At 42.9% G+C, this 576,716-nt stretch overlaps 2 protein-coding genes across 10 annotated transcripts; one reads left to right on the forward strand and one right to left on the reverse strand.

The window, feature by feature from the left end:
• The first annotated feature begins 8,397 nt into the window (after positions 1 to 8,397).
• ATG5 (autophagy related 5) lies at positions 8,398 to 268,836 on the forward strand. 7 transcript variants are annotated; one of them, XM_069726288.1, is made up of 8 exons: positions 8,398 to 8,471; positions 13,237 to 13,430; positions 18,756 to 18,883; positions 25,892 to 25,970; positions 45,101 to 45,263; positions 135,228 to 135,322; positions 216,829 to 216,946; positions 266,250 to 268,836. In XM_069726288.1, exons 2-8 carry the CDS (start codon positions 13,308 to 13,310, stop codon positions 266,384 to 266,386), a joined length of 843 nt encoding a protein of 280 aa, XP_069582389.1. In that variant the 5' UTR covers positions 8,398 to 8,471; positions 13,237 to 13,307; the 3' UTR covers positions 266,387 to 268,836. The 7 variants fall into 7 exon arrangements, with proteins under 7 accessions (XP_069582389.1, XP_069582393.1, XP_069582392.1 ...); XM_069726292.1 differs by having other exon boundaries at positions 13,237 to 13,415; XM_069726291.1 differs by having other exon boundaries at positions 8,437 to 8,621; positions 13,237 to 13,415.
• A 201,257-nt stretch (positions 268,837 to 470,093) lies between these two features.
• Positions 470,094 to 489,195, reverse strand: PRDM1 (PR/SET domain 1). 3 transcript variants are annotated; one of them, XM_069726296.1, is made up of 7 exons: positions 484,400 to 484,505; positions 482,918 to 483,166; positions 480,259 to 480,378; positions 478,545 to 478,794; positions 473,512 to 474,611; positions 473,277 to 473,405; positions 470,094 to 472,976 (listed from the first exon to the last, which is right to left on the reverse strand). In XM_069726296.1, the coding sequence occupies exons 2-7, from the start codon at positions 483,098 to 483,100 to the stop codon at positions 472,416 to 472,418; spliced, it is 2,343 nt and encodes a 780-aa protein (XP_069582397.1). In that variant the 5' UTR covers positions 483,101 to 483,166; positions 484,400 to 484,505; the 3' UTR covers positions 470,094 to 472,415. The 3 variants fall into 3 exon arrangements, with proteins under 3 accessions (XP_069582397.1, XP_069582395.1, XP_069582396.1); XM_069726294.1 differs by lacking the exon at positions 484,400 to 484,505 and adding an exon at positions 489,078 to 489,195 and having other exon boundaries at positions 472,265 to 472,976; XM_069726295.1 differs by lacking the exon at positions 484,400 to 484,505 and adding an exon at positions 484,297 to 484,316 and having other exon boundaries at positions 472,265 to 472,976.
• Between the last annotated feature and the right edge of the window lie 87,521 nt (positions 489,196 to 576,716).

The following is a 576,716-nucleotide window of genomic DNA, read 5'->3' on the forward strand; positions in this document are numbered from 1 at the left end:
TCAAAGATCCGTCCTTTTTAGCCACAAAAAAGAATCCTGCACCAAGAGGGGAAGAAGACGGACGAATATGTCCTTTCTCCAAAGACTCCTTGATATACGAACGCATAGCGGTATGTTCAGGTACCGACAGATTAAAGAGTCTTCCCTTAGGAAATTTACTGCCTGGAATCAAATCTATAGCACAGTCACAGTCCCTATGAGGAGGCAATGCACTGGACCTGGACTCGCTAAAGACATTCTGATAATCAGACAAATACTCCGGAACTTCCGAAGGCGTAGAAGAAGCAATAGACACAGGCAGGATATCCCCATGAATACCACGACAGCCCCAACTAGAAACTGACATAGCCTTCCAGTCCAGGACGGGATTATGGGTCTGTAACCATGGCAGCCCTAAAACAACCAAATCATGCATTTTATGTAAAACAAGAAAACGTATCACCTCGCGGTGTTCAGGAGTCATGCACATGGTAACCTGTGTCCAATACTGCGGTTTATTTGCTGCCAATGGCGTAGCATCAATACCCCTAAGAGGAATAGGATTTTCTAATGGTTCAAGAGTAAAACCACAGCGCTTAGCAAATGACAGATCCATAAGACTCAGGGCAGCACCTGAATCTACAAACGCCATGACAGGATAAGACGACAGTGAGCAAATCAAAGTTACAGACAGAATAAATTTAGGTTGCAAATTTCCAGCGGTGACCGGACCAACAACCTTAGCTATACGTTTAGAGCATGCTGAGATAACATGTGTAGAATCACCACAGTAGTAGCACAAGCCATTCCGGCGTCTATGAATTTTCCGCTCATTTCTGGTCAGGATTCTATCACATTGCATTAAATCAGGTGTCTGTTCAGACAACACCATGAGGGAATTTGCGGTCTTGCGCTCCCGCAATCGCCGATCAATTTGAATAGCCAGTGCCATAGCATCATTCAGACCTGTGGGAATGGGAAAACCCACCATAACATCTTTAATGGCATCAGAAAGACCATTTCTAAAATTAGCGGCCAGTGCACACTCGTTCCAATGTGTCAGCACGGACCATTTCCGAAATTTTTGGCAATACACTTCAGCCTCGTCCTGCCCCTGAGACATAACCAGCAGGGCCTTTTCTGCCTGAATCTCAAGATTGGGTTCCTCATAAAGTAAACCGAGCGCCAGAAAAAACGCATCAATATCAGCCAATGCCGGATCTCCTGGCGCCAGCGAAAAAGCCCAATCTTGAGGGTCACCCCGTAAGAACGAAATAACAATTTTTACTTGCTGAGCGGAGTCTCCAGATGAACAGGGTCTCAGGGACAAAAACAATTTACAATTATTCTTGAAATTCCTAAACTTAAACCTGTCTCCGGAAAACAGTTCAGGAATCGGTATCTTAGGTTCTGACCCATGACTTCTGATAACATAATCTTGTATGCCCTGCACACGAGTAGCCAGCTGGTCCACACTTGTAATCAAGGTCTGGACATTCATGTCTGCAGCAAGCATAAGCCACTCTGAGGTAAAGGGGATGAAGAAAAAAAAAAAAAAAAAATGAGAGAGGAGAAAAAAAAACTCAGAATCTTCTTTCTTATAATCCCTCTTTTGCAATGCATTAAACATTTAATATAGGCCTGGCAAACTGTTATGACCCCAATGGCGAGGGTCTCAGAGGAACGTGGAAGTCTGCAAGATACAAAAATCCAGCTCATAGGGCAGTGGTAACTGGGTTGACCATATATCTACTCCTAACGCCAACACTAGAAGTAGCCGGGGGTCATACCTACGTTGATCCTAGATGACTCGCGCCAGCCGAGAATCTAAATACCCCTAGTAGAGGAAAACAAAGACCTCTCTTGCCTCCAGAGAAAGGGACCCCAAAGCAGGATAGAAGCCCCCCACAAATAATAACGGTGAGGTAAGAGGAAATGACAAACACAGAAATGAACCAGGTTTAGCACAGAGAGGCCCGCTAACTAATAGCAGAATATAGAAAGGTAACTTATATGGTCAACAAAAAACCCTATCAAAAATCCACACTGGAAATTCAAGAACCCCCGAACCGTCTAACGGTCCGGGGGGAGAACACCAGCGCCCTAGAGCTTCCAGCAAAAGTCAGGATACAGATTAGGAACAAGCTGGACAAAAATACAAAACCAAAAACAAATAGCAAAAAGCAAAGTAAATGACTTAGCTGAATAACCGGACCAGGATCAGTAGACAAGAGCACAGCAGATTAGCTCTGATAACTACGTTGCCAGGCATAGAACTGAGTGTCCAGGGAGCTTATAAAGCAACGCCCCTAACTAACGACCCAGGTGCGGATAAAAGGAAAGACAGAAAAACCAGAGTCAAAAAACTAGTAACCACTAGAGGGAGCCAAAAAGCAAATTCACAACACTGAACCACCCAAATGTCTAGGGGAAAAAAAAGGCAAAACACAGTGCAAAGAAAAAAAAATGGTCTCAGAACTTCTTTTTTCCCTCTATTGAGAAGCATAGTACTTTGGGCCTCCAGTACTGTTATGAATAGGTAATTCAGAACCACAATGGACCTTGAAGTTCAGAGCACAACAAGTGACCTGACAAAAACCACAAAACATAGGACGAGCTCTGAGACGTGGGAACTCTGCTGACCGCAATCCCTAAACCTATCAAACAACACTAGAGGTAGCCGTGGATTGCGCCTAACGCTCCCTATGCAACTCGGCACAGCCTGAGAAACTAGCTAGACCTGAAGATAGAAAAATAAGCCTACCTTGCCTCAGAGAAATTCCCCAAAGGAAAAGGCAGCCCCCCACATATAATGACTGTGAGTAAGATGAAAACACAAACACAGAGATGAAAATAGATTTAGCAAAGTGAGGCCCGACTTACTGAATAGACCGAGGATAGGAAAGATAGCTTTGCGGTCAACACAAAAACCTACAAACAACCACGCAGAGGGGCAAAAAGACCCTCCGCACCGACTAACGGTACGGAGGTGCTCCCTCTGCGTCTCAGAGCTTCCAGCAAGCAAGCAAAACCAAAAACGCAACCTGGACAGAAAATTAAGCAACAAAAAGTAACACAAGCAGAACTTAGCTTATGCTGAGCAGACAGGCCACAGGAACGATCCAGGAGGAAGCAAGACCAATACTAGAACATTGACTGGAGGCCAGGATCAAAGCACTAGGTGGAGTTAAATAGAGCAGCACCTAACGACTTAACCTCATACCTGAGGAAGGAAACTCAGAAGCCGCAGTACCACTCATGACCACAGGAGGGAGCCCGATCACAGAACTCACAACAGGGTCCCCGATCTGACACATCGGAGGGAACCCAGTGAAGCTTCTTGATCTCATTTATAAACACCTGAGCAAGAAGTGCCGGTAATGCGATGAAACTAACCATCTTAATGAACCTATCTACAACCACCAAAACCACAGTCTTGCCTGCAGATACCGGTAGGTTAGTAATAAAATCCATGGACACGGCCTGCTAGGAATAGGTATCTGAAGAAGAGTTCCAAACGGACGGGTATGCGATACGTTAGAAAGTGCGCAGCTTCTACAAGCAGATACGTATTCAACCACATCCCGGTGCAACCCCGGCCACCAAAAATGATGAGAAATGAGGTCCGCAGTTGCCTTACCACCTGGATGGACGGCAAGCACAGAGTTAAGATGTTCCTTAATAACTTTGCGGCGTATATTAGATGGTACAAATAACCTTCCTGAAGGGAGGAGGCCGGGGCGTCCCCCTGGGCTCCAACACCTCACCCTCCAGCTCAGGGTACAATGCCGAAATACCTACCCCTTTCTGTAAAATCAGGGCAGGGATCTCGTGGTCATCACCTCTGGACGCAAAGTGACAACAAAATTGAACCTAGTAAAACACAGTGACCATCTAGCTTGCCTAGGGTTGAGACGTGTAGCCGATTGATGAGAGGTTCTTATGGCCAGTAATAGGAGTAATGGGATGGACAACCCCCTCCAATCAATGTCGCCATTCTTCAAATGCCAATGTTATCGCCAAAAGTTCCCTATTGCCCACATCATTGTTTCTCTCAGCCGAAGAAAATTGCTTAGAAAAGAAAGCGCATAAACGCTATTTACCTGGGGACGACACAACACAACCCCCACTTCCGATGCATCAACCTCCACAACAAAGGGTTGGGAAATATCGGGCTGAGTATAGGGGCTGCGGCAAAACAGCTCTTTAGAGAGGAAAAGCCAACGTTGTCGGCACTTGCATTTCCAGGGCTGTGATGCAGTGCAATGACACATGATGCCCAGCGCCCAATTATCGATGGTGTCACTGTTTCCGCCTTTGGCCAAACTGAATATGAAGAGGAAGCCGGGGATGATCTGCAGCCCTGGCTTCCTCTTCATGTTCAGATAATATGAAGGCAGAGACAGTGACCCCAGCGCTTATTGGGCGCAGGCATCATGTGTCACAACACTGCATCACAGCCCCGGGAAAAGGGAGTGCCAACACTGCAGGAAAGGTGCCACCATGGGAGATGAGTATAAGTTTTATTATTTAACTAGATGGCAGTCCGATTCTAAAGAATCGGGAGTCTAGAATCCATATATACTTTATTTATTCAAATGTAAGAATAATACAATTAATAAATAATAGTAAGAAAGAACAAAAAATGGCTGCACTCACCAGCTCTTGACAATTCTTGTTATTTAAGGTACAGTTACACAGGATCCATGAACATGCTTATGAGGGGAGGGATGAAAGACATCAGACGACAACTTTGCGTGTTGTGGCAAATGCCACAACAACGGTTCTTTGCGAAAATAGCCAGTTAATAATAGGCAATAGTTCTTTGCAGGAATGCAGATATTAATAAATAGGCAGTTTATATTGCAGAGAAATTGCTGGGCAATAATGGACAATGTCCTTATGTGGCAAATAATAGAGCAATATACCCAATGTGGCAAAGAAGAGGTTAATAAACGGCAGTCTCTCAGTATAACAGTCAGTGAATAATAGGCAGTATATGGAGAAAACACCAAACAAAAGTTCAAAATTGGTGTGAAAATGTCACTGAACCACTTCACAACTAAATATATATAGTTTTGGTAAATGGTATTATCATTTTTTTGACGAAATTCGGCAGGAGCTTGAAGAGCAACGTCACTGGGCCCGCCTCCACGCAGTAGAAACTTGCTGTGAGGTAAAAATTCAAAAATCACACCAAAATGGCGGGCGGAGTGTGTCACAGTACGGCACGTTTCTGATTGGTCGCTCGCAGCAGGCGGCAACCAATCAGACACTGGACACTGTTGACGTCACTTATCTCCGGACATTATCTCCGCACATTAGCTCCGGACATTAGCTCCGGACAAAGCCACGGAAGTTGGCACAAATTGCAGGAAGTAGTATTCTAGGCAATTAATCTCCGGACATTAGCTCCGGACATTAGCTCCGGACATTAGCTCCGGACAAAGCCACGGAAGTTGGCACAAATTGCAGGAAGTAGTATTCTAGGCAATTAATCTCCGGACATTAGCTCCGGACATTAGCTCCGGACATTAGCTCCGGACAAAGCCACGGAAGTTGGCACAAATTGCAGGAAGTAGTATTCTAGGCAATTATATATTAGATAGAGGCCGAACATTTAGTTTAAGAAGGCGTTGTCCTAGAAGTGGGCAACCCCTTTAACTGCTACACCTTAAAGGGAACCTGTCACCTGAATTTGGCGGGACCGGTTTACGGTCATATGCGTGGAGTTTTTGGGTGTTTGATTCACCCTTTCCTTACCCGCTGGCTTCATGCTGGCCGCAATATTCGATTGAAGTTCATTCTATGTCCTCCGTAGTACATGCCTGCGCAAGGCAATCTTGCCTTCTCTAGCTTGGTAAACAAATGACTGTCATCAAGAACCCAAAGCACTTGTCAAACATGATCCTCATGTTCCTTATGAGAACCTGAGTAAACCAGGATCATCGTCCAAGTATATCACCACAAATCTAAACACCAAAAAAGAAAAAATATAATTTCTGAAGTTCTGAAACACTGCTGAAGTATTGGTCAAACTGAATGGCATCACCATATTTTCAAAGTGACCCTCCATTTTTTGTCTTAACAACAAAAAATTTCACAGTGACTGGTGATGTTATTCTTAGGTGATCCTTGGAGAAATGTTTTTTTTCTTCTCTAGCAATAAGGTGCCGCCTGCGCAATAGCAGCTATTGGATCACCTCTATATACAACGATAGCTGCTACTGCGCAGGCACCATTTTAAATTGTTTTTTTTGTAAGGACAGTACCCATGTGATTATGCTGTGATGCAGGTGCCACGGCTGGCACCTGCCTGCAGAAGGTTTTTTTTTCAATATGTACAGATATTCATTATGCAACCTTGGGGGTACGTCAGTGAGTGCTCAGTGACCTGTCAGATGCAATACAGATGCATATGTAAGCAGAGCACCACATGAAGCCCCCCAAACAGGCCGTCCTGGAGCACCAGAATCTCATTAACTGAAAATAAAGATTAAACCACAAGATGGATTTCATCAACCAAGGTATCATTATAATCAGTATAACGGCGCCAACCTGACACTGTGTGTAGGTTACTGTGCACAATCCTGCTGACAGGCTCCATTTAACCTTGTGAGTCCCCCAATCAATGTATTTTGTTTCACCAACCAGGTCATACCCAACACAACTTTAGCTGGAAAGGAAGGGAACACCATGCATTCATGTGCTGACAGTGGTTTTGGTGCTGCATTCATGTATCTACGGTGGTTTTGATGCTGAATTCATGCACTGATGGTGGTTTTGGCGATGCATTCATGTAATGATGGAGGTTTTGGCGATGCATTCATGTACTGATTGTAGTTTTGGCGATGCATTCATGTACTGATGGTGGTTTTGGTGCTGAATCCATGTACTGATGATGGTTTTGGCGATGCATTCATGTTCTGATGGTGGTTTTGGTGCTGAATTCATGTACTGATGATGGTTTTGGCGATGCATTCATGTTCTGATGGTGGTTTTGGTGCTGAATTCATGTACTGATGGTGGTTTTGGCGATGCATTCATGTTCTGATGGTGGTTTTGGTGCTGAATTCATGTACTGATGGTGCTTTTGGTGATGCATTCATGTTCTGATGGTGGTTTTGGTGCTGAATTCATGTACTGATGGTGCTTTTGGCGATGCATTCATGTTCTGATGGTGGTTTTGGTGCTGAATTCATGTACTGATGGTGGTTTTGGCGATGCATTCATGTTGTGATGGTGGTTTTGGTGATGCATTCATGTTCTGATAGTGGTTTTGGCGATGCATTCATGTACTGATGGTGGATCTGGTGCTGCATTCATATACTGATGGTGGTTTTGGCGATGCATTCATGTACTGATGGTGGATCTGGTGCTGCAGTCATGTACTGATGGTGGTTTTGGCGATGCATTCATGTACTGATGGTGGTTTTGGCGATGCATTCATGTACTGATGGTGGATCTGGTGCTACATTCATGAACGAATGGTGTTTCTAGTGTTTCATTCATAAACCAATAGTGGTTTTGGAGCTGAATTCCTTTATTAATGATGGTTCTAGTGCTGCATTCATGTACTGAAAGTGGTTCTGATCTTGTACACAAGGGGCAATCCATAATGTGCTTTATAGCTATGTTAAAACTGAAAAATCCCCAAAATGTAGCGTTTTGAGACTACACGTTGGATTTGCTGACTCTGCGCTAAACACTCAGTGTAAGTTAGCGCATGTTCACACTGAGTGAAGCAGACACTGAGTTCTAAAACTTTCAATCCTTGTTAAATAATGAAAACTTGATGCTGCCGATGTACAGACTGCGGTTGTTGTGATGTAGGCAGCTAAGTAAGGCTACGTTCACATTGGCGTTCCGCCAATGTGCGTCGCTGTTGCGCCGGCGACGCAGCGGCGACGCAGCGGCGACGCAGCGGCGACGCGCCCCTATGTTTAACATAGGGGACGCGTGCGTCGTTTTGGTGGCGTTTTTCGCCACGTGCGTCGTTTCCGACGCTAGCGTCGGACGCAAGAAAACGCTACATGTAGCATTTTCTGTGCGTCCGATTTTCGTCGGAAAACGACGCACACGTCGCAAAACGCGCGCGTTTTTGCGCGCGTTTTAGCGTGCGTCGCGCGTTGCGTCGCCGACGCACGGCGGTGCAACGCTAATGTGAACGTAGCGTCACCGGTTCCATTTTATTGCTGCTGTTGGGATTGTGTCACTGACACAAAGCGTCCGAGAGGATCCAGCGGTGAGAACATCCTGAACACTCACACTGACACAGCCGCCACCTCCAAGGACAATTCGAAATGTGGCTGCAAGAGCAGAGAAGGTAAAGGGGAAATTATGGTGAGCTGGGATTGGACAGAATTCTCCGCAAGGCATTCTGGGAAGTGAGGGAAAGGGGTTTGTGCTCTCAACTAAGGGCAAACGTCACAGAAGTGATTGCTCGCCCTCTCCGGTGCCTGCAGAAGAGAGCAGTGACAGGCCGCCCGCAGGTTAGACCAGTGTGGTGACAGCCGCAGAGCGAGCGCAACACAATGTGTACCTCCGCGCTACCCGTACGATGACGTATGTAGGAGGGCGGGGTGAAGGCCAGCACCCGGAAGCTGCAGAGCGTGCCGGGGAGAGAAGTGCCAGAGATTCGGGTAACAGAGCCGCTCACTCGGGTGTGTCCTGTCACGTGCGCTGCGCCCACTCGTGTGTGGCGTCAGAGAGAGTGTGCCCTGTCAGCCAGCACCCCAGACCTGCTGTAGTGTGGAGGGTCGTCCCCAGGCAGCAGGTGGTCTGCTGCAGTCACAAGCTCCATCCTCCCACAGGGCAGAGACAGTGTGCCTGCAGTCAGTGCCACCCCGTGAGTGGGGCAGTTTGTGCAGGAAGCACGTGGTTCCTACAGCTCATTCCCATACTTGTGTGTGGGCACTGCTGCCTGGGAATCCACCTGTAGTGCATGATGCCCGGACCCTCCCGTTACCGTTCATTCACCAAGGATCCCACCTAGAGAGCAGAGTGGGTCTTACCTGACATTGTAGGCGAGAGAGGGTCACATGCAACACCCCCATTACTGTGCCCATACTAATAGTGTCACACTGGGACACGGGGGTGCAGGCAGCTCTGCTGGTGGCAGGGGGTCATTGCAGGCTGTAAGCTTTCTTGAAGAGATGGGTTTTCTGAAAAGTCCTAATGTGGTAGATTGTCAGATGTGTTGGGCCATGAGATACTCTGCAGAAGTCTTGGAAGTGAGAAGGAGGTCTCGGGAGGACCGGAGGTTGCATGATATCAGGAGATTAGTTTGGAGCTTCACGGAGGAGACAGATTATGGACGGCTTTGTAGGTCAATGTTAGTAGCTTGAACTGGATGCGTTGGGGAGCCAATGAAGGTACTTGCAGCAGGGAGAAGCCGAGTAGAGAGAGGTTAGTCGGACAGTAGAGTTAGAGAGTACCTCTCGCCAGAAAAAAATGCTGTTAACCTGCAGATATAGGGTTATTAAAGGGAACATGTCACCCCCAAAATCGAAGATGAGCTAAGCCCACCGGCATCAGGGGCTTATCTTCAGCATTCTGTAATGCTGTAGATAAGCCCCCGATGTATCCTGAAAGATGAGAAAAAGAGGTTAGATTATGCTCACCCAGGGGCGGTCTCGGTCCGGTTATGGTCTGATGGGCGTTGCGGTCCGGGGCCTCCCATCTTCATAGGATGATGTCCTCTTCTTGTCTTCACGCTGTGGCTCCGGCGTACTTTGTCTGCCCTGTTAATGGCAGAGCAGAGTACCGCAGTGCGCAGGCGCTGGGCCTCTCTGACCTTTCCCGGCGCCTGCGCACTGCAGTACTTTGCTCTGCCCTCAACAGGGCAAAGTACGTCTGCTCTGGAGCCGCAGCGTGAAGACCAGAAGAGGATGTCATCCTATGAAGATAGGAGGTGCTGGGCCACGATGCCCATCAGACAGGACCGCAGCGGGACCGCCCCTGGGTGAGTATAATCTAACCTCTTCTTCTCTTCTTTTAGGGTACATCGGGGGGCTTATCTACAGCATTACAGAATGACCTTACACAAATGCTGCAGGGAGAAAATGAACTTTATTCCTCCCAGCAGCGTTCCAGTTTTAGTCACTGCTCTGAGTATAGAGAGTGGAGGCTGTAACTGCACCCCCAGCCCTGACTGACACTTGCTCTTAATTAGGGCTGGCTGTCAGTCAGTGCTGGGGGTGCAGTTACAGCCTCCACTCTCTATACTCAGAGCAGTGACTGAATTGGCGCTGCCGAGAGAAACAAAGTTTATTTTCGCCCCTCAGCATTCGGCTAAGTGCATATTCCACGGAGGTTAATAACGCTATTAACTTGCAGGTTAATAGTGTTTTTCTGGTGACAAGTTCCTTTTAAGGACTGACTGAAGAGGTGTGATAGTGCTAGCTGGTAGGCCACACAGGAGGATGTTGCAGTAGTCAAGGCAGGAGAGGATAAAGGCTTGTAAAATCATTTTAGTAGATTCAGGGCTGATGGAAGGAGGGATTCTTGAAATATTTTTGAGTTGGAGGCGACAGCAGGTGTCAAGCGCTTGAATGTGTGGTATAAAGGACAATGCAGAGTCGAGATTTGCTCTGAGGCAGCAGACTTCCAGTACCGGGGAGAGTGTGAAGTCATTTACTCTGATGGAGCGATCATGTAGGTGAGATGAAGGAAAGATGAGTTCAGTTTTGTCCACATTGAGGTTTAGGAAGCTCGCTGAGAAGAATATGGCTGACATTCCAGGATTCTGGACAGCAGAGAGGTGATATCTGGACCAGACAGGTAGATGTGAGTGTCATCAGCATATAGGTGGTACCAGAAGCCATGGAACTTTATCAGTTGTCCCAGGCCAAAGGTATAGATGAAGAAGAGTAGGGATCCCAAGCGCCTTGATGGACACCAACAAAGAGAGAAGGCGGGATGAGGAGGTAGTATGGGAGTGGTACACTAAATTCAATGGATGAAAAGTAGGAGATTCACGAGAGAGGGCAAGGTCTTTGATGCCAAGGCAAAAAAGGATCTTTAGTAGGAGGGAGTGGTCAACTGTGTCAAAGGTAGAGGACAAGTCTAAAAGGAGGAGTATAGAGAATTGTCTGTTAGCTTTTCAGTAAGCAGTTAGTAATTTTGGTTGGGGCAGTTTCGGTGGAGTAGTTTGAAAGCAAAGGGAAGGTACCAGAAGATAATAATAGGTATGAGGTTGAAGAGATGGCTTAGGACTGGGCTACGGATGGCTGGGATAGGGCTGGAGAGGATCTGCAGGGAATAATGGCAGAGGATCCCCAAATCCAGGTGTGAAAAACTTGTTGCATGATTCCCAAGAAGACTCATGGCTGTACTAGCTCAAAAGGATGCTTCTACTCAATACTGAGCAAAGGGTCTGAATACTTATGACCATGTGATATTTCATTTTTTTATTTTTTTTAGTACATTTTCAAAAATGTCTACATTTCTGTTTTTTTTTTTTTTTGTCAAGATGGGGTGCAGAGTGTACATTAATGTGAAAAAAATGAACTTTTTTGAATTTACCAAATGGCTGCAATGAAACAAGGAGTGAAAAATTGAGAGGTCTGAATACATTCTGTACCCACTGTAAATCTGTGCTGCACTTTATGTACATGCTCAGTAGTTGGGCAGCGCTGTGAAGTCGGAGGTTTGTCTTACCGACTACACAGCCCTGATTACAAGCTTTAATGGGCATGAAGGTGTTCAGATAATTGAAATGAACTCCCTTTTCTGACATGTAAATAAGCACAGATATTCATACCATGTTCCCTATCCGGGTGTAAAAAATTGTTGTCGAGGGGTCCTGTAAGTTGGTACAGAGATTAAGGTTGCACATGGACCCTGGAACCTCTGACCTATATGGGAATACCAATATTATTAAGGATCCTTGATATTTGGGGGCCACAAGCTTGATCTTATACCACTGCTACCTTCAAAATATTTCTTTAATCCCATTATTGTAGTTGACAAGCGGTATTATGTCATATGCTGGTAGCAACAATCTCTGAACCTCCCAGGCTTGAGATGAGAGGCGATGGCGTGCCTCATTAGTAAGGGCTCAGTTACACTGGCCCATGCCGGTCGTTTCCAATACCCACAGAAACAATTGGTAATAGATCATTCTGTGTATACAGACTGCCATTGTTCTCAGCGGAACCTGTACTGTTTACACAAGATGTTGTGCTGCCAAGAACAATGATTTTTAGTGTAAAAATTAATTCACTCGCTAATCAAGTGATTGGCAGCATGATCTCTATAATCGGCCAGTGTAAATGTCCCTTTAGGACAGTATCTGCCCTATGAGTGCGTATTGTTTCTGTGGAGACTATGGGGACAGTGAAGTTCCCTGGCTGCTAGTGTTGAGTTCACTTTCACAAGTGACTCCCAAAATAAAGAAACAATTGTAGTAAAGTTTAAATCTGTATGGCTTTATTCACACACCAGTATTTCTGTGCCCAAACATAGAACAGGTGTCAATCTTTCAATTTTATAGTTTTTCGCTTTGAGTTCCACTTCTGACTTTGGCTTACAAACACTGATGTGTGAAAAACCCTAAGATTTACAGTTTATTACATTGCAAGTAGTTACTGTGACCTAGTTACGACGTCACTGTCAGGAAGACCTGGCTGATGGTTCTGTAACCCTCGCCTGATGCGGTAGCAGTGGCACGGGCACCATAGAGCGAACACCATTGGCAGAAAAAAAAACCTAGTGTATGTTGACTGACAAACTGCAAATTAGATTTATTATATTTTAGATTTTTTTCCAATAATACACTGCTTATATAAGAGACAGATTACCACTTATGGTTAGAGGAAAACTGGCAATCTAAAGCCGTTTAAACCTTTTAAACTCATGCTCTGAGTCCCCAAACTAGGACGTGGTCTTAAAGGTCGGACTGTCAGTCTAACCCGTTATCAGCAGGTTTGGCCAACATTAGTCAGATGTCTATAGGGGCTTGTAGTTTACACTGTCCGTTTAGTATATCAGCCCTGCAGTATGAACCTGGCCTTAAGTTTAGACAAGCATATAAAAATATTCAGTTTTTTTCTTTTTTGTCCAAAAGAAATGGCCTGTTTTTTTTTCTCTCCAGCTAGTGGTCTTTGAGTCTGTTTTTGACTTCTGTATGATATTCATTTTTTAAGTTCTTCATTACTATGAGACCTTTGCAGTGGATCCAGTAAAAATGAATGCAATATGGATGTCTGCATTGCATCTGTGTTTTTTTTTAACATTGAATTGCTGCTCTTTCAGATCCCATTTTCATCACATAACTGGTGAATGAACCAAGGTCGTCTATATGTGCAGCCCACCCTGCTGGAAGAATGACAGATGACAAGGACGTACTCAGAGATGTATGGTCAGGGCGAATACCGGCATGCTTCACATTATATCAGGATGAACTCACTGAAAGGGAAGCTGAACCTTACTATGTAAGTCCTATCAGGGTAGGTGGGACAAGTTCTCAAAATATAAGAAATGAAATGGTTAATATCCTCCTTGCATAGCAAATGTCTGCCTTTACGTCTTTGCATCTGATGGGGGTTTTATACATTTTGCAGTCTTTCAAAGTAAACAAAAAACCTGTCTGAAAGTAGAAGCTGCACTGTTGCCCAATACTTTTTTTTACAGGGTCATTGTGCCACCATGAAGTTCTTTGCCTTTAAAATGCCATCACAATTCGTATACTTCCCATGTCAGTATGTGACCTCTTTGATATCTGTCATCTTTTCAGTATATTTTTTTTGAATAATGTGAATAGCACAATAAAGAATGGTAGTAAAATTCCAAGGTTATGTTCACGTCTAGGTTAGAGGCTGTTAGCGGCTCTGTAAATTCTGTCACAATTAATGAGCATGGATGAGTGAGGTTACTGTAAGGCTACGTTCACATTCGGCGTTTTTGCTGTTTTTTTTTTTTCTACAGGAAAGCCCGAGTGCTTGACAGAAGCTGCTGCAAAAAATCCAGGTTTTGCGGTGTTTTTCGTGCGTTTTTTTTTTTTCCATTCATTTTAGTGGGTGAAAAACGCTGAAAGAAATCACATGCCCAAAAAATGCAGCAAAGCACAAAATACTGATGACTGAAAAATCAAACTGTGTGCTTGAGATTTCTGACATCTCATAGACATAGCTGGTACTGTCAAATGCAGCTTAAAATTAGCATAAAAAAGCCACAAAAAATGCTTCAAAATCGCCCAGTGTGAACATAGCCTAAAAGCGATGGATGTATTATAATGTTGTATAAGGCCCCTTTCACACATCAGTTTTTTGCCGTCAGTCACAATCCGTTGGCTCAATGGATCCGTCATAGATTGTGAAAAACTGATGCGACGGATCTGTTTTTTGGATGGATCCGACTAGTGGATCTGGCTAATGGGATCGGAGCATGCTCAGTTAAAAAAAAAAAAAAAATGGTATCCGTCGCCGGATTCTGTCATTTGACTGATCCGGCGCCATAGGCTTCCATTCTAGCAAATGACAGATGGTGACGGATCTGTCACTGTCCATTTTTTCAACGTACACAAAAAACATTACTTTGTCCGGTGTCTCCGGCCGCCAGACAAACAATTTTCGACGGATCTGGCGAATGACGGATGAAACGTGAGGCGCTAATACAAGTCTATGATAAGAAAACGGATCTGGCGGCATCAGTCTCTGGATCCTTTTTTTTTTTTTTTCAACATTCGACAGATTGCAAAAAACTGATATGTGAAAGTGGCCCAAGTTAGTGGGGTCTGCTGGTTGCTACTAGTCTCCATGAGACAGGCCCAGCAGTGCTTTCATGTATGTTGGAAATCATGACACAAGAGTGAACAGAGCCTAAATGTTTGCAGTGTATTGGAAATATTTAGCAATAATGTAGTTTTAGCCCTTTTCTGTAATAGTAGAAGAGTGGACATACAGTGCCTACAAGTAGTATTCAACCCCCTGCAGATTTAGCAGGTTTACACATTTGGAATTAACTTGGCATTGTGACATTTGGACTGTAGATCAGCCTGGAAGTGTGAAATGCACTGCAGCAAAAAAGAATGTTATTTCTTTGTTTATTTTTTTTTTAAATTGTGAAAAGTCTTTTCAGAGAGTTATTTATTATTCAACCCCTCAACCCACCAGAATTCTGTTTGGTTCCCCTAAAGTATGAAGAAGTAGTTCAGGCACAAAGAACAATGAGCTTCACATGTTTGGATTAATTATCTCTTTTTCCAGCCTTTTCTGACTATTTAAGACCCTCCCCAAACTTGTGAACAGCACTCATACCTGGTCAACATGGGAAAGACAAAGGAGCATTCCAAGGCCATCAGAGACCAGATCGTGGAGGGTCACAAGGCTGGCAAGGGGTACAAAACCCTTTCCAAGGAGTTGGGCCTACCTGTCTCCACTGTTGGGAGCATCATCCGGAAGTGGAAGGCTTATGGAACTACTGTTAGCCTTCCACGGCCTGGACAGCCTTTGAAAGTTTCCTTCCGTGCCGAGGCCAGGCTTGTCCGAAGAGTCAAGGCTAACCCAAGGACAACAAGGAAGGAGCTCCGGGAAGATCTCATGGCAGTGGGGACATTGGTTTCAGTCAATACCATAAGTAACGTACTCCACCGCAATGGTCTCCGTTCCAGACGAGCCCGTAAGGTACCTTTACTTTCAAAGCATCATGTCAAGGCTCGTCTACAGTTCGCTCATGATCACTTGGAGGACTCTGAGACTGACTGGTTCAAGGTTCTCTGGTCTGATGAGACCAAGATCGAGATCTTTGGTGCCAACCACACACGTGATGTTTGGAGACTGGATGGCACTGCATACGACCCCAAGAATACCATCCCTACAGTCAGGCATGGTGGTGGCAGCATCATGCTGCGGGGCTGTTTCTCAGCCAAGGGGCCTGGCCATCTGGTCCGCATCCATGGGAAGATGGATAGCACGGCCTACCTGGAGATTTTGGCCAAGAACCTCCGCTCCTCCATCAAGGATCTTAAGATGGGTCGTCATTTCATCTTCCAACAAGACAACGACCCAAAGCACACAGCCAAGAAAACCAAGGCCTGGTTCAAGAGGCAAAAAATCAAGGTGTTGCAGTGGCCTAGTCAGTCTCCTGACCTTGACCCAATTGAAAACTTGTGGAAGGAGTTCAAGATTAAAGTCCACATGAGACACCCAAAGAACCTAGATAACTTGGAGAAGATGTGCATGGAGGAGTGGGCCAAGATAACTCCAGAGACCTGTGCCGGCCTGATCAGGTCTTATAAAAGACGATTATTAGCTGTAATTGCAAACAAAGGTTATTCCACAAAATATTAAACCTAGGGGTTGAATAATAATTGACCCACACTTTTATGTTTAAAATTTATAAAAATTTAACTGAGCAACAAAACTTTTTGGTTTGTAAGATTTATGCATCTGTTAATAAATCCTGCTCTTGTTTGAAGTTTGAAGACTCTAACTTATTTGCATCTTATTAAACCTGCTAAATCTGCAGGGGGTTGAATACTACTTGTAGGCACTGTAACTGGATGGCATTTAAAATGACCGTGCTTTATAAAAGCTGCCTCCTCCTAGCAGATCAAGCTGTTTAATACAAGGTCACTCTTTGTTTTTATGCATTTGGACACAATGATTTATACAGTACATCTGGCTTTTTAATCTGTGTTTATCAGAAAACAATCCTGCTCTCACATCAATGGCTGGAACTGTGCTTGTAATGTCTGGAGGCACAATAAATTACATCTGCTTATGCCCAGAAAGCTGAATGCTGTTCACTCTCTTGAACTGGCGTGAATCAAATGGAAATTTTTCAGCGTATTAAATTCTTGTTTATTAATACAGACCTCTCATGGAAGTACATGTTCGCAGTTTAGCACCGGACAATATGTATTCGGTACGAACCCCAAACTTCTAGATTTGCTGACCGCTAGCAAAAATGTATAATATGTAGCACAGTGCTTCCTCAGTTACTAGGTCAAACGTGGCTAGCTCTTGTCGTTGTGTGTGTGTGTGTGTTTTTTTTTTTTTTTTATTCCCACTGCTTTGATGGCATTTTTTTTTTTACCGTGCATACTAGAGTATAAGCCGAGATTTTCAGCCCATTTTTGGGGGGCTGAAAGTCCCCCTCTCGGCTTATACTCGAGTGAGTCATACCCAGGAGTTGGCAGGGGAGGGGGAGTGGGGGCTGTCTAATTATACTCACCTGCTCCTGGCGCAGTCCCTGCACATCTTTTCCCCGACGCCGGCAGCTTCTTCCAGTACTGAGCGATCACATGGTAATGAATATGCTGCTCCACCTCCCATAGGGGTGGAGCCCCATATTCATTACTGTAATGAGCGGTAACTGTGACCGCTCAATACAGGAAGAAGCTGCGGCGTCAGGGAAGCCAGGGACTGCACCGCGCCAGGAGCAGGTGAGTATAACGGGGAGGGGAGCGCTGCATGATATTGACCTGCTCCTCCTTCCGGCGCTGCTCCATCTTCAGCGTCTTCTGCAGTGACGCTCAGGTCAGAGGGCGCGGTGTCGTGGTTAGTGCGCGCCCTCTGCCTGAACGTCAGTGCAGAAGACGCTGAAGATGGAGCAGCGCCGGAACGAAGTCAGGTGAATATTGAAAGTGACGGGGGCCTGAGTGATGGAGAGGTGAGTATGTGATTTTTTTTTTTTTTTTTTTTTAAATCGCAGCCACAGCAAATGGGGCAAGTGTCTGTATGGAGCATCTTATGGGGCCATAATCAAGGTTTGTGCAGCATTATATTGGGCAAATGTATCTATGGAGCATCTTATGGGGCCATTGTTAACCTTTATGCAGGATTATATGGGGCATATTTTAATATGGAGCATCTTATGGGGCCATTATAAACTTTATGGAGCGTTATATGGGGCTCCTGATTCAATATGGATATTCAAAAACACTTAACCTACTGATGTCTCAATTAATTTTACTTTTATTGGTATCTATTTTTACTTTTGACATTTACCGGTAGCTGCTTCATTTCCCACCCTAGGCTTATACTCGAGTCATTAAGTTTTCCCAGTTTTTTTGTGGCAAAATTAGGGGGGTCAGCTTATACTCGAGTATATACGGTAATTTGCCGTATTGCTCCACAGATCTGTGCTTTTATTTAGTGCTAATTTTTAAGGTCTTTAACAAGAAGTAGAAGTCCTCGTAGAAAACACAGGAGTATTTGGTTGGCTCCTGTGTGAGGGAGAGTTGGGTGAAATATCTAGCCCACCAAACCATCGTTCTGCCAACAGCTATCTAAAGTCTCTGGGACTTTATGCTAATGAGAAATGAGGTAGTGATTTGTTTTTTTAATGTTTAAGGTTACGTTCACATTAGCGTTGCGTCGGGGGCAGCCGCGGCGACGCATGCGTCATGCGCCCCTATATTTAACATGGGGGGCGCATGGACATGCGTTGCTCTTGCGTTTTGTGACACATGCGTCCCTATGGCGCAACTGTCAGGGCGCAGAGGACGCTGCATGATGCAGTTTTTTCTGTGCCAAAAACCATGAAAAAATGAATGCATGCGTCACAAAATGTTGCGGCGTTCATTCGTTAACATTTGCGTTGTGCGTTGCGTCGCCGACGCTGCACCGCACAACGCTAATGTGAACGTAGCCCAAGTTGTATATATCTTTTAATTAGCTGTACTATCACCTGCATTGTGACTCTTATGGACTCTTCAGGTCCATATGTGAACAGAGCCTTACAAGAAGTATTTTTTTTTTCTTTTAAAAAAGAGTGAATAAAAGTTTAGCAAATATCATACAATTCAGGTAAAAATAATTTCTTTCCAGCTGCTTCTTCCTCGTGTGAGCTACCTGACCCTGGTCACTGATAAAGTGAAGAAACATTTTCAGAAAGTCCTGAGGACAGAAGACATAGGCGAGATTTGGTTTGAATTTGAAGGCATTCCTCTAAAATGGTGAGTTGCATGAAAGCATTGTTCATTTTGTAAGACTGAATAGGAGATCTTGTAAGTTTCTTGCTGAAAATGTTTCTTAAAATATATTAGGAAGTGGTGTTCAAAGTAAAAAAAAAAAAAATTGAAATAAAAAAATAGTAATTGTGATTTCCTGACCCATGTGATATAATAAGGGCAGGTCAGTGCTGGCTTCACAACTCTATGTTGTGGGGGGAGAGGGATCGGTCTGTGGAAGACTTCGTCGTTGTACATAAGTCACTGCCACTGGAGTCCGGCAAGCAAACATTTTATCTTTGATGGCTCAAAATTCTTCTCAAACTGCATTGGCTAAGTTTGGATATTTTCAGCAGATAATGCAGCCAGGGCTCATCATCGGCTGAAAAAAGCTTCATGCCTGACTGGTGTTGTGAAAAAAACCAAATATCTGTTATAAGTCAGTCATTGGTCTAAATGATTGCTCATCTCAAGAAAATGGCTGTCATTCATTATGGTCAAATTGGCCATTTTGGCTGACTTTTATCTTAGTGTATGGGCATATTTAATGTAGGGTATATCTGAAATAAAGAAGAGTACATTTGTTTTGAGTTCCTCTTGCTCCATGATGGTGGTGTTAGTGTTACCTCTTTTTCCATTGGGATGTTTAGGAATCTCAAATGGAATCAGATAGCAGGTTTTTGCTTTTTGATACCGGCATGACGTAGGGGCCTAGACCCCGATACCGGCCATGTGTCACTTGCTGGTCTGGATGCTGTCATTTTGATAAAATCACTATTTTATCTGCTGCAGATCTACCAGTTCTCTGAATTCTGATTGGCTGCTTTCTTCCTATGCACAGTGTATACAGAAAGCTGCTAACTAGTGGTGTGGGTGGGATGACCAGGAGGCACAAGGCGAACTGTAGAGATAAAACCCTGATTTTATTAAAATAACATCGCAGTCCAGTTAGTGACACCGTATTGGAAGCGGCGTCTCCATGCCGTTTTGTAGGAGATGGCAGGAAACGAGGATTAGGCATATTTGAATCCAACATGCCAAAATTATAATATTGGTTACTCACTATATGTTACTAAACAGAAATCTGGTGAGACCACCAAGTGACAGCCCAACTTGCAGATATGTGACCCCCTTTGTAACAGTGTGACTGTGACAGACCAACCTTGTTAATGATCTACCGCCCCAATTATTAAGCCTGCCATAAAAGGACATTGTTCCAAACCTTGTCCAAATATCTGCCTAGTATTTTCTTTCTTTATTTCTTCTGATTGAAAGCTTGCTGTTATTTAGTGATTTCAGTGTAGCTATGACTTTCATTTTGGCATTAAACTGTGAAAGTTCATTTTCTTTAGAACATTGTCTAACTGTCAGTGGTAAGGGCCGTTCTTAGTCAGAAAGACAGATCAGGAGTTTCAGAAATTATTTTTACTGCTTTCACTATCCCGTGTTCAGTCATTTGTACACCCTGATTACAGAACTCCATTACACTTTAATAATTTTAAATACATTTGTTTTGTACCCTTATCACAAATGGGAAAGGCAGATGTATGAATCATGAGATATATGCCCATCTTGTAATTTTATGGCATATCCCCTATGTCTTTATGATCGGCAGTGGCCTGATCTCTGGGAGCCCTGCCGATCATGAGAACAAAGGAGGCAAGGTGCTTTCACCTTTTCTGCTGGCTCATTGGCCATGGGTTCTCCCAAAAAGTGCACTACAGTTCTTCTTGAGTGAATGGGGCTGTGCCTCAGCCAGGTATGGATTCAGTTCTTTCTGCCCTAGGCACTCTTTGTGCTCATACCCTTATCAGTGATTCTGATAAAGAAATCCAATCCTATTGCAGGGGTCAAAGAGTGCTGTAAGTTACCTGCCACCATTAGAGATTGACAGTGGCATTTAAGTAGTTAAACAGCAGTGATCTGAACTAGCTCTCAAGCACCAATCTCTGCAGTCAGAGGCAGCTGTATAACACCTGAGCCGTCCTCATTGACAACTGCAGTATATGTAAGGTGCATGTCTGGAAGGGGTTAAAGGCAAGACGCCACTATCCATAGACTCTCCCTTCATGTTAATACAGACATACAAACATATCCGTTATATGTAACCACCTATAGGCCCATTATACATCATATTCAATAGGAACAGACAAAGGGCAGAAACAAATGGGGGTCTGGTATATGGATTGTGAGTAGTCACAACAAATCATCCATTATATTGGGCCCAAAAGTAGTCCCAAGGAGCCCATGTTGTCTTGAAAAGCTCTATTTTAGCAGTTAAGGAGGCTGTCACATATTACATTCTACGGACATCTGAGATTCTTTTGTAAATCAAATAAACGGAATCTTTCCCCATTTGGTTTGGCAGTGACCAGCGTGGTAAGCTCCTTCGTCCCTCTCCCTTCTCCCTTCCAATTTATAAAAACATCATAGTATCTCCCACACTTTAAAAAATAAAACAGGCAATGTTGGCCTAGGCTAAAAACCAGAGGTTTCTTTTTATGGCCTTGTTTAGTGGGATTTTTATACTATTGGGTTACGTATATTTGTTGACAGGGGTAGGGCCATGCCCTGCAACCTTCCACCATAGGCAACAAACCTCACCTGCCAAGTAACGAAAACTGCCTACATACAGTCCAGCAAGTTGTCGAGTACTTTGCTGCATAAAGAAACGCAGTGACATCGATCTGTGATCCTTCAGAAGTGGGACGCTCAGCTGTATAGTCACTTGCTGTTTTTCACAAGTCGAACAGGAAAATATCTGAATAATTGCTGATTGTTTCTTTCTATTAAGATGTGATTTGATGTCAAAATATGTTGTCTGTAGAGAGAAAAATAGCAATTTCCTAGTTGAAGCTTTACATTTTTTGTCTTAACTTTCTTTACTACTGCATCAGGTGTATCCTGGTGTCTTCCACAGCAAGACCCCTTATAGCAGCAAGTTTCCACCCTGATGATACATTTGTCGTGTAAATTCCTCCTACGTGATTCCCATTTTCTTCCCACAGTTTCCTCCTATGAAACTGGGGTTCTGGTCAACCTACATCAACGGTATTGTAGGGAGTACAGTGGTACGTCAGAACCACACGGTCTCTGCCTTTCCTATGCTCTGGAGGTGGGGTTCAGACTTACTGCTACGCCCTGAGTAGGGTGGCTATTCATAACGAACGTTATGCCAGGGTGAAGGGTCATTTTTAATACCTACTAAAGCCACATGAGTCAGATCAGCAGCCATCTGTGACCGACCGTCCTATCTCTATCTCCGTATAGCTTTGTGAACTTTTGCAATTTAGAGTGAGGTCTTGTTCACAAGTTTGTCTTTTAAACATACGGTACATCACGCTGATGCAAAATAACATGTGAAAAGAGCCACCGATTGTAATAGTCCATCTTGCATCCATTTAAAAGACTGAGAAAGAGGACTTGCAAACTACAAAAGAAGGGAGGAGACCACTGACGGTAGAAGCTGCTCATATACCATTGTAGTTTTTATAGTTGTGAGCTTTTTTAAAGAGGCAAGGTTTGAGGGTGGGAGAATCATGTTTCTAGAACATAGATGCATGGGAGAACTCTTGGAGGTGGTGGGTTGATGAGAAGAGGAAAACAAGGTAGGAGGTCTTGTGACAACCGTAGAACCAGAACTTGGGTTGGAAATATATGGTACAGACATGTTGGCTGTTGTGGACAGTGATGTCACTGTTTAAGGGGTTTTGCCTCTAAATTCACATGGTAGGTAATAAATGTATTATTGCATCTCCAATGCAGGGATGGAGATAGGTGATAAACATTTTCATTGGAAATCTCTTCAATTGAAGTGACTGGATAATGGGAATCAAATCAATAATATGCTACTGTATATGCAGCATATATTAACCCCTTAGTGACCACCAATACGTCTTTTTACAGACCTGCGATAAGAGACTAGTATCTCCCGATGGGCGACAATCCTGTAGCTGTAAGCTGCACAATATAGCTGACAACTTGCTGCATCAGCCGTGATTCGTGTTGGTACTGGCTATAGTAGTTTAACCTCTTAAATGCTGCTGTCAATAAAGACAACAGCATCTGGATGGTTAACAGAGTGTGGGTGTTTCCTCTTTAACCCCATTGGCACCCTGAGATCTTGATGTGTGGTCCTGATATTTGGCATGGCAATTCATTGCCAAATAACAGCCTTATAGTCTGCCAGCTATAGCGGCTTGTTCAGAAGTTATCAACATTTTGATAAAAATAAATGTCTTCATTCCTGTTATGTCATTTTGCTTTAATTCCTGAAAAAGCATCTTAAGGGTTAATAAACTACCTGACAGCAGGGGTGCTGTTTGTAAAATGGTATCACTTTTGGGGGTTTCCAATATGTAGGACCCCCCAAACTTAATTCCAAACTTAATAGGTCCCTAAAAAAAATACGTTTTGTAAATTTCATTGAAAAAAATGAGAAATTGCTACTACATTCTTAAACCTTCTAAAATGCTAACAAAATAAAAACACATTTTACAAATGGTGCTGATGTACAACAGACATGTGGGAAATGTTAATGTTTTTGTGTGATATGACTATCTGGATTAAAGGGATAATCATTCAAAGTTGAATAATTGCCAGTTTAAAAAAAAAAAAAAAAAAAAAAAAAGTAAAATGTATCATATTTTTATAAATGCATAAAATATCGACATCAATTTACCATTGTCATAAAGTACAATACGTCACGAAAAAACAGTCTCAAAATCAATGGGATATGTTAAAGCGGTCCAGAGTTATTACCACATATAGTGACACTTGTCAGATTTCAATTATTTGGCTTAGTCACTAAGGGGTTAAGGGTTACAGCAGATCTGCCTGACTATTTTCCTTTTGGCAGAGATGTAATATTTCTCAGTGCCCATTCAAGTGACTGGTCTGAGTGAGCGAAGCAATTTATTGCCCCTCTTATGGGGCTCAGGGCACCCACTCCTCTGACATTCATGTCCTAATCTGCAATTCCAGTGTCATAGATTGTGTTTAGATACCTGAACCAAACTGTCCAGTCAAAATACTAGCTTTAAGAAATATATAGGTGGTACAAGAAATAAAACCATTTATAATTTTTTTTTTTCTTTTATGTAATAAGGGTCAAACAATTATTATAAAAAGTGGTGGGAGCCTAAAATAGTAAATTACTAATAAATCCTCCATTACTTTTGATTGTCTTATGTGGGCAGTGTGATAAATGCGTTTTTTTTTTTTAACTTTTATATACACAGCACAGACCGATACAAACTTCGATGGTGGAGAGAACATTAAAGGAGCACTCCCATCAAAGCTTTTATTCCCCTTGATATATTACAATTATATATATATATATATATATATATATATATATATATATATATATATATATATATATATATATATATATATATATAATTATACATTATATTCACTATGTACTTACAATTGCTCATTTTGCCTTTCGCCCAGCTAATTCTTCTCTATGTAGAAGCATGATATCGTAGTACTAATGGAAAAGAGAGCAATTTGCTGGGTAGAAAGGTAAAATGAGCAATTGTAAGTACACAGTGCTATATAATATGATGAGTGCGGTCTTTAATAATATTGGTCAGTCTTTCTAACATGTGCATATTGTTGTATTTCTCTTTTCCCTGGGAGATGTCGCTAACGGCAATGATTTTTTGGTTTGCATAAATGGTCAGCCATTAATGAATTTTTGGTCTGTGTAAACATGCCACCAGTTGGCCAAGAAATCAGCCAAACATCAGACGTGGATATTTTGATGAATACTAATTTGGTCAATTATTGGCTCATGTATGAGATTGTCCAGTTAAAACAAGTTGTCCTGAGGATAGGCGATAACTTGCTGATCGGTTGGTGTCCCACCATTAGGATCCACACCAATTGGGAGATCCAGGAACTTTTATTCCTTTTACAAAATGTAGGTAGGTTCGGTACCCAACTGCTGATGCATTCATTCTCTATGGGGTGCCATAAAATGCCTAGTGCAGTGCTTGGCAGCCCCATAGGGAATGAGTAGGACGGAGGTAGAGTACACACTCTGCGGAGAGGTGGTAACTTCTTTTCACCAGACCATCCCTTTTAAGTATAGAACTTAACTAGTAAGCAATTTGCAGCACTGATACTGATCTCCACAAGATGGCGCATTTGCCTTTTCATCTTTGTGAGCCTCACATGATGGTCTGATATCATGTACAGCACTGTGCGCTGTTTTTTTATTTTTTTTATAAAATAACTGATTGTTTTCCAATATTGTAATCCACACAAAATAGATGGAATCTTTTACATTAGTGTTCTTAATCTGCTTGTATAAATATTAGCTTATCAAGCTTATGCTGTTTACCAGTTACAAAAAAGATATTCACATTTTATCATGACCTCTTTATTAGTCTATTCATACAATGTTTTGGCTGTATCTTCCGCAAATGTGCCACAACAATACACCTAACTATATGTTGAACAGCTGTACACACCCCAAAAGATCTGACAGATGACAAGCGTGACCTTCACATACATTGGGCATAAAATAGCTAATTCTTCAAGCGCTTCATAACCATACCATTAAGTAAAATAGTACTCTCATTGCTACAATGCTTTTATTTTGGAGCTCTTCCTATAACTGTAGAATGACCATTTCCTCTGGACACTCTCATATAATGGGGCCTGCATGTGTAATCTCAGCCTCCGGACTGATCTTCAGCAATGCAAGATGTAAATATCAGCTAATAGACCGGGGAAGCAGAACTGCTAGCACAGTTTCATCTATTATGTGGACCTCTATACTTCTACATTGTCACCCTACATTTTATATTCAGAGTTTCCATTTTCCCGTATGTGTAAATAATCTAATTGTTTACTACAAAAAAGAGGCTTCATGTAAAGTATCTATAGAAGAGAGTTTCTCCTATGTTTAAAGAATATTTTAATTACCGTAAGTATTTGATCCTTTTCGAAATAGATTTTTTTGTTTGCTTTTTTTGGTCTAATTGTTTGTTTTTGTTTAAGGCATTACCCAATTGGCTTACTTTTTGATCAGCATGCATCAAACACATCTCTACCTTGGAGCATCACCGTCCACTTCAAGGTATGTTGATAATGCTCTTGTTTAAGGAATGTTTAAATAAAAAGATTCACTTCCATTATGTATGATTATATCATATACCCATATTTCTCTTATCAATTTTGTATGTTCATACACTTAGAGGTTGTCCAGGACTGTAAAATTCTTAACCTGGTTTTAGGGGGTCCTTGTTATGGGGGACTTTTACTACCCGGATATTAACTAGGAAGCAGAGAACTGCAACAGGTTTCTGCTATTAATTTTTCTTGGTTATCTTTCACAATTGGTGCAGAATCCAACCAGAGGAGCAGCACGTTTGGACTTAATACTATCTAATGGACCTGACAGAATAACAAATCTGCAGGTCGTCGGTCATCTAGGAAATAGCGACCACAATATTGTATTGTTTCACTTGTCTTTCGCTAGGGGGACTTGTCAGGGAGTCACAAAAACACTGAACTTTAGGAAGGCAAAGTTTGACCAGCTTAGAGATGCCCTTAATCTGGTAGACTGAGACAATATCCTCAGAAATAAGAATACAGATAATAAATGGGAAATGTTTAAGAACATCCTAAATAGGCACTGTAAGCGGTTTATACCTTGTGGGAATAAAAGGACTAGAAATAGGAAAAACCCAATGTGGCTAAACAAAGAAGTAAGACAGGCAATTAACAGTAAAAACAAAGCATTTAAACTACTAAAGCAGGATGGCACCGTTGAAGCTCTAAAAAAAACCATAGGGAGAAAAATACTTTATCTAAAAAACTAATCAAAGCTGCCAAAAAGGAAACAGAGAAGCACATTGCTAAGGAGAGTAAAACTAATCCCAAACTGTTCAACTATATCAATAGATCAATAGTAAAAGAATCATAAGTGTAAGTGTAGGCACCTGAAAAAATTGTGAGGAAAGAATGGTGGTAGATGATGAAAAAAAAAAGCTAATATATTAAACACCTTCTTCTCCACGGTATTCACGGTGGAAAATGAAATGCTAAGTGAAATCCCAAGAAACAATGAAAACCCCATATTAAGGGTCACCAATCTAACCCAAGAAGAGGTGCGAAACCGGCTAAATAAGATTAAAATAGATAAATCTCCGGGTCCGGATGGCATACACCCACGAGTACTAAGAGAACTAAGTAATGTAATAGACAAACCATTATTTCTTATATTTAGGGACTCCAGAGCAACGGGGTCTGTTCCACAGGACTGGCGCATAGCAAATGTGGTACCAATATCCAAAAAGGGCTCTAAAAGTGAACCTGGAAATTATAGGCCAGTAAGTCTAACCTCTATTGTTGGTAAAATATTTGAAGGGTTTCTGAGGGATGTTATTCTGGATTATCTCAGTGAGAATAACTGTTTAACTCCATATCAGAATCGCTCCTGTCAAACCAATCTAATCAGTTTTTATAAAGAGTTAAGCTATAGACTGGACCAAAGTGAGTCATTGGACGTGGTATATCTTGATTTTTCCGAACGTTTGATACCATGCCACACGAGGTTGGAACACAAAATGAGAATGCTCGGTCTGGGGGAAAATGTGTGTACATGGGTAAGTAACTAACTTTCAAAAATAAAAATCGATACCAATAAAAGTAAAATTAATTGAGATATCAGTAGGTTAAGTGTTTTTGAATATCCATATTGAATCAGGAGACCCATATAATGCTCCATACAGCATATGGTGAGCATAAGATGCTCTATATTAAAATATCCCCCATATAATGCTGCACAAAGATTAATGCCCCATAAGATGCTCCATAGACACATTTGCCCCATATAATGCTGCATAAAGGTTAATAAGGGCCCCATAAGATGCTCCATAGAGATATTTGCCCCATATAATGCTGCACAAATGCTGATTATGGCCCCATAAGATGCTCCATAGAGATATTTGCCCCATATGCCGTTGCTTTGATTAAAAAAAAAAAATAGCATACTCATCTCTCGTCGCTCAGGCCCCGGCACTTGCAATATTCACCTGTCCTCGTTCCACCGCCGGGCGCCGCTGTGTCTTCCGTTTCCTCTGCACTGACGTTCAGGCAGAGGGTGTGCACTGACCACGTCATCACTCCCTCTGACCTGAGCGTCACAGCAGAGGATGCGGAAGACTGAGCCCGGCGGTGGAACGAGGACAGGTGAATATCGCGCAATGCTGATCACCCTCCCCATTATACTCACCTACTCCCGGCGCGGTCCCTGACAGCTTCCCTGATGGTCTTCTCCGGGCGCTGATAGCTTCTTCCAGCGTTGAGCGGTCACCAGTACGTTCGTTACAGTAATGAATATGCGGCTCCACCCCTATGGGAGTGGAGTCGCGTCCATATTCATTAGGCTGGGATCACACATACGCGAGATACGGCTGAGTCTGGCAGGTGAAAACCCAGCTCTGGCGCCGGCACTCCAGTGCGGAGCATGCAGCCGCACAGCAATACATGGAGCCGCACACTCCGCTCCGGAGTGCTGGCGTCAGAGTTGGGTTTTCACCTGCGAGACTCGGCCGTATCTCGCGTATGTGTGATCCCGGCCTTACTTTAATGAGCGGTACCATGTGACTGCTCAATGCTGGAAGAAGCTGTCAGCGCTCGGAGACCATCGGAGATGCAGGATCTTGCCAGGAGCAGGTGAGTATGTCACAGCCGCCGCTTCCCCTCCCCCACCGAGCCCTCCCTCCCTGGGACAATGACTCGAGTATAAGCCGAGAGGGGCACTTTCAGCCTAAAGAATGGGCTGAAAATCACGGCGTATACTCGAGTATATGCGGTAACTGGCTTAGGCTAGGTTCACATTTGCGGTTGAGTCCGTAGTATATTGTCCGCAAACTCTTGCAAAAACACATGATAACGCAGCGCTTTTTAACTACATCAGCTTATGCATGACGCCTCATTGGGGGACACAGACCGAGGGTGAATGCTGCTGCCAATAGGAGGCTGACACTAAGTGATACAAAAAAAGTTAGCAGCTCCTCTGCAGTATACACCTTCCTGCTGGCTCTCAGCTAACCTGTTCTTGCTTAGTGTCTGTAGAACGCGGAGGGTCGTCTCCCCGTATCCTCTCCTGCGACGTGGGAAGCCATGACTGAGCTCACTTTAGGTGCGACGGTTCCTTCGGGTCCCGGCCTCCCCACACCAATAACGTGCGAGCACATGCAGTGTCGCCTCTATGTAACCTCTCCTGGAGCCAGGCCTATTGCCGGACAACTTGCCCAGTCCAACCGGGGGCTTGAACTCCGTGGATGTACAGAGGCTCCTTCTTTTTGGCGTCCGAGCAGCCCCCACTGTACCACCACTGTTAAAGCAGATGGCACAAGGAGCCGGACGGTTCCTCTCCACCTCCCTAACAAGGGGATGGTGGATTGAGGGTCATCTTCATCACCGCACTTCTCATGATATTGCCTCATTCGCGCCATCAGGCCTTGCATCTCTTTGTTGCATCGTTTGCATTTTGTACGCATGCCTGCCTTACCGATAGGCGAATGAGCTACATTAAAATATTCCCAAACTGGGTCTCTTTTACGGCCTGCTGCCATTATAAGGAAAGAATGTAATAAACCTCAGATCGTACACACAAACAGATCCAGACTTGTCTGTCTGTGGCTATGCTGCAGTATTGTGCTCAAAGTTTCACTTTCATTTTCTTGTCTGCTTGCCCTTCCTCCTCCTCACACTTAGATTCACATTCTTCTTGTGTTGTGCAGATCTATTCCACTCCAAACAATCAGAAACATATTGTCTAACTTCTTGGACTTGGCACTGAAGGGGTTGATTCTGTATTCATAGGTTTGCAGAACAATAGGATTAAGGTCTTTTTCTCAACTCTGTTCATGTTGTAACATTTTTGCCGTGAAGAAGAGGCTGGGACCTCTGCGGAGTCAAATTCAGTTTTGAGAACTGCGTAAGTAAAGCGAGTGTCTGTGATAATATAGGAGAGAAACTGCCCACTAATCCTACAGAAACCTCTGGAAGAGCATGGCATTGTGAATGTTACACATATACAGCCTTTATTCTACTGAGTTAAACAACTCAGCTTTATCTCATGATGGAAGAACCTTTGGATGGTAAAATATTTTCCTCAAAAAGCAGTTTATTGAAAAAAATCCGATTTAAATAAAAAAAATCTGATTTTTTTTTTTTTTTTTATTTAAAAAAAAACAACAAAACATTAATTTTTATCCACCCTGATGTGCAGCATTATATGGGGGCAAATATCTGTATGGGGTATCTTATGTGGCCATGTGCAGCATTATATGGGGGCACATATCTGTATGGGGTATCTTATGTGGCCATGTGCAGCATTATATGGGGGCAAATATCTGTATGGGGCATCTTATGTGGCCATGTGCAGCATTATATGGGGGCAAATATCTGTATGGGGCATCTTATGTGGCCATGTGCAGCATTATATGGGGGCAAATATCTGTATGGGGCATCTTATGTGGCCATGTGCAGCATGATATGAGGGGCAAATATCTGTATGGGGCATCTTATGTGGCCATGTGCAGCATTATATGGGGGCAAATATCTGTATGGGGCATCTTATGTGGCCATGTGCAGCATGATATGAGGGGCAAATATCTGTATGGGGCATCTTATGTGGCCATGTGCAGCATGATATGGGGGGCAAATATCTGGGGCATCTGTATGGGGCCATGTGCAGCATGATATGGGGCAAATATCTGTATGGGGCATCTTATGTGGCAATGTGCAGCATTATATGGGGCAAATATCTGTATGGAGCATCTTGTGGGGTCATAATCAGCATTTGTGCAGCATTATATGGGGCATATTTTAATATGGAGCATCTTATGGGGCCCATCATAAACTGTATGGAGCATTATATGGGGCTCCTGATTCAATATGGATATTCAAAAACACTTAATCTACTGATGTCTCAATTAATTTTACTTTTATTGGTATCTATTTTTATTTTTGAAATTTACCAGTAGCTGCTGCATTTCCCATCCTAGGCTTATACTCGAGTCATTAAGTTTTCCCAGTTTTTTGTTGCAAAATTAGGGGGGTCGGCTTATACTCGAGTATATATGGTAGCTAAATCACCTTCCTGCATCATCATCTTCTCCTGGATCAGTTCTCCTAATCACAGCTCTTGCTGTCCTGAGCCATGTCCTTGATCAAATGTCCTGTTATCGCTATGTGTAAATATGATTACAGTGTGGACTTAAAAATAAGCCACTGATAGCTGACTGTGTTACAGCAGAACGTGTGCTGAGCTTTATATTTCTACTAATACTGTAGCTGCGCTGCTTACCAGAGCTGTCACTCATATAGAACTGCCAGAAACCATGAATAAAGTAGCCTGCATAGCTCTGAACTGTTCAGTAGACAACTTGAGAATACCCCTTTAGGGTATGTGCACACGTTGCGGATTCTCTGTGGATGCGCAGCGTTTTTTGCAGTGCAGAAACGCTGCAGATCCGTAATTGATTTACAGTACAATGTAAATCAATGAGAAAAAAAAAATGCTGTCCACACTTTCTGTGGTTTCACAAAAAAGTAGTGACATGCTACTTCTTTTAATCTGCAGCGTTTTTCTACCCATTCCATTATAGAAAACCGCAGGGGTAAAAAATGCGGCAAATCCGCAAGAAAACCGCAGCAAAAACGCACAAACGCTGTGGAACCGCACAAAAAATGCGACAAATCTGCAGGTGCGTTTTCTGCCAGGAGAGGCAGAATTCGCACCAGCAATTCCTAAGCCTAATCCGCAACGTGTGCACATAGCCTTAAAGTGGTTGTTTTGTCATTTGATACTGATAACTTACCCTTGGGGCGAGTCAGCAATATCCAAATAGTGATGATCTAGCAACTTCACCTATCAGCTTTTATTAGTTGTGGTAGGGTCCATGGACCACGGCTTCACTGTGCAGATCTGTGTAGATCCACTCCTTTGTAAGAGTTAATCTGACTGTTGTCAGGGCTAATAACAGCTGATCACTGGGGGTGCCTTCAGACAGAACCTAAGTAAAGCTCATGAATATCGTATGACCGGAGATGCCTTTTAAAAAGCTACAATTTAAAGTTTGAAAATTGACTTTGCAAAATTGTGGCAAAAACCTGCAAAATAATTTGTCGCTGTGGGCATGAGTTTAGTATCCATTGGCTGAGCTTGGACGCCCTTGTCTTCTACTGCTATACTACTGTAAACCCTCTAGGTAATAGCCAAATAACTTTTCAAGCCATTGCTGCGCACACCCACTATAAATCATAAAGGGCTGCAGGTGCCTGGGGCAACTTTATATAGGTAAATGATGGAAACATCCCGTATTGTTGCATCTTATTTTAATAATAATGCTTTTAGATGCTTTGTAGTGAATAATAGTGGGCTATAAGAAACATCTCTAATATTTTGCTGATTTTTGTACTGTGCAAATGTTGATTTACATTAAAAAGTCCCTTTAGACTAAGAAGCTAAAGTGCTGACTAAGAACCTTTTTTGAGTAGGTGATTTCTAAACCATGAGTGTTCAGCTAAAAACAGACTCATGTCTACTTTATTCAGCGTCATCTTCGAATCCGACATGCAGGGCATGACTTAACATGTTTTTATTTTCAGTCTTTGAGTAAACTGAACTAACTTTGATAACATCCAAACGGTTTATCAAAACCACTGTACTCTTAGATGCTGGCAGAAATGTAGCCTCCCTTTCAGTACGTGAAGCTGTGGCTCTAGTTCTGAGTCACTTGTTCCACAATGCTGCACGCATAGATCTTCTAGGTTGTATCATTCTTTTTCTGCACTCCAATAACCGTATGGTGTATTTGGCTCTGTATAAAAACACTATGGACCCAATTTGTTGTTCACATTGGTCTTGATTAGGAGATGTGCAAGATTAAAACACCCCTGATTCATGAAGATGTACATGCCTCTTCATGAATCGGCAGCGTCAGAGATGAGTGTTGTGACCTTTCTGCAATTGCTACTCCAGTCTCTGCTGCAGTAAGATTTGTAGGCACATGGAAAGATGGATCTAAAATGTCGCTGCCAAACTCCGACCCGCTTCTTCATCAGAAGTTCATGACAAACCTATATAACTTTGTATCTCTTTATATAAATGCCCTCTTCCAGGCTCTGGGGCAGATGGTGCCTGGAAGATAACTGTCTCCAGAGCTTGTTTTAAATATAAGGGGGAGTTAGTGTCATATACTTTGTTATGGCCGCTCTCTGCTCTCCTGATCCCACTGCAGAGCTGTGTGTGATTGTACCTGACACATCTGCAGGTTCCTCTCAGCTTTAGCTTCCATCTCACAGGCAGACAGGGCCGCAATATTGTTGCAATACAGCAGAGCTGAGAAAGAAGCAAGAAATGTGTTTGGAAGAAGACAAATGTAATTTCTCCTGTTCTGTGTTAGGCTTCTTTCACACTAGCGTCGGAATCTCCCCGTCGCAATGCGTCGGGGAGAGATTCCGACGCTAGCGTTTGTTGCATTGCACAATGGGTGCAGCGGATGCATTTTTCCGGCGCATCCGCTGCCCCATTGTAAGGTGCGGGGAGGTGGGGGCGGAGTTCCGGCCACGCATGCGCGGTTGGAAAAAGCGGTCCGTCAGGAGAAAAAAACGTTACATGTAGCGTCTTTTTTCACCCGACGGTCCGCAAAAGCACGACGCATCCGTCGCTCGACGGATGCGACGTGTGGCAATCCGTCGCAAATGCGTCGTCAATGCAAGTCTATGGGGAAAAAACGCATCCTGCAAGCACTTTTGCAGGATGCGTTTTTTCTGCAAAACGACGCATTGTGACGGATTGCAGAAAACACTAGTGTGAAAGTAGCCTTAGTTACTTGTCTCACTAACTCCCCTTAATGTAAAATAATCTCTACCTCCAGAGATTATCTTCCAGGCGCCATCCTCCCTAGAGCCTGGAAGAGGTCATTTTATATTAAGTGATAAAAGATGATTTCTTAGCAACATCACATCTGATGTTAGACACACAGCTAGGACTCTCTTCAGTATTCTATGGCCTGTGTCCCCTTATTAATCCCTTTAAGACCTTGGAAGTTTTAGGTGCGTCCAAGGTCGCCTCCCCCTGTTTTCTTTGTGCTCAGGCAATGAGCCCACAACTTTTCCTGCACATTTTTGTGCCCCTAACAGCCACGCATGGAATCTCGATCCACCTGTTAACATGTTCAATGCCGCTGTCAATCTGACAAATGTCGCATCACAAACTCTGCCCATCGGGGCCTGTGTCACATGACCGATGGTTTGGCATGACAACCTGGAGTCTGCAGTAGACCCCTGTAGTTGTCATTGATGGATAGCTATGAACGCTGCCCCTAGACTGACGCTCGTAGCAGATGAGCATTTTAGCTGCACATAGCAGGGTTGAAGCTTTGCTATGTGTAGCACAGACGATCAGAAGATTGCAGAGTCTAATCTCCCATAAAGACTAGAGATGAGCGAATATACTCGTTACTCGAGATTTAGTTTTTCTTGCCGCAGCTGAATGATATACATCTGTTAGCCAGCAAAAGTACATGTGGGGGTTGCCTGGTTGCTTGGGAATCCCCACATGTAATCAAGCTGGCTAAGAGATGTAAATCGTTCAGCTGCGGCAAGAAAAACTAAGTCTCTGAGCACTAAAAAATACTCGGAGGACCCCCGAGCGTGCTTGAAATCTCGAGTAACTAGTATATTCGCTCATCTCTACTTAAAACCTTTAGTGAACATCATAAAAAAGTAAAGCATTGTTTTTTGCCTTGCTTTTTATCATCCCACCAAACATAAACAGGAATAAAACGCGATCAAAAAGACTGATATAAATAAACATGCTACCGCTGAAAACGTCATCTTGTCCCGCAAAAAACAAGCTGCCATACAGCTCCATGAGCAGAAAAAATAAAACGTTATAGCTCTCAGAATAAAGTGATGCAAAAATAATTTTTTCTATAAAATATTTTGTGTAAAAGCGCCAAAACATAAAAAGACTATATAAATGAGGTATCGCTGTAATCGTACTGTCGCAAAAAATAAAACTGCCTCATCAATTTTACCACACATGGAACGGTATAACACCTTCCCTGCTCAAAAAAAAATCCTGAACTGCTGTTCATTCTGCTTCCCAAAAATTGGAATAGAAAGCGATCAAAAAATGTCACCAATTAAAACATCAACTCGTCCCGCAAAAAAACAAGCCATCACATGACTGTGGGCCAAAACATGAACAAATTATAGCTCTCAAAATGTGGTGATGCAAAAACAATTTTTGCAATTAAAGCATCTTTTATTATGACAGCAGCTGAATATAAAAACCCGATTTATAAATCTGGTATCGCGGTAATCACACCGACCCGAAGAATAAAGTCGCCTAATCACTTATACCACACGAGGAATGGCGTATAAAATTCTTCACCTGCTGTTGAATTTTTTTTTTTTTTCATCCTGCTGTGAGCGCTTGCATCGGGGTTTCTGTGTAAATCTCTAAAATACTTGATTCAGACAACATTTGGCGGATAATTCTCTATAATGAGGCATATAGAGGCACTGTGGATGCAATAGGACCTGTGATCCGGCGGTGTCCGTCTTTTTAGGATTGTATAAAAGTGCTGTCGGCCACAGTTTTGTGCACTTCTGAAAAGACACCGCTGAACAGAAGCCAGAAGAAGTCCAGAGTAACTCTGCTACCTCATTGTAGTGATTGGATCCCTCAGGGGTTTCATCTGAATCACGTCACTCAGAGATTTAGATGAAAATCCCAAAGTAAGTGGTCAGCGTAGAGCGCTGGATAAATGTGATTCCAAATGTTACGTACAATGTTCCCAAAAAGCTTCAACTCAATCCACAAAAAAGCAAGCCCTCACTCAGGTATGTCATCTGTTAACGGAAATATAGGGGCATTCCACGTTACTGATGGTAATAAGGCTCTGGAAAAGCGAAATGGCTCCTCATCCACCAAAAGAAATTCAGCAAATTCTCCGCTCCCAAATCCAAATGTCCTCTACCTTCTGAGACCCACAGTGTACCTAAACCACATATTGCATCCAGGTTTGGTATTTCTGAAGTGAAGAGAGCCTGCCTAACTTACGGGTGCATGCCTCCAGAAGCATGGGCTGGGCATAAACGTACTGGTTACTACAACGGCAGTTTGCAACTTGGCAACATTCATTACTGCTTGTTTCTGGAAATACCCATGGAGTCAAAATCAGCACTACACCTGTAGATATATTCCCAAAGTGGTATCATTTCCTAAATGGGGTAACTTGAGGAGGGATTCAGTTCTTCTAGCAATTAGGGCTCTGTATATGGAGTACGCAAACTCTTCTAGGGAAAAGCTGCACTCCAGGAGGCAAATGGTGCTCCATTCCTCCGTAAGGCTAAGTAGTACTGTACAGCCACATATTGGGGTACTGCGACCTTCAGTAGAAATTGTAGGACAAGTTTTGGTGCCTTTCTTACCCACTTCTTGTGTGAAAATGTAAAATCTGGGGCTAAAACTAAATTTGGGTGGTTAAAAATGTACCGTATATAGTCATGTATAAGCCGAGATTTTCAGCTTATTTTTGGTGTGGAAAACGCCTCCCTTGGCTTATACACGAGTCATTGTCCCAGGGGGTCGGCGAGGGAGGGGGAGCGTCAGGAGTCGGTGGTTGTCATATCATACTCACCCACTCCTCACGTGATCGCAGCAAGTCCTCCCTGCATCACTGTGTTGTCCCGGCGAGGCAGCTTCTTCCTGTAGCAGCGGTCACGTGGTACCGCTCATTAAAGTAATGAATATGGATGTGTGTCCACTCCCATAGGCGTGGGGTGCATATTCATTACTTTAAAGGGAACCTGTCACCCCGTTTTTTGAGATTGAGCTATAAATACTGTTAAATAGGGCCTGCGCTGTGCGTTACTATAGTGTATGTAGTGTACCCTGGTTCCCCACCTATGCTGAGAAATACATTACCAAAGTCGCCGTTTTCGCCTGTCAATCAGGCTGGTCTGGTCAGGTGGGCGTGTTCACAGCGCTCTTTTCTTCCCCAGCTTTCCGTTGGTGGCGTAGTGGTGTGCGCATGTCCAGAGTTCCGACTTCCCTGCGCCCACGTGAAGACACAGCGCGCGATCTGCGCTGTAATCCCTTGCATCGGTGGGGGCGGCCATCTTCCTGGGGCCGCGCGTGCGCAGATGGAGTGCTCTGCTGCACGGGGCTTCAGGAAAATGGCCGCGGGCAGCTGCGCGTGCGCATTAGAGATCGCGGCGGCCATTTTCCCAAAGCCGAGATGCAAACTCGGCTTTGGGAAAATGGCCGCCGCGATCTCTAATGCGCACGCGCGGCTGCCCGCGGCCATTTTCCTGAAGCCCCGTGCAGCAGAGTACTCCATCTGCGCACGCGCGGCCACAGGAAGATGGCCGCCCCCACCGATGCAAGGGATTACAGCACAGATCGCGCGCTGTGTCTTCACGTGGGCGCAGGGAAGTCGGAACTCTGGACATGCGCACACCACTACGCCACCAACGGAAAGCTGGGGAAGAAAAGAGCGCTGTGAACACGCCCACCTGACCAGACCAGCCTGATTGACAGGCGAAAACGGCGACTTTGGTAATGTATTTCTCAGCATACATGGGGAATCGGGGTACACTACATACACTATAGTAACACACAGCGCAGGCCCTATTTAACAGTATTTATAGCTCAATCTCAAAAAACGGGGTGACAGGTTCCCTTTAATGAGTGGTACCACGTGACCGCTGAACACAAAAAGCTGCTGGTCCTTGGATAACAGAGAGATGCAGGGACGTGCAGCGTCAGCGTGAGAAGGACGGGGGAAGCCGAGCGGAGCCATGCATACAACAGGGGGAGGACGGAGAAGCCATGCACACAACAGGGGGAGGACCGAGGAGCCATGCACACAACAGGGGGGGGGATGGAGGAGCTATGCACACAACCGGGGGAGCCACACATTCCAGGACGGGGATGAGGGGACAATTCATACCCGGCTTATACTCGAGTCAATAAGCTTCCCAGTTTTCCGTGGCAAAATTGGGTGCCTCGACTTATACTCGGATCGGCTTATACTCGAGTATATATGGTAGTTATTTTTTCTTCACTGCCCAATGGCATAAAATTTTGTGATACTCCCATGATGGCATTATGATCACTGCACCCCTAGATAAATTAATTGAGAAGTGTAGTTTGTAAAATGGGGTCACTTATGGAGGTTCTCCTGTTCTGGCACCTCATGGGCTCTCCCAGTGGGTTATGGCACCTGCAAACCGTAAAATTTGGCACTCCTTGCCTTCTGAGCTTTGCACTGTGCCTGAAAAATATTTCCTGAGTACATGTAGGGTATTGGTGCACTCAAGAAAAAATGGACCTCAGTTGTTTGTAAAAAAAAAAAAGAAAATCCTATTAGCCCTTAAAAAAAAAATTAAAAACTTGGGGTGAAAATAACATTTTTGTGAGGAAAAATGTGATTTTATTATTTTCATGAGGAAAAGGGTGAAACTCGGTCAAAGGAGCCCCGAAAGGAAACTGACACCAGAATGGGGTTAAGCCACAATGCTTTTCAACGGAGGGAGTGCAGCTCAGAGAGAGCTCAGAACTTTCCATGGGAGACTTGCTATGAGCGTCGACCGCCGGGTGGTGCTCATAGCAATCCGGCAATGGTAACCATAGTCTGCAGGAGACTTCTGGTTGTCATGCCAACCCATCGGTGACCCTCGATCATGTGACTGGGCTCACTTATGGGCAGATTTTCATCACGCTTGCCAGAGGCGCGTGTTGAATGTCGCCGTCAGTTTGACAGCGGCATTTAATGGGTTAATGGCCGTGAGAGGATCGCGATTCCTCCCCCGGCTGTTGGGGGCACATGACAGCTAACGGGGGGGGGGGGGGGGGGAAGACGTCCAATAACGGATAAATTCGGCCGGCAGATTCGTTCCATGTACATTTTGATCACTGTGATAGGTTTTATCACAGTGATCAAAATAAAAAAAATAGTAAATGAACCCCCCCTTTATCACCACCATAGGTAGGGACAATAATAAAATAAAGAAAATATATATTTTTTCCCACTAGGGTTAGGGATAGAACTAGGGTTAGGGCTAGGGTAAGGCTATGTGCACACGTATTCTGGTCCTCTGCGGATTTTTTCACTGCGGATTTATCGTGGGTTTACCGCGGTTTTTCTGCGGATTTCACTGCGGTTTTACAACTACGGTTTTCTATTGGAGCAGTTGTAAAATCCGCAGAAAGAAGTAACATGCTGCGGAATGTAATCCGCTGTGTTTCCGCGCAGTTTTTTCCGCAGCATGTGCACAGCGTTTTTTGTTTCCCATAGGTTTACATTTGAACTGTAAACTCATGGGAAACTGCTGCGGACCAGCAGCTGCGGAAACACTGCGGATCCGCAGCGTTTTCGTATATGCACACGGTGCAGATTTGGCTGCGGATTGGCCGCTGCGGATTCGTAGCAGTTTTCCATCAGGTTTACAGTTCTATGTAAACCTATGTAAAACAAAATCCGCTGTGCCCATGGTGCGGAAAATACCACGCGGAAACGCTTCGTTGTATTTTCCGCAGCATGTCAATTCTTTGTGCAGATTCCGCAGTGTTTTACACCTGTTCCTCAATAGGAATCCGCAGGTGAAATCCGCACAAAAAACACTGGAAATCCGCTGTAAGTCCGCAGGTAAAACGCAGTGCCTTTTTACGTGCGGATTTTTAAAAAATGGTGCTGAAAAATCTCACACGAATCCACAACGTGGGCACACATAGCCTTAGGGTTAGGGTTGGAATTAGGGCTAGGGTTGTAAATAGGGTTAAGATTAGGCTTGTGGTTAGGGTTGTGGTTGGGGTTAGGGGTGTGTTGGGGTTAGGGTTGTGGTTAGGGGTGTGTTGGGGTTAGGGTTGTGATTAGGGTTAGGGGTGTGTTCGGGTTAGTGTTGGAGGTAGAATTGAGGGGTTTCCACTGTTTAGGCACATCAGGGTCTCCAAACGCAACATGGCGCCACTATTGATTCCAGCCAATGTTGCGTTCAAAAAGTCAAATGGTGCTCTCTCCCTTTCGAGCCCCGACGTGCGCCCAAACAGTGGTTTACCCCCACATATGGGATACCAGCATACTCTGGACAAACTGGGCAACAACTATTGGGGTCCAATTTCTCCTGTTACCCTTGTGAAAATAAAAATTGCTTGCTAAAACATCATTTTTGAGGAAAGAAAAATGATTTTTTATTTAAACGGCTCTGCGTTGTAAACTTCTGTGAAGCACTTGGGGGTTCAAAGTGCTCACCACATATCTAGATAAGTTCCTTGGGGGGTCTAGTTTGCAAAATGGGGTCAATTGTGGAGGGTTTCTACTGTTTAGGCACATCAGGGGCTCTGCAAATGCAACATGACGCCCGCAGACTATTCCATCAAAGTCTGCATTTCAAAACGTCACTACTTCCCTTCCGAGCCCCGACGTGTGCCGAAACAGAGTTTCCCCACCACATATGGGGTATCGGCAAACTCAGGACAAACTGGACAACAACTTTTGGGGTCCAATTTCTCCTGTTACTCTTGTGAAAATAAAAAATAAAATTGCGGGCTAAAAAATAATTTTTGAGAAAAAAAATGATTTTTTTTATTTTCACGGCTCTGCGTTATAAACTTCTGTGAAGCACTTGGGGGTTTAAAGTCGTCACCGCCCATCTAGATTAGTTCCATGGGAGGTCTAGTTTCCAAAATGGGGGTCACATGTGGGGGAGCTCCAATGTTTAGGCACACAGGGGCTCTCCAAACGCGACATGGTGTGTGCTAAAGATTGGAGCCAATTTTTCATTCAAAAAGTCAAATGGCGCTCCTTCCATTCCAAGCCCTGCCGTGTGCCCAAACAGTGGTTTACCCCCACATGTGAGGTATCAGTGTACTCAGGAGAAATTGCCCAATAAATTTTAGGATCCATTTTATCCTGTTGCCCATGTGGAAATGACCTAATTGAGGCTAAAAGAAATTTTTGGTGAAAAAAAAGAAGTACTTTTTCATTTTTACGGATCAATTTATGAAGCACCTGGGGGTTTAAAGTGCTCACTGCATCTGGATAAGCTCCTGGGGGGGGGGGTCTAGTTTCCAAAATGGGGTCACATGTGGGGGAGCTCCAATGTTTAGGCACACGGGCTCTCCAAACGCGACATGGTGTCCGCTAAAGATTGGAGCCAATTTTTCAGTGAAAAAGTCAAATGGCGTTCCTTCCCTTCAGAGACCTGTCGTGCGCCCAAACAGTGGTTCTCCCCCCCCACATATAGGGTATCGGCGTACTCGAGAAACTGGACCCCAAAAGTTATTGTACAGTTTGTTTTTTTTTACCCTTGGGAAAATAAAAAAATTGTTGCTAAAAGATCATTTTTGTGACTAAAAAGTTAAATGTTCATTTTTCCTTCCATGTTGCTTCTGCTACTGTGAAGCACCTGAAGGGTTAATAAACTTCTTGAATGTGGTTTTGAGCACCTTGAGGGGTGCAGTTTTTAGAATGGTGTCTCTTTTGGGTATTTTCAGCCATATAGACCCCTCAAACTGACTTCAAATGTGAGGCGGTCCCTAAAAAAAATGATTTTGTAAATTTCGTTGTAAAAATGAGAAATCGCTAGTCAACTTTTAACCCTTATAACTTCATAGCAAAAAAAAATGTTGTTTCCAAAATTGTGCTGATGTAAAGTAGATATGTGGGTAATGTTATTTATGAACTATTTTGTGTCACATAACTCTCTCGTTTAACAGAACAAAAATTCTAAATTTAAAAATTGCGAAATTTTAAAAATTTTAGCCAAATTTCCATTTTTTTCACAAATAAACGCAAAAATTATTGACCTAAATTTACCACTAACGTGAAGCCCAATATGTCACGAAAAAACAAACTCAGAACCGCTAGGATCCGTTGAAGCGTTCCTTAGTTGTTATTATTATTATTATTATTATTATTATTTATTTATATAGCACCATTGATTCCATGGTGCTGTACATGAGAAGGGGTTACATACAAGTTACAAATATCACATACAGTAAACAAACTAACAATGACGGACTGATACAGAGGGGCGAGGACCCTGCCCTTGCGGGCTTACATTCTACAGGATTATGGGGAAGGAGACAGTAGGTTGAGGGTTGCAGGAGCTCCGGTGTTGGTGAGGCGGTAGCTCCGGTGTTGGTGAGGCGGTAGCTTCGATAGTGATGAGGCAGCAGCGGTGTCAGTGCAGGCTGTAGGCTTTCCTGAAGAGATGAGTTTTCAGGTTCCGTCTGAAGGATCCGACTGTGGTTGATAGTCGGACGTGTTGGGGCAGAGAGTTCCAGAGGATGGGGGATATTCGGGAGAAGTCTTGGAGGCGATTGGATGAGGAGCGAATAAGTGTGGAGGAGAGAAGGAGGTCTTGGGAGGACCGGAGATCACGTGGGGAAGATATCGAGAGATTAGTTCAGAGATATATGGAGGAGGCAGGTTGTGGATGGCTTTGTAGGTCAGTATTAGCAATTTGAACTGGATACGCTGAGGGAATGGGAGCCAGTGAAGAGATTTGCAGAGGGGGGAAGCGGAGGAGTAGCAAGGAGAGAGATGGATTAGTCGGGCAGCAGAGTTAAGGATGGACTGGAGAGGTGCAAGGGTGTTAGCAGGGAGGCCACAGAAAAGGATGTTGCAGTAGTCAAGGCGGGAAATGATGAGGGCGTGCACAAGCATTTTAGTAGATGGGGGTTGAGGAAGGGACACTGGTCAGAATTGCAAAAAACGGCCAGGTCATGAAGGGGTTCAAGGGGTTTTCCCACGAACAAAAGTTCATTTTAAAAATTGTCTGTGTCTGACAGTGTACCGAACATACCACAGCTCCTGGGCAGGGGAGGAAGCAAAAGACAATACTGACATTACAGCAGGAGATCACAGAGGATACATTTTGTGAGGTAAAATATTTTTTAAAAAGTCAGTGAAATATTTTACCTCATAAAATGAATCCACTGTGATCCCCTGCTGTAATGTCAGTATTGTCTTTTGCTTCCTCCACTGACCAGGAGATGTGGTATGCTCCGTGCATAGACACAGTCAATTTTTAAAATGAACTTTCGTTCGTGGGAAAACCCCTTTAGGCTATGTGCACACGTATTCTGGTCCACTGCGGATTTTTCCACAGCAGATTTGATAAATCAGCAGTGCAAAACCGCTGCGGATTTACCGCGTTTTTTTTGCGGTTTTCACAACTGCTGTTTTCCATAGGTTAAATAAAACACTAAGGTGGAACAATATGAGGTCACCAACATCATAGTTTAACGCGAATAGGGTATATTTAATCCAGAGAAAAATGGGACCAGAAGAAGGACCATAGCGGACCACTGCACTCAAATAGACATAAACCAACAGAGAAAAAGAAGAAGCAGCATAAAGTCCGGGTATAAGTGTAGAGCTCCTCTATTTATTGAACCCAGCGCTACACTAATGTACCCCTTGAGAAAGGCAATAGCCGAAACGCGCGTCGGGGGGGACAGGGGTGAGGTGCCAGTCTACGCAGTGATTGTCTTCCACACTGACCGGTATGTATATCAGCGATAGCTATTGTGTATGTGTTTTTATATATACTTATTTGGACCTGTGTGTCCAATCTATGTAGTTACACTTTATTCGCCTGCACAATCTTCTGATTGTTCTGTGTTATCTGTCTCGGTTTCAATGTGGATGTATTTGTATTGTAAGCACCTGTCCCCTGTTCGTGTAGGTGCGTGCTGAGTATAGCACGGGGATTATTTCCCCCTGTCGTTTTTTAACCTGGTATTATTATTAATAAAGCTTTTTCTACACTTATACCCGGACTATATGCTGCTTCTTCTTTTTCTCTGTTGGTTTATGTTTTCCATAGGGAAGATCGGAGGAAACAGGAGTATTTAGGGTTAAAAAATAGTAAGCTTTATTACAAAAACATATCAAGTCATATAAATATATTCCAAAAAGTGATACTAAAACCGGATGATGTGCCAGATCAATAGCGCCATCTATGCCCCAATAGTACATAATACATAGTGATAGGTAAAGAGGAAAGTATGTTCCAAAAAAAAAAAAAATATCTATGTTCTGACCAAGTGGTCAAAAATGTGCAAATATGCAGCAGGAACAAAACTCACCAAAGGATAGATGGGGGAAGTGGCACTAGATCGCAAAACCCTGTTTATACTGTTTTCCATAGGGGCAGCTGTAAAACCGCTGTGGAATCCGCAGAAAGAAGGACATGCTGCGGAATGTAATCCGCTGCGTTTCCGCGTGTTTTTTTTCCGCAGCATGTGCACAGCGTTTTGTTTCCCATAGGTTTACATTGAACTGTAAACTCATGGGAAACTGCTGCGGACACGCTGCGGAATCCGCAGCGTTTTCTGCATCGTGTGCACATACCCTTAATGTGCCCGGCTTCCTCTGCCTGTAGACACATCGCACATCTGCCACCGGGATCAGCCTAATGATTTACTGCACCTGCGCATAATTCGCGCAGGCGCAGTAAATCAGACCGCCACCATCTTTGTGCAGACAGATAGCAGCGGTCAAAACTGTGCATGCGCTCCTCCTGTACAAAGATGGTGGCAGTCAGTGAATCATTCGGCTGATCCCGGCAGCGTGTTCGTGACAGTGTTCCGCTGTTGGCACCGCTCAAGAGGCTGAGTGTGTGTGTGGTGCGACGGTGTTCCACTAGTGGTACCGCGCAATAGGTTGGTACCAGCAGCAGTTTCCATACTAAGACACCCATTACTTGGGTGTCCCAATATGGCGGTCGGTGAACTTCCTCCGCTTGGAATTCTGGGATACGGTGACATCTGGACAGAACAGGAAATGAAAACATTACGAGGCAATTATATAAATAGATAATCACATTATTGGTATTGTCTCGACCATAACAACCTTTGCAATAAATTTGTAGCATTATTTATGATTGATTTTTATGCTAATAAAAACTAAAAACTGCAGTGGAATTGTTTTTTATGTAAATCAAAGTGAATAAGTTAAACTCGAATGTATGTTTACAATTTCCAAAGTAAAGTATGGCCACCAAAATTCAAAGATTAAAGTTTAAATAAAATATTGAGGTCTTCAATCCAGAACTGGTATGGGCCATTTTGGGGTTTCATGCAGTTGCTTCTGAGAGATGTAACTTGCCCAAAGCTTTGTTTGTAAGTTACAATTCACATATCCTTTATTTTCTTAACAGAATTTTCCGTCAAAGGATCTTTTGCATTGCCAGTCCAAAGAGGTGGTTGAAGCACATTTTATGTCATCTGTGAAGGAGGCTGATACTTTAAAGCACAAAAGTCAAGTCATAAATGAAATGCAGAAGAAGGATCACAAACAACTATGGATGGGTTTACAGAATGGTATGTATTCCACTGAGAGTGTGTTATTCTTAGGAAGGAAGTGTGTGGGGGTGGTGTCCCACTGTTAGGACCCCTACCATAATAATAATAATTATTCATTTTTGTAGTGCCATTTATTCCATGGCGCTTTACATGTGAAAAAAGGGGCATACATAGACATGTACAATCAACATGAGTAATATAATGCACACAAGTATCGAAGGGAGAGGACCCTGCCCACTAGGGCTCACAGTCTACCGGGGTTGGGTGAGGATACACTAGGAGAGGGTAGAGCTGGTTGTGTGGTGGTTCAGTAGACTGAGGATCTATGCAGGTTGTAGGCTTCTCGGAAGAGGAGATTCTTTTTGAAAGTTTTCTCGGTAGGCAAAAGTCTGATGTGTTGTGGTAGAGAGTTCCAGAGTATGGGGGAATTACGGGAGAAGTCTTGGATGCGGTTGTGGGAAGAAGCGGTAAGAGGGGAGTAGAGAAGGAGATCTTGAGAGGATCGAAGGTTGCATGTAGGAAAGTACCGGGCGACCATGTCACAGATGTATGGAGGAGACAGGTTGTAGATGGCTTTGTATGTCATAGTTAGGGTTTTGAACTGGAGCCTCTGGACAATTGGAAGCCAGTGAAGGGCTTGGCAGAGAGGAGAGGCCTGGGAATAACTGGGAAACAGGTGGATTAGTCGGGCAGCAGAGTGTAGGATGGATTGGAGTGGTGCAAGATTGCTAGAGGGGAGGCCAGATAGCATGAGGCTTGAACCGGGCTCTGAATTGCCATATGTGAATGGAGCGGTGGTCAATCATTTTGGTCCATTCATTCTTATGGGCTTGTTGAAAACTTGTTGATCTCGGATATCATCTGCATATCTGATATCAGTGGTGCAGCAGCGCATGTGATCAACCTCTGCGCCGCTTCACACAGGGCTGTTCTGAGCCCTGGTTCTTGGGATCGGTCAGGGATCCAGCTATTGGACCCCCTGGTGATCGGAAAGTTATCCCCTATCACTTTAATGGTATGTTCACACTGGGTGTTTTTGCAGCTTATTTTTCTGCAAGAAAACCTGATTTCTTGGCAGAAAAGAAGCTGCGGCAAAAATGCAAATTTTAGTGTTTTTTTTTTTTTGCGGTTTTGGTGCGTTCTTTTCATCCATTTTGGAGGCTAAATTGGGTCTCTTTATGCCTTCTAATGAAGTTGAGTGCCCCTAGAGAAAAAAAAAACTTCTGTAAAACGTTACCTCCTTTGAAAACCCGGCAATTCAAGTGCCGCTACAGTAAAATCCCACTTACAGGTTAGAATAGATAGAATCGATATATACAAATAGAATATATACAGTTAAGTCCATATATATTTGGACAGAGACAACATTTTTCTAATTTCGGTTATAGATTCAGAAGTTCAGAATTTCGGCTTTCATTTGAGGGTATCCACATTAAAATTGGATGAAGGGTTTAGGAGTTTCAGCTCCTTAACATGTCACCCTGTTTTTAAAGGGACCAAAAGTAATTGGACAATTGACTCCAAGGCTATTTCATGGACAGTTGTGGGCAATCCCTTCGTTATGTCATTCTCAATTAAGCAGATAAAAGGCCTGGAGATGATTTGAGGTATGGTGCTTGCATTTGGAAGGTTTTGCTGCGAAATAAACATGCGGTCAAAGGAGCTCTCCATGCAGGTGAAACAAGCCATCCTTAAGCTGCGAAAACAGAAAAAACCCATCCGATAAATTGCTACAATATTAAAAGTGGCAAAATCTACAGTTTGGTACCCTGTCTCCCTGAAAATAAGACACCGTCTTATATTAATTTTTGCTCCGAAAGTTGCACCATGTCTTATTTTTTTTTTTGGGGGGGGGTGGGGGAGGGAGTTGGGGGGCAAAAAGTATTGACAATTTTTTTTTAACAAAAGAATTAACATCTATTAACATACCAGCATATGCTGAACGGTAGTCATCAAAAAACAGTAGAAAGAAATAAACTGTGAATCGTATCAAGAATTTCTTGTTACTACCGTATAATTACGGTATTTCCATGTGCAACATGTAAAACAGCGAACAATGGGTCATTTACTGATCTCAATATTTAATAACACAAAACAAGATTTATTCATTGACAACCATGTCATCATCTTCTGGAACAACAACAAGAGAAAGAAAGCTATGCAAATAGGGCGCACGCCCAAAAAAATACAAACTGAATAGCAAAAAATACAAAAATAATTTATTAAAGAAACAAACAAATGCACAAAAATAAAAACATATAAAATACAACAACCACACTACTGGCCCCAAGATATTCATATATAAACAGCCCAAATATAAATGATATTAAACGACAGCAATAAAGACATGCCACAATTGGATTGTTATACCATAGAAGTATATGCATGAATATATATACATACCTTTCCCAAAACAATATATGGGAAAGGCCTATAATATGGAAAAATAAGAACCCCCTGATACTTATATAGGTAAAATATGACTCAATATTTCAAATGGCCACAATATAACAATATCTATACAAATATAAACATATATGAGCATAAAGAGTCTGGGCGTCCCCAGACAACCTTGCAATAAATAAAGTGCCCTAATATAGAGAAAGAGACTAATACCATCAATGGGGCCCCAATAAGCGCATAAGAGAATAATATAAAAAATAAATAAATAAATAAATAAATCCCCAAAAAATAATAAAAAAAAAAAAATTATGAGATATTAGCTAAGTAAAGAGATGCGACAAGCAAAGCAGCCAGGTGGGGAAATAAACCCACTCAGGTATAGAGAAGGCGTCCATAAAAATGGAAGTATGTGGCACAATGATGTAAAAAGATACAGGGGTTAAAGATAAATACCCAGAGTAGGTCATCCAGTATGTGGCATGGGTCGTCGGCAGTCAGTAGTCAAAGGTGGAAAAGGGCGAACCCGGGATACTTAGAGAGTGTGGGGGGAGCCCCACGCGTATCGCTGCTAGACGCAGCTTCGTCTAGCTGCGATACGCGTGGGGCTCCCCCCACACTCCCCCCACACTCTCTAAGTATCCCGGGTTCGCCCTTTTCCACCTTTGACTACTGACTGCCGACGACCCATGCCACATACTGGATGACCTACTCTGGGTATTTATCTTTAACCCCTGTATCTTTTTACATCATTGTGCCACATACTTCCATTTTTATGGACGCCTTCTCTATACCTGAGTGGGTTTATTTCCCCACCTGGCTGCTTTGCTTGTCGCATCTCTTTACTTAGCTAATATCTCATAATTTTTTTTTTTTTATTATTTTTTGGGGATTTATTTATTTATTTATTTATTTTTTATATTATTCTCTTATGCGCTTATTGGGGCCCCATTGATGGTATTAGTCTCTTTCTCTATATTAGGGCACTTTATTTATTGCAAGGTTGTCTGGGGACGCCCAGACTCTTTATGCTCATATATGTTTATATTTGTATAGATATTGTTATATTGTGGCCATTTGAAATATTGAGTCATATTTTACCTATATAAGTATCAGGGGGTTCTTATTTTTCCATATTATAGGCCTTTCCCATATATTGTTTTGGGAAAGGTATGTATATATATTCATGCATATACTTCTATGGTATAACAATCCTATTGTGGCATGTCTTTATTGCTGTTGTTTAATATCATTTATATTTGGGCTGTTTATACAGAAATATCTGTATATGAATATCTTGGGACCAGTAGTGTGGTTGTTGTATTTTATATGTTTTTATTTTTGTGCATTTGTTTCTTTCTTTAATAGATTATTTTTGTATTTTTTGCTATTCAGTTTGTATTTTTTGGGGCGTGCGCCCTATTTGCATAGCTTTCTTTCTCTTGTTGTTTTTCCATGATGTTTTTGCTATGCATTGAGCTGCACCCCTTTATATGTTCATCATAATTATGGTAGTCGCCCAGTTGTGGTGCTCCCTAACTCTCTAAATATCATCTTCTGGAACATCATCACAACAATCCAAACTCTGAAGTTCCTGTGGAATTTCTTGTGACTCAATTTCTTTCGGAATCATTGGCCCATATTTCTCTTGTCTAGAAATAGCACTGTCCTTAAATGAGCACTGCTTGTCAAGGTAGCCTGCTCGAAGTGCATTTGCAATTCAAGTGCCAGTGATTTTCTCCCATGAATTCTTCACCCAAGTCACAATCTCTGGCAGTTTAGGTTTCACAAAGTTTCCACGTTGATTTCAATCCATTCTATTTTCAATGTAGTCATTGATTTCCACATGCAAATTGTCCTTGAATGGCTTGTTAATGGTGATATCAAGGGACTGGAGATAAGCCGTCATTCCTGCAGGAATCATTATTTGTTCTATTTTTCTCTCATGAAGGAAGTTCTTCATGTCTTTGGCGCGGTGTGTGCTGGCTGCATCCCAGATCAGCATTCCTCTTTGGCTCCCTCGCATAACAAGCGGCAGCATTGAATCGACCCACTTCCTTATAACTGCTTGTGTGGCCCAGGCTTTTTCAGTTTCAAGAATATAAATGCCTGAAACACGTTCAATCTTGTCTATCTTGCCCTTTGAAATGAGTAAAGGTGGGTGTAACGGGGTCTACTGTGCTGTAATACCTCTTTCAGCACCCCCCGTGTTTCAGGAGGTCCACTCTGCTTTTGCTGGATTCTGAATGAAGGACGCTGGCTGGAATTCCTTGATTACGTGAGAGCATATAAAAGCTGACTGATACTCCACGTATTTCCAGTCTAAAAGAACACACTTTATTCACAGCACTCAGAATATATAACACAGATACACAGGGCAGGCCAATAGAAAAAGCAGGCCAGACATACATTACAATAGCCGCAGGGGGCCGGAGCCTGCTGATATTTACTGTGGGAATTACAAAGGTGGGGGAGGTCAGAAGGAGAATATCTTGTCCCCACTGACCAGGGGCGCAGCCTGTGGACTGATGCATTTCACATGGAACCTATTATACATAATATATACTGCATAACATATTCTTGGTGCTGGGGGTTCTGTAACACGGCTCCCCTTTTCAGCGACGCGATCGGCATACACAGTCTGATCCTTAACGGATCGGTTTGGGGATGACCGAAGTTTATGGGGTTGGTACAAGTTCAGTTTGTCGACTTAGTCCATCGGCGTTACCGTTTTGTTTGCCGGGTCTGTAGTGGATGGTGAAGTCCAGAGGTTGCAGGGCTAAACTCCACCGCAGTAATCTGGCGTTGTCTCCGGAGACCCGATTAAGCAAGACTAGGGGATTATGGTCCGTTAGGAGGGAAAACTGTTGTCCATAAAAATATGGTTGTAACTTTTTGAGTGCCCATACTATTGCCAGGCACTCCTTCTCGATGGCCGCATAACTCACTTCACGGGGCAGTAGTTTCCGACTCGGGTAAGCTACCGGGTGTTCTTGGCCGTCCGGCCCGCCTTGGCTTAGTACTGCCCCCAATCCAAACATAGAAGCGTCTGTGTGAACAAGGAAACGTTTAGTTGGATCGGGTGCGGCTAATACAGGGGTATTGGTGAGGGCGTCCTTTAGCTGGCGGAAGGCTTCCTCACACTCTGGGGTCCAGGTTACCTGGCGGGGTTGGTTCTTACGGGTCAGATCAGTGAGGGGCTTTGCCACGCTGCTGTAATTGGGAACGAATTTCCTGTAATACCCCGCTGTCCCTAGAAACGCCATGACCTGGGTTTTAGTGTGTGGGGTGGGCCATTTGGCTATGGCCTCAATCTTGGCTGGTTCTGGTCTCTGTTTCGCACTTCCCACCCAATGCCCTAAATACTGAACCTCTGCTTTGCACACGTGACACTTGTTTGGGTTCAGGGTGATTCCGGCCTTGTGGATCCTGTCTAAAACTGTCTTTAGGTAATTTAGATGCTCTTCCCATGTCGCGCTGTATATGGCAATGTCATCTGGGTAGGCACACGCAAAGTCCTGGAGACCATCCAGAAGCCGGTTAGCCAGCCTCTGGAAGGTCGCCGGGGCAGTCTTCATCCCGAATGGCATAACTCGAAACTGGAATAAGCCAAATGGGGTGACAAATGACGACTTGGGAATAGCATCAGGACTAAGGGGAATCTGCCAGTAGCCTTTGCATAGATCGATGGTGGTCAAATACTTTGCCACTGCCAGCCGGTCTAACAAGTCATCCACACGCGGCATGGGATACGCATCCGTCACTGTTTTCTCATTGAGCTTACGATAGTCTACACAAAACCATGTAGTCCCATCCTTCTTGGGCACTAACACTATGGGGGATGCCCAGGGACTATCTGACTCTTCAATGACCCCTAAACGCAACATCTCTTGTATCTCTTGTCGCATCCCTTCTCGTACAGACTCAGGGATGCGGAAGGCGGGTTGTCGCAGGGGGGTCTGATCCTGGGTCTCAACCTTGTGTTGTGCCAGGTGAGTGTACCCGGGCTGCCTCAACAACTCCTCCGCCTGCTGTCTCTCCCGGGGACCTAAGTCTTCACCCCAGTGTACCTGGTCCCATGTTTTAGATAGAGGAGGACGGACGGAGGAAGTCCGGCTAAATCCTCTGCTTCAGGTGCACAGATGGCCACTACCTCTTCAGGGCGCTCCCGATAGGGCTTCAGCATATTCACGTGGAACATGCAGATAACCCTGGGGTCGTCACAATCGGCGACATTATAGGTGGTGTCGGCAATTTTCCCCACTACCTGGTAGGGCCCCTGCCATGCAGCTTGGAACTTGTTCTGCCTAGTGGGCTCTAACACCAGGACCTTCTGCCCTATTTCCAAGGTGCGCTCTCTGGCCCTCCGATCGTACGATACGCGCTGGCGCCGCTGGGCCACCTGCATGGTCCCATGTACAGCCTGGATCAGCTCCTGTAGGTGGTCCCAGAATTCCAGCACATAGGGTACAATAGGTACCCCTTCTATGATGCCCTCCCCTTCCCAGTGTTCTAGCACTAAGTCTAGGGGTCCCCTTACCCGTCTCCTGTATACTAGTTCGAATGGGGAGAACCCCGTGGATTCTTGGTGCACCTCTCGATAGGCAAACAGGAGGTGAGGCAAGAATTTCTCCCAGTCCCTGTAGGTCCTGGTAAAAGTCCCAATGAGTTGTTTTAACGTCCCGTTAAAGCGTTCACACAACCCATTGGTTTGCGGGTGGTACGGGGCGCTTCTAATGGACTTTATGCCGCACAGCTTCCACAGTTGGTTGGTCACCTCTGCTGTACACTGGGTACCCTGGTCTGAGATAATCTCCCGGGGAAATCCAACCCATGAGAACACCTGGAGCAGGGCAGCCGCCACCGTCTCTGCCAGTATGTTAGGTAACGCAACCGCCTCTGGATACCGTGTGGCATAATCTACCACTGACAATATATACCTTTTCCCTGACGGACTGGGTTTGGCTAACGGCCCTATCAGATCGACCGCTACTCGGCTAAATGGTTCCTCCACAATGGGGAGGGGGCGTAATTTGGCCGTGCATCGATCTCCCCTCTTGCCAATGCACTGGCAACTGTCACAGGTCTGGCAGTATTGACGGACATCATAGGTTACCCCCGGCCAAAAGAAGTTTTGTGTCAGACGATGCCTGGTGCGACTGACGCCGAAGTGCCCGGCCAAGGGTATGTCATGAGAGATTCGCAGTAACTCCTGCCTATACTTCCTGGGAACTACCAGCTGTCGTTTTATAGTGGGGCTCGTCCCTGTGTGGTGCTGCTCTGTGATCCGGTAGAGGAGTCCCTGCTTCCATATAAACTGTTCCCCTTCCAGTACCCCTCTCCCCTCCTGTGCCTTCCCACGATATCCCTCCAATGAAGGATCCTCAAGTAACTCCCTCTTAAATTCATCTGGGGTGGCCCAAGAAATGTGTCTGGCTATGGGAATACGTGTAGGGCTGGGATGTCTTACCTGGGCCTCCTCTGAGTGTGATTCCGCCTCCGCAGCTCGAGCTTGTCTCCGGGTGGTCTCAGGATATGTCTCAGCCAGAGGGATAACCGAGAAGGCAGACAACATGGACCCCAAGTCATTTCCCAGCAAAACGTCTGCAGGCAAATCCTCCATCAAGCCGACCTCAACAAGGCCATCCCCAACTCCCCAGTTCAGGTGAATCCTGGCAGTGGGCAGTCGATGTATGGCTCCCCCTGCTACACGGACTGCCACTGTCTGGTCCGTCTTCTCTTGGTCCCGGACGAGATGAGGCTTCACAAGGGTCAAAGTTGCTCCGGAATCTCTTAGTCCCTGCATGTGTTTCCCATTAACCCACACGACCTGTCGATGCTGTTGTCGATTATCTGCGCGGGCTGCCTGCACGGGGTCTACTTCATGCAGCACTTCCTCCATGTCTTCCGCCTTTTGGTTAGTTGTAGCCCCCAATGCCGGGTCAGCTTCGCCTTGGTAGCAGTGTACAGCGGCCCGGCGGAAGGTAGCTGTTCCCGCCTTTGGCCACTGGTTATGCTGAGTCCGGTTGGGACATTGTCTTTGCAGGTGGCCCAGCTGATGGCAGGGGTGGCATCACGCCCCAGGGGAACTGTGGTAGGCCGGGTTTCTAGCTGGTCCCCCTACAATCTTCGGTGGTTTGGGGCCCTCCAGGTCCATGGGCGGACCCCTAGTGACCATCTTTGATCCGGACAACTGAGGCTTCCTGGCGTCATGATGTTCATCGGCCAGACGAGCGGCTTCCTCGAGTCATTGGCAGCCTGTCCCGAAGCCATTCCTGTGTCTCGGGATTTAGTCCATTAAAGAATCGTTCTAACAAGAAGAGCTGGAGGACGTCCTCCTTAGTGGTTGCTTGGCTCCCTTGTACCCACTGTAGCGGTGACCGCCGTAATTTACAGGCCCATTCAGCGTGGGTATCGGTTACTCATTTTATTAGTCCGCTGAACTTTTGGCGGTATGCCTCTGGTGTCAGCGCATACCGGGCCAAGATCACTTCTTTGATCCGCTCATAGTCCATACAGTCCTCATCAGGTACCGTGCGATAGGCGTCCGCTGCCCGGCCTGTCAGCTTGCTGGCCAGAATCTGAACCCGTTCCTCCGGCTTCACTTGATGAAGGGCACACTGCTGCTCAAAGTCCTGCAGAAAGCCATCAGTCTTCCTCTGCCTCCCCCAACTGTCGGAAGGCATTATACTGGATCTTTTTGTGGCTTACTGTTGAAGGTACCTGGTCGGGGGCCAGAGCTCCCCCTGCTCGCTGACTCTCCTCTCTCCGCTCTGCCATCTCCATCTTGGCCAGCTCCACTTTGGTCCGCTCTGCCATCTTTTCCTTCAGATCAGTACGTGCATCAGCCATCACCTCTCGTATGATCTCTACTGCAGGGTTTGGGCCATAGAACGCCAGTCTGTTCTTTACCTCCCTCTGGAATTCAGTCTCCTCCACGTTCACATTGGGGGGCGCTGCACTGTCGTGTTCCATGATGGCTGCTATCAAATCCGCTTTTGTTTTGTTGCTGGCGAGTAACCCTCGGGCTTCCACCAGATCTTTTAATGTAGTCCTCTTTAACTTCTGCCAGTAGTCTTCCATTCATTCCTTTCCTCCTGTAGAAGGGGTATCACATCTCGCTGTCTGCCGCCAGTGTAACGGGGTCTACTGTGCTGTAGTACCTCTTTCAGCACCCCCCGTGTTTCAGGAGGTCCACTCTGCTTTTGCTGGATTCTGAATGAAGGACCCTGGCTGGAATTCCTTGATTACGTGAGAGCATATAAAAGCTGACTGATAGTCCACGTATTTCCAGTCTAAAAGAACACACTTTATTCACAGCACACAGAATATATAACACAGATACACAGGGCAGGCCAATAGAAAAAGCAGGCCAGACATGCATTACAATAGCCGCAGGGGGCCGGAGCCTGCTGATATTTACTGTGGGAATTACAAAGGTGGGGGAGGTCAGAAGGAGAATATCTTGTCCCCTCTGACCAGGGGCGCAGCCTGTGGACTGATGCATTTCACATGGAACCTATTATACATAATATATACTGCATAACATATTCTTGGTGCTGGGGGTTCTGTAACAGTGGGACTTTAGTGCCAGTGGAGGGAACGTACACTGAGGAGGCACCTTGTTGTTCAATTGTTTGAGATGCTTGGCCCATAAACACTGCAGTTTCATACATGGCAATCATGTTGGAAAGATTGTTTTTAGAGAAGTCAGGGTCATCAACAAAGGTCTTGAATGCAAATGCGCGTTTAATAATTTCAGCATCTTCCAGCCTAAAGAGTGTTGTGGATCTTCTCAAAGACAGTTCACTTCGTTGAAGGAAGTTATCCAGCCAGTGTTGATGCCTTGAATTCTTCAGGGGAAATTTCAAACTGTGGTGCCGTTGCAAGGGCAAATTCTTGAATCTGAGCCCTAGTCACAACCAATTTCTTTGCTCTCCTGTCAGCAACCCACTCACAGATCAGGTCTTCCAGCTCGAATATAATGGTTGCCGACCAGATCCATAAGAGCGGATACTTTTAAAATTGAGAATACCCATTTAAGTCGAAAATTCAGAAATCTTGCAGTTCCCGAGTTACGAACTTAAAACTTGTGGATGACCCATAGTTAGGAATGTAAAATGTTGTGAATTCTGCTCTTGGGTTCCCTCCAGTGGTTGTAGGTGGGAATGCAGTTGTCTGAGTCACAGACCTGGCCAGGTGTATCGGATGATTACAATTCTGACTGGGATATTTAAGTGGGCAGGATCCTTTAGCCCTTGCCATTAGTCAATGTTCCTTGTGTAGTGTTGGATCACTTTCTGGCTTCTCCTGCTCGCTGCCTATTTCAGCAAAGATAAGTGTTTGGTTTTTTTTTCTGTGGCACACTGCCAGTGTGCTTGTTTCCGTTTTATTCCTGCTCTGATTGTAGGATTCACTGGAGTTGCAGATTTACGCTCCTACATCTTTTAGTAAAGATGTAGGAAGTTTTTGTATATTCTGCTGTGGATGTTTTGAAGGGTTTTTTATACTGACCGCACAGAACTCTGTCCTATCTAGCTAGAGTGGCCTCCTGTGCTAATCCTGTTTTTCTGCCTGTGTATGTTTTTTCCTCTCCTACTCACCGCCAATATTTGTGGGGGGCTGTCTATCCTTTGGGGATTTTCTCTGAGGCAAGATAGTATTCCTATTTCCATCTTTAGGGGTATATAGTTCTCCGGCTGTGACGAGGTGTCTAGGTGTGTTAGGTACACTCCACGGCTACTTCTAGTTGCGGTGTTAAGTTCAGGATTGCGGTCAGTACAGTGGCCACTTTCTCCAGTGAATGTACTCATGCAGCTCCTAGGTCACCGGATCACAACAGTAAAATAATTATAAAGAAACCAAAAAAAATCCCTTACCCGGTTCTCACCTTTCAGGCCGCCCCACTGCCTGCCATCCGGTCCTCTTATTTCTGCAATTGCTTCCTTAATCCCTGGTATCTTAACTATATGCTAGCATTTCCAACCACGTCAAAGCCTGAAAATCATTGGTTGTTGTGATGTCATGAAATACACTGCAACCTTGCGATGCTCTGTAACCTCTGAGACATTGACCAGCCGAAAGGCCTGGCCTGTAGTGTAGATTCAATGCACTACGGGTAAAAAAAGAGGACTGAATGGCGAGCAGCAGGGTGGCTGGAGACATAAGCGATAAGGTATTTATTTTTATTTTTTTATATACTAACCCTGTACCTGTTCCAATCTACATGTAAATTGAACTTAAAGGGACACTGTCACCTGAATTTGGAGGGAACAATCTTTAGCCATGGAGGCGGGGTTTTGGGGTTTTTGATTCACCCTTTCCTTACCCGCTGGCTGCAATATTGGATTGAAGTTCATTCTCTGTCCTTCATAGTACACACCTGGGCAAGGCAAGATTGTCTTGTGCAGGCATGTACTACGGAGGACGGAGAATGAACGTCAATCCAATATTGCAGCCAGCATGCAGCCAGCGGGTAAGGAAAGGGTGAATCAAACACCTGAAAACTCCGCCTCCATGGCTAAAGATTGTTCCCTCCAAATTCAGGTGACAGTGTCCCTTTAAAGGAAATCAGTCATGGTAAACACTATTAACCTGGTGATAATGGATTAAACTGCAGGTCAATTGTGCTTTAATGCTTCCGCACTGAAAGACTGGCTACCTGGAGGAAATTAACTTTATTCCTCTCCACAGTCTTTGACTTTCAGTCCAAGAGGAATGGCCAGTGTGGGCTTCAGTCACCACTCAGTACATGGAGAGCAGCAGCTGTAACCAAGCCCCAGCACTGACTGACAGACGGCTCAGTAGTGCATTTGTTTCTGCTCTTTGATCGTAGAGCATCATGATGTAGAGACAGAGAGCCACAAGCTATAGGGGAAACAGCTAGTATATGGAAGAAGGTTCTTGTGTCGGATGAGATGAAAATAGAACTTTTTGGGCTAAATGCAAAGCACGGACACTACACATCACCCTTACAACACCATTCCCACCGTCAAGCATGGTTGTCACAGCATCATTCTGTGGGGAAGCTTTTCTTCAGCATGTACAGGAAAGTTGGTCAGAGTTGAAGGATGGAGCGAAATGCAGGGCAAACCGGGGTGTGTAGCCTAGCACCTGATGTGAGCGGTCGGCTTCTGGAGCTCCTCCGCTGTGACTCTGCATTTATCCTCAAGATAAGATCTCTCTGGAAGTTATAACCCTTGTGTGGCTGAGGGAGGTTACCGGAGGTCAACCCCGACATGTGAAGCTGTGCAGAGCTGCAGATATGGTCCGGAAAAGGCAGCAGGACGCCAAGGCAGGAGCAGTGACCCGGAACCAAGATGGCGCCGACAGTGTGGAGAGAGCTGAGAGAGCACACTCTGCAAATGCAAAGAGGCTAGAAGTGGCTGCTAAGCTTGAAAAGTATGCCTGGGTGGACGGAGCAGGGAAAGAGCTGGCTGAAGAGGAGGAGGAACAGGCTGGAGAGAAAATGAAAGTGCAAGGAGAAGTTTCAGAGGATCAAATCTCTAAAATACAGAGGTCCCACACTCAATGTCTGCAAAAATGTGCTTCTTTGATTAATAAGAATGATGATCCCGAGAATAGCTCACGGAGAAATAATGTGAGACTAATGGGTATCCCTGAGAAGACTGAAGGAAATGACCCTACAAAATTTATGGAAAAATGACTTCAGGACAAGATAGGCGATGATAACCTACATGAAAGAAGAAGAGCAGCATCCATACCAGGTGATGAATATCCAAAAAGTGTCTTTATTCTGCCATGGTAAAATACAACGTTTCGGCCAGGTTGGCCTTTGTCAAGTATACACAGTATCCAAAGTGGCCATCTTAAATAGTGTGGAGCCCACATGAGCACCAATCACCATCTAGGGGCGGCCTTTATAAAATATACATCAAATATGCTTAAATATCTACTACTATATATGTACATAACCAATTGCAGCTAAACATCATCCCCACTACCCATATTGCATAAAAATATACACACAGAAGGACATAACACTTAAAACCACATGTATAAACAAGCGTGACACGGGTTCACGGTCCAATAGTTGTATTTGTTGCCTAGTTGCCATGGTGACACCTCCACCAATCACATGATGTCCAGGAGCCAGTCCCCTTTATCCTCCAATCGCCGTATGCTGGGAAAAAGAGCGCACAAAGTGAATCCAACCAATCTTGTCAGAGCAGGCCGGGGTGTGTCCAAGCGTCATAGAACGCCGGCGCACCACAGCGACGATCACCTGACCGCCCCATAATGCAACCAAGCGCGCACGCGCCAGGCGTCCCAGACGCCATAGAACGCCGGCGCACGCGCGCAAGGTGCACCGCAGCGACGATCACCCGACCGCCCCCCAATGCAACCAAGCGCGCACGCGCCAGACGTCCCTAAACGAGCGCTACCGCCAGGAACACAAGACTCAGCAGCAGATCACATGACCGGACCAGAAATCACAGCGAATATACGCTATGATAACCAGCCCGCCCACACGCCGCACCGAGTCTGCGCTCCAAAGGGGACGCAGACACAGCCATCTCCATGGCAACCACCCCTGCCAAAAAACAACGGTTTGACAGGCAAGGAACACAGGGAGGAACCCAGCATCTAATAGTACAAAATACAAACCATTTGTGGAGAACAAAAAACAAACAAAATAGCGAATAGGGATCCTCCATCTGCACCTCGGATGCCAAATCGCGACATTCCATACAATAAAGGGAAAAAAGAAAAGAAGAAAAAATGTAATAAAAACAAGTACATATAAACCAAAATAACGAAAAAACAAAAAACACTACACAGCAATAAAAATACACGAAAGGGGACACGCTCCCTGAGCGAGTCGGGAGAGACACAATATCCATAAATACTACTACTAAATTAGCCATAGCCCATCAGACTCAAATATCGTTGTCACGATTATGTCATACAGATCTGAAGATTATAATCCAAATTGAGCCCCTTGGGCTGCAGCGTTCCCAATATTGAGATCCACCTTAATTCTTTTTGTTTCAATTTAAGGTTCCTATCACCCCCTCTCCTCAGGGCCGGGACCCCATCAATTACTCTAAAACGCAGCTGGTTGATAGAATGCCTACACTCACTGAAATGCTTGGGGATTGGTAGGTCGATTAACCCCTTTCTGACATCGGACGTACTATCCCGTCCATGTGGGGTGGGCCCCTATGACCATGGACGGGATAGTACGTCCAGCGCGATCGGCGGCGCTCACGGGGGGAGCGCCGCCGATCGCGGCCGGGTGTCAGCTGCCTATCGCAGCTGACATCCGAAACTATGTGCCAGGAGCGGTCACGGACCGCCCCCGGCACATTAACCCCTGGCACACCGCGATCAAAGATGATCGCGATGTGCCGGCGGTGCAGGGAAGCACCGTGCAGGGAGGGGGCTCCCTGCGGGCTTCCCTGAGCCCCCTGCAGCAACGCGATGTGATCGCGTTGCTGCGAGGGTCTTACCTCCCTCCCTCCCTGCTCGAGCCCCGGATCCAAGATGGCCGCGGATCCGGGTCCTGCAGGGAGGGAGGTGGCTTCACAGAGCCTGCTCAGAGCCGGCACTGTGAAGCAGCCTGCACTGCTCTCAGATCGGTGATCTGACAGAGTGCTGTGCACACTGTCAGATCACCGATCTGTATTGTCCCCCCTGGGACAAAGTAAAAAAGTTAAAAAAAAAATTTTCAAATGTGTAAAAAAAAAAAATAAAAAAAAATATTCCAAAATAATGAAAAAAAAAAAAAAATATTATTCCCATAAATACATTTCTTTATCTAAATAAAAAAAAAAACAATAAAAGTACACATATTTAGTATCGCCGCGTCCGTAACGACCCGACCTATAAAACTGGCCCACTAGTTAACCCCTTCAGTAAACACCGTAAGAAAAAAAAAAAAAAACGAGGCAAAAAACAACACTTTATTATCATACCGCCGAACAAAAAGTGGAATAACACGCGATCAAAAAGACAGATATAAATAACCATGGTACCGCTGAAAGCGCCATCTTGTCCCGCAAAAAACGAGCCGCCATACAGCATCATCAGCAAAAAAAAAAAAAAAAGTTATAGTCCTGAGAATAAAGCGATGCCAAAATAATTATTTTTTCTATAAAATAGTTTTTATCGTATAAAAGCGCCAAAACATAAAAAAATGATATAAATGAGGTGTCGCTGTAATCGTACTGACCCGAAGAATAAAACTGCTTTATCAATTTTACCAAACGCGGAACGGTATAAACGCCTCCCCCAAAAGAAATTCATGAATAGCTGGTTTTTGGTCATTCTGCCTCACAAAAATCGGAATAAAAAGCGATCAAAAAATGTCACGTGCCCGAAAATGTTACCAATAAAAACGTCAACTCGTCCCGCAAAAAACAATACCTCATATGACTCTGTGGACCAAAATATAGAAAAATTATAGCTCTCAAAATGTGGTAACGCAATAAATATTTTTTGCAATAAAAAGCGTCTTTTGGTGTGTGACGGCTGCCAATCATAAAAATCCGCTAAAAAACCCGCTATAAAAGTAAATCAAACCCCCCTTCATCACCCCCTTAGTTAGGGAAAAATTTAAAAAATGTATTTATTTCCATTTTCCCGTTAGGGCTAGGGTTAGGGCTAGGGTTAGGGCTAGGGTTAGGGTTAGGGCTAGGGCTAGGGTTAGGGCTAAGGTTAGGGTTAGGGTTAGGGCTAGGGTTAGGGCTAGGGTTAGGGCTAGGGTTAGGATTAGGGTTAGGGCTAGGGCTACAGTTTGGGTTGGGGCTAAAGTTACAGTTAGGGTTTAGATTACATTTACAGTTGGGAATGGGGTTGGGATTAGGGTTAGGGGTGTGTCTGGGTTAGAGGTGTGGTTAGGGTTACTGTTGGGATTAGGGTTAGGGGTGTGTTTGGATTAGGGTTTCAGTTATAATTGTGGGGTTTCCACTGTTTAGGCACATCAGGGGCTCTCCAAACGCGACATGGCGTCCGATCTCAATTCCAGCCAATTCTGCGTTGAAAAAGTAAAACAGTGCTTCTTCCCTTCCGAGCTCTCCCGTGTGCCCAAACAGGGGTTTACCCCAACATATGGGGTATCAGCGTACTCAGGACAAATAGGACAACAACTTTTGTGGTCCAATTTCTCCTGTTACCCTTGGGAAAATACAAAACTCGGGGCTAAAACATATTTTTTGTGGGAAAAAAAAAGATTTTTTATTTTCACGGCTCTGCGTTATAAACTGTAGTGAAACACTTGGGGGGTTCAAAGTTCTCACAACACATCTATATTAGTTCCCTGGGGGGTCTAGTTTCCAATATGGGGTCACTTGTGGGGGGTTTCTACTGTTTAGGTACATTAGGGGCTCTGCAAACGCAATGTGACACCTGCAGACCATTCCATCTAAGTCTGCATTCAAATGGCACTCCTTCCCTTCTGAGCCCTCCCATGTGCCCAAACAGTGGTTCCCCCCACATATGGTGTATCATCGCACTCAGGACAAATTGGGCAACAAATTTTGGGGTCCAATTTCTCCTGTTACCCTCAGGAAAATACAAAACTGGGGGCTAAAAAAATAATTTTTGTGGGAAAAAAATTGTTTTATTTTTACGGCTCTGCATTATAAACTTCTGTGAAGCACTTGGTGGGTCAAAGTGCTCACCACACCTCTAGATAAGTTCCTTAGGGGGTCTACTTTCCAAAATGGTGTCATTTGTGGGGGGTTTCAATGTTTAGGCACATCAGTGGCTCTTCAAACGCAACATGGCGTTCTATCTCAATTCCTGTCAATTTTGCATTGAAAAGTCAAACGGCGCTCCTTCCCTTCCGAGCTCTCCCATCCGCCCAAACTGTGGTTTACCCCCACATATGGGGTATCAGCGTACTCAGGACAAATTGTACAACAACTTTTGGGGTCCAATTTCTTCTCTTACCCTTGGGAAAATAAAAAATTGGGGGCGAAAAGATAATTTTTGTGAAAAAATATGATTTTTTATTTTTACGGTTCTACATTATAAACTTCTGTGAAGCACTTGGTGGGTAAAAGTGCTCACCACACCTCTAGATAAGTTCCTTAGGGGGTCTACTTTCCAAAATGGTGTCACTTGTGGGGGGTTTCAATGTTTAGCCACATCAGGGGCTCTCCAAACGAAACATGGCGTCCCATCTCAATTCCAGTCAATTTTGCATTGAAAAGTCAAATGGCACTCCTTCGCTTCCGAGCTCTGCCATGCGCCCAAACAGAGGTTTACCCCCACATGTGGGGTATTGGCATACTCAGGACAAATTGTACAACAATGTTTGGGGTCCATTTTCTCCTGTTACCCTTGGTAAAATAAAACAAATTGGAGCTGAATTAAATTTTTTGTGAAAAAAAGTTAAATGTTCATTTTTATTTAAACATTCAAAAAATTCCTGTGAAGCACCAGAAGGGTTAATAAACTTCTTGAATCTGGTTTTGAGCACCTTGAGGGGTGTAGTTTTTAGAATGGTGTCACACTTGGGTATTTTCTATCATATAGACCCCTCAAAATGACTTCAAATGAGATGTGGTCCCTAAAATAAAATGGTGTTGTAGAAATGAGAAATTGCTGGTCAACTTTTAACCCTTATAACTCCCTAACAAAAAAAAATTTGTGCTGATATAAAGTAGACATGTGGGAAATGTTTTAAGTATTTTGTGTGACATATCTCTGTGATTTAATTGCATAAAAATTCAAAGTTGGAAAATTGCGAAATTTTCATAATTTTCGCCAAATTTCCGTTTTTTTCACAAATAAACGCAGGTACTATCAAAAATTTTTTACCATTGTCATGAAGTACAATATGTCACGAGAAAACAATGTCAGAATCACCAGGATCCATTGAAGCGTTCCAGAGTTATAACCTCATAAAGGGACAGTGGTCAGAATTGTAAAAATTGCCCCGGTCATTAACGTGCAAACCACCCTTGGGGGTAAAGGGGTTAAATTAGTGCGTATAGTGCTCTTGTGCTTACTTATTCGTTGTCTCACTTCCATTGTCGTTTCCCCAACATACATTAGTCCACACGGACACACTATCAAGTACACAACAAGGTGGTGCGGTGGTAATTATGGACACTGTGAAATATAAGGCAGAGATTATGACACAACTATCAGATACTGCGGTCTATAAGAAACTAAAATGTGATCCGACTGTTGCTTTCCAGAGAGAGTTACAGCTTCTGATCGATGACTCCTTAAATAATGGACTCATCGATCAGAAGCTGTCCGAATTTTTATTTGTGAATGCGCCAATTACTCCAGTCCTGTATACATTGCCAAAGATACACAAGGATTTGTTAAATCCCCCCGAACGCCCTATTGTATCGGGCCGGGGTTCTATGTGTAACAAAGTTTCAATCTTTTTGGACAAAGTTCTACGGGTCTTTTTGACTTCTGCTTGTTCCTACATCTGGGACACAAATGACTTTTTAGAGAAATTGAATACCGTCTCTGTGTGTGCTTCAACTTTTTTGGTATCATTTGACATTGTGTCATTGTACACCTCCATCGAGCATGAAAGAGGTCTGGATGCTGTCGATGTGGTGCTATCGGGCTCGGACGTGCCGCCGGATTGTGCACGGTTGATCCTCACACTGCTGGAGTTCATCCTCAGGAGGAATTTTTTCCTCTTTGGGGATGATTACTACCAGCAGTTACGGGGTACCGCCATGGGGTCCAATGTGGCCCCCACTTATGCCAACATTTACATGGCGGTACTCGAGGACCAACACGTGTACAGATCCATCTTCTGGCGTCACGTCCGGGCCTGGTGGCGCTACATCGATGATATCTTTTGTGTATGGGAGGGTACCCATGAGGACCTCCTTGATTTTGTGGTAGAACTTAACAATATACATCCGGAATTGAAGTTCACTATGACCTGCTCGATTGATAAGGTGCAATTCTTGGACACTATGGTTTATAAACAGGACGAGAAACTGTGTACTGATTTGTTTACAAAGGTGACTGACAGGAATAGCCTTCTGTGTTATGACAGCTATCATCCTAGACGAATGATGGATTCGTTACCTTGGAGCCAGCTTATCCGGGTACGTAGAATTGTGACTGACACAGAGGTTTGCGATAAAAGATTGGACGAAATGTGTGACAAATTTATACAGAGAGGGTACCCACAGGTAAAGGTCATGGGCCATAGAGAGAGGACGGCTAGATTGACGGAGGATGATTTACAAACCCATCATAATAGAGATAAACAAAAACGTGTGCCATTTGTGTCCACTTACTGTCCGGCTAGTAATGGCATTGCCAATATCCTCAATAAACATTGGGGGATTTTGCATAGGGGTTTGCCTCAGATCCAAGATTTTTGTTCATGCCCTATTCTCTCATATAGACGGGGACGTAACTTTAAAGATCTATTGGTCAAATCGGATATTGGGACGGGGAGAGTTGCCGTCCAGAGGACTCTTTGCCCTCCTCGGATGGACAATTTTCCCTGCCTCAATTGTGCGTGTTGCGGGAATATGCTCAAGGGGGACAGTTTTTGTCACCCCCAAACCGGTAAGAAATTTTTGATCAAGGAACGGTATACGTGCTCGTCGAAATTCGTTGTGTACTTGATAGTGTGTCCATGTGGACTAATGTATGTCGGGGAAACGACAATGGAAGTGAGACAACGAATAAGTAAGCACAAGAGCACTATACGCACTAATTTAATCGACCTACCAATCCCCAAGCATTTCAGTGAGTGTAGGCATTCTATCAACCAGCTGCGTTTTAGAGTAATTGATGGGGTCCCGGCCCTGAGGAGAGGGGGTGATAGGAACCTTAAATTGAAACAAAAAGAATTAAGGTGGATCTCAATATTGGGAACGCTGCAGCCCAAGGGGCTCAATTTGGATTATAATCTTCAGATCTGTATGACATAATCGTGACAACGATATTTGAGTCTGATGGGCTATGGCTAATTTAGTAGTAGTATTTATGGATATTGTGTCTCTCCCGACTCGCTCAGGGAGCGTGTCCCCTTTCGTGTATTTTTATTGCTGTGTAGTGTTTTTTGTTTTTTCGTTATTTTGGTTTATATGTACTTGTTTTTATTACATTTTTTCTTCTTTTCTTTTTTCCCTTTATTGTATGGAATGTCGCGATTTGGCATCCGAGGTGCAGATGGAGGATCCCTATTCGCTATTTTGTTTGTTTTTTGTTCTCCACAAATGGTTTGTATTTTGTACTATTAGATGCTGGGTTCCTCCCTGTGTTCCTTGCCTGTCAAACCGTTGTTTTTTGGCAGGGGTGGTTGCCATGGAGATGGCTGTGTCTGCGTCCCCTTTGGACGCAGACATAATTGTTCTCTTGTGTCTACAAGACTGGGGAGTTCCACCACTCCTCTTGGGCTATCTGCACAAAAGCTGTTCTACCCTGTATGCACACATGGATTTTTCCTCTCTGAACCCTGTTCACACAGGTTATATACAGATGATCAGGTTTTTAAATACATCAGATAGGGATTGCATACATTAGTTAGGACTGCTCTGATAAGGGTATACCGTGAAGATTGGTAGAGCAGCTTAGTATACATTTTTTGCAAAAAACGTATCAACCAAATACCCTGTTTTTTACATCTTTTACTAGCACTTGCGGATTACTGCAACATTTTTTCAAACTGAGTGTTTTTGGTTTTACTATTCTCTTTTGTGTCTTCAGGTTTCTTGGTGGTGTGTGAACATGATCATACAGACTTGTTCACTGTGCAAGTAGCCCATGTGTTCCTGTTTCCATAATTGTCCCCTTTGGAGCGCAGACTCGGTGCGGCGTGTGGGCGGGCTGGTTATCATAGCGTACATTCGCTGTGATTTCTGGTCCGGTCATGTGATCTGCTGCTGAGTCTTGTGTTCCTGGCGGTGGCGCTCGCTTAGGGACGTCTGGCGCATGCGCTCTTGGTTGCATTGTGGGGCGGTCGGGTGATCGTCGCTGCGGTGCACCTTGCGCGCGTGCGCCGGCGTTCTATGGCGTCTGGGACGCCTGGCGCGTGCGCGCTTGGTTGCATTATGGGGCGGTCAGGTGATCGTCGCTGTGGTGCGCCGGCGTTCTATGACGCTTGGACACACCCCGGCCTGCTCTGACAAGATTGGTTGGATTCACTTTGTGCGCTCTTTTTCCCAGCATACGGCGATTGGAGGATAAAGGGGACTGGCTCCTGGACATCATGTGATTGGTGGAGGTGTCACCATGGCAACTAGGCAACAAATACAACTATTGGACCGTGAACCCGTGTCACGCTTGTTTATACATGTGGTTTTAAGTGTTATGTCCTTCTGTGTGTATATTTTTATGCAATATGGGTAGTGGGGATGATGTTTAGCTGCAATTGGTTATGTACATATACAGTAGTAGATATTTAAGCATATTTGATGTATATTTTATAAAGGCCGCCCCTAGATGGTGATTGGTGCTCATGTGGGCTCCACACTATTTAAGATGGCCACTTTGGATACTGTGTATACTTGACAAAGGCCAACCTGGCCGAAACGTTGTATTTTACCATGGCAGAATAAAGACACTTTTTGGATATTCATCACCTGGTATGGATGCTGCTCTTCTTCTTTCATGTACGTTTTTGTCCGATTGGATCCTTGGACTTTGGAGCGTGCATCCCCTATCTGAGTGCTGATGGTTGACTGCTTTGCACAAGGCGCTGATAACCTGTCTAAGTTATTTGCGGTGGAAAGGGCGCACCGCGTTCCTGTGAAACCTCCCGCCGCGGTACCCCCCTCTTACTATCCTTGCTAGGATCCTGAACTATGAAGACAGATATGCCATATTGAGAAGTGCTCGTACAGCTGAGGACATGTGCATTAATGGCCAGAAGATCTCTATTTACCCAGATTACTCGGCTGTGGTGCAAAAACAGAGGTTGAGTTATGGAGCAGTTAAAAGGAGATTGAGAGACTTGAAATTGATTTATTCTACTCTCTACCCGGCGAAATTAGGGGTTGTAGCCCTGGGGTGGTTCACTTTTTTCCAACACCAGAAAAAGCCACTAAGTGGCTGGATTTAAATAAGCAGAAGCTCACAACTAACAAAGGAGGGAAGTGAAAGGAAGATTTTGGAGATCAAGATGATGCTGCCTTATTGTTACCTCCGGACTTTGGTTTAATAGTTTATTGCGGTTCTCAGAGGACTTATTGTAATAATGTTGTTTATATGCGGAGGGGTTGGGGAGGTGTTCTAGTTACAACAGATTACAGGTACTTAGGGAAGGGTAGCTAGACGCTGGACTACCTACTCTCTGATAAGAGAGGTGAAAACAGCGGATTAGTTATGGGTTATTGTGTTGTGTTCTTTTTAGAGAGATTTGTAGATGTAAATCCAAGACTACGATGGATGATAGGGAGATCATTGAGAAATTATAGCCGAAAGGGATATGGTGTCGGACCCATCAGAGATATCTCAATGTAGACTAAGGGAAGCCCAGGAAGCAGTTAATAAGTTGTGTATGAAAAAAGCGGAGAGATGAAGAGCTTTTCAGAAATTACAGTTTTTTTGAGGAAGGAGATTGAGTGGGGCACTTGCTCTCGGTGGTAACAGCGGCACAGAAAGAATCATTGTATGTGTACAAACTAAGGACAGATGAAGGGACTGTGACAGATGTAGTGGATATTTTGGGTGAGTTTAGAAGTTTTTATGAACAGTTGTATTCATCTGGGTGGAGGGCTACATTGGGGGACATTTCCTAGGATTGGGGATTGCGAAAGGAGGAGGTTGGATGAACCTATAACTGAAGAGGAGATTAGACTTGCTGTCATGTCAATGACTAACAACAAGGCCCATGGAGCTGATGGACTCCCGGTTGAGATATAGAAGAATTTATTGGACATTTCAGTAGCTAAATTAAAGATAGTTTTTGATGAGGAGCTACGGGAGGGAGAGCTGCCAGCGTCCATGAGATAGGTGACAGTTGTAGTTATTTTAAAGGAAGGCAAGGACCCGGATTGGCGGAATCCTATAGGCCAATTTCGTTACTGACAGATGATGTTAAGATTTTGGCTAAAGTAGTGGCTAACCGTTTGGCAAGTGTGGTCAAGAATCTGGTCCATCCTGATCAATCTGGTTTTATGCCTAATAAGTCTACAGCGATAAACTTACGTAGATTATTCCTGAACTTGCAGCTGCTGTCAGACAACAAGGGTAATAGAGTTGTAGTCTCATTGGATGTGCGTAAAGCGTTTGATAGTGTTGAATGGTGCTATCTTTGGGAGCTTTTGAGGTCTTTTGGTTTCGGGCTGACTTTTATGTCGTGAGTGAGGTTATTGTATTCTTCTCTGACTGCTAGGGTGAGAGTTAATGGAGAGTTGTCTGGAAGTTTTGGTTTATATAGGGGGACTAGGCAGGGGTGTCCTCTGTCTCGGCTGCTGTTTGCGTTGGCAGTGGAGCCCGTGGCACAGACAATTAGGAGGTCGACTTCGCTTAGGGGGTTCTGGTATGGCATGATAGAGGAGAAAATAGCCCTATATGCAGATGACACGTTACTCTTTTTAGAAAATTCTGGAGAGGCCTTGGAGGGTGTTATGCATATTCTTAGGACATTTGGTGATATATCGGGTCTTGAAATCAATTGGGCGCAGTAAAATATCTTGATAGTAGATAAAGGGGGCGTTGACATCCCAATATCAGGGGAAGGTACGCAGGGAGCGGTGGCGCAGTGGTTAGCATTGCAGCGCTGGAGTCCTGGGTTCAAACCCCACCAAGGACAAAAATCTGCAAAGAGTTTGTATGTTCTCTCCGTGTTTGCGTGGGTTTCCTCCGGGCACTCCGGTTTCCTCCCACATTCCAAAGACATACTGATAGGGAATTTAGATTGTGAGCCCCATCGGGGACAGTGATGATAATGTGTGCAAAATGTAAAGCGCTGCGGAATATGTTAGCGCTATATAAAAATAAAGATTATTATTATTATTATTAAGGTAGTAAGCTGACAGTGGTTTCTCAGTTCAAATATTTAGGTGTTCAAGTGTGTTTTCCTCTTTCGAGCTACGTCTATCTGAATCTGTCCCCATTGTTTGACAGGTTTAGGAAGAAAATAGGGGCGTGGTGCAAGTTATATCTCTCAGTGGTGGGAAGGATAAACTTAATTAAAATGATTCTTATGCCCCAATTATTGCATATATTGCATAATTCCCCCGTTTGGTTGCCCTGAAAGTGGTTTCATACCATTAACTCTATATTTCGAGACCTTGTTTAAGGGAAGAAACAGTATTTCGAGACCTTGTTTAAGGGAAGAAACAGCCAAGAATTAGACTGGAATTGCTTCAGAGGCCTAAAGATGGGGAGCGGGGCGGGGGGGAATTGGCCCTTCCGAATCCCTGCATCTACTTTTTGGCAGTGCAGGGTCAGCAGATGAGAGGTTGGAGAGAGGTGAATGGACTGGGTTTGGTTCAGCGGATTTTGGTTTGGTTGGTGGGAAGGGACCATTGGTTCAGGGATTGGAGGCAGGGGGATTTGGGAAGTTTGGAACGACTTATCCTACTTTGATACTGGTTCAAAAAGTATGGGAGGCAATTAAAAAGACAAGAGACGTGGGCCTTTTAACAAATCTCTCCCCAATATGGCATAATGAAATACCTGAATTTATTAAAATGGGGGAATTCAAAAATTGGACATCATTGGGTATTCAATATGTGGCTCAGATTCAGGACGCACAAGGACTGTTATCCTTTGAGGCACTGCAGGAGAGTTATGGGTTGCTGGAGACCTGTAGGTTTCAATATGGACAGTTGAGACATGCCTATCTTGCGCAGAGTAAAACGATGGATATGGGAATTTATAGAGACATTCTGGTGGACAATGACTGTGCGACAGGAGGAACAAAAGGGGTAGTCTCGGATTTTTATAGGGATTTGTTATATACCTTTCTTAATAGATTCCCTATTAAGGCAAAAGAGAAATGGGAGGAAGAGTTGGGAAGGATAGAGGAGGATATCATGGAATATATTCTCCAGTTATCATTAAGTGAGCGGGTAGACTTTCGCAAATATATGTGCTTCACAGAGTATATAGAATTCCAGATAGGCTATATAAGGCAGGGCTGAGACAGACATCCGAGTGTCCTAGGTGCCAGTCCGAGGGGGCAGGGATTCTACACGTTATAGCAATGTACGAGATTGAATTCCTATTGGTTGGAGGTGGGAGAATCAATTGGGAAATCGTATGGCTGTACAATCGCAAGCGATCCTGTGATATATATTTTGGGATATGTGGAAAAGATCCGAGTTTCAAATCATCATAAAGTGGCCATAGCTAGATTATTGTATGTTGCGTGAAAGCTAATTGCCAGGCTCTGGTTGAGTGAGGTACCGCCGACTCTGCAGGAATTTTATAGACTGTCTGATATGGTTATTAATATGGAAAAGGGTATTTATGAAAAAAGGAAAAGTATGAAAACTTTTGAAACACTTTGGAAACCTTGGATGGAGAGGAACTGATTCCAGTGGGATGTTGTTTTATTGTGTAAGCAATGTATGCTATTGTCCTATTCTTGTTTATAATGGCGAGAAGGGAGGGTGGGGAACTGGGGATTGTTTCAAAATGTTTGTAAACATGTTTATTCTCCCTTACTGACACAATTGTGTGTAGTTGTCAATTTGAATATTAATAAAAATTATCTGATTAAAAAAAAAATACAGGGCAAACCAGGAGGAAAACCTGTTAGAGGCTGTAAGACTGGGGTGTAGGTTTACCTTCTAGCAGGACAATGATCCTAAGCATACTGCCAGAGCTACAATGAAATAGTTTAGATCAAATCATATTCATGTGTGTGAATGGCCCAGTCACAGTAGAGATCTAAATCCCATTGAGAATCTTTGGTAAGACTAGGAAATTGCTGGGCACAGATGCTCTCCATCTAATCTCACTGAGCTAGAGCTATTTTACAAAATACAATGGGCTAACATTTCAGCCTCTAGATGTGCAAAGCTGGTGGAGACATACCCCAAACGACTTGCAGCAGTAATGGCAGCAAAAGGTGGTCCTATACAAAGTTTTGACTGGAGCCGATTGCAAATGTATTTCAGGATTTTGTTTTCAGATTTACATTTTTAGAATATTTCAAAAATCATGTATCGTTTACATTACACTTCACAAATACTTGCTACTTTTTGTTGGTATATCACACAATCCAAATAAAATACATTTAAGTTTGTGGGTGTAACGTAAAAACCGTGGAAAATGTCACTGGGAATGATAGGTAAGATTACTTTTCAATAATATATGTACCGTATATACTCGTGTACATTTTTGTGTGTGCTGAAAACGCCCTACAAGTCATTGTCCCAGAAAGACGGCAGGGGAGGGGGGAGCAGTGGGTCAAAGAGCCAGGAGCCAACGGCTGCTGCTAAAGCCTGTGTTAAAGAGAAATGAATATTCACTGCGCTGGCAGTGAATAATCATTTCTCTTATGGCATGCATAGTTAAAGCAGCAGCCGCCGGCTTCCAGCACACATCCTACTTACCTTCACTGCTCGCCCTCCGCTGCATCTCATTCCAGTGCCAGCAGCTCTTCCGGCCGAGCGATAACGTGTCTCCGCTCATTAAAGTAATGAATGTTCACCTCTCTCCACTCCCATAGGCGTGGAGTGAATATTCATTATCTTAATGGACGGGGACATGTGATCGATCGGCCGGAAGAGCTGCTGGCACCGCAGCGAGATGCAGTGAGGGTGCTCAGGGAATGTAAGTAGTATGTGTTTGTTTTTTTTGTTTTTTTTTTATTAGGAGACATGCATACAAGGACAGGAATGGGGAGACATGCATACAAGGATAGGAGATAAGGAACCATGCATACAAGGACAGTGGATAAGGAGCCATGTATACAAGGACGGGGATGAGGGGACAATGCACTCGAGTCAATAAGTTTTCCCAGTTTTTAGGTGCCTCGGTTTATTCTCGGGTCCACTTATACATGAGTATATACGGTATATAATTTTATATGTATAGCAGCAGCCGCTGAATGTGTTGTTTGCAGTAGGAAGTAATCTGCATATTCTTGAGAACTTATATTGGTGATGCAGTGCTTTTGTAGGAATATTTATAAGCTCTACTTCACAAACTTTTCGTGTATTGACAATTTTCCCTTTGAATAGGCTAGAATGTTTTTGCAAAGTGATCGTCACTGTTTACAGAATTCTTATAGTGGACAGTGCTCAGATATTAGGTTTTGTGAATGATGAAAGGATATTTTTTTCATTGAGAATCTAGAGCTTGGTGACACTTTCACATGGGTCACCTCTTAACCTTTTCCACACCTTATCGGATGTATAAATAAAGAAAATGGTTATATTAAAAAAAAAAATGGGCCAGCTGCTAGGTTCCGAGAAGCTTTGAATGGCTGGTGAAAGCATGTGGGCTTTGGATGGCATTTGGTGTCTTCCATCTGCTAACAAACAGTGACTCAGATGAGTAGTGACCTCCATCTTTCTGTTGCAGTATGACAGATTACAGTGTTTCCAGGTGCAGCAAAGAAACCTACTGAAAACTTAGTCATTTTATGGTTTAACCCCTTGATAGTATCAAAAATGATACTGTAGTTTATATAACTTTAGACTTGTTTTTGTAGTACTACCGTTAACCTATTCCCTACATGGTTGTTTTGTGGGTTTTTTCTCCCCCTTCTTCCAGGAACCAAAACTTTATCATTCGTACACATAGCCATAAGAGGGCTACCGAGGCCTGTAATGTTTTAATGATTGAATGCTTTGATCACTTTTTTTTTTCTTGTGGCAACTGAAATAAATTTTAAATTCTGGTGCTTTTTACCTGTTTTTCTCATTCTTTTACAAAATTTTTATATTTTACTGACCTGGAGATTTTACTGACCTATTATTTTTTTTTCTATATTTTTAATGGCGGGGGGGAGTCGCAGGATCATTTTGAATTTTTTAATATCTTTAATTAAAATAACAACTATCATGGTAATTCATCGGTATATTGTGATCACCTTACAGGGTGGTGAAAGGATGTTTGTTACGCTTGCCCCCGGGCCATGCTCTAAATGCTGCTGTTAAAGATTGATAGCGACATTTAAAGAGTTAACAACAGTGAGCAGTGATAGGCTTCACCTATTGCTGTTAGAGGAAGATTATGGTTGAATAACACAGACCTCATCTGCTGACATTAATGTAGGCTCAATTTCTGGGCACGCTTGAAAGATAGATACCCAATATGATGTACCAGTGCGTTATATATCGGGAAGTGTGAAATTACAACTCCAAGAAAAACAGAATTATGGTAATCACTGGATGGCTAGACATGCTCATGATATGCAAAATAAAAAAACAGAAACAAAATGTTTAAAACATTTCATTTTTGTCAGTATCGAATATGCACAAAAATACCCGCACTTGGCATGCTATCAATGAGGATAATGAAAATGTTCTGCGACACTGAATGCACTTGGGCACGCAAACTGCCAATATCCGCTGCTTGCAGCTTCCTTTTGCAAGTGCCATACAATAGCATTCCAGATGTGCTCAATGGGAGACAAGTAGTCTGGAGACGTTTTAGGCCATGTAAGCTTCACATTATCAAGAGCAACATACGGTGCCTCTTGGGACACTTTGGAGACTTTTAAACTTTGTATATGACCTCAAATTAAACTTGTGGCACATAATCATTACCTAATGGTAAGGCCATTTCTCCAAGGTGTCCCAAGAGCAATTTTCAGCAAGGCATTGCAAGTGAAAATGTGAGCAACCTTAATAGCCTAAATGTGCTACCATGGCCTTTAGCATCTCCAGACTTGTCACCAAATGAGTGCATCTGGAAGAATTGCAAAGAGAGCTGCCAGCAGTGGATCTTTTTTGCATGCCCAAGTACTTTCAGCGTGGCTGAATATATTCCTCAGACAGCAATTAATAACCGCACTGATAGCAAGCCATGATGTGTTTTTATGCATGTAGGGCTCATACTTGGTTATAAATAAATTAAGTTGTTTTGCAAAAAATGTTTTCCCATTTGTCATCTTTTTGCATATCATTAACACATTTATTGATTCTGCGATTTTCCATAATTCCACGACTTTTCCTACTTGGTTTTTCAACCCTTGCTTCTGGAGAGCCAACTTTTCGGCATCCTCATATGCCCATCCCAAGACCCATTTTGAATTGTTGTGCTCTACCTCAAGCCTGTCGAACACCATCTCTCCTTAATCTATGGCTTGTAGTTGTCCCCCTCCCCTTTCTTCATTTACTGAGAAAGGAATCTGGGACTTTAATTTTGAGTCAATGATCATTCAAGACTGTATTGCTTAGTCCATGGCTTATCCATTTCCTGGTTATGTTCAGGAAGAAGGTTATAAGGTGTTATCAAGGATGCATTCTGTAACATCTGAATACTATGATATCCTCCATTTTATTGCTGCACTGGTATGGTTGGAACACTGAGAAAACTATTTAACACATTCCAGTACTCTCAGAAAAATATCCAAAAACCTATCTTAAATGTAAAGGGGCCTGGAAATAGAAATCAGTATCCCCATTATTATCCAAAAGAGTAAATGGATGCTTTATAACCATATGACACCAAAAAATGGATAACAAGTATCCAGAAAACACCACTCAAAAAGAAGTGTAATAGAAACGTGGGTAAAATTAATACATTTATTTTTGACAAATTACCATATATACTCGAGTATAAGCCGAGATTTTCAGCCCATTTTTTTAGGCTGAAAGTCCCCCTCTTGGCTTATACTCGAGTTATACCCGGGGGTCGGCAAGGGAGGGGGAGTGGGGGCTGTCTAATTATACTTACCTGCTCCGGCGCGGTCCCTGCAGTCCCTGCTTCTTCCAGCGCTGCATCTTCTTCCTGTATTGAGCGGTCACATGGTACCGCTCATTACAGTCATGAATATGCGGCTCCACCTCCCATAGGGGTGGAGCCGCATATTCATGACTGAAAATGAGCGGTAACTGTGACAGCTCAATACAGGAAGAAGATGCAGCGCCGGGAGAAGCAGGGACTGCGCCAGGAGCAGGTAAGTATACAGGGAGGGGAGCGCTGCGCAATATTTACCTGCTCCTCGCTCCGGTGCGGCTCCGTCTCCAGCGTCCTCTGGCAGTGACGCTCAGGTTAGAGGGCGCGGTGACGTAGTCAGTGCGCGCCCTCTGCTGAGCGTCAGTGCTGGTGACGTAGCCGCACGAGGAGCAGGTAAATATTGAAAGCGCCGGCGTCCTGAGCGAAGAGAGGTATGTGATTTTTTTTTTTTCTTTTTTAATGCAGCAGCAGCAGCAGCATTATATATTGGATCGTTTTATATGGAGCATCTATGGGGCAATAATGAACAGTGCAGAGCATTATATATGGCACAGCTTTCTATGGAGCATCTATGGGGCCATAATGAACGGTGCAGAGCATTATATATGGCACAGCTTTCTATGGAGCATCTATGGGGCCATAATGAACGGTGCAGAGCATTCTATATGGCACAGCTTTATGTGGAGCATCTATGGGGCCATAATGAACGGTGCAGAGCATTCTATATAGCACAGCTTTATGTGGAGCACCTATGGGGCCATAATGAACAGTGCAGAGCATTATATATGGCACAGCTTTATGTGGAGCACCTATGGGGCCATAATGAACGGTACAGAGCATTATATATGGCACAGCTTTATATGGAGCATCTATGGGGCCATAATGAACGGTGCAGAGCATTATATATGGCACAGCTTTATAAGGAGCATCTATGGGGCCATAATGAACGGTGCAGAGCATTATATATGGCACAGCTATATGTGGAGCATTTATGGGGCAATAATGAACGGTGTAGAGCATTATATATGGCACAGTTTTATATGGAGCATCTATGGGGCCATAATCAACGGTTCAGAGCATTATATATGGCACAGCTTTATGTGGAGCATTTATGTGGCAATAATGAAAGGTGTAGAGCATTATATATGGCACAGCTTTATGTGGAGCATCTATGGGGCCATAATGAACGGTGCAGAGCATTATATATTGCACAGCTTTATGTGGAGCATCTATGGGGCCTTAATGAATGGTGCAGAGCATTATATGGGGCACAGCTTTATGTGGAGCATCTATGGGGCAATAATGAACGGTGCAGAGCATTATATATTGCACAGCTTTATATGGAACATCTATGGGGCCATAATGAATGGTGCAGAGCATTATATGGGGCACAGCTTTATATGGAGCATCTATGGGGCAATAATGAACGGTGCAGAGCATTATATATTGCACAGCTTAATATGGAGCATCTATGGGGCCATAATGAACGGTGCAGAGCATTATATGGGGCACAGCTTTATATGGAGCATCTATGGGGCAATAATGAACGGTATGGAGTATCTATTTTTATTTTTGAAATTCACCGGTAGCTGCTGCATTTCCTACCCTAGGCTTATACTTGAGTCAATAAGTTTTCCCATTTTTTTGTGGCAAAATTAGGGGGGTCGGCTTATACTCGGGTCGGCTTATACTTGAGTATATACTGTATGTATAATTTGTCAATAAATTATTTTATAAATGTTTGTTTCCCTTCTTTTTTGAGTGGTGTTTTTTGGATACTTGTTATCCATTTTTTTGGTGTCACAGTCCAGTGCTCTCTTGCTTTTGGAATTATGTTTGGAGGATTACCTCAACCTAATTGGATTAGTCTCCCCTTATCCCTGACATTCTTTCTGCTCTGAGACTGCATAATTTCCTTAAATATATCGCAAGTCAATCCTGAGCCATTTCTTTAATACAGCAGGAGTATCCATATCCACATTATGAAAATAAACTCGACAGCACTTACGTAAACTGGGTTCATAGGGTCAAAGATTTGAGATGCATGGAAGAAATGGTTTTCCAAATTTGCAACCCTTTTGACACTTTCTCACACACGCTCCTATTGGATTCTGTTCCAAGAATCAGCCAATACAAGACTGTTTTGGTGAATTGGCATTGACCGTGACTGGTGCATCTGTTTCTGTGGTGGGGGTAGAGTAACTGGAGAATGAGTCCCTCCATTCAACCCACCTATCTGTGACCTCTATTTTTATTATTTTTGGGAGGTAAAGAGTACTGTTCATTTTCTACGGTTTTCGCGTTCATTTGCTTTGGTATATCACTTTGTATGCAATTGTTTTTCAAATGTTCATAACCAAGTGAAGCCAGTTCATCAGTTGTTTGTTATAGTGATTGTTTCCATTCTACCTGTGGTCTGTTCCCAGAATTCACAATAAAGAAAAAATGTAATTGCTGTCATTATGCTTTTTCCTGACCCCCCCTGTTGTATGTTGTTTGCAAACTAAATATACATCTATTTTTATAGTTTTAGACTAGACAAGATTGTCACCTGTAGCCCAGATGACCATATTTGACACTATAACACAGTAGATCAAATCCCAGCTATGTTATACCACGTTGAGTAGGTCACGCTATTGTCCAGGGTGCTCTTGCTTGGTGATTTAGCGTTTTTAATGTTGTTCATGCATGGGATATATACCCAACTGAATTTTCATATGGATTTACCAGTAACAAAAAATTTTACTGTGTATTTAGGTAAACTGATGCACATGGTGCACTAGACATACCAAGTGTAAATGAACTTGTATGGCAGGTTTAAAATCATCAGATTGTCAGTTTACCTTTTTTAATGCAAATGGTCAAATTTGTGGGAAATCTTGCAGATTTTCTACTGCAGGGAAATATGAACCGATTAGTCTAGTGTGCACGTACCTTTCAGTTGTCCACTTTATAATGCTTCTGTCCCTAGATTGAACTGGTCTGCCAGCATGGGACTTTTTTTTACATTTTTTTGTCACGTCTTAGAAAGTCAGTCAACAGTTTCTAACACAGCACATGAAATAATTCTGAAACATATAGAACAGCTTATGAAACATCTTTCGAAAACTTTCAAAAGCTAATTTAGATATCTCGGCTGTTTGCAAAAGAGAAATAAGAAAAGTTAGCGAAACCAAGATACAATGTTGTTTTCAGTTTATTTTCTTATAAAGCTCACAAAGAACGTTTTATTTCAGATGTGATCATTTCTAATGTTCCAGTGAAACACTGTCAATGACCACAAAAAAAAGAAAAGAAAGTAGCATATGTGATAACTGACTCATGGTACACGACTACATCTGCTGATGATTATTTAGAAACTGTTCGACAGGTTAAATTTGGGCTGAAACAGAGAGAAAAACATTTACATTTCTGCAGTCTGTTACATTTCTGATATCCATAAGCAAATTATTTTCAAGGTCAAAGAAATGTTTTCCTTTTTTTTTTTTTTAACTTTACAATTAACTAATTAATTGTAGCTGTGTAGAGATAATTACCATGTTCAATTAATAAGACTACACCTATATAACTTTAGGGGTTTGCCGCAACAGATGGGGGCCTGAGGAACGGCGTAAAAAAATGAATAAAACCATTTCTTGAACTGCTGTTGATTTGTTCATTCCGCCTCCTAAAGAACGCAGTAAGGCTCGGCTCACATGTATCAGACGCTGAGCGCTTACACAGCGGAAGATTCCCTATAATAAGGCAAATGGAGGCACTGTGGACTCTGTCTGGCCTATGATCTGAAACTACCAAAAAGAACCTCAGGACAATTAAGAATTAAAAGGATAAGGTAAAATTATGATAAATGAGCCTTTATTGTAGTAAATGGCAAAAATATATAAACAAGAGTGTCTACATGAAATAAAAAAATGCAAACCATGACCTCAAGAAAACGAACAAAATAAAACATTTGGGGGGGAAAAATGAAAAAATGAGGAAAAAATAAATAAAATAGGTAAGGGTCCAAATAAGTGCAAAAATAATGAATATATGTGAATACCTGAATAGTATATATACAGTACATAAAGGTATAAAAAAACACCTATACACTAGTGCAAATATCAGAGACTAAATTATAATATCATAAAGTGTAAGAATCAATCCCAATATGCATAATGTGTCATACTAAATAGCCCATACAGGGGAACATACCAAACAAAAGCTGCACACTAGTGCAGTATAGTGTTGTCTGTGAACAAAAAAGGAAAATGAGAGTTAATACCTGGTGATGAATGTCGCGGTGCCCAGTGCATGATGCGGAGCTATGTCCTTCGTCAGATGCAGATGCAGTAAGACGGGGGAGGACTTGGAAAGCCCAGTCGTGCATACGATGGGGGGGTGATGGGCCGGGGAGCCCAGCTATGCATACAAGGACAGAGGAGGATGAGGAGCCCAGCCATGCATTCAAGAATGGGGGAGCCCAGCCATGCATACAAGGACAGAGGAGGATGGGAGAGCCCAGCCATGCATTCAAGAATGGGGGAGCCCAGCCATGCATACAAGGGTAGAGGAGGATGGTGGGAGCCCAGCCATGCATACAAGGACGGAGGAGGATGGGAGAGCCCAGCCATGCATACAAGGACAGAGGAGGATGAGGAGCCCAGCCATGCATTCAAGAATGGGGGAGCCCAGCCATGCATACAAGGGTAGAGGAGGATGGTGGGAGCCCAGCCATGCATACAAGGACAGAGGAGGATGGGAGAGCCCAGCCATGCATACAAGGACAGGAGAGGATGGGGGGAGCCCAGCCATGCATACAAGGACAAGGAAGGATGGGGGGGAGCCCAGCCATGCATTCAAGGACAAGGGAGGATGGGGGGGGAGCCCAGTCAGGCATACAAGGACAAGGGAGGATGGGGGGGGGGGGGCCCAGTCAGGCATACAAGGACAAGGGAGGATGGGGGGGGGAGCCCAGCCATGCATACAAGGACGGGGGAGCCACATAGAGCAGGACAGGAATGAGGGGACTTTTACTCTAGTATATACAATATAATAATTTTTTCTTTACTGCCCAATGATATAAAATTTTGTGACATACCTGTGGTGTCTATATGAGCATTGCACCCTTAGATTACTTCATTGAGCGGTGTAGTTTGTAAAATGGGGTAAAAAGGGATTCTGCAGTTGTGGCACCTCATGGACTCCCTTCTGAGCTTTGCACTGTGCCTCAAAGGTGGTTTTCCACTTCACATGGGGTATCTGTGTACTCGGGAGAAATTGCACAACAAATTTTCTCCATTTTCTCAGCGTTGTTAAATTCCGTTAAGCACCTAGGGCTTTTACATGCTCACCGCACATCTAAATAAATTCCTTGAGGGGTCTAGTTTCCAAAATAGGGTTACTTGGGGGGGGGGGGGAAGGGGGGTGTTCCACTGTTTAGGCACATCATGGGCTCTCCAAACTCGATATGACACCCGCACATCATTCCATCAAAGTCTGTGTTCCAAAACGTCACTCCTTCCATTCTGAGCCATCACGTGCGCCCAAATGGTAATTTTTACCACATATGGGGTATCTGCGTACTCGAGATATAATGCACAACAAATTTTATGGTGCAATTTTTTTTCCTGTTACCCTTGTGAAAAAAAATAAAAAATTGGGGCTAAAATAACTTTTTTGCTGGGAAAATGTATTTTTTACTTTTACAGCTCAATGTTATAAAGTTCCATGAGGTACCAGGGGGTTCAAAGTTCTCACCACACATCTAGATAAGTTGCTAGAAACCTATGCTTTTTTAAAAAAATCATGTGTATCCAAACTGCCTGACCTTTTTTTTCCTGTTTTTAGTATGATGAAATAAATAAGATGGATGTTTTAAGAAGCCTTGGATTTCCTAGTATCATTCGTCCAAAGAGGCGCTGGATTTCAACTATTTGATACATTTGTGAAGCTGTGGTTACCGTCCAGTTGATGTCACAAAACCGAGAATAGATATCAACATAAAAATATTTCTCTGTCACCATGGTGGATTTAAAAAACATAGAAACCAACCCTAACTTTACAAAGTAAAAAAGGAGTGGCTTTATGAAATGCCTGGTATTATACTGGGTCACACTGTCTGATGCCCTACACTAAATAAAATAGTAGTAATGCAGGTGCAGTAAAACATGGGGTACTTAGTTGATTTTTTCTTTTTATCCAAAAGCCAAAGAGCCATCCCACCACAACAAGGTGTACCCAATCAGAATGGTCCCTCAAGTGTCTCACCTCACGATGTCGGCATGCCTGACTGTGGATAGATACAGTCCAAAGGGGGAGTGCCACAACCCCAAATGTACAAAGAACTAAAGCAAAACCAAAACCATGGGCAGCACATTTCTTGGTATGTTAAGGTGCAGATTCCCATTATCTGTAGGGTATCTCTTCACACATTATTTGATATAGTTATACTTATATGGGTGGATATAGATGTCCACGAAAAATTTACACAGAAATAAATTACATGACCATTACCGGCTTTAGACTTCATTCAGATGTCTGTGAGTCACACAGATGTTTTATCCGTGGTTTTCACAGATAAAACACACTAATTATAGTGTTTGGGGCTGTTTGCAGACCACGTGTCCACAAAAATAATCACGGAGTCGTGTTGCTTTTTTTAACCGAAGTTACAGATGAAAATTGTAGATACAAAGTCTGTGGGTCTGAGAAAATCACTGACTGAATACAATGTTATCTCTGTGCAGTCTATGTGGTATCCATGACTAAAGGTACCTTCAGACATAACGATTTCGGTAACGATATCGTTGCTTTTTGTGACGTAGCAACGATATCGTTAACGAAATCGTTATGCGTGACAGCGACCAATGATCAGGCCCCTGCTTGGAGATTGTTGGTCGTTGGGGAATGATCAGGACCTTTATGTGGTCGCTGATCACCCGCTGTCATTGCTGAATCGGCATGTGTGACGCCGATCCAGCAATGTGTTCACTGGTAACCAGGGTAAACATCGGGTTACTAAGCGCAGGGCCGCGCTTAGTAACCCCATGTTTACCCTGGTTACCGTTGTAAAAGTAAAAAAAAAAAAAACAAAAAAAAAAAACAGTACATACTTACATTCCGGTGTCTGTCCCCCGGCGTCAGCTTCCCTGCACTGTCAGCGCCGGCCGGACGTAAAGCAGAGCACAGCGGTGACGTCACTGCTCTGCTTTATGGCCGGCCAGCGCTGACACAGTGCAGGGAAGCTGACGCCGGGGGACAGACACCGGAATGTAAGTATGTAGTGTTTTTTTTTTTTATTAACTTTTACAACGGTAACCAGGGTAAACATCGGGTTACTAAGCGTTGCCCTGCGCTTAGTAACTCGATGTTTAACCTGGTTACCCGAAGACTTAGGCATCGTTGGTCACTGGAGAGCTGTCTGTGCTGACCTAAATAGCGACGCTGCAGCGATCGGCATCGTTGTCTATATCGCTGCAGCGTCGCTAAATGTGACGGTACCCTAACACTGTAATGTACAGGAGAAGCTTTGTAAAAAGAAAAAAAAAAAGTTTTTTTCATACGTGAAAATCCCTGATAACTTATGGTAAAGACTGACACACTGATGAAAATCTGATCAAAATCACTGACATTCAGACTGCTTTTTCCTCATGTGGAAAAATCATGGCTGTCTGAATTAGGTATTGAGGAATCGTTTTTCTGTGAAATTGGGAGATAACATTTTATCAGTTAACTCTTGTAGGAACACATTTCTGTAGTTTTTTCTTGTTTGCTGTTGACATCGGTGCACAGCGGAGGCAATTCAGGTATTTCGTAAGTGAGACAACTGCTCAATTATGGCTACCACTGGAAGAGCTCCAGTGAAAACACAAGCACAACGCGATGCTTCATGTGGTTTGCCATGTGTGGGAAAATAGAACTTCAATTGGGTTTTTGTTTTTCAAATCTACCTGCTATGTGTTTGTGGTTGTGGGCAATGCTGGATTTTTGTCATGGGTGTATTTTACAGGGCTAGGCAGTCTAAGGTGTTCCTTGCCATCTAGGTCACTTGTATGCCCTTCTTCCACAATCCGCAAACAATGCTGTGCTTTCACGTAAAGATTTCCTCTAGGTTCACTTTTGTGAGAGGACTAGTCTGTGTGTTCTGTGTTGTAATTGACACACAACGATTTCCTTTTGTTGAAGAAAGTACTTATGGATCTCCACACCCATCTAAACATTCCTAGATTTTTCCTTAAAATGACCTACCAGTATGTTTGAACTGATTTGGTGTTTTTTTTTCCCTTTCTTGCCTAAATGGCTGGATTCATTGGATTAAACAGTCAGCACAATAACATATTTCCACTTTTTCAAAGAAATTGCAATTGCAGTTCTGTAAAATATAGCTTTTAAGAAGTTGTTCCGTCTGGAAAACGATTCCTCTAAAATAAGCAACTTAAACCTCTAGTCATCAGCTATATGGGAAGCTGTGGGCAGCGGCATATTTCCCCTGCAGTGACTGGGGAAATGTGGTTTACCTGGCACCCATTCAAATGAATCTCTGCAATACATGGTTACGATGAGTTCAATAAGCCGCACTTTGCAACAGCACTCTAATGTGGCTATTACAGGGATTTCTAAGAGTCCGCTTCTTTAATAAAAATATTCTTAGTGGGGCTTGTGGAGAGGATTTGTTCTAATATGTCGTGTCCGAAAAGGCTAATTTTGTGCAAATGGTTTAAGTAATATCGGAAAGCATTCTGGTCTCTGTTACCGTCTGTACAACAGATATAAGAGGGTTGTCATGACTGGCAGTAGCTTTAACCCCTTTACCCCCAAGGGTGGTTTGCACGTTAATGACCGGGCCAATTTTTACAATTCTGACCACTGTCCCTTTATGAGGTTATAACTCTGGAACGCTTCAATGGATCCTGGTGATTCTGACATTGTTTTCTCGTGACATATTGTACTTCATGACAATGGTAAAAATTATTTGATAGTACCTGCGTTTATTTGTGAAAAAAAAGGAAATTTGGCGAAAATTATGAAAATTTCGCAATTTTCCAACTTTGAATTTTTATGCAATTAAATCACAGAGATATGTCACACAAAATACTTAATAAGTAACATTTCCCACATGTCTACTTTACATCAGCACAATTTTGGAACCAAAATTTTTTTTTGTTAGGGAGTTATAAGGGTTAAAAGTTGACCAGCAATTTCTCATTTCTACAACACCATTTTATTTTAGGGACCACATCTCATTTGAAGTCATTTTGAGGGGTCTATATGATAGAAAATACCCAAGTGTGACACCATTCTAAAAACTACACCCCTCAAGGTGCTCAAAACCATATTCAAGAAGTTTATTAACCCTTCTGGTGCTTCACAGGAATTTTTTGAATGTTTAAATAAAAATGAACATTTAACTTTTTTTCACAAAAAATGTAATTCAGCTCCAATTTGTTTTATTTTACCAAGGGTAACAGGAGAAAATGGACCCCAAACATTGTTGTACAATTTGTCCTGAGTATGCCAATACCCCACATGTGGGGGTAAACCACTGTTTGGGCGCATGGCAGAGCTCGGAAGCGAAGGAGTGCCATTTGACTTTTCAATGCAAAATTGACTGGAATTGAGATGGGACGCCATGTTTCGTTTGGAGAGCCCCTGATGTGGCTAAACATTGAAACCCCCCACAAGTGACACCATTTTGGAAAGTAGACCCCCTAAGGAACTTATCTAGAGGTGTGGTGAGCACTTTGACCCAACAAGTGCTTCACAGAAGTTTATAATGTAGAACTGTAAAAATAAAAAATCATGTTTTTTCACAAAAATTATCTTTTCGCCCCCAATTTTTTATTTTCCCAAGGGTAAGAGAAGAAATTGGACCCCAAAAGTTGTTGTACAATTTGTCCTGAGTACGCTGATAGCCCATATGTGGGGGTAAACCACTGTTTGGGCGGATGGGAGAGCTCGGAAGGGAAGGAGCGCCGTTTGACTTTTCAATGCAAAATTGACAGGAATTGAGATGGGACGTCATGTTGCGTTTGAAGAGCCACTGATGTGCCTAAACATTGAAACCCCCCACAAGTGACACCATTTTGGAAAGTAGACCCCCTAAGGAACTTATCTAGAGGTGTGGTGAGCACTTTGACCCACCAAGTGCTTCACAGAAGTTTATAATGTAGAACCGTAAAAATAAAAAATCATATTTTTTCACAAAAATTATCTTTTTGCCCCCAATTTTTTATTTTCCCAAGGGTAAGAGAAGAAATTGGACCCCAAAAGTTGTTGTACAATTTGTCCTGAGTACGCGGATACCCCATATGTGGGGGTAAACCACTGTTTGGGTGGATGGGAGAGCTCGGAAGGGAAGGAGCGCCGTTTGACTTTTCAAAGCAAAATTGACAGGAATTGAGATGGGACGCCATGTTGCGTTTGAAGAGCCACTGATGTGCCTAAACATTGAAACCCCCCACAAATGACACCATTTTGGAAAGTAGACCCCCTAAGGAACTTATCTAGAGGTGTGGTGAGCACTTTGACCCACCAAGTGCTTCACAGAAGTTTATAATGCAGAGCCGTAAAAATAAAACAAAATTTTTTTCCCACAAAAATTATTTTTTTAGCCCCCAGTTTTGTATTTTCCTGAGGGTAACAGGAGAATTTGGACCCCAAAATTTGTTGCCCAATTTGTCCTGAGTGCGATGATACACCATATGTGGGGGGAACCACTGTTTGGGCACATGGGAGGGCTCAGAAGGGAAGGAGTGCCATTTGAATGCAGACTTAGATGGAATGGTCTGCAGGTGTCACATTGCGTTTGCAGAGCCCCTAATGTACCTAAACAGTAGAAACCCCCCACAAGTGACACCATTTTGGAAAGTAGACCCCCTTAGGAACTTATCTAGATGTGTGCTGAGCGCTTTGACCCACCAAGGGCTTCACAGAAGTTTATAATGGAGAGCCGTAAAAATAAAACAAAAATTTTTTCCCACAAAAATTATTTTTTAGCCCCCAGTTTTGTATTTTTCCGAGGGTAAAAGGAGAAATTCAACCCCACAATTTGTTGTCCAATTTGTCCTGAGTGCGCCGATACCCCATATGTGGGGGGGAACCACTGTTTGGGCGCATGGGAGGGCTCGGAAGGGAAGGAGCTCCATTTGGAATGAGGACTTAGATGGAATGGTCTGCAGGTGTCACATTGCATTTGCAGAGCCCCTAATGTACCTAAACAGTAGAAACCTCCCACAAGTGACACCATTTTGGAAACTAGACCCCCTAAGGAACTCATCTAGATGTGTTGTGATAGCTTTGAACCCCCAAGTGTTTCACTACAGTTTGTAACGCAGAGCCGTGAAAATTAAAAAAAAAAATCTTTCCCCCCAAAATTATTTTTTAGCCCCCAGTTTTGTATTTTCCCGAGGGTAAGAGGAGAAATTCGACCCCAAAAGTTGTTGTCCAATTTGTCCTGAGTACGCTGATACCCCGTATGTTGGGGGAAACCAACGTTTGAGCGCATGGCAGAGCTCGGAAGGGAAGGAGCGCCATTTGGAATGCAGACTTAGATGGAATGGTCTGCAGACGTCACATTGCGTTTGCAGAACCCCTAATGTACCTAAACAGTAGAAACCCCCCACAAGTGACCCCATATTGAAAACTAGACCCCCCAGGGAACTAATCTAGATGTGTTGTGAGAACTTTGAACCCCCAAGTGTTTCACTACAGTTTATAACGCAGAGCCGTGAAAATAAAAAATCTTTTTTTTTCCCCACAAAAAATATGTTTTAGCCCCGAGTTTTGTATTTTCCCAAGGGTAGCAGGAGAAATTGGACCCCAAAAGTTGTTGTCCTATTTGTCCTGAGTACGCTGATACCCCATATGTTGGGGTAAACCCCTGTTTGGGCACACGGGAGAGCTCGGAAGGGAAGAAGCACTGTTTTACTTTTTCAACGCAGAATTGGCTGGAATTGAGATCGGACGCCATGTCGCGTTTGGAGAGCCCCTGATGTGCCTAAACAGTGGAAACCCCCCAATTATAACTGAAACCCTAATCCAAACACATCCCTAACCCTAATCCCAACAGTAACCCTAACCACACCTCTAACCCTGACACACCCCTAACCCTAATCCCAACCCTATTCCCAACCGTAAATGTAATCTAAACCCTAACTGTAACTTTAGCCCCAACCCAAACTGTAGCCCTAGCCCTAACCCTAGCCCTAACCCTAGCCCTAACCCTAGCCCTAACCCTAACCCTAGCCCTAACCCTAACCCTAACCCTAGCCCTAACCCTAGCCCTAACCCTAACCCTAGCCCCAACCCTAACCCTAGCCCTAACCCTAGCCCTAACCCTAGCCCTAATGGGAAAATGGAAATAAATACATTTTTTTTATTTTTCCCTAACTAAGGGGGTGATGAAGGGGGGTTTGATTTACTTTTATAGCGGGTTTTTTAGCGGATTTTTATGATTGGCAGCCGTCACACACTGAAAGACGCTTTTTATTGCAAAAAATATTTTTTGCGTTACCACATTTTGAGAGCTATAATTTTTCTATATTCTGGTCCAGAGTCATGTGAGGTCTTGGTTTTTGCGGGACGAGTTGATGTTTTTATTGGTAACATTTTCGGGCACGTGACATTTTTTGATCGCTTTTTATTCCGATTTTTGTGAGGCAGAATGACCAAAAACCAGCTATTCATGAATTTCTTTTGGGGGAGGCGTTTATACCGTTCCGCGTTTGGTAAAATTGATGAAGCAGTTTTATTCTTAGGGTCAGTACGATTACAGCGACACCTCATTTATATCATTTTTTTATGTTTTGGCGCTTTTATACGATAAAAACTATTTTATAGAAAAAATAATTATTTTTGCATCGCTTTATTCTCAGGACTATAACTTTTTTATTTTTTTGCTGATGATGCTGTATGGCGGCTCGTTTTTTGCGGGACAAGATGACGTTTTCAGCGGTACCATGGTTAGTTATATCTGTCTTTTTGATCGCGTGTTATTCCACTTTTTGTTCGGCGGTATGATTATCAAGCGTTGTTTTTTGCCTCGTTTTTTTTTTTTTTTTTCTTACGGTGTTTACTGAAGGGGTTAACTAGTGGGCCAGTTTTATAGGTCGGGCCGTTACGGACGCGGCGATACTAAATATGTGTACTTTTATTGTTTTTTTTTTATTATTTAGATAAAGAAATGTATTTATGGGAATAATATTTTTATTTTTTTTTTCATTATTTTGGAATATTTTTTTTTATTTTTTTTTACACATTTGAAATTTTTTTTTTTTACTTTTTTACTTTGTCCCAGGGGGGGACATCACAGATCAGTGATCTGACAGTTTGCACAGCACTCTGTCAGATCACTGATCTGATAGGAGTGCAGGCTGCTTCACAGTGCCTGCTCTGAGCAGGCTCTGTGAAGCCACCTCCCTCCCTGCAGGACCCGGATCCGCGGCCATCTTGGATCCGGGGCTGGAGGGAGCAGGGAGGGAGGTGAGACCCTCGCAGCAACGCGATCACATCGCGTTGCTGCGGGGGGCTCAGGGAAGCCCGCAGGGAGCCCCCTCCCTGCGCGGTGCTTCCCTGTACCGCCGGCACATCGCGATCATCTTTGATCGCGGTGTGCCGGGGGTTAATGTGCCGGGGGCGGTCCGTGACCGCTCCTGGCACATAGTGCCGGATGTCAGCTGCGATAAACAGCTGACACCCGGCCGCGATCGGCGGCGCTCCCCCCGTGAGCGCTGCCGATCGCATATGACGTACTATTGCGTCCTTGGGAAGTAAAGCCCACCCCACATGGACGCAATAGTACGTCTAATGGCAGAAAGGGGTTAAGGTAAGTTCAAACAGGGCGTTTTTGCGGCTTTTTTTCATGAGCAAAACCTGATCTTCTTGGCAGGAAAGAAGCTGCGCCAAAAACGCAGTTTTTCGTCGCGTTTTTTCATGCCTTTTTTAATTTGTGCATGCCAATAAAATTGAGTGCACACCGAGAAAAAAAAACTTCCTGTAGATAAATGGGTAGAATGAATAGATTCCATGCGGTAACCTCTTCACATCACATTTTTCTCAGATAAATCTTTTTTAGCTCCAAATTTTGCATTTTGATAATGGTAAAAGGAGACATTGCTAAATATAATTTGTTGTGCAATTTCTCCTGAATGCGCAGATACCCAATATTTGGAGGAAAACAACTATTTGGGTGCACAGCAGGGCTTGGCAGGGAAGGAGCGCCATTTGACTTTTTGAATGTAAAATTTACTGAAATAGTTAGCCGATACCATGTCACGTTTGGAGAGCCGCTGATGTGCCTAAATGGTGGAAACCCCCAACAAGTTACACCTTTTTTTTTTAAACTAGACCCATTTCGCAGCTTATCTAGATGTGTATTGAACACCTTGAACCCCCATGTGCTTCACAGATGTTTATAACGTGAAGCCGTGAAAATAGAAAAATCACATTTTTTTCCCCAAAATCCTTTTTGGCTCCAAATTTTGTATTTTCACAAGGGTAACAGGAGAATGTGGACCCCAAAAATTGTTTTGCAATTTCTCCTGAGTTCACCGATGCCCCATATGTCGTTGAAAACTACTTTTGCTGCACTGGTTTGAGGGTGCCATGTCACATTGGTAGAGTCCCTAAAGTGCCAGAACAGCAGATACCCCCCCCCCCCCCCCCCCCCACCGTAAGTGACCTTGTCTTAAAAACTAAGCCTCCCCATAAATTCATCTAGGGGTGCAGTGGTTATATTGACACCACAGGTGTCACATAACTTTATACCATTGGGCAGTGAATAAAAACTAATTTTACATTTTCATACTGGGAAAACTGTAAAAATGGAACCAAAATTTGTCCCACAATTTCTGCTGAATGTAGAAATACCCCATATGTGGCTGTACAGTACTACTTAGCCATACGGAGAGACTCGGGAGGGACGGAGCGCTATTTGCCTCCTGGAGTGTAGAGTTTCCTAGTTTGCGTACTCAATATACAGAGCCCTTAAGTGCTAGAAAAGCAGAATCCCCCCTCAAGTGACCCCATTTTGGAAATTCCCAAAGGGGTATAATCTACAGATGTAGTGCCAATTTTGACTCCATGAGTGTTTTCCAGAAACAAGCAGGAGTAGATGTTGCTGAGTGAAAATTGCAAACTGTAGTGACCAGCACGCTGTAGTGATCAGTACATTATGACCAGTTCATGCTTCTGGAGACTTGCACCTGTAAATTAGGTGGGCTCTCATTACAGAAATGCCTAATATGTGAGCGCTAATGATGTGGTTTAGGTACACTGGGGCTCAGAAGGGAGAGGGGAATTTGGATTTGGGAGCGGAAAATTTGCTTAATTTGTTTTTGGGGGAGAGGAGCCATTTTGATTTTCCAGAGCCTTTGTGCTACCCGTAAAGTAGAAGCCCCTATATTTCCGTTAACAGATTACAGATCTGAGTGAGGACTTGCTTTTTTGTGGATTGAGTTGAAGCTTTTATTGGGAACATTTTACATAACATTTATGATCACATTTATCCGGCACTCTACACCGAGCACTTACATCGGTCTTTACTTCTAAATCCGAGTGACGTGACAGATGAAACCCCCGAGGGATCCATTCACTATAATGAGGCAGCAGAGTTACTCTGTACTCCATCTGGCCTCTGTTCAGCGGTGTCCTTCTTTTCAGATGTTCCAAAACTGTGGCTGTCTGCACTTCTTGCAATTCTAAAAAGATGGACACCGCCAGATCACAGGTCCTATGGCATCCACATTGTAGGGAATCATCTGCCAGAGGTTTTGTCTGATTCACATATTCAGAGATTTACACAGAAACCCCGATGTAAGCTCTCAGCATAGAGCACGGGATAAATGTGCACCGAGCCTTACTGCGATCTTTGGGAGGCAGAATGAAAAAATCAGCAGCATGTGAAGAATTGGTTTTATTTTATTATGCCGTTCCTCATGCAGTGTACAGTGGGTACGGAAAGTTTTCAGACCCCTTTAAATTTTTCACTCTGTTTCATTGAAGTCATTTGATAAATTCAAAAAAGTTCATTTTTTCTCATTAATGTACACTCTGCACCCCATCTTGACTGTAAAAAAACAGAAATGTAGAAATTTATGCAAATTTAATGAAAAAGAAAATCTGAAATATCACATGGTCATTAGTATTCAGACCCTTTGCTCAGACACTCATGTTTAAGTTTCATGCTGGCTGTCCATTTCCTTGAGATGGTTCTACTCCTTCATTGGAGTCTAGCTGTGTTTAATTAAAGTGATAGGACTTGATTTGGAAAGGCACACACCTGTCTGTATAAGACCTCACAGCTCACTGTGCATGTCAGACCAAACAAGAATCATTAGGTCAAAGGAACTGGCCAAGGAGCTCAGAGACAAAATTGTGGCAAGGCAGAGATCTGGGCAAGGTTACAACAGAATCTCTGCAGTACTCAAGGTTCCTAAGAGCACGGTGGCCTCCATAGTCCTTAAATGGAAGACGTTTGGGACCACCAGAAGTCTTGCTACATTTGGCCGTCCAGCCAAACTGAGCAATCATGGGAGAAGAGCTTTAGTGAGAGGTAAAGAAGAACCCCAAGATGACTGTGGCTGAGGTCCAGAGATGCAGTAGGGAGATGGGCAAAGATCCACAAAGTCGACTATCACTGAAGCCCTCCACCAGTCAGGCCTTTATGGCAGAGTGGCCCTACGGAAGCCTCTCCGTGCAAGACATATGAAAGGCCGCATAAAGTTTGCTAAAAATCACATGAAGGACTCCCAGACTATGAGAAATAAGATTCTCTGGTCTGATGAGATGAAGATAGACCTTTTTGGTAATTCTAAGTGGTATGTATTGAGAAAACCAGGCACTGCTCGGCACTTGCCCAATACAATCCCAACAGTGAAGCATGGTGGTGGCTATATATATATATATATATATATATATATATATATATATATATATATATATATATATATATATATATATGTATATATATATATATATATATATATATATATATATATATGTACAGAGCAAAAGTTTGGACACAACTTCTCATTTAAAGTTTTTTTTGTATTTTCAGGACTATGAAAATTGTAAATTCACACTGAAGGCATTAAAACTATGAATTACCACATGTGGAATTATATACTTAACAAAAAAGTGTGAAACAACTGAAATGATGTCTTATATTCTAGGTTCTTCAAAGTAGCCACCTTTTGCTTTGATGACTGCTTTGCACACTCTTGGCATTCTCTTGATGAGCTTCAAGAGGTAGTCACCGGGAATGGTTTTCACTTCACAGGTGTGCCCTGTCATGTTTAATAAGTGGGATTTCTTGCCTTATTAATGGGGTTGGGACCATCAGTTGTGTTGTGTAGAAATCTGGTGGATGCACAGCTGATAGTCCTACTGAATAGACTGTTAGAATTTGTATTATGGCAAGAAAAAAGCAGCTAAGTAAAGAAAAACGAGTGGCCATCATTACTTTAAGAAATGAAGGTCAGTCAGTCCGAAAAATTGGGCAAACTTTGAAAGTGTCCCCAAGTGCAGTGGCAAAAACCATCAAGCGCTACAAAGAAACTGGCTCACATGAGGACCGCCCCAGGAAAGGAAGACCAAGAGTCACCTCTGCTTCTGAGGATAAGTTTAGAGACCAGGTCAATGCCACACAGCAGACACATCTCTACAACAACTGTTAAGAGGAGACTTTGTGCAGCAGGCCTTCATGGTAAAATAGCTGCTAGGAAACCACTGCTAAGGACAGGCAACAAGCAGAAGAGACTTGTTTGGGCTAAAGAACACAAGGAATGGACATTAGACCAGTGGAAATCTGTGCTTTGGTCTGATGAGTCCAAATTTGAGATCTTTGGTTCCAACCACCGTATCTTTGTACGACGCAGAAATGGTGAACGGATGGACTCTACATGCCTGGTTCCCACCGTGAAGCATGGAGGAGTTGGTTCCGACAGTTGGTTCTGACCTTCCTATAAATGCAAACAATAGTTAAGGTAATCTCATTATAGGAAGGTCGGAACCAACTGTGTTTGGATGTAATTAAAATCACAGCATGGTGAAGGGCGGGGCGTTCAAGTCAGAAAAAAATAGTACATAGCAAGTAATGGTAAACTGACAGAACAGCCTGTTGTGGACCATGGAGAAGCAAAAGGGTAAGATATGGATAAGGGACTAATCCTCCTATATATGGACTAATTTGGGGTGGCTGAACTATAGGGTACTTACCCTTTACTTGATAGCATGTTCGCACCCCATTTAGCTGCTAGGGAATTTATTCAGCACTGAGCACTTTATTTTTCCCTATTGGTAGTTATTGATTTTGTGCTACTGAGCCTCCATATACCTCCCCCTTTTTGGTACTTCCATGATACAACATGGTCTTTACTGCACCCATTTTCAATATTCAAGTATTTCTGTACCATATATTGTGATTATATAGCTGGATTTGTTGTTTCTAATCAATTTTATATTGCTAGATGTGCATTAATAAATATTGAATTTTATCTGTACTTCTCGAGTCGATATACTTCATGTTTCTGGTTTTTGATCTTTGTGGAAGTATCTCAGGGTATTTACCCCATTGGTCCCGTGTAATCCAGACGGGACTGTTTATTTGGCAATGGTATCTGTTTCCGAGATTTTGTTTCAGAACAGCGAACTAGTCTGAACTGGTGCATAACCAAAAACAACTTACATAGCAAATAGATGAATGGCTGCACTCAATTGTATTAAAGCAAGGGAATGTGTGATACATGAAATGTGAATAGCATAATGGCTTGTGAAATCTATGAAAAAACACATGAGATGCTTAGCACAAAATTTGGCCAAAAAATGTGAGCCCATCCACCAACGTTAAGGTAATCTCATGGATCAGATGGGTCCCTGACCTGACAGCTGTGATTTTAATTATATCCAAACACAGTTGGTTCCAACCTTCCTATAAATGCAGGCTTTACCATGACATTAGCCAGAGGTAAGTGTTCACACTAGGCACTCAGGTCAGGGACCCATCAGATCCATGAGATTACCTTGACGTTGGTGGATGGGCTCACATTTTTTGGCCAAATTTTGTGCTAAGCATCTCATGTGTTTTTTCATAGATTTCACAAGCCATTATGCTAATCACATTTCATGTATCACACATTCCCTTGCTTTAATACAATTGACATTAGACCTCAAGCAGCTATAGTAAGACTTACTAGATTTACTGTTAGCAGCAAAGTTGGGGCAGTAACTGCTGACATGACCATTTCCCTCCCCTTTTGGGTGGTTTAGTATCCCTGGGGCAGAATGAATAGTAGCATGACAGGGCAGCACCATTTTGTGGGAGACTGCCCTGTGATCTGCTAGCACCAGCAGTTACTGTCTCTCCCAGCAGTCTCTCTCACCCAGATTACATGATTCTCTCACCCCCCTCCACATTGTTTGGCCATTCACTGCAGACCTGCAGCTCCTTATCTTAGGAAGGGATTAACCACAGCTCCTGCCAGCAGCTGACAGCTGGTACACTGTTCCTCCTTGATGTGATGTCTCTGCTATTCTGCCAGCACTTTTCTCCTGCATTTTACTACTGTCAGCGCTCAATCTAGGATCTGTTCTCTTGGAAGCAGTACAGCTTATGTTAGCAGATCCGAGGGCTCCATGAATATGGCAGCAGAACACTCCCACTACTGTGAATTGTGCAGCCCACAGAGGCGTGCCCAGTTCACAGCAGTGTGTTCTATTACAAGACATGGGGTCGGAGTCAGTCTGTTATCTCCTATGACCGTGGGGTGCCGTGCGCTGCTACTGTGAATGCAAGATGTCAGCCCCCAGTGCCTTCTTTTAACTCCTATAACACATGAAATATGTTTCAAATGCAATTAAAACTTGGTTATAACAGCATGTTATGCTACATTGCATGATCTACAAACGCGGGACCTACCCTTTAACCTGCAGATATGGAATTGATCAGAAGGTTAATAGCATTATGATGGTGTCTGGTGCCTGCACGGAGACTAATGCAGCAGGGTGAAAATGATCTTTATTCTTCCCGCTAGCATTCGGTTTCAGTCATAGAGGGGATGCTGGTGCTGGTTGTCACCCCTCTGAGTATACAGTGTGGCCGCTGTAACCACGACCCTGACTGACACTGTCTCTACATTGTGGCCGGCTGTCAGTCAGGACCGGGGGCCCCTATGACTGAATACCAAATGCTGGCCGGGAGAATAAAGATCATTTTCACCCGGCATTCGTCTGTGTGCAGGTGAGCAGCATTATTCCTGCTGTCAGGTTCCCTTTAATAGCTCATTTACATATTAAGATAAATGTAGATTTCTTGGGCATAAGAGCCATTAGATTGCAGATTTCAAGGTATCCTTTTATTCAACTTCCTATGTCTTATATGCCCATTTACGGTAGATAGCTTAGGAGGTTGATCTTACTGACAAATTCCTTTTAAGAAGCGGCACTTAATTATTCCTGGTGACAGGTTCCCTTTAAGATCTTTGGGTCAGTCACAGGCTACCAGGGTGAGACATGTAATGACTGACAGTCTGCTCTCTGATCTATTGGTGTCACACTGATAACGCCCCCCCATTCATTTAAAATAATCTCTAGAGGCAAATTCTCAGGGAGAGCTGTGTCCGGCCCATAGATCTTAACAGCTCATTTACATATTAGGCTAGGTTCACAATGCGTTACAGCAGCCCGTTCAACACATACGTTAAACTGGCTGCTGTAACGCAAGTGCCGACTTTGGCACATCGCTAGGGCAGATAGAGCATCTGCTAGCTCTATCTGCGCTAGCAGTGATGGACCCGGAAACGCTGCAGCCCGCGTCTCGGGGTCCGTCACTCAATGACGACACATGGCTAGCGCACGCCCATTGTGGGCGTGCACTAGCGATGTGTCCGATATTGGAGTAATTGGCGGCGCTAGTGGACTACGTTACACCGCGCTATGCCGCGGTGTAACGTAGTCCGTCTAACGGACTGGGGGAACGCAATGTGACCCCAGCCTTAGGAAGAACCTAGATTTCTCTGGAATAAGACGTCAGATCACCGATATGAAATTAGCCTTTTATTCAGCTTACTTATGACGTACTTGCCTCTATAAACTGCTTGGGGGGCTGATCCTACTGACAGATTCCCTTCAGAAGATCCCAATCTGTTCTGAATAATTTCTGCTATGGTTTTCCTACATGTGTAAAGATGGCAATAAGGCAAGAGCTGTCTAAAAGATCTTGTATGCGTGATTATTGCTTCCAGGAATTACCGTGGTACAAGATGGAAAATCTCTCCACTAGTGGCTCTCAGAAAGGCCGTCATTGTTGGATATTTGCATAATGTGCTTTTGATGCGGTTCAGTTGTGTGTGTGTGTGTAGGGGGAGCATTTACAGGTTTTGTTTTGAAGGCAGAGGCCAGATGTGACATTTGCATTAATTCACGTTAATGTTAGTGTGTATAATGACGTGATGTAACCAAAGGTGTTTTTTCATTGTGATGTGTGAGCGGAGAGACATCTTGTTCGTTTTTATGTTGATTTCAAGCCTCCTAGTCATCTCATTCACTTCAGTCTGGGGATATTTCACTTTCCCGGTTGTGTACCGATTCTTTCTGAATCATCGAACAGTTTTGTGGGTGGGAGTCCATGGGTGTTCTGAAAATCACTCTCGCTTTTCTACAGATTTAAAATGGTGAAACGTCCATTCTCCACTGCGTTTTTAAAAAAATTGCCCTGTTTGATTTTTGTAGAAAATGTATTATGTAACACCTTTTTAAGGGGAACACCTCTATTAATTTGGGCAACATGAATCAAAGAGCAGCTGCGTCATTGCAGGTATGTGCGTTTTTAACTATGAAATATAAAATGTGTGCAGGGATAAAACTGTCCGTAAAGGGATGCGGGGCTGGGAGAAGCTGCCTGGGACTAGTCAGCCAAAAGCCATTCTCCCCCAGCTATCTTTTCACAATGTTTCCTCTGAAATGCTGCAGCGCTTTAGAGTAAAAGACACGCAGCTACAATAGCGCAGACCTCAGCATGAAGCAGCCGACAGATTCCCTTTTAATACGTTATTTGTAATAAATATTCTATTTGTTTAGTACTTGTTTTGTTTGGTACATATCTTTGTTTTTTAAAAATATATTTTTTTACCAAACTGCTTAGTCTTTTTTTTTTCCTTCACTTTATACAACAATTTGTTTTATTTAAAAGGAATTTTTGTAATTGGCATCAATAGCAAAACGCACCTAGCATGACCGCACTCCAACAACCCTTTGTAATCATCTTGTATTTCTTCCAAACTCTAGAGATCAAAGCTATTGGCCATTGGGGAGAAACCACTGAAGACTTGCAGTTTTGATTAATCACCCGTGGGGCTTGGTCCCCAGCAGCTTTTAAAGCATGCTTTTCACTGAAACGCTGCAGCGTTTGAGTCAAACCTATATGGCTGAAATCATAATTCCTTGTATCAGATGTCATATTGTCCATGACTAAAGGCCCCCATACACAGTAGATAACGTTCAGCTTAACAATCGCTCATCCGACAGCAGATTTTCCTGACACATACACACACAAAACCGTAGAGGAGTATTTCTATGTTCTCTATGAGTGAGCTTCTAACGGGCTTTAGTTTCTGTCGAGCAAAAGGATTGTTCATTGAAATTAAAATTGGGTGGATTCTTCTCCCTACCGACCTAATCTGTCAGGGAAGAGTCGAGCATCTGATACAAAGTATACTGTTGGCTGATCCCACTGATATCTGCAGGTGTGGCCGACTTTAGCTTTGTGTTTCGGGAGCCTTTATATGTTGAATTATTAGGATTAGTATTAATAGGATATTTTATCAAGATCAGATCAGTATGGGTTCAACGCACGGCACTCTCAATGATTAGCTGTTATCTGTTCGGTGGCAGCCAAATAAAAACAATGTATTGAGCTTAAACCGTTCTGCTCCATAAATTGCTTAATAGGCGCTTCCAGTTATTGCATCTTATCAACCAGTCACTTGAATAGGAAATATGATGGTGTACCCTGGAGAAGCCACTAAACTGCACTATTGATCCCAGACAACCCTTTGAACCGCCTAATTCAAACAGCTTGGGAACTACACCTACCCTATGTATTAACAATTTCCTGTTTACATGTCTCTCCAAGTTAGCATGATCATAGTGATAGCAAATGTTCATTATTTTTTTATAAGTGTAAGTAGTAAAAATAAATGAAAAAGTTTGTTGGTTAAAAAAAAATTGTTGCAAATTTCAGAGAACCATAGCATTCCTATTTTTCCATGGATGGAGCTTCTAGAGGGCATGGTTTTTTTTGCTTTGTGATCTGTCTGTTTCATTTATCCCAATTTGGGGTTCATATGACATTTTTATGGCATATTAAGGGTGGAATCCCCCCCCCCCCCCCAAAATGGCATTTTAGATTTTTTTCCTCTTTTATGGTGTTTACCATATGTTTTAACTTTATTTATTCAGTAACCATACTTTTCCCATCATCCATGAGAACGGCCCCGCTTTCCAGGACAGAAAATCTGTGGATACAAAAAGTCTCCCCATAGAGGTGGGTAAGGGTTGGTTTTCCCTGCAACACCTCTCTAGGCCCTATGATTTCTGATCTCACTAGCTGAGGAACCCAAGATCCAGCGAGACCTCCGGAGTATTCTCTCCTGCCGACCCCTATCCTAGAGCCCTGTAGCCCTTTCTTACTGGACTTGACCTCAGATGTGGCAGATGGTCTATATCCAAGCCAGGGTTGTATGCGACTTTAGGTGAGAGATTGTTCTCCTTAAGTGACACAGCCTGAACTGCTCCCAGGGAGAGCCATAAGTGAATAGCGCTGGGACACAAGGACTCCTCCAGTGATTATAGTGGAGAAGTGGAATTAACGCAGCGAACACAGGATCACCAGTACCTTATTTAATACCTTATTTAACAGATCTGGAGGTTAGCTGACAGGATGGAGAGTCTAGGCGAGTGATGGCGAACCTTTTAGAGACCGAGTGCCAAAACTGCAATCCAAACCCCACTTGTTTTTTGCAAAGTGCCCTCAATACCAAGGCTTTAGATTAGAAAGACAATTCGTACATTAGCGCGCTATAGTCAATATCAATATCAAAGAGCTTGTGAGCGCTGCACTCCAAGCCTAAGATACTAGCCAGATATTGTAGTGAAGGTCTTGCTTGAGAATGGAGAGGATTTTTAATCAAAAGTAAAATTGCAAAGTTGTTTGTTTTTACAACCTCTTTGCAATTGTAACCTTTTACCATGATGAGAACAAACCCTGTAAAGGGAGCCTGTCACAGTAGTGATGAGCGAGTATACTCGTTACTCGAGATTTCCAGAGCATGCCGAGTATTTCTGCGTGCTTGGACATTTAGTTTTTGTCGACGCAGCTGCATGATTTGCTACTGCTAGACAGCTTGAATACATGTGGGAATTGGTCTCTATATATGACAATCCTACCTGTGGGCACTAGCACCACCACTCTCCTCAGCTCGCGTGCAGAATGATGGGAGGATGCGTGACCTGATGGGACGGCACGCGTGCTGAGGAGAGTGGCCACAGTGCTAGTGATGAGGGAGATGGCGAGGGGACTGAGAAGAGTGGTGGCGGCACTAGTCTTGAAGAGCTGGTGCATGTGCCCACCGGGGAGGGCTCTGCTTGCCCCTCTGGCAGGTGTGCCATAGGTTCGCCGCCACTGGTCTAGATGATGCAAATAATGACTTGGCTACCCGTCCACTATAGTATTTAATGGGTATGGGTGAGTGGCTGAGAGTTAAAGCTGGTTTTCCTTTATTGCTTTGGGGGGGGAGGGGGGGTTCACAGACCTAGAAAGGCCTCAGCTAAGACCAAATTTAAAGTGAATCTGTCAGCAGGTTTTTGCTAATTAAACCGAGAACCGCCTACTATGAAGCAATAGAGCCTGATACCTGGAATGTGTCTCTCAGGGTATGTGCACACGTCAGGATTTCTTGCAGAAATTTTCCTGACAAAAACCGGTGATTTCTGCCAGAAATCCGCATGCGTTTTTGGTCCGTTTTTTGTGCGTTTCCCCAAATGCATAAAATTGCGGGAAAACGCAGAAAATCTGCAAAAATAATTAACATGCTCATTTTTTTTTACCGCGATGCGTTTTTTTCGTGGAAAAAAACGCATCCATGTGCACAAAACATGCAGAATGCATTCTAAATGATAGAATGCATAATGTATGCGTTTTTAATTAGTTTTTATAGCGTTTTTAGCGCGAAAAAACGTGAAAAAACCTGTACGTGTGCACATAGCCTTATTGGGCTGTGTGTTCTAGTTGGATTACAATCCAGTGTTTGATCAGCAGGAGATTAGGACTAGAGGACTAGGTTTCTCATGACAGACCAGTCAGGTTAATCTGTGTACTCCGCCCCCACCACTGATTGGCAACTTGCTGACATTTTATAGTGTAAACAGGAAGATATCTGTCAGAAGAGTGGACGGGGTTGTACACAGCCCAAAAGTCTTAAGGTACCGTCACACTAAGCGACGCTGCAGCGATACCGACAACGATCCGGATCGCTGCAGCGTCGCTGTTTGGTCGCTGGAGAGCTGTCACACAGACAGCTCTCCAGCGACCAACGATCCCGAGGTCCCCGGTAACCAGGGTAAACATCGGGTAACTAAGCGCAGGGCCGCGCTTAGTAACCCGATGTTTACCCTGGTTACCAGCGTAAAAAAACAAACAGTACATACTTACATTCAGCTGTCTGTCCCTTGCCGTCTGGTTCCTGCACTGACTGCTGGCCGGAAAGTGAAAGCACAGCACAGCAGTGAGTCACACAGCGGTGACTCACCGCTGTGGCTGTGCTCTGCTTTCACTTTACGGCCAGCAGTCAGTGCAGGAACCAGACGGCAAGGGACAGACAGCTGAATGTAAGTATGTACTGTTTGTTTTTTTACGCTGGTAACCAGGGTAAACATCGGGTTACTAAGCGCGGCCCTGCGCTTAGTTACCCGATGTTTACCCTGGTTACCAGTGAAGACATCGCTGAATCGGTGTCACACACGCCGATTCAGCGATGTCTGCGGGGAGTCCAGCGACCAAATAAAGTTCTGGACTTTCTTCCCCGACCAGCGATCTCCCAGCAGGGGCCTGATCGTTGCTGCCTGTCACACTGGACGATATCGCTAGCGAGGACGCTGCAACGTCACGGATCGCTAGCGATATCGTCTAGTGTGACGGTACCTTTAGTTCTGCTATACAGTGACATGTGAACGTTTGGGTACCCCTGGCTAACATTACTGTTATTTTGAACAGTTAAGCAAGTTGAAGATGAAATATTCTCTAAAAAGGTTAAAATGTATGATAATGCATTTCCTTTTTAGGCAAACCAAAACATTCTTTTTACATTTTAAAATTTAAAAAAAAGGGCCTATGCAAAAGTTTGGGCGCTCTGCATGGTTAGTGCCTAGTAAAACATCAAACAATGTCCTTTTTTTAATGTCTATGGCACTTCAAAACAATATGTAATCCAAAGCGGACTTATATGCTAGTAGCTGCAAGAAGAGAACCATATAAATTAAAATATATAAATCTTTATTCAATCATAATAGGATAAAACAACAAGACCAAACGATATAAATAACAGAAAAAAGAAGAAACTGACCTAACACTACCATGTATATATCGGCTGTATTACATGCAATGTCTATAAATCTGCTAAATTGCAGATTATGCAATATCCATGTTAATAACCATAGTGTTATGATGTAGTCGATCTATACTATGGTTTATTAGGGACCTAGTGCTATGCACAAATATATAAAGAGTTTATCCTTCCTGTTATAGATTATAAAGCTTATGGAAATCCATAAAAATTCCCCCTATCTATATCAGAAATTCCCGGGGATTATGGCCAAACGTAGTGTTTCAGTTCATGAAGTACACTGCAGCACTATACAGTGCCGGCAAAAAAAATCTTTACACTTGCGCAGCAAAAAAAAACTTTACATATAAAATCCACATCATAATTTCACTTTTTAAAAGTGTACACAATGGGGGAGATAATAAAAAACTGTCTAATATTAAAGCTGGCTTTGTTGCAAATATCAACCAATCAACGCTCAGTTTTCACTTCTCTGGTTAAGCGAAAGCTGCACTCTGATTGGTTGTTATGTGCAGCCCAGCCAGTTTTGCTATTAGGCAGTCTTTTATTATCTCCCTCAGTTTTTTTATTATCTCCCACAATGGGTCGAAAGAAGCTTAAAGTGGAAGAGAAATCCCGTGCCTTGAAGCAATTTATCATCTGAAGCGGTTGGCGGCATCATTGCCTCCTAGGATGGTACCGTAGAGGAAGTCAGGCTCTGGCGCACCTAAGAAGACTTCACCAAGGACTGATAAGCTTCTGAAGCGTGAAGTGATGTCACATCCTTCTATAACTGCTGTTGAACTAAAAAACAAGTACCCTATGCTCCTCCAGAACATCGCAACTAGGACAATTCGTCACCGCCTGCAGAAGGACCTGGGTCTACCAAGTTGCCGTGCCACAAAGAAGCCCCTGCTCACAGCAGCAATGAAGAAGAAAAGGCTTGCCTTTTGTAAGAAATATCAAGATTGGACATCTGAAGAGTGGAAGAAAGTGATGTTTAGTGATGAGCACTTTCAGGCTGGTCAGGGGAGGCTCAAAGGTTGTGCGTCGTCCGAGTACCGTGTCACGGTATGACCCAAATTATACAGTACTAAAGGAGGTGTTGAAGACACTGTGGGTAAACATGGACTCCACATACTTAGCCAGCCTTGCTGAATCCATGCCTAAACGACTGCAGATGGTGATAAAATGTAAGGGTGACATGACAAAATACTAATTATAATAAAATATCCACAATAAAACACTTGAATCCACTTGAATATTAAGATTTTGTGGTGTCATTGAACTTGTAAAGATTTTTTTTGCCGGCACTGTACCTTATATAGTTAGTCACTAGGAAAGCCGAATGGTGCGGTGTGTGAACCGTTCAGTTCTCCCTTGTGCGCCCCGACACGCGTTTTGCCCAGAGCTTCTTCCGGGGGCGTAATGGTTAGTGCCTAGAAGCACCCCCTTTTGCATGTATCACATCTTTGTAAACGCTTTTTGGAGCCAGCCAAGAGTCTTTCAATTCTTGCTTGAGGGATTTTCATCCATTCTTTCTTGTTAAATTCTTCCAATTCTGTGAAATTCCTGGTTTGTCTTGCATGCACAGCTATTTTCAGGTCTAGCCACAGATTTTCTATGATCTTCAGATCAGGGGATTGTGAGGGCCATTGTAAAACCTTCAGCTTGTGCTTTTTGAGGCAGTTTATTTTGTATGTTGACATGTGTTTAGAATCATTATCCATTTGCTGAAGCCATCTTCTTTTCAACTTAGTTTACAGATGGTGTTATGTTTGCATCAAGAATTTGTTGAAATTCCATTGAATCCATTCGTCCCTGTACTTGTGGAATGTTCCCTGTGCCATGGGCTGCAACACATTCCAAAAGCAAGATTGATCCACCCCCATGCTTAATGGTTGTCGAGATGTTCTTTTCCTGAAATTCTCTGCCCTTTTTTCTCCACACATACCTTTTGATCATTCTATTTTAACCTCACCTGGTCCACAGGACTTGTTTCCAAAATGCATAAACCTTGTTTAGATATTCTTTTGCATACTTCTGAGGCTGATTTCTGTAGTGAGGACGCATGAGGTTTTCTTCCATGAAGGCCATGTTTGTGCCGGTGGAGTTGTGGTACATTGTTCTACTGTTTATAGAGTCTACTAAATCTTTCTGAAGGTCTTTTCCAGTCAAGTTTGGGGTTGCCTCTCTAGCAATCATTCAATCAGCTCTTACTGAAATTTTATTTGATCTTCGAGACCTTATCTTAATCTTCACTGTTCCTGTTAAATGGCATTTATTAAGCCTCTTTCACACTTCCTTTTTTTTCAATCACAACCTGTCATAATGTTGAAAAGACGGATCCTGTGCGGATTGTAAAAAACTGATGCACTGGATCTGTTTTTTTTACGGATCCGTAGAGGTGGTTGCTGCTAGAATTTAAGGCTATGTACACATGTTGTGTATGCGTCTTCGGCGCATTTTTTCGCGGCGAAAATGCATACACAACATAACCCATGTTAAAAAAGTAAATAAAAAATCGTGATATTCTTACCTTCCCGCATCCCCCGCAGTCTTCCCGATGCTCGCGATGCTCCCGGCAGCTCCTTTTCCCAGTGATGCCTTGCGAGACAATGACCTGTGATGACGTAGCGGTCTCGAGAGGCATCACTGGGGACAGGAGCTGCCGGGAGCATCGGGAAGGCTGCGGGGAATTCGGGAAGGTAAGAATATCACAATTAATTTTTATAATTATTTTTACCATTAGATCTTGTTACTATTGATGCTGCATAGGCAGCATCATTAGTAAAAAGAGAGAGAGCGAGAGAGAATTTCCCTGACAGGAAATTCTTCCAGGCATGCTCAGTTTCAAAAGACGGCATCCGTCGCTGGATTCCGTCTTTTGACGGTCAGCGACAGCTCCTGCGTCCATAGCCTTCCATTATAGCCAGCGACGGACAGTGCAGGGTCCGTCGCTGGGCGATTTTCCAACGTACAGAAAAACCGTTTCTATGTGCGTTGTCTCCGCCCGACTGACAACGATTTTACGACGGATCCAGTGCACGACGGATGAAACGGAAGGCCATCCCTCACAATCCGTCGCTGATACAAGTCCATGAGAAAAAAACTTATCCAGCAGAAACATTTGCATGCATTGTGACGGAAACAAAAAGATAGAAGTGTAAACGTGGCCTTAATTGCATTTCAAACTGAGAAATGGGAAACTTGAAAGCACTTTATCTTCTTATAGCCTTCTTCTGCTTTGTGTGCTATCACCATTTTAAGTCTCTAGGCAGCTGCGTAGAAAAACTTATGGCTACTGTTTTTTGGCACAAGGTTAGAGGAGGCTGGGTTTTTAAAAAGCTGGGAAATTTGCATCACCTGACCTTTCCTAACTGTTCGTGAATAAGCCTTAATCCTAATGGGCTAATTAAGGTCTGAAAACTTTGTCAAAGTTATCGCGGAGTACACAGTAATTTTGACCAGTGGTGCCCAAACTTTTACATGCCAATGTACCTACATCAGACCAAATAGAATTTCTATCAAAACTGCACCAAGAAGTCCAGTAAAGTAAGGGTATGTGTCCACGTTCAGGATGGCCGGCGGCATCGTTGGAGCGGCTTAGCCGCTCTGCGGTAAGCCCCACCCCCTTTCTGGGACGCGATGATGCCGGATGTGTTCACAGCACACATCCGGCATCATCGCTCCCCACCATAGGGCCCTGTGCTATATCTTGCGGCGACGCAGCGTCGCCGCGAGATATACGGACATGCTGCGATCTGAAAAGACGCGCAGCATGTCCGGAGTCGCAGGGCCGCCGCGTGCGTGTTACCACGCATAGTGGAGACGGGATTTCATTAAATCCCCTCCACTATGCTGTAACATCTGGACGCTGCGTGTTTGACGCTGCGTCCCTATGCAGCGTCAAACACGCAGCGCTTACTGCACGTGGACACATACCCTAATACATCGCTGGAATCATGGTCTGTCTCTACATTTTGCTGCTATCAGATTTCCTGACAAAAACCCGCTGACACATTTAATTTTTTAAGGAGTGCCAGTTTGTAAGTCAAAATTGAGTGCCTTCTACACTATACTTTTATGGCAAAGTGTATTAAGGAGACAGTGGCTGCTGAAACTCCACCTATGTTCAAGTCCATTAAATAAATTGCTAAAGAATATAATCAAGACAGACATCCATTGCCTTTGATTACTTAGGTCTACTCAGGGACCCTATGGACAGAAAAGCTGAGAGTTTTCTTAGTAGGGTTTTGGAATCATGTACATCTTCCATTAAACCTAATACAGGTCCTTCTCAAAAAATTAGCATATAGTGTTAAATTTCATTATTTACCATAATGTAATGATTACAATTAAACTTTCATATATTATAGATTCATTATCCACCAACTGAAATTTGTCAGGTCTTTTATTGTTTCAATACTGATGATTTTGGCATACAACTCCTGATAACCTAAAAAACCTGTCTCAATAAATTAGCATATTTCACCCATCCAATCAAATAAGTGTTTTTTAATAACAAACAAAAAAACCAACAAATAATAATGTTCAGTTATGCACTCAATACTTGGTCGGGAATCCTTTGGCAGAAATGACTGCTTCAATGCGGCGTGGCATGGAGGCAATCAGCCTGTGACACTGCTGAGATGTTATGGAGGCCCAGGATGCTTCAATAGCGACCTTAAGCTCATCCAGAGTGTTGGGTCTTGCGTCTCTCAACTTTCTCTTCACAATATCCCACAGATTCTCTATGGGGTTCAGGTCAGGAGAGTTGGCAGGCCAATTGAGCACAGTAATACCATGGTCAGTAAACCATTTACCAGTGTGTTTGGCACTGTGAGCAGGTGCCAGGTCGTGCTGAAAAATGAAATCTTCATCTCCATAAAGCATTTCAGCCGATGGAAGCATGAAGTGCTCCAAAATCTCCTGATAGCTAGCTGCATTGACCCTGCCCTTGATGAAACACAGTGGACCAACACCAGCAGCTGACATGGCACCCCACACCATCACTGACTGTGGGTACTTGACACTGGACTTCAGGCATTTTGGCATTTCCTTCTCCCCAGTCTTCCTCCAGACTCTGGCACCTTGATTTCCGAATGACATGCAAAATTTGCTTTCATCAGAAAAAAGTACTTGGGACCACTTAGCAACAGTCCAGTGCTGCTTCTCTGTAGCCCAGGTCAGGCGCCTCTGCCGCTGTTTATGGTTCAAAAGTGGCTTTACCTGGGGAATGCGGCACCTGTAGCCCATTTCCTGCACACGCCTGTGCACGGTGGCTCTGGATGTTTCCACACCAGACTCAGTCCACTGCTTCCTCAGGTTCCCCAAGGTCTGGAATCGGTCCTTCTCCACAATCTTCCTCAGGGTCCGGTCTCCTCTTCTCGTTGTACAGCGTTTTCTGCCACATTGTTTCCTTCCAACAGACTTACCATTGAGGTGCCTTGATACAGCACTCTGGGAACAGCCTATTTGTTGAGAAATTTCTTTCTGGGTCTTACCCTCTTGCTTGAGGGTGTCAATGATGGCCTTCTTGACATCTGTCAGGTCGCTAGTCTTAAGGTACCTTCACACATAACGATATTGTTAACGATATCGTTGCTATTTGTGACGTAGCAACGATATCGTTAATGAAATCGTTATGTGTGACAGCGACTAACGATCAGGCCCCTGCTGGGAGATCGTTGGTCGCTGAAGAAAGTCCAGAACTTTATTTCGTCGCTGGACTCCCTGGAGACATCGCTGGATCGGCGTGTGTGACACCGATCCAGCGATGTCTTCACTGGTAACCAGGGTAAACATCGGGTAACTAAGCGCAGGGCCGCGCTTAGTAACCCGATGTTTACCCTGGTTACCATGCTAAAAGTAAAAAAAAACAAACACTAGATACTTACCTACAGCCGTCCGTCCTCCAGCGCTGTGCTCTGCTCTCCTCCTGTACTGTCTGTGAGCCGGAAAGCAGAGCGGTGACGTCACCGCTCTGCTTTCCGGCTCCCAGACAGTACAGGAGGAGAGCAGAGAAGCAGAGCGCAGCGCTGGAGGACAGACGGCTGTAGGTAAGTATCTAGTGTTTGTTTTTTTTTACTTTTAGGATGGTAACCAGGGTAAACATCGGGTTACTAAGCGCGGCCCTGCGCTTAGTTACCCGATGTTTACCCTGGTTACCGGCATCGTTGGTCGCTGGAGAGCGGTCTGTGTGACAGCTCTCCAGCGACCAAACAGCGACGCTGCAGCGATTCGGATCGTTGTCGGTATCGCTGCAGCGTCGCTAAATGTGAAGGGGCCTTTACCCATGATGGGGGTTTTGAGTAATGAACCAGGCAGGGAGTTTATAAAAGCCTCAGGTATCTTTTGCATGTGTTTAGAGTTAATTAGTTGATTCAGAAGATTAGGGTAATAGGTCGTTTAGAGAACCTTTTCTTGATATGCTAATTTGAGACAGGTTTTTTGGGTTATCAGGAGTTGTATGCCAAAATCATCAGTATTAAAACAATAAAAGACCTGACAAATTTCAGTTGGTGGATAATGAATCTATAATATATGAAAGTTTAATTGTAATCATTACATTATGGTAAATAATGAAATTTAACACTATATGCTAATTTTTTGAGAAGGACCTGTATAGCAGGGAATTGTGCAGCCAGGTCTGATTCTTTTGTTAGAACATTTAGGGTCATTTAGGGTATGTGCACACGTCAGGATTTCTTGCAGAAATTTCCCTGACAAAAACCGGACATTTCTGCCAGAAATCCGCATGCGTTTTTTTTTTCTCGCGTTTTTGACGTGTTTTTTGTGCATTTTTTTCCCAAGTGCATAGAATAGCTGGAAAAACGCAGAAAATCCTCAAAATTAATGAACATGCTGCTTTTTTTTTTTTTTTTTTACCGCGATTCGTTTTTTTCGCGGAAAAAAACGCATCATGTGCAGAAAACATGCAGAATGCATTCTAAATGATAAGATGCATAATGTATGCGTTTTAATGAGTTTTTATAGCGTTTTTATCGCGAAAAAACCTGAACGCGTGCACATAGCCTTACACTCAAACACTTAACTCAGCTTAGAGGGAAGACTCCAAGAGAACAGCTTTTAAATTACCCGTTAATCAAAAAGCAATGTGTGTGTTTTTTTGTTGTTGTTTTTTTTGTTGGTGGATGCTTCAGTAAATGCACTTGGACTAGCTGCGTCCTTTTCACTGTCCCTTATTAACTTTACCCGTATGGCTCTTTGGGTAAAAATTTGAAAGGGGATAATGCTAACAAGGCTGGGTTATGTGTAATTCTCTGTGTAGAAAACCAATCACCTCAAAGATCCACTTTATGACTTGGACAGCTTTCTGAACTAGTTCAGGGGTTGACCAATTCGACTCCGAGCAGATCCCCATTCCATCAATGCTAGGATTCTTTCAATCTGGGTTTGAAAAAGGCTTTTGGTGGTTAGTACCCAGAAAGTGCAGATTTCCTCCATTGGCTCACTATTTCAATGTAATAAACTTTTTCTGACCATTCTTGTGTTATTGGAATTCTTAAGGTTGTCACTAGGTACCTTCCGCCCCCTTCCCCTAGTGTACCTCAATGGGATTTGAACTTGGTGTTTAATGCAATCACTAAACCCCTTTTGAACCAATCAAGGATGAGTCTTTGTGAAAATCTGAATTGGAGAAGGAAGGGGAATTCAACTGTCTAGATGTGAGGAGATGTGCTATTAAATATCTTGAGTTTACCTGGGTGGCTTCCAATATTATTATAGATAGATGGCTTAGACCGACCATTGCCTGGGCCTGCAAATCTTCCTCTACTCCAGTCCTTGGGGTGGGGTGAGTTGGGGTTGGGTTTCAGCCCATTTTTATTAGAGCTCGTCTACATCCTGGGCAGAGGCTGCTAAAAAATCAGTTTGTAAAGCTGCCACTTGGCCTTTTCCATCTTTTTTTTTTTTTTTTAAACTTTACATAAAGATAATTTTTCTTGGTTATTAGCAGAAACCTGTTGCCTTTAAGATAGTGATAGAAAGCAGAGGGTGGTTATAAATGGTATAGTCTCTAACTGGGTCGCCGTGACCAGTGGGGTACCGCAGGGGTCGGTACTGGGACCTGTTCTCTTCAACATATTCATTAATGATCTGGTAGAAGGTTTACACAGTAAAATATCGATATTTGCAGATGATACAAAACTATGTAAAGCAGTTAATACAAGAGAAGATAGGTATTATAGGCCATAATTTTATTCAGGCCTCTTTACCATCTTTACTTAAGCCATATAGGTACAGATATATTAACTTAAGGAGGGGCTTTTTTCCCCACCGTAGATTTACTACTTTTTTCTGAATACCTATATGTTCCCCTTTTTTTCACATAAAGCCCAATAGTGCTATTTACCCGTAGGCTGGTCCGCATATAGTTTACACTATGTCTTCGCAATTTCTTATCTTTTTTCTTATTTAAAATGTTGATTTTAACTATTGATTGAAATAAAACGTTTTGTATTTTAAGGCTATAGCTTTTTTTCGCTTTCTTGGATGTATATATTTTTCATGAGCTGCCTGAAACCTAGGCATGATATAATTCTGAGGTTAACAAGAGAAGATAGTATTCTGCTACAGATGGATCTGGATAAGTTGGAAACTTGGGCTGAAAGGTGGCAGATGATGTTTAACAATGATAAATGTAAGGTTATACACATGGGAAGAAGGAATCAATATCACCATTACACACTGAATGGGAAACCACTGGGTAAATCTGACAGGGAGAAGGACTTGGGGATCCTAGTTAATGATAAACTTACCTGGAGCAGCCAGTGCCAGGCAGCAGCTGCCAAGGCAAACAGGATCATGGGGTGCATTAAAAGAGGTCTGGATACACATGATGAGAGCATTATACTGCCTCTGTACAAATCCCTAGTTAGACCGCACATGGAGTACTGTGTCCAGTTTTGGGCACCGGTGCTCAGGAAGGATATAATGGAACTAGAGAGAGTACAAAGGAGGGCAACAAAATTAATAAAGGGGATGGGAGAACTACAATACCCTAAGAGATTAGCAAAATTAGGATTATTTAGTCTAGAAAAAAGACGACTGAGGGGCGATCTAATAACCATGTATAAGTATATAAGGGGACAATACAAATATCTCGCTGAGGATCTGTTTATACCAAGGAAGGTGACGGGCCCAAGGGGGCATTCTTTGCGTCTGGAGGAGAGAAGGTTTTTCCACCAACATAGAAGAGGATTCTTTACTGTTAGGGCAGTGAGAATCTGGAATTGCTTGCCTGAGGAGGTGGTGATGGCGAACTCAGTCGAGGGGTTCAAGAGAGGCCTGGATGTCTTCCTGGAGCAGAACAATATTGTATCATACAATTATTAGGTTCTGTAGAAGGACGTAGATCTGGGGATTTATTATGATGGAATATAGGCTGAACTGGATGGACAAATGTCTTTTTTCGGCCTTACTAACTATGTTACTATGTTACTATAATCGATCTCTTAATCTGCTGACCTTTTTTCTTTCATGTGTAACAAGCCCTCTCTGAACAATGGCCCCCACCCAAGGCTTCATTGATATGTTGGTAATTTTCTCATAGGAGAAAACCGGTATTAGTTTTCGAAGTGATTTTGATTGGAGTTTCGTCCTCTACAGATGAGCGCATGAGAAATAATTTTTCATCCAGAAAACTTGGACAACTTTTTTTTGTCATTTTCATCTGTCCTTTTTTTTTAACGTCTGTGTGCGATCCATTATCATGCCACACTAAAAAATTTATATGATCAAATATTTCCTAGGTTTATAATAGAAATGTATCCATAAAAATTGGATGTCACTCAGATGTTCTGTGTAGGATCTGATTTATTTTTTTTTCTTTGCACAGATTGTTTTTGAAAACTTTTTTCTATAGATCACTTTTTAGTACCCTCAGAGGCTTGACCTTCGATCATCCTATCGCTCTTAATGTATACTGCTATACAGCAATGTTTAGTGTAAATTGAAGCTCAACTTTATAGGCGTACCAAGATGACATCCAGGTATCCTGGTTCCCGATGCAGCTTTTTCGGTAAGCACTGTAGCTTGCCGAATAAGGAGGGAGCTGACAATGTTCGCTCATCTCTATTCAGCATCAGAAATTGATGTTTCCGTTCAGTGACAGTATGCAGAGGAAAATGTGTAAGCTGAATCATATGTATACATATGGCCAGACATGAGATTGGTAATCAGGTAAAGCAATCAATCCATTTCTCTTGTTAAGGTACCGTCACATTAAGCGACGCTGCAGCAATCTAGACAACGATCCCGATCGCTGCAGCGTCGCTGTGTGGTCACTGGAGAGCTGTCACACAGACTGCTCTCCAGCGACCAACAATGCCGAAGTCCCCTGGTAACCAGGGTAAACATCGGGTTAGTAAGCGCAGCCCTGCGCTTAGTAACCCGATGTTTACCCTGGTTACCAGTGAAGACATCGCTGAATCGGCGTCACACACGCCGATTCAGCGATGTCTACGGGAGATCCAGCAACGAAATAAAGTGCTGGACTTTCTGCTCCGACCAACAATGGCACAGCAGGATCCAGATCGCTGCTGCCTGTCAAGCTGAATGATATCGCTAGCCAGGACGCTGCAACGTCACGGACCGCTAGTGATATCGTTCAGTGTGAAGGTACCTTTAGTCTCTCAGGAGCCTCAATTGAGCCGTTGACTCTTGTATGTTAATTTGTGAATGCCTGCTGATTACACAGGTCTGCAAAAAAAATTTTCTTTTCAAGAGCTGTTTTGGTTATTCCACGTAATCTTTGTTTTTAAGTGCGCTGAATCCGAAAATGAATTCCGTTTTGTCATAGGACATCACGTTTTCTGACAATTTAAGTAACTATGATAAATAAGACAATACCTCAAAATAAATGAAAATAGACTCATAAAATTAATTTTTTATTACAAATGTTTCATGAAAATCATTTTTTAACTGCAATGAGCTCACTAACACACACTAAAATCGATTCTTCTTCCCTGTGAGTCTTCTCTTGGTACATGTACGCTTGTGAGTAGCATCTGGAATGTCTCTCTGAAGCGTCCAACAGTAGTCTGCCATCATTGTAATGCTCCATCTTCCCTGGTATCTTCTTTCCATCTCTTTAATGTCCTGGTGGAATTGTTCACCTTGCTCTTCACTTAGAGCTCCCAAATTTTCAGGAAAGTTGTCAAGGTGGGAATGGAGGAAATGCACTTTCAAACTCATCAGGCAACCTAAAGCTTGAAATTCTTTCAGCATTTGTCCGATGATTTTTTTTGTAGTCAAGGTCTTGTATATCTTCAATGCATTGATGTGAATTAATTAATAGTAATTTTGACTTTCAAAACCCTAAGATAAAAAATACCAAAAATTGAGAAAAATATACTAAATTTGAAGAGTATTTTGCATTTTGTGGCAAATCCTGACGTCCAGGATTTTTTTCAATATTTTTTTCATTTTCAGCACACCAAAATACATGGAAATTAGATGAAAATAATCAAACAGCTTTTTAGTTGCAGACCTGTGTTACTTATTCCATCAGCCCCCTGCAGTTTACTAGTCAACACAACTTTGTTCAATTAGCCTGCATATTTGTCCTATCAAACAATGAGGGATTATCACCCGCCACTTTCCCCCAATCTTGTGGAAGAATGTGCTGAATGGGAGGTGTGGGTATAAAGTCTGTGACTACTTCAGAGGGACTCTACAGAAACAGCCCAATTAAACATGGCTCCATCTAGTGGAATACAGATCTGCTCCAGTGCCCATCACTGAACCCACAAAGATGTTTGGAGGACCCAGGTTGGGAGACTCAGGTCACCTGGTGATATACCTAATTGTGTTCGTTCAGCCTCCTAAGCTTGCTGCTAACTCCTCTCTGTGGGTGCCTACTGGTTGGGGTAGTTGGCCCTGAAAATAGTGCAGAGGTTGTAATCCCTGGTGAGCCAGAGGAATGGTGAGACTTTGTCATTTGCACCATCTAATGGATTTGCTGTGACTATAATATATGTTGCTGGCTGCAGCTCGATGAACACGCTACGGTCATGGTGTCAGTCATCTGGATGAGCATGGACTGTGACTGGTGGGACTAGGGCAGTGGAACTTCCGGCCCCAGGTTGGTATCTTGTGCACTGGTGGCATTGTACAGTTACACCTATGTGATCGAAGCGGTTAAAGGAAGTCTGTCAGCACATAATGACTGTTCAAACCAAGAACAGGTGCTTGGACACAGTTAGCGTGGTCAAGCCGTTAAGGCTACTTTCACACTAGCGTTTTTGGCTGTACGTCGCAATGCGTCGTTTAGGAGAAAAAATGCATCCTGCAAAGTTGTCTGCAGAATGCGTTTTTTCCCCATAGACTAACATTAGCGACGCATTGCGACGCATGGCCACCCATCGCAACCGTCGTGTGACGGTTGCGTCGTGTTTTGCTGCACCGTCGACACAAAAAATTACATGTAACTTTTTTTGAGCTTCGTGTCTGCCATTTTCGGCCACGCATGCGCGGCCGAAACTCCGCCCCCTCCTCTCCGGACCTTACAATGGGGCAGCGGAAGCGTCATAAGACTGCTTCCGCTGCCCACGCCGGGCATTATTTTTACAACGCGCGTCGGCACCATGCCAACGCTAGTGTGAAAGCAGCCTAAGTGCGCCTTCCCATGTACTTGATTTCCTTCGATCTCCACCCTCCCTGTTCTTTGACAGTTCTGGCTTTATGGAGCCAGGGAAGGGTGGAGATAGATGGAAAACCAATTGTGACACTAGTCACTACTCACGGACAGACCGTCAGGTAGAAGAGTCAGACATTCCAGTGTCAATACCAAGAGAGTATGTATATAGCCAAGTGAAAAGACAAAGGTGTAAGTTAGGTTACAGTCCAAGGTCAATTACAAGACATAGCAGATCAAAAGTCAGAGGGATAGTCAGAACACTGTCCAAAGGGTCAGGCAGCAGAAGATCAGAACTCTGAGCAAGAGAATCAGGCTAACACCAAGAAGCACAAACTACGTCTGGCAGGGATCAAGGGCAGACAGCTCAGTTAAGTAGCTGGGCAATCACCAGAACACCGAACACCTGGAGAAAGTCCCGCAGCTCTGTCACAGATTGGACAGCCAATTAAGACACAACTCCGTTTCCATATAACAGCATAGCAATCACTCACTGAAGGGAGTAATCATGACACAAATGGATGGGAAGGTGCACTTAACTGCTCAGTCATGCCAAGGGTGCACAAGCGTCTGTGCTTAAAGGGACTCTGTCACCCCCCTCCAGCTGTTAGAAACTAAAAGAGCCACATTGTGCAGCAGTAATGCTGCATTCTGACAAGGTGGCTCTTTTAGTTATTGGTGCAGTCAAAGCAGAAATAAAGCGTTTTATAATTTCGCAAAAATACCTGTCTTTAGTCGTGGAGGCAGGTCTTAACCCCCCTGCTGCATACGCCACACTGCCGTCACTCAAGGCTTCTTCGGCGCCAAATCATATCCGGCGCCTGCGCTGTTTTGTTCTGCCTGGGGCAGGCGCAGTGAGCGCTGCCCGTCTGACCTCAGATGCAGTCTCGCAGACTGCGCCTGTGCGGCCACCCAGCTTGTGAATCCCAGCCCCGCAGTGTTATGCATTATGCACAGTGCGGGGCTGGGATTCACAAGCTGGGTGGCCGCACAGGCGCAGTGTGCGAGACTGCATCTGAGGTCAGACAGGCAGCGCTCACTGCGCCTGCCCCAGGCAGAACAAAAAAGCGCAGGCGCCGGATTTGATTTGAAAACGGCGGCACCCGGCGCTGAAGAAGCCTTGAGTGACTGCAGTGTAGCGTGTGCAGCAGGGGGGTTAAGACCTGCCTCCAGGACTAAAGACAGGTATTTTTGCGAAATTATAAAACGCTTTATTTCTGCTTTGAATGCACCAATAACTAAAAGAGCCACCTTGTCAGAATGCAGCATTACTGCTGCACAAGGTGGCTCTTTTAGTTTATAACAGCTGGAGGGGGTGACAGAGTCCCTTTAAAAGAAATCAGTTAGCAGGTTTTTACTATATAATTTGGTAACAGCATGAGGCAGGGGTTAAAATAATGAATTCAAGGAGGTATCGCATGTTAGGCTGTGTGCTGTTATTTACTCTTACTGAAGGTTTATCACCTGGTGATTATCACTGTCCAGACTATAGCCCTGCGTGTATGCTAATCCAACTCCGCCCCCTCCTGTAATAAACACTTCACTGTCTATAGACTTTGTAAGGACAGGGCCTGGTATTGACGGGGTTAGCTTTTTCAGCTCTGCTGCACTGCTAAGTCTAAAAACTGTGTCAGAAAAATTGTAAAAAATTATTATTGTTTCTTGCAATAAAAATAGCATGTAATTTTCAGTAACTAACAGTTTAAGAAAAACTTGGGCTTAGAGGTTGGTTAAAATAACTATCTGCAATAAAATCCTTTTGCTGAATGCAGCACAAAAACTGTTACTGCTAGCAAAACACGTTCTGTCCACAAACCAAAGTGTACTTTCTTTTGTTCACATCTTTGGTTTACTAACTGTTCACATAGGTGATTGTATATAGCACGCCATAACAACATACAGTAGCATGGTTTCTTATGGTTAAGTCAAACTGGTTACCTACAGGATGTGGTTAGTTTGTTGTACCCCTTAGCTGCAGTCCTATAGAAATATCAGCCATGTCTGTATTTACTTGTGTAATGTCCAATAATTTTCTTAGATTTTAGTAATGAAATATATACGCTTAATTTATATTTGGTTTTATAAATTATTTTCATGAAATGCTAACATTTCGTATTATAAGATCTTACAATTTAAAGAGAAACTTATTTTTTTGTTATCATCTATGAGCTTTCCCAGGCAAAAGGTGTAGATGTTGAAGATCAGAAATCCCAGAACTAAACCTTTGGGGACACGGACAGGGGGCAATAGGAGGAGGAAGTGGCGTGTGAGTTGGAGATGCTGAATCTCCAGCCTGTTAGCTATGAAGATGTGCAAGATAAAGCCAAGTCTGTGATGCCAAGAGATGAGAAAATCTGTAGTAAGAGAGAATGGTCCACTGTGTCGAAGGCACAGGACAGGTGCAGAAGGAGGACAGAGTAGTGTCGCTTGGATTTGGCAGGTAGTAGGTTATTGGTGACTTTAGTCTGGGCGGTTTCAGTGGAATGCTGCAGTCAGAAGCCAGATTGTAAGTGGACAAAGAGAGAGCAGGAGGAGAGATGGGGAAAATCATTCATGATGGATGTGGTGTTCCAGTAGTTTTGAGGCATAGGGGAGAAGTGATATGTGGCGACAGCTAGGCACAGAGGATGGGTCAAGCGAGGGCTTTTTGAGGATGGGTGTGTTTGAGGCATGTTTGAAGCAAGAAGGGAAGACTGGTTGGAGATGGGTTAGGGTTGGGATGAAGACTGGTGAGGTTTGGGAGGAGGTGGAATGGGATCGGGTCAAGTGCACAGGTGTTGAGATGAGATCTGGATAGTAGAGGGGAAAGTTGATTTTCCATAATGGTAGAGAAGCTGGTTTTGAAGGAGGAGGGCTGAGTAGTTATGAGGAGGGGCTGTGAGAGTTGTAGGACAAAGCTTTGTATACATATTGGATTGTGGTGGGCAACAGAGCCACTCAGACAGGGAAAGATCCATACACAGTGTACTGATTGCTGTGCTGATCTTCCCTCAGCTACAGTTGAAAGCATATTGCACTCTCGGTATTCTATAGAAAATTTGTGTTGAGCCCAAAACAACATTAAAGTGCACCTTCAAGTACCATATATTTTATAAAGTATTGTGGCAGGATACACCATTGGGTTCAGTGATCGAGAATCTTGTAGGTGCCCAGTGTTCACACTGAGGACAACTTTTAAGAAGTCTTTCAGTGGGCCACTGTATTGAAATGGGTTACCCATTAGTCAGACTTCCTCTTCTTTAAATATTGAATTCCCCAGTAAAAAAAAAAAACACATGCTTCCCACTCACTGGCGCCCTACCAAGGATGTTGATGCTTGGTCTCCCTAGTGCTCTTGTGACGTTATTTTCAGACTGAGCACTTGAGTCTTTTCTGAGCTGTTTTCCAAGCACCAAAGCATCATATTGTCTTTACTGAGGCCCTGTGATATGATATAGGATGAGAAAGTGTTACTATGGAAACCTGCAAACCTATGGAAACATATGGAAAACCAAATCCGCAGTGCACATGCTGCGGAAAATTCCGCGCAGAAACAGTTATTTTTTCCCTTCACCATGACAGCACCGCACATGAGATATGGCATCCGCCCCCAGGAACAGGAAACCTGCAGCAGAGATAAAAGAATGGGGCGGCCACTCTCTCCTCAGTTTTGGTTTCCTGTTCCTGCAGGTGGACGCCTGTGGCAGAGCTCCTACCTCCGGAGGGATACCCCTCTGATGATTCCGGTCCGGAGGCCAAGGTCCGCAGGCGGGCCAGCCATGCTCGGCGGCACTGCGTGCGGTGCTCCCCGGGTGAAGAGGCTGCTATGCCGCGCCTGTTTTTTCCCCTCGCTGGACCTTCACCGCCGCCGGCCGCCGAAGTGAAGGATGACAACTTCCGGTCGCGCTGGAAGTAACGTCACACGCCGAAGGAGCCGGTGTGCTGGACACTTCCGGGCGGAAGCTGTTCCAGAGGCGCGCACACCGCTCCTTCTATATAATAGGAGCAACCGAAAAAGTCGCTGGTCTCCTACAGCAAGGGAGTGCCTGCTAAAATGACCGAACCAGCGATGGATCCAGAGATGCCTGCGCCCAGAATGGCTGAGGAGGCACAAGTTACCCCGCGGTATCCAGGGTCCTAGAGGGGTGAGTGCCTTTGTAAGGCAAACCACACATACTGATACCCTGTATACTGTGTCTTTTAGGGAAGAAAAGCCACCTCCAAACAAAAGAATAGGGTTTGTCCACTATGTAAGGAAACACTCCCTAGGCTATATAGCAAAAGAATCTGTCAGACCTGTATAGACAAGACAGTTGCAGAAGAATCATCTTCCTTATTACAGAATATTAAGACAATAATACGGGAAGAAGTTAAAACTACAGTTAAAGAGCAGCTGAAACATCATACAGCAAAAGAAACCCCCCCTCCCCCAACAAGTGAACAGGGTTCGGACATAGATTCAGGGGATGAGCCGGGAGCATTAACCCCCTCTGATGCCTCAGACTTAGACTCCTCGGATGAGGAGTATGGCCACCCGTATTTTCAGTCAGAGGATATTGGGAAACTGCTCAAACTCGTTAGAGCAATTATGGGGGTTGAAACCCCAAAGGAGCCGCGGTCAATTCAAGATAGCATGTTCTGTAACTTGGAGGGGAAAAAGCGTAAGGTTTTTCCCTTCCATGATAATATAGTTAATTTAATTAAAAAAGAATGGAAAAAGCCCAATAAAAAGATGTCCATCTCCCAAGCCTTAAAACGCAAGTAGCCCTTTGATGAAGAGGTCTGTGAAAAGTGGGAAAAAGCTCCTAAATTAGACGCTGCCATAGCCAGCACCTCTAAAGGGGTAGCATTGCCATTTGAGGATATGGGAGCCCTAAAAAGACCCCCTCGACAAAAAGGCAGATGCCTTTCTAAAATCGGCTTGGGAGGCATCAACATGGTCATTTAAACCCGGGGTTGCTGCCACTTGTACGGCACGTGCTATGGTCAAGTGGTTAGAGGAGTTAAGTGACCAAATCAAAAATAAGTGCCCACGAGAAAGGCTACTGGAGGCATTGCCCTCACTACAAGGTGCCGCAAAATTCCTGGCAGATGCCTCAATCGATTCTGTCAGAAGTGCCGCACGTGCCTGTGCTTTGTCCAACTCGGGTGTGGCTGAAGAATTGGACGGCTGACTTCCAATAGAAAGTCAAACTCTGTGGGGTACCTTGTGAAGGACAATATCTTTTTGGTAAAGCTCTAGACGAGATTCTTGGGAAAGCGTCAGACAAGAAGCAGCGATTCCCACCTCCTTCCTTTCCTAGGCGCCGGTGGGAGACTTCCCGTTCGTCCTTTCGGGGATCTGGATACAGAGGGACCCACGGTCGTTCAGATGACTGGTCTGGCCGAGGCAGACCTTGGAGAGATTGAAAGGAAAAGGGATTCCATTTCAACAAGCCTCCCCCTAAGTCTGATCCCAAACACCAATGACGCCAGGATTCCGCTGGGGGGAAGACTTCGATGGTTTGTCCACCACTGGGCAGCACTGCCAGCTTCTCAATGGATAACCAACTTATTGTCAGAAGGTCTAAAACTCAAGTTCTCCAGCCTCCCACCAAATCGTGTGATAATGACCCAAGTGGCGGAAAAAAATCAGGCCACGCTAGAAAGAGAAGTTCATCTCCTCATACAAAAGGAGGTATTAGTAAAGGTTCCTCATCAAGAAATAGGAACAAGGTGCTGTACAACCCTTTTCCTAACGCCGAAACCAGACGGCTCGTTGAGAGTGATATTCAACTTGAGGGCTTTAAATCATTACATTCAAATAGAGAAATTCAAAATGGAAACTCTAAGAACGGCGGTAAAAGTACTCAACCCAAACTGTTATATGGCCGTAATCGATCTTACAGATGCTTACTACCATGTGCCGATCGCTGTCCAACATCAGCAATATCTGAGACTACTGGTAAACCTCAGAAAACCCCCCCACCCACCTACAGTATCATTGTCTTCTTGGGGTAGCTATAGCACCCCGAGTATTTACCAAAATTATTTCCGAAGTGGCGTCCTTCATCAGGAAAGAAGACATATTGCTGGTGCCTTATTTGGACGATTTTTTGGTGATAGCAAACAGCAAAGAAGATAGCGAGAAAACGGTCACAAGAGTACTAGACGTGTTAACCAAATTAGGATGGATGATAAACCTGAAGAAATCAAAACTTATCCCAACAGTCTCAAGAAATCCTCGGGATCCTACTAGATTCCATCAAACAGGAGTGTATCCCCCCACAGAGGAAAATTCAATCTATACAACAGAAAGTACAACTGTTTCAGCTACAGCGATCTATCTCTCTACGGAATGCAATGTCGCTCCTGGGAGTTCTAACGGCGACAGTTCCAGCAACACGGTGGGCTCAAAGCCACACAAGAGAATTGCAATGGCAGATACTAGCCGAACAAGTGAGGAATCCTTACAATCTGAATCTGAAGATTCTCCTATCCCCAAGGGTTCAGGATTCACTAGAATGGTGGCTAAAAACAAAAAATCTAAGCAAAGCAGTACCGTGGTCAATACAAAATCCAGTAGTCCTCACTACCGATGCGAGCCCATGGGGATGGGGGGCTCACGTGAAAGATCAGTTCCTACAGTGTCAATGGGAGGCCTCAATGACAGCAGCGTCTTCCAATCTAAAAGAACTGTCGGCAGTGAGGCAAGCACTTCTTCAAATAGGAGAAAGGATACAAGGAAGACATGTGGTGGTGTTGTCCGACGACAACACGACGATAGCCTATATAAATCGCCAAGGGGGCACAAGATCACCATCCCTTATGGCAGAAGCCAAAGAGCTTTTTATGTGGGCCGAAAGCAACCTTCTCTCTCTAACCGGAACATACTTAAGAGGATCAGAGAATCAAGTAGCCGACTTCCTAAGCCGTCACTCATTACATCAAGGGGAGTGGTCCCTGAGCCAGGAAGTCTTTGGGGAAATATGTGCCAACTGGGGCGTTCCAGAAATAGACTTATTCGCCACAAAACAAAATCGGAAAGTGAAAAAGTTTTATTCTCTCAACCCAAGAGAACACCCGGAGGGAGTAGACGCGTTTCTATACCAGTGGAACTTCCATCTGGCATACGCATTTCCCCCAATACCGTTAATCCCGACAGTCCTCAGGAAAATTCGGGAAGACAAGGCACGAGTGATCCTCATAGCTCCCTTTTGGCCGAAAAGGGCATGGTTCACATGGCTCAGACTCATGTCTATCTAGGACCCGTGGATCCTCCCGGATGCCGTGGATCTCCTATACCAGGGACCAGTTCAACACCCTCAAGTACACAGTCTACATCTCACCGCCTGGAACTTGAGAGGGGACTTCTATTAGCAAAGGGATTCTCGAACCCTCTAGTAATCACATTGCTCGCCAGCAGGAAAAAAGTCACCTCAGAAAAATATCAAAAAATTTGACAAAAATTCCTGGAATTCTCAGGGCGACAGTTGTCCGAGACAAGCCAAGAAGTCCCGGTAAAAGAAATTTTAGAATTTCTCCAAAAAGGGTTGGAGAGGGGGCTATCTACTAGCACCCTAAAGGTGCATGTCTCCGCCCTGGGTGCGCTGTTTGATCAGAAACTTGCTGACCACACTTGGGTCTATAGGTTCATCCGAGCCTCTTTTACATCTAGACCCTCAAAATTATTACCTAAGGTGGCTCCCTGGGATCTAAATTCAGTTTTAAATGCTCTAACTGTCCCCCCCTTTGAGCCTCTTGATTCTATTTCAATAAAATCTTTGACACTAAAAACGGTCCTCCTGGTTGCTTTAACTTCAGCCCGCCGTATTTGCGAGCTGCAGGCTATTTCAGTAAACCCCCCTTATACTACCTTCCAGGATGACAGGGTAGTTATCAAAACCGACCCGGCCTTCCTCCCAAAGGTCAATTCTAAATTTCATAGGGACCAGGAAATTATTTTACCCTCATTTTGTTCTTAACCAAAATCCCAGGGAGAGCAAACCTTCCATTGTCTTGATGTCAGACGCTGCCTTCTTCAATACATAGAAGCCACAAAATCTTGGCGTCAGTCATCAGCCCTTTATGTCACCTTCCAGGGGACAAACAGGGGAAAAAAGGCCTCAAAGGCAACTATTGCACGGTGGTTGCATACGGCTATTTCACTTTCGTATTCCTCTTCTGGCCAAATCCCCCCACAGGGTGTTGCGGCCCACTCCACGCGTTCTATTGCCACATCCTGGGCGGAAAGGGCAAACGCCTCAGTGGAACAGATTTGTAGGGCGGCAATATAATCTTCTACCCTCTACCTTCTTCCGACATTATAGGCTAGATTTAGGTCTATCAAACTTGTCTTTCGGGAGAAAGGTGTTATCTGCTGTTGTCCCACCCTAGGATTCTTTTATTTCTTCCTCTCATGTGCGGTGCTGTCATGGTGAAGGGAAAAAATAATTACTTACGGGTAATTTGATTTTCCAGAACCATGACAGCACCGCATTAATTCCCGCCCTATCTTGGTGATCATTGTGTGATTCTCACACACACACACACACACAAAAAAAAGTTTCTATATATCTAAATATACTTTAGAACATATATGTATAGACAAGAGCTAATGAACAGCTATACAATGTAAATATGATATGAGTGTGTACTAACAAAGCGGTCATCTTCCATACTCTGAAACAAACTGAGGAGAGAGTGGCCGCCCCATTCTTTTATCTCTGCTGCAGGTTTCCTGTTCCTGGGGGCGGATGCCGTATCTCATGTGCGGTGCTGTCATGGTTCTGGAAAATCAAATTACCCGTAAGTAATTATCCTTTTTCCGCAGCATATCAATTCTTTGTGTGAATTCCACAGCGTTTTACACCTATTTCACTATAGGAATCCACAGGTGTTAAAACGCAGGCGAATTCCGCACAAAACCAGCACTGAGGCTATGTGCACACGTTGCGAATTCTCTGCGGATCCGCAGCATTTTTTGCGGTGCAGAAACGATGCAGATCCGCAATTGATTTACAGTACAATGTAAATCAATGAGAAGAAAAAAAGCTGCACACCTTGCGGAAAATCTGCTGCGGAAACGCTGTGGTTTAAAAGTAGTAGCATGTCACTTCTTTTTTTGTGAATCTGCAGCGTTTTTGTACCCATTCCATTATAGAAAACCACAGGGGTAAAAAACGCAGCAAAAACGCACAAAAAACGCGACAAATCCGCAGCTGCGTTTTCTGCCAGGAGAAGCAGAATCCACACCAGAAATTCCTAAGGCTAATCCGCAACGTGTGCACATAGCAAATCCGCAGAAAACCTGCAGGGAATCCCAGCGGAAAAATCCACAATGGAATCCGCACGGAAAAATCCACAATGGAATCCGCAACATGTGCACATACCCTTAAAGCCAACCCTAGGAAGGTCTTCATGTGAGGTTACTATAATGTTTAACCCCTTCACCACCTTGAGATTTTTCAGTTTTTGCGGTTTTTTTTTTTTTGCTCCCCTTCTTGCCAGAGCCATAACTTTTTTCAGTTTTCAGGCAATATAGCCTTATAAGGGCATGTTTTTGCAGGACAAGTTGTACTTTTGAATTACACCATTGATTTTATCACGAAGTGTACTGGAAAACGGGAAAATTCCAAGTGCAGTGAAATTGCAAAAAAAAGTGCAATTCCTCAGTTGTTTTTTGGATTTTTTTATTTACCATGTTCACCAAATGCTAAGAATGACTAGCCCCAATATGATTCTCCAGGTCAGTTCAAGTACGCCATCACCAGACACACATAGAATCTTTGTGGTGAAAAAAAATCAGAAAATTGTAAGGAAAAAAAAATCACCATTTTCCGAGACCCTTAGTGTCTCCATTTTTCTGTGGTTGGTTGAGGTTAAATTTTGTGCACCCCGAGCCAACATTTTTATTGATACCATTTTGGGGTAGGTACGATGTTTTGATCACCTGCTATTGCATTTTATTGCAATGTTGTGCTTTTTTTTATTACATTTGTTTTATTTTGAATGGGGCAAAAGGGGATTAATTTGAACTTAATTTTTTTTTTTTTTAATATTTTAAAAACTTTTTTCTGTTTTTTAAATAGAGCCCTTAGACTTGAAGCTGCAAGCTTCAGATTGCCTGTGCTACACATCCCGGTGCTTCAGCACTGCTACATGTAGCTTAAATTATGATCTCCTATGAAGGCCGTCTATAGTATGTATCTAATGAATTCTTTTGAGAACCCTGCTATTAGAAGTGGAAATAAAGAACAAGGATGACAAATTCTGAATGAAAATGGAGCAAGAAAAACTGACCACAAAACAAAAATGTCTTTATAAATGCAGAGAGCAAACAAACAAGGAGGATTGGAGCTGCAAAGGCTTGGTTCCCATTGCGTTAATGGGAAAGCGCTAACGGACAGCGTTGCACGGTGAAATTAACGCCGTGCAACGCGTCCGTTAGCGCGCCCATTCACGGCAAAGGGAACGCGCAGCACTAGCGCGTGCCATGTTCGGCACGTGCTAGCGACGCGCCGGTGTTTCCTGGCGCGCCGCGGACGCTGCTCGCAGCGTCCGAGGCGCGCCCGCGGTCCGTTCCCCGCTCTCGCAGATCGGGGATCTGCGAGAGCGGGGACGTTACCGCGACCCCGGGACGCGGCCACATTAAAAACATTGCGTTAGCGCAACCCGCTAGCGCTAAACGGGTTACACTAACGCAATGTGACCCTAGCCAAACACAGAAAGAGATATGGTGTCATAGGAGTCACTGAAATTTGTTGGGATGATACATGACTGGAATACAAGCCTCGAAGGTTGATATATATATATATATATATATATATATATATATATATATATATATATATATATATATACTGTATATGCTCGCGTATAAGCCGAGATTTTCAGCCCAAAATTTTGGGCTGAGAGTGCCCCTCTCGGCTTATACTCGAGTCACGGTGGTCGGCGGGTGAGGGGGAGAGGGCGCTGAGGTATACTCACCTAGTCCCGGCGATCCTGACGCTCCCCCTGCAGTCACACGGTCTTCGGTGCTGCAGTTCTTCTCCTCTTCAGCGGTCACGTGGGACCGCTCATTAGAGAAATGAATACGTGGCTCCACCTCCCATAGGGGTGGAGCCGCATATTCATTTCTCTAATCATCGGTAACGGTGACCGCTGATAGAGGAAGAGGCTGCGGCACCGAAGACCGTGTGACAGGCAGAGGGAGCGGGACGCCGGCAGCAGGTAAGTATGTCATATTCACCTGTCCCCGTTCCACACGCCGGGCGCCGCTCCATCTTCCCGGCGTCTCTCCGCTCTGACTGTGCAGGTCAGAGGGCGCGATGACGCATATAGTATGCGCGGCGCCCTCTGCCTGATCAGTCAGTGCGCAGAGACGCTGGGACCGGACGCTGGGAGCTGCAAGCAAGAAAGGTGAGTATGGCGTTTTTTTTTTATTGCAGCAGCAGCAATGGCACAGCTTTCTATGGCACAGCTATGGGGCAATACTGAACGGCGCAGAGCACTATATAGCAGCTATGGGGCAATACTGAACGGCGCAGAGCACTATATGGCAGCTATGGGGCAATACTGAACGGTGCAGAGCACTATATGGCAGCTATGGGGCAATACTGAACGGTGCAGAGCACTATATGGCACAGCTATGGGGCAATACTGAACGGCGCAGAGCACTATATGGCACAGCTATGGGGCAATACTGAACGGTGCAGAGCACTATATGGCAGCTATGGGGCAATACTGAACGGTGCAGAGCACTATATGGCAGCTATGGGGCAATACTGAACGGTGCAGAGCACTATATGGCACAGCTATGGGGCAATAATGAACGACGCAGAGCACTATATGGCAGCTATGGGGCAATGATGAACGGTGCAGAGCACTATATGGCACAGCTATGGGGCAATACTGAATGGCGCAGAGCACTATATGGCAGCTATGGGGCAATAATGAACGGCGCAGAGCACTATATGGCACAGCTATGGGGCAATAATGAACGGCGCAGAGCACTATATGGCACAGCTATGGGGCAATAATGAACGGTGCAGAGCATTATATGGCACAGCTATGGGGCAATAATGAACGGCGCAGAGCACTATATGGCACAGCTATGGGGCAATAATGAACGGCGCAGAGCACTATATGGCACATCTATGGGGCAATAATGAACGGTGCAGAGCACTATATGGCACAGCTTTATATGGTACATCTCTGAGGCAATAATGAACGGTGCAGAGCACTATATGGCACAGTTTTATATGGTACATCTATGGGGCAATAATGAACCGTGCAGAGCACTATATGGCACAGCTTTATATGGCACATCTATGGGGCAATAATGAACGGTGCAGAGCACTATATGGCACAGCTTTATATGGCACATCTATGGGGCAATAATGAACGGCGCAGAGCACTATATGGCACAGCTATGGGGCAGTAATGAACGGTGCAGAGCACTATATGGCACAGCTTTATATGGCACATCTATGGGGCAATAATGAACAGTATGGAGCATTATGTGTGGCACCGCTTTATATGGAGCATCTTATGGGGCAATAATGAACGGTATGGAGCATCTATTTTTATTTTTGAAATTCACTGGTAGCTGCTGCATTTCCTACCCTAGGCTTATACTCGAGTCAATAAGTTTTCCCAGTTTTTTGTGGCAAAATTAGGAGGGTCGGCTTATACTCGGGTCGGCTTATACTCGAGTATATACGGTATGTATATATATATATATATATATATATATATATATATATATATATATATATATTTTTTTATATATATATATACCGTATTTTCTGGTGACCGCGACGTCATCGAAGGTCCTTCACTCACTGCATTCTTAAGAACGAAGGCAGACGCTTGCAGCGCTGAGAGCCAGGGTCCTTCGGAGGGGTGAGTATATCCATATTTTTTATTTTTATTCCTTATTTTTTACATGAATATGGATCCCAGGGCCTGAAGGAGAGTCTCCTCTCTTTCAGACCCTGGGAACCATCCAGGATCGCTCCGTGCACCCGTACCCGGCGTATAAGACGACCCCCGACTTTTGGGACAATTTTTAGGGGTTAAAAAGTCGTGTTATACGCCGGAAAATACGGTGTGTGTGTATATATATATATATATAGATAGATAGATAGATAGATAGATAGATAGATTGATTGATTATAAATAGATGCAAACTCGGCTTTGGGAAAATGGCCGCCGCGATCTCTTCTGCGCACGTGCGGCATCCCGCGGCCATTTTCCTGAAGCCCCGTGCAGCAGAGCACTCCATATGTGCACGCGCGGCCCCAGGAAGATGGCCGCCCCCACCGATGAAAGGGATAACAGCGCAGATCGCGCGCTGTTTCTTCACGTGCGCGCAGGGAATTCGGAACTTGGACATGCGCACACCACTACGCCACCAACGGAAAGCTGGGGAAGAAAAGAGCGATGTCACCACGCCCACCTGACCTGACCAGCCTGATTGACAGGCGAAAACGGCGACTTTGGTAATGTATTTCTCAGCATAGGTGGGGAACCAGGGTACACTACATACACTATAGTAACGCACAGCGCAGGCCCTATTTAACAGTATTTATATCTCAATCTGAAAAAACGGGGTGACAGGTTCCCTTTAAAATCCAATGCATATGTATCCTCGTGGGTTCGAACCCCACTCCTGGTATGAGCTTTACACTTGAAATTCTACAAGATTTCCGAAAAAATTAGTAATGTTTCAGCAAAAGAAATATTCTTGTTGGCAGATAGTGCAGTATTAACCTTTCCGTTATTACATTTTAATTCAATGTCATGGCGACCAAAAAAACGTAATTCTGGTGTTTTTAATTTTTTACTCGCTACGCCATTTAGCGGTCAGGTTAATCATTTTTTTATTGATGGATCGGGCGATTCTGAACACGGCGATAACAAATGTGTAGGTTTGATTTTTTTATTTTTTTTAATTGTTTTATTTTGAATGGGGTGAAAGGGGTGTGATTTAAACTTCTATATTTTTATTTTTTTCATATTTTTTAAAACTTTTTTTTTTTTTTACTTTTGCAATGCTTCAATAGCCTCCATGGAAGGCTAGAAGCTGGCACAACTCGATCAGCTCTGCTACATAAGGACGATCGTCAGATTGCCCCTATGTAGTAGATTTTCTGCATTGCTATGAGCGCCGACCACATGGTGGCGCTCATGGCAATCCGGCATCAGCAACCATAGAGGTCTCAAGGAGAACTCAGGTTGTCATGCCGAGGTATTGCTGACACCCGATCATGTGACGGGGGTCAGTGATGCGCTCATTTCCGGCCCAATGGCTGGAAGCGGTAGTTAAATGCCGCTCTCAGCGTTTGACAGCTATCCATGAGAAGAGGGATGATTTACAATTGTGTTGAAGTTTTTTGTAACCAAGGAGACCAATTTTCCAGGAATTGTGTGTGTGTGTCTGTCCGTCCCAACTGGATATTTCTCCTAGTCGGTAGATCAAATATATTTTTCGTTAACCTTTCTGGGAATGTTAGCGAGTTTTATTGTTTCCAGTAGATTGGGATGGTTTTGTAGCCCCAATCATTAGTAGTAGAATGTCATGTTTTTTAGTTTTAAATTTTATGGAGGGACAGGACAATAGCACTGCAGCTGGGCTTAGATCTCTAGTAGTGATGAGCGAGTGTGCTCGTTACTCAAGATTTCTGAGCATGCTTGGGTGTTCCCCGAGTATTTTGGGCATGCTCAGAGATTGTTTGAGTTGCTGCAGCTGCATGATTTTTGGCTGTTAGCCTGAATACATGTGGCGATTCCCTAACGAACAGGCAATCCCTACATGTATTCAGGCTGTCTAGGAGCCGCAAATCATGCAGCTGCAGTGACTCAAACATAATCTCCGAGCTCACCCAAAATACTCGGAGAACACCCGAGCATGCTCGGAAATCTCAAGTAACGAGTACACTCGCTCATCACTAATCTCTAGTAATTGGCCTTGGTTTTCTTTAAAGTCTAGTTAAAATCTGCCCAGTAAAAAATAAAAATATGCGATAAACTCTCTAAAAAAAATTACCACATCCCCAACATTGACATCAGATAGACCTAGGTGATGTAAAAATGTGGGGGTCCTGTACCAGTGAGACAGACTATTTTATGAGAGTTCTCTTTTAGTAATGTAAGTTGGACAAAATGCTCTTGGTTTCAGCTTTGGTTAATTTTAAGTTTAGTTCCTTCTCCGAAGAAATACTATTTTATAAGGTATTGTGGCGGAGGTTGGAGGAGTATATATTTAAGAGATTATCTTGGGAAAAGGGAAGGGAAACCTGTAGAATAAGCCTAACCATGTCGTGCACAGTGTGGGAAAGACTAAGTGCAACACAAAGGGATGAGGGGAAGAAAGCCCAAACACAAGGGAATGGCGGAGTGGAGACCCCTAGGTAGATCTTATAACACCCTGCCTACTGTACCGTCCCTAAATTATTATTATTATTATTTATTTATATAGCACCATTGATTCCATGGTGCTGTACATGAGAAGGGGTTACATACAAGTTACAAATATCACATACAGTAAACAAACTAACAATGACGGACTGATACAGAGGGGCGAGGACCCTGCCCTTGCGGGCTTACATTCTACAGGATTATGGGGAAGGAGACAGTAGGTTGAGGGTTGCAGGAGCTCCGGTGTTGGTGAGGCGGTAGCTCCGGTGTTGGTGAGGCGGTAGCTTCGATAGTGATGAGGCAGCAGCGGTGTCAGTGCAGGCTGTAGGCTTTCCTGAAGAGATGAGTTTTCAGGTTCCGTCTGAAGGATCCGACTGTGGTTGATAGTCGGACGTGTTGGGGCAGAGAGTTCCAGAGGATGGGGGATTTTCAAATTGGTTCCACACCAGTCGCCAAGCAGGAAACCTAAGCCCTGTATTTCCCTAGAACTAGGCCCTGCATGGACGGTGGATCAGTGGTTAGTCCCCACTTATAGCTAAAGAAGACATCAAGGGAAACAAACAAGGAGAGAGGAACTTAGCTTGAGCAGACTCCAGAGAGATCACACCAAACATCCTCCAAGAGCAACAGAGAGGAAGTTAGCCAACAGCTACAGCTCCAAGCCTTCATAACAGAAAAAGTGACGATCTCCTGCAACTCCCTGAAGCAGGCTAGGATATACACCAAGGTCCAAGTGTGTCAATTAGAGGCGGAAGGAGGTTGCCACTGGGTCCAACAGTCAATAGGATTAAGAAGTCATCTGCAATACCAAATGCAGAGACCTTCAACAGCCAGATGCAGAGCAACTCTGTTACATCTGATGCATCGGTGACAAGACCAATTACTTAGGAATTGAATTGAAGATAAAATTTATGAAAAATGTGTTTAACCTGTATTTGTTGTAGGAAATTGGTATGGTTTTTCTTGGCTTTTTTTGGCCCTGTGTTTTCCATGTGGACCTTTTGTTAATTATTGTGAGAGCATATATTTAGGTAGATATAACCTATGGTACTAAGTATCAACATATTTAGGGTCGAGAATATATAACCTTTTTTAATGTAAAAGCTTTTGTGGTGATCGGATTATTGTAGTGATCAGAATTGTGATAAGCCTTTCGCAACTTCTCGCTGTATCCCGGCTATACATAAACAGTTGGAGCTTGGAGATTTTAGCGCCGCTTACAGTGCTGTCCTATACTACAATTACACTGTAAAAAAGGTGGTGGTGTACAATAAAGCCTGTTAGTGACCACAGTAAAAAGGAATATTAAGGGGTTAAGCACACAAACAATATCTGATATGTAATGCTGTGATCTTTAACAATGGACGTTGATTGATCATTATTAATTTTTTTCTCTTTGACATTAATGTTGCCAGTTTTGCCAAAAAGCATCTATACTGAACATTTTTAATCCAGGCTGATGGTGGCATTATATTGAGTAACTGTGTTTTCACCAGGGAAGAATGTTGCAATTTGAATCTTTCGAGGTTGTAAAAAGCCTGAGTATGATTTCAATGAACATAACTAAATTTGGCATTTCAAACACCTCCACGTGTTTTTTTTTTAGCATTTTGGACTCACATTGTGTGATTCATCGTTAATGTAGATAATTTGTAAATCATTTGACAGACCTTGCACTTTATGACAAAGCATATTCCACATAGTGAGACTTCTGTTTTTTGTCACATTTTTATCACATTTTTACTAGTGAAGTGCAAGTTTTTTTTTTTATTTTGTTTTATTGTAGTCTTTATAACCAAATATTAGTTTTTGATAGGATATTTAGTAGTGTTCTGTGATCTTAAGTGGAACTTGCCATAAAAAAAAACCTGTATTTAGATGCAGCTATACTGCTAATCTGTACCTAAAACAGTTTATCTGCAGTCATGGCCGTGTTGACACCCTTGAAATTGTTCTAGAAAATGAAGTATTTCTCCAAGAAAATTAATTCTGGTTTAGAAATATTTGTCCTTTCTGTGTATTGGAACAGCACAAAAAAAACCCCAGAAAAAGGCAAATTAAAAATATATTATCACAGAAAACCCCAAAAATGGGCAGGACAAAATTGTTGTCACCTTTCCATCTTTGTTTCAAGCATGAGATGCTTGTTCAAACTCACATGTGGCAAGTAGCAGGTGTGGTCAATATGAAAATCACACCTGAAATCAGATTAAAAGGGGAGATGTTGACTCGATCTTTGCATTGCGTGTCTGTATGTACCACACTAAGCATGGAGAACAGAAAGAGAAGAAAACTGTCTGAGGCCTTGAGATTGTTGATATTTTTTCAACAATTTTGGTTCGCAAGTCCATCCATCCATCTTGATGACCCTTTGTTCACGGGTCGCAACATAATCTAGATGTTTACAATTTATGAAACTGTAGCTAATCTCCCTGGACGTGGACGGCAGAGGAAAACTGATGAAAGGTTGCAACGCAGGATAGTCCAGGTGATGACTAAGTGGCCCCAAATTCAAGCTGTCCTGCACAGGGTACATGAGTGACAGCGCAAACTATCTGTTGACATTTGAATTAAATGAAATGCTATGGCAGGAGACCTAAAAGGGCTAGACTGCAATCTGCCAAAATCCTTCTGGGAAAGTGTCTTGTGGACAGATGAGGCCAAGATAGAGCTTTTGGTAAATCACGTCATTCCACTTTTTGCCGAAAATGGAATAAGGCCTACAAAGAAAACAGTACCTACAGTCAAGTATGTTGGTGTAACAAAGATGTTTTGGGGATGTTTTGCTGCATCTTGCATTGGGTGCCTTGATTGTGTACAAAGCATCATGAAATCTGAAGATTACCAAAGGATTTAGGGTTGCAATGTAGTGACCAGTGTCAGAAAGTTCGATTTGCGCTCTAGGTCATCGATCTTCTAGCAGGACAATGTCCCCAAGCATATTTCAAGAACCACCGAGAAATGGATGTTAACAAAACCATGGAGAGTTGTGAAGTAGCCAGAAATGGGTCTGGATCTAAATCCTATTAAACACCTATAGCGTCATCTTAAAATTGCTGTTTGTAGAAGGTGAGAGACCTGGGTCAGTTTTCAAAATAAGAGCTGTCCAAAATTCCAATTGAGAGGTGTATGAAGTGGTTATAGGAAGTGATTCATTGAAGTTATTTATTCCCTAGGGTGTGTAGCCAAATATTGAGTTGAGGGTGCGAAATTATGTCCAATTTGCTTTTTTTTTCTTCTCAATTTTATTTTTTCGAGTTCCAATATACACAAAAGAAATAAACGTGTATGACAAAACATGTGCAATTGCAATAATTTTTTGGGAGTATTGCTTAATTTTCTGGATTTGTTTATGTGGCTGTCTTATTGGAAATTTGACTAGAGGAAGAAAATTAAGTATTATAAGTAATATTTTCCCTGCAACCATTCGCTACTGGGCAGATCTGTGGCTGTGATCAGTCAGTGTTCTGCACGCAGTGAGTGCTTTGTAAACCCTAGTGATGAGCGAGCGAACGTACTCATATAAGTTGTTATACGAGCATGCACGTGTGCTAAAAGAGTGCCTTCGGCCTGCTTAAAAAATATGTTCGAGTCCCTGCTGCTACATGTCTTATGGTCGCAATGTACTTTACAAATCCTGTGGTGGTGGCAGCGGCGGTGGTCCTGATGCTGCCTCCCTTCCCAGGCTGGTGCGGCGGGGCTTTGTGGTGTGGTGGTGACGGGCTGTGCTCCGGGGCAGTGGCAGCAGCTCTGTGCTCCGTGGAGGGCTCCGCCGGCATTTCGTCAAAGCCCGGAGGCCCGTTGCTGCCATGTTGCGGTGGCCTCCGGGAACATGGCCTCCAGGCAGGGGGCATCGCATGCTCAGATTCAGATCTCGTCCCGAAATCTCGTTGCCGAGATTCCAACCTGAGCATGCTCCGACTCCGGCCCAGCAGCCATGTTCCCGGCGGCCATGTTCCGGTCACTAAGGGGTTAAGAAATAAATTCTTAAGAACTTTCATCAGTTTATATAATTGCCTTGTAATGTTTTAATTTCCTGTTCTGTCCAGATGTCACCGTATCCCAGAGTTCCAAGCGGAGGAAGTTCACCGACTGCTATATTGGGACACCCAAGTGATGGGTGTCTCGATATGGAAACGGCTGCTGGTACCAACCTATTGCATTGTGCCACCAGTGGAACACCGTCTCAACAAACAAGCGCGCACACACTCTTACACACTCACATTCACACACACACTCATGCAGCCTCTTGCGCGGTATCACCAGCGGAACACCGTCGCGAACACGTCGCCGCCGGGATCAGCCGAATGATTAACTGACGCACAGGTGCAGTGAATCATTTGGCTGATCCCGGCAGCAGATGCGTGACGTGTCAACAGGGAGAGGAAGTCGGTCACATTAAAGGGGTTTTCCCACGAACGAAAGTTCATTTTAAAAATTGTCTGTGTCTGACCGTGCACAGAGCATACCACATCTCCTGGACAGGGGAGGAAGCAAATGACAATAATGACATTACAGCAGGGGATCACAGAGAATTAATTCGGTCAGGTAAAATATTTCACTGACTGTTTTTAAAAAATATTTTACCTCACAAAATGTATCCTCAGCGATCTCCTGCTGTAATGTCAGTATTGTCTTTTGCTTCCTCTGCCCAGGAGCTGTGGTATGTTCAGTACACTGTCAGACACAGACAATTTTTAAAATGAACTTTTGTTCTTGGGAAAACCCCTTTAAAAAGCAAATATCAATGCCAGCATGGCTCCTCATAAAAATGAACTCCAATGACAGTGAAAGGAAATCGGCAAAGGCACCATGTCGAAGACAACAAAGGGCAAATGAGACTCTTGAAGAGCAACAGGGACAAAAACAATGCATATAAGCGTAGGCGTCAGGCACATGAGTCCCCTGATACAAAAGTCATTGGATTATCACAGGATGCCATTAGGCAACAACAGTGCCGCATGCCTAATCGCATTGTGACATTACCGCCCTCCCGATGCGATAGCATTGGGCCTCCATCTAGTTCATAATAATTGGCTAGTGTAAGCGCACAGGTACCAAATTTTAATAGTGTGAACCCCTTTATTTTCATCTGATAGTCCTGTAGTAATGTTCACATATTTGCAATAAAATATTTACACATGGAGTAAAAGCTAAGCATTTGTTTTTGTTTTTTTTTGCTTATCCTAGATAAATTTGACCAGTTTTGGGCGATTAATCGGAAACTTATGGAATATTTGCCAGAAGAAGGAGGCTTTCGTTATATACCCTTTCGAATATATCAGGCAAGTGTTTTCATTTACAAGAAGTCTTGCATATTGCCTCAAACAACTGAGTGAGTGCGAACAGAAAACTTGAAGGTCGTTTAGTGAAGTTATGGTGTACAATACCAATTTATTCTGTGCATTTACACTTATCAGACATGGCTTCCTACAGGTACCGTGAATAACATGATTACAAGGGGAGGAATCAAAGCATCTCCAAAACTGGCTTGTGCTCAGTTTGCAATGGCTACTACTAAAGGAAAAGTGAAACTGGGTAGGATGTGATCAGCCAGAGATAAATTAACATGTACTTTGCAGAGGCTGGTGCCCCATTCTGGACTTTCTTTTAGGCTTCATAGAGCTTTAGAATGCTATATGTGCTGCATTCAGCAGTCCATCTCTTACATGTCTGGCCTTTTATCCATATCTGCCTAGCTATGGCTTCCACCGATCAATTCCACCATTTATGGCTACGTTCAGATTTGCGTTGTGCGCCGCTGCGTCGGCGACGCAACGCACAACGCAAATAAAAACGCACCAAAACGCACGCAAAAACGCTGCGCTTTGCGACGCTTGCGTCCTTTTTTGCCGAAATTTGGACGCAAGAAAAATGCAACTTGTTGCATTTTCTGCGCCCAACGCTTGCGGCAAAAAAAAACGCATGCGTCGCACAACGCAGCACAACGCATGTCCATGCGCCCCCCATGTTAAATATAGGGGCGCATGACGCATGCGTTGCCGCAGCGTTTCCCGACGCAGCGTCGGGAAACGCTAATGTGAACGTTGCCTATATCTGAAAGGTTCTGCATGTCATGGGTTTCTTTATTCAGAGGATAGTTGATGATGATAATAATAATAATTTTATTTATATAGCGCCAACATATTCCGCAGCGCTTTACAAATTATAGCGGGGACTTGTACAGACAATAGACATTACAGCATAACAGAAATCACAGTTGAAAATAGATACCAAGAGGAATGAGGGTCCTGCTCGCAAGCTTACAAACTATGAGGAAAAGGGAATGATATAATTTTTTGACCAGAAAAGATCCTCTACATTTCACATGACAAGTCGAAGATATCCACATTATACACATAATATACTGTGTATCAGGGCCAGGACGAGGGGTAGGCAGGGTAGGCACCTGCCTGGGGCACCACCTCCTGCCTACTGAGGGAAGGGTTGTGGGCACTATGGAAAAAAACCTGACTTTCTGCGGTCGCCTGACATCTATACTGACACCGCTCACTCCTCTCTCTGCCTGCACTCTGGCCATCGCTCCCTCCCTGCATTGAATTGCATTCACGAAGACGCGAATGCAATTGCTGTTTAAACTGCCTGGGACAGGAGCAGAGGAGTTGTCCTCTCCCGTGCTTCCCTGGGATCTCGAGCAACACTAAGGCGACTTCCGGTCTGTGCCTTGTTGGAAAAGGCGCACGAAGGGTACATGGGATGTCATGGTGCAGTGACCTAATCATGCCAATTGTTGCACAGAGGAGACAGGAGCCTGGATTAGGGGTGGGTGAGGTTTTTTTTTTTTTACATATTATTGTTGTATTATTACTGTGCTGATAGTGGGAATATAATGAGTGAAGGGGCTGTGCTAATGGGAAATAAAATGAGGGGCTGTGCAGATGGGGAAACTAAAATGCGTTAAGGGGCTGTGCTGATGGGGGAAATTAAAATGAGGTGGGGGTCTGTACTGATGGGGAATAAAATGAGGTTAGGGGCTATGATGGGAGAGAATAAAAGGTGAGTGGCTGTGCTGATGGGGGGGGGGGGGGGGTAAAATGAGGGGCTCTGCAGTGTCTGAAAATACAAAGGGCTGTGCAGATGGAGGGAATAAAATGAAGGAGGGACCATTTTGTATATGGGTCTGTGGAGGTCATTATAGTGGGAGATGTGGTGACCATACTGGATAGGGGTCGTATTGAATATCATACTGTTTCGGGTGTTATTTGTGGGCCATAATACTGTATGGGCTGTTGTGGGGATTATCATACACTGCTCAAAATAATAAAGGGAACACTTAAACAACAGAATATAACTCCAAGTAAATCAAACTTCTGTGAAATCACACTGTCCACTTAGGAAGCAACACTGTTTGACAATCAATTTCACATGCTGTTGTTCAAATGGAATAGACAACAGATGGAAATTATTGGCAATTATCAAGACACCCCCTATAAAGGAGTGGTTCTGCAGGTGGGAGCCACAGACCACATCTCAGTATTAATGCTTTCTGGCTGATGTTTTGGTCACTTTTGAATGTTGATTGTGCTTTAACACTAGTGGTAGCATGAGACGGACTCGACAACCAACACAAGTGGCTCAGGTAGTGCAGCTTTTCCAGGATAGCACATCAATGCGAGCTGTGGCAAGAAGGTTTGCTGTGTCTGTCAGCGTAGTGTCCAGAGGCTGGAGGCACTACCAGGAGACAGGTCAGTACACCAGAAGATGTGGAGGGGGCCATAGGAGGGCAACAACCCAGCAGCAGGACTGCTACCTCAGCCTTTGTGCAAGGAGGAACAGGAGGAGCACTGCAAGAGCCCTGCAAAATGACCTCCAGCAGACCACAAATGTGCATTTGTCTGCACAAACGGTTAGAAACCGACTCCATGAGGATGGTCTGAGTGCCCGATGTCCACAGATAGGGGTTGTGCTCACAGCCCAACACCGTGCAGAACGCTTGGCATTTGCCACAGAACACCAAGATTGGCAAATTTGCCACTGGTGCCCTGTGCTCTTCACAGATGAAAGCAGGTTCACACTGAGCACATGTGACAGAGTCTGGAGACGCCATGGAGAGCGTTCTGCCTGCTGCAACATCCTTCAGCATGACCGATTTGGCAGTGGGTCAGTAATGGCGTGGGGTGAAATTTCTTTGGAGGGTCGCACAGCCCTCCATGTGCTCCTCAGAGGTAGCCTGACTGCCGTTAGGTACTGAAATTAGATCCTCAGACCCCTTGTGAGACCATATGCTGGTGCGGTTGGCCCTGGGCTCCTCCTAATGCAGGACAATGCCAGACCTCATGTGGCTGGAGTGTGTCAGCAGTTCCTACAAGATGAAGGCATTGAAGCTATGGACTGGCCCACCTTCTCCTCAGACCTGAATCCAATTGAACACATCTGGGAAATCATGTCTCACACTATCCACCAACGTCACGTTGCACGACAGACGGTCCAGGAGTTGGCGGATGCTTTAGTCCAGGTCTGGGTGGAGATCCCTCAGGAGACCATACGCCGCCTCATCAGGAGCATGCCCAGGTGTTGTAGGGAGGTCATACAGGCACATGGAGGCCACACGCACACTACTGAGCATCATTTCCTTGTTTTGCGGTATTTCCACTGAAGTTAGACCAGCCTGTAATTTCATTATCCACTTTGATTTTGATTATCGTTCCAAATCCCGGCCTTCATTGGTTAATAAATTTGATTTCCATTGATGATTTTTGTGTGATTTTGTTGTGAGCACATTCAACTTTGTACAGAACAAAGTATTCAATGAGAGTATTTCATTCATTCAGATCTAGGATGTGTTATTTGAGTGTTCCCTTTATTTTTTTTTGAGCAGTGTAGTATACATGGACGCTGTTTTGGACACCATACTATTTATGGGGATCTGTAGTGGACATCACACTATATATGGGGGGCTGTAGTAGTGACAGTACTATATATTTGGGGGTTGATGTGGATATCCTACCGTATAGACTGCTGTAGTGACCATAATACTATGTAGGGGGGACTGTGTGAGGAGTAGTCAAAGAGAAGTGAAGGGGTCGCACTCTGATTTCCGGTAAAAAAAAAAAAAAAAATTTGTTTTTTCAATACATCAAGATTAAAATTGTGGAGGCAGGGGCGCCAGTTCTGTCAGTTTTTATTTGTAAGTACTCACGTTGGTTCTGGTGACATTAATGTACTGAAGATGGATCTGATTACATCAATGTACTGATGGTGGTTCTGGTGCCATATTCATGTGTGATTGATGACCCTGGTGCCCTAATTATGTACTAATTATGATTTTGTCTTTGTATTCATGTACTGATGATGGTTCTGGTGATTAATAGATGACCAGAATCCTCATCACTAAATGAATAAACCATCACTACACGAATGCCACCAGAAGTGGAACATCACCAGAACCACCATCCGTTTAATGCATGATAGACACAAAAACCAGATGCATCGCTTTATTTATAATGGAGGTCTGTTTATTTTCCTCTAGGGAAATGCTGGATACCTTTTATATATTGAAACGGCTATGATTATAGTTACTCACTATTAGTTTCCATAACCATCCTTGGATTCTACATTTAAAATATAGGATGTCGGGGATGAATATCGCAATTTTTTTCACCTGTACGTGTAAATGGTCAGAAAAAAATATCTAACTTTGAAATTGCACTCACATCCCTAAAGTACACCACTTTTGTTTACTTTTTTCTTTTACATTTGATAACCTGTTTTGTGAAAAAGGTTACAATTCTAGTGGAAGTGGTCATCAGAGATTGCTACCTAACTCATTGGTGTTGAAGGGGGGATGTGCATTAGGGGTCCTGTTACCTTAGTATCTGAGCCATTCCTTTTGCTTTGGATGGGCCGGGGGAGCATTGGCTTCATCTGCCTAGGGCACCAAATTACTTTGTCATGGGCCTGCTGTGTATTGAGTTACTTATTGATACTTCATCACTTTTTTGCCTTATAAATAAAACTTTGTGCTTGGGAATAAGGCTCCTTAGTAGCCTCTATTCCTGGCATAAAAGGACTGTTTTTCTGCCCATGAAAAAGTGCAGTTTACCATTGGACAACTTCATACATTGGGGCAAGGTACCAAGAATTAAAATGGAGTTGGAGTTTGCTTAATGGCAAAAAATATCTACTCAAACCGAAACTAATGATTAATTGGGAACGGAAGTTGCAGCTAATATCATGAAAGCTACCCGATGTTTAAGCAATGGCCCACTTGCACTTCTATGCTTGACATACAGTAATTGTTCATAAAGAGAAAAGGAGGCTGCACAACTCAGACAAAGATCAGCATGTTTTAAGTAGGTGTTAACCACTTACTGCTTGAAAACCGAAAACAATGTACTACTATCGTGAAGACATATTTTATTTTTGCTTTTTACATTCTGAGGACTATTTATCAAGGACTGAGCTCATTCTTAGATGTTAATAGGAAAAGTCAAATGTAATCTCTAATGGTATATATAACCTATAGATGTGACATACAACAGCAGATATTAATATATTCATATATGACCTACAAATGGTTTAAGAGAAAAGATTAAATTAAAAAGGTATGATCTAGGGGTGTACCATAGTTATGAATAAATCAGTGTTATGTCAAGAATTCTTTCAGTGAATGCATAATCAGTATTTGATGGTAATAACACAGTACCTAGTTATAAAGATGATGTTGTGCCCAACTTGAAGAGATGTTGTGCCCAACTTGCGTTTCGCCGTAGCTTTGACAAGGGAACCAAAATCACTGGGCAGAATAAAATCAAGCCCGAAGCTTGAGCGTTTTGGCTCTCAGATTAGCAACTAGAGGTCAAAAATAAAAAAAAAAGCAATAGAACTAAACCAACCACCAACTTTATGGGAAAAAGTTACATCCGTAGAAAATAAAATTGAGGCTAGTTGCAATTACTGACAAGACTAAGTTTTTGCTGCTATTTGCATATTCTGGGAATTTGAAGCTGCATCTACTTTCCACTTTTAATGTGGTTTGAAACTCAAAAGCCGGCATTCAAACCGAGGCAATGCGGACATCTTGGCTTGCTCTGTCATGCTGGCACATTTTGCAATTACAATGCCCCTGCGACATCCTGACGTCATGTGAGGCACAGGGACTAGGTCTCGTGATGTCGTAAGGTGTTCTATGCCACAATGTTATGACCTGGTGGTTAGGAGCACCCGGAATGACCTGATAGTTAAACCTCACACAGGACAAGCTCTGGGATGTGGGAGCTCTGCTGACCGCAATCCCTAATCCTATCACTCACACTAGAAATAGCCGTGGAGCGCACCTGACACTCCCTAGGCGCCTCGTCACAGCCTAAGAGCTAGCTAGCCCTAGAGATAAAAAATAAAGCCTTAAACGTAGGAGAGGAAACCTTCATAGGAACATGACGAGATGACAACCAAACCAAATCCCCAACCCAAAGTCGGGGACCAACACAGCACCGGCAGTTAGCGAAACGTTGAGCCTTCTCCTGGGACAATGTCAAATTGTCCACCACATGAGTCCAAATCTGCTGCAACCTGTCCACCACAGTATCCACACCAGGACAGTCCGAAGGCTCAACCTGCCCTAAAGAGAAACGAGGATGGAAACCAGAATTGCAGAAAAAAAGAGAAACTAAAGTAGCCGAGCTGGCCCGATTATTAAGGGCGAACTCGGCCAAAGGCAAGAAGGACACCCAATCATCCTAATCAGCAGAAACAAAGCATCTCAGATATGTTTCCAAAGTCTGATTAGTTCGTTCGGTTTGGCCATTAGTCTGAGGATGGAAAGCCGAAGAAAAAGACAAATCAATGCCCATCTTAGCACAAAAGGACCGCCAAAACCTTGAAACAAACTGGGAACCTCTGTCCGAGACGATGTTCTCCGGAATGCCATGCAAACGAACCACATGCTGGAAAAACAATGGCACCAAATCAGAGGAGGAAGGCAATTTAGACAAGAGTACCAAATGGACCATCTTAGAGAAGCGATCACAAACCACCCAAATGACCGACATCCTTTGAGAAACGGGGAGATCAGAACTAAAATCAATGGAAATATTATCCAGGGCTTCTTCGGGACCGGCAAGGGCAAAAGCAACCCACTGGCACGAGAACAGCAGGGCTTAGCCTGAGCACAAGTCCCACAGGACTGCACAAAAGAACGCACATCCCGTGACAAAGAAGGCCACCAAAAGGATCTAGCCACCAAATCTCTGGTACCAAAGATTCCAGGATGACCAGCCAACACTGAACAATGAACCTCAGAGATAACTCTACTAGTCCATCTATCAGGGACAAACAGTTTCTCCGTTGGACAACGGTCAGGTCTATCAGCCTGAAATTTCTGCAGCACGCGCCGCAAATCAGGGGAGATGGCAGACAAAATTACCCCCTCTTTAAGAATACCCGCCGGCTCCGGAACACCCGGAGAGTCAGGCACAAAACTCCTTGACAGGGCATCAGCCTTCACATTCTTAGATCCTGGAAGGTATGAAACCACAAAATCAAAACGGGAGAAAAAGAGCGACCATCGAGCCTGTCTAGGATTCAACCGTTTGGCAGACTCGAGATAAGTCAAATTCTTGTGATCTGTCAAGACCACCACGCGATGTTTAGCTCCTTCAAGCCAATGTCACCACTCCTCGAATGCCCACTTCATGGCCAACAACTCTCGATTGCCAACATCATAATTGCGCTCAGCAGGCGAGAATTTTCTAGAAAAGAAGGCACATGGTTTCATCACCGAGCCATCAGAACTTCTTTGCGACAAAACAGCCCCTGCTCCAATCTCAGAAGCATCAACCTCGACCTGAAACGGAAGCGAAACATCTGGCTAGCACAGGGGCAGAAGAAAAACGACGCTTCAACTCCTGAAATGCCTCTACAGCCGCAGAGGACCAATTGACCACATCAGCACCTTTCTTGGTCAAATCAGTCAACGGTTTAGCAATACTAGAAAAATTAGCGATGAAGCGACGGTAAAAATTCGCAAAGCCCAGAAACTTCTGTAGGCTCTTCACAGATGTCGGCTGACTCCAATCATAAATGGCCTGAACTTTAACAGGGTCTATCTCGATAGTAGAAGGGGAAAAAATTAAACCCAAAAATGAAACCTTCTGAACTCCAAAGAGACACTTTGACCCCTTCACAAACAAGGAATTCGCACGAAGGACCTGGAACACCATTCTGACCTGCTTCACATGAAACTCCCAATCATCCGAAAAGACCAAAATGTCATCCAAATATACAATCATGAATCTATCCAGTTACTCTCGGAAGATGTCATGCATAAAGGACTGAAACACAGATGGAGCATTAGAAAGCCCGAATGGCATAACCAGGTACTCAAAATGGCCCTCGGGCGTATTAAATGCTGTTTTCCATTCATCGCCCTGTTTAATTCGTACAAGATTATACGCCCCTCGAAGATCTATCTTGGTGAACCAACTAGCCCCCATAATCCGAGCAAACAAATCAGACATCAGCGGCAAAGGATACTGAAATTTGACTGTGATCTTATTAAGAAGGCGGTAATCAATACAAGGTCTTAAAGAGCCATCCTTCTTGGCCACAAAAAAGAACCCTGCTCCCAATGGTGACGACGACGGGCGAATATGACCCTTCTCCAAGGATTCCTTTATATAGCTCCGCATAGCAGCGTGCTCTGGCACAGATAAATTAAACAGTCGGCCCTTAGGAAACTTACTACCGGGAATCAAATTAATAGCACAATCGCAATCCCTATGAGGAGGTAGTGCACCGGATTTGGGCTCCTCAAATACATCCCGGTAATCTGATAAAAACTCAGGGACTTCAGAAGGAGTGGAAGGCGAAATTGACAGCAATGGAACATCACCATGTACCCCTTGACAACCCCAGCTGGACACAGACATAGATTTCCAATCCAATACTGGATTATGGACCTGTAGCCATGGCAACCCCAAAACGACCACATCATGCAGATTATGCAACACCAAAAAGCGAATATCCTCCTGATGTGCAGGAGCCATGCACATGGTCAATTGCGTCCAGTATTGAGGTTTATTCTTGGCCAAAGGTGTAGCATCAATTCCTCTCAATGGAATAGGATACTGCAAGGGCTCCAAGGAAAAACCACAGCGCCTGGCAAACTCCAAGTCCATCAAATTCAGGGCAGCGCCTGAATCCACAAATGTCATAACAGAATAGGACGACAGAGAGCAAATCAGAGTAACGGACAATAGAAATTTAGACTGTACCGTACCAATGGTGGCAGACCTAGCGTACCGCTTAGTGCGCTTAGGACAATCGGAGATAGCATGAGTGGATTCACCACAGTAAAAACACAGTCCATTCCGACGTCTGTGTTCTTGCCGTTCAGCTCTGGTCAAAGTCCTATCACACTGCATAGGCTCAGGCCTATTCTCAGAGAACACCGCCAAATGGTGCACAGCTTTGCGCTCACGCAAGCGCCGATCGATCTGAATGGCCAAGGACATAGACTCATTCAGACCAGCAGGCGTGGGAAATCCCACCATGACATCCTTAAGGGCTTCAGAAACTTCTGACAGTACACCTCCGCTTCATCCTGACCCTTACACAAAGCCAGCAAGATTTTCTCTGCCTGATCCACTGAATTTGATTCATCATAAAGTAATCCAAGCGCCAGAAAAAACGCATCAACATCACGCAATGCAGGATCTCCTGGCGCAAGGGAAAATGCCCAGTCTTGAGGGTCACCACGCAACAAAGAAATAATAATTTTTACTTGTTGAGCGGGGTCACCAGAGGAGCGGGCTTTCAAAGCTAGAATCAGTTTACAATTATTTTTGAAATTCAGAAACTTAGATCTATTCCCAGAAAATAAGTCAGGAGTAGGAATTTTAGGCTCGAACATCGGATTCTGAACCACAAAATCTTGAATGTTTTGTACCCTTGCAGTGAGATGATCCACACAAGAGGACAGACCTTGAATGTCCATATCTACACCTGTGTCCTGAACCACCCAAAGGTTTAGGGGAAAAGAAAGACAAAACACAGTGCAAAGAAAAAAAAATGGTCTCAGAACTTCTCTTATTCCTCTATTGAGATGCATTAATACTTTGGGCCAGCTGTACTGTTATGACCTGGTGGTTAGGAGCACCCAAAATGACCTGATAGTTAAACCTCACACAGGACAAGCTCTGGGATGTGGGAGCTCTGCTGACCGCAATCCCTAATCCTATCACACACACTAGAAATAGCCGTGGAGCGCACCTGACACTCCCTAGGCGCCTCGTCACAGCCTAAGAGCTAGCTAGCCCTAATGATAGAAAATAAAGCCTACCTTGCCTCAGAGAAATTCCCCAAAGGAAAAGGCAGCCCCCCACATATATTGACTGTGAGTAAAGATGAAAGTCACAAACGCAGAAATGAAACAGGTTTCAGCAAAGGGAGGCCAGACTTAATAAATAGACAGAGGATAGGAAAGGTAGCTTTGCGATCAGCACAAAAAACTACAAAAGACCACGCAGAGTGTGCAAAAAGACTTCCGCACCGACTAACGGTGCGGAGATGCCACTCTGCATCCCAGAGCTTCCAGCTAGCAAGACAAAATCATGATATCCAGCTGGACAAGAAAACAATGAACGAATTAGATACTATCAGGAACTTAGCTTCTGCTGGAGTAGACAGGTCACCAGAAAGATCCAAGAGCGAACTGAACCAATGCAGAAACATTGACAGCTGGCATGGAGTAACGATCTAAGTGGAGTTAAATAGAGCAGCCAACCAAAGGATAAACCACGTCACCTATGTAAGGAACCTCAGAAGCAGCAGCTCCACTCACAGCCACCAGAGGGAGCCCACGGACAGAACTCACCGAAGTACCATTCACGACCACAGGAGGGAGCTCGACAACAGAATTCACAACACCACAGCATCGCCGGAGCAAGCGTGGCGGTATTTTAATGCCAAATGAGAAAGGTCACACTGCCATTGTCTGGCTACAATAGATGACCAGATTGGATGCTGGACCAGGGGAGGGCATGTCTATTTGCTCATCTCTACTAGGATCTCAGCACAACTGTCAAGTTTTCCAAGGTGAAGCCACTTTAGGATAACGCCCGCAGTCTTTTTTGACTGAAGTGGCTTCGCAGCTGGTCTTGCCGTTGTTTTTGTGGCAGCTCTGTTATCGGCATTTTTGTTTTGTACTTTCAAATTTGTAAGCTGGGCAGTTTCTAAACTAAGCCGCCCAAAGAATGAACATGTTCTTTGTTTTCACCACTTCAAGGTTTCCAATCCCTGAAGTGGTTACAAGAAGTGACATAAGACTGAACAGCAATGTTGCCTTACATTGTTGTGCACAGTATTAATTTTTTTTTTGTGATGCTTTTTATGCCTGAAAAAGACGGTGTGCACATACCCTTAAACTTTGCATGTGCAAAAGGACAAATATCAAAAATTGCCTATAAAAACTCATAAAAATGTGTTTTATCTGACATTCAAAGAGTTGTCAGTGTTTTACCTGCCACATAACACAGCAAATGTAATTTCCTTCAGAATGGAGTTAGCAAGATGCCTTTATTACCTCTAGAGGGCAGACCTGTGCCACATGTATTAGGTTGTGTCTTCACTGCTGCAGAAACGGAGCACTTGCAAGAGAAAAAAGTTTGTGATCAAACCTAACCAGACTAGTATGACTATAGCACCATTTCTTTTTGGTAATATTGAACTGTTTATGTAGCTGGCTGTTTTCATTATGCTATGTGCACGTCCAGGTGTCATTAGTACGTCTTTTCTCAGTTTTGGGTTTCTAGTTTCTTTAGTTTTCAGACGATTTGTGAGAATATAGAACATTCACACCTTTTGATTCTCTGCCTCATCACTTTTCTTTTCCTCTCCTAGTATTGATCTAGATGTATGCATATTCTGTCTGGTATAAAGTTTGCTATTGTCACTGCTACTACTTACTTGCGCGTGATATTATCAGATGAAAAGATAATTTAAAAGGTAAATAAATAATGACTACAGCCAAAATCTCCATGCACAACTTAGCTCTCAAGTCCTGTTATGGCATAGTCCTGTTTTCTGTTCTGAGCTCTGTCCATATCCATAGCTTGGATGCCAGAATCCAATTTTGTGACATTTACTTGAACTCCCACCTAAAGGGGTGTATTATTTTAAAGGTGACTAAAGGAGTTGTCCATGCCCTCTTGAATGCCCTCCCATGTGCAGAATAAAATCGCTCTCAGCGCGGTATCTCATCGATGTCATTAATTGTCCCACAAACGCTGCAGCCTTTACAGTTGTCTGATGGAAACTACTCCATCTGATAGCCGTGAAGCCTGAACAAGATATAAACAAGGTGGTATTGTAATCTCACTGACTTGCAAAATTAAATAACTCGTCAACTATGCAGCATGTAAATGCAATAAAAAAGAAAAACTAAAAAAAAAAAACATTCCAGAATTGCGATTTTTGTTAATCTTTGCTTGCAATAAATTGAATAAAAGGTGATACAAAAAGTTATATGTACCCCCAAAATGGTATCAATGAAAACTACAGCTTTGTGAAGCTATCACACAGCTTTAACCAAAAAATAGTTATTGTTCTCAGATGGCGACACTATAATGAATATTGTTTTAAGCTTAAAAACAAATAGCATATTAACATAGTTAGCAAGGCTGAAAAAGACATTTGTCCATCCAGTTCAGCCTATATTCCGTCAGAATAAATCCCCAGATCTTTCCTTCTATTGTTACGCTCCTTGAAGACATCCAGGCCTCTTTAAACTCCTCGACTGAGTTCGCCATCACCACCAGGCAAGGAATTCCAGATTCTCACTGCCCTAACAGTAAAGAATCCTCTTCTATGTTGGTGGAAAAACCTTCTCTCCTCCATACGCAGAGAATGCCCCCTTGTGACCATCACCTTCCTCGGTTTAAACAGATCCTCGGAGATATATTTGTATTGGCCCCTTATATAATTATACGTGATTATTAGATCGCCCCTCAGTCGTCTTTTTTCTAGACTAAATAATCCTAATTTTGCTAATCTCTCTGGGCACTGTAGTTCCCCCATCCCCTTTATTAATTTTGTTCCCCTTCTTTGTACTTACTCTATTTCCATCATATCTTTCCTGAGCATCGGTGCCCAAAACTGTACACAGTACTGCATGTGCGGTCTAACCAGGAATTTGTACAGAGACAGTATGATGCTCTCATCATGTGTATTCAGACCTCTTTTAATGCACCCCATGATCCTGTTTGCCTTGGCAGCCGCTGCCTGGCTCTGACTGCTCCAGATAAGTTTGTCATTAGCTAGGATCTCCATCTACCACCTTTCGGCCTAAGTTTCCAACTTATCCAGATCCATCTGTAGCAGAATACGATCTTCTCTTGTATTGACTGCTTGACATAGTTTTGTATCATCTGCAAATATCGGTATTTTACTGTGTAAACCTCTACCAGGTCGTTAATAAATATGTTGAAGAGAATTGGTCCCAACACCGACCCCCTGCGGTACCCCACTGGACACAGCGACCCAGTTAGAGAATTGTGATTTTTTTTTTTTTTTTTTGTATTCCCCAATCGGCTCCCCCACACCGTAGAAAGATTTTCCTGATATTTGTACAGAAATGCACCTATTTATATCTGAGTGAACTCTCCTACTTCATCAAACTTACAGGCAACTTTGGGATCATAAAAGTATGTTCCCATGTTCAGGAAACCTTCAGGATTTGCTGCGGATTGGACGCTGCATACAGCTGCCACGTCCAATCTGCAGCGTCCAGATGTTACAGCATAGTGGAGGCGATTTGATGAAACGCCAAATAACACTATGTGTGCAGGGCCGCATGTGGCGGCCCTGCGTAACCGGACATGTGGCGCGTCTTTCCAGACCGCAGCATGTCTACTTATATTTATTTATAAATAACAGTCTATGAATACAATGCGGTGATTCCAGATGTGTTCAGTGAACACGTCCAGAATCACCGCTCGTACAACAGTGGGCGGCGCTCTGGGCGGAGCAGGGTATCTGCGGCGTCCAAAGCGCTGGGTTTCCGGAACGTGTAAACTTACCCTAAAGGCCACGTGCCCATGCTCAGGAATAGTAACTGTTTGGACACAACATATTTTCACTGCGTCCTAAACGCTATGTTCTATTAAAAGCATGTGTTTAGGTAACTATGCATATTTATCGCATCTAATTAGAACTCGTAAACCCGCAGCACAGGTGAGTTTGTGCAGTGTTAAATAGAAACACAGTGGGCATGGAATTTCTATAAATCCCATCCTCTGTGATTGCAATGTAAAACAGTGTTTTGGACGCAGCGTATATGCTGCGTCCAAAACACTGCTTTTCCTGATCGCACACAGCCTAATACTCCCCCCTGCGTTTCAGAGTCACACATAACTGGCTGAGGCCATACATCCAATACCTGATACTTGGAGCCCACAGTTTGGGCAGCCTGTATCAGCTGTCAGGTTCACTTAAGAAAAAACATTATAAGATAGTAAATTAGTTAATCTTCTTGATACAGTGATAGGCATGTATGTAAATAGCACTCAAATACAAAAAGTGCACATGTATGCTTGTAAATAGCAGGTGGATGATTGCTTTCCATCCACTATGTATTTCCTTTAAGTAGAGGGCTTTTCGGTCTCTTTCGTCCCGCTACATTTAGCCCAACTTGGGTCTCTCCCTAAGGTGGCTAGCATATATGTATCGCTTGCTCACCGAGCCCCACTCCATACAGCCAACCAATTCCAGCCCTGTGCTGATGAGGGCCTAAAGCCTGAAACACGTGTCCACAGGTAGGAATTGGTTGGCTGTGTAAATTTAGAAACTAATCCGCAGCATTGTACGCTTGGTGGTTCCAAGCGCTGTGGATTAGACTGGGGTGGAAAGAGATGATTTGCATAGCTCCGCCTACTGCAAAGGATTCTGGGTAAACCTGCTATTCTTTGTATTATGCTGTTTGCAAGTACTTTCCGTTTCAGGAAAGCATCCACTATGTATTTCCTTTAAGTAGAGGGCTTTTCGGTCTCTTTCGTCCCGCTACATTTAGCCCAACTTGGGTCTCTCCCTAAGGTGGCTAGCATATATGTAAATAGCAGGAAAGATAAGGGTCTCTTAGAAATAGTGGAGATGTACCAGCTCAGAGTCCCAGTCATGCAGTATAGCAAAATGCTCACTGTGGCAAACACGCCTATATATGTGACCGCTGCAGCCAAGCTTTGCCTGAGAAAGGCCTTTGCTGCTGCTGCTAGTAATTTGCTCAATAATGATTTTCTGTGTTTCAAAGGGGATCAAGAAGCGGCGATCAGCAGGAGACTAATGAAACCTTGTAATGGAAAGCTTTGTTTTTGGTTTTTATTTTAAACCTATAAAGAGGGTGTCCCTTAGTAGAGCAACCCCTTCTTGAACTAAGTATTTGGCCTCGATAAAATAAAAAAGCCTACACTCTCCTCCCATGCTGGCGCCATTCCAGCGGTGTCCGCACTCTCGATCCCGGAGCTCTTGTGCGGTGTGGTGCCCAGCACCCAATTGGAGCTGGTGTCATTGTCTCCACCTTCATATGGATTGAACATGAAGAAGGTAGGGTGCAGCTGCCGCCCGGACTTCCTCTTCATGTTCAATCAGTTCATAGGCAGAGACAGTGACTCCAGCTCTAATTGGGCACCAGGCACCACGTGTCACAACACCGCACGAGAGCTCCAGGACCTCGAGTGCTGACACCGCTGGAATAGCGCCAGAATGGGAAGAATATAGGTTTTTTTTATTTTATCAGGGCCAAACGTTTAGTAGTAGACAACCCTCTTTAACCCTGCTGTTCTGTTCGGTCTGGGGAGACCTATTTTGAACTTTGGTATTTTTTGGGGTGTTCAAGATGCGGTTCTGAAACTTGTGGTTGATTGACTTAAATGAGGATGGGTCGGTCGGCCACGGGTTTCAGAGCCGCATCTTGAATATTTTAAAGAATATTGAAGTTCAAAGTCGGTCATTTTTGACCAACAGAACAGCAGGGTTAAAATACAATTTGTTGAACTGAACAACAATTTTAATGTTTAATGGGGCAGAACAAAGGTACATGTTAATTTTATTTTTCTATGACTGCTGCTGTTAATTGCAGACTTAAAGTAATATGGGATGACACATTTGCCTTTCTAATGAATATTGAGGGACTGTGTGCAGAATTATTAGGCAAGTTGTATTTTAGAGGATTATTTTTATTATTGATCAACAACTATGTTCTCTATCAACCCAAAAGACTCATAAATATCAAACCTTAATATTTTTGGAAGTTGGAGTGGGTTTTTTTTAGATTTGGCTATCTTAGGAGGATATCTGCTTGTGCAGGTAACTATTACTGTGCAGAGTTATTAGGCAACTTAATAAAAAAACAAATATATTCCCATCTCACTTGTTTATTTTCACCAGGTAAACCAATATAACTGCACAAAATTTAAAAATAAACATTTCTGACATGCAAAAGCAAAACCCCCAAAAATGAGTGACCAATATAGCCACCTTTCTTTATGATGACACTCAGCAGCCTTCCATCCATAGATTCTCAGTTGCTTGATCTGTTTACGATCAACATTGCGTGCAGCAGCCACCACAGCCTCCCAGACACTGTTCCGAGAGGTGTACTGTTTTCCCTCCCTGTAGATCTCACATTTTATGAGGGACCACAGGTTCTCTATGGGGGTCAGATCAGGTGAACAAGGGGGCCATATCATTATTGTTTCTTCTTTGAGACCTTTACTGGCCAGCCACGCTGTGGAGTAGTTGGAGGCATGTGATGGAGCATTGTCCTGCATGAAAATCATGTTTTTCTTGAACGATACCGACTTCATCCTGTACCACTGCTTGAAGACGTTGTTTTCCAGAAACTGGCAGTAGGTCTGGGGGTTAAGCTTTCACTCCATCCTCAACCCGAAAAGGTCCCACAAGTTCATCTTGATGATACCAGCCCATACCAGTACCCCACCTCCACCTTGCTGGCGTCTGAGTCAGAGTGGAGCTCTCTGCCCTTTACTTATCCAGCCTCTGGCCCATCAAGAGTCACTCTCATTTTATCAGTCCATAAAACATTTGAAAAGTCAGTGTTAAGATATTTCTTGGCCCAGTCTTGACGTTTTATCTTGTGTTTCTTGTTCAAAGGTGGTCGTTTTTTAGCCTTTCTTACCTTGGCCATGTCCCCGAGTATCGCACACCTTGTGCTTTTTGTTACTCCAGTAACGTTGCAGCTCTGAAATATGGCAACACTGGTGGCAAATGGCATCTTGGCAGCTTCACGCTTGATTTTCTTCAATTCATGGGCAGTTATTTTGCGCCTTTTTTGCCCAACACGCTTCTTGCGACCCTGTTGGCTATTTGCCGTGAAACGCTTGATTGTTCGGTGATCACGCTTCAAAAGTTTGGCAATTTCAAGACTGCTGCATCCCTCTGCAAGACATTTCACAATTTTGGACTTTTCAGAGCCCATCAAATCTCTCTTCTGACCCATTTTGCCAAAGGAAAGGAAGTTGCCTAATAATTAAGCACACCTTATATAGGGGTTTGATGTCATTAGACAACACCCCTCCTCATTACAGAGATGCACATCACCTGATTTACTTAATTGGTAGTTGGCTCTCAAGCCTGAACAGCTTGGAGTAGGACAACATGTAAAAAAAGTATCATGTGATCAAAATACAACTTGCCTAATAATTCTGCACACAGTGTATTGCATTGGTTGTAGCCACACTTTATATTGCATGTTGGCACAATCTGTTGGCACATACTTTTATAGCATGTGATGACATTTTTGAATTTTTGTGTTGATTTTAACCCCTCTGTGACCTTAGACGTACTATCCCGTCGAGGTGCCCTGGGCTTATCTGACCCTGGACGGGATAGTACGTCATAGCCGATCGGCCGCGCTCACGGGGGGAGCGCGGCCGATCGCGGCCGGGTGTCAGCTGCTTATCGCAGCTGACATCCGGCACTATGTGCCAGGAGCGGTCACGGACCGCCCCCGGCACATTAACCCCTGGCACACCGCGATCAAAGATGATCGCGATGTGCCGGCGGTGCAGGGAAGCACCGCGCAGGGAGGGGGCTCCCTGCGGGCTTCCCTGAGACCCCCGGAGCAACGCGATGTGATTGCGTTGCTGCGAGGGTCTCACCTCCCTCCCTGCTCCCTCCAGCCCCGGATCCAAGATGGCCGCGGATCCGGGTCCTGCAGGGAGGGAGGTGGCTTCACAGAGCCTGCTCAGAGCAGGCACTGTGAAGGCTGCAGCGCTGCATGTCAGATCAGTGATCTGACAGAGTGCTGTGCAAACTGTCAGATCACTGATCTGTGATGTCCCCCCCTGGGACAAAGTAAAAAAGTAAAAAAAAATTTTTCCAAATGTGTAAAAAAAAAATAAAAAAAAATATTCCAAAATAATGAAAAAAAAAAAAATATTATTCCCATAAATACATTTCTTCATCTAAATAAAAAAAAAAAACCAATAAAAGTACACATATTTAGTATCGCCGCGTCCGTAACGACCCGACCTATAAAACTGTCCCACTAGTTAACCCCTTCAGTAAACACCGTAAGAAAAGAAAAAAAAAAACGAGGCAAAAAACAACGCTTTATTATCATACCGCCGAACAAAAAGTGGAATAACACGCGATCAAAAGGACAGATATAAATAACCATGGTACCGCTGAAAGCGTCATCTTGTCCCGCAAAAAACGAGCCGCCAAACAGCATCATCAGCGAAAAAATAAAAAAGTTATAGTCCTGAGAATAAAGCGATGCAAAAATAATTATTTTTTCTGTAAAATAGTTTTTATTGTATAAAAGCGCCAAACCATAAAAAAATGATATAAATGAGGTGTCGCTGTAATCGTGCTGACCCGAAGAATAAAACTGATTTATCAATTTTACCAAACGCGGAACGGTATAAACGCCTCCCCCAATAGAAATTCATGAATAGCTGGTTTTTGGTCATTCTTCCTCACAAAAATCGGAATAAAAAGCGATCAAAAAATGTCACGTGCCCGAAAATGTTTTCAATAAAAACGTCAACTCGTCCCGCAAAAAACAAGACCTCACATGACTCTGTGGACCAAAATATGGAAAAATTATAGCTCTCAAAATGTGGTATTGCAAAAAATATTTTTTGCAATAAAAAGGGTCTTTCAGTGTGTGACGGCTGCCAATCATAAAAATCCGCTAAAAAACTCGCTATAAAAGTAAATCAAACCCCCCTTCATCACCCCCTTAGTTAGGGAAAAATAAAAAAAAATGTATTTATTTCCATTTTCCCATTAGGGCTAGGGTTAGGGCTAGGGCTAGGGTTAAAGCTAGGGTTAGGGCTAGGGTTAGGGCTAGGGTTAGGGTTGGGGCTACAGTTAGGGTTGGGGCTAAAGTTAGGGTTAGGGTTTAGATTACATTTACAGTTGGGAATAGGGTTGGGATTAGGGTTAGGGGTGTGTCAGGGTTAGAGGTGTGGTTAGGGTTACCGTTGGAATTAGGGTTAGGGGTGTGTTTAGATTAGGGTTTCAGTTATAATTGGGGGGTTTCCACTGTTTCGGCACATCAGGGGCTCTCCAAACACGACATGGCGTCCGATCTCAATTCCAGCCAATTCTGCGTTGAAAAAGTAAAACAGTGCTCCTTCCCTTCCGAGCTCTCCTGTGTGCCCAAACAGGGGTTTACCCTCACATATAGGGTATCAGCGTACTCAGGACAAATTGGACAACAACGTTTGTGGACCAATTTCTCCTGTTACCCTTGGGAAAATACAAAACTGGGGGCTAAAAAATAATTTTTGTTGGAAAACAAAAAGATTTTTTATTTTCACGGCTCTGCGTTATAAACTGTAGTGAAACACTTGGGGGTTCAAAGTTCTCACAACACATCTAGATAAGTTCATTGAGGGGTCTAGTTTCCAATATGGGGTCACTTGTGGGGGGTTTCTATATGTTTAGGTACATTAGGGGCTCTGCAAACGCAATGTGACGCCTGCAGACCAATCCATCTAAGTCTGCATTCCAAATGATGCTCCTTCCCTTCCGAGCCCTCCCATGCGCCCAAACGGTGGTTCCCCCCCACATATCGGGTATCAGCGTACTCAGGACAAATTGGACAACAACATTTAGGGTCCAATTTCTCCTGCTAACCTTGGAAAAATACAAAACTGGGGGCTAAAATATAATTTTTGTGGGAAAAAAATTTTGTTTTATTTTTATGGCTCTGCATTATAAACTTCTGTGAAGCCCTTGGTGGGTCAAAGTTCTCACCACACATCCAGATAAGTTCCTTAGGGGGTCTACTTTCCAAAATGGTGTCACTTGTGGGGGGTTTCAATGTTTAGGCACATCAGTGGCTCTCCAAACGCAACATGGCGTCCCATCTCAATTTCTGTCAATTTTGCATTGAAAAGTCAAACGGCGCTCCTTCCCTTCCGAGCTCTCCCATGCGCCCAAACAGTGGTTTACTGCCACATATGGGGTATCAGCGTACTCGGGACAAATTGGACAACAACTTTTGGGGTCCATTTTCTCCTGTTACCCTTGTTAAAATAAAACAAATTGGAGCTGAAGTAAATTTTTTGTGTAAAAAAGTTAAATGTTCATTTTTATTTAAACATTCCAAAAATTCCTATTAAACACCTGAAGGGTTAATAAACTTCTTGAATGTGGTTTTGAGCACCTTGAGGGGTGCAGTTTTTAGAATGGTGTCACACTTGGGCATTTTCTATCATATAGACCCCTCAAAATGACTTCAAATGAGACGTGGTCCCTAAAAAAAAATGGTGTTGTAAAAATGAGAAATTGCTGGTCAACTTTTAACCCTTATAACTCCCTAACAAAAAAAAAAATTGGTTCCAAAATTATGCTGATGTAAAGGAGACATGTGGGAAATGTTACTTATTAAGTATTTTGTGTGACATATCTCTGTGATTTAATTGCATAAAAATTCAAAGTTTGAAAATTGCGAAATTTTCAAAATTTTCGCCAAATTTCTGTTTTTTTCACAAATAAACGCCGGTACTATCAAAGAAATTTTACCACTATCATGAAGTACAATATGTCACGAGAAAACAATGTCAGAATCACCAGGATCCGTTGAAGCGTTTCGGAGTTATAATCTCATAAAGGGACAGTGGTCAGAATTGTAAAAATTGGCCTGGTCATTGACGTGCAAACCACCCTTGGGGGTAAAGGGGTTAAATACCCTAAGGCTATGTGCACATGTTCAGGATTTCTTGCAGAAATTTCCTGAGCAAAACAGGACATTTTCTGCAAGAAATCCGCATGCGTTTTTCGTGCGTTTTTTTTTGCTGATTTTTCCGGAGGTTCCCAATGCAATAATGTAGTGGGAAATCTGCAAAAAAATCAGCAAAATTAATGAACATGCTGCGTTTTTTTACCGCAATGCATTTTTTTGCATCATGTGCACAAAAATTGCGGAATGCATTCTAAATGATGGGATGCATAATGTATGCGTTTTTTTCGTGTTTTTATAGTGAAAAAATGCGAAAAAAAACACGAAAAATCGGCAACGTGTGCACACAGCCTAAAAATTCCCAACACAATGGTTTTAAGTTTTATGGTCCACGAAAAGAAATAAAATTAAAAAAAATAATACTAGAAACAATTTTTACAACTCTAAGGGCTCCTTTCCACTTGCGAGATAAACGTCCGTGTCTCGCATGTGAAAACCAAGCTCTGCCGCCGGCACTTGGGAGTGGAGCGTGCGGCTCCATGTGTTGTTATGCAGCCGCACTCTCCGCTCTGGAGTGCCAGTGCCACAGCTTGGTTTTCACATGTGAGACACGGACGTTTATCTCGCAAGTGGAAAGGAGCCCCTAAGGTCAGATTCAGAAGACATTAATCAAAATCACTCAGTAGTTTATCAGGTGTTCATCACGCTGATCATGAAGTTGCCAGACTAATGGAGTTATGATTGGGTGTGAAAGTATGTTACTCGAAAGCCTTAAAGAGAATCTGTCAGGATTTCACACCCCAAATTATTTATATGTACATGTTGCTCTTTCAAAGATAAGACCACCAATACCTTTACATGGCCAGTCTGTTCCTCCATTAGTGAGAAATCAGTGTTTGAATTGATATGCAAATGAGGCTGAAGATTGTTGTAACTCTGAAGCCTCTGTCACTCCAGCTCTACTCCCCGCCCAGCGTCACCTTCTTCTGCTTGACTCTCAGCCTCTATGCTTTGTCACTTCAGACAAAAAAGCAGTTAGTCAAGCAGGAGGAGGTGGCGCATGATGGGGAATAGAGCTGGAGTAACAGAGGCTTCAGATTTACAGCCCATTTGCATTTCAGCTCAAACACTGATTTCTCAGTAATGGAGCAACGCACTGGCCATGTATTGGTATTGCTGGACTTGTCTTTAAAAGAGCTGCATGCACATATAGTTTGGGCTGTGAATTCCCTCAGAGTCCCATTAACCATATTTAAAAGGCATGAAACCTTCTGAAATGTTTGATCCTGAGAAGTTAGTCAAGCAGCTGTGAGTTATATTGGAAAGCACCTAATATCTAATCAGACATCTGAAAATAAATTGTATACAGATAGTAGCGGAACAGAACAATGACAAAATGGGATATGACATCATGGTCTAGGAATATTGCAAACATCTAGGAAGTGTCTGCAAATGTCTGCTAATTCCAAAGTACAGGAGTTGATTAGCATCGTTCAGCCTGCCACATGTTTGCAGATTTTTTTTAAGACAATCTAAAAATAATAATAATTTAAAAAAAAATGTTATTTGAGTTTTATTTCCAGCACATCACTATCGCCCTAAACCCAATGAAAGAGGAGGAAATAAAAAAAAAATCAAGTCTTTCTTAACATTAAATTTTATGTTACTCCCTTTTATTTTAATTGTATCTTATAGTGGCTTCTCTCAACAAAACCGTACTGAGATTTACACTGTGCCACTGTTGAATATGTACCGTCAGTTCTCCTGACATGTCTGTTTTTATTAAATCCCTTTAACCCTTTATTTTTTTTATTAAATCCCTGCTAACCTTTCATAAAATTCGCATACAAATTCTGAAATCTTTCAACAAGTGAAGGAGCGGTTCTCTTGAGTAATGGAAGACCGCATAGAGAACAAGACACTTAAAGCAAACTGGAGCCAAACAAAACAAGTCACATGAAATGTGGACATGCTTGTGTGTGAAACCCTGATGTTTTTTTTTTATTATTATTTTTAAATCACTTTTGTGCCTCTCTCTTTTTTTTTTTTTTTTAAGTTCAGGACACTGTGTACAGAACTATTCTTCAAGTCATGAGCCTAATTTAATATGTTCGGGAGACCATTAGCGATAAAAGCAGGAATGATTTTTTTTTTTTCTGCATATTTTGTTATATTTTGACTAGCCCAAAAATGAGATGGGTATTTTACAAAAACCGAACTTGTGGATGTAATACCTAGTACAACAATCCCTTACACGTGAAATGCCCATTGCACTCCAACAAGGGGAAACGGGGGCACAACTCCCAATCAAATAGAATCCTATCAACAACCAAGAGCAAAACGCGCGTCGGGGCTCTCTGCTGGATACTGACTGCACGGGAGTACACACATGGGTAAGCCCAATATGCGGCACGCCACTTAGGCGCACTTTAGGTCACTTGCACTTTATGGGCATTGTTGCAGTATGAATGGGTGCAAACAAGGGATAGGATTAAGCAATACTTATGAGTCATTGGCCACTGTACCTTAAGGTACCGTCACACATAACGATATCGTTAACGATATCGTTGCTTTTTGTGACGTAGCAACGATATCGTTAAGGAAATCATTATGTGTGACAGCGACCAACGATCAGGCCCCTGCTGGGAGATCGTTGGTCGCTGAGGAAAGTCCAGAACTTTATTTCGTCGCTGGACTTCCCGCTGACATCGCTGGATCGGCGTGTGTGACACCGATCCAGCGATGTCTTCACTGGTAACCAGGGTAAACATCGGGTTACTAAGCGCAGGGCCGCGCTTAGTAACCCGATGTTTACCCTGGTTACCAGCGTAAACGTTAAAAAAAACAAACACTACATACTTACCTTCAGCTGTCTGTCCCCGGCGCTGTGCTTCTCTGCACTCCTCCTGCATCCTGTGTCAGCGCCAGCCAGCCGGAAAGCAGAGCGGTGACGTCACCGCTCTGCTTTCCGTCTGACCGGCGCTGACAGTGCAGAGGAAAGCAGAGCGCCGGAGGACAGACAGCTGAAGGTAAGTATGTAGTGTTTGTTTTTTTAACGTTTACGCTGGTAACCAGGGTAAACATCGGGTTACTAAGCGCGGCCCTGCGCTTAGTAACCCGATGTTTACCCTGGTTACCGGGGGCCTCGGGATCGTTGGTCGCTGGAGAGCTGTTTGTGTGACAGCTCTCCAGCGACCAAACAGCGACGCTGCAGCGATCGACATCGTTGTCGGTATCGCTGCAGCGTCGCTAAGTGTGATGGTACCTTTAGACTTTTATGCCTCCCCCCCCCCCCCCCCCCACTAGCGTCTAGTTTAATGCCCTGTCTATTTGGAGACATGTACTATATTGGTTGCTGATTGGCAGTACCCTTACTGTTTTTTATGTGTGTGTTATCATGCGGCTCGTTTTCCTTCGTAGTCTTTCACCTTATCATCATCATTTTTGGAATGTATTATTAATTTTTGATGTTGTACTGTGTGAATAAAATTTATATTTTTGTATTTAATCTTTGTCATGAACATTTATGGGGCATTATGCTCTTGGTTGTTGATAGGATTCTATATTTGGCTGGTAGTAGCTTAGCTTCTATTTTACATTGGAATCCATGATGCTTTAAAGGGAACCTGTCACCTGAATTTGGCGGGACAGGTTTGCGGTCATATGGACGGGGTTTTCGGGTGTTTGATTCACCCTTTCCTTACCCGCTGGCTGCACGCTGGCCGCAATATTGGGTTGAAGTTCATGCTGTGTCCTCCGAAGTACACGCCTGAGCAAGGCAATCTTGCGCCTTGCTCAGGTGTGTACTTCGGAGGACACAGCATGAACTTCAACCCAATATTGCAGCCAGCGGGTAAGGAAAGGGTGAATCAAACACCCGAAAACCCCGCCCATATGACCGCAAACCTGTCCTGCCAAATTCAGGTGACAGATTCCCTTTAAAGGGAACCTGTCACCCCGTTTTTTGAGATTGAGCTATAAATACTGTTAAATAGGGCCTGTGCTGTGTGTTCCTATAGTGTATGTAGTGTACCCCGATTCCCCATGTATGCTGAGAAATAACTTACCAAAGTCGCCGTTTTCGCCTGTCAATCAGGCTGGTCAGGTCGGGAGGGCGTGGTGACATCGGTGGTTCTTCCTCAGCTTTACGTTGGTGGCGTAGTGGTGAACAAGCAGCGCGCGATCTGCGCTGTAATCCCTTGCATCGGTGGGGGCGGCCATCTTCCTGGGGCCGCGCGTGCGCAGATCGAGTGCTCTGCTGCACGGGGCTTCAGGAAAATGGCCGCGGGCAGCCGCGCGTGCGCATTAGAGATCGCGGCGGCCATTTTCCCAAAGCCGAGATGCAAACTCGGCTTTGGGAAAATGGCCGCCGCGATCTCTAATGCGCACGCGCGGCATCCCGCGGCCATTTTCCTGAAGCCCCGTGCAGCAGAGCACTCGATCTGCGCACGCGCGGCCCCAGGAAGATGGCCGCCCCCACCGATGCAAGGGATTACAGCGCAGATCGCGCGCTGCTTGCTCACGACTACGCCACTACGCCACCAACGTAAAGCTGAGGAAGAACCACCGATGTCACCACGCCCTCCCGACCTGACCAGCCTGATTGACAGGCGAAAACGGCGACTTTGGTAAGTTATTTCTCAGCATACATAGGGAATCGGGGTACACTACATACACTATAGGAACACACAGCGCAGGCCCTATTTAACAGTATTTATAGCTCAATCTCAAAAAACGGGGTGACAGGTTCCCTTTAATGGATCCATCGTCCGGAGAATCCAAGATAAATGTTCCAGCTGATGTTCTCGTCACAAATGTGCAACTAAATTTGCTTGAAGTTTCTGATGGCTGCTTATGTAGTATTAGACATATATATATATATATATATATATATATATATATATATATATATATATATATATATATATATATAATGCATATGTATATGTATATATATATGTATATATATATAATATATATGTGTGTGTGTATATATATATATATATATATATATGTATGTATATATATATATATGTATGTATATATATATGTATGTATATATATATATATATATATATATATATATATATATAGTGGCCTGATTCTGACGCATCGGGTACTCTAGAATATGCATGTCCACGTAGTATATTGCCCAGCCACGTAGTAAATTATTGCCCAGCCACGTAGTATATTGCCCTGTGCGCGTAGTATATTGCACAGCCCGCGTAGTATATTGCAATGTGGGCATCATATCCCTGTTTAAAAAAAAAAAAAAGGTTATACTCACCTTCCGTTGGCCCCTGGATCCAGGAAGCGTTTACTGACGCTCCTCGCGTCTCGAGATGATGACATAGCGGTATCGCGAGAACGCTACGTCATCATCTCGCAGGATCGCAATGCATGGAGCGGTCACCGGAGCGTCGCGAGAAGCGGGAAAGGCGCCGGAAGGTGAGTGAGTCTATGATTATTTTTTATTTTTTTTAATTTTTTTTAACATTAGATGTTTTTACTATTGATGCTGCATAGGCAGCATCAATAGTAAAAAAAAGTTGGTCACACAGGGTTAATAGCAGCGTTAATGGAGTGCGTTACACCGCAGCATAACGTGGTCCATTAGCGCTGCCATTAACCCTGTGTGAGCGCTGACGGGAGGGGAGTACGGAGCGGGCTCTGACTGCAGGGAGGAAGGAGCGGCCGTGTTGCCGCCGGACTGCATCCGTCGCTGATTGGTCGTGGCAATGGTCGTGGGCGTTTTGCCACGACCTATCAGCGACTTGGATTTCCATGACAGACAGAGGCCGTGACCAATGAATATCCAAGACAGAAAGACAGACATACAGATGGAAGTGACCCTTAGACATATATATATATATATATATATATATATATATATATATATATATATATATATATATATATATATATATATATATATATATATATATATATATACACGCACACAAAGCTGACTTGCCAAGTGCAGGTTAATAACATTCTTTCTGGTGACTGGTTCCCTATAAAGTTTGGAAGGAAAAGAATGCAAGTGCATGAGATTTCAGAAATTAAAAAGACACTGAAAAAACGTGACTTGTGAATGTGCCCCAAGGCTACTTTCAAATGTGCATTTTTTAGTAATTTTTGCAGAAAAGGAGCTGTAAAAACAGTACCAGGAGAAACTAAAAAAAAATTTTTTATAGGCCTAACCTCGAGGGAATGGCAAGTCTGATAGTGTGCAGGGTCATTGTGTTGTGTAAGGATACATCTGAATGAAGTTGTCTTCTCATGGAAGGTGAGCTTACACAATTTGATTAAAAAAAATAATGTGCAGGGAACCTCAAGTCTATAAGTATAGTGCACCTTGCTGTGATGCTATTCTTTCAGCATTTTTCTCCCAGAGAGTGCAAAAATGCATCACAGGTTTTCCTTATTGCAGTGATTTGAGTGTTTTGGTGAAAAAACTTTATTAAACATGTACTGTAGACAAATCACACTTATAATCTGCACCAAAAACACGCAAAAAACAACAAAAATGCTGCAAAACCTGTGTTTTGAACACCCCATTATTACGGCCAAGAGCAGCCTGCCTGTGAATTTAGCTTAAGGCTATATACACAGTACATTTTCAATGTGTTTTCGCAGTGTTTTTTTCCACTCGGAAATGGGCCAAAAACACAATGGAATCCTTATGCCAGCTTATTCGATGACAGTCCTGAAGTGTTGTGCACATGATCAGTAAATTTCCATGCGCATTTGCAGTGCTTTTTTTTTCTGCAGCATGTCAATTCTTTTTGCGTTTCTGCACCCATTGACTTCAATTGAGTCAGTCAAATCTGCAGCAAAAGCGCAGGTATAAAAATGTTTGTGGATTTGCTGAGTTTTTGTTTTGCGTTTTACCATCTTCCTATGGTGTTTCCCACGCTGTCATCTGTGTGTGTGGCCCCCTTTTCAGTGAGCTGGTCAGTTCATATATAGTCCCTCCAAAGCTGGGAGTCCGGTTGGGACCTGTTTACTCTCTGCCACTATTAACACTAGGTAGGTTTTAACATTAGAGAGTGTAGTTAGTCGCAATTGGCTATACCTTGCCGCGGTGGGACAGCTTTATGCATTTTTTTTTATCAAAAAGTGTTTACTAAATACCATATGTTATTTAATGGACTTGCTTTTTTTACTTACCGTATTTTTCCGACCATAAGATGCACTTTTTTTCCCTCCAAATTTGGGAAGAAAGTGTGGGTGCGTTTTATGGTCGGAATGTAGCACGTGGGGAGGGGGCAGCGGCTAGTGGGATCGCACTGTGATCCCACTTGCAAGAGGCAGAAAAATGTCCCCGCTGCCCGAATTCAGCACTGGGGAAACCACATGGTCCCGATGATTAAAGTGCAGTGCATATTCATTAGCCTCTTCCCGCCCACCTGTCAGCTGAGCAGTGAGCTGGGAGCAGCCATTGAATACTCCCTTACTGAAGCACACATGGTTTCCCCAGCTGGATTCCTGCAGCAGCTGGGGAGATCTGTGTGACCGGTGGAGGAGGCAGCAGCAGGGGCCTGAGGGGACAAGATCGCTGCATACCTGCCCGGACTGTGCTGGATGCTGAGGCATAAGGACCTATATTATGCCATGAAGTGGGCAGGCTGGAGCATCACATGGCAGCACAGAGCCCTCCCTCTTCTGATGTCATCACAGGTCCTTCAAACACCGCACTAGAATCTGCATGCTTCCTCTTATGACCTGTGCTGTGGAAAGGCAAAAAGAGGGAGGACTCTGTGTGTGCAGTCATGGGATGCTCCAGCTCTTTACCTCACCACAGTGGCTGGCTGGCTGCCACAATTAAAAGGTTAGTCTTTACAACACACAATAAAGCACACTCTGCCACTCCTGTGGTGAACTAGAACTCCCAGCATGCCATAGGATCTACAGGACATGCTGGGAGTTATAGTTCTCCCAATGGCATCTTAAAGCAGCACTCCAGTGTTATATTTAAAGCACCACTCAAAAATAAGCCCTGTTGCCCCCATTCTTATACTCACCCTCCAGCTTCTTCATATAGTACTTTACAGACACCACACTGGTCCCGCAGCACTATCTTCTACCCACAGCTTCCAACATAATAACATACTATTATATGCGGTGTTATTATATATAATAGTATGTTATTAAATTTTACCACTTTTTTTTTTTTTTTTGCTTCAAATATTTTTTTCCCCTATTTTCCACTTCTAAAACCTGGGTGCGTCTTATAGTCCAGTGCGTCTTATAGTCCAAAAAATACGGTATTTATTTTCATTAGGGTATATGCACACATTGCTTTTTGCTTGTTTGTATGGCCAGTGTGGACATGCCTTTACATCATGCATGTTTTCAAGTCATTCTCCAGCTCAGTTTTTTTGTTTTTCTTAGTAATGAGGGTGTTGGGCTGACACCTTTTCATTACTAAACCTAGGGCTAGGTGTCAATGACGGCTGCTGGCACCAAGCCCTACTACTGCATCAGCATGAAAAAAATGGTGTTGAACCAAGAAATTACATCACATTTATTTAGCTCAAAAAAATATTCATTGCTGTACAAAGACGCATGCAAAAAACGCATACAAAAAACGTATACAAAAACACAGCATAAACGCTCATTTTTCCCGCAGCATTTTTCCTACCAAGAGATACAGAAACCTTGCAGATTTTTCTGCAAGCAAATACTCAATGTGCGCACATACCCTTAGACTTCTGATTTTGACTTCAGAATATCGAACTGGCGTCCAAGACCTCTGCTTACTATTGGCAGTGCTATCTGCGTCGATTATGTCCAAATGGAGCATATGGTCAGGTGTTTTCCTAATGGGAAAACCTCATACATCGCGGAGTAAATTTGCACACTCGTGAAGCATCAAACCCCTGAGGCGATATTGCTTTTCTCCAAGTTTTCGGATAACTCAACAAAACTATAACTGTAATAAAAGATGCAGAGACGTAACTCATTGTTCGATTTTATGTGGCAATCCTCTTCACAGGTGGAAGTCTCTCTGCTTTTGCTAGAAAGTACTGTAATGGAGCCATATTTTGTGCTGCAGAAATGTGATCATGTTCTGGCTATGAAAGGAGTGCGCACATCTGTTCTTGAAGTGGTTAACATAGTTAGTTTTATCTAAATATAAAATACCAGTGAGAACAAAACACATCAAAGACCGTTTTTTTTTGTTAGAAAGGTTTATGGCTTCTATATAAATATACTTTCATTTTAAATGGTTGCGTTGTAGTGGAGGTTTTACATTTTCTTTGTGTTCGCTCCCCCTTACAACTATAAAGGAATATAGGTCACGTATGAGGTGAGCCATAAAAGTCTGACTTGTGTCTTGGTCTTCATCCTGTCTTCTCTTCTCAGAGTATTTGCATATGTGTTATATCCCAGGTTCCCCAAGACATCAAAAGCTAAACCACTCTACCTTACGGCAAATGCACAAATTCAGTCATTGCGACTGTATCTTGAGCAATGTGGGAATTTTGTTTTCAGTTCAACATTCTGAAAACTTGCTTGGTCATTGCAGTTTGTCACTGTAGGTTTTTTTTTTTACTTTTCTGCCTGACACACAATGATTGTCTGATTTTTATAACCAATGAGTGGTTAAAAAAAAAAGAAGAAAAAAGCGATATGAGCCAGAAACACTGCAGTGCATTAGTCATTGCTGGCTGTACAGTAAACTTTCACTTCACATTGTACTTGCCTGTTGTACTTTTAGGTCATGAGTACTTAATTTCCAGACATTTGAAAAGCGCTTATGCCAAGTGGATTTCCTCAGAACGTCACCCTAAATTTATGTAAAAAATGTTTGACTATTTATCACTTAGACCAGCTAGACCTAATGAGGCTGGCATGTGAAATGCTCCATTTACTATCAGGATTATGCTGCCACTCTAAAGTGGATTTTCGAAAGAAAAAGAAAGTATGCCACCCTCATCAGATCTAACAGATCTACTCAATAATGTCTGTAGTCTGTACTATGATTTCTAATGACCGATCCTCTTTAATATAGAGCACATGTGTCGAAGTTGTCAAGGTAGTGGACAACATCTTTAAACTATGCTGGCGGTATATAACCCCTACTGGTATGGCTCCACCTCCCTTTCTTTAATCTCGTAGGTGTATCTCACTATTAAATTGTTCTTGTTCACGGACATTAAAAATTTCTCCTTTCCATTCTGGGAAGCATGAGTCACAACAGGCAATATTAAGGAGCCTCTATGACGACTACTTCAGTGTTAAAGATATGAGAACACTATGAGCTGTTTTCCAGGAATTAAGAATAAAGTTGCTGCAGAAGTTTATGAGGTGGAGAGTTGTTCAGCGGTGTTGTCTAGAAAGAAATAGGGTTAAACCAGATGTGCAGAATTCACATTTTAGTATACAATTTCAAAAAACTGCCATTACAACTGTTGTTATTGAGACTTTTACTTGTAGGCAAATTGTAACGACTGTGTTCAAGAGAAGAATAGACCCTTTCCTATCAGACATATCAATTATAGGCTTAAAGACCTGTATTTAACAATTGATACCAATATTCAAGACAAAATCTTTAGGAAGACAATAAATGGCTAATTGCTGAAGCGAACTATGTACATCTCAGTTCTGTTGCTAAATGGACCGTGATTGAGATTGCAAAAGTTCTAGTATGGTAGGAGGAGTAAGAGATACCATACACAATAGATGCTTGTCAGCTGAACAATGGTTTGGCCAGCTGCGATCTCTACTGACTCTCCATACACAGTCACTCTGACATTACTGATACTTCTCCACCAATATCATTTGTCGGTGGAGAGTCAGAAGGCTCCAATACACAGTAGACTGTTAACCTAGCTCTCCAATGTTAATCTAATGTGTATGGGGGCCTTAAGCCTCTGTCTGACAACATTGGCAGCATCTTACCTTCTGTGAGAATAAAAGGATTAGACGTATTGAAGTTCAACATGTCAAAAAAATTTCTGCGTCTCCATACACATCAGTCGTCTGGTGCTGACGAAGTTGCCATGTTTAACCGACATTCATCTAAAGCATTTTTCACCTGTAAAATGATGGCCTTCAAGACTGACTCTTCAACGGAAGATGAAGAATCCTTTATGCTCCCAGCTCTTACAAAGAGCTTCATTTGTGATGCATTGTGGTAAAGTATTGACAGACGGAACGCCCAAAAGTGAAATGTATAACTCGCAACTAGTGATGAGCGAACGTGCTGGGATAACGTGTTATCTGAGTATCTTGAGCATGCTTGAATAATATGTTCTAGTCCCTGCATGTGTTGCAGCTGTCGAATCATGCAGGTTCAGGGACTCCATCATTATTCCTGCATTCCCAAGATACTCGGAGAACACCCAAGCATGCCCGAGTTATTTGAACATGTTCGCTCATCGCTACTCCTGACCTTTTAGCCCATTGCATGCTACAGTTTTTACACTGCAATCTTTCTCTTTTCAATAATCATTGATGGTTCAGAAACAAATCTTTTGTAGCACGAATTGCCATTTTATAAGATCAGTGATATATCGGCCATTTATTGATGATCTGTCATTAGATTCTGTCATTATAAATTTATTGGCACTTGTCAAGTCTCTGAATCCAGGTTGGGTTTTCTTGGCTTACCAGAGACAAAGATTCTCAGTCTATGCAGAGCGTTCGTTATTAATTGTATCATGATTTTTTTCTATTTCATCAAGATGATAAAATCTTGATATTTTCTAATCTCTGCTCAGTACAGGTTTTGTTTTGCAATTGAGTGCTGGAGTATTGTAATTCCTGTTTTACTGAATGCTAAATTAAAGGAACATTTCATAGGCGACAAAGACACGGCTCATATGTAGTTTGGTCTTTTCTGTAGTAACATACAGATGCAAAACCTGCATAATAAAACAAAACAAAAAGACAGAAGAAGAATTGACACCTTCGAAATGTGGTGTTGGAGAAGGATGCTATCAATACCATGGATGGCAAGAAGAACAAGCAAATCAATTGTGGCACAAATGAAGCCAGACATGTCACTCGGAGCAAGCATCTCCAAGCTACGACTTACCTACTTGAAATACCTCATACAAAGAGAGCAATCACTGGAGAAGGACATCATGGTCTGAAGAATAGAATGAACAAGGCGAAGAGGAAAACCAGCAACCCGATGGCTTAATGCTATCCAGATAATAGCAGAAAAGACCCTGGTGGACTTACCTAGATTTTCACAAGATTGATCTTCCTACCGATCGTTCAACCATCAAGTTGCTATGGCCCGAGATTGAGCCAAATGCCGTTTAAGAAATGAATAAAAAATTAAAGGGGTGTTCAAGTTATAACCTATCTTGTGGATAGTGCATTGTTTGGCTGTTTCCTGCAATCACAATGGGAACAATGGAGTTGTGGTTGAGCTTGTTCACTGCCATGTCATTCAAATGAAGACAGAAGGCCCTCTTGTGCTGGAAATCGAGATGGGGCATAGGGGTCAGACCTTATCTAATATAGAAATAACTTCTTGCTACTGGAATGCCCCTTTTAAAACAATTTTCCCTAAACTTTAAACCTAGCCTCCGAGAAATGTGTAAAATACCACTTCTTTATTATAATGTTTATGCTGTTGCTTTTTTTTCTTTCTTTTTTTCTCACTCTCATGTTAATAATTTAGTAGACTTCTTAAACATTTATTGTAAAAGGTGCCATATAATGCTGCCTGTCTTAGTGCATGTAGTTTAATCCCCCAGATCCGTCACATCCTGCCAGTGAGTCACCTTTACTGGTAACTCAATAGTTACATGATCAGCTTTTCGCCATCCTCTTTTTCGCTCTTGAATGGTTTAGGTTACAAGCTGGAGATTTAAAACTTCTCCTCCATTGTCTTTTCTGGGTCCACTTATTTTGTCCACCGTGACAGAACTGACACCTTGATCTAAGTCTAGTGTTCCCTTTAATTTACAGTATATGGAAAGAGTGAGAATAAGGTAAAAAAATATCTGCAAAGTCACAAAACGGCTGTAAGAAGGAAAGCCTTAGTGTGTAACTACATTTGTGAACAGAATGGGAGCAATGCAACCACGTTAGCTGTGAAAACAATGTTAGACTACTAAGGGCTTGCTGAGTTCTCGAATTGGCGTAATACAGGCTGAAATTTGGAGTTCTCTGGCTAGCACAAGATCCTTGTAAGATCCATTTATATTCTTACATATCAGTGTATATTTAGATTGCTGCTGAGTATAATACGTGCAATTTGCAGTTTTTGTGACGTCACATCAATGGGTCAGTACGTGAATCACTATCCTGTGTCATTTCCTTACCTTAAGAATTGTGACTGCTAATCATCCTGTTTACTGTAATTTTTTTTTTGTGTGTGGGAATTTTAGGCATGGTTCAACACGAGCATGGAATGCTAAGCTTTTCATTTATGTGAGTTTTACTGCTTGTCTTCGTGCCAAATCTGCCTTCACCCTCCCCATTCAAATATAGTGTATTACGGAATGATTGAAGTCTTAGACTGTGTTTACACGTTGCGTTTTTGCTGCAGGAAAAACCTGCTCTCTTAGCACTGAAGAAGCTGTCTCTTGTGTATGCAAATAAAGTTTAGTGCATGCATGATGGAACTTCCTTAGGTTTTTGCACTTATTGCTTTCTTTGGGTGAAAAAAGGCTGGAAACACCTCTACAAGTGACCTACTGCAGTTTGCAAAAATGCTGCAATTTTTCAATTTTTTCAAGTCCGAAAAAAAACAATGTGCATGAGATTTTTGAAATCTCATAGCTTTTGCTGGCACTGTAAAACACAGCTTACAATTTGCATTAAAAAGCGGCAAAAACTCAACGTGTGAACATAGCCTTACCCTGCAAAATTGCAAATTGCAAGATACAGTTGTGGTGGGAGCAATGCATAAAATCAGGCTGAGAAAATTCATATGCGTGTTTATTACTTTGGAATTGGAGTATAAATCTGCTTCTAGGTCCTCCTGATATTCCCTGAGTATTACGTTGTTTTTTTCCAAATCCGCCATATGGATCGAGAAATGGGCCTTTTTTATTTAATGCAAATGTTTATGGTCTTTAGCAGGGAAAATTGTTCATGGGGGTCATAATGCAGAGGAGCCTAAAGACATGTCCCCAAAGAATCCTGTAACCATTGCCCCAAGTAATGATCATAAGTTATCACAAAGTAAAAAAGGCCCATAATCTTTAGGACTGTATGGTGGATTTAAAAAAACAAAAAAAAACAAAGAGAAATAATCAAAGGCCCAATGGGTATAAAATAGGGACAGAAACCAGCCCTCTTTTGATCTGGTGACAGGTTCTCTTTAACCCCTTAATGACCGCCAATACGTCTTTTAACTGACCTGAGATATAAGAGAATAGCCTCCCCATACAGATGACAATCCAGCAGCTGTCGGCTGCACACTATAGCTGACAACTTTCTGTACCAGCCACGATCAGTATTTGCACCATCTAAATCTGTTTAACCCCTTAGATGCTGCTGTCAATAGTGACTACATCATTATAAATGGTTAACAGTGTGTGGGGGCTTCTTCTTTGTCACAATTGGTGCCCTCAGATCATGATTTTGTTGTCCTGATGTTTGCCATGGCAATTCATGACCAGATAGCGGCCTTAGAGTCTGCCGGGTGTAGTAATCTGTTTAGAAGTTAGCAACATTTAGGTGGTAAAAATACACATTTTCATTTCTGTCATACCACTTTGCATTAATTCCTGTAAAGCACCTGAAGGGTTAATAAACTACCTGACAGCAGTTTTCAATATGTTTAGGGGTGCTGTTTTTAAAATGGTATCACGTTTGCGGGTTTCCCAATATATGGGACCCCTAAAGTCACTTCAAACATGGATAAGTCCCTAAAAAAATAAATTTTGTAAATTTCTTTGAAAAAGTGAAAAATTGCTGCTACATTTTTAAACCTCCTAAAATGCTAACAAAATAAAATAACATTTTACAAATGGTGCTGATGTAAAGCAGACATGTGGGAAATGTTATTTATTAATGGTTTGCTGTTGTATGACCATCTGGATTAAAGGGATAATCATTCAAATTTAGAAAATTGCTAATTTTTTAACATTTTTCTCAAATTTTTGATATTTTTTATAAATAAACACAAAAAATGTTGAACAAAATTTACCATTATCATAAAGTATAATGTGTCACGAAAAAACAATCTCAAAATCACTGGGATTTTTTGAAGTGTTGCAGCGTTATTACCACATAAAGTGACACTGGTCAGATTTCAAAAATTTGGCTCGGTCACTAAGGGGTTAAGCTAAAAGCATATTGCTATGCCCCACTGTTATTGATAATTAGAAAAACCTTTCTCTTTATGACACTGAAATTTATTTACAGTATTACAAAATTGCATAAACTCCATAAAAAGCATTCTGGTTAAAAAGCATAGGATGCCCAGGGGAAATAATAATTCCCAAAGTCCCTGCTTGACTCACTGTAGATCGGAAGCCACATGTCTCATAAGTCTGTTTCTAGTGGATCCTGGCTGCCAAGTCCAACACCGGTGACTGAGAACATGACATCTGTTATCTTTTTTTGACTGGCTTGTTTTCTCCACTTTTTATGGTTTATTCATGACAAAGAAAATGTACAGTGGGGCAAAAAAGTATTTAGTCAGTCAGCAATAGTGCAAGTTCCACCACTTAAAAAGATGAGAGGCATCTGTAATTTACATCATAGGTAGATCTCAACTTATTTTCCACCATAATATGCAAAAAAAAATGATAAAAAAACAGACAATGTGATTTTCTGGATTTTTTTTCTCAGTTTGTCTCCCATAGTTGAGGTCTACCTATGATGTAAATTACAGACGCCTCTCATCTTTTTAAGTGGTGGAACTTGCACTATTGCTGACTGACTAAATACTTTTTTGCCCCACTGTATATTGGAGGTCTCAATTTAAGACTAATGTATTATTATTAATACTGTCCTATGATTTTGGTTTAGCTTTAGTTTCTTGTACTTGGGGCGCTCTCCTTTGGTATGTGGACCTTCCTGACTGGTTACACCTTGTTGCGGTGGTATGACTTATTTTTTACGTTGTTTTTGATCAAAATGGTGTTAACAAAGTGCCCTACTTTTTTACATGTATTATTCCTTATTTACTTATTTAGTCACAGAAGTCTCAAAACCAACGTACACATGAATGGTTAATAGTATTCATGCAAAATGTAAAGTAATAGTGTATATTATTCTATTTCTTCCAGCACATGTGTACCATGCATATATCATAGGGTATATCCGCAAAAAGGGTTCATAGACAGAGACAAACCAAATTTAAAACCCAAATAAAGTAAAAAACAATATTTTATTAAATAATTAACATACATCAAAAGAAGATACAGGTGGGAGCATGTGCTCAGGAAAAAAGTCATGCAATGCTCAAGGGACCAGCCAAAAAATTTAGTGACAGAAATATATATATATATATATATATATATATATATATATATATATATATATATATATATATATATATATATATATATATATTACTGCTACATACTTAGGCAGTTAACTGGTTCATGCAGCTTTACATGAACACCCGAGCCTTACACTATGGCCGGTCCGAATAACTAAAGCAATTGTTACCATCCACCTCTCGTGTCTCCCCTTTTCCTCATAGTTTGTAAGCTTGCGAGCAGGGCCCTCATTCCTCCTGGTATCTGTTTTGAACTGTATTTCTGTTATGCTGTAGTGTCTATTGTCTGTACAAGTCCCCTCTATAATTTGTAAAGCGCTGCGGAATATGTTGGCGCTATATAAATAAAAATTATTATTATTATTATATGTATTGTGCTGCCAAGGGTAGAACAGTAAGTGCAAAAATTGCAAAGAAATAGTGAAACATTGCAATAAAAATAAACCCACATGGGGAACCTGTCACCCCGTTTTTTCAAGAGGAGCTAAAAATAGCGTTAAATAGGGGCAGAGCTGGGCTTTACATTAGTGTATTTTGGAGCCTTTATTCCCCACCTATGCTGCCGCAATACCTTTGTAAAGTCGGCGTTTAGGGCTGTCACTCACGCTGGTCAGGTCATATGGGCGTGGTGACAGCGCTGTTTCTCCCCCAGATCTCCGTTGGTGGCGTAGTGGTGTGCGTATGTCCAAGTGGCGAATCCACTGCGCAGCTTCAAGGAAAATAGCGAGATCTGCGCTATTCAATCAGCCGTTTATCGGTGGGCGCGGCCTTCTTTGTGAGGCTGCGCGTGCGCAGATGGTTCTTCTCGGCTTCCCGGGGCTTCAGGAAAATGGCCGTGGGATGCCGCGCGTGCGCAGATGGCGATCTCGACAGCCATTTTCCTGAAGTCGAGTTCGCATCTCGGCTGCAGGAAAATGGCCGCCGCTATCTCCATCTTTGTGAGGCCGCGCCCACCGATAAACGGCTGAATAGCGCAGATCGCGCTATTTTCCTTGAAGCTGCGCAGTGGATTCGCCACTTGGAAATGCGCACACCACTACGCCACCAACGGAGATCTGGGTGAGAAACAGCGCTGTCAACACTCCCATGTGACCTGACCAGCGTGAGTGACAGCCCAAAACGGCGACTTTACAAAGGTATTTCGGCAGCATAGGTGGGGAATGAAGGCTCCAAAATACACTAACGTAAAGCCCAGCTCTGCCCCTATTTAACTCTATTTTTAGCTCTTCTTGAATAAACGGGGTGACAGGTTCCCTTTAAATGTATTATCCTGCTGATCACATTAAGTACTTATTAACTGAGTAAGGAGATAAATGTATGATTGTGGGAAGCCCCATTAACCCCTTCATGACCCAGCCTATTTTGACCTTAAAAACCTTGCCGTTTTTTGCAATTCTGACCAGTGTCCCTTTATGAGGTAATAACTCAGGAACGCTTTAACGGATCCTAGCGGTTTTGAGATTGTTTTTTCGTGACATATTGGGCTTCATGTTAGTGGTAAATTTAGGTCAATAAATTCTGCGTTTATTTGTGATAAAAACGGAAATTTGGCGAAAATGTTGAAAATTTCGCAATTTTCACATTTTGAATTTTTATTCTGTTAAACCAGAGAGTTATGTGACACAAAATAGTTAATAAATAACATTTCCCACATGTATACTTTACATCAGCACAATTTTGGAAACAAAATTTTTTTTTGCTAGGAAGTTATAAGGGTTAAAATTTGACCAGCGATTTCTCATTTTTACAACAAAATTTACAAAACCATTTTTTTTAGGGACCACCTCACATTTGAAGTCAGTTTGAGGGGTCTATATGGCTGAAAATACCCAAAAGTGACACCATTCTAAAAACTGCACCCCTCAAGGTACTTAAAACCACATTCAAGAAGTTTATTAACCCTTCAGGTGCTTCACAGCAGCAGAAGCAACATGGAAGGAAAAAATGAACATTTAACTTTTTAGTCACAAAAATTATCTTTTAGCAACAATTTTTTTATCTTCCCAATGGTAAAAGGAGAAACTGAACCACGAAAGTTGTTGTCCAATTTGTCCTGAGTACGCTGATACCTCATATGTGGGGGTAAACCACTGTTTGGGCGCACGGCAGGGCTTGGAAGGGAAGGAGCGCCATTTGACTTTTTGAATGAAAAATTGGCTCCACTCTTTAGCGGACACCATGTCACGTTTGGAGAGCCCCCGTGTGCCTAAAAATTGGAGCTCCCCACGAGCGACCCCATTTTGGAAACTAGACGCCCCAAGGAACTTATCTAGATGCATAGTGGGCACTTTGAACCCCCAGGTGCTTCACAAATTGATCCGTTTATAATGCAGAGCCATGAAAATTAAAAATAATTTTTTTTTCCTCAAAAATGATTTTTAGCCTGGAATTTCCTATTTTGCCAAGGGTAATAGGAGAAATTGGACCCCAAATGTTGTTGTCCAGTTTGTCCTGAGTATGCTGATACCCCATATGTGGGGGTAAACCACTGTTTGGGCGCACGGCAGGGCTCGGAAGGGAAGGCACGCCATTTGGCTTTTTAAATGGAAAATTAGCTCCAATCATTAGCGGACACCATGTCACGTTTGGAGAGCCCCTGTGTGCCTAAACATTGGAGATCCCCCAGAAATGACCCCATTTTGGAAACTAGACCCCCAAAGGAACTAATCTAGATGTGTGGTGAGGACTTTGAACCCCCAAGTGCTTCACAGAAGTTTATAACGCAGAGCCATGAAAATAAAAAAAAAAATTTATTTTCTCAAAAATGATCTTTTAGCCTGCAATTTTTTATTTTCCCAAGGGTAACAGGAGAAATTTGACCTCAAAAGTTGTTGTCCAATTTCTCCTGAGTACGCTGATACCCCATATGTGGGGGTAAACCACTGTTTGGGCACATGCCGGGGCTCGGAAGTGAAGTAGTGACGTTTTGAAATGCAGACTTTGATGGAATGCTCTGTGGGCGTCACGTTGCGTTTGCAGAGCCCCTGATGTGGCTTAACAGTAGAAACCCCCCACAAGTGACCCCATTTTGGAAACTAGACCCCGAAAGGAACTTATCTAGATGTGTGGTGAGCACTTTGAACCCCCAAGTGCTTCACAGAAGTTTATAATGCAGAGCCGTGAAAATAATAAATACGTTTTCTTTCCTCAAAAATAATTATTTAGCCCAGAATTTTTTAATTTTCCCAAGGGTAACAGGAGAAATTTGACCCCAATATTTGTTGTCCAGTTTCTCCTGAGTACGTTGATACCCCATATGTGGGGGTAAACCACTGTTTGGGCACATGTCGGGGCTCAGAAGGGAAGTAGTGACTTTTGAAATGCAGACTTTGATGGAATGGTCTGCGGGCGTCACGTTGCATTTGCAGAGCCCCTGGTGTGCCTAATCAGTAGAAACCCCCCACAAGTGACCCCATTTTAGAAACTAGACCCCCCAAGGAACTTATCTAGATATGTGGTGAGCACTTTGAACCCCCAAGTGCTTCACAGACGTTTACAACGCAGAGCCGTGAAAATAAAAAATCATTTTTCTTTCCTCAAAAATGATGTTTTAGCAAGCAATTTTTCATTTTCACAAGGGTAACAGGAGAAATTGGACCCCAGTAATTGTTGCGCAGTTTATCCTGAGTATGCTGGTACCCCATATGTGGGGGTAAACCACTGTTTGGGCGCACGTCGGGGCTCGGAATTGAGGGAGCACCATTTGACTTTTTGAATACGAGATTGGCTGGAATCAATGGTGGCGCCATGTTGCGTTTGGAGACCCCTGATGTGCCTAAACAGTGGTAACCCCTCAATTCTACCTCCAACACTAACCCCCCCATACCCCTAACCCTAATCCCAACTGTAGCCATAACCCTAACCACAACCCTAATTCCAACCTTAACCCTAAGGCTATGTGCCCACGTTGCGGATTCGTGTGAGATTTTTCAGCATCATTTTTGAAAAATCCGCGGGTAAAAGGCACTGCGTTTTACCTGCGGATTTTCAGCGGATTTCCAGTGTTTTTTGTGTGGATTTCACCTGCGGATTCCTATTGAGGAACAGGTGTAAAACGCTGCGGAATCCGCACAAAGAATTGACATGCTGCGGAAAATACAACGCAGCGTTTCCACGCGGTATTTTCCGCACCATGGGCACAGCGGATTTGGTTTTCCATAGGTTTACATGGTACTGTAAACCTGATGGAACACTGCTGCGAATCCGCAGCGGCCAATCCGCTGCGGATCCGCAGCCAAATCCGCACCGTGTGCACATAGCCTAATTCTAAAGGTATGTGCACACGCTGAGGAAAACGCTGCGGATCCGCAGCAGTTTCCCATGAGTTTACAGTTCAATGTAAACCTATGGGAAACAAAAATCGCTGTACACATGCTGCAGAAAAACTGCACGGAAACACAGCGGTTTACATTCCGCAGCATGTCACTTCTTTGTGCGGATTCCACAGCGGTTTTACAACTGCTCCAATAGAAAATCGCAGTTGTAAAACCGCAGTGAAATGCGCAGAAAAAAACGCGGTAAATCCGCCATACATCCGCAGCGGTTTAGCACTGCGGATTTATCAAATCCGCAGCGGAAAAATCCGCAGAGGACCAAATACGTGTGCACATACCGAAACTCTAACCCTAGCCCTAACCCTAACCCTAGCCCTGACCCTACCCCTGACCCTACCCCTGACCCTACCCCTGACCCTAGCCCTAACCCTAGCCCCCTAACCCTAGCCCTAACCTTACCCCTAGCCCTAACCCTACCCCTAACCCTATTCTAACATTAGTGGGAAAAAAAAAATTCTTTATTTTTTTATTGTCCCTACCTATGGGGGTGACAAAGGGGGGGGTCATTTATTATTTTTTTTATTTTGATCACTGAGATAGATTATATCTCAGTGATCAAAATGCACTTTGGAACGAATCTGCCGGCCGGCAGATTCGGCGGGCGCACTGCGTATGCGCCCGCCATTTTGGAAGATGGCGGGGTCCAGGGAGAAGACGGACGGACCCCGGCAGGATCAGTAAGTATGATGGGGGGGGGGGATCGGAGCATGGGGGGGTGGATCGGCGCGCGGGAGGGGTGGAACGGAGCACGGAGGCGGGGGAGGAACGGAGCACGGGGGGGTGGAACGGAGCACGGGAGGGTGGAACGGAGCACGGGGGGGTGGATCGGAGTGCAGGGGGGGTGGTTGGAGCACGGGGGGAGCGGACAAGAGCACGGGGGGGGGGAGCGGAGCACAGGACGGAGGGGAGCCGGAGCAGTGTATCAGACAGATCGGATGGCTGGGGGGGCGATCGGTGGGGTGGGGGCACATTATTATATCCAGCCATGGCCGATGATATTGCAGCATCGGCCATGGCTGGATTGTAATATTTCACCAGTTATAATAGGTGAAATATTACAAATCACTCTGATTGGCAGTTTCACTTTCAACAGCCAATCAGAGCGATTGTAGCCACGAGGCGGTGAAGCCACCCCCCCCCCCCCCCCTGGGCTAAACTACCTCTCCCCCTGTACCTGCAGATGGGGTGAAATGGGAGTTAACCCTTTCACCCGATCTGCAGGGACACGAACTTTCCATGACGCCACATAGGCGTCATGGGTCGGATTGGCACCGACTTTCATGACGCCTACGTGGCGTCAAAGGTCGGGAAGGGGTTAAGGTACCGTTACACTAAACGATTTACCAACGATCACAACCAGCGATACGACCTGGCCGTGATCGTTGTGTGGTCGCTGGGGAGCTGTCACACAGACAGCTCTCTCCAGCAACCAACAATCCGGGGAAAGACTTCTGCATCGTTGAAACTGTCTTCAACGATGCCAAAGACCCCCTGCAGCACCCGGGTAACCAGGGTAAACATTGGGTTACTACGTGCAGGGCCGCACTTAGTAACCCGATATTTACCCTGGTTACCATTGTAAAAGTAAAAAAAAACAGTACATACTCACATTCTGATGTCTGTCACGTCCCCCGCCGGCATCCACAGGGTTAAAACTGCTTTCGGTATGAGCGCTGCTAATGCACGCGCTCCGGCCGAGAGCTTCCCTGCACTGATTGTCAGCGCCGGCAGTAACAGCGGTGACGTCACCGCTGTGCTCTGCTTTACGGCCGGCACTGACAGTCAGTGCAGGGAAGCTCTCGGCCGGAGCGCGTGCATTAGCAGCGCTCATGCCGAAAGCAGTTTTAACCCTGTGGACGCCGGCGGGGGACACGACGAACATCAGAATGTGAGTATGTACTGTTTTTTTTTTTTTTTTTTTTTTTTTACTTTTACAATGGTAACCAGGGTAAATATCGGGTTACTAAGCGCGGCCCTGCGCTTAGTAACCCGATATTTACCCTGGTTACAAGTGAACACATCGCTGGATCGGCGTCACACACGCCGATCCAGCGATGACAGCGGGTGATCAGCGACCAAAAAAAGGTCCTGATCATTCCCCAGCGACCAACGATCTCCCAGCAGGAGCCTGATCGTTGGTCGCTGTCACACATAACGAGATCGTTAGCGGGATCGTTGCTACGTCACAAAAAGCGTGACGTTGCAACGATATCCTTAACGATATCGTTATGTGTGAAGTACTCTTTACTGAGAACTCCACTGATTATCCCAGTGCCAGTCCTGTGTATCCTGTTGAAAAGGAGAGAAGGACATTTGAAGATAACCGCTCTATTGTCCATGGGTGCTTTCACATTGAGTTCAGGCACCTGTTCAGTGGTCCCATCAGGGCTTGCGTCCGAACCCCCACTAAACGGGATTTGGATGTGTGGACTGATGGGACCATAGGCTATAATGGTCCAGAGCAAAAGTGTTCTCTGCCGCACATTATTTTCAGACATGTATGCCTACTGGAGGCATATACGCCAGAAAATGATGCCCTGCAAAGCGCCCGCCCACTCTGGCGGCACCATTATAGTGTATAACCCTGTTGATGCAGACGTCCAAATCTCGTTTTGTGAGGGGCACTCGTCTGATGTATGCTCTGGTATAAGCGAGCCCAAACAGTCATAAACTACCAGTTCCATAAAATGTCTGCTGCTTGTAAGCAGTCCGACATAGGTCATTTGCTGAGCAAAAATCGGGAGTGGGTTAGTAGATGAAAATGATGTTCCCAAAGTCATCTTATGCTAGAGTTTAGGAGGATTTTGTGCAATATTGTAGAGGGTTTTTGGGCTTGAGAAAGTAATGTGCCGCTGAGTGTTTTCCAAGGCTCGGATGAGTCTACCATCATTGAACAGATGATAATAATAATAATAATTTTGCAGTTTGTCTCACTGTATGCAAAGAGGAATTAAAATCACTTTCTATCGATCTGCCCGGTAATCACATATTTTCCAACACAATACATTTTTTTACATATCTGTTTAGATTAATATTTTGGCAACCATACCATATCCAAGATGTTTATTAATTGAGATTCAACATCTACTAAATAAAATTAAAAAAAAAGTTCTTAAAGAATCTTGAAATAAGCAACTAAAGGGTTAACCATACACCCCATCTTCAATTCATCAGAGAAGAGCTGCCCTGTAGCGGTGGTGATAAAAGCAACCATATGTCCATACTGAAGGTTGTTATGTCTTTGGTTTTATGAGACCAGGGTAATGTGGTGTACTTAATTTCTTCATTTATTAATAAAAGTTCATTTCTTTTTGGAATTTAATTTTATTTTTCTAGCTCGAGGAGAAAGGATGATATATGGGCCTGCAGGAAAGCACATGGGCTGATCTGGTGCACAGTTGTGGGAAATAACATCAGTGTGTAGCTTTAAAATGCCTTTCATGCTACAATAAGAAATTATGTTGGATTCATGAAGAACTTTGTAATTATAATTCTCACTTCTCCTGTGTTTACCACTAAATAAAATTATGTATGTATATATTCAGAGAGAGAGACAGAAAAAAAATTACACACACACACACACACACACACACACACACACACACTACAGACCAAAAGTTTGGACACACCTTCTCATTTAAAGATTTTCCTGTATTTTCATGACTATGAAAAATGTACATTCACACTGAAGGCATCAAAACTATGAATTAACACATGTGGAATTATATACTTAACATAAAAGTGTGAAACAACTGAAAATGTCTTATATTTTAGGTTCTTCAAAGTAGCTACCTTTTGCTTTGTTGACTGCTTTGCACACTCTTGACATTCTCTTGATGGGCTTCAAGAGGTAGTCACAGGGAATGGTCTTCCAACAATCTTGACGGAGTTCCCAGAGATGATTAGCACTTGTTGGCCCTTTTGCCTTCGCTCTGCGGTCCAGCTCACCCCAAACCATCTCGATTGGGTTCAGGTCTGGTGACTGTGGAGGCCAGGTCATGTGGCGTAGCACCCCATCAATCTCCTTCTTGGTCAAATAGCCCTTACACAGCCTGGGGGTGTGTTTGGGGTCATTGTCCTGTTGAAAAATAAATGATGGTCCAACTAAACGCAAACCGGATGGAATAGCATGCTGCTGCAAGATGCTGTGGTAGCCATGCTGGTTCAGTATGCTTTCAATTCTGAATAAACCCCCAACAGTGTCACCAGCAAAGCACCCCCACACCATCACACCTCCTCCTCCATGCTTCACGGGGGGAACCAGGCATGTAGAGTCCATCCGTTCACCTTTTCTGCGTCGCACAAAGACATGGTGGTTGGAACCAAAGATCTCAAATTTGGACTCATCAGACCAAAGCACAGATTTCCACTGGTCTAATGTCCTTTCCTTGTGTTCTTTAGCCCAAACAAGTCTCTTCTGCTTGTTGCCTGTCCTTAGCAGTAGTTTCCTTGCAGCTATTTTACCATGAAGGCCTGCTGCACAAGGTCTCCTCTTAACAGTTGTTGTAGTGATGTGTCTGCTGCTCGAACTCTGTGTGGCATTGACCTGGTCTCTAATCTGAGCTGCTGTTAACCTGCGATTTCTGAGGCTGATGACTCGGATAAACTTATCCTCAGAAGCAGAGGTGACTCTTGGTCTTCCTTTCCTGGGGCGGTCCTAATGTGAGCCAGTTTCTTTGTAGCGTTTGATGTTTTTTTGCCACTGCACTTGGGGACACTTTCAAAGTTTTCCAAATTTTTCAGACTGACTGACCTTCATTTCTTAAAGTAATGATGGCCACTCGTTTTTCTTTACTTAGCTGCTTTTTTCTTGCCATAGAATTTGTATTAACAGTCTATTCAGTAGGACTATCAGCTGTATATCCACCAGACTTCTGAATAACACAACTGATGGTCCCAACTCCAATTATAAGGCAAGATATCCCACTTATTAAACCTGACAGGGCACACCTGTGAAGTGAAAACCATTCCCGGTGACTACCTCTTGCAGATCATCAAAAGAATGCTAAGAGTTTGCAAAGCAGTCATCAATGCAAAAGGTGGCTACTTTGAAGAACCTAGAATATAAGACATAATTTCAGTTGTTTCACTTTTTTTTAAGTATATAATTCCACATGTGTTAATTCATGGTTTTGATGCCTTTAGTGTGAATTAACAATTTTCATAGGCATGAAAATACAGAAAAATCTCTAAATGAGAAGATGTGTCCAAACTTTTGGTCTGTACTGTGTTTGTATGTGTGTGTGTATATACAGTGGGGCAACAAAGTATTTAGTCAGTCAGCAATAGTGCAAGTTCCACCACTTAAAAAGATGAGAGGCGTCTGTAATTTGCATCATAGGTAGACCTCAACTATGGGAGACAAACTGAGAAAAAAAAATCCAGAAAATTACATTGTCTGTTTTTTTTATCATTTTTTTTGCATATTATGGTGGAAAATAAGTATTTGGTCAGAAACAAACAATCAAGATTTCTGGCTCTCACAGACCTGTAACTTCTTCTTTAAGAGTCTCCTCTTTCCTCCACTCATAACCTGTAGTAATGGCACCTGTTTAAACTTGTTATCAGTATAAAAAGACACCTGTGCACACCCTCAAACAGTCTGACTCCAAACTCCACTATGGTGAAGACCAAAGAGCTGTCAAAGGACACCAGAAACAAAATTGTAGCCCTGCACCAGGCTGGGAAGACTGAATCTGCAATAGCCAACCAGCTTGGAGTGAAGAAATCAACAGTGGGAGCAATAGTTAGAAAATGGAAGACATACAAGACCACTGATAATCTCCCTCGATCTGGGGCTCCACGCAAAATCCCACCCCGTGGGGTCAGAATGATCACAAGAACGGTGAGCAAAAATCCCAGAACAACGCGGGGGGACCTAGTGAATGAACTGCAGAGAGCTGGGACCAATGTAACAAGGCCTACCATAAGTAACACACTACGCCACCATGGACTCAGATCCTGCAGTGCCAGACGTGTCCCACTGCTTAAGCCAGTACATGTCCGGGCACGTCTGAAGTTTGCTAGAGAGCATTTGGATGATCCAGAGGAGTTTTGGGAGAATGTCCTATGGTCTGATGAAACCAAACTGGAACTGTTTGGTAGAAACACAACTTGTCGTGTTTGGAGGAAAAAGAATACTGAGTTGCATCCATCAAACACCATACCTACTGTAAAGCATGGTGATGGAAACATCATGCTTTGGGGCTGTTTCTCTGCAAAGGGACCAGGACGACTGATCCGGGTACATGAAAGAATGAATGGGGCCATGTATCGTGAGATTTTGAGTGCAAACCTCCTTCCATCAGCAAGGGCATTGAAGATGAAACGTGGCTGGGTCTTTCAACATGACAATGATCCAAAGCACACCGCCAGGGCAACAAAGAAGTGGCTTCGTAAGAAGCATTTCAAGGTCCTGGAGTGGCCTAGCCAGTCTCCAGATCTCAACCCTATAGAAAACCTTTGGAGGGAGTTGAAAGTCCGTGTTGCCAAGCGAAAAGCCAAAAACATCACTGCTCTAGAGGAGATCTGCATGGAGGAATGGGCCAACATACCAACAACAGTATATAACACTAGCGAAAAAAGGGGAGTATCGACACCAAAATATGATAAAAAGGATATACAACTTTTATTAATAAATACATATACAACAAAATAACATATACATAACACAAACATGGGGGACTATGACAACTCCACCATGCGAATAAGAGGGAAAAACCAACCGGTACACAAATGGTAAGGTGTGCCAGCACCTATACGACCTGGGTATATAGTTCGCCGAATACCAAACAAGTCAAGGTTTCCAGGAATATAAAACAATATGTTTTCCTTTCAATATCATATTGGCACTATCTCCAATTCTCTCATGTACTCCCAAGTACGATGTCATATCAAGAAACGGAGACCTCGGAACTTACCCATCATAAGTCTGTGCTGGCGTACCCTTACCACGACCCCTGACGCGCGTTTCGCGTTGATCGCTTCTTCAAAGGGGAAGTGTGTGGCAACCTTGTGAAGACTTACAGAAAACGTTTGACCTCTGTCATTGCCAACAAAGGATATATTACAAAGTATTGAGATGAAATTTTGTTTCTGACCAAATACTTATTTTCCACCATAATATGCAAATAAAATGTTAAAAAAAACAGAAAATGTGATTTTCTGGATTTTTTTTTTCTCAGTTTGTCTCCCATAGTTGAGGTCTACCTATGATGTAAATTATAGACGCCTCTCATCTTTTTAAGTGGTGGAACTTGCACTATTGCTGACTGACTAAATACTTTTTTGCCCCACTGTATATATACAGTCATGGCCAAAAGTATTAACACCCCTGCAATTCTGTCAGATAATACTCAGTTTCTTCCTGAAAATGATTGCAATCACAAATTCTTTGGTATTATTATCTTCATTTAATTTGTCTTAAATAAAAAAACACAAAAAGAATTGTCCTAAAGCCAAATTGGATATAATTCCACACCAAACATAAAAAAAGGGGGTGGACAAAAGTATTGGCACCGTTCGAAAAATCATGTGATGCTTCTCTAATTTGTGTAATTAACAGCACCTGTAACTTACTTGTGGCACCTAACAGGTGTTGACAATAACTAAATCACACTTGCAGCCAGTTGACATGGATTAAAGTTGACTCAACCTCTCTCCTGTGTCCTTGTGTGTACCACATTGAGCATGGAGAAAAGAAAGAAGACCAAAGAACTGTCTGAGGACTTGAGAAACCAAATTGTGAGGAAGCATGAGCAATCTCAAGGCTACAAGTCCATCTCCAAAGACCTGAATGTTCCTGTGTCTACCGTGCGCAGTGTCATCAAGAAGTTTAAAGCCCATGGCACTGTGGCTAACCTCCCTAGATGTGGATGGAAAAGAATAATTGACAAGAGATTTCAACGCAAGATTGTGCGGATGTTGGATAAAGAACCTAGACTAACATCCAAACAAGTTCAAGCTGCCCTGCAGTCCGAGGGTACAACAGTGTCAACCCATACTATCTGTCGGCGTCTGAATGAAAAGGGACTGTATGGTAGGAGATCCAGGAAGACCCCACTTCTTACCCCGAGACATAAAAAAGCCTGGCTGGAGTTTGCCAAAACTTACCTGAAAAAGCCTAAAACGTTTTGGAAGAATGTTCTCTGGTCAGATGAGACAAAAGTAGAGCTTTTTGGGCAAAGGCATCTACATAGAGTTTACAGGAGAAAAAAAGAGGCATTCAAAGAAAAGAACACGGTCCCTACAGTCAAACATGGCGGAGGTTCACTGATGTTTTGGGGTTGCTTTGCTGCCTCTGGCACTGGACTGCTTGACCGCGTGCATGGCATTATGAAGTCTGAAGACTACCAACAAATTTTGCAGCATAATGTAGGGCCCAGTGTGAGAAAGCTGGGTCTCCCTCAGAGGTCATGGGTCTTCCAGCAGTACAATGACCCAAAACACACTTCAAAAAGCACTAGAAAATGGTTTGGGAGAAAGCACTGGAGACTTCTAAGGTGGCCAGCAATGAGTTCAGACCTGAATCCCATAAAACACCTGTGGAGAGATCTAAAAATGGCAGTTTGGAGAAGGCACCCTTCAAATATCAGGGATCTGGAACAGTTTGCCAAAGAGGAATGGTCTAAAATTCCAGCAGAGCATTGTAAGAAACTCATTGATGGTTACCGAAAGCGGTTGGTCGCAGTTATTTTGGCTAAAGGTTGTGCAACCAAGTATTAGGCTGAGGGTGCCAATACTTTTGTCTGGCCCATTTTTGGAGGTTTGTGTGAAATGATCAATGTTGTGCTTTTTGCTTCTTTCTCTTTTGTGTGTTTTCATTTAAGACACATTTAAATGAAGATAATACCAAAGAATTTGTGATTCCAATCATTTTCAGGAAGAAAATGAGTATTATCTGATAGAATTGCAGGGGTGTCAGTATTTTTGGCCATGACTGTATGTATGTATATATGTGTGTGTCTAAAATATATATATATATATATATATATATATATATATATATATATATATATATATGTATATATGTATTTTTTTTTAATTAGAGCTATTACAATTTTTGGTTTTGAGACCAATAAATGACCATCGGTTTGGATATTCTGTGTACCTCTTGTTAAACAGCGCAGTACGGTGCTGTTGGTGGCCATTGGCAATTTCAGATATTTTTAGTCACAGTTTTGGCTTTCTGATTGTAAAGCTGAAAGAGGATTTCAACTTTGAATTTACATTGCTTCCTAAAAAAAAAAAAAGGTTTACAAACATGAGATTCTTAGTGTAACATTCTGATCAGACTGTATGAAACCCACTGCCACATCATGGCGAGCCTCTCAGTGAATCCTAAGTTTTATTGCCTAACCACTGCAGCAGCGACAATGCACCAGCACGGCGGGCGGCCTGGTACCTCACAGCGCCCTTGTGGCAAGTCGTAGTCCCCATGACTGCAGACCGCACCCCACAAGCACAAAACCAAAGCAACAATGGTCGCCACACAGCACCAACACCAAATAAAAGGAGCATTGAAACTCGCCTTCCCCAAGCTCTGAAAGGAGAGCAAAAATAGGCTGAACCCTTTTTTTTTTTTTTTTTTGCAGTCTCCTAATTAAAATCGCCTGTACCAAGGAAGGAGTGTGTTATGAACAGGCAATTCAGAACCACAATGGACCTTGAAGTTCAGAGCACACCAAGTGACCTGACAATTACCCAAAAACATAGGACGAGCTCTGAGACGTGGGAACTCTGCTGACCGCAATCCCTAATCCTATCCAACCACACTAGAGGTAGCCGTGGAGCGCTCCTGACCAGACCTATGCGCCTCGAGCACAGCCTGAGAAACTAGCTAGCCCTAAGAAAGAAAAATAAGCCCAGCTAGCCTCAGAGAAATACCCCAAAGGAAAAGGCAGCCCCCCACATATAATGACTGTGAGTAGAGATGAAAATACAAACGCAGAGATGAAATAGATTTAGCAAAGTGAGGCCCAACTTACTGAACAGACCGAAGATGGGAAAGATTGCTTTGCGGTCAACACAAAACCCTACAAACAACTACGCAGAGGGGGCAAAAAGACCCTCCGCACCGACTAACGGTATGGAGGTGCTCCCTCTGCGTCCCAGAGCTACCAGCAAGCAAGAAAAACCAATAAAGCAAGCTGGACAGAAAAAATAGCAAACAAAAATAACACAAGCAAAACTGAGCTTATGCAGGATAGACAGGCCACAGGAACGATCCAGGAGAAAGCAAGACCAATACTAGAACATTGACTGGAGGCCAGGATCAAAGCACTAGGTGGAGTTAAATAGAGCAGCACCTAACGACTTAACCTCATCACCTGAGGAAGGAAACTCAGAAGCCGCAGTACCACTCTCATCCACCAAAGGAAGCTCATAGACAGAACCAGCCGAAGTACCACTCACGACCACAGGAGGGAGCCTGGCCACAGAATTCACAACAGGAGTGCACATCTGGTTTTGTGCTGGTGGGGTGGCGCGGTCTGGAGTCATGAGGACTCAGTCTTGCAGCATAGGCGCTGTGAGGCACTAGGCCGCCGGCTTTGCTGGTATATTGTTGCTGCCAAGGCATACTGTGCACAACGTCCCTTCTTTAAGGTAATAAAAGTTAGGACCCACTGAGAGGCTCGATGTGATGTGTACATCATGCAGTCTGATCAGAATGTTAAACTAAGAACCTTATGTTCTGTAATATATGTTTTTGCCTGGCGGTATAAAATCAATGTATGATTGTCCATGGACCTTTTACTGGTTTTAAGTTGAGGACTACCTGTCTTCCAAAAGGTGATGCTTCTCTGATTCTACAACAGTTTTTCTTTCTGTACCCATCAGTTCTAAAGTTATGCCCCCAGTAATAAAGATGCACATTTTCCCTTCCATCAGCTGTGCATATTCCACATAACCTCTCTGTGAGAGTAGACATGATTTGTGGTTTACTCCCAGTTTTGTGTTTAATTTGCACCGTTGTTAATGGGGGCATAATTTTTTCAAAGGGCATAGGAAAAAAAAAAAACTTTGTCACAATCGGTGATGTTCCACCAAATGGAGGAGCTACTTGGTTTAAATTAAAAAATCTAATGCACGGCCCTCTTTAGTGACTACCAATATGAATATATAGTGACCATTAAAGGGGTCTTATTTCACAGTTCCTTGTTTTTGCTGTGACATAATCACTAAACATGGGTTTCCAAACACAGCTAGAGCAAGTGCTTGTCTTTAAAATTCCTTAAATGTTGTAGGTAACAGTGACTCTGTAAATCATTTAGTTAAGACTGGTGTTCAATAAAATACGCCAAATCAATTTAAAGGCATATCTCTAAAATTGTTGCTCGAGCCAGGGATTGTAATAACATTTCTGGAATAAGTTACACCACGACGTTTAACTAATCAATCAGGTGGTCGCTACCATTTCCTGTACCACCTCAGGTCCTCCCCAGCTCCACACATTTCGGCAGGGACAGTCAAAAGACGCAACATTTTTACACTAAATTTTTACAACATTTTAGGCTTAAAATACCTTAATTTTGGCGTAAAGACCTTGATTAATCAAGGAAATTGTGAGACAGTAGATACATCTTTTTATCCAATTTACTGATTTAATTCTTTTCAACTGTTTATTCTTCCTACAGTCTTTATTAGCATAATGCTGAGTTACAGAACTGTATGGTAAATGGCTCATTGGATAAAATCATACTAGTTGCAGAACATTGTGAAAGTTTCTTTCATTGGTTTTATTTTACTGTCCTTTTAATGGCATTGGGCATCTTGTTTCTGGCTGGTCAGAACAATTGATTTAGTGATGGTCTCTAACAGGAGCTCTTTAATTATTTCTCAGAGCTCATAAACAATTACCGTAGATCACTTGATTTGAAGCATATTTAAGACATTTTGATTTTTAAGGCTTTTTTCCCACTGAAGTTTTGCACTAATGCTGAATCCACTCATACGTGTTGTTCATATGCATAGTATATTCTTTTTAGCGTTAGTCATGAACATTTGTCTCTTGTAATTTTACAATATATTTCATGTTGTGGCAGAAGCCATCATGGACTGTTCTGGTTTATATTGTGAAAACTTTCAGAATTTGTAATATTGCAACATTAATTTCAGAACACGATTCCAACTATTTTCTTGATTGCAGTGCTACGTAATAAGACATCTTCTTAATGAATACACTCTTAACTTTTCGTTGAGGCAAAGGTATATCTGGATTGTGTCTCCAATGTCAGGTCAGATCCATGATGCTCCCTGCTACTTTTTTTGCAGTAGTATGTTTGTTTAGTGGATTTAGGAAGATTACAAAATGTAACTTACTAGTTATCGGGCTTGACTATATTAATGAACTTTAACCATTTCTGTGAAAAATGAACTGAACAATGGAATGTGTAAATAATGCCAATATAAGTTAAGGTCAGTTAAACTGTGATGGTCTTTATTCGCCTACCTAAACCACTTTGGCACTGGCAAATTTGAAAATAATGGTTTTGCAGAAGTACAGATTTCACAGTTCTGATGGTGGTTGTAAAGCTCTATCTATCTATATCTATGTATCTATCTATCTACTCTTTTATATACACCTCCATATACATGCTCCTGAAAAATACCCTGTGGATTCTAGACCATATAAAATGGATATAAAAAATCTACACCCCTGTTGAAATGAACAAGGATTTTGTGTTTAAAAAAATAAATAAAGAGGTCATGCAAAAAGAATGATTTCACAACTTGTTCTGCCTTTAATGCTACCTATAATCTGTACAATAAAATTGAAAAATAAATGTAAATCTTTACAGGTGGAAAAAGAAAAATACCTAAAATAATTTGGTTGCATAAATATACACATCTTAAGCTAATACTTTGTTGAAGTATCCTTTGAATTTATGAAACCATTCAGAAGCATTCAGCGAAAGAGACTATTGGCATGGCACATCTAGAACTGGCAATCTTTGCTCACTCTTCCTTTCAGTAGCACTCCAAATATTTCAGATTGCAATGGTATCTCCTGTGTATAGCTCTCTTCAGGTTAACCCAAGATTTTCAATTGGATTTACAGTAGGTATTTGCTCTGACTGCCCCATTCCAAATTTTTATCTTCTGGTGAAATCATTCTGTTGTTGATTTGAAGATAATGTGGTTGTCCTTAAAGTTGTTGTTCATCGTCAACTTTTTACCAGAGGACTGAAGGTTTTGATACATATTTGACTAATATTTGGAACTGTTCATAATTCCCTCAATCTTGATTAAACCCAATTTCCAGCTTTGGAAAAGCATCCTCAAAGATTAATGCTGCCTCCACCATGCTTCACTGGGGATATGGTGTTCTTTTTGTGATGCACAGTGTTGGCTTTGTGACAAACTTACCTATTGGAATTATTGCAATAAGTTTAACCTTGGTCTCATCAGACCATAATATTTTTCCCTCATGCTTTGAGCAAACTCGATGTAGGATTTGTTAAAGCATAGCTGGACTTGGGTGTATTTCTTCAAGAAAATCTACTATCTTGCCACCCTACCCCACATGTCAGAGATACGAAGAATACGGGAGTTTGTTGTCAAATGCTATGCATAACCAGAACTTTCCAGATATTCCTGCTGCTCCTTTAATGTTGCTTTAGGCCTCTTGGCAGCTCCAGGATCCCTTTTTTTTTCTTTTCTAATCAGTTTTTGATGGACATCCAGTTCTAGGAAATGTCACAGTTGTGAAAAAGTTAAGCCACTTCTTGACAATGTTGCGTGGTATATCTAATACCTTGGATGCTTGCACCCTTCTGACTGTTAACAGTGAGATCCCTAGGCTGTGTTGTAAGATGTTTATCGACCATTGCTTTTGCTGTAAAATGCAACTAAAAAATTGTCAGGGAAAATCCTGCTAGAATAGCTAAACTTTATATGGAGTTTATAAGAATCACTGTAAATGATGGCAGCTGTGTACTGACTGCTATTTCACATGAGCTTAAATGTTATTGGCTAATTTTGAACGCAACATTTTCAATTATAAAAGGGTGTTAACACATACGCAACCACATTATTTTAATTTTGTTCATTTTATTTTCTCCCTCAAAATTATTTTTAAATAGATATGATTTTTTTTTAAGTCCGTTTCATCAGTGTTTGGTCAGTGAAAAATAAATAACAAATATTCTCCTATACGTTGCAATGTTAATCACGGAGAGCATGTGAATTACACACTGATGCCATCCATGTTTGATTTTCTCGGACCCACAGACTTGTATGGGTAATTTTTGATTCATGACGCAGATCAAAAATGGACACGTCTCTGATATAATTTTTTCTTTTGCCGACACGTAATACACAAAACACATGGACGTGATTTTAATGGATACGTTCCGTGAAAACCATAGATGGAACGCGTATGTGAAAAACCGATGTCTGAGACCTTAAGCTATGTGACCACAAAGAGTAATGTTGCACATTTTCTACAGGATTTCTGCACCTATAAGCTAAATTAAGTTACTTGCACTTTTTACATCCGTTTGAGTGTCTCAGCTGTTTTTTTTTTACTCTTTATTTTATGTCATGTTTAAATAAAGCTGCTTTGTTTTGGAAGCTTCCTGTTGCTTAGCATTATTAAAACTTTGTCATGTACGGATTGCATGCGTAAACCTAATAAAAACATATATATTATTTTATCTGCAGATTTTTCTCATCTCATTCCAGTGTATGTGGCAAATCTGCAAAGAAAAAAAAACGCATAGCTACCGCTAGAGATATTGACATGTTGCATTATTCAAAATCGCACCGCAAGTCAGTTTCCACAGTGTAAAGAAAAAAAAACACAGCGGGCAAGAGAATAATATGAATCTCATACGCTTTGCTGGAAATACATTATTTGCACAGCGAAAATAAGGATTGTGGAAACAACCACTTTAGAGTTAGGAAGTCGTTAAAATAAGTGATATTTTTTTTTTTTTTAAATGCAGCTTCACTCTACAGTTGAAAGCACAGGGAAATTACATCTCCTAACGCCAGAAAAACACCCTGGAAAACATCAGCAACTCCTCTTTTGGAATTAAGATGTCTTGTGTACGTACCTTAAAGGGAATCTGTCACCTAATTTTGGGCCTATAAACTGCGGCCACCGCCATCATTCTTTAATGCTGTAGATAAGCCCCCGAGGTATCCTGAAAGATAAGAAAAACAAGTTAGATTGTAGTCACCCCGGAGCGGTCCAGGTCCGGTCCGATGGGCTTCGTAGGACCGGGTCCGACGCCTCACATCTTCATATATCGTCCTCTTCTTTGCTTTCTGTCGCGGCTCCTGCGCAGGTGCTCTTTATCTGCCCAGAATGTTGTAGATAAGCCCTTGATGCCGGTGGCCGCAGTTTATAGGTCCAAAATTGGGTGACAGATTCCCTTTAATAGTGCTCCAGAACAGATATTTATACTGTGATTTTAGGACAGAAAGTTGTACTTATGCTCAGGTATGTTGGTTGTGCCCTTTACTTACAACCCTTACCTCTGTGATTGCAGCCTGTATGCAGAGAGATTCTACCATGCTACAGCCATTCTGACACTTCCTACCTTTAGACTTGCCTCTAACATTCCCAGTTTTAATCTAGTCTTGAAAGTACACATTTCTTCAATGAGGCTTGTATCAAAAAAATTATAGTTGAAGGCCTCTACACAGCTTGACCTGATGTACAATAAACTCTATACTACCTTTTATATCATCACTCTGCACTCTTATGTATTGTGGGGGCTCAAATACAGTTGGGGTAATTGGTTAATGCAAATTTCCCATGTCATCTGAAAGTGCACCTGGAAAAATTAGAACCTGTTATCTGTTTTGACACCCTTTCCCCATAGTTTCCTTATTTACCACTTTACTTTTTTATTGTCTCCCCAAGAGTAAAGCAATATGGAATACCGTATTTTCCGGTGTATAACATAGTAACATAGTAACATAGTTAGTAAGGCCGAAAAAAGACATTTGTCCATCCAGTTCAGCCTATATTCCATCATAATAAATCCCCAGATCTACGTCCTTCTACAGAACCTAATTGTATGATACAATATTGTTCTGCTCCAGGAAGACATCCAGGCCTCTCTTGAACCCCCCGACTGAGTTCGCCATCACCACCTCCTCAGGCAAGCAATTCCAGATTCTCACTGCCCTAACAGTAAAGAATCCTCTTCTATGTTGGTGGAAAAACCTTCTCTCCTCCAGACGCAAAGAATGCCCCCTTGTGCCCGTCACCTTCCTTGGTATAAACAGATCCTCAGCGAGATATTTGTATTGTCCCCTTATATACTTATACATGGTTATTAGATCGCCCCTCAGTCGTCTTTTTTCTAGACTAAATAATCCTAATTTCGCTAATCTATCTGGGTATTGTAGTTCTCCCATCCCCTTTATTAATTTTGTTGCCCTCCTTTGTACTCTCTCTAGTTCCATTATTTCCAGGTCGTCCACATGACAGCACCACAGGAGGTTGCTCTTCATATCCTTGATAGGGACAGGAACACAGAAGAGGTTAAATAGCCCCTCCCCACCTCCACCCCTCAGTGTTTTTCCTGTCCCTATCAGGGACGGACGCAGGAGAGAGATCTCCAGGAAGATCAAGATTTTACCTGATGAGAAATCAGGTCTCGGTCGAGCAGGAGCTCCCGTGTGCGGTCCCATCCTCCTGGAGGGGGCTCTGGCCGCGAGGATCCGGAGGTCGCAGGATACCGACGGAGGTCCCTCCGCGACCGGGTAGAGCTGTGTGCTCCCCATAAGTCTGCCTCAACCCCTTACAAGGGGCTCTGAGACAGCAGCTGCGGCGGCGGTGCTGAGCGCTCCCCTCAGGCTCCACGTGCGGCCGGTGCTGGCGCTGTACCCGGGACTTCCGGTCCGGCGCTCCGGTCGAGTGACTACTTCTGGGGGGCGTGGCCGGATTCCCGGGGTCGGCAGCGTTTCCGGGCGCCGGGTAGCTGCGGGAAGGCCGGGGGGGGGAGAATGAAGACCGGAACAGCATCCGGACTATGCGCCAGGAAGGTCCCAGGCTGGTCGGCGTGCGTTCCAGATGACGCATGCGCAGTACAGCTGGGGACCTGAAATCACCGTGTAGGCCAGCAGCTGAGCTCGGAAGGAGGACGAATCAGATGTCTTGAAGCTGGGTAAGATTGACTACTTAATGACTGACATCTGACAGCACATTTGACCCAGGAAGATGGAAGGTGCTACTCGCCCAGACGTCCAATCCTTAGAGCTAGCCACGGACCATGTGAGTAGTACGTGGTATGGGATGCATTGCAGAACTTTAGTTCCGTAGCTACAGGGATCTCCTTTACGTTTTCAGGATAAGGACATTCCCGAGAGGTCAGCTACTAAAAAAAGGACTATGAGATGCCCATTGTGCACCACCAAACTCCCAGAGGGATATAAGAAGAAATTATGCGAAAAATGCATCGCTAAACTTCTTAAAGATGAACAGGCTTCGCTGTTGGATAATATCAAATCCATGATTAGAGACGAAGTCCAAGCTACAGTGTCTACAATGGTGCCACCCCAGTCTCCGCGGCCTAAAAGGCCTAGATGGGATATAGATGCGAGTTCCGAGGAAGGAGAGGTCTCAGGTTATTCCGATCCCGGCTCGGATGAAGAGGACAATACATTTACTGTGCTTCCAGAAGAACGAAAGAAATACTTGTTCTCATCCGAAAATACGGATATACTGCTAAAAGCAGTAAGAAGCACTATGAAAATAGAAGACTCGTCTGAGCCTTTATCAGTTCAGGACGAGATGTTTGGGGGCCTGAGAACTCGCAGGAATAGAGTTTTCCCGGTCAACAATCACATAACTGCAATGATAATGGAAGAGTGGGAAGATGTGGGGAAAAAATTAGTAGTCCCGAGAGACTTCAAATACCGTCTTCCCTTCGACCCAGAAGAAACTAAAGTCTGGGAGTCGGTTCCAAAGATCGACATTCCTGTGGCCAAAGTCACAAGGAAAACGGCTATTCCCTTTGAGGACTCGTCAGGGTTAAAAGACCCAATGGATAAGAGGTCAGAAGATCTTCTTAAGAAAGCCTGGGAATCGTCAGCCGCCATTATGAAGACGAATATAGCGGCTACCTCTGTAGCAAGGTCCATGAGTCTTTGGGTGGACGAGATGGAGAGTCATATTAAAAATAGAACTCCAAGGGAAGAAATCCTTAAATCATTTTCAGTTTTAAAGATGGCGACTGATTTCATGGCAGATGCTTCAGCGGAATCCGTACGCTTTGCTGCCAGGAATAATGCACTGTCAAACGCAGCAAGAAGGGCCTTATGGCTGAGATCGTGGACGGGAGATACCCAATCCAAGAACAAGCTGTGTTCGATTCCATTCTCAGGTTCTCACGTCTTTGGTCCAGTCCTCGACGAGCTACTTGAAAAAGCGTCTGATAAGAAGAAAGGCTTCCCTGAGGAGAAGCCAAAGAAACCGCAATTCTTCCGAAAAACTCGCTCCCACCCAAGACAGGACTACAGAGGCAAGGGGAAGTCCGGTAGGTGGAGCTACCCTAAAGGAGGCAGAGGAAGAGGTTCCTTTCGAGACCAATCAACAGGACCCAGTAAACAATGACGCCAACAATATAGGAGGGAGACTACAATACTTCCAAGAAGGATGGCAGAACATAACTCAGAATCAGTGGATTCTACAGACAGTGGCACAGGGTTACAGGATAGAGTTTACTCATCCACCCCCCAAGAGATTCTGCGTAACACAGACGGAGTCATCAGCAGTACATCAAAGGCTGATAACAGACATACAGGAACTCTTAGAATTAAACGTCATAATACCGGTACCCCATCATCAACATTTTCAGGGGCATTACTCCAGTCTGTTCTCCATAAGAAAACCAAACGGAGATTACCGAACAATAATAAACTTAAAACCATTAAACAAATGGGTGGCGTACAAACGCTTCAAGATGGAATCTCTCAAATCAATTACACCACTAATAAAAAAGAACTCTGTAATGTGCACGCTAGATCTCAAACATGCTTACTATCATGTTCCCATCCATCCCTCAGATCAAAAATTCCTCAGGTTCGCATTAAGAAACCACAAGAAAATACTTCATTTCCAGTTTCAGTGCCTACCATTTGGTCTCTCCTCTGCCCCAAGGATATTTACGAAGCTCATGACGGAGGTCATGGCCTACTTAAGAGAGAAGGAAGTTCTCATCGCACCATATCTGGACGATCTGTTGCTGATCGCAGATTCATCCCAACAGATGGAAGAATCCTTAGAAATTACCACGTCACTCCTGAAACGTCTGGGGTGGGTAATAAATGCAAAAAAATCGAGTCTCGAACCACAGACGCAAAAGATATTTCTAGGGGTACTACTAAATTCCGAACTAGAATACTCCTTCCTACCAGACCAAAAACAACGGTCAATAAAAAAAGAAATTCAATCAATAAAAAAACGGAAATACATCTCCATCAGGAAAGCAATGAGGATTCTAGGTCTGATGACCTCGTGCATTCCCAGTGTACAGTGGAGCCAGTTTCACTCCAGAACGCTTCAAAGGGAAGTTCTTTCGGTATGGAATGGAACAAAAGATTCACTAGACAACAGGATGTGGTTACCCAGCAGGGTAAAGCAGTCCCTCTCATGGTGGATCGACATAAAAAACCTCAAAAGAGGAAAACCATGGAAAATATCTCCATGCATAAATATAACCACCGATGCAAGCTCAAGGGGCTGGGGAGCCCACATAGAAGGTCGATACCTTCAGGGGACATGGCTACCATCGATACGCGACAGTTCCTCCAACTACAGGGAACTCAGAGCGGTCTGGGAAGCACTAAAAAGGTGCCAACACGAGATTCAGGGACACCACATCCGAGTCTTCTCAGACAACTCGACCACGGTAGCCTTTCTCCTACATCAAGGAGGACCAAGGCACCGTCCACTTCAGGCGCTAGCAGAAGAAATATTCTCCTGGGCGGAAAATACCGTAAAGTCCATCACAGCAGTACACCTAAAAGGTTCACAGAACCAAATAGCGGACTTTCTCAGCAGAGAGAAGGTACAGCCGTCAGAATGGTCTCTAAACGAGGAAATCTATACTCAGTTAATCCAACAGTGGGGCACCCCACAAATAGACTTATTCGCCTCGAGGAGCAATACAAAAACGAAAGAATTATTTTCGCTAAATCCAAGAGACAATCCAACTGGCATAGATGCATTGGCTCAACATTGGGACATGGAACTCGCATACGCGTTCCCGCCACTAGCCCTAATTCCCAGAGTTCTGAGGAAAATCCAGGAAAGTCTAGCGGTAGTGATCCTAATAGTGCCATATTGGCCCAAGAGGAGCTGGTTTCCTCTGCTGAAGTGGATGGCGGTGGAAGACCCAGTGTTACTACCACTGAGACGGGATCTTCTAATACAGGGACCATTGGTCCATCAAAATCTAAAGATGCTACAACTCTCAGCATGGATCTTGAAAGGGAGATCTTGAGATCAAAGGGACTGTCTGAGTCAGTTATCTCAACTATGAAAAAAAGTAGAAAGCCGGTGACCTCGGCTATATACCAGAAGATTTGGAAAAAATTTTGTGCACAGACCAATACTCCAATATCCGTTCTCCAACAACCAGATATTCCTCAAATATTAAATTTTCTCCAAACAGGTTTTGATATGGGCCTGAGACCTAGTACGCTAAAGGTACAAATCTCAGCTTTAACTGCCTTTTATGACTATCCACTAGCGAATCATCCCTGGATAATGAGATACATCAAAGCTACACAACGTATTAGACCAACAATACGAAGTTCAGTACCCTCATGGAACCTCACTTTGGTACTAAATGAGCTACGGAAAGCTCCATACGAGCCACTTGATCAGGCAGACCTAAAATCTGTGACATTCAAGACTGTTTTCCTCGTCGCAATAACGACAGCAAGGCGAATAGGCGAAATTCAAGCCCTGTCCATAACAGATCCTTACTTAAAGATACAGGAAGAGTGCATCGTTTTAAAGTTGGATCCTTCATTTCTTCCAAAAGTTGTGACGGACTTTCACAGAAACCAGGAAATAATTTTGCCTACGTTCTGCCAGAACTACAATAACGAAAAAGAACGTTCTCTTCATTCCCTGGATGTTAAGAGAACAGTATTGCAGTATCTAAAACTTACAGACAGCTGGAGAATTGACTCAAACCTCTTTATCCAGATGTCTGGGAAGAATAGAGGCAAAAAAGCCTCAAAAGCGACTCTGGCTAGATGGATCAAATCTACCATTTGCGCTGCGTATATTTCAGCCGGTGAATCTCCTCCAGATCACCTAAAAGCCCACTCACTGAGAGCAGTATCTGCTTCATGGGCAGAGAGTGCGGGTGCATCCATGGACCAAATTTGTCGGGCGGCAACTTGGTCTAGCTCAAATACCTTTTGCAAGCACTACAAGCTGGACGTTCTCTCAAAGCAGCAGACTAGCTTTGGGAGAAGAGTCCTCCAAGCTGTAATCCCGCCCTAAAAGGAGTTATTTGGTATTTCTCCTGTGGTGCTGTCATGTGGACGACCTGGAAACTAGGAGTTAGTCATACCGGTAACGGTATTTCCAGGAGTCCATCATGACAGCACCCATTATTTGCCCCCCCTTGAACTCTTGTCTGATATGTGATATGAACATGTAGAGAGGAAGTTCAATAAAATTGTGTTGTATCCATCCTAATGTGGTACTTTGTAAAATCACTGAGGGGTGGAGGTGGGGAGGGGCTATTTAACCTCTTCTGTGTTCCTGTCCCTATCAAGGATATGAAGAGCAACCTCCTGTGGTGCTGTCATGATGGACTCCTGGAAATACCGTTACCGGTATGACTAACTCCTAGTATCCTTCCTGAGCACCGGTGCCCAAAACTGGACACAGTACTCCATGTGCGGTCTAACTAGGGATTTGTACAGAGGCAGTATAATGCTCTCATCATGTGTATCCAGACCTCTTTTAATGCACCCCATGATCCTGTTTGCCTTGGCAGCTGCTGCCTGGCACTGGCTGCTCCAGGTAAGTTTATCATTAACTAGGATCCCCAAGTCCTTCTCACTGTCAGATTTACCCAGTGGTTTCCCATTCAGTGTGTAATGGTGACATTGATTCCTTCTTCCCATGTGTATAACCTTACATTTATCATTGTTAAACCTCATCTGCCACCTTTCAGCCCAAGTTTCCAACTTATCCAGATCCATCTGTAGCAGAATACTATCTTCTCTTGTATTAACTGCTTTACATAGTTTTGTATCATCTGCAAATATCGATATTTTACTGTGTAAACCTTCTACCAGATCATTAATGAATATGTTGAAGAGAACAGGTCCCAATACCGACCCCTGCGGTACCCCACTGGTCACAGCGACCCAGTTAGAGACTATACCATTTATAAGATATAAGACTACCTATTAACCCCTGAAAATCTTCTTGAATGCCGGGGGGTGTCTTATACGCCGGGTCTCATCTTATAGGGCGGGTGCATATAGGGAAGGGGGTCCCGATGACGAAGAGAGGGGGCATCTCACTGGGAAGGTGTAAGTGGAGTATCCCCATTACCTTATTGTAGCTAAGCAGCGATGCTCTTTGTGCTGGGGGGCGTCGTCGGCGTATCTCTGTGCAGCATTGGGGCTCCGCCGGCATTTCCTAAAAGCCCGAAGGCATCGGCAGCTCCATTGCTGCGACGTGGTGGCCTCCGGGAAAATGGCTTTTGGGGACGGCGCATGCTCAGATTCAGATCTCGTCCCGAGATCTCAGAAGAGGGCCCAATACTGACCAGTGTGGTACCCCACTGCTAACCGCGACCCAGTCCGAGTGTGCTCCCTTAATAACCACCCTTTGTTTCCTATCCCTAAGCCAGCTCTTAACCCACTTACACATTTTCCCCTATCCCCATTATTCTCATTTTGTGTTTCAGCCTTTTGTGTGGCACCATATCAAAAGCTTTTGAAAAATCCATATACACTACGTCCACTGGGTTCCCTTGGTCCAGTCTGGAACTTACCTCTTCATAGAAATTGATGAGATTAGTCTGACAGGAACGGTCTCTAGCAAAACCCATGTTGATATTGGGTCATGAGGATATTCCTCTTCAGATACTCCAGTATAGCATCCCTTAGAATGCCCTCCAGGATTTTACCCACAGTAGAGGTTAAGCTTACTGGCCTATAATTTCCGAGTTCAGTTTTTGTCCCCTTTTTGAATATTGGCACCACATTTGCTATATGCCAGTCCTGTGGTACAGACCCTGTCATTATGGAGTCTTTAAAGATTAAAAATAATGGTCTATCAATTACTGTACTTAATTCCTGCAGTACTTAGTGATTTTTAGACGCCGCTGTAGTTCCTGCTGGGTTATGCAGGTGATATTTAATGGGGAATTTTTGTTATCACTGATCATATTGTCTGCCATGAAATTTTCTTGTGTAAATACTGATGAAAAAAAGTCATTTGGCATATTCTCTTTCCTCATCCTCATCCACCATTTCACCCAGACTATTTTTAAGGGGGCCAACACTATCATTCTGTTAGTTTCTTACTATTTACGTAGTCAACCCCTTTACCCCCAAGGGTGGTTTGCACGTTAATGCCCAGGCCAATTTTTACAATTCTGACCACTGTCCTTTTATGAGGTTATAACTCTGGAACGCTTCAACGGATCCCAGTGATTCTGACATTGTTTTCTCGTGACATATTGTACTTCATGACATATTGTACTTCATGACAATGGTAAAAATTCTTTGATAGTACCTGTGTTTATTTGTGAAAAAAACGGAAATTTGGCGAAAATTATGAAAATTTCGCAATTTTCCAACTTTGAATTTTTATGCAATTAAATCACAGAGATATGTCACACAAAATACTTAATAAGTAACATTTCCCACATGTCTACTTTACATCAGCACAATTTTGGAACCAAAATTTTTTTTTGTTAGGGAGTTATAAGGGTTAAACGTTGAACAGCAATTTCTCATTTCTACAACACCATTTTATTTTAGGGACCACATCTCATTTGAAGTCATTTTGAGGGGTCTATATGATAGAAAATACCCAAGTGTGACACCATTCTAAAAACTACACCCCTCAAGGTGCTCAAAACCACATTCAAGAAGTTTATTAACCCTTCTGGTGCTTCACAGGAATTTTTTGAATGTTTAAATAAAAATGAACATTTAACTTTTTTTCACAAAAAATTTAATTCAGCTCCAACTTGTTTTATTTTACCAAGGGTAACAGGAGAAAATGGACCCCAAACATTGTTGTACAATTTGTCCTGAGTATGCCAATACCCCACATGTGGGGGTAAACCACTGTTTGGGCGCATGGCAGAGCTCGGAAGCGAAGGAGTGCCATTTGACTGTTCAATGCAAAATTGACTGGAATTGAGATGGGATGCCATGTTTCGTTTGGAGAGCCCCTGATGTGGCTAAACATTGAAACCCCCCACAAGTGACACCATTTTGGAAAGTAGACCCCCTAAGGAACTTATCTAGAGGTGTGGTGAGCACTTTGACCCACCAAGTGCTTCACAGAAGTTTATAATGTAGAACCGTAAAAATAAAAAATCATATTTTTTCACAAAAATTATCTTTTCGCCCCCAATTTTTTATTTTCCCAAGGATAAGAGAAGAAATTGGACCCCAAAAGTTGTTGTACAATTTGTCCTGAGTACGCTGATACCCCATATGTGGGGGTAAACCACTGTTTGGGCGGATGGGAGAGCTCGGAAGGGAAGGAGCGCCATTTGACTTTTCAATGCAAAATTGACAGGAATTGAGATGGGACGCCATGTTGCGTTTGAAGAGCCACTGATGTGCCTAAACATTGAAACCCCCCATAAATGACACCATTTTGGAAAGTAGACCCCCTAAGGAACTTATCTAGAGGTGTGGTAAGCACTTTGACCCACCAAGTGCTTCACAGAAGTTTATAATGCAGAGCCGTAAAAATAAAACAAAATTTTTTTCCCACAAAAATTATTTTTTAGCCCCCAGTTTTGTATTTTCCCGAGGGTAACAGGAGAAATTCGACCCCACAATTTGTTGTCCAATTTGTCCTGAGTGCGCTGATACCCCATATGTGGGGGGGGAACCACTGTTTGGGCGCATGGGAGGGCTCGGAAGGGAAGGAGCTCCATTTGGAATGAGGACTTAGATGGAATGGTCTGCAGGTGTCACATTGCATTTGCAGAGCCCCTAATGTACCTAAACAGTAGAAACCTCCCACAAGTGACACCATTTTGGAAACTAGAGCCCCTAAGGAACTCATCTAGATGTGTTGTGATAGCTTTGAACCCCCAAGTGTTTCACTACAGTTTGTAACGCAGAGCCGTGAAAATTAAAAAAAAAAATTTCCCCCCAAAATTATTTTTTAGCCCCCAGTTTTGTATTTTCCCGAGGGTAAGAGGAGAAATTCGACCCCACAATTTGTTGTCCAATTTGTCCTGAGTGCGCTGATACCCCATATGTGGGGGGGAACCACTGTTTGGGCGCATGGGAGGGCTCGGAAGGGAAGGAGCTCCATTTGGAATGCAGACTTAGATGGAATGGTCTGCAGGTGTCACATTGCGTTTGCAGAACCCCTAATGTACCTAAACAGTAGAAACCCCCCACAAGTGACCCCATATTGGAAACTAGACCCCCAGGAAACTAATCTAGATGTGTTGTGAGAACTTTGAACCCCCAAGTGTTTCACTACAGTTTATAACGCAGAGCCGTGAAAATAAAAAATCTTTTTTTCCCACAAAAAATGTTTTAACCCCGAGTTTTGTATTTTCCCAAGGGTAACAGGAGAAATTGGACCCCAAAAGTTGTTGTCCTATTTGTTCTGAGTACGCTGATACCCCATATGTTGGGGTAAACCCCTGTTTGGGCACACGGGAGAGCTCGGAAGGGAAGAAGCACTGTTTTACTTTTTCAACGCAGAATTGGCTGAAATTGAGATCGGACGCCATGTCGCATTTGGAGAGCCCCTGATGTGCCTAAACAGTGGAAACCCCCCAATTATAACTGAAACCCTAATCCAAACACACCCCTAACCCTAATCCCAACAGTAACCCTAACCACACCTCTAACCCAGACACACCCCTAACCCTAATCCCAACCCTATTCCCAACCGTAAATGTAATCTAAACCCTAACTGTAACTTTAGCCCCAACCCAAACTGTAGTCCTAACCCTAACCCTAGCCCTAACCCTAGCCCTAACCCTAGCCCTAACCCTAGCCCTAACCCTAGCCCTAACTCTAACCCTAGCCCTAATGGGAAAATGGAAATAAATACATTTTTTTAATTTTTCCCTAACTAAGGGGGTGATGAAGGGGGGTTTGATTTACTTTTATAGCGGGTTTTTTAGCGGATTTTTATGATTGGCAGCCGTCACACACTGAAAGACGCTTTTTATTGCAAAAAATATTTTTTGCGTTACCACATTTTGAGAGCTATAATTTTTCTATATTTTGGTCCACAGAGTCATGTGAGGTCTTGTTTTTTGCGGGACGAGTTGACGTTTTTATTGGTAACATTTTCGGGCACGTTACATTTTTTGATCGCTTTTTATTCCGATTTTTGTGAGGCAGAATGACCAAAAACCAGCTATTCATGAATTTCTTTTGGGGGGAGGCGTTTATACCGTTCCGCGTTTGGTAAAATTGATAAAGCAGTTTTATTCTTCGGGTCAGTACGATTACAGCGACACCTCATTTATATCATTTTTTATGTTTTGGCGCTTTTATACGATAAAAACTATTTTATAGAAAAAATAATTATTTTGGCATCGCTTTATTCTCAGGACTATAACTTTTTTTATTTTTTTGCTGATGATGCTGTATGGCGGCTCGTTTTTTGCGGGACAAGATGACGTTTTCAGCGGTACCATGGTTATTTATATCTGTCTTTTTGATCGCGTGTTATTCCACTTTTTGTTCGGCGGTATGATAATAAAGCGTTGTTTTTTGCCTCGTTTTTTTTTTTTCTTACGGTGTTTACTGAAGGGGTTAACTAGTGGGCCAGTTTTATAGGTCGGGCCGTTACGGACGCGGCGATACTAAATATGTGTACTTTTATTGTTTTGTTTTTTTTATTTAGATAAAGAAATGTATTTATGGGAATAATATATATATATTTTTTTTCATTATTTTGGAATATTTTTTTTTATTTTTTTTTACACATTTGAAAATTTTTTTTTTTACTTTTTTACTTTGTCCCAGGGGGGGACATCACAGATCAGTGATCTGACAGTTTGCACAGCACTCTGTCAGATCACTGATCTGACATGCAGCGCTGCAGCCTTCACAGTGCCTGCTCTGAGCAGGCTCTGTGAAGCCACCTCCCTCCCTGCAGGACCCGGATCCGCGGCCATCTTGGATCCGGGGCTCGAGCAGGGAGGGAGGGAGGTAAGACCCTCGCAGCAACGCGATCACATCGCGTTGCTGCGGGGGGCTCAGGGAAGCCCGCAGGGAGCCCCCTCCCTGCGTGGTGCTTCCCTGCACCGCCGGCACATCGCGATCATCTTTGATCGCGGTGTGCCAGGGGTTAATGTGCCGGGGGCGGTCCGTGACCGCTCCTGGCACATAGTGCCGGATGTCAGCTGCGATAGGCAGCTGACACCCGGCCGCGATCGGCGGCGCTCCCCCCGTGAGCGCCGCCGATCGCGCTGGACGTACTATCCCGTCCATGGTCATAGGGGCTCACCCCACATGGACGGGATAGTACGTCCGATGTCAGAAAGGGGTTAAAGAATATTTTGGGATTATTTTTACTCTCTCTGGCAATGAGTCTCTGTCTCAATTTTTGCTGCCTTGATTTGCTTTTTACAGAATTTATTTAACTTTCTATATTTATTTAATGCCTCATCACTACCTATTTCCTTTAATTCTCTTTTTGTCACTTATTTCGCCCCTTTCAGCTCTATTTAGCCATATTAGTTTCTTCCTATTTCTGGTATATTTATTCCCATACGGTATATACTTATTAAAGGATACATGAAAACTTATTATTTTATGATCACTATTCCCCAAGTGACCCCCAACCCTTATATTTGATATGCGGTCGGGCCTATTGGTTAATATTAGGTCTAGCAGTGCCCCCCCTTCTTGTTGGGTCCTGAACCAGTTGTGAAAGGTAATTGTCTCTCATAGTTGTCAAAAACCGATGACCTTTGCTGGAACTGCAGGTTTCTGTTCCCCAATCTATTTCAGGGTAGTTGAAGTCCCCCATATTAATGACTTCTCCTTGAGTCGCAGCTTCATCTATTTGCTTTACGAGGATATTCTCCATTGCTTCCATTATTTTTGGAGACTTATAACTAACCCCTATCCGTAATTTATTATTCCCCCTCCCCCTATCTCCACCCACAGGGACTCCACATTTCCATTAGATTCACCTATATTAACACACAGGATGGGTTTTAGGGAGGATTTTACATATAGACACACCCCACCCCCTCGCTTATCCGTTCGGTCATTTCTGAACAGACTATAGCCCTGCAAGTTAACAGCCCAGTCATGGCTCTCATCCAGCCATGTCTCAGATATCCCCACCATGTCATAATTATGCTCCAACAACATTAATTCTAATTTGTCCATTTTGTTGGCGAGGCTTCTGGCATTAGTATACATGTACTTTATGTATCTCTCTGTACCTCTATTCTTTCTTAAATTACTAATTGTTCTAACCCCACCCCCCATGCCACTGCCACCCCCAACTTCCTTATTTGTGCCCAGGTCTCTATCTGTGCTATCTTCCCCTCCTATAAAATGAATACCCTCCCCCCCAATCCCTAGTTTAAACACTCCTCCAACCTTCTAGCCATTTTCTTCCCCATCACAGCTGCACCTTCCCCATTGAGGTGCAGCCCGTCCCTAGCGTAGAGCCTGTAGCCAACTGAGAAGTTGGCCCAGTTCTACAGGAACCCAAACCCCTCCTTCCTACACAAATTCTTGAGCGACTTATAACCTCCCTAATCTCCCGTTGCCTCTCTGGCGTGGCACGTGGTACAGGCAGCATTTTGGAAAATACTTTGTTGGAGGTCCTTGCTTTCAGCTTGCGGCCTTATTCCCTGAAATCATTTTTAAGGACCTTCCACCTACCTCTAACTTTGTCATTTGTGCCAATGTGCACCATGACCGCTGGGTCCTCACCAGCCCTTCCAGTAATCTGTAAAACCGATCAGCGATGTGTCGGACTCGAGCGCCAGGTAGGCAGCACACCATTCGACTATCCCTGTCTTTGTGACAGATTGCCCTATCTGTTCCCCTAATAATTGAGTACCCCACTACCAGCACCTGTCTGGCCTGCCCTGCTCTCCTATTTCCCTCCTTACTGTAGCAGTCACTCCTCCGGCTTTCAGAGGACATGCCTGGCTGCAGCAGTGCTACCCCTGTACTGGCACGCCCCTCATCTGCCAACTTAGCAAACTTATTGGGGTGTGCCAGATCAGGACTAGCCTCCCTGGAACTCTTCCCTCTACCCGGCTTTCTAACTGTCACCCAGCTTGATACTTCACCGTCCTGCAACTCCATCCTACCATCCCCCCCACCTCATCTATTTCATTGAGCGTCTGCTCAGTGAGCAGAAGACTCCTTTTCATGTTGTCAATGGATCTCAGTGTTGCCAGCTGCACATTTAGATTCAGAATCTGGGTTTCCAAATGCACAACGTGCTCACATCTCGCACAGCAGTATGCACCCTCGACCGGCTGCTCCAGGATTGCATACATGTGGCAAGATGTGCACCGGATGACATTAACAAGAGTGGAGCACATTTCCTAATGGGGATTGCACCAGACAAAAAAGTTAAATAAAAAATAAATGCAAAGTATCAATAAAACACAGATGGCAATTGAGTAATTCCTCCCTTGGAAACTCCCTGAATCCAAAGTCACTGAATCACAAGTCACACTTACCGCCGTTCGCATTTACGCTCAGGTCACACTCAGCGCCTTCACACTCGCTAAGCTGAAGATTTAAAGAGATTTTTTTTTCTCTGTCCCCTCAGCAGCAGTCCTCCTTGCTGTTCAGTGCACTTCCAAAAAGGACTACTTTTATGCTTGGGGTCGGTGCGATTACAGCAATAACAGATTTATATGTCTTTGGTGGCTATCACACACTAAAAGGCATTTTTTTTTTGTTTTTTTTTTAGTTGCAAAAACTTGTTTTTGCATCGCCATGTTTTGAGAGGTATAATTTTTTCATGTTTCTGCCAACAGTCATGTGAGGGCTTGTTTTTTGCGGAACGAGTTGGGCACATAACATTTTTTGAACGCTTTCGATTCCTATTCAGATTTTTGGGTGGCAGAAAGAACAAAAACCAGAAATTCAGGAATTGTTTTTTGTCGCTTCGCATGTTGTAAAATTGGGAAGGCAGCTTTCTTTTGAGTCTGTACGAATTACAGCAATACCTCATTTATGTCTTTTTTTTTATGTTTTGGCACTGATTACATAAAAACCTTTACAGAAAAAATTATGATTTTTGCATTGCTCTATTCTGAGAGCTATAACTTTTTAATTTTTCCACTGATGGAGCTGTATTGCAGCTCGTTTTTTGTGGGACAAGGTGGCGTTTTGTGCTATACCATTTTTATTTGCATTCATCTATTTGATCGCATTTTATTTCACTTTTCTTTTTTCTTTTGCAGCAATGTGATGAAAAACCATAGTTTGCTTTTTTTTCTTATGACATTTGGTAAAGCGGATAACTTGTGTGACAGTTTTATAGGCTGGGTCATTTGTGAAATGATACCAAATGTGTGTACTTTTTGTTTATTTTTTTACATAAAAATGTTAGTGTATTTTGTTTTAATTATTTTTTAATTTTTACAGGGTTTTTTTTTTTATTTAAAAAAAAAAAAAAAAACTTTTTTACTTAGTCCCGCTATGGGACTTTCACTTTTTTTTTTTATTTATCTGTTTTTACTTTGATTGCAGGTGTAATGTATTGCATTATACCTCTGCCTGCCTCCTAAATGTTGTGATTGGGCAGGAGGTGCTGATATTTCAGCACCTCCTGTGTGATCATGCTGTGATCGGTCAATCAGGTTGACTGATCACATTGCCCTGAGTGCGGAGACTGACAGCATGGGTCAGCGCTGAACTGTCACTGCGTGTTTAGACACAGTAACAGTACAAAATCATGACCGACATAGCACGTCATGTTGCGGGAATGGACACCCTCTCATAACGTGCTATGTCAGTCATTGGGCGCTAAGGGGATAAAGCATGACACCACAAACGGAGACTGAAAATGCACACAAAACAATGGAAAAAAGCAAGTAAGCTAAGGTGCAGAAATTCTGTAGCATCAAAACCTAAACAAACACTGATCGTGGGAGCGTAGCCCAACTCCACCTGCGGTTATCGTATACAAATGCTCTTCCCTTCTCACTCCATGTCTGTCTGATTAGTGTGCACTGCTCCCAAAGTCATGTACCAGCAGAATAAACTATTTTTTTTTTATCTATATATATTTTTTTTTGTTTGACAAGTTTCACTCCCCTACCTTAGCAGACAGCGTAGAACACCTGAAAACATTAAGATTTTTGTTGCGATCTGCTTTTATTTTATTTTTTTACACATAATATGGTATGCTTTCGGACAGAACATGTTTTTGTTTTACTATGTCATATACCTATTGTAGCTTTCATGTTCAAGGATTACTGATTTAAGCCTTCACTCCTTTTCAATGACCTGGTAAACAAGGTACCGTAATTAGAGGGCGAGAAAGAAGGTAATCACCTCCAAAATTGTTCTTTCCTTTCTAACAGGTGGTTACTGTTTATGGTGTGCTTTGTAGTGCTTGTGAAAATCTCCCTGATATGCCTGGCCTTATGTGGTTTCATTTCATCTTGGCATGTAGCAGTACCAGGCCAACCTTGCTTAACATTGTGTTCTGTATACTCTACTTGTACTCGTCATATAAGTGTTTTTCCCCGTTATTTCTTCTTTGAAGTATCTTTTTAAAAAGGAGCTGTCTTCAGATTTATGTTCCCTAAACCATGAGCAGCATGAATTAGACACGGGCTGCGCAGTTGCCGACAGGTACTGTATGTTTTTTTTTTAGAAATGCTATGCTATTTTTAGGAAAACCTGGATAAAGAACTATGGCCCCGAATTAATCAGTTCTGATTTATTAAAGTCACTTTCTTTTTAAATTTGTCTTGTGTTTATTTGCTGACTCTTTTTACAATTTTTTTTTTTTTTCAAAATGAGTCATGAATTTAATTCAAAATGAAAACTGACCTCTATTTTTTTATTTCTTTGGTTTTTTTTTTTGCAACATTTTAGCTCCAAAAGTTGTAGATCCTTTAAAAATGTCTAAAAAAATTTAAAAGAATGCACAAAATAAAACCTTTACTTCGGGCAAGAACTAGAGTGAGATGCACCAAAAATTGAGACATTTGGTATATGATGTCTTTCGTGTATTGAAATCATTTTTTTTTTCCTTCACAAGTTTTCTCATCAAGATGTTTTTACATAGTACCTTTCATCACGCTTAGCATCTTAAATTGAAAAAGTGTGGTAGAAAAAGGTGCTATAAGCCATAATCGTCATCATAAACAAAAATAAACACTTGAAATGTGGTGGCTCTTGAAGCAATTACTCCAGCAGCAGTTCACTCCTTGTGAATCTCTCCCAAATTTTTGAATGGCCTTTTCTTAACAATATTTTCAAGGCTGCGGTTATCCTGGTTGCGTGTGTACCTTTTTCTACCACACTTTTACCTTCCACTCAACTTTTCATTAATATGCTTGGATACAGCGCTCTGTGAACAGACAGCTTCTTTAGCAATTACCTTTTGTGGCTTACCCTCCTTGTGGAGTGTCAATGACTGCCTTCTGGACATCTGTCAAGTCAGCAGTCTTCCCCATGATTGTGGAGCCTACTGAAACAGACTAAAGGCCCCGTCACACATAGCGAAATCGCTATCGAGATCGCTGCTGAGTCACAAGTTTTGTGACGCAACAGCGATCTCAGTAGCGATCTCGCTATGTGTGACACGTAGCAGCGATCAGGCCCCTGCTGTGAGATCGCTGGTCATGTCGGAATGGCCTGGGCCATTTTTTGATCGTTGAGGTCCCGCTGACATCGCTGAATCGGCGTGTGTGACGCCGATTCAGCGATGTCTTCGCTGGTAACCAGGGTAAACATCGGGTTACTAAGCGCAGGGCCGCGCTTAGTAACCCGATGTTTACCCTGGTTACCATCGTTAAAGTAAAAAAAACAAACGCTACATACTTACCTACCGCTGTCTGTCCCCGGCGCTGGGCTTCTCTGCTCTGGCTGTGAGCGCCGGGCAGCCGGAAAGCACAGCGGTGACGTCACCGCTCTGCTTTCCGGCCGCTGTGCTCACAGCCAGAGCAGAGAAGCCCAGCGCCGGGGACAGACAGCGGTAGGTAAGTATGTAGTGTTTGTTTTTTTTACTTTAACGATGGTAACCAGGGTAAACATCGGGTTACTAAGCGCGGCCCTGCGCTTAGTAACCCGATGTTTACCCTGGTTACCCGGGGACTTCGGCATCGTTGAAGACAGTTTCAACGATGCCGAAGTCTTTCCCCTGATCGTTGGTCGCTGGAGAGAGCGGTCTGTGTGACAGCTCTCCAGCGACCAAACAGCGACGCTGCAGCGATCCGGATCGTTGTCGGTATCGCTGCAGCGTCGCTATGTGTGACGGGGCCTTTAGGGACCTTTTTAAATGCTTAGGAAGCCTTTAAAGGTGTTTTTTGTTAATCTAATTTACTGAGATAATGACTTTTGGGTTTTCGTTGGCGTAAGCGATAATCATCAACATTAACAGAAATAAACACGTGAAATAATCACTTTGTTTGTAATGATTCTATATAATATGAGACTCACTTTTTCTATTGAAGAACTGATATAAATTAACTTGTAGATGATGATATTCTACTTTTGGGAGCAGCACCCATAGTTTCCTATCTTTAGCTTTGTGTAAAAATATTCGGAGGGCTTTTTTTTTTTTTTTTCTTCAAATGAAAAACTGACTATTTTTTATACGACAGTTTGAACTCTACCTCAGATATTAGAATACCTTCATAATATAATGTTCTGTTCATAATATCTAATACTAGAAACAGGAGAGAGGTTAACTATTACACTGTATGTATATCCTTTCCTTTATTTTGACTACAAAACATATTGCAAATGCCAAAATGACCAGGTATTGAAAGAAAAAATGTTTTAAATATTTCTGACTTGAAACACCAGTTTGTCATGTCAGTAAATATGAATTTAACATATAATTAAGTGTAATAGTTTCATTCGTCAACACATGGGTTGTAAAATCCCTGGGTGTGATTTCTATAGTATACATTGAGAAGATGATCATAACATCTGCATACAATGTGTTGTATTCTAGCAATCCTTTCCTAAAGACCCAATCTGTAATGTTTAGGTCCTCTTTTCATCCATTTTGCTTCACTGTTTATTCATACCATTGACATCTGCCATTCTCAATATATTAGACTACTCTTTTGCATTGCCTTTTAGAGATCAGACATGACTTATATGCTGGGAAACGCAATCATGGGCAAGTTCTCCATTTGCCTGAAGTTTTTATGAAACCTGTTGAGATTTTCACTATGCTATTTCATTTTTCGTCTCCATATTTGACGTACAAGGAAGCAATTTAGCAATTATATTGCTAAGATGGAGGAAGCAAATATTAGTAACTACCTTTGGACCTCAGATTTATTTTTTTGTATATTTTGTAAAATGTCTGATCCCTTTTTTACCAAGTTGCCTATTTTACTTAGCATTTGCATTGATTAAAATATTACGAGGAAATGAGAAAAGCATGTGAATATAAAGAAGAAAGATGGCATACAAAAGGATGCAATGGGATGTCTCATAAGGTGGACATGAAAGGACAATTGCTTCTTTTTATAAACAAACTAAAATTCAGCAAATTTCACCTCCTTGGTTTTCTTTACATTTAGTTCTAGACAGTTAGTCCTGCACCAAACCACAAAGTCCGAAACCACCCTTCTATATTCCTCCTCACCCGGCCCCCACAATGCCCCCTACAATCACTGAGTCATCTGAGAATTTTTGGAGATGATAAAAGTCTGATTTATACTGAAAGTCAGCTGTATACAATGTGAAGAGGAAGGGCAACAGCACTGTACCTTGAGGGGCTCCAACACTGCTCTGTACACTGCCAGACACCACCTCCCCCATCCTTACAAACTGTGGCCTGTCTGTTAGGTAGTCGCTTATCCAGTTCACCATCCCCTCATCTACTGCCATATCAGTCAACTTATTACGTAGTAAGGGCAGCTTTAAGGTATTGAAAGCACTTGAGAAGTCCAAGAACATGGCGTGCACTACAGATCCATTAATAGCCTAGAGAGGGACCATGGTTATTGGCCCCCTGGCTAAAAACATCTGCCCCTAGCCACTCCAGAGAAGGCGCATCTGTAAGAGGCACTTGGCCTCTCTTCCTATTGCCCTGTAGTGGCGGCATATGAGGTAATAAGGGGTTAATGTCACCTTACTATTGTAATGTGACATTAAGCCTGGTTAATAATGGAGAGGTATCAATAAGACACCTATCCATTACTAATCCTATAGTAGTCAAAGGGTTTAAAAAAATACACACACATTAAGAATAGTCTTTTAATTAAATAATTAGACACACAGGTTTTCCATCTTTATTACACTCTCAATCCAAGTGATTCTTCTGTCAAATATCAACAATATCCCATACCTGTCCGCCATACAGTCAAGTCCCACGCTGCAATCCTTCTCAAGGAGTTAAATACTTTACAGCCGGGAGCGATGCTAATGCTACCGCCCTGCCTGTATACCACTGAGGAATGAATCAAAAGCTGCCTGACAGGTCATGAACTCATTAGCGTGGGAAAGTTTCTGAACATTTTCCCACGCTAAAGGGCCCATGACGACCAATGCACTTTCCAGGAAACTGTTCATGTAGGAATCCTCGGACCTAACACCCTTAATGTGGTGGTGCACCATCTCGCTGGAAAAACTCAGGGAACGTGCCATCTTCAGTGCATAAATAGGGCAACACATCATCATGTAGCAAATTCAGATATCCAGTGGTATGAATGGCCACCAAGGTCTCCCGATCTGACCCCCTTAGACTTTTATCTTTGGGGTCATCTGAAGGCAATTGTCTATTCTGTGAAGATGCGAGATGTGCCGCATCTGAAACAACGGATACTGGAAGCCTGTGTATCCTTTTCCTGTGTGGTGTTGCTATCCGTGTGTCAAGAGTGGAAGAAGAGGGTTGCATTGACAATCCAACACAATGGGCAGCACTTAGAACACATTTTATAAGTGGTCACAAACTTGTAAATAACTCGTGAAAGAATAAAGTTATGTTAAAACCAAGGACACAATTGTTTTTCTTGTGAAATTCTCAATACGTTTGATGTGACATGACCCTCTTCCCATTGAAAAAAATAAAGTTGGATCCAAAATGGTAGACTTCAAAATGGGGTCACCACCCATCTTGAAAAGTTTTCCCCCTCCCATATACTAATGTGCCACAAACAGGAAGTTGATATCGCCAACCATTCCCATTTTATTTAGGTGTATCCATATAAATGGCCCACCCTGTACAGCAGATAAAACGAATATTCGATTAAAACTACATGACGTGAAAGGGCGCGGTCCGGGCTGCTACCAGGAATTTCAGAGCCCCATAGTGACAAAAAATTTTGGGCCCCCTTTAAGTCACATGCATTTTTTTAATTTTTTTTTAAATGACCAATACCATATACAAGGGACAAATACCGTAACACCGTAACCAGACCACATATTACTACCACATGCAAAGAACAAATACCGCCACACCATCCTTGACCAGATCACATATTAATACCACATAGTGAGGAATACTACAATACTGATTAGTTAAAAAAGTGCAATACGAAGTACAATAATACACAGGAGGTCTGTATATAGTATCAGTGTACAGGTAATAGTGATCTCCAGTGACATTATACATATAAGCTCTATATATGGTGTCAATGTACAGGTAATACCGGGATCACCGGTGACCTTATACACAGAAGCTCTGTACACAGTATACAGTGTCAGTGTCCAGGTAACACACTGACTTACTGACATCTATAGTTGAAGTCAGTCATCTTTGCTTTTCTTTTTCATCCAGTGCAGACCGCCATCACTTCTTCCAGCCAGGACTCGTCTCTGCATGAAATAAGTTATCTAGAGCCCTGCTTCCAGAGCACATTCCCCACTTTTTCCCTTTCATCTACACTACACAGCTGAATAGACGTGCACCCACAATTAATACATTTCGTTATTACGCAACCCACCATTCCAAATATAAATTATAATCCACTGCGGTGCCCTACCAACTATAAATAGCCACTTTCCCCACCTAATAACTATATAAATTAATTGGCATCTGTACTCTTTCCCCCAATTCAATACCAGTGGCTGCATCCTTAATGGCCCCCACTATGTACCTCCCACTCCACCGATTCATATTTACATGCCCTGTCCCTCAATTCATTGTCATGTAATAATAAATACGGTAACTTTTATTTTTATATAGCGCTAACATATTCTGCAGCGCTTTACAGTTTTGTACAGATTATCATTGCTGCCCCCAATGGGACTCACAATCTAAATTCCCTATCAGTATGTCTTTCGAATGTGGGAGAAAACCGGAGTACTCGGAGGAAGCTACGCAAACGGGTAGAACATACAAACTCCTTGCGGATGTTGTCCTTGGTGTTATGTCTTCTCTCTCTCATCCCCACCCTTTAATTCACTATCAACTTTTCTCCCCCACATTCAATACATCATGAACTCTCCCCATCCTCAATTTATCATTATTTGCTGCCCAACCCCAATTCATCATTTGATGTCCCCCACCCTCAATTCATCATTTACTGTTCCCATCCCCTCTAAATAAATCATCATTTACTCCCCCACCCTCAAAATTCATCATTATTTGCTCTACCTACCTTCAATTCATCAATTGCTTTCCCCACCCTCCCATGTTCGTTTCATCATTTGTAGTCTCCTGTCTCCCATTTTCAATTCATAATTTATGGGAACGTTTGTCCAAGCTGTTATTTCCAGTGTACTGGGGGTGTCAAAAGAGTTTTCCTTTGTCTAGATGCCTTATGCAGCAAGAGACAGATATCCATTTCCCTTATTCTTATTTATTCTTGTGTACTAATCATACTACATCGGCCCCTCCATTGTGGTGATTGTTGCGCTGTCTCTCCCCCCCACTTCATCATGAGAATTACCCTTCCCCACAACTACATCATGTGCAGTACCTCTCCCCACAACTTCATCATGTGCAGTTCCCCTTCCCCCACTTCATTATGTGCAGTCCCCGTCCTCCCCACTTCATCATGTACATCCTCCTCCCCACTACTGTGCTGCCTCCTCCTCACTACTTCATGTGCTGCCTCCTCCTCACTACTTCATCATGTGCAGCCTCCTCCCCCACTTCATAATGTGCAGCCTCCTCCCCACTACTTCATCATGTGCAGCCCCCTCCCCACAACTTCATAATGTGTAGTTCCCCCCCACAATTATGTGCAGTCCCCCTCAATCTCTTGCAGACGTTGCAGTCTCCCTCCAACTCCCCCCTCACCCGTTAAATTTATTTTATAAAGAAAAAACAAACGTTTTTCATACTTACCTCACTAATGAGCCCCAGCAGACCCAGCTCCACTTTTGTTGTCTTCGTACAGGACCTTGCATACGCGATATCAACAAAAAACGTGTGCAGAGCTCTATATGAAGGTGCCCAGGTAGGTTCCAAAACCGTAGTGATACGTATAAAAAAACTTGGCACTCAACTTTTATATAGGTGATATTTTATTATTCCAAGCGGAGGTGCAGTAACAGCAAACATTTCGGTCATAAACACATGAGCTTCATGAAGGTCATGTGTTTGACCAAAACGTTTGCTGTTACTGCACCTCCGCTTGGAATAATAAAATATCACCTATATAAAGTTGAGTGCCAGGTTTTTCTTACATTTATCACTTGCGTACGCGATGATGTCATCGCATACGTGCTGCTACCTGACCAGATGTCCAGAGGGCAAGAGAGCGGGAACTGCGCAGCCGTTAAGGTTAGACGGCTCTGGAGCGCCGAGAAAGCTCCAACCTCCGAGGTGTGCACAGCGCACAGTACTTTGTTGCGCGATGGGGCCCATTGAGCAGAATCATAAGAAGCGGTGCCACTCTGTACTGTTTCTCAACGGGCCCCATACAGCAGTAAGGGCACTAATGCCCTGATGTCGGCCCTAGGTGTGGTAACAATGTGAGACATGTAATGACTGACAGTCTGCTCTCCTGATCTACATGTCTCACTTTGGTAACACCCCCTTTCATTTAAAATAAGCTCTGCAGGCAAATTCTCAGGGAGATCTATGTCCAGCCTTTAGACTGGCATATATAACGCAATTGATGATGAATTCCTGCATTTTGTGTTGTGTTGTCATTCTTGCAACTCCCGAATTGAGGACCTATACAGACAAGATATGGAGCAGTTGTTCAGTGCAGCAAATCTAGTGGAGTTTTCTAGAGAATGTTGGAATTTTAATCTGGCTGCAATTTGAAGCTTCTCCACTTTGAGCCATGTGTATAACTACTGCAAACACACAGGGAAATTTATTGAACAAATGCAGGAAAAAAACAGAATAGCATCGCTTAGTGTTTCCTTTCTAGATCTAACCTTTTTTAGAGGGGCTTTGGAAAAATAAAGCAGAATTATTATTGGTTAGTGTGGGTAGCTGCTTCTCTTCGCCACGGTGCTCTAGTTTTTATAAATGGACACTTTTGAATATTGTAATTTTTGTTTACAGGAATAATTTTTGTTCTTCAACTATATTTACAGGCAACCAGTGAACGTCCTTTTGTGCAAAAGCTATTTCGACCACTTGCCAGTGACGGGAAACCTCATACACTTGGTGATTTAATAAAGGAAGTTTGTCCTGCAGCAGTCACTCCAGAAGGTACAAGCTCAGACAATCCTTTTAACAATTACAATTTTAGATTTTGAGGTGTTTGCATTCAATATCTATTACTTTCTTGTTGCCAAAAGTCGAGGTGTAGATGTCTCAGCCACATTAACATTTGTCATGTGGAGGATTATAAAACGAGTAAATGCAATTTTAAGAATGAAATGGCTGTAAATGGCAAGTATTGAGGACCTGAGAGAAGAGGATCGTCAGACATTGCGTTAAAGAGAACCAGTATGGATGTAAAAAAACAAATTTGCCTGATATAAGCATATTTCTAAGTTCCCAACAGGAACCCTTTTTCATAGTAAAAAATAAAAACAAATCCTTGATATAAGTATAGGCCCTGTCTCTATTGCTTTTATTTCTTGTCCTTCAATATTTTGGCCTTTACAGATTGTCTATAAAGTAAAGAAAATAAGTTATCTGACACCTTCAAATAGGTCCTCTGGAAGTATTCAGGCTCATTCAGACACCCGTGATCTCAATTTGATTTCAGACTGAAATAAACAGACGGGCGAACGGAGAGTGACAGCTTCATTTATTTCTATAAGCCTGTCAAACCTGGGTCTGGAGACCATTGACCAGTCCATACATTAGTGGTCCATTTTCGATCCGATTTGCACGGACATCTGTATGAGCTCTAAGTCCTCATCGAGACGTTCATTGTTCTTGTATTCTTGTACGGGTGCTATTGGTGGTTTTCACAATAGTACTCATACCTGTCATAGTCTGAGGCCATTCACATATCTGTAATTTTTCACGGACCAAGCAGTTTGCTAAAAATCACTGAGACATGACTGATTTTGATTCGACTGTTGATTCAAAATCAGTAATCTATGGGTCCGTGAAAAAAATCAGACCACACGCTTACTTGGGCCGATTTTCACTGACTCAGAAAGGGGAAGGTAAGAAAAAAAAGTTCCCCCACCCCCCCCTTTTTTTTTTTTTTTTTTTTTACACATACCAGAAAAACTGACACTCGGACCAAATTCTGATCTAAGTCTGATCAAAATAATCTGTCAATTTTTCATACACATTAACAAAAGGGATATCTGAATAAGGTTTAAGCTGCATTAAGTGGTGCATAGACAAAGGTGGGGCAGGCTCTTAAGGGTATGTTTCCACGGTCCGGAAGCTCTGCGCTTTGGACGCAATGGATACCCCGCTCCGCCCAAAGCGCTGCCCCCTTTTGTACGTGCGGTGATTCTGGATGTGTTCATTGAGCACATGCAGAATCACCGCATCATATTCATAGACTGTGTAATTTTTTTTGCAGAGATGGAGTGTCTCCGCAAGATAAATAGAACAGAGAAAAGATACTCATAAGGTATGCACAGCCACAAGAAAAATCAGAAGCATATATATATGTAAATATATCAAAAACACCTTTATTGCACCTCAGATAACTATTAAAAACATTTAAAACATGAAAACACAATATAGTGCATATACCATACCCCCAAAAACATCACAGATAAATGAATGAAAATCCCCTCAATATGCCCACCTACCAAGATTCTGTATGGAGTATCCCCTAAGAAATAACCATATATGCATAAACGACTTGTATATATCCGCCTAATGCAAAAAATGCCCAAAGATATCACCATCGGTAACTGGTGTACATACTGATGTATGTCCACCCCAGGAACCCAATAGGGGTGATTAAGGGAAATCAAGACAGATACAACCTGTAACTGATCTGCTGGCAAATATAAGCGGAGCCGTTTGAAGATAAGTGTGGCAGGCATAAGCGGTACAAAGTCACTAGCCAGAGCCAAGTCCCCATAAGGCCAGTAAAGGGATCGGCACAATAGCCAAAAGGTAGATACAGGGGGTATGGAGCACACAGGTCCCACGCGTATCGCTGCCTCAGCAGCTTCGTCAGGGGAAGTGGCTAAAAGGTGTCATGGTCAGATATAAATAGTATATCGGGTAATGGCAATTACGTACAGCTGTGTGTGAGATTCCCTGGACATATACCCCATAGAGGAAAAACTCCTGATAAAGGAACCAGATGGTGAAAAATACGTTTGAAGTATATATGGACTAATCCAGTGTTGGGGTATATGTGCTTATGGGTCCATTTGTTTATTTATTTATGTGTTTATGGTTGACACAACACGTGTGCAATAATACTTTTTTTTTTTTTTTTCATATTTGCCACCATGTTGTTTCATCCTTTCTACATGTCTGGCCGGCTTGGGACGGCGCATGCGCAAGGCGATCCAATCAGGAGTCGCAATTTGCGCACGTGCATTGTGCCCTATGGACGTTGTCACTCTTACTTTCACTTTCATTTTCTTTGTTGTGCTGGCTGTGTCGATCTGGCTTACTTGGCGGTCCCACCCCTCGTGTCCTCCCCCTGTCCAGGGAATCTCACACACAGCTGTACGTAATTACCATTATCCGATATACTATTTATATCTGACCATGACACCTTTTAGCCACTTCCCCTGACGAAGCTGCTGAGGCAGCGATACGCGTGGGGCCTGTGTGCTCCATACCCCCTGTATCTACCTTTTAGCTATTGTGCCGATCCCTTTACTGGCCTTATGGGGACTTGGCTCTGGCTAGTGACTTTGTACTGCACTACCGCTTATGCCTGCCACACTTTTATCTTCAAACGGCTCCGCTTACATTTGCCAGCAGATCAGTTACAGGTTGTATCTGTCTTGATTTCCCTTAATCACCCCTATTGGGTTCCTGGGGTGGACATACATCAGTATGTACACCAGTTACCGATGGTGATATCTTTTGGCATTTTTTGCATTAGGCGGATATATACAAGTCGTTTATGCATATATGGTTATTTCTTAGGGGATACCCCATACAGAATCTTGGTAGGTGGGCATATTGAGGGGATTTTCATTCATTTATCTGTGATGTTTTTGGGGGTATGGTATATGCACTATATTGTGTTTTCATGTTTTAAATGTTTTTAATAGTTTTCTGAGGTGCAATAAAGGTGTTTTTGATATATTTACATATATATATGCTTCTGATTTTTCTTGTGGTTGTGCATACCTTATGAGTCTATCTTTTCCCTTATGAGTCTATCTTTTATTTATTATTATTATTATTATTATTATTATCTTTTCTCTGTTCTGTTATGTGGTTACGCATAGACTTGGTATTGCACCCCTTCATGACTTTTCATATATGATATTGGTGCGCCCCCATTTTTCTCTTTCTTATCCGCAAGATAAATAGACATGCTGCGGTCTAGAAAGACGCGCCGCATGTGCGTATACGCTGGTAAGCTAGAGGCGTCCCTGTACGCATAGTGGATATGGGATTTCACAAAATCCCCTTCACTAAGCTGTAACATCTGGATGCTGCGGCTGGACGCAGCATCCAATCCACAGCAAATACTGAGGAAAAACGCCACGTGGAAAAATACCCTAAGGGTTCCATGACTTGTGCCTCCTCGGTCCACTAGTATTGTTAGCATTACTAGTAGCAGATGCTTTCCACACCTGAGCCTCAGGAAGTAGGCAGCTACAACACAACACTGCCAGCCCCCGGTCATCTCCTCTAGCTCTCTGGAAGCTCAGAAGTACACTCAGTAGTGACATAGGCCTTTAATGAAAGGCAGAAGTTTCATTGCTTAGTGACCACCGCGCCTCTGAGTTAATTTTCTGTGGTTCCTCCTTTGCACTAGCTTTGAATACCTTACCTAGTATAAGTTCTGCACGATTATTGCAGTGTTAAATCAAAGTCTCAAACTATCTTTTCACCTTTTGTTTACATTCTGTAAGTATCACTTTGTATGGCAGCACGCATAGAGGAGGGGTAATGAGCAAGTACCTGTGAAGACACCTGTCTGAGGTCTGACATAAGGGAAACCACAGACACTTAGGCTTCTAAAGCTTACAAAACATTGAAACTTTATAGAAGAAAGCAATGTGCAAGGGATCAACCTCGGCTTTTCTTGTCAATTATTGACAGGCTATAGGGGTGGAGCAAAGGAGAAGTAAAAAAGAGACGGGGTACCTGCAGCTTCATGTGTATGAAAAGGCAGCTATTATAGACGGCTCTTTGAAGATTTAGAACTGGTAAGATATTCCTCTTTGGCAGATGAAAGAAGGCTTTTATTATCCACTCTGTTTGAAGATCTGAATATTATCACCTCCTTTAATTTCTTGGTTCGCTGTGCCCCCTCTTTTGTTTTGTTTTTGTTTAATCTCTCATGTGTTACAATGTTTAGGCCAAAACGGGTTGGTACAAAAGTAAAAAGATGGTCATTCACCATTGTGTTTTATTGGATTTTCTAGCTAAACACCAGCCACTTGAAAATATTTTATTTTGTTTTTTTTTTTTTATCAAAGTTTTTAAAAACAGACAAAACTAGAAATATTTGAATTCCCTTCAGGAATCTAGTATGGGGCTCACCCAGTTCTCCGGAATCCTAATGGCAGATCTGTCTGTTCTTCAGTCAGTCATTGTTCGGGTGGCACAGGAATTATGGCCTGATACCATTAACCCCTTAGCGACCGCCGATACGCCTTTTAACGGCGGCCGCTAAGGGTACTTAAACCACAGCGCCGTTAATTAACGGCGCTGTGGAAAAAGTAAATAGCGCCCCCCAGAGTCGGATTTTCTCCGGGGTCTCGGCTGCCGGGGGTAGCCGAGACCCCAGAGAACATGATTCGGGTTTTTTTTAACCCACCCCGCATTTGCGATCGCCGGTAATTAACCGTTTACCGGCGATAGCAAAAAAAAAAAAACGCAATCTCTTTTTAATTTCTCTGTCCTCCGATGTGATCGCACATCGGAGGACAGAGAAAAGGGGTCCCAGGTAGCCCGCCAATACTCACCTATCTCCCCTGGTGCTCCTCGTGGCTCCCGGTGGGCGCCGCCATCTTCAAAATGGCGGGCGCATGCGCAGTGCGCCCGCCGGCCGGCCCCGCGAGAATCTTTGGGGTCTCGGCTGCCGGGGGTAGCCGAGACCCCAAAGAGCATGATCGGGGTCGGTTTTACCGACCCCTGTTTTGCGATCGCCGGTAATTAACTGTTTACTGGCGACCGCAAAAAAAAAAAAAAAAAAGTCAAAGTGTAATTCTCTCTCCTCTGATGTGATCGCACATCAAAGGACAGAGAAATAGGGGCATTCGGGGACCCTGCCATACTCACCTGTGTCCCTGGGTCCTCCTGCTGCTCCTCCTGGCCGCCAGCAAAAGAAAATGGCGGGCGCATGCGCAGTGCGCCTGCCATCTGTCTCCATCTGCCGGCCGGCAGGAGAAGAGCAGTTGGGGCTAAAATTAGGGGTAGGGGTAGAGTTAGGGGTAGGGGTAGGGGTAGGGCTAGGGTTAGGGTTAGGGCTTAATTTAGGGTTGGGGCTAAATTTAGGGTTAGGGTTGGCGCTAAATTTAGGGTTAGGCTTCTTTCACACTTACGTCGGTACGGGGCCGTCGCAATGCATCAGCCCGACATACCGACGCACGTTGTGAAAATTGTGCACAACGTGGGCAGCGGATGAAGTTTTTCAATGCATCCGCTGCCCAATCTATGTCCTGGGGAGGAGGGGGCGGAGTTACGGCCACGCATGCGCGGTCAGAAATGGCGGATGCTACGTACAAAAAAACGTTACATTGAACGTTTTTTTGTGCTGACGGTTCGCCAAAACACTGATCCAGTGCACGACGGACGCGACGTGTGGCCATCCGTCACGATCCGTCGGCAATACAAGTCTATGGGCAAAAAACGCATCCTGCGGGCACATTTGCAGGATCCGTTTCTTGTCCAAAACGACGGATTGCGACGGATGCCAAACAACGCAAGCGTGAAAGTAGCCTTAGGGTTAGGGTTGGGGCTAAAGTTAGGGCTAGGGTTGGGGCTAAAGTTAGGGTTAGAGTTGGTATTAGGGTTAGGGTTTGGATTAGGGTTGGTATTAGGGTTAGGGTTGGCATTAGGGTTACGCTTGGGATTAGGGTTAGGTTTGGGATTAGGGTTAAGGTTAGGGTTGTGATTAGGGGTGTATTGGGATTAGGGTTAGGTTTGAGGTTAGGGTTGAGATTAGGATTAGGGGTGTGTTGGATTTAGGGTTTTGATTAGGGTTATGGTTAGGGTTGACATTAGGGTTGTTTTGGGGTAAGGGTTGTGATTATGGTTAGGGTTAGTGATTAGGATTATGGATCAGGTTGGGATTAGGGTTAGGGGTGTGTTGGGGTTAGGGTTGGAGCTAGAATTGGGGGTTTCCACTGTTTAGGTACATCAGGGGGTCTCCAAACACGACAGCCAATTTTGCGCTCAAAAAGTCAAATGGTGCTCCCTCCCTTCTGAGCTCTGCCGTGCGCCCAAACAGTGGGTTACCCCCACATATGGGGCATCAGCATACTCGGGATAAATTGGACAACAACTTCTGGGGTCCAATTTCTCTTGTTACCCTTGTCAAAATAAAAACTTGGGGGCTACAAAATCCTTTTTGTGGAAAAAAAAAAAAAAAATATATATATATATATATATATATATATATATATATATATATATATATATATATATATATATATACGGTATATATTTTTATGACTCTGCATTATAAACTTCTGTGAAGCACTTGGGCATTCAAAGTTCTCACCACACATCTATATAAGTTCCTTGGGGGGTCTAGTTTCCAAAACGGGGTCACTTGTGGGGGGTTACTACTGTTTAGGTACATCAGGGGCTCTGCAAACGCAACATAACGCCCACAGACCATTCTATCTAAGTCTGCATTCCAAAACGGCGCTCCTTCCCTTCCGAGCTCTGCCGTTCGCCCAAACAGTGGTTTACCCCCACATATGGGGCATCAGCATACTCAGGATAAATTGCACAACAACTTTAGTGGTCCAATTTCTCCTGTTACCCTTGTGAAAATAAAAACTTGGGGGCTACAATATCTTTTTTGTGAAAAAAAAAAAAAATTTTATTTTCACGACTCTGCATTCTAAACTTCTGTGAAGCACTTGGGCATTCAAAGTTCTCACCACACATCTAGATAAGTTCCTTGGGGGGTCTAGTTTCCAAAATGGTGTCACTTGTGGGGAGTTTCCACTGTTTAGGCACATCAGGGGCTCTCTAAACGTGACATGGCGTCCAATCTCAATTCCATCCAATTCTGCATTGAAAAAGTCAAACGGCGCTCCTTCACTTCTAAGTTCTGCGGTGCGCCCAAAAAGTGGTTTACCCCCACATATGGTGTATTGGCGTATTCAGGAGAAATTGCATAACAAAATTTATGGTTACATTTCTGTTTTTACACATATGAAAATAAAAAAAATGGTTCTGAATTAAGATGTTTGCAAAAAAAAGTTAAATGTTCATTTTTTCCTTCCACATTGTTTCAGTTCCTGTGAAGCACGTAAAGGGTTAATAAACTTCTTGAATGTGGTTTTGAGAACCTTGAGGGGTGTAGTTTTTGGAATGGTGTCACACTTCATTATTTTCTATCATATAGACCCCTCAAAATGACTTCAAATGTGATGTGGTCCCTAAAAAAAATAATGTTGTAATAATGAGAAATTGCTGGTCAACTTTTAACCCTTATAACTCCCTAACAAGAAAAAATTTTGTTTCCAAAATTGTGCTGATGTAAATTAGACATGTGGGAAATGTTATTTATTAACTATTTTTTGTGACATATCTCTCTGATTTAAGGGCATAAAAATACAAAGTTTGAAAATTGCAAAATTTTCAAAATTTTCGCCATATTTCCGTTTTGTTCATAAATAATCGCAAGTAATATCGAAGAAATGTTACCACTAACATGAAGTACAATATGTCACGAAAAATCTCAGAATCAGTGGGATCCGTTGAAGCGTTCCAGAGTTATAACCTCATAAAGTGACAGTGGTCAGAATTGCAAAAATTGGCTCGGTCATTAAGTACCAAATTGGCTGTCACTAAGGGGTTAATGATACCTTTTTGGTGCAGATACGTTCTTTTGATCGCCCGTTATTACATTTTAATGCAGTGTCGCGGCGACCAAAAAAAGTAATTCTGGCGTTTTGACTTTTTTTTTTTCCTCACTACGCTGTTTAGCGATCCGGTTAATCCTTTTTTTTTTTTTTTTTTTTTTCATTGATAGATTGTGCGACTCTGAACGCGGCGATACCAAATATGTGTGTTTTGATTTTATTTTTATTGTTTTATTTTGAAAGGAGGAAGAGGGGAGTGATTTGGGCTTTTATATATATTTTTTTATTTTTTTTTTTACTTTTGGCATGCTTCAATAGTCTCCATAGGAGACTAGAAGCTGCCACAACCCGGCTCTGCTACCTAGAGGCGATGGTACTCACAACAAGCCTGCACTGAGAACCATAGAGGTCTCCACGAGACCTCAGGTTGTCATGCCAACACACCAGTGACCGTGATCACGTGACGGGGGTCACCGGTGTGCGTATTTCTGGTGCGATGGGCGGAAGTTCGATTTTAAATGCTGCTGTCAGTTTGACAGCGGCATTTAACTGGTTAATAGCCACGGGTGGATCATGATTCGACCCGCGGCTATTGCGGGCACATGTCAGCTGTTCAAAACAGCTGACATGTTCCCGGAAAGATGTGGGCTCACCGCCGGAGCCCACATCAAAGGGAGGGAGTCAGACATTGGCGTATTATTACGCCCGATGTCGGTAAGGGGTTAAAGCAACTTAATTAAACTTAAAGTTGTCCACTACTTGAACAACTTCATCATACGCCTCGCTTGGCCCCCATAAAATAATAAAGCTTATACTCGCCTCCCATGCCAGCACCGCTCCCACATTTTTGGCAGTCGCTCTCCTTGGGGCTCTTGTACCATGTTGTGACACTAGCACCAATCAGCGCTGGCGTCACTGTCCCCGACTTCGGACAAATCTAACATTAAGAGAAAGTAGGAGAGCAGCCGAAGCCCGGACTTCCTCTTAAACCCTTTTAGCCACCATATATTAAATGATGAGGAGGGCATGAATCCCAAAGTCAGAATCACTCCTTTTGTCTGATAGAACTTTTCAGCAAGAAATTTCATGATTGCCTTGCAGACTTGTCATTGAAATGTAGATACCCGATTTTTCATGCAGGTCTTGGTGAAAAGGCATGGTGAGGCTCCTGACCTCTCTTAACTAATCGGGCAAGGCACGAAGTGCCATTCATCTCCATGTGCATCTCTCCGCAATCTTACGCCAGTCTATAGTAAAATTTGTGATGTGGCGAACCTGACGCTCATCATGAATTTGAGCAGGGGTCATAACCAGTGATGAGCGAGTGTACCCGTTGCTCGGGTGACCTCCGAGTATTTGTTAGTGTTCAGAGATTTAGTTTTCATCGCCTCAGCTGAATGATTTACAGCTACTAGCCTGCTTGATTACATGTGGGGGTTGCTAGGTTGCCCCTGTACTGCTCCAGCTTTGTTCATTGTGGCAGAGCTGGACAAAACTGGTGTATAAGAAACAAAATTCAATACATTTTTGGGCAACTCTGCATTGCGCAAAATGTTTGTTACTTTTGAAAGGTTTTTACACCAGAATTCTGGCATAAAAGATTTGATGAATTGGGGCCCTAGTCTAGAGCAGTTGCAGTCCATTGTAAGTTGGGTTCGGAGCTTAATAGCCTGCTGACAGGTCTGCTATTTTCATTTAACAGTGCCAGTCTGGGACTTACCACTCACAATTTCACACAGTCACTTTTAAGACCCTGTGCACATATAGGATAAGGAATAATGCTGAAAGCTATCCCAAAAAAATTTTCTTGCATGCTATGCTAGTTATTTCGAGAAAGACATTAATAGATGTACTACAAAAGCAGGCACTGGAAGAATCCAACTATATTTGTGTTATATGGTAATTTTGGTGTTTTTCTGGAATTGTACATCATGAAAGCATCCTGTCCCATTTATTGTTTTGTTTTTGGTTTTGTTTTTTTAAATTAACTTCATTTATTTGTATTTTTTAGATGGTATCTGCAACCTTATAGTACAGACGATAACTGAGAGCAGAGCCTCAACCTATCTGTAACCTCTATTGTTCACCTAGGGTTTGTATTAGAGCACCCTATATAGTTCTTGGGGAACAGTCGAATTGGAATGATTGGATAATGGATCACAATTTCTTATTTGTTAATAGAATAAACATTCCTTTTTAGAAATGGAATATGCTCTATAGCGTTATTAAAGCAGCAATACATTTTTTCACCTATCTGATTATGTAATGCGATATGGGGCTTTAGTATACTTACCGACTGTAGTATTCCCTACTTTCCAGTGCCGTTCAGGTCGTCTTTTACGTCATGTGACTACTACCTTACCGGATCACACAAATTTAGGTGAATGGGATGTCGCTGTCCCAATGTTAGTGCATGGAGCTTTGTTCTGAGGCTCCATAGGCTTACATTGGGAAAGTAGCACTGCCTCATACAACAGTCCCTGCATAAGCCAGCAATAAACGTGTGATGACCTGAGCTAGAGGAAGACTGAATTGGCACTGGAAACCAGGGAAGACTGAGATCGGTAAGTATCTTACTGACCTATATTGCAATACATAATTAAAAATGCGGAGTCGGATGGGGCAGAATGCGGAGTCGGATGGGGCAGAATGCGGAGTCGGATGGGGCAGGAGCATGAGCAGGATGTGGATTTGGGTGGAAAATGTTTTGGCGGGGGGGCCCCATTTGAAAGATCGCACCGGGGCCCATAATTTTGTAGTTACGCCACTGGTTAGTAGGAATAGTTGTCGGCCAACAAACTTTTTTTTTCAATGAAGAAATATTTCCTAAAATATAGACTGCCTACATAGTTGTGTTTTGTTTACAACCACATGAAGAACAACAGAACAAGTTACTTTTTGCCGTGATCAGGTAATTTCCAGGGCTGGTGAACAGTAGACACTGTTGTAAAATTGATAGGAGGTGGAATTTGAGAGCAGGGATGACTGGAAATCTCTGAAGGAAATTGTCTCTGTCTGAGACGCTTTTCTTTAAAGATGGAAACTGTTTACTTCACACAAAGGGATTGTCTGTAATCCTGGCTTCACCTGAACCAGGTAATGGTTTCTGCTGATGACATCAGTACGTTCATCGAATACCAGGCATTTTCTGAATATCTTAGTCTTCCTTTTCAACTTGGCGGTTTTTTTTTTTTTTTGGATAAAGGTACAAATGTAGCATTCAAGATAAAGGAATTGCAGGAGAGCTCCAGGCTCAGCCTCCTTTGTAGTGTTTCAGATATTACAGCTTTATAGTATCTGCACATTTATTGCTACTCGTTGCAGTCTCAATGTAGTCCTCCCCCCAGGATTTGTCTTTTTTTTTTTTTGGACATTTTAGGGTCAAGCTATAGGTCACCGGGTTATAATATTAGTTGTTTAGTGTTCATGGAATGAACATTGATGAGTAATTCTTTTCATATCTGAAATGTGAATGTAGAATTCTAAGTGGATCCGTAACGACTGGCTCCAATCTGATATTGGTAACCCTAAGTATTTCAGGGTATTTACTATAATCTGAGCGTTAGCGAATGATACATTTCTTCTTGCTACACAGACCTAAGGATACAGGTGGTGCTGCTGCGATTGTGTATTTATTGTAGAAGTGATACAAATTGATTTATCTTCATTTCTTCTGTCCTCCATGTTCTGTCCTCTGTGTTTCCTCCATGTGTGCTTTTCCCTCTCAGCAGAACATTTATGCAAAATTGGTGGGAAATCCTATGCTCTCCCTCTCCACAAAACACTTATTTAGAGGACAGAGCTGTCTTTTTAAATGGAGCAGTAAACCATTTGTGTGGTTCCTCTCAACTTAAGTAAATGGAAGCATACCTGTGCTGAAAATTCTGCCTGAGGACATTATGCAGATATAGTGTGTGACATGGACTGACCAAGGACCGGCCACGGGTTTCCTGACCTGAGCTTGCTAGTTTCATATATTTCTAAGTGGTTATGACGCTCAGGTCAGGAGACCCACAGCGAGTGTGTGCATTGCTCAGACTGTGTTGAACGGACATCTGCATGAGCCCTAAGGCAGGTTTCATGTTTCTTGCTTATAAACCGTCTGTGATTTACATACCGGCAGTGGCTCTTCTAACCCAAGCTCAATGGCCTTATAGGCAAACTAGCTATTGAGTCCGTCCTCGCCCGGATGGCGAGCATTTTTGTGTGTACATTTTATTCACTTTTTTTCAATAAAATGGCTCTGGAGATAGCGTTATGCACACACGCTGACTCCAGCACCATTTTATTGAAATAATGTACTACGTCAAAGCAGTGCGCACGCGCAGGCCATAGTGTTAATGGTGATGGCCAACGCATTTGCACTGCTATGTTGACTTTTTAGTACAATTCTTCAATAAAATGGCGCTGGAGTCAGAGCATGCGCATTCCACGATATCCGGAGTCCTTTTGTTGAAGACGCGGTCTGTGAATTCTTATACAGAGTGTCTTCAATAAAATGGCGCCGTATTGCGGGCTGGGCGACACACTGCGCAGGCGCTGCCAATCTCGGCTTCAGACAGAAAGACACATCCACTGTTACATATAAGATCTGAGGTTGTTGAGTCCAGTGGTTTGTGGTCCATGCTCACTGTGAAACCAGCCGTAATAAGTAGTTACTAAAGAATTGTATTTTGTTGGTAGAATTAAAAAAACATTTTATAGGTCTGTGGGATTATGAAGTTAATTCCACTTAAAGGGGTTGTCCTATAGTCAAATAATTGTTTAGGCATAAATTGTTTGAAAATAACAAATCCAAGGCATGCCCACCATCCTGAATCTCTGCAGATGCAGAATATGCTGCTCTGGAGGTACCATACACACTGGCTCTGAAAACGGTGTTTGCTTTGTTCAGAGGTCAGTCAGGTGAAGGGTAGAGCATATCGTAGGAAAAACATCCGATGATGTGCTCTTTTAATCTTCTGAGTGAACAACCCCATAAACCACTTGACGACATCGGCCATACATGTGAGGAGCTGCAGCAGGTGCTTTCCCGCTAACCGCCGTATATGTATGGCATGGCTATCGCGTGGGCTCACTCCAAGCACAGGCGTGACCTGACACTCTGCAGCAATGCCCACTCCACTATCAGTGCTAGCGCTGATTGCAGGCATTTAACCCTCTGATGCCGCTGTCAATAGTAACAGCAACATAGCAGAGGCAGGGATCTCCCGCTCTACACCGGGAGACCCTGGGATAAAAGATGGCCATGAGGTCACTCTGGTACGATGTCCTGTAAGCTTCTGCTCAGAGCAGGAGCTGACATCCTTCCTGCCTGTGTTTGACTTTTTTTTATTGTTTTGAATGGGGCGAAAGGGGGGTGATTTGAACATTTATATCTATATACATAATTGTCTAAGGGGTACTTCCGTCTGTCTGTCTGTCCTTCTGTCACGGTTATTCATTCACTGATTGGCCTTGGCAGCTGCCTGTCATGGCTGCCACAACCAATCAGCGACGGCCACAGTCCGATTAGTCCCTCCCCTACTCCCCTGCACTCACTGCCCGGCGCCTGCTCTGTAATCCCCTCCACTCACCGCTCACACAGGGTTAATGGCAGCAGTAACGGGCCGCGGTGTAGCGCACTCCGTTACCGCTGCTATTAACCCTGTGTGTCCCCAACTATTTACTATTGATGCTGCCTATGCAGCATCAATAGTAAAAATGTCATGTTAAAAATAATAAAAAAAATCAAAAAACCTTCTATACTCACCTTCCGCCGCCTTTCTCGCTCCTCGCCACGCTCCCGGGACTGCTCCATTGCAAGTGGCAGCTTCCGATGAGGTCCCGTCCCAGGGCTGTGTGCGACAAGGATCTGCTGTGATGTCACTGTCATGTGATTGCGACGTCATCATAGGTCCTGCTCACACCAGCCCTGGCACCGAAAGCTGCCGCTTGCAATGGAGCAGTCCCGGGAGCGTGGCGAGTAGCGGGAAAGGCGGCGGATGGTAAGTATAGCAGGACTTCAACGGGCTATAGGTGAATATATGTTTATTTTTTTAAGTCTCTATAATAAGTGGTTCTGTGCTGGCCAATATACTACGTGGCTGGGCAATATACTACGTGGCTCTGCTATATACTATGTGGCTGGGCAGTATACTATCTGACTGGGCAATATACCATACTACGTGGCTGGGCAATATACTACGTGGCTGGGCAATATACTACGTGGCTGGGCAATATACTACGTGGCTGGGCAATATACTACGTGGCTGGGCAATATACTACGTGGCTGGGCAATATACTATGTGGCTGGGCAATATACTATGTGGCTGGGCAATATACTACGTGGCTGGGCAATATAGTACGTGGACATGCATATTCTAGAATACCCGATGCGTTAGAATCGGGCCACCATCTAGTATATATATATTTTTGAAGTTAATATTTTTATAAACATTTTTTTTTTTGTATGCTTCAATAATCTCCACGGGAGACTTGAAGCTGGGCAATATACCGTACTACGTGGCTGGGCAATATACCGTACTACGTGGCTGGGCAATATACTACGTGGCTGGGCAATATACTACGTGGCTGGGCAATATACTACGTGGCTGGGCAATGTACTACGTGGACATGCATATTCTAGAATACCGATGCGTTAGTATCGGGCCACCATCTAGTCTACTATATAATTGTCTAAGGGTCACTTCCGTCTTTCTGTCTGTCCTTTCTGTCATGGATATTCATTGGTCGCGGCCTCTGTCTGTCATGCAATCCAAGTCGCTGATTGGTCTTGCCAGCTGCCTGTCATGGCTGCCGCGACCAATCAGCGACGGCCACAGTCCGATTAGTCCCTCCCTACTCCCCTACAGTCAGTGCCCGGCGCCCGCTCCATACTCCCTGCAATCACCGCTCACACAGGGTTAATGCCAGCGGTAACGGACCGCGTTATGCCACGGGTAACTCACTCCGTTACCGCCGCTATTAACCCTGTGTGACCAAGTTTTTATTATTGATGCTGCCTATGTAGCGTCAATAGTAAAAGGATCTAATGTTAAAAATAAAAAATCATTATACACTCACCTTCCGCCGCCTTTCCCACTCCTCGCGACGCTCCAGTAACCGCTCCATGCAAGCGGCAGGTTCCGGTGGCAAGGATGGTATGTGACAAGGACCTGCCATGACGTCACGGTCATGTCCTCATCACAGGTCCTGCGCTACCAACCCTGGGACCGGAAGCTACCGAGTGCACCGAACACAGGCGACATGACTACAAGGGCTCCTTCGGAAGGTGAGTATATGTTTATTTTTTATTTTTTTTAACCTGTGACATACGTGGCTAGGAAATATATTACGTAGCTGGCCAATATACTACGTGACTGGCCAATATACTACGTGGCTGGGCAATATACTACATGGCTCTGTACTGTATACTATGTCGCTGTGCAATATACTACGTCGCTGTGCAATATACTACGTGGCTCTGCTGTATACTACATCACTGGGCACTATACTACGTGACTGGGCAATATACTACGTGACTGGGCAATATACTACATGGCTGGGTAATATACTACGTGGCTGGGCAATATACTACATGGCTCTGTACTGTATACTATGTCGCTGTGCAATATACTACGTGGCTCTGTGCTGTATACTACATCACTGGGCACTATACTACGTGACTGGGCAATATACTACGTGGCTGGGTAATATACTACGTGGCTGGGTAATATACTACGTGGCTGGGCAATATACTACGTGGCTGGGCAATATACTACGTGGCTGGGCAATATACTACGCCGCTGGTCAATATACTACGCGGCTGGGCAATATACTACGCGGCTGGGCAATATACTACGCGGCTGGGCAATATACTACGCGGCTGGGCAATATACTACGCGGCTGGGCAATATACTACGCGGCTGGGCAATATACTACGCGGCTGGGCAATATACTACGCGACTGGGCAATACACTACGTGACTGGGCAATACACTACGTGACTGTGCAATACACTACGTGACTGGGCAGTATACTACGTGACTGGGCAATATAGTACGTGGACATGCATATTCTAGAATACCCGATGCGTTAGAATCGGGCCACCATCTAGTATATATATATATTTTTGAAGTTAATATTTTTATAAACATTTTTTTTTGGCATGCTTCAATAATCTCCACGGGAGACTTGAAGCTGCCATAACCCCAATCGCCTCTGCTACATAGAAGCGATGATCATATCGCCTCTATATAGCAGAATTACTCACTTGCTATGAGCGCCGACCACTAGGTGGCGCTCACAGCTAGCCGACACTTGAGTGACAGCCATAGAGGTCTCCAGTGTGGGTCACCGGTGTGCATATTTCCGGCGCAATTACCGGAAGCGCTTGTTAAATGCCTCGCTAAATGTCACGCGTTGCTTCGTCGGGGAGTGACTCCATGACGAAGCAACGTGTGAAACGTGCGTTGGAGTGCGGGGTAGCAGTAGCACCACGTGGGAAACGAATCCTGGTTAGTATATGGAGGTTTTTTTCATCATGTCTTAAGGTACCGTCACACATAGAAACGCTGCAGCGATACCGACAACGATCCGGATCGCTGCAGCGTCGCTGTTTGGTCGCTGGAGAGCTGTCACACAGACAGCTCTCCAGCGACCAACGATCCCGAGGTACCCGGTAACCAGGGTAAACATCGGGTAACTAAGCGCAGGGCCGCGCTTAGTAACCCGATGTTTACCCTGGTTACCATCCTAAAAAGTAAAAAAACAAACGCTACATACTTACCTTCTGCTGTCTGTCCTCGGCGCTCTGCTTCTCTGGTCTGGCTGTGAGCGCCGGGCAGCCAGAAAGCAGAGCGGTGACGTCACCGCTCTGCATTCCGGCTGACCGCTCACAGCCAGAGCAGGAGGAGTGCAGAGCACAGCGCTGGAGGAAAGACGGCTGTAGGTAAGTATGTAGTGTTTGTTTTTTTACTTTTAGGATGGTAACCAGGGTAAACATCGGGTTACTAAGCGCGGCCCTGCGCTTAGTTACCCGATGTTTACCCTGGTTACCAGCAAAGACATCGCTGAATCGGTGTCACACACGCCGATTCAGCGATGTCTACGGGGAGTCCAGCGACGAAATAAAGTTCTGGACTTTCTTCCCCGACCAGCGATCTCCCAGCAGGGGCCTGATCGCTGCTGCCTGTCACACTGGACGATATCGCTAGCGAGGACGCTGCAACGTCACGGATCGCTAGCGATATCGTCTAGTGTGACAGTACCTTTAGTTATTCTCCTAATAGGGATTATTATATGTGATTTAATCATGTGCACCTTATGAATATACCTTGAGGTTATATATACTCTATTATTTTTGTACGTTATATTATACTACCTGGACTTGGTTATATACCTATGCACTTTACCTACCTATTACTATTTATGAAATTGAGTATATGAAATATGTGTTTCCCTATTTACGGCAGTTGAATTTGGGTCATTCCATGTCAATTGGACTAGTGGTCCCCACTCGACCTTCTCCGATGTTGCTGAAAATTTATAAGGATGTACATGTATGCTTGAAAAGAGGTTCTGTAAATATTTAGGGCCAGATCTCAAATACACTGGCACTGCTGACCTTTCACTGGAGGTTCCACCAAGCCTGCGGCTTCAGCTAAGAGGATTTTGCAAACTTTGGCACATAGCCATTAGAGTTCTATACTGGCTATGATGCTGAAATTTGGCATACTAGCTCAACTTTTGCTGCTATGCACAATACAATTATTACCGGCTATGACAAAACAATATTTCGACCGCAATTTTGTGTCAAAGTAGCTTGAAAAACGCATTGCATAAAATGTATGCCAAACTTTGCCCATATATAACTCAAGACCAAAAACCAATAGTAACTGGTGCTTTGCCCTGTACACCAAACATCTACATGACTTTGCATTGCTGCAATATCACGGTCAAAGCATATGTTTTTGTGGAAATATTCACACCCACATATGATGAAAAACTTAAAACGAATTTTACCTATTTTTAGGGTAAAATTTCTCAAAAAGGGTACCCCTAAAATATATTAATTCTGATATCATTAGAAAGAGCACATTTTTCTCTACAAGGATCATTGTTTTTTTTTTTTGGAGTCTCTCAGTTTAAGAAATGAAAAATGCCACTGAACATGGTGTTATTTATTAATACGCAATGAATGGTAACTGCACTATTCAAACCCTTGCGTTGGTCCATGGTGGTTATACCACAACCAATTCCCTAAAAATTGGTATTATAATCCTATTAAGAATTGTAATAATGCTGTCTTTCGAGAATTGGCAGCCCCATCGCCTAGGAGTCATGGCCGATAGCCGTGCGAGCCTCGGGCGGTCTCTTTATCGCAGGTTCCAAAGCCTGAGGGTGGGTGTCTTTGCCTAGGATCCCAAGCCTAATATTGGGTATCTTTTGTTGGTTCCCAAGCCATAATGTTCAGTCTAAGTGGTCTGGAATTGTTGCTGAAATTTGCAACATAATCGGTTCAGAGAAGCTGTATTGTCGGCCCATTGCTGTTGCAGCTGGTGCTGGAATTATTGCAATGATTGACTGCTCGGGAATCCAGCATGTATCATTTCTCACAGGCCAGTGAAAGAAGCTAGCTGGTCCATGAGGATGCATAAAATTTATTAATGCATCATGCTCGTCAACTGAAATTTCAGAAATATTTCCAATCCACCAGTTCCTATCGTAAATGCAGGCAATGTATTGCCCTGGCTGGAGGTTTGCAATTGGCAGAAAAGGCATTTATGATCTGACAGATCTATCTACATGGGCAATGAAAGATGATGGGTCATTTGACACCCTTGAAAGGCGAATCTTTGTCATCAATTGGCACAAACTGGTAATTTTCTCTTGTTCCAGCAATTGTATGTCCATCTTTGAACCTTTCCTCTTGAACTACCCGTATTTCATCAATTTTTTCTTTTGGAACAAAAAAAAACTTGATTCCATGCAGTTGCTTGTTGCAAAAGTTGAATAAATCCACCGGGGTCAGTATTTGGTTTTCAGTTGGGCGTTGAAGACTGGCACGAGCTGCCAACCTCTTTGCTGTCCCTCCAATCCCATCACAGGGCGACTTTCCATGACTAGTACCAAAAAAATTCCATTCAGCGCTGATATTGAAATCAGCATTGTGGTGGCACAAGTTGAGAAAATTTTTTGAAATTTTTGTACTGGGCTGCAGATCCATTGTTGAAGTAGTGGATATGACGAAACCCATAGATGAGTCTTGAGATACTCCACAATTACTGTTAAGAAAGTTATTATTGAGTTCAAACAATGGATTCACACTGATCGAGACACGCTTGATACCAAACAACTGACTATAGAAGATTTCATTGAAGAATTGGTTTTGAAAATTTCTAAACTTTGTAGCCATCACTACATCGCCAAGCATCAAAGTTGCTATCTGAAATCGTTGAAGGAAAATCTGAGACCTGGAGAGCTTGTGATCCTTATGGACTTTGCTGAAAATTACTCATTTATAGTTCAAGATGCCATTCAAGGTTTCCACTGGGAAAATAGTCAAGCTACAGTACACCCATTTGCAATTTACTTCAAGGAGTTAAATGGTGAAGCTGCGCAGAACATCAGCTTGTGCATAATCAGTGATTGCTCACGACATGACACAGTTGCAGTCCACACTTTCTTAACAGTAATTGTGGAGTATCTCAAGACTCTCATCTATGGGATTCGTCATATCCACTACTTCAGCGATGGATCTGCAGCCCAGTACAAAAATTTCAAAAATTTTCTCAACTTGTGCCACCACAATGCTGATTTCAATATCCGCGCTGAATGGAATTTTTTTGGTACCAGTCATGGAAAGTCGCCCTGTGATGGGATTGGAGGGACAGCAAAGAGGTTGGCAACTCGTGCCAGTCTTCAACGCCCAGCTGAAAACCAAATACTGACCCCGGTGGATTTATTCAACTTTTGCAACGAGCAACTGCATGGAATCAAGTTTTTTTTTTTGTTCCAAAAGAAAAAATTGATGAAATACGGGTAGTTCAAGAGGAAAGGTTCAAAGATGGACATACAATTGCTGGAACAAGAGATAATCACCAGTTTGTGCCAAATGATGACAAAAAGATTCGCATTTCAAGGGTGTCAAATGACCCATCATTTTTCATTGCCCATGTTGATAGATCCGTCAGATCATAAATGCCTTTTGTGCCAATTGCAAACCTCCAGCCAGGGCAATACATTGCCTGCAATTACGATAGGAACTGGTGGATTGGAAATATTTCTGAAAATTCAGTTGACGAGCATGATGCATTAATAAATTTTATGCATCCTCATGGACCAGCTAGCTTCTTTCACTGGCCTGTGAGAAATGATACATGCTGGATTCCCGAGCAGTCAATCATTGCAATAATTCCAGCACCAGCTGCAACAGCAATGGACCGACAATACAGCTTCTCTGAACCGATTATGTTGCAAATTCAGCAACAATTCCAGACCACTTAGACTGAACATTATGGCTTGGGAACCAACAAAAGATACCCAATATTAGGCTTGGGATCCTAGGCAAAGACACCCAGCCTCAGGCTTCGGAACCTGCGATAAAGAGACCGCCCGAGGCTCGCCTTGCATAGCTATCGGCCATGGCTCCTAGGCGATGGGCCTGCCAGTTCTCGAAAGACAGCATTATTACAATTCTTTATAGGATTATAATACCAATTCTTAGGGAATTGGTTGTGGTATAACCACCATGGACCAACGCAAGGGTTTGAATAGTGCAGTTACCATTCATTGCGTATTAATAAATAACACCATATTCAGTGGCATTTTTCATTTCTTAAACTGAGAGACTCCAAAAAAACAAACAATGATCCTTGTAGAGAAAAATGTGCTCTTCCTAATGATATCAGAATTAATATATTTTAGGGGTACCCTTTTTGAGAAATTTTACCCTAAAAATAAATAAAATTCGTTTTTTTAAGTTTTTCATCATATGTGGGTGTGAATATTTCCACAAAAACATATGCTTTGACCGTGATATTGCAGCAATGCAAAGTCATGTAGATGTTTGGTGTACAGGGCAAAGCACCAGTTACTATTGGTTTTTGGTCTTGAGTTATATATGGGCAAAGTTTTGCATAAATTTTATGCGACGCGTTTTTCAAGCTACTTTGACACAAAATTGCGGCCGAAATATTGTTTTGTCATAGCCGGTAATAATTTTATTGTGTTTAGCAGCAAAAGTTGAGCTAGTATGCCAAATTTCAGCATCATAGCCAGTATAACACTCTAATGGCTATGTGCCAAAATTTGCAAAATCCTCTTAGCTGAAGCCGCAGGCTTGGTGGAATCTCCAGTGAAAGGTCAACAGTGCCCAATGTATTTGAGATCTGGCCCTAAAAATTTACAGAACCTCTTTTCAAACATACATGTACATCCTTATAAATTTTCAGCAAAATCGGAGAAGGTCGAGTGGGGACGATTTTTAAAACTGGTCCACTTGATGTGGAATGACCCATTTGTATAGTACCGTATGCTATTTTGATAAAACTATTCAGATTACGGGTGGTGCTCTGCTCCCTCTGGTTTTTAGACTTGTATATGTTTTTTAATCATGTTTTTGTGTTAGATTGGATTGGTGTCCTTAATGAAATAATTTATATCTTGAATATAATTGCTTTTGGATTTATTTATTTATATTTTTTATATATATTCCTTTTCAAGTGGTTCTTTTTTTGGTATAATATTTAGTTGTCTTTTTGAGCTTTATTTGATTATGTGATAGGTTATTTTTGTGCTCCTATTTTTTGGTTTAAAGTATATTCTTAGACTAGTTCTGAACTCCATATACAGAGCCCCTAATTGCCAGAACAGCAGAGTACCCCCTCAGGTGACCCCATTTTGGAAACTGCAACTTTCTGGAATTTATCTCCAGATGTAGTGACGATTTTGACTCCATGGGTGTTTGCCAGAAACAAGCAGCGGTGAATGTTGATGAGTGAAAATTGCAAACTTGGCGTTGTATTGCCCATAAATTGTGCCCTGCTCGTGCTTCTGGAGACATGGACCTCGTGAATTAAGTGGACACTCATCGCTTCAGAAATGCCAAACATGGATGCTAACTTCAGGCACACTGTGGGGCTCAAAAGGGAAGGAGGCATTTGGGAGCACAGAATTTGCTTGATTTCTTTTGGGGGGCGAGAAGCCATAGCAGAGTTACTCTGCTCAAGGCATGAGGGTTACTCTGTACTCGGTCTATCCTCTGTTCAGAGATGTCAGAGGTGCACAAAGCTGGTCGACCGCGCTTATATGTCCACTTTAAATGATGGACACCACCGAATGATAGGCCAGATGGTGTCCCGTGTCTCCTTCTGCATCATTATAGGGAATCTTCCGTTGTGGGTTATGTCTAAATCATGTATTTCAGAGAATTACATCTCTGCAGGATAAATGTGAGCCAAGCTCTACTGCAATCTTTGGGAAGCAGAATGAACAAATGAACAGCGGGTGAAGAATTTGGTTTAATTTTTACATTATTCCTCGTGCGGCAATTAGACAACTTTTTGGGGGGTCGGTGCAATAAGTGATACCAGACTTATATCAGTTTTTTTGTGTTTGGCTGCAGTCACATACTAAAAAATTTTTTTGCATAACAGTTTTTGCATTGTCATTTTGAGAGGTATAGATTTTTTTATATTTATGTTGCTAGTCATGTTATGGCTTGTTCTTTGCTGGACAAGTTGTCGTTTTTATTGGTACCATTTTCAATCACAGAGCGTTTTTGATTGTTTTCTATTCTAATTATTGAAAGAATGAACACAAAACAGCAATTCAATATTTTTTTTAAATAAACCTTCTTGCCTAATTCGTTCACCCACTGCAACGGTCTGCACTGTATACTGAGGCACAGCTGATGCGATGTAGTGTTGTCTTCTTGCTTGCTGCGCTCTATGAAGCACTAGCTCAAGCATGGAGGAGGAGGGGGGAGCTGACTGTTCCCTATCTATCATTGCATCCCGAGGATACGGATGTTGGGCACATACCACAGGAGGTATGCGCCTGAAAATGGGCACAGCTGCAGTGTGGCCCAAACATTGTGAGTGCGCACATCTTTTTTTCAGGCAGATTCCTCCTGGAACCTGTCTGAAAAGGCACCAAAATGAATGAACATATGCACTGCAATGTAAAAACTCCTTGTTGTGCATAGATTCAGTCGTTTTGAACTTCTTTTAACTGTCTCATGCTTTGAAAGCCATAAACCTGCTAGAAGAAATGACTGGTCCACTCTTGTGGCAGCTTTTTCTTCAGTGTCTCTCACAATTATACATAAAAAGCAAAACGCCACTATAAAACACATCCGATAAGACATTAAAAAGATGCTTCAGGAAAAACACTGCCAGCATTTTTTTTCTGAAGCATCTTTTTAAGGGTACATCGGCATCTACAGTATAAGACATACCCTATAGACATTAGTTTTACATTTACTTACCACTGTTAAAGGGTAAGCTATTGTTTTTGAAACATTTATAGCGTTAACATGGATTGTCTGCTCCCAGTAAACTGAGGATCTTGCCACTGAATGGATTGGCCCGACTTCATGCAAAGTTCAGTGGCTGCTGGGTACTGCAGTTCCGCTCCTATTCTTTTGATAGAAGAAGTTCTGCCGTGCACTTTGAAGCTCTGTTCAAGGTGTTTGAATCTGACCACTGCCAGAACAAAGAACATCCGATCTGTAGGGGTATTTGGTTATTTATCCTCCATTAATCTTATATTGATGATGTATGCCATGGAGTTCATCAATATGCTGTGACCCAAAAACCCCTTTAAACCAACATTACAATATTCTGTTCGGGCTGTATTTGAAAGCATTATTAACTTAAGGAGTACCTTTTTCTGGAAATTCGTAGACAGGAATATTCAGCTCATTCTGGTAATTGTAACTAAGATGTTTCTCAGACAATAAACAGTAAAACTTGGTTATCCCATAGCCTGGCATTTCCTGGTGGTTAAGCCTGGGAAAAGCGGCCTTTTTGACAATTTCCCTGGTCATGGGATTATACTATTAGGAGTCTAGAGATATCATTGGATCTTTACGCATTTAAACATGCTTGTTAATATGTAAAAGATGAAGATATTGGGCTTTCATGGTTTTTTTTTAAAAAAACTGTACAAGAATGAATTTTGTCCAGAGCATTGTATAACTCAAAATCCTTTCTTCTATAGAAAAGTGTATATATGAACCAAAAAAACAAGTTTTTTCAGACACACATACAGTGGGGAAAATAAGTATTTGATACACTGCTAAGGCTGTTTTCACATTTGCGTCTGTATGCGTAATGTACGATCCTCATGCGTATCTATCTTTAAAATGGTGTACGCATGGACTTGCGTTTGTATGCGTTCACATGCTTTTGCGTACGCATGTGTTTTTCAAGGGGCGCAGTGAACGCAACATGTTGCATTTAACGCATTACTGCTGTCTATGGGAACGCATGCGAACGCAAGGACATGCGTACTCATGCATTCGATGCGCTTGCATACTTCGGACTGCGCATGTCCAGGAACTGTTTTGAGACACACCCATTGGGATACACCCTCCTGGAAATATTGAACGCATGCGCATAAAAAGCGCAAATGCAATCAAAAACGCATGCAAATGCTGCTTTTTTTGCTGTCATGCGTAAGCTGATGCAGATAAAAATGCGTTAGCATGCGTTTTTGCATGTGGTTGCGGATGATACGCTGCGCACATTGACGCAAATGTGAAACTAGCCTAATTTTGCAAGTTTTCCCACCTACAAAAAATGGAGAGGTCTATAATTTTTATCGTAGTTGCACTTCAACTGTGAGACAGAATCTAAAAACAAAACCCAAAAAATCAGTGTGATTTTGAAATAATTAAATTGCAATTTTATTGCATAAAATTTGATCACCTAAAAACCACGAATTCTGGCTCACAGACCAGTCAGTCTTTCTTTAAAGGGCCCTCCTACTGTAATTACTAGAAAATGGAAGAAATTCAACATAACTGTCATCCTTCCTTGTTCTGGGGCTCCATGCAAGATCTCGCTTCGTGGGGTAAGGATGATTCTAAAAAAGGTCAAGAGTCAGCCCAAACCTACATGGAAGGACCAGGTCAATGACCTGAAGAGCTCGGACCACTGTCTCAAACATTACCATTAGTAACACACTACATTATCATGAATTAAAATCCTGAAGGGCACGCAAGGTCCCTCGGCTCACTCCAGCACATGTCCAGGCCCGTTTGAAGTTCAGCAATGACCATCCGTATGATTGAGGAGGCATCAGAGCAGGTCATATCGTCAGATGAGACCAAAATAGAACTTTTTGGTATCCACTCCACTTGCCGTGTTTGGAGGAAGGAGGAGGAGGAGTACAACCCCAAGAACACCATCCCAACCGTGAAACATGATGGAGGAAACATCATACTTTGTGGGTGTTTTTCTGCAAAGAGGACAGGACAACTGCACCTTATTGAAGGGAGGATGGATGGGGTCATGAATCGCGAGACTTTGGCCAACAACCTCCTTCCCTTAGTAAGAGGATTGAAGATGGGTCATAGCTGGGACTTCCAGAATGACAATGATCCTAAATAGTGATGAGCGAGTATACTCGTTGCTCGGGTGATCTCCGAGTATTTCTTATTGCTCGGAGATATAGTTTTTATCTCCTCAGTTGCATGATTTACGGCTTCCAGATATGCTGAATACATGTGAGGAATGCCTGTTTGTTAGGGAATTCCCACATGTATTCAGCCTGTCCAGCAGTCATAAATTATGCTGCTGAGGCGATGAAAGCTACAGTCATGGCCGAAAGTATTGACACCCCTGCAATTCTGTCAGATAATACTCGGGTTCTTCCTGAAAATGATTGCAATCACAAATTCTTTGGTATTATCTTCATTTAATTTGTCTTAAAAGAAAAAACACAAAAGAGAATGAAGCAAAAAGCAAAACATTGATCATTTCACACAAAACTCCAATAATGGGCCAGACAAAAGTATTGGCACCCTCAGCCTAATACTTGGTTGCACAACCTTTAGCCAAAATAACTGCGACCAACCGCTTCCGGTAACCATCAATGAGTTTCTTACAATGCTCTGCTGGAATTTTAGACCATTCTTCTTTGGCAAACTGCTCCAGGTCCCTGATATTTGAAGGGTGCCTTCTCCAGACTGCTATTTTTAGATCTCTCCACAGGTGTTCTATGGGATTCAGGTCTGAACTCATTGCTGGCCACCTTAGAAGTCTCCAGTGCTTTCTCTCAAACCATTTTCTAGTGCTTTTTGAAGTGTGTTTTGGGTCATTGTCCTGGTGGAAGACCCATGACCTCTGAGGGAGACCCAACTTTCCCACACTGGGCCCTACATTATGCTGCAAAATTTGTTCGTAGTCTTCAGACTTCATAACGCCATGCACACGGTCAAGCAGTCCAGTGCCAGAGGCAGCAAAGCAACCCCAAAACATCAGGGAACCTCTGCCATGTTAGACTGTAGGGACCGTGTTCTTTTCTTTAAATGCCTCTTTTTTTTTTCTCCTGTAAACTCTGTTGATGCCTTTGCCCAAAAAGCTCTACTTTTGTCTCATCTGAGCAGAGAACATTCTTCCAAAATGTTTTAGGCTTTTTTTAGTAAGTTTTGGCAAACTCCAGCCTAGCTTTTTTATGTCTCGGGGTAAGAAGTGGGGTCTTCCTGGGTCTCCTATCATACAGTCCCTTTTCATTCAGACGCCGACCGATAGTACGGGTTGACACTGTTGTACCCTCGGACTGCAGGGCAGCTTGAACTTGTTTGGATGTTATTCGAGGTTCTTTATCCAACATCCGCACAATCTTGCGTTGAAATCTCTTGTCAATTTTTCTTTTCCGTCCACATCTAGGGAGGTTAGCCACAGTGCCATGGGCTTTAAACTTCTTGATGACACTGCGCACGGTAGACACAGGAACATTCAGGTCTTTGGAGATGGACTTGTAGCTTTGAGATTGCTCATGCTTCCTCACAATTTGGTTTCTCAAGTCCTCAGACAGTTCTTTGGTCTTCTTTCTTTTCTCCATGCTCAATGTGGTACACACAAGGACACAGGACAGAGGTTGAGTCAACTTTAATCCATGTCAACTGGCTGCAAGTGTGATTTAGTTATTGCCAACACCTGTTAGGTGCCACAGGTAAGTTACAGGTGCTGTTAATTACACAAATTAGAGAAGCATCACATGATTTTTCAAACAGTACCAATACTTTTGTCCACCCCCTTTTTTATGTTTGGTGTGGAATTATATCCAATTTGGCTGTAGGACAATTCCTTTTGTGTTTTTTCATTTAAGACAAATGAAATGAAGATAATAATACCAAATAATTTTTGTTTGCAATCGTTTTCAGGAAGAAAATGAGTATTATCTGACAGAATTGCAGGGGTGTCATTACTTTTGGCCATGACTGTATATCTCCGAGCAATAACAAATACTCGGAGATCACCCAAGCGTGCTCAGGAAAACCCGAGCAACGAGTACACTCGCTCATCACTAAACCTAAACACACAGCCAGGGCAACTAGTGAGTGGCTGCGTCAGAAGCATCTCAAGGTCATGGAGTGGCCTAGCCAGTCTCCAGACCTGAAACTAATAGAAAGTCTTTGGAGGGAGCTGAAATTCCATGTTGTCCAGTGACAGCCCCAAAACCTGAAAGATCTGGAGAAGATCTGTATGGAGGAGTGGTCAAAATCCCTGCTGCAGTGTGTGCAAACTTGGTCAAGAACTACAGGAAATGTCTGACCTCTGTAATTGCAAACAAAGGTTTCAGTACCAAATATTAAGTTATGTCCTCCAATTGTATCAAATACTGATTTCATGCAATAAAATTCAACATAATTATGTAAAAACCATACAATATGATTTTCTGGATTTTTCTTTTTTCAAGATTCTGTTTTTCACAGTTGAACTACTATAATATTTACAGACCTCTCCATTCTTTGTAGGTGGGAACACTTGCAAAATCGGCTGTGTATCCAGGTGATATTTAGCAAACTGCAGACGGACAGCAATATTTTTTTTCAGCGCTGTGGCCTTCACTTTGCAATCCAGCCATGCACATAATAATTGTCACCATGATGGTGGACTCATGAAAAATATAAGCTTTTATGTGAGAGACTTTTTAGTTGCCTAAAAGTTATGAAGTTACTTTGGGTTCCTTTGAGACCTCGCAGACTATTACTTTGCTTTTGGAGTGATCTTTGTTGGTGGACTACTCCTGAGGTGAGTTGTAATGGTCTTGAATTTCCTCCATTTGTACATAGTCTGTCTTACTCTATATTTGTGGAGTCCAAACTTTTTAAAGAAAGTTTTGTAACTTTTTATAGCCTGATTAGCATCAACAAATCTCCTTTGTTTGCACCATGATACACTTCCACAAACATATTGTGAAGGCCAGACTTTGAAAGAACCTTGTTCTTTAAATAAAACTGGTTGCTCACTCACACCTGATTGAAAACACTCTGATTTCGCTCTCAAATGACCTTCTGATCCTAAAGGTTCACATACTTGTGCCACTCAGCCAAGTGATATTGGACCTTTTTCCTTATTTAAAAAAAAATGACAATCTAATATTTTTTACTCATTTCTTGTTGTGTTTCCTGGAACTGGAGATTCTGACAATTGCAGTATCCTTTCCCATTTGTCTATAACTGTTTGTGCATAACCAAATTCATGCAGCATTGTGACACAATTAACTTGTTTAACCAATAAATAGATATTCAACTCCAAAGTCTCAAAACACTTAAATTGTGACCCACTTTCAATTGGAAACTTGCACTGTTATTCATATAGCTCCAGTTTTTCCTAGCATAATTTCAAAACCCCTTTCAATAAGTGATTCCATGTGAACATAATCGAATACATTGTTGTTAAACCTGAAGCCAAAATTATAAACACAATTTGTAATGTTATGAACTTGGCGCCTAAGTAATTGCCATCACACCCATAACAGAGGAAAGTGTAAACATTTATGCTTTTTCAAACCACCAACAAAATAAATATGGTTATAGTCAAAAATATAATAGCCCCAATTAATCAAAGCAAATATGCCAGAATTCTGGCTTAAATTGGTTTGACAGACGCAAAGATTTTGCGCAACTCTGAGTTGCTCAAAAAAAAAAATATTTTGGGGCATTTTCACATTAGTTTCTCCCAGCTTAACAAAAAGGGGGCAGATGTGGGGTCGTGATGCCACAGCTCATTTTGAAAGCTGGGCACTTCTGGCTTAAAAACTTTCAAAGCAATTTATTATGCCAGGATTCTGGTGTAAGTGCTTTGATGAATTGACTCCATAGTCAATAAGTAGTAAAAAAAAATAACTTTTAATGATACAATGTAAAATAAGAGGCCCACAAACTGACAAAACTAAATTATGACATGCAAAACAAATCACACTAAAGTCACAACTTTAATGTAAGACAGGAGAAAGCATATCTCCATACACTGTGATGTATATGAACAGCAGCAAAGACGTTCAAATGTGTGAATCATGAGACGGCATGTCTGGGTACAATAACACAATAAGGAATGTCAGCACTAATGTGTTTCCAAATAGTAATAACCTATGGACCTCAAACTTCATACACATTATTAATATGATGAAACAATAGGAAAAAGAACGGTCTCGCACAGTTGTAGTGTTCAGATAGAATCCCTTTAAATTTAAGGAGAATAGAGGATCCTAGTTGTCAGCATGCGGAGGGGGCCAAACGTTTGCCACACATTACCCTACCATCAAGGAGACTCGGGAGAATCCATATTATCCTATTACTCCCATCCTGACGCGTTTCTTCTGGTCACTCATAAGGGGATGTAAGGAACAAGAAAAATATTTGTTGGGGTCTTAAAAAGCTCAAACTGATGGGTACATGCCCATCTTTAGTATAGGGAGAAAGAGTCTGGTACCCTTTGCTTAATGGACTTAATAGATTCTTAATATACCCTTGTCCTATGCATTTACCTTTTTCGAATTACGGAAAAAAGTGCATCATTACAATTTTTTTTTTCTTTATTCTAAAAGCTGCCACATAACAAAAACTCATACGGACCTGGCTATTGATGGGGTCTCTCTGCTTCTGTTTGCATCAGTTATACAATGGATCCATTTTATACATGAAATAAATGTTTTAACTGAATTCCTGAAGACACGTGTTAATGTAACTGTATTACAAGGTTGGGCTCCAGTGATAATAAAAAAAAAGAGAATAATCTGCTTGAAGATCTCACACGCACTTTACATATTGTCCAAGCCAGAACGTCTTTGTAGATTAAGTACGGTAAGCGTACAGATCTTTTTATGTTCCATTGATAAATGTCTCCTATAGATGAGAAAATATACATGTTTCTTATTACAATACCTTCTAGGATGTTTGGAGCATTATTCACATAAAATTCTGATTTACCAATCCGTTTGGCCGGGTTGTGTGTGGTTTTTATACCTTAGTGTTCTTAAAAGGTAGCCTTCAGTCTCCTGTAACACTGTTTTGCTCTAAGAGTGTCATCAACCTCCGATCCCAAACAGTGGGAACGTCTGGTTAATGCACAAGTCCTGACATTATGTAATCCGGACATTTGTCTTTTATACAGCGTGTGCACAAACAAGGCAGTGATTAACTGATCCGCCATAGCAAATTACATTAGTGAAACCTTAAGGATGGCCCCCCCATGTCTCCCTTTTGACCTCAGGAGCTGGTATTGTCTTGTGTGACCTATTGTAACAGTAATTGAATATACTTTTGTCTTCTCTCAGCAGAGTTTCTTTTATTTATATAGACTCTGGGAAATCTAATTTGTGTGTTCTGGTAGAAAAAGTATCATTTACTTTTCTAATATTTTATATTTGTACACAATTTTCCACCTGATAGCTGAAATCTGAACTTTATTTGAGCACATTCATGCTTTACATATGTACCAAGGCCCTTCTCTAACCTTATGGCAGTTCTCCACTAGGTAATAGTCATGGAGCTAACCATATTTCTTGACATAATACCTGCTCTAACTTATGTATAATAAATGATTACATTACTAGGCTAGTTGTTAAATAATTGAATATGCTGTAATACGCTTCAAATCGCTTCATTTACAAATGCAATAAAAATTAAATTCCCTTAAGTAGAATCTGTAACTATGCAAATAATTCCATACAACTATTCTGTACTTAATACTGCATTCAACTTTCCATTTTTTCACCTTATTCTGAAAATCGTTTTACAGTTTCAGAAAAGTTCTATTCCCGGGATGCTGTTTCTTTAAAAAAATTAAAAAAATAAAACCCCACTGTGCTTTACTCACCCTCCCAAGGTCCAGCGCTGAATCGTCACCACTACTTCCAGTGTCTGTTATTATTAACATCCCTGGCGTCAACGTCAACTGCGCTGCATTCAATAACTGAGCTCAGCGGCTTAGTTGTACGAACTGCTCAGCGCCATTGAGCTCACGGATTTGCTGCAGCAATGTCAACAGGACGTCAGCGCTTCAGACAATAAGAAGCAATGGCAATCACTTAACATTGGACCAAGGGTGGGTGCAAGGGCAAAGCACAGTTTATGTTCTTTAAGAAAGAAAAACTGCAGACGCGAGTTCTAGAAAACCCAAAAAGCCCTTTTAACCCCTTAATGACCCCAGTTTTTTTCAGTTTTCGTTTTTCGCTCTCCTCCTTCCCAGAGCCATAACTTTTTTATTTTTCCATCAATATGGCCATGTGAGGGCTTATTTTTTGTGGGACAAGTTGTACTTTTGAATGGTTTTAGCATATCGTGTAGTAGAAAATGAGAAAGAAATTCCAAGTGCGGTGAAATTGCAAAAAAAAGTGCTTTCCCACACTTTTTTTTGTTTGGCTTTTTTGCTATGTTCACTAAATGCTAAAACTGACCTGCCATTATGATTCTCCAGGTCATTACAAGTTCATAGACACCAAACATGTCTAGGTTATTTTTTTATCTATGTAGCAAAAAAAGTGTCCAAACTTTGCTAGAAATTTTTTTTCGTGATCTGGGGTCGGGTGAGGGCTTTATTTTTTTGCGTGCCGAGCTGACGTTTTTAATTATATCATTTTGGTGCTGATACGATCTTTTGATCACCCGTTATTACATTTTAATGCAATGTCGCAGTGACTAAAAAAATGTAATTCTGGCTTTTTGACTTTTTTCTCGCTGCGCCGTTTAGCTTTCATGCTAATCCTTTTAATTGATCGGGCGATTCTGAACACGGGGATACAAAATATGTGTATGTTTGATTATTTTTTTTTTTTTGTTTTATTTTGAATGGGGCGAAAAGGGGGTGATTTGAACTTTTACATTTTTTAAAACATTTTTTTTTACTTTTGCCATGGTTCAATGGTCTCCATGGGAGGCTATAAGCTGGTATAGCCTGATCGGCTCTGCTACATAGGAGCGATGCTCAGATCGCTCCTATGTAGCTGAATTACAGCATTGCTATGAGCACTCACCACAGGGTGACGCTAACAGCAATCTGGCATCAATAACCACAGAGGTCTTCAGGAGACCTCTGGTTGTCATGCCGACGCATCGCTGACCCCCGATCACGTGACGGGGGTTAGCAATGCGTGCAATTCCCGCCCAATGGCCAGAAGCGCTAGTTAAATGCCGCTGTCAGTTTGACAGCGGCATTTAACTAGTCAATAGCGGCGGGTGGATCGCGATTTCACCCGCCGCTATTACGGGCACATGTCAGCTGTACAATACAGCTGACATGTTCCAGCTCTGTCTGCCGGAGCCCACATCAAAGTGGGGGTTTTGTCCTCGGACATACTATTCTGTCTGAGGACAGAAAGGGGTTAAAAGGAATCTGATGTAGAGTCAGTCCCTGATTCCAGCCATGCATCACTCACTGTGCTGGCTGTTGTATATTTGTTTGTAAAATCAATGTTTTATCTGCTGTAGATCTACTATTTCTCTGGCTGTTACATATGAGCTCTGTATAACCTGCCCACATCACTGACTGGCAGCTTTCTGCCTGTGCACAAGGCAACAGGTTTACTAGTCCTCTAGTGATGATCTCCTGTTGATTAAACAGTGATTTTTATCAAGCAGCCCACAACGCGACACATCGCTGTAATCATTCTGTCTCTACGTTAAAGGGAACCGGACAGGTCGCCGATGCCTTGCATCCCGCCAAAATTGAATATTCCTTTCTAAGGCTAGGTTCCCATTGCGTTAATGGGACCGCGCTAGCGGATAGCGTTGCACGGCAAAATTAACGCCGTGCAACGCGTCCGTTAGCGCGCCCATTGGCAGCAATGGTAACGCGCATCGCCCGAGGTCCATTCCCCGCTCTCGCAGATCGGGATCTGCGCTAGCGGGGACGTTAAACGCGACCCCGAAAAAGACATTGCGTTAGCGCAATCCGCTAGCGCTAAACGGATTGCCCTAACGCAATCTGAACCTAGCCTAAGTGCCCTGCCTAAGAAGCCCTTTATCCTAGATGACACATACATGTATGTATAAAAAATATAAAAAAAAACCTTTTTACCGTCCGCTTTAATATACAAATTAACCTTTTGACTAGTTGATGGGCCATTGATGTTTCCCCAGACAAGTCCCACTCGCATCAAATACAGTTTGGAGGGTGACAGACTCCCTTTATTGGTATTTACTTGCTACAATATAGCCCTCTATATTTGAGGGAGTCAGACTATTGTAATTTTGATGCTTTGCAGTAGGATAGTTGTAATCTGTCATCTGAATTGCAGAAGTTTTTTCTGTTTAAGACTAATTACTGTGTTAAAACCACCGTTGAATATATGCACACTGACCGAGTTTAACCCTCTGACAATTACAATCAGCGCACAGAGCAGTGTAATGATATATGGCTAGATTACTTTTCCTACTTTCCCTTGGCAACCAGCCAGATTCATCTTTCAGAATTTGTTTTACGGAAGTTTTAGTAACCAGTAGCATAAAATTATGTCAAGTAAACTAGAAATCCATACGTTCAGACTACATATGTTCATAACTCTAAGCCATGTAATTGCTAACTTTTATTCCGAATTTAACTTGGCTTTTTTGTTTTTTACTTTTTTTTTTTTCCATACACCCCCTCAGTATGGATTCATCAATTCTATTTACCATAATTACGAGAACCAATTCTGAAATTTTATTTCCACACCTCCCATGCATCAAACTGAATGTTATGCCTTATAATAAATAATTACTCAAAACAATTGTATAGTTGGTTTAATATTTTCTTGGTTGTTGGTTATGTGAATATAAAAACACTAGTTTAAAAGATATTTTTTTTTTAACCCGTTAAAGGGGTTTTCCAGCTTGTAAAGATGGGTAATAAATGCTGTCATTAAAATTTATCATGTGCCCGTGATGCTAATCACTAGGGTCTTTACCATTTTTTGGTAATTACTATGTGTGCTTAGTATTAATATTGACCACATGTCACTATGACCCAAGGGGCCAAAGATTATAGCGGTAAAGCAATAGGGTGCAGAACAATCGAAAAGCAAGAACAAGAAGCTGGGAAAGATGACCGTGACCAGCAGGAAATTTTTCTTATGGGCTAAAACACATTCTGCCTTTAGCCAGCTCCAGTATGGTGAAGAAATTAATCAGATGAGCATTTAATGTTTTGAAAAGTTTTGCTACCAATGCAACAAGAGATCCAAAAGGAATACCGCAGCCATTGAGCGTTTCACCTCCAAATAACTACATTTTTTCTAAGCTAACATGAACATCTGCCATTTTATTTGGTGGGAATAACACACATAAGTGGAAACAAATCCTTACGTGGCACAGACAACTATCCAATGTGAACAATGCTGTGAGCGCTAAATAGCCATTGTGGGCTAATCATTATTAATTTATTTGAGTTGCTTAGGTGCTTTTAATAAACTTAAAAACCCCTGGAAACCTAAAAAATAAAATCAGATCGGCAGAACCTACATACATTATGTATATTGAGTGGGGGGTGACAAATGTCGAGAGCAGAATGATTGAGCTTAAATTTCAGAAGTGTCAAACTATGCTTTTTATTATTCTAAGTCCTTTACTCTACTCCATACCTCTTTTTAACCCCTTCACAACTTTTTTTTAAGCCGTCTGTGGAATTGTGATCCACCCATGGCTGTTAACTTGTTAAATACCGCTGTAAACTGACAGCAGCATTTAACTCGCGTGCGCCAGAAGCGAGTCATAAGACCCACCCATCAGCACCTCGTCACATGATTACATGATAGTGCTTGTCGTTCTCCTATGAACGCCAGCCCGTAGCTGAAGCCATTTTATGTGTAGCAAAGACCATTGGCAGTTTGCATCTTCAAGTCTCCTAAGAGGGACTATTGAAGCACGCAAAAAAAATACAAAATGTTTTGAAAAATGTATATTAAATATAAAAGTTGAAAACTTTGTATTTACCCCAGAATGGCATCAATAAAAATGTCATCTTGGCCCACGAAAAATAAGCCTTCTCCCAACCCCAGATCTTGAAAAATGGAGACGCTTTGGAATTTTTTTTTAACCACTTAAAAGAGAACCCTATACATGTTTGGCATCTCCGTACTAATACTGACCTAGAGAATTATAATGGCAGGTCAGTTTTTTTTTTTTTATCAAATAGTTTTTATTGAAGAAAATAAGGATAACAAAACACATACATAGGCATGTATAAATACATCAGCAATATTACTTTTCTTACATTTTAAGTAATACAAGAAAATCCCCCCTTAGAAACTAAGAAAACCCCCCTCATCAAGCTTACACGATCCTTGTCCATATAATACAATGCCGCACACATTTCTAAAAACCCTAATAGCCTGTCTTTGATGAGTTCCAGAGAGGCTAACCAAGGAAAGTCCAACCACAGCCCCCCCATATATCCTCATAGTGATTCATTGTGCCTCTCTTCATATATATTGGAATTGCACTTTTTTAGCAATTTCATCACACTTAGAATTTTTTTCCTGTTTTCCAGTTCATTATATGGTAAAATTAATGGTATCATTCAAAAGAACAACTCGTTCCGCAATAAACAGGCCCTCACATGGCCATATTGACGGAAAAATATAAGGTTATGGCTTTGGGAAGAAGGGTGGCAAAAATGGAAAATCGCAAGGTCGTAAAGGGGTTAAAGTATAATCTTTTGACCGCTGTTGCTCTAATGTAACTTTGTAGACACAGATAATGTGCGCGGATTACCTACCAAATATACATCTCATGCCTGATGTGAACATAGCTTTACACTCACATATTTATAGACTTAAAGGGATATTATATTTTCTATTTATTTTTAAATGATATAATAGAAAATACATTTAATTCAATTCCATTTTCGAAAAAAAGAAATAATAATTATAAAGCTGAGTCTACTATCGGGAATTTCACTTTAACAAGTATACAGGACATAAAGGCATTCTAGTGCGAGTTCTTTTCACTGCTGATATTTTTTCCTTTGGAGTAGGACTAAGATTCATTGTTGTAAAACGGTTTCCTCTGAGTAATTTGCTTCTGTCCCAGCAGAGAGGTAAAAATAAAATTGCTCTTCTGCAGCAATGCTGGTTAAAAACCACAACAGATTTATAAAGATAATGCCTTTTAAGTCACTGAGACAGATTCCGAACTCTGGGTCCCAATCTGTCTGCTCTGTGGAATGTGCATTATACATTTTTGGGGAGCTGAATGTTAGTATCTGTCCATTAAGGTTTTTAGCATGAATGTTTAATTGAACCAGAGCTACAGGAAAAGTAACTTTTCCCAATAACGAATGTGATTTATGAAGTTAGTGTATACTGTGTTTGAGATGTCTCCTTCGAAGAAGCATTCCATGCAGTCTGGGCAGACAGTGTGACTCAGCTTCAGTTTTCAGCCCTTTTAACCAAAGCGCTTACGATGTATCTTCTCCCCTGGAGTTGGACTTGTGGAGACCCTCAGATGAATAATTAAAAACGGATTTCTAATGTATGAGACCACTGTCATCAGTGACTCACAAACCCTTTTTATAATTGATTGTTCCTAAAATTAGCCAAATTTTAATAAAATTATGTAGACTTCATTGTATTGTCCAGTCTGCCTGCAGTGCCGAATCTTGTATTGAATTTGCATTTCGGCTCCACTGTAAATTGTCTGTGTTTTACACTACACGATCAAACAGTCTAGTGTTAATATTAATAATAATAATAATAATCTTTATTTATATAGCGCCAACATATTCCGCAGCGCTTTACAGTTTAACAGTTTCAAACACAAAAGTCATAAGTAACAACGTTAACAATACAATAATTTAAGCAAAATAAGACAACCCTGCTCGTGAGAGCTTACAATCTACAATGTAAGCTACAATCTTACAATCTACAACTACAATCTACATAGTTGTGGCTAGCGCTTAGTATGTAGCTATCCAGTTTTTGCATCGTTAGCAGATGATCTTTTTTGTTTTATCTTTCATGATTTGCGGAAGCAATTATACCGGAGTACCTTATTTGTTACTAAAGGCAGCCAAAAAAAAAAAAAGAACTTCATGATGCTATATTTGAAGCTGGATCCCAATAATTTTAGTTATTTTATATCAAAACATAATGGGTCTCATTTAAAAGGGATGTCAACTACTCGGAAAACCCTTTCTTAACTGCTATATTCCCCCATATAAAACAGCCTATAATCTCCTCCAGTGCTGGGACTGTTTCTGTGATGTCAGTGGCTTGTCTCCCAGTGCTGACGTGACATTATGCCATGCGAGGCCTGCAGCCAATCAGCGGCCACTTCACCCTCAGTTTTTTTTCTTTTCTTTTAGCTGTAACTGACATCCGGAAGTTTTTAGAGAGCAGCAACCACTGCTGAAGTGGCCGCTAATTGTAAAGCTACGGGATCCCTGTATCCAATATCACTTGAGCTTTGGGAGACCAGGTGCTGATGTCACAGGAAGGAATGTGGCACTGGAGGAGAGTATAGGTTGTTTTTACAGTTGTGCTCGAAAGTTTACATACCCCTGCAGAATTGTTGCTTTTTCTCCACTCATGGTTAGTGGTTTTGTGAAGCCATTTATTGGCAAACTACTGTTGTCTCTTTTTAAATCATAATGACAACCCAAAACATCCAAATGACCCTCATCAAAAGTTTACATACCCCATTTCTCAATACTGTGTATTGCCCCCTCTAACATCAATGACAGCTTGAAGTCTTTTGTGGTAGTTGTGGATGAGGTTCTTTATTTTCTGACATGGTAAAGCTGCCCACTCTTCTTGGCAAAAAGCCTCCAGTTCCTGTAAATTCATGGACTGTCTAGCATGAACTGCGCGCTTGAGGTCTCCCCAGAGAGGCTCAATGACATTGAGGTCAGGAGACTGAGATGGCCACTCCAGAATCTTCACTTTGTTCTGTTGTACACCATGACAGGTCGACTTGGCCTTGTGTTTTGGATTGTTGTCATGTTGGAATGTCCAAGTATGTCCCATGCGCAGCCTCCGGATTGATGAGTGCAAATTTGCCTCCAGTATTTGCTTATAATGTGCAGCATTCATCTTTCCTTCAACTTTGACCAATTTCCTCTGCATTTTTGGCTCACACATCCCCAAAACATCAGCGATCCATCTCCGTGCTTTACAGTAGGAATGGTGTTCCTTTCATCATAGGCCTTGTTGACCTCTCTCCAAATGTAACGTTTATGGTTGTGATCAAAAAGTTAAAGTTTGGTCCCCTCACTCCAAATTACCTTGTTCCTGAAGTTTTTGAGTCTTGTCTCTGTGCAGTTTTGCATATTGTAGGTGAGCTACTTTGGGGAATTTGTGCAGTATTGGCTTTCTTCTGGTGACTCGATCATGCAGCCCATTTTTCTTCAAGTGCCTCCTTACTGTGCATCTTGAAACAGCCACCCTGCTAGTTTTCAGAGAGTCCTATGTTTCAGCTGATGATATTTGTAGGTTTTTCTTTGCATCCCGAACAATTTTCCTGGCGGTTGTGGACAAAATTTGTGTTTGTCTACCTGACCATGGTTTTGTTTTAACAGTGCCCCTGATTTTCCATTTGTTAATCATATTTTGAACGCTGCTGACTGGCATTCTGAATTCCTTGTATATCTTTTTGTGTCCTTTTCCTGTTTTATACAGTTCAACTACCTTTTCCCGTAGATCCATTGCCAATTCTTTTGCTTTCCCCATGACTCACAATCCAGAAATGTCAGTGGCTGGATGAAAGATGCAAGAGTCTGTCTGGATCCCAGAAACTCACTCAGCTTTTATGCACACACACTAATTACAAGCAAACAGGTCACAGGTGAGGATGTTACCTTTAGTAGCCATTCAAACCCATTTGTGTCAACCTCTCTGCATGTTATCAGTCCAAATTCACCAGGGTTTGGACAACCCCCTTTAACCCTTTTCTGCCAGCTGACGGGATAGTACGTCAGCTGGCAGACTTCCCCACTTTGAGGTGGGCTCTGGCGGTGAGCCCACCTCAAAACCGCTACATGTCAGCTGTTATCAACTGCTGACATGTGGCCGCAATGGGCATGAGCAGAATCGCGATCCGCCTGCGCCCATTAACTAGTTAAATGCCGCCGTCGAACTCTGACAGCGACATTTAACAAGCGTGGCCAGAAGCACTCACACCGCTGACCTCCGTCACATGATCGGGGGTCAGCGGTGCATTGCCATAACAACCTGAGGTCTCCTTGAGACCTCTATGGTTGTTGATGGCAGATTGCTGTGAGCGCCACCCTGTGGTCGGCGCTCAAAGCAATGCTGCATTTCTGCTACATGGGTGATCTGTGCTTCACCTCTATGTAGCAGAAGCGACCGTGTAGTGCATGCTTCTATTGAAGCATGCAAAAAAAAAAGTTTAAAAATATAAAAAAAAAAAAAAGTTCAAATCACCCCCCTTTCGCCCCAATCAAAATAAAACAATTAACCCCTTCCCGACCCATGACGCCACGTAGGCGTCATGAAAGTCGGTGCCAATCCGACCCATGACGCCTATGCGGCGTCATGGAAAGATCGCGTCCCTGCAGGCCGGGTGAAAGGGTTAACTCCCATTTCACCCGATCTGCAGGGACAGGGGGAGTGGTAGTTTAGCCCAGGGGGGGTGGCTTCACCCCCTCGTGGCTACGATCGCTCTGATTGGCTGTTGAAAGTGAAACTGCCAATCAGAGCGATTTGTAATATTTCACCTATTATAACGGGTGAAATATTACAATCCAGCCATGGCCGATGCTGAAATATCATCGGCCATGGCTGGAAATACTAATGTGCCCCCACCCCACCCCACCGATCGCCCCCGCAGCCCCCCGATCTGGCCGGTACACTGCTCCGGCTCCCCTCCGTCCAGTGCTCCGCTCCCCCCCGTGCTCTTGTCCGCTCCCCCCGTGCTCCAATCACCCCCCCTGCACTCCGATCCACCCCCCCCCCGGTGCTCCGTTCCACCCCCCCGTGCTCCATTCCAGCCCCCCCGTGCTCCGTTCCACCCCTCCCGCGCTCCGATTTCCCCCCCCCCGTGCTCCGATCCCCCCCCCCCCCCGTGGTCCCCCCCCCCACCCCATCATACTTACCGATCCAGCCGGGGTCCCGTCCGTCTTCTCCCTGGGCGCCGCCATCTTCCAAAATGGCGGGCGCATGTGCAGTGTGCCCGCCGAATCTGCCGGCCGGCAGATTCGTTCCAAAGTGCATTTTGATCACTGAGATATAATCTATCTCAGTGATCAAAATAAAAAAAATAATAAATGACCCCCCCCCTTTGTCACCCCCATAGGTAGGGACAATAAAAAAATAAAGAAATTTTTTTTTTCCACTAATGTTAGAATAGGGTTAGGGTTAGGGTTAGGGCTAGGGTTAGGGCTAGGGTTAGGGGTAGGGCTAGGGGTAGGGTTAGGGTTAGGGGTAGGGCTAGGGTTAGGGTTTCGGTATGTGCACACGTATTCTGGTCCTCTGCGGATTTTTCCGCTGCGGATTTGATAAATCCGCAGTGCTAAACCGCTGCGGATTTATGGCGGATTTACCGCGTTTTTTTCTGCGCATTTCACTGCGGTTTTACAACTGCGATTTTCTATTGGAGCAGTTGTAAAACCGCTGCGGAATCCGCACAAAAGAAGTGACATGCTGCGGAATGTAAACCGCTGCGTTTCCGTGCAGTTTTTCCGCAGCATGTGTACAGCGATTTTTGTTTCCCATAGGTTTACATTGAACTGTAAACTCATGGGAAACTGCTGCGGATCCGCAGCGTTTTCCGCAGCGTGTGCACATACCTTTAGAATTAGGCTATGTGCACACGGTGCGGATTTGGCTGCGGATTCGCAGCAGTGTTCCATCAGGTTTACAGTACCATGTAAACATATGAAAAACCAAATCCGCTGTGCCCATGGTGCGGAAAATACAGCGCGGAAACGCTGCGTTGTATTTTCCGCAGCATGTCAATTCTTTGTGCGGATTCCGCAGCGTTTTACACCTGTTCCTCAATAGGAATCCGCAGGTGAAATCCGCACAAAAAACACTGGAAATCCGCGGAAAATCCGCAGGTAAAACGCAGTGCCTTTTACCCGCGGATTTTTCAAAAATGGTGCGGAAATATCTCACACGAATCCGCAACGTGGGCACATAGCCTTAAGGTTAGGGTTGGAATTAGGGTTGTGGTTAGGGTTAGGGGTGTGTTGGGGTTAGGGTTGTGGTTAGGGGTGTGTTGCGGTTAGGGTTGTGATTAGGGTTATGGCTACAGTTGGGATTAGAGTTAGGGGTGTGTTGGGGTTAGTGTTGGAGGTAGAATTGAGGGGTTACCGCTGTTTAGGCACATCAGGGGTCTCCAAACGCAACATGGCGCCACCATTGATTCCAGCCAATCTCGTATTCAAAAAGTCAAATGGTGCTCCCTCACTTCCGAGCCCCGACGTGTGCCCAAACAGTGGTTTACCCCCACATATGGGGTACCAGCATACTCAGGACAAACTGCGCAACAATTACTGGGGTCCAATTTCTCCTGTTACCCTTGTGAATCTAAAAAAATGCTTGCTAAAACATAATTTTTGAGGAAAGAAAAATGATTTTTTATTTTCACGGCTCTGCGTTGTAAACGTCTGTGAAGCACTTGGGGGTTCAAAGTGCTCACCACATATCTAGATAAGTTCCTTGGGGGGTCTAGTTTCTAAAATGGGGTCACTTGTGGGGGTTTCTACTGTTTAGGCACACCAGGGGCTCTGCAAACGCAACGTGACACCCGTAGACCATTCCATCAAAGTCTGCATTTCAAAAGTCACTACTTCCCTTCTGAGCCCCGACGTGTGCCCAAACAGTGGTTTACCCCCACTCATGGGGTATCAGCGTATTCAGGAGAAACTGGACAAAAACTTTTGGGGTCCAATTTCTCCTGTAACCCTTGGGAAAATAAAAAATTCTGGGCTAAATAATTATTTTTGAGGAAAGAAAACGTATTTATTATTTTCACGGCTCTGCATTATAAACTTCTATGAAGCGCTTGGGGGTTCAAAGTGCTCACCACACATCTAGATAAGTTCCTTTGGGGGTCTAGTTTCCAAAATGGGGTCACTTGTGGGGGGTTTCTACTGTTAAGCCACATCAGGGGCTCTGCAAACGCAACGTGACGCCCACAGAGCATTCCATCAAAGTCTGCATTTCAAAACGTCGCTACTTCACTTCCGAGCCCCGGCATGTGCCCAAACAGTGATTTACCCCCACATATGGGGTATCAGCGTACTCAGGAGAAACTGGACAACAACTTTTGGGGTCAAATTTCTCCTGTTACCCTTGGGAAAATAAAAAATTGCAGGCTAAAAGATCATTTTTGAGAAAATAATTTTTTTTTTTATTTTCATGGCTCTGCGTTATAAACTTCTGTGAAGCACTTGGGGGTTCAAAGTCCTCACCACACATCTAGATTAGTTCCTTTGGGGGTCTAGTTTCCAAAATGGTGTCATTTCTGGGGGATCTCCAATGTTTAGGCACACAGGGGCTCTCCAAACGTGACATGGTGTCCGCTAATGATTGGAGCTAATTTTCCATTTAAAAAGCCAAATGGCGTGCCATCCCTTCCGAGCCCTGCCGTGCGCCCAAACAGTGGTTTACCCCCACATATGGGGTATCAGCATACTCAGGACAAACTGGACAACAATATTTGGGGTCCAATTTCTCCTATTATCCTTGGCAAAATAGGAAATTCCAGGCTAAAAAATCATTTTTGAGGAAAGAAAAATTTTTATTTTATTTTCATGGCTCTGCGTTATAAACTTCTGTGAAGCACCTGGGGGTTTAAAGTTCTCAATATGCATCTAGATAAGTTCCTTGGGGGGTCTAGTTTCCAAAATGGGGTCACTTGTGGGGGAGCTCCAATGTTTAGGCACACAGGGGCTCTCCAAACGCGACATGGTGTCCGCTAACAATTGGAGCTAATTTTCCATTCAAAAAGTCAAATGGCGCGCCTTCCCTTCCGAGCCCTGCCGAGTGCCCAAACAGTGGTTTACCCCCACATATGAGGTATCGGCGTACTCGGGAGAAATTGCCCAACAAATTTTAGGATCCATTTTATCCTACTGCCCATGTGAAAATGAAAAAATTGAGGCGAAAATAATTTTTTTGTGAAAAAAAAGTACTTTTTCATTTTTACAGATCAATTTGTGAAGCACCTGAGGGTTTAAAGTGCTCACTAGGCATCTAAATAAGTTCCTTGGGGGGTCTAGTTTCCAAAATGGGGTCACTTGTGGGGGAGCGCCAATGTTTAGGCACACAGGAGCTATCCAAACGCGACATGGTGTCCGCTAACGATGGAAATAATTTTTCATTCAAAAAGTCAAATGGCGCTCCTTCCCTTCCGAGCCTTACCATGTGCCCAAACAGTGGTTTACCCCCACATGTGAGGTATTGGTGTACTCAGGAGAAATTGCCCAACACATTTTAGGATCCATTTTATCCTGTTGCCCATGTGAAAATGAAAAAATTGAGGCTAAAAGAATTTTTTTGTGAAAAAAAAGTACTTTTTCATATTTACGGATCAATTTGTGAAGCACCTGGGGGTTCAAAGTGCTCACTATGCATCTAGATAAGTTCCTTGGGATGTCTAGTTTCCAAAATGGGGTCACTTGTGGGGGAGCTCCAATTTTTAGGCACATGGGGGCTTTCCAAACGTGACATGGTGTCCGCTAAAGAGTGGAGCCAATTTTTGATTCAAAAAGTCAAATGGCGCTCCTTCCCTTCCAAGCCCTGCCGTGCGCCCAAACAGTGGTTTACCCCCACATATGAGGTATCAGCGTACTCAGGACAAATTGGACAACAACTTTCGTGGTTCAGTTTCTCCTTTTACCATTGGGAAAATAAAAAAATTGTTGCTAAAAGATAATTTTTGTGACTAAAAAGTTAAATGTTCATTTTTTCCTTCCATGTTGCTTCTGCTGCTGTGAAGCACCTGAAGGGTTAATAAACTTCTTGAATGTGGTTTTGAGTACCTTGAGGGGTGCAGTTTTTAGAATGGTGTCACTTTTGGGTATTTTCAGCCATATAGACCCCTCAAACTGACTTCAAATGTGAGGTGGTCCCTAAAAAAATGGTTTTGTAAATTTCGTTGTAAAAATGACAAATCGCTGGTCAAATTTTAACCCTTATAACTTCCTAACAAAAAAAAATTTTGTTTCCAAAATTGTGCTGATGTAAAGTAAACATGTGGGAAATGTTATTTATTAACTATTTTGTGTCACATATCTCTCTGGTTTAACAGAATAAAAATTCAAAATGTGAAAATTGCAAAATTTTCAAAATTTTCGCCAAATTTCCGTTTTTATCACAAATAAACGCAGAATTTATTGACCTAAATTTACCACTAACATGAAGCCCAATATGTCACGAAAAAACAATCTCAGAACCGCTAGGATCCGTTGAAGCGTTCCTGAGTTATTACCTCATAAAGGGACACTGGTCAGAATTGCAAAAAACGGCAAGGTCTTTAAGGTCAAAATAGGCTGGGTCATGAAGGGGTTAAAAAAAATTCTAACCTACACATATTTGGTATCTCTGCATTCAGAGTCTCCCGATCTATCAATAAAAAAAGGATTAACCTGATCGCTAAACGTCGTAGCGAGGAAAAAAATCAAAACACCAAAATTACGTTTTTTTTGGTCACCGCGACATTACATTAAAATGCAATAACGGGCGATCAAAAGATCGTATCTGCACCAAAATGGGATCATTAAACAATGTCAGCTCGGCACGCAAAAAATAAACCCTCACCCAACCCCAGATCACGAAAAAAGGAAACGCTACAGGTATAGGAGGAAAATGGCGCAAATTTTTTTTTTTTTTTTTTTTTTTTTTTTTTAGCAAATTTTGGATTTTTTTTCCACCACTTAGATAAAAAAAGAACCTAGACATGTTTGGTGTCTATGAACTCGTAGTGACCTGGAGAATCATAATGGCAGGTCAGTTTTAGCATTTCGTGAACTTAGCAAAAAAAAGTCAAACAAAAAACAAGTGTGGGATTGCACTTTTTTTTGCAATTTCATCGCACTTGGAATTTTTTTCCCGTCTTCTGTTACACGACATGGTAAAACCAATGGTATCAATCAAAAGTACAACTCGTCCCGCAAACAATAATCCCTCACATGGCCATATTGACGAAAAAATAAAAAACGTATGGCTCTGGAAAAAAAAGGAGCGAATAACGAAAACGGAAAATCTAAAAAAGCTCCGGGGGTTAAGTAAAGTAGACAAAATGTATATTTGTTGCCCATAATAAATGATGATATTTCTATGTTGTGAGAGATATGAACTAATTCTATTCTACCATCTTACTTTTAACCCCTTCGCGCCATGCGCCGTACTAGTACTGCGCTGCCGGCACTGCATTTGTGCCAGCAGCAGTACTAGTACGGCGCACCGATCACCGCGGTCTCGCGCTGAGCGCCGCGGTGATCGGGTGCGGGTGTCAGCTGTATATGACAGCTGACACCCCGCAGCAATGCCCACGATCGGCGCTATCGCCGATCGCGGGCATTTAACCCCTCTGATGCCGCTGTCAGTAGTGACAGCGGCATAGAGGGGGATCGCGCAGGGACGGGGGCTCCCTGCGCTCTCCCACCAGAGCAACGCAATGAGATCGCGTTGCTCCGGTGACCCGGAAGGAGTCCCCATATCCAAGATGGCCGCCGGACTCCTTCCGGGTCATGAAATGACCTGGCTAGCCGGCGCCTGCTGAGAGCAGGCGCTGGAGAGCCAGCTAAACTGCATGTCAGATCGTTGATCTGACAGAGTGCTATGCACAGTGTCATATCAACGATCTGATCTAATACAGAGATGTCCCACCCTGGGACAATGTTAGAAAGTTCAAAAAAAAAAAAAATAATGTGTAAAAAAGAAAAATCCCCAAATAAAAAAAAAAAAAAAACATTTCCCAATAAATCCATTTATTTATGTAAAAAAAAAAAAAAAAACAATAAATGTACACATATTTGGTATCGCCGCGTCCATAACGACCCGCTCTATAAAACTATCCCACTAGTTAACCCCTGCAGTGAACACCGCAAAAAAAAAAACAAGGCAAAAAACATTGCTTTATTATCATACAGGCGAACAAAAAGTGGAATAACACGCGATGAAAACGACGGATATAAATAACCATGGTACCGCTGAAAACGTCATCTTATCCCGCAAAAAAAAAGCCGCCATACAGCATCATCAGCAGAAAAATAAAAAAGTTATAGCTCTCAGAATAATGCGATGCAAAAACAATTATTTTTTTATATAAAATAGTTTTTATTGTGTAAAAGCGCCAAAACATAAAAAAAATTACATAAATGAGGTATCACTGTAATCGTACTGACCTGAAGAATAAAACTGCTTTATCCATTTTACCACACGTGGAACGGTATAAACGCCCCCCCTAAAAGAAATTCAGGAATTGCTGGTTTTTGTTCATTCCGCCTCCCAAAAATCGGAATAAAAAGCGATCAAAAAATGTCATCTGCCCGAAAATGTTACCAATAAAAACGTCAACTCGTCCCGCAAAAAACAAGATCTCACATGACTCTGTGGACCAAAATATGGATAAATTATAGCTCTCAAAATGTGGTGATGCAAAAACTATTTTTTGCAATAAAAAGCGTCTTTTAGTGTGTGACAGCTGCCAACCCTAAAAATCCGCCAAAAAAACGTTATAAAAGTAAATCAAACCCCCCTTCATCACCCCCTTAGTTAGGGAAAAATAATAAAATGTAAAAAAATGTATTTATTTCCATTTTCCCATTAGGGCTAGGGTTAGGGCTAGGGTTAGGGCTAGGGTTGGGGTTAGGGTTTCAGTTATAATTGGGGGTTTCCACTGTTTAGGCACATCAGGGGCTCTCCAAACGCGACATGGCGTCCGATCTCAATTCCAGCCAATTCTGCTTTGAAAAAGTAAAACAGGGCTCCTTCCCTTCCGAGTTCTCCTGTGTGCCCAAACAGTGGTTCCCCCCAACATATGGGGTATCAGCGTTCTCAGGACAAGTTGGACAACAACTTTTGGGGTCTAATTTGTCCTGTTACCCTTGGGAAAATAAAAACGTGGGGGCTAAAATATCATTTTCGTGGAAAAAAAATATTTTTTATTTTCACGGCTCTGCGTTATAAACTGTAGTGAAACACTTGTTGGTTCAAAGCTCTCACAACACATCTAGATAAGTTCCTTGGGGGGTCTAGTTTCCAATATGGGGTCACTTGTGGTGGGTTTCTACTGTTTAGGTACATCAGGGGCTCTGCAAATGCAACGTGACGACTGCAGACCAATCCATCTAAGTCTGCATTTCAAACGGTGCTCCTTCCCTTCCGAGCTCTGCCATGCACTCAAACGGTGGTTCCCCCCCACATGTGGGGTATCAGCGTACTCAGGACAAATTGGACAATAACATTTGTGGTCCAATTTCTCCTGTTACCCTTGGGAAAAAAAATTGCGGGCTAAAACATCATTTTGTGGAAAGAAAAAATTATTTTTTAATTTTCACAATGCTACATTCTAAACTTTAGTGAAACAATTGGGGGTTAAAAGTGCTCACCGCACATCTAGATAAGTTCCTTAGGGGGTCTTCTTTCCAAAATGGGGTCACTTGTGGGGGGTTTCCACTGTTAAGGCACGTCAGGGGCTCTCCAAATGCGACATGGTGTCCGATCTCAATTCCAGCCAATTTTGCACTGAAAAGTCAAATGGCACTCCTTCCCTTCCGAGCTCTGCCATGCGCTCAAACAGTGGTTTATCCCCATATATGAAGTATCGACGTACTCAGGACAAATTGCACAACAACTTTTGGGGTCCAATTTATCCTGTTACCCTTGGGAAAATAAAAAATTTGGGGCAAAAAGATCATTTTTTGTGAAAATTAATATAAAATTTTTTTTACAGCTCTACATTATAAACTTCTGTGAAGCACTTGGAGGTTCAAAGTGCTCACCACACATCTAGATTAGTTCCTTAGGGGGTCTACTTTCCAAAATGGTGTCACTTGTGGGGGTTTCCACTGTTTAGGCACATCAGGGGCTCTCCAATCGTGACATGGGCTCCGATCTCAATTCCAGCAAATCTTGCATTGAAAAGTCAAATGGCGCTCCTTCCCTTCCGAGCTCTGCCATGTGCCCAAACAGTGGTTTACCCCCACATATGGGGTATCTGCGTACTCAGGACAAATTGTACAACGACTTTTGTGGTCCAATTTCTCCTGTTACCCTTGGTAAAATGAAACAAATTGGACCTGAAGTAAAAATTTTGTGAAAAAAAAGTTAAATGTTCAATTTTTTTAAACATTCAAAAAATTCCTGTGAAGCACCTGAAGGGTTAATAAACTTTTTGAATGTGGTTTTGAGTACCTTGTGGGGTGCAGTTTTTAGAATGGTGTCATTTTTGGGCATTTTCTGTCATATAGACCCCTCAAAGTCACTTCAAGTGTGAGGTGGTCCGTAAAAAAATGGTTTTGCAAATTTTGTTGCAAAAACGAGAAATCGCTGGTCAACTTTTAACCCTTATAACGTCCTAACAAAAAAAAAAATGTTTCCAAAATTGTGCTGATGTAAAGCAGACATGTGGGAAATGTTGTTTATTAACTATATTATGTGATATAACTCTCTAATTTAAGGGCATAAAAACTTAAGAGTTTGAAAATTGCTAAATTTTCATAATTTCCGACAAATTTTTGTTTTTTTTACAAATAAATGCAAGTCATATCGAAGAAGTTTTACCACTATCATGAAGTACAATATGTCACGAGAAAAGAGTGTCAGAATCACCAGGATCCGTTGAAGCGTTTCAGAGTTATGACCTCATAAAGTGACAGTGGTCAGAATTGTAAAAATTGGCCCTGTCACTTAGGTGAAAACAGGCTTTGGGGTGAAGGGGTTAATGAAAGATCAAGCAAATTTTAGAATTTTTTTTGGCTTATGACGTTATTTCAATGTTTTTCTTTCTAGATGGAGAAAAGAAATATCAAGTGATGATCCACGGCATAGAACCGTTGTTAGAAACCCCATTGCAATGGCTAAGTGAACATTTCAGCTATCCAGACAACTTCCTCCACATAACCATCGTCCCCCAACCCACTGACTGAAGAACATGTGTATCAGCAAAAAAATAAACCACCAGTACACTTGGGCAGGATCTTCTAAGATCACTTGGCTGGCTTTTGGTTGGCAGTGCCGATTTCCAGCAAACATGGTCAGCTTGTCCTATAGCTTCTGGGAGATTAAAGTTTGCCTTTCAGTCTTTTGCTCTGCCACCACTTGAGCTTCGTTTAAAGGAGAATATGCTGGAGGCTTCCTGTTGTAGCCAAAAACAAACATCTTCAGAAAGCCAGAGACAGTATGTGCCTCCAATTTCTAGTTTGTGATAACTATTACCCCCAATGGTCTCCTGGTGTGGCCAGGGTTTAGCATTGTATGGAAAAAGGGAAAACATCATTGGCTTGATTTTGTAATACAGACGTCAGTGCTGAAACCTGCACTCGGGGAGTGTTCAAGCTTTATGAAAGGTGCAGTTACCTTCCAGCAGTCCCGTGCTTGGCGGAGTACTTGTTTACAATTTTTCTAGGTTTAATAGAGCATGAGCAAATGTCCTCATTTGTAAATGATAACCTAGAATAATACTGGACGCCAGCAGTAACACGCTTTAACCCATTGAAAGCTTAATGGACTACTTTTATATTGTTTATGGTAAGAATCTAATCAGTTATGTGAAACACGTGAATGACCTAATATTACAATATTTGCAATTATCATGTTTTTTTAAAATGATCTAGTTTTTCTTTGCAAATCTGTATATTTGTTATGCTGCCATAGAAGTGACAATTATTTTTTTTCCAAGTATAATGGCAATATTGATCTTTTTTTTTTTTTTTTCCAAAACCTCTAGATCAGATTAAGCTTATGTACTGGCCTGCATTATTTCATAGAGACCAAATGATCTTCCAGGAGATCATAGACCCCTATGGAGGACAGATGTGTGGCACATCCAATCATCCCAAGTGCCTGATTCCCTAATGACTCAGACTGGCACCTAATGCGCACTCAGGTCAAGGACCTACATAGATTATATAGACTCACAATAATTGATTGCCCTGCAGTTACCAACATCAGAATTAGTCAACCTTGTGGGATATGCATTTCTACATATCCGTAATAATTCACCGCTCCATTTTTCATTATTGCCAAATTAAATTATATAAACATTAAGAGGGCTGTCCAGGATTAGAAATAAGAATATACCTTTTTTTCTTCTCCAGAAACAGTTTGGCTCTTACTGTTTGGCTCTATCTGGTATTGTAGAATCGTCCATTTCATTGGAATGTTGATGAACTACAATACCAAACAATATCCATGGATTATAATTGAGCTTTTTCGAGAGTTAAAATTAAAAAACAGACCCTTTTTCTATCTTGGAAAAACCCTTTACGGAAATCTGTTACCAGGTTTTTGCTACATCATCAGGGAGCAGCAAATGTAGGGTAAGAGACCCTGAATCCAATGATGTATCACATAGTTCACTGGGTGCAGCAGTTGAGACAGAGTTCTTAAATATAACATGAAGCAGAGCTGAGAAAGCTTATCCTGCCAACACCACACTCTATATACATTGTTTATTGACTGTGAGCTGCTTAACATACGAGGGGGTGTGGTTGGACTAGCAGTTGTGTGAGCATTAGTCTTGGCAGTGATAATTTCCTAATGATAATACCTTCTTTGTAAGAGAACTGCACACAACTAGTGATGAGCGAGCCTGTTTGTTAGGCAATCCCTGCATGTGTTGTGGCTGTCAAACAGCCGCGAGACATGAAGCCACGGCAGCTCGAGCATTTTTTTTCAAGCACGCAGGAAATACTTGATTAGGACTCGAGTGTCCATAACACCTTTTCCGCGTACGCTCACTCATCACTGCACACAACTTAATAAATGACACATTGCTGAAATCTGTGTTTCAGCCGCTGTCTCCTGCTGTCTTCACATTCTATTGCAAAAATCTGCTGAGAGATTTTCATTAAAAGGTTAACATGAGTGTCGTTTCTCTACTATCATACCATCGTTTTATCATTAACAAAAAAAAAAAACAATTTAAACCTGTTAACTGTGATGTAGTTGCTCATGGGAACAATGAATTGGCATTGTTTTATAAAAAGAGTGACTGTGATGTTGGCTACTTTTTGTGTATCCACATTGTTTTGTTTGCACATTTGTGTCTCTCTCCATGATATTTTCTGTATATCTCGATCTACAAATGCTTTATTATCTTCTCTTTATTTTGGCATAAGGTAAATAACCAGTCTCCTCACTGCTGTAAGTTTATTGTAAGTTTCTTTATATCACATACCACTGTTACTATAATGGTTTACATTAATTAGAAAGAAAATTTCCAATTGTCTGTAACGAAACAGTTGTCTGGTATTTGTATTGTTGGATCATGCTAGGACTATGCTTTTTCTCAGTCGTCCATAACATACGTATAGGCATCTGTGAACAAATCTAGGGTATGAAATGGTGCAAACTAGATTAAAATATTGGTTAAAGACTTGCGTCAAGGTCCAAATTTTTAGCATCTTTTATTTTCTATTGCTTTTTTATTATGGCGTATGGGATGCACATCACTTTGTATCTGTGGTTGCACGATAGGCGAACCAACCCATATTAAACCAGAGAAAAAGATCCGGCACTACTTGTCGTGTTGAGGAAAATCATCTTTAATGGCGCAATCGAGAAAAATGTTTGTTTACTTTAGACCTTCATCACATGGATTGCCATATAGAAAATGAGGAGAGTATAGATCAAGCGCGGAATGAGACTGACGTGCTCGGACACCCCAGGGAGAAATGCTCTTTTTCTCTAAATTTTTTTTTTTTTTTTACATATCATCAAACAAGAAGGTAAACCTAACTTATGAATATTTATCGCAATACTAGTATTTGCTACCGATTACCAATATCCGATCTACTGGGCCAATATAGTCTTCTAATCACATAAGCTTATGTCTGTCTGTCTCATGTTTCACCATTTTCCTTGAGTCAGTGAACATGCTGTTACACATTGACATCAGCAGCTTTCGACCTTTGTCTAACCCACGGTTTTTGATATGGAATGCCTATGGTCTGCCTACAACATACATGAATGTGCAAAGTACATACATCAGCTAAATATGTGCAAAACTACTAAATAATAATTATGACCAGCAAAAGGTGTTATTAAATAATCCATATAGCTGACCAGTCAGCAAAGTGTGTACACGCACAAACAAAGGGTTAGAAAGAGTGGTCTGCAGGCCGCACCTGTGCCCTGCGCCTCAGGATGTAGATACCATAGTATACATAGGTGGAACAGGGAGCCATTGACTACCTGTTCTATCATTCAGCCTGTGCATCTGAGACTCAATGTAACTGGTGAGATGACGTCACTAGATTGCTCCTGCCATGCAGAGTCTTAGTCCACACAGTGCACAGACCAGAATAGTAGTGGAGAGTAACTGGAGGGGGCATCATACTGCATGGGCTACTGTGGAGACCATTATACTGTCTGCAGCAGGGCTGTAAGGCATCATACTGTGTGGTGGATCATGTGGGTTCCCTCACTTTGTGGAAGTGTTGCGTACACACTTCTCAGCGTGTGACGTGGGGTGCGCCTGCACGGGTTAATGGATCACCTCTCACTCATTCCAGTTCTCAACCTCTTTTCTAATCTATAAAGTGAGCCTAAATCGCACCCCGACACATCCAGTACACCCAGGTTTCTTGTGCTTCCACTACTCAAACACACAGCGTGATAAGTCCCCAAAATGTTACTGTCCGCAATCAAAAGGTCACACACGCTCTGAAGGGTTATTGGATTTTTTAAGAGCATGCAAGATCAAAGTGAAAGATTTTAAGCTTTAATATAAAAATATACATTGCTTACAATAAAATACCGTATATACTCGAGTATAAGCCGACCCCCCCCCCCTAATTTTGCCACAAAAAACTGGGAAAACTTAATGACTCGAGTATAAGCCTAGGGTGGGAAATGCAGCAGCTACCGGTAAATGTCAAAAGTAAAAATAGATACCAATAAAAGTAAAATTAATTGAGACATCAGTAAGATAAGTGTTTTTGAATATCCATATTGAATCAGGAGCCCCATATAATGCTCCATAAAGTTTATGATGGCCCCATAAGATGCTCCATATTAAAATATGCCCCATATAATGCTGCATAAAGGTTAATAATGGCCCCATAAGATGCTCCATAGACACATTTGCCCAATATAATGCTGCACAACTGTTGATTATGGCCCCATAAGATGCTCCATAAAGATATTTGCCCCATATAGTGCTGTACAAACCTTGATTATGGCCCCATAAGATGCTCCATACAGACACTTGCCCCATATAGTGCTGCACAAACGTTATGGCTCCATTAGATACTCCATACAGACATTTGCTCCATATAATGCTGCACCAACGTTAATTATGGCCCCATAAGATGTGCAGTACTATATGGGGCAAGTCTGTATGGAGCATCTTATGGGGCCATAATTAACGTTGGTGCAGCATTATATGGAGCCAATGTCTGTATGGAGTATCTAATGGAGCCATAACGTTTGTGCAGCACTATATGGGGCAAGTCTGTATGGAGCAAACGTTGATTATGGCCCCATAAGATGCTCCATACAGACACTTGCCCCATATAGTGCTGCACAAACATTGATTATTGCCCCATACAGACACTTGCCCCATATAATCCTGCACAAACATTATGGCCCTATAGATGCTCCATACAGACACTTGCCCCATTTGCTGTTGCTGCGATAAAAAAAATCACATACTCACCTCTCCGTCGCTCAGGCTCCTGGCACTTTCAATATTCACCTGCTCCTCGTTCCAGGCGCCGCTCCATCTTCACTTCAGCATCTTCTGCACTGATGTTCAGGCAGAGGGAGCGCACTAACCACGTCATCGCACCCTCTGACCTGAGTGTCACTGAAGAAGACGCTGAAGACGGAGCGGCGCCCGGAACGAGGAGCAGGTGAATATCGCGCAGTGCTGCGTTCCCCTCCCCGTTATACTCACCTGCTCCTGGCGCTGTGCAGCCTCTGCTTCCTGGGCACCGCAACTTCTTCCTGTACTGAGCTGTCACCGTTACCGCTCATTACAGTAATGTATATGCGGCTCCACCCCTATGGGAGGTGGAGCAGCATATTTATTACTGTAATGAGCGGTACCATGTGACCGCTCAGTACAGGAAGAAGCTGGGGCGCCAGGGACCTGCAGGGATTGCGCCAGGAGCAGGTGAGTATAATTATACAGCCTCCTCTCCCCCTCCCCTGCCGACCCCTGGGTATGACTCAAGTATAAGCCGAGAGGGGGACTTTCAGACCCAAAAAATGGGCTGAAAATCTCGGCTTATACTCGAGTATATACGGTATGTAAAAATAAAACCACACACAAATATGCTAAACAGTTATCAAATAAAAAGGGATAAATAACAGAAATACCTTAAGGTTTACATCTATAGTTATTATCTGTTTAAGGATTGCATCAGCCCTTAGGCAGCCCCCACATGTGAACACTTCTCTTGTGTAACCCAGCTTTTTATAGTCCGGACCATAGGCTTATACAACCCCTGGCAAAAATTATGTAATCACCAGCCTTGGAGGATGTTCATTCAGTTGTTTAGTTTTGTGTCATGTCTGTGATGTTTTTTTTTCTACAAAATTAAAGTCAATTCAAATGGAAACTTTCTGGCTTTAAGAAACACAAAAAGAAATCAAGAACAAAGAATGTGGTAGTCAGTAATGGTTACTTTTTTAACCAAACATATGGAAAAAATTATGGAATCCCTCAATTCTGAGGAAAAAAATATGGAATCATGAAAAACAAACAAAAAAAAAACTGCAAAACATCATTAGTATTTGTTGCTCCACCTCTGGCTTTTCTAAAGGTACCGTCACATTTAGCGACGCTGCAGCGATCGAGACAACGATCCCGATCGCTGCAGCGTCGCTGTTTGGTCGCTGGAGAGCTGTCACACAGACAGCTCTCCAGCGACCAACGATGCCGGTCCCCTGGTAACCAGGGCAAACATCGGGTTACTAAGCGCAGGGCCGCACTTAGTAACCCAATATTTACCCTGGTTACCAGCGTAAAAGTAAAAAAAAAAAAACACTACATACTTACCTTCCGGTGTCTGTCCCCCGGCACTCTGCTTCCTGCACTGACTGTGAGCGCCGGCCGGAAAGCACAGCGGTGACGTCACCACTGTGCTCTGCTTTCCGGCTGGCCGGCGCTCACAGTGCAGAGAAGCACAGCGCCGGAGGACTGACACCGGAATGTAAGTATGTAGTGTTTGTTTTTTTACTTTTACGCTGGTAACCAGGGTAAACATCGGGTTACTAAGCGCGGCCCTGCGCTTAGTAACCCGATGTTTACCCTGGTTACCAGTGAAGACATCGCTGAATCGGCGTCACACACGCCGATTCAGCAGTGTCTGCGGGAGTCCAGCGACGAAATAAAGTGCTGGACTTTCTGCACCGACCAACGATGCCACAGCAGGATCCTGATCTCTGCTGCCTGTCAAACTGAACGATATCGCTAGCCAGGACGCTGCAACGTCACGGATCGCTAGCGATATCGTTCAGTGTGACGGTACCTTAACAGCTTGCAGTCTCTGAGGCATGGACTTAATGAGTTTCAAACAGTACTCTTCATCAATCTGGCTCCAACTTTCTCTTATTGCTGTTGCCAGACCAGCTTTGCAGGTTGGAGCCTTGTCTTGTACCATTTTCTTCAACTTCCACCAAAGATTTTCAATTGGATTGAGATCCGGACTATTTGCAGACCATGACATTGACCTTATGTGTCTTTTTTTCAAGGAATGTTTTCACAGTTTTTGCTCTATGGAAGGATGCATTATCATCTTGAAAAATGATTTAATCATCCCCAAACATCCTTTCAAGTGATAGATAAGAAAAGTGTCCAAAATATCAACATAAACTTGTGCATTTATTGAAGATGTAATGACAGCCATCTCCCCAGTGCCTTTACCTGACATGCAGCCCCTTATCATCAATGACTGTGGAAATTTGCATGTTCTCTTCAGGCAGTCATCTTTATAAATCTCATTGGAAAGGCACCAAACAAAAGTTCCAGGATCATCACCTTGCCCAAAGCAGATTCGCGATTCATCACTGAATATGGCTTTCATCCAGTCATCCACAGTCCACGATGGCGTTTCCTTAGCCCAATGTAACCTTGTTTTTTTCTGTTTAGGTGTTATTGATGGCTTTCGTTTAGCTTGTATGTAAATCCCATTTCCTTAAGGATTTTTCTTACAGTTCGGTCACAGGCGTTGACTCGAGTTTCCACATATTCGTTCCTCATTTGTTTTGTTGTGCATTTCCTGTTTTGGAGACATATTGCTTGAAGTTTCTGGTCTTGACGCTTTGATGTCTGCCTTGATCTACCAGTATGTTTGCCTTTAACAACCTTCCTATGTTGTTTGTATTTGGTCCACAGTTTAGACACCGCTGACTGTGAACAACCACCATCTTTTGCAACATTGCGTGATGATTTACCCTCTTTCAAGAGTTTGATAGTCCTCTCCTTTGTTTCAATTGACATCTCTCGTGTTGGAGCCATGATTCATGTCAGTACACTTGGTGCAACAGCTGTGATCACTCCTTTTTAGATAAAGGCTAACGAGCAGATATAATTTGATGCAGGTGTTAGTTTTGGGAATGAAAATTTACAGCGTGATTCCATAATGTTTTCCCTCATAATTGAGTGGCTCCATTTTACCCTGTGCTTGGTTAAAAAAGTAACCATTACGGACTACCACATTTTTTTGTTCATGATTTCTTTTAATGTTTCTTAAAGCCAGAAAGTTGCCATTTGAAATTACTTAAGTTTTGTGCCATTTCTGTGATCTGCTTTTTTTCTACAAAATTAAACAACTGACTGAACATCCTCCAAGGCCGGTGATTACATAATTTTTGCCAGGGGTTGTATTTCCAGGATAACCTGGATTGGTCTATTTAAACAATGCTGTCTGGGAATGGATGATGAGCCATGTTGTGCCCTTTCAAATACCTATGTCTTCCTATACAGACAATAGGAAATAATTTGCCTTGTACAGACCAATTGTTAAACCCCTCTTTAAGTTCAGAATGAAGAAGCTAAGGTGCCAGGATTGACACCTCCAGCAAAAGCCCCTTTGTGCTTACAATACTGGTATATTCAGTTTCACCCTTTTGTCAACTAAAGGTAACTCTTCTTCTGCTGTTATCATTTCCTTTATTGATTTATATATTTCCTTCAACCCTTCCCCCTTTTGAACATTTTTCGGAGTTTGACTTGTCAGCTCCCTAGCATGTATCCAGTCCCGGCCCCCCTTGGCGAGATAAACCATCAGAATTAACATGATCAATTCCTTATGCTGAATTGTAAAATCATATTGCTGCAAAATCATATGGCTGCAGTGTCTGCCGCACCCTCACAACTACTAAACACTCCTTTTCAATTGTGGCATAAACAACCTCTCTGGGCAGGAGTTTCCTGCTTATATAGAGAATTGAGTGCTCTTCGCCTTGTTGTTTCACCTGCTGTGTTTAGTCTCTGCAGCTAAGGCACCTAAGACAGAGGCACAAGGTGTTCCTTCCAGGAATTATTAAAAATGGCTATATCATGAAAATAAGCAACTGGAAAACCATCAAATCTCTAAGTAGCTGAATAACCAACCGCTGGAAGGTGGCATGCGCTTTTTTCATACCAAATGGCATCACCAGAAACTCAAGCAGACCAAATAGTGTTATAAAGACATACCTCTCTTGTGCCTCTCTTGTTATGAGTATCTGCTGATATTCCCTACTTAAGTCCATAATGGTCAGGTAAAACCCACTAGCCAGCTGTTCTAACAGCTCCTCTATCCTTGGCATGGAGTAGGCGTCAAATGTTGTAAGTAAATTTAAATTCCGCTTATCTACACAAAACTAGGTGGTATGGTCTTTTTTTGGGACAATGACTATATGTGAAGGTGAGACACTGCGATTTTTGTATTACACCAAGGCATAGCATCTCCCAGTCTGTCACTTCATGATTGCTTTCTCCTCCGCTGATATCTGGTAAGCGGATTGCCTCACAAGGGAATGAGTACCAGTATCTACATGGTGACTTGCTAAATGAGACCTCCCAGGTTTCCTTGTGAAGACATCTATGAATTCACTGAGGCACCCCGAGTAGCTCTGACTGTGGAATAGCTCAGGGTTAATCTTTAACTCCTGGGACTCCATATACTGAGCCCCAGCCCCCAAGTCTAGCAGCAGGTCACCCTCCTCGGGTATGGTGTAGACAGGTAAGACACAAGCCTCCCTGTCATGATGAGCTTTTAACATAGTCACAGGAAATATCTTCCGATGCTGTGTATGGTCATCTAGGGTCACCACAAAGTTAACATCATTTAAATCAGGGGTGTCAAACTGCATTCCTCGAGGGCCGCAAACCATGCGTGTTTTCAAGATTTCCTTAGCTTTGCACAAGGTGCTGTAATCATTGTGTGTAGGTGATTAAATTATCACCTGGGCAGTACAAGGAAATCCTGAAAACATGACCTGTTTTCAGCCCTTGAGGATTGCAGTTTGACACCCTTGATTTAAATGCTTATAAATAGTGTACCGACCCTCCCATGCGGCTTGCAACACCCAAACCTTCTCCCCCTCCTCATAGGCCCTCAGTCTAGCATTACAGTCATACAAGACCTTTTGGTTGATTTGGGCCTGGGTCACATTGTCATGAGCCATGTTGCTCCGTTTCTGCATTCCGAGTCTCAGTACATACATATTCCACCACAGAGACTCCTGGAGTTTTGGGCTCATCCTCCCAACAGAGTTTAATAAATAAAGAAGCCCTCTGACCCTTCTCCCATAAACAAGTTCAAAGGGGAAGAATTCTCTAGAGGATTGAGGTACTTCTCTGTATGCAAACAAGAGATAAGGGAGGTTATGTTCCCAGTCTTTCCCTTCAGTCTGTGGTCTCTTTATACAGCCTTCCCTGGTCCTAATATATCCGGTCCTTGTCAGCCCCAGAAGAGAGTTGGTCTGCAAGGGATCTCAGCTACTCGAGACTGACATTGGTTAGCAGTGCTTCCTGGGAGCTCCAACTAGTAGTCTGCAGGTCCCGGCCTAGTGGGATTGATAGACCCTGGTCAGATTCTGCGTCTGCTATTGGGGATCCCATTAGGTCTACCACGTGGCCATAGTAGGGCCCTCTTATTCTGGAGGTTCTTCCTGAGACTCCTCATGTACTCATTGCAGTTGAGTTTTAGCAGCAGCCTGACTGCTGGTCACAGCTGCCACATAACATTCTTGCACATCTGTGCACTTTCCTACATCATACAGGCCATCAGATTGGTCACTGGCTTCCACTTTCTCCATAACATTCATTTGCAAGGCATGGCCATAGTGGCATACCATCCTGCCCAGGTCCATGCCTATCAGCACATTCGTAGGGATGGTGTCTGATACACCCACTGCCCTTAATCCTTTCCCTGCTCCCCAGTCCAGATACACACAGGCCATGGGCAGGGCTGGTCCCCCCCAACTCTAGTTACAAATATTGTCTTTCCTGGAATTATATCAGCAGGGGTCACAAGTTCTGGATGCACCAGAGTTACTTTGAGTGTCTTTGAGGCCAATGGTAATTTTATTGCCCACAGTGACAGATTGACAGTTCTCCTTATTCCTCAAATCAGAGCCAGCCACAAATAAGATGGAAGGTGCAGGCCCCAGCGGCTAGGTGGTCATACTGGGGCCTACAGTAGGGTTCAAAATTAGAAGTCTAATATGACTAACCAGGTTAATCACTGTTTTGGTATGAATTATATTCCCACATGTCAAACAATTTACCAGTTGTTGCAGTAGATTCTAAGAAAACAGACTCTGTATTCATGATCTGCATGTTTTTGAGTCTGCGTATTAGAATAATTAATTGAAAGGGGGTGTGTTCAAAATAATAGCAGTGTGGAGTTCAATTAGTGAGGTCAATCATTCTGTGAAGAAACATGTGATTCAGGTGGCCCTTATTTAAGGGTGAAGCCAGGACATGTTGTACATGCATTTCTTATTGAAAGCTTGAGAAATATGGGTCATTTGAGACCTTGTTCAGAGGAATAGTGTTCTTTGATTAAAAAGTTGACTGGAGAGGGTAATACAGAAGTGCAGACAATGATAGGCTGTTCATCTAAAATTATCTCCAATGCTTTAAAATGGAAAGCCAAACCAGAGAGACATGGAAGAAAACTGAAGACTACCATTCGAATGGATGGACGAATAGCCAGAATAGTAAAGGCTCAGCTAAAGATCAGCTCCAGGATGATCAAAGACAGTCTCAAGTTCCCTGTAAGTAATATAGCAGTTAGAAGACCCTTGTGTGAAGCTAATCTCTTAGCAAGAAGTCCCGCAAAGTCCCACTGATTTAAAAAAAAAAAACATATACTGAAGTAAATACAATTTGCCAAAAAACACATAAACTGGCCTAAAGAGAAATGGAGAAACATTTTGTGGACTGATAAAAGTAAAATTTGTTCTTTTTGGGTCCAAGGGCCGCAGACAGTTCGTCAGACGACCCCCAAACTCTACATTCAAGCCACAGTACACTCTGAAGACAATGAAGCATGGTGGTGCAAGCATCGTGATATGGTCATGTTTTTCCTACTATGGTGCCGGACCTATTTACTGCATAACAGAGATCTTGGACCAGTTTGCATATATTAAAATACTCGGAGAGGTCATGTTGCCTTAAGGTACCGTCACACATAGCGACGCTGCAGCGATACCGACAACGATCCGGATCGCTGCAGCGTCGCTGTTTGGTCGCTGGAGAGCTGTCACACAGACAGCTCTCCAGCGACCAACGATCCCGAGGTCCCCGGTAACCAGGGTAAACATCGGGTAACTAAGCGCAGGGCCGCGCTTAGTAACCCGATGTTTACCCTGGTTACCATCCTAAAAAGTAAAAAAACAAACGCTACATACTTACCTTCCGCTGTCTGTCCTCGGCGCTCTGCTTCTCTGGTCTGGCTGTGAGCGCCGGGCAGCCAGAAAGCAGAGCGGTGACGTCACCGCTCTGCTTTCCGGCTGACCGACGCTCACAGCCAGAGCAGGAGGAGAGCAGAGCACAGCGCTGGAGGACAGACAGCGGTAGGTAAGTATGTAGTGTTTGTTTTTTTACTTTTAGGATGGTAACCAGGGTAAACATCGGGTTACTAAGCGCGGCCCTGCGCTTAGTTACCCGATGTTTACCCTGGTTACCAGCGAAGACATCGCTGAATCGGTGTCACACACGCCGATTCAGCGATGTCTACGGGGAGTCCAGCGACGAAATAAAGTTCTGGACTTTCTTCCCCGACCAGCGATCTCCTAGCAGGGGCCTGATCGCTGCTGCCTGTCACACTGGACGATATCGCTAGCGAGGACGCTGCAATGTCACGGATCGCTAGCGATATCGTCTAGTGTGACAGTACCTTTACTCTGAAGAGGATATGCCCTTGATATGGTTTTCAACAAGACATTGACCCTAAACACACCAGTAAACGATCAAAATCTGGGTTCCAACCCAACAAAATTGAGGTTATGGCTTGGCCAGCCCAATCCCCGGACCTTAATCCGATAGAACACTTGTGGCGTGACATCAAAAATGTAGTTTCTGAGGCCAAGCCAACAAATGCCAAAAAAATTGAGGGATGTAGTCAAAGCATCCAGGGCTGGAATAACAGTTGACAGGTGCCAGAAGTTGGTTGACTATGCAATATATGTGTGAAGCAGTTATAAAAAAAAAAAAAAAACTATGGGTGTACAATTAAATTTTAGGATATTGATTCATAGGAATGCAAATAGTCAAAGAATAGCACATACTGTGACTTTGTAAAGACAAATGCAGACACTATTTTATTAACAGCCATTGCAATGCTCATTTTTTTTCTGTAAAGTAGTTAAATTTTATACATTTCTCCATGTTTTAAATTTGAAAGCGGTGTGCAATCTTCCCAATGCATGGAAATAAAAACTAGTATAAAGATTTTGTGATTAACTCATGTTTTTGAACTCACTGCTATTATTTTGCACACTACTGTATCTTCCTATCAGGACAAGCAACACTAACATGTGCAGCTTTGTTACACATAAAGCAGCAACGTGTATCAATAAAAGAATGTCTGATACCAGGGTCACCAGAGGGAGTGGATGAATTCCCTGGGGACCGGCTGGAGGGAGATGAGTCCTCAACTGGCTTACCTCCCTTCCAGCTGAATCCCAATGGCATCCCGTTGGTTGCATAAGAGTCAGCAATCTTTGCAGACTGATATTTGGCTTTTGATCTCACACAAATTGTCGTACATCCATAGGACTAACCCCCCCACCCCCGCCCCCTTTCCCAAGGAAAGTTATCGAAGTCTCCATCACAGGAAAGTTTTCCAAGCATGGTGTTCCCGGATTTATATGGGTAGCTGAGAACTGTTACCCCTTGGTAGTTGGGCCATCCGAAGCTGGAAATCTGTCTGACATTCTGCAGCAACAGCCTCTCTGCGAGATGCTCTTCCGCAGCAGCTTCTCTCTGTCTGTTTGTACTGTAGAAAACTCATATTCTCCTAGCTGTTGTAAAGCCATTTGTAAAGAAAAGTCCCTGCTCGCTCCAGAACTGTAGAAACCATGAGAAAAAATACGGAGTACTAAGTCCACAAAATATGTATAAAAATATATAAATTTATTTAATTAGTTCCATACAAATCAGAATAACAACACGTACAAAAAATAACAATCACAACAATAATAATAAGGGATCAGGTCAGCCACAGGTATATATCCAGCAAAGTAACATGAAATAAAGTGCTTAGTGCTCACATGTTAATCAGGGAAGCATCTGCGCTGTGTCCCTACCATTAGACACAGTGCCACATCACATAATCAAAAATTCAGTAACAGCACCTTTTCCGCACCTTGAGAAAGAGCAGCGAAACGCGCGTCGGTGGCGGCGATACACAGGTCCGGCACTACACCTCAGCATGGGTAAGCATCACCGCTAGAATTTGATCATATGCCATTGTGCTGTTACTGAATTTTTGATTGTGATGTGGCACTGTGTCTAATGGTAGGGACACAGCACAGATGCTTCCCTGATTAACATGTGAGCACTAAGCACTTTATTTCATGTGACTTTGCTGGATATATACCTGTGGCTGACCTGATCCCTTATTATTATTTTTGTGATTGTTATTTTTTGTACGTGTTGTTATTCTGATTTGTATGGAACTAATTAAATAAATTTATATATTTTTATACATATTTTGTGGACTTAGTACTCCGTATTTTTTCTCATGGTTTCTATTGTATGCAGGAGTGTCCTCTCGCATCGAGACTGCTTTAGGCAGTGTGTCAAATTGTGATGCATGCTCTAGGCATCCCATTATGTAAAGTGTTTCTTTTGGGTTGGAATTATATCGCTCCAGAACTGGCATGGTCTGTACCTCCAGAAGTTGCTTTTGGGAAAGGTCCATTGTGTGGCTCCTTTGAGTTGGGTTTTCACGTTGTCCTCTCTACTTAAAGAGGTTAATCGGAGCCTTCTTACTCTGCTTCTTGTACAGGGCTGTTAACGGATATGGCAGCTTTTTGCCAAATAAAAGAAAAGAAAAACGGGAAGGGGAAACTGTTTTGGAAGTGTGTCTACATAAGCACCGAGATGGACTTTGTAGAACTAGTACACTCCTCGCAAGGATGTTCTTTAATGCAGGGAATAATTGATTAAACCAAGTATTAATGCTCTAATAGAAGTAAATAAAACTATCCCACCATTTTCCACCAACTTGTCACTAACACACTTCTCAGCACATGACGTGGGGTGCGCCTGCATGGGTTAATATATCTCCTCTCAATCCAGCACTCAACCTCTGTTCTTGGCTATAAAGTGAGCATAAATCACACCCCGACATATTAAGCACACCCCGGTTTCTTAAGCTGCCTTCACTCATCAATCACACAGGGTGATGGGTCTCCAAAATATGTTACTGTCAGACAAACAAAAGGTCACACACTCTCTGCAGGACTATTGGATTCTTTTAGAGCAGGGGTGGGGAGCCTTTTTCCAGCCGGGGGCCATTTGGAAATTTCTGCCATCATTCAGGGGCCACACAAAAATGATTACCTTGAAAATTACTCCGGTATATTTAGTCAAACCATTAATTACGGTAACTCCCCCTTAACCCCTTAGCGACCGCCGATACGCCTTTTAACGGCGGCCGCTAAGGGTACTTAAACCACAGCGCCGTTAATTAACGGCGCTGTGGAAAAAGTCAATAGCGCCCCCCAGAGGCCGATTTTCTCCGGGGTCTTGGCTGCCGGGGGTAGCCGAGACCCCAGAGAACATGATTCGGGGGGTTTTTAACCCACCCCGCATTTGCGATCGCCGGTAATTAACCGTTTACCGGCGATCGCAAAAAAAAAAAGCGATCTGTTTTTAATTTCTCTGTCCTCCGATGTGATCGCACATCGGAGGACAGAGAAAAGGGGTCCCAGGTGGCCCCCCAATACTCACCTAGCTCCCCCGATGCTCCTCGTGTCTCCCGGTGGGCGCCGCCATCTTCAAAATGGCGGGCGCAGTGCGCCCGCCGGCCGGCACCGGGAGAATCTTTGGGGTCTCGGCTGCCGGGGGTAGCCGAGACCCCAAAGAGCATGATCGGGGTCGGTTTTACCGACCCCCGTTTTGCGATCGCCGGTAATTAACTGTTTACCGGCGACCGCAAAAAAAAAAAAAAGTAAAGTGTAATTCTCTGTCCTCTGATGTGATCGCACATCAGAGGACAAAGAAATAGGGGGATTCGGGGACCCTACAATACTCACCTGTGTCCCTGGATCCTCTTGCTGCTCCCCCTGGCCGCCGGCAGAAGAACATGGCGGACGCATGCCCAGTGCGCCCGCCATCTGTCTCCATCTGCCGGCCGGCAGGAGAACAGCAGTTGGGGCTAAAAGTAGGGGTAGGGTTAGGTTAGGGGTAGGGCTAGGGTTGGGGCTAAATTTAGGGTTAGGGTTGGGGCTAAATTTAGGGTTAGGCTTCTTTCACACTTACGTCGGTACGGGGCCGTCGCAATGCGTCGGCCCGACATACCGACGCACGTTGTGAAAATTGTGCACAACGTGGGCAGCAGCTGTAGTTTTTCAACGCATCCGCTGCCCAATCTATGTCCTGGGGAGGAGGGGGCGGAGTTACGGCCACGCATGCGCGGTCAGAAATGGCGGACGCGACGTACAAAAAAACGTTTCATTGAACTTTTTTTGTGCCGACGGTCCGCCAAAACACAACTGATCCAGTGCACGACGGACGCGACGTGTGGCCATCCGTCACGATCCGTCGGCAATACAAGTCTATGGGCAAAAAACGCATCCTGCGGGCACATTTGCAGGATCCGTTTCTTATCCAAAACGACGGATTGCGATGGAATGCCAAACGACGCAAGTGTGAAAGTAGCCTTAGGGTTAGGGTTGGGGCTAAAGTTAGGGCTAGGGTTGGGGCTAAAGTTAGGGTTAGAGCTGGGATTAGGGTTAGGGTTTGGATTAGGGTTGGTATTAGGGTTAGGGTTGGCATTAGGGTTACGCTTGGGATTAGGGTTAGGTTTGGGATTAGGGTTAAGGTTAGGGTTGTGATTAGGGGTGTATTGGGATTAGGGTTAGGTTTGAGGTTAGGGTTGAGATTAGGATTAGGGGTGTGTTGGATTTAGGGTTTTGATTAGGGTTATGGTTAGGGTTGACATTAGGGTTGTTTTGGGGTAAGGGTTGTGATTATGGTTAGGGTTAGTGATTAGGATTATGGATCGGGGTGTGTTGGGGTTAGGGTTGGAGCTAGAATTGCGGGGTTTCCACTGTTTAGGTACATCAGGGGGTCTCCAAACACGACAGCCAATTTTGCGCTCAAAAAGTCAAATGGTGCTCCCTCCCTTCTGAGCTCTGCCGTGCGCCCAAACAGTGGGTTACCCCAACATATGGGGCATCAGCGTACTCGGGATAAATTGAACAACAACTTCTGGGGTCCAATTTCTCTTGTTACCCTTGTGAAAATATAAACATGGGGGCTACAATATCTTTTTTGTGAAAAAAAAAATATTTTTTTTTTCACGACTCTGCATTCTAAACTTCTGTGAAGCACTTGGGCATTCAAAGTTCTCACCACACATCTAGATAAGTTCCTTGGGGGGTCTAGTTTCCAAAATGGGGTCACTTGTGGGGGGTTACTACAGTTTAGGTACATCAGGGGCTCTGCAATCGCAACATAATGCCCACAGACCATTCTATCAAAGTCTGCATTCCAAAAAGGCGCTCCTTCCCTTCCGAGCTCTGCCGTGCGCCCAAACAGTGGTTTACCCCCACATATGGCGCATCAGCGTACTCGGGATAAATTGGACAACAACTATTGCAGTCCAATTTCTCCTGTTACCCTTGTGAAAATAAAAACTTGGGGGCTACAATATCTTTTTTGTGGAAAAAAAAATATTTTTTATTTTCACGGCTCTGCATTATAAACTTCGGTGAAGCACTTGGGCATTCAAGGTTCTCACCACACATCTAGATAAGTTCCATGGGGGGTCTAGTTTCCAAAATGGGGTCACTTGTGGGGGATGTCTACTGTTTAGGCACATCAGGGGCTCTCCAAACACGACATGGCGTCCGATCTCAATTCCAGCCAATTCTACATTGAAAAAGTAAAACGGCACTCTTTCTCTTCCAAGCTCTGCGGTGCGCCCAAACAGTGGTTTACCCCCACATATTGGGTATCGACGTACTCAGGAGAAATTGCACAACAACTTTAGTGGTCTAATTTCTCCTGTTACCCTTGTGAAAATAAAAATTTGTGGGCAAAAAGATCATTTTTGTAGAAAAAATGCAATTTTTTTTTTCACGGCTCTACGTTATAAACTTCTGTGAAGCACATGGGGGTTCAAAGTGCTCGCCACACATCTATATAAGTTCCTTAAGGGGTCTAGTTTCCAAAATGGTGTCACTTGTGGGGGGTTTCCACTGTTTAGGCACATCAGGGGCTCTCCAAACGCGACATGGCGTCCGATCTCAGTTCCAGTCAATTCTACATTGAAAAAGTAAAACGGCGCTCCTTCACTTCCAAGCTCTGCGGTGCGCCCAAACAGTGGTTTACCCTCACATATGGGGTATCGACGTATTCAGGAGAAATCGCACAACAACTTTTGTGGTCTAATTTCTCCTGTTACCCTTGTGAAAATAAGAATTTGTGGGCGAAAAGATCATTTTTGTGTAAACAAAAGCGATTTTTTATTTTCACGGCTCTACGTTATAAACTTCTGTGAAGCACTTGGGGGCTCAAAGTGCTCACCACACATCTAGATAAGTTCCTTAAGGGGTCTAGTTTACAAAATGGTGTCACTTGTGGAGAGTTTCCACTGTTTAGGCACATCAGGGGCTCTCTAAACGTGACATGGCGTCCGATCTCAATTCCAGCCAATTCTGCATTGAAAAAGTCAAACGGCGCTCCTTCACTTCTAAGTTCTGCGGTGCGCCCAAAAAGTGGTTTACCCCCACATATGGGGTATTGGCTTATTCAGGAGAAATTGCATAACAATGCAGACATGTGGGAAATGTTATTTATTAACTATTTTTCGTGACATATCTCTGATTTAAGGGCATAAAAATACAAAGTTTGAAAATTGCAAAATTTTAAAAATTTTCGCCATATTTCCATTTTTTTCATAAATAATCGCAAGTAATATCGAAGAAATGTTACCACTAACATGAAGTACAATATGTCACGAAAAAACAATCTCAGAATCAGCGGGATCCGTTGAAGCGTTCCAGAGTTATAACCTCATAGTGACAGTGGTCAGAATTGCAAAAATTGGCTCGGTCATTAAGTACCAAATTGGCTCTGTCACTAAGGGGTTAATATAACCGCTGGAGCTGTGATGTTAGGTGATACCGTTCATGTTGCTTCTCACAGCTGCTTTTCCAGGGTTGTGTTGGCCAGAAGAGCAATCAACTTTTTGCATAAGTTTTGTAAATCATATACATCACCATAGGAGACGCTGGGAATACTATATGTACATCACATAGGAGACGCTGAGACAGCTGTATCTACACTGCGTGCAGAATTATTAGGCAAGTTGTATTTTAGAGGATTATTTTTATTATTGATCAACAATTATGTTCTCAATCAACCCAAAAGACTCGTAAATATCAAAGCTTAATATTTTTGGAAGTTCGAGTGGGTTATTTTTAGATTTGGCTATCTTAGGAGAATATCGGTTTGTGCAGGTAACTATTAGGCTATGTGCACACGTTCAGGATTTCTCGCAGAAAATTCCTGAGAAAAACCAGACATTTTCTGCAAGAAATCTGCATGCGGTTTTGCCGCGTTTTTTCCGGACACTTCCCAATGCATTTTGTAGTGGGAAATCCGCAAAAAAAAACGCAAAATTAGTGAGCATGCTTTGATTTTTTTCGCGGAAAAAAAAACGCATCATGTGCACAAAACATGCGGAATTCATTCTAAATGATGGGATGCTTATTGTATGCGTTTTTTTGCGAAAAAACCGCAACGTATGCACATAGCCTTACTGTGCAGAATTATTAGGCAACTTAATAAAAACCAAATATATCCCCATCTCACTTGTTTATTTTCACCAGGTAAACCAATATAACTGCACAAAATTTAGAAATAAACATTTCTAACATGCAAAAACAAAACCCCAAAAAATTAGTGACCAATACAGCCACCTTTCTTTATGATGACACTCAACAGCCTTCCATCCATAGATTGTCAGTTGCTTGATCTGTTTACGATCAACATTGCGTGCAGCAGCCACCACAGCCTCCCAGACACTGTTCCGAGAGGTGTACTGTTTTCCCTCCACTGGTTCTTTATGGGGTTCAGATCAGGTGAGCAAGGGGGCCATGTCATTATTTTTTCTTATTTGAGACCCTAACTGGCCAGCCACGCTGTGGAGTAGTTGGAGGCATCTGATAGAGCATTGTCCTGCATGAAAATCATGTTTTTCTTGAACGATACCGTCTTCTTCCTGTAGCACTGCTTGAAGAAGTTATCTTCCAGAAACTGGCAGTATGTCTGGGAGTTGAGCTTCACTCCATCCTCAACCCGAAAAGGTCCCACAAGTTCATCTTTGACACCAGCCCATACCAGTACCCCACCTCCACCTTGCTGGCGTCTGAGTCAGAGTGGAGCTCTCTGCCCTTTACTGATCCAGCCTCTGACCCATCAAGAGTCACTCTCATTTCATCAGTCCATAAAACCTTTGAAAAGTCAGTCTTAAGATATTTTGTGGCCCAGTCTTGACATTTTATCTTATGTTTCTTGTTCAAAGGTGGTTGTTTTTCAGCCTTCCTTACCTTGGCCATGTGCCTGAGTATCGTACACCTTGTGCTTTTTGTTACTCCAGTAACGTTGCAGCTGTGAAATATGGCACAACTGGTGGCAAATGGCATCTTCACGCTTGATTTTCCTCAATTCACGGGCAGTTATTTTGCACCTTTTTTGCCTAACATGCTTCTTGCGACCCTGTTGGCTATTTGCCATGAAACGCTTAATTGTTCGGTGATCACGCTTCAAAAGTTTGGCAATTTCAAGACTGCTGCATCCCTCTGCAATACATCTCACAATTTTGGACTTTTCAGAGCCTATCAAATCTCTCTTCTGACCCATTTTGCCAAAGGAAAGGAAGTTGCCTAATAATTAAGCACACCTTATATAGGGTTTTGATGTCATTAGAAAACACCCCTCCTCATTACAGAGATGCACATAATCTGATTTACTTAATTTGTAGTTGGCTCTCAAGCCTGAACAGCTTGGAGTAGGACAACATGTATGAAAAGTATCATGTGATCCAAAAAACAACTTGCTTAATAATTGTGTGCGCAGTGTATATCACATAGAGGGCACAGAGACAGCTGTATATATATATCACACAGGAGATGCTGGGACTGCAGGAGATGCTGGGACTGCTGGATATACATCACAAAGGAGACAGGGACTGCTGAATATACATCGCATAGTAGCTGCTGGGACTGCTGTACATACATAACATAGGAAATATTGACACTGATGTATATGCATCACAGGAGACTCTGGGATCATATAAATTACAGGAGGGGCTGGGGGCATAGACATCACAGGAGATACTGTGACATATTCATCACCGGGGAGGCTGGGGGGAATAGACATCACTGAGGGGCTATATACATCACTAGGAATCACAGACCGCACTGTGGGTATATATGTCCCTGGGGGAATATACATTACTGGTGGGGTCACATACAGCACTGGAGGCTAAATTTAGCATTGGGGATTATACAGCACTGGGGGTGATATACAGTACTCAGTGGGATATACAGCACTTTTGGGGCAAATGCAGCAGGGGGGACATCACAGAAGGGCACATAGCTGGGGGGCACAGAGATCACATGGGAGCAAAAATATCACAGGGGTACATAGCTCAGAGGGGGCAGAAAGCTGGGAGCCTCAGATCACAGGCGTGCATATAGCTAAGGGGCACAGATCACAAGGGGGCATGTAGCTGGTGGGCACAGAAATCACGGATGCATATAGCTGGGGGCAGTGAAATCACAGGGGAGTATATAGCTGTGGGGCAGGGGGCATATAGCTGGGTTGGCACAGGGATCACAGGAGGGCATATAGCGGCGGAGGGCACAAAGCTGGGGCCACAGATCAGATGGCACATAACTGGGCACAGAGATCACAGGGGGCATATAGTATGGGGGCACAAAGATTATATTGGGGCACATAGCTGGGGGGACAGAGATCACAGTGGGGTACTGATCACCTGACACAGAAATCACCAGCAGACAGGCACTGAGCTGCCGGCACAAAAATCGCTCTGGACTCTCTGGCAGCAGCTCCTCTTTCCGGGACAGGAGGACGGGAGAGCATTGGGCACTATCCCCCCCCCATCCCGGCGCTAACCCCACCCATCATGATGTCATGATTCATGTGCAGGCAGCATTCTGTAATGCGCTGCGTGCACTTGGGGGTTAAAGGACCAGCAGCGGGCAGGATACGGCTGCCACCCGAGCATTGCGGGCTCGGGACTTACCCGCGGGCCACATGAAAAATTGCCGTGGCCCGCGGGCTGGAGGTTTCCCATGCCTGTTTTAGAGCATTGTTATGAACTGGTGATTTAGAACCACAATGGACCTGGTGGTTAAGAGCACAGAAAATGACCTGATAGTTACTAATAACATAGGACGAGCTCTGAGACGTGGGAACTCTGCTGACCGCAATCTCTAATCCTATCACACCACACTAGAAGTAGCCGTGGAGCGCTCCTGACCAAACCTAGGCGCCTCGGCACAGCCTAAGAAACTAGCTAGCCCTGAAGATAGAAAAATAAGTCTACCTTGCCTCAGAGAAATTCCCCAAAGGAAAAGGCAGCCCCCCACATATAATGACTGTGAGTAAAGATGAAAATACAAACACAGAGATGAAATAGATTTTAGCAAAGTGAGGCCCGACTTACTGAATAGACCGAGGATAGGAAAGATAGCTTTGCGGTCAGCACAAAAACCTACAAACAACCACGCAGAGGGCGCAAAAAGACCCTCCGCACCGACTAACAGTACGGAGGTGCTTCCTCTGCGTCCCAGAGCTTCCAGCAAGCAAGACAAACCAAAATAGCAAGCTGGACAAAAATAGCAAACAAAGAAACACAAGCAGAACTTAGCTTATGCAGGGAAGACAGGCCACAAGAACGATCCAGGAGAGAGCAACACCAATACTGGAACATTGACTGGAGGCAAGGAGCAAAGAACTAGGTGGAGTTAAATAGTGCAGCACCTAACGACTTAACCTCGTCACCTGAGGAAGGAACCTCAGAAGCCGCAGCCCCACTCACATCCACCAGAGGAAGCCCATGGACAGAACCAGCCGAAGTACCACTCATGACCACAGGAGGGAGCTTGACCACAGAATTCACAACAGTACCCCTTCCTTGAGGAGGGGTCACCGAACCCTCACCAGAGCCCCCAGGCCGACCAGGATGGGCCAAATGAAAGGCACGAACCAGATCGGCAGCATGAACATCAGAGGCAACGACCCAGGAATTATCTTCCTGACCATAACCCTTCCACTTAACCAGGTACTGGAGTTTCCACCTCGAAATACGAGAATCCAAAATCTTCTCCACCACATACTCCAACTCCCCCTCAACCAAAACTGGGGCAGGAGGATCAACGGATGGAACCACAGGTGCCACGTATCTCCGCAACAATGACCTATGGAATACATTATGGATGGAAAAAGAAGCTGGAAGGGTCAAACGAAACGACACAGGATTAAGAACCTCAGAAATCCTATACGGACCAATGAAACGAGGCTTAAATTTAGGAGAGGAAACTTTCATAGGAATATAACGAGACGACAACCAAACCAAATCCCCAACACGAAGTCGGGGACCCACACAGCGCCTGCGGTTAGCGAAACGTTGAGCCTTCTCCTGGGACAATGTCAAATTGTCCACTACATGAGTCCAAATCTGCTGCAACCTATCCACCACAGTATCCACACCAGGACAGTCCGAAGACTCAACCTGCCCTGAAGAGAAACGAGGATGGAAACCAGAATTGCAGAAAAACGGCGAAACCAAAGTAGCCGAGCTGGCCCGATTATTAAGGGCGAACTCAGCCAAAGGCAAAAAGGACACCCAATCATCCTGATCAGCAGAAACAAAGCATCTCAGATATGTTTCCAAGGTCTGATTGGTTCGTTCAGTTTGTCCATTTGTCTGAGGATGGAAAGCCGAGGAAAAAAAGACAAATCAATGCCCATCCTAGCACAATAGGCACGCTAAAACCTCGAAACAAACTGGGAACCGCTGTCAGAAACAATGTTCTCCGGAATGCCATGTAAACGAACCACATGCTGGAAAAACAATGGCACCAAATCAGAGGAGGAAGGCAATTTAGACAAGGGTACCAAATGGACCATCTTAGAGAAGCGATCACAAACCACCCAAATGACCGACATCTTTTGAGAGACAGGGAGATCCGAAATAAAATCCATAGAGATATGTGTCCAGAGCCTCTTCGGGACCGGCAAGGTCAAAAGCAACCCACTGGCACGAGAACAGCAGGGCTTAGCCCGAGCACAAGTCCCACAGGACTGCACAAACGAACGCACATCCCGCGACAGAGACGGCCACCAAAAGGATCTAGCCACCAAATCCCTGGTACCAAAGATTCCAGGATGACCAGCCAACACCGAACAATGAACCTCAGAGATAACTCTACTCGTCCATTTATCAGGGACAAACAGTTTCTCCGCTGGGCAACGGTCAGGTCTATTAGCCTGAAATTTTTGCAGCACCCGCCGCAAATCAGGGAAGATGGCAGACAAAATTACCCCCTCTTTGAGAAAACCCGCCGGCTCAGGCAAACCCAGAGAGTCGGGCACAAAACTCCTAGACAGGGCATCCGCCTTCACATTCTTAGAGCCCGGAAGGTACGAAACCACAAAGTCAAAACGGGAGAAAAACAGCGACCAACGAGCCTGTATAGGATTCAACCATTTGGCAGACTCGAGATAGGTCAAATTCTTGTGATCAGTCAAGACCACCACGCGATGCTTAGCTCCTTCAAGCCAATGACGCCACTCCTCGAATGCCCACTTCATGGCCAGCAACTCTCGATTGCCAACATCATAATTACGCTCAGCAGGCGAAAACTTCCTGGAAAAGAAGGCACATGGTTTCATCACCGAGCCATCAGAACTTCTTTGCGACAAAACAGCCCCTGCACCAATCTCAGAAGCATCAACCTCGACCTGGAACGGGAGCGAAACATCTGGCTGGCACAACACAGGGGCAGAAGCAAAACGACGCTTCAACTCCTGAAAAGCCTCCACAGCAGCAGAAGACCAATTGACCACATCAGCACCCTTCTTGGTTAAATCAGTCAACGGTTTAGCAATACTAGAAAAATTATTGATGAAGCGACGATAAAAATTAGCAAATCCCAGGAACTTTTGCAGGCACTTCAGAGATGTCGGCTGAGTCCAATCATAAATGGCCTGAACTTTAACAGGGTCCATCTCGATAGTAGAAGGGGAAAAAATGAAACCCAAAAATGAAACCTTCTGAACACCAAAGAGACACTTTGACCCCTTCACAAACAAAGAATTTGCATGCAGGACCTGGAACACCATTCTAACCTGCTTCACGTGAGACTCCCAATCATCCGAGAAGACCAAAATATCATCCAAGTATACAATCAGGAATTTATCCAGGTACTCTCGGAAGATGTCATGCATAAAGGACTGAAATACTGATGGAGCATTGGAAAGCCCGAATGGCATAACCAGGTACTCAAAATGGCCCTCAGGCGTATTAAATGCTGTTTTCCATTCATTGCCCTGTTTAATACGCACAAGATTATACGCACCACGAAGATCTATCTTGGTGAACCAACTAGCCCCCTTAATCCGAGCAAACAAATCAGACAGCAGCGGCAAGGGGTACTGAAATTTGACTGTGATTTTATTAAGAAGGCGGTAATCAATACAAGGTCTCAACGAACCATCCTTCTTGGCCACAAAAAAGAACCCTGCTCCCAATGGTGACGACGACGGGCGAATATGACCCTTCTCCAAGGATTCCTTTACATAACTCCGCATAGCGGCTGTTATGTTTGCTAATGACAGGTGTTATGAAGGCAATCCAGAAACACAGTGTGCTTAGCGATCAGAGCGCACACAGTGATCTGACAAATACCCAAAAATACAAGAACGAGCTCTGAGACGTGGAAACTCTGTAGACTGCACACCTGATCCTATCCTAAACACAACTAAAAGCGGCTGTGGATTGCGCCTAACAACTACCTAGGCAACTCGGCACAGCCTAAGAAACTAGCTAGCCTGAAGATAGAAAAATAGGCCTGACTTGCCCCAGAGAAATTCCCCAAAGGAAAAGGCAGCCCCCCACATATAATGACTGTGAGTAAGATGAAAAGACAAAACGTAGGGATGAAATAGATTCAGCAAAGTGGGGCCCGATATTCTAGGACAGAGCGAGGACAGTAAAGCGAACTTTGCAGTCTACAAAAAACCCTAAAGCAAAACCACGCAAGGGGGGCAAAAAAAAACCACCGTGCCGAACTAACGGCACGGCGGTACACCCTTTGCGTCTCAGAGCTTCCAGCAAAACAAAAGACAAGCTGGACAGAAAAAAAGCAACAAAAAAGCAAAAAGCACTTAGCTATACAGAGCAGCAGGTCACAGGAACAATCAGGAGAAGCTCAGATCCAACACTGAAACATTGACAAGGAGCAAGGATAGCAGCATCAGGCGGAGTTAAGTAATGAAGCAGTTAACGAGCTCACCAGAACACCTGAGGGAGGAAGCTCAGAAGCTGCAGTACCACTTGTGACCACAGGAGTGAATTCAGCCACAGAATTCACAACAAGCGGCGTGCTCAGGCACAGACAAACAGTCGACCTTTAGGAAATTTACTACCAAGAATCAAATCGATAGCACAATCGCAATCCCTATGCAGAGGTAGGGCACTGGATTTGGGCTCATCAAATACATCCCGGTAATCCGACAAGAACTCTGGGACCTCAGAAGGGGTGGATGATGAAATAGACAGAAATGGAACATCACCATGTACCCCCTGACAACCCCAGCTGGACACAGACATAGATTTCCAATCCAATACTGGGTTATGGACCTGTAGCCATGGCAACCCCAACACAACCACATCGTGCAGATTATGCAACACCAAAAAGCGAATATCCTCCTGATGCGCAGGAGCCATGCACATGGTCAGTTGGGTCCAGTACTGAGGCTTATTCTTGGCCAAAGGCGTAGCATCAATTCCTCTCAATGGAATAGGATACTGCAAGGGCTCCAAGAAAAACCCACAGCGCCTAGGAAACTCCAAGTCCATCAAATTCAGGGCAGCGCCTGAATCCACAAATGCCATGACAGAATAGGATGACAAAGAGCAGATCAAAGTAACGGACAAAAGAAATTTCGACTATACCGTACCAATGGTGGCAGACCTAGCGAAACACCTGGTGCGCTTAGGACAATCGGAAATAGCATGAGTGGAATCACCATAGTAAAAAAACAGCCCATTCCGACGTCTGTGTTCTTGCCGTTCATCTCTGGTCAAAGTCCTATCACATTGCATAGGCTCAGGTTTATGCTCAGATAATACCGCCAAATGGTGCACAGTTTTACGCTCACATAAGCGTCGATCGATCTGAATGGCCAAAGACATAGACTCATTCAGACCAGCAGGCATAGGAAATCCCACCATGACATCCTTAAGGGCTTCAGAGAGACCCTTTCTGAAAATTGCTGCCAGAGCACATTCATTCCATTGAGTGAGCACAGACCACTTCCTAAACTTCTGACAATATATCTCTACCTCATCCTGACCCTGACACAGAGCCAGCAAGATTTTCTCTGCCTGATCCACTGAATTAGGTTCATCATAGAGCAATCCGAGCGCCAGAAAAAAACGCATCAATATCACATAATGCAGGATCTCCTGGCGCAAGGGAAAATGCCCAGTCTTGAGGGTCGCCACGTAATAAAGAAATAATGATATTTACTTGTTGAACTGGGTTATCAGAGGAGCGGGGTTTCAAAGCCAGAAACAGTTTACAATTATTTTTGAAACTCAGAAACTTAGCTCTATCTCCAGAAAACAAATCAGGAATAGGAATTCTAGGTTCTAACATAGAATTCTGAACCACAAAGTCTTGAATATTTTGTACTCTTGCAGTGAGATGATCCACACAAGAAGACAGACCTTTAATGTCCATCACTACACCTGTGTCCTGAACCACCCAAATGTCTAGGGGAAAAGAAAGACAAAACACAGTGCAGAGAAAAAAAAATGGTCTCAGAACTTCTCTTTTCCCTCTATTGAGAAGCATCAGTACTTTGGGCCTCCAGTACTGTTATGAACTGGTGATTTAGAACCACAATGGACCTGGTGGTTAAGAGCACAGAAAATTACCTGATAGTTACTAATAACATAGGACGAGCTCTGAGACGTGGGAACTCTGCTGACCACAATCCCTAATCCTATCACACCACACTAGAAGTAGCCGTGGAGCGCTCCTGACCAGACCTAGGCGCCTCGGCACAGCCTAAGAAACTAGCTAGCCCTGAAGATAGAAAAATAAGCCTACCTTGCCTCAGAGAAATTCCCCAAAGGAAAAGGCAGCCCCCCACATATAATGACTGTGAGTAAAGATGAAAATACAAACAGAGATGAAATAGATTTTAGCAAAGTGAGGCCCGACTTACTGAATAGACCGAGGATAGGAAAGATAGCTTTGCGGTCAGCACAAATACCTACAAACAACCACGCAGAGGGCGCAAAAAGACCCTCCGCACCGACTAACGGTACGGAGGTGCTTCCTCTGCGTCCCAGAGCTTCCAGCAAGCAAGACAAACCAAAATAGCAAGCTGGACAAAAATAGCAAACAAAGAAGCACAAGCAGAACTTAGCTTATGCAGGGAAGACAGGCCACAAGAACGATCCAGGAGAGAGCAAGACCAATACTGGAACATTGACTGGAGGCAAGGAGCAAAGAACTAGGTGGAGTTAAATAGTGCAGCACCTAACGACTTAACCTCATCACCTGAGGAAGGAAACTCAGAAGCCGCAGCCCCACTCACATCCACCAGAGGAAGCCCATGGACAGAACCAGCCGAAGTACCACTCATGACCACAGGAGGGAGCTTGACCACAGAATTCACAACAGAGCATACAAGGTCAAACATATTAAAGATTTTAAGTAGTGATGAGCGAGTATACTTGGTACTCAAGATTTCCTGAGCACGCTCGGGTGTCCGACGAGTATTTTTTAGTGCTCGGAAATTGTTTTAATCGCCGCAGCTGAATGATTTACATCTGTTTTCCAGCTTGATTACATGTGGGGATTCCCTAGCAACCAGGCAACCCCCACATGTACTTATGCTGGCTAACAGATGTAAATCATTCAGCTGCGGCGATGAAAACTAAATCTCGGAGTACTAAAAAATACTCGGAGGACACCCGAGCGTGCTTGGGAAATCTTGAGTACCGAGTATACTGGCTCATTACTAATTTTAAAGGGAACCTGTCACCTGAATTTGGCGGGACTGGTTTTGGGTCATATGGGCGGAGTTTTCGGGTGTTTGATTCACCCTTTCCTTACCCACTGGCTGCATGCTGGCTGCAATATTGGATTGAAGTTCATTCTCTGTCCTCCATAGTACACGCCTGCGCAATGCAATCTTGCCTTGTGCAGCCAGCGGGTAAGGAAAGGGTGAATCAAACAACCAAAAACTCCGCCCATATGACCCAAAACCAGTCCTGCCAAATTCAGGTGACAGGTTCCCTTTAAGCTTTTAGTATAAAAAATAGTGTTTACAATAAATATATAAAAAAGGTAAAAATAACATGACACACAAATATGCAAAACAGTTGTAAAATAAAAATGGATAAATATCAGAAATGCCTTAATGTTTCAGTTTAGAGTTATCTGTTTTCCTGAGAGGAGGAGAAATAAATTATGGATCGCGTAAGCCCTTAGGCTGCTCTCACATGCCAAATTGGGCAGCATGGATTAGCTGTCAAGTTTTCTGTAAGTTAAAAAAAAAATTAATATTAAATAATATTGCACAAAATTGCAATTGGCCCGTTGGTTCAGTCTTCCAGAACAGTCATAGTCTCTTCTATCACCTTGGGAAAATGAGTGGGCCACCCCTGATGTATCGGCATTATTAGCTACATAATAAACTACATACCAGTCGGAATGCTTGCCAACATTCTTAAAAACTAAACTAGAGATAACCTAACTACTTTTTGGTATACAAACTCTTCACAACACAAAATGCTGTTTACAACTTGTCTCTTCAGCTATAGGCACCATCAACTGCAAACTAAAGTGATAAAGCAAATTTGATTGATTGACGTTAAGCAATTTCTTCACCTTTGAGCAAGGGATGGAAATTCTATGTTATATAAAACAAAATTCTAAGCCACTGCTACTTGTGAATGTGTGGTAGATATGTAGTATCAAACTTGACAGTGGCAGTAGGGCTATAACATCCAATGTATAACTGGTGCTTTTAGGGTCCTTCAGTATACCCTAGTATTGTATGTGACAAAGTCAGTATGGCAGATTGTTCCAATTATTAACACAGTACTCCTGTTCTAGTTGTTTAATTTGTTGTATTGTACTTGTATGACAATTACTTTAACTTTAAAAAATATATACCGTATATAACTTTCAGCACAAACGTTACTTTTTTTTTTTTTTTTTAAATGAAGCCCATGTTCCTTAATGATCAGGTTTGGCATTGTAAGAATTATTTCGACTGAAACTTTTTTCTTTTTGTCGACTTCATATAAAGAAAAAAAAAAAGGAAAGAAATCCACATACCAAATTTAGAAATGGTCAACTGGTAATTCCTCTATGTATAGTTCCTGCCCAAAAATTGAGTCGGTTTACTTCAGTAGGATGAGGTTTTCATACTGCAAAATGTGTTGGTCTGGTTTTTCTAATCCATTCCCAAAAAATTCAGCCTGTTCAGTTAGCTTTACATATTCCTTATATCTTAGTCTGATGTAGCAGCTGAAAAATCCTGGAAAAAGTTGCTTTTCATGCTATGTAAGAAATAGATTATTACATGCAAAATTGCAAAATGTAACCAGGACCAAAATAATAGGAATCACAATGCATTTACTATTTGAACCAGCTGGGAAAAAATCTGACATAGTTTTAATCGCTTTTATACCAATTTTCATTATATATATTTACTTGTTTGTTGTCTACTTGTTGTAAAGTGGACTTTCACCTGTTTTTGCATTGTAAACTGGCTATCTCAGGATAAAGTGGCTGAAGAACTGAATATCTCTGTTGTAAAGATATTGACATATAAAGTTTGTGGCACCTAATATGTTCACTCCGTTTTAACTGAGGGAATACTAACCGAGATTTTTCGCCGGAGCACATTTACCTTTTCCTATGTATAACACTGCCCAATCATAGGAAGGTTGCATCATACAGAGGACAAAAAAAGTAAATAACCCCACAGAATGGCAGAACAGTTTTTTGCTTTTCACTCTCTTTTGGTGAGACTGTGTGTCTATCCTTATCACACACGGATCTCCTCACTCCTAGTGTTTACTGAAAGTAGAAACGCTAGGAGAGGAGGAGAGCAACACTGTAATGCCATTATATATAGTGCTCAGCAATAATAAGTACATCCAAATTGATTTATCTGAAAACCTTCAGTTTCCTATCAGAAGCAACATTTTGTATGGGGTACCATACTACAAAATCCTCCCACGAATATGGGCCATTGATTGCAAACACAATTTATTTCACACATACAAAATAAGTTATTTTACAGTGATGTAAAACACATTTTTGGCCAGTGTTGCAAATCTGAAGGAGAACGGGGTTAAAGTGATTCAGTGACCAAGTGTGCCTCCTGATCTGAACCTAACTAAAACACCTACAGGGAATTCTGAAGAGACAAGTGGAGCATCAGTCTCCATCCAGCATCCGGGCTCTAACAGAGGTTGTTCTTGAAGAATGGAAAAATATGTTGCAATAGGTCACCAACTTGTTCATTTAAAGCCTAGAAGACTTGGTGCTGTCCTTAAGAAAAATCATGGAGGCCATCCAAATACTAGATTTGCTTGTTTTTGATGTGAGGTTTATTCATTTTAGCATCAAATAATTTGAGTAAAACTGAAGATTTTGTAAATAAAATTATTATAGTTACATTATTAACCTGACTTTCATGTTATTGGTTAAAAAATGTTCTATGAAACGCAGTCCTATCAACATTTTTTAAATTATTCTTGTGTTTAATGAAATATTAATTAAATCTTACTTTTCAAAGGGGGTGTACTAATTTATAGTGGGCACTCTATATGGCTCCAAATATATCTCAGGTATTGGGTATACCTGGGAGAGATCCAGAACATTGTATGTGACAAACTGCGCACACAATCATCTTTTCCTCTCTTGGCTATGTTATGACATGACAGCACCGGGAGAGGAGAGCTGCAATGTAATAAGATGAGAGCTGCAGTGGTCATCAGTAATGAATATGAGCACAGTTTATCACAATGCTATGGATAAATCCCAGTTATTGGGGGTATTATTTCCCAATATCTGGGATAGATCCAGAGCCATGTATGTAATGACATTACAGCACAGTTCTCCTAGCCTGGTGCTTGTAATCTTGTGCCGATTTTCAGAAAAGGCTCTAGGTCTTAGAGTAATTATAGACCAGTATGCTTAACAACCATTGTGGGGGAAAAAAGAATGTTTACAGAGCTTATAAGACTATACAGCATTATGTGATCATACATCCATGCTGACTATCACTTATAATGTTATTTCCTAAAGGTAGAAGTTGCTAATCTAACCTTGTTAGTTTTTATGAGGGTGTCCACATAGCACATTAAGTTCATTTTAAAGTTATGCACCTGGGCACTAATTATATGTGAGCATCATGTGTTCTAAGGGGAAAAAAAACTAGGAGAGTCACTTGTAGAGAAGGATCTAGGTATACGTGTAGATCACAGACTAAAGGTACCGTCACACTAGACGATATCGCTAGCGATCCGTGACGTTGCAGCGTCCTCGCTAGCGATATAGTCCAGTGTGACAGGCAGCAGCGATCAGGCCCCTGCTGTGCTGTCGCTGGTCGGGGAAGAAAGTCCAGAACTTTATTTCGTCGCTGGACTCCCCGCAGACATCGCTGAATCGGTGTGTGTGACACCGATTCAGCGATGTCTTCACTGGTAACCAGGGTAAACATCGGGTAACTAAGCGCAGGGCCGCGCTTAGTAACCCGATGTTTACCCTGGTTACCATCGTAAAAAAACAAACAGTACATACTTACATTCAGCTGTCTGTCCCTTGCTGTCTGGTTCCTGCACTGACTGCTGGCCGCAAAGTGAAAGTGAAAGCACAGCACAGCGGTGAGTCACACAGCGGTGACTCACCGCTGTGGCTGTGGTGTGCTCTGCTTTCACTTTGCGGCCAGCAGTCAGTGCAGCAAACAGACGGCAAGGGACAGACAGCTGAATGTAAGTATGTACTGTTTGTTTTTTTAGGATGGTAACCAGGGTAAACATCGGGTTACTAAGCGCAGCCCTGCGCTTAGTTACCCGATGTTTACCCTGGTTACCGGGGACCTCGGGATCGTTGGTCGCTGGAGAGCGGTCTGTGTGACAGCTCTCCAGCGACCAAACAGCGACGCTGCAGCGATCCGGATCGTTGTCGGTATCGCTGCAGCGTCGCTAAGTGTGACGGTACCTTAAGGCCAGCAGGATAGTGTCATGTGTTAAAAGAGCTAAAAACTCACGCAACGAGAACATATTACCAGTTTACAAAATATTAGTATGACATATGCAATATGCATTTCAGTTTTGGGAACTAGTATATGTTTTGGAATTAGAAAAAGTTACAAAGAAGAGCCATAAATCTGGTAAGGGGAATAAAGGAGCTTGGTTATCAGGAATAATGAAAAAAAGAAAAAATGTAAAGGTACTGTCACACTAGACGATATCGCTAGCGATCCGTGACGTTGCAGCGTCCTCGCTAGCGATATCGTCCAGTGTGACAGGCAGCAGCGATCAGGCCCCTGCTGGGAGATCGCTGGTCGGGGAAGAAAGTCCAGAACTTTATTTGGTCGCTGGACTCCCCGTAGACATCGCTGAATCGGCGTGTGTGACACCGATTCAGCGATGTCTTCGCTGGTAACCAGGGTAAACATCGGGTAACTAAGCGCAGGGCCGCGCTTAGTAACCCGATGTTTACCCTGGTTACCATCCTAAAAGTAAAAAAACAAACACTACATACTTACCTACAGCCGTCTGTCCTCCAGCGCTGTGCTCTGCACTCCTCCTGCTCTGGCTGTGAGCGTCGGTCAGCCGGAATGCAGAGCGGTGACGTCACCGCTCTGCTTTCTGGCTGCCCGGCGCTCACAGCCAGACCAGAGAAGCAGAGCGCCGAGGACAGACGGCTGTAGGTAAGTATGTAGCGTTTGTTTTTTTTACTTTTTAGGATGGTAACCAGGGTAAACATCGGGTTACTAAGCGCGGCCCTGCGCTTAGTTACCCGATGTTTACCCTGGTTACCGGGGACCTCGGGATCGTTGGTCGCTGGAGAGCTCTCTGTGTGACAGCTCTCCAGCGACCAAATAGCGACGCTGCAGCGATCCGGATCGTTGTCGGTATCGCTGCAGCGTCGCTATGTGTGACGGTACCTTAAGTGTTGTCAAAACTTGTTGCATGTAAAATCCACTCAAGTTAGTTGTTTATTTTTGTTTTTTTTTAAATCCTTGTTTTATCAGTAGAAGATTACCACTAAAGGATGACTTGGCCAGCTGCCAGGTAGTCCTACTCCGTCCCCACCATTGATCGGCAGCTTTCTGCTTATGCACAGTGTTCACAGAAAGCTGCAAATCGGTGGTATCGGAGAAATTATACAGAGCTCAGCATTGAGTACTGGTGGATCGGCAACAAATACGTTTTTTAACCCATTATCTACCAATGTCCTTTTTTGGGGGCGCCTAATGTTTAGCTTCTAGCAACTAAGATTTTATAATTGGGTCCAATTTTTTTGTGTTGTGTTTGTAAAATGAATGTTTTCAAAATAGGAAATCATGCCATTGTCATTTTTAATTGAATATTGGGACGCCCTTTTCTGAAAAATCCGTACTTAAAGAAATTTTGCAAATTATGTTTCTGATTCATTAGGACCCAAATCATTAAAATTCTGTCATTAAAAAAAAAAAAATGAAAATGGATAATTTGGCAGGTAATGGGTTAAGTAAGTTATACATTGCTAAAATCAGTGTCTCTGCTTCTACATTGTGCTGCTCTCCGATGACGTTTCAAAAACCATGCGACAGATTTCCTTTAATTTATGGATGTTTATTAAAATGGCAGTGACTATTTAAGTGACCTGATGTTTATTTAGTGAAGTGCTTACCGTAAAGCAAGCACCATTTAGTTACAACTACATTTATTCTGCAAAGCTGGAAACCGTTCTGAATGTGGAAAAAAAATCCTATTCTAGACTATTACTGTACGATAATGTACTGGCTCCTTTAATTACACTAATTTTGCTAATTCTAAACAGACTTTTTGCATCACTCTGGTGAATACATATCCAGAAATGCTTTGAACTGTTGCTGACTAAGAATTCTGGAACATCTATGCTGCTTTTTTTATCATTCCTTATTAAACCCATTACTAAAGCTAACCCTATTGTGTACATACAGTATCTTTCACTATAAGGACGCACAGGCATGAAGTCATTGTCTCCTAAAACATTAGCACTGAACCCACTGTGTGTACTGCACCATGGGTTACATAGGTTTTCTGTGTGATGCCTTCCAGAACAAAGATACCAAATCAGAGGAGGAAGGCAATTTAGCCAAGGGCACCAGATGGACCATTTTAGAAAAGCGATCACAGACCACCCAAATGACTGACATCTTTTGAGAAACGGGAAGGTCAGAAATGAAATCCATCGAAATATGTGTCCAAGGCCTCTTTGGGACCGGCAAGGGCAAAAGCAACCCACTGGCACGAGAACAGCAGGGCTTAGCCCTAGCACAAATCCCACAGGACTGCACAAAAGTACGTACATCCCGTGACAGAGATGGCCACCAGAAGGATCTAGCCACTAACTCTCTGGTACCAAAGATTCCAGGATGACCAGCCAACACCGAACAATGAAGTTCAGAGATAAGTTTATTAGTCCACCTATCAGGGACGAACAGTTTCTCTGCTGGACAACGATCAGGTTTATTCGCCTGAAATTTTTGCAGCACCCGCCGCAAATCAGGGGAGATGGCAGACACAATGACTCCTTCCTTGAGGATACCTGCTGGCTCAGATAAACCCGGAGAGTCGGGCACAAATCTCCTAGACAGAGCATCCGCCTTCACATTTTTAGAGCCCGGAAGGTACGAAATCACAAAGTCGAAGCGGGCAAAAAATAACGACCAACGGGCCTGTCTAGAATTCAAGCGCTTGGCAGACTCGAGATAAGTCAAGTTCTTATGATCAGTCAATACCACCACGCGATGCTTAGCTCCTTCAAGCCAATGACGCCACTCCTCGAATGCCCACTTCATGGCCAGCAACTCTTGATTGCCCACATCATAATTACGCTCAGCGGGCGAAAACTTCCTGGAAAAGAAAGCACATGGTTTCATCACTGAGCAATCAGAACCTCTCTGTGACAAAACCGCCCCTGCTCCAATCTCAGAAGCATCAACCTCGACCTGGAACGGAAGAGAAACATCTGGCTGACACAACACAGGGGCAGAACAAAAACGACGCTTCAACTCCTGAAAAGCTTCCACAGCAGCAGAAGACCAATTAACCAAATCAGCACCCTTCTTGGTCAAATCGGTCAATGGTTTGGCAATGCTAGAAAAATTACAGATGAAGCGACGATAAAAATTAGCAAAGCCCAGGAACTTTTGCAGACTTTTCAGAGATGTCGGCTGAATCCAATCCTGGATGGCTTGGACCTTAACTGGATCCATCTCGATAGTAGAAGGGGTAAAGATGAACCCCAAAAATGAAACTTTCTGCACACCGAAGAGACACTTTGATCCCTTCACAAACAAAGAATTAGCACGCAGGACCTGAAAAACCATTCTGACCTGCTTCACATGAGACTCCCAATCATCTGAGAAGATCAAAATGTCATCCAAGTAAACAATCAGGAATTTATCCAGATACTCACGGAAGATGTCATGCATAAAAGACTGAAACACAGATGGAGCATTGGCAAGTCCGAACGGCATCACTAGATACTCAAAATGACCCTCGGGCGTATTGAATGCAGTTTTCCATTCATCTCCTTGCCTGATTCTCACCAGATTATACGCACCACGAAGATCTATCTTAGTGAACCAACTAGCCCCCTTAATCCGAGCAAACAAGTCAGATAACAATGGCAAGGGATACTGAAATTTAACAGTGATCTTATTAAGAAGGCGGTAATCAATACACGGTCTCAGCGAACCATCCTTCTTGGCTACAAAGAAGAACCCTGCTCCCAGTGGTGATGACGATGGGCGAATATGTCCCTTCTCCAGGGATTCCTTCACATAACTGCGCATAGCGGCGTGTTCGGGCACGGATAAATTAAATAATCGACCTTTAGGGAATTTACTACCAGGAATCAAATTGATAGCACAATCACAATCCCTATGCGGAGGTAGAGCATCGGACTTGGGCTCTTCAAATACATCCTGATAATCAGACAAGAACTCTGGGACCTCAGAAGGGGTGGATGACGAATTCGACAAAAATGGAACATCACCATGTACCCCCTGACAACCCCAGCTGGATACCGACATGGAATTCCAATCCAATACTGGATTATGGGCTTGTAGCCATGGCAACCCCAACACGACCACATCATGCAGATTATGCAACACCAGAAAGCGAATAACTTCCTGATGTGCAGGAGCCATGCACATGGTCAGCTGGGCCCAGTATTGAGGTTTATTCTTGGCCAAAGGTGTAGCATCAATTCCTCTCAATGGAATAGGACACCGCAAAGGCTCCAAGAAAAACCCACAACGTTTAGCATAATCCAAATCCATCAGATTCAGGGCAGCGCCCGAATCCACAAACGCCATGACAGAAAACGACGACAAAGAGCATATCAAGGTAATGGACAGAAGGAATTTGGACTGTACAGTACCAATGACGGCAGACCTAGCGGACCGCTTAGTGCGCTTAGGACAATCAGAAATAGCATGAGTGGAATCACCACAGTAGAAACACAGACCATTCAGACGTCTGTATTCCTGCCGTTCAACTCTAGTCATAGTCCTATCGCACTGCATAGGCTCAGGTTTAACCTCAGGCAGTACCGCCAAATGGTGCACAGATTTACGCTCGCGCAAGCGTCGACCGATCTGAATGGCCAAAGACAAAGACTCATTCAAACCAGCAGGCATAGGAAATCCCACCATGACATCCTTAAGAGCCTCAGAGAGACCCTTTCTGAACAAAGCTGCCAGCGCAGATTCATTCCACTGAGTGAGTACTGACCATTTCCTAAATTTCTGACAATATACTTCTATATCATCCTGACCCTGGCACAAAGTCAGCAAATTTTTCTCAGCCTGATCCACTGAATTAGGCTCATCGTACAGCAATCCGAGCGCCAGGAAAAACGCATCGACACTACTCAATGCAGGGTCTCCTGGCGCAAGAGAAAATGCCCAGTCTTGAGGTTCGCCGCGCAAAAAAGAAATAATAATCAAAACCTGTTGAATAGGATTACCAGAAGAATGAGGTTTCAAGGCCAGAAATAGCTTACAATTATTTTTGAAACTTAGAAACTTAGTTCTATCTCCAAAAAACAAATCAGGAATAGGAATTCTTGGTTCTAACATAGATTTCTGATCAATAGTATCTTGAATTTTTTGTACATTTATAACGAGATTATCCATTGAAGAGCACAGACCCTGAATATCCATGTCCACACCTGTGTCCAGAATCACCCAAATGTCTAGGGGAAAAAAAAAAAAGTGAACACAGAGCAGAAAAAAAAAAAAAAAAAATGATGTCAGAACTTTTTCTTTCCCTCTATTGAGAATCATTAGTTTGGCTCCTTGTACTGTTATGTTTGCTAATGACAGGTGTTATGAAGGCAATCCAGAAACACAGTGTGCTTAGCGATCAGAGCGCACACAGTGATCTGACAAATACCCAAAAATACAAGAACGAGCTCTGAGACGTGGAAACTCTGTAGACTGCACACCTGATCCTATCCTAAACACAACTAAAAGCGGCTGTGGATTGCGCCTAACAACTACCTAGGCAACTCGGCACAGCCTAAGAAACTAGCTAGCCTGAAGATAGAAAAATAGGCCTGACTTGCCGCAGAGAAATTCCCCAAAGGAAAAGGCAGCCCCCCACATATAATGACTGTGAGTAAGATGAAAAGACAAAACGTAGGGATGAAATAGATTCAGCAAAGTGGGGCCCGATATTCTAGGACAGAGCGAGGACAGTAAAGCGAACTTTGCAGTCTACAAAAAACCCTAAAGCAAAACCACGCAAAGGGGGCAAAAAAAACCCACCGTGCCGAACTAACGGCACGGCGGTACACCCTTTGCGTCTCAGAGCTTCCAGCAAAACAAAAGACAAGCTGGACAGAAAAAAAGCAACAAAAAAGCAAAAAGCACTTAGCTATACAGAGCAGCAGGTCACAGGAACAATCAGGAGAAGCTCAGATCCAACACTGAAACATTGACAAGGAGCAAGGATAGCAGCATCAGGCGGAGTTAAGTAATGAAGCAGTTAATGAGCTCACCAGAACACCTGAGGGAGGAAGCTCAGAAGCTGCAGTACCACTTGTGACCACAGGAGTGAATTCAGCCACAGAATTCACAACAAGCGGCGTGCTCAGGCACAGACAAACAGTCGACCTTTAGGAAATTTACTACCAAGAATCAAATCGATAGCACAATCGCAATCCCTATGCAGAGGTAGGGCACTGGATTTGGGCTCATCAAATACATCCCGGTAATCCGACAAGAACTCTGGGACCTCAGAAGGGGTGGATGATGAAATAGACAGAAATGGAACATCACCATGTACCCCCTGACAACCCCAGCTGGACACAGACATAGATTTCCAATCCAATACTGGGTTATGGACCTGTAGCCATGGCAACCCCAACACAACCACATCGTGCAGATTATGCAACACCAAAAAGCGAATATCCTCCTGATGCGCAGGAGCCATGCACATGGTCAGTTGGGTCCAGTACTGAGGCTTATTCTTGGCCAAAGGCGTAGCATCAATTCCTCTCAATGGAATAGGATACTGCAAGGGCTCCAAGAAAAACCCACAGCGCCTAGGAAACTCCAAGTCCATCAAATTCAGGGCAGCGCCTGAATCCACAAATGCCATGACAGAATAGGATGACAAAGAGCAGATCAAAGTAACGGACAAAAGAAATTTCGACTATACCGTACCAATGGTGGCAGACCTAGCGAAACACCTGGTGCGCTTAGGACAATCGGAAATAGCATGAGTGGAATCACCATAGTAAAAACACAGCCCATTCCGACGTCTGTGTTCTTGCCGTTCATCTCTGGTCAAAGTCCTATCACATTGCATAGGCTCAGGTTTATGCTCCGATAATACCGCCAAATGGTGCACAGTTTTACGCTCACATAAGCGTCGATCGATCTGAATGGCCAAAGACATAGACTCATTCAGACCAGCAGGCATAGGAAATCCCACCATGACATCCTTAAGGGCTTCAGAGAGACCCTTTCTGAAAATTGCTGCCAGAGCACATTCATTCCATTGAGTGAGCACAGACCACTTCCTAAACTTCTGACAATATATCTCTACCTCATCCTGACCCTGACACAGAGCCAGCAAGATTTTCTCTGCCTGATCCACTGAATTAGGTTCATCATAGAGCAATCCGAGCGCCAGAAAAAAACGCATCAATATCACATAATGCAGGATCTCCTGGCGCAAGGGAAAATGCCCAGTCTTGAGGGTCGCCACGTAATAAAGAAATAATGATATTTACTTGTTGAACTGGGTTATCAGAGGAGCGGGGTTTCAAAGCCAGAAACAGTTTACAATTATTTTTGAAACTCAGAAACTTAGCTCTATCTCCAGAAAACAAATCAGGAATAGGAATTCTAGGTTCTAACATAGAATTCTGAACCACAAAGTCTTGAATATTTTGTACTCTTGCAGTGAGATGATCCACACAAGAAGACAGACCTTTAATGTCCATCACTACACCTGTGTCCTGAACCACCCAAATGTCTAGGGGAAAAGAAAGACAAAACACAGTGCAGAGAAAAAAAAATGGTCTCAGAACTTCTCTTTTCCCTCTATTGAGAAGCATCAGTACTTTGGGCCTCCAGTACTGTTATGAACTGGTGATTTAGAACCACAATGGACCTGGTGGTTAAGAGCACAGAAAATTACCTGATAGTTACTAATAACATAGGACGAGCTCTGAGACGTGGGAACTCTGCTGACCGCAATCCCTAATCCTATCACACCACACTAGAAGTAGCCGTGGAGCGCTCCTGACCAGACCTAGGTGCCTCGGCACAGCCTAAGAAACTAGCTAGCCCTGAAGATAGAATAATAAGCCTACCTTGCCTCAGAGAAATTCCCCAAAGGAAAAGGCAGCCCCCCACATATAATGACTGTGAGTAAAGATGAAAATACAAACAGAGATGAAATAGATTTTAGCAAAGTGAGGCCCGACTTACTGAATAGACCGAGGATAGGAAAGATAGCTTTGCGGTCAGCACAAATACCTACAAATAACCACGCAGAGGGCGCAAAAAGACCCTCCGCACCGACTAACGGTACGGAGGTGCTTCCTCTGCGTCCCAGAGCTTCCAGCAAGCAAGACAAACCAAAATAGCAAGCTGGACAAAAATAGCAAACAAAGAAGCACAAGCAGAACTTAGCTTATGCAGGGAAGACAGGCCACAAGAACGATCCAGGAGAGAGCAAGACCAATACTGGAACATTGACTGGAGGCAAGGAGCAAAGAACTAGGTGGAGTTAAATAGTGCAGCACCTAACGACTTAACCTCATCACCTGAGGAAGGAAACTCAGAAGCCGCAGCCCCACTCACATCCACCAGAGGAAGCCCATGGACAGAACCAGCCGAAGTACCACTCATGACCACAGGAGGGAGCTTGACCACAGAATTCACAACAGAGCATACAAGGTCAAACATATTAAAGATTTTAAGTAGTGATGAGCGAGTATACTTGGTACTCAAGATTTCCTGAGCACGCTCGGGTGTCCTCCGAGTATTTTTTAGTGCTCGGAAATTGTTTTAATCGCCGCAGCTGAATGATTTACATCTGTTTTCCAGCTTGATTACATGTGGGGATTCCCTAGCAACCAGGCAACCCCCACATGTACTTATGCTGGCTAACAGATGTAAATCATTCAGCTGCGGCGATGAAAACTAAATCTCGGAGTACTAAAAAATACTCGGAGGATACCCGAGCGTGCTTGGGAAATCTTGAGTACCGAGTATACTGGCTCATTACTAATTTTAAAGGGACTCTGTCACCTGAATTTGGCGGGACTGGTTTTGGGTCATATGGGCGGAGTTTTCGGGTGTTTGATTCACCCTTTCCTTACCCACCGGCTGCATGCTGGCTGCAATATTGGATTGAAGTTCATTCTCTGTCCTCCATAGTACACGCCTGCGCAATGCAATCTTGCCTTGTGCAGCCAGCGGGTAAGGAAAGGGTGAATCAAACAACCAAAAACTCCGCCCATATGACCCAAAACCAGTCCTGCCAAATTCAGGTGACAGGTTCCCTTTAAGCTTTTAGTATAAAAAATAGTGTTTACAATAAATATATAAAAAAGGTAAAAATAACATGACACACAAATATGCAAAACAGTTGTAAAATAAAAATGGATAAATATCAGAAATGCCTTAATGTTTCAGTTTAGAGTTATCTGTTTTCCTGAGAGGAGGAGAAATAAATTATGGATCGCGTAAGCCCTTAGGCTGCTTTCACATGCCAAATTGGGCAGCATGGATTAGCTGTCAAGTTTTCTGTAAGTTAAAAAAAAATTAATATTAAATAATATTGCACAAAATTGCAATTGGCCCGTTGGTTCAGTCTTCCAGAACAGTCATAGTCTCTTCTATCACCTTGGGAAAATGAGTGGGCCACCCCTGATGTATCGGCATTATTAGCTACATAATAAACTACATACCAGTCGGAATGCTTGCCAACATTCTTAAAAACTAAACTAGAGATAACCTAACTACTTTTTGGTATACAAACTCTTCACAACATAAAATGCTGTTTGCAACTTGTCTCTTCAGCTATAGGCACCATCAACTGCAAACTAAAGTGATAAAGCAAATTTGATTGATTGACGTTAAGCAATTTCTTCACCTTTGAGCAAGGGATGGAAATTCTATGTTATATAAAACAAAATTCTAAGCCACTGCTACTTGTGAATGTGTGGTAGATATGTAGTATCAAACTTGACAGTGGCAGTAGGGCTATAACATCCAATGTATAACTGGTGCTTTTAGGGTCCTTCAGTATACCCTAGTATTGTATGTGACAAAGTCAGTATGGCAGATTGTTCCAATTATTAACACAGTACTCCTGTTCTAGTTGTTTAATTTGTTGTATTGTACTTGTATGACAATTACTTTAACTTTAAAAAATATATACCGTATATAACTTTCAGCACAAACGTTACTTTTTTTTTTTTTTTTTAAATGAAGCCCATGTTCCTTAATGATCAGGTTTGGCATTGTAAGAATTATTTCGACTGAAACTTTTTTCTTTTTGTCGACTTCATATAAAGAAAAAAAAAAAGGAAAGAAATCCACATACCAAATTTAGAAATGGTCAACTGGTAATTCCTCTATGTATAGTTCCTGCCCAAAAATTGAGTCGGTTTACTTCAGTAGGATGAGGTTTTCATACTGCAAAATGTGTTGGTCTGGTTTTTCTAATCCATTCCCAAAAAATTCAGCCTGTTCAGTTAGCTTTACATATTCCTTATATCTTAGTCTGATGTAGCAGCTGAAAAATCCTGGAAAAAGTTGCTTTTCATGCTATGTAAGAAATAGATTATTACATGCAAAATTGAAAAATGTAACCAGGACCAAAATAATAGGAATCACAATGCATTTACTATTTGAACCAGCTGGGAAAAAATCTGACAGTTTTAATCGCTTTTATACCAATTTTCATTATATATATTTACTTGTTTGTTGTCTACTTGTTGTAAAGTGGACTTTCACCTGTTTTTGCATTGTAAACTGGCTATCTCAGGATAAAGTGGCTGAAGAACTGAATATCTCTGTTGTAAAGATATTGACATATAAAGTTTGTGGCACCTAATATGTTCACTCCGTTTTAACTGAGGGAATGCTAACCGAGATTTTTCGCCGGAGCACATTTACCTTTTTCTATGTATAACACTGCCCAATCATAGGAAGGTTGCATCATACAGAGGACAAAAAAAGTAAATAACCCCACAGAATGGCAGAACAGTTTTTTTGCTTTTCACTCTCTTTTGGTGAGACTGTGTGTCTATCCTTATCACACACGGATCTCCTCACTCCTAGTGTTTACTGAAAGTAGAAACGCTAGGAGAGGAGGAGAGCAACACTGTAATGCCATTATATACAGTGCTCAGCAATAATAAGTACATCCAAATTGATTTATCTGAAAACCTTCAGTTTCCTATCAGAATCAACATTTTGTATGGGGTACCATACTACAAAATCCTCCCACGAATATGGGCCATTGATTGCAAACACAATTTATTTCACACATACAAAATAAGTTATTTTACAGTGATGTAAAACACATTTTTGGCCAGTGTTGCAAATCTGAAGGAGAACGGGGTTAAAGTGATTCAGTGACCAAGTGTGCCTCCTGATCTGAACCTAACTAAAACACCTACAGGGAATTCTGAAGAGACAAGTGGAGCATCAGTCTCCATCCAGCATCCGGGCTCTAACAGAGGTTGTTCTTGAAGAATGGAAAAATATGTTGCAATAGGTCACCAACTTGTTCATTTAAAGCCTAGAAGACTTGGTGCTGTCCTTAAGAAAAATCATGGAGGCCATCCAAATACTAGATTTGCTTGTTTTTGATGTGAGGTTTATTCATTTTAGCATCAAATAATTTGAGTAAAACTGAAGATTTTGTAAATAAAATTATTATAGTTACATTATTAACCTGACTTTCATGTTATTGGTTAAAAAATGTTCTATGAAACGCAGTCCTATCAACATTTTTTAAATTATTCTTGTGTTTAATGAAATATTAATTAAATCTTACTTTTCAAAGGGGGTGTACTAATTTATAGTGGGCACTCTATATGGCTCCAAATATATCTCAGGTATTGGGTATACCTGGGAGAGATCCAGAACATTGTATGTGACAAACTGCGCACACAATCATCTTTTCCTCTCTTGGCTATGTTATGACATGACAGCACCGGGAGAGGAGAGCTGCAATGTAATAAGATGAGAGCTGCAGTGGTCATCAGTAATGAATATGAGCACAGTTTATCACAATGCTATGGATAAATCCCAGTTATTGGGGGTATTATTTCCCAATATCTGGGATAGATCCAGAGCCATGTATGTAATGACATTACAGCACAGTTCTCCTAGCCTGGTGCTTGTAATCTTGTGCCGATTTTCAGAAAAGGCTCTAGGTCTTAGAGTAATTATAGACCAGTATGCTTAACAACCATTGTGGGGGAAAAAAGAATGTTTACAGAGCTTATAAGACTATACAGCATTATGTGATCATACATCCATGCTGACTATCACTTATAATGTTATTTCCTAAAGGTAGAAGTTGCTAATCTAACCTTGTTAGTTTTTATGAGGGTGTCCACATAGCACATTAAGTTCATTTTAAAGTTATGCACCTGGGCACTAATTATATGTGAGCATCATGTGTTCTAAGGGGAAAAAAAACTAGGAGAGTCACTTGTAGAGAAGGATCTAGGTATACGTGTAGATCACAGACTAAAGGTACCGTCACACTAGACGATATCGCTAGCGATCCGTGACGTTGCAGCGTCCTCGCTAGCGATATAGTCCAGTGTGACAGGCAGCAGCGATCAGGCCCCTGCTGTGCTGTCGCTGGTCGGGGAAGAAAGTCCAGAACTTTATTTCGTCGCTGGACTCCCCGCAGACATCGCTGAATCGGTGTGTGTGACACCGATTCAGCGATGTCTTCACTGGTAACCAGGGTAAACATCGGGTAACTAAGCGCAGGGCCGCGCTTAGTAACCCGATGTTTACCCTGGTTACCATCGTAAAAAAACAAACAGTACATACTTACATTCAGCTGTCTGTCCCTTGCTGTCTGGTTCCTGCACTGACTGCTGGCCGCAAAGTGAAAGTGAAAGCACAGCACAGCGGTGAGTCACACAGCGGTGACTCACCGCTGTGGCTGTGGTGTGCTCTGCTTTCACTTTGCGGCCAGCAGTCAGTGCAGCAAACAGACGGCAAGGGACAGACAGCTGAATGTAAGTATGTACTGTTTGTTTTTTTAGGATGGTAACCAGGGTAAACATCGGGTTACTAAGCGCAGCCCTGCGCTTAGTTACCCGATGTTTACCCTGGTTACCGGGGACCTCGGGATCGTTGGTCGCTGGAGAGCGGTCTGTGTGACAGCTCTCCAGCGACCAAACAGCGACGCTGCAGCGATCCGGATCGTTGTCGGTATCGCTGCAGCGTCGCTAAGTGTGACGGTACCTTAAGGCCAGCAGGATAGTGTCATGTGTTAAAAGAGCTAAAAACTCACGCAACGAGAACATATTACCAGTTTACAAAATATTAGTATGACATATGCAATATGCATTTCAGTTTTGGGAACTAGTATATGTTTTGGAATTAGAAAAAGTTACAAAGAAGAGCCATAAATCTGGTAAGGGGAATAAAGGAGCTTGGTTATCAGGAATAATGAAAAAAAGAAAAAATGTAAAGGTACTGTCACACTAGACGATATCGCTAGCGATCCGTGACGTTGCAGCGTCCTCGCTAGCGATATCGTCCAGTGTGACAGGCAGCAGCGATCAGGCCCCTGCTGGGAGATCGCTGGTCGGGGAAGAAAGTCCAGAACTTTATTTGGTCGCTGGACTCCCCGTAGACATCGCTGAATCGGCGTGTGTGACACCGATTCAGCGATGTCTTCGCTGGTAACCAGGGTAAACATCGGGTAACTAAGCGCAGGGCCGCGCTTAGTAACCCGATGTTTACCCTGGTTACCATCCTAAAAGTAAAAAAACAAACACTACATACTTACCTACAGCCGTCTGTCCTCCAGCGCTGTGCTCTGCACTCCTCCTGCTCTGGCTGTGAGCGTCGGTCAGCCGGAATGCAGAGCGGTGACGTCACCGCTCTGCTTTCTGGCTGCCCGGCGCTCACAGCCAGACCAGAGAAGCAGAGCGCCGAGGACAGACGGCTGTAGGTAAGTATGTAGCGTTTGTTTTTTTTACTTTTTAGGATGGTAACCAGGGTAAACATCGGGTTACTAAGCGCGGCCCTGCGCTTAGTTACCCGATGTTTACCCTGGTTACCGGGGACCTCGGGATCGTTGGTCGCTGGAGAGCTCTCTGTGTGACAGCTCTCCAGCGACCAAATAGCGACGCTGCAGCGATCCGGATCGTTGTCGGTATCGCTGCAGCGTCGCTATGTGTGACGGTACCTTAAGTGTTGTCAAAACTTGTTGCATGTAAAATCCACTCAAGTTAGTTGTTTATTTTTGTTTTTTTTTAAATCCTTGTTTTATCAGTAGAAGATTACCACTAAAGGATGACTTGGCCAGCTGCCAGGTAGTCCTACTCCGTCCCCACCATTGATCGGCAGCTTTCTGCTTATGCACAGTGTTCACAGAAAGCTGCAAATCGGTGGTATCGGAGAAATTATACAGAGCTCAGCATTGAGTACTGGTGGATCGGCAACAAATACGTTTTTTAACCCATTATCTACCAATGTCCTTTTTTGGGGGCGCCTAATGTTTAGCTTCTAGCAACTAAGATTTTATAATTGGGTCCAATTTTTTTGTGTTGTGTTTGTAAAATGAATGTTTTCAAAATAGGAAATCATGCCATTGTCATTTTTAATTGAATATTGGGACGCCCTTTTCTGAAAAATCCGTACTTAAAGAAATTTTGCAAATTATGTTTCTGATTCATTAGGACCCAAATCATTAAAATTCTGTCATTAAAAAAAAAAAAATGAAAATGGATAATTTGGCAGGTAATGGGTTAAGTAAGTTATACATTGCTAAAATCAGTGTCTCTGCTTCTACATTGTGCTGCTCTCCGATGACGTTTCAAAAACCATGCGACAGATTTCCTTTAATTTATGGATGTTTATTAAAATGGCAGTGACTATTTAAGTGACCTGATGTTTATTTAGTGAAGTGCTTACCGTAAAGCAAGCACCATTTAGTTACAACTACATTTATTCTGCAAAGCTGGAAACCGTTCTGAATGTGGAAAAAAAATCCTATTCTAGACTATTACTGTACGATAATGTACTGGCTCCTTTAATTACACTAATTTTGCTAATTCTAAACAGACTTTTTGCATCACTCTGGTGAATACATATCCAGAAATGCTTTGAACTGTTGCTGACTAAGAATTCTGGAACATCTATGCTGCTTTTTTTATCATTCCTTATTAAACCCATTACTAAAGCTAACCCTATTGTGTACATACAGTATCTTTCACTATAAGGACGCACAGGCATGAAGTCATTGTCTCCTAAAACATTAGCACTGAACCCACTGTGTGTACTGCACCATGGGTTACATAGGTTTTCTGTGTGATGCCTTCCAGAACAAAGATACCAAATCAGAGGAGGAAGGCAATTTAGCCAAGGGCACCAGATGGACCATTTTAGAAAAGCGATCACAGACCACCCAAATGACTGACATCTTTTGAGAAACGGGAAGGTCAGAAATGAAATCCATCGAAATATGTGTCCAAGGCCTCTTTGGGACCGGCAAGGGCAAAAGCAACCCACTGGCACGAGAACAGCAGGGCTTAGCCCTAGCACAAATCCCACAGGACTGCACAAAAGTACGTACATCCCGTGACAGAGATGGCCACCAGAAGGATCTAGCCACTAACTCTCTGGTACCAAAGATTCCAGGATGACCAGCCAACACCGAACAATGAAGTTCAGAGATAAGTTTATTAGTCCACCTATCAGGGACGAACAGTTTCTCTGCTGGACAACGATCAGGTTTATTCGCCTGAAATTTTTGCAGCACCCGCCGCAAATCAGGGGAGATGGCAGACACAATGACTCCTTCCTTGAGGATACCTGCTGGCTCAGATAAACCCGGAGAGTCGGGCACAAATCTCCTAGACAGAGCATCCGCCTTCACATTTTTAGAGCCCGGAAGGTACGAAATCACAAAGTCGAAGCGGGCAAAAAATAACGACCAACGGGCCTGTCTAGAATTCAAGCGCTTGGCAGACTCGAGATAAGTCAAGTTCTTATGATCAGTCAATACCACCACGCGATGCTTAGCTCCTTCAAGCCAATGACGCCACTCCTCGAATGCCCACTTCATGGCCAGCAACTCTTGATTGCCCACATCATAATTACGCTCAGCGGGCGAAAACTTCCTGGAAAAGAAAGCACATGGTTTCATCACTGAGCAATCAGAACCTCTCTGTGACAAAACCGCCCCTGCTCCAATCTCAGAAGCATCAACCTCGACCTGGAACGGAAGAGAAACATCTGGCTGACACAACACAGGGGCAGAACAAAAACGACGCTTCAACTCCTGAAAAGCTTCCACAGCAGCAGAAGACCAATTAACCAAATCAGCACCCTTCTTGGTCAAATCGGTCAATGGTTTGGCAATGCTAGAAAAATTACAGATGAAGCGACGATAAAAATTAGCAAAGCCCAGGAACTTTTGCAGACTTTTCAGAGATGTCGGCTGAATCCAATCCTGGATGGCTTGGACCTTAACTGGATCCATCTCGATAGTAGAAGGGGTAAAGATGAACCCCAAAAATGAAACTTTCTGCACACCGAAGAGACACTTTGATCCCTTCACAAACAAAGAATTAGCACGCAGGACCTGAAAAACCATTCTGACCTGCTTCACATGAGACTCCCAATCATCTGAGAAGATCAAAATGTCATCCAAGTAAACAATCAGGAATTTATCCAGATACTCACGGAAGATGTCATGCATAAAAGACTGAAACACAGATGGAGCATTGGCAAGTCCGAACGGCATCACTAGATACTCAAAATGACCCTCGGGCGTATTGAATGCAGTTTTCCATTCATCTCCTTGCCTGATTCTCACCAGATTATACGCACCACGAAGATCTATCTTAGTGAACCAACTAGCCCCCTTAATCCGAGCAAACAAGTCAGATAACAATGGCAAGGGATACTGAAATTTAACAGTGATCTTATTAAGAAGGCGGTAATCAATACACGGTCTCAGCGAACCATCCTTCTTGGCTACAAAGAAGAACCCTGCTCCCAGTGGTGATGACGATGGGCGAATATGTCCCTTCTCCAGGGATTCCTTCACATAACTGCGCATAGCGGCGTGTTCGGGCACGGATAAATTAAATAATCGACCTTTAGGGAATTTACTACCAGGAATCAAATTGATAGCACAATCACAATCCCTATGCGGAGGTAGAGCATCGGACTTGGGCTCTTCAAATACATCCTGATAATCAGACAAGAACTCTGGGACCTCAGAAGGGGTGGATGACGAATTCGACAAAAATGGAACATCACCATGTACCCCCTGACAACCCCAGCTGGATACCGACATGGAATTCCAATCCAATACTGGATTATGGGCTTGTAGCCATGGCAACCCCAACACGACCACATCATGCAGATTATGCAACACCAGAAAGCGAATAACTTCCTGATGTGCAGGAGCCATGCACATGGTCAGCTGGGCCCAGTATTGAGGTTTATTCTTGGCCAAAGGTGTAGCATCAATTCCTCTCAATGGAATAGGACACCGCAAAGGCTCCAAGAAAAACCCACAACGTTTAGCATAATCCAAATCCATCAGATTCAGGGCAGCGCCCGAATCCACAAACGCCATGACAGAAAACGACGACAAAGAGCATATCAAGGTAATGGACAGAAGGAATTTGGACTGTACAGTACCAATGACGGCAGACCTAGCGGACCGCTTAGTGCGCTTAGGACAATCAGAAATAGCATGAGTGGAATCACCACAGTAGAAACACAGACCATTCAGACGTCTGTATTCCTGCCGTTCAACTCTAGTCATAGTCCTATCGCACTGCATAGGCTCAGGTTTAACCTCAGGCAGTACCGCCAAATGGTGCACAGATTTACGCTCGCGCAAGCGTCGACCGATCTGAATGGCCAAAGACAAAGACTCATTCAAACCAGCAGGCATAGGAAATCCCACCATGACATCCTTAAGAGCCTCAGAGAGACCCTTTCTGAACAAAGCTGCCAGCGCAGATTCATTCCACTGAGTGAGTACTGACCATTTCCTAAATTTCTGACAATATACTTCTATATCATCCTGACCCTGGCACAAAGCCAGCAAATTTTTCTCAGCCTGATCCACTGAATTAGGCTCATCGTACAGCAATCCGAGCGCCAGGAAAAACGCATCGACACTACTCAATGCAGGGTCTCCTGGCGCAAGAGAAAATGCCCAGTCTTGAGGTTCGCCGCGCAAAAAAGAAATAATAATCAAAACCTGTTGAATAGGATTACCAGAAGAATGAGGTTTCAAGGCCAGAAATAGCTTACAATTATTTTTGAAACTTAGAAACTTAGTTCTATCTCCAAAAAACAAATCAGGAATAGGAATTCTTGGTTCTAACATAGATTTCTGATCAATAGTATCTTGAATTTTTTGTACATTTATAACGAGATTATCCATTGAAGAGCACAGACCCTGAATATCCATGTCCACACCTGTGTCCAGAATCACCCAAATGTCTAGGGGAAAAAAAAAAAAGTGAACACAGAGCAGAAAAAAAAAAAAAAAAAATGATGTCAGAACTTTTTCTTTCCCTCTATTGAGAATCATTAGTTTGGCTCCTTGTACTGTTATGTTTGCTAATGACAGGTGTTATGAAGGCAATCCAGAAACACAGTGTGCTTAGCGATCAGAGCGCACACAGTGATCTGACAAATACCCAAAAATACAAGAACGAGCTCTGAGACGTGGAAACTCTGTAGACTGCACACCTGATCCTATCCTAAACACAACTAAAAGCGGCTGTGGATTGCGCCTAACAACTACCTAGGCAACTCGGCACAGCCTAAGAAACTAGCTAGCCTGAAGATAGAAAAATAGGCCTGACTTGCCGCAGAGAAATTCCCCAAAGGAAAAGGCAGCCCCCCACATATAATGACTGTGAGTAAGATGAAAAGACAAAACGTAGGGATGAAATAGATTCAGCAAAGTGGGGCCCGATATTCTAGGACAGAGCGAGGACAGTAAAGCGAACTTTGCAGTCTACAAAAAACCCTAAAGCAAAACCACGCAAAGGGGGCAAAAAAAACCCACCGTGCCGAACTAACGGCACGGCGGTACACCCTTTGCGTCTCAGAGCTTCCAGCAAAACAAAAGACAAGCTGGACAGAAAAAAAGCAACAAAAAAGCAAAAAGCACTTAGCTATACAGAGCAGCAGGTCACAGGAACAATCAGGAGAAGCTCAGATCCAACACTGAAACATTGACAAGGAGCAAGGATAGCAGCATCAGGCGGAGTTAAGTAATGAAGCAGTTAATGAGCTCACCAGAACACCTGAGGGAGGAAGCTCAGAAGCTGCAGTACCACTTGTGACCACAGGAGTGAATTCAGCCACAGAATTCACAACAAGCGGCGTGCTCAGGCACAGACAAACAGTCGACCTTTAGGAAATTTACTACCAAGAATCAAATCGATAGCACAATCGCAATCCCTATGCAGAGGTAGGGCACTGGATTTGGGCTCATCAAATACATCCCGGTAATCCGACAAGAACTCTGGGACCTCAGAAGGGGTGGATGATGAAATAGACAGAAATGGAACATCACCATGTACCCCCTGACAACCCCAGCTGGACACAGACATAGATTTCCAATCCAATACTGGGTTATGGACCTGTAGCCATGGCAACCCCAACACAACCACATCGTGCAGATTATGCAACACCAAAAAGCGAATATCCTCCTGATGCGCAGGAGCCATGCACATGGTCAGTTGGGTCCAGTACTGAGGCTTATTCTTGGCCAAAGGCGTAGCATCAATTCCTCTCAATGGAATAGGATACTGCAAGGGCTCCAAGAAAAACCCACAGCGCCTAGGAAACTCCAAGTCCATCAAATTCAGGGCAGCGCCTGAATCCACAAATGCCATGACAGAATAGGATGACAAAGAGCAGATCAAAGTAACGGACAAAAGAAATTTCGACTATACCGTACCAATGGTGGCAGACCTAGCGAAACACCTGGTGCGCTTAGGACAATCGGAAATAGCATGAGTGGAATCACCATAGTAAAAACACAGCCCATTCCGACGTCTGTGTTCTTGCCGTTCATCTCTGGTCAAAGTCCTATCACATTGCATAGGCTCAGGTTTATGCTCCGATAATACCGCCAAATGGTGCACAGTTTTACGCTCACATAAGCGTCGATCGATCTGAATGGCCAAAGACATAGACTCATTCAGACCAGCAGGCATAGGAAATCCCACCATGACATCCTTAAGGGCTTCAGAGAGACCCTTTCTGAAAATTGCTGCCAGAGCACATTCATTCCATTGAGTGAGCACAGACCACTTCCTAAACTTCTGACAATATATCTCTACCTCATCCTGACCCTGACACAGAGCCAGCAAGATTTTCTCTGCCTGATCCACTGAATTAGGTTCATCATAGAGCAATCCGAGCGCCAGAAAAAAACGCATCAATATCACATAATGCAGGATCTCCTGGCGCAAGGGAAAATGCCCAGTCTTGAGGGTCGCCACGTAATAAAGAAATAATGATATTTACTTGTTGAACTGGGTTATCAGAGGAGCGGGGTTTCAAAGCCAGAAACAGTTTACAATTATTTTTGAAACTCAGAAACTTAGCTCTATCTCCAGAAAACAAATCAGGAATAGGAATTCTAGGTTCTAACATAGAATTCTGAACCACAAAGTCTTGAATATTTTGTACTCTTGCAGTGAGATGATCCACACAAGAAGACAGACCTTTAATGTCCATCACTACACCTGTGTCCTGAACCACCCAAATGTCTAGGGGAAAAGAAAGACAAAACACAGTGCAGAGAAAAAAAAATGGTCTCAGAACTTCTCTTTTCCCTCTATTGAGAAGCATCAGTACTTTGGGCCTCCAGTACTGTTATGAACTGGTGATTTAGAACCACAATGGACCTGGTGGTTAAGAGCACAGAAAATTACCTGATAGTTACTAATAACATAGGACGAGCTCTGAGACGTGGGAACTCTGCTGACCGCAATCCCTAATCCTATCACACCACACTAGAAGTAGCCGTGGAGCGCTCCTGACCAGACCTAGGTGCCTCGGCACAGCCTAAGAAACTAGCTAGCCCTGAAGATAGAATAATAAGCCTACCTTGCCTCAGAGAAATTCCCCAAAGGAAAAGGCAGCCCCCCACATATAATGACTGTGAGTAAAGATGAAAATACAAACAGAGATGAAATAGATTTTAGCAAAGTGAGGCCCGACTTACTGAATAGACCGAGGATAGGAAAGATAGCTTTGCGGTCAGCACAAATACCTACAAATAACCACGCAGAGGGCGCAAAAAGACCCTCCGCACCGACTAACGGTACGGAGGTGCTTCCTCTGCGTCCCAGAGCTTCCAGCAAGCAAGACAAACCAAAATAGCAAGCTGGACAAAAATAGCAAACAAAGAAGCACAAGCAGAACTTAGCTTATGCAGGGAAGACAGGCCACAAGAACGATCCAGGAGAGAGCAAGACCAATACTGGAACATTGACTGGAGGCAAGGAGCAAAGAACTAGGTGGAGTTAAATAGTGCAGCACCTAACGACTTAACCTCATCACCTGAGGAAGGAAACTCAGAAGCCGCAGCCCCACTCACATCCACCAGAGGAAGCCCATGGACAGAACCAGCCGAAGTACCACTCATGACCACAGGAGGGAGCTTGACCACAGAATTCACAACAGAGCATACAAGGTCAAACATATTAAAGATTTTAAGTAGTGATGAGCGAGTATACTTGGTACTCAAGATTTCCTGAGCACGCTCGGGTGTCCTCCGAGTATTTTTTAGTGCTCGGAAATTGTTTTAATCGCCGCAGCTGAATGATTTACATCTGTTTTCCAGCTTGATTACATGTGGGGATTCCCTAGCAACCAGGCAACCCCCACATGTACTTATGCTGGCTAACAGATGTAAATCATTCAGCTGCGGCGATGAAAACTAAATCTCGGAGTACTAAAAAATACTCGGAGGATACCCGAGCGTGCTTGGGAAATCTTGAGTACCGAGTATACTGGCTCATTACTAATTTTAAAGGGACTCTGTCACCTGAATTTGGCGGGACTGGTTTTGGGTCATATGGGCGGAGTTTTCGGGTGTTTGATTCACCCTTTCCTTACCCACCGGCTGCATGCTGGCTGCAATATTGGATTGAAGTTCATTCTCTGTCCTCCATAGTACACGCCTGCGCAATGCAATCTTGCCTTGTGCAGCCAGCGGGTAAGGAAAGGGTGAATCAAACAACCAAAAACTCCGCCCATATGACCCAAAACCAGTCCTGCCAAATTCAGGTGACAGGTTCCCTTTAAGCTTTTAGTATAAAAAATAGTGTTTACAATAAATATATAAAAAAGGTAAAAATAACATGACACACAAATATGCAAAACAGTTGTAAAATAAAAATGGATAAATATCAGAAATGCCTTAATGTTTCAGTTTAGAGTTATCTGTTTTCCTGAGAGGAGGAGAAATAAATTATGGATCGCGTAAGCCCTTAGGCTGCTTTCACATGCCAAATTGGGCAGCATGGATTAGCTGTCAAGTTTTCTGTAAGTTAAAAAAAAATTAATATTAAATAATATTGCACAAAATTGCAATTGGCCCGTTGGTTCAGTCTTCCAGAACAGTCATAGTCTCTTCTATCACCTTGGGAAAATGAGTGGGCCACCCCTGATGTATCGGCATTATTAGCTACATAATAAACTACATACCAGTCGGAATGCTTGCCAACATTCTTAAAAACTAAACTAGAGATAACCTAACTACTTTTTGGTATACAAACTCTTCACAACATAAAATGCTGTTTGCAACTTGTCTCTTCAGCTATAGGCACCATCAACTGCAAACTAAAGTGATAAAACAAATTTGATTGATTGACGTTAAGCAATTTCTTCACCTTTGAGCAAGGGATGGAAATTCTATGTTATATAAAACAAAATTCTAAGCCACTGCTACTTGTGAATGTGTGGTAGATATGTAGTATCAAACTTGACAGTGGCAGTAGGGCTATAACATCCAATGTATAACTGGTGCTTTTAGGGTCCTTCAGTATACCCTAGTATTGTATGTGACAAAGTCAGTATGGCAGATTGTTCCAATTATTAACACAGTACTCCTGTTCTAGTTGTTTAATTTGTTGTATTGTACTTGTATGACAATTACTTTAACTTTAAAAAATATATACCGTATATAACTTTCAGCACAAACGTTACTTTTTTTTTTTTTTTTTAAATGAAGCCCATGTTCCTTAATGATCAGGTTTGGCATTGTAAGAATTATTTCGACTGAAACTTTTTTCTTTTTGTCGACTTCATATAAAGAAAAAAAAAAAGGAAAGAAATCCACATACCAAATTTAGAAATGGTCAACTGGTAATTCCTCTATGTATAGTTCCTGCCCAAAAATTGAGTCGGTTTACTTCAGTAGGATGAGGTTTTCATACTGCAAAATGTGTTGGTCTGGTTTTTCTAATCCATTCCCAAAAAATTCAGCCTGTTCAGTTAGCTTTACATATTCCTTATATCTTAGTCTGATGTAGCAGCTGAAAAATCCTGGAAAAAGTTGCTTTTCATGCTATGTAAGAAATAGATTATTACATGCAAAATTGAAAAATGTAACCAGGACCAAAATAATAGGAATCACAATGCATTTACTATTTGAACCAGCTGGGAAAAAATCTGACAGTTTTAATCGCTTTTATACCAATTTTCATTATATATATTTACTTGTTTGTTGTCTACTTGTTGTAAAGTGGACTTTCACCTGTTTTTGCATTGTAAACTGGCTATCTCAGGATAAAGTGGCTGAAGAACTGAATATCTCTGTTGCAAAGATATTGACATATAAAGTTTGTGGCACCTAATATGTTCACTCCGTTTTAACTGAGGGAATGCTAACCGAGATTTTTCGCCGGAGCACATTTACCTTTTTCTATGTATAACACTGCCCAATCATAGGAAGGTTGCATCATACAGAGGACAAAAAAAGTAAATAACCCCACAGAATGGCAGAACAGTTTTTTTGCTTTTCACTCTCTTTTGGTGAGACTGTGTGTCTATCCTTATCACACACGGATCTCCTCACTCCTAGTGTTTACTGAAAGTAGAAACGCTAGGAGAGGAGGAGAGCAACACTGTAATGCCATTATATACAGTGCTCAGCAATAATAAGTACATCCAAATTGATTTATCTGAAAACCTTCAGTTTCCTATCAGAATCAACATTTTGTATGGGGTACCATACTACAAAATCCTCCCACGAATATGGGCCATTGATTGCAAACACAATTTATTTCACACATACAAAATAAGTTATTTTACAGTGATGTAAAACACATTTTTGGCCAGTGTTGCAAATCTGAAGGAGAACGGGGTTAAAGTGATTCAGTGACCAAGTGTGCCTCCTGATCTGAACCTAACTAAAACACCTACAGGGAATTCTGAAGAGACAAGTGGAGCATCAGTCTCCATCCAGCATCCGGGCTCTAACAGAGGTTGTTCTTGAAGAATGGAAAAATATGTTGCAATAGGTCACCAACTTGTTCATTTAAAGCCTAGAAGACTTGGTGCTGTCCTTAAGAAAAATCATGGAGGCCATCCAAATACTAGATTTGCTTGTTTTTGATGTGAGGTTTATTCATTTTAGCATCAAATAATTTGAGTAAAACTGAAGATTTTGTAAATAAAATTATTATAGTTACATTATTAACCTGACTTTCATGTTATTGGTTAAAAAATGTTCTATGAAACGCAGTCCTATCAACATTTTTTAAATTATTCTTGTGTTTAATGAAATATTAATTAAATCTTACTTTTCAAAGGGGGTGTACTAATTTATAGTGGGCACTCTATATGGCTCCAAATATATCTCAGGTATTGGGTATACCTGGGAGAGATCCAGAACATTGTATGTGACAAACTGCGCACACAATCATCTTTTCCTCTCTTGGCTATGTTATGACATGACAGCACCGGGAGAGGAGAGCTGCAATGTAATAAGATGAGAGCTGCAGTGGTCATCAGTAATGAATATGAGCACAGTTTATCACAATGCTATGGATAAATCCCAGTTATTGGGGGTATTATTTCCCAATATCTGGGATAGATCCAGAGCCATGTATGTAATGACATTACAGCACAGTTCTCCTAGCCTGGTGCTTGTAATGTTGTGCCGATTTTCAGAAAAGGCTCTAGGTCTTAGAGTAATTATAGACCAGTATGCTTAACAACCATTGTGGGGGAAAAAAGAATGTTTACAGAGCTTATAAGACTATACAGCATTATGTGATCATACATCCATGCTGACTATCACTTATAATGTTATTTCCTAAAGGTAGAAGTTGCTAATCTAACCTTGTTAGTTTTTATGAGGGTGTCCACATAGCACATTAAGTTCATTTTAAAGTTATGCACCTGGGCACTAATTATATGTGAGCATCATGTGTTCTAAGGGGAAAAAAAACTAGGAGAGTCACTTGTAGAGAAGGATCTAGGTATACGTGTAGATCACAGACTAAGGCCAGCAGGATAGTGTCATGTGTTAAAAGAGCTAAAAACTCACGCAACGAGAACATATTACCAGTTTACAAAATATTAGTATGACATATGCAATATGCATTTCAGTTTTGGGAACTAGTATATGTTTTGGAATTAGAAAAAGTTACAAAGAAGAGCCATAAATCTGGTAAGGGGAATAAAGGAGCTTGGTTATCAGGAATAATGAAAAAAAGAAAAAATGTAAAGGTACTGTCACACTAGACGATATCGCTAGCGATCCGTGACGTTGCAGCGTCCTCGCTAGCGATATCGTCCAGGGTGACAGGCAGCAGCGATCAGGCCCCTGCTGGGAGATCGCTGGTCGGGGAAGAAAGTCCAGAACTTTATTTGGTCGCTGGACTCCCCGTAGACATCGCTGAATCGGCGTGTGTGACACCGATTCAGCGATGTCTTCGCTGGTAACCAGGGTAAACATCGGGTAACTAAGCGCAGGGCCGCGCTTAGTAACCCGATGTTTACCCTGGTTACCATCCTAAAAGTAAAAAAACAAACACTACATACTTACCTACAGCCGTCTGTCCTCCAGCGCTGTGCTCTGCACTCCTCCTGCTCTGGCTGTGAGCGTCGGTCAGCCGGAATGCAGAGCGGTGACGTCACCGCTCTGCTTTCTGGCTGCCCGGCGTTCACAGCCAGACCAGAGAAGCAGAGCGCCGGGGACAGACGGCTGTAGGTAAGTATGTAGCGTTTGTTTTTTTTACTTTTTAGGATGGTACCAGGGTAAACATCGGGTTACTAAGCGCGGCCCTGCGCTTAGTTACCCGATGTTTACCCTGGTTACCGGGGACCTCGGGATCGTTGGTCGCTGGAGAGCTCTCTGTGTGACAGCTCTCCAGCGACCAAATAGCGACGCTGCAGCGATCCGGATCGTTGTCGGTATCGCTGCAGCGTCGCTATGTGTGACGGTACCTTAAGTGTTGTCAAAACTTGTTGCATGTAAAATCCACTCAAGTTAGTTGTTTATTTTTGTTTTTTTTTAAATCCTTGTTTTATCAGTAGAAGATTACCACTAAAGGATGACTTGGCCAGCTGCCAGGTAGTCCTACTCCGTCCCCACCATTGATCGGCAGCTTTCTGCTTATGCACAGTGTTCACAGAAAGCTGCAAATCGGTGGTATCAGAGAAATTATACAGAGCTCAGCATTGAGTACTGGTGGATCGGCAACAAATACGTTTTTTAACCCATTATCTACCAATGTCCTTTTTTGGGGGCGCCTAATGTTTAGCTTCTAGCAACTAAGATTTTATAATTGGATCCAATTTTTTTGTGTTGTGTTTGTAAAATGAATGTTTTCAAAATAGGAAATCATGCCATTGTCATTTTTAATTGAATATTGGGACGCCCTTTTCTGAAAAATCCGTACTTAAAGAAATTTTGCAAATTATGTTTCTGATTCATTAGGACCCAAATCATTAAAATTCTTTCATTAAAAAAAAAAAAATGAAAATGGATAATTTGGCAGGTAATGGGTTAAGTAAGTTATACATTGCTAAAATCAGTGTCTCTGCTTCTACATTGTGCTGCTCTCCGATGACGTTTCAAAAACCATGCGACAGATTTCCTTTAATTTATGGATGTTTATTAAAATGGCAGTGACTATTTAAGTGACCCGATGTTTATTTAGTGAAGTGCTTACCGTAAAGCAAGCACCATTTAGTTACAACTACATTTATTCTGCAAAGCTGGAAACCGTTCTGAATGTGGAAAAAAAATCCTATTCTAGACTATTACTGTACGATAATGTACTGGCTCCTTTAATTACACCAATTTTGCTCATTCTAAACAGACTTTTTGCATCACTCTGGTGAATACATATCCAGAAATGCTTTGAACTGTTGCTGACTAAGAATTCTGGAACATCTATGCTGCTTTTTTTATCATTCCTTATTAAACCCATTACTAAAGCTAACCCTATTGTGTACATACAGTATCTTTCACTATAAGGACGCACAGGCATGAAGTCATTGTCTCCTAAAACATTAGCACTGAACCCACTGTGTGTACTGCACCATGGGTTACATAGGTTTTCTGTGTGATGCCTTCCTGGCGAACCATTTACTTCCTAGATGCAGTGTTGCAATTTGTTGGACTATAATTTCACATATTTAATTATATTTGTATGCTGTCCAAACAACTGACATGATTGCATAAGTCGTCAGGTGCAGGTCTACCTAACCCATAGAATAACCAAATCTATAGGTTACATATATAAACAATTGATGTCTCTGATCTGGTATGTTCCTCCTTAACTCAGACGACTTCTTGCGCAAAAAATAGAAGTACAGTTTAAAGTTCTGGCCTGGCCAAACATATTTCAGGTACATAAGTTGTATCTGAAAATATAATATTTCTAATGAAAATCATTGTCTTATGCACTTTACATAGTAGTGATCTCCCACAGCGAAGGAAATTCCCACATCGCTGTCAATGTGTTGCTTGAAAAGAAAAAAAAAGTCAAATCTTTAGAAACGTTTATTTAATGTACTGCCAAAGCATCTGAAAATAATTACTAATTAAAAGGAAACTTTGACATGTAGCTTCCCACGCCTGGGACAAATGTGTTAGTGAAAGCTCAGCATCTGCTTTAGGATCGCTTTGACATCACTCTGAACAAAAAAAAAAACTGTTCAAAAGTCTGTGCTTTAGTGTTTAACCACATAAGGGGCAATATCGTATACATTGCCCTATATTATCAGCGGATGTAATACAATGAAAGGAATACGTAGCCACACAGCGCATTAATGAGGGATGTTCTGCAAACAGAGCATGTCATTTGAGTTGAATCAATTTCAAAGAATCCTTAAAAGTTGTTTGCGTGACTGGGAACATTAGACGAGATGAGCAAAAGTGAAACCCTTTCCTGCAGGAAACAACATGTAAACACGCTAATCTATTTTGTGTGGCTCATTAGTTAATGGGGTTCTCTGGTCCAAACAAGTTTTCACCTATTCTTAGATGATAACCTATTGTTCGGTTGGGGTCCAACTAGTGGGACCTGTACAGATTGTCAGAACCTGGAAATGTTATCCTTATTAGAGCCATACATAGAAATCATGGGGCCCTATACCAAAAATACAATCATAGTATGTTAGACCCCACAGCCCACCCCTGTATACAGTATAATGACTCCACAATTCTCCCACAGTATGACTGCCCCCAAAGTCCTCACAAAATACTGTGGTTCCCCACACAGTATTGTGGCCCCCACAACCATCATCCCACACAGTATTATGGCCCACAGCCCATCCCCTAACGGCCCCTATAGCTGCCACACGTGCACACAGTTTGGCTCCAATAACCCCTTCTCAAAGTATAATATCTAACAATGAGCGAATATACTCGTTACTCGAGATTTCTCGAGCACGCTTGGGGTCCTCCGAGTATTTTTTAGTGCTCGGAGATTGTTTTTCTTGCCGCAGCTGAATGATTTACATCTGTTAGCCAGCAAAAGTACATGTGTGGGTTGCCTGGTTGCTGGGGAATCCCCACATGTACTTATGCTGGCTAACAGATGTAAATCATTCAGCTGCGGCAAGAAAAACTAAATCTCCGAGCACTAAAAAATACTCGGAGTACCCCCGAGCGTGCTCGAGAAATCTTGAGTAACAAGTATATTCGCTCATCACTAATAATATCCCCCACAGCCCACTAAAAGAACTGAATGATGAAATAAAAGCTACTAAAAACCTCATTCCCCTGATTTACTGCTGTCTGTGCAATATGGACTGAAAAACCGCACAGTAGCCAGGATGCAGTTATAGTAACATAGTTATTAAGGTTGAAGGATGACTTTAAGTCCATCTAGTTCAACCCATAGCCTAACCTAACATGCCCTAACATGTTGATCCAGAGGAAGGCAAAAAAAAAAAACCCATGTTGCAAAGAGTAAGCTCCACATTGGGGAAAAAAATTCCATCCCGACTCCACGTACAGCAATCAGACTAGTTCCCTGGATCAACGCCCTATAAAGAAATCTAGTATATATAACCTGTAGCATTATACTTTTCAAGAAAGGTATCCAGTCCCCTCTTAAATTTTAGTAATGAATCACTCATTACAACATCATACGGCAGAGAGTTCCATAGTCTCACTGCTCTTACAGTAAAGAATCCGCGTTTGTTATTATGCTTAAACCTTTCCTCCAGACGTAGAGGATGCCCCCTTGTCATTGTCTCAGGTCTATGATTAAAAAGATCATCAGAAAGTTCTTTATACTGTCCCCTCATATACTTATACATTAAAATAAGATCACCCTTTAGCCTACATTTTTCCAAACTAAATAGCCCCAAGTGTAATAACCTATCTTGGTATTGCAGACCCCCCAGTCCCCTAATAACCTTGGTCGCTCTTCTCTGCACCCGCTCTAGTTCAGCTATATCTTTCTTATACACCGGAGACCAGAACTGTGCACAGTATTCTAAGTGTGGTCGAACTAGTGACTTGTATAGAGGTAAAATTATGTTCTCCTCATGAGCATCTATGCCTCTTTTAATGCATCCCATTATTTTATTTGCCTTTTGTAGGAGCTGCCTGACACTGGCCACTGAATATGAGTTTGTCATCCACCCATACACCCAGGTCTTTTTCATTGATGGTTTTGCCCAGAGTTTTAGAATTAAGCACATAATTATACATCTTATTACTTCTACCCAAGTGCATGACCTTACATTTATCCTCATTAAAGCTTATTTGCCATTTATCAGCCCAAGCTTCTAGTTTACATAAATCACCCTGTAATACAAAATTGCCCTCCTCTGTATTGATTACCCTGCAGAGTTTAGTGTCATCTGCAAATATTGAAATTCTGCTCTGTATGCCCCCTACAAGGCCATTAATAAATAAAATAAGATGGCCCAATACTGACCCCTGTGGTACCCCACTGCTAACCGCGACCCAGTCTGAGTGGGCTCCATTAATAACCACCCTTTGTTTCCTATCCCTGAGCCAGCTCTTAACCCACTTTCACATATTTTCCCCTATCCCCATCTTGCTTGTTAGGGCTCATACTTGCGAGAAACTCGGATGAGTCTCACACGGCAATACCCAGCACTGCACCCGGCACGCAGGAGTGGAGCGTGCGGCTGCATGTATTGCTATGCGGCTGCACGCTCCGATCTGAGTGCCGGGTGCAGTGCCGTGTATTGCCATGCGAGACTCCTCAGAGTTTCTCGCAAGTGAGTATGAGCCCTTACACTGAGACACAATCAGAGTTCTCTGGCTCACAGGCCTCATGGTAGCTGCATGGTTTTCCACTGTTAGACGTATGCCGCGGTGTGTTATAATGGAGAGGCAGTGTGCACTTTCGACAAACTCTACATTCATTCCCTATGGACATGTTGAGTGCTGCACTTGGCTTTTTCTAGCAGCCCCATAAATAATGAACTGAGTGTCAGTTGCACTGCTTTTCCATTTTAACTGGTATAAAAGTGCCCTGCTGTGGATAAAAATTCCCCATTTTGACAATCGGTGCAGGTCTCATTGCTGTTGACTTTTAACATTGAAGGGATTCTCCAGGATATAACGTCGATTACTTATCATTAGAAGAAGCCAATAGTGGATGTGTCACCCTTGGAACCGCCACAATTAACACAGGCACAGCAACCCTTTCATTGTACTGCAATGTTCCCTTCATCTGTGTGGAGTTCTTTTCATGAGAAAATAAGCAGCGTGTAAAATCACCCTACGGCTATGGTCACACTATCAGAATTTGGTGAGTATTTCACATCCATATTTGAAAGCCAAAACCAGGAGTGGGTGATAAATACAGAAGTGGTGACGTGTTTCTATTCTACTTTTCCTCTAAGGGCTCATTTCCACTTGCGAGTAAAACGGACGAGTGCAATCCGATAAAAAATCGGATTTCACTCGGACCAATGTTATTCAATAGGTGTCTTTTCATTTGCGATTTTTTTTCTCAGCCGAAATCGGACTGAGAAAAAAATCGCAGCATGCTGCGATTTGCTGCGAGTCTCGGACGAGACTCGCCAATGCAAGTCAATGGGTGCGATAAAAAAAACACATGGCATACGGAACATCCGTATTCCATCCGTTTTTTACGGATACCTTACCATTCTGTGTCATAGAACACTGTAAATAGTCCTGTAAATGACTGTATAAAAATAGTTGCAGAGAAAAAAAACGGATTGCATACGGATGTAAAACGGATGGTGCAATTAAAAAATCGCATTGAACTCGCATGACAAATGCATACTTTTCATCCCTTTTTTCGGTCCAGATTACGGACCGATTTGTCTATCACAAGTGGAAATGAGCCCTTACTGTTCCACTCCTGGTGTTGGCTTACAAATGCTGATGTAAAATACTGACCAAATACTGATAGCGTGACGGCAGCCTAACATTGATGGTCTGTGCTCTTGATTAGTCCACTGCTCTATTAACACAGGGCTCTTCAGAGTCCCAGTTCTTGGGATTGTGGGGGTCCCAGGGTCAGACCCTTCAGTGATCGGGAAGTTATCTCTTATCCCATGGCTAGGGAACAACTTCCAAACCTAAGGTACCGTCACACTAGACGATATCGCTAGCGATCCGTGACGTTGCAGCATCCTGGCTAGCGATATCGTCCACTGTGACACGCAGCAGCGATCAGGCCCCTGCTGTGATGTCGCTGGTCGGGGAAGAAAGTCCAGAACTTTGTTTCGTCGCTGGATCTCCCGCTGACATCGCTGAATCGGCGTGTGTGACGCCGATTCAGCGATGTCTTCGCTGGTAACCAGGGTAAACATCGGGTTACTAAGCGCAGGGCCACGATGTTTACCCTGGTTACCATCGTTAAAGTAAAAAAAACAACCACTACATACTTACCTACCGCTGTCTGTCCCCGGCGCTGTGCTTCTCTGCACTCCTCCTGTACTGGCTGTAAGCACAGCGGCCGGAAAGCAGAGCGGTGACGTCACTGCTGTGCTTTCCGGCTGACCGGCGCTCACAGCCAGAGCAGAGAAGCACAGCGCCGGGGACAGACAGCGGTAGGTAAGTATGTAGTGGTTGTTTTTTTTTACTTTAACGATGGTAACCAGGGTATACATCGGGTTACTAAGCGCGGACCTGCGCTTAGTAACCCGATGTTTACCCTGGTTACCGGCATCGTTGGTCGCTGGAGAGCTGTCTGTGTGACAGCTCTCCAGCGACCAAACAGCGACGCTGCAGCGATCCGGATCGTTGTCGGTATCGCTGCAGCGTCGCTTAGTGTGACGGTACCTTTAAGGCAATCCCTTTAATGTCCTAAAAGACATCGCAGTACATTTCAAGACGTCATCTCTTACCAATTTTTTCTACGTAACACTTACATAGGCCTCCACCGAGCAGCAAGCAAGTTGTAAAAAATCTGACGCTGTTGGACCTTTAGTGACTTGTTTGTCATGGTCCAGTACCCTTGGGGGTATTTGTATAGCACTGCGATGCATCAGTGACAAGTGTCATGGCCAAGTTGTTACACAAATTTTATATGCAGTTGTCAAATCTTAATTTTTTTTAGAGGGAGGGGAAGCAATACTTAGCTTACAAATTTCTTTCTTCTTCTGATATATCACTGCCCCTGGTTCCATGCTGGTCTATACTTCTTACTGCAGCAATGACATCCCCATCCCACATGTTAGCTCTGCCAATGCAGCCACTAACTGCAGAGTAAATACTATTACATTCAAAAGAGTAATGTAATACATTGAGGAACTGGGTGCGCCAGAGTAAGACACTCTTTTGTGGGAAGTTCTGGCAAATAGAAGTGAAAAATGAATGGAACACTAGTCTAGATGCGCATACCATTTTTTGGTCCAAGGGCCACATTGTCATCCTAAACCAATCCGAAAGGTCACAAAAATTTTTAAGGTGGTACTTACATGAAAACATAATCAGAACCAAGATTTTTAGTATTTGAGAAGGATTTGGAAAGTTTCTGCTCTTAAAAAAAAATAGTGTGTACACACCCAAAGTTACGCTGAGCTTTTGGAGCAAAAACTAAGCTGAAACTCCACTAAATCCTCATAATCTCAAAACAAGGTTTTGAGGATTTTTCAGTATTAACATGAAAAACATTATGGATTGCTACATGATTAGGTTGACTGTCGGTATATGAAAGCAGTGCCAGAACCACCATCAGTAAATATATACAGCATCGTAACCACCATCAGTACATGAATACCTTGCTAGAACCAGGATCAGTACATGAATACATCACTAGGATTACCATTAGTACATGAAGATATCCCCCAAACCACTGTCAGTACAGCAATACATCACTAATAGGGATGAGCAGACCCATAGAAGTTCAGGTTCATTGGTTTTGACCGAGCTTTAGTCCAAAGTTCAGTTTGGGTACAAGAACTGTACCCAAACTAGAACCCAAACCCCATAGAATTGTGGTGCTGAAAAAAGTCCCCCCACCCACATTGTGCCTCTCCAGAATGCTCCCCCCCACTGTCCTGCTATATAATGTCCGTCAACACTGGCCCTCTCCATAAAGTCTCCACACACAACTCTTATCCATAATGTCCCACCACATACTGCCCCTTCATAATATCCCACCACACACTGTCCCTCTCCATTATGTCCCCCTTTACACTGCCCTTCTCCATAATGTCCCATACACTGCCCATTTCATAATCAGACTTCCATAATAAACCCCACACTGCCCCACTCCATAATGTTCCCTCCAGACTGCCCTCCCCCATAATGGCCTCCACACTGCCCCTCTCCTTAATGTGCCCCACCCACTGCACCTCTCCAAAATATGCCCCACATTTTCCCTGTACATACTGTGCCTGTTCCCCTTTCACAATTCTCCCGTTGCTCCATAATGTGCCCTCACAGTAACACCATCCTACCCAACACCTCCTATAATAGGATATTTAGTCTTCGGCTCCTGCATGAAGCGCTTAATGTTTCCCAATACATCGTCCAACCTCTGCGGTACTAGCAACACCAGCATTGTGATAAGTTCAGTAGTATGATGACCTCATCACAATGTTGCATGTCAGGGCTGGGGCCTTTGCAAGAGCTACTCTGTCCTTGTCCTGGCATCAAGGGATTCAAATGTGTTCTTGTCTGAAAGATGCAAATACATATGAATATAGGAAGATGAGAACCCGCTTCTCCGTGGGCCAGAAAACATCCTTTTGAGGGGCCGCAGACCTTATGACGTCCATGTGCCTGATGAATACTCTTGGAAAGGAGTTGTCTTAAACATGCAGAAAGTGGTATATTGGAATGTTAGTATTTTATCATATTAGTAACCAATTATTGTCATTAATTAAAAAAAAAAAAATAATTGGACTGTGATTACAAATTGACTGTTTCATAGTTGCTCATTTGTTCCACTGATTTCATTATAGTGTTTCCAGAAATTAGAAAACTGCAATTATCGTTTTACCAAAAGGTCTGTTAAAGCTGTTTTCAAATATTTCAAAAATTGGAAACAAATATGGAATTATACAAAGGGTGTTACATAATAAGCTGACAGCCTATTTTTTATACAAGACATAAAAAGTTTATGACAAATTCTTTATCACCAATGTGATATCAACATTTCATCACAGTTTATTGCGAGTTTTGGATTCTTCTCAGCAATCATTATACAAGTAATGCTGTTTGGGGTACGAAGAAACAGCAGCGGAAATCACATAGACGTGGGGGTAGTGTAGGTGTGATGCCAGGAATTAAGACATTTCAATAACAACAACAAAAAATCCAAAATGTTTTGAAAAATGTTTTTGTTCATTTCTACTGGCTCATACTTAAAATAAATAAGTAGTTTATTTTAGAGGTTATCCAAAGTCTGACATACACTGTATAGACACAAGCATTGGGACACATCTCTAAAACTTTGTATTCAGGTTTAATTTAGTTCCATCCACAGATTTTTTTTTTTTAAATCCAGTCCCTAGCCATACACTCAGCCTTTACTAACATTTGTGAAGAAGGGGATGTCCTAAAGAGCTCACTATTTCAAAGAGGTACTGCAATAGGATGTCACCATTGTACCATATTAGTTTTCAAGTGTGAATATTATTATTGAATATTGGAAGTGTTTATGAACAACAGCAACTCATCTGCAAAGTGGCAGACTACATAAAGGTATCAAGCGAGAGTTTGAGAGAGGGGTTCCAGTACACAAAGTCTGGGTGAGTTTGGCGTAGAAGAACTTGAGCCACTGCAGTGTCCTCACCTAAACCCCATTAAACAGCTTTAAGATGGTCTAGAATAAAAATTATGAGCCAGGCTCTCTCATCCTATCTTCAATGACTAACCTCGCAAATGTTATTCTGGATGAATGGGCAAAAATTTGCTAAAGACACACTCCACAATCTTGTAAGAAGACTTCCTAGAAGAGTGGAAGCTGTTAAAGCTGAAAATAGGGGAAACCTTCATGTTAATGACAGTGCATTTAAAATGGGGTGCCATAAAAGCTTATGTATGTCTAACATGTAGGTGTCCTAGGACTTTGTCCACATAGTTAACATTTCTTTGTAGAACAGTACATTATCTTCAGTTGTCTTAACCTCCATCAATAAGCAGATTATATAATACTAGATGGTGGCCCAATTCTAACACATCGGGTATTCTAGAATATGTATGTAGGATTCGGCCGGCCGCGACCAATTAGTGAAGCGTGGTTCAAATCAGTAGCAAATCCTCTTCCGACAAGCCTACAACCTGCAGTAACCACCGATCGACCAAACCGCTGCATGACCAGCTCTATCCTCGCTTACTGTATTCTCACCCATCCCTTGTAGATTGTGAGCCTTCGCGGGCAGGGTCCTCTCTCCTCCTGTACCAGTTATGACTTGTACTGTTTAAGATTATTGTACTTGTTTTTATTATGTATACCCTCCTCACATGTAAAGCTCCATGGAATAAATGGCGCTATAACAATAAATAATAATAATTTGCGGCCGGACTGCGCCTGTCGCTGATTGAACGCGACTGGCCAGCCGCGACCAATCAGGGAATCCAGGGCCAGCTGCAGGTTTTTGAGGGCCCCGGGCAAAAGAGTCTCACAGCTCACGTAGCTTATAACACAGCCCACATAGTATATAGCACAGCCACGTAGTATATAGCACAGGCATATAGTATATAGCACAGCCACGTAGTATATAGCACAGCCACATAGCATATAGCAGAGCTACATAGTACAAGCATAAGCAGCATCAAGTAAAAATCGGCGTGTTTTAAATCCCACGCCAATTCGCGGCCGGACAGCTCCTGTCGCTGATTGGTCGTGGCCAGCCGGGTGCGACCAATCAGTGAAGCGGTGGGACCGAAGCATCACGAGGAGCAGGAAAAGCTGCCGCGGACGCCGGAAGGTGAGAATATCACGATTTTTTTTATTTTTCACATTATATGTTTTTACTATTGATGCTGCATAAGCAGCATCAATAGTAAAAAGTTGCTGTGTTTAAAATCCTGCCCCAATTCACGGCCGGACAGCGCCTGTCGCTGATTGGTCGCGCATGGCCAATCAGCGAAGCGTGGTTTTATCCTGCACCAATTCGCAGCTGTTGCTGATTGGTTGTGGCCGGCAGGGCATGAACAATCAGCGAAGCGGTGTTTAAATCCTGCGCCAATGTCGCTGATTGGTCGCTCTCGACCGGCCGCGACCAATCAGCGAAGTGTGATTTAAATCTTGTGCCAATGTCACTGATTGGTCGCTCTCGGCCGGCCGGGACCAATGAGCGAAGCGTGGTTTAAATCCCGTGCCAATTTGCGGATTGGTCGCGGGTTGCCGAGTGCGACCAATCAGCGAAGCGGTGTTTAAATCCCATGCCAATGTCGCTGATTGGTCGCGCTCTGCTGGCCATGACCAATCAATCAGCGAAGCATGATTTAAATCCCGCACCAATGTCGCTGACTGGTTGCGGCCGGCTGGGCACGAGCAATCAGCGAAGCATGGTTTAAATCCCGTGCCAATTCGCGGCAGGACTGCGCCTGTCGCTGATTGGACGCGGCTGGCCAGCTGCGTCCAATCATCGAAGCATGATTTAAATCCCGCGCCAATGTCGCCGATTGGTCGTGGCCGGGTGCGACCAATCAGCGAAGCGGTATTTAAATCCCGCCCAATGTCGCTGATTGGTTGCGGCCGGCTGGGCCGACCAATCAGCGAATTGTGGTTTAAATCCCGCTCTAATTCGCAGCAGGACTGCACCTGTCGCTGATTGGACGCGGCTGGCCGGGCGCGACCAGTCAGCGAAGCATGATTTAAATCCTACGCCAATGTCACTGATTGGTCGCGGCTTGCCGGGCGCGACCAATCAGCGAAGCAGTGTTTAAATCCCATGCCAATGTCGCTGATTGGTCGCGCTCTCCCAGCCGCGACCAATCAGAGAAGCTTGATTTAAATCCCACACCAATTGATTGGTTGCGGCTGTCTGGGCGCGACCAATCAGCGAAGCGGTGTTTAAAAAGGCTCATGGCTGTAATAGCTCAAAAGTGTGCTTCTACTCAGTACACTCAATACTGAGAAAAGGGTCTTAATACTTATGACCATGTGATATTTCAGTTTTTCTTTTTTTTAAAAAATTTGTAAAAATTACTACATTTTCTGTTTCTTTTCAGTCAAGATGGGATGCAGAGTGTACATTAATGTGAAAAAAATGAACTTTTTTAAATTTACCAAATAGCTGCCATAAAACAGTGAAAATTGTGAAGTGACACTGTCACCTGAATTTGGAGGGAACAATCTTCAGCCATGGAGGCGGGGTTTTGGGGTTTTTGATTTACCCTTTCCTTACCCGCTGGTTGCATGCTGGCTGCAATATTGGATTGAAGTTCATTCTCTGTCCTTCTGAGAAATTGCTACAATATTAGGAGTTGCAAAATCTACAGTTTGGTACATCCTGAGAAAGAAAGAAAGCACTGGTGAACTCATCAATGCAAAAAGACCTGGGTGCCCACGGAAGACAACAGTGGTGGATGATCGCAGAATTATCTCCATTGTGAAGAGAAACCCCTTCACAACAACCAACCAAGTGAACAACACTCTCCAGGAGGTCAGCGTATCAATATCCAAATCTACCATAAAGAGAAGACTGCATGAAAGTAAATACAGAGGGTTCACTGTACGGTGCAAGCCACTATAAAGCATCAAGAATAAAAACGCTAGACTGGACTTTGCTAAAAAGCATCTAAAAAAGCCAGCACAGTTCTGGAAGAACTTTCACCTGAATTTGGAGGGAACAAATTCTTTGGACAGATGAAGCCAAGATCAACCTCTACCAGAATGATGGAAAGAGAAAAGTATGGCGAAGGCGTGGTACAGCTCACGATCCAAAGCATACCACATCATCTGTAAAACACGGCGGAGGCAGTGTGATGGCTTGGGCATGCATAGCTGCCAGTGGCACTGGGTCACTAGTGTTTATTGATGATGTGACACAGGACAGAAGCAGCCGAATGAATTCTGAGGTATTCAGAGCCATACTGTGTGCTCAGATCCAGCCAAATGCAGCCAAACTGATTGGTCGTCGTTTCATAGTTCAGATGGACAAATACCCAAAACATAAAGCCAAAGCAATCCAGGAGTTTATTAAAGCAAAGAAGTGGAATATTTTTGAATGGCCAAGTCAGTCATCTGATCTCAACCCAATTGAGCATGCATTTCACTTGTTAAAGACTAAACTTCAGACAGAAAGGCCCACAAACAAACAGCAACTGAGAACCATCGTAGTGAAGGCCTGGCAGAGCATCAAAAAGGAGGAAACGCAGCGGCTGGTGATGTCCATGAGTTCAAGACTTCAGGCAGTCATTGCCAACAAAGGGTTTTCAACCAAGTACTAAAAATGAATATTTTATTTAAAATTATTGAATCTGTCCAATTACTTTTGGTCCCTTTTAAAACAGGGTGGCACATGTTAAGGAGCTGAAACTCCTAAACCCTTCATCCAATTTTAATGTGGATACCCTCAAATGAAAGCTGAAAGTCTGAACTTCAACTGCACCAGAATTGTTTTGTTTAAAATTCATTGTGGTAATGTCTATAACCAAAATTAGAAAAATGTTGTCTCTGTCCAAATATATATAGACCTCACTGTGTGTATATATATATATATATATATATATATATACTGGGTATATATATATATATATATATATATATATATATATATATATATATATATATATATATATATATATATACTGTATACATACACATATTTATATGTGTCAGCCAGATACCATGTTGAAATGTAATGTTTACTCACACAAAACAAAAATAAGTGAATATATATATACAGTGCCTTGTGAAAGTATTCAGCCCCCTTGAACTTTTCAACTTTTTTCCACATATCATGCTTCAAACATAAAGATACCAAATTTAAATTTTTGGTGAAGAATCAGCAACAAGTGGAACACAACTGTGAAGTTGAATGAAATTTATTGATTATTTTAAATTTTTGTGGAAATTCAAAAACTGAAATGTGGGGCGTGCAATATTATTCAGCCCCTTTACTTTCAGTGCAGCAAACTCACTCCAGAAGTTCATTGTGAATCTCTGAATGATCCAATGTTGTCCTAAATGCCTAATGATGATAAATATAATCCACCTGTGTGTAATCAAGTCTCCGTATAAATGCACCTGCTCTGTGACAGTCTCAGGGTTCTGTTTGAAGCACAGAGAGCATCATGAAGACCAAGAAACACAACAGGCAGGTCCGTGATACTGTTGTGGAGAAGTTTAAAGCTGGATTTGAATACAAAATGATTTCCAAAACTTTAAACATCCCAAGGAGCAGTGTGAAAGCGATCATATTGAAATGGAAGGAGTATCATACCACTGCAAATCTACCAAGACCCGGCCATCCCTCTAAACTTTCATCTCAAGCAAGGAGACGACCGATTAGAGATGCAGCCAAGAGGCCCATGATCACTCTGGATGAACTGTAGAGATCTACAACTGAGGTGGGACAGTCTGTCCATAGGACAACAATCAGTCGTACACTGCACAAATCTGGCCTTTATGGAAGAGTGGCAAGAAGAAAGCCATTTCTGAAAGATATCCATAAAAAGTGTCGTTTAACGTTTGCAACAAACCTCACTGAGCTCGAGCTGTTTGCCAAGGAAGAATGGGCAAGAATTTCAGTCTCTCGATGTACAAAACTGATAAAGACATACCCCAAGCAACTTGCAGCTGTAATCGCAGAAAAAGGTGGCGCAACAAAGTGTTAAGTTAAAGGTGCCGAATAATATTGCACGCCCCACTTTTCAGTTTCGACAAAAATTTAAAATAACCAATACATTTTGTTCAGCTTCACAAATGTGTACCACTTGTTGACTCTTCATCTCCATCAAAAATTTACATTTGGTATCTTTATGTTTAAAGCATGATATGTGGGAAAAGGTTGAAAAGTTCCAGGGGACCGAATACTTTCGCAAGGCACTGTATATATATATATATATATATATATATATATATATACATACAGTACAGACCAAAAGTTTGGACACACCTTATCATTTAAAGATGTTTCTGTATTTTCTTGACTATGAAAATTGTAAATTCACACGGACGGCATCAAAACTTTGAATTAACGCTATGGAATTATATACTTAACAAAAAAGTGTGAAACAACTGAAAATATGTCTTATAGTCTAGGTTCTTCAAAATAGTCACCTTTTGCTTTGATGACTGCTTTGCACACTCTTGGCATTCTCTTGATGAGCTTCAAGAGGTAGTCACCGGAGATGGTTTTCACTTCATATGTGTTTCCTGTCAGGTTTAATGAGTGGGATTGCTTGCCTTATAAATGGGGTTGGGACCATCAGTTGTGTTGAGCAGAAGTCTGGAGGATACACGGCTGATAATCCTACTGAATAGACTGTTAGAATTTATATTATGGCAAGAAAAAAGCAGCTAAGTAAATAAAAATGAGTGGCCATCATTACTTTAAGAAATGAAGGTCAGTCAGTCCAAAAAATTGGGAAAACTTTGAAAGTGTCCCCAAGTGCAGTTGCAAAAACCATCAAGCGCTACAAAGAAACTGGCTCACATGAGGATCGCCGCAGGAAAGGAAGATCAAGAGTAAACCTCTGCTTCTGAGGATAAGTTTATCCGAGTCACCAGCCTCAGAAATCCTAGGTTAACAGCAGCTCAGATTAGAGACCAGGTCAATGCCACACAAAGTTCTAGCAGCAGACACATTTCTACAACAACTGTTAAGAGGAGACTTTGTGCAGCAGGCCTTCATGGTAAAATAGCTGCTAGGTAACCACTGCTAAGGACAGGCAACAAGCAGAAGAGACTTGTTTGGGCTAAAGAACACAAGGATTGGACATTAGACCAGTGGAAATCTGTGCTTTGGTCTGATGAGTCCAAATTTGAGATCTTTGGTTCCAACCACCGTGTCTTTGTGCGACGCAGAAAAGGTGAACGAATGGACTCTACATGTCTGGTTCCCACCGTGAAGCATGGAGGAGAAGGTGTGATGTTGTGGGGATGCTTTGCTGGTGACACTGTTGGGGATTTATTCAATATCGAAGGCATACTGAACCAGCATGGCTACCACAACATCTTGCAGCGGCATGCTATTCCATCCGGAAGGCTGTGTAAGAGCTATTTGACCAAGAAGGAGAGTGATGAGGTGCTACGACAGATGACCTGGCCTCCACAGTCACCAGACCTGAACCCAATTGAGATGGTTTGGGGTGAGCTGGACTGCAGAGTGAAGGCAAAAGAGCCAACAAGTGCTAAGCATCTCTGAGAACACCTTCAAGATTGTTGGAAGACCATTTGCGGTGACTACCTCTTGAATCTCATCAAGAGAATGCCAAGAGTGTCATGCCGTTCTGTCTGTTTCTGGTTTTCGGCATGACAATGCATATGTTTGCTTTAACCCTTTACTCTTTTTCCCCCTAATTTGAGCTGGGATACTGTTGGCTGTTACCTTAATGGAGCCTTCTTAGTTCCCTGCTCTGCTGCGCAGTCGTACATGGGTGTTTAGGTATTTGCCCTGCTGCATACCTTCCTCATGTGCGGTCCCTGGTTGCTGCTGTGAAGCTGTCCGCAGGTTGTGAGGTCATTTGCGGCTGGTGCATGACTTTCCACGTGGCTCAGTGCATGCAGTCTCAGCCAGGTGCCCTGAGCCTCAGATCCTGCACTGTGTGCTGTAATGGTTTCTGATTGTGCTTAGGGTGTGCGCCGCCACACCTCCCCTGCTTTTATCAGGGTGAGGGTGTGTCCTCCAAATGCTGTCCCCAGCCGATTGCTTAGTTGCAGCTCATATATAAAGCTCTCCTGCCCCATGGGCGGGGCCTAAGCTACACTCACAAAGCTCTTGAACTTTGCTATGTGTTTGTGTTCCTGCACCTCTCCTGTCTATGTTTTGGTACCAAAGTCCTTGCCTTGATTCCTGTTTTGTCCTGTTCTGGCGCCTGTCCTGGAGGCGGTAAATCCAGGCCCGAATCCTTGATCCTGTACCTGTCCAGTACCTGAACTTGTCTGAACTGTGTCTGCTGTGATTATGTTCCTGGAATCCCTCTGCATCTGAAGCTTCACTCCCAGTGACATTGAGTCTCTTGAAACCGGTGTTTCTGCTGAGCATATACTACTCTGTGCTCTGACTACCATGCGGTGTTAACCCCATCTGGCTCATGTCCAGTACAGCGGTGTCTGCACCATCACGCTTGAGTTCCTTCCTAGGTCCGATGCCCGGAGCCTGACGACCGCAGTCTGGAACCTGATGACCGCTGTCTGGAGCTTGGAGCCTGATGACTCTGGTGGTACCTGTAGGTCATGTCGGATGTCCGGAACCGAACGACTCCTGTCTGATGTCTGCCGGTGACCCTGGGTCCAGATGTCCAATTTGTATCCTGATGTCTTGCCTGTACCCTGATGTCCTCATGTACCCTGATGTCCTGCCTGGGTCCTGATGTCCGGCCTATCTGTGCCTCGGTGATCCGTTGGTGCCTTGGGGTCCACTGGGTGGTACCCTTCTGAGGTGTGGAATCGGGAGCCTGACATTGTCATGTTTTGTTTATGTACTGTGTGACTTAACTTTAGTAAACTTTACTTTCTCTATACCTGAAATATCGGTGTAATCAAGTCCTACGTGTCTCTTTCCTTGTCCACATGCTCAGCTGCCACAGAACCCCGGTCGCTGCCCTCCCCTAGATTGGGTAGGCCCGGGTCCCCCTCTGCGGCTTAAAGGGTCCGTATTTCATTCCCGGGGGACGCACGCCCCATACCTGAGGTTGGTCGGCTTGGGGGCGTCTATGGGCTGGGCCGCATCTGCGGCTGCAGCTGATTGCAACAAAGAGTGTGCAAAGGAGTCATCAAAGCAAAAGGTGGCTACTTTAAAGAACCTAGAATATAAGACATATTTTCAGTTGTTTCACACTTTTTTGTTAAGTATATAATTCCACATGTGTTAATTCATAGTTTTTATGCCTTCAGTGTTAATTTACAATTTTCATAGTCATGAAAATACAGAAAAATCTTTAAATGAGAAGGTGTGTCCAAACTTTTGGTCTGTACTGTATATATATATACAGTGGGGGAAGTAAGTATTTGATCCCTTGCTGATTTTGTAAATTTGCCCACTGACAAAGACATAAACAGTCTAATTTTAAGAGTAGACAAATCTTAACATTGAGAGAATATCGAAATAATATCCAGAAAATCACATTGTATAAATTATATAAATTTATTTGTATTTTCCAGTGAGAAATAAGTATTTGATCCCTCTGGCAAACAGGACTTAATACTTGGTGGCAAAACCCTTGTTGGCAAGCACAGCAGTCAGATGTTTTTTGTAGGTGATGATGAGGTTTGCGCACATGTCAGGAGGAATTTTTGTTCCCTCCTCTTTGCAGATCATCTCTAAATTATTAAGATTTTGAGGCTGTTGCTTGGCAACTCAAAGCTTGAACTCCCTCCATAAGTTTTCTATTGGGATTAAGGTCTGGAGACTGGCTAGGCCACTCCATGACCTTAATGTGCTTCTTATTGAGCCACTCCTTTATTGCCTTGGCTGTATATTTTGGGTCATTGTCTTGCTGGAAGACTCAGCCATGACCCATTTTTAATGTCCTGGCGGAGGGAAGGAGGTTGTCACTCGGGATTTTATGGTACATGGCTCCCTCCATTCTCCTATTGATGAGGTGAATTAGTCATGTGCCCTTAGCAGAGAAACACCCCCAAAACATAATGTTTCAACCTCCATGCTTGACAGTGGGGACGGTGTTCTTTGGGTCATATGCAGCATTTCTCTTTCTCCAAACACTGCGAGTTGATGTTCATTGGCAAACTTCAGATGGGCATGCACATGTGCCTTGAGCTGGGGAGCCTTGCGAGCACTGCAGGATTTTAAACCTTTACGGCGTAATGTGTTACGAATGGTTTTCTTGGTGACTGTAGTTCCAGCTGCCTTGAGATCATTAACAAGTTCCCCCTGTGTAGTTTTAAGCTGATCTCTCACCTTCCTCTTCATCAAGGATGAGGACGAGGTGAGATTTTGCATGGTGCCCCACATCAATGTCGATTGACAGTCGTTTTGTATTTTTGCCATTTTCTTACTATTGCATGAACAGTTGTCTACTTCTCACCCAGTGTCTTACTTATTGTTTTGTAGCCCATTTCAGCTTTTGTGCAGGTCTATGATGTGAGGATGTTACCTTTAGTAGCCATTCAAACCCATTTGTGTCAAATTCTGTGCATGTTATCAGGCCAAAATCACTAGGGTATGTGAACTTTTGATCAGGGTCATTTGCATGTTTTGGGTTGTCATTATGATTTAAAAAGAGAAAACAGTAGTTTGACAATAAATGGCTTCACCCTACCACTAACCATGAGTGGAGATCATTCATATTCTCTGAAAAAAGGCCAAGATGACTTTCAATCTTCCTAGTGGCTGGTATAGTAACATAGTAACATAGTAACATAGTTAGTAAGGCCGAAAAAAGACATTTGTCCATTCAGTTCAGCCTATATTCCATCATAATAAATCCCCAGATCTACGTCCTTCTACAGAACCTAATTGTATGATACAATATTGTTCTGCTCCAGGAAGACATCCAGGCCTCTCTTGAACCCCTCGACTGAGTTCGCCATCACCACCTCCTCAGGCAAGCAATTCCAGATTCTCACTGCCCTAACAGTAAAGAATCCTCTTCTATGTTGGTGGAAAAACCTTCTCTCCTCCAGACGCAAAGAATGCCCCCTTGTGCCCATCACCTTCCTTGGTATAAACAGATCCTCAGCGAGATATTTGTATTGTCCCCTTATATACTTATACATGGTTATTAGATCGCCCCTCAGTCGTCTTTTTTCTAGACTAAATAATCCTAATTTCGCTAATCTATCTGGGTATTGTAGTTCTCCCATCCCCTTTATTAATTTTGTTGCCCTCCTTTGTACTCTCTCTAGTTCCATTATATCCTTCCTGAGCACCGGTGCCCAAAACTGGACACAGTACTCCATGTGCGGTCTAACTAGGGATTTGTACAGAGGCAGTATAATGCTCTCATCATGTGTATCCAGACCTCTTTTAATGCACCCCATGATCCTGTTTGCCTTGGCAGCTGCTGCCTGGCACTGGCTGCTCCAGGTAAGTTTATCATTAACTAGGATCCCCAAGTCCTTCTCCCTGTCAGATTTACCCAGTGGTTTCCCATTCAGTGTGTAATGGTGACATTGATTCCTTCTTCCCATGTGTATAACCTTACATTTATCATTGTTAAACCTCATCTGCCACCTTTCAGCCCAAGTTTCCAACTTATCCAGATCCATCTGTAGCAGAATACTATCTTCTCTTGTATTAACTGCTTTACATAGTTTTGTATCATCTGCAAATATCGATATTTTACTGTGTAAACCTTCTACCAGATCATTAATGAATATGTTGAAGAGAACAGGTCCCAATACTGACCCCTGCGGTACCCCACTGGTCACAGCGACCCAGTTAGAGACTATACCATTTATAACCACCCTCTGCTTTCTATCACTAAGCCAGTTACTAACCCATTTACACACAATTTCCCCCAGACCAAGCATTCTCATTTTGTGTACCAACCTCTTGTGCGGCACGGTATCAAACGCTTTTGAAAAATCGAGATATACCACGTCCAATGACTCACCGTGGTCCAGCCTATAGCTTACCTCTTCATAAAAACTGATTAGATTGGTTTGACAGGAGCGATTTCTCATAAACCCATGCTGATATGGAGTTAAACAGTTATTCTCATTGAGATAATCCAGAATAACATCCCTCAGAAACCCTTCAAATATTTTACCAACAATAGAGGTTAGACTTACTGGCCTATAATTTCCAGGTTCACTTTTAGAGCCCTTTTTGAATATTGGCACCACATTTGCTATGCGCCAATCCTGCGGAACAGACCCTGTCGCTATAGAGTCCCTAAAAATAAGAAATAATGGTTTATCTATTACATTACTTAGTTCTCTTAGTACTCGTGGGTGTATGCCATCCGGACCCGGAGATTTATCTATTTTAATCTTATTTAGCCGGTTTCGCACCTCTTCTTGGGTTAGATTGGTGACCCTTAATATAGGGTTTTCATTGTTTCTTGGGATTTCACCTAGCATTTCATTTTCCACCGTGAATACCGTGGAGAAGAAGGTGTTTAATATGTTAGCTTTATCCTCGTCATCTACAACCATTCTTTCCTCACTATTTTTTAAGGGGCCTACATTTTCAGTTTTTATTCTTTTACTATTGATATAGTTGAAGAACAGTTTGGGATTAGTTTTACTCTCCTTAGCAATGTGCTTCTCTGTTTCCTTTTTGGCAGCTTTAATTAGTTTTTTAGATAAAGTATTTTTCTCCCTATAGTTTTTTAGAGCTTCAATGGTGCCATCCTGCTTTAGTAGTGCAAATGCTTTCTTTTTACTGTTATTTGCCTGTCTTACTTCTTTGTTTAGCCACATTGGGTTTTTCCTATTTCTAGTCCTTTTATTCCCACAAGGTATAAACCGCTTACACTGCCTATTTAGGATGTTCTTAGTGTAATGGATAAGTGTACAACCTACGACATTAGGAGGTCACATTCACTGAATAAAAAAGCTATTTAACTCCAAAACATCCTAACAAGCCAAGTTACATGTCAACATAGGAACCCTTCTTTGATATCACCTTCACAATTCTTGCATCTATTGAACTTGTGAGTTTTTGGAGAGTTTCTTCTTGTATTTCTTTGCATGAAGTCAGAATAGCCTCCCAGAGCTGCTGTTTTGATGTGAACTGCCTCCCACCCTCATAGATCTTTTGCTTGATGATACTCCAAAGGTTCTCTATAGGGTTGAGGTCAGGGGAAGATGGTGGCCACACCATGAGTTTATCTCCTTTTATGCCCATAGGAGCCAATGACTCGGAGGTATTCTTAGAAGCATGAGATGATTTTGCTCCTGATGGCACATTTCTACTTTTTATACCATGGAAGAAAGTTGTCAGTCAGAAACTCTATATACTTTGCAGAGATAATTTTCACACATTCAGGAACCTTAAAGGGCCCTAGCAACTGTTTCCCCACAATTCTGGCCCAAAACATGACTCACCCACCTCCTTGCTGACATCGCAGCCATGTTGGGACATGGTGGCCATCCACCAACCATCCACTACTCCATCCATCTGGACCATCCAGGGTTGCTTGACACTCATCAGTAAACAAGACAGTTTGAAAATTAGTCTTCATGTATGTCTGAGCCCACTGCAACCGTTTCTGCTTGTGAACACTGTTTAGGGGTGGCCAAATAGTAGGTTTAATAATGTCCTGAGTCTCTCTCCTGTACAGCTCCCCTATACACAGTATGAAGCTCTCTTATACACAGTGTAATGCCCCCTCACTGTATAGTACCACCCACACAGTATTCTGACCCCTTAGTAGCTCCCATACTGTTTTATGGCTCCAACACTGTAAGATGACCTCCTCACTGTAATCTCCACACTGTATGATGGCCCCCTAGATAGCCTCCATATAGTATAATGCACCAGATAGTCCTCAATATAGTATAATGCATTTCCCATAGGCCTCCACATAGTATAATGCACCAGATATTCCTCAATATAGTATAATGCACTCCCCATAGGCCTTCATGTAGTAAAACGCACTCCCAAAGGGCCTACTCTATATTGTATAATGCACCCCCATACACAGACTATAGCATAAGGCAGACCCCATAGGCATACTCTATAGCACAAGGCAGCACCTATAGGCAGACCCTGTAGTATAAGGAAGCCCCCTTAGGCAGATTATGTAGTATAAGGCAACCCCCATAGGCAAACTCTGTAGTTTAAAGCAGCCCCCCATAGGCAGACTTTGCAGTATAAGGCAGACCCCCATAGGCAGACTGTAATATAAGGCAGACCCTCCATAGGCAGATGCTGTAATAAGGCAGCCCCCAATAGGCAGACTCTGTAGTATAAGGCTGCCCCATAGGCAGACTCCGTAGTATAAGGCAGCCTGTTGTGAGTTCTGTGGCTGAATTCACTCCTGTGGTCACAAGTGGTACTGCAGCTTCTGAGCTTCCTCCCTCAGGTGTTCTGGTGAGCTCGTTAACTGCTTCATTACTTAACTCCGCCTGATGCTGCTATCCTTGCTCCTTGTCAATGTTTCAGTGTTGGATCTGAGCTTCTCCTGATTGTTCCTGTGACCTGCTGCTCTGTATAGCTGAGTGATTTTTGCTTTTTTGTTGCTTTTTTTCTGTCCAGCTTGTCTTTTGTTTTGCTGGAAGCTCTGAGACGCAAAGGGTGTACCGCCGTGCCGTTAGTTCGGCACAGTGGGTTTTTTTTGCCCCCTTTGCGTGGTTTTGCTTTAGGGTTTTTTGTAGACTGCAAAGTTCGCTTTACTGTCCTCGCTCTGTCCTAGAATATCGGGCCCCACTTTGCTGAATCTATTTCATCCCTACGTTTTGTCTTTTCATCTTACTCACAGTCATTATATGTGGGGGGCTGCCTTTTCCTTTGGGGAATTTCTCTGGGGCAAGTCAGGCCTATTTTTCTATCTTCAGGCTAGCTAGTTTCTTAGGCTGTGCCGAGTTGCCTAGGTAGTTGTTAGGCGCAATCCACAGCCGCTTTTAGTTGTGTTTAGGATAGGATCAGGTGTGCAGTCTACAGAGTTTCCACGTCTCAGAGCTCGTTCTTGTATTTTTGGGTATTTGTCAGATCACTGTGTGCGCTCTGATCGCTAAGCACACTGTGTTTCTGGATTGCCTTCATAACACCTGTCATTAGCAAACATAACAGTACAAGGAGCCAAACTAATGATTCTCAATAGAGGGAAAGAAAAAGTTCTGACATCATTTTTTTTTTTTCTGCTCTGTGTTCACTTTTTTTTTTTTCCCCTAGACATTTGGGTGATTCTGGACACAGGTGTGGACATGGATATTCAGGGTCTGTGCTCTTCAATGGATAATCTCGTTATAAATGTACAAAAAATTCAAGATACTATTGATCAGAAATCTATGTTAGAACCAAGAATTCCTATTCCTGATTTGTTTTTTGGAGATAGAACTAAGTTTCTAAGTTTCAAAAATAATTGTAAGCTATTTCTGGCCTTGAAACCTCATTCTTCTGGTAATCCTATTCAACAGGTTTTGATTATTATTTCTTTTTTGCGCGGCGACCCTCAAGACTGGGCATTTTCTCTTGCGCCAGGAGACCCTGCATTGAGTAGTGTCGATGCGTTTTTCCTGGCGCTCGGATTGCTGTACGATGAGCCTAATTCAGTGGATCAGGCTGAGAAAAATTTGCTGGCTTTGTGCCAGGGTCAGGATGATATAGAAGTATATTGTCAGAAATTTAGGAAATGGTCAGTACTCACTCAGTGGAATGAATCTGCGCTGGCAGCTTTGTTCAGAAAGGGTCTCTCTGAGGCTCTTAAGGATGTCATGGTGGGATTTCCTATGCCTGCTGGTTTGAATGATCGGTCGACGCTTGCGCGAGCGTAAATCTGTGCACCATTTGGCGGTACTGCCTGAGGTTAAACCTGAGCCTATGCAGTGCGATAGGACTATGACTAGAGTTGAACGGCAGGAATACAGACGTCTGAATGGTCTGTGTTTCTACTGTGGTGATTCCACTCATGCTATTTCTGATTGTCCTAAGCGCACTAAGCGGTCCGCTAGGTCTGCCGTCATTGGTACTGTACAGTCCAAATTCCTTCTGTCCATTACCTTGATATGCTCTTTGTCGTCGTTTTCTGTCATGGCGTTTGTGGATTCGGGCGCTGCCCTGAATCTGATGGATTTGGATTATGCTAAACGTTGTGGGTTTTTCTTGGAGCCTTTGCGGTGTCCTATTCCATTGAGAGGAATTGATGCTACACCTTTGGCCAAGAATAAACCTCAATACTGGGCCCAGCTGACCATGTGCATGGCTCCTGCACATCAGGAAGTTATTCGCTTTCTGGTGTTGCATAATCTGCATGATGTGGTCGTGTTGGGGTTGCCATGGCTACAAACCCATAATCCAGTATTGGATTGGAATTCCATGTCGGTATCCAGCTGGGGTTGTCAGGGGGTACATGGTGATGTTCCATTTTTGTCGATTTCGTCATCCACCCCTTCTGAGGTCCCAGAGTTCTTGTCTGATTATCAGGATGTATTTGAAGAGCCCAAGTCCGATGCTCTACCTCCGCATAGGGATTGTGATTGTGCTATCAATTTGATTTCTGGTAGTAAATTCCCTAAAGGTCGATTATTTAATTTATCCGTGCCCGAACACGCCGCTATGCGCAGTTATGTGAAGGAATCCCTGGAGAAGGGACATATTCGCCCATCGTCATCACCACTGGGAGCAGGGTTCTTCTTTGTAGCCAAGAAGGATGGTTCGCTGAGACCGTGTATTGATTACCGCCTTCTTAATAAGATCACTGTTAAATTTCAGTATCCCTTGCCATTGTTATCTGACTTGTTTGCTCGGATTAAGGGGGCTAGTTGGTTCACTAAGATAGATCTTCGTGGTGCGTATAATCTGGTGAGAATCAGGCAAGGAGATGAATGTAAAACTGCATTCAATACGCCCGAGGGTCATTTTGAGTATCTAGTGATGCCGTTCGGACTTGCCAATGCTCCATCTGTGTTTCAGTCTTTTATGCATGACATCTTCCGTGAGTATCTGGATAAATTCCTGATTGTTTACTTGGATGACATTTTGATCTTCTCAGATGATTGGGAGTCTCATGTGAAGCAGGTCAGAATGGTTTTTCAGGTCCTGCGTGCTAACTCTTTGTTTGTGAAGGGATCAAAGTGTCTCTTCGGTGTGCAGAAAGTTTCATTTTTGGGGTTCATCTTTACCCCTTCTACTATCAAGATGGATCCAGTTAAGGTCCAAGCCATCCAGGATTGGATTCAGCCGACATCTCTGAAAAGTCTGCAAAAGTTCCTGGGCTTTGCTAATTTTTATCGTCGCTTCATCTGTAATTTTTCTAGCATTGCCAAACCATTGACCGATTTGACCAAGAAGGGTGCTGATTTGGTTAATTGGTCTTCTGCTGCTGTGGAAGCTTTTCAGGAGTTGAAGCGTCGTTTTTGTTCTGCCCCTGTGTTGTGTCAGCCAGATGTTTCTCTTCCGTTCCAGGTCGAGGTTGATGCTTCTGAGATTGGAGCAGGGGCGGTTTTGTCACAGAGAGGTTCTGATTGCTCAGTGATGAAACCATGTGCTTTCTTTTCCAGGAAGTTTTCGCCCGCTGAGCGTAATTATGATGTGGGCAATCGAGAGTTGCTGGCCATGAAGTGGGCATTCGAGGAGTGGCGTCATTGGCTTGAAGGAGCTAAGCATCGCGTGGTGGTATTGACTGATCATAAGAACTTGACTTATCTTGAGTCTGCCAAGCCCTTGAATCCTAGACAGGCCCGTTGGTCGTTATTTTTTGCCCGCTTCGACTTTGTGATTTCGTACCTTCCGGGCTCTAAAAATGTGAAGGCGGATGCTCTGTCTAGGAGTTTTGTGCCCGACTCTCCGGGTTTATCTGAGCCAGCAGGTATCCTCAAGGAAGGAGTCATTGTGTCTGCCATCTCCCCTGATTTGCGGCGGGTGCTGCAAAAATTTCAGGCGAATAAACCTGATCGTTGTCCAGCAGAGAAACTGTTCGTCCCTGATAGGTGGACTAATAAACTTATCTCTGAACTTCATTGTTCGGTGTTGGCTGGTCATCCTGGAATCTTTGGTACCAGAGAGTTAGTGGCTAGATCCTTCTGGTGGCCATCTCTGTCACGGGATGTACGTACTTTTGTGCAGTCCTGTGGGATTTGTGCTAGGGCTAAGCCCTGCTGTTCTCGTGCCAGTGGGTTGCTTTTGCCCTTGCCGGTCCCAAAGAGGCCTTGGACACATATTTCGATGGATTTCATTTCTGACCTTCCCGTTTCTCAAAAGATGTCAGTCATTTGGGTGGTCTGTGATCGCTTTTCTAAAATGGTCCATCTGGTGCCCTTGGCTAAATTGCCTTCCTCCTCTGATTTGGTACCTTTGTTCTTTCAGCATGTGGTTCGGTTGCATGGCATTCCTGAGAATATTGTTTCTGACAGAGGTTCCCAGTTTGTTTCAAGGTTTTGGCGAGCCTTTTGTGGTAGGATGGGCATTGACCTATCCTTTTCCTCGGCTTTCCATCCTCAGACTAATGGCCAGACCGAACGAACCAATCAGACCTTGGAAACATATCTGAGATGTTTTGTTTCTGCAGACCAGGATGATTGGGTGTCCTTTTTGCCGTTGGCTGAGTTCGCCCTTAATAATCGGGCCAGCTCGGCTACCTTGGTTTCTCCATTTTTTTGCAATTCTGGGTTCCATCCTCGTTTCTCTTCAGGACAGGTTGAGTCTTCGGACTGTCCTGGTGTGGATTCTGTGGTGGATAGGTTGCAGCAGATCTGGACTCAGGTAGTGGACAATTTGATCTTGTCCCAGGAGAAAGCTCAACTTTTCGCTAATCGCAGACGCCGTGTGGGTCCCCGACTTCGTGTTGGGGATCTGGTTTGGTTATCTTCTCGTCATATTCCTATGAAGGTTTCCTCTCCTAAATTTAAACCTCGTTTTATTGGTCTGTATAGGATTTCTGAGGTTCTCAATCCTGTGTCTTTTCGTTTGACCCTCCCAGACTCCTTTTCCATACATAATGTATTCCATAGGTCGTTGTTGCGGAGATACGTGGCACCTATGGTTCCATCTGTTGAGCCTCCTGCCCCGGTTTTGGTGGAGGGGGAATTGGAGTATATTGTGGAGAAGATTTTGGATTCTCGTGTTTCTAGACGGAAACTCCAGTATCTGGTTAAATGGAAGGGTTATGCTCAGGAAGATAATTCCTGGGTTTTTGCCTCTGATGTTCATGCTTCCGATCTTGTTCGTGCCTTTCATGCGGCTCATCCTGGTCGGCCTGGGGGCTCTGGTGAGGGTTCGGTGACCCCTCCTCAAGGGGGGGGTACTGTTGTGAGTTCTGTGGCTGAATTCACTCCTGTGGTCACAAGTGGTACTGCAGCTTCTGAGCTTCCTCCCTCAGGTGTTCTGGTGAGCTCGTTAACTGCTTCATTACTTAACTCCGCCTGATGCTGCTATCCTTGCTCCTTGTCAATGTTTCAGTGTTGGATCTGAGCTTCTCCTGATTGTTCCTGTGACCTGCTGCTCTGTATAGCTAAGTGCTTTTTGCTTTTTTGTTGCTTTTTTTCTGTCCAGCTTGTCTTTTGTTTTGCTGGAAGCTCTGAGACGCAAAGGGTGTACCGCCGTGCCGTTAGTTCGGCACGGTGGTTTTTTTTTGCCCCCTTTGCGTGGTTTTGCTTTAGGGTTTTTTGTAGACTGCAAAGTTCGCTTTACTGTCCTCGCTCTGTCCTAGAATATCGGGCCCCACTTTGCTGAATCTATTTCATCCCTACGTTTTGTCTTTTCATCTTACTCACAGTCATTATATGTGGGGGGCTGCCTTTTCCTTTGGGGAATTTCTCTGGGGCAAGTCAGGCCTATTTTTCTATCTTCAGGCTAGCTAGTTTCTTAGGCTGTGCCGAGTTGCCTAGGTAGTTGTTAGGCGCAATCCACAGCCGCTTTTAGTTGTGTTTAGGATAGGATCAGGTGTGCAGTCTACAGAGTTTCCACGTCTCAGAGCTCGTTCTTGTATTTTTGGGTATTTGTCAGATCACTGTGTGCGCTCTGATCGCTAAGCACACTGTGTTTCTGGATTGCCTTCATAACACCTGTCATTAGCAAACATAACAGCAGCCCCCCATAGGCAGACTCTGTAGTGTAAGGAAGCCCCCCATAGGCAGATTCTGTAATAAGGCAACCCCATAGGCAAACTCTAATAATGCAGCCACCCATAGGCAGACTCTGTAATAAGGCCGCCTCACCATAAGCAGACTCTGTAGTATGAGGCAGACCCCACCATAGGCAGACTCTGTAGAATAACACAGACCCCCCATAGGCAGACTCTGTAATAAGGCAGCCCCCCATAGGCAGACTTTAATAAGGCAGCCCCCCATAGGCAGACTCTGTAATAAGGCAGCCCCCCATAGGCAGACTTAGTAGTATAAGGAAGCCCCCATAGGCAGACTCTGTAGTATAAGGCAGCACCCCATAGGCAGACTCTGTAGTATAAGGCAGCCTCCATAGGCAGACTCTGTAGTATAAGGCAGACCCCATAGGCAGACTCTGTAGTATAAGGCAGCCCCCATAGGCATACTCTGTAATAAGGTGACCCCCATAGGCAAACTCTATAGTAGAAAGCAGCCCCCCATAGGCAGACTCTGTTGTATAAGGCAGACCCCCATAGGCAGACTCTGTAGTATAAGGCAGACCCCCCATAGGCAGACTCTGTAGTATAAGGCAACCTCAACCTGTGATGACAGGCGGGGGCCCACTGCTGACACCAGGCCCCCCGTCTGCTCAGGGGCCCCATAGCGGCCGGGCAGCAGAGCAGGGAGATCGATTCTCCCTGCTCTGCTGCAGAATGTAACTGTATCGGCGTGCTGTACACACGCCGATACAGTTACAGTAACTTAGCTCCAGGTGGGCCCCCTCAGAGCACAGGGCCCGGGGCCACCGCCCCTTCTGCCCCCCGGTAGCTATGCTACTGGGTAACCATGATGAGGAGGCAAGGAAAGCAGCAACATCCAAATACCATCAAAGGGTAAGACAGGTCCTTAACCCCTCTGTGACCTTAGACGTACTATCCCGTCGAGGTGCCCTGGGCTTATCTGACCCTGGACGGGATAGTACGTCATAGCCGATCGGCCGCGCTCACGGGGGGAGCGCGGCCGATCGCGGCCGGGTGTCAGCTGCTTATCGCAGCTGACATCCGGCACTATGTGCCAGGAGCGGTCACGGACCGCCCCCGGCACATTAACCCCTGGCACACCGCGATCAAAGATGATCGCGATGTGCCGGCGGTGCAGGGAAGCACCGCGCAGGGAGGGGGCTCCCTGCGGGCTTCCCTGAGCCCCCCGCAGCAACGCGATGTGATCGCGTTGCTGCGAGGGTCTCCTCACCTCCCTCCCTGCTCGAGCCCCGGATCCAAGATGGCCGCGGATCCGGGTCCTGCAGGGAGGGAGGTGGCTTCACAGAGCCTGCTCAGAGCAGGCACTGTGAAGCCTGCAGCGCTGCATGTCAGATCAGTGATCTGACAGAGTGCTGTGCAAACTGTCAGATCACTGATCTGTGATGTCCCCCCCTGGGACAAAGTAAAAAAATAAAAAAAAATTTTTCCAAATGTGTAAAAAAAAAAAAAAAAAATATTCCAAAATAATGAAAAAAAAAAAATATATTATTCCCATAAATACATTTCTTCATCTAAATAAAAAAAAAACCAATAAAAGTACACATATTTAGTATCGCCGCGTCCGTAACGACCCGACCTATAAAACTGTCCCACTAGTTAACCCCTTCAGTAAACACCGTAAGAAAAAAAAAAAAAAAACGAGGCAAAAAACAACGCTTTATTATCATACCGCCGAACAAAAAGTGGAATAACACGCGATCAAAAGGACAGATATAAATAACCATGGTACCGCTGAAAGCGTCATATTGTCCCGCAAAAAAAAAGCCGCCATACAGCATCATCAGCAAAAAAATAAAAAAGTTATAGTCCTGAGAATAAAGCGATGCAAAAATAATTATTTTTTCTGTAAAATAGTTTTTATCGTATAAAAGCACCAAACCATAAAAAAATGATATAAATGAGGTATCGCTGTAATCGTACTGACCCGAAGAATAAAACTGATTTATCAATTTTACCAAACGCGGAACGGTATAAACGCCTCCCCCAATAGAAATTCATGAATAGCTGGCTTTTGGTCATTCTTCCTCACAAAAATCGGAATAAAAAGCGATAAAAAAATGTCACGTGCCCAAAAATGTTTTCAATAAAAACGTCAACTCGTCCCGCAAAAAACAAGACCTCACATGACTCTGTGGACCAAAATATGGAAAAATTATAGCTCTCAAAATGTGGTATTGCAAAAAATATTTTTTGCAATAAAAAGGGTCTTTCAGTGTGTGACGGCTGCCAATCATAAAAATCCGCTAAAAAACTCGCTATAAAAGTAAATCAAACCCCCCTTCATCACCCCCTTAGTTAGGGAAAAATAAAAAAAAATGTATTTATTTCCATTTTCCCGTTAGGGCTAGGGTTAGGGCTAGGGTTAGGGCTAGGGTTAGGGCTAGGGTTAGGGCTAGGGTTAGGGTTAGGGCTAGGGTTAGGGCTAGGGTTAGGGCTAGGGTTAGGGCTAGGGCTAGGGTTAGGGCTAGGGTTAGGGCTAGGGTTAGGGCTAGGGTTAGGGCTAGGGTTAGGGTTAGGGTTGGGGCTACAGTTAGGGTTGGGGCTAAAGTTAGGGTTAGGGTTTAGATTACATTTACAGTTGGGAATAGGGTTGGGATTAGGGTTAGGGGTGTGTCAGGGTTAGAGGTGTGGTTAGGGTTACCGTTGGAATTAGGGTTAGGGGTGTGTTTAGATTAGGGTTTCAGTTATAATTGGGGGGTTTCCACTGTTGTTTCGGCACATCAGGGGCTCTCCAAACACGACATGGCGTCCGATCTCAATTCCAGCCAATTCTGCGTTGAAAAAGTAAAACAGTGCTCCTTCCCTTCCGAGCTCTCCTGTGTGCCCAAACAGGGGTTTACCCCAACATATGGGGTATCAGCGTACTCAGGACAAATTGGACAACAACTTTTGTGGACCAATTTCTCCTGTTACCCTTGGGAAAATACAAAACTGGGGGCTTAAAAATAATTTTTGTGGGAAAACAAAAAGATTTTTTATTTTCACGGCTCTGCGTTATAAACTGTAGTGAAACACTTGGGGGTTCAAAGTTCTCACAACACATCTAGATAAGTTCATTGAGGGGTCTAGTTTCCAATATGGGGTCACTTGTGGGGGGTTTCTACTGTTTAGGTACATTAGGGGCTCTGCAAACGCAATGTGACGCCTGCAGACCAATCCATCTAAGTCTGCATTCCAAATGATGCTCCTTCCCTTCCGAGCCCTCCCATGCGCCCAAACGGTGGTTCCCCCCCACATATCGGGTATCAGCGTACTCAGGACAAATTGGACAACAACATTTAGGGTCCAATTTCTCCTGCTAACCTTGGAAAAATACAAAACTGGGGGCTAAAATATAATTTGTGTGGAAAAAAAAATATTTTTTATTTGCATGGCTCTGCGTTATAAACTGTAGTGAAATACTTGGGGGTTCAAAGCTCTCACAACACATCAAGATGAGTTCCTTAGGGGGTCTACTTTCCAAAATGGTGTCACTTGTGGGGGGTTTCTACTGTTTAGGTACATTAGGGGCTCTGCAAACGCAATGTGACGCCTGCAGACCATTCCATCTAAGTCTGCATTCCAAATGGCGCTCCTTCCCTTCCGAACCCTCCCATGCGCCCAAACGGTGGTTCCCCCCCACATATGGGGTATCAGCGTACTCAGGACAAATTGGACAACAACTTTTGGGGTCCAATTTCTCCTGTTACCCTAGGGAAAATACAAAACTGGGGGCTAAAAAATAATTTTTGTGGGAAAAAAATTTTGTTTTATTTTTATGGCTCTGCATTATAAACTTCTGTGAAGCCCTTGGTGGGTCAAAGTGCTCACCACACATCCAGATAAGTTCCTTAGGGGGTCTACTTTCCAAAATGGTGTCACTTGTGGGGGGTTTCAATGTTTAGGCACATCAGTGGCTCTCCAAACGCAACATGGCGTCCCATCTCAATTCCTGTCAATTTTGCATTGAAAAGTCAAACGGCGCTCCTTCCCTTCCGAGCTCTCCCATGCGCCCAAACAGTGGTTTACTGCCACATATGGGGTATCAGCGTACTCGGGACAAATTGGACAACAACTTTTGAGGTCCAATTTCTTCTCTTACCCTTGGAAAAATAAAAAATTGGGGGCAAAAATATAATTTTTGTGAAAAAATATGATTTTTTATTTTTACGGTTCTGCATTATAAACTTCTGTGAAGCACTTGGTGGGTCAAAGTGCTCACCACACCTCTAGATAAGTTCCTTAGGGGGTCTACTTTCCAAAATGGTGTCACTTGTGGGGGGTTTCAATGTTTAGGCACATCAGTGGCTCTCCAAACGCAACATGGCGTCCCATCTCAATTCCTGTCAATTTTGCATTGAAAAGTCAAACTGCGCTCCTTCCCTTCCGAGCTCTCCCATGCGCCCAAACAGTGGTTTACTGCCACATATGGGGTATCAGCGTACTCAGGACAAATTGGACAACAACTTTTTGGGTCCAATTTCTCCTGTTACCCTTGGTAAAATAAAACAAATTGGAGCTGAAGTAAATTTTTTGTGTAAAAAAGTTAAATGTTCATTTTTATTTAAACATTCCAAAAATTCCTATTAAACACCTGAAGGGTTAATAAACTTCTTGAATGTGGTTTTGAGCACCTTGAGGGGTGCAGTTTTTAGAATGGTGTCACACTTGGGCATTTTCTATCATATAGACCCCTCAAAATGACTTCAAATGAGACGTGGTCCCTAAAAAAAAATGGTGTTGTAAAAATGAGAAATTGCTGGTCAACTTTTAACCCTTATAACTCCCTAACGAAAAAAAAAATTGGTTCCAAAATTATGCTGATGTAAAGGAGACATGTGGGAAATGTTACTTATTAAGTATTTTGTGTGACATATCTCTGTGATTTAATTGCATAAAAATTCAAAGTTTGAAAATTGCGAAATTTTCAAAATTTTCGCCAAATTTCCGTTTTTTTCACAAATAAACGCAGGTACTATCAAAGAAATTTTACCACTATCATGAAGTACAATATGTCACGAGAAAACAATGTCAGAATCACCAGGATCCGTTGAAGCGTTTCGGAGTTATAACCTCATAAAGGGACAGTGGTCAGAATTGTAAAAATTGGCCTGGTCATTAACGTGCAAACCACCCTTGGGGGTAAAGGGGTTAAGAGCCAGCTCAATGGGAAGAATAAAATACGTGCCATCAATAAATATGCCCTGCCAGTTATCATAAACCCTGCTGGCATAGTGTGCTGGCCATAAGAAGAGATGGAAGCTGCAGATATGAAGACACAAAAGCTCCTACCAATTCATGGAGGTCTCCACCTTAACTCTAACACCAAAAGATTTTATACCACCATAAAGGATAGTGGTCGAGGCTTGATAAACATCCAAGCCACCATCACGGATGAAACAAGGAGTGTCCAGGAGTACATCAGAAAAATGGCACCAAAAGATGAGATGCTGAGAGAAAGCGTAAGGCAGCTACAACAACGGATCTGTAAGGAAGAACAGGAACGTGAAGCACCATGGCAAGGCAAGCTGCTGCATGGCATGTACCATCGACAAATAATGGAGGTGGCTGACACAGAGAAATCCTACCAGTGACTGGAGAAAGCTGGACTCCGAGACAGCACAGAGGCACTCCTCATAGCGGCACTGCAAGCACTAAGTACCAGATCCATAGAAGCAGGGATCTACCACACGAGACCAGACCCAAGGTGCAGACTATACAAAGAAATAGTCCAACACATAGTGGCAGGATGCAAAATGCAAGCAGGAACAGCGTATACTGAATGCCACAACCCCAAATAGCAGGAATTGTATACAGGAACATCTGCACAGCATATGGGTTAAGTCCCCCTAAGTCCAGGTGGGAGACACCAGAAAAAGTGGTGGAGAATGAAAGGCTAAAATCTTGTGGGACTCCAAGATCCAGACGGATAAGAAGGTTTTGTCTAATCAACCACACATTGTGATAGTAGACAAGGATCAGAAGACATCAATGATAATAGATGCGGCAGTGCCACGTGACAGCAACATCAGAAAGAAGAAATATGAGAAGCTGGAGAAATACCAGGGCCTCAAAGGAGAACTGGAGAAGATGTGGAAGGTGAAGGCAACAGTGATTCCAGTGGTGATAGGAGCACTTGGAGCAGTGAACCCTAAGTTGGGAAAATGGGTACAACAGATCCCAGGAGCAACATCTGAACTCTCTGACCAGAAAAGTGCAATCCTGGGAAAAACTAAGCTCAGAACCTCCAAACTCCCAGGCCTTTGGTAGAGGACTTGAGAATGCGAAAGGACAAAAAAAGACCACCCCATTGGGGGGTGAGAAGGAAGTCTTTTATTTTTTTATTAGATATCAGTGTAAAGGTACCGTCACACATAACGATATCGTTAACGATATCGTTGCTTTTTGTGACGTAGCAACAATATCGTTAAGGAAATCGTTATGTGTGACAGCAACCAACGATCAGGCCCCTGCTGGGAGATCGTTGGTCGCTGAGGAAAGTCCAGAACTTTATTTCGTCGCTGGACTTCCCGCTGACATCGCTGGATCGGCGTGTGTGACGCCGATCCAGCGATGTCTTCACTGGTAACCAAGGTAAACATCGGGTTACTAAGCGCAGGGCCGCGCTTAGTAACCCGATGTTTACCCTGGTTACCAGCGTAAACGTTAAAAAAACAAACACTACATACTTACCTTCCGTGTCTGTCCCCGGCGCTCTGCTTCTCTGCATTCCTCCTGCATCCTGTGTCAGCGCCGGCCAGCCAGAAAGCACAGCGGTGACGTCACCGCTCTGCTTTCTGGCTGACCGGCGCTGATAGTGCAGAGGAAAGCAGAGCGCCGGAGGACAGACAGCTGAAGGTAAGTATGTAGTGTTTGTTTTTTTAACGTTTACGCTGGTAACCAGGGTAAACATCGGGTTACTAAGCGCGGCCCTGCGCTTAGTAACCCGATGTTTACCCTGGTTACCGAGGACCTCGGGATCGTTGGTCGCTGGAGAGCTGTCTGTGTGACAGCTCTCCAGCGACCAAACAGCGACGCTGCAGCGATCAACATCATTGTCGGTATCGCTGCAGCGTCGCTTAGTGTGACGGTACCCTAAGTGTACTGACTAATACTATCAAACTAGATCATTATTTATCCTGTGTGGTGCAAATGCAAAAACAATACCGGAATTATAAAAAGTGATCAGAAAGTTGTTTATACCCAGTAAGTGACAACACAATAGCATGTCCCCAAAAAATAGAGTCTCGCACTACTCTGTATCTTTTCAACATTCTACCCCCAAAAAAGGGCAATACAAAAAGTGCTCAAAATGTTGTATGTACCAGAATATGGTACCACTGAAAAATACATCATGTAAAAAAGAAGTCCTCATACAGTTTTTTTTAACAGAAAATTGTAAAACGTATATCTCTCAGAATATGACGACACAAAAAACAAATTCTTTTTTGTTCAGTGCATTTATGGTACAAAACTAATAAAAGATAAAACTACATAACTTTGAGTCACCATAATCATGCTGACCCACCAAATAAAGGTAACACTTTTATTGTGCAGCATATGAATAGTGGAAAATGAAAACTAGCATACATTACTCATTATAAAGAGTTAATAAAAGTTTGGTAATAAGTTACCGTATGTATACTCCCAAATCCTGCTGCTGTCGAAATCAACTCATCTTGATAAAAACAAGTTGTCATACAGCTATGTTGACAAAAAATACTTATGCTCCTGGATGGGAACAATGAAGAAAAGCAAGAAAAAATGTATTTGTCCTAAAGGCCCAAAATTTGCTCATTTATAAGGGATTAATTCAGAAAATTTTCAAAGTGCTTTTAAAAGTCAAACCTTTTTGCCAGTCAAACCTCCCAATTGCTACACCCAGAAACCCCTCTAACCTTATTAATATTCCCTGCATGCCTTCTGTCTCTTTGAATTGTGCCCTTTGGAATTCTCGCTCTGTGTGTAATAAACTCTCCTTCATTCATGACTTCTTCCTTTCTAATTCTCTTAATCTCCTGGCTCTTACTGAAACCTGGATCCAGCAGTCAGACACCACTGCTGCTGCTGCTCTTTCATATGGTGGACTACATTTTTCTCATATCCCAAGATCGGACAACAGAGCAGGTGGAGGCGTTGGTCTGCTCCTTTCACCCAAATGTACTTTCCAAGTTATCCCCAAAGTACCCTCACTTGTCTTCCCTTCCTTTGAGGTCCATGTGGTCAGACTCTACGTCCACTTCTCCATGCGAGTGGCGGTGGTGTATCGTCCTCCCGGCCCCTCTCATCAGTTCCTGGATCACTTTGCCACCTGGCTTCCACACTTTCTCTCCTGTGACACCCCCACCCTTATCATGGGTGATTTCAACATCCCCATTGCCTCTCCCCTCTCCCCATCTGCTTCTCACCTTTTATCTCTATCCTCCCCTTTCGGCCTCTCGCAGCATACTAACTCTCCAACACATGAAGATGGAAACTCCCTTGACTTGGTCTTCTCCCGGCTTTGCTCAGTGGATGATTTCACAAACTCCCCTCTCCCACTCTCTGACCACAACCTTCTTTCATTCTCTATCAAGAACTGCCATCCCGCTCAGGTCACCCCCACTTTCCACACTTATAGAAACATACAGGCCATTAACACCCAGAAACTTATGAAGAACTTGCAGTCCTCATTGGCCCCAATCTTCTCCATCTCATGTCCTGATTCTGCTCTGAAGCATTACAATGAAACCCTGCAAAGTGCTCTGGATGAAGCTGCTCCTCCTATGCATAAAACAACTCGGCACAGACGGCAACAACCGTGGCACACGCTGCAAAACACGTTTCCTGCAGCGGTGCTCCAGGTGCGCAGAACGTCTGTGGAGAAAATCTAATCTACCCGAAGATTTCATCCATTATAAGTTCATGCTAAAAACATACAACTCTGCCCTTCACCTCTCCAAACAAACCTACTTCAACACCCTCATCACCTCCCTGTCCAATAACCCTAAACGTCTCTTTGACACGTTCCAGTCCCTACTCAACCCAAGAGAGCAGGTCCCAACCACGGATCTCCATGCTGACGATCTGGCCAATTACTTCAAAGAAAAAATTGACCACGTTCGACAGTAAATCATCTCCCAATCTCTTCATACCATGCACTGTCCTCCCTCCCCCACTGCATCTAGTTCACTCTCTGACTTTGAAGCAGTTACAGAAGAAGAAGTAATCAGGCTCCTTGCATCTTCTTGCCTGACCACTTGCACCAGTGACCCCATTCCGTCACATCTCCTCCAGTCCCTTTCCCCAGCTGTCACCTCTCACCTAACAAAAATATTCAACCTTTCCCTCACTTCCGGTATTTTTCCCTCCTCATTTAAGCATGCCATCATACATCCATTACTTAAAAAACCATCCCTCGATCAAAACTGTGCCGCTAATTATAGACCTGTCTCTAATCTTCCCTTCATCTCTAAACTCCTCGAACGCCTGGTCCACTCCCGTCTTACCCGCTATCTCTCAGATAACTCTCTTCTCGACCCTCTTCAATCTGGCTTCCGCTCTTTACACTCTACTGAAACTGCCCTCACTAAAGTCTCTAATGACCTACTAACAGCTAAATCTAATGGTCACTACTCCATGCTAATTCTCTTGGATCTCTCTGCAGCATTCGATACTGTGGATCATCAGCTCCTCCTCACTATGCTCCGCTCCATCGGCCTCAAGGACACCGTTCTCTCCTGGTTCTCCTCCTATCTCTCTGACCGATCCTTCACTGTATGTTTTGCTGGTTCCTCCTCCTCTCGCCTTCCCCTTACTGTTGGGGTTCCTCAAGGATCAGTCCTAGGCCGCCTCCTCTTCTCTTTGTATACTGCCCCTATTGGACAAACAATCAGTAGATTTGGTTTCCAGTACCATCTCTATGCTGACGACACCCAATTATATACCTCTTCTCCTGTTGTCACGCCGACCTTTTTAGAAAACACCAGTGATTGTCTTACCGCTGTCTCTAACATCATGTCCTCCCTCTATCTGAAACTAAACCTGTCAAAAACTGAACTCCTCGTGTTCTCTCCCTCTACTAACCTACCTTTGCCTGACATTGCCATCTCCGTGTGCGGTTCCACCATTACTCCAAAGCAACATGCCCGCTGCCTTGGGGGTCATCCTTGATTCTGACCTTTCATTCACCCCCCACATCCGATCACTGGCTCGCTCTTCTTACCTGCATCTCAAAAACATTTCTAGAATTCGCCCTTTTCTTACTTTCGACTCTGCAAAAACTCTTACTGTTTCACTTATTCATTCTCGTCTGGACTATTGTAACTCTCTACTAATTGGCCTCCCTCTTACCAAACTTTCCCCGCTCCAATCTGTCCTGAATGCTGCTGCCAGGATCATATTCCTCACCAACCGTTACACCGATGCCTCTACCTTGTGCCAGTCATTACACTGGCTACCCATCCACTCCAGAATCCAGTACAAAACTACTACCCTCATCCACAAAGCACTTCATGGCTCAGCACCACCCTACATCTCCTCTCTGGTCTCAGTCTACCACCCTACCCGTGCCCTCCGCTCCGCTAATGACCTCAGGTTAGTATCCTCAATAATCACAACCTCCCACTCCCGTCTCCAAGACTTTACACGTGCTGCGCCGATTCTTTGGAATGCACTACCTAGGTTAATACGATTAATCCCCAATCCCCACAGTTTTAAGCGTACCCTAAAACTCATTTGTTCAGACTGGCCTACCACCTCAATGCATTAACCTAACGATCCCTGTGTGGCCTATTTAAAAAAAAAAACAAAAAAAACAAACAATCAGGTTCCTCGCATCATGTTCTCATTCACTTTATGCAGTTAATAGCCCTCTGTGTCGTTACTGCTACATACTTAGGCAATTAACTGGTTCATGCAGCTTTACATGAACACCCGAGCCTTACACTATGGCCGGTCCGAATAACTAAAGCAATTGTTACCATCCACCTCTCGTGTCTCCCCTTTTTCTCATAGTTTGTAAGCTTGCGAGCAGGGCCCTAATTCCTCCTGGTATCTGTTTTGAACTTTATTTCTGTTATGCTGTAATGTCTATTGTCTGTACAAGTCCCCTCTATAATTTGTAAAGCGCTGCGGAATATGTTGGCGCTATATAAATACAAATTATTATTATGATTATTATTAAAAAAAGCAACTTTGTAACTTACTGCTTATTAAAAAAATCTTTCTGTTCTCAAGAATAGAAGGATTTTGTTATTTTATCATTTATTTCTCAATGTGCTCCAGAAGGAGATGTGACAACCCTTTTAAATCTTTGCAAATCTTCAGGACTTGCACTAGTCATTAAACAATGTATCCATTTTGCAAGGAGGCCTGATAAGTCTGTGTCAACATTGCTGGATTGTGACTGCTGTTACTGCATGCTTTTTCTCAATGTAGTGGTTTCCTGCTGTATAATTTGTTAGAAAGTTAAAAGCATAGACATGCTATTATTGTTTTTCGAAAATTGTAGGTTAAACACTACATACGCCGCAAATGTGTACTAGTGGAGGATTAGTGTTCCCCACTGGTCATTTCTATCACTTCATATTATTCATAATGGTTTGTGGCCTATATTTTCTAAATTGAAAAATTATTATTTTGTCATTTTTTTTAAAAACTGAAAAATGATTTATTGCCAGCACTGCTATTGCAGTTTGTAGTGCTTCTAAACTGAAAACTTAAGAATTACATTTCTGAAAGACTGTAAATATGTTCTTCAGAGTCAAATTGATTCAGTGACAGCAGTCCTTTGTGACTGCTGTCTTTTTCTTTCTAATGATCAACGATCTCTATAGCAGTCTTTGTTTTATACACGGAGATCGCCCTAACCACAGACTAGACGATGGCATATCAGACCAATGCTGCCTGAAAGACCGTCAGGTGCTTTACGTTCCTCCTAAAGAATCAGAGGGCAGAGCAGAGTGCAAATTACCTACAGAAGGGAAAGTGTGCTAAAATAGAAAAAGATTCCAGAGGGATTAAAAGAAATAATGAAATGCAAATACGTTAAATTAAATACGTACTGTTAGAAAATAAACCACTTACTTCTTAACAAAAAACAGCAGATAGGTTCAGAATAATGAACAAAAACATAAAAGAGATAAACCCTATCTGATATTTCACTGACTGGCTTAAACTACTGCAGTATAGCTGGAAATCCAAATGAAGCTATCACTAGCAGGAAATACCAGCAGGGGATAGAAGATGTCTCTCCATTACTAACCCCATAGTCATATTGTCCGTAACAAACACCTAGAATAAAGTCCTTTATTTTAAATAAAAACACAAACTGTTTAACAAATGTATTTAAAAATAACAAACACAGTTATACTCCCCTTACGCCCATTCCATTGAAGCCCTGGTTCCTCGTAAAAAAATTTGAGAATAATAAGCAACAAAAAAACACACCTTAGGCCCATTCCATTGAAGCCATGGACTCCTGTAAAAAAATAAAGAAAGAACAACAACATACCTCACCTATTAGTAATTGAGAGTGTTTAGACAAGGCTTGCCACATAAATGCAAAAAATCTCCAATACTGCATTTTATATGTAAAGCAACAGTGTGCTAAATATCCCCATTAATTTTAGGTGTAGTATAGACTTAAAATAGATATGAGAAAAAAGGAGGAGAGACAGTTCACTACTAAAAGATACAACTTTATTATAATATAAACAAGACACATATGAGATCAGAACCTGTTAGGAGTAATTACATAATAGATGTTGAATGATGAGGAGAAAAAATGACCATTACCAAGATGTGATAGAGACCAGTGCAGACCCAAATGTAAAAGGACAAGGGTACACAAACAGTCGTTGACTGCTTTATCATTAATCCACTATGGGACTCAGAGGGTTGCAATCTCCCACTGAGAAGCAGCAGAGAGCAGTTCCTTGGTAAGTTGCTAATAAGGTATAACCTGCATGTGTTTTCACAATGCACCCTCTGCAGACAATGACAGCGGTCAAAAAGAACCGCTGGAGGGGGGCACTGGGCAGGAGAAGAAGTGGCAATACCCACGGAGGACCACAAGGATAAGGGTAAGTAGACTCCACGCCTGCCACAAAGACCACATGCAAAAGACATCAACAATGCAATGTTGGTCACTATAACATGATAAAAATGCAAATCACTCCAAACCATAAGAAGAGGCGCTTATCAAATGTTATAAAAGTTAATACATAGTATATCAATTCTCTATATATTGGAATCATTATACACAAATTGATAAGAAATGCAAAAGAGGAGGAGGGGCCAGAAAAAAAAGGGGAAAAAGGATAAATTATCGGCAAACAAGATATCCTGTTGGAAGAGACACGATACAGAACCATATTATACTTCATAACCATTACAGTCAATCAATAATCTAGGAATCTTGGGGTCCGCTTCTCTACTAGGGGGTACAGCAACAGGAGTATCAAGAGGGGTTTTGAGAGAGCAAGAAGAAGTAATCAGGTAGCATTATTGAATCCTCAAAAGAAAAACATGGGCAGGTGTGGAGTCTACTTACCCATTGGGGTCTCCTTGTGATCCTCCGTGGGTATTGCCACTTCTTCCCCTGCCGTTTTGTATTGTCATAGGGTGTTTTTTTTTCTTTTTTCTCAGTGTATTTCAGTGTTTCATGCTCTGTCGGATTCACACATGCGCAAAACTAGCTCCCCTCTCCTTTTTTCATTCTGTCCCGGGCCCCCTTTTCCCCCGACTCTCAGCCTCGGTGCGGGCGGTTCCGTGCGGCGGCGCGGCGCTGGCCGCCGCATGTGACCGCATCTTCTGGAGTCTGTGTTGCCTGGGTTACGGAGTGTACACTTTAATGTGACTCTGATTATCGTGATTGGTCCTATTCCACCATGTGACCGGGGGATCAGGGTATTTAGCGGCAAATCTGCTATTGTTAGCCATGCCTCCCCAGAGGAAGCAAGCTTGTGTGTTTGTGAAACGTACGTCGGGGTTGACCGGTGCTCCCGTTCTGCTACTGCAATGGGTAAAGGTCAATTTGATATTATTGTTATATTTCATTCATGCCCCCTTCCAGCGGTTCTTTTTGACCGCTATCATTGTCTGCAGAGGGTGCATTGTGCAAACACATGCAGGTTACACCTTACTAGCAACTTACCACCGAACCGCTCTCTGCTGCTTCTCAGTGGGGGATTGCAACCCTCTGAGCCCCATAGTGGATTAATGATAAAGCAGTCAGCAACTGTTTGTGTGGCTTGTTTACCCTTGTCCTTTTACATTTGCGTCTGCACTGGTCTCTATCACGCCTGGGTGATGGTCATTTTTTCTCCTCATCATTAATTACTCCTAACAGGTTCTGATCTCATATGTGTCTTGTTTATATTATAATAAAGTTGCACATTTTAGTATAAAAATGTATAATAATAATAATAATAATAGTGGACTGTCTCTCCTCCTTTTTTCTCATCACTTGCCACATACAGTAGATTTATTTTCTACAAATCGATAATGTCGTAGCAGTTGCCTTTTTTACCTACAGAATAGTGGTAATTCTGCCTTGACGTTTAGGTCAAAATCATCTACAAAAGACTGGTTGCTGGTCTCCAAACATCCTAACAACTTCACTGAAATATTGATCTCTTAGACAACATGTCTCTAGCAATTAGACAAACTTCATATAATCCTCAAGTCTGACATTCTGTGCTGTCTATTAATATTATGTTATAAATATATTTTTAATCTGTTCTAGACCGGGCCATTTCCCCCCATTTATGAACATTTTGGGTTTTTTTGTGTATTCGGTTTATCCCTATACTGACATAGCACATACTGGCTCTCGAATTTTGATGCGGGCTCACAGGCCAAGCCTGCATATTTCCTGGATGATGACTGCTGAAGTATTCAGCCATCATCTGCTTTTAACAGCCACGAGTGGCGTCATTTTCCATCCGTGGCTGCTGATCTGTTTAATTTCGCTGCCAATCTCTGTCAGCGGCATTTAACACAGCAGCAGGAAGTCATTCCGCACGCCCATCAGTGCGCAAATGACATGATCACGGGACGCCGATGGGTTGTCATGACAGCTGGGAGTCTGCTGAAGACTCCTTTACCTGTCATGACTACATGCTATAGCATTGCTGTAGATAGCATAAGCGATCATACGATTACAGCTTCAGTTCCCTAAGGAGAAAAATATAAAAACAAATTAATTAATAAAATTATTGTAAAAGTTCAAATCCCACTTGTCCCCCATTAACCCCTTCCCGACCTTTGACGCCACGTAGGCGTCATGAAAGTCGGTGCCAATCCGACCCATGACGCCTATGTGGCGTCATGGAAAGATCGCGTCCCTGCAGATCCGGTGAAAGGGTTAACTCCTATTTCACCCGATCTGCAGGGACAGGGGGAGTGGTAGTTTAGCCCAGGGGGGGGTGGCTTCACCCCCTCGTGGCTATGATCGCTCTGATTGGCTGTTGAAAGTGAAACTGCCAATCAGAGCGATTTGTAATATTTCACCTATTATAACGGGTGAAATATTACAATCCAGCCATGGCCGATGCTGCAATATCATCGGCCATGGCTGGAAACACTAATGTGCCCCCACCCCACCCCACCGATCGCCCCCCCAGCCCCCCGATCTGTCCGGTACACTGCTCCGGCTCCCCTCTGTCCTGTGCTCCGCTCCCCCCCGTGCTCTTGTCCGCTCCCCCCGTGCTTCAATCACCCCCCCGTGCTCCGATCACCCCCCCTGCACTCCGAACCACCCCCCTCCATGCTCCGTTCCACCCCCCGTGCTCCGTTCCACCCCCCGTGCTCCGTTCTACCCCCCGTGCTCCGTTCCACCCCTCCCGTGCTCCGATTCACCCCTCCATGCTCCGATCCCCCCCCCATGCTCCCCCCCACCCTATCATACTTACCGATCCTGCCGGGGTCCGTCCGTCTTCTCCCCGGGCGCCGGCATCTTCCAAAATGGCGGGCGCATGCACAGTGCGCCCGCCGAATCTGCCGGCCGGCAGATTCGTTCCAAAGTGCATTTTGATCACTGAGATATAATCTATCTCAGTGATCAAAATAAAAAAAATAATAAATGACCCCCCCCCCTTTGTCACCCCCATAGGTAGGGACAATAATAAAATAAAGAATTTTTTTTTCCACTAATGTTAGAATAGGGTTAGGGTTAGGGGTAGGGTTAGGTGTTGTGAATTCTGTGGCAGAGCTCCCTCCTGTGGTCACAAGTGGTACTTCGGCTGATTCTCTCTGTGAGCTTCTGTTGGTGGAGGGAAGTGGTACTGCGGCTTCTGAGTTTCCTCCCTCAGGTGATCTGGTGAGGTCGTTAGGTGCTTCTCTACTTAACTCCACCTAATGCTTTGATCCTGGCTTCCTGTCAATGTTCCAGTGTTGGACTTGCTTTTCCCTGGATCATTCCTGTGGCCTGCTGCTCTGCATAGCTAAGTTCTTCTTTGCTATTTGTTTGCTATTTTTTCTGTCCAGCTTGTCTAATTTGTTGCTGGAAGCTCTGGGACGCAAAGGGTGTACCTCCGTGCCGTTAGTTCGGTACGGAGGGTCTTTTTGCCACCTTTTGCGTGGTTTTCTTTAGGGTTTTGTGTAGACCGCAAAGTTACCTTTTCTATCCTCGATCTGTTAAGAAAGTCGGGCCTCACTTTGCTGAATCTATTTCATCTCTACGTTTGTCTTTTCATCTTAACTCACAGTCATTATATGTGGGGGGCTGCCTTTTCCTTTGGGGTATTTCTCTGAGGCAAGGTAGGCTTATTTTCTATCTTCAGGCTAGTTAGTTTCTCAGGCTGTGCCGAGTTGCATAGGCAGAGTTAGGCGCAATCCACGGCTGCCTCTAGTGTTGTTTGGAGAGGATTAGGGATTGCGGTCTGCAGAGTTCCCACGTCTCAGAGCTCGTTCTATGATTTTGGGTTATTGTCAGATCACTGTATGTGCTCTGACCGCTATGTCCATTGTAGTACTGAATTGCCATTCATAACAGTTAGGGTTAGGGTTAGGGTTAGGGCTAGGGGTAGGGTTAGGGCTAGGGTTAGGGGTAGGGTTAGGGGTAGGGTTAGGGCTAGGGTTAGGGGTAGGGGTAGGGGTAGGTTTAGGGTTAGGGGTAGGGTTAGGGGTAGGGGTAGGGCTAGGGGTAGGGGTAGGTTTAGGGTTAGGGGTAGGGTTAGGGGTAGGGTTAGGGTTAGGGCAAGGGTTAGGGGTTAGGGCTAGGGTTAGGGCTAGGGGTAGGGTTAGGGGTAGGGTTAGGGGTAGGGTTAGGGGTAGGGTTAGGGTTAGGGTTTCGGTATGTGCACACGTATTCTGGTCCTCTGCGGATTTTTCCGCTGCGGATTTGAGAAATCCGCAGTGCTAAACCGCTGCGGATTTATGGCGGATTTACCGCGTTTTTTCTGCGCATTTCACTGCGGTTTTACAACTGCGATTTTCTATTTGAGCAGTTGTAAAACCGCTGCGGAATCTGCACAAAGAAGTGACGTGCTGCGGAATGTAAACCGCTGCGTTTCCGTGCAGTTTTTCCGCAGCGTGTGTACAGCGATTTTTGTTTCCCATAGGTTTACATTGAACTGTAAACTCATGGGAAACTGCTGCGGATCCGCAGCGTTTTCCGCAGCGTGTGCACATACCTTTAGAATTAGGCCATGTGCACACGGTGCGGATTTGGCTGCGGATCCGCAGTGGATTGGCCACTGCGGATTCGCAGCAGTGTTCCATCAGGTGTACAGTACCATGTAAACATATGGAAACCAAATCCGCTGTGCCCATGTTGCGGAAAATACCGCGCGGAAACGCTGCGTTGTATTTTCCGCAGCATGTCAATTCTTTGTGCGGATTCCGCAGCGTTTTACACCTGTTCCTCAATAGGAATCCGCAGGTGAAATCCGCACAAAAAACACTGGAAATCCGCGAAAAATCTCACACGAATCCACAACGTGGGCACATAGCCTTAGGGTTAGGGTTGGAATTAGGGTTGTGGTTAGGGCTGTGTTGTGGTTAGGGTTGTGATTAGGGTTATGGCTACAGTTGGGATTAGGGTTAGGGTTAGGGCTGTGATTAGGGTTATGACTACAGTTGGGATTAGGGTTAGGTATGTGTTGGGGTTAGGGTTAGGGCTGTGATTAGGGTTATGGCTACAGTTGGAATTAGGGTTGTGGTTAGGGTTGGAATTAGGGTTGTGGTTAGGGTTAGGGGTGTGTTGGGGTTAGGGTTGTGGTTAGGGGTGTGTTGGGGTTAGGGTTGTGATTAGGGTTATGGTTACAGTTGGGATTAGGGTTAGGGGTGTGTTGGGGTTAGTGTTGGAGGTAGAATTGAGGGGTTACCACTGTTTAGGCACATCAGGGGTCTCCAAACGCAACATGGCGCCACCATTGATTCCAGCCAATCTCGTATTCAAAAAGTCAAATGGTGCTCCCTCAATTCCGAGCCCTAACGTGTGCCCAAACAGTGGTTTACCCCCACATATGGGGTACCAGCATACTCAGGATAAACTGCGCAACAATTACTGGGGTCCAGTTTCTCCTGTTACCCTTGTGAAAATAAAAAAATGCTTGCTAAAACATCCTTTTTGAGGAAAGAAAAATGATTTATTATTTTCACGGCTCTACGTTGTAAACGTCTGTGAAGCACTTGGGGGTTCAAAGTGCTCACCACATATCTAGATAAGTTCCTTGGGGGGTCTAGTTTCTAAAATGGGGTCACTTGTGGGGGGTTTCTACTGTTTAGGCACACCAGGGGCTCTGCAAACGCAACGTGACGCCCGCAGACCATTCCATCAAAGTCTGCATTTCAAAAGTCACTACTTCCCTTCTGAGCCCCGACGTGTGCCCAAACAGTGGTTTACCTCCACACATGGGGTATCAGCGTACTCAGGAGAAACTGAACAACAACTTTTGGGGTCCAATTTCTCCTGTAACCCTTGGGAAAATAAAAAATTCTGGGCTAAATAATTATTTTTGAGGAAAGAAAACGTATTTATTATTTTCACGGCTCTGCATTATATACTTCTATGAAGCACTTGGGGGTTCAAAGTGCTCACCACACATCTAGATAAGTTCGTTTCGGGGTCTAGTTTCCAAAATGGGGTCACTTGTGGGGGGTTTCTACAGTTTAGCCACATCAGGGGCTCTGCAAACGCAACGTGACGCCCGCAGAGCATTCCATCAAAGTCTGCATTTCAAAACGTCACTACTTCAATTCCGAGCCCCGGCATGTGCCCAAACAGTAGTTTACCCCCACATATGGGGTATCACCGTACTCAGGAGAAACTGGACAACAAATATTGGGGTCAAATTTTTCCTGTTACCCTTGGGAAAATTTAAAAATTCTGGGCTAAACAATTATTTTTGAGGAAAGAAAACGTATTTATTATTTTCACGGCTCTGCATTATAAACTTCTGTGAAGCACTTGGGGGTTCAAAGTGCTCACCACACATCTAGATAAGTTCCTTTCGGGGTCTAGTTTCCAAAATGGGGTCACTTGTGGGGGGTTTCTACTGTTAAGCCACATCAGGGGCTCTGCAAACGCAACGTGATGCCCACAGAGCATTCCATCAAAGTCTGCATTTCAAAACGTCACTACTTCACTTCCGAGCCCCGGCATGTGCCCAAACAGTGGTTTACCCCCACATATGGGGTATCAGCGTACTCAGGAGAAACTGGACAACAAATTTTGGGGTCAAATTTCTCCTGATACCCTTGGGAAAATAAAAAATTGCAGGCTAAAAGATCATTTTTGAGAAAATAATTTGTTTTTTTTATTTTCATGGCTCTGCGTTATAAACTTCTGTGAAGCACTTGGGGGTTCAAAGTCCTCACCACACATCTAGATTAGTTCCTTTGGTGAACTAGTTTCCAAAATGGGGTCATTTCTGGGGGATCTCCAATGTTTAGGCACACAGGGGCTCTCCAAACGTGACATGGTGTCCGCTAATGATTGGAGCTAATTTTCCATTTAAAAAGCCAAATGGCGTGCCTTCCCTTCCGAGCCCTGCCGTGCGCCCAAACAGTGGTTTACCCCCACATATGGGGTATCAGCGTACTCAGGACAAACTGGACAACAACATTTGTGGTCCAATTTCTCCTATTACCCTTGGCAAAATAGGAAATTCCAGGCTAAAAAATCATTTTTGAGGAAAGAAAAATTATTTTTTATTTTCATGGCTCTGCGTTATAAACTTCTGTGAAGCACCTGGGGGTTTAAAGTGCTCAATATGCATCTAGATAAGTTCCTTGGGGGGTCTAGTTTCCAAAATGGGGTCACTTGTGGGGGAGCTCCAATGTTTAGGCACACAGGGGCTCTCCAAACGCGACATGGTGTCCGCTAACTATTGGAGCTAATTTTCCATTCAAAAAGTCAAATGGCGCGCCTTCCCTTCCGAGCCCTGCCGAGTGCCCAAACAGTGGTTTACCCCCACATATGAGGTATCTGCGTACTCAGGACAAATTGCCCAACAAATTTTATGATCCATTTTATCCTATTGCCCATGTGATAATGAAAAAATTGAGGCGAAAAGAATTTTTTTGTGAAAAAAAAGTACTTTTTCATTTTTACAGATCAATTTGTGAAGCACCTGAGGGTTTAAAGTGCTCACTAGGCATCTACATAATTTCCTTGGGGGGTCTAGTTTCCAAAATGGGGTCACTTGTGGGGGAGCTCCAATTTTTAGGCACACAGGGGCTCTCCAAACGTGACATGGTGTCCGCTAAAGAGTGGAGCCAATTTTTGATTCAAAAAGTCAAATGGCGCTCCTTCCCTTCCAAGCCCTGCCGTGCGCCCAAACAGTGGTTTACCCCCATATATGAGGTATCAGCATACTCAGGACAAATTGAAAAACTTACATGGTTCAGTTTCTCCTTTTACCATTGGGAAAATAAAAAAATTGTTGCTAAAAGATAATTTTTGTGACTAAAAAGTTAAATGTTCATTTTTTCCTTCCATGTTGCTTCTGCTGCTGTGAAGCACCTGAAGGGTTAATAAACTTCTGGAATGTGGTTTTGAGTACCTTGAGGGGTGCAGTTTTTAGAATGGTGTCACTTTTGGGTATTTTCAGCCATATAGACCCCTCAAACTGACTTCAAATGTGAGGTGGTCCCTAAAAAAATGGTTTTGTAAATTTCGTTGTAAAAATGAGAAATCGCTGGTCAAATTTTAACCCTTATAACTTCCTAGGAAAAAAAAATTTTGTTTCCAAAATTGTGCTGATGTAAAGTAAACATGTGGGAAATGTTATTTATTAACTATTTTGTGTCACATATCTCTCTGGTTTAACAGAATAAAAATTCAAAATGTGAAAATTGCGAAATTTTCAAAATTTTTGCCAAATTTCCGTTTTTATCACAAACGCAAAATTTATTGACCTAAATTTACCACTAACATGAAGCCCAATATGTCACGAAAAAACAATCTCAGAACCGCTAGGATCCGTTGAAGCGTTCCTGAGTTATTACCTCATAAAGGGACACTGGTCAGAATTGCAAAAAACGGCAAGGTCTTTAAGGTCAAAATAGGCTGGGTCATGAAGGGGTTAAAAATTAATAAATAAAAAAATACACATATTTGGTATCGCTGTGTTCATAAAAGTCTGATCTATCAAACTATGGAATATATTAATCAGTAAACGGCGTAATGAGAAAAAAAATCAAAATTCCATAATTGCGGATTTTCAGCCGCTACAACAACACAAAAAAATCTAATAAAAGGCAATCAAAACATTGTATCTACTCCAAAGTAGTATGAATAAAAATATCTACTTCTGCAAATTTCTCATTTTTTTTACCACTTAAATAAAATAAAATAAAAACTATACTAAACTATGTTTGGTATCTGCATAATCGTACTGACCTGGAGAATCATATTTTAGGCTTATTATTACTATAAAATAATGCTGTAAACAAAAGCAAAAAAACTAAAAACTATTCCGGAATTGCACTTTTTTCACTGGCCACACGTGGAATTTTTTTCCTGCTTTCCAGTACATTGCATGATAAAATATATGGGGTCGTTTAAAAGAATAACTCATCCTATGAAAAAGAAGCCCTCACACAGCTATGTTTACAGAAAAATAAAAAAGTTATGTCTCTTGGAATAGAGAGAAGAAGAAACAGAAGCGCAAAAATTGAACATCGCCCAGTCGGAAAGGGGTTACAGAGCTACAATTTTTTTTTCAACATTTAAATCATTTTTGTTTTTTAGGGTGATAATTGGGGATAATTTTTATAGTTTTCAGAAATTAGTGAGCAAATAAAGAAAATATGTGGGTATTGTCACTTTTTTATTGTTTAGCGGCCATAAGGAACCACTAAAATAAATTTTAACATTTGTTCCCCTTTATATATTGGACTTTTTTTTTTTTTTACTGGTGTGGGGCTAGTAGCAATGGTTTGAATTGGCAATTTTTTATTTCTTTTTTTCCCCTAGTTTTGCATAATTTTATATTTGTTTTACACACACTTCAAAGACCATTGGGAGACATGTCAATATTAAAATACTTTTATATTAGTCTGATTTCCTCTGCAACTTTAGCTGGTGTACTAGCCCAAGTTACAGTGAAAATGCAGTATCCCGGCTGCATAGCTGAGTCTCCAAGGACCCAGTAATTCCTGCTCCCCCCCTAAATCCAGTGATCACATTACCACTGGTTCAGGCAGAGGAAGGGCCGTTAGCACTTCCTATATGCTTGTGTACACAGCGCTTGTTTATAGATATGTATACAGCTGTCCGAAAAACAAAGATGGTAACAAACCGTCCCTGCCTTCCCTATGAGGAGCTCAACTGTTTTTAACAGCCGACACATCACTCCAAGTAGAACTTGGACCAACAAGAGTATAAAGTGTATGGACTATCCACAAATAGTGAAAGAATCATTGCCATTTTAATTTTTATTTCATAAATCAATAGTACATGTGAAAATAAGAAACTTTACAATATACTGTATATGTTAACAGATAAATGTGTTTCTTTCTCCTCCTGGACTGAACTTTAACTCTCAATTCATGGGTAAAACCTATACAATCTGTATTCAGTGCAGACAGATTTTCCCATTACTGACATAGGAAATGGCAGCTGATTTTAAATATCTATAGTGGAGGGAAGAGCTGGAGGGAGACACAGACTTTCTTCTGCAAGTTCTCCTGATCCACAGTTACAGATCTCCAAGAAACTTTATAAGCAGCAGCTGCCTTCACTGTATTCACTGCAGGCAGATTGTACCTTTCGTGAGGCAGTGTTATATGCAAGGATTGCTATGTGTCCCCCAGGATGTGCAAAGAAGCATATGGAGGCAGTGGGAGTGCATTGCAGTCACAGGCATAGCTGTGATTGCAATGCAGAATAGAAATAAGTGTTGATCTTGGGCATGCTATTTGTCCAAGGCAGATTTAAGAAAACCTGTTCGGGGCTTTTTTTAAAAAAAAAAATGGACTACAGGATGGTAGTGGGGCTGTCCATTTCCTCTCCAGCCCTGGGTTTACCATGTGGCTGGCAGCCACAGGTTCTCTTGTAAAAACCCCTGCAGCAGGGGGTTTGGTGTGTCAGTTTTGGTCTTGCAAGCAGGCAGAGCTGAAGGCTCTGCAGAGCTCAACCTGTGTGAAGCAACACAGGGCCAAGCGTAGCCAAAATGCCTGGCACCCTCAGTGTGCATGGTGGTGCAGTCACCCAAAGCAACCGGTCACGGACTGTCTTTATTTTCCCGGCTGCGATCCGGAGGATACACCGTGCGATACTCTGGTTAGACATAAAGCTATAACATAAAAACTAATATAATGCACTACGTACATGTGCTGCAAATGTTATCATTTTATTCTTTCAGTAGATTTTTTTTACAGGAAAAGAACTTTGACTGCTAACAAAATATATAAAGAAATTATCAAGTACAGGATTTTTACACCACGTTAGAATAAAAGAGCAAAATAATGTTGAAATACAGACATTTAAGTCACACCATTCATGCTTCATGACAAACTCAATGACACATTTTATTTTCAATTATTAGACCTAATGAACATGTTTATGTAAAGATTTTGTAATACTGTTTTATGTATTGTAAAGATGTTTACTATAAAGGGGATCACATTAAAATAAAACCAGTAGCAGGATTAAACTAGTCCATCTACCTTAGTTATGTGCTACTGGTGATTTCAAGCTGAGAGTATTTCACTGAAGTGTTTCATATATGTCTATTATGTAATAAAATGTATCTTGTCACGTCAATAACATGAGCTGAAACTCAACTGGGAATGACTCAGGAGTTAATATGACATCGGGTGACATTTCCCTTTTCAGATGGTCATGCAACAATTGATTGAAGGCAGCTAAAAACATACAGAAAGTAAGAATGCATTTAGTTGCACTCCTTAATACATCCATTGTCTAAACCCAACACTCATTTCAAGGAGAAACATTTCCAACACCCCTGTTTTTTTAAGACCAAAACAGGTTACCATGGAGCATTAGGAGGTGCCCTGATATAATCCCTGTAATTTACATGATACATTTTATGAAGATTGTGATATACTGTAAAAAAAAGGCAGGTGTCTACAGAGATGTATCAATTATCCCAAATTAATTTTTACTTTTCTTTGCATGTCTTGCAGATCAGTGGAGGTTAACCCCTTCACCCCCGGAGCTTTTTCCGCTTTTTCATTTTCGTTTTTTGCTCCCCTCCTTCCCAGAGCCATAACTTTTTTATTTTTCCGTCAATATGGCCATGTGAGGGCTTATTTTTTGCGGGACGAGATGTACTTTTGAACGATACCATTGATTTTACCATGCCATGTAACAGAAAACGGGAAAAAAATTCCAAGTGTGATGAAATTGCAAAAAAAGTGCAATCTCACACTTGTTTTTTGTTTGGCTTTTTTGCTAGGTTCACTAAATGCTAAAACTAACCTGCCATTATGATTCTCCAGGTCATTACGAGTTCATAGACACCAAACATGTCTAGGTTATTTTTTATCTAAGTGGTGAAAAAAATTTCCAAATTTTGCTAAAAAAAAAAAAAAAAAAAAATTGCGCGATTTTCCGATACCCGTAGCGTCTCCAATTTTCGTGATCTGGGGTCAGGTGAGGGCTTATTTTTTGCGTGCCGAGCTGGCGTTTTTAATGATACCATTTTGGTGTAGATACGTTCTTTTGATCGCCCGTTATTGCATTTTAATGCAATGTTGCGGCGACCAAAAAAACGTAATTTTGGCGTTTTGATTTTTTTTCTCGCTACGTCATTTAGCGGTCAGGTTAATCCTTTGTTTTTATTGATAGATCGGGCGATTCTGAACGCGGAGATACAAAATATGTGTATGTTTGATTTTTTTTTAATTGTTTTATTTTGATTGGGGCGAAAGGGGGGTGATTTGAACTTTTATATATTTTTAATTTTTTTTATATTTTTAATCACCTTTTTTTTTTAATTTTAGCATGCTTCAATAGCCTCCATGGGAGGCTAGAAGCATGCATAACTCGATCGGCTCTGCTACATAGAGGTGAAGCACAGATCACCTCTATGTAGCTGAAATGCAGGGTTGCTTTGAACGCCGACCACAGGGTGGCGCTCAAAGCAATCGGCCATCAACAACCATAGAGGTCTCAAGGAGACCTCTGGTTGTTATGGCGATGCACTGCTGACCCCCGATCATGTGACGGGGGTCAGCAGTGCGAGCACCTCCGGCCGCGCGGCCGGGAGCGCTAGTTAAATGCCGCTGTCAGCTCTTGACGGCGGCATTTAACTAGTTAATGAGCGGGGGCGGATCGCGATTCCGCTCGCGCTCATTGCGCGCACATGTCAGCTGTACAAAACAGCTGACATGTCGCGGCTTTGAGGTGGGCTCACCGCCGGAGCCCACCTCAAAGCAGGGGATCTGCCAGCTGACGTACTATTCCGTCAGCTGGCAGAAAGGGGTTAAAGAAAAGGATTAGATACACGGCTCTGCAGTCAGTATCACACAGGAGAGGATTAGATACACAGACAATCCCACTGCTGTAATAATGGGGAGAAGCGGTGACTGCGGCCGTGTGTTCACACCGCAGCATTGTGCAGTATCGCACCGTAACAGTGGAGGAGGCGCTGCTCCTTTCTCCCCCCACTTCCCCTCCTCGGTCTGCTCCTATAACCGAGCGGCTCCTGCAATTATAAAGGGAAAGTGGAGCTCACAGTATACACTGTAGGCTCCAGAAAAATGGCGCCGATCTCTGTTATGAATTGGTGATTCAGAAACACAATGGACCTGGTGGTTAAGAGCACACAAAGTGACCTGATAGTTACGAATAACATAGGACGAGCTCTGAGACGTGGGAACTCTGCTGACCGCAATCCCTAATCCTATCACACCACACTAGAGGTAGCCGTGGAGCGCTCCTGACCAGACCTAGGCGCCTCGGGCACAGCCTGAGAAACTAGCTAGCCCTGAAGATAGAAACATAAGCCTACCTTGCCTCAGAGAAATTCCCCAAAGGAAAAGGCAGCCCCCCACATATAATGACTGTGAGTAAAGATGAAAATACAAACACAGAGATGAAATAGGTTTTAGCAAAGTGAGGCCCGACTTACTGAATAGACCGAGGATAGTAAAGATAGCTTTGCGGTCAGCACAAAAACCTACAAACAACCACGCAGAGGGCGCAAAAAGACCCTCCGTACCGACTAACGGCACGGAGGTGCTCCCTCTGCGTCCCAGAGCTTCCAGCAAGCAAGAAAAACCAATATAGCAAGCTGGACAGAAAAAATAGCAAACAAAAGAAACACAAGCAGAACTTAGCTTATGCAGGGCAGACAGGCCACAAGACGATCCAGGAGAGAGCAAGACCAATACTGGAACATTGACTGGAGGCAAGGAACAAAGAACTAGGTGGAGTTAAATAGAGCAGCACCTAACGACTTAACCTCGTCACCTGAGGAAGGAAACTCAGAAGCCGCAGCCCCACTCACATCCACCAGAGGAAGCTCATAGACAGAACCAGCCGAAGTACCACTCATGACCACAGGAGGGAGCTTGACCACAGAATTCACAACAGATCTCCTCCCTCTGCTGTGATCTGGACAGCCCAGGTGGCGTGCCCAGATCACAGCATGGAGCAGCTCAATGCAAGGTATAGGGTCGGCGGGCGACCGCTATCTCCTATGCCCAGGGCAGCCGTATTTGCAGACTGTAAGTGTCATGCTGGGACTCTTACACTCCTGCAATGCAAAATGGCAGTGCCCAGTGACTGCAAATATAATTAATAATAATAAAAAATTAAAGTAAAAAAAATTAATTTTGTCTTAAAAATAATTGTTTATATAAACAATCATTTTTAATACAAAAAAAAATTGCGGCACCTTCCCTTTAACCCATTTCTGACCTCAGACGAGATAGTACATCGGAGGTCAGAACCCCCGCTTTGATGCGGGCTCCAGCATGAGCCCGCATCAAAGACGGGACATGTTAGCTGTTTTGTACAGCTGACATGTGCCCGCAATAGCGGCAGGTGGAATTGCGATCCACCCGCTGCTATTAACTAGTTAAATGCCACTGTCAAATGCTGACAGCAGCATTTATCTAGTGTTTCCGGACATGGGGCCGGAAACGAGAGCATCGTTGACCCCGTCACATGATCGGGGTCAGCGATGCGTCGGCATGACAACCAGAGATCTATTGAAGACCTCTATGGTTGTTGATGCCGGTCGGCGCTCATAGCAATGCAGTAATTCAGCTCCATAGGGGCAATCTGAGCATCACTCCTATGTAGCAGAACCGATCGAGTTGTGCCAGCTTCTAGCCTCCCATGGAGACTATTGAAGCATGGCAAAAGTAAAAAAAAGGTTTTAAAAAGTATGAAAAAAAATATAAAAGTTTAAATCACCCCCCTTTCGCCCCATTCAAAATAAAACAATAAAAAACATGAAACCTACACATATTTGGTATTGCCGAGTTCAGAATCGCCCGATCTATCAATAAAAAAAAAGGATCAACCTGATCGCTAAATAGCGAGAGAAAAATTTGAAACACCAGAATGATGTTTTTTTGGTTGCCACGACATTGCATTAAAATACAATAACGGGTGATCAAAAGAACGTATCTGCACCAAGATGGTATCATTAAAAACATCAGCTCAGCATGCAAAAAATAAGCCCTCACCCGACCCCAGATCACAAAAAATGGAGACGCTAGGGGTATCAGAAAATTGCGCAATTTTTAATTTTTTTTTAGCAAAGTTTGGAATTTTTTTTCACTACTTAGATAAAAAAAGAACCTAGACATGTTTGGTGCCTATGAACTCATAATGACCTGGAAAATCAAAATGGCAGGTTAGTTTTAGCTTTAGTGAACCTAGCCAAAAAGCCAAACAAAAAACAAGTGTGGGATTGCACTTTGTTTGCAATTTCATTGCACTTGGAATTTTTTTCCCGTTTTCTAGTACACGACATGCTAAAACCAATGATGTCGTTTAAAAGTAGAACTTGTCCCACAAAAAATAAGCCCTCACATGGCCATGTTGATGGAAAAATAAAAAAGTTATGGCTCTGGGAAGGAGGGGAGGGAATAACAAAAACGCAAAACCAAAAAAAGCTGGGGTCATGAAGGGGTTAAGTGTGCTGCTCATCAGTCAGAAGCACTGAGCTCTTGTACATGTGGTGAACATGTTCATATATTTTCTATTGAGCCCATACATCACTCTTTGCGCTCGTTCTTATAGTAGCTGGATGCTTCAGAGCATTTTACCTTTTATCTCCGAGTCTTGAGATTTCCACAAATCTGCCAGGTATAAAAGGGCATGGATATTTAATTATATATTAGTACGTGATATATACATTTACTGTCAAACTACTGTGCTTTCTCTTTTTAAATCATGATGACAACCCAAAACATCCAAATGACCCTGATCAAAAGTTCACATACCCAATTTCTTAATACTGTGTACTGCACCCTCTAACATCAATGACAGCTTGAAGTCTTTTGTGGTAGTTGTGGATGAGGGTCTTGATTTTCTCACGTGGTAAAGCTGCCCACTCTTCTTGGCAAAAAGCCTCCAGTCCCTGTAAATTCCATGATCTGCGGGCTTGAGATCTCCCCAGAGGTCAGGAGACTGAGATGGCCACTCCAAACCTTCACTTTGTTCAGCTGTAGCCAATGACCGGTCATCTTGGCTTGTGTTTTGTACTGTTGTCATGTTGGAACGTCCAAGTACATCCCATGCGCAACTTCTGAGCATTTTTACATTTTTTACATTTTACAAATATTTTGTTAGAGATTACTAGTGATGAGCGAATATACTCATTACTCGGGTGTCCTCCGAGTATTTTTTAGTGCTCGGAGATTTAGTTTTCCTCACCTGAGCTGAATGATTTACACCTGTTAGCCAAAACAGCAAAACACGGCAGAGGTGCTTACCTGCCTAGGCCTCTAAACAAATGCACTATCAGGATGCAGTGGACCCATGTGGTTAAGATGGAGACAACACAGGTGCAGCATAACCGATGAGGCAGCCACTCACATCCTACCAAACTAATGGAGGGGGTGGCTGCTTGGCACATTGCTGCACATAAAAGACTTGTATGTGGCGCTGTTCGCACAATGGAGATGCACAGCATCCAGGCAAGCCTAGTAGTGACACCCTTCTATTAGATCAGGCGGGCCTGCCCAGCGCTATCCAAATGCACCCCATGTGCACAGACACCACAGTTTACAAGACAAAAATGGGCCCAACTGCACCCCGAAAAAAAGTGCAAAAAACACAAAACCTGTGTTGTCTCCATCTTAACCACATGGATCCACTGCATCCTGATAGTGCATTTGTTTAGAGGCCTAGGCAGGTAAGCACCTCTGCCGTGTTTTGCTGTTTTTTCTCATTTTTGGAGGATCTCTGAATCCTCTTTTTGTGCTTTTGCTGTTTAGAATTGTTTAAAAAAATACACACTGTTGTTAGTATTCCCTTTCAAATGAGTATGTAGACATCAATTAACAACATGGGCCATGTATCAATGGCAAAAAAATTATTGCTGATCAGCTGATCTGAAATATTAGTGTCAATTCTGTGTGACCTTCCAGAAGTCATCATTTCTCCTTGTATCCTACTTACACAGATATATTGTAAATCTTGATTTCACAGAAGCCATTCGTAGAAAATTCTGTGAATAGAAGATGCAAGTTAATAGTATATAAATCCAAGGGATTATTCATGCTATACATATGGTTTCATTTTGAAAGAAAATTATTAGCACTACTGAATGGTATTACAGGAGACCTACAAATCTGATATTCACCATCTTCTTTTGTCTTATCTGTCAATATTTCTCCCTTCTTTTCCTTATCTTTTTCAAAGTACTTTTTTTGTTAAAATGGTGATAACATCCTCAGCAAAGACTTTGTAATATCTATGGGTAGGCCTAACCCTGTGGCTTATTTATAGGGGCAGCAGCATCTGAGAGAAGGTGCAAAACACCAGCTCTCATCCTTCAATTGTACTCATGTATTTCATGCTTGAGTACAGTTGAAGCCACAAGTAAAGATCAGCTTATCACCCTGCTTGCATTAGTTCTGCGCCTGTGGCAAGTTGAGCACTGTGTGAGGAGATAGTATGGGAAGATGGTGAGGAAATGTAAGGAGACAATATGGGGGGAAAATACACAAGGCGATCGTATGGTGAGAGGTAAAATCTTGAGAGGAAATAGTATGGTGAGGAACAATATGAGGAGGAGGGGAAAACGTGAGGGGACAATAGACGGAGGAGGTGGTAGCGTGTGAGGAGACACTATGGAGAGGGTGGGAGAAATATCTGAGGTGACCGTAAGGGAGAGATGAAATGTATGAGGAGACAGTATGGAAGGGGGGGGGAATGTCTGAGAGGTAGGTTGGAGTGGTGAGTGTAAGAGGACAGTATTGGGGGGGAGTGTAAGGGGTCACAGTACAGAGACTGGGTAGCGTTGGGGACAGTATTGAAGACAATAATGTGAGGAGATGAGGGCAGTATTGAAAGGGGGCAGCGTGAGGGTACAGTATGGAGGGGACAGTATCTTAGTTAACATGTCCCTGTGGTCAAATAATTTTCAATATTTTCTAGGGTACTATAATTTTTGTCCTGGCCATTTTCATTAGCCTGTGTTTTTTTGTTTCTATTGATCCACAATTCAAAAGCAATCTATGAGTTTCGTTAGTTGATATTCAGTAAAGTTAAATTGAAAATTGCTTTCAGTTTCAAGTTATTTCAGTGACTATTGTGGGTTTTTCTTACTTTAACAGGACGGTACCAACATTTTTGTTCATGTCTGTATATCTCTTATATCTCTGCAACTGTATGGCTGAGTAATAAAATACAAAAACAATCCAATACTCATGGGAGCAACTGGAATTAAATGAAGGCAAATACTGGCCACTTTTGACCAGGTGACAAGTCCTTTTTAAATGGATTATTGAGGCTGGAAAGAAAACTGCAGAATTGTATCAAATGCACACACTGTCACAATTTCCCTGTATTAGCAGTGTTAGCAGTGACTTGACCGCAAGTAAGCGATATCCATAGCTGTGGTCTGATATCAACTACATTCTCATCCACTTAACTCATTGTTCTGTTTAGAGAAGTGGCCGAGACACTAGTAGACGTGTGATCACAAGTATGCTTGTCGCTCATTTGGAGTCAAGTGACCACCTCGCACTGCTAATGCGAGAGAATTGTGGCAATGTCATGATTAGCAGTCTGCAGTTACATAGAATGACTACAGAGTTTGCCCTGAAATTGTCTTCAAATATGTCCTTTTTAATAGGGACGTTGCCTTTTGTAACCTCCAGGTGAGATCATTAGACCTCAGTCATCTTCATAGCAGTTGTTACCAAACAGGATAATTATTACCTGATTCACAGGGAAACTAATGGGAATTGGAATTCCCCACAGTTTTGCGGATGCCTCCGCATGTGTCGTTTTTTTTTTTTTTACTTCTTTTGCGTTCTTCTATTCCAAAGTTATCCCCTTGGAAATAAAGAAGTAAACTTACCCTTCAAACAACTCAGCTTATATCACAACACTTCCCTCTGGTCATTTGCTTTTTAACTACAGTATATAGGGTGAAAAGGTAACAGTTGAATTTGGGCTCTGGTGCTTAAAGGGTCGCCAAAACTTCCCCACCACTTAAAGGGATTCTGTAAGCAGGATTTCAGCCCCAAACTAATTATATGTGCATGTAGCTCTTTCAAAGACAAGTCCAGCAATACCTTTATGTGGACAGTCCATTCCTCCGTTAGTGAGAAATCAGCATTTGAATTTATATGCAAATGAAGCTGTAGGTCTGAAGCCGGTGTCACTCCAGCTCTATTCCCTGCCTAGCGCCGCCTCCTCCTGCTTGACTGAGACCTCTATGCTTTGTGACTTTAGGCAAAGGGACAGTCAGTCAAACAGAAGAAGATTGCACTGGGTGGGGAATAGAGCTGGGGTGACAGAGGCTTTAGATGTACTTCCTCATTTGTATATCAATTCAAACACTGATTTCTTGTATCAAAGGCACAGACTGGCCATGTAAGGTATTGCTGGACTTGTCTGTAAAAGAGCTACATGCTCATATAAATATTTTGTAGGCTGAAATCCTGCTGACAGATTATCTTTAAGAAATAACCAGTATTATAAATCACGTTTGATAAATGGTTGTCCCCATTGCAGATTTTATATTGAGGCCCATAAGCTTCAAGTTACGTATCTGGGAAAGTACTAATGGAAGGAATATGTCCATTATTTGTGGTTTCTTACCATAGATATCTCTATGCATGTTTTATTACAATATAAAGTAGCTCTTGTCTATCTATCTTTAATTGAAATGCTCATGAGGACAGAATGACCCTGCAACATTGTTAATGCTTCCTGACATATATAAATGGATTATAGTCATAAAGGAGACAGAAACCACAAGGAAAAAAAAGAAAGGCGTAGGTGCAGTTAATGTTGTAGTCAGACAATATTTTTTTTGATGGTGGTGAAAACACACCCTGCGCCTGTGTGGCTGTACAATACCTGTCTGTACTTAGGAATGTCTGCTTGTGCGGATCCAGCATAGGAGCAGGTTCATCTGGAGGAACCACTTTTATTATGGTGGTAACAGGTGAATGATCACACTAATTGACCAGGAATGCTAACCCTAACTTCTAAGCTGTTTTGACTGCTCCAAGTCACGACATACAGAAATGGTAATGTTATGTTTTTAAATTAACTGAATTCCTTCACATAAAGTTATCATCGGAAAATATATTAAATATATTGAAATCTATCAAAATATTCAGTATTGGTCAGACATTTCGGTAGTACATTGGTAGTGAGTATGGCATTAATGTTTTCTAATTATTTTATGTATTATACAGGGATTGCCATTCTGATCCCAAACACTGGCTTCTATCCTCTTTCTGTAATACTGATAGCCATTTCTAGAGTTGGCTAGATGCAAGAGTGATCGCCTCTGCATTTATTTTTGTGGGGGAATGGTTGGTCTGAATTGGTGAATGGGTGCTCCCTTATTCAGATAGATAAGGGTTATAGAGATAAGGCCTGCACCCAATCCTTATAGATACCGTTACACTAAACGATTTACCAATGATCACGACCAGCGATACGACCTGGCCGTGATCGTTGTGTGGTCGCTGGGGAGCTGTCACACAGACAGTTCTCTCCAGCGACCAACGATCAGGGGAAAGACTTTGGCATTGTTGAAACTGTCTTCAATGATGCCGAAGTCCCCCTGCAGCACCCGGGAAACCAGGGTAAACATCGGGTTACTAAGTGCAGGGCCGCGCTTAGTAACCCGATATTTACCCTGGTTACCATTGTAAAAGTAAAAAAAAAAAACAGTACATACTTACATTCTGATGTCTGTCACGTCCCCCGGCGTCCACAGGGTTAAAACTGCTTTCGGCAGGAGCGCTGCTAATGCACGCGCTCCGGCCGAGAGCTTCCCTGCACTGACTGTCAGCGCCGGCAGTAACAGCGGTGATGTCACCGCTGTGCTCTGCTTTACGGCCGGCACTGATAGTCAGTGCAGGGAAGCTCTCGGCCGGAGCGCGTGCATTAGCAGCGCTCCTGCCGAAAGCAGTTTTAACCCTGTGGACGCCGGGGGACGTGACAGACATCAGAATGTGAGTATGTACTGTTTTTTTTTACTTTTACAATGGTAACCAGGGTAAATATCGGGTTACTAAGTGCAGCCCTGCGCTTAGTAACCCGATATTTACCCTGGTTACAAGTGAACACATCGCTGGATTGGCGTCACACACGCCGATCCAGCGATGACAGCGGGTGATCAGCGACCAAAAAAAGGTCCTGATCATTCCCCAGCGACCAACAATCTCCCAGCAGGGGCCTGATCGTTGGTCGCTGTCACACATAACGAGATCGTTAGCGGGATCGTTGCTACGTCACAAAAAGCGTGACGTTGCAACGATATCCTTAAAGATATCGTTATGTGTGAAGGTACCTTAAGGCATATCTACTATATAATTGTCTAAGGGTCACTTCCATCTGTCTGTCTGTCTGTCACGGATATTCATTGGTCGCGGCCTCTGTCTGTCATGGAAATCCAAGTCGCTGATTGGTCGTAGCAAAACGCCCACGACCATTGCCACAACCAATCAGCGACGGCCATAGTCTGGCAGCAAAATGGCCGCTGCTTTACTGCCCTGCAGTCAGCGCTGAGCGCTCACACAGGGTTAATGCCAGTATTAACGCACTCCGTTAACGCAGCTATTAACACTGTGTGACCAACTTTTTACTATTGATGCTGCATATGCAGCATCAATAGTAAAAACATCTAATGTTACAAATAATAATAATAAAAAAAAAAGTTATTCTCACCCTCCGACGTCGCGCGCTGTCCTCGGCAGTGCAAGCGGCAGGTTCCAGTGCCAAGGATGCTATGCGAGAAGGACCTGCCATGACGTCACGGTCATGTGACTGCGACGTCATCACAGGTCCTGCGCTCATACCAACCCTGGGACCGGAAGCTGCCGCGTGCACCGCACACAGGCGCCAGGACTTCACGGGGTCTTCGGAAGGTGAGTATATTTTTATTTTTTATTTTAAGTCTTTTTTAACTACGCATATAGTGCCCACATTGCTATATACTACGTGGGCTGTGTTACATACTGCGTGGGCTCTGTTATTTACTACATCTCTGCTATATACTATGTAGCTGGGCAATATACAACGTGACTGCAATATACAACGTGGCTGTGCAAAATACTACGTGCTCTGTGTTATATACTACGTAGCTGTGCAATATACTATGTGGCTGTGTCGGTTCTGTTATATACTATGTCGTCTGTGCAATATACTATGTGGCTCTGTTATGTACTACGTGGCTGTGCAATATACTAGGTAGCTTTGCAATATACTACGTGCTTCTACAATATACTATGTGCCTATGTTATATACTACGTGGCTCTGCTATATACTATGGACGCTGTGTTACATACTACGTAGCTCTGTTATATACTACGTAGCTATGCTAGATACTACGTCGGTTGTGTTATATACTACGTCACTGTGCAATATAGTATGTAGCCTGTGCTGTATACTGCCTACATAGAATCGGGCCACCATCTAGTCCTTTATATTTTCTCTAATTGAGATACTCCTTTACTCCTTTCCGATCTTAGATGTATCCATACGTTCTGTCTGGGAAAGGGATCCTGACCTTGGAAGTATGGATACGTCTAGGCTATCATGCATGCATAGGAGATCTGCACCTTTTGCCTTCCAATGTAGGGGGGCATCTTTCAGCGCTATACTGAATTTTTTTAGTTGTACTCTCCAACAAGTTTTCTTTTCTCTATTAGGACCATATGATTCAGGGAAAATCTGGGACAAAGAATGGACCCCTAACTTATGGCATAATATATCCTACAGTACTGGTACTAAGGCTGAGTAATTAATGCATAAGAAAAGTCCATCCACCATTTTCCAAATCTTAGAAAACTTGTCAGAGAATCTTTTGCATATTTTCTTAAAAGGCAATGAAAAACTTACTGCTGTTTTCCTGTCAAAAACTGTAGGAAAGATTACTCTTCCTGTAATGACCAGATAATGTTCTGGGTATATGAACAGGAAATGGAATTTAGGGTTTTCTGTAACTGGCATCCCTATCTTATCATGTAGAAAATTGATTTCCTGGGCTTGACCTCATATAGAATGGAAATGTGCAGTGTTGTAAGAGTGGAATTGTGGATCTTGGCCTGTGATTTCCTGGGCTTGACCTCATATAGAATGGAAATGTGCAGTGTTGTAAGAGTGGAATTGTGGATCTTGGCCTGTAGGAGGTCCTGAGTTGCAGAAAGCATAACAGCGGATTATTAGGAATCCAGTTCCTCTTTCGGGATTTTGAAAGATTTCATATCCTGTGTCATGTATCCCTGTTCCAAATACACCAGGCCCACTCTCTTTCACATGGGACCATTCTTTAACTCCCTAATTTCTCTTAGTTTTGTGTTATGCCAAAGGGGAGTATGGATATTAAAAGAAGATGTCCAAAATAAAGTCTGCAAACCAAACCAACAAGGCCTGTCTGGCAAGTGTGAACTTCTTTTGTATCACATGGGACCATGCAGAGGTCCAAAATAAGACATGAAGAGGGTATGTGATATCTGGGGCATATGGGTGGACCACTGTGAGCAATACTTTTGTGTAATCTTCACCCCCTATCTACATAACAAACAAAAGTTCCATTTACTGAATGTGTCTGAACTAATATACAGTGGGGCAAAAAAGTATTTAGTCAGTCAGCAATAGTGCAAGTTCCACCACTTAAAAAGATGAGAGGCGTCTGTAATTTACATCATAGGTAGACCTCAACTATGGGAGACAAACTGAGAAAAAAAATCCAGAAAATCACATTGTCTGTTTTTTTAACATTTTATTTGCATATTATGGTGGAAAATAAGTATTTGGTCAGAAACAAAATTTCATCTCAATACTTTGTAATATATCCTTTGTTGGCAATGACAGAGGTCAAACGTTTTCTGTAAGTCTTCACAAGGTTGCCACACACTGTTGTTGGTATGTTGGCCCATTCCTCCATGCAGATCTCCTCTAGAGCAGTGATGTTTTTGGCTTTTCGCTTGGCAACACGGACTTTCAACTCCCTCCAAAGGTTTTCTATAGGGTTGAGATCTGGAGACTGGCTAGGCCACTCCAGGACCTTGAAATGCTCCTTACGAAGCCACTCCTTCGTTGCCCTGGCGGTGTGCTTTGGATCATTGTCATGTTGAAAGACCCAGCCACGTTTCATCTTCAATGCCCTTGCTGATGGAAGGAGGTTTGCACTCAAAATCTCACGATACATGGCCCCATTCATTCTTTCATGTACCCGGATCAGTCGTCCTGGCCCCTTGCAGAGAAACAGCCCCAAAGCATGATGTTTCCACCACCATGCTTTACAGTAGGTATGGTGTTTGATGGATGCAACTCAGTATTCTTTTTCCTCCAAACACGACAAGTTGTGTTTCTACCAAACAGTTCCAGTTTGGTTTCATCAGACCATAGGACATTCTCCCAAAACTCCTCTGGATCATCCAAATGCTCTCTAGCAAACTTCAGACGGGCCCGGACATGTACTGGCTTAAGCAGTGGGACACGTCTGGCACTGCAGGATCTGAGTCCATGGTGGCGTAGTGTGTTACTTATGGTAGGTCTTGTTACATTGGTCCCAGCTCTCTGCAGTTCATTCACTAGGTCCCCCCGCGTGGTTCTGGGATTTTTGCTCACCGTTCCTGTGATCATTCTGACCCCACGGGGTGGGATTTTGCGTGGAGCCCCAGATCGAGGGAGATTATCAGTGGTCTTGTATGTCTTCCATTTTCTAATTATTGCTCCCACTGTTGATTTCTTCACTCCAAGCTGGTTGGCTATTGCAGATTCAGTCTTCCCAGCCTGGTGCAGGGCTACAATTTTGTTTCTGGTGTCCTTTGACAGCTCTTTGGTCTTCACCATAGTGGAGTTTGGTGTCAGACTGTTTGAGGGTGTGCACAGGTGTCTTTTTATACTGATAACAAGTTTAAACAGGTGCCATTACTACAGGTAATGAGTGGAGGAAAGAGGAGACTCTTAAAGAAGAAGTTGCAGGTTTGTGAGAGCCAGAAATCTTGATTGTTTGTTTCTGACCAAATACTTATTTTCCACCATAATATGCAAATAAAATGTTAAAAAACAGACAATGTGATTTTCTGGATTTTTTTTTCTCAGTTTGTCTCCCATAGTTGAGGTCTACCTATGATGTAAATTACAGACGCCTCTCATATTTTTAAGAGGTGGAACTTGCACTATTGCTGACTGACTAAATACTTTTTAGCCCCACTGTATGTTTGGGATTGCAGAAGAACATGTGGCACCCCTAGAGGTATTTGCCACAAATATAGTTACTGACACTGAATACAAATACTAAAATAGCAAGACTGCACTACCTCCTCCGGCCAGAAGGGGGAGCTCCAGAGACTCCCCTTGATCCATTCTGGTCTGAGAGAAGAACTGGCAGTTGGGCAGTTGGGCTAAGGAGCTGAAAGTGAGAGGTCATACAGTTGAATATCTAACAGCCCTGTGACTGTTACCAGGCCCAAATCACCGGCCTGAGGAGAAGAGGGATAGAGAAAAAGGACATTGTGAGAACCGGGTAGCATTAATCACTACCCAGAACAGGTGCAAAGACGGATACCGGATCCGTGGCTGTATTCATTACATATAATACAGCAACCGGAAAAACGTGAGGTGATATCAGCTTCACTAGGGTCGGACGCAGCAACAGACACAGAGTTCAGCGGTACTCCCGGAGGGGGTAAGCCGATAAAAGGACTCGGGTTGCCCGTCGAACCAGGACCCGGAGGGGACAGATTGGGCCGGCAGCCAGTTCACATACAGCAGCAGGGCCACACAGATATTGCGTACAATAAGAGGCGAAGACCCCGGGCAGGGTCAAAGTAACTCAGAGTTCCCATACAGACTCCGGTGACAGGACTGGTTGTAAATCCTTTTTTGTTAAAGTAAACTGGTTAAACGTTTCAGTGCCTCAGTCTTTCATTTGGACAATAGCCATCTATCCAGGATTGGGATCATCACCGCTGGGAGAACCTGCTGCTGATCAAGTAAGTGCCTGTTCCCTCACGATACCCTTTACACTGTGCATTGCCTGAGGCCACAGCACCGGGTCAAGCCACCCGTGACATCCCCCTCCCTCAAGAGACAGACCCCATTGGTCCGGTGCTGGGTACCCCGGTCTCTCGGGCGTCACAATTGGTGTCACGAACAGGATAGAGCCAGCCCATATACCGGGTATTGTGTGCCGTGACTGGAGCCCAAAACTTTGAAAACTTGGATGAAAAATCGTGAAAATTGACTTTATTAAAGAAAATTCCATTTCCCATTAAAAACTATTGAAAGTGACTTTTCCCCATTGGTTATAATGGAGTAAAGATGGCCGCCATCCCCTGAGGTAATCACCTCATAACCGTTAGGCGCGAGACTGTTAATTGAGCTACGCCATTACCTGAGCCCCAGTCTAACTGAAAAACTTCAGAATCCGCCATTACAGAGCGCGCGGCGGGCGGGAGCAGCAGGGGGCGTGTCATTGTGGGCGGCACCAAGCTGAGCGCTCTGACGTCAGAGCAAGGGGAAAACCAATCCTGCTGCACAGCAGAATGAATCTACACTATCCCGATGGAAGCGGAGGACCGGAAGGGTCCGGATTAACTAAGGGGGCACAGTATGTCGCAGCACGGAGACGCCGCGGCACCCGGCGGCGCTAATGCAGCTGAAAGACAGAGTGTCGATAGAGCGTCTGGTAGCGCAGCGGTGCAAGGAGTGGCGCCCATCATGCCGGTGCTGATGCCATATACCCCAGGTGGCCCGTGACTTCCAATGTATGAAGGTGAGCCTAATACCCTTGACGATTTCAGAGAAAAGATGCTGGCCCATTTTAACATGTTCCCCGTGGGTGAAGTTCAGCGTGTTAGTCTCCTGATGATGCAGTTAAGTGGCCATGCTAAGCGAGAAGTCACAGCATGGGCAGCTGATCTAAAAGGCACTGTTGAACGCATATTTGCTGGATTAAAAGCTACATTTGAAACCACTGCCAGCAGCAAAGCTAAAATACGATTCTTTAATTGCAAACAAAAAGTTAATGAGGGCGTGAGAGACTTTGCCTTAAACCTGCAGGAAGCCCTTAAATCACTTACACTGGCTGAACCCATTTTTAACACCGGAGCGCATAAACTGCTAAGAGATCAATTTATGGAGGGACTCTACACCCCTTCTCACCGGGGGCATGTGAGCATGCTTGTTTTTAAGAACCCTGAATTGACATTTGCTCAATTAAAGGAGAACGCTATACGTCTCCAGCTGGCAGAGGCACCTCGGGATCAGGGTCCTGCGCAACCTATGGCAGAGGCACCTCAACAACAGGGAGTGCCAGTGACATCAGCTATGTCCGGGGCCATTGCTAAGCCCCTGGGGCCCAGTACTAATGAGGTTCTTCAACAAAAGCTTGACTCTTTAACTGATGTTTTTGCTTCAATGGCTAAAACCATGCAGGAGATGAGAGGACCCAAGATAGAGTTCGCAAACCGTAGAGAGGATGTTCCATGGATGAGACCCCGGAGATACCCGACATGGAGAGGACGACCCCACGACCGCTACCAACCGGATGGACAGCCCATTTGCCGCCGTTGCCAGCAGCCAGGCCACTTTGCACGAGATTGTGATTTAAACGGGAATCCCCTGTGAATGTGGGCCGCTTCGCAGGAATGAACTTTCAAGGCCCAACACCCTGGCACGACAGGTACATCGGAGGACGACCCATTATCCCTATCGTGCTGGACGGAATTCCCCTCAACGCTTTGCTGGACACAGGTTCCCAGATTTCATCTATACCGTATATCCTTTATAAGAGGTACTGGGCTGATGCAGATATTGATAAAGGGCCCTCTGATGTTGAACTAGATATATGGGCCAGTAATGGTAAGTTGGTACCGAAACTAGGATTCAGGGAGATGACCATAAAGATTGGTAAAGTAGAATTGAAGAAACAGGGTATAATTGTTGTTGATGTTGACCGGCGGAACTGTGAACCAACTGTATTGATAGGAATGAATGTGTTAGAGAACTGCTTTTCCGAAGTTATTTCTGTCTTACAGCAAATTGCTGAAACTGCCCAATCCTGCCAGCAGAGAGTTCTCCAAAGGGAAATAAAAGTATTGATGTTAAGGCAACAGGTAGAAGTTGCAGGTGGAGAAATCGGCAGTGTGAGGGTAAGTGATCCAACATCTATTGTAATCCCACCAAAAACAGAAATGCTGGTATGGTGTAGAGCAGCCATTGGTACTAAGGGACGAGATTATCAAGCCTTAATAGAACCAGTGTACACCGACAGCAGGCCCACTATACTCACAGCACGAGGGGTAGTCGAGGTACACCGGGGACGAGTGCCGGTACGACTTTTGAACTGTGGAGAGGAAGAAGTCACTTTGCCAAGGTATGCTACAGTGGCAAAGCTATATACTGTTGACAACAATGCCATCACAACCATTGAGCCCTTAGAACCAACCTGTCAGATGGAGAATTGGAGGATTGGTGCCAACAGCTACACGTGGGCATAAATTCAACACCTACCCATCAAAAACAAGGGGTGTATAGGCTAGTGACGGAATATGAACAAGTCTTCAGTAAACACCCATTGGACTTCGGACGGATAGAGGGGGTAGAACACACAATCCCCACCAGTGACCATCCCCCAATAAAAGAAAGATATAGACCCATACCGCCCGCTCACTATCAATGTGCAAAAGATATGCTGAGGGAGATAAAACAGGCCGGGGTAATAAGAGACAGCTGTAGCCCCTGGGCGGCCCCTCTAGTGCTTGTCAAAAAAAAGGACGGAACCATGAGAATGTGCGTAGACTACCGGCGGATTAATAACATCACCCATAAAGACGCCTACCCCTTGCCTAGGATAGAAGAGTCCTTGACTGCTTTGAAATCTGCTAATTATTTTTCCACCTTAGACTTAACAAGCGGGTATTGGCAAGTCCCTGTGGCTGAGAGAGATAAGGAAAAGACGGCATTCACCACACCAATGGGTCTATGTGAATTTAATCGCATGCCATTCGGACTCTGCAACGCATCCGGTACCTTCCAGCGGCTGATGGAATGCTGCCTCGGACACAAGAACTTCGAGACCGTCCTCCTGTACCTAGATGATGTGATCGTCTACTCAAAGACTTACGAACAACACTTAATAGACCTGGCAGAAGTGTTCGAAGCCTTATCCAGGTATGGCATGAAAATCAAGCCATCCAAATGTCACCTTCTCAAGCCAAAGGTAGAGTACCTGGGACACATTGTGAGTTCGGAGGGAGTAGCACCGGATCCCGAGAAAATAAGCGCCATAAGGGATTGGCCAAGACCTACCAACGCAAAAGAAGTGAGGCAATTCCTGGGATTGGTGGGTTACTATCGCAGATTTATAAAAGGATTTACCAAATTGGCAGCACCCTTGCAAGACGCCTTGGTAGGGCAGACGAAGAAACCTTCAAACCGAAACCCTCCTTTTCAGTGGAACGATGAAAGGGAAGACTCCTTTGAACAACTAAAGAAGGCACTAACCGGAGAAGAGGTTCTGGCATACCCAGATTACCATCAACCTTTCATCCTCTACACCGATGCCAGTAATGTGGGACTAGGAGCGGTGCTGTCACAAAAGCAAGAACGTCGGGAGAAAGTCATCGCCTTTGCAAGTAGAAAGCTCCGGCCTACTGAAAGAAATCCAGAAAATTATACCTCCTTCAAATTGGAACTACTGGCAGTAGTTTGGGCTGTGACTGAACGTTTCAAACACTATCTGGCTGCTGCAGAATTTATTGTCTATACTGACAACAATCCATTGACCCACCTGGACACAGCCAAATTAGGTGCGTTAGAACAGCGATGGATAGCCCGGTTATCTAATTACAACTTCAAGATCAAGTATCGAGCAGGTCGCAAGAATGGAAATGCCGATGCCCTATCCCGGATGCCACACTTGAGAGATGTAGAAGAAGAAACGGGGGAGCTTGAAGAAATTGAACTACCAGCCTTCCATCATCCCAAGGCAAAACATCATCAGTCAAGTACCTATCAGAAACAACAAGAGGTGAATTTTAATCCGTTAGCACACCATAGATGGGCTGACACCCAAGACAGCAATCCGGCTGTGAAGTTGGTGAAGGAACTGTTAACTGAGCAAAGTGCATATCCCGATGAGGATGCCCCAGAAGAGACGCATCAACTCTGGAAAGAGAGAGGCAAAATGTTCCTGTATCAAGGGAAGCTCTGTAGAAGGTACACCAATCCGAAAACACATGAATTGGTTTGGCAGATTATCGTGCCTAAACAAGATGTCAAGATGGTCCTCGAAGCTTACCATAATGGTGCTGGTCACTTCGGTTGGAAAAAGTTAGAAGTACTTCTAAGAGAAAGATTTTATTGGGTCGGGATGAGAAAATCAATCGAACAGTGGTGCAGAAATTGTGGCCCGTGCAACCTCAGAAGAAACGATTAAAAGAACCAAAGAGCACCACTGCAGCCCATAATCACCAAACAACCACTTGAACTTGTAGCCATGGACCACGTGAAGTTGACACCAAGCCGGTCCGGCTATGTCTATGCCTTGACCATCGTGGACCATTATTCACGCTTCTTGGTAGTAGTACCCGTAAAAGATCTGACAGCAAAAACAGCAGCCAAAGCGTTCCAAACGTACTTTTGTAGACCCCATGGATATCCGGAACAGGTTCTCACCGACCAAGGTACAGCCTTTGAATCAGAGATCTTCAGAGAATTCTGTAATATGTATGGTTGCAAAAAGATCCGGACGGCGGCCTATCATCCACAAACAAACGGCTTATGCGAGAAGATGAACCATATTGTAATAGAACTACTAAAGACTTTACCTGAGGCAGAAAGGAATCAATGGCCAGAGAAATTGCCTGACTTGGTGGATCTGTATAATCATGTCCCGGTGAGTTCCACCAATTGCACCCCAGCTTACCTTATGCGTGCAAGACCCGGCCAATTACCAATCGATCTAGAAATGGGAATTCTGAAACCAGACACAGAAGTCCAAGACTCCAATTGAGATATCATACGGCAAAAGCAGTATCGCCAAGTGCAAGAGAGTGTGGAAAGAAGCCTTCAGCAAACTAGAGAAAGACAAGAGCGAACTTTCAACCAGAATGCTCTAGCGACCCCATTAAGACCGGGTGACCAAGTGCTCAAGAGAAATCGTCGAACCAATAAACTAGACAATCAGTGGGAAGCCGTACCCTACACAGTTTTACCAACAAGAATGGATAATCCTAAAATGTGTCTCATTAGCAAAAACGGGGGCTTATCATCTGTACTAGTGTCAAGAGACAATCTTAAATTATGTCCGGAAGCATTGAAAGAGACAGAAGTTGTCCAGCCAGAACCAGAAGTTATTCAACCCATGCAGGTCCAACCAGTAAAGGAAAAAGAAGAGGAAATGTATCACACCTGTATAGGAGACTTTTCCAAAACCCTACTAACATACCATGGTGCAGTAGTGGTTCCCATGGTGGCCTTTTACCCAACACCGAACCCAATACCAGAAGTCCCAAGACAGGAAGAGGCTGACCCCGTACTACAGGAGATTCCAGGCCAGGAAGAACAGATTCCTGATCAGAGTGATCCCATTCACGGTGGACTTGCCAACTCCATAGTCGTGGAATTATCTTTAGCAGAGCGGGCAGATACTACATCCGCAGTAGACAGTAGTACACCACATGGAGAGATACCGCTGTTACGTAGATCACAGCGTAGTACCCAGGGTCAATTACCGGCCAGGTATGCAGATTACCAACTATAAAACTATAGTCATTGTTATCATTCTGCAACGTTTAAGCCCAGTACCTACAGAGACTTGTCTGTATGAACTTCTTGCATATTCTTGAACTTTTTATCAGCCCGGAGGCACTAAATCAAAGCTCCGGAAAGACTGCTTTTTGAACTTTGCTTTTTGCTCTTTTTGAACTTTCTTTAGACGTTATATTGATAACTCCGTTAGAAAAATGGAACTAAATTCTTGGACACAAAGTGCAGTGCCTTTCCTAGTACCTTCAAGGATAGAACTGTATTAATGGACGCTATTTGAAGTGACTTTTTACAGAACTCTATTTTTGTTTCCTTGAGTGGTTTTTGTAACTTTTCATTTTTAAGACTCTGTACATATTAATTGTTATTTCAAAATGTTATCGTCCCACAGTCCCGGAGTACTGTTCTTAACTAAGGGGGAATGTGGCACCCCTAGAGGTATTTGCCACAAATATAGTTACTGACACTGAATACAAATACTAAAATAGCAAGACTGCACTACCTCCTCCGGCCAGAAGGGGGAGCTCCAGAGACTCCCCTTGATCCATTCTGGTCTGAGAGAAGAACTGGCAGTTGGGCAGTTGGGCTAAGGAGCTGAAAGTGAGAGGTCATACAGCTGAATTTCTAACAGCCCTATGACGGTTTCCAGGCCCAAATCACCGGCCTGAGGAGAAGAGGGATAGAGAAAAAGGACATTGTGAGAACCGGGTAGCATTAATCACTACCCAGAACAGGCGCAAAGACGGATACCGGATCCGTGGCTGTATTCATTACATATAATACAGCAACCGGAAAAACGTGAGGTGATATCAGCTTCACTAGGGTCGGATGCAGCAACAGACACAGAGTTCAGCGGTACTCCTGGAGGGGGTAAGCCGATAAAAGGACTCGGGTTGCCCGTCGAACCAGGACCCGGAGGGGACAGATTGGGCCGGCAGCCAGTTCACATACAGCAGCAGGGCCACACAGATATTGCGTACAATAAGAGGCGAAGACCCCGGCAGGGTCAAAGTAACTCAGAGTTCCCATACAGACTCCGGTGACAGGACTGGTTGTAAATCCTTTTTTGTTAAAGTAAACTGGTTAAACGTTTCAGTGCCTCAGTCTTTCATTTGGACAATAGCCATCTATCCAGGATTGGGATCATCACCGCTGGGAGAACCTGCTGCTGATCAAGTAAGTGCCTGTTCCCTCACGATACCCTTTACACTGTGCATTGCTTGAGGCCACAGCACCGGGTCAAGCCACCTGTGACATCCCCCTCAAGAGACAGACCCCATTGGTCCGGTGCTGGGTACCCCGGTCTCTCGGGCGTCACAAACATGTAACATATTTGGCATCAGAATAATTTTATTGAGGCTAAATCAAGCCATATCTAACATGGGGATTTTATCCCATCAACACATTTTAGAAAACACTGATTTTATTGAAGCAGAAAAACACAGCCTAGTAAGTGACACATTGCTGTAATCAGGTTCTCAGCCTCTGCATTAAGCTGCTCTCGGATTACGTAACAAAAACTTGCTGACAGATTCGCCTTAAGTGTATAAAAGTCAATCACGTTTATAGATATTGTAATCTTTACAAGCAAACTGTGTGACCCAATTAGGGGCAGTTGGAGAATATGCTTGGATTTGTCCATCACATCAATCACAAATATACAGGACTTGTCTCAGTTGACTTTAAGGCCGGAAAACAGGCTGCATTCGTCAGTGAGGTCATGCGCTACGTCCCCATCACTGTGCCTTTCTTTTGGTAGTAGAACATATTATCAACCATGAAAAAATTATGAATCAAAACAAACCTTACAAGTGACAAAACAAACAAATTGTGTAATTCAAGCTGTGTACTGTTAGCGCTAAGAAAGTGTGTTGTCGCTGTGATACCTAGCTCATGGTCAATATTGCTATTTAAAGCTTCCACATCCAAGCTGGTAAGTATAGTAGTGTCAGGTACAGTGATGTCTCTTATTTTGGACACCATCCCTCTGTTAAGTTGTTATTGCCCAACAATATGTGTCGTCCAGGCATGGATTTTGCTAGGGTCCTAAAAGATCAGGGGCCCAAGCCTTAGGGTATGTGTCCACGTGCAGTAAACGCTGCGTGTTTGACGCTGCATAGAGCCGCAGCGTCAGACACGCAGCGTCCAGATGTTACAGCATAGTGGAGGGGTTTGAATGAAATCCCGTCTCCACTATGCGTGGTAACACGCACGCGGCGGCCCTGCGACTCCGGACATGCTGCGCGTCTTTTCAGATCGCAGCATGTCTGTATATCTTGCGGCGACGCTGCGGCGACGCAAGATATAGCACAGGGCCCTATGGTGGGGAGCGATGATCCCGGATGTGTGCTATGAACACATCCGGCATCATCGCGTCCCAGAAAGAGGGCGGGGCTTACCGCAGAGCGGCAAAGCCGCTCCGACGATACCGCCGGCCATCCTGAAAGTGGACACATACCCTTAAACTGCGTGTTTCCCCATACAACCTCCCCTCCACTTAAACAGGATCTATACAGATATAATTACAGTATACCACTGTTGCTAACCTAAAATACACAGTACAAAGACCAATATTCCCCAAATTACTACTATACAAAGCCAAAATAATAGCGCTATACAATGTCCACTACCATTACTACTAGACAGCATAGCATTATAATATAACCATTGCCTTTATATAACACACACTGTACAAAGACCAATAATACCACCATACACATAGCACTGCATGACTTAAATGAAAGAAACTATTACTTTATAGAAAACAAAAAAAACAAAACAAAACTGTTATTGAAAAAACCGGTGACCATATCCTGGCACATACCAGTCCTGCCAACCATATTACGGGACAATTATATACGAAATAGGGACTTACAGATGACGTTCTTTCTGATGGAGTCGCTTACTTTTCTCGTGCTTTTCATTTGGTCCAGACCGCCATAACAATTTCTTCCAGCCAGGACTCTTCTGTAGAGATTACAACAATGGCACATCTGACTTCTCACAAGTCAGCATCATCCCCATTTGTTCCCAACCTGCACATCCTCTCCATGTGCTGCTTGCTCTTCCGGCGTGAATCAGTAATCCCAATACTTCAAATATTTAGTGATTACTATGATTACCCCTCCATCAATTAGTGCTACAAATACAATGTGCCAGATAGAGGGGGCCTATCAAATCTAATAATGCACCAATTTAAAAAAATAAATAATGTCCTGAGTGCCCCCACAGGCCCCCTATATATTGTATGATTGTCCTACAATGCTCTACACACTGCCTGATGATCCCCACAGCTCCCTGCATGCTGCATAATAGTCCCCTCAGCTCCGTACACTCTGTATGATGGTCTACACAGCTTCCTACCCACTGTATGATGGTCTCCACAGCTCCCTATGCACAGTATTATGGTCCCCACTCCCCACACCTCCCTATACATTGTATGATGGTCCCCAAAGCTCCCTATGCACAGTATTATGGTCAACACAGCTCCATATAACTGGTTTAAATGCCCTACAACTCTCTATATCCTGTATAATGGCCTCTACAGGCCCATATATACTGTATGATGGCCCCTGCAGCCCAATATATATTGTATAATGGTCCTCACAACCCCTTGAACACTATATTATGGCTCCCACAGTTACATACTGTATATACTGTATGATGGGCCCACAGCCCCTTGTACACTATGACAAAGGGGTGAGAAACAGGGCAGTTTTTCTCTTCACCGAGGTAAAGATAATTTGTGCACTTTTTCATGCGGTTCATACCCATTTATTTTTTGCAAACAGTAGATTCGCACTTTCAAGGTTTCTCATGTGGACATTGTTTACATTTTCTTAAGTCCCTCTTGGGGATATACTTATCTGCATTTTGCATTTTGGTTTACATGTACTGTGACACCTTTTGTGCCTTTTGGTCATTGTTCCCATGTGTTCTTAATTGCTGTCTACCTTTTTTTGCACTAGGGAATTTTATTAAGGATCTGCAGTTTTTGATACACATTGGCTGTATAGATTTTTGCTGATGTTGTAAATAAAAAATAACTTTCTATTTTGGTAAAATTTATCTGTGACCGCTTTGTGTTGGGCTTTGATTGATTAACTATCGGTGGGCAGCAAAATTATGTCTATTTTTTTGACTTGAGGCATCCTTTTATTGTTATTATTGTATGGATTGTTGGAATTTAATAAAAATATTGTTTAATCTATGCATTCATAATTATGGCAGGTAAGATTTACACTAATCAAAACAGTAAAAATGCAATGTCTATTGTAAACAAGTAAAAAAGCTAAAGTGCTAATGCATATGTGCAATACGTGAAAAGAAATGATGGTATTGCAACAGAAATAAAGTGGCATGTGTATTTAGTCACCCACAGTAGAAAGAAAGTTCTTAAGATGACAAATATATCTATATGATGATGATAAAGTGCTGTAATGCCAAAAATCATGATTGGGATAATATTAATGCAAAGGTGGCAAGTATTCACGCCACACCTATGGGAGTGGAGAGAGGTGAATATTCATTACCTTAATGAGCAGGGACACATGATCGCTCGGCCGGAAGAGCTGCTGGCACGGAATGAGATGCAGCGAGGGTGCGCAGGGAAGGTAAGTAGGATGTGCTGGAAGCCGGCGGCTGCGGCTGTAACTGTGCCAGTGCAGTGAATATTCATTTCTCTTTAGCAGCGGGCACAGTTAAGGTACCTTCACACATAACGATATTGTTAACGATATCGTTGCTTTTTGTGACGTAGCAACGATATCGTTAATAAAATCATTATGTGTGACAGCGACCAACGATCAGGCCCCTGCTGGGAGATCGTTGGTCGCTGAAGAAAGTCCAGAACTTTATTTCGTCGCTGGATCTCCTGTGGACATCGCTGGATCGGCGTGTGTGACACCGATACAGCGATGTCTTCACTGGTAACCAAGGTAAACATCGGGTAACTAAGCGCAGGGCCGCGCTTAGTAACCCGATGTTTACCCTGGCTACCTTCCTAAAAGTACCTTCCTGTACTGGCTGTGAGCGTCGGTCAGCCGGAAAGCAGAGCGGTGACGTCACCGCTCTGCTTTCCGGCCGCTGTGCTCACACAGACAGTACAGGAGGAGTGCAGAGCACAGCGCTGGAGGAAAGACAGCGTTAGGTAAGTATGTACTGTTTGTTTTTTTTACTTTTAGGAAGGTAACCAGGGTAAACATCGGGTTACTAAGCGCGGCCCTGCGCTTAGTTACCCGATGTTTACCCTGGTTACCGGCATCGTTGGTCGCTGGAGAGCGGTCTGTGTGACAGCTCTCCAGCGACCAAACAGCGACGCTGCAGCGATCCGGATTGTTGTCGGTATCGCTGCAGTGTCGCTTAATGTGAAGGGGCCTTTACAGCCGCAGCCACCGGCTTCTGCCCCTGTGACCCACTGCTACACTGAAACCCATCCCCTGCCGTGTTTCTGGGACAATGACTGATGTATAAGCCGAAGGGGGCTTTTTCAGCACAAAAAAATGTGCTGAAAAACTGGGCTTAAGGTACCGTCACACTCAGCGACGTTGCAGCGGTATAGACAACGAGCCGACCTAAACTAGATCGCTGGAGCGTCGCTGTTTAGGTCACTGTAGAGACGTCAATGATAAATCAACGTGTGCACAACCTAAGGAGGTGCATGGGTAGGTTCCCAAACCGTTATACCAAGTAAATACAAAACCCAGCACTCAACTTTGTGGTGAGAAGAAATGGATAATTTATTGTATCCCAAGCAAACATTTCGGTCACACAAAGGACCTTCGTCAGTAACATATACTGGGATAGAAGATGGGTGCTAGTGGCTATACACGCTGCCGACAAAGTCCAGAATACAGTGCTTGTTCCAATGGTGAGAGAGTGTCCTTATGCAGCCTTACAGATGGCTGGTTACGCGGTGTCCACCACGCTTGGGTGGGTTTATTCACATGCCTAAAGTATATCAGCAGAGTAGATTCCCTGGCTTCCCACAAAACTGACTCAAACATGTATATGCCTGTGAATGTCTATGCCCGGAATAGTTAGATATAGGGACTGTTGTGAATAAATGCATTTTGTACACTATACAGGGTGGGCCATTTATATGGATACAACTAAATAAAATGGGAATGGTTGATGATATCAACTTCCTGTTTGTGGCACATTAGTCTATGGGAGGGGGAAAACTTCAAGATGGGTAGTGACCATGGCGGCCATTTTGAAGTTGGCCATTTTGGATCCAACTTTATTTTTTCCCATGGGAAAAGGGTCATGTTACACATCAAACCTATTGAGAATTTCACAAGAAAATCAATAGTGTGCTTGGTTTTAACATAACTTTATTATTTCATGAGTTATTTACAAGTTTATGACCACTTATAAAATGTGTTCAAAGTGCTGCCCATGGTGTCGGATTGTCAATGCAACCCTCTTCTCCCACTCTTGACACACTGATAGCAACACCACAGAAGAAATGCTAGCAACAGGCCTTCATGGTCACCACCCATCTTGAAAAGTTTTCCCCCTCCCATATACTAATGTGCCACAAACAGGAACTTGATATCACCAACCATTCCCATTTTATTTAGGTGTATCCATATAAATGGCCCACCCTGTACATTTCTGCAAAATATTGGAAACCACAGAACCTGACTGGGATGATAAAATAAAGCGTGTTTTATCCTGCTCCTCTAATATGCCCAAAGTCAAAACTGTGTCTTTTCTTTTAATCACAATTATTTTTTGGCAGCACATTAAAAAAAAGCAAGGAATAAAATAAAACCGCAATGCATAAAGCAAGCATGTCCCACATTGTTTCAGGCAAATACATCTTGTATGAACAGCTGGAAGTTAACTAAAATACATTGCCTCAAGTCAGAATTGCTGCCTGTTGTCCATGTGGAGAGCATACTCACTTTTTAAGTAATTTTAATAAATCCAGTGGTGTGTATTTATGTTCAATTCATTTATTTGCTTTCGGCTTGTCAATTTTTGACAATGCTTAAAGGAACCTGTCAGCAGCATGATTGCGCACAGTAACCTACACACAGTGTCAGGTCAGCGCCGTTATACTGATTGAAATGATACCTTGGTTGATGAAATGATCCTTTGGTTGTTTAATTTTTGAGTTAATGATATTTTCGTAGTCTGGGGTAACCTGTGGGAGGCTTCATGTGGTGCTCTGATTAGGTATTTATGTGTATGGCTTCTGACAGGTCACTGACCTCTCACTGTCCTGCCCCTAATTTCACATAATGAATATTATATATACATACTAAAAAAAAACATTCTGCAGGCAGGTGCCAGAGGTGGCGCCTGTGCTGCAGAATGATTGCAAATGTAATGTTCACATAATTAATGTGGTTGACGTGATCCTGATATTTAAAAAAAATAAAAATCCATTTGAAAATGGCGCTCGCCGCATCTGCGCAGTAGGAGTTATCAGTGTATATAGAGGTGATCCGATAACTGCTACTGCATACGCGATGGTGTCGCCATCTTTCTAGAGAAAAAAAAATCCTCCTCCAAGATGGCGCCGCCGGTGCATGCACAATAGCAGCTATCTGATCACCCCTATATACACAGATAGCTGCTACTACGCAGGCATGGTGGGCGCCATTTTCAAGTGGATTTAAAAACATATATATACTTCAGGATCACCTCATCATAAAGTTATAAAATAGTACAAGCTATATTATAATTACTGCTGCATAGTCATACTGGGGGTGATGCCACTCTGAAATGTCACACAGTCACGCTCCCCCTATCTGCTCTATGAACCTCCGCCAAATCATGGGGATGCAGCACTGCCTTGTACTCCAAGGTACGTATATAAGTATAAACAATACAGGGAGATGCCCCCTTATTGGAAAGGGAAGTCAGACACACACTGTGTCCCCTGATTGTAATAGTGCTGCACACACTTTGCCTCCTGTATATTATAGTGTTACACATACAGCATCCCTGGAGTATAAAATGCTAGACACCCAGTGCCCTCTCAAAACAATAGCACTACACACACTGTTCTCCCTGAATTTAATGACAACATGCCATATGCCCCTGAACATAATGAGGTTGTCATGACTCTGACAGGATGGTTCCACCTCCACCCTGGTCAGGTCAGGGTTAATTTTAGTCCACCTCTCTCTGGTTGTGGGGTGGCTATTTAATGTTGGTAGTTCCTGGGTTAGGTGTCAATAATGCTTCTGTCTACTCGGTTTGTGGTTGCTGACCCAGGTTACTCGTCCGTAATTGTTGTGCCTCTGTGCGTTTGAGCTTTTGCTGTGTATGACCCGTTTTGTCCCCTGACTTCTGCCTCTGTATCCTGCATTGTACTGCCCTGTCCTTCCTGGTTATCTAATCCCTTGGCTTGTCTCGGTTTACTCTCTGTCCTATCCCTTGGTACTACGCTCTCGTCTGGTTTTTGACCCTCGGCTCTCCTTTGACTACGTTTACGTACTGTGCCCTGTATTCCGCGCTCCCAGCTTCCTTCCCTGGCCGCACGTGTGGTGACTCCACCCCCCTGTCATCACGTGCCTGCTTTGTTCCAGGTCCTGTGCTCACTGCTTAGCCTCAGGTCCTTGTGCACTACGTGCCTTGTTCCCCCACTCCCTGCGTTCGTTCCCGTGCCTTCTCATAGCGCCCCCCCCAGGATGTGCCAGTGACACCATCAGGGTCATTACAGAGGTCACATGCTGTTGCCACCGAATATAATGTTGTCAAACTATCTACCTGATGAATCTAATGGCACCATATATAGTGTCGATTAAAAAAATCACAATATCAAATATTATGCCCCCACCCTAAAATAAAAGTAATATATTGCTTTTTTATAAAAAAAAATATAAAGAGCCATATAGCAAACGAGTGAATAAGAACCACAAACTCACTATGTTCCCCTGCCGCCATTCAATGGTGTACACCAGGTCGGTTCTCTTCTGGACAGATGTAGCTCCACCAGAGTGATTCAAGTTGTGCAACTACATCATCCCACCACTTGGGTCTACTGAGAAAGTGAAGAAAACATCCATATCCTAAGGGTGAAGATACAATTACAACAAGTGGACTATTTTTGAAACACCCTTCTTGTCAGTAGCTTCTCTTTCATTTTGTCAATGGCAGTATTTGAGAGCTTTCTAATTCCACTTTTGGATAGTTATTAACCCAGTTACACACATTTTGCCCAGCTCCACCATTATCTTTCTATGTATTAATCTTTTATGCTGATCAGTACCAAATAGTTTTGAAAAATTGATGAACACCACATCCTAGGCCTTACCTAAGTTCGGCCTGGAACTTACCTCCTCATAGCTAGAAGTGAGTCAGATTAGTTTGATAAGACCTAATCTATATACACTACCGTGTAAACGTTTAGGGTCACTTATAAATTTCCTTATTTTTGAAAGAAAAGCACAGTTTGATTCCAATGAAGCTAACATTAAATGATGCAGAAATACACTCTATACATTGTTAATGTGGTAAATGACTATTCTAGCTGCAAACGTCTGGTTTGTAATGCAATATCTTCATAGGTGTATAGAGGCCCATTTCCAACAACCATCACTCCAGTGTTCTTATGGTACTTTATGTTTGCTAACTGTGTTAGAAGGCTAATGGATGGTTAGAATACCCTTGAAAACACTTGTGCAAGTATTTTACCACAGCTGAAAACAGTTTGACTGATTAGAGAAGCCATAAACCTGACCTTCGTTTGAGCTAGTTGAGAATCTGGAGCATTACATTCGTTGGTACCATTAAACTCTCAAAATGGCCAGGAAAAAAAGAACTTTTGTGTGAAACTCAACAGTCTATTCTTGTTCTTAGAAATGAAGGCTATTCCATGCGAGAAATTGCCAAGAAACTGAAGATTTGTGTGCACAAACAGGCTCTAACCAGAGTAGAAAGAGAAGTAAGTGGGAGGCCCCGCTGCACAATTGAGCAACAAGACAACTACATTAGAGTCTGTAGTTTGAAAAATCGATGCCTCACAAGTTCTCAACTGGCAGCTTCATTAAATAGTACACGCAAAACGCCAGTGTCAATGTCTACAGTGAAGAGGCGACTTTGGGATGCTGGCCTTCAGGGCAGAGTGGGAAAGAAAAAGCCATATCTGAGACTGGCTAATAAAAGGAAAAGATTAATATGGGCAAAATAACACAGACATTGGACAGAGGAAGATTGGAAAAAAGTGTTATGGACAGAAGAATCCAAGTTTGAGGTGTTTGGATCACACGGAACATTTATGAGATGTGGAACAACTGAAAGATGCTGGAAGAGTGCCTGACGCCATCTGTCAAGCATGGTGGAGGTAATGTGATGGTCTGGGGTTGCTTTGGTGCTGGTAAAGTGGGAGATTTGTACAAGGTAAAACGAATTATGAATAAGGAAGGCTATCATTCAATTTTGCAATGCCATGCCATAAACTGTGGACAGCACTTGATATTAGCCAATTTCATCCTACAACAGGACAATGACCCAAAGCACACCTCCAAATTATGCAAGAGCTATTTTGGGAAGAAGCAGGCAGCTGGTATTCTATCTGTAATGTAGTGGTCAGAGCAGTCATCAGATCTCAACCCCATTGAGCTGTTGTGGGAGCAGCTTGACCGTATGGTATACAAAAAGTGCCCATCAAGGCAAAACAACTTGTGGGAGGGGCTTCTGGAATCATGGGGTGAAATTTCTCCAGATTATCTCAACAAATTAACTGCTAGAATGCCAAAGGTCTGCAATGCTGTAATTGCTGCAAAAGGAGCATTCTTTGACGAAAGCAAAGTTTGAAGGAGAAAATTATTATTTCAAATAAAAATCTTTTTTTCGAACCATGTCAATGTCTGGACTAGATTTTAAATTAATTTGGCAACCCATTTGATTAATAAAAGTATGATTTTTCATGGAAAACACAAAATTGTCTGGGTGACCCCAAAATTTGGAACATTAGTGTATATAAAGTAGAAAAATTTTTCACCCAATTTGAGTGAAATTTTGCGTGGCCGTCTTTAACGCCAGACTAAAAATACTGCAAACATTAAAGCTCAAAATTCCCCCTTCACGAGATTTGGACCCATAAATTTAGACTCTATAGCAGTGTTTCCCAAACTCCAGTCCTCCCGGACCCCAACATATCATGTTTTCAGGATTTCCTTAGTATTGCACAGGTGATGGAAGTATCAGTAGTTCTCCCACTTGTGCAGCACTATGGAAATCCTGAAAACATAACCTGTTGGGGTCCGGGAGGACTGGAGTTTGGGAAATACTGCTCTATAGAATTAAAGGAGAAAATGGGTGTGTGTTTGTTGAATGCAATACCACAGTTTTTGACTATTGGGTCTTAAAGAATTAAAGCAATAGAGTTACTCTTAAAGGGGCAGCAACCATATAATCGCTAAAGTGTGGCAACCTGATAAGGCAGGGGTGTCAAACTGCATTCCTCGAAGGCTGCAAACAGGTCATGTTTTCAGGATTTTCTTGTACTGCACAGGTGATAATTTAATCACCTACACACAATGATTGCAGCACCTTGTGCAATGCTAAGGAAATTTTGAAAACACACATGGTTTGCGGCCCTCGAGGAATGCAGTTTGACACCCCTGTGATAAGGCACTCTAAAATTTGTAAGTATAGGAATGGCTGTTGCAGAAGTAACTGGGGCCTCATTTATGAGAATTTCCTCACAGTAAGATCATTTTGATTGCCTAGCACAACCAGAGTACAGCTTTAAGTATTGAAGCTATTGAGGTAAATTGAAAGCTGAGCTCTGATTGGTTGCTATGGACAACTAGAACAGTCTGACTGTAAGGCAATCACACGCTTTCTGCTAAATATATACAGATTCACATATTAGATCCCTGACCAGTGTGAGGTGATGACTAAGTATTATACTAAATACTGTTTTTTAACCCATTTGAGAATGTTTGCAGAATTTTCTGGATCAAAACCAGATTCCTTTCGCAGGAAATCCACTATCGTTTTTTTCGCGCGTTTTTCTTGCTTTTTTTGCGTTTTGTTCCGGAGCGTCCCAATACAATTATATAGCGGAAAAATCGCTGAAATGCTGCAAAATTAATTAACATCCTGTGTTTTTTTCCGAAATGTGTTTTTTTTCTGAAAAAAAAAGCAGCATGGACACAACAATGCGGAATTCCATTAAAAATAATGGGATGCGTTTAGTAAGCGTTTTTAAGCGTTTTCACAGCGACAAAATGAGGGAAAAAACGCGAAAAAACGCAACGTGTGCACATAGCCTAAGACAGCTGTGCTTCTAACAGCTGCGGGTGGATCAGTGATAAACAATTTCTGACAGCAGCATTTAACACGTGCTGGCCTGAAGCGCATCACAAGATACACACATCGGCGCCACAGTCACGTGATCGTGGGGTGCCGATGCGTTGTCATATCAGCCAGGGGTCTGTAGAAGTCCTCTGTGCCTGCTATTGTAAATCTATGAATGCCATATCATGACTTCTGCTACACATAGGAGGGCTAAGCTTAAAAACTTCTAAGGGGACTATTGAAGCACATAAAAAGTAAAAAAAAGGAAAAAAAAATGTTCAAATCACCACCCCTTCAAAATAAAACAATAAAAAAAAAATAGAAATATACACATTTGGTATCGCTGCGTTCAGCAATGTCGTATCTATCAAAATATAAACTAAATCAACCTGATTGGTAATGAGAAAAAAAAATCAAAACGCCAGAATTACGGTTTTTTTGGCCGCCACAACATAGAAATAAAATAAGCAGACAATCAAAAGATCATATCTACCCCAAATTGATATTAATAAAAATGCACGCAAAAAATAAGTCCACACACAGACCACAAAAATGGAGACGCTACGGGTCTCGGAAAATGGCAACTTTTTTTTATATTTTACAAACTTTGGATTTTTTTCACCATTTATGTAATAAACATGTTTGGTATCTTCAAACTTGTAATGACCTGGAGAGTGATAATAGCAGGTCAGTTTTACCATATAGTGAACATGGTAAATAAAAACCCAAAAAACAATTATGGAATTGCACTTTTTTCAATTTCACCGCCCTTGGATTTTTTTCTTCCCATTTTCCCGTAGATTATATGGTAAAATCAATGTTGGCATTCAAAAGTACAACTCATCCTGAATCGTCCTGCGGCGTCTTCCTCTCTGCGCTCGCTCCCGGCCTCTGATGTTCATCGGACGCACGCGAACGCCAGATTCAGCACTGCGCGTGCGCACTTCTGATCCTCCTGCAGGGCGCTCCTTCTCGTCCTCTCTATCCTCCTGGAGGACTGTTACCCAGAAGTGCTCTTCGCGCCGGTATGTATACCGCTTCCTGCCGCCCCTGTGTGCCTGATGCTCATTTGTGCTCGTATGTGCTCTTGGCCGCCCGTGGTCCCCGTGCATTCTATGCTCTCTGACTTTGGGTCTCTTCTTTCTCCACAGTATCCCGCCAGTTCCAGCGTTCCTGTGGTGTTCCCGTTTGTCCCTGTGTCTCTGCGGTACCGCGCCAATTCCTGTGTCTCTACGTACCTCATCTGTTCCTGTGTCTTTGGTGTGTTCCCGTCATTCCCTGTGTCTCTGCGTACCTGGTTAGTCCCTTGATCTCTGCAGTGCTCTCGACAGTTCCACTGTTGCTGCAGTGCTGCAGTATCCACCTATCCTGTGTCCCCTTCCGCTTCCGCCAGTCCGTTTTCTTCTTCTTTTTCCATCTTCGTCCTCCAGCTTCCATGGCGATAGTCCCTCACGGGCCTGCCCCTAACGCTCCCTGTATAGGGGGCGGTCTATCTGGCTATCTCGTCTGTAAGGGGATCGTCGTCACGGTCCAGAGGGTCCACTTTTGTTTTTGTACGGATCGTCACACATACGACATGGGTAGGGAGTTTGAAGGGTTGCACTATGCTTTCACCCTCTTAATTTTTTTACGTGTTTGTGAAATTTGTGAAAGGAGAGTAAATGTTAATAGTTAATAAAAATTTGGTCAAAAAGAAGTTGTTGTTCGCTTCAGTGTTACAACAAATTTGTAAAAATAAACAACTGTTAACGCCAAGCTAGCAAAAAAGAAGAGTTGAAAAAAAATAATTTTAAATGCTGAAGATGTCAATTTCAGGGTGAAACTGAAAATTTAACCTTAGCAAACGTAACCAAGAATTTAACATATTTTATCATATTTTCCGCGAGCTAAGCCACAGATATTTTGCTAGTCCCTCATAAATAAATGTTGAGTTACTGAGATACTCCAGGAAACATAAAAGCTTCTACAACATAACATAGGTTTCTATTAGTGACATTATCAGCAGCTTTATTTCAAGCACAAAATACCAAGAATTCTACAAAATAAAGAAAATGAATTATTGCCAAAATGCCATCTTGTTACATGCGCTTGGAAGCAAATGAGAGTTAATGAATGTAACGTGTTAAACTGTCCATTTTACTGTGAAAATATAATTGTTTTTAAATGAACAGTTCTTAATTCATTAAACGTCTGCGATCATTTCATATTTTATGAGCTCTAAAACCACACTTAGTAGCTTTAAGATTTAGTGGACCATTCCTCTGGGAAGACTTGGCTCTTCTCTCTGTTCAAATGTTTCAAATAGCTGTCAATGACACAATTTCCAAACAGTGAAAGAGTACTATAAATATTTCTTATGACAGCGGTGAGTAATTGTGAGGATTGGAATACTCCCAGCTAATTATAATTGTTTGCCAGTTCTCGTGTTTGTTACCTCTCCTTAAAGGTGAAGGATGACAACATTCAACACCCTGAAACAAACAGCTGATATTAAGTAACAGAAGAAGGCGGATCTACCACTGATTACAGAATCTGATCCTCTTCTGCTAATGTAAAATAACAGGCGCACAGTTATTATTATTATTATTATTCATTATTATAGCGCCATTTATTCCATGGTGCTTTACATGTGAGGAGGGGTATACATAATAAAAACAGGTACAATAATCTTGAGCAATACAAGTCACAACTGGTACAGGAGGAGAGAGGAACCTGCCCGCGAGGGCTCACAATCTACAAGGGATGGGTGAGGATACAGTAGGTGAGGATAGAGCTGGTCGAGCAGTGGTTTGGTCGATCGGTAGTTACTGCAAGTTGTAGGCTTGCCGGAAGAGGTAGGTCTTCAGGTTCTTTTTGAAGGTTTCGATGGTAGGCGAGAGTCTGATATGTTGTGGTAGCAAGTTCCAGAGTAGGGGTGATGCGCGAGAGAAATCTCGTATGCGATTGTGGGAAGAGGAGATAAGAAGGGAGTAGAGAAGGAGATCTTGTGAGGATCGGAGGTTGCGTGCAGGAAAGTACCGGGAGATGAGGTCACAGATGTATGGAGGGGACAGATTGTGGATGGCTTTGTATGTCATGGTTAGGCTTTTGTACAGGAGTCTCTGGGTAATGGGGAGCCAGTTAAGGGATTGACAGAGGGGAGAGGCCGGGGAATAGCGGGGGGACAGGTGGATTAGTCGGGCAGCAGAGTTTAGAATAGATTGGAGGGGTGCGATAGTGTTCGAGGGGAGGCCACAGAGCAGGAGGTTACAGTAGTCGAGGCGGGAGATGATGAGGGCATGGACTAGGGTTTTTGCAGATTCTTGGTTTAGGAATGTACAGGTCCGTGAAATATTTTTGAGTTGAAGGCGGCAGGAAGTGGAAAGGGCTTGGATATGCAGTTTGAAGGAGAGATCAGTGTCAAGGAATACTCTGAGACAGCGAGCTTGTGGGACTGGGGAGAGTGGGCAGCCGTTTACTGTAATGGATAGGTTCGTTGGGAGGGTCGCGTGAGATGGGGGAAAGACAATGAATTGTTTTGTCCATGTTAAGTTTTAGAAATCTAGCGGAGAAGAAGGATGAAATAGCGGACAGACATTGAGGGATTCTGGTTAGTAGGGTGGTGATATCTGGTCCAGAGATGTAGATCTGTGTGTCATCAGCATAGAGATGATACTGAAAACCGTGAGATTCTATGAGCTGTCCCAGGCCAAAAGTGTAAATGGAGAAGAGCAGGGGCCCTAGAAATGAACCTTGCGGGACTCCGACAGATAGGGGCGAGGTGAGGAGGTGGTGTGTGAATGGGAGACGCTGAATGTTCGGTCAGTTAGGTATGACGAGATCCAGGATAGGGCCAAGTCTGTGATTCCAAGGGATGAGAGGGTCTGTAATAATAGGGAATGGTCCACTGTGTCAAAGGCAGAGAACAGGTCCATGAGGAGGAGGATAGAGTAGTGTAGCTTGCTCTTGGCGGTTAATAGGTCATTGGTGACCTTAGTTAGGGCAGTTTCGATGGAGTGGTGTGACCGGAAGCCTGATTGTAAGCGGTCGAAAAGGGAGCAGGAAGATAGATGGGAGGACAGTTTAAGATGGACGTGTTGTTCCAGTAGTTTTGAGGCATAGGGGAGAAGTGATATAGGGCGATAGCTAGATACAGAGGATGGGTCAAGAGAGGGCTTTTTGAGGATAGGTGTGATTGAGGCATGTTTAAAGCTTGAGGGGAAAGCACCAGTTGTTAGTGATAGGTTGAAGAGATGGGTTAGAGTTGGGATTAAGACTGTGGCAAGGTTTGGGATGAAGTGGGAAGGGATCGGGTCAAGTGCACAGGTGGAGAGATGCGATCTTGAGAGTAGAGTGGAGAGTCGATCTTCTGTAATGGTGGAGAAGTTGTTTTCGAGGTGGAGGGCTGGGTAGTTGGGAGGAAGGGCTCTGAGGGTTGTCGACTAAAACTGTCTCTGATGTTCTCAATCTTCTGCTTGAAAAATGAGGCAAAGTCTTCAGCTGAGAAGAGTGGGGAGGGAGGAGGTGCTGGGGGACGGAGGAGAGAATTGAAGGTGTTGAATAACTGTTTAGGGTTGTGAGACAGGGAGGATATGAGAGATGAGAAGTAGGTTTGTTTAACTGTGGCGAGTGTGGTCTTGACAGTAGTGATTGATTGTTTGAATGCGATAAAGTGCTCGTTGGAGTGGGATCTTTTCCATCTCCGCTCTGCAGCCCTGGAAGCTCACCTCAGTTCTTTGGTTAGGCTGGTGTGCCAGGGCTGTCTGTTGATTTTGTGAGCTTTGGTGTGTGTGAGAGGGGCAAGAGATTCCAAAGCTGCAGCTATTCTGGTGTTATATAGAGCGGCAGTGTCATCCGCATTGTGTAGGGAACTTATGTCTGTGAGAGGAAGGAGGGATTCAGAGAGTGAATGAAGATCAAGGTGTTTAAGATTTCTGCGAGGGCGTGCAAGTTTGTGGGGTAGGGATTGTAGACAAGGAGTGGAGAGGGAAGAGAATGTGAGTAGATTGTAGTCAGAAAGAGGAAGAGGTGAGTTAGAGAGGTTAGATAGGGAGCAGAGGCGGGTGAAGATGAGGTCCAATGTGTGACCATCTTTGTGAGTGGCTACAGAAGACCATTGAGTGAGGCCGAAGGAGGAAGTGAGAGATAAAAGTTTAGTGGCAGCTGAGAGGGAAGTGTCAATGGGGATGTTGAAGTCACCCATGATGATAGTGGGGGTGTCCGCAGATAGGAACTGAAGTAGCCAGGTGGTGAAGTGGTCAAAGAAGGTGGTGGCTGGCCCTGGGGGGCGGTAAATGACAGCCAGTTGGAGGTTGGTGGGGGCATATGTTGTGAATTCTGTGATCAAGCTCCCTCCTGTGGTCACGAGTGGTACTGCGGCTTCTGAGTTTCCTTCCTCAGGTGATGAGGTTAAGTCGTTAGGTGCTGCTCTATTTAACTCCACCTAGTGCTTTGATCCTGACCTCCAATCAATGTTCTAGTATTGGTCTTGCTTCCTCCTGGATCGTTCCTGTGGCCTGTCTGCTCAGCATAAGCTAAGTTCTGCTTGTGTTCTTTTGTTGCTATATTTTCTGTCCAGCTTGCTTTTTTGGTTCTGCTTGCTTGCTGGAAGCTCTGAGACGCAGAGGGAGCACCTCCGTACCGTTAGTCGGTGCGGAGGGTCTTTTTGCCCCTCTGCGTGGTTGTTTGTAGGTTTTTGTGTTGACCGCAAAGCTATCTTTCCTATCCTCGGTCTATTCAGTAAGTCGGGCCTCACTTTGCTAAATCTAATTCATCTCTAAGTTTGTATTTTCATCTTTACTCACAGTCATTATATGTGGGGGGCTGCCTTTTCCTTTGGGGAATTTCTCTGAGGCAAGGTAGGCTTATTTTTCTATCTTCAGGACTAGCTAGTTTCTAAGGCTGTGCCGAGTTGCATAGGGAGCGTTAGGCGCAATCCACGGCTACCTCTAGTGTGGTTTGATAGGTTTAGGGATTGCGGTCAGCAGAGTTTCCACGTCTCAGAGCTCGTCCTATGTTTTGTGGTTTTTGTCAGGTCACTTGTGTGCTCTGAACTTCAAGGTCCATTGTGGTTCTGAATTACCTATTCATAACAGTACTGGAGGCCCAAAGTACTATGCTTCTCAATAGAGGGAAAAAAGAAGTTCTGAGACCATTTTTTTTTCTTTGCACTGTGTTTTGCCTTTTTTTTCCCCTAGACATTTGGGTGGTTCAGGACACAGGTGTGGTGATGGACATTAAAGGTCTGTCTTCATGTGTGGATCTTCTCACTGCAAGAGTACAAAATATTCAAGACTTTGTGGCTCAGAATTCTATGTTAGAACCAAGAATTCCTATTCCTGATTTGTTTTATGGAGATAGAGCTAAATTTCTGAGTTTCAAAAATAATTGCAAACTGTTTCTGGCGTTGAAACCTCGCTCCTCTGGTGACCCAGTTCAACAAGTTAAGATTATTATTTCTTTATTACGTGGCGACCCTCAAGACTGGGCATTTTCCCTTGCGCCAGGAGATCCTGCATTATGTAATATTGATGCGTTTTTTCTGGCGCTTGGATTACTGTACGATAAACCTAATTCAGTCGATCAGGCAGAGAAAAATTTGCTGGCTCTGTGTCAGGGTCAGGATGAGATAGAGATTTATTGTCAGAAGTTTAGAAAGTGGTCTGTGCTCACTCAATGGAATGAATGTGCTTTGGCAGCGATCTTCAGAAAGGGTCTCTCTGAAGCCCTTAAAGATGTCATGGTGGGATTTCCTATGCCTGCTGGTCTGAATGAGTCTATGTCTTTGGCCATTCAGATCGGTCGACGCTTGCGTGAGCGTAAATCTGTGCACCATTTGGCGGTATTATCTGAGCATAAACCTGAGCCTATGCAGTGCGATAGGACTTTGACCAGAGCTGAAAGGCAAGAACACAGACGTCAGAATGGGCTGTGTTTTTACTGTGGTGATTCCACTCATGCTATCTCCGATTGTCCTAAGCGCACTAAGCGGTTCGCTAAGTCTGCCACCATTGGTACGGTACAGTCGAAATTTCTTTTGTCCGTTACTTTGATCTGCTCTTTGTCTTCCTATTCTGTCATGGCATTTGTGGATTCAGGCGCTGCCCTGAATTTAATGGACTTAGAGTTTGCTAGGCGCTGTGGATTTGTCTTGGAGCCCTTGCAGTGTGTTATTCCATTGAGAGGAATTGATGCTACGCCTTTGGCCAAGAATAAGCCTCAGTATTGGACCCAGCTGTCCATGTGCATGGCTCCTGCGCACCAGGAGGATATTCGCTTTCTGGTGTTGCAAAATCTGCATGATGTGGTCGTGTTGGGGTTGCCATGGCTACAAGTCCATAACCCAGTATTAGATTGGAAATCAATGTCTGTGTCCAGCTGGGGTTGTCAGGGGGTACATGGTGATGTTCCATTTCTGTCTATCTCATCATCCACCCCTTCTGAGGTCCCAGAGTTCTTGTCTGATTACCGGGATGTATTCGATGAGCCCAAGTCCAATGCCCTACCTCCGCATAGGGATTGTGATTGTGCTATCGAGTTGATTCCTGGTAGTAAGTTTCCTAAGGGTCGACTGTTTAATTTATCTGTACCTGAGCACGCCGCTATGCGGAGTTACGTAAAAGAATCCTTGGAGAAGGGTCATATTCGGCCGTCGTCATCGCCATTGGGAGCAGGGTTCTTTTTTGTGGCCAAGAAGGATGGTTCGCTGAGACCTTGTATTGATTACCGCCTTCTAAATAAAATTACGGTCAAATTTCAGTACCCCTTGCCGCTGCTATCTGATTTGTTTGCTCGGATTAAGGGGGCTAGTTGGTTCACCAAGATAGATCTTCGTGGTGCATATAATCTTGTGCGTATTAAACGGGGCGATGAATGGAAAACTGCATTTAATACGCCTGAGGGCCATTTTGAGTACCTAGTTATGCCATTCGGACTTGCCAATGCTCCATCAGTATTTCAGTCCTTTATGCATGACATCTTCCGAGAGTACCTGGATAAATTCCTGATTGTATACTTGGATGATATTTTGGTCTTCTCGGATGATTGGGAGTCTCATGTGAAGCAGGTCAGAATGATGTTCCAGGTCCTGCGTGCTAATTCTTTGTTTGTGAAGGGATCAAAGTGTCTCTTTGGTGTTCAGAAGGTTTCATTTTTGGGGTTCATTTTTTCCCCTTCTACTATCGAGATGGACCCTGTTAAGGTCCAGGCCATTTATGATTGGACTCAGCCGACATCTCTGAAGAGTCTGCAAAAATTCCTTGGCTTTGCTCATTTTTATCGTTGCTTCATCTGTAATTTTTCTAGTATTGCTAAACCATTGACCGATTTGACCAAGAAGGGTGCTGATGTGGTCAATTGGTCTTCTGCTGCTGTGGAAACTTTTCAAGAGTTAAAGCGTCGTTTTTCTTCTGCCCCTGTGTTGTGTCAACCAGATGTTTCACTTCCGTTCCAGGTTGAGGTTGATGCTTCTGAAATTGGAGCGGGGGCTGTTTTGTCGCAAAGAGGTGCTGATTGCTCGGCGACGAAGCCATGCGCCTTCTTTTCCAGGAAGTTTTCGCCTGCTGAGCGAAATTATGATGTTGGCAATCGAGAGTTGCTGGCCATGAAGTGGGCATTCGAGGAGTGGCGTCATTGGCTTGAAGGAGCTAAGCATCGCGTGGTGGTCTTGACTGATCACAAGAACTTGACTTATCTTGAGTCTGCCAAACGGTTGAATCCTAGACAGGCTCATTGGTCGCTGTTTTTCTCCCGTTTTGACTTTGTGGTTTCGTACCTTCCGGGCTCTAAAAATGTGAAGGCGGATGCCCTGTCTAGGAGTTTTGTGCCCGACTCTCCGGGTTTGCCTGAGCCGGCGGGTATTCTCAAAGTGGGAGTAATTGTGTCTGCCATCTCCCCTGATTTGCGGCGGGTGCTGCAAAAATTTCAGGCTAATAAACCTGATCGTTGCCCAGCAGAGAAACTGTTTGTCCCTGATAGGTGGACGAATAAAGTTATCTCTGAGGTTCATTGTTCGGTGTTGGCTGGTCATCCTGGAATCTTTGGTACCAGAGATTTGGTGGCTAGATCCTTTTGGTGGCCATCTCTGTCGCGGGATGTGCGTTCTTTTGTGCAGTCCTGTGGGATTTGTGCTCGGGCTAAGCCCTGCTGTTCTCGTGCCAGTGGGTTGCTTTTGCCCTTGCCGATCCCGAAGAGGCCTTGGACACATATCTCTATGGATTTTATTTCGGATCTCCCCGTCTCTCAAAAAATGTCGGTCATTTGGGTAGTTTGTAATCGCTTCTCTAAGATGATCCATTTGGTACCCTTGTCTAAATTACCTTCCTCCTCTGATTTGGTGCCATTGTTCTTCCAGCATGTGGTTCGTTTACATGGCATTCCAGAGAACATCGTTTCTGACAGAGGTTCCCAGTTTGTTTCGAGGTTTTGGCGAGCCTTTTGTGCTAGGATGGGCATTGATTTGTCTTTTTCCTCGGCTTTCCATCCTCAGACAAATGGCCAGACTGAACGAACCAATCAGACCTTGGAAACATATCTGAGATGTTTTGTTTCTGCTGATCAGGATGATTGGGTGTCCTTTTTGCCGTTGGCTGAGTTCGCTCTTAATAATCGGGCCAGCTCGGCTACCTTGGTTTCACCGTTTTTCTGCAATTCTGGGTTCCATCCTCGTTTCTCTTCAGGGCAGGTTGAGTCTTCGGACTGTCCTGGTGTGGATACTGTGGTGGACAGGTTGCAGCGGATTTGGACTCATGTAGTGGACAATTTGACCTTGTCCCAGGAGAAGGCTCAACGTTTCGCTAATCGCAGACGCTGTGTGGGTCCCCGACTTCGTGTTGGGGATTTGGTTTGGTTGTCATCTCGTTATATTCCTATGAAGGTTTCCTCTCCTAAATTTAAGCCTCGTTTCATTGGCCCGTATAGGATTTCTGAGGTTCTTAATCCTGTGTCTTTTCGTTTGACCCTTCCAGATTCTTTTTCCATCCATAACGTATTCCATAGGTCATTGTTGCGGAGATACGTGGCGCCTGTGGTTCCATCTGTTGATCCTCCTGCCCCGGTTTTGGTGGAGGGGGAGTTGGAGTATATAGTGGAGAAGATTTTAGATTCTCGTGTTTCGAGACGGAAACTCCAGTATCTGGTTAAGTGGAAGGGTTATGGTCAGGAAGATAATTCCTGGGTCTTTGCCTCTGATGTCCATGCTGCCGATCTTGTTCGTGCCGTTCATATGGCTCATCCTGGTCGGCCTGGGGGCTCTGGTGAGGGTTCGGTGACCCCTCCTCAAAGGGGGGGTACTGTTGTGAATTCTGTGATCAAGCTCCCTCCTGTGGTCACGAGTGGTACTGCGGCTTCTGAGTTTCCTTCTTCAGGTGATGAGGTTAAGTCGTTAGGTGCTGCTCTATTTAACTCCACCTAGTGCTTTGATCCTGGCCTCCAGTCAATGTTCTAGTATTGGTCTTACTTCCTCCTAGATTGTTCTTGTGGCCTGTCTGCTCAGCATAAGCTAAGTTCTGCTTGTGTTCTTTTGTTGCTATATTTTCTGTCCAGCTTGCTTTTTTGGTTCTGCTTGCTTGCTGGAAGCTCTGAGACGCAGAGGGAGCACCTCCGTACCGTTAGTCGGTGCGGAGGGTCTTTTTGCCCCTCTGCGTGGTTGTTTGTAGGTTTTTGTGTTGACCGCAAAGCTATCTTTCCTATCCTCGGTCTATTCAGTAAGTCGGGCCTCACTTTGCTAAATCTAATTCATCTCTGAGTTTGTATTTTCATCTTTACTCACAGTCATTATATGTGGGGGGCTGCCTTTTCCTTTGGGGAATTTCTCTGAGGCAAGGTAGGCTTATTTTTCTATCTTCAGGACTAGCTAGTTTCTCAGGCTGTGCCGAGTTGCATAGGGAGCGTTAGGCGCAATCCACGGCTACCTCTAGTGTGGTTTGATAGGTTTAGGGATTGCGGTCAGCAGAGTTTCCACGTCTCAGAGCTCGTCCTATGTTTTGTGGTTTTTGTCAGGTCACTTGTGTGCTCTGAACTTCAAGGTCCATTGTGGTTCTGAATTACCTATTCATAACAGGCATAGATGCGCACAGAGTGCACCTCAAATGAAGGGAGGGAAACAGAGGGCGGCACTGGGATTGGGGTTAAGGAGCAGTTATCTGACAGGAGAAAGCCAACTCCTCCGCCATGCTTGCTGCTGGGGCGGGGTGTGTGAGAAAGGTGGAAGCCACCATAGGAAAGTGCAGCAGGAAAGGCTGTGTCAGAAGGGGTGAGCCAGGTTTCAGTGATGGCGAGGAAGGAAGGTTTGATAGTAACAAAAAGATTGTGGATGTAGGAAAGCTTGTTGCAGACAGAGCGAGCGTTCCACAGAGCTCCTGTTAGTGGGACTGGGGAAGTGGGGGCCGGGCGAATGGGTATGAGGTTAGAGAGGTTACGGAAATTTGTGATGGAGTGTGGATGATAGGTAGAACTGACTGTGGGGATGTGGTGAGGAGGACCAAGATTTGGAGAGATATCACCAGCAGTGAGAAGGAGCAGAAAAAGTGTTAGCAGGTGGGAGCAGGAGAGGGCATGAGGTGGCTGTCTGTGCTTGGAGAAAGAGGATTGTATGTTAAGGAACAGTTCTGAGGAGGAGGTGAGATGGATGGGGAGGATTGAAGAGGAGATGAACAGTTCTTTACTAGGAGTAGGGATTTGGGGAGTTTGCAGAAAGTGAAGGATTATAGGGGTGAATGTGAAAACAAACAGAAACATTGTTTTTAGTGACTGTGTCCAGTTACCTTCAGTTCCCTTCTGGTTCAATTCTGGTTTTAATTCTACATTAATCTTCACACTTCTAGGACACTTATAGGAATCACACAGCAGGCTAAAGTCATTGCAGACTTGTGCTATGCAATATATGTACAACTAAGTTCATTCAGGTGTGAAGCAGAGAGGAGTGGTCTCTGTTCATCTTGATCAGAGAATTAAGGGTGGACCAGATGCATACAATCAAGCATTGAGTAAACAAGGTCATAAATAACACTGGGGTAAGCTGGGGTTAGCTGAAAGGCATACCATGTGAATGCTAGGAGCAGAGGAAAGTCTGTGTGGAAAGCTGGGTGATGTACTATGTGCACTTCATAGACAGACAAGGCTGGAGAGCTGGGTGCATGAACATACCATGTGAATGCTAGGAGCAGAGGAAAGTCTGTGTGGAAAGCTGGGTGATGTACTATGTGCAGTGCACTTCATAGACAGACAAGGCGGGAGAGCTGGGTGCATGAACATGCCATGTGAATGCTAGGAGCAGAGGAAAGTTTGTGTGGAAAGCTGGGTGATGTACTATGTGCACTTCAGCTGGGTGCATGAACATACCTGTAGGAAGAATGGACATGCTGGTTAGAGTGATGGTGGCAGATAGCAGGGCACAGTCTGTATACATCCTTCTGGTTTTAATTCTAAATTAATCTACACACTTCTAGGACACACTTATAGGAATCACACAGCAGACTAAAAGCAGTTCATCTTGTCTGGTCATTTTGTTAAATTGGTATTTTTTGCTTTATAAACTATAGGTTATATTCGTTGACCTGAAAAGCTTTTTAGAATTTTACATTCCAGAATTATAGAGCAGTAACTCCAATATTCTCAACCGCAAGATTTTAGGGAGCTTTGACCAAAGCGGAAGACAAGGGTGGCCACTAGTGCTATAATAGTGACTACCGTAGGATTTAGGAATGAAAATGTTAATTTTTGGAAAAGCCTTAGAACCCCTAAAGTATTGCAATGTAAAGATCTTATCAAATAACTCTTCATATCTCAATTACCTGATTGAGCATATGAAAATTAGGGGTTTCCAGAATCAGAAAAATCTGGTTGTGTTTTCCCCTAAAAATGGCCGAACTTATCCTTGAGTTGTGTTTGGTAATGAATATGACTGAACTCCTAACCACACATAACCTCTATACAGGTGTATTGCTGTTTTTGAAAGGAAGCAGCCATATGTGAGCTAGACAAGCCTATGAATTCGTTCCTTGCATGTGATGTACACGAACACCACATGTCAGTGTAGCCTATGAATTCGTTCCTTGCATGTGATGTGTATGGAGTGCTCTCAGTAGTTAAGTCCACTGCATATGTGGAGGGTGCCATTTGTGTTAATCTCCTAGATGCTACATTTAATAGTGAAATGTTAAACTAAGGGCAGATTTAGACAAGATTGTTTGATGACTTGGTCAGCGGTTATTTAATGACTGGCTGACCAGAATTCTTAAGTAGACAGAACAATCGTTAATATAATCTTTTTGTGAGCATTGAATATTATCATTATCAGCAGCACATCCCTTGTTTATACAGGACGATCTGATGCCAAGAATGATGATTTCAATGAATGCTTCAATCAGCTGACAAACTAGTATTTGTCTTGTTTTTCTGGTGATTGCCGGCATATTTACATAAGCCAATAATCGGTTAAAACGCGTTCCGACAAACGCTCATCCCAGTCGCCTTGTCTCAATGAGCCTTTAGCTGCATATGTGTCAGTGTGTGGTCTGTACAAATTGTTGGTTCCTTCTGTCAAATCTTAGAAGACGGTATTTGCATCAGTTTCTATATAGCTAAATTTAAAATCATTCCATGTACTTAATAAATATTGAAAAAGCTAATTCTTTTTGCAAATATACCAGATACCTGATGTCTGGTGATCTCCTCCATTTCATCTGAGAAGGTAAGAAACACAAATTCCTTAAGTGTACATATTGTCTTGACTATAAAATAAGAAAGAATTCAGCGACTTAGAAAGCGCACATCAGTATATCTCGTGACAGTAAAAAGGAATACCATTAAGGAATTCACTAAAACAAAATGGTTGTGATTGTAGAACAGTGCATGAATTAGGTGTAGCTAGTGTATTGTCTGGCATTGCAGCCCACACACATCAAAAGCCAATGAAAACAATCTCCAGCCTATAGTGTTCAACTCAAGAAAATGTGTTACTCGCTGGAAGAATTACCAGCACATACAGATATTGAAAACACATTTGCGTCTTTAACGTTAAGGACTTTTGTCTGCCTGAGGCTGATTTAAATTATATGTTTTATTGAGATGCTACAGCAAGATCTCTCTCCCGGGAGCTGCTATATTGTAAGCAGAGGTTACATTTACGGCACGCATATCATGTAGGTGTCTATTGTTTTTTATGTCTCGGGTGATGAGAGGGGGCCCCATTATAGTGCCGGATTTTAACACAAACAAAAGAACTCACTTTTCATTACTGGTCATCCACAAAGGAAATTCTAAAGGTATTGGGACTGAACAAAGCTAGGTGCCTCAATGTAAGAGCCCCATAGGAGCAATATAGGATACCGCTAAGGAATATACACCATTGTATGGATCTACTGTCAATATATTGTGTTTGTAAGCATCTCAAATCTTGCTAGATGGCAGTGGTAATATTTATCAAACAGTTTACGCAAGAAACCTGTTGAAAAAGCTTTGAAAAGTTGCAAAAAAATTGTGCAATGGGGAGGAGGTGGGGTGGAGCCAAGGCAGGGTAGGGCCACACTTGCTGTCAAATTAATAAGCATACCGGTGGTTAGTATGCCCAGTTGCTAACTGGAATAGCATTTCTGGCACAGCCCACGGAGGCTTACACCACTTAGAAGACGTGCCGAATTCCTTACAATGAATCTTTCAGTAGGACCAACCCTCCTAAACTGTCTGTATGGGCATATAGGTCATAGGAAGCTGAATAAAGTAAATACATTGATATCTGCGATCCAATGTCTTATTTCAGAGAAATCCATGTATTTCCTATAGGTGCGTGAGATGTTCAGGACTATGGACAGGACACTGATCTGCATGAGGATCTCCCTCCAGAGATTATTGTCCATGAAAGGGTGTTACCAGTGTGATGTGTAATTGCCATTCTCTGCTCTCCTGATCTGACTGCACAGCTGTATGTGACTATAACTGACACATCTGTAGGTTCCTCTCAGCTTCAGCTTCCATCTCACAGGCAGCCAGTGTTGCAATACAGCAGAGCTGTAAAAGCTGCAGCAAATGTGTTTGTTATGAGACAAAGATGGGTTCTGCTGTGTTAGTTACATGTCTAACACTGGTAATATCCCCTTTCATTTAAAACAAGGAGGCAGATTTGCATGCAGATCAGTGTCCGGCCCATAGCCTAGAACAGCTCATTTACATATATGAAAAATGTGGACAATGCAAGAATAATTAGATTAGATCATAGATATCAATCTTTGTATTGTGTTGTATTCAGCTTTCTATGACCTACATTCTCATATAGATGGCTAGTAGGGTTGGACTTAAGGTACCATCACACTGAACGATATCGCTAGCGATCCGTGACGTTGCAGCGTCCTGGCTAGCGATATCGTTGAGTTTGACAGGCAGCAGCGATCTGGATCCTGCTGTGCCATCGTTGGTCGGAGCCGAAAGTCCAGAACTTTATTTCGTCGCTGGACTCCCGCAGACATCACTGAATCGGCGTGTGTGACGCTGATTCAGTGATGTCTTCACTGGTAACCAGGGTAAACATCGGGTTACTAAGCGCAGGGCCCCGCTTAGTAACCCAATGTTTACCCTGGTTACCAGCGTAAACGTAAAAAAAATCAAACACTTCATACTTACATTCCGGTGTCTGTCCCCCGGCGCTGTGCTTCTCTGCACTGTGAGCGCCGGCCGGCCGGAAAGCAGAGCACAGCGGTGACGTCACCGCTGTGCTTTCCGGCTGGCGCTCACAGTCAGTGTGTTTGTTTTTTTTTACGTGTACGCTGGTAACCAGGGTAAACATCTGGTTACTAAGCGCGGCCCTGCACTTAGTAACCCGATGTTTACCCTGGTTACCAGGGGACTTCGCATCGTTGGTCGCTGGAGAGCTGTCTGTGTGACAGCTCTCCAGCGACCACACAGTGACGCTGCAGCGATCGGGATCGTTGTCTAGATCGCTGCAGCGTCGCTAAATGTGACGGGAGCCTTTACTGACAGATTCCCTTTAAGTGCCATGTCCCTATTAATGATTTTGATGCCTTTTATTTCAGCATGTCTGGCACATTGTGATTGTGTGTCACTCCAGTCTTGATGAAAGAATCGGCTCTTATATCTTTTCTTGAGATAAGATAAAATCTTCCAGATAAGGGTTCTTTTCCATTTGCGTGAAACACGTCCAAGTCTCGCATGTGAAAACCAAGCTGTGGCGCCGGCACTTGGGAGCGGAGCGTGTGGCTCCATGTGTTGCTCTGCGGCCACACGCTCCGCTCTGGAGTGTCGGCACCACAGCTTAGTTTTCACATGTGAGACACGGACGTGTTTCTCGCAAGTGGAAACAAGCCCTAAGGGTTGCAGTGATTTGCAACCCTCTCACCTCTAAAATGAGCCAAGCAAATATGTTAATGGGAAGGGACACAACATAGCTGTTAGCCTAAGTAATGGGTTTACTGTTGCTGACCCGCGATCATTAAATGAAAGCTGATTGGTAACATGTTTGCCAATTCGCAGTCATTTATAGCCTGTTTAGGCTGGTTTCACATTTGCGTTTAAATCAGCAGCGTTTTAAACGCATCCGCAAGTGGTGAAAAAAACGCATGTAAACGCGTACAAACGCTGAGGTTTTTAGACGCATGCATTTTCGCATGCGGTTAAAAAAACGCCGCGTTTGTACGTGTTTACATGCGTTTTTTCCTGCGTTTGCGCTTTTGGTATGCATGATGAGAAATTTCACAAGCTGGTTTTTGTTCATTCTGCTTCACAAAAATCGGAATAAAAAGCAATCAAAAATGTCACGTGCCCGAAAATGTTACCAATAAAAATGTCCCGCAAAAAACAAGACCTCACATGACTCTGTGGACCAAAATTTGGAAAAATTGTAGCTCTCAAAATGTGGTAACGCAAAAAATATTTTTTGGAATAAAAAGCGTCTTTCAGTGTGTGACAGCTGCCAATCATAAAAATCCACTAGAAAACCCCTTATAAATAGAAATCAAACCCCCTTCATCAACTCCTTAGTTAGGGAAAAATTAAAAAATTAAAAAAATGTTTTTATTTCCATTTTCCCATTAGGTTTAGGGCTAGGGTTAGGGTTAGGGTTAGGGCTAGGGTTAGGGTTAGGGCTAGGGTTAGGGTTAGGGTTTGGATCCCTTTGGGGTTAGGGTTAGGGTTTGGATCCCTTTGGGGTTAGGGTTAGGATTTGGATGCCTTTGGGGTTAGGGTTAGGGCTAGGGTTAGGGTTAGGGTTTGGATCCCTTTTTCATCTTGATGGTGGCTTAGGGTTAGGGTTAGGGCTAGGGTTAGGGTTAGGGCTAGGGTTAGGGTTTGGATCCCTTTATCACCTTGATGGTGGGGGGTGGCTTATCAGTGTCTAGACTTGTTTTTCTCTATTGAAACGCATGCGTTCAAAAACGCAACCAAACGCATGTGCTAAAAACGCATGCGTTTACATAGACAGCAATATGTTTTTTGACGCAATCGAACGCATGCGTTTTTTTGCGGCAAAAAAAGGCCTCTAGAAATTACTACATGTTGCATTTCCGTGCCAAGACGCAAGCATCGAAAAGATGCATGCGGCGGCAAACGCGGCAAAACGCGTACAAAAAAAGCATGCATTTTTAATGTTAAACATAGGAAAATCGAACGCATGCGTTTATATGCGTTACAAACGCAGCGGCAAGAAAGGCAAATGTGAAACCAGCCTTAGACAGGCCGATCACATTTCACATGCACGCAAAATGATTGGGTATAGATCACATGCATATGTCCTGTTTATACAAAATGATGTGCTGGCAAAAAAAAAGATTATTAACCCCTTCCTGCCGCGGCCCTTTTTCGTTTTTGCATTTTCGTTTTTCGCTCCCCTCCTTCCCAGAGCCATAACTTTTTTATTTTTCCGTCAATATGGTCATGTGAGGGCTTATTTTTTGCGGGATGAGCTGTACTTTTGAATGACACCATTGGTTTTACCATGTCTTGTACTAGAAAATGGGAAAAAAATTCCAAGTGCGGTGAAATTGCAAAGAAAGTGCACTTATTTTTTGATTGGCTTTTTTGCTAGCTTCACTAAATGCTAAAACTGACCTAATATTATGATTCTCCAGGTTATTACGAGTTCATAGACACCTAACATGCCTAGGTTATTTTTTATCTAAGTGGTGAAAAAAAATTCAAAACTTTGCTAAAAAAAAGTGCGCCATTTTCCGATACCTGTAGCGTCTCCATTTTTCGTGATCTGGGGTCGGGTGAGAGCTTATTTTTTGCATGCCGAGCTGACGTGTTTAATAATACCACATTTGTGCAGATACGCTCTTTTGATTGCCCGTTATTGCATTTCAATGCAATGTCGCAGCGACCCAAAAAACATAATTCTGGCGTTTGAAATTTTTTTCTCGCTGCGCCGTTTAACGATCAGGTTAATGCTTTTTTTTAATAGATCGGGCGATTCTGAATGCTGCGACACCAAATATGTGTAGGTTTGATTTTTTTTTATTGTTTTATTTTGGATGGGGCGAAAGGGGGGTGATTTAAACTTTTATACAGTTTTTATTTTTTTCATATTTTTAAACACATTTTTTTTTTACTTTTGCCATGCTTCAATAGCCTCCATAGGAGGCTAGAAGTTGGCATAGCCTGATCGGCTCTGCTACATACCATGTTTCCCCGAAAGTAAGACAGTGTCACACATTCTTTTTACCCCCAAAAGTCCCACTATGTCTTACTTTCGGGGTATGTCTTATATTGGGAAAAAAATGTCGATTTTTGTTTTAACCATAAAATTAACATTTATTAACAACCTGAACAGTATGGTATTCACCACAAAACAGTTTTATAAAAGCAAATGCCAAGAATGTCTTGTTACAACCGTATCATGACGGTATTTCCATGTATAACATGTAAAACAATGAAAAACGGTAAGAACGAACAGTCTGAATCTGTTATACTGGAAGATAAAACAGATTTATTCCATGACAACCATGTCATCATCTTCAGGAACATCATCATAAACATCCACACTCTGAGGTTCCTGTGGATTTTCTTGGGACTCTCGGGACTCCATTTCCTGCTGAATCATTGGCCCATATCTCTCATGGGTAGCAACGCCACTGTTCTGAAATGAGCAGGTCTTGTCCAGGTAGCCAGCTCGCAGTGCATTTGCAACACAGGTGTCCGTGATCTTATCCCATGAATTCTTAACCCAGTTCACAATCTCTGGCAGTCTGGGCTTCAAAAAGTTCCCACGTACATTTCTCTCCATTCGGTTTTCAATGTAGTCATTGATTTCCGCACGCAGATAGTCCTTGAACGGCTTGTTAATGGCAATATCCAGAGTCTGGAGATAAGTCGTCATCCCTGCAGGAATCATGATTTGGTCGATTCTCCGCTCATGAAGGAAGTTTTTCATGTTTTTGGCGCGGTGTGTGCTGGCTGCATCCCAGATCAGCATCCCTCTTTTGTTCCCTCGCATAACAAGCGGCAGCATTAAAGCAAGCCACTTCCTTATAACAGCTTGTGTGGCCCAGGCTTTTTCAGTTCCCAGCACATAAATGCCAGAAACCCGCTCAATCTTGTCCTTCTTGCCCTTTGCAATGAGTAGCGGTGTTACTTTAGTGCCATCCAGACGAATCGCCAAAATGCAGGTGACACGTGCACTTTCATAAGCGGTGGAGGGAACGTACACTGAGGAGGCACCTCGTTGATCAATGGTTTGAGCTGCTTGGCCCATGAACACGGCAGTTTCATCCATGGCGATCATGTTGCAAAGACTGTATTTAGAGAAGTCAATGTCATCCACAAACTTCTTGTAGGCAAATGCACGTTGAACAATCTCAGCATCTTCCAGCCTAAAGAGGGTTGTGGATCTTCTCAAAGACAGGTCATTGCGTTCAAGAAAGCTATCCACCAAGTGCTGTGATGCCTTGAATAGTTCAGGGGAAATGTCAAACTGTGGTGCCACTGCAAGGGCATACTCCTGAATCTGAGCCCTGGTCACCACCAATGTCTTTGCTCTCCTGTCTGAAACCCACTCAGAGACCAGGCTTTCCAGCTCTGTATACATTGGTTGCCGACCACATCCAATCTTGCGCTTTTTAGCCATTCCGCTCTCCACTTTTTCACTCAGGATAGTGTATTCTGCACGCCATTTTTGGACCAGTCGGTGATCTGTTGTGAATTCTGTGGCTGAATTCACTTCTGTGGTCACAAGTGGTATTGCAGTCTCTGGGCTTCCTCCCTCAGGTGTTTTGGTGAGCTCGTTGGCTGCCTTGCTATTTAGCTCCACCTGAGTCTGTCTTCCTTGCTCCTTGTCAATGTTCCAGTGTTGGATCTGAGCTACTGCATCTTTCCTTAGGCCTGCTGCTCTGCTAGATAAGTGCTTCAAGTTTGTTTTCTGTTTTTTCTGTCCAGCTTGCTATTAACTTTTGCTGGAAGCTCTGAGAAGCAAAGGAGTGCACCACCGTGCTGTTAGTTCGGCACGGTGGGTCTTTTTGCCCCTTTGCGTGGTTTTCGTTTTAGGGTTTTTTGTAGACTGCATAGTTCTCTTTGCTATCCTCGCTCTGTCTAGAATATCGGGCCTCACGTTGCTGAATCTATTTCATTCCTACGTTTGTCTTTTCATCTTGCTAACAGTCATTATATGTGGGGGGCTGCCTATTCCTTTGGGGTATTTCTCTGAGGTAAGTCAGGCTTGTATTTCTATCTTCAGGCTAGTCAGCTCCTCAGGCAGTGTCGAGTTGCATAGGTAGTGATAGGCGCAATCCACTGCTGCTTATAGTTGTGTGAGGATAGATCAGGTACTGCAGTCTACAGAGATTCCACGTCTCAGAGCTCGTCCTATTGTTTTTGGTTATTGCCAGATCTCTGTATGTGCGCTGATTACTGCACGCTGTGTTGCCTGATTGCCAGCCATAACAGTACAAGGAGCCTGACCAATGATTCCCAATAGAGGGAAAAAAGAAATCCTGACAGCATTTTTTTTTCTTAGCTCTGTCTTCAGTCTTTTTTTTCCCCTAGACATTAGAGTGCTTCAGGACACAGCTGTGGACATGGATATTCAGGCTCTGTGCTCCTCAATGGATAATCTCGTTGTAAATGTACAAAAGATTCAAGATACTATTGATCAGAAATCGATGCTAGAACCAAGAATTCCGATTCCTGATTTGTTTTTTGGTGACAGAACTAAGTTCCTGAGCTTCAGAAATAATTGTAATCTATTTTTGGCCTTGAAACCTCATTCTTCTGGTAATCCTATTCAACAGGTTTTGATTATTATTTCTTTTTTGCGCGGCGACCCACAGGACTGGGCGTTTTCTCTTGCACCAGGAGATTCTGCATTGAGTAATGTTGATGCATTTTTCCAGGCGCTGGGATTGCTTTACGATGAGGCTAATTCAGTGGATCAGGCTGAGAAAAATCTGCTGGCTTTATGCCAGGGTCAGGATGATGTAGAAGTATATTGTCAGAAATTTAGGAAGTGGTCAGTACTCACTCTGTGGAATGAATCTGCACTAGCGGCTTTGTTCAGAAAGGGTCTCTCTGAAGCTCTTAAGGATGTAATGGTGGGATTTCCTATGCCTGCTGGTTTGAATGAGTCTATGTCCTTGGCCATTCAGATCGGTCGTCGCTTGCGCGAGCGTAAATCTGTGCACCATCTGGCGGTATTGTCTGAGAGTAAACCTGAGCCTATGCAGTGCGACAGGACTATGACTAAAGTAGAACGGCAAGAACACAGACGTCTGAACAGACTGTGTTTCTATTGTGGTGATTCTACTCATGCTATTTCTAATTGTCCTAAACGCACTAGGCGGTTCGATAGCTCTGCCGTTATTGGTACTGTACAGTCCAAATTCCTTTTGTCCATTACCTTAATGTGCTCTTTGTCATCGTATTCTGTCATGGCGTTTGTGGATTCAGGCGCTGCCCTGAATCTGATGGATTTGGATTATGCTAAACGTTGTGGATTTTTCTTGGAGCCTTTGCGGTGTCCTATTCCGTTGAGAGGAATTGATGCTACACCTTTGGCCAAGAATAAGCCTCAGTACTGGGCCCAGCTGACCATGTGCATTGCTCCTGCACATCAGGAAGTTATTCGCTTTCTGGTACTGCATAATTTGCATGATGTGGTCGTGTTGGGGTTGCCATGGCTACAAACCCATAATCCAGTATTGGATTGGAACTCTATGTCGGTAACCAGCTGGGGTTGTCAGGGAGTACATGGTGATGTTCCATTTTTGTCTATTTCGTCATCCATTCCTTCTGACATCCCAGAGTTCTTGTCGGTCTTTCAGGATGTATTTGAAGATTCCAAGTCTGATGCCCTACCTCCGCATAGGAATTGTGATTGTGCTATCGATTTGATTCCTGGTAGTAAATTCCCTAAGGGTCGTTTATTTAATTTGTCCGTACCTGAACACACCGCTATGCGCAGTTATGTGAAGGAGTCCCTGGAGAAGGGACATATTCGCCCATCGTCATCACCATTGGGAGCAGGGTTCTTTTTTGTAGCCAAGAAGGATGGTTCGCTAAGACCGTGTATTGATTACCGCCTTCTTAATAAGATCACTGTTAAGTTTCAGTATCCCTTGCCATTGATTTCTGACTTGTTTGCTCGGATTAAGGGGGCTAGTTGGTTTACTAAGATTGATCTTCGTGGTGCGTATAATCTGGTGAGAATCAGGCAGGGAGATGAATGGAAAACGGCATTTAATACGCCCGAGGGTCATTTTGAGTATCTGGTGATGCCGTTCGGACTTGCCAATGCTCCATCTGTTTTTCAGTCTTTTATGCATGACATTTTCCGTGAGTATCTGGATAAATTCTTGATTGTTTACTTGGATGACATTTTGATCTTCTCAGATGATTGGGAGTCTCATGTGAAGCAAGTCAGAATGGTTTTCCAGGTACTGCGTGCTAATTCCTTGTTCGTGAAGGGATCAAAGTGTCTCTTCGGTGTGCAGAAAGTTTCATTTTTGGGGTTCATCTTTTCCCCTTCTACTATCGAGATGGATCCGGTTAAGGTTCAGGCCATCCAGGATTGGACTCAGCCGACATCTCTAAAAAGTCTGCAGAAATTCCTGGGCTTTGCTAATTTTTATCGTCGCTTCATCTGTAATTTTTCTAGCATTGCCAGATATTGACCGATTTGACCAAGAAGGGTGCTGATTTGGTTAATTGGTCTTCTGCTGCCGTGGAAGCTTTTCAGGAGTTGAAGCGTCATTTTTGCTGTGCCCCTGTGTTGTGTCAACCTGATGTTTCTCTTCCGTTCCAGGTCGAGGTTGATGCTTCTGAGATTGGTGCAGGGGCGGTTTTGTCACAGAGAGGTTCTGGTTGCTCAGTGTTCAAACCATGTGCTTTCTTTTCCAGGAAATTTTCTGCTGCTGAGCGTAATTATGATGTGGGCAACCGAGAGTTGCTGGCCATGAAGTGGGCATTCGAGGAGTGGCGTCATTGGCTTGAGGGTGCTAAGCATCGCGTGGTGGTTTTGACTGATCATAAGAACCTTACTTATCTTGAGTCTGCCAAGCGCTTGAATCCTAGACAGGCCCGTTGGTCGTTATTTTTTGCTCGTTTTGATTTTGTGATTTCATACCTTCCGGGCTCTAAAAATGTGAAGGCGGATGCTCTGTCTAGGAGTTTTGTGCCCGACTCTCCGGGGTTATCTGAGCCGGCGAGTATCCTCAAGGAAGGAGTCATTGTGTCTGCCATCTCCCCTGATTTGCGGAGAGTGTTTCAGAAATTTCAGGCTAATAAACCTGATCGTTGTCCGGCCGAGAAACTGTTCGTCCCTGATAGGTGGACTAGTAAAGTTATCTCTGAACTTCATTGTTCGGTGCTGGCCGGTCATCCAGGAATCTTTGGTACCAGGGAGTTGGTTGCTAGATCCTTCTGGTGGCCATCTCTGTCGCGGGATGTGCGTGCTTTTGTGCAGTCCTGTGGAATTTGTGCTAGGGCTAAGCCCTGCTGTTCACGTGCCAGTGGGTTGCTTTTGCCCTTGCCGGTCCCGAAGAGGCCTTGAACACATATTTCGATGGATTTCATTTCTGACCTTCCCGTTTCTCAAAAAATGTCGGTCATTTGGGTGGTCTGTGATCGCTTTTCTAAAATGGTCCATCTGGTGCCCTTGGTTAAATTGCCTTCCTCCTCTGATTTGGTGCCTTTGTTCTTCCAGCATGTGGTTCGTTTACATGGCATTCCTGAGAATATTGTTTCTGACAGAGGTTCCCAGTTTGTCTCGAGGTTCTGGCGAGCCTTTTGTGGTAGGATGGGCATTGACCTATCTTTCTCCTCGGCCTTCCATCCTCAGACTAATGGCCAGACCGAACGAACCAATCAGACCTTGGAAACATATCTGAGATGTTTTGTTTCCGCTGACCAGGATGATTGGGTGTCATTTTTGCCGTTGGCTGAGTTCGCCCTTAATAATCGGGCCAGCTCGGCTACCTTGGTCTCTCCATTTTTCTGCAATTCTGGGTTCCATCCTCGTTTCTCTTCAGGACAGGTTGAGTCTTCGGACTGTCCTGGTGTGGATTCTGTGGTGGACAGGTTGCAGCAGATCTGGACTCAGGTAGTGGACAATTTGACCTTGTCCCAGGAGAAGGCTCAGCTTTTCGCTAATCGCAGACGCCGTGTGGGACCCCGACTTCGTGTTGGGGATCTGGTTTGGTTATCTTCTCGTCATATTCCTATGAAGGTTTCCTCTCCTAAATTTAAACCTTGTTTTATTGGTCCGTATAGGATTTCTGAGATTCTCAATCCGGTGTCTTTTCGTCTGATCCTCCCAGACTCCTTTTCCATACATAATGTATTCCATAGGTCGTTGTTGAGGAGATACGTGGCACCTATGGTTCCATCTGTGGAGCCTCCAGCCCCTGTTTTGGTGGAGGGGGAATTGGAGTATATTGTGGAGAAGATTTTGGATTCTCATGTCTCTAGACGGAAACTCCAGTATCTGGTCAAATGGAAGGGTTATGCTCAGGAAGATAATTCCTGGGTTTTTGCCTCTGATGTCCATGCCCCAGATCTTGTTCGTGCCTTTCATGTGGCTCATCCTGGTCGGCCTGGGGGTTCTGGTGAGGGTTCGGTGACCCCTCCTCAAGGGGGGGGTACTGTTGTGAATTCTGTGGCTGAATTCACTTCTGTGGTCACAAGTGGTATTGCAGTCTCTGGGCTTCCTCCCTCAGGTGTTTTGGTGAGCTCGTTGGCTGCCTTGCTATTTAGCTCCACCTGAGTGTGTCTTCCTTGCTCCTTGTCAATGTTCCAGTGTTGGATCTGAGCTACTGCATCTTTCCTTGGGCCTGCTGCTCTGCTAGATAAGTGCTTCAAGTTTGTTTTCTGTTTTTTCTGTCCAGCTTGCTATTAACTTTTGCTGGAAGCTCTGAGAAGCAAAGGAGTGCACCGCCGTGCTGTTAGTTCGGCACGGTGGGTCTTTTTGCCCCTTTGCGTGGTTTTCGTTTTAGGGTTTTTTGTAGACTGCATAGTTCTCTTTGCTATCCTCGCTCTGTCTAGAATATCGGGCCTCACTTTGCTGAATCTATTTCATTCCTACGTTTGTCTTTTCATCTTGCTAACAGTCATTATATGTGGGGGGCTGCCTATTCCTTTGGGGTATTTCTCTGAGGTAAGTCAGGCTTGTATTTCTATCTTCAGGCTAGTCAGCTCCTCAGGCAGTGTCGAGTTGCATAGGTAGTGATAGGCGCAATCCACTGCTGCTTATAGTTGTGTGAGGATAGATCAGGTACTGCAGTCTACAGAGATTCCACGTCTCAGAGCTCGTCCTATTGTTTTTGGTTATTGCCAGATCTCTGTATGTGCGCTGATTACTGCATGCTGTGTTGCCTGATTGCCAGCCATAACAGTGATCCAACATTTTCTCCTTGCAGAACTCCACTACATTTTTGCCCCAAGATTCTTCGACAATCGCTGTAGCTCTTCCTTTTTCCACTGGAACCGGAAGCGCTCATGTCTAGGGGCAAAAATATAGCGTACGGTATGAGCACTGCTTATGGTTCCGTATCACAGTCTCCCATAGGGTTTCAGCCCCATACAGTATCCCACACAGCCTTCCATAGGGTTACAGCCCCATACAGTATCCCACACAGCCTTCCATAGGGTTGCAGCCCCATACAGTATCCCACACAGCCTTCCATAGGGTTGCAGCCCCATACAGTTTCCTGTTGTGAATTCTGTTATCGAACTCCCTCCTGTGGTCATGAATGGTACTTCGGCGAGTTCTGTCCATGGACTCCCTCTGGTGGCTGTGAGTGGAGCTGCTGCTTCTGAGGTTCCTTCCAAAGGTGACTTAGTTTATTCTTTGGCTGGCTGCTCTATTTAACTCCACTCAGATCGTTACTCCATGCCAGCTGTCAATATTCTTGTACTGGTTCAGTTCGCTCTTGGATCTTTCTGGTTACCTGTCTACTCCAGCAGAAGCTAAGTCCCTGCTAGTTAATTATTTGTTCATTGTGTTCTTGTCCAGCTTGCTATCATGATTTTGCCTTGCTAGCTGGAAGCTCTAGGATGCAGAGTGGCACCTCCGCACCGTGAGTCGGTGCGGAGGTCTTTTTGCACACTTTTTGTAGTTTTTTGTGCTGACCGCAAAGATACCTTTCCTATCCTCAGTCTGTTTAGTAAGTCTGGCCTCCTTTGCTGAAACCTGTTTCATTTCTGTGTTTGTGACTTTCATCTTAACTCACAGTCAATATAGGTGGGGGGCTGCCTTTTTCTTTGGGGAATTTCTCTGAGGCAAGGTAGGCTTTATTTTCTATCTCTAGGGCTAGTTAGCTCTTAGGCTGTGAAGAGGCGTCTAGGCAGAGTTAGGTACGCTCCACGGCTATTTCTAGTGTGTGTGATAGGATTAGGGGTTGTGGTCAGCAGAGCTCCCACTTCCCAGAGCTTGTCCTTTGTTAGTTTAACCATCAGGTCGTTTCGGGTGCTCATAACCACCAGGTCCATAACAGTACAGCTGGCCCAAAGTGTTAATGCATCTCAATAGAGGGATAAGAGAAGTTCTGAGACCATTTTTTTTTCTCTGCAGTGTGTTTTGTCTTTCTTTTCCCCTAAACCTCTGGGTGGTTCAGGACACAGGTGTAGCTATGGACATTCAAGGTCTGTCCTCTTGTGTGGATCATCTTACTGCAAGGGTACAAAACTTTCAAGATTTTGTGGTTCAGAATCCGATGTTAGAGCCTAGAATTCCCATTCCGGATTTGTTTTCTGGGGATAGATCTAAATTCCTGGATTTCAAAAATAATTGTAAACTGTTTATTGCTTTGAAACCCTGCTCCTCTGGTGACCCCGTTCAACAAGTAAAAATCATTATTTCTTTGTTGCGTGGCGACCCACAAGACTGGGCATTTTCCCTTGCGCCAGGAGATCCTGCATTGCGTGATGTAGATGCGTTTTTTCTGGCGCTTGGATTGCTTTATGATGAACCAAATTCAGTGGATCAGGCAGAGAAAATCTTGCTGGCTTTGTGTCAGGGTCAGGATGAAGCGGAGGTATATTGTCAGAAGTTTAGAAATTGGTCTGTGCTTACTCAGTGGAATGAGTGTGCCCTGGCGGCAATTTTCAGAAAGGGTCTTTCTGAAGCCCTTAAGGATGTCATGGTGGGATTTACCACGCCTGCTGGTCTGAATGAGTCTATGTCCTTGGCCATTCAGATCGATCGGCGCGTGCGTGAGCGCAAAGCTGTGCACCATTTGGCGGTATTCTCTGAGCATAGGCCTGAGCCTATGCAATGTGATAGGACTTTGACCAGAGCTGAACGGCAAGAACACAGACGTCGGAATGGGCTGTGTTTTTACTGTGGTGATTCCACTCATGCTATCTCCGATTGTCCTAAGCGCACTAGGCGGTTCGCTAGGTCTGCCACTATTGGTACGGTGCAGTCTAAATTTCTTTTGTCCGTTACTTTGATTTGCTCTTTGTCGTCCTATTCTGTTATGGCATTTGTGGATTCAGGCGCTACCCTGAATTTGATGGACTTGGAGTTTGCCAGGCGCTGTGGTTTTTTCTTGGAGCCCTTGCAGTATCCTATTCCATTGAGAGGAATTGATGCTACGCCTTTGGCCAAGCATAAGCCTCAGTACTGGACTCAATTGACCATGTGCATGGCTCCTGCACATCAGGAGGATATTCGCTTTTTGGTGTTGCATAATCTGCATGATGTGGTCGTTTTGGGGTTGCCATGGCTACAGGTCCATAATCCAGTATTGGATTGGAAATCTATGTCTGTGTCCAGCTGGGGTTGTCAAGGGGTACATGGTGATGTTCCATTGCTGTCAATTTCGCCTTCCACTCCTTCTGAAGTCCCTGAGTTTTTGTCGGATTACCGGGATGTATTTGATGAGCCCAAATCCAGTGCCCTACCTCCTCATAGGGATTGCGATTGTGCTATTAATTTGATTCCTGGTAGTAAGTTTCCTAAGGGCCGACTGTTCAATTTATCTGTGCCAGAGCACGCCGCTATGCGGAGTTATATAAAGGAATCCTTGGAGAAAGGTCATATTCACCCGTCGTCATCACCGTTGGGAGCAGGGTTCTTTTTTGTGGCCAAGAAGGATGGTTCTTTGAGACCTTGTATTGATTACCGCCTTCTTAATAAGATCACAGTCAAATTTCAGTACCCTTTGCCGCTGCTGTCTGATTTGTTTGCTCGGATTAAGGGGGCTAGTTGGTTCACCAAGATAGATCTTCGAGGGGCATAGAATCTTGTGCGTATTAAACAGGGCGATGAATGGAAAACAGTATTTAATACGCCCGAGGGTCATTTTGAGTACCTGGTTATGCCATTCGGGCTTTCTAATGCTCCATCTGTGTTTCAGTCCTTTATGCATGACATCTTCCGAAAGTACCTGGATAGATTCATGATTGTATATTTGGATGATATTTTGGTCTTTTCGGATGATTGGGAGTCTCATGTGAAGCAGGTCAGAATGGTGTTCCAGGTTCTTCGCGCGAATTCCTTGTTTGTGAAGGGGTCAAAATGTCTATTTGGAGTTCAGAAGGTTTCATTTTTGAGTTTCATTTTTTCTCCTTCTACTATCGAGATGGACCCTGTTAAAGTTCAGGCCATTTATGATTGGACTCAGCCGACATCTGTGAAGAGCCTGCAGAAGTTCCTGGGCTTTGCTAATTTTTACCGTCGCTTCATCGCTAATTTTTCTAGTGTTGCTAAACCGTTGACTGATTTGACCAAGAAAGGTGCTGATGTGGTCAATTGGTCCTCTGCGGCTGTAGAGGCTTTTCAGGAGTTGAAGCGTCGTTTTTCTTCTGCCCCTGTGTTGTGCCAGCCAGATGTTTCGCTCCCGTTTCAGGTCGAGGTTGATGCTTCTGAGATTGGAGCAGGGGCTGTTTTGTCGCAAAGAAGTTCTGATGGCTCGGTGATGAAACCATGTGCCTTCTTTTCTAGAAAGTTCTCGCCTGCTGAGCGCAATTATGATGTTGGCAATCGAGAGTTGTTGGCCATGAAGTGGGCATTCGAGGAGTGGTGACATTGGCTTGAAGGAGCCAAGCATCGCATTGTGATCTTGACGGATCACAAGAATTTGACTTATCTCGAGTCTGCTAAACGGTTGAATCCTAGACAGGCTCGATGGTCGCTGTTTTTCTCCCGTTTTGATTTTGTGGTTTCGTACCTTCCGGGCTCTAAGAATGTGAAGGCTGATGCCCTGTCAAGGAGTTTTGTGCCTGACTCTCCGGGTGTCCTTGAGCCGGCGGGTATTCTCAAAGAGGGGGTAATTTTGTCTGCCATCTCCCCTGATTTGCGGCGGGTGCTGCAGAAGTTTCAGGCTGATAGACCTGACCGTTGTCCAGCGGAGAAACTGTTTGTCCCTGATAGATGGACTAGTAGAGTTAGCTCTGAGGTTCATTGTTCGGTGTTGGCTGGTCATCCTGGAATCTTTGGTACCAGAGATTTGGTGGCTAGATCCTTTTGGTGGCCTTCTTTGTCACGGGATGTGCGTTCTTTTGTGCAGTCCTGTGGGACTTGTGCTCGGGCTAAGCCCTGCTGTTCTCGTGCCAGTGGGTTGCTTTTGCCCTTGCCGGTCCCGAAGAGGCCCTGGACGCATATTTCCATGGATTTTATTTCAGATCTCCCTGTCTCTCAAAGGATGTCTGTCATTTGGGTGGTTTGTGATCGCTTCTCTAAGATGGTCCATTTGGTACCCTTGTCTAAATTACCTTCCTCCTCTGATTTGGTGCCATTGTTCTTCCAGCATGTGGTTCGTTTACATGGCATTCCAGAGAACTTCGTTTCTGACAGAGGTTCCCAGTTTGTTTCGAGGTTTTGGCGAGCCTTTTGTGCTAGGATGGGCATTGATTTGTCTTTTTCTTCAGCTTTCCATCCTCAGACTAATGGCCAAACCGAACGAACTAATCAGACTTTGGAAACATATCTGAGATGCTTTGTTTCTGCTGATCAGGATGATTGGGTGTCCTTCTTTCCTTTGGCTGAGTTCGCCCTTAATAATCGGGCCAGCTCGGCTACTTTGGTTTCGCCTTTTTTCTGTAATTCTGGTTTCCATCCTCGTTTCTCTTCAGGGCAGGTTGAGCCTTCGGACTGTCCTGGTGTGGATACTGTGGTGGACAGGTTGCAGCAGATTTGGACTCATGTGGTGGACAATTTGACATTGTCCCAGGAGAAGGCTCAACGTTTCGCTAACCGCCGGCGCTGTGTTGGTCCCCGACTTCGTGTTGGGGATTTGGTTTGGTTGTCATCTCGTTATGTTCCTATGAAGGTTTCCTCTCCTAAGTTTAAGCCTCGTTTCATTGGTCCGTACAAGATTTATGAAGTTCTCAATCCTGTGTCATTTCGTTTGGCCCTTCCAGCTTCTTTTGCCATCCATAATGTGTTCCATAGGTCGTTGTTGCGGAGATACGTGGCGCCTATGGTTCCCCCCGTTGATCCTCCTGCCCCGGTTTGGGGAGGTTGGAGTATGTGGTGGAGAAGATTTTGGATTCTCGTATTTCGAGACGGAAACTCCAGTACCTGGTCAAGTGGAAGGGTTATGGTCAGGAAGATAATTCCTGGGTTTTTGCCTCTGATGTTCATGCTGCCGATCTAGTTCGTGCCTTTCATTTGGCTCGTCCTGATCGGCCTGGGGGCTCTGGTGAGGGTTCGGTGACCCCTCCTCAAGGGGGGGGTACTGTTGTGAATTCTGTTATCGAACTCCCTCCTGTGGTCATGAATGGTACTTCGGCGAGTTCTGTCCATGGACTCCCTCTGGTGGCTGTGAGTGGAGCTGCTGCTTCTGAGGTTCCTTCCACAGGTGACTTAGTTTATTCTTTGGCTGGCTGCTCTATTTAACTCCACTCAAATCGTTACTCCATGCCAGCTGTCAATGTTCTTGTACTGGTTCAGTTCGCTCTTGGATCTTTCTGGTTACCTGTCTACTCCAGCAGACTAGTAGAATACCGGCGGCTTCGCTCCCAGAAAGTATGTTAAATTGTTGGTTATGGTAGCTAAAGTAAAATTTTCAGTGACACCCTAAAATTGACATTTTTAGAGTGCTACAGTAATTTTTTTTTCCACTTTAAATTTGTATTATTTTGGCATTTTACTAATTTGTCATAACATTGATGTGAACAACACCTTTTTTTAATTTCAACATTTTTATTGATTTTACATATTCAATACATATTATGTAGTATAAACTATGTAAGATCGCTCTCACTAAGTGTATTGGGGGACACTCGCTTGGCACGGGATTAACGTAGTCAGGCACGATTTTTCGCTTAAACACAGTCTATACGGTTTATTAAAGTGTCATAAACCGGGTTATGCACAGTTCATTATATACATTTCTTAGAAACACAACAGGCTCCAACTGGTGATATTAACTTGCAGCTTTATCTTAACACTTAATTTACGGCTTTGACTCACGGACACTAAACATGCTGGACCTCTCACTTCGCCCAGTTACCATGGGTGTCTGTACACCGTACACTTCACCAATGACCCAAGTCACATACAGCGCATATGACACTGGGTTGCGGTCTCTAAACACACCAAACCTCACTCCGTTCAGTCATCGTGGGAGACCACACAGTTCATAGAACATCACAAGCACCAACAGTCTGTATAGGTACCTGACTGGAGCTCCTGCTCCACCTGCTGACTCCTTGTTAATCCACTCCTCCGGGAAAGCTGCCTCACAGGGATCACCAACTTGCCTGGGCGGCATATCTTAGTCAGTCCAGACCCACCGAAGGACGGTAGCTTCCCCCACATAGACCATTCAGAATCATAGTATTACTGTGCGCTATTCAGGGATCCGATCCTACTCCCAGGACCTCCCAACACACCAGCATGAGCTCTTCAGGATTCCTACTCCCAGGTCTCCCAACACAGGTTGACCAGTGTGCTATTCAGGATTCCAACTCCCAGGAAATCCAACACACTGAACCGCACATGTGACCTGTCCAGGTGCTATTCCGGACCTCGTCTAACACCCCAGGCATATGACCTGTCCGGGTACTATTCAGGACCTCGTCCAACACCCCAGGCATATAACCTGTCCAGGTGCTATTCAGAATGTCAGTCCAATACCCAAGGCATATGACCTGTCCAGATGCTATTCAGGACGTCAGACCAATACCCTGTTATGACCTGGTGGTTAAGAGGCCACACTGATATGACCTGGTGGCTAAAACGCAACATGGAGCGAGCTCTGAGAAGGTGGTATCTCTACTGACCGCAGTCCTTAATCCTAACAACAACACTAGAAATAGCCGTGGGATGTTCCTGACTCTCCCTAGACACCTCTTCACAGCCTAAGAAATAACTACCCCTAAAGAAGGAAATAGAAAGCTATCTTGCCTCAGAGAAAACCCCCAAAAGGAAAGATAGCCCCCCACAAATATTGACTGTGAAAGGAGAGGGAAATGACGTACACAGAAATGAAATCAGAATTCAGCAAAGGAGGCCAATACTAAACTAGATAGACAGAGAGAAAAGGATACTGTGCGGTCAGTATATAAAAACTACAAAATCCACGCAGAGTTTACAAAAATGAACTCCATACCGACTCACGGTGTGGAGAGGCAAATCTGCTTCCCAGAGCTTCCAGCTAGCCTGAATAAGACATAGTGACAAGCTGGACAAAAAGAGACATATTTGCAAAGCAATAGAGTCCAAAAAAATGGACAAACAAAAACTAGCAAAAACTTATCTTTTGCAGACAAGGACTGGCCATATGAAAATTCCAAGGAGAGAACCAAATCCAACCAAGAACATTGACAGCAGGCATGGACTAAAGCCCAGAGCAGGTTTAAATAACAAACCCAGGCAAGGCGATTAGTGAAGGCAGCTGCTACAGCTACCTAAAGGAGCAGCAGTTCCACTCGAAACCACAAGAGGGAGCCCAAGGGCAGAACTCACAAAAATACCATTAGCAACCACAGGAGGGAGCTGCAGAACGGAATTCACAACATACCCCAGGCCACTAGCAAGTCCAAAGCCCCACCATGTGCTCTTCAGGACTCCTACTCCCAGGAAATCCAACACAGGTTGCTCACTGTGCTATTCAGGACTCCTACTCCCAGGAAATCCAACACACCAGCATGTGCTCTTCAGGATTCCTACTCCCAGGAAATCCAACACACCAGCATGTAACGTGTCCAGGTGCTATTCAGGACCTCTGTCCAACACCCTAGTTCACCAGGTCCAAAGCCCCACCATGTGCTCTTCAGGATTCCTACTCCCAGGAGATCCAACACAGGTTGTTCAGTGTGCTATTCAGGGATCCAGTCCTACTCCTAGGACCTCCCAACACACAGGCTCTCCAGGACCTTCCACTGGAACCACACAGGAACCATACAGGAACCCACACAGGAACATGTGACCCACACCTCGGTCACATTATATACCCCTGACCACTCCCCTGGGTGGAAGTGTGGATGTGTGGCTAGTTTGTCCTGCCCATCTCAAACAACTAGCCTAGTAAGTCTACCTTACAACTACACCATACATATACACACTCCTGAGGGACTACAGGTCCCAGAACAACAACATTGCATCAGACTTACCACGCAGACTCCCTCTGCGACACATATCGGCCATTCACAACACAGCCAGTCACTGTTTCACCATGATTATCACAATAGATATGCCTCCATGCACATCCCAAGGAGGACTCACAGCGCCCCCTAGCTGTCACAGGGGTCACTGCATCACAACTATTACATCTATTTTTTCAGCTAGGAAATGGATATTTTAAAACCACCGCGCTAAACAAAGTTGGAATAAGACTGCGATATGTGTGAAGTCTAATTCCAACTCAGTTTAGCGCGGTGGTTTTAAAATATCCATTTCCATTTTTCACTATTTACAAGAAACAACACAGAACCTGTCTTAAAACACCAGCCGTTTCTGAGTCCCTTCTCTCTCTCCTTCTCGGGTGAAAAGCGCCAGTGTAATTTTCCTCTTCCACATATTTTTTCAACTATTTTTTATCAAAAATGAAAATGTATGCACCTTACACAAACATATAAAACATTTACACCCAATTAACAACATAGTGCAACTCTTCCCCCCTCCCTCCAGTGTAATCTATAAGTAGTTCACTGACAAAACAGTAAAATATACTATTTATATGTATTTACTATTCATCCTATTACACCTGACACTGATACACTGATAAGAGATGTAATAGGATGAATAGTAAATACAGAGCAGCTCTTACACAGTATTACTATGACCTGAAGGAGCTCACATCTCAGTAATGAAAACCGCCTCACAGGCGAACTTGTCTAGTTCCCCATAGTAACCAATCAGAGCTCAGCTTTCACTTTACCTCAGCAGCTTCAGTGATGAAAGCTCCCTGTATAGTAAGCAATAATGACAATCTTACTATGAGAGATTTTTCACCTGACCAATATTGCTGCTCAGTAATGTTCGTCCGTGTGCGTAGGGTGCATCCATCTGAGTGTGTTTGCATGCGTGTGTGGTCCTTGCGTGCGTGTGTGCAGAGGTGTATCTAGGTTTTCTGGCACCCGGGGCAAGAATTCAGTTTGGCACCCCCCAAGGACATATGCGATTTGTACTTAGTCATGTACCAACGAGCCGCTCTCCCTAATGCTCTCAATGTTCAGTGAAAAACTGAGAGAAGCAGAAGAGAAGCTCGCTGTCACAGGACAATAAGTATGAAAACCGCATATGAGTGAAGTGTCCATGTGATGACTACTGGAACCTGCAGAGCTGAATCCTGACATCGCAGGCTATTGAATTCTCACAGCTAATGCACTGCACACTTTTAGGATTCTCCCTTGCCGGTGGACGGTCATGTCAGCACAAGCATGTGATTTTTATACCTCTGACCACATTCCGACTAGACGTGCCCAGCCTCGCTCAGTTCATTTTCATTGACTGAGGCCACACATGTCTAGTCAGCACGTGACCGCATGTGTGTAAATCGCCAGCACGAGAGAATCCTGACAGTGTGCAGTGCGCACTGTGAGAAGTCAGAAGTCTGCAGTCACAAAGAATGACTGCAGACTCATTACAAACTTGGACATTCCCTTTAATGCTCCTAACATAAATAAAAACATGAGAATTAATTAGTATCACAAATAACATTTACATCCAGGTACCTTATAGATAACATCGTCTCTGGAGTCGTTCTCTTTATTTTCTTCATCTTGGCCAGACCTCATGATGTTTTCTCATCCACAGCCGTCTCTGCAGACTTCCATCTTCTCCGCTCTTTTGCAGAAAATCTTCACATGATGCCCTTAAACATAGAAGTGTCATTATTACACTGACCTCTCCTTTCCATACCGGCCTCCTCTTCACACTGTCCCCTCACACTGTGTCCTCCCTATAGGGCCCAGTATGTATACTGTGCTCTCTCATCATACTCCGCCTACTTGGTATACCGTCCCCTCGTGGCTGTGCCCTTTCACTGTTCCTCCATGCTACGCCCCACTACTCAGTTTCTATTCTGTGCCCACTCACTTTTCTCCCCCCATACTTTCTACTTACACTATTCCCCTCCCTCCTCATATTGTCTCCTCTCACATCCCCCATGTTCACAATTCTATCTCCTCATATATTTACCCCCTGACTTTCTATACTGCCTGCTCACCTGACTCCCCATACTGTGTCTGCACATGTCCCATCACCCTTACTCCCTGTCCACATACATTTTTCACATCACTACTCATACTGTGTCTGCATACATTCCCCAGTTCACTCCCCATACTTTCTGCACCCATCTCCCCATTCCTCATATATGCCCCCATTCCCCCATACTGTTTCCTCATACATGCCCCCATTCCCCAGTAGTTTCCTAATACATGCCCTCATTCCCCCATACTGTTTACTCATACATGCTCCCCATTCCCCCATACTGTTTCCTCATTCATGCCCCCCATTCCCTCCGTACTGTATCCTCATATATGCCCCCATTCCCCTGTACTGTTTCCTCATACATACCCCCATCTCCCCCTCTTTATTTTGTGTCCTCAAATCTCCCCACACATTAAATCCCCCATCCCCACTAAAAATCTCCCCACACACAATAAATAACCCCATCTCCACTCCAAATCTCCCCACATATTAAATCCCCCATCCCCACTCCAATTCTCCCCACACACATTAAACACCCCATTCCCACTCCAATTCTCTCCACACACATTAAACACCCCCATCCCCACTCCAATTCTCCCAACACATTATAAATCCCCCATCCCCAATCAAATTCTTCCCACACATAATAAATCCACACCCCACTCCAATTCTCCCCACACAATAAATCCCCCATCCCACTCCAACTCTCCCCACACACATTAAACACCCCCATCCCCAATCCAATTCTCCCCACACATAAATCCCCATCCCAACTCAAATTCTCCCCACACACAATAAATCCCCCCTCCAATTCTCCGCACACACAATAAATTCCCCTATCCCCACTCCAATTCTACCCCCACACAATAAATCCCCCCATCCCCACTCCAATTCTACCCCCACACAGTAAACACCCCATCCCCACTCACATTCTCCCCACACACAATAGATTCCCCCATCCTCACTCCAATTCTCCCCACACACATGAAACACCCCCATCCCCACTCAAATTCTCCCCCTCACAATAAATCCCCCCATCCCCACTCCAATTCTCCCAACACATGATAAATTCCCCATCCCCACTCCAATTCTCCCCCCATGCACTTAATCTTCGGTGTCTTCAGCTCCACTGGAGCACTTACCACCAGTGTTCACCTCTGCAGGGGGCACTGACTGCAGGGGAGTAGGGAGCGGCCATTTTGCGGCAGACATACAAACAGACAGACAGACAAACAGACAGAAGTGCCCCTTAGACGATTATATATATATATAGATGCTCCATCACATCCATTGAAGTACTACAATTGTTGGATAGCCAGTAAACGCCTTAAAGATTAAAGATTAATGACATGGCTATTTTCCTCATCTGACCTAAACCCCTTTCGAGAACTTGTGGGCCATTCTTAGAAGATAGATTTACAGTGAAGGAAGACAGCACACCTCTATGAACAATGTCTGTGGAGGCTGTGATTACTGCTGCCCAAAAACTTGATAGTCAAAAATGTAACCAGTTTATGACCTTGCAGTTTTCAATTTTTCCTCCCCTTATTCCAAGAGCTATAACTGTTTTATTTTCCCATAGTCACATGAGGACTTATTTTTTGTTTGACGAGTTGTCCTTTTGATTGAGATCATTCATTTTATCATGTAATTTAATGTAATAAATTTTTTTTTTTAGTATTTACCATGTTCACTATATGGTAAAACTGATCTGCCAATATGATTCTCCAGGACCGTACGAGAATGCAGAAACCAAACATGTATAGGTTGTTTTTTTTAATTTAAGTGGTAAAGACAATTTGGAAATTTATAAGAAAAAATACGTTTGATTATGTCGCCATTTTCCAAGATCTGTAGCGTTTTCATTTTTTTAGATATGGGGCCGTGTAAGGGCTTATTTTTTGCTCACTGAACTCACATTTTTAATGATACCATTTGGGGGTAGATACAATGTCTTCATCGCCTCTAATTGCATTTTATTGAAATGTTGCTGTGGACAAAAAACGTAATTCTGGCATTTTGATTTTTTGTTACGCCATCTACTGATCATATTAATTAAATTTTTGAAAGATTGGACTTTTAGGCTATGTGCACACGTTCAGGATTTCTTGCAGAAATTTCATAAGCAAAACCGGACATTTTCTGCAAGAAATCCGTATGCATTTTTTTTGCGTTTTGACGCGTTTTTTATGCCTTTTTGACGCATTTTTTCAGGAGCTTCCCAATGCATTAAATAGCGGGAAAAATGCGAAAAATCTGCAAAATTAATGAACATGCTGCTTTTTACCGCAAAAAAAAGCATCATGTGCACAAAAATTGCGGAATGCATTCTAAATGATGGGATGCATAATGTATGCATTTTTAATGTATTTTTATAGCAAAAAAAGTGCGAAAAAAACGGAACGTGTGCACACAGCCTTATGAACTCAGTCATACCAAATATACAGTATTGGCATGTGCATATATATTCACCCCTTTCGCTAAGAAACCCCTAAAAATAGCAATTACCTTCATAAGTTACATGCTTAGTGAAAGAACACCATTAAGAAAAAGGCAACACAAACCAAACAACACCATGAAGACCAAGGAGATCTCCAAACAAGTCTGGGACAAAGTTGTCGAGAAGCCAGAGTTGCGTTATAACAATATATCCGGATCTCTGATGATCCCCCGAATCATCATCAAATCTATTATCCTCAAATCAAAGACCATGGTACCACAACAAACCTGGCAAGAGAGGGCCGCCCTCCAAAACTCTCAGCCCCAGCAAGGAGGGCATAAATCAGAGAGGCAGCACAGAGACCAAAGGATCATAGGATCGTAAGGACAGGCAATCATAAGAGATTGTGATTACTGCTATGTATAGCACAGGTGATAAGACTTTAAGTCAGCTAAGGGGACTATTAAATTCAGTCAAAAGTAAAAAAAAAAAAAGTTTTAAAAATATGAAATAATTATAAAAACACAAGAGTTAAAATCACCTCCCTATTGCCCCATTAAAAAATATGTACAGTACAGACCAAAAGTTTGGACACACCTTCTCATTTAAAGATTTTTCTGTATTTTCATGACTATGAAAATTGTACATTCACACTGAAGGCATCAACACTCTTGTTATAACGCAACTCTGACTTCTCGACAACTTTGTCCCAGACTTGTTTGGAGATCTCCTTGGTCTTCATGGTGTTGTTTGGTTTGTGCTGCCTTTTTCTTAATGGTGTTCTTTCACTAAGCATGTAACTTATGAAGGTAATTGCTATTTTTAGGGGCTTCATGGCGAAAGGGGTGAATATATATGCACATGCCAAGTTTTAGTTATTTTATCCTATAAATGTAATTTTTGCCTATATTTTTCCTACTTCACTTCACCAACTTTTAGTGCTGATGCATCACACACAAATTGGATTCCAAAATGTCTAAACACAGATTCTAAGGTAAAAAAAATAGGTAAAAACCAAGCCGGGGAAGGGGGGGGGGGGGATACTGTTAGGAGCTACTCTATGTCCACATGATAGGTCTTAGGGTACCGTCACACAGTGCCATTTTGATCGCTACGATATCGCTGTGTCTGACACGCAGCAGCGATCAGGGATCCTGCTGAGAATCGTACGTCGTAGCAAATCGTTTGGAACATTCTTTCGTCGCTGGATCTCCCGCTGTCATCGCTAGATCGGTGTGTGTGACACCGATCTAGCGATGCGTTCGCTTGTAACCAGGGTAAACATCGGGTTACTAAGCGCAGGGCCGCGCTTAGTAACCCGATGTTTACCCTGGTTACCAGCGTAAAAAACAAACAAACAGTACATACTTACATTCCGGTGTCTGTCCCTTGCCGTCTGCTTCCCGCACTGTGACTGCCGGCCGTAAAGTGAAAGCAGAGCACAACGGTGACGTCACCGCTGTGCTCTGCTTTCACTTTACGGCCGGCAGTCAGTGAATGCGGGAAGCAGACGGCAAGGGAAAGACACCGATGTTTACCCTGGTTACCCGGGGACCTCGGCATCGTTGGTCGTTGGAGAGCTGTCTGTGTGACAGCTCTCCAGCGACCACACTACGACTTACCTACGATCACGGCCAGGTCGTATCGCTGGTCGTGATCGTAGGTAAATCGCATAGTGTGACGGTACCCTTAAGTTAAGATAAAAGTATGTTCTAAAAAAGGTCAGTTCCGTGTGCTCCTTATATATTACTAGATGGTGGCCCGATTCTAATGCATCGGGTATTCTAGAATATGTATGTCCACGTAGTATATTGCCCAGCCACGTAGTATATTGCCCAGTCACGTAGTATATTGCCCAGCCACGTAGTATATTGCCCAGCCACGTAGTTCACGTAGTATATTGCCCAGTCACATAGTATATTGCCCAGCTACGCACAGAGCCACGTAGTATACAGCACAGAGCCACGTAGTATACAGCACAGAGCCACATAGTATACAGCACAGAGCCACATAGTATACAGCACAGTCACGTAGTATATTGGCCAGTCACGTAGTATGCACCATATCCCTGTTAAAAAAAAAATAATTAAAATAAAAAATAGTTACATACTCACCTCCTGGAGCCTCCGGATCGAAGCGGCCGCTTCCCGATGCTTGGCGCACGGTCCGGTCTGAAGATTGCATTGCGGTCTCGCGCGATGATGACGTAGCGGTCTCACGAGACCATACGTCATCATCTCGCGAGACCGCAATGCATGCAGCAGTCACCGGGGCGTCGCGCGGAGCGGAAAAGGCCGGTTCCTGATCCGGGGGGGCCACCGGAGGGTGAGTATGTAACTATTTTTTATTTTTTTATTATTTTTAACATTAGATATTTTTACTATTCATGCTGCATAAGCAGCATGAATAGTAAAAAGGTGGTCACACAGGGTTAATAGCAGTGTTAACCGAGTGCGTTACACCGCGGTCAACGCTGCCATTAACCCTGTGTGAGCGCTGACCGGAGGGGAGTATGCGGACGCCGGGCACTGACTGCGGGGAGGAAGGAGCGGCCATTTTTTTCCGGACTGTGGCCGTCGCTGATTGGTCGCGGCAGCTATGACAGGCAGCTGCCGAGACCAATCAGCGAATGAATAACCGTGACAGAAGGACAGACAGACGGAAGTGACCCTTAGACAATTATATAGTAGATTATACACAAATACAATATGCACCAGAGCTCAATCAGGTGCTAGCAATGGTATCCTCCATACCGTGACATGTAGTTCAGCAAAGGAAGAGGAACACCATACAGAACTGATTTATTACAAATCATCTATGGAAGTACCTTTCATCTTTGTGTGATCACTGTTTTTGACAGCAGTATGAACTATAATTATAAGGCCGGGGTCACACTTACCGTATGGAAAATCAGTCCGAGTCTCCCTGCCGAAAGTAGCACAAGTGTTCTCCATATGGTCATCCATGTGTAGTGCGATTTTCTCGCACCTATGCATCCGTATGACATCCATATGTCACGTGTATGGCTTTACACTTCTCACTGCTTTTCCCCATTGAATTTAATTGCTCAATGAGCTGAAATTAGAAAAATGGTTGCGTATTTCTTGCAAGGTACACTGATGGTCCGTGTGGTGTCTGATTTTTTTCTCGCACCCATAGACTTGCATGGGCCAGACTCGGGCGATATACGATTTCACTTGCACGCTGAATACGCCCAAGAAAAAAAAACGGTGATGTGAGCTGCCCCATAGATTAACACTGGGCCGAGTGCTATATGATGTTTTCTCCCATAGAACTCATCCATGTTCTACGCTAGTGTGACCTCGGCCTATTTATTATCATTTCCGGGTGGTCTGTATTAAATGTGGAGAAGCTAATATATAGCTTCCATAAATAGCAATTTTCTCTACATTTGTCACATAGTAAAGAATTATATTCCTGTACTGATGCATCATCTCTAGTAGTCTCTATGTTTACTCCTTTGGTATGTCATGGCAAGAGTTTTGTCTGATGCAAAGAAGTTTTGCACAATGATGTTACATAATTAAGCAAAATTATGCTTACTGAATAACAAAACATCTAAATTGTTTGACGTAAAGTCATGTGCTGATGTATACAATTTACACATTTTATTTTCAGTTTTATGTTGTTGTTAAGTAACAGTGCTGACCGGTTTATACAGTGATCCTTTCAATCAATGATTAAGTCAGTAAGTCATGCATCATATTCAGATTATAAAGTTTGTTTTTCGGTGGTGAGTACGGCATGTGCTAATTGGTGTCATTTTTCATTATCCATAGCATAGTTTACTGGTTACACTTGTTATGACACAGATGTGCACACAAATATATGTTCTGATTATATAATAGGATCAATGATGAAAGCATTTAATGTTTTATCCATTAAACTATAACATATACAGTGGCTTGCGAAAGTATTTACCCCTTCGGCATTTTTTGTGTTTAGCTGTCTCAAAACCTGGAATTTCACAGGTTTTTTTTGATAGTTTGTATCAGTCCATGTAAGGAACATGCCTAGAACATTTGGTTTCTTTTAATTGTAAAGTAAACAACAAATAGGATAAAATAACAGAAAACTTCATTGTGCATAACTAGTCACCCCCCTAAAGTCAGTACTTTGTAAAGCCTCTTTTTGCGGCAATTACAGCTGCAAGTTGATTTGGATAAGTTGCTATGAGCTTTCCACATCTTTCCACTGGGATTTTTGCCCATTCTTCAAGGCAAAACTGTTCCATCTCCTTCAAGTGAGATGGTGTCCTCTGGTGAACAGCAATCTTCAAGATTGGCCACAGATTCTCAATTGGATTAAGGCCCGGGCTTTGACTAGGCCACTCCAAAACCTTTACACGCTTCACCTTAAACCACTTGAGCGCTGCTTTAGCAGTATGCTTTGGGTCATTGTATTGTTGGAAGTTGAACCTCCGTCCCAGTCTCAAATCACTGACATACTAAAACAGATTTTGCTCAAGAATATCCCTGCATTGCATACTATCCATCTTCCCTTCGTCTCGGCTGCAAAAAAATATTCCCACAGCATGATGCTACCACCACCATGTTTCACTGTGGGGTTGATGTTTTTGGGGTGATGAGCTGTTTTGGTTTGGTGCGAAACATACATTTACCTTGGTGGCCAAAAAGTTCAATTTTTGTCTCATCTGACCACAGCACCTTCCTCCATACATTTGGGGAGTGTGCCACATGCCTTTTGACTCAAGTCATGATTAAGGGTGCGCAGCCAGCTGAAACACGTCGATGTTGCATATCATGTAACCTGTATCTCTGATTTTTTTATCCTCTACTGAGCACTTTCGTGAATAAAGAAAAGTTTGTTCACAAGTTTGTTGAGCTGGATCTTCTCCTGTTTTTATGACTGCCCTACGCTATGACTCAGCGTCTCCCGTGCTCTGAACACCAAAGGATGTCTTCAACGGTGAGGTGGACTATATTCGTGAATATATCTGCACATGCCAATGTTTAGTTATTTGATCCGATTAATTTAATTTATGCCTATATTTTTCTCACTTCACCAACTTAGACTTTTTAGTGCTGATGCATCACTCACACACAAGTTGGATTAAAAAAAATGTAAATGCAGGTTGTAATGTAACAGAATAGGTAAAAAGTCAAAGGGGGGATACTTTTGCAAGCCACTGTATATGCATATATACACAAGAGATATAATGTTTGGAATGATAATAAATATACATGTTCATTTATTATTGTTTGCCAGATAGTTTTTTTTTCATAAGTTTTTTAGACTTGCGTATCAAATGGTATTGAACAAGATTTTGTATAATGTTTAGAAAAAGAATAAGAGTAAACTATTTCCTTGGCACGAAAAAGCTCACAATATTATATTCATGACTTTGGTGCTCACATACAACCCCTGGCAAAAATTATGCAACCACCGGCCTTGGAGGATGTTCATTCAGTTGTTTAATTTTGCAGAAAAAAAGCAGATCACAGACATGGCACAAAACTAAAGTCATTTCAAATGGCAACTTTCTGGCTTTAAGAAACACTAAAAGAAATCAAGAACACAAAATGTGGTAGTCAGTAATGGTTACTTTTTATAACCAAGCATAGTGGAGAAATTATGGAGTCACTCAATTCTGAGGAAACTATGTTCCCATGATGATTTGTTGATGAGTTTTTTATGATGTGTGTTTTTGAGAAAAATGCAAGTAGCTACGGTAATTTTACTTAATGGGTGCAGAAATGGTTCCCAAAAATCTGCAACATCAAAACGCACCAAAAACTCATCATGGGAACGTAGCCTTACAGTCACCACTTAACAGCGCACTCACTGTGTAGTATCATCCCATCTGCATGTGACAGACTCCTATGCACACCTGCGCAGTAGAGCAGGCTATCAAGCAATGTGCTGGGGAGTGTTTACAGCGCTCACTGTGTAGCAAGCAGTGACTGTTACAGCCCCCTGCACCATCCCAATGACTGGATGGGAATATCTGCAGAGAGAATATGACTTTATTTTCTCCCTGTAGCTGCACTTCCAGTAAGCCTGTCTGACATAATCTAAGTGATATTTAACTGATAATTTCCGCTATCTCCGAATGTAAATTGAGTTTTTGGAAGTGACAGTTTCCCTTTAAGGCTGGCGTCACACTAGGCGTATGAAAATACGGTCCGTTTTTAACGCCGTAATACGCAGAAATGTTCCCAAAATAGTGATCCGTATGTCATCCGTAGGCAGGGTGTGGCAGCGTATTTTGTGCATGTCATCCTCCGTATGTAATCCGTATGGCATCCGTACTGCGAGATTTTCTCGGCGGCTTGCAAAACGGACATACAATGGATCCATGGGCTCAAATATTCGTTAAAACATATATACAGTCTATTTATATAGACACATATATACCGTATATACTCGAGTATAAGCCGAGATTTTCAGCCCATTTTTTGGGGCTGAAAGTCCCCCTCTCGGCTTATACTCGAGTCATACCCGGGGTCGGCAGGGGAGGGGGAGTGGGGGCTGTCTAGTTATACTTACCTGCTCCGGCGCGGTCCCTACAGTCCCTGCTTCTTCCAGCGCGGCATCTTCTTCCTATATTGAGCGGTCACATGGTACCGCTCATTACAGTCATGAATATGCGGCTCCACCTCCCATAGAGGTGGAGCCGCATATTCATGACTGAAAATGAGCAGTAACTGTGACCGCTCAATACAGGAAGAAGATGCAGCGCCGGGAGAAGCAGGGACTGCACCAGGAGCAGGTAAGTATACGGGGAGGGGGAGCGCAGCGCTGCGCGATATTTACCTGCTCCTCGCTCCAGTGCGGCTCCGTCTCCAGCGTCCTCTGGCAGTGACGCTCAGGTTAGAGGGCGCGGTGACGTAGCCCTCTGCTGTGCGTCAGTGCTGGAGACGGAGCCGCACGAGGAGCAAGTAAATATTGAAAGCGCCGGCGTCCTGAGCAAGAGAGGTGAGTATGTGATTTTTTTTTTATTGCAGCAGCAGCATTATATATTGGACAGCTTTATATGAAGCATCTATGGGGCAATAATCAATGGTGCAGAGCATTATATATGGCACAGCTTTCTATGGAGCATCTATGGGGCCATAATGAACAGTGCAGAGGATTATATATGGGGCACAGTTTTATCTGGAGCATCTATGGGGCCATAATGAACGGTGCAGAGCATTCCATATGGCACAGCTTTATGTGGAGCATCTATGGGGCCATAATGAATGGTGCAGAGCATTCTATATGGCACAGTTTTATATGGAGCATCTATGGGGCCATAATGAATGGTGCAGAGCATTCTATATGGCACAGTTTTATATGGAGCATCTATGGGGCCCTAATGAACGGTGCAGAGCATTCTATATGGCACAGCTTTCTATGGAACATCTATGGGGCCATAATGAATGTTGCAGAGCATTATATGGGGCACAGCTTTATATGGAGCATCTATGGGGCAATAATGAACGGTATGAAGCATCTATTTTTATTTTTGAAATTCACCAGTAGCTGCTGCATTTCCTACCCTAGGCTTATACTCGAGTCAATAAGTTTTCCCAGTTTTTTGTGGCAAAATTAGGGGGGGGGTCGGCTTATACTCGGTTTGTCTTATACTCGAGTATATACGGTTATATATAGTAAATTTCATACAGCGCTAGATAGCAGAAATGCCGGTAATTCAATTGCCGGCTTTTGCTATCTCCTTCCCAAACCCGACAGGATATGAGACATGGTTTACATACACTAAACCATTTCATATCCCATATTTTTTTTTCATATTCCTCACTACTAATGTTAGAAGTGTATGTGTGGAAAATTTGGGGACTCTAGCTGTTAAAATAAAGGGTTAAATCGCGGAAAAAACTGGCATGGGCTCCCGCGCAATTTTCTCCGCCAGAATGGTAAAGTCAGTGACTGAGGGCAGATATTAATAGCCTAGAGAGGGACCATGGATATTGGCCCCCCCGGCTAAAAACATCTGCCCCAGCCACCCCAGAAAAGGCACATCTGTAAGATGCGCCTATTCTGGCACTTGGCCACTCTCTTCCCACTCCCGTGTGGCGGTGGGATATGGGGTAATAAAGGGTTAATGTCACTTTGCTATTGTAAGGTGACATTAAGCCAGGTTAATAATGGAGAGGCGTCAATAAGACACCTATCCATTATTAATCCAATAGTAGTAAACGGTTAATAAAACACATACACATTATGAATAAAGTATTTTATTAAAATAAAGACACAGGGTGTTGTAATAGTTTATTATACTCTCAATCCAATTGAAGACCCTTGTCACCTCAAACAAAGTTAGAACAAAAAAAACAACAATATCCCATACCTTCCGTCGTTCAGTCTTGTCCCACGCTGTAAATCTATCTGAAGGGGTTAAATAATTTTACAAGCAGGAGCCTGCTAATGCAGCTATTGCTCCTGCCTGTAAAAATTGGGGAATGAATGGAAAGCAGGGGAACGTAGCTACCTAGACTTGCGGTGCTGCGCCCCCTGCTGGCATAACCTCAGATGAACTTGAGCATGGGAATTTTTCTAAGTATTTCTGCCTCCCTGCAGTGCCTGTCAGATTGAAAACCAGTGTGTCAGATCAGCAAAGTGTCAGATCAGCGACCTGACACTTTAGTACAATGTCCCCCCGGGACAAAGTAAAAAAAAAAAATCTACATGTGTAAAAAAAAATAAATTCCTAAATAAAGAAAAGAAAAAAAATTGTTCCAATAAATTCATTTCTTTAAATAAAAAAAAACAATAAAAGTACACGTTATAAACTGTAGTGAAACACTTGGGGGTTCAAAGTTCTCACAACACATCTAGATAATTTCCTTGGGGGGTCTAGTTTCCAATATGGGGTCATTTGTAGGGGTTTTTTACTGTTTAGGTACATTAGGGGCTCTGCAAATGCAACGTATTGCCTGCAGACCAATCCATATAAGTCTGCATTCCAAACGGCGCTCCTTCCATTTAAAGCTCTGCCATGCGCCCAAACGGCGGTTCCCCCCCACATATGGGGTATCAGCATCCTCAGGACAAATTGCACAACAACTTTTCGGGTCCAATTTCTTCTGTTACCCTTGGGAAAATAAAAAATTGGGGCTGAAGTTAATTTTTTGTGAAAAAAAAGTTAAATGTTGATTTTTTTTTTTTAAACATTCCAAAAATTCCTGTGAAACACCTGAAGGGTTAATAAACTTTTTGAATGTGGTTTTGAGCACCTTGAGATGTGCAGTTTTTAGAGTGGTGTCACACTTGGGTATTTTCCATCATATAGACCCCTCAAAGTGACTTCAAATGTGATGTGGTCCCTAAAAAAAACGGTGTTGTAAAAATGAGAAATTGCTAGTCAACTTTAAACCCTTATAACTCCCTACCCCAAAAAATTTTGGTTCCAAAATTGTGCTGATGTAAAGTAGACATATGGGAAATGTTACTTATTAAGTATTTCGTGTGATATATCTCTGCGATTTAAGGGCATAAAAATTCAAAGTTGAAAAATTGCAAAATTTTCAAAATTTTCGCCAAATTTCCATTGTTTTCACCAATAAACACAGATAATGTCAAAGAAATTTTATCACTATCATGAAGTACAATATGTCACGAGAAAACAGTGTCAGAATCATCAGGATCCGTCGAAGCGTTCCAGAGTTATAACCTCATAAAGGAACAGTGGTCAGAATTGTAAAAATTGGCCCGGTCATTAACGTGCAAACCACCCTTGGGGGTTAAGTGATATTTTTTGCTTCTAAACCTGAGCCTTGAAATATGGAAAAATGCCACTGGACAAAATGTTCTTATATTTTCCATAAAGCCTTCCCTATATATCAGTCTTTTTGTGTGCAAATCAAAATGATAAATATTGAATTGTTTATACTTCTTCTGTTAACTTAGAAGATGTCTCTTTGAAACACAGTTTACTTTGAATAACCCTTACCTGTTAGGCCATATTCACATGTTATATATTAGGTCAGTATTTTACCTCAGTATTTGTAAGCCAAAATCAGGAGAGGAACAATCAGAGGAAAAGTATAAGGCTGGAGTGACACTGCCGTATTTCTGGTGGGAGAATCCCATCGTAAGACTTGTACTGGCTGAGGGCTCTCCTGACCTGAGCTTGACAGCTGTATAGTAATCCATCATGCTGTCATGCTCGGGTCAGGAGAGGTGCTGGCAAGTCCGTGCAGTGCGATGCGATTATCCCACGAGAAATACGGCAGTGTGACTCCAGCCTAATAGAAACACGTCACCACTTCTGTATTTATCACCCACTCCTGGTTTTGGCTTAAGGCCCCTTCACATTAAGCGACGCTGCAGCGATACCGACAACGATCCGGATCGCTGCAGCGTCGCTGTTTGGTCGCTGGAGAGCTGTCACACAGACAGCTCTCCAGCGACCAACGATGCCGGTAACCAGGGTAAACATCGGGTAACTAAGCGCAGGGCCGCGCTTAGTAACCCGATGTTTACCCTGGTTACCATCCTAAAAGTAAAAAAAAACAAACACTACATACTTACCTACAGCCGTCTGTCCTCCAGCGCTGTGCTCTGCTCTCCTCCTGTACTGTCTGTGTGAGCACAGCGGCCGGAAAGCAGAGCGGTGACGTCACCGCTCTGCTTTCCGGCTGACCGACGCTCACAGCCAGTGCAGGAGGAGAGCAGAGCACAGCGCTGGAGGACAGACAGCGGTAGGTAAGTATGTAGTGTTTGTTTTTTTTTACTTTTAGGATGGTAACCAGGGTAAACATCGGGTTACTAAGCGCGGCCCTGCGCTTAGTTACCCGATGTTTACCCTGGTTACCAGTGAAGACATCGCTGGATCGGTGTCACACACGCCGATCCAGCGATGTCTCCAGGGATTCCAGCGACGAAATAAAGTTCTGGACTTTATTCAGCGACCAACGATCTCCCAGCAGGGGCCTGATCGTTGGTCGCTGTCACACATAACGATTTCATTAACGATATCGTTGCTACGTCACAAAAAGCAACGATATCGTTAACAATATCGTTATGTGTGAAGGTACCTTTACAAATACGGAGGTAAAAAACTCACCAAATACTCAATGTGTGAACATGGCCTTAGGAGGGAATTTCTGTCCAGGTTAAAGTACCAGCAACATGGATGAAATTGTATCAAATCTCATCCACACGCTTCAAACAGAAATTGCCCTCCGATGTGGATTTTATTTCTGCCGCATGTCAAATTATGATGCAGATTTTCACACCGGATTTCACCCCTTGCGAAGCATAGTGTAAAATTAATTTCACTGCAAATAGAAGCAGGTCAAGATGGAAATGAAACAGATCTGTTAAAGTAGTTTAGAGTGCAAGCCATTAAAAATGTCTATTTGTGAACCATCCGGCAAGTTTATTCCTGTAACAGGTTTTTTGTCATTCGTGCAATAAAATGATTATGTAGAGATGCACATTTTCATTAAATCTACTCACTATATTGCTCAGGCCTAAACTATTTCTTTAAAGTGGGTACAAACACTGTAAAGTTCAACTTGAAACAATCAGAACACTAGAAAAGTGCCGTGCTATTAACAAAGTAATGTAGTTATGTCATCCTTGATCATCACATAAAATCAGCTGATGACAAGTTATTGAAGGGTTGTTGAAAAATCAAAGAGACAGAAAAAGTGTAAGAGAACAATCCTTCCAGGGTACAGAAATTCCTTCAGAGCGTCGATCACTCTTTTTTTTGGTTTTCAATCTATTTGCATTCATCAATATCATAAGCAGAGACAAAAGCTCTGGTGGTCACCAAGATTATAAGGTAGCGATGCTTAAAATTAGCCTTTTAGGGCTGTGGCTTTCAGTTTTTAAGACAGACCTTGTTTTATTTTTCATCATAGCATTTCAAAGCCATAGCTTATGTATTATTGTTTTTTATTTTTTAAACATATACTATACAGCAGTGGTCCCCAACCTTATTTACCGAGAGCCACATGAGCCACAATCTGTGCAAAGAAATCATAGATGTATTGCAACTGATCATAGATCCACTACTTTGACAAACCCCTCTTAAACTAAATGTTTGGCACAAATAAAATAATAAAGCCTATATTCACCTCCTGTGCCGGCGCCATTCCCACGGTGTCGGCACTCGCTTTCCCTGGGACTGTGATGTGTTGTTTTTACACATGATGCCAGTGCCCAATCAGTGTTGATGTCTTTGTCTCCGCCTTTGGACAAACTAAACATGAAAAGGAAGCCAGGGATTAGTTGCAGCTCTGACTTCCTCTTCATGTTCAGTTTGTCCAAAGGCTGAGACAGTGAGGCCAGCGTTGATTGGACGTTGGGCATCACGTGTTATTCCACCGCATCACAGCCCCTGGACCACGAGTGCCAGAACTGCTGGAAAGGCACTGGCACGGGCAGTGAGTATATGCTTTATTATTTTATTGGGCCAAACATTTAGTTTAAGAAGGGGATGTTCTAGTAGTGGATAACCCCTTTAAGGCTGAATTAAGACACGTGAATATAATGGTCACATCGTGATTTTTCTGACTGACCGCTGGACTCTTGGCCCGAATTTAAACAGTCACATAGGCATATATCAGACTGTTACATTCAGGATAGAAAGCTCGCAGTTAGTCCTTAAATGGCGGTTTCAGATTGTGACATATGGATATCTGAGGCTTTTTGCTGAATTCAGCCATCTGTGTTTTACAGTCTGAGCATGGACCATGATGCACAGAGTAACTGTTGCACTCCTGAATTTGACAGTCTCATATGGATTTACATACCTTCCAACTATGAAACAAAAGAAAGAGAGACACATAATTTTATGCCAAGTCAGTAACCTAATATCATGGGGTTACTGTGACAGCTGACTGTGACAGCCAGAAGACCGCAGCATCTGGTTGCTCCTACTGTGGCGCTGAGAAGCACTTCTCCTTCATTTTAAATGTGTTTAATTCTTCTGGCAGAACAGGGGTTAATCGGCCATGTTGGAAATCCTTGTGCTCACAACAGAACTCGGTTAGCCACTCCTTTCCCCTTTATAATCTGGGCTCTGTTACAAATCCTTGACAGAGCTAGCTTTAATGCTGCATGGCTATCGGAGGGAGGAGTTCATATGAGGAGAGTTGGAGGAGTAATCTGTGACTGTTGCTTGGTTTGTATGTGGGGTAACTCCCTATCCCTCTCTATTTTGATTTATTCTCCTACCTCCACGCCCTGGAGCATTCCTCTATTTTATGTGAGTTAATATTTTGTATGTCTGGACTTTTCTGTTATCCCTTGTTTTGTTGCCTTGTTTGTTGGGTTGGTGTACTACGGTGGACAGTAGCACCCCTCTTCCCTGGGTGGGGGAAGAGAACAGATGGAGGGCATCTTCACCTTCAGAAGTATCCCTGGGAGTAGGGCAAGGGACAAGGAAGGCGTCCCGGGTCACCCAACAGCTGTGTCGTGACACCTAACCTCACCCTAAACATCCTTTATATCTGCCCGCACAAAAATATTGCTTCTAGTGTGTTTCTACAAAGTATGGTACCATTTTCACGGCCCCCAGTGCCCCCCATACAGTATGATGCCCCACAAACAATACAATGCCCCTCCAAACACAATATGATGTCCCAATAGTGTATACACAGCTGTTACATCAACAAATACACACATTGATGTTTTCTGCTCATTTCCACTGCCTAGCTATTTGATCTTTCCTCCACCGTTCTAGAATGTCACGTGACAACAACAAAATATTCATATTGCACTTTCTTCATATTGGGCTTAAAGCACCAAAGGCTCCTGGCAAGATCTCCATTCTCTGCATAGACTGAATGGTGGAGGAGGATGCAAGGTTCCCTGCTCCACTACTATATTCAGCTGTATCTGTTTCCGGAGAGGACAGATAAAGCTGAAGTTGGAGCATAGCCAGTATGAGCGAGAAAGCTCCCCAAATTCAGGACAGTCCTGCTGGATCAGGGATGGTTGGGAGGTATGGTTCTTATATGATTCTGTTAAGTTTGAGTTAGAAGACCTGTTGCTGGTCTGTACTTGGACCCAGGTGGGGAAAATACCTGAATTTTGTTATAGTATGTACGTTTCACACTTTGAGGATCACTTTACTGTGTACATGGACATCCCCTTTAACCCCTTCATCACAAAGCGATTTTCCATTTTTTCCTCCCCTTCTTCCAAAAGCCATAACTTTTTTTTTATTTTTATGGCCATTTAGCCATGTAATGGCTTGTTTTTTTTGTGGGAGGAGTAGTACTTCTGAATGATCCCATTCATTTTACCATATAGTGTTGTGGAAATGGGAAAAAATTCCAAGTGCATTGAAATTGCAAAAAAAAAGTTCAATTTCCCATTTTTTTTTTATTTAGTGTTCACTACACTGTGTGTGGAATTATTAGGCAAGTTGTATTTTAAAGGATTATTTTTATTATTGATCAAGAACTATGCTCTCAATTAACCCAAAAGACATATAAATATCAAAGCTTAATATTTTGGAAGTTGCAGTGTTTTTTTTTTTTTTAAGATTTGGCTATCTTAGGAGGATATCTGTTTGTGCCGGTAACTATAACTGTGCAGAATTATTAGGCAACTTAATAAAAACCAAATATATTCCCATCTCACTCGTTTATTTTCACTGGGTAAACCAATATAACTGCACAAAATTTGGAAATAAACATTTCTGACATGCAAAAACAAACCCCCCCAAAATTAGTGACCAATATAGCTACCTTTTTTATGATGACACTCAACAGCCTTCCATCCATAGATTCTGTCAGTTGCTTGATCTGTTTAAGATCAATATTGCGAGCAGCAGCCACCACAGCCTCCCAGACACTGTTCCGAGAGGTGTACTGTTTTCCCTCCCTGTAGATCTCACATTTTAAGAGGGACCACAGGTTCTCTATGGGGTTCAGATCAGGTGAACAAGGGGGCCATGTCATTATTGTTTCTTCTTTGAGACCTTTACTGGCCAGCCATGCTGTGGAGTAGTTGGAGGCATGTGATGGAGCATTGTCCTGCATGAAAATCATGTTTTCTTGAACGATACCGACTTCTTCCTGTACCACTGCTTGAAGTTGTCTTCCAGAAACTAGCAGTAGGTCTGGAAGTTGAGCTTCACTCCATAATCAACCCAAAAAGGTCCCACAAGTGCATCTTTGATACCAGCCCATACCAGTACCCCACCTCCACCTTGTTGTGTCTGCGTCGGAGTGGAGCGCTCTGCCCTTTACTGATCCAGCCTCTGGCCCATCAAGAGTCACTCTCATTTCATCAGTTCATAAAACCTTTGAAAAGTCAGTCTTAAGATAAAACGTCAAGACTGGGCCAAGAAATGTCTTATGTTTCTTGTTCAAAGGTGGTCATTTTTTCAACCTTCCTTACCTTGGCCCTGTCCCTGAGTATAACACACCTTGTGCCTTTTGTTACTCCAGTATCATTGCAGCTCTGAAATATGGCAAATGGCAGCTTCACACTTGATTTTCCTCAATTCATGGACAGTTATTTTGCCCAACACGCTTCCTGCGACCCTGTTGGCTATTTGCCATGAAACTCTTGATTGTTCGGTGATCACGCTTCAAAAGTTTGGCAATTTCAAGACTGCTGCATCCCTCTGCAAGACATCTTGCAATTTTGGACTTTTCAGAGCCCGTCATATCTCTCTTCTGCCAAAGGAAAGGAAGTTGCCTAATAATTAAGCACACCTTATATAGGGTTTTGATGTCATTAGACAACACCCCTCCTCATTACAGAGATGCACATCACCTGATTTACTTACTTTTCCAGTTGACTCTCAAGCCTGAATAGCTTGGAGTAGGACAACATGTATTAAAAGTATCATTTCAAAGGGAAAATAAACTCCAAGCAAATGTGGCGCTAAGCACCTACGGATTTTTTGAATGCATCCACTTCAAGTGAAAAATGTTAATAAAAATTCATTTATTTTCTCAAAACAAAAAAAAGTATCATGTGATCAAAATACAACTTGCCTAAAAATTCTGCACAAAGTGTATATGGCACGTGTGACTGGGAAATATGTTACTACAAGTATGCAGATAAAAGAAAAAAAAAACTATACATGTTTGGGGAATGGTGAAAAAAAAAATCAGAAATAAAAATGTTTGCTTTTGTCGCCATTTCCCAAGAAAAAGATCTGGGACTGTGTAAGTTTATTTTTTGCACCTGAGCTGACATTTTTACTGATAGCATTTTGGGATAGATAGGATGTTTTGATAGTCTCTTATTGCAATGTTGTGGCAGACAAAAAAAAAAAAAAAAAAAAATATATATATATATATATATATATATATATATATATATATATATATAAATTTTGGTGCTTTGATTTTTTTTCTCATTACGCCATTTATCGGTAATAAATAAATTCTATTTTGATGCATTGCTTGGATTTTTAAAAACATCTCAAATTTTGTTTTATTTTTATTGGGGCCAAAGGAGGGCGATTTAAACTGTGTTTTTTTATAATTTTTTTTTTAACTTTTCACTGTATTAAATAGTCTCCTTAGGGGATTTGAAGCTGGGATCGTCTGTGCTATATCTAGTAGTACATCAGATCTATGCCATGTATAGAAGAAATCACGCTCTCCTATGTACGCCAGCCACCGACTAGTATTTTTTGCCATTAACTATGCTTATAGGAAAACTTTTTCTGAAAGGGGACAACCCCTTTTGGAGATATGCTTCTGGGACAATGGTTTGGCATTTTGTCTTTGCTGTTGAGAAAACCAGCCTTGTTTTGTAATGTAAATTTGGCTAGCACTTGAAACTCACACACCAAAGGATCCTTGAGGTGGCAAAACAAAAAAAAGAAACCAGTGAGTGAAACATAAGGGCAGCACATGGTGTATTGTTCTGTAGCACACTGGTTACAAAGAGGTTTGTGTGATGTGGATGGGTCTGTTTCTTCAAAGATGTCTGCATAATATTTCAAAATTCGTATCGGAACCACGAAACCTCATTATGCAGGAGTTTAGCTGGTTTGTCAGCTATACAGCACTTCTGTTCCACCGATGCCGGAGTAGGCTTCTATTCCATATACAGTTGTGGCCAAAAATTTTGAGTCTGACACTTTGGTTTTCAAAGTTTGCCTCTTCAGTGTTTGTTGTTCTTTTAATCGGATGTTTCTATGGTATACTGAAGCACAAGTTTATGCATATTTACATTGCTGACCCTTATTTCTCAAGGCAAATTGCCAGGGTGTGCTGTATACCAGCTTCGAGGCCAAATCCTGGCTCATGGCAACCATGTCTAATCAATGCTTGGAATTTAAACAGAATTTGTGTTTTTCCTCCTGTTTTGAGGATTGACTACATGTTCTCAATGGGATTAAGATCTGGGGAGTTTTACTAAACAAACAAAATGTCATTGTTTTGCTCACAGTCCCTTAGTTATCACTTCTGCCTTGTGATATAGTGATAGTGTTCCAACATTCTGTAAAAAGCACAAGTAATCACCAAATTACTCATGGATCATTGGGAGAAGTTGCTCTTTGACAATATTTAGGTACTATCTATATTTTATTCATGACAGTATGAGCTCACTCCCAAGTTTGATTCTCTTTTGGATGAAAAGAGACCCAAATCGTGAATGGCCTTCGGAAGCCTTAAGGTACCTTCACACATAACGATATCGTTAACGATATCGTTGCTTTTGGTGACGTTGCAACGATATCGTTAAGGAAATCGCTATGTGTCACAGCAACCAACGATCAGGCCCCTGCTGGGAGATCGTTGGTCGCTGAACAAAGTCCAGAACTTTATTTCGTCGCTGGATCTCCCGTGGACATCGCTGGATCGGCGTGTGTGACACCGATCCAGCGATGTCTTCACTGGTAACCAGGGTAAACATCGGGTAACTAAGCGCGGGGCTGCGCTTAGTAACCCAATGTTTACCCTGGTTACCATCCTAAAAGTAAAAAAAAACAAACAGTACATACTTACCTACCGCTGTCTGTCCCCGGCGCTGTGCTCTGCACTCCTCCTGTACTGGCTGTGAGCGTCAGTCAGCCGGAAAGCAGAGCGGTGACGTCACCGCTCTGCTTCCCGGCCGCTGTGCTCACAGCCAGTAGAGGAGGAGTGCAGAGAAGCAGAGCGCCGGGGACAGACAGCGGTAGGTAAGTATGTACTGTTTGTTTTTTTTTACTTTTAGGATGGTAATCAGGGTAAACATCGGGTTACTAAGCGCGGCCCTGCGCTTAGTTACCCGATGTTTACTCTGGTTACCGGCATCGTTGGTCGCTGGAGAGCGGTCTGTGTGACCGCTCTCCAGCGACGCTGCAGCGATCCGGATCGTTGTCGGTATCGCTGCAGCGTCGCTTAATGTGAAGGGGCCTTTAGGCTGTGTGCACACGTTCAAGATTCTTCATGTTTTTTTCGCTATAAAAACGCGATAACGCTTAAAAAACGCATGCATATGCATCCCATCATTTATAATGCATTCCGCAATTTTTGTGCATATGTTGCGTTTTTTTCCCGCGGTAAAAACACAGCATGTTCATTAATTTGCGGATCTCCCTCTATATTATTGCACTGGGAGCCTCCGGAAAAAAACGAGCAAAAAAAAAAAAAACGCATGCAGATTTCTTGCAGAAAATGTCTGGTTTTGTTCAGGAAATTTCTACAAGAAATCCTGGCGTGTGCACATAGCCTTACTGTTAGCACGACATAGGACTCAGAGCTCACCTTTTCTCTGCCCAACAATCATTCTTCCAGATGTCTCAAGCAATCTGAAGTTCCATTAGGATGCAGTCAGATGGCAGTATAAATCGAATAGAGATTGGAAAGCAATGCATGGACTGGACGGCAGCTCTCTTGACCCGAGCTAGACAGCTTCATGTATTTCTATGCAGCAGTCATGCTCGGGTCAGGAGAGCCGCCGACCACTCTGAACTGCATGCCGATCTCGGTCTCATTTATACAGCTGTATGACTGCACCCTTAGAAAAAAATATCTTTAACCCAGTCCAATCCTTGTACTTCCTGCAGAATGTCAATCTATAGGAAGTACAGTATTTGAACTGCAGTGGACCGGAATGATGAATGTCCAGAAAATAAAAAAGGAGAGAGCTAGCATGAGTCCTGACTCCCGAGTCATACCAACAATAAAGCATCCAGAGACCATTCATGCTTGGGGTTGCTTTTCATCCAATGGAGTGGGCTCACTGAAATGTTATCTAAAAAAACCTCCAAAAGTAACTGCTTCCAGGAGCAATGTGTTGATGAACAATGCTTTTTCCCAGCATGATTGAGCACCAAGTCAGAAATGATAATTCTGAATAAAATAATGAAATTTTGGCTCCATTACTAGGAAACTTGCCAGGTCTAAATCCCATTTAAAACATGTGGTCAATACTCAAAAAGAAATTGGAAAAACAAGAAGAAAAAAACAAAACAAAAACACAACAACACAGAAATTGTGGTAAACTCCAAGCACTGATTAGGCAAGAATGGGTTTGTCATGTGTTAGGATTTATCGAATTAGACATCCAGAATGTCACAGCAAATTGTAGAAGATTTGAAAAATAAGGATCAACGCTGTAAACATTGGGTCTTTGCATAAATTTGATGCACTTTAGTAACCATAGAAACATCTGACGATAAGAGATCCAACTATACTTAAGCAGCAAACTATGTGAAAACCAAAATTTGTATCAGTCACAAAACTTGTGGCCACAACTGTAAGGTTATGTGCACACGTATTTTTTGAGGGCTGCGGATTTCATAAATCAGTAGGTAAAAGGCATTGCGTTTTACCTTCAGATTTACAGCGTTTTTTATGTGGAATTTGTGCGGATTCCACGTGCGGTTTTACACCTGTGGATTCCTATTATGGAGCAGGTGTAAACCGCTGCAGAATCCGCACAAAGAATTGACATGCTGCGGAATGTAAACGCAGCGTTTCCGCGCGTTTTTTTCCCGCAGCATGGGCACTGCGGATTGCGTTTTCCATTGGTTTACATGTACTGTAAACGCATGGAAAGCTGCTGCGGACCCGCAGCAAAATGCGCAACGTGTGCACATAGAGAGACATATGAGAATTTTAGGCTAATAAATTAGGTAGATACAAATATTTAAATTTTCTTGCAATCCAAAGCTGAACATATGTAAACCAAAAGACCTTTGTCTGACCAACCGGATTGCATATATAGAAGAAATGGAGGACAGAATCATTGTAGGAAGATCTAGTGTTGCAGCAACTCTATTGCCATTTAGTTGCGCAATCCATTTTATCAGACAAAATTCCCAAAATTATACACACAAAAAAAAAAAAGTTTTCCTTTATCTCACTTGTTGGGGTGCTGAATTATTTATCTCAGATTCTTTACCCATTCTCAGAGATGCAGTCCATAGAAAGAAGACAAAATAAGTCATATGTATAAAGAAACGCACATTTAGTTTTAATTTACATCTTTTGACAATTTGCACATAAATAACAATGTAAACCAAAATGTAAACATAAGAAATTTGTTGTTCAAGCAAAGTAAAAAGCCTGTTAACTTTGGTCAGATTTTCTTAAAAAAGAAAAAAAAAAAAAAAAAAAAATAGAGAAACCACAGTTTGCTACATTCACATGTAATAAAATCCTATTTTTAAAAAAGTAACATCTTGAAACAGTCATACATTAAGTCTCTGAAGTGAATACAGAAAAGCACTACTGGCAACAAGTAAGGGAAGTGTGTGTCCAGAGACAGTAGTGATACTTTGGTATATGTTACATTAATACTTTCAACCTTGCTACATTATTTTGCAGAATTCTGCTTGGATACAGTTGTAACAAACAAGAATTTTGTAAAGCTGTATTGTTTTGGTACCTTTGCTCGGAATTTTGGCATTGTATGAATGGACGGCATAAAGATCAGACTGCACAATGCCAGAAATGATTATAAAACAGTGCCACTGCTTTGCCTATATCTTAGGTTTACGCATGCTCAAGGTGTGCTTTGTCACATTTGGATGCTAGAGTACTCGGCTGGAGATCATTGGAAGTCTGATTATAGTGATGTCACCATGTCACCAGTAGGGGGAACTCCAGCGACATTTGTAAATTTTTATATGGACCACTTTCTACCAGTGTGTGCTAACCAACGGGAAGGTATAAATTGCTGGAAGTATATCCACTCCTGGACAGAGAAGGCAACCTAAACCCCAATATCTAGCCATACAACTGCAATATCTTTGGAGTCAGCAGGCAAAGCAACAGTACAAAAATGTAAGTGCAGTTTGTAGACTGCACATTTTTGGTTTCTCCTTGAAAGTCACAAAGCTATTGGTTTCGCCAGCTTTTATCTGCACCACTGGACACAATCAATGAGGTAAGTTTTCAAACAATTTTGCAATGCCCTTTTCACTTAAATTAACCACAACAAATAAATGTACAAGACACAAAATACTAAAGGAAATGACTCACAGAAAATATACATGAGATGAGTGCCAGTAACAGAAGAAACACCTTATTACCCGTGTCTACTACTGGACCATGGGGACGTAGTCAATCCTGCGCTTTGTTACAAGCCAAGTTCGCACTAGGCAGTTTTGCAGCATTTTTTTGTCTTTTTAATGCAAATTTTCCACTGCGTTTTACAGTACCAGCAAAGTCAGATTTCAGAAATATCGTGCACACAACTTGTTTTTTTGTCATCAGTATTTTGTGCTTTGCATGTTTTTTTTTTTGCACAATGGAGCATGTCACTTCTTTCAGCGTTTTTCACCCATTGAAATGAATAGGTGGTGAAAAACTGCACCAAAAATGCAGGTATCAGATTTTATTGCGTGTTTTGTGGCAAAACCTGATTCTATCGAATAGCAATTTTTTTTCCGACACTACACTTTATTAGCATGCACAAGAGTCAAATCTAGCATGCCAAAACTGCAGCAAAAACCACAAAGAGTGTTTTCTGCATCTTCTTTCCTGCCAATAGATCAGGTTTTTTGTAGCAGAGGAAAAAAAAATGCTGAAAAAAAAAAAAAAAAAAAAAAAAAGGTCTAGCGTGAACTTGCCCATAATCTCATTTTGATGTTCTGTACGGTTGGTTTAACAAACAGAACCATAATAAGCAGGGTATTGTTACTATAACATCTCATGCACTTTTTTGATGTTCTTAAAGTATGAGTGATTCATAAAAAAACAAACTACAGTTTGCATGCAGTGAAATAAATACATAATTCCATAATGTAATGTCCAGCTTTGGCAACAAAAATATTGATCATTGGTATGGAGAGCCAAGGTGTTTTACACATAAGATTCACTTACTATGAAAAAAGAACAAAAAACAAAAAAACAGACACTGCAGAAAGTATGTACATCAATGGCCACATTTAAATATATACAATGATAGTAAAAATTACAATGATTTTGCCTGTCATTGTAAACATTCTTCTAATTATTGCTTTTGTAATGATAAATTGCATAATAAATTATGAAGTACATTTCAGTGACAATTAGACATAAATGATTGTCTTTTAAAATTAATAATAATTAGAATTATAATAATATTAAATTAGTAGGCAATACCCATATCCCTGCCTCTTTCCTTGCCCTGAGAATATGCTTATCTCGGAGTTCCTTCTTGGAGTTTGGTCTTCTAGAAGAATTCTACCTTTCATAAGCTAAGACCATGCCGCAGCATTATAAAACTGTACATGTTTAGGCTGCAATCACCTGAACTTCCGATAAATAACACTTGTCCCACAAGTCCATTAAGAGTCCATTTGGTCTATGGTTTCCTGTTTGACCTTAACTGGTAACAGAGGTAGTGGGGCGTTAAGGGGCAGCTTTACGACGGAGTCAGAATGTTCATAAAAGTTGCACCCTGATGAAATTAAACTGTTTCCCATACTCCTTGACACAGATACCTTCATACTTGCATCTTCTATTTCTCTCCGAAAAAGAGTCATTATTTCTTTCTCCAATGCAGGCGACACGTCACTTTCATCTAGTCTATCTGCGCTGTCACTGATGTCAAACTTCTCAATTTCTTCATTGATTACACTCAGGTCATCCCTTGTGAGTCCGGGTCTTGGGGAGGCTGGACAGTTTCCCTTCATGTGTACTTGAAGACTGCACATATGAATGTAACTTTTGTGGCAGTGACCGCATTTATGTGGACGTTCCCTAGTGTGAAGTCGTTTATGGAGTTTGAGGTGAACAAATTGGGTGAACTTTGCTGGGCAGAGCTTGCATTGATAGGGTTTCTCACCAGAGTGCAGCCGTAGATGAGTTTTCAGGTTGCTTGTGCTGCTAAATCGTTTATGACACACCTAAGCAAAAGAAAATAATGAGGTTATTTCTTGTATATTCGCATTCAGTCCATAAAAGGTCACAAAAACGGTTGTTTCTATACTAAAGCTGAACTTAGACGTCTGTGTTTTTAACGGTCCCTATATGGACCACAATGCCTGGACATGATCTAGGGTCTTCTAACCCAAACTAACAGCCTTGGAAGGTTGGGTCAGAACTTCAGTGAACAGTATGGGCATTCTGGTCTGTACATGAACATCTGATTTGATGTTAATCGTGTTTAAACAATTCCACTTTCTAAATAAATATAATATACACACCTGACATTCATGAGGCTTTTCCCCAGTGTGTACCAAAAAGTGTTTCTGTAGATGTGCCAGCTGGGTGAATCCCTTGTTGCAAGTCTGACATTTGAATGGCCGCTCACCACTATGAACTCGTAGATGGACCTATAAAATAAAATTATTGACTTATAATTTTGGCTGTAATTGGATGTCCAAGTCTTCAATAAACTTAAAAAATATAAAAAAGTCATATGCATGTATATTCCTTTACCTTAAGATTCGACAGTTGTCCAAACGTCTTGGAGCAAATGTTACACTCGTATTTGATTTTCCCATTTTGTTTTTTAAGTGGGTAGGGAAGAGTCTTATATCCAGTCATGTTCCTTTTGCTTTTAATTAAATTGATTGCTTCATCACTGTTGGTGGTCATCACCGCTGAGGTAGGTTTAGGTTGCATTACATGCTCAGAACTTGCTGCTGTGCCAGCAGTTGGGGATCCACTTGTTGGACTGATCTGCTTATCTTTCATGCTAGCAGCAGCGCCTGTGATGGAAAAGGCACTATTGGGTGCAGGAATGAGAAAATCTCGATGCTGATCAGGCTGTAGCAGTCTGTGCCCTACTTCGTGAGGAAGGGAACCAGGAATAGCTGCAGGGTTTAGCATGTGATGAGAAAGGCTTCCACCTCCAAGCATACCGTTGTAAAATGGAAACATTCGTGGGAGAATATTGAAATTATTCATGGCATTGATGTTAGTTAGAGTGTTAAGGCTATTGCATCCAAGACTGAGAGGTGGTAGTAAAAACTTGTGGTAGGGTGTATGGTATGGGGGTATAAAGGCTGGAGGTAGATGACTTGCAGGAGGTGCATAACTGGGAAAGGATGCCAGTCCTTCAGTACTGTATGGTCTACTTCGTAAGGGGTACAATTCTCTGTGCTCTTGGGATAGTTGGTGAGGAGATAGCGCAGTTCCAGGGCTATTGTGAGGACTTAAGCTTTTAAAACTTTTGTCCGGGCTACTTCTTGTTGAAGGACTTGATGGTGTTGATGGCTGAATTGGTGAATGCATCATATAATTTGATCTCTCAAGGCCATACCCAACTGTAGTCTTTAAATAATCATCATGAATTTGAGTGTGGAATGGATACATAACTCTTGGGAATATAGGTCTCTCAGGGCTGGAACTTTTCAGCGGTTCTGTGTCTTTGTCAGGAGTTAAAACATCAATATTGTTCAGGGAGATGTCTTTGGGTTTTGAATGATGCGTGTTTTTTAGAATCTCCTTAACACTGTGCTCTTTCTTGGGTGTGCTTTTTTGAAGTGTCCTCTCTTTTTGAGAAATCTGATCCCCTGTGATGATCAAACTTTGCTCTGAAAAAGACGAATATTTAAAGTTTTAATATAACCTAAAATATTAGACAATTTGAAAATTGTAGTTAAATATTAACCAAATATTGCTTTATTAGCAAACAATATAACTTGAGTTTGAAATCTTTCAATTTCGCTACAGGCAAAGCAAATATTAGAGACCATAAGAATTTAATGCAATGACAAAAAAAGTTCTGGAGGAATTTAGGAAGAGATTAATTTAAGAACTGGGTTGAGAATAAATGAAGCAATACTGGTTAGATATCTACTTCCAATGTTCACCTTTCCTTTCACTTGATGTCAGAAAAGAAAAATAGCTCGATTTAAAAAATAAATAAATTAAATTGCAAAATGCAAACCAAGGTACAAAAAGGATCTGAAATGCTTTAGAGCTAAATAAGTAAAAAAATACACCAAGACCAATAGCTCTATCTTAATCTAAAAATAATTTTCCACTTTACATTGCAATTTAACAATTTGATAATGATCATAGTATAATTTGCGCTAGAGATGTCTGGCAATTGCTCATTTCTTCTCCCACCTCGGAGTTCGCCATCTGCAGAAGAACAATTTACGAAAAAGGGCTCCATTTACTGATTTTGCTCTGGGGCAAGGAGCTTGAAGTATGCTTTTGCATACAGTTATTACAGTATATATATGGCTGGCTGTGGTCTCTATGGAGATGTCTCTAATGTATGTGGTCTCTATTGTATATTTAAGGCCATTTACATCTGGAACCTGCCTGACTGCCTGAAAGAGTGCAAAAAAAACCAAAAACATATGATCACAATGCACAACAATGTAAAAATAATATTGCAGTGCTTCAAGGTTCAGAAATTGTGAAGCTGTTAAAAGCAGCAATTCTTTTTCCGTAAAGGTACTGTCACACTAGACGATATCGCTAGCGATCCGTGACGTTGCAGCGTCCTCGCTAGCGATATCGTCCAGTGTGACAGGCAGCAGCGATCAGGCCCCTGCTGGGAGATCGCTGGTCGGGGAAGAAAGTCCAGAACTTTATTTCGTCGCTGGACTCCCCGCAGACATCGCTGAATCGGCGTGTGTGACACCGATTCAGCGATGTCTTCGCTGGTAACCAGGGTAAACATCGGGTAACTAAGCGCAGGGCCGCGCTTAGTAACCCGATGTTTACCCTGGTTACCATCCTAAAAGTAAAAAAACAAACACTACATACTTACCTACAGCCGTCTGTCCTCCAGCGCTGTGCTCTGCACTCCTCCTGCTCTGGCTGTGAGCGTCGGTCAGCCGGAATGCAGAGCGGTGACGTCACCGCTCTGCTTTCTGGCTGCCCGGCGCTCACAGCCAGACCAGAGAAGCAGAGCGCCGAGGACAGACGGCTGTAGGTAAGTATGTAGCGTTTGTTTTTTTACTTTTTAGGATGGTAACCAGGGTAAACATCGGGATACTAAGCGCGGCCCTGCGCTTAGTTATCCGATGTTTACCCTGGTTACCGGGGACCTCGGGATCGTTGGTCGCTGGAGAGCTGTCTGTGTGACAGCTCTCCAGCGACCAAAAAGCGACGCTGCAGCGATCCGGATCGTTGTCGGTATCGCTGCAGCGTCGCTATGTGTGACGGTACCTTAAGAAGCTTCTTAACCCCTTCATGACCGTGGGATTTTCCATTTTTTCGCTCCCCTCCTTCCCAGAGCCATAATTTTTTTTATTTTTCCATCAATATGGCCATGTGAGGGCTTATTTTTTGCGGGACGAATTGTACTTTTGAACGACATCATTGGTTTTAGCATGTCGTGTACTGGAAAACGGGAAAAAAAATTCCAAGTACAGTGAAATTGCAAAAAAAGTGCAATCCCACACTTGTTTTTTGTTTGGCTTTTTTGCTAGGTTCATTAAATGCTAAAACTGACCTGATATTATGATTCTCCAGGTCATTACGAGTTCATAGACACCTAACATGTCTAGGTTATATTTATATAAGTGGTGAAAAAAAAATTCTAAACTTTGCTAAAAAAAAAAAAAAAAAAATTGCGCCATTTTCCGATACCCGTAGTGTCTCCATTTTTTGTGATCTGGGGTTGGTTGAGGGCTTATTTTTTGCATTCCAAGCTGATGTGTTTATTGATACCACTATTATGCAGATGGGCAATCAAAAGAAGCTGTTATTGCATTTTAATGCAATGTCGCGGCGACCAAAAAAACAATTCTGGCATTTCAAATTTCTTTCTCGCTACGCCGTTTAGCGATCAGGTTAATGCTTTTTTTTTATTGATAGATCGGGCGATTCTGAACGCGGCGATACCAAATATGTGTAGGTTTGATTTTTTTTATTGTTTGGGGCAAAAGGGGGGTGATTTAAACACTTATATATTTTTATTTTTTTCACTTTTTTTTTTTTTTAAACTTTTGCCATGCTTCAATAGCCTAGAAGCTGGCACAACTGGATTGGCTCTGCTACACAGCAGTGATCATCAGATCGCTGCTAGGTAGCAGAAATGCAGGTGTGCTATGAGCGGCAACCCCAGGGTGCCGCTCACAGCTACCGGGATCATTAACCATAGAGGTCTTAAGGACCTCTATGGTTACAATGCAGAAGCATCGCTGACCCCCGATCATGTGACGGGGTCGGCGATGCACGCACTTCCGGCCGCGCGGCCGGAAGCGGTTAAATGTTTGTTTCTATGTTTGACAGCGGCATTTAACTAGTTAATAGCGGCGGGAGAATCGTGATTTCACCCACCGCTATTGCGGACACATGTCAGATGTACAAAACAGCTGACATGTCCCGGCTTTGATGCGGGCTCACCGCCGGAGCCCGCATCAAAGCGGAGGTTCTGACCTCGGACGTACTATCCCGTCCGAAGTCAGAAAGGGGTTAAAGATGTCATATGCACAAACACTAACAGTAGCGGGAAAAAGAAAGCCTTTTGTAGCATTTTCAATTTATCAACATAGAGGTAAATCCAGAAATAATTGGACAGTGTCAGGATCTTTGATTTGAGCTCTGCTGGCCATTATTTTAGATTTAAAATGAAACAGCTGAGATGCAATTGAAGTGTAGACTTTAAGGTTTTATTAAAGGTGTTAAACAAAAATATCAGGTGAAATGTTTAGGAATTGCAACCCTTTTTCCACAAAGCTTTCTCGTTTCAGGGGCTCAAAAGTAACTGGACAAATTAAGTACCATACATATAATGTTAGTTTTTAATACGTTGTCAAGGATTCTATGCAGGCAACGACTGCCTGAAGTCTGGAAGCCATGGACGTCGCCAAGCACTGGATTTCCTCCTCAGTGATGCTTTGCCAGGCCTTTACTACTGATGACTTCAGTTGTTGCCCGTTGGTTGGTCTTTCTGCCTACGTTTTGTCTTAAGCATGTGACATGCATGCTCGATAGGGTTGAGATATGGTGATTGACTCAGCCATTGCAGTTTTCTATTGCGCTTTACTTTTAAAATGAATTTTTTTTAAGCTGAACTAATTGTAATATAAAATGTCAAGTACACGAAAAGGTGAAAAAAAAAAACGATACTAACAGCAAATGTGAGATGTAGAAATCTCTGACAAGGCAAGAGATGCAATCAACTTCACCCAGAGAAAGGAAGTGAATAACACTTCTACAGAACTTTCTTCAAATTGCTTGCTTAAAAAATACATGTGAAGACATTAGCTTATGTGGAGTCTGTGAACGTGTGAAAAAAAAAACAAAAAAAAAAACTAACTAGTTTGGTACTCCGCATTTCGAAAGCGTTACTAGTGAGTTTATATTAATGAAAAAGATAGATGACATGTAAGGATGAACTGGCCTTTCAGGGATCAGGAAAAAAGGCTGGCTAAGTGTTGGATGTTGCGGTTCCCTGTCAAAAATAGTTTGGCTGTTGGAACCAATAAGTTTTAATAGTAAACTGCATAGGCAGTACTGGACACATTCCATATATTACCTTCAATATGCACTTTACTTACTAAGATTCATCACCAGCTCTCCGGAAGAAGGATAGTCAAGCCTGTCTGCAAACTCCCGGCAGTACCATACAAGCAGTTCCTGATTGGCTGGAATAGGCTTGATGGTGTAGAAATAGATATTCATGCCATTTTGGCAGGCAGCTAGATTCTGTTCTTGAATGGAGTGTGCTGGATTCACATAGCGCATCCAGTTACTCTTTTCTTCATTGTAGCCATCAATAAAATGGTTAAATTCACTGTTTGAATATATCTACAAATACAATAAAAACGCATTAGAAAAATTAAAAGAAAATCTATTTCGAGACTAGCATGGCAATAACGCCCTCACGGTTATTATGCTATAAACGTCCCTCCTTCCTTTAATAGTCACAATGATAGTTAATTGTTCCAACTTTATCTATGATTACGCACACACTAAAAGAGGTATTGAGTCAGTACGGTCTCATTAACATTACTTCCAGCTAAACAGGCTTTTGCACTTGCAGTTTCCCTGGCCATCCCAAATTTCCTCCTCATCTCACAGAGCTAGCGCTTAATCATATAAATACATGGAATGCAGTCATTTTGACAGAACACTGGGTGGAGCAAAGGTGAACTTCACCTGCCAAAACAATAACTAGTGTTGGAACAGGGCCAGTCCTGTCACTCACTCTTTGCCAGGACACTCACTTTTCCTCATCCTAGACAAGCACTGTCTTGTGAGGTTTTGTCCTATGCATTTACTGCGGAGGGAGGTCTCATTTTCACAATCCATGGTTAAAAATAAAAAAAAAAAAAAAACACAATAGAGAGCAAAGATTGTATAATTAGACTAAAAAATGCCACGAGACAAAACTTTTTATGCTTCTTTTAACATGTTGTTCCGCTTATGAAAGTGAGACTACAGGAAAGGCTGACGCTTAAACAAATAATGCTTTGTGCTCTGGTCAATGGACCCCAAAGAGCTCATGTTTTACACAAAAGGGTAGTAGGTATTAAGAGTTGTCTGGAGGTTTGAAATACTTGCTTTGCATTGGAATTTTGGATTAATCTTTACACCACATACATGCGCGCGTATTTACAGCAAGAGTTATTCTTGAAACTGATGAGACTTTTCAGAGAAAATATGCGAGAAAAAAACCAATTGATTGAGATTAGCCATTGTGTATGAATAGTCAGAGATCAGGCTTGTCCAGTGGCAGACCGACGCAACAAAAAAAAACAAAAAAAAAAAAAAGGGGGGGCTCTGTGCAAGAACAGAATATGGACATGGGGGTGGTAGTGGGCTCCTTTCCTTTCTGAGACCCTGTGCGATAGCACCAATGATATGTTCACCACTAAGTTTATCATCATGAGGGCTCCTAAATACTAACAGCGAAGCAGTAGGGAAATTACTTTTTTTTTTTTTTTTTTGTAATGTCTTCATTAGAAGGCTTACAGTAATGAAAACTAGCTAAAAACCAGTGCGTGCCAAAATTCACACGTTTACCGAGAAAGAAACTACCCAAAACCATGCTATTTCCATGTTACACAGCACAGCGAGGCTGCTGACTCACAGATCACTTACAAGAAATAAAGTCACTTTAGGGGTTTGCTCAACCCCAAACATCCTCTCTGTCTATGCAAAGCATGAAAAAGACGTTTTCCTAGTAGACAATTAGCACACCCTGTGTTCTGGATATATACTATTGTGTTAAACAAAAGAAAAAAAATATTTATAAAATTATAATCTTACCCTCCAAAAGTATTTCCTATTGGCATTTTTAGGAACAGTGTCATTTGTGTAGACCTCTCCTACAAATGGCCCAAAACGGGTTCCTTTTGGAATATACTCTTTGCTTAAAACACCACTCACCTGTCCAAAAAAAAAAAGGAACAAAATCTAGTTAGAACGTCATTAAAGTTAAATATTCAGCAACAATTAAAGACAGAATTCTACTCTTCTATAGACCAAAGGTATTTTACTAGCAGATCTTATAAGAGTCAAAGGATGTTTTACAGGATGAGGGAAAATTCTGTCCATTGTCCTGAATTCTTGTGAAAGGGAGTGGATACATACAGGATATGGTTGTTTGCCACCTCTGTCAACAGAGGGCGCTATAGACAGGATAAAATCCAGGGCACTGAAGACTGTCGCAGGTCACATATACTGAAACTTGACAAATTATGTGTGCTAGTTTTCTTGCATAATTTACTACTCGTATACAGAATTATAGACTTTGCACTTAGGGGAATGAGAACTAAAAAGTTACTATATTAAAGTAAACAAAATGATGGAAATTGATATACATGATAGAAGAATGTATACAATATGTAAGAAGATGATTGATACAGAATTACGACCAATCACCACCTGCCACTCTTAATTCATGAACAGGAGGGTTTCATGCTTCCCCACAAACACTTTCATGTAAGATTTTTTTCTGCTAAAAAGTCATGACTAGCATATGTTGCACTTGTAAGGCATTCTTGAAAACCTCCTTACTTGAAAGAGTCAAGGCAAAAAACCAAAACATCTGTGGCTTAAGTTTCAGTGACACAGCGAGACTAAGATGACTGGATATGAGACACCAGTTTACACATCTGATATGCTCCAATTGTGAATTAGGCAACAGATCACTTTAGAACTTGCAGCTAAATTATATGACGTGGTCCCCGTCTACACTGTGTTGATCGGTACTACCCAGAATCATTCTTGGCCTCGGCTCACTACTTGCATTGCTCTGTTAAGTGCTTAGAAATCCATTATACAACTTCTAATCTAAACTAGGATGAATCTGCCACTGGAACGGGACCAGAGGTCCTTATGATTCATTGCCGGGGCAAGGCCTTTTCTATAAACACTTCAGGAGAGGGGGCAGAGGGCTTTTAGCAAGTCCATTCTTAATCTTCTCCCTCCTTGCCTACTCCATTTCTTTACAAGCACCAATGACCTTTCAACCAATTTTAAAAAATTAATCTTTGTCATCATTCTGAACCAGGGAGTATAGCCTGGTAATCCTCAGCAGAGAAGAATAACCCACCTTCTCCTAAAAAAACAAAACATCCGGGGTGACTGTTAGCTGCATGAATGGATGGAATAAAGGGGAACATCCATGATGATTCCATAACATTAAAAAGTGCAAAAATTTAGTCATTTGCCATTTTAGATATTAGTAAAGGGCTGGTATAGGCGTTTAGTACATCACTGTATGAGCAATTAGTAAGCACTGATTTATAGACATGAGGTGTATGAAAGACAAAGCAAAGCAGCAAAATATCATGTCTACATAAAAAACAATAAGCCAAGTTAACATCATATTGACGTTATGTCTTTATTAGAGCTGCTGCTGCTCGGAAAGGAAAACATCCTAAGAAGCTGCTCTGCCGGAAACCTGTGGAATGCAGTAGCAGACAGGAACGGTCTCGGAGATTACAAGACAGCTGATTTTAGCCGTACACCTCACTATAATTGCCGTATAAAACTTTAAACCGACGTTGCTCACTTCACAGCCCTTATAAAAACAAAAACGCAAAGAATGCACCCGCTCAGACTGCTCTCGGCGACATGAGAAAAAGTGAGAAATGTAGACAGGTAATCTGCCCTGGAATCTACGGAGGAACCTGAGGTGACACCAAACAATGTTTCCTTCCAGGCTTATACCTTATGTCGGAAAGGTTGTTTTAGAGATTACGACTCCTTACTTTAACAAAGTTCTCATTTACCGGAAACAAACGGCCCATTCATGCCAAGTAAATTATCAGCACGGTGGCTCAGTGGTTAGCACTGCAGCCTTGGATTGCTGGGGTCCTGGGTTCAAATCCCACCAAGGACAACATCCACAGGAGTTTGTATGGGTTTCCTCCCACACTCCAAAAGACATACTGATAGGGAATCTAGTTTGTGAGCCCCAATGGGGACAGCGATGATAAAGCGCTATGGAATAAGTGGTGCTATACAAATAAATAAATTGCATTGATAAAGGTTTAATCATAAATGCGGATTCTTTACTGTAAGAGCAGTGAGACTATGGAACTCTATGCCACATGGTCACGACTAAAATTCAGGTGCCTGGACGCCTTTCTTGAAAAACATAATATTACAGGTTATGTGACGTTGATCCAGGGAACTAGTTGGATTGCTGTATGTGGATTGGGAAAATAATTTTTCCCCCAATATGGAGCTATTAGCGTCAGCCCCATGGGGGGTTTTGCCTTCCTCTGGATCAACATTTATTTGATGGACTAAAGTCTACCATCAGCCTTAAAAACTATGAAAATAAGTAGGTAATTCTATAGACCAAGAAACTTGTAAAACTGCAGGACTGTGCTAGGTTTGATCCAACTAGAATTATTTCTACAAGACAGTTTTACCAATTGTTAATGAAAGTTACTCTATAGGGATATGTGCTCACCTCTTTAGAGCTGGGTGCGTGCTTGAAAAGTAAATTCCTGGGTAAAGAAGCTTGTGCTTGGACAAGGTTAGATCCATCGGAGCTGCTGTCCCACGGGTGATCCTTCACTATATATGTGCACTTTGCCTCAAACTCAGCCTCCGGCCAGAGAGTCATGTCGGCTCCTTCCACGTCCATTTTCATGGTCTGTTATGTCCCCTCCGGATGGGGCGATTCGATACTTTTACTGATGGTTTCTTGTGTGGCGGCCTGACATAGGGAAAAATGGAAAAAGAAAATCTAAGTTCTCGTAGTCCTTCATTGCGTGGTTTTCTGAGTAATTCTGAGAAATAATTTGTTAATCTAGAGCAAATAAAAAAAAAACCGAACAATACAATATAAAGGAATGACTATTAGAAGCTGGCGTAACCATATACTGAGGAGCAATGAGATGCATCACCTACTAATGGTGGTAGATCTTACATGCTCCTTGCAAGTGTGCCTGGAGCACTGACGGATAGATTACTGGATCCCTTGGAAGCGCTGCCTTAGAAAGTGTCACAAACAAGGAAAGGAAGAGGAAACTGCTGCTGCCGTCTACGTCTGAATGAACTAAAAATGGAACATGCATGTTACACGGCGAATGGGGAAGCCTGAACTTTCCCACCAGCGGCCAGCTCGCAAACAACTTTCAAAACAATCTAACTCTTCTGACGTCTTTTTTTTTTTTTTTTTTTTTTTTCATCCTGTTGAAGTTAAAGAAAATAGAAAAAAAAAAATCTTCAACATCCTGCCGGCAAGAAAGTCTCCTGGACTACTGGGAGGTGGGTGTGGGGGTCTCGTTAACTCCTTCAATCCCACAGCTTCCTCATAAAGTCGTGTTTAAAATCACTTAATCACATTATACAACTATTAGTTCACATTTCCAGAGCAGATATTTATCTGATTACATATTTTACACACACAATTAAGACTGTCGAAGTCAAAACAAATGCAAACTAAGTATGGCAAAACTGAAACAAAATGTACGTAGCAATAATAATAATAATAATATTATATATATATATATATATATATACATACACACACACATATATTAAAAGCAAATAACCATGACCACTAAGTCAAACTAAGCGACAAGCCTAAAAATTGTTAATATTTTGTATGTAGCAGAATATATGATCACAATATTCATATATAGTAACATAAAGCACATTCACAGCCAAGTTCACAACATAAATGCAAAGTAAATGTCAATACTGAGCCACAATATTGTATACAGCATTATATATAAATACACTCTACATTACCTATACACAGGACGTATGTACACTATAGACACCACTCCACTATCTGCTCTTTAGGAAGTGGAGGCTGCACACACGGAGGCTCCCACTCACCGCCGTGCCCGGTGCTCAGCCCCAGCTCCCTGGCAGTCCCCTCAGTTTCCTCCCCCACCATCCATCCATAAAGCCTTGCCGGTGGGCAGTAGTTGCGTCTTACCCGGGCAGAGCATTGGGGGACACTCCACACCTGGCGCTCTCATACTGGCAGGCAGGTGCCGCCTCACACACTGCAGCCGCTGCCCGGACTCCGCCGCTTATTACTCGCTCTTCCTGCTTCAGCTTCCGATTACTGGTGTAATGTGAGTGCCGTCACATGGGGCGGGGCCAGCGCGGCTACCTGGCGCAGTGTGCAGGGCGGAGAGCGGCAGCCAGGTGGCTGACATCACACTGTCTCACACGCTCCCGGTGACTTGTGCTCGGTGCGCGAGCTGCCGGGCAGTGCAAGGGTTACTCGGGAGCCGCCTCGCTTACTATGCGCGCGGTGAGACAATGCGAGCTGACGGAAGGTGGCTCCAGCGCCTCAGAGAAGGCTGCACCGTCCATATTGAGATGTAGATGGCTCCGCTTATAGCAAAATAAGGCCATGCGGTGTGAATATAAGCCGTGTTTGTGGGAGGGAGCTGCGCATAGAATGGCTGTTTTCTTATGGTAAATGAAGCTTTAGTTAGTGGCAGTAATGGAGATGCAGGTGTAGTAGCAGGCGGCACAGCCTCGGTGGGGGGCACTGAGGGAGACCCCAGCAGCAGGGAGCACAGCCTCGGTGGGGGGCACTGAGGGAGACCCCAGCAGCAGGGAGCACAGCCTCGGTGGGGGGCACTGAGGGAGACCCCAGCAGCAGGGAGCACAGCCTCGGTGGGGGGCACTGAGGGAGACCCCAGCAGCAGGGAGCACAGCCTCGGTGGGGGGCACTGAGGGAGACCCCAGCAGCAGGGAGCACAGCTTCGGTGGGGGGCACTGAGGGAGACCCCAGCAGCAGGGAGTACAGCCTCGGTGGGGGGCACTGAGGGAGACCCCAGCAGCAGGGAGCACAGCCTCGGTGGGGGGCACTGAGGGAGACCCCAGCAGCAGGGAGCACAGCCTCGGTGGGGGGCACTGAGGGAGACCCCAGCAGCAGGGAGCACAGCCTCGGTGGGGGGCACTGAGGGAGACCCCAGCAGCAGGGAGCACAGCCTCGGTGGGGGGCACTGAGGGAGACCCCAGTAGCAGGGAGCACAGCCTCGGTGGGGGGCACTGAGGGAGACCCCAGCAGCAGGCAGCACAGCCTCGGTGGGGGGCACTGAGGGAGACCCCAGCAGCAGGCGGCACAGCCTCGGTGGGGGGCACTGAGGGAGACCCCAGCAGCAGGGAGCACCGCTTCGGTGGGGGGCACTGAGGGAGACCCCAGCAGCAGGGAGTACAGCCTCGGTGGGGGGCACTGAGGGAGACCCCAGCAGCAGGGAGCACAGCCTCGGTGGGGGGCACTGAGGGAGACCCCAGCAGCAGGGAGTACAGCCTCGGTGGGGGGCACTGAGGGAGACCCCAGCAGCAGGGAGCACAGCCTCGGTGGGGGGCACTGAGGGAGACCCCATCAGCAGGGAGTACAGCCTCGGTGGGGGGCACTGAGGGAGACCCCAGTAGCAGGGAGCACAGCCTCGGTGGGGGGCACTGAGGGAGACCCCAGCAGCAGGGAGCACAGCTTCGGTGGGGGGAACTGAGGGAGACCCCAGCAGCAGGGAGCACAGCCTCGGTGGGGGGCACTGAGGGAGACCCCAGCAGCAGGGAGCACAGCTTCGGTGGGGGGCACTGAGGGAGACCCCAGCAGCAGGGAGCACAGCCTGGTGGGGGGGCACTGAGGGAGACCCCAGCAGCAGGGAGCATAGCCTGGTGGGGGGGCACTGAGGGAGACCCCAGAAGCAGGGAGCACAGCCTCGGTGGGAGGCACTGACGGACACCCCAGCAGCAGGGAGCACAGCCTCAGTGGGGGGCACTGAGGGAGACCCCAGCAGCAGGGAGCACAGCCTCGGTGGGAGGCACTGACGGACACCCCAGCAGCAGGGAGCACAGCCTCAGTGGGGGGCACTGAGGGAGACCCCAGCAGCAGGGAGCACAGCCTCGGTGGGGGGCACTGAGGGAGACCCCAGCAGCAGGGAGCACAGCCTCGGTGGGGGGCACTGAGGGAGACCCCAGCAGCAGGGAGCACAGCCTCGGTGGGGGGCACTGAGGGAGACCCCAGCAGCAGGGAGCACAGCCTCAGTGGGGGGCACTGAGGGAGACCCCAGCAGCAGGGAGCACAGCCTCGGTGGGGGGCACTGAGGGAGACCCCAGCAGCAGGGAGCACAGCCTCGGTGGGGGGCACTGAGGGAGACCCCAGCAGCAGGGAGCACAGCCTCGGTGGGGGGCACTGAGGGAGACCCCAGCAGCAGGGAGCACAGCCTCGGTGGGGGGCACTGAGGGAGACCCCAGCAGCAGGGAGCACAGCCTCGGTGGGGGGCACTGAGGGAGACCCCAGCGGCAGGCGACAATGTTCCGTGCAGGCAGCCGGCAGTCCTGCTCCTGGGAGCCGGCAGTGACTAGTATGAGACAAGCTTTGTGGTGGGGACCACATTTCTTGCCCACTCACTGTCACAGGACCCTTGTTGTCTACGTGCTCTTGTCATTGACTGGAATCTGTGAGTCGAAAATCATGACTGAGCTTTTTACTAAATTTCTTCCTTCCTCGTGTCCCCAAAAAACCTCAATTACCTCAGAACTCAGCAGTTCCCATGTGCTGCTCGTCACTTGCTACTTTCACATTTGCGTCACCTTTGAGACGTCGAGCTGATCTTAGTATTTCCTAAAGCTGTCGCCTTTGTCTCCAGGATAACTACTCTGTGGCCACAGACCTACATGGGGCAGCCATTATTTAGTTTGAACAGGTTATCGCTTGGTATAGTGCACGAAGTGAGGCTGCCGCACTTTCGGACAGATAACCCACTTGTAGCGATCAGAAACGTGGCTGCCAAACCTTCACATTGCTGACATTTTCCATAAAGATGGCACTCTTATTATAAGGCCAGGGTCAGACCAGCCTATGAAATAGTGTTCATTTTTTCATTGAGACAACTCAGCCAAATACAGGTACTCACACACAGTACCTTATAGATTATGTGTATATACACAAATAGTTGACTTATCTCTCTCAGATTATTTACCATACAAAATTGAGGGAAGGTTGGGCAATAAAGGTGAAAAATGACTCCATAAGATAATGCCCTGACTTATCTCTGCCACTATCAAACAAGCTATTGTTTTCTGATGGGTCTCATTGAGAAAGGTGGAGCAACGCGGTTAATGTTCAATGGATATGTCCCAGTCCCCTGAAGGAATACAGTTGCTGACAGAAGAACAACATCGAATCCTCTTTTCACTTCCTCTCTTAAAATGAAGGGGACACATTTTAACTCCCTAAGAAACTCTTCTTCTTGAAGAAAGACATTGTTCTTAGAAGAGATAATCCTACAATGGAGAGTCCATTAGAGGTATTACGAGGTTGGCAGCAGTCGTGATCTGCAAGAAAGGCCCTGTCCTGACAATAGACAATTAATGCTGATAAATCTCCACTACTTGTTGCTGTTCTAATTCCTCATAATTGTGCGCTGCTTGTCTTGCCTCCTGCCACACGGGGATGATGCGTGGCTCATATAATCTCTCCGAGTACCTGACCTAGTTCCTGGCACGGTCTTTTCAGGACCCGTCTTCTGCCCCATCTGGACTTTTGCCTGCCTGCCACCAACCCCCCCCCCCTTTCATAGTTCACTGGTACACAGCAAAAGCTGCCAGGAGTGTGGTGAAACCCATCTCTGACACACATCCAGATCAATACTGTCCGACACCAGACAATACTGTGCACTAATCTGTAATAACAGCTAATCATGCTCAATTTGGCTCACCAGTGATTAAAATGTACTTTTCATTAAGCTCAAAGGACAAGACAGACGCGTGCTGACAAGCTGAAGATTTAGTTGTCAAACTTGAAAAAATGGCAACAGGAAGAATATCTGTTGACCCTTATTTCCACCCCATCTAATATATTGAACGGGGCTTGAAGTCAAAATTGTGTGATATATATAGATAGATAGATAGATACATAGATACACACACAGGCACAATGACAAATTAAGGAACTGATCAAGACAGTGTATACAGCTTCAAAAAGGCAGAAAAAAACACATTGCTCATTACAGGAGCCAGTTTGTTTGGTAGCAGGATTTGGAATGCCATAAGACAGTGACTCTCCAAGCATCAGGGTGTATATTGGAAGCATGCTTTGTATAGCTGGCTCACTGTATGTCACATCAATCTTTGTCACAGAGGATTGTCAGACTGTTAACAACGTACCTCAGATAACTCACTTTTTTTGTGATAAAGCAGAAGCAAGCAGCACCCAGCAGAAGCTTAACTGATAAAACGGTGTCAAATTGAAACCATTTGTCAAGCAGGGGTCCAGGCTGAAATACTGGGCCCAGGAAGTCGATTTATCTAGTACAGTACATTAACTAGTATAAATAAGAGTGACAAAAGTAAACATTGCTACTCAACAGTGCCTTCAGTAAACAAAAGAGAACCAGCAGGGGCCCCACACCTTTTACTTCAAGGAGCATAACAACTCTAAATGCTAGAATTCTAAAAATGATTTTCAGTATTCTTTCTCAATCGGAAACATATTTAGCAGAATTGCCATTTGCTCACAAGAAAACAAATATCATAAAAAGCAGATTTTATAGATAAAAATTCAAGTTCAGAATTGAAACTATGTTGTAACTATTTTAACCGTATTAATAAAATATCACATAAAATAAAATAATTTGAAGCGATACCTTGCGTTATTTCCATATAGCAGGAATTCCAGTTTTAGTCCATGCGTAACATCTGTGACTAACTCACACGCGTTCACTGTCTGCTGTATACACACTCTCACTGGCACTAACCCTCTCCCAGACTGCTTCAAGGATTTTAAAGTTTCTCCTTACTACAAGCTTCTCCCTCCCCCTGAATCAGCTCCTCCCTCATTTAGTAATTAGGCTTAACAACAGCAATTAACAAAACAAACTCTTTTTGGCCAGGCTGATAATTCCAATGCCAAATTGTTTTAAGATGTGCAAGACAGTTTGCATAGGCTGAGTGAAATCAGGAAGGAAAGACAATGAAAAAAAAAAAAAGCTCAATATCAGCTTGGTTTGGAGAATGAATTTGATATCTGGAATGTTTGCTTGAAAAAGGGAGTAGATAAGTTGTCCTAAGGGGAATCATGGGCAATAGTTGTTTCCTGGCAGCCTGTATTTCTTTGTTACTTTAAATTCAATAAAATATATTCATCTCAAACATAAGAGAATTTATTTAAAAAAATCACAAATTAAAAGCTATTGTACCTGTTTCCAATCATAACATCTACGTTCTACAGTATGATTTTAGGGCATAATTAATTTCAATATTTTTGCTTTTTTTTACAGGTGTAAAAATAAAACAAAATCTTTAAATTTTTAAATTATAGTACTTAATTTGTGATTGTTTTTAAATATATGTGATAATTTCAAATCTAAAATATCATAATGCTTATTGAGAATGACCTGGTATTAAATACATGGTGGTTTTGCACCATATAGTCTTCCTTCTTAACGATTACTAACTGTAAATACTTCTTTTGGGAGCATTACATAGTCGTTTGGTTTTGTAAGACAGTTGAGCCACAACTGAATGAATCTTCAATATCCGTCGACTCTCTCCTATATATTTCTTCATATATACAGAAATGACTGAAAAAATATTGAACTTGTAGAACCTGAAGTGGAAGATTAAAGATATGTTGTTAATAATCTTACATTTGATATTCTACGAGTTTTGATAATCTTGCACTCGTTTCTTGCTCAAAAAAATGATACGTGATCAGAGGTTTGACAAATCGTTGTGAGTGCCTACTGGACATTTCATCTGTAAAATGATCAAATATAAAGGAAACAATTTTCATACTTGTAGTTCGCCTGCATGTGGGTGAATTTTAGATGCAGGTCATTTTTATCTCCATATTAAAATATGGTGTGCAAATCCAAGGAAGAAAAGCCAGCACCGTAATTTTGGTTATAATAAATTTAAGTCACCTTACATAGATGCTAATCTAATGATTTTAGGTATGCAGTGACCAATCATTATGGACAATACTTTTATTATTTATTGCTGATCTTTCTCTATATTTAGTCTGGCCAGCAATAATTACAATATATTTTTTAAAGATTGTATTACTTTTTTTCATTATACAGCACACAGTCCGCTATTTCAGTATTGTATACTGTCCAAATAATTGGCAGTTTTAATGTAGTATAAAGAGACAAAGTTAGTAAGTATAAAAGATAGCAAAACAATATCCTGCACAGTTCTAATAAAGAATAAAAGGAATGAAAAAATGCACACTAGAGAGAAGATGAAAAAAAATATATAAAGGTGCATGTACCAAATCACATAGACAGGAGCAATAGGGTGGGATACAATCTCCTGTCTGTACACAATCACCGCAGGTGAGCCAAACCATCTATATTAAGGTTTTACCCTAATGTGCTCTTCTCCCTCCACAGTTATTGTTTCTCCAGTCTCCTACTAAAGAGTGATCACTTATCCATCTTTCCTATTTTTTTTAAATAAGTCAATACAAGAGTGTTTTAATCATTGTGAAATTATCATCATAACATTGAATAATACATGTAAACATCATTTTAAATGTTTATAGTTCTAAATCACTGTCTACTGAGCCAGAATAGATGAAAATATATGTCCCAATACTGCTAGAATAAAAGAATGTTAATATTCCCCCTTAGATATACGGTACACAACTGCAATGGAAACTATATAGTGTGTTTACATTTGGTTATTATAATGAAATAAAGTATAATTAATAAAACAATCCAATTTGAATGATCAAATGCAAACTAAAACAATTTGTCATATAGAAATAACATCTATGGGATGCACCCCAGCTCTTTCAGTTTAAGCAAAAGATGCACATAACATGTCAGAATGAACTGCTTAAACACAATTGATTGATTCTTGTATTTAGCTTAGCTTTTAGTATGTTATATATTCAGAAAATATGACTTGCAATACTGAGAAACTTGACAGTGGTGTAACTTTGTCTGGACTTGCACTGATTTCCCACATGTGATGTGTAATTTCCTCTGCGGATGTATTCATCTTGAAACATATTAATCTCATTACATGTATAACTTTATAACATACATATATTTGTATGTATTTACTTTGTACTAACAACTTCCTTTATTTATGACTCTCAATATACCACAAGTTACCCCTCCTGTTCTCTTGTATACCAAATGACTGACAACCTGACACTTTGGTGTGCCACCTGTTGGCATTCCAGCAATAGCTTGCTGCTTAAATGTTTTACTTAACAAATAAAACCACATCTAGTTGTACAGAGAAGTGTGGGATGTTTGTGCCTTTTTGGGGGGGGCTAGTTTGATGAAACTACCAGATTGAAATTTTTTATATACCATTGGACATTTGCTGACCAACCATTTCAGTAATCCGCATACCGAATAGATATCTGGCTTAATATATGTTGTAGAATGGTACATATTTTATTGAGGTATAGACTATATATAGAATTTTCCATTTAACTATTAAATGGAACAGAAATAACTTGCATTGAAAAAAACCCTTTCTGATTCATACTTCCTTTTGGGGAACATTGGTGAAAAAATAGCTGAACTATAATGCGTTAAAGGGGATGTGAGGCTATTTTTTTTTTTTACTGAAGATATCAAATCATATACCCATATTAGGGGAAATTTACCAACCTAACTGGTAATGTTTGTTAATGTTCACATTTGCTAGAACAATTAATAATCAATGTTTTTGTCCCAATACAGATTGTAAGCGTAAACGGGAGACACCAAAAGGAAGCTTGCAAGGTAAGTAAAGCTTGCCACACAAAATATTATTCAATCCCACCAATGTCTTTTAGGTCTCATGAGAGGTAAGTGGCAATTGATGTGTCTGGCAGCTGATTATTCATTTATTAAAATGATGTGCACATTTGGACAAGATAAACATATATGTTGGAGGGGACATCTGAAAGGATAGCTATTGATTAAATGATGAATCTATTGACAGTTCAGCTGCACTATTGACGTCATTGACTCCTACGATTTAAATACTTGTAACTGCTTATAGAAGAAATTAATATATTCTAAACAACAGCATGTAAAGTAACATACACTCCAACATGCGGCCGTAACAGAGGTCCCTGTTAAAAATACCCCTCTATTAGAATGTAAGCCCACAAGGGCAGGGTCCTCGCCCCTCTGCATCAGTCCGTCATTGTTAGTTTGCTTACTGTAAGTGATATCTGTAATTGGTATGTAACCCCTTCTCATGTACAGCACCATGGGATAAATTCTATATAAATAATAATAATAATGAATTGTTTTAATTAAGTGAATGCAACACATGTTACTGATCAAGGCAGTCCATATGCTGTTACCCAAATATTAAAGTGCCTCTAATTAATTTATCTAAAGAATATTTGGCGAATTCAAGGTGCAGCTAGCCACGAAATCCCAGCAGAAGTGACATTGAGGTGGAGGGCCAAACCATTTTGCCAATTTGATTTTCTTTTTTTATTATTCTAGATTCATTATATTAATCCAATTAAGGCTCACACAAGTATTTATCTGTTTCTAAAACACAACCAGTCTTTCAATTGGAACATGCTAAGTAGATTTGGCAAAGGCTTTTCACTAAGGATAGCTACAAGTTTTATAATTAATACACATTTTGCTTCTTGTCTTAAACAGCTAATATATTTGGTTTATATTAACAGCGTGATAGCCAGCAAAGGCAAAATAACATGGCAAACCTCAGTGTCTGAAGTTTAATAAAACAAGTACTTAAAGTTTAGAGCCCGCTGTTAAAACATTTTTATATCTAGAGAAAGTGCATCTACTTGAAGTTGTCTCCTGTGTATTCAGGCACAGATTGAATATGCCCAGAACACACAAGATGACACAGAAGGGCTCTGCTTGCTAGGAAAGCCCCCTTAGTCTCAGCTGCAGTTGCGAATAGCTCAGTTCACAAGAGTGCATTTTTTTCCCAGCAGAAATATTTAGCTTGGCTGCCAGCCAGAGAATGCTGGAAGAATAGACTGAATTAGGGGATTTACCTTCCACGTGTTTGGCACGCGTCGTTAGCGACTCTTAGCAACTCTCTCCACTCTTTTACTCCCTCAGCTTTATTAAGAGTGGATGTGTTGTATTAAACTGGATCAGTATTCCACTAGAATTACATTGTAATCGTAGTATTCCTCCCCACAGTTATGCAAGCAGCTATTTAACAATAACCGTTACATGCACACTAATTTGTTGTAATATAGCTGCTTTCTACCCCTGACTTCCATATCCAGAAAATGCATCGTTATATGCAATCATGAGACTGCGGTTTTATGCATCAGGACATAATATAAAAACATGTGGTCCTTAAAAGGTCTTAAAAGCTAAATACACATGGTCTTGGATAAATACACATGACAAATTACATCACGTGAGTATTTAAAGGGAATGTTTCAGCAGGGTTTTGCTACTTCATCTGAGAGCAGTATGATGAAGCAAAAGAGACCTTGAATTCGATGATGTACCACTTAGTTCACTGGGTTCAGCAGTTGTGACACAATCAGAGTTCTTAGATGCAGCATGTAGGAGAGCTTAGAAAGGTTCTCTATGTTTATAGTCTATTGACATTGAGCTGCTTATCAAAGAAGGGGTCGTGGTTCAAAACCTGCTCTGAAGCCAGCTAGTCACAGCAGCGATAATGTCCAAGTGAGAAAACCTTCATTGAAAGTAAACAATAGCACACATCCTGATAAGTAACACATTGCTGAATTAATTGTTTTAACTCATAGATCATGCTGTCCTTAGATTCCAAAGCAAAAACCTGCTGACAGATTACTTTTAACAAATACTAGGCCAAAATGCAAAACTTATTGTGTCAAAAATGTAGTACACTCTATGAATCAATAGCTACTAATATCTTTATTTCTACCTTCAGTAGCAATAAATTGAAGTAATCATTTTCTCTTTGAATTTAAAACAATCTCCTAACAGTGCTCTGAAAAGATTTTGGCCCATGTTTTTATTACAGCGTTACTTAACTACATTGAGGTATAGGGGCATTTATCTATATACAGCTCTCTTAAGGTTCCCCACAGCATTTCAATTGGGCTGAGATCTGAACTTTGTTCTGGGTCATTGCCACACTGTTATCCTTTGATTTTTCAGCCATTCTGATGAAGATTTGCTGGTGTGCGTGACCCAGTTTCTGCCCAGTTTTGGCCAAGCTTTAGCTTTTGGATAGATAGACTTAAATTTGACTTTAGAATGCCTTGGTATACAGAGGACTTCATGGTCGACTTAATGACTGCAAGGTGGCCAGGTCCTGTGACAGCAAAACAAAACTTAATCATCATTCCTCTACCTCTATACTTGACAGTTGGTATGAAGTGTTTGTGATGCGGTGTTTGGTTTTCACCAAACTTGGTGCAGGACATTATGGCCAAACATCTCCACTTTAGTTTCTTCTGTCCAAAGAAGTCTTGTAGTTTGTTCAGATGCAGCTTTGCAAACTTTAGCCGTACTACCATAGTCTTTTTTTATAAACAGGAGACTTTTTCCTGGAAACCTTTCCAAACAAACCACACTCTTTCTATCTTTATCTAATTGTGCTCTCATGAATCTAAACTGCTAACATGCTGATGCCTTTAGAATCGGACCTCTAGATGTTGAATTTTTGCAGTTTCTCCAAGTATCACAGAGGTTGACCATGGAGTGAATTTACTGGGACACCCACCCCTGTGAAGATTGTCAACAGTCTTGAATGCTTTCTACTTATAAATAATCTTTCTCACTGTAGAATTATGGACTTCAAATTGTTTGAAAATGGCATTCCTACATTGATGTGTAGCAACAATTGCTTCTTCAAGTTCATTGCTGATCTCTTTCTGTCATTTTGTTAATACACGCCAGGATGCTCTAGACCAGCAAACTTTTAAAGCCTCTGCCTCTACTTTCTGATGAACAGTTAATCAAGGGCAGAGGCGTAGTTAAGGGTTCAGCTCAGGCGGAATGAAATGTCTTTGTGGACTTTTAACCTGGTGACCAAGTTTATAACTACGGTGGCGCACCCTAATAGTGGATACAGGGGAACCTCAGCAGATGACCATGTTGTTACTTAAAATGAATCATTATACAAAGATCAACACTGTATGATGGGACCTAAAGTAGCTCCCACATGGTATGATGGTCCCACAGTAGCCCCCACAGTGTATAGTGGACTCTTAGTAGTCCCACCCTGTTTGATGATTCCCACACTGTTTGATTGCCTCTACACTGTATGATGTCCCCACAGTAGCCACTACACTGTATGTTGGCCCCACAGTACCCTCCCACACTGTATCTTGCCACCATGCTGTGCGATAGCTCCACATTCACCCCTAAACCGATGGCACCCTTACTGTATGGTCCCCACAGTAGTCCCCACTTTGTTTGATGACCCCCTTAGTAGCCCCCATTCTGTAAGATGGCCCTTTAGTAGCCCTCACTCTGTATTATGGCACCTTTACTTACCACCATGCTGTAAGATATCCCCCTTAGTAGCCCCCACTTGGCATCATGGCCCCTTTAATAGCCCCACACTGTATGAGGGCCCACTTAGTAGCCCCCATGCTTTATCATGGCCTCCTTAGTATACCCCACACTGTATCATGTCCCCTGTACTAGCCCTCACTATGTATGAAGGCCCCCTTAGTAGCCCTCACTCTGCATGTGGTAACCCGTTAGTAGCCCTCATGCTGTATCATGGCCCCCTAGTATCACCCATGCTGTTTTATGACCCCTTTGTACCCCCCACTCTGTGTGAGGGCCCCTTATTAGCCTTCCCTCTGTATGAAAGCCCCCTTAGTAGCCTCCATGCAGTTTCAAGGCCCCCAATCTGTATTAAGGCCCCCTTAGTAGCCCCCAGTCTGGATTTTGGCCCCCTAAGTAGCCCCCACTATGTATCAGGACCCCCTTAGTAGCCCCCACACAAAATGGCACTCACAAAATATTAAAATAAAAAAATAAACATCATATACTCACCTAACTCCAGCGAATCCAGTGGCAGACATCAGCAGATTCTATGAAGATAGAAGCAGTGACATCATTGCGCCAGGATTCTGATGTCCTGTTCATGTCCCTGCACAATGACAACATCACATCTCTCTGCCCGGGACCTGCCGTTCTGCAGACCGCAAGCCTAAAGCTATTTCCGGCCTACAGAACAGAGTACGCTAGACCAGGGAGACCATTTCTTCCTGCTCTACTATAGAGTTTAACTGTATACACAGTATGCCAATAAAATTAAGGTTGACAGTCACCTGCTCTGCCCCCCATTAGCTACGCTACTGTTAAAGGGCATTTGATTAGCAGTACCATCTACTTACCCTCTTAATTACTATGGAAGCTGTAATGGTTGTGACATGGTCACTGGTGCCGTACATGAGGGGGGATATGTGAAAGCCATAAGTTTTTCCTCCAGCATGATATGTGCTGAGAGCAATTCAGTCGCTACATGGGCCTGGCTTTTATGGTGGGTAGGTCACAGATGGGCGGGATGCCTACCCACCATATCTCCACCTCCAGGGTGTGGATGGAGGGAGTTAAATGTCCACCTAGTTTTTTTTCTCTGTGTGTGTGGAGGAAAGGAAGCCTCCTGACTGCTAGCTCCAGAGAGAGATGAAATATGTGTTGTCCCAGTGGAACTGGGCAGGACAGGCTGTTTTTCTATTACCAGTTTCGGTTTTTGGTTTATGATGCAATAAACCAACCAGAGACTTAACCACATGTGTGCCTGTGTCTACCTCGAGGAGCAGTTAAGTAAGCTGACCTTCCACAGGGTATACCGTATATCCTCGAGTATAAGCCAACTCGAGTATAAGCCGAGACCCCTAATTTTGGCACAAAAAAATGGGAAAACTTAATGACTCGAGTATAAACCTAGGGTGGAAAATGCAGCAGCTACTGGTAAATTTCAAAAATAAAAATAGATACCAATAAAAGTAAAATTAATTGAGACATCAGCAGTTTAAGTGTTTTTGAATGTCCATATTGAATCAGGAGCCCCATATAATGCTCCATACAGTTCATGATGGGCCCCATAAGATGATCCATATTAAAATATGCCCCATATAATGCTGCACAAATGTTGATTATGACCCCATAAGATGCTCCATACAGACATTTGCCCCATACAATGCTGCAGAAATGCTGATTATGGCCCCATAAGATGCTCCATAAAGACATTTGCCCCATATAATGCTCCACAAATGCTGATTATGGCCCCATAAGATGCTTCATAGACACATTTGCCGCCCCATATAATGCTGCATAAATGCTGAATATGGTCCCATAAGATGCTCCATAGAGATATTTGCCCCATATAATGCTGCACATGGCCCCATAGAGATATTTGCCCCATATAATGCTACACATGGCCCCATAAGATGGTCCATACAGATATTTGCCCCATATAATGCTGCACATGGCGCCATACAGATATTTGCCCCATATAATGCTGCACATGGCCCCATACATATATTTGCCCCATATAATGCGGCAAATGGCCCCATAAGATGCTCCATACAGATATTTGCCCCATATAATGCTGCATTTGGCTCCATACAGATATGTGCCCCATATAATGCTGCACAGGGCCCCATACAGATATTTGCCCCATATAATGCTGCACATGGTCCCATACAGATATTTGCCCCATATAATGCTGCACATGGCCCCATACAGATATTTACCCCATATAATGCTGCACATGGCCCCATACAGATATTTACCCCATATAATGCTGCACATGGCCCCATACAGATATTTGCCCCATATAATGCTGCACATGGCCCCATACAGATATTTGCCCCATATAATACTGCTCATGGCCCCATAAGATGCTCCATGCAGACATTTGCCCCATATGTTGTTGCTGCAATTAAAAAAAGAAAAAATCACATACTCACCTCTCAGGCCCCCGGCACTTGCTATATTCACCGGTCCGCATTCCACCGACGGCCGACACTGTGTCTTCCCCATTCTGTGCACTGACGCTCAGGCAGAGGGTGGCGCGCACACTAATCGTGTAATCGCGCCCTCTGACCTGAGCATCACTGCAGAGGACGCAGAAGACACAGCTGCGGCCGTCGGTGGAACGGGGAACAGGTGAATATTGCACACTGCGTTATACTCACCTGCTCCTTGTACGGTGCAGTCCCTGGTTCTCTGGGTGCTGGCAGCTTCTTCCTGTAGTGAGCGGTCACATGGTAGCGCTCATTACAGTAATGAATATGCGGCTCCACCCCTATGGGAGTGGAGTCGGGTCCATATTCATTACTGTAATGAGCGGTACCATGTCACCGCTCACTACAGGAAGAAGCTGCCGGCACCCGGAGAACCAGGGACGTGCAGGGACCGTGCCAGGAGCAGGTGAGTATTATTAGACAGCTGCTGCTCCCCCTCCCCTGCCGACCCCTGGGCATGACTCGAGTATAAGCCGAAAGGGGCAATTTCAGCCTAAAAGAATGGGCTGAAATTCTCGGCTTATACTTGAGTATATACGGTACTTTATTTTTCTCACACTTCTGCATTTTGGCCTACACAGTGTGATTTGTCATGATTCGTTGTTTATTTTTCAAGACCAGATTTTTTTTATCATGTCCTGTTATGAAAAACCATACACATGTACTTTTTCATGACTATATATTTTAGGTATTCATGTTTTGTTGCCATAAGCAGTGGTTCAGAGGATGCCACTATTGTATTTGTATTCGTATTGAGGTGTATGTGCACAATAAACTAACAGTGCTTAAATTGTTACCTGAGTTAGCCATACTCATTAGATGAACTTGGGCAGAAACTGTCGATTTATGTGAAACTAGATGACCAACTAATGAGTATTTAATTGCGTGTGTATTTATTAGCAGATGTCATATGAAAAGGATAGGGTATGTTAAAGTTCAGCATGCCTCATCCTTTAGAGATAAGCCACCATCAATGATGTGTGGCAGTAACTTATTATCCCTTTCCCTACTGAGAACACATGCATGCTTATCTGAACTGAGTGTGATTATTCATGGGAGGCAGGGGAATAGTTTTAGTCTGTTATTACAAGTATTTTTTTGATGCAAGTAGATGCAACAGGTGAAGTATTAGTCCTTTTTTATATATATATCCTTTTAATTATTTTAATTTCTTTTGATTTAGTTTCTGGCATTAGTTCAAAAAACCACATCAAAAACTGCACCAAAGCCTTCATCTTTGATTCCAGTCTTGTAATAGTTGTAATAGCTGTCCCATGGTCACTGCAATGAAAGTGTAGTATTGCAATATATTCATACATACAGGCTATTACCCCGTAGATTGTAATGCACCACAGAGAAACCACAGTCAATAAGTCCCATAAAACATTAACCTTTATTAAATATATATAAATATAAAACACACAATACCATAACAGGGGAACAGGTACATAAGGAAAAAATGGGGCTGGTGAGACCAACTGTATCACAATACCATAATACACATAGGGCTACAAGGTACCCCCACTGCATCAGCAAACCAAAAGAATGGCAGTCTATAGCACACAATGTGAGTGGGAATATGGGCCTTGAATGTCTATATATAATAGCGACTTAAAGGGGTCAGCAACGGACTTTACAGAGAGTATACTGCCAATGCAAAAAAGTTCCCACTCATTGTCAATAACCGGCCATAAATTGGCTAACACGTATATCGGCTAACACATATGTTCCCACAATGTATACCTGATCTGCGCCAACAGTGGGGGATCCTGGGCCCACCCCGACGCGCATTTCGGAGCGCAACATGGCTGCTTCCTCAGGGGGTGTAGAGGGTAAGTGCCAACAGCGGTTTATATGCAATGGCACCGGATCTGATCATCGGCGCATGGCGCACCATCTGCGGATGCCGCCAACCAAACACCCCGTAGATTGTAAGTCTGCAAGGACAGGGTCCTCTCCGATCTGTACCAGTCTGCCATTGTAAATTTGGTTACTGTAAACAATATCTATAACAATATCTATAACCTTGTATGTAACCCCTTTCTCATGTACAGCATCACGGGATCAATGGTGCTATATAAATAAATAATAATTATAATAATACACACTGTCTTCTGAATTATGATGTCTCTTTGTAGTAGCTCTTCATTCTTGATAATATATGAGGAGACCATATTCTTTCTTAATTTTACTGCATAATTTTGTTTTGTTGTGGTTTTTTTTTGGATAGTGCTTATATATTCCCACTGTACTATTCTTATTAAAGGGGTTATCCAGGACAATTTTATTTTTTTCCTATGGGACTAAGAACTTACAGGCAGGCAATTCTTAACTACCTGCCTGTTGGACCTGGCGCCAATATTGCTGATGTCATGCTGATTGACAGCCATCGCCCCGAGCTGGCTGTCAGTCAGCATGACGTCTGCATTCACGAACTGTCGATTGAGCAACTCGGAAGAGAAAGAACTGTTCTGTTGATGGGAAGCAGCAGAATGGCCAGCAGGAGCAGTCTGTGATTGCTCCGAACTGGCTCCATGCTGAACCAGCAGGTAGTTAGCAACTACCTGCCTGTTAGTTCTTAGCCCAACGAGAAAAATATAAAATAGTCCCGGATAACCCCTTTAATTGCTCACATAAGTTCCAGCTAGTGTCCCAATAAAATGCACTCTCAGGGAGTATATATAGTAAATCCTACAGTGTAGAGAGTAAAAGAAATTTTATAAAGATCGGCATTAAACCAGTTTTAAACTCAAGACTCCAATACTGCAAAGCTACATAGGTAACAGAATCATGGTCCATTATATAGTATATATCAACTTGTCTGCACAGAACTGTTCTCCAAATCTGTCTGTGAGGGTCGGTTTGATACATAGGCCAAATTATAAAGTATAGCACTTTAAATTCTGCAACTATTAGGGCTTTTACCTTAAAGGGTATTCTCATCTCCAAGATCCTATCCCAATATGTAGCAGGTGTAATAATAATAATATTAGCAAATACCTCCAATTAGAAATGTAGTATAGTTTTTCTCATTAGCTACTGTATGTTGCTTACCTCATGTGCAGGCAACAAGCTAACTGTCACTATATCAGTGGTCGTAACCTTGGATACCTAAGGTCCTGCAATGCCAGGAAAGCGACATATCAAATCAGAAAAACTATACTGCATTTCTAATTGGAGGTATTTGCTAATATTAATATTACACGTACTACATATTGGGATAGGATTTTAGAGCAGGAAATACCCCTTTAAGCTTCTAGATTCACAAACTCAGCATCATTCTGATGTGTATTGTTAATTTAATAGAAACAGTTGGCAAACAGAGAGGAAATCTGTCTAGTAAATGGACTTAGGCTATGTGCACACGTTGTGGATTTGCCTGCGGATCCGCAGCGGATTGACATTTGTTTTCCATGCAGTTTACAGTACCATGTAAACCTATGGAAAACCAAATCCACAGTGCCCATGGTGCGGAAAATACAGTGCGGAAACGCTGCGGTGTATTTTCCGCAGCATGTCAATTCTTTGTGCGGATTCTGCAGCGTTTTACACCTGCTCCTCAATAGGAATCCGCAGGTGTAAAACTGTAGGTGGAATCTGCACAAAAACCGCAGGAATCTGCAGGTAAAATGCAGTGCGTTTTTAACTCCCTCAAGTTGGCAGCCAGGGAGGCCATTGATGCATCTGAATTGAGGACTCTACCGAGGCATTTTTGGGCCTGCCATGGATCGGACCCCAGTGGTTTGAAGGTAAGGGGGATCGATCGGATTCATGGGGGTGTCAGGGGTGGCAATCTGAAACAGATATTAGCACAACGAGAATGTAGGTGGATTGTCACCCTTGACACTATGTCCCCTAAAGGACTAAATGAAAAGCTCAGTTTCACCCCTTTTCTTTGACTGATTCTGGGTATACCATGTGTGCACCATGATGGTGGCCATGTTATCCTAGGATAGGGATAAGGGGACCATGTATTCCTGGATGGGGATAGGGGCCATGTATACTAGGATAGGAATGGGGTGCCATGTATACCAAGATTGGTATGGGGGTGCGATATATACCAGAATAGGGATGGGGCCATGTATACAGAGATGAAAATTGGGGGCCATATATAACAGCATGGGGGCCATGAATACCAGGATGGGGAGGGTGGCCATGTATACCAGGATGGGGATGGTGGCACTGTATACCAGGATGGGGATGCTGGTCATGTATACTTGCATGGGTATGGGGGCCATAAATATCAGGATGGGGATGGTGGCTTTCATGTATACCAGGATGGGGATGAAGGGGCCATGTCTATCAGGATGGGGATGAAGGGGCCATTTATACTAGGATGGAAATGAAGTGGCCATATATATCAGGATGGGGATAAAGGGGCCATGTATACCAGGATGGGGATGAAGAGGCCATGTATACAAGGATGGGGATGGTGGCCATGTATACCAGGGTGGGGATGGTGGCCATTTATACCAGGATGATGATGGTGGCCATGTATACCAGGATGATGATGGTGGCCATGTATAACAGGAGGGGGGTGGGACCATGTATACCAGGATGGGGATGGTGGCCATGTATACGAGGATGGGGATAAAGGGGCCATGTATACGAGGATGGGGGCCATGTATATCAGGATGGGGATGGTGGCCATGTATACCGGGATAGGGATGCTGGCCATGTATACCTGGATGGGGATGGTGGCAATGTGTATCATGATAGGGATGGGGGCTATGTATACCAGGATGAGGATGGTGGCCATGTATATCAGGATGGGGTTGGTGGCCATGCATACCAGGATGGGGCCATGAATACCAGGATGGGGATGGTGGCCATGCATACCAGGATGGGGCCATGTATACCTAGATTGGAGGCCATGTATGTGTGGATTGGGGTCCATATATACCAGGATGTTGTCGTATATACCAGGATGGGGACATCGGGGATATTAGTACAGCTTTGGGGGACATTGCCTCTATAACAGTGTCAGCAGCAGATACCACCCCCCCCTAATAGTGCGTCATGACCACATTTTTTGCTCCTTTTTTTTTTATTTTCCTCCTATAAAGCCTTGGTGTGTCTTTTGGTCCGGTGCATCTTATAGTCCAAAAAATATGGTAACTTTCCAACCTATTTCCTGTACATCTTGCTTTAAAGATTAGAAGAACCATTGTTCTTCTAAAATTTAGTCATGAAGTGATATAGATCATGTTGTGTAGTGCTAATTAGTGAACAGTCCAATTGTGGGCAGGTTGCAGCAATTATTAAACATAAACATAATCAATGTCTGGCTGCTGAACATCTCCAAACTGTTACATATATTTGCTATTTTAGCAAATTCTGCTATTAGAAGACACAGAATTCAGGGATGACAAAATTGTACTATATAGGTGTAGTACATTCCATACATGTAATAACTCCTGTCCAATGCCGTCTAATGTATTATTTTCCTATAAATCTAAAAGCCTTGTAATTAGGCTTACTATTAGCCAAAGTACAGCAGCCGTGTTAGAGCAGATTTTAAAGCACTCCCTCCTGGGGTTTTGAGCGTATAGTTGGCACAAATCATGGGCATCCATATGGCTTCACAAATAAATACTGTCAAAACCCAGTACCATATCCAGCAGCATGGCATTCTGGCTGTCAGGGGGTGGGTACAGCCTTAGTTAAGCCAGTGAAACTAGCCTGATATAGTCATAACAATATTCTGGAGACCTCACACGTTGCCTGTGTGGGTAGTGTATTGTACATAAGTTCTCATCATCTGTACAATTGTTATTCCTCTTTGTTCTGAAGAAGTCATCAGGCCTCATTTTCTTTGCTCTCCATCAAAAGTAAAGCACATTGTTATTTCAACACTCAAATAAAAAAAAGTGTCAGAAATAAAAAGAGCAACGGGATTTCTATGTGACTTAGTAATGCTCGAAATGTGAAAAAATGTACTATTACACAGTAATATTTTGTTGCATTATATACAAAATAGATATTACCTATTGAAGAATATAAATGGCACAAATGATATTTAACAATCAACGCAAAGTTATAGCAGAGTAGTTTGCATTACCAGATCATTGAAAATTGTGGCGCAGTAAACAAAAATGATCTTTTTGCACTAAAATGGAAGAAAATAGCAGCAAGTTCTTCACAGTCCTTTCTTCATTAAATTCTTATTTGACTCATAATCTCCTATTGATCTGTAAAGTTATAAGACCCTCCATCCACCTCCCACTCCTGTTCTGATAGTATCAGCGCATGGCTTTTGACTAGGCAGCATGATGAATTAAATGTATGACAGTTATGACAGGTGAGGAGTGCTTGGTTGGGGCTTACGCAGCAGGGATAAGACAAAGCCCCCATTTAAGAACAAAACCCCCTGCCTGATTGTGATGCCATTAATGACAAACCACAGAATCACTCTTTATTTGCCCTTCCAAATGAGGAGCAAGCTGATACCACAGACAAAGCATTGTTAGCAAGGAAACCGTTTCTAAACCAAGCCGTAGAAGCGACTAATTTAAAAGGGCTGCTTGCTTGCTCAGCTTTGACGTAAGTGTGTCTCAACATTTTCAATGCAGGATCCTCCATAAAATGGTGTATTAAAATCCAACCACAACTTTACAGCTGGCCTGAGTGGAATTAAAATATATAACCCTGAAAATCTATTTGCAGGGATCCCACTAAGCCAAAGGGAGATACCAGACTGGCAAATCCAAAGAATTTTGGAAGTCAATCCATTAGGATTATTAGGATATCTCTTTAATTTTGGAAGCCACAGACTAAAATATAGGAACTGTGAACTCTAAAAACTGCCTTTATTTCATTCTTTATCATATGGCTTATAGAGTCAGTTTCTTATATCAAATCCAGTAATAGCCTGCAATACAATGCCTGTTCTCATAACAGACCTTTAGTTGTACACTTAGATTCTTCAACTATTAGATTGTAGAGAAAATGAAACATTCACAACCATCTAGAAGACCAACTGCTGAACGCTGAACATTTACCTTAAACTATGTTATACTATGAGAGACACTCTATGTCTTTACATACATTTCCTGACCACTTGACCTCAAGCTTTGTTCTTCTACATCTTTGCGCTGTCTGTGTAAAAGTGAGATATTAACGAACCACACACTCACAGAAGAAGAACCTACCATTGTATGTCTTGGCCATCTTTTGCAGGACACACTTGTGGTTACCCCAGAATACAATGACAGATGCATCAGAAAACATCAGTCACATTGTAAGCTTCTTTTGTACCCTTCAATGCTTATTTTTTTTGCTACTTGTTATATTATTATATTCTTCTTATAGTAGGATAAATATTTGTTATTTGTAATAATGTGTATGCTGCCCCTTGAAGCCTAATAAGATGTAAATTGAAATGTTTATTTTATGTACATATATAATTTTTGCATAGATTGGTTATTGAAGGATTGATTCAATAAATAAAAACAATTTTTCTACACATTAGATAACAGCCAAATATGCTAATTCTGCTGGGAGTTGGTGACAATCTAATATATATGAGGGTCTATCAACTCTTCTCTTACATGCGATGTTGGGGGAGACAAGGATCGTTTCTTCCACTAAACATGCCACTGATAGAGATGTTTGGCTGCGACTTTCTCTCTTCTCGAAACTGTAAATAATTGACCAATCATGAACATTTATGTGTTTTGGGGAGTTGGTAGAGATAGCTGTCTGAGGTGCGTGGGTATTTTTTGGGCTTGTTCACAGTGATAATGTGGTTCAACATATTTTATACAACCTTAGACAGTAGGCATAGCATAGTCAGCATCACTACTTTAACATTTTCTCATAAAAGTCAGGAAAGATAGTCAGAGATCACTGATTTCGATTTGAAAATGGATAATACACAACTATCAAGACACCATCATTAGCAAAAGCCATGACACCTCATGAACAAATCCTTAAAACATATGGAGATTTTATATGACTGATTTGCGAAATCTTAGGACTACATAAATGTTTTAAATAAACGAACCAGTTACAAGTAGTTTATTAATTATGTAAATGTAATTCACTAGTAAAATAAAATCATAGTAAAAAATTGGCCAATACAGCCATTTTAACCCCTTAACGACCGCCGATACGTCTTTTAACGGTTGCAGTTAAGCGTACTTAAACCAAAGTGCCGCTTTTTAATGGTGCTGAGGAATAAGTGTATAGCACCCCCCAGAGTCGGAAATTGTCCGGGGTTTCAGCTACCGGGGGTAGCTGAGACCCCAGAGAACATTATTTGGGTAGGTTTTTTACCAACCCCGGTGTTGCAATAGCCGTTAGTAACGGTATAACGGCGACCGCAAAAAAGCCAGATTTTCCATTTAATTCCTTTCTCCTCTGATGTGATCGCACATCAGAAGAGAGAAATAGGGTCCCCCAATCCCTCCCCCGATACCTCCGTTGTCCCTGTGACCCCCGTGAAGTCCCCCGGTCCGCTGGCGTCTTCCAGGAGAAAATGGCTGACACATGTGCAGTGCGCCCACCGAGATCTGCTGGTCGGCACCCGGCAACAATAGGAAATTTTTCCTATTGGTTTATTTTGATCACGGTGATAGACCCTATCACCGTGATCACAATAAATAAAATAGTAAATCAAACCCCCCTTTATCATCCTCTTAGGTAGGTAAAATGATAAAATAATTTTTTTTTATTTATTTCCATCAAGGTTAGAGTTGGGCTAAAGTGAGTTGGGCTAAAGTTAAGGTTAGGGTTGTGGTTATGGTTTGGATTATGGTTAGGGTTGGGATTAGGGTTAGGGGTGTTTTGGGGTTAGGGTTGTGGCTAGGGTTAGGGGTGTGTTGGGGTTAGGTTTGGAGTTAGAATTGTTTTTTTTTAATTGTTTAAGTACATCTGGGGGTCTCCAAGTATGACATGGCGCCACCATTAATTCCAGCCAATTTTGCGTTCAAAAAGTCAAACGGTACTCCCTCCCTTCTGAACCCTGCCATGCATCCAAACAGTGGCTTTTTCCCAAATATGGGGTATCTGCGTACTTGGGAGAAAATGCACAACAAATTTTTTCGTCCATTTTCTCCTGATACCCTTGTGAAAATAAAAAAAAAATTGGTTCCAAAGTAATTTTTTTGTGAAAAAAGTAAAGTGTTCACTTTTTCTTTCTACATTGCTTTAGTTCTCATGAAGCACCTGAAGGTATAAACTTCTTGAATGTGGTTTTGCGCACATTGAGGGGTGTAGCTTTTAGAATGGTGTCACTTTTGGGTATTTTCTGTTATATTGACCCCCCCAAAGTCACTTCAAATGTGAGGTGGTCCCAAAAAAAAATGGTTTTGTTAATTTTGTTGGAAAAATTAGAAATCGCTGGTCAACTTTAAATCCTTATAACTTCCTAACAAAAAAAATTGTTTCCAAAATTGTGCTGAGGTAAACATGTGGGAAATGTTATTTATTAAGTATTATGTGTGACATATCTCTCTGATTTAAGGGCGTAAAGATTAGTGATGAGCGAATATACTCGTTACTCGAGATTTCCCGAGCACGCTCGGTTGTCCTCCGAGTATTTTTTAGTGCTTGGAGATTTAGTTTTCATCGCCGCAGCTGAATGATTTACATCTGTAAGCTAGCATAAGTACATGTGGGGGTTGCCTGGTTGCGAGGGAATCACCACATGTGATCAAGCAGGCTAAGAGATGTAAATCATTCAGCTCCGGTGATGAAAACTAAATCTCCGAGCACTAAAAATACTCGGAGGACACCTGAGCGTGCTCGGGAAATCTCGAGTATCGAGTTTATTCGCTCATCATTAGTAAAGATTTAAAGTTTGAAAATTGCAACATTTTAATTTTTTTGCCATATATCTAGTGATGAGTGAATATACTCGGTACTCGAGATTTCCCAAGCACGGGGTGTCCTCCGAGTATTTGTAAGTGCTCGGAGATTTAGTTTTCAGCACCGCAGCTGAATTATTTACATCTGTTAGCCAGCTTGATTACATGTGGGGATTCCCTAGCAACCAGGCAACCCCCACATGTACTTACGCTGCCTAACAGACGTAAATCATTCAGCTGCGACACTGAAAAATAAATCGCCGAGTACTTACAAATACTCAGAGGACACCCAAGCGTGTCTCGAGTACCGAGTATATTCGCTCATCACTACATATATGCATTTTTTTCATAAACGCAAGGCTTATCGAAGAAATGTTACCACTAACATAAAGTACAATATGTCACGAAAAACCAGTCTCAGAATCAGTGGGATCTGTTAAAGCGTTCCAGAGTTATAACCACATAAAGTGACAGTGGTCAGAATTGTAAACATTAGCTTGGTCATTAACCCTCCGTCACATACAATATTCGGACTAACGAGTTCACATACAATGTGCCTGTCAGGCGCCTGCTGGAAAAATACCTGTAATATCTAATGTTTGCAATTTCAGTGCTCTAAAAGTGATCAGTGACCTTCATAGGGATGTAATAAAAGAGACTACACATAATCAGTTGCAAAAAAAACCATTTACTTAACATAAAACTAATAACTATGAAATACAAACTTTTCAAAACTCCCGCCAAATAGTCCCCAGTTCGACTCTCTCAAAAAAATGTACAAAGAAAATTTTTGAACACAAACTTAATTTTAAGGTACCTTAAGTACTATTAAAAACATATTCAATCAGAAGTAGATGCTGAGGTTTCCCCAGAAAAGTCACACTTGCAGAGCAAATAGCAAGAATTACACACCATTTTTGCATGTGTCAGGCAAATTGCTTTATGCTTCTTGTTCTATTTAGTATTTTTATATTTTCCAATATAATATGATCCAACTTCTTCATCCTCACCACTGTCACCATCTTGCTCTGTTTCAGAATCCAGGACACATTCTTCCACCTCATCATGAGAATCAATCTCACTTTCCTCTCCTAAATCCTCATTCAGTGTGAGGTCTCTATCATCTAACAGCATGTTTGTTACTTCCTCAACATCAAGTTGTTTGGATAAATTGTACATTTTCCTCTCCATTTCAGCAGATAATCTGAAGCAAGAGAAGGAATATGTTAGGGAACTACTGTATATGCCTGAGTAGCACACTTTCTTTTATAAAATCTCCCTTATTTCTATGAAATATCCTCACATTTTGTGCTATACATTCATAAAACAAGCTAAATAAACTATTGTGATGAATAAAAACATAAAATACCAACCTTACTGAATGTGACGTATTCACATACAATGAGCCTGAGAGATCTGTGCAGCTATATCCTCTCCCCTGAAGCTCTGAAATCCAACTGTGATATCAGGTTTCACAGACCTTCAAGAGACAGGAGACTACCTGGAGGGAGGGGGTTTCCTCACAATCTGGTGAGGAAGGAGAAATGAAAGTAAAAGAGAAGCGCCTGTCAGATCAGTTGTATGTGACGGAGGGTTAAGTACCAAATTGGCTCTGTCACTAAGGGGTTAAAATGCCATGAGTTGTTATGTAGTAAGCAAGTGCGTCTCTTTATTTGTAATTTTGCTGTACTTGTAAGGTGAAATTTTATTTAATAGGTGACAGATACCTTTTCTAACAGAAGAAACTGGTCTAAAATTGCCCACCATGTGTTACTATTGTAGTGGAGGAGGCCTTTCGTCCCTAGACTATGTGTTGAGCAGGCCTGGATTGTGTCTGTCCACAGCTCAGCACTCCAAGAGAGCTAGATTTTGAAGAAGAGTCAGAGAGGGCATACAGGAAAGCGGCTTTCAGTACCTTATCTGAGTGACAGAACACTTAACTTTCACCACCTGGGTCTGGCCTTGGAGAGGAAACAGTTGTGCTTAATTATTGTCTCCTTACTGGTCCCAGACAACTACTGTTTAATCATATGTCCAACTGATATAGACTGGCAAAAAAAAGCTATTTTTAGAGAAGACAGCTATTTTCCTTCTTTCATCTATGAGTAATGTACTTCCTCCTAGTCTTTGCCGTACCACAAGTCAGTCTGCACCAGATGCTGGATATTAGGTAAAATTAGAGACCGGGCATCATACCCCATGTGAGGTGCTTTGATGTTTGAACTTTACTCACTAAAAGCTATTTTTAATTAAAGATAACCTATGTTTTCCTCAGTCTTTCACAGTTATCTTAATTATAATTTCAGTAAATTTACACTAATGCTTCCGGACCATAGGAAAAAAGCAACTTATGTATTACATTTGCAGGCCTTGTGACCAACAGTTATTCTATGCACTTTAGTGTTTACAGACAGGATCAACTAAGACAGACTCATCACTGCAAAAAAGTCAATTATGTACTCTTTCTGAACCCCACAGATTAAAATTATTGTGTATATCTTCCATGTTATTCATTCATTCAGCAGGCTGACAAGTCACTGCCATATTATCCAAAGAGATGAATAGAATCTTACTCCTTTTGCTAAACTAACAAGATGGAGAAAGATCTTGCTTCTGGTCCATAAAATGCAGTCACTACCATAACTGTTAACAGTTGGCCATTATTTTTTGTTTTAGATTTGAGCCACTCTTTTATGTTATGTAATTCTGTTCCTGTGGCAGCTGAACTAGGGCAGTGTTTTCTTCTGCGTATGCAAACCTTTTGGCCGCTTATTATGCTCCTGCAACATTGCAGCACAACGCACTTGATAAGTATGTGTTAGGTCTAGTGACTAGACCTCAGTCAATGTCATGACATGGCCTAATAATTAGCAGAGGAGCCAAGAATGGCGGACAGAGGATTACCAGTGCAGAAGAGAGCACTTTCTTGGTTGGGTTGCCTTGGAGGACCGAACTGGACAAATGACCAGAGTAGTTCATCTTTAGTTCACATGTGTATTGTGGCTTCCATTTGGTCTTATTTGGTTTTGTCTGCTGTTTTGATGGAAACAAATATGCCTTAAAATATCTGCAAAACCTCTGACCCAAATGTGAAAATGGCTTTGTTTGACAAAATGTATACCAACTATCTCACATCTAAACAATCTAAATGTAAGATTAGTGAAATCAAGGCAGTGTTTGACCTCACCTGAAAATCATGGATTTCCCGCTTGAACCAATTGTATAAAAAAATGAGTTGAGGATGAATAAAATAGAAGGAAAGTCTATGCACAATAGGCATATGAAGTCCTTTTTCTCCACCAAATTCAATGTAGGTCAAGATGAAGTTGGGGAGCAGGTGAGAGTAGTGTTTTTTTAAAACATTTAAAAACATGTAAAATCATAGTGGACATTTATTAGAACTAAAGGTGACTATATATATTTGACATATATATTTGACAAAACTCAGCTAAACTCACCAATTTTGGGAAAAAAGTTGGGCATGCTCAATCTTTTTTTACTTTGTGATAGAAGGCATCATCATAGTTGACAGGAACTGGCTTATTTTCCTATGAAAATGTCTGAGCAAAGCATCCAATTATATGTATGTGTGTAAATGTGTTTTCTTCTGATAGTCGTATGCAACCCATGCAGGAAAAAAAATAAGACATATTACATAACAGTTTGCATTGTGAAGCAAATACTGCTTAGAATGGACAGATACAATCTGTAGGCACATATGGCCTGATTTGTCAAGGTGTTTTCAACAGTTTTCTTCTATAAAACACATTGAAATATTGCAAAGTTTTTTATGCCTTTTGGTATTTTGAGCAGAGCTTCGATGGGATGGGGTCTTGCGAAACCAGCAAATTTATCCAAATTTACACCGCTTTAGCAGCATAAAATACACCAGAAAAGTACATTTCTAGCTGCGTCTCACGCCACTTAAAGAATAGTGTGCAAGTGTGAAAAATAGTGTACAAGTGTGCAAAACACCAGTCTTAATGAATCAGGCCCATAGTGCCTACAGCTTTGCAGTCTTTACCATATGCATGATACCTAAACGAAACCTGACAAGAATTGTAAATACGAATTGTGGAGGTCAACTAATCTGGCTAGTATTCATATTCTGCAACTAGGGAAGATGAACCCTCTGGTCTGGCATACTACAGTCATGGCCAGAAGTTTTGAGAATGACACCAAAATTATATTTTCACATGATCTGCTGCCCTCTGGTTTTTATTAGTGTTTGTCTGATGTTTATATCACATACAGAAATATAATTGCAATCATATTATGAGTACCAATAGGTTATATTGACAGTTAGAATGAGTTAATGCAGCAAGCCAATATTTGCAGTGTTGACCCTTCTTCTTCAAGACCTCTGCAATTCTCCCTGGCATGCTCTCAATCAACTTCTGGACCAAATCCTGACTGATAGCAGTCCATTCTTGCATAATCAATGCTTGCATTTTGCCAGAATTTGTTAGTTTTTGTTTGTCCACCTGTCTCTTGATGCTTGACCACAAGTTCTCAATGGGATTAAGATCTGGGGAGTTTCCAGGCCATGGACCCAAAATCTCTATGTTTTGTTCCATGAGCCATTTAGTTATCACCTTTGCTTTATGGCAAGGTGCTCCATCATGCTGGAAAAGGCATTGTTGGGCGCCAAACTGCTCTTGGATGGTTGGGAGAAGTTGCTCTTGGAGGACATTCTGGTACTATTCTTTATTGATGGCTGTGTTTTTAGGCAAGACTGTGAGTGAGCCGATTCCCTTGGCTGAGAAGCAACCCCACACATGAATGGTTTCAGGATGCTTTACAGTTGGCATGAGACAAGACTCGTGGTAGCGCTCACCTCTTCTTCTCCGAATAAGCTGTTTTCCAGATGTCCCAAACAATCGAAAAGGGGATTCATCAGAGAAAATGACTTTGCCCCACTCCTCAGCAGTCCACTCCCTGTACCTTTTGCAGAATATCAGTTGGTCCCTGATGTTTTTTCTGGAGAGAAGTGGCTTCTTTGCTGCCCTCCTTGAAACCAGGCCTTGCTCAAAGAGTCTCCGCCTCACAGTGCGTGCAGAAGCACTCACACCAGCCTGCTGCCATTCCTGAGCAAGCTCGGCACTGCTGGTAGTCCGATCCCGCAGCTGAAACAGTTTTAAGATACGGTCCTGGCGCTTGCTGGTCTTTCTTGGGCGCCTTGGAGCCTTTTTGACAACAATGGAAGCTCTCTCCTTGAAGTTCTTGATGATGCGATAGACTGTTGACTGAGGTGCAATCTTTGTAGCTGCAATACTCTTCCCTGTTAGGCCATTTTTGTGCAGTGCAATGATGGCTGCACGTGTTTCTGGAGAGATAACCATGGTTAACTGAAGAGAAACAATGATACCAAGTACCAGCCTCCTTTTAAAGTGTCCAGTGATGTCATTCTTACTTAATCATGACTGATTGATCGCCAACCCTGTCCTCATCAACACCCACACCTGTGTTAATGGATCAATCACTAAAACGATGTTAGGTGCTCCTTTTAAGGCAGGACTGCAATGATGTTGAAATGTGTTTTGGGGGTTAAAGTTCATTTTCTGGGCAAATATTGACTTTGCAAGTACAGTAATTGCTGTTAAGCTGATCACTCTGACATTCAGGAGTATATGCAAATTGCCATTAGAAAAAATGAAGCAGTAGACTTTGGAAAAATTAATATTTGTCTCATTCTCAAAACTTTTGGCCATGACTGTAGAGTGCAGAAATGCATAGTTCTTCTAACTTGCCATAGTTTTATCAGTACTGACATAAATTCTCAAGTGACTAAAAGGACTCAGTCATTTTGTTTAACCATTGAACTTGTGGGGCCTGCTAGAGCAAGGGACCAGCACAATGACCGAATTCCCCCGTCAGACCCCAGATACTTTCTTTCCGTTAGATTATGTTTTGACTCAGAATTGAGCCAAATCCCATTTGTTAAAGAGGGATTTTATATGTGCTCTGTGCAGAATAAGAAGTTATAAGAGATTTTCAGTTTGAAATTTGGGATATGAAATAGTTACAGAAAATTAACCATAGCTTCATACTGCTTATATCATGCTTTACAAGTGGCTAAGCACGTGTTACCCTTTGCCAACAAGCCAGAAGCCTAAAGGTACTGTCACACTCAGCGACACTGCAGCGATAGACAACGAGCCGATCGCTGGAGCGTCGCTGTAGAGACATCAAACACAGTAACTCCAGAACGATGCAAGAGCGATCCAGTGACGTAACGGTGACTCACTTATCGTTCTCGCTGGTTGTTAGCTCCATGAAAAACCCTTGCTGGCATCGTTGCTTTTGATGTCAAACATGACGATACACGCCGACCTGACGACCAAATAACGTTCTGGACTTCTAGCTCCGACCAGCGATGGCACAGCGGGATCCAGATCGCTGCTGTGTGTCAAACACAACAAGATCGCTATCCAGGACGCTGCAACGTCACGGATTGTTGTCGTCTTAGTTAGTACTAGCTGAAGAGCCCGGCATTGCCTGGGCATAGTAAATATCTGTGGTTAGTTATAGCACCTCACGTCTCTTATTTTCCCATCATGCATCTCATTTTCTCCCTTACACCTCTCATTTTCTCCGTTACACCTCTCATTTTCCCCCTCACTCCTCTCATTCCCCCCTAACACTTGTCATTTCGACCTCACATCTGTCATTTTCCGATCACTCCACTATTTGTCCTCACTCCTCTCATTTTTCACTCACACCTTTTAATTTTCACCTCACACCCCTCATTTTCACCTCAGTATATACATGTTTGTCATCTCCCTTATATATAGTATACACCTGTATGTCTTCTCTTGTATATAGTATATACCTGTATGTCATCTCCTCTGTAAATAGTATATACCTGCTGTATGTCATCTCCTGTATATTGTATATACCAATGTGCCATCTCCTGTATATATTATATACCTGTATGTCATCTCTTCTGTATATACTATATACCAGTATGTCATCTCCTCCTATATATAGTATATACCTGTATGTCATCTCCTGTATATAGTATATACCTGTATTTCATCTCCCCTGTATATAGTATATACCTGCTGTATGTCATCTCCTCCTCTATGTACCTATGTGTCATCTCTTTTATATAGTATATACCTGTATGTCATCTCCTCCTGTATATAGTATATACCTGTGTATCATCTGCTCCTGTATATAGTGTATACCTGTGTGTCATCTCCAGTATATAGTATATACCTGTATGTCATCTCCTCCTGTATATAGTATATACCTGTGTGTCATCTCCACTGTATATAGTATATACCTGTGTGTCATCGCCCCTGTATATAGTATGTACCTGTATGTCATCTCCCATGTATATAGTATATACCAGGTTGTCATCTCCTCCTGTATATAGTATATACCTGTATGTCATCTCCTCCTGTATATAGTATATACCTGTGTGTCATATCCTCCTGTATATAGTATATACCTGTATGTCATCTCCTCCTGTATATAGTATACCTGTGTGTCATCTCCCCTATATATAGTATATATGTGTGTGTCATCTCCTCCTGTATATAGTATATACCTGTGTGTCATCTCCTCCTGTATATAGTATATACCTGTGTGTCATCTCCTGTATATACCCGTATATCATCTCCTCCTGTATATAGTATATACGTGTGTCATCTCCTCCTGTATATAGTATATACCTGTAAGTCATCTCCTCCTGTATATAGTATATACCTGTGTGTCATCTGCTCCTGTATATAGTATATACCTGTGTGTCATCTGCTCCTGTATAAGGGGCTGTTCTGTGTGATCGCACTGCATCTGCCACATGGGTAAGGAGTCGTACCTAGGATAACAGACCTATATTAGTGACTATTGGGTTATGTGAGACTATAGAAGGTGGGAGTAAGGAGGTGGTTTATCCCCACCTCCCCTTTTTCCTAGGGGGACTCTGGATCCCAAAAATTGTACTGATAAGCACTGAGCATTGTATTTTTGATAGTGAGCAGGTGTGTGTAGTCACACAGGTCTGGTGCCAAATGTCTCTTTCGCTGAGCATGTTTTATAATTGTGGCAATATTTTGTAAATACTAAATTTATATATGTTAAATAAAACTGATTTTTACCTTTATTGAATTTGGGACTTGTACTCTGTTTTCCTCTTGGTTTATGCTCCTGTATATAGTATATACCTGTGTGTCATCTCCTCCTGTATATAGTATATACCTGTGTGTCATCTCCTCCTGTATATAGTATATACCTGTGTGTCATCTCCTCCTGTATTAGACCGCGTTCACTGTTATGAACAGGTAATTCAGAACCACAATGGACCTTGAAGTTCAAAGCACACAAAGTGACCTGACAATTACCAAAAACATAGGACGAGCTCTGAGACGTGGGAACTCTGCTGACCGCAATCCCTAATCCTATCCAACCACACTAGAGGTAGCCGTGGAGCGCTCCTGACCAGTCCTATGCGCCTCGAGCACAGCCTGAGAAACTAGCTAGCCCTAAGAAAGAAAAATAAGCCTAGCTTGCCTCAGAGAAATACCCCAAAGGAAAAGGCAGCCCCCCACATATAATGACTGTGAGTTGAGATGAAAATACAAACGCAGAGATGAAATAGATTTAGCAAAGTGAGGCCCAACTTACTGAACAGACCAAAGATAGGAAAGATTGCTTTGCGGTCAACACAAAACCCTACAAACAACCACGCAGAGGGGGCAAAAAGACCCTCCGCACCGACTAACGGTACGGAGGTGCTCCCTCTGCATCCCAGAGCTTCCAGCAAGCAAGAAAAACCAATATAGCAAGCTGGACAGAAAAAATAGCAAACAAAAATAACACAAGCAAAACTTAGCTTATGCAGGAAGACAGGCCACAGGAACGATCCAGGAGAAAGCGAGACCAATACTAGAACATTGATTGGAGGCCATTATCAAAGCACTAGGTGGAGTTAAATAGAGCAGCACCTAACGACTTAACCTCGTCACCTGAGGAAGGAAACTCAGAAGCCGCAGTACCACTCTCATCCACCAAAGGAAGCTCATAGACAGAACCAGCCGAAGTACCACTCACGACCACAGGAGGGAGCTTGGCCACAGAATTCACAACAGTTCACACGTTATTTGGTCAGTATTTTTACCTCAGTATTTGTAAGCTAAATTGGCAGCCTGATAAATCCACTGCCAACAGGAAGCCCTCCCCCCTGGCAGTATATATTAGCTCACACATACACATAATAGACAGGTCATGTGACTGACAGCTGCCATATTTCCTATATGGTACATTTGTTGCTCTTGTAGTTTGTCTGCTTATTAATCAGATTTTTATTTTTGAAGGATAATACCAGACTTGTGTGTGTTTTAGGGCGAGTTTCATGTGTCAAGTTGTGTCTGTTGAGTTGCATGTGGCGACATGCATGTAGCAACTTTTGTGAGATGAGTTTCGTGTGGCGACATGCGTGTAGCAACTTTTTGTGTGTCGAGTTGCATGTGACAGGTTAGTGTAGCAAGTTGTGTGCAGCAAGTTTTGCACGTGGTGAGTTTTATGTGTTGTGCGTTTTGAGTATGTTCAAGTTTTGTGTGAGGCAACTTTTGCATGTGGCAATTTTTCCGCGTGTGCAAGTTTTGCATGTGGCGAGTTTTCCATGAGGTGAGTTTTGCACGTGTGGCGAGTTTTGCGTGAGCCTAGTTTTGCATGTGGCGAGTTTTGCGCGTGGCAAGTTTTGAGCAGCGACTTTTGTGTTTCGACTTTTATGTGGCGAGGTTGGTGTATGTGTGGTGAAATGTGTGCTGAGGGTGGTATATGTGTTCAAGCACGTGGTAGTGTGTGGCGCCTTTTGTGTGTGTGTTCATATCCCCGTGTGTGGTGAGTATCCCATGTCGGGGCCCTACCTTAGCAACTGTATGGTATATACTCTTTGGCACCATCGCTCTCACTCTTTAAGTCCCCTTTGTTCACATCTGGCAACTGTCAATTTGCCTCCAACACTTTTCCTTTCACTTTTTCCCCATTATTTAGATAGGGGCAAAATTGTTTGGTGAATTGGAAAGCGCGGGGTTAAAATTTCACCTCACAACATAGCCTATGACGCTCTCAGGGTCCAGACGTGTGACTGTGCAAAATTTTGTTTCTGTAGCTGCGACGCCTCCAACACTTTTCCTTTCACTTTTTCCCCATTATGTAGATAGGGGCAAAATTGTTTGGTGAATTGGAACGTGCGGGGTTAAAATTTAGCCTCACAACATAGCCTATGACGCTCTCAGGGTCCAGACGTGTGACTGTGCAAAATTTTGTGGCTGTAGCTGCGACAGTGCAGATGCCAATCCCGGACATACACACATACATACACACATACACACATTCAGCTTTATATATTAGATGATTCCTGAATACCTGCATAGAAAGTAACAACTGTTATAGACAAACTGCATCTATACACACTGGGACCTAAGTTGACCACAATTTGGTCTGCCTACATTTTTGATCTGCTTAATGTAAAACAATTTTAGAAACTCTTTTTCTACAGACTGACTGAAAAACTTGTCTATCTAAGCTAAGTAAAAAGGCTGTGTTCACGCTGCTTTTATGCAGTGTGTTTGGGGGTTCTGCCGGATTCAGAGGAACTCCTAATGGGGCTATAGAATACAATAACATAACTAGAGTTCAAGTGAACTTTGTATTGTTTTCTGAAAGTGTCCATTTCAGAAGGGCAAAGAAACGTTGGAAAATCTTATATTGTACAGCTGTCTTAAAGGGACTCTGTCACCTGAATTTGGAGGGAACAATCTTCAGCCATAGAGGAGGGGGTTTTCGGGTGTTTGATTCACCCTTTCCTTACCCGCCGGCTTGCCTTGCCTTGCGCAGCCGTGTACTATGGAGGACAGAGAATGAACTTCAATCCAATAATGCAGCCAGCATGCAGCCGGCGGGTAAGGAAAGGGTGAATCAAACACCCGAAAACCCTGCCCCTATGGCTGAAGATTGTTCTTTCCAAATTCAGGTGACAGAGTCCCTTTAAAGCGTGAGCCAGTCTGTGAAATCAGTGATCTCTCTTCCATATTCTCCATGATAGCTTGCCTTAATAAAGCTCATGCAACTTACTGAACTATTTCAGGCTTGAAATAGCCTCATTATATGCTACTTTTTAGGGGTTGGTAAAAAAGAGTTGTTTTTAGTTGTTTTTTACGCAACTGATGAGTAATTCGTGTGGGAGGCAGTGCTGGAACAAAAGGGGGACAGGTTGGTTTCACAAATTCCTTTGTATTTCTCATACGTGAAAAACAGTCCACGTTTTTTCAGTATGCTGTACCAATCTTTGAGCCATGTGTGAGTTTTTACAATCCTTGTTCCATCCATTTTTTTGCACGAAAAAGAAAAGTCTTAGTTTCTCCTAACCATTAAAGAGAACCTGTCACGTAAAAAAATGCTATTAACCTGCAGATATGGTGTTAATCTGCAGGTTGATAGTGGTCTGAAGCCGTGTGGCCATTCCTCCAAGCAGCCTGTGGCTTTCAGTTATAGAGGCGGGGGTTGTACGGCTGCAGTCACTGCTCAGTAGTGAGTGGCAGCTGTAACCACGCACTGGCAGTGACTGACCCGCGGCTCAGCAGTGATGTACTGCAGAGTCAGCTGTCAGTCAGTGCCGGGGTGTGCTGACAGCCTACGCTCACTATGTACTGAGCAGTGACTGAAGCTCCAGCCTCGCCTCTATGACTGTTGGGAGTAATAAAGTCCAGTTCCTCCCAGGAGCTGGGTCATTACTGCTGGGTGTACAGGGCTTCAGAACTGTTTTAACCTGCAGATTAACCCCATTCCTGCAGGTTAATAGCATTTTTTGACAGGTTACCTTTAAGCAGTAAAATACAGAAAGCGCATGGATGACATTCATGTGCTGGCTATTTTTTTTCATGGGATCTTTGACTTGCATTGGCGCGTTTAATATTCCATATAGAACAAAGTTGTATGTTTCTGTTTTTTTTGCAGACAATTGAAAAATAACATGTAAAAAGACACATTGATTGAAATAGGTTTGTGATCTAGTGGCAAAAAAACTGATAGGAAACATTCCAAAAAAATTGATTTGTGAAACTAGCCTTTATTGTACCACAGACCAAGACTTTAGAATAAAAAAAGATAAAGATGGAAAACCCTTTTACTTTCTTACAGTGAAAGTTTGGTGTGAATTTTCCACATGATATCAAAAGCATATCTGCAGCCTTTCCATAAAAAAAATCTCATTAAAAACTGCATCACAATCTGAATGTAACAAATAGGATTTTCATACAAATTTTTTGAGCGTTCCACCAAATGCATTGCAAAAGCTGTAGTCTGCAATTAATTCTGCACAAGGAATTGATATTGCACAACAATTTGACTAGTGTTTGTGTGGAAGAATGGGCCAAAATACACCTGAGCAATGCATGCAACAAGTTTAGTGTTAGAGAGGCAGAGAAAAATGTTCCTCAAAGTAAAGTGGCTAGGACTTTGAATATCCCTCCATCTACAGTATGTAAAATCAAAACATTAGGGGAGTCTGTAGAAATCCATATGTAAAAGGGACAAGGCCGAGGGTCAATATATGTGTCATCGAGTGGCACTTCATTAAAAACAGGCATGATTCAAATGCGTAAATCACTGCATGGGCTCAGGAATACTTTCAGAAATTGACTGTGAACATGGTTTGCCATGCAATCTGCAAATGCAAGTTTAAACTGTGTCATACAAAGAAGAAGCCGTGTATCAACATAACCCAGAAACACTGCTGTTTTCTCTGGGCCAAAGATCATTTAAAATGGACAAAATGGAAAACTGTGTTCTAAGTAAAGATTTGAAATACTTAACAAGCTGGATGGTCCATCTCTTCTTATCAGTTCACAGTTCTAAAGCCAGCACCTCTGCTGGTATGGGGGTGCATTAGAGCCTATGGCATGGGCAACTTGCACATCTTGAAAGGTACCTGCAATGCTGAGCATTTTATAGAGGTTTTAGAACAACAAATGCTCCTATCCAGACAATGTATATTTCAGGAAAGGCCTTGCATATTTCAGCAAGACAACGCTAAACCACATACTGCATACATCACAGTACAAAACAGCATGGCTACACAAAAGAAGAGTTTGTGTGATGAACTGATCGTCTGCAGCCCAGACCTTTCACTCATAGAAATCATTTGGCGCACTGTGAAATGAAAAATCCAGCAAAGAAAACCCAGGACTATGGTGCAGCTAGAAACTTATATTAGACAAGAATGGGACAACATTCCTCTCCCAAAACTGCAGCTATTGGTCTCACTTCCCAGACATTTACAAACTGTTGCAAAAGAAGAGGTGATGTATCTGACCTTTTTTTGAGATATGTTGCTGTGATCAATTTCTAAATTATTTTTTTTCAAGTAAAATGGAACAATGTCTAACTATTTCCTTCTGATATGTGTTCTATTCTCTGTTGTGAATAAAATATGGTTCTAAGAGATTTCCTAATCATTGCAATCTAGCTTTCCTGACATTATACACTGCGTCACACTGTCATATTGAACCTCCAGTGACCGGTATGTGAGAGTGATAACACCACATTTAACACACCTGCTCCCCATGCACACCTGAGACCTTGTAATTAATCACATGACACCTAGAAGGAAAAATTGCTAATTGGGCACAACTTGACCATTTTGACTGGGGTGTACTCAGTTTAGTTGCCAGCGGTTTAGACATTAATGGCTGTGTGCTGAGTTATTTAGAGGGCAAACCAAGCTTACACTGTTATACAAGCTGCACACTGACTACTTTACATTGTATCAAAGTGTTATTTCTTCAGTGTTGTCCCATGAAAAGATAATAAAAGATTTACAAAAATGTGATGGGTATATTTGTACATACACGTGAAAAATATCAGAATATTAGCTGGATGATCAGAATGTTGGTTGGATGAGGCGTAGATCTGCAGTCGATAGTTTAGCACAACTCTTCAAACATATATGATGTAACTATGAAAATAAACAAGATGATTTCCTATGTACTCATTAAGACATTTTTTTTTATAAATGATTCAGTGAGAAGGTATAAAACATAACTGAAAATGCTTGTAGAATCGAATAATCTAGGCACAATTATGTATTACATAGGTGAGCTTGCCCATGGTGACCTGTATCTGACCCTGTGTGCAGTCTGCAAAGTTGTGCACAGCGGTCACCGCCAGGAAGCACTTTTCTGAAATCTTGCCCTTTCAAAACAGCACAAGAAGAAGCAGTTCAGGCCGAATAGGAACCATTCGTCCATATCTGCCACTCCTCAGGACATATCACTTCCATGACTTTTAAAATCATCCATCTTCATTTGCATTTTCTTGCTGTTATTTCCTCTGACTTACCATATGTAGACAGTGGTAGCCATTATCCTCGTTTTCACCTTTCCGTGGCTTGGCCTAAGTATGTCAGAGCGCAGACATAAGTATACATCACTGTCATGGAGAACACCAGTGCTCACATCGCTTTTTTTTATTCTGGAATGTCTGGCCATTGTGGATGCAAATCTTTAAATGTTAGAATCTCATCTTACAACTAAAATAGGTAAAATCATATGATAGATTCAATACAAATAAGAATCAAAGTAACATATTGTCATAGTATGTGACCGTGGGCATATTATACATGGTCATGTAGGTATTGTTATAGTGGAAATGCCGATGCAACTAATTATTTAGCTTCCTGTGAAAATGCATATACACTCATGTAAGCTATCATCTGTTTACAGCCCTCTATGTGGATGCTATAGAAATAACTAAAATAAAATCAGGCTTGGTATAAATTATTATTAAATCAAGAATCAATAGTCCATGACTATATGGAGTGTTACAAGGGTAGCTATAAATCAAAATGCCTCTCCGTAGGAACCCTCAAATGAATACACCATTGTCAGTAACACACTTGCCCATTGGATACATTTTTCTATGCACAGTATCCTCTGTCGTATCAACATCTGACAATTATAAAATAGATGCACAAATGCAGAACAGAAAAATATTTTTTACAATAAATAAGGCCTGATGATACAACTATGAAGTGACTGGGTCAAGTATTGTGCCCGCAGGGCACTAAATAAATAGCAGTATAGTATTAAAGTGTCTGTGCATGAAATTATATCACTGTATTTCCACAATGGAAATTGATTTAATGTTAACTTTCTGTGATATTACTAATAAAAAATATATTGAAGTTTATACTTCTATAGTGTTCATTTTTGCCTACTTTGTCCCCCTGGTGGAGGGTTCCAACTGAGCTGCATTTTGATTTATATTAGTATAAATTATACATTTTTTACAAGCCAAAATGAACCATTTTTTTTGGTGCACTGAAAGGGAACTAGTCATGGCGAAAATTATACCTGATCTGCAGGCAAGATGTTATTGAGCAGGAGGAGCTAATCAGATTGATCTACATTTTAGTGGGAAAAGTCTCCGAAAAACTTTAATTTTTTTCAGTGAAATCCCTGGTGTGTATATGAGTCTAGTGGGCAGTCCTATGATAGACATTATTTCCTGTGTTACTGGATGCTTTGATAGCTGTCAGTCACTGGGTAGGACCACCCACTGGACTCGTAGGCATACAAACACCAGGGACCAGTTATACAAAATGTTTTCCAACAAACCTATGTATCATTTTGCTCAGCTTTTCCTTCTCTTTGCTATGCTGTCCACAGATGGGACTGCTGCATAATATGACAGATATTTTTTTTCAGCACTGCACTGGCACTTTAAGTGTAAGCTCCCTGCCGGCAGTTACTTACTCACTCTCCAGCGTCTTCTTTTTTTTTCGGCACCGCTCCAGTCCCTCGGCACAATATTGTGAGCGCAGCTTCTGACTGGCCAGAAGCTCTCAATGAAAGTCTATGAGAGCCAGAACGAGGATCTCATAGACTTGTATAGAAAAGTGGCCTCCGCCCTGCTTCATGAAGCACTGGAGTTGACAGCAGGTCACTTTTCGCCAGAGACCGACGGGAGTGACGCTTGAAAACGATGATGGCGGCAGCAGGTGAATGTTAGACAGAGGGCAGATAAATTACATTTAAAGCAGCATTCTAGCAGTGCAATAAAAAAACCCTGCTGGAGTGGTGCTTTAAGGCTAAGTCAAATTGTAGACATGACTAGCTCTGTGGGCCGGTCCATAAATCGGCCTACTTGAGGAGCTGCCTGCTATTTGAATAAATGAGACCAAACTAGTGCATAACATTCTTTTCACTTGGACCTGAGGTTCATGTGAAGAATAGCTCATGTGAACAAGTACATTGGCAAAAACTTATGCAGTATGCTTCTGTATGCAGTCTGTTTTCCACAGGGACAGTAGACACACAAAATACATTTGTATTCAGAGGTGTAAGGCCACATTGATCAGACATATATTCTCCATCGCTTTTAATATCATACTCTACATCTATGGAACAAAGTTTGGTTTCCCACAAAAAAAAGTTTTGTCATTTCGAAAATCCATCTTATTGGGTGAAATGTATATTATGATTGAGTTAAAACTTTTACATTTATTGCCACTTTTTTTTTATTCCTATACAATTCGGTGCAGTCAGTTCTGACTAGGTGCTTAGATATTTATGTATTTTTTATACTGAACTCTTATTGTGGGTTTCTTGGTTGTGACAAAATGGTTCTGGGTTAAACTCAGCTTAGTCAATGTGTTATTCTTGAATTGCGCAGTGACATTTTGAAGTCATAAATATAGTGAGCTGTGACTTAAAGAAAGCAAACAGTATTTGATAAAATGCTACATTATGTAGCCTTATGTAAACAATCCCCTGGAGATTAACATATTGTTTCTGGTAGAGTACAAACATTCGTGAGATCCATAAGTCCGATGTGGAAAACACGCTTGCGTCCTCTGTTAGGCAGGAACACGCAGTGTCCTGAATCATACGGCCATCCTTGAGCAATTTCTCACACTTATAATACACTTATGTCTTATGCAAAACAGATGCGTGCCTTTAGGACAAGAATCCTCTTTTATTCTCGTACTAAGAAAGTCCTCTTTAATTAAAACAGGAAATACAAATCTCCTTGTCTAGTTCTAAAGCTACAGAGTCATATATCTCAAACAGCTGCCTGCAATTTTCCATTAAACTGTTGGCCACATACACTGCGGGTGAACAGCATTTCTTCAGCACCTCTCAAAATTAAGGTAGACAGCATATTTTTGGTGATATCTACACATCATCAAGATACCATTGTAGAGTCCTCATGTAGTAGTAGTTCTCTAGTAGGAGGACTATGACCTGGTGAGCTCAACAGCATAGATAATGGATTAGTGCTAATGAGAACCTAATGCTTAAGAAAATGTATAAATAATAAATGAAAGAGTCTTCCACAACACTATTTTGTATATGGAGCACATGTAAAACACATTAAAGACACAATACCAGTAAAATATATTAGGATATATTTGGCGTTAACCCTTTTTCAACATGTACCAGATATGTATCGCACATGTGTAAGGTTTAGACTCGCGAGCTGAGCTGTCTCCATATTATGTTGTGTAATATTGTTGTCATTGCTGTGATATACTGTTTAACCCAATTGTTGCTGTTTCACCCCTTAACTGACACTGTCAGTCACATACAAAGTCATTTAAGGCGAGCCTTTCACTGTATATTTTTTTTAAATTGAGTACCTCCTCCAAACGTTGTTCCACTGATTCTGGAACACATTTTCTTTAATGTAAGCTTTATTTGTGGTTTCGAACAGAGTTAGTGGAGACAAAGTGTCTGACAGCCGTTTCACGTGTACGTCATGCTTCCTCTGTGCCTCAGTGGTCATAGGGGACAACAAACAGTACAATTTGTTATGCAATTTCTCCTGAGTATGTCCGTACCCCATAAGTTGTCGAAAACTACTTTTGAGACACAGTGCAAAGCTCAGAAGGGAAGGAGTGCCATATTGGAGCGCAGATTTTCATAGAATATTTTGAAATATACAAAGCCCTTAGTGCCAGAAGACTAGAATCCCCCCTCAAGTGACCCCATTTTGGAAATTACATCCCTCTGGGAATTTATCTACATGTGTAATGATGATTTTGACTCCATGGGTGTTTTCCAGAAACAAGCAGCAGTGGATGTTGTTTAGTGTATATTGCCAATCTGTAATTGTAGTGCCCAGTACATTGTATTGCCCATACATTGTAGTGCCCATACACTGTGCTTAGCTAATGCTTCTACATACATACACTCCATAAATTAATTAAATATAGTTTAGGCACAATGTGGGGCTCAGAAGGGAGGCGAGCATTTGGATTTATCAGCTCAGAATTTGCTAGATTTTATTATTTTTTGGGAACGGGGAGACATAGCTCCTTTCCAGAGCTTTTGTTCTACCAGTAATATGGAATCCCCCTATATATTTCCATTAACATATGATGGACCTGAGTGGGGACTTGCTATTTTTGTGAATTGAGTTGAAGCTTTTATTGCGAACATTTTACATAACGTTTTGGATCACATATTTATATTTTTATATTTTATGCATGCTTAAAAATGCAGACAGTCAGATTATAGGCCAGACAATGTACACTGTGTCTCCATTTGCCTCATCATAGGCAAAGGATAAATGTGCGCCAAGCCTTACTGCATCTGTGGGAGGCAGAATTAACAAATCAACAACAGGTCAATAATGGGTTTTATTTGTTTTTTACACCATTCCTTTTATGGTATAAGTGATTAAATTAATTTATTCTTCAGGTTGTGTGATTTGATTACAGCGATAACAGATTTATATATTTTTTTTCTGTTTGGTTACTATCACATACTAAAAAACACTTTTTATACAAAAAACGTTTTTGCTTCACCATAGTTTGAGGGCTATAGTTTTTCTATATTTCTGTTGATAGAGTCGGGCACTCAGACCATCGTCATGGAGTCGGTTTCTAACAGTTTGTGCAGACACATGCACATTTGTGGCCTGCTGGAGGTCATTTTGCAGGGCTCTGGCAGTGCTCCTCCTGTTCCTCCATGCACAAAGGCTGAGGTAGCGGTCTTGCTGATGGGTTGTTGCCCTCCTACGGCCCCCTCCACGTCTCCTGATGTACTGGCCTGTCTCCTGTCAGCGCCTCCAGCCTATGGACACTATGCTGACAGACACATCAAGCCTTCTTGCCACAGCTCACATTGATGTGCCATCTTCAATGAGCTGGACTACCTGAGCCACTTGTGTGGGTTGTAGAGTTCGTCTCATGCTACCACGAGTGTGAAAGCACAACCAACATTCAAAAGTGACCAAAAAATCAGCCAGAAAGCATTGGTACTGAGATGTGGTCTGTGGCTCCCATCTGCAGAACCACTCCATTATTGAGTGTGTCTTGATAATTGCCAATAATTTCCATCTGTTGTCTATTCCATTTGCACAACAGCATGTGAAATTGATTATCAAACATTGCTGCTTCCTAAGTGGACAGTTTAATTTCACAGAAGTTTAATTTACTTGGAGTTATATTCTGTTTTTTTAGAGTATGTGCACACGTCAGGATTTATTGCAGAAATTTCCTGAAGAAAACCGGACATTTTCTGCAAGAAATCCGCATGCGTTTTTTTCACGTTTTTTCCCGAAGCTTTCCCAATGCATTATATAGCGAAAAAAGCAAAATTAATGAACATGCTGCGTTTTTTACCGCAATGCGTTTTTTTCTCAGAAAAAAACGCATCATGTGGACAAAAATTGCAGAATGCATTCTAAATGATAGGATGCTTATGTATGCATTTTTATGCGTTTTTATTGCGTTTTATAGCAACCTGTGCACACAGCCTAAGTGTCCCCTTTATTTTTTTTAAGCAGTGTATTTCAAATATATTTTTTTTTACAAAATTACATTGTAACTTAGAATAGAATACAATAATATGTCTACAATATTTTATTCATGTAAATTATTTACTAGCCACTTAAAATGTACAGGATTGGTTGATGACATTATAGTGATGTACAAAGCGATATGGTAATCCCAAATAGCTCATAAGATATGCGTGCTGGTGATTGGTCTAGATAAAGACCACTAACTGGTTTTCACACCTGTCAAACTTAGATTAATAAATCCACTAATTGCTCTTCAGGAATGGCCAATTAGTTCTTGTTAACCAGTTTTAATGGGGGAGGTCAAAGACGTATCACAAATCAGGACTCTTTGTCTCTGTACACAATTCATTTGTGGGATTTGTAGATAGAAACACATGCAAGAGAAATTATGCATCATACTGTTCAAAGCACTAGTACATATCCAGGCATTGGACTTTAGACATAGGTTTAGTTAAATCATTCAACAAAACTGCTTTCCTCAGGCACAAATTAGAAGTGCAAAGAATCATCAATGTTAAACTGCCAGTTGTAGAAACAATTTAAGCAAACTTTCCATTATAGCTTAATTACAATGTGCATTACATTTAATATAATTATATAAAAGACAGTTAAAACATACAAATCCAAGGGTAATTATAAAAGAATAGTAGAAAATGTGAAGCATATTTTCACCTGAAATTCATATACACAGGGATGGAGTCAAAGTAAATAATTTGGAAGATTTTAAAACAATGTCACTTAATGCTTCTTTTATGTTTGTTGCTGAAAGGTTTTGTTCCCCAAGCAGTAAGTAGGTTTTGCAGATATGGTGAACTATTCTGTGTGAATGGCATATTTAAAAAGTGTATCACTTTCGTGCTATTTCCTCTTTAAAAGGTATGTTGTGTTTTTGATTTATTATGTTTATATTAATCCGTTAGCGATGGAGCAAATTTTGACCTTAAAGGGAATCTGTCACCCCTCGGGGCATATTAATATACAGGTAATAGAAATGTTAAGCTATTCGTACCTGTACGCGTCATATTAATGGTCTTGTTGCTGAGAAATGTTATATTGTCTCTTTATGCTAATGATTTCTTCCAGGCTCCAGGGCGTGTGGTGCCTGGAAGAAATCCCTGCCTCCTGTCTTCATTGTAATACTTACCCCCTCTCATCAGCATCAGTGATGGCCTCAGAATCCTGCACCCTGCACTCTCTCAGAAATCCATACCTTATCCTCCCTTCTGTGGGCACTGCACTCAGGGATCTTCTGCACATGCGCCGGCAACTTCCGTTCCAGTGACCTCTGCTAAGCGCGCTGATAAAGTACTCTCCCCACTTCCTCCCTGCATAGTCATTTCCATGTATACATAGCGATGACTGTGCAGGAAGTGGGGAGAGCACCTTAAGGTACCGTCACATGCTGCAGCGATCTAGACAACGATCCCGATCGCTGCAGCGTCACTGTGTGGTCGCTGGAGAGCTGTCACGCAGACAGCTCTCCAGCGACCAATGATCCCGAAGTCCCCGGGTAACCAGGGTAAACATCGGGTTACTAAGCGCAGGGCCGCGCTTAGTAACCCGATGTTTACCCTGGTTACCATTGTAAAAGTAAAAAAAAAACACTACATACTTACATTCCTGTCGCGTCCCCCGGCCTCAGCTTCCCCGCTCTGTGTAAGCGCGCTTGCCGGAAAGCAGAGCGGTGACGTCACCGCTGTGCTTTGCTTTACGGCCGGTCGGCGCTGACACTGGGGGACGCAGGGAAGCTGACGCTGAGGAACGTGACAGGAATGTAAGTATGTAGTGTTTTTTTTTTTTACTTTTACATTGGTAACTAGGGTAAACATCGGGTTACTAAGCGCTGCCCTGCGCTTAGTAACCCGATATTTACCCTGGTTACCAGTGAAGACATCGCTGAATCGGCGTCACACACGCCAATTCAGCGATGTCAGCGGGAGATCCAGCGACGAAATAAAGTCCTGGACTTTCCCCAGCGACCAACGATCTCCCAGCAGGGGCCTGATCGTTGGTCGCTGTCACACATAACGATTTCGTTAATGATATCGTTGCTACGTCACAAAAAGCAACGATATCGTTATGTGTGACGGTACCTTTACCGGTGCGCACACTGGAGGTCACAGTGACACACTAGCACCTGCACCAAAGATCCCTGAATGAGGTGCCCACAGAAGGGAGGATAAGGTATTTATTTCTGAGAGAGTGCAGGGCGCAGGCGCAGGATTCCAGGGTCCTACCTGATGCTGATGGGAGGGGGTAAGTATTACAATGAATACAGGAGGCAAGGATTTCTTCCATGTACCGCATGCCCTTGAGCTTGGAAGAAATCATTAGCATACAGAAAGAATGTAACATCTCTCTGCATCAAGACCAGTAATATGACGCATACAGAGAGGACTAGTATAACATTTCTATTACCTGTATGTCCATATTAATAGGGCATATACGTCCCGGGTGGTGACAGATTCCCTTTAATGACCAGGCTAAATTTTTGAAATCTGACCAGTATCACTCTATGTGGTAATAACTCTAAAATGCTTCAACAAATACTGATTCTGATATTCTGACATATTTGTACTTCTTGTTGCTTTCACACATCACTTTTTTGCCGTCAGTCACAATCCGGCGAATTCTGAAAAAAAATCGTATCTATTTTTTTCTCATAGACTTGTATTAACGATGGATGGTTTCACTTTTTTGCCGGATCCGTTGAAAATTGGTTTTCCGGTGGCCGGAAAAAACGGACATGGTAACGTTTTTGTGTCCGTCGAAAAAACGGACAGCGACGGATCCGTCGCCATCCGTCGTTTGCTACAATGGAACCCTAAGGCACCGGATCCGTCAAATGATGGATTCCAGCGACAGATTCCGTTTTTTTGTAACTGAGCATGCTCCAATTTTTTTAGCATCCAATTAGCTGGATCAGCTAGTCTGATTCGTCGAAAAAACGGATCCATCGCATCAGTTTTTCCACAATCTGCGACGGATCCGTTTTTTTTCAACATTCGACGGATTGTGCCTGACGGCAAAAAACTGATGTGTGAAAGCAGCTTCAGTGGTAAATTTTGGTCAATATGATTTGCGTATATTTATGAAAATATCGGAAATTTACCAAAAATGTGAAAATTTTCCAATGTTCAAACTTTTAAATTGTATGCCCTTAACAACAAAATAAATAAATATTTCCTGTACATCTATTATACATCTGCATAATTTTTGGAACATAATTTTTGTTAGGAAGTTAGAAGGGTTCAAAGTTGCTCAGCAATTTATCATTTTACCAACAAAATTTAGAACACTATTTTTTTAATTGACTACGTATCTTTTGAAGTGACTTTGGGGGTGCCTATATGACAGAAAATATCTAAAAGTGACACCATTCTAAAAACTGCACCCCTCGAAGTCCTCAAATCCACAATCAAGTAGTTTATTGAATGTGGATAAACAGAATGAGTATTCAAACTAAGTACTGGCGCTCGGTGCTTCACGGTGGAATCAATCATTTATATATTCCTCACCTGCTTGGTTTCCATTTATATCCACCCTTCTTTGGCTATATGAAGCCAGAGCTGTCAATCAAAGATGAGGGGGTGGAGATTGAGGGAAAACAAGTAGGTGGGAGGGTATATTTAAGTGATAGGCTCTGCCCTGAAGCACCAAGCACCTGTATTTGGTTTGAACAGTCATTTTGTGCTGACAGTCTCTTTAACCCCTTAAACCCCAAGCATGTTTTCATCTTTAAGACCAGGCCAAATTTTACAATTTTACCAGTATCACTTTATATGGTAATAACTCTGCAACACTTCAACGGATCCCACTGATTCTGAGTTTTCTTAATGACGATAGTGGTAAATTTTGTTCGATATGAATTGGGCTTATTTGTGAAAAAATCGGAAATTTCGTGAAAACTTTGCAATTTTCAAACTGAATTTTTACACCCTTAACCCCTTCCCGACCTGTGACACAGCGTATGCGTCATGAAAGTCGGTGCCAATCCGACCTGTGACGCATATGCTGTGTCACAGAATGATCGCGTCCCTGCAGATCCGGTGAAAGGGTTAACTCCCATTTCACCCGATCTGCAGGGACAGGGGGAGTGGTAGTTTAGCCCAGGGGGGGTGGCTTCACCCCCCCGTGGCTACGATCGCTCTGATTGGCTGTTGAAAGTGAAACTGCCAATCAGAGCGATTTGTAATATTTCACCTAAAAAACTGGTGAACTATTACAATCGAGCCATGGCCGATGCTGCAATATCATCGGCCATGGCTGGAAACACTAATGTGCACCCACCCCACCCCACCGATCGCCCCCCCAGCCCTCCGATCTGTGGTCCGCTCCCCTCCGTCCCGTTTTCCGCTCCCCCGTCCTCCTGTCCGCTCCCCCCGTGCTCCAATCACACCCCCCGTGCTCCAATCAAACCCCCCCGCACTACGATCCCCCCCGCACAGCGATCCCCCCCGTGCTCCGATCCACCCCCCCGCACAGCGATCCCCCACCCCGTGCTCCAATCCACCCCCCGTGTTTCGATCCACCCGCCCATGCTCCGATCCACCCCCCCGTGCTCCGACGCCCCCCCGTGCCCTGATCTTCCCCCCCTTATACTTACCGAGCCTCCCGGGGTCCGTCCGTCTTCTTTCCTGGGCGCCGCCATCTTCCAAAATGGCGGGCGCATGTGCAGTGCGCCCACCAAATCTGTCGGCCGGCAGATTCGTTCCAGAGTGAATTTTGATCACTGAGATATAACCTATCTCAGTGATCAAAATAAAAAAAATAGTAAATGATCCCCCCCACCTTTTCACCCCCATAGGTAGGGACAATAAAAAAAATAAATAATTTTTTTTTCCCACTAAGGTTGGAGTAAGAACTAGGGTTAGGGGTAGGGGTAGGGTTAGGGGTAGGGTTAGGGGTAGGGGTAGGGTTCGGGATGTGCACACGTATTCTGGTCCTCTGCGGATTTTTCCGCAGAGGATTTGATAAATCCGCAGTGCTAAACCGCTGTGGATTTACCGTGGTTTTTCTGCGCATTTCACTGCGGTTTTACAACTGCAATTTTCTATTGGAGCAGTTGTAAAACCGCTGCGGAATCCGCAGAAAGAAGCGACATGCTGCGGAATGTAAACCGTTGCGTTTCCGTGCAGTTTTTCTGCAGCATGTGTACAGCGATTTTTGTTTCCCATAGGTTTACATTGAACTGTAAACTCATGGGAAACTGCTGCGGATCCGCAGCGTTTTCCGCAGCGTGTGCACATACCTTTAGAATTAGGCTATGTGCACATGGTGCGGATTTGGCTACGGATTCGCAGCAGTGTTCCATCAGGTTTACAGTACTATGTAAACATATGAAAAACCAAATCCGCTGTGCCCATGGTGCGGAAAATACCACGCGGAAACGCTGCGTTGTATTTTCCGCAGCATGTCAATTCTTTGTGCGGATTCCGCAGCGTTTTACACCTGTTCCTCAATAGGAATCCACAGGTGAAATCCGCACAAAAAACACTGGCAATCCGCGGTAAATCCGCAGGTAAAACGCAGTGCCTTTTACCCGCGGATTTTTCAAAAATGGTGCGGAAATATCTCACACGAATCCGCAACGTGGGCACATAGCCTTAGGGTTGGGTTGGAATTAGGGTTGTGGTTAGGGTTAGGGGTGTGTTGGGGTTAGGGTTGTGGTTAGGGGTGTGTTGGGGTTAGGGTTGTGATTAGGGTTACGGCTACAGTTGGGATAAGGGTTAGGGGTGTGTTGGCGTCAGAATTGAGGGGTTTCCACTGTTTAGGCACATCAGGGGTCTCCAAACGCAACATGGCGCCACCATTGATTCCAGCCAATCTTGTATTCAAAAGTCAAATGGTGCTCCCTCACTTCCGAGCCCCGACGTGTGCCCAAACAGTGGTTTACCCCCACATATGGGGTACCAGCATACTCAGGACAAACTGCGCAACAATTACTGGGGTCCAATTTCTCCTGTTACCCTTGAGAAAATAAAAAATTGCTTGCTAAAACATCATTTTTGAGGAAAGAAAAATGATTTTTTATTTTCACGGCTCTGCGTTGTAAACGTCTGTGAAGCACTTGGGGGTTCAAAGTGCTCACCACATATCTAGATAAGTTCCTTGGGGGGGTCTAGTTTCCAAAATGGGGTCACTTGTCGGGGGTTTCTACTGTTTAGGCACACCAGGGGCTCTGCAAACGCAACGTGATGCCGTAGAGCATTCCATCAAAGTCTGTATTTCAAAACGTCACTACTTTACTTCCGAGCCCCGGCAAGTGCCCAAATAGTAGTTTACCCCCACATATGGGGTATCACCGTACTCAGGAGAAACTGGACAACAAATATTGGGGTCAAATTTCTCCTGTTACCCTTGGGAAAATTAAAAAATTCTGGGCTAAAAAATTATTTTTGAGGAAAGAAACCGTATTTATTATTTTCACTGCTCTGTGTTATGAACTTCTGTGAAGCACTTGGGGGTTCAAAGTGCTCACCTCACATCTAGATAAGTTCCTTTCAGGGTCTAGTTTCCAAAATGGGGTCACTTGTGGGGGGTTTCTACTGTTTAGCCACATCAGGGGCTCTGCAAACGCAATATGACGCCCGCAGAGCATTCCATCAAAGTCTGCATTTCAAAACGTCACTACTTCACTTCCGAGCCCCAGCATGTGCCTAAACAGTGGTTTACCCCCACATATGGGGTATCAGCGTACTCAGGAGAAACTGGACAACAACTTTTGGGGTCAAATTTCTCCTGTTACCCTTGGGAAAATAAAAAATTGCGGGCTAAAAAATCATTTTTGAGAAAATAAATTTTTTTTTTATTTTCATGGCTCTGCGTTATAAACTTCTGTGAAGCACTTGAGGGTTCAAAGTGCTCACCATCTAGATTAGTTCCTTTGGGGGTCTAGTTTCCAAAATGAGGTCATTTGTGGGGGATCTCCAATGTTTAGGCACACAGGGGCTCTCCAAACGCGACATGGTGTCCGCTAATGATTGGAGCTAATTTTCCATTTAAAAAGCCAAATGGCGTGCCTTCCCTTCTGAGCCCTGCCGTGCGCCCAAACAGTGGTTTACCCAGACATATGGGGTATCTGCGTACTCAGGACAAACTGGACAACAACATTTGTGGTCCAATTTCTCCTATTACCATTGGCAAAATAGGAAATTCCAGGCTAAAAAATCATTTTTGAGAAAAGAAAAATTATTTTTTATTTTCATGGCTCTGCATTATAAACTTCTGTGAAGCACCTGGGGGTTTAAAGTGCTCAGTATGCATCTAGATAAGTTCCTTGGGGGGTCTAGTTTCCAAAATGGGGTCACTTGTGGAGGAGCTCCAATGCATAGGCACACAGGGGCTCTCCAAACGCGACATGGTGTCCGCTAACAATTGGAGCTAATTTTCCATTCAAAAAGTCAAAAGGCGCGCCTTCCCTTCCGAGCCCTGCCGTGTGCCCAAACAGTGGTTTACCCCCACATATGAGGTATTGGCGTACTCGGGAGAAATTGCTCAACAAATTTTAGGATCCATTTTATCCTATTGCCCATGGGAAAATGAAAAAATTGAGGCGAAAAAAAAGTACTTTTTCATTTTTACGGATCAATTTGTGAAACACCGGAGGGTTTAAAGTGCTCACTAGGCATCTAGATAAGTTCCTTGGGGGATCCAGTTTCCAAAATGGGGTCACTTGTGGGGGAGCTCCAATGTTTAGGCACACAGGGTCTCTCCAAACGCGTCATGGTGTCCGCTAACGATGGAGATAATTTTTCATTCAAAAAGTCAAATGGCGCTCCTTCCCTTCCGAGCCTTACCATGTGCCCAAACAGTGGTTTACCCCCACATGTGAGGTATCGGTGTTTTCAGGAGAAATTGCCCAACAAATTTTAGGATCCATTTTATCCTGTTGTCCATGTGAAAATGAAAAAATTGAGGCTAAAAGAATTTTTTTGTGAAAAAAAAGTACTTTTTTATTTTTACGGATCAATTTGTGAAGCTCCTGGGGGTTTAAAGGGCTCACTATGCATCTAGATAAGTTCCTTGGGGCGTCTAGTTTCCAAAATAGGGTCACTTGTGGGGGAGCTCCAATTTTTAGGCACACGGGGGCTCTCCAAACGTGACATGGTGTCCGCTAAAGAGTGCAGCCAATTTTTCATTCAAAAAGTCAAATGGCGCTCCTTCCCTTCCAAGCCCTGCCGTGCGCCCAAACAGTGGTTTACCCCCACATATGAGGTATCAGCGTACTCAGGACAAATTGGACAACAACGTTCGTTGTTCAGTTTCTCCTTTTACCATTGGGAAAATAAAAAAATTGTTGCTGAAAAATCATTTTTGTGACTAAAAAGTTAAATGTTCATTTTTTCCTTCCATGTTGCTTCTGCTGCTGTGAAGCACCTGAAGGGTTAATAAACTTCTTGAATGTGGTTTTGTGCACCTTGAGGGGTGCAGTTTTTAGAATGGTGTCACTTTTGGGTATTTTCAGCCATATAGACCCCTCAAACTGACTTCAAATGTGAGGTGGTCCCTAAAAAAAATGGTTTTGTAAATTTCGTTGTAAAAATGAGAAATCGCCGGTCAAATTTTAACCCTTATAACTTCCTAGGAAAAAAAAATTTTGTTTCCAAAATTGTGCTAATGTAAAGTATACGTGTGGGAAATGTTATTTTTTAACTATTTTGTGTCACATAACTCTCTGGTTTAACAGAATAAAAATTCAAAATGTGAAAATTGCGAAATTTTCAAAATTTTCGCCAAATTTCCGTTTTTATCACAAATAAACACAAAATTGATTGACCTAAATTTACCACTAACATGAAGCCCAATATGTCACGAAAAAACAATCTCAGAACCGCTAGGATCCATTGAAGCGTTCCTGAGTTATTACCTCATAAAAGGACACTGGTCAGAATTGCAAAAAACGGCAAGGTCTTTAAGGTCAAAATAGGCTGGGTCATGAAGGGGTTAAACAGAGAGTTTTGTCGCACAAAATAGTGAATAAATAACATTTGCCACATGTCTACTGTACATCAACACAATTTTTGAAACGTATATTTTTTTAGTTAATGAGTTTGAAGGGATCAAAGTTCACCAGTAATTTCTCATTCTTGCAACAAAATTTACAAAACCATTTTTTTACAGACCATATCACATTTGAAGTGACTTTGAGGGGCTTATATGACATAAAATCCCCAAAAGTGAAACCATTCTAAAAACTAAACCCCTCAAGGTGCTCAAATCCATAATAAAGAGGTTTAGTAACCTTTCAGGTGCTTAACAAGAATTAATAGAATGTGGAAGGAAAAAATTAACATTTTACTTTTTTTTCACTGTTTTTTTTACTTCAACCCCAAATGTTTTACTTTCACAAAGGTAACATGAGAAAATTAACCCCAAAATTTGTTGTGCAATTTCTCCCGAGTACCATACTCCATATGTGGGGATAAACTACTATATGGGCACACCTCAGGACTCGGAAGGGAAGCAGCACAGTTTGACTTTTTGAAAGCAAAAATGGCTGGACTCAAAAGTGGATGCCATGTCACATTTGTAAAGCCCCTTATGTGCCTAAAAAGTGAAAAAAACACAAGTGACCCCATTTTGGAAACTAGACCACACAAAGAATGTATCTAGATGTTTGATGAGCTGAGCATCTTGAACCTTCACAGAAGTTTATAATGTTGAGCCGTGAAAATAAAAAAAAATCAAATTTTCCCCACAAAAATGTTCTTTTAGCCCCAAAATTTGCATTTTCAAAAAGGTAACATGAGAAAATGAACCCAAAAATGTGTTGTGCATTTTTTCCTGAGTACCCTTATACCACATATATGGGGAAAAACTACTGTTTGGGTGCACAGCAGGGTTCAGATGGGAAAGAGCACCATTTGACTGTTTGAACGCAAAATTTGCTAAAATAATTTGTGGACAACATGTTGCTTTTGGAGAGCCACTGATGTGCTTCACAGGAGTTTATAATGTTAAACTGTGAAAATGAAATAATATATTTTTCCCTCAAAAATATTGGTTTTACCCCAAATTTTTCATTTTCACAAGGGTAACAGGGCAAAATGAACCATAAAACTTGTTAAGTAATTTCTCCCGAGTACACTAGTACCCCATATATGTGTTCAAAAACTACTTTTGAGGCACAGGCCAAAGCTCAAAATGAAAGAAGCGCCATATTGGAGATCATATTTTGCTGGAATGGTTTGAAGGTGCCATGTAACATTGGCAAAGCCCCTGATGTGTCAGAACAGCAGAAGCCCTCCATAAGTGACATAATTTTACAAACTGTAACTCTTAATGAATTCATCTAGGTATGCAGTTAGCATGTTGACAACAGATGAGCCTCACAGAAATTTATACCATTGGACGGTGAAGACAGAATAATTACATTTTTACTGTTAAAATGTTGATTTAGCCACACATTTTTAATTTCTATAGGGGCTAAAAAGAAAAAATAGACCTCTCAGTTTGTTGTGCAATTCCTCTTGAGTACGCCAATACCTTACATCTAATTAGGCTACTTTCACACTAGTCCGTCAGTACGGGCCGTCGCAAACCGTTGGCCCGACGTACCGACGGACAGTGTGATTGATTAGTACAACGCGGGCAGCGGATGCAGTTTTACAATGCATCTGCTGCCCATTGTGAGTTCCGGGGAGGAGGGGGTGGAGTTTCGGCCGCGCATGCGCAATCGAAAATGGTGGACCCGACGCACAAAAAAGCATTACATTGAACGTTTTTTTGTGCGTCGTGGTCGCCAAAAACACGACACATCCGTCACACGACAAATGCGACATGTGGCAATATGGCGCAATGCATCACTAATGCAAGTCTATGGAGAAAAAACGCATCCTGCGGGCAACTTTGTAGGATGCATTTTTTCTCCAAAACAATGCATTGCGACGTCCGTCACATGACGCTAGTGTAAAAGTAGCCTTAGGAACTACTTTTGAGAGACAGTGCAAAACTCAAAAGGGAAGGACCACCATAATTTAGTGCAGATTTTACTGTTATGGTTTGCTGGTGCCATGGCCCACTGGGAGAGTGGACTTTGGGGGCCTATATACTGGAGACTCCCAAAAAGTAATACCATTTTAAAAATCACACCACTCAAATGCTTTAAAACTGTTTACATTTTTTGACCCTGCAGTTACTACACAGGAATTAATTTAAAGTGGAATGAAAAAAAAATGATCTCTAAAATTTAGATTTAGCCCCAAATTTCTAACTTTTGCAAGAGGAATCACCAAAAAGTTTTCTTACCCATTTTCTTACGAGTGCGGAAATACCCCAAATGTAGTCAAAAAGTTCTGTTTGGACAAATGGCAGGAGCAATATTTACGGTAATTTTTTAACATAAATTTGGCTGAAAGATGGCAGGCACCATATCCTATTTGCAGTGTACCTAAAGTGTCCAGACAGCAGAAATCTAACAGTGGTATAGTGAGCATTTTGCATCCACAGATGCAACACAGAATTTGATAACATTGGGTCATCATATTGAAAAAATTCATTCTTTATTCACAAAATCTTGCTTCATCCCCAAATGATTTGCTAATTATTGTCTTTTGATCCCTACTATAGGGTCTATCATAGTGATCAAAAGGAACAAATAGGAAAAATCCCTGCTTTTGCCAGGTGCCAGCCAGCAGATGGATGATGCAAAAGCACTGGGAAGGGGGGAGGAAGGGCTTGGGGACATTATTTCTCTCTCCTCTGACATGTATATCATGTCAGAAGAAAGGGAAATTATTTTTAGAGCTGACTTTTTTTTTTTACTTGATCGCTGTTATTCATTGAATAATGGTGATCGTGTTATTGGGAACCGGATAATCCAGCCTTGATTGTGTTCTCCAGGGTCTCCGCTACCTCTGGTAGCTGAAACCTGAGATTTTTTGACTCTAGAGAGTGCTGTATACTTATTCCCGATCTCCGTTTTAAAACGTATTAAAAAAGCCCCTTAGCGGCAACTGTTTTAATGCATATCGGTGGTTGTTAAGGGGTTCAAACAATATTGTTTAATGTTTTGGGGCCATGAAGTGGCTAAGCTGGGGTTGTCCATTAGTAGGTGTCTGAACAGTTGGGTCTGGGTCCTGCTCTGCTCCCAGCTATTTTGATTTTGCTGACACATAGTGAGGTGAACAACAAGATTTAGTGTCTGTCCTGATAAGGTACACCTGGGCGCGGTGGGTTGGCGTTTACGCTTTTTGGTCAAAATAGTGTTGATTAACCCCTTAACAACCGCCAATACACCTTTTAACGGCGGCAGTTAAGGATACTTTAACCACAGCTAACAGCGCCTCCAGAGTCAGAATTTCTCTGGGGTCTCAGCAACCGGGGATGATTTGAGTTGGTTTTTACCAACCCTGGTGTTGCGATCGTGCACATGCTGCGTTTTTTTCCATGAAAAAAACGCATCGCAGTTAGTAATGAGCGAATATACTCGTTACTCGAGATTTCTCGAGCATGCTCGGGGGTCCTCCGAGTATTTTTTAGTGCTCGGAGATTTAGTTTTTCTTGCCGCAGCTGAATGATTTACATTTGTTAGCCAGCATAAGTACATGTGGGGGTTGCCTGGTTGCTAGGGAATCCACACATACACTTATGCTGGCTAACAGATGTAAATCATTCATCTGCGGCAAGAAAAACGAAATCTCTGAGCACTAAACAATACTCGGAGGACCCTCGAGCGTGCTCAAAAAATCTCGAGTAACGAATATATTCGCTCATCACTAGTGGCTTCCCTTTTTTGCGCTGAGCATTTTGTTTATATAGCTTTCCATGGGCAGGTGTCAGGAAAGACTGACTTGGGTCCTGCTCTGCCTTTATCTATTTTGACGTCTGCTGACACATAGTGACATAAGCTACAAGAATTAGGGTCTGTCCTGATTGGGGGTACACCTTGTCATGACGTGATGGCCTTTATATTTTGTTTATGAAAATAGTGTTTTTCTAAAACATTTACTATCACTATTTATTTACTTAAGAATATTTCCTCATTTTGTTTTTAGCTATATTTGAGCTCATTTCTTTGGGTCTCAAAAAAATTTCATAAACCAAATTTTTTTTTACAAACTTCTGAATTTTTTTCCCCACTTATGTATAAAAATGTATGCTAATTTGGTATTGCTATATTCATAATGATCCGGAGAATGATGTTTGTAAGTCATCAAAACCCAAAAAACAATGTCAAAATTGAATTTTTACATCATTTCATCACACCTGGTATTATTTTTATTATCAAAATAGTATTAACTAAATACCCTATGTTATTTACATTTACTATTTATTTACTTTCTTCAGAATATTTGCTCATTTTGTTTATATGTATATTCGAGCTCATTTCTTTGGTTTTCAAAAAAACTTCATAAACCAAACATGTTTTTTACAAACTTCTGAATTTTTTCCCCCAGATGTTAAAAAAAATCTATGCTAGTTTGGTTTTACTATAATCATACTGACCCGGAAAATGATGTTTGTAAGTCATCAAAGCCCGAAAAACAATGTCGGAATTTTATTTCATCCCACCTGGTATTTTTTTTAATGCCTTTCAGTGCATTGTATGGTAAACTGAATTGTGTCTTTCAAAACTACTATGAGTCCAAAAAAAGCCCTTATATGCATGTGTTGACTGGAAAATAGAATCATAGAATGTTAGAGTTGAAAGAGACCTCCAGGTTCATCATGTCCAAACCCTGCTCAATGCAGGATTCACTAAACCGTCTCAGACAGATGTCTGTCCGGCCTCTGTTTGAAGACTTCCATTGAAGCAGAACTTACCACGTCTCGTGGAAGCCTGTTCCACCTTCAGTGTCAAAAAGGTTTTTCTAATATCTAATCTGTATCTTCTACCTTTCAGTTTCATTTAATTGCTTCTCGCTTATCTGAAGATCAAGTGATGTTACAATTGCATTTTTAAATAACACATGTCCAAAATAGGAATTTAAAAGTTCGGTTTCACCATTTTATCCTTTTCGTCATGTAAAAATAATATAGCATCTTTGACTTTTCTTTTGCTTTTGACATACCCCCAAAATCCTTTTTTATTGCTTTTGGTCTCCTTTGCAAACCACACTTTTTTACCGGTTTTAGCTCTTCTAATGCTTGCCATGCATTCCCTGCAGTCTTATATTCTTCTTTAGATATGCCCCCCTCTTTCCATTTAGCATACAATTCTTTCCTTTTAAACAAGTGTTTAAGTTCAGTGTTCATCCATCCTGGCTTCTTTAAATGCTTCCAAATCTTCTTTCTTTTTGGGATTGTTACTGATTGTGCAGTGAGAATTTTATTTAGCAAAATGTCCCATCCTTCTTGGACATTTCTGTCCTTTAGAACATCCAGCCATTGGACCATTTGTACCCTCTTTCTGAGTCCACTAAAATCTGCCTTTCTGAAGTCCAACCTTAAAGTCTGAGTTCTCGCTGGCCTTTCTTCTCTTGTAATCCAAAATTTGAGGTTAGCATGATAGCTGCTTTCTAAATTCACAGCCACCTTTACTTCCTCAACCATTTCCTCCCTGTTGGAAAGAATTTGGTCCAAGATAGCAAATCCTCTTGTTCTCTCTTGCACATTTTGAAAGATAAAATTGTCAATGAGAAAAGATAAGAATTTTCTGAACCCATTACTTTTGCCTGAGAGAGATTCCCAACAAATATCTGGATCGTTAAAATCTCCCATGACTACTATGTCATACTTTTTTGAGAACAGAGACATCTGATATAAAAAGAGTTAATCAATATCTTCATTCTGCCCAAGTGGCATATAGTGAGCACCTACAATAGTGCATTTTCTGTTCTTCTCTCCTTGTGTTCTTATCCAAACAGTTTCTGGGAGCTACCATTCTCTGAAGCTTGGAACTCTGTGGAGATATATGTTTTCCTAACATACAATGCAACACCTTCTCTCCTCTTGTTAATCCTGTTTCTAATAAATAAGTTGCAGCCTTCAAGGTTTTTATTCCAATCATGTGTATCGTCCCACCAAGTTTCATTGTGCCTATGACATCACATCTCTCTTCCTGTGTTAGCAGCTCCTATTCTACTTGTTTGTTTTCCATGCACTGTGTATTTGCATAGACACATTTTAGTTTGTAGTTGGTTATTCTTGCTCTTCTATTTTCATTCAGAATTTGTTGTTCTTTATTTCCATTTCTAATAGCAGGGTTGTGAAGGGAATTCATTAGCTGCATATTTTTTTCAGGCCTCATATTTCCCATTCCATATTGCTCTGGTAAAAAGCTCTCCTAATTAGTGTAGCAAGGACGTCTACCAAATATGTGTTTTCTTGTTTTCATAAGATGCAACCCATCTCTAGCAAGTAGTCCATCATACAGGTAATTCACTCCATGTCAAGATAACTAAAACGTTGCTCACTGCACCATCGACGTAGCCAGTTGTTCCCCTGTAGAATCCTGTTCAATCTCCTTGGTCCATGTCCATCCACTGGGAAGAAGGATGGGAAGATGACCTGCTCATCCAATTCCTTTACTTTCCTGCCTAGGTATTCAAAGTTTCTGCATACAGTTTCCAGGTCCTTTTTTTGCTGTGTAATTTGTTCCTACATGTATTTGTGGGCTTGGGTAGTCGTCTGTAGCACTGAAGATTCTTGATACCCTATCAGACACATCTTTGACTTGGGCACCTGGAAGACAACACTCTTCTCATGAGGTAATATCCGGTCAGCAGATAGCGGCTTCTGTTCCTATCAGTAGAGAATCCCCCACAACCAAAACTGTCCTTTTTTCACCACAACGCTTCTTTTTGTCCCTTCAGGAGGCTTCTGATTTCTTACTGGAGTGTTCTTTGTGGTCAGAGCACTTTTTTGATGTACATCTTCATAGTTGTCCTGGAAGAGGGCCTGGTAGTAGTTCTTCAGCGGTATGGGTGCTGACTGCCTACTCATCCTCCTGCTTCTTTGAGTCACATGCCTTCTACTCTCTCATTAGCTTCTGCATGAACACTGAAAAAGTTCTCTTGCAATCTTCTGAAGAGATTCTTCTGCTCTGTCAAGGAAATCCTCATCTTTTTGATCCTCAGTGTAACACTTCTCTCCTGAAGACTTTGCACCTTTTCCTCTAACAGAGTCACAAGCTTGCAATTCGGGCATGTAAATTTTGCTTTTCCTCTGTTAAGTCTGTAAACATGTAGCACACATTGCAGCACACCATATGGGTAATCTCCTCCATGTTGAACAGAACTAATTTCTGTGTGACTCGTCGAAAGGATTTGACATTCCCTTCAAGTAGCTCGATCCAGCTACACCCAAAGATTTTCAGACTCACAGCGACTCTTCATTCTTCCCAGAATGCACAGGAATTTGTAAATTATCTCCCTCGAGCTTGAATTCCTAGCTTGAATTCCATAAAAAGTTATGACTTTTGAAAGAAAAGTTAAAAGAGCAAAGATGAAAAATCGGCAGGAGTTAATCTCCTGTTTTTCTCAGTAGGCAGCTAGATGATCATTTTGAGATAATAACTTGGGTTTTGGTAATCAGGGAGCTAGAGACACTATTTTCTGTATCATCAATATAACTGAGCACACACCATGCTACATGTTAATAAGATGTTCTGCTTTTGTGCATGCATGCAGTCATAGTGTGTATGGATCTTCTTGTATGTAACTGTCTACTGTATAAAATATGAAGACATAGAACATCATTATGGTCTCTTTGGCCTCTGTTCTGATTTAGCACTAGTGTTGCAGCTTGCCACTGCATCAAAGAACTCCCCCAAATCACATGAAGGTTTTGCTGAGGAGTTCAACCAAGCTTACATGAATTACCGTATATACTCGAGTATAAGCCGACCCGAGTATAAGCCGACCCCCCTAATTTTGCCACAAAAACCTGGGAAAACTTATTGACTCGAGTATAAGCCTAGGGTAGAAAATGCAGCATTTACCGGTGAATTTCAAAAATAAAAATAGATGCTCCATACCATTCATTATTGCCCCATAGATGCTCCATATACAACTGTGCTATATAGAATGCTCTGCACCGTTGATTATGGCCCCATAGATGCTCCTTATAATGCTGTGCCATATATGCTCTGCACCTTTGATTATGGCCCCATAGATGCTCCTTATAATGCTGTGCCATATATGCTCTGCACCATTGATTATGGCCCCATAGGTGCTCCTTATAATGCTGTGCCATATATGCTCTGCCCCATTGATTATGGCCCCATAGATGCTCCTTATAATGCTGTGCCATATATGCTCTGCACCATTGATTATGGCCCCATAGGTGCTCCTTATAATGCTGTGCCCCATATATGCTCTGCACCTTTGATTATGGCCCCATAGGTGCTCCTTATAATGCTGTGCCCCATATATGCTCTGCACCTTTGATTATGGCCCCATAGATGCTCCTTATAATGCTGTGCCATATATGCTCTGCACCTTTATGGCCCCATAGGTGCTCCTTATAATGCTGTGCCCCATATATGCTCTGCACCTTTATGGCCCCATAGGTGCTCCTTATAATGCTGTGCCCCATATATGCTCTGCACCTTTATGGCCCCATAGATGCTCCTTATAATGCTGTGCCCCTTATATGCTCTGCACCTTTATGGCCCCATAGGTGCTCCTTAGAATGCTGTGCCCCATATATGCTCTGCACCTTTATGGCCCCATAGGTGCTCCTTAGAATGCTGCTGGTGCTGCCATAAAAAAAAAAAAATCACATACTCACCTCTCTTCTCAGGACGCCGGCGCTTTCAATATTTACCTGCTCCTCTGCGGCTCCGTCTCCAGCACTGACGCTCAGCAGAGGGCGCGCACTGACTACGTCACAGCGCCCTCTAACCTGAGCGTCACTGCTGGAGGACGCTGCAGACGGAGCCGGAGCGAGGAGCAGGTAATTATAGCGCTGCGCTCCCCTTACCTGCTGCGGCGCGGTCCCTGCAGTCCCTGGCTTCTCCGGCGCTGCAGCTTCTTCCTGTAATTGAGCGGTCACATGGCACCGATCATTTACCCCCTATGGGGGTGGAGCTGCCTATTCATTTCTGTAATGAGCGGTGCCATGTGACCGCTCAGTGCAGGAAGAATCTGCAGCGCCGGAGAAGCCAGGGACTGCAGGGACCGCGCTGGGAGCAGGTAAGTATGACTACACAGCCCCCGCTCCCCCTCCCCTGCTGACACCCGGGTATATGACTCGAGTATAAGCCGAGAGGGGGACTTTCAGCCCAAAAAAATGGGCTGAAAATCTCGGCTTATACTCGAGTATATACGGTAATCATTTTTTACCTTTTCATTACATGCCCCGAATAGATATGACACTGAGGGAGCTATTTTTCTGCAAACCGTACATACCCGTATATACTCGAGTATAAGCCGACCCCCCTAATTTTGCCACAAAAAACTGGGAAAACGTATTGACTCGAGTATAAGCCTAGGGTGGAAATGCAGCATTTACCGGTGAATTTCAAAAATAAAAATAGATAATTATTTCCCCATAGCTGTGCCATATAGTGCTCTGCACCGTTCATATTTCCCCATAGCTGTGCCCCATATAGTGCTCTGCACCGTTCATTTTGTCCCATAGCTGTGCCCCATATAGTGCTCTGCACCGTTCATGATTGTCCCATAGCTGTGCCCCATATAGTGCTCTGCACCGTTCATTTTGTCCCATAGCTGTGCCCCATATAGTGCTCTGCACCGTTCATGATTGTCCCATAGCTGTGCCCCATACTGTGCTCGGCACCGTTCATTATTGCCCCATATCTGTGCCCCATATACAATGCTCTGCACCGTTCATTTTGTCCCATAGCTGTGCCCCGCACCGTTCATTGTGCCCCATACAGTGCTCAGCACCGTTCATTGTGCCCCATACAGTGCTCAGCACCGTTCATTGTGCCCCATACAGTGCTCAGCACCGTACATTGTGTCCCATACAGTGCTCTGCACCGTTCATTGTGCCCCATACAGTGCTCTGCACCGTTCATTGTGCCCCATACAGTGCCAGTGCTCTGCACCGTTCATTGTGCCCCATACAGTGCTCAGCACCGTTCATTGTGCCCCATACAGTGCTCTGCACCGTTCATTTTGCCTCATACAGTGCTCTGCACCGTTCATTGTGCCCCATACAGTGCCAGTGCTCTGCACCGTTCATTGTGCCCCATACAGTGCCAGTGCTCTGCACCGTTCATTGTGCCCCATACAGTGCCAGTGCTCTGCACCGTTCATTGTGCCCCATACAGTACCAGTGTTCTGCACCGTTAATTGTGCCCCATACAGTGCCAGTGCTCTGCACCGTTCATTGTGCCCCATACAGTGCTCTGCACCGTTCATTGTGCCCCATAGATGCTCCACATCTGCTGCTGCAATTAAAAAAAAAAAAAACACATACTCACCTCACTTGATTGCAGCTCCCGGCGTCTCGTTCCCGCGTCCGGTCCCGGTGTCTCTGCGCACTGACTGATCAGGCAGAGGGCGCCGCGCACACTATATGCGTCATCACGCCCTCTGACCTGAAAAGTCAGAGCGCAGACGCCGGGAAGATTGAGGCGCCGGGAAGATGGAGCGGCGCCCGGCGGCTGGAACGCGGACAGGTGAATATTACATACTTACCTGGTCCCGACGTCCGGCTCCCTCTGCCTGTCACAGCTGGTCTTCGGTGCCGCAACTTCTTTCTCTAATCAGCGGTCATCGGCACCGCTGATTAGAGAAATGAATACGCGGCTCCACCCCTATGGGAGGTGGAGCCGCCTATTCATTTTTCTAATGAGCGGTCCCACGTGACCGCTGAAGAGGGGAAGAGCTGCAGCACCGAAGACCGTGGGACGGCAGGGGGAGCGTCAGGATCGCTGGGACTAGGTAAGTATGCCTCAGCGCCCTCTCCCCCTCACCCGCCGACCCTGCCACCCACCTTGACTCGAGTATAAGCCGAGAGGGGCACTTTCAGCCCAAAAATTTGGGCTGAAAATCTCGGCTTATACTCGAGTATATACGGTATATGGTTCAAATGCGAGAGCTGACACCCTGCAACAATGCCCACATTCGGTGCTAGCGCAGGTCACGGTCTTTAAACCCCTCTGATGCTGCTGCCAATAGTGACAGCGACATTAATGGGCATCGCAGAGGGAGGGAGCTCCCTACCTGCTCCCATTGGCACCACGCAATTGCCAAAGGTCTTTATGATGACCCAGGGCTGAAAGATGGCCACAGGTTTACCCAGGGATGGTGATCTGTAAGCTTCTCCTCAGAGCAGGAACTGGCACGCCTCTTTCCTGCCTTTGAGACCCTGATCTAATGTTCTGCAATCCAAAAGCACTGCAGAGAATTAGATCAGCGATCAGGGCAAGAATGAGTTTTTAAAGCTTGTGAAAATATAAAAAAAAACTGAAAATGAACATAAAAAACTGAAAAGAATATTAACCCAATGAATAAATGTATTTATGCAAAAACTAAAATAAACAAATAAAATACACATATTTGGTATCGCCACATCCGGAATGACCTGACCTATAAAACTGTCACATGAGTTAATCCCTTCAGTTAACACCACCCCCCCAATAAAAATGGAACAAAAAAATCTGTTCATCATACTGCTGGAAAAAAGTGGAAAAAAACATGATCAAGAAGTCGAATGTACATAAAAATTACATTTCTGAAAACATAATCTTCTCCAGGAGAAAATAAGCTGCCATACAGCTCCATCGATGCAAAAATAAAAAAATTATAGCTCTCAGAATAAAGTGATGCAAAAAAATATTTTCTACAAAATAGTTTTTATTGTGTAAAAGCTCCAAAACATAAAAAAATTATTATTTATTATTATTTATATAGCAAAGTTAGGGGAGAGCCGCAGAGTTAAAAGTCAAATTGAATAAAGTGCATGATGCTAGCGGTTACCTTCTTGCAGGTGGTGTTAGCAGTCTCGATTAAGAAGTTTCTGTTATTATTATTATTATTATTTATTGTTATAGCGCCATTTATTCCATGGCGCTTTACATGTGAGGAGGGGTATACATAATAAAAACAAGTACAATAATCTTAAACAATACAAGTCATAACTGGTACAGGAGGAATGAGGACCCTGCCCGCGAAGGCTCACAATCTACAAGGGATGGGTGAGAATACAGTAGGTGAGGGTAGAGCTGGTCATGCAGCGGTTTGGTCGATCGGTGGTTACTGCAGGTTGTAGGCTTGTCTGAAGAGGTGGGTCTTCAGGTTATTTTTGAAGGTTTCGATGGTAGGCGAGAGTCTGATGTGTTGTGGTAGAGGGTTCCAGAGTAGGGGTGACACTCGAGAGAAATCTTGTATACGATTGTGGGAAGAGGAGATAAGAGGGGAGTAGAGTAGGAGATCTTGTGAGGATCGGAGGTTGCGGGTAGGTAAGTACTGGGAGACGAGGTCACAGATGTATGGAGGACACAGGTTGTGGATGGCTTTGTACGTCATGGTAAGGGTTTTGTAGTGGAGTCTCTGGGCAATGGGGAGCCAGTGAAGGGATTGACAGAGGGGAGAGGCCGGGGAATAGCGGGGGGACAGGTGGATTAGTCGGGCAGCAGAGTTTAGAATAGATTGGAGGGGTGCGAGAGTGTTAGAGGGGAGGCCACAGAGCAGGAGGTTGCAGTAGTCAAGGCGAGAGATGATGAGGGCATGGACTAGGGTTTTTGCAGATTCATGGTTGAGGAATGAACGGATTCGTGAAATATTTTTGAGTTGAAGTCGGCAGGAAGTGGAAAGGGCTTGGATATGTGGTTTGAAGGAGAGATCAGCGTCAAGGATTACCCCGAGGCAGCGAGCTTGTGGGACTGGGGAGAGTGGGCAGCCATTTACTGTAATGGATAGGTTCGTTGGGGGGGTCGCGTGTTCCAGTCCTTCTCTGTGTGCGTTATTTCCGCAGTTCGGGGAAGGAACAAGTTATCCTCAGGAGTGTAGTCTCGATCGGTGACATACACTCCTACAAGCTTCCTTACCGATGGTGCGCAAGCGTGATGAGCACACGATCAAGACCTGTAGTGCAGCAGACCCAGCAGGACCTTGCGTGACGTAGGTTGTCACGTGACCAACAGAGGTAAGAAGCGCTGTAAGGACCAGTTCCTACATATTTTGAAGATCACGGTCTTCTTCGTCAGGGATGGTCCATTACAGGGTAGAGCTTTGTTATATACAATCAGTTCATGTGCTGTAATTAAGCAACGATAGACATAGGTAAATTATGTGAACGCAAATAGCTCAACTTCACTATATAAACCCATTGGCTTCAGTGTGTCCAGATTGAAGATCCATTTACTTTCAACTCTGGACTTTTTTTTTTATAAAGTCGCCTTTTCGCCAATCTTGTCTTATTATTTCCAAACCTGTGACTATTGTGCCTTTAGCACGTCCATCATGATGATCTCGATCGTGTTTGGATAATGGATGTCCACAAAATTTCTTTTTTATATTTCTGAGGTGTTCGCTCAATTTAACATTTAGTGGGCGCTTGGTACGCCCTACATATATTTTACTCCAGGGGCATTTCAAAGAATAAATCACCCCCATAGTGGTACAGGTGATCAGGTCCCAAATTTTAAACTTATTTGTCCCATTTGAGATGACACATTGTTTAGTTAACCTTAGTGATTTACATATACCGCAATTATGACATGGGAAAAAAACAGATCTATTGCCCCTAACCCAAGAGGTGGATTCTCCTCTTTGGTTATAAATGGGTATCGAAGGAGCTATTGCATTCCCCAGGTTGTGACTTTTTCTGAAGATAAATCTGGGATTGGATGGTATTAAATCATCAATGGTTATATCCTCCTTCAGTAAGTCCCAATGTTTCCCAACGATTTTTTTCCAAAATATGCACATTGGCATTATGCTGAATGTTAACGGGAATGTCCTTCATAATATCAGTATTTTCTTTTAGTGCTTTGTAGCAAGTTCATTCGTGGCTTACTTAGTACCATATGTCTCGCATTTGAGAGGTGGGCCTGGTCATAACCCTTCTTTAAAAATTTGGTAGTTACAGTATGCGCTTCCATATCAAAATCCTGAGGACGTGAACAATTTCTGTAAATACGTGTCTACTGGCTCTTCGGTCCATTCAAGAGCCAGATGGGAAGGTGGCAACTATCCTTGGAAATATAATTCTTTGAATCAGTGGGTTTGAAATATGTGAATGGTACCATCTTGAATAAAAATATTCAAGTCCAAAAAGTTTATTGTCTCCTTACTGGTAACCGCAGTGAAATTTAAAAAGTATGTGTTTTTATTAATCTCCAGTAAAAAGTCTGCCAAGGATTCAGGACCTCCAGACCAGGTTCTCGCGCAGCCCACTACCCCCATAGAAGGCTGAGTCCTTCCCATCTACCCACATAGAGGTTAGCGTAGTTGAGCGCGAACCTGGTCCCCATAGAAGTGCCCACATTGCTGGATATAGTAGTTCACCTCAAAATAAAAATAATTACCGTATATACTCGAGTATAAGCCGACCCGAGTATAAACCGAGACCCCTAACTTTGCCACAAAAAATTGGGAAAACTTAATGGCTCGAGTATAAGCCTGGGGTGTAAACTGCTACCGGTAAATTTCAAAAATAAAAATATGTACCAATAAAAGTAAAATTAATTGAGATATCAGTAGGTTAAGTGTTTTTGAATATCCATATTGAATCAGGAGCCCCATATAATTCTCCATACAGTTTATGATGGGCCCCATAAGATGCTCCATACAAAATACGCAACATATAATGCTTCATAAAATTTATGACTGGCCCGATGAGATGCTCCATATTACAATATGCCCCATATAATGCTGCACAAAGGTTAATAATGGCCCCATAAGATGCTCCATAGACACATTTGCCCCATACATTGCTGCATAAAGGTTAATAAGGACCCCATAAGATGCTCCATAGAGACATTTGCCCCATATAATGCTGCACAAATGATGATTATGGCCCCATAAGATGCTCCATAGAGTTTCCACCACATATGGGGTATCAGCGTATTCAGGACAAATTGGATATCAACTTTTGGGGTCTAATTTCTCCTGTTACCCTTGGGAAAATACAAGACTGGGGGCTAAAAAATAATTTTTGTGGAAAAAAATAATTTTTATTTTCACGGCTCTGCATTATAAACTGTAGTGAAACATTTGAAGGTTCAAAGTTTTCACAACCCATCTAGATAAGTTCCTTAGGGGGTCTTCTTTCCAAAATGGTGTCACTTGTGGGGGTTTTAATATTTAGGCACATCAGGGGCTCTCCAAACGCAACATGGTGTCCTATCTCAATTCCAGTCAATTTTGCATCGAAAAGTCAAACAGCGCTCCTTCCCTTCTGAGCTCTGCCATGCGGCCAAACAGTGGTTTCCCCCCACAAATAGGGTATCAGCGTACTCAGGACAAATTTTACAACAACTTTTGCAGTCCAATTTTTTATGTTACCCTTGGGAAAATAAAAAAGTGGGGGCAAAAAGATAATTTTTGGGAAAAAATATTATTTTTTATTTTTACGGCTCTACATTATAAACTTCTGTGAAGCACTTGGTGGGTCAGAGAGCTCTCCACACATCTAGATAAGTTCCTTAGGGGGTCTACTTTCCAAAATGGTGTCACTTGTGGGGGGTTTCAATGTTTAGGCACATCAGGGGCTCTCCAAACGTGACATGGCGTCCCATCTCAATTCCAGTCAATTTTGCATTGGAAAGTCAAATGGCGCTCCTTCCCGTCCGAGCTCTGTCATGCGCCCAAACAGTGGTTTACCCCCACATATGGGTTATCAGCATACTCAGGACATATTTTACAACAACCTTTGGGGTCCAGTTTCTTCTCTTACCCTTGGGAAAACAAAAAATTGGAGGCAAAAATTTCATTTTTGTGAAATAATATGATTTTTTATTTTTACGGCTCTGCATTATAAACTTCTGTGAAGCACTTGGTGGGTCAAAGTGCTCACCACACATCTAGATACGTTCCTTAGGCAGTCTATGTTCCAAAATGGTGTCACTTGTGGGGAGTTTCAATGTTTAGGCACCTCAGGGGCTCCTTCCCTTCCGAGCTCTGCCATGCGCCCAAACAGTGGTTTACCCCCCCATATGGGGTATCCACGTACTCAGGACATATTTTGCAACACTTTTGGGGTCCAATATCTCCTGTTAACCTTGGTAAAATAAAACAAATTGGAGCTGAAGTAAATTTTTTTGTTAAAAAATGTTAAATGTTCATTTTTTTTAAAACATTCCAAAAAAACTTGTTGAATGTGGTTTTGAGCACCTTGAGATGTGCCGTTTTTAGAATGGTGTCACACTTGGGTATTTTCTATCATATAGACCCCTCAAAGTGACTTCAAATGTGATGTGGTCCCTAAAAAAAAGTGGTGTTGTAAAAATGAGAAATTGCTGGTCAACTTTTGACCCTTTTAACTCCCTAACAAAAAAAATTTTGGTTCCAAAATTGTGCTGATGTAAAGTAGACATGTGGAAAATGTTGCTTATTACATGTTTTGTGTGACATATCTCTGTGATTTAAGGGCATAAAAATTCAAAGTTGAAAAATTGTGAAATTTTTAAAATTTTCGCCAAATTTCCATTTTTTTCACAAATAAACGCAGGTAAGAAATTTTACCACTATGAAGAAGTAAATATGTCATGAGAAAACAATGTCAGAATCATCAGGATCCGTTGAAGCGTTCCAAAGTTATAACCTCATAAAGGGACAGTGGTCAGAATTGTAAAAATTGGCCCGGAATTAACGTGCAAACCACCCTAGGGGGTAAAGGGGTTAATATAAGGTAGTGATGGGTCACCCTTTAGTTTTCTATATGTTTGTCCATCACTAAGAAGCCTCATAGCTTCTTTTTTGTAATCGGATGTGTTTAAAATGACTTTTCCACCCCCCTTGTCTGCCGGGCAGATTATTAAATTCTTGTTTTCTTGCAGTTCTGTTATAGCCTTTCGTTCATTAAAATTTAAATTATATCTAACGTTGGAACACTTTCTATCACTGATTTTACGAATATCCGTTATGACATTTTTTTGAAAGGCCTGAAAAGATTCTGAGTATTTATTCAATGGATTAAAATTAGATTTATTACGTAAATTTGTATGTGCATAATAGTGTGCCTCATTTTCCTCATAATTGGACATAATTACGTCCTTTTTTTTTTTAAATGTTTTTTAATAGCCAACTTTCTCATAAATAATTTAATTCCAGTAAAAGCTTGAAATGTGTTGAATTTTGCAGCTGGGGCAAACTTTAGTCCTTTATTGAGAAGATTTAATTCATTTTGGTTTAATACGTGATTACTCAAATTAAAACATTTTTGTTCCTCATTATTTATATCTTTTTTTCTATTATTTTCTCTCTTTTTTTGATGAGTTGCCCCCCCTACAGCCCCTCCGTCGTTTCTTTTTGGAACGGCTTGAAAAAACTGAATATTAGTAGCAGGAATAATAGTTGTAGTAGTAGTGGAAAAATGGTAATTTTCCATTGACTCAGCCAAATGTTTTACATTTCTGTGAATCACTTGCTATTAAAATGCTCACTACACCACTGTTAGGGCTAGCGGAACGCACCAAATAATAAGATAGATTAACCCCTTTACCCCCAAGGGTGGTTTGCACGTTAATGACCGGGCCAATTTTTACAATTCTGACCACTGTCCCTTTAGGAGGTTATAACTCTGGAACGCTTCAATGGATCCTGGTGATTCTGACATTGTTTTCTCGTGACATATTGTACTTCATGACAATTGTAAAAATTCTTTGATAGTACCTGCGTTTATTTGTGAAAAAAATGGAAATTTGGCGAAAATTATGAAAATTTCGCAATTTTCCAACTTTGAATTTTTATGCAATTAAATCACAGAGATATGTCACACAAAATACTTAATAAGTAACATTTCCCACATGTCTACTTTACATCAGCACAATTTTGGAACCAAAATTTTTTTTTGTTAGGGAGTTATAAGGGTTAAAAGTTGACCAGCAATTTCTCATTTCTACAACACCATTTTATTTTAGGGACCACATCTCATTTGAAGTCATTTTGAGGGGTCTATATGATAGAAAATACCCAAGTGTGACACCATTCTAAAAACTACACCCCTCAAGGTGCTCAAAACCATATTCAAGAAGTTTATTAACCCTTCTGGTGCTTCACAGGAATTTTTTGAATGTTTAAATAAAAATGAACATTTAACTTTTTTTCACAAAAAATTTAATTCAGCTCCAATTTGTTTTATTTTACCAAGGGTAACAGGAGAAAATGGACCCCAAACATTGTTGTACAATTTGTCCTGAGTATGCCAATACCCCACATGTGGGGGTAAACCACTGTTTGGGCGCATGGCAGAGCTCGGAAGCGAAGGAGTGCCATTTGACTTTTCAATGCAAAATTGACTGGAATTGAGATGGGACGCCATGTTTCGTTTGGAGAGCCCCTGATGTGGCTAAACATTGAAACCCCCACAAGTGACACCATCTTGGAAAGTAGACCCCCTAAGGAACTTATCTAGAGGTGTGGTGAGCACTTTGACCCACCAAGTGCTTCACAGAAGTTTATAATGTAGAACCGTAAAAATAAAAAATCATATTTTTTCACAAAAATTATCTTTTTGCCCCCAATTTTTTATTTTCCCAAGGGTAAGAGAAGAAATTGGACCCCAAAAGTTGTTGTACAATTTGTCCTGAGTACGCTGATACCCCATATGTGGGGGTAAACCACTGTTTGGGCGGATGGGAGAGCTCGGAAGGGAAGGAGCGCCGTTTGACTTTTCAAAGCAAAATTGACAGGAATAGAGATGGGACGCCATGTTGCGTTTGAAGAGCCACTGATGTGCCTAAACATTGAAACCCCCCACAAATGACACCATTTTGGAAAGTAGACCCCCTAAGGAACTTATCTAGAGGTGTGGTGAGCACTTTGACCCACCAAGTGCTTCACAGAAGTTTATAATGCAGAGCCGTAAAAATAAAACAAAATTTTTTTCCCACAAAAATTATTTTTTTGGCCCCCAGTTTTGTATTTTCCTGAGGGTAACAGGAGAAATTGGACCCCAAAATTTGTTGCCCAATTTTTCCTGAGTGCGATGATACACCATATGTGGGGGGAACCACTGTTTGGGCACATGGGAGGGCTCAGAAGGGAAGGAGTGCCATTTGAATGCAGACTTAGATGGAATGGTCTGCAGGTGTCACATTGCGTTTGCAGAGCCCCTAATGTACCTAAACAGTAGAAACCCCCCACAAGTTACACCATTTTGGAAAGTAGACCCCCTTAGGAACTTATCTAGATGTGTGCTGAGTGCTTTGACCCACCAAGGGCTTCACAGAAGTTTATAATGGAGAGCCGTAAAAATAAAACAAAAATTTTTTCCCACAAAAATTATTTTTTAGCCCCCAGTTTTGTATTTTCCCGAGGGTAACAGGAGAAATTCGACCCCACAATTTGTTGTCCAATTTGTCCTGAGTGCGCTGATACCCCATATGTGGGGGGGAACCACTGTTTGGGCGCATGGGAGGGCTCGGAAGGGAAGGAGCTCCATTTGGAATGAGGACTTAGATGGAATGGTGTGCAGGTGTCACATTGCATTTGCAGAGCCCCTAATGTACCTAAACAGTAGAAACCTCCCACAAGTGACACCATTTTGGAAACTAGACCCCCTAAGGAACTCATCTAGATGTGTTGTGATAGCTTTGAACCCCCAAGTGTTTCACTACAGTTTGTAACGCAGAGCCGTGAAAATTAAAAAAAAAAATCTTTCCCCCCAAAATTATTTTTTAGCCCCCAGTTTTGTATTTTCCCGAGGGTAAGAGGAGAAATTCGACCCCAAAAGTTGTTGTCCAATTTGTCCTGAGTACGCTGATACCCCGTATGTTGGGGGAAACCACCGTTTGAGCGCATGGCAGAGCTCGGAAGGGAAGGAGCGCCATTTGGAATGCAGACTTAGATGGAATGGTCTGCAGACGTCACATTGCGTTTGCAGAACCCCTAATGTACCTAAACAGTAGAAACCCCCCACAAGTGACCCCATATTGGAAACTAGACCCCCCAGGGAACTAATCTAGATGTGTTGTGAGAACTTTGAACCCCCAAGTGTTTCACTACAGTTTATAGCCCTAACCCTAATCCTAACCCTAACCCTAGCCCTAACCCTAGCCCTAACCCTAGCCCTAGCCCTAGCCCTAGCCCTAACCCTAGCCCTAACCCTAGCCCTAACCCTAGCCCTAACCCTAACCCTAGCCCTAACCCTAGCCCTAGCCCTAACCCTAGCCCTAACCCTAACCCTAGCCCTAACCCTAGCCCTAACCCTAACCCTAGCCCTAACCCTAACCCTAGCCCTAACCCTAATCCTAGCCCTAACCCAAGCCCTAACCCTAGCCCTAACCCTAGCCCTAACTCTAACCCTAGCCCTAATGCGAAAATGGAAATAAATACATTTTTTTAATTTTTCCCTAACTAAGGGGGTGATGAAGGGGGGTTTGATTTACTTTTATAGCGGGTTTTTTAGCGGATTTTTATGATTGGCAGCCGTCACACACTGAAAGACGCTTTTTATTGCAAAAAATATTTTTTGCGTTACCACATTTTGAGAGCTATAATTTTTCTATATTTTGGTCCACAGAGTCATGTGAGGTCTTGTTTTTTGCGGGACGAGTTGACGTTTTTATTGGTAACATTTTCGGGCACGTGACATTTTTTGATCGCTTTTTATTCCGATTTTTGTGAGGCAGAATGACCAAAAACCAGCTATTCATGAATTTCTTTTGGGGGAGGCGTTTATACCGTTCCGCGTTTGGTAAAATTGATAAAGCAGTTTTATTCTTCGGGTCAGTACGATTACAGCGACACCTCATTTATATCATTTTTTTATGTTTTGGTGCTTTTATACGATAAAAACTATTTTATAGAAAAAATAATTATTTTTGCATCGCTTTATTCTCAGGACTATAACTTTTTAATTTTTTTGCTGATGATGCTGTATGGCGGCTCGTTTTTTGCGGGACAAGATGACGTTTTCAGCGGTACCATGGTTATTTATATCTGTCTTTTTGATCGCGTGTTATTCCACTTTTTGTTCGGCGGTATGATAATAAAGCGTTGTTTTTTGCCTCTTTTTTTTTTTTTCTTACGGTGTTTACTGAAAGGGTTAACTAGTGGGCCAGTTTTATAGGTCGGGCCGTTACGGACGCGGCGATACTAAATATGTGTACTTTTATTGTTTGTTTTTTTTTATTTAAAGAAATGTATTTATGGGAATAATATTTTTTTTTTTTCATTATTTTGGAATATTTTTTTTTATTTTTTTTACTTTTTTACTTTGTCCCGGGGGGGACATCACAGATCAGTGATCTGACAGTTTGCACAGCACTCTGTCAGATCACTGATCTGACATGCAGCGCTGCAGCCTTCACAGTGCCTGCTCTAAGCAGGCTCTGTGAAGCCACCTCCCTCCCTGCAGGCCCCGGATCCGCGGCCATCTTGGATCCGGGGCTGGAGGAAGCAGGGAGGGAGGTGAGACCCTCGCAGCAACGCGATCACATCGCGTTGCTGCGGGGGGCTCAGGGAAGCCCGCAGGGAGCCCCCTCCCTGCGCGGTGCTTCCCTGCACCGCCGGCACATCGCGATCATCTTTGATCGCGGTGTGCCGGGGGTTAATGTGCCGGGGGCGGTCCGTGACCGTTCCTGGCACATAGTGCCGGATGTCAGCTGCGATAAACAGCTGACACCCGGCCGCGATCGGCGGCGCTCCCCCCGTGAGCGCCGCCAATCACGCTGGACGTACTATCCCGTCCATGGTCATAGGGGCCCACCCCACATGGACGGGATAGTACGTCCGATGTCAGAAAGGGGTTAAGGTGCGTTCGCAGCCCGGGGTCCACCGTGCAGAGATGGAACCTGCTGCCAAGTAATGACGGACTATATGGCGGTACAATGTGAATACACACACGGTTAACTTCAACCTGTGTGAAGGAAGCGAACCCTGTTAAGTCACTGGGCCACGGTACCGCACACAAGAGCGCAAGCAAGGAGTCACCGAGCTCAGTCCCAAGACTTGGGATCCGAGTCCGTATAGACTACTTGCGTTCTTCACCGGTAATGGGGTGTCAGCGTAACAAAATAATAATTAAAGATGCACAAGAGTGCGTGCGGTGCCGCACTGGCGGACGCCACTAACCACCCAGGCTTGGGTCAGGAAAGCGCTGTGAAAGCGCACGGCGCCGCACTGGCGGTCACAGCAATAAGACGCTGTAAGTTGTGTAACATGCTGGTAGCTAAATCGGGCGCTAGATAGCAATCACCCACCTTCCGCAAACAGTCATCCAATAGGGAGGGGATTTTAATGAACGACTTTCACTCACAACACACACACGTTTACAAATATACACTAGCGCATGGCCGTGCGGTCATGCGCAGCTTATGTAGCTGCAGCACGTTCAGGACCTTCCAATAAAGGACCAATGGGAACCGCTGCAGCATCTGAGCATGTGACCCTCGATCTCCAATGGGAGATCACACCCGGGGCATGCTCAGAAGGGAAAAAGCAGGACTTAGATCCCAAAAGTGTCTGCTCGCCGCTGCCCAGCACTGGCTTCAATGGCAGAAGCAGGCAAAGCAGCAGTAATCCTATGCACAGAGTGAGACTGAGCAAGACGCTGGGAACGACGTCTCTGCTGAGCAGACTCCACTGCGGCTGGAGAAGAATGGGAGACTGCAGCAGAGATGGTTCGAGATTCCCCCTGTGCAGAGGCGGGAACTCGACACCTAACACATGTTTTGGCATGTCAGAGGCATTCACAATCTGTTCCAGCCAAAATTGCCCTCCAAAATTCAATTAACACTTTTTGCCTTCCAAGCTCTACCATATGTTGGGTATCTGTGTACTCAGGACAAATTGTACAACTAATTGTATGGTTCCTTTTCTCCTGTTACCCTTGTGAAAATAAAAAACTTGGAGCTAAAACAACATTTTTGTGGGAAAAATGTATTTTTTCATTTTCATGGCTCAACTACAGTATTTAAATTTCTGTGAAGCACCTGTGGGTTCAAGGTGCTCACCACACCTCTTGCTAAGTTCTTTGAGGGGTGTTTCCACTTGTGGGGTTTAAATTGTTTAGGCACATCAGATTCTCTGCAAACATTGCATGGCGTCTGCTATCTTTTTCAGCCAATTTTGTGTTCCAAAAGTCAATTGGAGCTCTTTCCCATCCGATCCCTGCCATGTTCCCAAACAATAGTTTTCCCTCCTATATGGGGTATCTGTTATGACCTGGTGGTCAGGACAATAATGGACCTGGTGGATAAGAGCACACGGAATTATCTGATAGTTACTGATAATATAGGACGAGCTCTGGGACGTGGGAACTCTGCTGACCGCAATCCCTAATCCTATCAACCACACTAGAAATAGCCGTGGAATGCGCCTAACGCTCCCTATGCAACTCGGCACAGTTTAAGAAACTAGCTAGCCCTGAAGATAGAAAAATAAAGCCTACCTTGCCTCAGAGAAATTCCCCAAAGGAAAAGGCAGCCCCCCACATATAATGACTGTGAGTAAAGATGAAAATACAAACACAGAGATGAAATAGATTTAGCAAAGTGAGGCCCGACTTACTGAACAGACCGAGGATAGGAAAGGTTACTTTGCGGTCAGCACAAAAACCTACAAAAAGACCACGCAGAGGGTGCAAAAAGACCCTCCGCACCGACTCACGGTGCGGAGGCGCTCCCTCTGCATCCCCGAGCTTCCAGCAAGCATGAACAATCGAAATAGCAAGCTGGACAGAAAAATAGCAAACCAGAGAAAAACAAGCAGTCACTTAGCTTCTGTTGGGAAGACAGGTCACAAGAACGATCCAGGAGTGAACTAGACCAATACTGGAACATTGACAGGTGGCCTGGAGCAAAGATCTAAGTGGAGTTAAATAGAGCAGCCAGCTAACGAATTAACCTCGTCACCTGAGGAAGGAAACTCAGAAACACCCACAGCCACCAGAGAAAGTCCATGGACAGAACCAGCCGAAGTACCATTCATGACCACAGGAGGGAACCCGACAACAGAACTCACAACAAGTATCGGTCCACTCAGGAGAAATTTCAAAACAAATTTTGTGGTCGATTTTCTCCTATTACCCTTGTAGAAATATAAAATTGTGGCTAAAGTAAAATTTGGGGGAAAAGAAGTAAAATGTTAACGCAATATGGAAGAAAATAATTCCTGTGAAGCACCTGAAGGGTTAATAAACTTCTTGGATGTGGTTTTGAGGACTTTGTTTTTTTCTGTCATATATATGCCCCTCAAAATCATTTCAAATGTAATGTGGTCCCCCAAAAATATGGTTTTGTAAATTTTGTTGGAAAAATGAGAAATTGCTGATCAACTTTTAACCTCTCTAACTTCCTAAGAAAAACAAATTATGTTTAAAAAGTTGTGCTGATTTAAAGTGGACATATGGAGAATGTCATGTGTTCACTATTTTGTGTGACATAATGTTAGGACTGGCGGAACGCACCAAGTATAAGGTGAAATAATATTTTTGCGTTCGCAGTCCGGGGTCCACCGTGCAGGTGAAATCCTGCTGCTAGTAAATGGCAGCGCTATATGGCGGTGGAAGCGAACCCTGTAAAGCCACAGGTCCGCAATACCGCACTAATGAGTGCAAGCAAGGAGTCAGCGAACTCAATCCCAAGACTCAGGGTTGAAGTCCGTACAGACTACTTGCGCACAACACCGCAACTGGGTGTGTTAGGAGTAGTTAGAGCACCGAAGTGCGAACTGTGCGGTGCTGGCAGACACCACTAAGCACCCAGACGTGGGTTAGGAAGCGCACTACTGGCGCGTGGCGCCGCACTGGCGGTCACAGCAATAGACGCTGATTCATGTGAAACACGAGTGATTAGTCGGGCGCTAGGTAGCAGCCATACTCCTTACGCGAACAGTCATACAATAGGGTAGGGGTATTTAATGAACGACTTGCACTCACAACAAACACACGTATACAGTTGTACACTAGCGCGTAGCCGTGCGGTCATGCGAAGCTTATATAGCTGCAGCACGTTCAGGACCTTCCAATAAAGGACCAATGGGAAGCTGCCACAGAAGTTAGCAGCTTCAGGACCTTCCAGGAGGACCAATGGGAACCGCTGCAGCATCTGAGCATGTGACCCTCGATCTCCAACAGGAGATTTCACCCTGGGCATGCTCAGAAGGGAAAAAGCAGGACTTAGTCTCAAAAGCGTCCGCTCGCTGTGGCCCGGCACTGGCTTTAATGGCAAAAGCTGGAAAAGCAACAGCAAGCCTAAGCACAGAGTGAGACTGAGCCAGACGCAAGGACCGACGTCTCCGCTGAGCAGATTCCACTGCGGCAGGAGAAGAATGGGAGACCGCAGCAGAATCGGTCTGAGATTCCCCCTGTGCAGAAGCGGGAACTCGACCCCTAACACATAACTCTCTGGTTTATGGACATCAAAACAAAGTTTTAAAATTGCAAAATTATCGCCAAATTTCCAATACTTTCACAAATAAATGCAAGTCGCATCAAACAAATTTTACCACTATCATGTAGTTTTACAATATGTCATGAAAAACAATATCAGAATCACTAGGATCCGTTGAAGTGTTCCATAGTTATTAAATCATAAAATGACACTGGTCAGAATTGAAAAACATTGTCCTGTCAGGAAGGTGAAAACAGGCCTCTGGGTGAAGGGGTTAATGACCCTAAGAATGGCTTATGTGAATAACCCTTCAAATAAGCTTTGACTGGCCCAAATGGGAACAAATGAATCTCTTGGCAGGATATGAACAGTGTTTGGTACAATACACTTGATCCACCATGTATAGCAAAAAAACAGCAACTCATCATTTATTTAACAATGTGCCCAGTTTATTGTTTTATACAAGCATAAAAAGAGATGGCCATTGAAGATTTCTTGGTATTCTCCTTCCCTTGGCCTTCACAGGTCTGTTTTTTTGGACCAATTACAGAACTGCCATAGCTGTACTGACTGTGGGTCTCTTGAGTCTGACATGTATGAGCCTATTAGTTCAGACAGCAGACCCATGGTCAGTATGGAAATTTAGACTTAAGTGCTGAAAAGTGGGTCCTATCAACGTTACAGGTGAGCCCATGGCACCCCAGTCTGACCCTGTCTGTTGAAGTAATGCACACAGGGCATGCTGTAAAATGTTACCAACTGCATGACTTTACATAATGTTTTAGTAGCATTACAGTTACACATACTGGTCCTAATCCTGTCACACAGGACATTTTTTTATCACCACCGTTACAACATGAACAATTCCATTTTATATTTTCACCATTGGACAGCAAAATGAATTATATAAGGTAAACATTTCATTAGCAAATAAAGTACAAAATCCATGTAAATTGTTAAAATGTAAAGCATTCGTGAGAGAACAGAAAAGTTTGAAAACATAGATATGGTCCAGTTCAAAGGTTGCTCACATACCCATAAAGTAAACATAGAAAGAAGACTAGTTAATAAACACCAGTGAACCCCCTCTATTACTGCAATAAAGTGTTGAATTGGTAAAATGACCACAGTTTCTGCTGAGAACATCTCTATAAGCTGTTTAGCTAGCAAACTATTACATCACTCAACAAACAGAAATGGTCAAGTAAAAGGACCCATGACCCTCTCAAATCAAGTGAACTGATCTTTCCTGATTTTACAATGCTGGCAATTGACTACTCATTAAAACAGCTTTTGCAGTAAAATGATGTGTTCTTGCTAGATCATGCAAAGGCAACCACTAAGTACATAAAGACTATCACTAAGAGAGCACACAAGAGACTTTTGTTTGAATAAATATGTTTGTTCTCAAACACTTTTCCTAATCTCCCTTCATTTGGATTACAGTTACCAATGCATCAATGCAGAATTTTACACAGTGTCTCATAGACATGATATGGAAACTTGATGTGAGTCTTGTAAATGTATTTGGGCATTATCATTACATCAGCACACAAAGATCAATCTTTTAAATCCCCTGAATTAGCAGCTTTTAGTTTGTGTTTTCTATATTTTTTGTGCCTGGCCTTTGGTATGTTAGTCAGAGATTATGACTTTCACGACTCTGTTGTCAGGTGTCCCAGAACCAGAGGCTCCTTCCCTGTCTCTAACACAAGGGGCGCCCTAGCTCACCCTGTTTCCCAGATTTCTTCTGATGGTGAAGATACCGGGGCCACATACCTTGCCTTAGCTCCTGAATCCGCCCTCAGTCTGTAACCTTCCACCACCCAGTGAAGAGGAGAGTAATAATGTGCCGTAATGCACCAACCAGACTAGCCAGGTAATACAACAGTTATGAAGGATAATACCAATCATACAAATATACACACATAAATGACAGAGGTAAACACTGAGAAGTTGAGGATGGAGTTAGGTAACTTTATCCAACAATAACCACCAACAAACTCCAGCCATGCAGCATAAGCCGGCTCTGACAATGGGTGCTAGCCAGGGCCCAGATTATATAGGATGGGAGTGGGAGTGGCTAATGGTGCACAGCTGAGAGCCTTATCACTCCAGGAGCTCTCAACTGAGCAGATTAACCCCTGCACTGCTAAAAGAAATTGACACCATTTAATATGAAGGTGAAGTGCTTCTAATCAGTGCAGGAGTAGGAGAAATCAGACGATGTGGTTTTCTGGCTCCTCTCTGTCATGGTAAACCCGTGACAATGACTGATTAAAGACTGACTGTAGGGAGAATCAGAATATTATGCTTTGGCAATTGCTTTAAAGTATGATATGTCCAGAATTATATTTCTTTCATCTCTCTGTCATATCTTCAGAAATAACATATCGCTCTTTGAATGACTACTTAAGGGAATCTGTCAAGTTTTGTTTGCCTTTCAAACTACTCTGTCTGTCATGCAGCTTAAACTCCTGAAGTCTGTCTCTAGTCTTTGTTTTTTCTTTAATGTGCCCCATCACTTTTCATGCAGAGACTACACAATCTGTATATTAGCTCATAAATGCGCACAACTCTTTTTCAGACTGCATTAACTACCAGACTACTTGGCCAGTAATTTAGGCGTGGTGCGAGAAAACTTTGCTAGCAATTAAAGAATGTATTGGACATACTTTTGTGATGCAATAAATGTTAAACAACGTTCCATCATTCACTCATGACAGCACAGATGGGAGTATCAAAATGGAAATGACACTGTCTTTTTAAGATTGGATTTATTCCACTGTCCTCTATTTTCTATCACTTCTGTTTTATGGTATTCTTGGAAAAACATTAAAAAAATGGTTATTAAAAGAACAAGATGTGTTTCATTTTCCATCAATGGTCACATTGAGGCTGTGATGGTTTCGCCAACTGGAAAAAAGGAATCAGAATAAATTTTATCAGTGGCAGGGAAATATTTTTAAGTAATCTTGATTTTTATCAATTATTTTTGATGTTGTAGTTAAGATGACCAATAATTAGGGCTGTACTTAAAGGAAGTGTAATAAAAATATGACCTGTAATTTTTGGCAATAGGTTTTTTCCTATCAGTATATGTATCAAAACTAAATTTGTAATATTGCAATTTTCAATTTTCACATTGGTCACCTTTCCTGTTCTTTTAGAAAAAGTTTCCAGAAGGTCCCTTATAAAAGGCAAAATTAAAATGACAGGTAATACACAAATGCACAGCCGATAGCACAGGATCCAACATTCACAATAGGTAATGTTGCATCATCCTATCCTCACTCTCCCTTCACAATGATCTTCACACATTGTCATTACATGCTTCAGTATCAAAGTCAGTTTATTGCTGCTAATGTACAAGAGGATTTCCTTAAAAAAAACAACACTATAAAATAGCCCCAATGACAAGTATAAGAATTGCAAAATTTCACATTTAATTTTAGATGATGATTCTTTGATATGGAAAAAATATCATGACAATCTTTTTTTTTTTAATGATAAATGTAAAACAAAAAACAGATTTACGGTAAACAGTAGGTCCCATTTTCCGACGACACATTCATTTTAAGGCTCTTGCTGCCCTAGGCACAAAGCCTGAATATGCCCCATTTGAAGGCCCAACTTACAAGCAGACATTATCATTATTTACCAGTTTATGAATGATAATAACAGTAATTAGACAATGTTATGGGTGGAGAAAATTAATAAACAATGATAATTATTGTTTTATTCATTTATTTAGCTGTTACTGTATGATTTTTATTGTAGACATGTAATCACGACATGTAATCACGACCATACATCATTCATTTCTATGGTATGCACTGAATTTCCCCAGCTCTCCCTGGCTCCTGAATGTCTCTGTATATTGCATTGATTTTCTATGACTTGAATTCTAGAATGCATTTGGCCACTCATCACTGCTACAATATTATCATCACCATCTGTGCCATCCAATCAAGCTGTTCTCCTCTTCCTTTAGGTATGCACTGAATTTCCACAGCTCTCCTTGGCTCCTGAATGTCTCTGTATATTGCATTAATTTTCTATGGTATACACTGAATTTCCCCAGCTCTCCATGGCTCCTGAATATCTCTGTATATTGCATTGATTTTCTATGGTATGCACTGAATTTCCCCAACTCTCTCTGGTTCCTGACTGTCATTGTATATTGCGTTGATTTTCTGTGGTATGCTGTGCTTACCCCATCACTCTGTATCCACAATGTATTTCACTGCTTCTGTGTTTGCTGGCATAATCTGAGTGGTCAGTGTAACCCCTCCCCCTTTTTTATGACCTTTGTTTAAATGTGAACATGCATTTTGGCCCCACACACCCACATTCTCTCACAGCTGAGCAGTGTTAATCCCAGATATATTCTGAGCCATGTAGTCTGGTTCAGGCATCTTTCAAATTCCACCTTTCTAATTACATTACTCAGAATTAAACTTGAATTGGACTGGACTTTGACTGTAAGGTAATGGAATATCAAACCACCACAATGTTTCGATTTCTTTTCTCTTTCACACCTATACTACTCTATTTTCCCCTACCTCCGATAATCCCCCCACCTAGTAAGGACCTAGTAATTTCCCCCTCCATCTTCCCCAGCCATCTAACCTCCTCCTCACAGCTGTTCCTCCACATACAATCCTTTTTCTCCAGACACACCTGGCCTCATCCAGCACAAACCTTCTAACGCTCTCTCTGCTTCTCCTTATCGCTGGTGATGTATCCCCCAATCCTGGTAAGTGAGGTCCACAACGATCTCCTTTTTCATTTTTGTCTTCTTCCATATTGAGTAATGTAAGGTTCATTGCAATTTTAGTGTTGGCCATATCATATACCAGTGTTTCCAAGTACGGATAATTCCCATATACTGATTCTATACACTTCAAACAGGTACTTCCTTGTATAGGTTGGCACACGGAGCTATACACTCCAGTTATATCTCACTTAACCCGGCACTTACAGTACCACTTGAATTCCTATAGGTTTATAACCACATAGCGACATCGTAGATACTGACACTGAGCAGTCGGATAGGTGTCCCTTATTCCTTTTTTTCCTTTATCCTCATTTTCCCTGCTCCCTCACATTTTATGATGATATATTTGTTTACTTAATTATTTTTTGTTGAGATATATCTGAGCATGTTTTATTTCTTTAAGTTTTTTATGAGTATTGTTTCTATTTGATCATGATGTATTATTTGACCGCATCATCTAATTTTGTTTATCATGCTTATTTTGATCATGTAGCTTGCAGTTTACTGATGAAGGTCCATTTTTGACTGAAACAACTGTATCTGATTTGTGACTGCATTAAAAATCTTTTCTCATGCAACAGAATCCCTAGAGTTGAGTGCCAAGTTTTATCTATTATTGTATTGGCTTGGGACCCTACTTGAGCACCAACCCGGCTGACCCTCCTCAACACATCCCCACACTCATTTCTAACCCCCTGCCACGATCCTCTACACAATTTCCCAACCATGATAACCTCATACCCATTCATCCAGCCCCCAATCCCCCGTCCCCCTACCTGGAGCACTATGGAATGCACACTCCGTCTGCAACAAACTGCCATTTATCCATGACCTCTTTATCAGCAACAAACTCTCCTTCCTTGGCCTCACTGAAACCTGGCTCACCCCCTCTGACTCAGCCTCTCCAGCTGCACTTTCCTACGGCGGATTCCACCTCTCTCACACCCCTCACCCCAGCACCAAACGTGGTGGATGAGTTGGCTTGCTCCTGTCCGATACCTGCTCCTTTACTCCAATCCCGCTACCACCCTCTGCTAACTCTTCCCTAGTTTAAGGTGCACTCTGCCCGCATCTATTCCCCCTCCAACCTCCAACTGGCTGTCATCTACCACCCACCAGAACTAGCTATCTCCATCTTTTTCGACAACTTCACCACATGGCTACTTCATTTCCTCTCTGCTGACATCCCCACTATCATCATGGGTAACTTCAATTTCTCCATTGACACTTCCACCTCAGCTGCCTCTAAATTTTATCGCTCACTGCCTCCTTCAGCCTCACTTAATGGTTCTCTGCGGCCACTCACAAAGATGGTCGCACACTGGACCTTATCTTTACCCTCTTCTGTTCCCTTACTAATCTCACCAACTCACCCCTCCTCCTGTCTGAGCACAACCAACTGACATTCTCTTCCCTCTCCTCTCCTAGTGTGCACCCCCCACTCCATAAACTCACCCTCGCAGACACGTCAAACACCTCAATTTACAATCACTCTCTGAGTCCCTTCTCCCTGTTCAGACATAGCTTCCCTTCATGACATAGATGCTGCTGCCACTTTTTATAACACCACAATAACAGCAACACTCGATTCGGCTGCCCCCCCATGCATAGCAAAACTCGAACAATCAACAGGCAGCCCTTGCTAACCAGCCTGACCAAAGAACTGAGGCGGGCTTCCAAGGTCGCTGAGCGGAGATGGAAGCGATCCCGCGCTGCCGACCACTTAATTGCATACAAGCAGTCCCTCGCCAGATTCAAGTCCAGGCTCACTGACGCAAAAACAAACTTACTTCTAATCTCTTATATCCTCCCTGTCTCACAATCCTAAACAGCTTTTCAACACTTTCAATTCTCTACTCCCTCCTCCAGCACCTCCTCCCTCCCCTCTCATTTCTGCTAAAGACTTTGCCTCTTTCTTTAAACAGATCGATACGATCAGAGAAAGCTTTGGCCCTCAGCGCCCAATGCTCCTCTTAGCTGTTCAACCCTGTTCCTCCAAAACCAGCTTCTCCACCATGACCAAAGATCAGCTCTCCACCCTCCTGTCAAGATCACATCTCACACTTGCATGATTGACCCGCTCCCGTCCCACCTCATTTCTAACCTCGCCACAGTCTTCATCCCAACCCAAACATACCTCTTCAACCTCTCACTCACAACTGGTGTCTGCCCCTCATCCTTTAAGCATGCCAAGATCACAACAATCCTCAAAAAGCATTTCCTCGACCCATCCTCCGTGTCTAGCTATCGCCAGATATCTCTTCTCCCTTATGCCTCAAAACTACTGGAACTGTCCTCCCACCTCTCCTCCTGCTCCTTCTTTGACCAGTTACAATCTGGCTTCCAACCCCATCACTCAACTGAAACTGCCCTAACTAAAGTCACCAATGACCTACTAACTGCCAAGAGAAAGTGACACTACTCTGTCTTCCTCCTGTACCAGTCTTCTGCCTTTGACACTGTGGACCACTCCCTCCTACTACAGATTCTCTCATCTCTTGGCATCACAGACTTGGTCCTATCCTGGATCTCATCATATCTAACATACCGAACATTCAGTGTCTCCCTCTCCCATACCATCTCCTCACCACGCCAATTGTCTGTTGGTGTTCCTCAAGGCTCAATTCTAGGACCCCTACTCTTCCCCATCTACATCTTCGACCTGGGACAGCTCATAGAATCCCACAGTTTGCAGTATCATCTCTTTGCCGATGACACACAGATCTACCTATCCAGACCTGGCCTCACTGCCTTACTCACTAAAATCCCACACTGTCTGCTATCTCAGCATTCTTTTCTGCTTGCTTTCTAAAACTAAACATGGACAAAGCAGAATTCATCATCTTTCCCCATCTCACTCTACCCCTCCACCAGACCTGTCCATCAATGTCAATGGCTGCTCACTTTCCCCAGGCCCGCATGCTTGGTGCCTCGGGGTGATCCTCGACTGTGCCCTCTCCTTCAAGCCACATATCCAAGTACTTGCCTCCTCCTGCCATCTCAGACTCAAAAATATTTCCCGGATCCGCGCATTACTTGACCACGAAACCACAAAAACACTAGTGCACGCCCTTATCTCCCGCCTCGACTACTGCAACCTCTTACTCTCTGAGCTCCCCTCTAGCACTCTGGCACCACTCCAATCCATCCTACACTCACTCTGCTGCCCGTCTAATCTACCTGTCTCCCTGCTATTCCCCAGCCTCTACCCTATGCCAAGCCCTTCACTGGCTTCCTATCATCCAGAGACTCCAGTTCAAAACACTTAATATGACATGCAAAACCATCCACAACCTGTCTCAGCTATACATCTGTGACATGGTCTCCTGGTGCTTACCTACATGCAACCTTCGATCCTCACAAGATCTCCTTCTCTACTCCCATCTTATCTCTTCTTCCCACAACCGCATCCAAGACTTCTCCCGTGCTTCCCTCATACTCTGGAGCTCTCTACCCCAACACATCAGACTCCCCTACCATAGAAACCTTCAAAAAGAATCCGAAGACTCACATCTTCCGACAAGCCTACAGCCTGCAGTGATCCTCAACCTACTGAACCGCCAACCTAGTGTATCCTCACCCATCTCCTGTAGACTGTGAGCCCTCGCAGGCAGGGTCCTCCCTCTTTCTGTACCTGTTAGGCTGGTTTCACATTTGCGTTTAAAAACGCAGCGTTTTAAACGCAAACGCATTTGGTGAAAAAACGCGTTTAAATGCTGCGTTTTTTAGGCGCATGCATTTTTGCATGTTTTAACACAAACGCGGCATTTTGACACGTTTATATGCGTTTTTTTCGGCGTTTGCGTTTTTGAAACGCATGATGAGAAGTGTGTGACAGCTGCCAATCATCAAAATGAACTAGAAAACCCACTATAAACAGAAATACCTAGGGTTAGGGTTAGGATCCCTAGCAACCCTAGGGATCCTAACCCAAACTCTAACCCTAACACAAACCCTAACCCAAACTCTAACCCAAACTCTAACCCTAACACAAACCCTAACCCAAACTCTAACCCAAACTCAAACCCTAACACAAACTCTAACCCTAACACAAACCCTAACCCAAACTCTAACCCAAACTCAAACCCTAACACAAACTCTAACCCAAACTCTAACCCTAACACAAACCCTAACCCAAACTCTAACCCAAACTCAAACCCTAACACAAACCCTAACCCAAACTCTAACCCTAACCCAAACTCTAGCCCTAACCCTAACACAAACCCTAACACAAACCCTAACCCAAACTCTAACCCTAACACAAACCCTAACACAAACCCTAACCCAAACTCTAACCCTAACCCAAACTCTAACCCGAACACAAACCCTAACCCAAACTCTAACCCTAACACAAACCCTAACACAAACCCTAACCCAAACTCTAACCCAAACTCTAACCCTAACCCAAACTCTAACCCTAACACAAACCCTAACCCAAACTCTAACCCTAACACTAACCCAAACTCTAACCCTAACACAAACCTTAACACAAACCCTAACCCAAACTCTAACCCAAACTCTAACCCTTACACAAACCCTAACCCTAATACAAACCCTAACCCTAGGGATCCTAACCCAAACTCTAACCCTAACCCAAACTCTAACCCTAACCCAAACTCTAACCCAAACTCTAACCCTAACACAAACCCTAACCCTAACCCTAGGGATCCTAACCCTAACCCGTAGGGTTAGGGTTAGGATCCCTAGGGTTAGGGTTGGGGGGTGGCTTATCAGTGTGTATTCTTGTGTTTTTCTATAAAAACGCATGCAAACGCATGTGCTTAAAAACGCATGCGTTTACATAGACATCAATACGTTTTTTGCCGCAAAAAAATGCAGCTAGAAATTACTACATGTTGCATTTCTGCAACACAACGCATGCAGAGTTTTTAATGTTAAGTATAGGAAAAAAACGCATGCGTTTTTGCGTTTTTTTGCGCAAAAACGCAAAAAGAAAAAAACGCAAATGTGAAACCAGCCTTAGTGCCTTGTTTTTTGCTCATGTTGATTGTATTTGTCTATATTTGCCCCCTTTTCACATGTAAAGCGCCTTGGAATAAATGGCACTATAAAAAATGTATAATAATCATAATAATAATTCACATAGGGTTATAAGCTAATCCTGCTTTTACTGCCAGTATTGGAGTATAACAGCATTGTCAGTGCACCATAAATAATCACCAATAATCCAATCACTGATTTTACACCTGTGCAGAAATTTTGTTATGGTAAATATACAGTGCTTGAAAAAGTATTCATACCCAGTGAATTTTTCCACTTTTTTCATGTTACACCCAAAAACTTAAATGTGTTTTGTTGCGTTTTTATGTGATATACCAACACAAAGCAGCAAGTATTTGTAAAATGTAAAGAAAATGATACATGGTTTTCAAATTATTTAAAAAATAAATAAGATGCATTTGCGTTCAGCCCCCTGTCATCTGATACCCCTAAATAAAATCCTGAGTGACCAATTGCATCCAGATGTAGAGTTAAGCGAGTTTTTCAATATTCGGTTCGGATTATGATCACCGGCAAATATTGTATTACCAATATACTCCGAACATATCCGAACGCCATTGGAGTCAATGGGAGTAAAAATGAGCAAGTATTTTCGGAAACAATCGTGAAACATAAATTAGGCATGAATAGGATACCAATATGGAATGAATATGACAAATTTGGATTCGAAGATCGGTTTCCGAACATATTCTCTCATCTCTATCCAGAAGTCACATTATTATTATTATTTATTTATATAGCACCATTAATTCCATGGTGCTGTACATGAGAAAGGGGTTACATACAGAGTTATAGATATCGTTTACAGTAAACAAGTTTACAATGACATACTGGAGGGGAGAGGACCCTGTCCTTGCGGACTTACATTCTATGGGATAGTGGGGAAGAGGCAGAACGTAGGGGCGAGGCGGCGGCTCTGGCGATGGTGAGGCGGCAGAATGGTTATTGCAGGCTGTAAGCTTTCTTGAAGAGATGGGTTTTCAGGTTCCGTCTGAAGGAGCCGATGGTGGTGGATAGTCGGACCTGTTGAGGCATGGAATTCCAGAGGATGGGGGATATTCGGGAGAAATCTTGGAGGCGGTTGTGTGAGGAACGAATAAGTGTGGAGGAGAGTAGGAGGTCTTGGGAGGATCAGAGATTACATGAGGGAAGATACTTGGAGATTAGGTCAGAGATATGGGGGGGGACAGGTTGTGGATGGCTTTGCAGATCAGTGTTAATAGTTTGAACTGGATTCGTTGGGGAATTGGGAGGCAGTGGAGGGATTTGCAGAGGGGAGAAGCAGGGGAGTAGCGAGCAGAGAGGTGGATAAAGCCAGGAAGCAGAGTTGAGGACAGACTGGAGTGGTGCAACAGAGTTAGCGGGGAGGCCACAGAGGAGGGTGTTGCAGTAGTCGAGGCGGGAGATGATGAGGGCATGCACAAGAGTTTTGGTAGATTGTGGGCTGAGGAAGGAATGGATTCTGGCAATATTTTTGAGTTAGAGGTGACAGGAGGTGGCAAGAGTTTGGACGTGCGGTTTGAAGGACAGGGCAGAGTCGAGAGTTACCCCGAGGCAGCGGATTTCAGGTGCGGGAGAGAGCGTGATGCCGTTTACCATAATAGGTCAGATAGGGACGATACGTGAGATGGGGGAAAGATGATAAGTTCGGTTTTGTCTACATTGAGTTTTAGGAAGCGAGAGGTGAAGAAGGAGGATATGGCCAACAGACACTTCGGGATTCTGGACAGCAGAGAGGTGACATCTGGGCCAGAGAGGTAGATCTGAGTGTCGTCCGCATACAGGTGGTACTGGAAGCCGTGGGATTTTATGAGTTGTCCTAGGCCAAGAGTATAGATGGAAAAAAGTAGGGGCCCTAGGACAGAGCCTTGAGGGACTCCAACAGAGAGAGGGCGGGATGAGGAGGTGGTGTGGGAGTGGGAAACGCTAAATGTGCGGTCGGAAAGGTATGAGGCAATCCAGGACAGGGCAAGGTCTTTGATGCCAAGGGAAGAAAGAATCTGTAGCAGTAGGCAGTGATCGACTGTGTCGAAAGCAAAGGACAGGTCAAGAAGGAGGAGGATGGAGAACTGTCTGTTAGCTTTGTCTGTGAGTAAGTCATTAGTAGTTTTTGTCAGGGCGGATATTAGTAAATTGAGTCCAACTGTGTGTAATTTATTCTCAGTGTAACTACTGCTGTTCTGTAACGCAGTCAGAGATTTGTTTGAGAACATTAGGGATCCAGCAACATCATGAAAACCAAGGAACACACCTGACAGGTCAAGGATAACGTTATGTAGGGGACACAGCCAGTATGTGCAAGATGACGATATTTTGGTATATTTCAGCAGGACAACGACCCTAAACATTGTACTAGAGCTACAATGAAATGGTTTAAGTCAAAGCATACTCATCCCACAACATTTGCAAAGAGTTTGTATGTTCTCTCTGTGTTTGCGTGGGTTTCCTCCAGGCACTCCGGTTTCCTCCCACATTCCAAAGACATACTGATAGGGAATTTAGATTGTGAGCCCCTTTGGGGACAGTGATGATAATGTCTGTAAAGCGCTGCATAATATGTTAGCGTTATATAAAAATAAAGATTATTATTATGTGTTTGAATGACCCATTAAATTCCAGACCTAAATCCTATTGAAAATCTGTGGCAAGACTACAAGTCTTGAAATTTGCTGTTCACGGACACTCTCCATTCAATCTCACTAGTTTGTAAAGAAGAATGGGTAAAAATGTCAGCCATTAGATGTGCAAAGCTGGTAGAGACATACCCCAAAAGACTTGCTGCAGTAGTTGCAGCAAAAGGTGGTCCTTCAAATTATTGACTCAGATGGGCTGAATTCAAATGCACCTCACAATTTTCAGAAAAATGTTTTTTAAATAATTAGGAAACTGTGTCATTTCCTTTACACTTCAATGTAAATACTTTTATGCCCAAAAATGACAACAGTATTCTAGGAGTGATACCTTTATTGGCTAACTAGAAGAATTATATTTGCAAGCAATTGTACATCATCTTTACACTTTGCAAATACTTGCTACTTTGTGTTGGTATAGCATATAAAATCCCAATAAAAAAAATCTAAGTTTGTGGGTATAATGTGAAAAAAGGTGGAAAAGTTCACAGGGTATGAATACTTTTTCAAGGCACTGTATACATATTTATATATATATATATATATATATATCTTTATATATTCTGATTACTGCGAAAAAGTATAAGGGAGTTGTGGAAACACCACATGAAAATGCATAATAAAACATATTAACAAATGTATGGTTTATGGTACAAAAATTATACAGCATGTTATATCTGTCTATTTAAATTCCTTGTTCTTTACCTTGAAGATAGTTCTTAATGACTTTGGCTGTATGTTTGGGGTCGTTGTTCTACTGCAAAATAAATTAGTAGCAAAATTTGGGGGGGAAGTAGGGGTGCGTCTAATATTGCAAATATACCTTACTGGCCACGGTGGAGCAGGGACCAGGGTCTCTGCTGGAGAAGGCAAGAGTGGAGCTTTGTGCAGGCCACAGGCCCAACAAGCAGGCTCTCCATGCATGTGCTGTGATTGTCACACAGCTGTGACACACTGCAGCTGCAGCGCTGATCGGCCACCGCAATCCAGGAAGCCGGGTTCCCTCTGCAGCTTATTCGGTAAGCGCTATAGCTTGCTGAATAAGAGGGAACTCGAACATATTCACTCAACTCTAATCTGAACACCCCTTTCTCTCTGTATTGGATCCGCAGCATCGCCCCACTCCTGCCTCCACCAGCAGCGACCCTGGGACCACGCTTCACCACAGCCACCACCCCCGGTAAGCAATAAGATGCATGGATTGTAAGAAGCATCACCATTTTATTAAAAAAAGTTTTTTTCCTATTTTTCTCCTCAAAATTTGGGGTGCGTCTTATAATCCAGTGCGTCTTATAAACCGCAAAATACGGTGCATACTTACATCATGCAGTGACTTGTAACACAATCAAAGCACGATTGGTCTCTATTGGATGTAATACTGGTCAGTAGGTAAATGTCTTTCCATTTCTTGTCCATACAAGTCTCCAAGTGATTTCATCATAAAACATAGATGAAACACTTGGCTTTGGATTATTTTATGTAATTAAAGTTCATATCCTTGATATATATTTGAAATATACGCATTAGAATTGATGATTGTCCCTTATGGAAAGCTTGGTTCACAAAGTACGTACCATTTGCTCACAGTCAGTATAGCCTGACCACTTAAGACACTTAAGTGTGGATGTATTCTGAAGTAGATACTCAAGTGCCTAGTTACACTAAACTAAACACACTTGGCAACTTTGGAAGTGAAATTAAAGGCTAAATTAGTTCCCTTTGATTAAACTATCATGGTTATGTGACTGGATTTTATAAGCATAGTTTCCTCAATGGAATTATTCTTCAAGGATAATTCAATAATATAAAATAGAGTAGGGACGGTACAACAGGCTACACTCTAGTGAAGATTAACTCCAGACACTGGCGATATTATGACTGTCAGGAAGGATGAGGAATACAGGAAGCACGCCATAGACAT

This window comes from Ranitomeya imitator, chromosome 5 (genome assembly GCF_032444005.1).
Source record: "Ranitomeya imitator isolate aRanImi1 chromosome 5, aRanImi1.pri, whole genome shotgun sequence".
NCBI classification, from domain to species: Eukaryota; Metazoa; Chordata; class Amphibia; order Anura; family Dendrobatidae; genus Ranitomeya; species Ranitomeya imitator.

Bases quoted from the DNA above. Each gene is read 5' to 3' on its own strand.
- ATG5 (XM_069726288.1), top strand. From the start codon at position 13,308: ATGACAGATGACAAGGACGTACTCAGAGATGTATGGTCAGGGCGAATA. The intron at 18,884-25,891 runs GTGAGTTGCATG...TTTTTGTTTAAG, and splicing joins GAAGGCATTCCTCTAAAATG to GCATTACCCAATTGGCTTAC. The intron at 216,947-266,249 runs GTACAAGCTCAG...TTTTCTTTCTAG, and splicing joins TGCAGCAGTCACTCCAGAAG to ATGGAGAAAAGAAATATCAA.
- PRDM1 (XM_069726296.1), bottom strand. From the start codon at position 483,100: ATGAAAATGGACGTGGAAGGAGCCGACATGACTCTCTGGCCGGAGGCT. The intron at 480,379-482,917 runs GTGAGCACATAT...TTTTTTGGACAG, and splicing joins ACGCACCCAGCTCTAAAGAG to GTGAGTGGTGTTTTAAGCAA. The intron at 478,795-480,258 runs GTAAGATTATAA...TTGTATTTGTAG, and splicing joins ATAGGAAATACTTTTGGAGG to ATATATTCAAACAGTGAATT.